Source organism: Xenopus tropicalis, chromosome 1 (assembly GCF_000004195.4).
Source record: "Xenopus tropicalis strain Nigerian chromosome 1, UCB_Xtro_10.0, whole genome shotgun sequence".
Taxonomy (NCBI): domain Eukaryota; kingdom Metazoa; phylum Chordata; class Amphibia; order Anura; family Pipidae; genus Xenopus; species Xenopus tropicalis.
This window is the reverse complement of record NC_030677.2, coordinates 57,219,522-57,796,237: the sequence shown is the minus strand read 5'-3', so window position 1 is coordinate 57,796,237 and position 576,716 is coordinate 57,219,522. Positions and strand designations below refer to the sequence as shown.

General features: G+C 38.2%; 5 protein-coding genes and 1 long non-coding RNA gene across 14 annotated transcripts; 4 read left to right on the top strand and 2 right to left on the bottom strand.

Moving 5' to 3' along the window:
• Positions 1-109,617: 109,617 nt before the first annotated feature.
• On the top strand, positions 109,618-160,140 carry ednra (endothelin receptor type A). Its single transcript, NM_001078807.1, is given in 8 exon segments — positions 109,618-109,859; positions 113,292-113,744; positions 134,580-134,707; positions 143,790-143,988; positions 150,792-150,944; positions 151,904-152,037; positions 152,800-152,908; positions 157,778-160,140. Coding segments are annotated over 7 exon segments (1,245 nt in total). The 5' UTR covers positions 109,618-109,859; positions 113,292-113,360; the 3' UTR covers positions 157,916-160,140.
• A 40,387-nt stretch (positions 160,141-200,527) lies between these two features.
• On the top strand, positions 200,528-215,495 carry tmem184c (transmembrane protein 184C). Its single transcript, NM_001016532.2, has 10 exons — positions 200,528-200,759; positions 202,064-202,194; positions 202,275-202,311; positions 203,667-203,872; positions 205,906-205,980; positions 207,712-207,805; positions 208,787-208,899; positions 209,375-209,468; positions 209,691-209,862; positions 214,078-215,495. The coding sequence occupies exons 1-10, from the start codon at positions 200,643-200,645 to the stop codon at positions 214,368-214,370; spliced, it is 1,332 nt and encodes a 443-aa protein (NP_001016532.1). The 5' UTR covers positions 200,528-200,642; the 3' UTR covers positions 214,371-215,495.
• A 5,931-nt stretch (positions 215,496-221,426) lies between these two features.
• prmt9 (protein arginine methyltransferase 9) lies at positions 221,427-253,041 on the bottom strand. 8 transcript variants are annotated; one of them, XM_018091422.1, is made up of 13 exons: positions 252,920-253,041; positions 238,566-238,772; positions 237,588-237,736; positions 235,404-235,640; positions 235,145-235,312; positions 229,547-229,649; positions 227,463-227,563; positions 226,376-226,568; positions 225,490-225,673; positions 224,574-225,255; positions 223,841-223,994; positions 223,398-223,529; positions 221,427-221,833 (listed from the first exon to the last, which is right to left on the bottom strand). In XM_018091422.1, the coding sequence occupies exons 2-13, from the start codon at positions 238,752-238,754 to the stop codon at positions 221,609-221,611; spliced, it is 2,517 nt and encodes an 838-aa protein (XP_017946911.1). In that variant the 5' UTR covers positions 238,755-238,772; positions 252,920-253,041; the 3' UTR covers positions 221,427-221,608. The 8 variants fall into 8 exon arrangements, with proteins under 8 accessions (XP_017946911.1, NP_001135658.1, XP_012813018.1 ...); NM_001142186.1 differs by lacking the exon at positions 252,920-253,041 and adding an exon at positions 252,753-252,768; XM_012957564.3 differs by lacking the exon at positions 252,920-253,041 and adding an exon at positions 246,863-246,961.
• Positions 252,933-363,255, top strand: arhgap10 (Rho GTPase activating protein 10). Its single transcript, XM_002933502.4, has 23 exons — positions 252,933-253,306; positions 280,905-281,000; positions 281,100-281,161; positions 282,436-282,507; positions 289,026-289,127; positions 294,949-295,059; positions 297,447-297,551; positions 300,308-300,437; positions 302,968-303,074; positions 303,808-303,902; positions 305,739-305,820; positions 307,066-307,108; positions 308,563-308,628; positions 310,176-310,250; positions 319,055-319,142; positions 321,913-321,971; positions 323,092-323,197; positions 323,314-323,473; positions 330,192-330,333; positions 345,399-345,561; positions 357,097-357,264; positions 360,322-360,413; positions 362,383-363,255. Exons 1-23 carry the CDS (start codon positions 253,153-253,155, stop codon positions 362,469-362,471), a joined length of 2,367 nt encoding a protein of 788 aa, XP_002933548.2. The 5' UTR covers positions 252,933-253,152; the 3' UTR covers positions 362,472-363,255.
• An 8,495-nt stretch (positions 363,256-371,750) lies between these two features.
• LOC116408481 lies at positions 371,751-372,144 on the top strand. The gene is made up of 2 exons (XR_004220985.1): positions 371,751-371,854; positions 371,958-372,144. It is a non-coding gene; the product is annotated as an uncharacterized LOC116408481 (long non-coding RNA).
• A 5,053-nt stretch (positions 372,145-377,197) lies between these two features.
• Positions 377,198-562,382, bottom strand: nr3c2 (nuclear receptor subfamily 3 group C member 2). 2 transcript variants are annotated; one of them, XM_031895503.1, is made up of 9 exons: positions 561,418-562,382; positions 550,798-552,553; positions 450,002-450,153; positions 419,872-419,988; positions 405,945-406,289; positions 403,331-403,475; positions 394,195-394,325; positions 385,521-385,678; positions 377,198-379,095 (listed from the first exon to the last, which is right to left on the bottom strand). In XM_031895503.1, the coding sequence occupies exons 2-9, from the start codon at positions 552,549-552,551 to the stop codon at positions 378,940-378,942; spliced, it is 2,958 nt and encodes a 985-aa protein (XP_031751363.1). In that variant the 5' UTR covers positions 552,552-552,553; positions 561,418-562,382; the 3' UTR covers positions 377,198-378,939. The 2 variants fall into 2 exon arrangements, with proteins under 2 accessions (XP_031751363.1, XP_002933547.3); XM_002933501.5 differs by having other exon boundaries at positions 450,014-450,153; positions 561,418-562,376.
• Between the last annotated feature and the right edge of the window lie 14,334 nt (positions 562,383-576,716).

Here is a 576,716-nt window from a genome sequence, read left to right as displayed (position 1 = left end):
ACATCGCTGTACCTCCTTATAAGTTGTTTAGATGTATCAACTACATAACAATATGTCAGAAATAAATTAAACAACGAGTAAGCATAAAGTATAATAAAGCCAATATTAAATGTACCCCAGACTAGTAGAACTGTAAAGCACATCAAATGACTTGGATGTGTCAGAACAGGGATATCCAAAATACAAATCAAACAAAAAAAAAAATTTTTTTTTTTTTCCTTTCCTCTTTCTTTTTTAAAAACATAATACAAAGTGCAATACCTAAAAAACTAAACTAGATCAGAGGTCAAAGAAGAATATAAATAAATGTACAAAAATAAAGAGTGTTAATAACAGTGAAAAAGCAGCCAAATCAATGTCAACATTAAACCCCAAAGGCTGTAAGGTGTTAAGCTTAAATATCCAAAAGGTTTCTCATTGTCTAAGTTTAATAAAACGGTCACCACCTCTAATATTGGGGGTTATTTGTTCAAGGCCAATAAAATATAGACCCTTAGGGGCTGATTTACTAAGACACGAATTCCGACCGAATTGGAAAAATTCCGATTGGAAAACGAACATTTTGCGACTTTTTCGTATTTTTTGCGTTTTTTTCGGCGCCTTTACGACTTTTCGGAAATTATCGCGACTTTTTCGTTACCAATACGATTTGCGCGAAAAAACGCGAGTTTTTCGTAGCCATTCCGACAGTTGCGATTTTTTCGTAGCGTTAAAACTTGTGCGAAAAGTTGCGCTTTTTTCGTAGCGTTAAAACTTAAAAGGCGCGATGTTTTGCGCAAGTTTTAACACTACGAAAAAATCGCAACTTTTTGCGCAAGTTTTAACGCTACGAAAAAATCGCAACTTTCGGAATGGCTACGAAAAACTCGCGTTTTTCCGCAAAAATCGTATTGGTAACGAAAAAGTCGCGATAATTTTCCGAAAAAATCGCAAAATACCGATCATTACGAAAAAAACGCAATCGGACACATTCGGCCCGTTCGCGAGTAAGTAAATGGGCCCCTTAGGATCACTATTATGTGCAACCTTAAAATGTCAGGAGACCCCATGATGGGTTTTACCAGCTCTAATGTTCCAAATATGCTCACTAATTCTGGTGCCTACTGATCTAATTATCCTCCTTACATAGAACTTGTTACAAGGGCAGACTAATAAATATACTACATATATGGAACGACAATTGATAAAATCTATAACTATATAAAGGTTAGCATATGCAGGAGCAAATTTGCTACCCATGGCGGTGCCCTGTTTCTGTAAATCAAATGTGTTATCAAAAATGAAATAATTATGGGTGAGAATAAAGAAAATACTGTCCAATAAAAAAGTTTGGAATACAGATGATAAATTACTTTCTGCCTGTAATTTTTGTCATATCGCATCCACCCCCCTCTTATGAGGGATATTAGTATACAAAGAAGTGACATCACAAGTAATCCAACTGTATGTTTCCTTCCATTCTATATTCTTATATATTCTATAATTCTATTACGCAGATCCATGGTGTCACGTAAATACGATTTTTGTCAGGTCATCATGTAAAAAATGAAAACGACGAAATCAGATAAGTTACTAGTAAGGGAGTCAATCCCAGAGATGATGGGTCTCCCAGGTGGGACCAACGGGTTCTTGTGTATTTTGGGTAAATGATAATACAAAGCAATCCTCGGGTAACGGGAGAATAAAAAATTGTACTCTCTGTCGCTTATGGCCCCCCCCTTTTTTGCTTCTCCCAACAGTGACTCAAGTTCACCTATAAATCTGGTCGTAGGGTCTGTAATTAGTCTCTCATAAGTGTCCTTATCTCCCAAAATTTTCCCTACTTCCGCAAAATAATCTTGTCTGTTTTGAATGACTATGCCCCCTCTCTTATCTGCTTGTTTGATAATTATGTTTTGATCCTTCATCATGGAATATAGGGCATTTCTTTCCCCATGAGACAAATTACTATTAAAAGTACAAAAATAAATGATCAAAGTCCTGTTGGACTAATTTCTGGTACATATATGTTCCCCTTGGAGCTCCCTAGGATAAAAGTTAGTTTTTCTATAACAATTAAAGTTCTTGGTAGGGCTGATTTCAACTGTGGTATGGGTGGTCTCTCGAGATGCCCGTAACATTTTATACCTTTTCAAGGTGAGTTGGCGTATAAATTTGTGCAAATCAATATAAATTTTGAATCTGTTAGGACCCGAACTAGGTGCAAATTTCAAACCCTTATTTAAAACTTTGGTTTTATTAACAGTTACAATCCTATCAGATAAATTGAAAATGGATGTCTGTGTTATTTTCGGTAATCTTTTTTTCCTCTGTACCCTAAGTCCTGCCCTGGTTCCTCGATATGGTCTGCCCCCCTCTTTATGACCCTCGGAACAGGAAATAGATGAAAATTATTTCTTTCATATGATTACCCGTTTTTGAATCGTCCGATATGGAGGTAGAAACAATAGGAATTCTACCCCTATCTGACGATTCAGCCCTAAACGTTTGCCTTTGCTTGGGTGACTTCAACGGCGTCTGATCAAAATTTTCTGTCCCATCTGATCAATGAGACTACTGATATCCAAGGCTTTTGCAATATCGGTCACCTTGTCAATCCACCATACACGCACCAAATATCTTATGAAACCTCATTTTATATGATAATATCAGTGTGTGTATGCCCATCTTTAGGACCTAACAAGGTTAACTGCACGTCTCTGAACTCTTTCATGCTTATTAATAGCCCTCTTAAGGACTTGGGCCCAACACTGTACTACATTCTCAAGCTGTGTCCCTAAGGCAGTATACATTCCTGGTGAGGCCAACCCTTACATTTGCAGTATTTACAGATGCAAAATTACACTTTCATCCCTCCAGTTATTTTTTTTTTTTTTTTTGCAAGATAGTACTTTATTTGCTTTGGTAGCCACTGACAAGAGAACCACAAAACTCCCCAAATCCTTCCCAATTTAGAAGGCCCCAAAATATGTCATGTATTTTTTGTCTTATTAAATTGTCTCATAATCATGAATAATAAACCATAACAGAGAGGTAAACACTGATCCAGGGAAAAACAACAAAGGGTAAACATTTACAAAAGGGGTGTCCAGCCTGGGACCTTTCAGCTGTTGTTTTGTTGTTTATAATTCAGATTTGCCAGGCTCCAGACTGGAACAAGAAATTAACAGTTGATTTACAGACTGGCTGTTAAGAAGGGAACAAACAGGATTCACGACATGCATACAACTAGTGCATTGTCCTTGGGAAATTGAACATTTTTCAATCTGAAAATTTATTAAAGTAAAATGTCGCCTTCCAAATTCAATACATGTGTACAGCACCAACATTTTACATTGAGACATACATACATACTGTTGATTTACAAGGCCTGACACGAACAAATATAATTGTCAAGTGATAGCAGATGCTGGAAAACATTTTCCATGGCTGACATATGGTGGAATACAGGAAAGCAGATGTTATTAGTTGGGGAGGCATAACTGAGTTATTATATCACTGAGCCTTAGCTATACCCTGAAGCTGTCATCTCTTTTTTAAAACGACAAATCAGTTATATTTTACAGTTCATGATATATAAAGCCAAAAATATGCAGGTGTGGACACATGAAATATATAGGTCATTATTTAAGGGAAAGGAGCAAGTGTGTAGGGTAGTGCAATTCATTATTATTTATGTGCTTCTTAGCTTTTGTTTATCAGAACATGCTGAAGAGTAAGCATTTTGTAAGAGAAAGATTCATAATTGTCACATTAGGCAATCCAAGTCCAGTGGGCACCAAAAGAACCAAGGCTAAGCCCATCTTTGTCCTTTTACCCACCCCTCTGCCTTCAGGAGAAGCACAGGAGGAGGCCATCTGCCACCAAGTTTTGTAGCACAGCATTTGCAACAGCAGACAAGGCCACATAGATAGCTATAAGAGGCAGGAGTTCAGAATAGGCCAAAACATACAGTACAGACAAGGGATACTTAAGACAATGATCTCTGCTACTGTGGGTGAGAAATGCCCTCCCACCGGTAATAAAGTTATTTACCAGTGAGAAGGCATAATCTAATCACCCCTTGGGTTATTGCCTTTCAAATAATGCCCCACGGAGAGATTAATCGCCAATAATAAATTTCTGCTACTGCTGGCAACTAGTCTCCCTGAAATGCCTTCCACCGGCAACAATGTGAATCACCAGTAGAAAGGAATAAGTGCCATTTCATTTTTATCAAAGTTGCGCCTGCAGGCAACTGAAGCTGACTTCAGAAAACAAAGCAATGCATATGCCTTTTTACCAGCAATTCGTTCTGTTACCGGTGGAAATGCATTTCAGGGAGATTAGTCACTTGCGGCACCAGAAGTTTATCGCGGGCAACTAATCTATCTGTGGGGAATTAGCCCTATTTCTCCTGGTGAATGCTATCATATCTACCGCTAGGTGGCACCTGGGTGAATTCTGAGATATTTTTACTATGTAGGATGCTGAAACTTGCTCCAGCCTTCAGGTAACTTGCTTTTTGGAAGGGTAAGGGGGTGGTTTGGGGTGCCAGGATCTATTGTATCACTGTGTATATTGTATAAAGGATGTAGTGGTATTTTTCTTTGGAATCAGTGTTACATTATTTACAAGTGTCAATAAGGAGTGTTACAAGGAGCTAATGGCATATGGAGCCTTTTTTCAACAGCCTCTTTTTTTTGGTAGAGAAATGGCTAAAACCCTACCTGCCACTTCTTACTGATGTACGCCATAACTGCCTGAGACAGCAAACATGCAGTTCTCAGCCTGAAAAGGTGCATTATAGCATTTTGATAATCCGCATGTTCTAGCAGTGTTAGGCAGTTGCCATTATCACTGTGGCCCACTGGGGAATATTGTCCACCAGCGGTTAGTGGCAGATAAAATGCACTTTTAACAGTAACATGGAGCAGTTAAGTCATAGCTCTCTGCCTTTGCCGCAGCCATAATGGGATTCATATAATCATAGTCATGACATATAGGAAGCATTTTATAGGTTTCTTCAGGTGCTATGTCACCCATAGGAGTACAATCCCCCATGGGCAACAAATCACCCATCTGCCATTGCCCTTAAATTGAATGGGAGGGAGTATGGATGATTTCTGCACCATGCTATTGGCCCAAAGCAGAGGTAGCATCTTAGAAATATGGAACTCTATCGGTTCAGGCACTGAATCCTTTAGAGCAGGTGCCATTGTTCTGTTAATTGCCTGACCAGATTTGCCCCTGTTTGCTTGATATCAGCTGTTGGGAGGGGGAAGAGAGGAAGTTAGATCTCACCCCAACTTGGAGTACAGCAGTAAAGAAAGACTGAAGTTTATCAGAGCCCAAATCACAAAATCACAAGGCTGAAGGGACTTGAGAAAGTAAGAAAATTACCTGCATAATGGTTACATATAAATATTTAAATTAAGAAAAAAACTATTTGCGCTTTTGAAAAAAAAATGATTAAAACACAGGATTCTGCTTGAGCACTATTAACTGATGCAGTTTGATAAAAAATATTTTCCCTATAAACTTATACCTACACGTAAGACGTATGTTTGTTAAATATAGCAGTGAAGAGATACAGTGGATACAGACACTGTGTAAAGAGCTCAGCCTAAACAGCATGTGTATATCATGGTGATAAGTGATTTTTATTGAATACAAATGTATTTTGTGTGAAAAATAGCACTGGAGAAAATGCCCTGAAAGCAGGACTATTCCAAGTCTGCTACTGGGTTCCATTTTGGATTGTCTTCTACCTGGCTATGTGTCTGCCAAGATTTGTTTCCACCTAAGAAACATTTCCATACCCACTGAGTGGAGGCACTCACATTGTAACATGGATTTCCTTGTTCTTTAAATAATTTTCTGAATCATTTTTCCCTACATAGGGTATGCACCTCTAACCAAGGATTTGAGCAAGAGATTGTTCTCAGCACTCAGTACACATTATGACAAAGTGACACAAGTATTAGCTTTCATGCGTTTGTCAGTTCATTAAAAAAGAGAAGGTTTGGGCAAATGTGGGCTGCTGGAAATCCATCAAAATTGCCCAGTTGCATAATAAATACCCCCTATATGTTACAAAATGTAAGTTCGGAGGATGTCTTTAATTCTGCTTGAAAGGAGACCGCAATTGTGTGCAGTAAAGTTTCTAAGCTGGCATCTAAATCTCCGTTTTTTAACTTTGGTGGTTTTAAACTGCCTGAAGCCGTAGCAGAGCTCTTAGTAGTGAGGCATCGCCAGCTTAAAGTTTGCTAGATTCAGGAGGGTGCCTCTTGAAGTAACTACCAATAGCAGTATTGGGGAGTATCAGGTGCAAATACTGGAAGAACCTCACCTTGCATGGGGGTCAATATACAACAGCAAAAAAAAATCCAGTAGCACACTGAAGATGCAAGCCGTGAAAAAATTTTGTTTTATTTGCCCAAGTACATATAAACAAGCAAAGAGCAACATTTCGGGCCCCTCCGGACCCTTTCTCAACTGGATTTTTTTTTCTCTTGAAGTAACTACCAACCTGCTTGGTTGCTGCTTGGAGCTTGCCATTTCTGCAGTCTACTGGATTGAGCTGAGGGTGGGTAAGTAGGTAATGTTGAATAAAAGTTTAGATTTGGACCAGATAAGTGAAAACACCCAGACTGCACCGGAGCTCCTACACCGTGCCAAACTCCACCCCCACCCCCCCGATATGTGTTTTGCCCATGAGTACTACACTGTGATGTCACTTTAGCACCAAATTTGAAATTAAAAGGCTATTCTTTCCTGTATTCTGTGCCCTAGCTTTAGGTCTATTTGCAGTTACTGCCTAAGCCTTATTCTGGTTCTGATCTCCTGGTTATTGACTCCTGCCTGTCCTCCTCCTATTTTCCTGACTGACTGTATGCTGCCAGCCCCAACTCCTTGCCTGCCTTGATAACAATTAACTTTAACCCTTGTCTGTACTGCACTTTTGGATCAAACTCTGCTGTGTTCAGGTTCTCCCTGTGGGTTCATAGCAGAAAGTTCTGGGGCCCCAAAAGGGCATCAGTGAAGACCAGTCCCAGCAGGACTCTCCTGCTCACTAAAGAATGGAATCGTTCAAGCTTTCCCCAGATTGTGACAGTTTGTTTCATTGTTGGAAAAAGCTGTCAAGACATTCTACTAGTAGATGACTTTATTTTGGTTTTACATTAATCTGAGACTGATCTGTGTTTATATTGTCATTTACCTTGAATTTAAATAAACATTTGTAAATATATATAGCAAATGGCTTAATGGGACAATAACCTAAGGCTTGCTCTAATTCACTCCCACATTGTTATGCCATGATGTGTTTTGCTTCCAGTTTGAATACGGCTGTATATTTATGACTGGTGCGTTCTTGGAAAACAACTTCATTTTGCTGCGTAAAATATTTTTATCTTGGTTTATGTCTTCAGCAGAGATTAATGGAAATCTATTACTGTAAGCAGCATTAGCCATTAAAAAGTAATAGGCTTTCTATTTTTGCATATGGGCAATGGTGTAAGTTTAGTTAAACACACAATACTGGTATATTCAGTAAAACTAATTAAGGGAGGTTTTGGATTGCATGATTATATAACGGAGCAGAAACACGGCATACTACAATCAGAAAAATCAAAATAAAGTACTGTGCACACAATAAGCACTACCTTTATTATCCTCTATGGCAAAAACAAATATGTATGAGGTACTGTATGAAAAGTGGAGTACCATTCTCTTCTCCTGATGCATATTTTATGTTTATCGATCTGATCTCCGCTGTGTCTGTCAGTGCAGCTACGCAGAGCTGTGGGGCCTACCAATGACAATAGATAAAGCCCTGATCACTGGAAAAAAAATGTAACTACCATACGTATAAAATGTATCCAGCGGATTCACAACTGCCTGTTGAATACACCTCTAGCATTGGTGCCACTGCTCTTCCTGAACACTTAATTATGGTACACTGTAGGTTATTACCGTATATACTCGAGTATAAGCCGATCCGAATATAAGCCGAGGTACCGAGTTTTACACAGAAAACTGGAAAAACGTATTGACTCATGTATAAGCCCCCCCCCCTCCAGGTAATTATGGTGGCTTTAAAGCAACAATAAATAAAGTCAACTGAAGGCTTCTGAACAACCATTCTGAATATCTGCACAGTTGGTATGCCCTGCAATCACCCCCCCCCCCCTCCAGGTAATTATGGTGGCTTTAAAGCAACTTTTAGGCACAATAAATAAAGTCAACTGAAGGCTTCTGAACAACCATCAACCGTCACAGGTACTTCTTCTTCTGGTGGATCCGGCACCTGAGCACGCAGCCCCCCCCCCCCCCCGTGCACCATACTGCTTACCTCTCTTACCCATGTCACTGGTAGCTCTCCGCACGGTGGGGGGAACCGCAGTACTTTTCCTAGCGGCGGATCCGTCACACGAGCGCGTTGCGCGCACCGGCCGCCCCCGCCGCGTACGGTGGGGGGAACTGCAGGCTCCTAGCGGCGGATCCGGCACTCGAGCACATCGCGCACACCGGCTGCCGCGCAGACCATGTACCTACTCTGCACAAAACTTAGTCCGTCCACGGGGGGGGCGTGCAACCGAGCGGCCGCCCGCCAGCTCAGAGCGTACGTCGACGGGGGGGAGGAGCGCAGAACCTAAACTACCGTATATACGTGAGTATAAGCCGAGGGTGCCTTTTTAAGCACATTATTGGTGCTGAAAAACTTGGCTTATACTCGAGTATATACGGTATACAGAAAAGTATAATGGCAAAATGCCTACATGTATTCTACAAACCCATTTCCAAAAAAATTGAGATTGCAATGATTTGTAAATCATTTAAGCCCTATATTTAAATACAAATAGTGTAAGGACAACATAGAAATTGAGAATTGCTATTGTTTTCTAAATTTCATGCCAGCAACACATACGAATTGAAATGTATTTAAGAAATACTTGTGGTGTATAAGAGTGACTATAAAGTTTTAAGACTTAATAGCAAAACCTAATGTTATATCCATATTTGGATTAGGGAAATTAACTGCATTTAACCACCAGACTATTTGCATTTTACACATTTCTTTGTCATAGGCTTATAAATGCAGTTTTAATTTCAGACATTTTGGCTCCATAAAAATTGAAGACATTCACACTGCAGACTTGGCACAGTAATACAGAAATGTAGTATATTAGTATATGTATGTATATATTGAGGAAGACTCAGCACTAATTCTTTAATGTGCAAAAATTGACATTTTGGTCACATATTAGTAACTTTTCTCGAGAGAAGAAATAGCATTTTGCCATATTTGGCTTGGGTGTGAAAGAGTTAAGCCATCTAGTTTTAATATTAGCCTGAAATTGCCTACACTAGACTACATTCTACAACTATTCACTGAAGTCCATCTCCTTTCCCTCACACTTGAGCTGCAGTGCTAGTTTTCGGCTTCCTTTTTGTAGCCCCGTCCCTTTAATTGATCTGGGCCGGAAGTATCAGCTGGAGAAGACTCCACAGTGCATGGCCACTACCACTGCTGTCAGGGCAGGTCTCAGTGGTCATTGTTATAGATCAGGAGCTCATTTAGTTAGGTGCATAAATACAATCGGAACTTCCAGATATAGATATGAAGGTTTAGTTTGTTTTTTTTTATACCTGATTCTATAGATAGCAGGGAAACAATGACAGTGTGTCTGTGATCTTGAGAAGCAGTACCCCACCCCATTTTACACATACAGTGTTAATAAGATAATAATAAATACAAAGTACAACAATAAATACAGATAGATACAAGATAAATACAGTTGCAATAAGTTAGGGGACACAAGAGGAAGGAGGTCCCTACCCCGTAGAGCTTACAATCTATATGGGAGGGTAACTTACAGACACAAATAGGCAAATATAAGTGCTGTAGGTCACAGTGGGTGACATTACAATATAAGTGCTAGTTCCCACATCAGGTGCTGGGTGAGTGCTCTAAAAGGTAGTCTTTAAGTTTAGTTTTAAAAAGACTGGGGGAGGATTCTCTTCGGAGGAAATCAGGGAGGGCATTCCAAATGTAAGGGGCAGCAAGGCAGAAAGGCTTAAGGCGGGAGACAGCGGTAAGTAGTGGGGGGCCCAACCAAACGTTTGCTCTGCGAGGAACGAAGGAGTCGGCCAGGAACGTCCGGAGACACAAGGGAAAAGATGTAGTGAGGAGCAGAGGAATGGAGGGCTTTGAAGGTTAAGAGAAGGATTTTTTAAGATATTGTTTGTTTAATAGGAAGCCACGATAAGGACTTTAGCAGGGGAAGGGCCTGAACTTTCCTGGATGAGAGGAGGAGAATTCTGGCAGCAGTGTTTAATATAGACTGTAGGGGGGGGAAAGATGGGAGTTAGGGAGGCCGGTTAATAGCAGGTTGCAGTAGTCCAGTCGTGACAGGATGAGAGCATGCATGAGCAGTCTAGCTGTTGCAGTAGAAAGAAAGGGACGGATTTTGGCAATATTGCGTAAGAAAAAGTGACAGGTTTTGACAGTGGTGTTAATGTGGTCAGAAAAGGAGAGACAGGAGTCAAAGATCACCCCAAATCGCCGAATCGACAGGGTTGATGAGGGTGCCATCAATAGAGATAGAAAAGAGGGGGGTAGGACCAGGCTTAGGCGGAAAGATCATTAGTTCAGTTTTTGTTAGGTTCAGTTTGAGGTGGCGTTGGTTCATCCAATTAGAGATAGCTAGGAGGCAGTTAGAGATTTGAGTCTCAGTTTCAACTGTTAACGAAGGGGTCGACAGATAAATTTGGATATCATCAGCATACAGATGGTATTTGAAGCCAAATGAACGGATAAGAGCTCCCAAAGACAGCGTGTAGAGGGAGAACAACAACGGCCCAAGTACAGAGCCTTGGGGTACCCCCACATTAAGAGGAACTGGAGATGAGGTTTTGTTAGCGTAGGAGACAGAGAAAGAACGGTTAGAGAGATAAGAAGAAATCCAGGATGCAGCCTGACTACGGATACCAATCGAATGCAGAATTTGCATCAGGAGGGAGTGGTCAACCGTATCAAATGCATGTGTGTAGATGTGGGTGGATGTATGCATCTGTAGGGGGTGTGTGGGTGTGTGCATGTGTGGTTAGGTGTGGGTGTAGGGGTGGGATGTGTGGGTGCATCTGTAGCGAGTGGTGGATGCAAATATAAGGGAATACAGGTAGGTGTGCGCATGGGTAGAAGAGTGTGTGTGGGGGGTGGGTGGGTGTAGATTTAGTGGGGAGACGGTTGGGTGTACATATGGGGCAGGTGCTTGTATATGCTAATTGAACATGTAAAGCCATGATCCACGGTGTAAAACTGACTGTTGTTTGTACTGTTTGTAGGAGTCAGGAAGGAATTTTTACCTTCAGTGCAGACATTTTTGAATTAGAAGGCCCTTTACTCTCAGCTCAGCATTTCCATAAAAGGACACAATGTTTCTCTGTTATCCCTGCTACAATGCTCTGAGGAATAAACACACAGCTTGCTCCATTCTCCATTTATTAAATAAGAAAAAAACTAATAAATATTTTTTTTCTTAAAGTATAGAATTTGGGCATATGTGAACCACTGCAGGAGAGCATTCCCTCATTAGCAAGAAAGTAAAAAGAACCTGCAATGGGAATACAAAATACCAACCAAAAACATATTTTGCTGCACAGCAAGAGAACAGTTTGCAAACAGTGAAGCTACAGCAAAACAAATTCAAACACATGGCCTTACATAAACCAACCAATGTTGTATAACAGATGTTTTTAAAGCCATAAATCAAAATCCAGAAATTATGTATATGCCTATTTATATATTAGTCTTTTAAACTTTGCTGGATGACAAATTTACTATACAGTTCTTCATACTTTGCCACTTCAAAATATGACCATTTGTCCTGCAGACCCAGGTGTCCATGTCAGGTGTTTGGGTGGTCACACACTTGAAGTCCCTGTGCTTTCCATGGTGATAGTGCACAGGTTCTGTGTATAATCCATCACTTCAACATAGAACAACTTGAGGGAGGGATTAAATAACTGTGCCAGCCTTCAGGGAGTAAATGCTTCCTGTGAATTAAAGATAGACTCTTAGTGCCCATTCAATCTGAGGAATCAAAACTGTCGGTATAAAAATATATAAATATATGTATATAAACCAACTGGGTGTTTTTAAATGTTGAAATGATTTCATTAGACTTATTATAAGATATACAAAGATCCCTTATATGAAAGGGAACACCCAGGTCCCAAGCATTCTGTATAGTAGATCCCACAAAATTAAAAAATAAGGACTACTAGAAAATTGCTTTCTACATCACGACAAACACATTGTTGTGTTCAATTAATTTATGAACTGCCTACAAAAGATTAGCTATTAAAACTACGTGTACTTTTTAAAATAAAGCTAAAACAGTTTCTTAAATGTTAAAGAACTTTGCAGACTCAAGTAAATGTGCCTCAGAAAGTTCAGCCACGCATAGTTGCTTGCCATTAGTGTTCTTCACTGCCAAAATGATCAATTTACATCACAGGCAGCTTTCTTTTATTAATTGCTGCTAAACCTCACCCAGGCAGAGGTGGATGACTTTAGAACCTTCTCACATACATCTCTTGAGTCTGGGGGCTCTAGGAAACCAATATGTTTGATGGAATAGCACTTTAAACCACTGCTCCTCTGTACTGCTAAAATGTAGCTGTATGGAAAGTACATGCTTCACATTTATTTATATACTGTAGCTCTAGCTAGATTTATGGTTAGAAGTAGTGATGGGCGAAATGTTTTGCCAGGCATGGATTCACCGCAAATTTCCACGTTTCGCCATTGGCGGATTGTTTCATAAAATGGATGAAAAAATTCGCAGTGCATCCAAAAATTGTCGCCTGCATCAAAAGAATAGTCGCGCGTCAAAAAAGAATAGTCATGGGCGTAAAAAGAATAGCCGCGCGTCAAAAAAGAATAGTCGTGGGCGACAAAAGAATAGCTGCGGGCGACAAAAGAATAGCCGCTCAACAAAAGAATATAGTGATGGGCGAAATGTTTCACCAGGCATGGATTCACTGCAAATTTCCACGTTTCGCCATTGGCGGATTGTTTCGTGAAATGGATGAAAAAATTCGCAGTGCATCCAAAAATTGTCGCCTGCGTCAAAAGAATAGTTGCGCGTCAAAAAATAATAGTCGTGGGCGTCAAAAGAATAGCCGTGGACGACAAAAGAATAGTTGCGGGCGACATTTTTTTTGACGCATGACATTTTCGCTGTTTCGTGAATTTTTCGCTGTTTCGTGAACCTTTTGAAAGATTCACTCACTAGTTAAAGATTCTATCACTAGTTAGATCCTGCTGTGTGCGCAAAATTCTAGTACCCAAAGAATTAGCTCATCTCTTTGTAGCATCTTCTTTATAAAATGATCACAATTACAAGTATTTACAAAAGAGTACAACAGTGATTGAAAGACTCCTAGTTCCAGACAGTGAACATACTTTCACCAAAATAGTAACTAACTGCCATGAAAATGTCAAACCTGTCAAATTGAACATAGACAACCAGATCATAATGCAAATCAATACCATGGTCTCAAGGTTTAGGGATTCGAATTTGACCTTGGACCAGGGTTCATTATTACCTGTTAGGGGGTCACAACTGAATCCCCTGACCCCCATTCCTAGTCACGTGACCGTATATGAGCTGAGACAGATTCCTATTGGTTCCAGACACGGGCTGGTGGGATTGGTACATGTGGACGCTCACACTGACACCAGAGACACGGCCCTGGGGGATAAGATCTGCCATGGGACCCCATTCAGGCACTGCGTCGAGGAGGGGCTCCTGGACTGTAAGAGGGTCGTACAGATTGGGATCCAGGGTTCCTCCTACAGCACCAACCCCTACTTACATAAAAGCCTAAGCATTGGAAGCATGGAACGAGCTTGTGCGCACCCCTTCCCCTGTGGATGTGCGTGCGCACCCTACAGATTTATGACTCTATATATAAAATATAAATCAGTTTCTCTCACTTGATAGAAAGCCACTTGTCAATCATTAGTAAAACCATAGCGTAAAGCATTGAAAGCACTGAAAGCAATGGAAGCATTGAAAAGCATTGGAAGCATGGAACGAGCTTGTGCGCAAACCCCACCCCCGTGGACACACGTCCGACGGGGGTGGGTGGGGGTGGTGTGCACAACAAGCTCGGGGGGAGGGTGCGCACAACAAGCTTGTTCCATGCTTCGAATCCATATACTCCAGTATAAGGCGAGGGTTAGTTTTTCAGCACAGTTTTGGTGCTGAAAAACTCGGCTTATACTCGAGTATATACGGTATATATATATATATATATATATATATATATATATATATATATATGGTATATATATATAATTTTTTTTTTTTAGATCAAAAAATTGAATGACCAGGTACTGTCTGAACAGTTAACTTTTTAGGTCTCCTATATTACATAAAGGATTTTATGAAAAAATCAGCATTTTAGACCTATAAAACCTATAGTTCAAGGGTGCCAGCCTTAATATTAAGAAGACATACTGTATAGACATATCTCATTTCCAAAAGGAATTGCCCACCATACTGTAGGTTATTAAAGACACAATTTGGGGCCATGATTCTCAGCAATGAACATGTATAATTAACAGTGGGCTGAAATCAGGGCCACTATCAGGGGGGTGGGGATCCAGGTTGTCCCAGGCTAGGCCAAATTCTAATCCTAAAGAGAGGCTCAGCCATGTAGCACAAGGTTAATCCAACAGCATAGTTTACATATGTCAAAATGTATGCAATTTATGTGAGAAAGACCTCTGTGACTTGCCCACAAATACCCAAAACTTACATTTATAACTTGCATAAGTAAAATGAATAGTTATTGGTCCCCTAAACTTTGGAAAGATATTTTCTATAAGCATATATTACAGCCACTTATCAGTCCCACTGGGCAGTTATATAGCAGTCTACATTTACACCTCTGTTTTTCAGTAAAATTATTAGTAGGTTTGTTTCATCAAGGTCACCCTTTTGTCCTAGCAAAACCTACCTACCTGCTAATAATTGTTTGTGTTGCCCACAAAAGGGGCTTAGCCAAGATATTTGCGTTTAAGGGATGGTGGGTCAGATAAAAAACTTATATTAATAGTCTGAGCACTTTGATAAAAAAAATTTTGTAAAGAATGATAATGACCTAGTCTGCTCAAATGTGACAGCCCCACCTTAATCTGCTGTTTGGGTGCCTCGGTACTGTGTGCAACTTCATATGCATTCAGTCATGTGCCACTTCTTCTCATGCCCCTCAGCACAATGCCTTGCCAACGTACCTTTCTCTCCAACTTGCTGAGCTTTTTTAAGACCCAGCCACATGCACATTTAGCACCCCATCAGCCAGTGGCAAAATGATTGCAAGTGTTATGATTGCAAGTGTTCCCCTTTACAGAGCACTGGTAAGGCCCCATCTAGAATATGATGTCCAGTTCTGGTCTCCAGTGCTCAAACGGGATATGATTGAGTTAGAGAGGGTCCAGAGAAGGGCAACTAAGTTGGTAAAGGGTATGGAAAGTCTCAGTTATGAAGAAAGACTGGCCAAGTTGGGTCTGTTTACACTGGAGAAGAGGCGCTTAAGAGGTGACATGATAACTATGTATAAATATATAAGGGGATCATATAATAACCTCTCTAATGTTTTATTTACCAGTAGGTCCTTCCAACGGACACGAGGGCACCCACTCCGTTTAGAAGAAGGGAGGTTCCGTTTAAATATTCAGAAAGGATTTTTTACTGTGAGAGCTGTGAAGTTCTGGAATTCCCTCCCCGAATCAGTCGTACTGGCTGATACATTATATAGCTTTAAGAAGGGGCTGGATGGATTCTTAGCAAGTGAGGGAATACAGGGTTATGGGAGATAGCTCTTAGTACAAGTGAGGGAATACAGGGTTATGGGAGATAGCTCTTAGTACAAGTGAGGGAATACAGGGTTATGGGAGATAGCTCTTAGTACAAGTGAGGGAATACAGGGTTATGGGAGATAGCTCTTAGTACAAGTGAGGGGTAGGGGAGATAGCTCTCAGTACAAGTGAGGGAATACAGGGTTATGGGAGATAGCTCTTAGTACAAGTGAGGGAATACAGGGGTATGGGAGATAGCTCTCAGTACAAGTGAGGGAATACAGGGTTATGGGAGATAGCTCTCAGTACAAGTGAGGGAATACAGGGGTAGGGGAGATAGCTCTCAGTACAAGTGAGGGAATACAGGGGTAGGGGAGATAGCTCTCAGTACAAGTGAGGGAATACAGGGGTAGGGGAGATAGCTCTTAGTACAAGTGAGGGAATACAGGGGTATGGGAGATAGCTCTTAGTACAAGTGAGGGAATACAGGGGTATGGGAGATAGCTCTTAGTACAAGTGAGGGAATACAGGGTTATGGGAGATAGCTCTTATTACAAGTGAGGGAATACAGGGGTAGGGGAGATAGCTCTCAGTACAAGTGAGGGAATACAGGGGTAGGGGAGATAGCTCTCAGTACAAGTGAGGGAATACAGGGGTAGGGGAGATAGCTCTCAGTACAAGTGAGGGAATACAGGGGTATGGGGGATAGCTCTCAGTACAAGTGAGGGAATACAGGGTTATGGGAGATAGCTCTCAGTACAAGTGAGGGAATACAGGATTATGGGAGATAACTTTTAGTACAAGTTGATCCAGGGACTGGTCCGATTGCCATCTTGGAGTCAGGAAGGAATTTTTTCCCCTCTGCTGCAAATTAGAGAGGCTTCAGATGGGTTTTTTGCCTTCCTCTGGATCAACTAGAAGTTAGGCAGGTTATATATAGGCATTATGGTTGATCGTGATGGACGTATGTCTTTTTTCAACCCAACTTACTATGTTACTATGTTATCATTTGTGCTAGTATAGAATGTCTTTATGAGAAATTTGTTATATTTGCGGCAAAAATATATACGCCACCCTTCGAGCAGATCTTAAAAATGGTTTATAAGCAATTAAAATTTGATTTTAATGAAGAATATTACTTTGCAAAATGGGAATTTATTGTAGCTCTAATTTATGCAAATGTTCAATGTTTTTTACACTTAAACTTCAACATGGACTAAAAAGAAATGTTAGAAATATAGGAAAATAATTTTCATTCAGCTTGTTACAAAATAGCACAGTTTCAGTGTTAAACATCCACGCAGATGCAGGAAAAGCTGACAGCCATGCACTGTTATTACATGCTGTGCTCGCCCTTAGTTAATCCAACCCCATGGCTATATGGTTTTTGTAAATACAAAATAGACTAAATGTTTTTTATCTGCTGTCAGCCAGTATTTCTCTGTGTTTCAATCAGGAAGTAAAGAATGAGAAAAGAGAAGAAAGCAGTGCAGGTATGATCTTTGATTGCTAAGAATGTGTCAGCAGAGGTTGTTTGCCTAAGGCTTTAGGGCAAATCTGGGATATCAATGTAACGAAGAAACACACAGTAAAAGGAAGTGCCTTAGCTCATTCAATATTTAGTTAGGAACCTTAGCCTTTCATAAAGCAAACCTTCAAGGTATTCAAATCTGTCTTACAAAATTCTAAACAATCAACCTTTCTTGAACCCAGTTCTGTCTCTTAATAAAGAACATGCAGAGGATTTGGATTTCTTGCTCACTCTGTGTTTTGCTTTTTTTTTTGTATTACTAACATTATTTGAATTTACAAATACAAAGAATTTTAAATGTAAGGGGGGGGTTACATAATAATACATCAATCAAACAGACTTGATACAAAGAAGAATTGTGGCTGTATTGCTGCCTATGTACCGTATATACTTGAGTATTAGCCGATCCGAATATAAGCCGAGGTACCTAATTTTACCTAAGAAAACTGGAAAAACTTATTGACTCGAGTATAAGCCTAGGGTGGGAAATGCAGCAGCTACGGCTAAGTTTTAATAATCAAAATAAATACCAACAGAATTACATTAATTGAGGCATCAGTGGGGTATATATTTTTAAATATATATTTCAAAGAAAAACAGTTAAACTAGCTCTGTAAGTGGAGAATAAATAAAACAATATGAGTACTACCCCACGCTCATTGTGCATTGGCAAACTTGCTACAGACCCAGTTCTGGAGGACACGTAAGGGGAAATAAGTATGGGAGCGGGCCAGGGCACTGGAGGGTCTGGTTGCGGGAGGCCTAATTTGCACACAAAGGGTGCTAGTCTGGAGGGACCCATGGCACCCGACTCAAGTATAAGCCGAGGGTGACTTTTTCAGCACATTTTTGGTGCTGAAAAACTAGGCTTATGCTTGAGTATATACAGTATGTTATATATAATGAAGAATCTGCTTTTGCCAAAGTATAGTATGAGGAGATTCATAGTGGGCAAACATAAACATTGTGGAAAGTACAACATTTGGACTATTGGGCCGATTCAGTAAAGGTCGATAAAATGAGTGCTATTTATAGTATGTGTTAAAAATATTATCACTTCTTATATTTTTAGAGTTAAAGATCAATTCACTAAAAGGACACTTGTCTGAATTAAGAAGCAATGTTCTTGGCGTTATCTATCTGGCGATGATCGATTTTAAGCGTTATTTTAACCCATGCATGATAATTTCCACTGCGTGCGATATTTTTCGCCGCACTTGATATTAGTGCACGCTATTACGCACGTAGCAGTTACTTTCTGAAAACTACTTTTCTGAAAATTACCATATCCCTGAAAACACTAGCAAGCACCACTCTAGGAAGATCACATACTTAAAAAACTCCGACTGCAAACACCATCTTGTCACCACAGACAATCACCAGCTGCAATTTTGTTCAGTAACTCCTACTCCTGGGAGGCGTTAAGTTTCACAGTAATTATTGCCACATTTTACGCGTTTAACGCTTCATATGTGTTTGTGAATCATGAGTTATTTCTATGCGATAATTACAGCAATGCGATAAAAATAACGCATTGCGGTAATGCGCTTTATAACGCATGCAATATGAGTGATAATGCATGCGAAATTACGTTGATGAATCTGTACTTATTTATCGCAAAAAAGCATGGAATAAGCATTATCAACCTTTAGTGAATCAGCCCCTATGTGTTTTATATCCTTAATGCATTGTTTTTTTTAATTGTACTGTGACTGGCTCCAGTGCAACTTAAATTGTGCCACTTATTAATAACATTGGCAGCTGATTGACTTGATGCAAATCAGTTGTGGCTACTGTTGCAACCCACTAATAAAACCCTGCAGTTAGTGAAATGTCCAGCCTGAGGGTAGTTCCAGGGTTCCCTACAATTCACTTGTATGTCATTTATGAGGGCAGACTGGACACATGTATTGGTGGTTATGGCCACAAGTTGCTAGAAGCACATATGTGCAGCTTCTGTAAATAGTGTCATTGCACACTAAGGGGCACATTTACTAATCCAGGAACGCTCCGAATGTGTCCGAATGCGTTTTTTTGTAATTATCAGTATTTTTGCGACTTTTTCGTCTTTTTTGTATCTTGCACGTATTTTTTGCGACTTTTTCGTTGCCGCTGCAAACAAACCGTATTGTTGCGCCGAGTACGAAAGTTTCGGATTCATTCAAGCTTCGGTATCATGACTTTCCTTGGGCCGGGTTGGAGCTGCAGAGTGCCATTGAGTCCTATGGGAGACTTTCCTTGGGCCGGGTTGGAGCTGCAGAGTGCCATTGAGTCCTATGGGAGACTTTCCTTGGGCCAGGTTGGAGCTGCAGAGTGCCATTGAGCCCTATGGGAGACTTTCCTTGGGCCAGGTTGGAGCTGCAGAGTGCCATTGAGTCCTATGGGAGGCTTTCCTTGGGCTGGGTTGGAGCTGCAGAGTGCCATTGAGCCCTATGGGAGGCTTTCCTTGGGCCAGGTTGGAGCTGCAGAGTGCCATTGAGCCCTATGGGAGACTTTCCTTGGGCCAGGTTGGAGCTGCAGAGTGCCATTGAGCCCTATGGGAGACTTTCCTTGGGCCAGGTTGGAGCTGCAGAGTGCCATTGAGCCCTATGGGAGACTTTCCTTGGGCCAGGTTGGAGCTGCAGAGTGCCATTGAGTCCTATGGGAGACTTTCCTTGGGCCAGGTTGGAGCTGCAGAGTGCCATTGAGCCCTATGGGAGACTTTCCTTGGGCCGGGTTGGAGCTGCAGAGTGCCATTGAGTCCTATGGGAGACTTTCCTTGGGCTGGGTTGGAGCTGCAGAGTGCCATTGAGCCCTATGGGAGACTTTCCTTGGGCCAGGTTGGAGCTGCAGAGTGCCATTGAGCCCTATGGGAGACTTTCCTTGGGCCAGGTTGGAGCTGACTGTGGCTCTTGACTTACTGAGCATGCTCAGTTCTTCTCAACTCAGGTTACCACACACACCCTCCAGTCTAGCAGCCAATGAAGAGATAGCACTGCTGGTTTCCATAGAAACTCTGCTCTAGCTGTGCTGAAGATACATATTTTTATGTAGTATATGCAATACAAATGATGCCATTTGGGTGGGGGAGACATGCCCAACTGACATACTGTACATTGTAGGCAAATGTAGGCTTTACATGTCCTTTAAATTCTGTACTGTATATTTTGCCAAGATGAACTGACTTACTATACAAGCCCTGCCAAAATGTAAAATAGAGTGTTGGGGTGAAGACTCAGGGCAATGGTCGGATATGTTTTCATATATTTGCTTACATGGGTATACCGTAAAGGGACAGAGAACTTTAAAGTCTGAAAACCACTGCATTAAACTACTGATATAATTCATGTGAATGCTAAACATTTACAGTGTGCTGCCTTTATGTTCTGAATGTAAACGTAGTGATTTCATCTGCTTTTACTCTGCTTTAGCTGTGTGGGGGGAACCCATTCAGAGCTGCACTTTGACCTCCCAGACTTTACCAGGACGCGGTTTGCCTGCGAGGGATCTACATGATAACAATCCTGACATCTTTCTTTTCACATGTTTTTTGTTTTAACTGTTTTGAGTGTTTCTAAGCCTTAAGAGAACTTATGGGTTATTTACTTGAACTAGTAACTTAACCTAAGTCTAAGGCTCTTTTGTTTACTTTTGCATACGGGCATGTTGAGTACCTAAATGGTTCTGCACATTTTTTAGGTACCACAGAATACTTACAAAGCTTTAAATCCTACAGACCAAAAAACACTGCTACATTTGTGTTCTTTAAAGTGACCTAAATGTGCATCCATTAAATTAAAAGTTGAATGCATCATCATTATCATTTGTTCATATAGCATCAACATGCATTTATAGCTTTCTATGCATTATGTATGGGACTAAATTCATTTTTGTTATGAATTTCTCTACTTTAATATCTATCTATCTATCATCTCTCTCTCTCTCTCTCTCTCTCTCTCTCTCTCTATATATATATATATATATATATATATATATATATATATACCGTGTTTCCCCGAAAATAAGACACTGTCTTATATTTTTTTAAGCTCCAAAATATGCACTAGGTCTTATTTTCAGGGGATGTCTTATTTTTCCATGAAGAAGAATACAGTACACATTTATTCCATCGTTTGGGTGGGTGTCTTATTTTTGGGGGGTGCCTTATTTTCTGAGGGGGGTGAAAAATCGGGGGGGGTGCCTTACTTTTGGAGGATGTCCTATTTTCGGGGAAACAGGGTATATATATATATATATATATATAAAATAAAACAAAAAAGTGTCAGCACTCACAGGATTTACATTAATGAAGAGGAAGATTTTATTACATGTAAATTTTAAATATATATATATATATTTTTTTTTTTTTTGGCAACTGCCTCCCTGACATATTACTGACTAAAAAATCAGCCAGATATCTATCAGCAGATTTGAAAATCCAGATGGGCCCATTATGTTGACCCAGCATGTAGGTGGCCAAATTGGGAAAAGATCAGCGTGTTTGACATGATCTTAATGTGTATAGCCATTTTAAGAGCTGGAGAACATCCTGCCAGCTCTTTTAGCTTTATTTGTAGTATATATTGCCCCTTGGGGTATTCAAAGTTGTCATTATCTCTCTGTGATCCTCATCTTAGGGTCAGGCAATCAGCTTATCTATGCATTTCAAGAGCTTATTAACTTCACCTTCATTCACAGGAAACTTAAAGAGCAATACTTAGGTGTCCCTTTGTCTATTAGTGTTACTACATTCTGGCTATTGTATTACATCCCTGTGTTGAGTGACAGACTTAAAACAGAAAGGTCATCCCACTATGCTTACAAAGTGTTTTTCCTTTGTGTGGTCACCAAATGAATATCTCACTTCATCACAGAGCATTTGTTCCTTGAAGATCACTTAAGAGATTAGTTTCCATTATTTTTTTTGGCATGCAAAAGTCCTTACCTTTTCCTATATGAATTACCAAGAGGATATAAATCCATCAATTTACTTAGAATGCAATGTAACATTGCTTGTCTTTCTCATTATCCATCGAGAAACACTCGCTTTTACTTTGGTAGAATTACAACATAAAACATGCAGGTGCAAAACGAGTAATCTTCTTTTATATGGTGGGCTGGTTAAACTGTTTATGCACTTTTGCATTATTGTATTCCCTAGGCTTGTGAATAGTGATAAAGGAACATGTTTCTGCAAGTATGGATTTATGGTGAAATTGCACATTTCACCATCAGCCACAACAAACTCAAAAGAACCCCAGAGACTCCAATGTATTGTGCAATCTAAAAAGCGTACTTTAGTGTGAAGCCACAATGAGTAGGTCAGCTCGCCAGTAACCACGCGGGATCTAGGTGCAAATGCCCCAGTCCTACAGTTTGAGGAGTAGGATCAGACCAAAGAGGGGTGGCAGGCACTCACAGATCCCACAAACTGGCCAAGTAAGAAAATCAGTAGACTTTAATAAGCAAACATAAGGCCAAAAGCAGGCTGTTTTTTCCAGGCAGGGTGAAATCCAGACAGACGTTTTCACCCAGACAGCCCTTCTGAAAGCGGGACAGGTGGCAACCCTACCCATATACCCAATGTCATGTTCATGGAAAAAGTGGCTTTGGGTTTTTAGAGAACCAATCTGTTTTCCTGTCAGCCCCAAGTACTTATCCAGGGATATGATGCACTTAAATGATGACAGCTGTTTTGGTGAAAGGATATGGCTAGTGCAAAATAAGGGCACAAACTGCAAGAATTTCAACAGGTCTCTGTTCCTGCATGTACCCCATGAATGCAGTGCTGCCTATGCAGATATGCGGGTACTGAAAGAAGGGATCTTGTATCATTGTTCTGCTATGGGCACAGTTTACTGCTTACCTGGCTGCTCTCATTGAACAAAAGTTCACATGAGGGCCCATGTATGTCCCTGCAATTTCCCTGCAGTCAGATGCACATAAAACCACTTTCATTTGGTATTTGTATCTAATTGCATTCCTTGAACTTCTATATAATTGCACTTGGCACCGCTTACTTCTTCCTGCTTTATGTCCCAAATTTAGTGCTGCTGTGCCTACTGACTCAGGGGAATCCTGGAGCTAATGGCCACTTCCTGACCAGGCAGTAGGTACAGGGTTTCCAGTTCACTTGCGCTGAATGCATAAGGTGCACATATCACTTGTATGCCGAATACTGGAACTGACGCTATTGTGTTCATTTTGGCAACATTTTGGCATTCATTTTGACAAATTGGGCGCAGTTGCATCAAGAGCATTGCCCTTTGCAACCAGAATTCTGGGAAAACATTGCAAAGTGAAAAAAAACACAGTGATTGTGCTGAAAACACTTTGCTCACCGCACTTGTGGGCACACATGAGTCCTATGATTTATGTAGTACTGGTACACTGGAAATGTTTAAGACTTTGAAAATAAGGACTTTCATGAAAGAGGCTTAACCTGTTATGCTCCAAAGATTCTCTAATACTCAAGGATAAACTGTAATCAGTAAAAAATAACATCCTACAGAAAGAAATCCCTGTAGTGTCACTACAATGCATTACCCACTTATGGTATCTATTATCCATCAGTACAGAATAATCATAAATATTTAGGTAGGCTGCAAGAGCCTTGTCACCCTCTGCATCTCAGTTCTCCAGCTGTATCTTAAATAATATGGTTGGATTTGATTTAAGTAAGGTTTCTTTCTATTTTACATTTATTTTTTTATCTATGTATTTATTTCTTGGTATTTATATAGGACCAAAATATTTTCAAAGAGCTTTACAGAGATTATACCTCATTCAAATCAATCCCTGCCCCAGTGGAGCTTAATTGGGAATGATCTTTATGGCTTAAGAATCACTATTGTTTGTGCTTCTTTTAATATGTAGGTGGTCCAAATACTATTAGTTGCCAAAAAAAAGTTGAATGTATAACATTTGTTTTGTATAGAGGTCTATTTCACATTTAGGGCTGGATTCAATTTTACAAGAAGAAATTGTCAAACTCATAAACTTATGGGTTAGATTCAACTTTTCTCCTAATTCTGTTCCAGTTTTTCACATAGATTTCAATAGACTTTTCATGTGATAGACAGTAAGATAAGCTTTTTCATTGAATTGCATATGGCTCTATGGAACAGTGTGGAACTGAATATGGAGATAAGCTTTTCCCTGAATGTGGCCCATTGTTTATTACATGAGATCTATAACACAGATGAAATAAACATAAAGCTTTATAGTAATTGCTTTTTGTGTTACTGTAGCTGTGACTTTCCTGCACAAACTCATACCCACCTCCTGTAGCAGTTCTTTTAGTTCAGCGCTGACACCCTCTGGAAATAAAGGCTCCCTATAGCACACTGAATATATCCGGTTCGGCTGCATCAAGCCTTCATAAAATGGTGATCTTCCGGTGGCTATTTTGCAAAGAGTAATTGCACTGCTGCGCTATGGCCACTCCTTGAAAACATCTAGAAAATCAGACAAATCTTTTGTTAGATAATGAAGAGTTTCTTAGGGCTCTGGCACACAGGGAGATTAGTCGCCCACAACAAATCTCCCGTGTCGCGGGCAACTAATCTCCCCGAAATGCCATCCCACCGGCGAGAATATAAATCGCAATTTACATTCTAGCCGGTGGGATGGCATTTCGGGGAGATTAGTCGGCCGCGACACGGGAGATTTGTCGTGGGCGACTAATCTCCCTGTGTGCCGGAGCCCTTAGGGAAGTATTCCTGGAAAAACATGTACCTCATTCTCAAACTTGAAACATTAAGCAGCAGATCCACTTCTTGTGTCAGACAAAGCGAAATGACTTATAAATAGACCTGACGGACATTTGACATACAATAGCACTTGGACTTTCTCACCTCTGGTGCCATGAAGATGAAGGTTTCTACTGCCCTTCTGTCGCTGGTATGCATTCCCTCTTTAACCAGGCCGAAGTCTGCTATTTTCCCTCGTCGCTGATTAAGATGTTGGCTGGTTTAAGATCTCTGGAAGAAAAAGAGGTGGAAGAAGAAGAAAAGTCAAACTATAGGGGCAAAGCTATAGGGGTTGCAACTATATTCGGGCCAAGTAGAGAGAGATTAAAGAGTAGTACTTACCGGTGCACAATGCCGCGTGAATGCAGGTACTGCAGCCCGATGATCATCTCAGTAGAATAGAATGTTTTGTGAAACAGAAAATAATAATAATTAGAGACCATCTCCTTAGTAGGAAACTCCACTTATTTGCCTTTTCCTTTTACCTCTTTCGAGGTCTTAAATGGGGATTACTGACCCCAGCAGCCAAAATAGTATTGCTTTGAGGCTACAATAAAATCCCTTTTGCTACTGATTGTAACTTATCTTTCTATTTAGGTTCCCATACTATACAGAATCCAGTCTCTTACACAAGCTGCTTCCTGGTTGCTAAGGTAATTTGTACAATAGCAACCAGCTGCTGAAATTCCAAACTTGAGAGCTACTGAATAAAAAGCTAAATAATTCAGAAACCACAAAAATAAAAGTAAAGACCAACTGCAAATTGTCTCAGAATATTAGTCTCTACATACATACTAAAAGTTAACTCAAAGATGGACAACCCTTTAAGCTTTAATGCTCAGGATCTCTTAGGGTTTCGGATTCCTTTAATAGTTTAGTTGTTTGTTTTCTTTACTGTGGACATTGTGCTATTCTTGGGCTACTTTTGAAGTGCCATTTGGCTGGTTTGGGGACTGACTTTGGCTGGTTTGGAAAATTAGACCTGGTAACTCTGATTCTCTGATCCCTGCAGCTGTTTATGCTTCAAATTAAAGAAACAGTTGCCAAACAGGTTAATTTAATGATGCAGCAATGAGCAGTGAGGCACTAACACAACCATTATATGTTCCCCTCCCCAGCACACAACACATGTTATTGTGTTAATAAAACCAAATTTACCTAGGGGTATTTAAAGGTTGTGAGTTTCAAACTGCCCTCTGTGTACTGTAAAATCACAGCCTTGCCCTTTAGCCAATTAAACTGCAGTATTCCACAATAACAGACAAGGAGAAAATATATAAATAGGGATTGTAAAGGATCCTGAGCTTGGCTTTGCAGTATTTACATACATCAGTTCTGGAAACCTGGGCAATGACAGGGATAGACCCGCCTACTTATCTGACCAATCACACTGGAACTTTTTTTTTTTTCCCCGGCTAAACCTGATAGTTCGACTGGCAGCTTATATAAAAGTATATATAGAAGGATACAGCCACAATTATTATATAACACATGATCTAATGTTAATGTTTATTGTTATAGTTAAAAATGATAACTTGAACAAAGTGCTCAAAACTATTTGCCCATTGGACTTTATTTGTCCTTGAAATCCACGATAAACAAACAAAATGCATTGTTCAATGCTGATCTGTAATACATTACATGTATCCCAACTCCCATTGGTAATGAGGGCGGCCTTACTTTTTATTACTTATATTTTGTTTAGGCCCTCCTCTATAAATATTCCTGTCTCTCTTTTAAATCACTGCCTGGTTGCTATGTTAAATTGGAACCTTGCAACGAGATAGCTACTAAAATTCCAAACTGGAGAGCTGCTGAACAAAAACCTAAATAATTCAAAAACTGCAAAAAATACAAAAAGAAAACCAATTGCAAATTGTCTCAGGATAGTACTCTCTACATAATGCTAAAAGTTGCTGTAAAGGTGATCAACTCCTTTAAATCTGCTTCTGTGTGTGTGTCATTGTACAGTAAGGGTAGGAGCATGGCTACCTGTAGCTACTGCACCAAGGGAACCAACCGGGCCAAGAGGTACTTGCTCCCTCCCTGGCAGCTGCCTGTTCTGCCTACTCCTAGTTCCAAGCCCTGCCACCAGTTCCCAGTCTGTGCTCCTCTGAATATAGAATATTACACCTCAGTGAAATAGCTAAACATGTCGCTGGCTTAGCTCAGTATTAGCTGCGCTGTAACTGTCAGTAAGAACTTTTTTTTTACAACAGAAAACAATCAGTGCAATCGTTTAACCAATGATTAGAGTAAAGTACAGAATAGAAATAAAAACAAACAAGGGGAGAAAGTAGTAATCTCCCATTTCTGCCTGTGGGATTTTCAGATCAGTAGGTTTGTGTGGCATTCGTTGTACAAGCGGCTTCTTAGTGCTGAATCCACGGCTTCCTACTTGTTCAACTGGAATGTATGTATGTGTATGTATGTATGTATAACTTTATTTATAAAACGCCACAAGGGTACGCAGCACTGTACAATCTTACAGAATACAAAATTACACACAGGAAGGACAAGTGATATAATAAATAAATACAATATATATATATATATATATATAAGTGCCATGTGGTATGAGACACAGTAGGAAGGAGGTACCTGCCCCGTAGAGCTTACAATCTGAGTGGTTGGGTAACATACAGGCACAAACTGGAAGGTAAGAGTGCACTAGGTACGGGAATTTGCCCTTAAGCGCAGGACTGGGCAAAATAATGTCTTAGTGCTCCAGAAGGTAACAGTTGAGCTTTTTCTTAAAGAGAGTGGGTGAGTGTTCCCTACGGAGGGATTCAGGGATAGAGTTCCAGAGGTAAGGAGCAGCGAGATAGAAAGGTTTAAGACGAGAGAGCGCAGTGGGTGTGGATGGTGTAAAAAGACGGAGGCTCTGAGAGGAGCGGAGGAGACGACCAGGAACATGTAGGGAGACCAGTGAAGTAATGTAGTGAGGAGCAGAGGAGTGAAGGGCTTTGAATGTTAGCAGAAGGATTTTGTAAGCTATCCTTTGCTTAACAGGCAACTTAATTGAGCTTAATTGAAGCTGAACGGGTTCCCTCTTCGGAGAGGGCAGGAGGATCCTGACAGCAGAGTTTAAAAATGTGAGGCCCAGTACTGGATTCGAGTGCTGCCTATTTGCTCCGTTCTTTCTCAGATAACCACATTCTGGCAAAACGCAGAGAATCTGTATCAGAGTATAAACACATTTATGGGGGGATGTAGTAAAAGTCGTAAACATAAAAAAATGTGCACAAATAAAAATAAAAATTAGCATTTTGCAATGTAATATTGTTCATTAGACTGTTATTGCATTGCGCTTGAAGGTGGCATAATCTTTTGGGGGAAATGTAACAACTTTTTCATTCTGAAGTTTTATTAATACACTGCGCACTGTCACAAACAATAAAATTCACAAACAAGAAACTTTCATAGAAATTTTCAAACCAAAGCAAAAATAAAAGTCAAACTTCTGAATAATACAATACCTTTTGTTATTGGACGCTCCATCTTACTCAGTTCCTTTTAGAAGTCAGCGGTTTGGTATGAAAGGAAGGAAATAGAGGTTCAGTCAGATTTCTAATCAAAATCCCAAAGGCAAGTAAGAAAACCTGCAGAATATCTGCAACTTCTCCACCGATGGCCCCCCGAGGTGGACTTTCCGATGTGGCCCCCCCTGGCCCCCACACCTGCAGTTCTGAGCTTCTGTGCAGGTCAGGGGGGGTTGTATCATTAGTGCAGAAAGCGCAAAAGCTCTCTATACTACAAATTTAGAAGAGCCAAGTTACCAGGAACGCCTGTTTACTGACCCTGGTATCTTGTGGGGCACTGCTACACACGTGTAAACTCCTCCTCCAGCATACACATGTACCTACTACTGATATACATACATTAGCTTACTAAGCCTCTTCTCCCATATACACATACTCTGCTAGCCACTTCCAAAGGTAGAAATTAGAATAATGAAAGCAAGTGACTGATTGCTCCAAGGCTAATGTACCCAGTATTAGGAAATGAACCAAAGGATCTGTTGTCTGATTTGGGCATTATCATGAATGCACAGTGTTTACAACGCAATAAACATAACACATTGTCATTCCTGCCATTTGTTGTGGGTAAAGGTACCTGGAATAAAATCTTTTGAGCCATTTCCCCCTGGTAATTGTGTAGCCACTTATCCATTTGGAAAACTGTTAATGAGGTTTTCCCTTTAGCTTCTAGAGAAGAATCCAGGAAAGCGCCTGGGCACCACAGGGGACATAAGGAACCATCGGTTTTATCAATCTATTGATTGGACAGCATTGGAGGGCAAGAAGATACCACCTCCTTTCCAGCCAGTAAGTAGATTACTGCAGTAGCCCCCACAGGAGGAAACATCATTATATTATCAGACTTGCTCTGGTGGCTTGTGACCTGGGCAGGGGGGGGCATGTTACTTTAACAGCTCAGGATCTAGAGTGCCATTAAGCCACCACTGAATATGTAAAAAGGCTTTTTCACCAACTGAGTGTCAATGCATTCTTTTACCTTCTGCCCACTTCATCTTTTTTATCTCTCTCCTCGAGCCTCTATTGCAAATCCCGTTAACAGAGAAACCCTTGTGGCTGATTTGTACTGTGCTCATGCTCCTTTCCAGTGCGGGCTTCTCAATAACCAATCACTACCATTTTCTATAATACAGCAGGTGTTTCTTCTTCAGTGCTCTGCCTATTCAGTCTTTTCTGGAAAGGACATAAAGGGAATTAGGGCAGGTGCTCACACTTGAAGCCCTTGTAAAAGTGCATAAAGGCACCAACTCTCAAAACATTTGAAAAATGTGACCAGTGTGTCTTGCCTTTAATCAGTTCTAAAAGCAAACCAAGAATGAATCAATTTACAAAATCCGTATAAACGAAACAACCCTTTATCTAATGAAAACTCCATGGTTGTCTATGAGGACATCTGTTTTTCTTATGACATCAAAAATGGCACCATGAACCTAGAGTTCAAAGGTATTAGCCAGCAGGAATATCACTGATAAAACTATTAGCACTGCCTTTTATGCAGACGTTTACATTAAGATATAATTGAAAATATATAGCTGTAACTTTAAAGGAACCTAGTATTGAAATTCAGCCTTTACGCATTTGTTTTTTAAGCATAGCCATGTTCAGCGTCCTCTTATTTATATCAATGCCTTACATTTAGCAGGGTCATTTAATAGCCAGCAATAATGTTTGCATGTCACGCAAAGGAAGAAAATGAAAGTGTGTATTTTCATTACTTAATTTCTTTCATCATATAGGCTGTATGCTAAACAAGAACCTTTAATGCTAGTGGGGGTAAATGACTTTGTGCTGAGGCTGGATGTTTATTTGCTAGGCATAGGTACATCAAAGGTAAAGCAATGTTCCCATTAGTTGTAGATCCAGCTGTTTTTTCTCTGTTCAAAGGCACTCTGTGCAATGCCTAAATGCAGAACTCTCGTAAAAGAACAGAAGAAGCAATGAAAAGGAGATGTGCAGTAAACCATGTGGCAGTACTTAGCAGCATATTACGTGAAAGTAGTAAAAGGCTGAGGCTTAATTGAAAATTAAGATGTGGCACTCCCTTCCTAATACTTCAGCAAAGGGAGGCACCGTATATATCATTCATGTTTATTGTAAAAGGAGTAGTGTCTATGAATGGATTAGCTTGAGTTCTTGTTGAATTGGTGCATTTCCTATTTTCCATCTAAATGTAACCTCCATTTAAGCATATTTTTTATCTAAGGGTGAAGACACACAGAGCTACTTAGTAGCAGCTACTTGTAAAGGCTACTGAAATAGACAATGCTGATCATTTACTTGACAAGTAGCCATGGCACATAGCTGCTACTAAGTAGCGATGTGTGTCTTCGCCCTTATTCAGCACTCTGTATGGCCTACTCTACAATGTTTCTGTGTGCCTGAGACACACATCCACATATCCCATATCTGTACACCCTGTACAGATATGGGACCTGTTATCCAAAATGCATGGGACCTGTGGGTTTTCTGGATAAGGGGACTTTCTGTAGTTTGGATCTTCATACCTTAAGTCTGATGAAATTAATTTAAGCATTAAATAAACTCATTGGGATGTTTTTGCCTCCAATAAGGATTAATTAAATCTTAGTAGGGATCAAATATAAGGTACTGTTTATTATTACAGAAAAAAGGAAATCATTTTTTAAAATGTAAATTATTTGCTTATAATGGAGTCTATAGGAAATAGCTTTTCCATAATTTGGAGCTTTCTCGATAACAGGTTTCCAGACAGATCTACCTGTTTGAGCCTGCTTTGATGTACTACAGACTAAGATCTTTTGGGCAGGGCTCTCTTCACCTCTTGTATGGGTTATTGATTGCTTTATATGTTACTCTGTATGTCCAATGTATGAAACCCACTTATTGTACAGCGCTGCGGGATATGTTGGTGCTTTATAAATAAATGTTAATAATAATATTTTCATAAAGTTCATTTTCAATGAGTGTGTTTAGGTGAAAGTACCCAGTAAATTGTAAACCATAAAGGCTAATGAGGGCCCTATAAACTTTTGGAAACTGTCATAAGAAACCTTTTTTATAATATGGCACTGTGTTTGAAGTTAAGCCAAAATATATTTTATTTAATATACTGTAGCTGAGTATCAGGGCTGGAACTAGGGGTAGGCAGAAGAGGAACTTCTCCTGCCTACCCCTAGCCTGCGCTCCTTTCTAACTCATTGCCCCCACCGGTTGTCATTACGCGGTGGGGGCAATGACTCCCCCCCACCCCGGCGCTTGCTGGAACTGCGCATGTGCCCACACGCGAAGTGGCCAACCGGGTTGCCTAGGGCGCCTGGTCACCTTGGCCCACCCCCTGCTGAGTATATACCCCCCCCGTAACAGAAGGTTTGACATTCTTGTCATATACTGTATCTGCATACTGTATATATCTGCATACTGGATGTGACAAGGACTTGTGGAGCGTGGAGCTCATGAATCCACCTTGATTAAAAATAAAACCATGGTTGTGCAAATGGGGTTTACCTTGATGTGGTATGGTGGCTTACCAATCTTATGATCATAATTTTGTAACTAAAAACCCCTGTTTTTTGTCAATATACTGTATGCACTAGCATGAAACTAACAGACAATTTACTTATGAAACAGGGGACCAGGGAATGTGCATTGATCAATCCCTTTTTCTTTTTGCATGGTTGTGCAAAGCCTGCACCCAGGGTTCATTGAGTGTTTCAAGAAGTGTATTAAATGCTTACATCTTGGAACATCTGTGACAGTAGAGAAACCTATAAATACCTTAGAGCAATAAACAGGGTTTTCTTAGAAAAGGCAGCATTGAACTGAGGTGTAAAAGTCGCTCTATGATGCATGTGCATTTTGTGAATTTTTACCAGTGACTTTTATAGATGTAGAGGTGTACATGTTCTTCCACAAACTTGTAACATGAATGAGTTTGAGAAATAAGGCAGGTCCAAAAGTTGTCTGCAATGTAGAAAAATGAATTTTGTACTATTTTTCTGTCCTTTCTGACTTTTTTTGCACTGTATTTGGGATGAGTATTATAGATAGTGTTAGGGGAGGAGAACAGCAGGATGATGAGGCAGTCAGTTGGGTAACAGTAAGGCCAATGCCACATGGGGCTAATTACATACTCATGCATTTCAGCGCCAAAATACACTTTGTGTGTCTGCACCCGGGCTAACGTAATGGCTCCTGGTACAGTCAATGGGTTATGCAGCTTCAAGCACAGGTGCTGATTCTCAGCCTGCATTTATCCTCAGGCTGAGGATCAGCCCTGTGTGATATTAGCCTAAGAATGCCTAGTGTGTGTCAGTCTCTGGAAAATGGGTAGGTAGGATTCTCAGCTAAATAGAGAGCCCCAAGGCCTGTTGAACATTTTCATTTTCTGTTCACTGATTATCCATCAGCTTTTCAGGATGTTTTAAAACCATTTGTTCCCCAATGCACAAAGCGCATTGAAGTCAATGGGTGTTTTTTGTGGAGGCTATTTTCTATACCATGCAACTTTATTTTTTTTTGCAGACATTGACATCTATGTCTACTTTTTTGCAGCGAAACCGAATCACTAAATACAATATAGTGGAATGAAATTTACACCTCTTTACATACTGTACTTATACACAGTATTTTGAATACCCACCCATACCACTGTTCCGGGTTGTTGTTCCTTAGTCAGTTCTACCAGTATTTCCTCCCTATAGCCAGTGACACCTACAGCGAGTGTTCTTGTGCTAATAGGACACTAGGCAAAGGAAACATTAAGCAAATTTCCTGACATATGCTGAAAAGGTAAGGAAAGACACACAGAAAAAAATCTATATTTACTGTCTGAGTACTGGGTGAATTTAGCATGCTGCATCATTATTAAATAGATTATGAAAGGCTGCTATTATACACTTACCGTCAATATTTAGACTGACAGGGCCACTACCACCACAACTCACCCGCGCCTTATTACAAGACCAGTGGGTCAACTGGGTTTAGGCCAGCTTCTGTACACCATTGTGGGGCCGCAGGCAGGTTCAGGTTGAACTCTTCCCTCCACTCTCCCTGCCACGACCTTACTGAGAGAACTTCCACTTTCATCTATCTGCTTCAGTAGCATGTCATTATTTGTATCTGTAAACAATCTGTGACAGGTGGCTCAGGATTATACTAACATATATAAGTCATAGGTCGCTGCAAAAAAATGGTCACGGCAAAAAAAGACGCGTGCGACAAAAAAGTTGCTCGAAAACTTTTGAGAATTTTCCACCGTTCCGCAAATTTTCCTGCCGTGTCGCATATTTTTCAGTAAAAATAAAAAAAGCCGATTCACTCATCACTAAGGATACCAAATACAGGTATGGGACCCGTTATCCGGAAACTTGTCCATAAGGTTCCGAATGCCCATCTCCGATTAACTCCATTTTAAGGAAATAATTCACATTTTTAAAAAATATTTCCTTTTTATCTGTAGTAATAGATAGTAATTAGATATAATTAAGCCTTATTGGTGGAAAAACAATCCTGTTGGGTTTATTTACTGTTTAAATTATTTTTTAGTAGACTTAAGGTATGGAGATGCAAATTACAGAAAGATCCCTTATCCGGAAAACCCCAGGTCCCAAGCATTCTGGATAACAGGTCCCATACCTGTACTGTGTTTATTTGTGATTACATTTACAAATAACTTTGAAAACCTAGTAAAACATTATGATGTATGTATTCTGGGTACAGAACCTTCTATATGGAATGCTTGGTACCAGGAGTTTTCTGGATAAGGGGGTAATTTGGATCTCCATTCCTCAAGTCTGCTATAAAAATCTAGTTTAAAAAAATGTAAATTTTGTTGCTTAAAATGAAATTTATGGAAGATGGCCTTTCTGTAATTGGTAGCTTTCTGGATAACGTTTTATTTTTTGTACTATTTATAGGATTGTTTTGCCACCAATTTGGATTCATGGGCTGTATGGGAGATGGCCTTCCAGTAATTTAGCACTTTCTGAATAACTGGGTTCCGTATAAAGGATCCCATGCCTGTACTTAAAATAAAATGACATTTTATTACACAATGCAAAATGTGGTGGAATTCCCCTTTAAACTTGACCCTTAAGTTTGTTGAATTTATATTTTAACTTCATTCCAGCTAAGCAAAATTCCAAGAAATGATGTTCTGTCATTCTTTGGTGCTATAAATTATTGTAGGTTTCAGAGCCTCAAATGACTTCCCGATGATCCATTACGGAAGGGAAGCTCATTATGATGATATATTGTGGAAAAAAAGACCATTATGAATTCCTTGTTTATGTTCCTTAATCTGATTGTCCCTTATACCTTGTTATTTCCACTATATGGGACATTTGGGAAAGTTGTGTAATTTTAGATGAGCACATTTAAGCAGTAGATAAGCACTGAACTGAAGCAGCAGGGAATGTGGTAGTATTTTCTAGAAAAAAGCAGAAACCTGCTCTGGGGGGATAGCAATGCTGAAAAGCATTATGTGCAAAATTAAGACATACATTTTTTTGTTACCAGCAATGTAGCATTTTCCTAAAAATCTTAGTGTAAAGTTGAGAACCAGCTTTGTATGCTGCCACTTGCAAATGATGTGCCGATATGCACAAAGTTACTTCTAGTTTGCAAACTGTGTGCATCTGGCAGGGACTATTTCCCCAACTGCATTTGTGGCAAATGGCATCACTTCCAGCCTGCACCATCAATCCCCTCATTAGTATCTGATTCACTTGGGAAAAGTCAGTTGCAGCTGTGGGAATTAGCAGCCATGCCACCAGTAATTCCATGGTTCCCATGTGTCCATAACCACAAATGCTTGCAATTAATCAGAGCAGGCTAAATGGGCACATTGGCACTTCTGCTTCTTACTAAGGAGCAATTATCGATGCAAGTACTTATGTGAATAAGGTAAGTGCATTCGCCTCTCTTCTCCTTTCCTTTACTATTAACACTCCCTAAAGACCCACCTGTTTATGGAAGCATATTTAATGTGTCTTGATTGATCAGATATTAGCTTATCATACATTATCCATTGTTCCCATGTTCCTTATGTTTTAAATATACCCTAACCCTTTAGATTGTAAGCTCTTGCAAGCAGGGCCCTCTGCGCCTATATTTACAATGAATTCTGTAACTCTTGTTTGCTAAATTATTGTAAGACTCCTTTTTGTAATATATTAATGTGAAGCACCATGTAATTCGCTGCTGCTATATAAATAAATAATGATAAATGATTGATAATGCTGATGCTAGATTTTGTGTCCATTTTGCAGCAGCTTTTGCATTAACAAATGAACTTAAGGGATACAGGGATAGGATAGTATAAGGCACATTGGGGTTCTATTACCAAATAAAGGCACAAGGCTGAAGAATAAATGCATTTATATAGGTCATGGTGCTGTTTGCTGCCCCTGGGGCAATGCCACCTGAGGCATGTATTTATTATTGTTTCATGGCAAAAACATCTCTGTACATGACTGCTGCATTCTGCTACAGAAGTTACATGCTGGAACTCTGGTGCTAAATAACTGTATGAAATAAAGTTATTGGTTTTAACCATGATGCATTTCTTTCAAGTAATATCAGCCAATGTCTGTACAAAATGACTTGTATCTTTAAAACACAAAGATAAGGACTGCAATACAAGCAAAATGGAAATCAATATATTCAGAAAAACCTTCATTTAAAGATGTTCTCCTTGTTATTATCTGTCTGCCTTTAACATTCTCAAATCCCTTGTGTGTTTTGGGAAGAAGGTTGGATGGATTGGATAAATCATGATAACGTTCTTATATCAGCGATTCCACAAACTGTTACCAGAAATAAGTAACTTCTCTAATAATGCATGAGACCACAATCTCAAGGGATCAGCATATGTATTAATATTCACTTGTTGCTTTAAGCCTCATTACAGTGAAAAGAACAATCAATTATGACTATTGCACCATCTGTTTTACAGTTGTTCATGAACATATCTAGATTCTCTTTTAAAGAATAAAAAAAATGTTTTGTTTTTTTTTTTAAATATCTAAAATTACTCTGTATGGTCCCCAGAATAACATAACTTTTGTTTCTACAATAGAAGCAGCTGAACTGCATCTTTTTACAGACTTATTGTCTATAGTGTATCTCCGCCCCCTTATGCTTTCCGAGCCTTTTTTCTCTCTCCCACTATGATGACCTCAAAGATGCGTCTACTATGCATGTCTGATTGATTTTAATTGGAGCAGAGGCAGTGAGCATGCCCAGTAGGCACCTCTTTGAGGTCTTCATAGTTGAGAGAAGTGGTGGGGCCTACATTTAAAATTTACAACATACATGCTCTTTGCACTTCCATATAGTTGCACCATTGTAGAAATCCAAAAAATAGGAACAAAGCTTCAGCAGGTTTACTGCAAAACATTTATTGTGGGTAGTGGTAACACACCGGGTGTTACCACTACCCACAATAAATGTTTTGCAGTAAACCTGCTGAAGCTTTGTTCCTATTTTTTGGATTTCTACAATTGTATTTGGTTGCAGCACAGAGCAACAACTAGGAGCTAAAGCTTTTTTTCGCAAGTATTTTATACAAAGTTCACCAATCATTTTTTATAGTTGCACCATTGTGTCCATCCTGTATCTTTTGCTGAATTTCTGTGTCTATTGATGTGTGGAAACCCTGGAGCTACCACTACCCTGAATATTGTAGTAATTCCAGGGTTCCCACGGCAGGTTGTGTCAATAGGAGCAGCAGTCTTTTGCCCAAAGATGTACACACAATCATTAATACTTTAAGTTTGAAAGGTAAAAGTAATGCAGTGCCAGCCAGATGTGCCAGACATTTGTGCCCCTACACGGGCCCATACAGGGCAGATTAACACTTTAAAAAAAACACTTTAATTCAGTGAGCAGTTAGGATATGTGGAGGATATGATGTGTTTGTTTGGGAGAGTTGACTAGGGAACTTATAAACTTCCAGTGCTGCTGAAGACTGTTCTCTGTAAGAATCATAGTACCCACTCTAAGGACTATATCTGCTTAAAAGGTGGAGCTGATGGGGAAATTAAGCCTTTCCTTCCTTGTGTGAATGCAGGGCTGTCACTGCGCTTCTGTCTGGAGTTGTTGAGACACTCCCACCCCTCATGGGGAGCTCCAATAAAGGACATTTTTAGAGATAATTATCACTTTTAGCCCAGAATGAAACCAGCACCATGTAGTATTCACTACTGGTTTGGGGGGGGGGGGCAGTTATGTCTCCTTTTAGATGAAACCCCCTGTCTTCTGAAAAAATTCTCTTGTGTCTCCTGGAAGGACCTGCTGGTGAATAAATACACAGTGTCCTTCATAATGAGATCTTTCTCTCTTGTGATGAACATGTTAGTTAGCAGGAGATGTTCCTCTTTAAAGTTTGCATCTCTTTGTATGTTGTGCCTCCCAGTATGTCAAAGACCAACTCTTGTTTAGACCTAACCTGATGGGCTGCCAATTGGTTTCCTCTGGCAGCCATAAAGATGAGGTCATGGGTGTGCAGATCAGTACATGTGAATTGTTTATACACAGCTTAACAAACCAAAACCCCTTTCAAACAATACATTTGAACTCACCATATAAAAGTTTATTTACAGAAAACGCTTACAGATCTCATAAATTCTGCACGAGCAGTATTGTTTTCACTTTGTAGAGACTGTAGAGTTGCATGGATAAATTCTTGTGCATGTGTTTAGTTCCGTGGCTATACAGCATTTACCTTTGGGATAAAAAATGAGTTATAGCAGTATTATTATAGGGATATGTCTGCCGGTTTGTATATTTAATGGCTGTAATGTTTTCCTTTTCATGTCTGCGATCTGAAGCAGAGTCAAACTGTACAGATGTTATATCACAGGCAAAGTTCAGATATTTTTTTTCTTGAGGGGTGATTGAGGGTTCATCTAATAGGACATTGATGGGTAATTGGTGACTTGGTCAGATATCAGAAGCTAAATCTTAGTGCGTTAATTTTTATTGCACGCTTTTTTGCGTTAAAATAGACGCGAAAATTAACGTGCGATTCACTACAGTACTAATGTGTGCATTAAGTCGCACATTGCATGCGTTAATTTACGCACAACCGCATGCGTTAATTTGTGCGCCGAAATAACAATAATGCATGATTCACAAACACTTAGACGCGCTAAATATCACATTTGTCTGTGTTGAAAATTAACACCTACTTGAGGCAGGCGGTAATTATAGAAAAGTACAGTTCATGAGCTTTTGGTAACACAATAAGGAGTTTGCAGTGTGATTTATTCAAGTCTGTGTTGGCCCTACAGTGATGCAGCCTCCAGTTTGCAGGGAAATGGTCATTTTCAGAACAGTAATTTTCTGCAAGTATTGGCATGTATGGCTAACATGGCGTGCGTTTATTCGCGCGACTATTTATATGCGGTGACTATTTATATGTGGCAACTATTTATATGCGTCGACTATTTATATGCGGCAACTATTTATATGCAGCGACTATTTATATGCGGCAACTATTTATATGCGTCGACTATTTATATGCGGCTACTATTTATATGCGGCTACTATTTATATGCGGCGACTATTTATACGCGGCGACTATTTATACGCGGCGACTATTTATACGCGGGACGTTGATTAGCGCATGTACCATCAAATACCACACGAAAATAGTCTTCACGACTAAAATAACGCATGCAGTATCGCGCGTATATTAACGCAAGTATGCTTTTAGTGAATCGTGCATTAAGACGTGAAAATTTAGACGCAATAAAAATTTTACCGCATGCTATAAATAGCGCACTTTTTACCGCACTTTAGTGAATCGGCTCTATTGAGTGGCCGCCTGTCTGTTCTAGAAGGAATATACTTTAGATATATTATAGATATATTATAGAAGGCATATGAATAAGGTGAAAATTGTTACCAACATATTTTTATTCAGAGTTTTCAGTCTTTTATATATATATATATATATATATATATATATATATATAGTCTTGCAAAGAATCGGCACTCACCAGTATCGGGCACAGGCTGGGTGCTGACAAAAATAATACATCAAACTCAACAGTAGAAAGCACTCACAGCTACAGCATCAATCAGGTCAGTGATTTATTTCAGCATACCATCTACGCGTTTCGATCACCACAGGATCGTCATCATCCTGATGACGATCCTGTGGTGATCGAAACGCGTAGATGGTATGCTGAAATAAATCACTGACCTGATTGATGCTGTAGCTGTGAGTGCTTTCTACTGTTGAGTTTTATATATATATATATATATATATATATATATAAATCCAAATGATTTCAGCACTCGCACGTTCATGAACAATTGACCGGGGTGCTAGCAAATAAGCATTTTAAGTACAAAAACCTGGATAGACAGGTTGTCTTGAGAAAGGTCTTAGAAGGAGACCAAATGTTGACCTACTCTGCAATGTTTTAATGGATGAATGCAAGATTTTTTTTAAAAGGCTCCCGGTGTGCACCTGTCTATCCAGGTTTATATATATATAGTGATGAGTGAATCTGTCGCGTTTCACTTCGCCCAAAAATTAGCGAAACAGCAAAAAATTTGTTGTGCAATTTTTTTTTGACGTCCGCATCTTTTTTTTTTTGTCGTCCGCACTTTTTTGATGCAACCACGGCCAAATTTTGACCCGTCGTTGCATTTTTTGATGCGGCTGCGCCCAATTTGACGTGCGACAAAAAATACATGCGCAATGTTTTTTTCGCGTCAAATTTTCGCAAAATAATCCGCCAATGGCGAAACACGGAAATTTGCTCCGAATCCATGCCTGGTTCACTCATCACTATATATATATACAATACACAAAGGAAGCCGGCACTCACGTGCCTGGGTGCAGTCCCAAGAAAAGATGTATACAAAATCTTGTAGTAAGGTACCGCTCACACAGGACTTAGGGTTCCATTTAAATGCTTTATTGAAGAGGCACGACAACTGACGTTTCGACTTTAACACCAGCCTTTGTCAAAGTTGACCTTAATAAAGCATTTAAATGGAACCCTAAGTCCTGCGTGAGCGGTACCTTACTATATATATATCTATATTTTTTTTTTTAATAGATTTTTGCTTAGAGACTATATATATATATATACTGTATATACTATGCTTAGTCTCTAAGCAAAAAAAAAAAGTTCATATTTTTAATCAGAGGTTTTTATTTGATGGACGTTACAAAAGCCAAAGAAAACACTTTGCACTGAGTACTAGAGAACTACATCGTTCCCTATGAATCAGAAAGGAAGTGGTGTGCCAGATGTTGCTGTTTATTTTCTGAGTCTAGATTTGACTTGCGCTTATTTTCTCTTGACCTCCTAGACTTCTCTCATAAATGCTGAGAGGGGAGACGTAACCATAAGGAGCCCCTGAGCTTGCTCACAAGCATTTCGAATTCTACGAAGGAATTTGGTGGCAGTTTAATGTGCCTTTCTGTTTACTACTCCAGCGTTACTGATTTATGGGGATTATGTTCCATTATTATGTGTCTCAAAAGTTGTATTTATAAATGTTAAAATGTCACAAATTGTTAAGGAAGGCTGAAACCTTTATCAGTGTCTATATTACGAGGGCCATAAAACTGATAGTGGTTTTTAATTTAATTCATGAGGAAAGGAACCACAGATTTGCACAAATTAGCACAGCTATAAATTTAAAGCATATTAAGGAGATCATTTATTACTGGTTGGAACGATACATGCAGACCACATGGTACATGTATTAATGTTCAAACTTAATGTTTAATGTTATATTTAGCTGTATTCCAATATCGGCACAGTTTTGCTTTCCAGTGACAATGCTCCAGCATTGCTTAAAGGGATTCTGTCACAGGAAAGCATGCTTTTAAAAAAAATGCATCAGTTAATACTGACCCTCTTGCAAAATCCTGCATTGAAATCCATTTTCAAAATTTTTTTCTAAATTGAACTTTGAAATTTAACATGGGGCTAAACGTATTCTTAGTTTCCCAGGTGCCCCTCGCCATGTGACTTGTGCTCTGTCACTCTTTACTGCTGTGCTGTAAGTTGGAGCAATGCCACCCCTTCCCCCCAACAGCCATTCAGCAGAACAATGGGTAGGTAACCAGATAACAGCTCTCTGACACCTGCTTTGCTACGAAAGCTCCCATACCCCACATAGAGGAGACTAGCACTCAGCAGTGAAACACCCAAGTCCAGCCATCACTGAGCAGGAGGAACAATACCTTATCTGAAAGCAGTTGCATTGTGAAGTGCTGGCTCCTTCTAAAAGCTCAGAATCTGGAACCTGACATGGCACCTACACACCAATATTACAAATAAAAAAATAAATTGATTGCTTCAACAATATAATTTTAAATGATAGAATGAATTATTTGCAATGTAAACAGTGTAATTTAGTAATAAAACTACACCATAGAAATCTTGACAGAATCCCGTTATTATCTAAAAAAAAATAATCTTAAAGAGTATAAAAAAAATCAAAGAAATGATGATGATGGCACCATTGAAGTCTACAGTTAATGAGAGTGGGGGAAGGAGGGCTGCAAATACTAACTTTCATGTGAGCCTGTCTTCTACGTTAAGATATCTTGGTTACAATATATTGCCCAGGCAGCAAATACAGCATATTGGCATCAGAACTCAAAGTTGTTCTTCTGTGTAAAAATGCTGTGCTATATAGCTCTGAGCCAAAGGTCAAAGTAGTTAGACTCAGTGAAAGGGCAAATGAATAATGCTAATCTCAGAGTACTTAAGACGGAGCATAGGTATGATCTTACAGATAATTATAATAGCACTCATAGGGGATTGCAAGAGGAATCCAGACTAAAACAATTCTGAAAATCTGGAGCCAACGCTAATGCCAAGAAACATAGTTAAAGGGAGAGTTAAGTCTTTTCAGACTTAAAGATGCATTTAGATACCCACTAAGTTCTGTCATTCATTTTAGCCTTTTCATGATCTATCCCGATTGCAGTTAGTTAAGCGGGTACTGTAATACAAATATATGTGGGCGATACCTTATACATGGTTTATTCTGGTTCACAAAATACGGCTTTTAACTTAGAAGTTGAATGCTCCCTTTGCACATTGTGCCCAGGTGCAGGCAACATATGTGTAAAAGCATGCAATTCCCACAGAATTTCACATCTTCGGTATCTAAAGCAAAATCTATTGCCAGTATGTATCGTTTTTAGGTATTCTGAATTCTGGTATAAATACATAGTAACATAGTAACATAGTAAGTTGGGTTGAAAAAAGTCAATCACGTTCAACCAAATCATAGTTGCACTATTAAATGAGCCCCTATACCTGTATATAACTTTTAATATGGGGGCCTACCAAAGTGCCATACTACAGCATATTTCTGACATGAATTCTGAATACATAGTTACATAGTTACATAGGGTTGAAAAAAGACCAGTGTCCATCAAGTTCAACCCATCCAAGTAAACCCAGCACACCTAACCCACACCTACCAATCTATACACTCACATACATAAACTATAAATACAACCACTAATACTAACTGTAGATATTAGTATCACAATAGCCTTGGATATTCTGATTGATCAAGAACTCATCCAGGCCCCTCTTAAAGGCATTAACAGAATCTGCCATTACCACATCACTAGGAAGGGCATTCCATAACCTCACTGCCCTCACCGTGAAAAACCACCTACGCTGCTTCAAATGGAAGCTCCGTTCCTCTAATCTAAAGGGGTGACCTCTGGTGCGTTGATTGTTTTTATGGGAAAAAAGAACATCCCCCAACTGCCTATAATCCCCTCTAATGTACTTGTACAGAGTAATCATGTCCCCTCGCAAGCGCCTCTTTTCCAGAGAAAACAACCCCAACCTCGACAGTACACATTTTATCACATGTGGTCTTTTTAGGCTAAAGTCGACGGATTTCCTTTTCCACTTTATTTCAACGTGTTGTTTATTTCGGTTTTCCAGGCATTTCAGATATGTTTTCCCCATTTTCATGCTTAAGTACTCTGTGGTTCCATAGTTATGCACATCTAAGTGCAGAAACATTAACCAAGATAATATTTACTTACTGGACTTTGCTGCTCTTGGTCAAAGGAGACGATGTTCTACAGGAAGAAAATGCTGCGTCATTTACTGCACATGAACACATGTATTAAGGAAGCAAAGAAAGAAAAGAAATAGCTACATTTTCTAAAGGAATCATCTAGGCAGGACCTACTGCAATAACAAGAGAGAAGAGTTTCATTGTATTTCATATAAAAGAACCTAAAAACAGCAGCAATATAGACATCTGCTATATAAAGTATATAGTTTAGGGCCCTGCTATGAAGTTCTTTATTATGTTGATATTGATAGAGATAATACTTAGGGTTTCATTCATATTTACTCTATAAAACACAGTGAGTCACTGTCCCATAGAACTTTCAGTCTAGCTTTGAGGCCTATGACTAGCACATTGCACTGATGGTCATACAAGAGCCCTTACATATATTTAAGCTATACAGTACAGGTATGGGATCCATTATCCGAAAATCCATTATCCAGAAAGCTCTGAATTACGGAAAGCCCATCCCCCATAGACTCCATTTTAATCAAATAATTCAGAATTTAAAAATAGATTTTCTTTTTCTCTGTAATAATAAAACAGTACTTTGTAATTGATCCCAACTAAGATATAATTACTCCTTATTGGACACAAAACAATCCTATTGGATTTAATTCATGTTTTATTGATTTTTTAGTAAACTTTAGATATGGAGATCCAAATTACGGGAGGGCCCCTTATCCGGAATACCCTTGGTCCCGAGCATTCTGGATAATGGGTCCTATACCTGTATTCCTTTATTTTGGTGAAGAAGGAATGAAAGGCATTATACTGAGAATGATGTCTTTTAATTCTTTATTTTGCAGAAACAAATAAGAGATTAAATAGGTGGTGCTTTTTGGAATTAGTATTAACACCACACATCATGTCTGAATATAAAGTGGCTTTTGGGTGTGAAATGTTCAGTTTGTTGGAACTTTGTGTATTAAAATGGTTACAGGGAAATCTTTTATAGTGTGGTCAAAACTGAAGTTTGGGCAAAACGTTACCTTTTAGAAGGACAATAATCACAAACACAAAGGCCATAGAGACACTGGAGTTACTCAAGAACAAAAATATCCAGTCAAAGCCCTTTTAGAATCTGTGGTACTATTTGAGGACCTGGGTCCATCCAGCTAATCCAGGGGTAGGGAACCTATGGCTCAGGAGCCAGATGTGGCTCATTTGATGGCTGCATCTGGCTCGCTGCCAAATCATTAATAAAAAAAATAACGGGGGTGTGGCCTGCGCTCGGTGGATAGAAGACGTGTTCTAAGCCTTAGAACACATCTTCTATCCACCAAGCGCAGGCCACGTCCTCCTCCGCATCGCATCCGGCGTCCTTGGAACCCACCCTACCTTGCCCCTGCGTTCGGCAGATAGAAGACGTGTTCTAAGCCTTAGAACACGTCTTCTATATGCCGAGCACAGGCCATGCCCTCCTCCGCATCGCATCCGGCATCCTTGGGACCCACCCTACCGCAGCATCCGCAGCCAAACATATTGTATGGCTCTCACAGAATTACATTTTAAAATATGTGGTGTTTATGGCTCTCTCAGCCAAAAAGGTTCCCGACCCCTGAGCTAATCTATGGTATAAAATTGGTACCAACTTCCACAAAATAAATTTACTATGAATTCTCACTTTCAGTACATTCAGATTCTTGACAAAATAAAATCACAAATAACACAAAATCAATATATTTGTTATTTAGTGAAATGAGAGCATTAGTTAAGAGTTAAAATGTATTTCCCCTTTAAGTTAAAATAGTAAAAGTTACAAGTAAAGCCATTAAACAATGCACATCCATTGTTAAAGCCTCGGAATCATTGTTGGTTTATAATTTGAAGCACACATTTCCAGTGTAAGATGTATTATTTAATCCAACAAAACAATTGACTTGTGCACATTGATTCCAGATGTAGCGCTTTCTTCATCACAACAGACTGTGTTTGCATTGTGTATTGGCAGCATTAATTCAGTTACATCTGAACGTAGTCCATAAATCATAGTTTTTGGAGCTTTCTCATGCTGCCAAATTGTCTGTTGACTGTGGCTCCTTAGCTGAAGGTCTATTGATTTATTGTGTGATTTCAAACAGCAAAGGAGATTTAGCTTGCCACATTGTAGACTGAGATTCTGAAAAATCCAGAGGGACTATCTCATGGTCAAAGGGCATTCTCTTAGAGAGCATTATGCTTGCCATTAGAACATGTACTGAAAATATTTGTTTTTCTTGTGGGCTAAAATAAATGCTGTTGCCTAATTGCCCTATCTTTTATAGTAAAGATATGAGAGTTTATTTTAGAAATACCTTTATCTTTAGATTTGTGTCCAATTGTGGAGGTTTTTTATCCAGGAAGCAAACAATAACAGTCATTCTAATCCAATAAACAAGTAGGGTATTTGCAGCACTGTGGCATTTTGTCAGTGTGACTTCCCAACTCAGAGGCAAGATGCAAGGAGTTTCAAATTGCAGAGTAGCACTATGTCTATGGTAACTGCAGCTATTATCATCTCAAAACCTTGACATCTATCACTTATTGTGAGGAGATAATTGCCTGCATGTGAAATAACACGGCACCTGTTATAAACTCGTCTCAGAGATACTTCTCAGCATTCTAAATTGACAGTTCTTTGTGTAAAAATAAATGACATTTTTAGCTTTAAGAAGTATACATGTCCTAAATATATTCTGATTTTTCCTACAATTTTCCAAGTATAGTAATTTGCTGGATTCTGTCTGAGACTATATTCTTACTTATAATATCACAGGCAACATTATTAATTAAATCAATACAACTGATTTGGACCTTACAATGAAGGCACCTAGTATATAAGTTATCGTTAGAATAACAAAAACTCACCTTTGGCACATATCGGCACCTATTGGCTTCACAATACATCTTCTTTACCATTTTTAATTTTCAAAGTACTAATCTGGGATTGCTTTTACATTCACATTACCACAACACACAGAGTTTGCAAATAAATAATGTGTTGTTAAGTCAGAGTCAGATGGTTGTACTTCATCTCTTAAATAACCTCCCACCAAGTCTAAAGCACGTTATCTATCAACCATGTATATGGTTTTGTGGTTATGGGGTTTTGATCTTTCATTTAATATTGATTTATGTCTGCTGGCAACATTTTCAAAGTGTTTTGTTTTGCCTTATCAAAGATGTATAGAAATGTTTTATTGCTCACTGCAAAGCTCCACTACACGCTGCACTATACAGGACATCTTCACTGGTCAATCAGAGCACTTCCACCATGATTGTTGTTCTGATAGCTCTGTTTGCCCTTTATGCAGAAGTGCTGTGCATTATTATTTGTATTATTACTTTGGGGCCCATTCATTAAAGTCCGAATGAGTACAAATGAGAAAAATTTGTATTTTTTCTAACTTTTAGAACTTTGCATATTTTCTACAATATTTTTGTTAAATTACACGACTTTATCATGCTGTGCGTCAATTTGTGTGGCTAAATCTTATTTGTGCAGAAGAAACGACTACGAAAGTTTCGGAATTCATTCAAGCTTCAGTATCATGACTTTCCTTGGGCCGGGTTGGAGCTGCAGAGTGCCATTGAGCCCTATGGGAGACTTTCCTTGGGCCAGGTTGGAGCTGCAGAGTGCCATTGAGCCCTATGGGAGACTTTCCTTGGGCCAGGTTGGAGCTGCAGAGTGCCATTGAGCCCTATGGGAGACTTTCCTTGGGCCAGGTTGGAGCTGCAGAGTGCCATTGAGCCCTATGGGAGACTTTCCTTGGGCCGGGTTGGAGCTGCAGAGTGCCATTGAGCCCTATGGGAGACTTTCCTTGGGCCAGGTTGGAGCTGCAGAGTGCCATTGAGCCCTATGGGAGACTTTCCTTGGGCCGGGTTGGAGCTGCAGAGTGCCATTGAGCCCTATGGGAGACTTTCCTTGGGCCAGGTTGGAGCTGCAGAGTGCCATTGAGCCCTATGGGAGACTTTCCTTGGGCCAGGTTGGAGCTGCAGAGTGCCATTGAGCCCTATGGGAGACTTTCCTTGGGCCGGGTTGGAGCTGCAGAGTGCCATTGAGCCCTATGGGAGACTTTCCTTGGGCCAGGTTGGAGCTGCAGAGTGCCATTGAGCCCTATGGGAGACTTTCCTTGGGCCAGGTTGGAGCTGCAGAGTGCCATTGAGCCCTATGGGAGACTTTCCTTGGGCCAGGTTGGAGCTGCAGAGTGCCATTGAGCCCTATGGGAGACTTTCCTTGGGCCGGGTTGGAGCTGCAGAGTGCCATTGAGCCCTATGGGAGACTTTCCTTGGGCCAGGTTGGAGCTGCAGAGTGCCATTGAGCCCTATGGGAGACTTTCCTTGGGCCGGGTTGGAGCTGCAGAGTGCCATTGAGTCCTATGGGAGGCTTCCAAAATCATGCACTGAAGGATCAAAGTCAGAAAAGTTTTCGCACCTTTTCCGATCGTTCAGATACGAAAATTTTGTAACTTTCGGATCACACTACAATATTTTCTTACGACCACGATACAAATTTTTGCGCAATTAATACACATCTGAAATTATCATGGTTAGTGCAAATATTTTCCAATCGTGCTTTTAATTGGCGAAAGTTCGTACATTGATAAATATTCCCCTTTTTGTATAGTTCTCCATGTCCTTCCCATAGAAATTTTAGCCAATCCCTTATTGGAGGCAAAACAACCCTATTGGGTTTATTTAATATTTAAATGATTTTTTTAGCAGACTTAATGGAGATCCAAATTACGGAAAGATCCCTTATCCGGAAAACCCCAGGTCCCGAGCATTCTGGATAACGGGTTCATACCTGTAGAGGTATGGATCTGTTATCTGGAACCCCTTATCCAGTAAGCCTTGAATAATGGGAAGGCCATCTGCCATAGTCTTTATTTTAATCAAATACTTTTTAAAAATAATTTCCCTTTTCTCTGTAATAATAAAACAGTACCTTGTTCTTGATCTAGCTAAGATAAAGTTCATCCTTATTGGAGGCAAAACAGTCCTATTGGGTTTACTTAATGATTAAATACATTTTTAGCAGACGGGGGTATTGTAATACAGATTATGAAAAGACCACTTAACTGAAAAACCTCAGGTCCTGAGCATTCTGAATAACAGGTCCCATACCTGTTTTATATGCTTAGATTTTACTTATAGTTTTGTCTCTTGAGAAATCCCATTCACTCTCCTAGTGGGATAATTCATTTATAAATAGGACCTATATATCAAAATTAAATACAAAATAAATGGAAAAAATACATATTTCACACATTTTCCCATAAAAGTACAGGTTTGACAGTAATGTTTAATTCCCATACTACTTAGATGTAATTTTACACTTTGACCCAGTTTATTAGTGAGCGAATTATTTCTCCAGGCATGGATTCACTGCAAATTTTCACATTTTGCCATGGTTAATTTTTTCATGAGAAAAAAAAGTCACATGCGTCAAAAAAGTCACATGCTAGCTGCATATTGCAAATTTTTCAGCAGTTTTGCAAATATGTCATTTCCCTACAAATTTACTGGAAACTATAAATAAACAAAAATGATTGCGTATATGCTTGCGCAACAATAATTTCAGCTCTTTAAGGTCAGCAATACTGGCACATATATATCTGCAAGAGGAACACTGTTAATGTATGTTTAGCTGTGGCAGTTCTTTATTCATTCCACCAGCAAATAGAGCACATAGGTGCCCCCTCTTGTCCCCTAATCATGGCATGGTAAAACATACACGTAGCCTTACAATGATTGTTCATCAATTATAATTTATCATGAATTGGTTTCTGCCCAAGTGGAGATTAAAATGCAAGGTCTCTATCACATGCACACAATACACACTCACACACAGTAGGGCCAGGGGACATGCCTGTATATTTTTGGAGTGTGTCAGGAAGGCAGAGAACCAGGAGTAAACCCATGATGCATTTTCACTGAATTTCCTGAGAAATTCCTACATGACATTGCCTGTAATAGGCAGCATTATTTTCCATAAATAACATGTAGCTGCTACTTATGGTAACAGTCATTTTGCTTACCTTCGATGTCCCAGAGAGGACAGTGGCAATAAAAATGTTTTGTGTACCAACAGACTATGTATATAGCTTTTTCTTCCAAAAGGAGCAGCTTTTGCAAGTGAAAAAATTACACTTGCCATCACATTGCTTTCAGATGTCTGCAACTGAACAGTAATTGCAGAACAAAATATTGAAATCCCATTTTCATGATATTCCTTCCATAAGCAAATAAAAGGCAGAATGCTAGGCACAGTCCTTCCAAGCTTATATGGTGATGATCTGGTCTGGTCTGATCTGACAAACAAAAAAACCCATAAAATGGAGCATCAGACTTGCATAATGGATCAGTTTTATAATATTTTTTAGAGTAAGCATAATGGTTTATTGTTCTACTTAATGGTTTGTGTCTGTGGGCTATGGAAGTGGTTAGCAAGGAAAGCGAAAAAGAACAGAAAATAAAAAACAGGAATTACACCACACCAGATACAGAATAAAATGAACATTTGTGTAACATTTAGAATTTATCACCTTGGGTGAATGACTGCAGAACTTCCCCTGCTTATTCTAATTCAGGAATGTTATCTGATAATATAGAGTCTATTTAAATGGACTCAAATTTACTGTGTATACAAACTGCATTATCTGTCTGGTTGTCTCTCGTCATTTCATTAGCTGGCTGTACACGGTTAGATTTGGTCATGCTGATTCATATTGATTTGCTGCCCAAAGTTCACTACATAAAAGGAAGTGCACAAAATCAACCCTAAACTCCCACTGTGTGATGGAGGGTCCTATGTCCATACAATGTGGGAGTGTAAACATCTGACCAAATGTTTTCTCTAAAGAAAGATTCTATCATGGTGATTTTAATTGGGACTTGCTTAAGTAAATGTCATACAGATTAGCACCATTAGTTAAATCTGTCTCACTAGACCCATCGGAAGGTTTCCTAAATTTTCCTTTTGCTAGCAACCGTATGTAGAAATAGGGCTCCATTTACTTCATTAAAACTCAGTAAAGGCAGGGATGCTATATTTGCCTAGTATGTAAACACATTCACACAATTAGTTTGCCTTTCACAATGGATCACATAATGAACTGTTCATCCCATAACATAATTCTCCCTGACTGCCTGCGATAAGGATTTAGTTGCCAAAGCAAACAATCAAGCAAGTGGGCAACGCTTCCTTAGGCCTCTTCTATATTTGGTTTATTTTATATTAATTGATATTATTTTAGATTATTGAATATCTTGTACTTATTTGTTTACTATAGTAGTTCTACTGTAGCCATACATTTAGCACACTGCACAGCTATACCTATTCCACTAAATCAATGGATTTTTGTTATTTTCACTCTTGTTTCCAAACACTGAGCATTTTTAGTTTTAACATTTAGATATTTTTCTTTAGAGACTTTGGGGACGATTCAATAAAGGTCGATATTTTGCGTTAAAAAGCATGCGATAATTAAGTCCCGATTCATCAAAGTCATTTTGCATGCGTTGATGCATATCGCATGCGCAATGCGTTATTTACCTCATATTACGGTAATTCTTGCATAGAAATAATACTAACACATGATTCACAAACACATATAAAACATTAACGCGCTAATTATCGCATTAGTCTGTGGGAATATTAACACCTACTTGGGGCAGGCGGTACTTTAAGAAAATTGTGGTTCGTGAGCTTTTGGCAACACAACATGGACTTTGCAGTGGGATTTTTTCAAGTCTGTGTTGGCCCTAGAGTGATGTAGCCTCCAGTTTGCAGGGAAATGGTCATTTTCAGAACAGTAGTTTTCCAAAAGTAATGGTTACGTGCGTAAAATCGTGTGCTAATATAGCAAGCGGCGCAATATATCGCACACAGCGGGAATTAACGCAAGAAAAACACTCATCGCGAGTTAAATAACGCAAAGAACATTGGGGCCGATTCACTAAAGTGCGTTTTAATGCGTGCTATTTATAGTGCGTGTTAAAAATTTTATTGCATCTTAATTTTCGCGACTTTTTGCACGATTCACTATTAGTACACTTGCGCTATTTTACGTGTGGTATTTCATGCAATATTTTTGTCGCGATAAATAACGTTTGCGGCAGCATAAAAATGGCGACATTTTGCCCTGGGAGAGCACAGAGTGCTAGAGAGTTGCTGTATAAATGTTTATTTGCAAAAAAAAACCCCAAAAACCAATAAAAATATAAGTAAGAAAAAGTGCTAGAGATAATAAAATGGGGGGGGGGGGGCATTTAAGAATATTTAGCCAAATACTTAGGGGTCCGTTTGCTAAAGTGGCTTAAATTAAGTGGGAGATTTTAGACACAGAATAAATGGCAAATATGTTATGGGCACTTTATTAAACGGGGACAAATATAATATTGCAATTATTCTGGCAACAAAACATTGGATTGGCAGTTATCACACTCGCCAGAAAATACGCTACGTACTAATTAACGCAAGTTTTACTATTCAGCAAAATGAGCTAAAGACTAAATTGTTGGCAGAATATTTGCAAACATTTAACCCATATAGCATATTGATGCTGTTACTGATAAATGTAAGAGTGTAGGAGAAACTACATGAAAGTATAGAATACCATATCAAGGAAGGAAAAATAATTAGACATTACTCAGTTCAAAAGTAGAAAAATAAAAACTTTTAATTTAACAAATAAAGGGGAAAAAATAGGGAAAATGAAACTTAGGGCTTGCTGCCCTTGAGTTCTCGCATGTCCCTCCGAAGCTCGGCCACTTCTCCCCGGAGCTGGGCCAGCTCGGCCTTGATGTTGGCCAGGTCCTCCTGCACTGATGGTCCCTCGTGCGCAGGAGAACCTGGTGCCCATCGCTTGGCCTGGGGGGAGTCCGGGGCCTGGGGGGAGAACTCAAGGGCCTGGGGGGAAACTGGGGGAGGAAGGAAGGGGGGGAGTGTCCGGGGCCTCGGGGCCTCTGCTGCTGGGGCCTCGGGGGCCGCTGGAGGTCGGGCCTTGGGGGCCTCTTCGGCCTCGGGGGCCGCTGCTTGTCGGGCCGGTGGAGCCTGGTGGGCCTCGGGGGCCACAGGAGCCTGGAGGGCCTGGGGTTGTGCCTGGGGATGAGGCGACAGCTGAAGTTCTGTGAGATAGTATTGCAAGATGTTATTTTGTGTAATATATTATACATATATATATATACATTCATACACCATCATAAATAATGGGGCCCCTCACAACAACATTTTTTGGGTCCCACGCCCCCAATGGCCCCTCCCCCTGTGAACCCTCACATCAATACAAAGGACACACAGACATTGTTAGCCAGGGCCCCCTAAAACATTCGTGGCCCTTCCCCAAATGACTCACACTATGGGCCGCTCCCTGCTGCTTCCCCCCTGCTTTAAACTTATTTATGCATATGTATTTGAAAATAGATGTGTGTATATATATATATATATATATATATATATATATATATACAATAGGAAGTGCTGGGAAGCTGCACACCATAAGGAACAATAACACCTGGGTGCCTGTGGCAAAACAAAATCTAGACAGGCATGGGGTGAGGGCACACACAGGATTTTCACAAGGAGTCACAAAGATGTGAAATAATATTCAGAGGTTTATTGTGACCAACGTTTCAGTTCCTCACTGGCATTATGGTTGAACGTGATGGACGTATGTCTTTTTTCAACCCAACTTACTATGTTACTTTCGTCATCCCTGACATTTCTTACATTTGTACCTTTAGTTTAAATTACTTGCTAAATCTTTTACTGAACGTATACTGTAAAAGCATAATATAGTACAATAATTACCTTCCGCAATTTCAGCGACCAGTTCTGGACTCCTGCGCTTCAGGTCAGACCATAGGCGCTGGAGCTGGCGGAGGTCCACATCAAGGGCAAACCCAGCGAGCAAACCTTCTCTAAGCTCGTGCAGGATCGCCCTCTTCCTCTCATGGACCCCTAAGGGCCCCAGCGGTGGGTTGTCAAATCCTGAGCGCAGGAGAACGGTGACAATATAGCGCCTCTCCCCTGGTAGCAGATTAGAAACCCCAGGCATGATCCTCTCTGTAGTGTGACTGCAGGCTCAATGACACAAAATGGCCCCAAGTCGCACATGTCACGAGATTACAAAATCGCTACAAAATGTCCGCCAGTCGCATAGACCAATGCGATATTTAGCGCGCCTAAGTGTTTGTGAATCATGCGATCGTATCTTTTCAGCGCAAAAATTAACACATGCGTTAAAACCAGCGCGAAAAATACCGCATTTGAAAATGGCGACTTAACGCATGCGATAATACTATGGTGAATCGTGCGCTAATTATCGCGACTTATTTAACGCAAAAAAACATAAATTTTATCGCACTTTAGTGAATCAGGCCCATTGCGTCTTAATTATGACACCTGTCCTTTTAGTGAACCGAGCGTTAAGTTGCAAAAAATAAGAAGCGATAAAATTTTTAACGCATGCTATAAATAGCGCTAGTTTTATCGCCCTTTCATGAATCAACCCCTTTGCATGAATAATATGTGTTTTTCCTAGTAAATTTCATAAATGGACAGAATACGTATGCATTCTGGGATCTTTCCAGGCATACACAGGAAACCTTTTAGATCGTAAGCTCTTTTGAGCAGGGTCCTATTTATCTCTTGTATTGGTTATCAGTTGTATTTCTGTATGTAATCTGTAAGTTCAGTGTATACACCCATTTATTGTACAATAAATGTACAGGTAACAATAACATGTACAGGTATAGCATCTATTAGTCGGAATGCTTGGGACCTGGGTTTTTCCGAAATAAAAGATCTTTCTGTAATGCTCAGTGGGAGCTGAACCTGCTGCTGCTAATAAATAATTGCAACTAATATATAAAAATTGTTTTTAATATGTAAATTTTAGAAAACTATAAAAATTAATCACTATTTCTAGTAAAGGTATGAGACCTTTTTTCCAGAATGCTCAGGACCTGGGGTTTTCTAGAGAATGGATCTTTCTGTGATTTGGATCTCCATAACTTAATCTGCTAAAAAAAAATCATTTAAATATTGAATAAACCCAATAGGATTGTTTTACCTCCAATAAGGATTATTTATATCTTAGTTGGGATCAAGTACAAGGTACTGTTTTATTATTACAGAGAAAAAGGAAATAGTTTTAAAAAAATTTAGATTACTTGATTAAAATGGAGTCTATGGGAGATGGCCATCTGTAATTTGGAGCTTTTTAGATAAGGGTTTCCAGATAATGGATCCCACACCTGTATACCAATTAAAGTTAGTAAAGGTGAGCCAACCTCTCTTATTTGCTGAACTGAAAAGCAGCCCTCAGCTTAGTTAAACAACATGGTTGTACATCTTTAAATTAACTTTTAGTATGATATAAAGAGTAATATTCTGAGACAATTTGCAATTGGTCTTCATTTTTTTATTATTTGTGGTTTTCCAGTTATTTAGTTTTTTTGGTTCATTTCCTCTCGCAGCCATCTGGTTGCTAGGGCCTAAATTACCCCAGCAACCAGGCAGTGGTTTGAATTAGAGACTAGAATATGAATAGGAGAAGGTGTGAATAAAAAGATACATAATTAAAAAAATGACAATAACAATACAATTGAACAGTTACAGAGCTATAGGTTATGGGCTGCTGTGGTCAACATAATTAAAAAACTATTAAGAATGAAGCACAATTAAAAAGTCGTCATTCTATAATATACAAAAAATTAACTTGATGGTGAACCACCCATTTAATTATGGGAATTAAAAATAAATTAATATTTGCCTGAGCAGAAATTAATGAGAGACAGTAAAACTTCAACAAAAAGAAAAACAATAATATAAATGACTGCGCAATGGTTCGTGCCTCTGAGAAAGATCTAAGAAATAGTACTGAAGGCAAAGATCCAGTGTGCAAACTCTATAGCAGCATAATAACCAAACTAAATACATTCTAAAGAATACTATGAGTCTCAACAAAATGTTCCAGCCACGATTAGCTCTGACAAACTCTTACAGCAATACACAAACTGTCAAGAAGTAAAGAATTAGAGCAATATACGTGGCGAGGCAAGGAGCCCCTAATTAAACTATGTGAAATGGTATTTGCTGAAGAAACTTTTCCTGTTGTGTCTAGAAATAAAATAGATTTATCGGAGGAGCGCAGTTCCTGGCTTCTGTTCAATAGCACTGTTTAACAATCATTTTGTTCCTGGCCAGAGTTGTTATGAACAAAGAGTAATGGAAAGATCTTCCAAAATGTGGGTTTCATTTTCAGACAAAATGTAAAACTAATCTATAATTTTAAGATTGTGTACTTGATAATTGGCTTTGCTGTGTTTTAACATTTTTTTTAACATGACCATGGTGTTATTGTCCTGTCCAGATGTTAAACAGAAATATGTGTTGTAATAAGATCATAGAAAATCATTGCTTTTCTGCTTCTCCACCTTTTAACCCCTTTGTGTATTCCGTGAGGTTTGTTTTCAAAGAAATGCATATTTTGGACATTGATACTTTGGTTTGGAAATTAGATTCACCGTGTAGATCACTGTGTTCGGTGCCACACTAGGAGAAGTTCTAAGAAACCTACCAATTTGTCTAATTTAGGACAGTTTTGCAAAGGAGATTGGGCTAAAATTGTAAAACTGATAAACTGATATAAAATGAATGTGAGCATTGGCTTGCAATTATTGCTGCTGAAGGAGGAGCAGCCAACTATAAAGTTTAAGGGGGAAGTTAGTTTTTCACATGGATTATGTGGGTCTTTCGGATCGCCAATACAATATTATCATGACTATTGCAATTTTTCGTAAGCATATTCGTGACATTTCCAATCATCAGAAATTATCCTATCTAATCCGAATTTTACCCATTTCGGGATTCGAACTTGTACTTTGATGAATCTGCCCCTTAAGGTATGGAGATCCATATAAGAGAAACACCCCTTTTCCAGAAAACTTCATGTCCTAAGCATTCCTGTTAACAGATCCCACACCTGTATTACATTTTGTTGGAAGATCAGAAACTATTCAGTGTGACAAATCAGGAAGGGGACAGATACTTTTCACATCACTGTCTGTTGTGCCACTCATAGACAGTTGATTAATTACATGAATAAAGTATGGCAGTACTGCCAGAATCAATATGAATTTTAATTTTCTATATTACAGTATACTGCAACTTTTCTGGACCCAAAAATTTTGTGATTATCTTCATTAGGAAAGTATGTCATTTTTTCCCATCTTATCCTCAGGTTTGAGTTTTGGTGTAGCCTTTATAAAGAAATATAGATTTTCAAGTTCTTTATCTCCCACTTCTCTATTGAATTATCCAGCTGGTTCTTATATGGGACTATGGGTAAATTGCAGACGTTTTCTCATAAAACTTTCAGTTTTCCTTTTACATATCATCAGCAGCAAATGATCCAGCCCTGATTTATCAAATAATTTATTTCACAAGATAAACCACAAGTTTTTCTTATCAAACTGATCATGTAAAATCAAAGCCAGGACTGGATTATTATTCCTCTAACAGCATGGAGTCAGCTAACATACCTACATTTATAAATATGCATACTATGGCGCAGATTTATTATTCATTGAAACTGAAGGATTCTCAGCAGTTTGATCAATTTGTCAAAACTTTTTTTTGACAAACTTACAAATTTTATCAAAACAGATTCCTGTGTCAATTCATCAGAATGTGTTTATCTGCTTTGAACAGTCAAAAGCCATTCTATTTAGTAAGGCAGTATTGCTCAGCAGCACATTATCGAGGGCTGGAACTAGGGATAGGCACAACAATTAATGGACAGAGAAAGAGACCATCTAATAGTTATATCTTACTAATAGGTCCTGAATATAAATATAAATAGTCAACAAATTTAACAGTGAAACAAACAACCATATATTGGGGTAGACAAATTTGGTACCTGACTGGGGTGCAACGATTAGTAATCGCTGCCTTGCCCCCGCCACTTGTCTAGTGTGGCACACCCACCGAGTGACGCCAATGTGCCTGCATGCACTTCTTTACATGTGGGAATGCGGGGGTGGAGGGAGCAAGGGCGAAGTGGCCAGCCAGGTTGCCTAGGGCGTCTGGTCGGCTTGGTCCACCCTTGTTATCACCTGTGCAAATTACTGAGAAAGGATTCAGAAGAATCATAAAATAATCACAAAATAGTTAAATAATAAAAGGGCAAAGGGATTTGACGTTTATACAGTAAGTACATGTAGTGATGTGCAGGCCAGCCAGCGGGTTGGGGGGGTACAGGCCGGTATTTTAACAATATTGACGAGTCAGGGGCATGTTTGGGCTGAACTGCCCATCTTCCACATGCAAAAGCCTCTATTTATAACCACTCGCCTGCCCCACCGCCCCCTTCGTGACATCAGAGATGGGGTAGGGCGGGCACAGGTATTTTATGCAGGTCAACAAAATGTCCCGAACATCACTATAACATGGGAAATCATATAGATAAAAGCAACCTGTGAGAGAGCTCCAATAAAAAGCCCTATTCACTCTGAAAATATAAAGAAACCTCTTGATTTTATAAGGCAGTGACTGCTAGTAGAATATTTAGGTGAGAGAGGGAAAGTGAGTGTCCCTTAGCTTCTCTTTTAGTCTGTCTACCTTGTACCATGCTTTCCAAATCAATGTAACCTTACAAAAAAATGTACCTTACCAGGTGGCTTGTCATCAGTATTTGTTACTCTTTTCTTATCCCCCAACAGGTGTGTAAATTTGTAAAAGATAATAATATAGCAGGTGCAATTACATGGAAAAAATCTACTGCTTTGTGGGCAAGAACATGGCGGCTTGCATCAACTGAATGTTTCTTGTGTGCTAGTAAATGAGGTGTCTGATTATGCTTTTGGGTTTTCAGGTTTTTAAGGCTTGGGTTTATCCATAGCTATCCTTTTGTATTACTGAATTTATTTTTTATGACATACAGAACATCAACATTAACATCAGCGTTGGCCTTTATTGTTTTCGGGTAGGATGCAGTAGATATAACAGCTACAGTTACTGTAACTGAGTAGCCTTGACACTAAATAAAGAGAATGAATGCTTTGTGTTGGGTTTGTTTTTTCCTCCTCTCTTTTTATGAAGTTAAGAATCATATCTCTTTTCTGTTCATCACCCGTTTTCATCAGCAATACATACCCCCTGTATTTTCTTTTCTGCAGACCTGCATCAGTTTGGTTTCAGACAATGTGATATGTTTCATAAGTCAACAGAATCCTCTGTCAAAGTCTGACGCAAATCTTCCATACTGCACTGCTACTATGGGAGCCAAGGCTTAGGGATTCAGTAGCCTTGTTTAAATATTGCTGCAATAAGCAATGTTATAATAGGTGGAGAGTGAAGGTGTAAGTCAGGGTTTTATACACAGGAACCAATAAAAAAGACAAACAGGAAAGATTAAAGATTAATCACAAGATAAATGCGTAGTCAAACAACATGTATCTTGTATCATTAATATAACTAATTTAGCTTGCAAACATAATAGCCCAGTGTGGTTGGAATCTTGTCAGCAGCCTTTTAATAATATAGACATTTCCATGCTTTCTCAGTGTTGTCTATTGGGTTCTGTGTTTGGGACATTATTATTCAATGTGTTCATAAGGGCAATATTTATAAAGCTGCATAAAAAACAGCATGTTATTACACCAAATGCCACTTTAACATTATTTTATGCGGTGTATAATCACATTTCTTGCTAAAGCTGTGCAATGTTTTATGCAAACCATTATCCAAGTGTAACATTTTGGTGCTAGCCTGAAAAAAGTCATATAAAACCCAACAAGAAATGCTGCATTAAGACATTTAAACTTATGGGCTACACATTAAATTCTGTCCCATATGTTGCATTTATAAGGCCCTACTAAATGCTTCACTAAAGATCTGGTTGGACATTATGGGGGTGGACACTCCTAACAGGATATACAGTATGATCGAGACAGCAAGATAGATAGATAGATAGATAGATGAATAGATAGATAGATAGATAGATGAATAGATGGATAAATAGTTAGATAAATAGATAGATGATAAATAGATAAATCGATAGTAAACCGAAAGGTTCCTTATTCATCAGTAGGAGATTTGCCTAAAAGGGAAATATTTGCCATCAGGCAAGGTTAGAATAGCATAACGTCAACTGTTTGAAATGAAATGTATATTTTTTAGTGCAAATATCACAATTGCGCCAGACATTATCCTTTATTGGATTTGCAGTGGATAATACAACATTATAAGAGCCACGACATTGGAATTGCCCTTACTTTCATTTTTCAGATCCTGTCCATTTTATTGCCAGAAATGCCAAAAACCCACAGATATTTCTTAATTAAAACAAAAGGCATGAATGAGTTCAACACAAGCCCTACTGATTGAACTAATATTGAAAAAGGTATTTGAAAAAGTATATTGCCACTTTACCCTTAATTAGCCAGTATTAATAGTTGCTGATTCCAACTGATTCCCAGTTAAAGGGGCATACATGATTCAATATATCACATATTCATTTATAACCCCTCCCACCAATTTTAAGATCACTCCTTTAGACCAACTTATGTGACCAGGACTTCCTGGTCTTCCAATCATTTGCCCACCTTTAGGCATGTATTCCTAAGGCATTCCACAGCAGTGGTAATCCTGGGTAAAAAAATCCTGTTTTGCCCCTAACATTTTTATTCTCATATAAACTCCTATAGGACTTTTGTTAAAGTGGCACTAGTTTTCACATCCTTACACATATATATACATGTATGCAGCATATGACACCAGCAGATATGCAAATGGTAATTCATTCAAAAATTTACAGTCTTGGGAAGTCCAAAAAATGTTCAGTAAAATTCTACACGAAACAAGAAACATATGTGCTAAACCTATGGCTCCATGGCAGCTGTATTTTTAGTCTTCTCCATATAAAGTATCTTCTATGTTGGGTGGAGAACATGTTTTAGAAACTGTATACTTTGCAAGAAGTAATAAAGTAACAAATATATACATTAAAAGCAATTTGGTTTTTATAAACACAATATTGGTCTTATGGAGACCAATATTTATTTATTCTGCTCTAAAACCCTTAAATAAGTCTCCTGTACTTTCATGTTATGAATAAAGAGAGTCAGAGGGAATAAAAACCTTCTGAAGAGAGTAGTATGTTACAAACAGCATAAGTAGCACCATTAAGCGGCTTAGGGGAAATAAACACGTGCTGGTTTGGGATTAGTTGTTTTAACACTGCATATTGTACTTGTCATTCAAGATATCTTTATAAACAACAATTTAAGCCTTACTGCTTTTATTTGGCAGGCAAATTCTGTTGTTAGAAAATGTATAAAATGAATTTTATACAAATTTGAAATGATTATAATGTTTTTCATACACCTAATTTCAGAAGATGACATTGTTAGATGATGCAGAAGAAAAGGAATTTTCTGGTTTTAATCTTTAGCCTATGTCACACATGGTGGATTTGCCTGACTGCCTCTCACAGCTCCAAATAAACCTGTACTTGCCACATTTCTGTGCCACTATCGCCTGATGAATGCCAGCATGGGGAAGCACAGGCTTGTTTAAAGTACCAAGAATGGACAATAATGGAAACATCAAAGAAATCTTTACTGGATTGTTAAACAAGCCATAACCCATAAAAAAGCAGCTGACCCTCAATATGAATAACGGTGACAGGAAGATGATATTATAAATCAGCACCATACAATAACACTGACATCATATATTGTACAGTAGAAATGTTGCCATATGATTCCCAGATGCTATTCTATAAATCTTATGGGACAGTAGCAATTGGTAGCCTGGATCATCTCCAACCTCTTTAGGACATTGAATGCATGCAAAGCATACACTGGTAATTATAAAATATAATGGGTCAGAATTCAATAAAAATATAATTTTCTGGTATACTGTACATCCTTTTAATAGTATTTCCATATCAATACATTTTCCCTAAATTGTCTCAATTATTCTGATAATGCTTACTTATCTCCTCTAAATGCCCATTGAAAAAGAGAGAGTAGCCTAGTTACCAGGGGCAAATGTAACTGGAGTTAATACGACAGCAAGGGTTGCATCTGACGAAATTGCAGGTGATGTGACAAAGTTGACGCCATTGCACTCGCATTTTATTGCAACGCAATAGCACCAGGCAGAACTGAGTGCAGGGGTGCAAAGAGTGAATTTTAATGCAAGTACCTTTACTGAATGGGGATTTAGCTGCAAATGACTGTGGGGAAATCTGCACTACTGCAACTGCACTTGCGGTGGTAAATTACTCCTATCGTCAACCAAAAACAAGTCATTTCAAAGACCAAGTTAACCGCAAAAGGAACACTACCTATAGTTGCACATAAACTGTAAAGAAAGACCATACACTGTAAAAAAAAAATGTTAGTGTCCCTTCAAGCAAACAGAAATAAGACAAGTTTGCATCGGACAAACCAGAGGAGTGGGGCTGGCCAGCTAATTTTAAATGTTGGGGTAAAACTTGTGCTTTTATCTTCTAAACAGGGTAGCCATTATAAGAGCAAAGGTGGTACAACTGCATGGGGCCACTGCCAGGGCCCTGAACAACAATACTGCTTACTGTTACAAGTTTCGCCTGTACAGGGCCTCAGAGGAACAAGTTGTTTTTCTTATGGTTGGATGAAGTGTTCCAGGAACCAAAATCTTTGGCATCACAGATCAGTGCACTGATGTTTTCCCTTGAAGTACTAATTATATATTTATACATTTTATTCACTTTATTATGCTGAAATGCCTCTCTGTTTAATAGCATTTGTCTACTAAATATTACAAACTAAAGGTGTAAAATTCCAGTCATACTAATAAAAAAACATTTTGCATTATGTATTGGAGGTAAAGACAGTTTTCTTTGAATTGATTTTTTTTGTGTCTGACCTGGCTGAAAAGGCTACTTTTACAGTCTACTGTTACAGTCTTTACTGGTAAAATGCTTAAATAATAATTACTGCAGAGATGCAAACTGTTTTTTAGGAATGGGGTTGTTTTGTCTTGTTTCCCTTAGAAGGACGCAAACAGACATTTGGCCACTGATTGAATTTCATTCTGGATAAAAATAAAAATAATGAATACATTTTATTTGGATAAACTAGTAGAAACACACAAATAAAGGCATTTTGAAAAAATGTTATTTTTACATTTGGCAAATCATGCAACCTTCCAGAAATGTCATTAGCATTTTATATGTTTTGGATGTTCCCATCACAGTTTTATTCTAGATGCTTTATGTTTCTCAGAACAGCACTCCTGGGATTCATATATAAGAGACTTGGATGGATTCTGTGTGCTGGACATTGTGTTGCACCAAAAGGTTTAAAATGCAGGACTACCTATAATTGTACCATTTAGAATGCTGTGGATAATAGTGATCTACACAATTTTTAGTCTTCATAGCTATTACTAGTTATTTATATATAAACAATATCTTCCATTTGTTTTGATATTTTTCTATTACTTTAAGTTCTGTCATTCTTTAGCCTGCCATTTTAAAGGGACAGTATAAAACCCTGTTCAGCATGGATGCAATGAATAATATTTGTGCTAACATACTTTTTGCCTTTTGTTTTCATGACACAAAAATCTATGGTTTTTGTTATTTCTTAATCTAAACAGGTAAAGCTGGCCATACATTGAAAGGTCCGCTCATTTAGCAAGGTCACAAAATGAGTGGATCTTTCCCCAATATGCCCACCTTGAGGTGGGAGATATCAGGTTGATCCAATCGTTTAGTTTTTGGGCCAAATGACTAGATCATGTTGAAGGGATACAGGCTGTTGGAACGAGGACTCCATCAACATGCTGATGCGCTCCTCATCCCAATGGGATTTTTAAACCTGCCTGATCGACATCTGTCCAATTTTTAGCAAGCTATCAGTTGTGTGAGTTGGCGCACTGTAAATCTAAATATCTGCTTCACAAGGACTGTATTGCTGTTTTTATAACTAATGTACACATAGGCCATTTTCTAAAATGGGATCTGAAAATAAGATTTTTCACTACCTTGCTTTAGAGCAGTGCTGTCCAACTGGCGGCCCGCGACCCCCCTCTGTGTGGCCCCCCACCTGTCTGGCTGCTTTGATGGCTTACCTTTGAGTAAGCATTAAATGGTATCAGTACTGAGATTAACTGGCCCCCTGCATGGTTCTCACCTCAGATTCAGGCTGTAATCCCTCTGTATTGTTTAAAAATGTAATCCCCTGTGTTTTTCACACCTTTTAATACCTGCATTGTTCACCCCTGCAGTGTTCACACCTCAGGCTCAGGCTGTAATCACTCCCATTGTTCACTTCTTCACACCTCAGACATAGGTACTGTAGGCAGAGTATGGCACATACAGCCAGCATAGGGCAGGTAGAGTATGGCACACACAGGCAGCATAGGTCAGGGAGGGTATGGCACACACAGGAAGGGTAGGGCAGGCAGAGTATGGCACACACAGTCAGGGTAGGGCAGGCAGAGTATGGCACACACAGGCAGCATAGTGCAGGCAGAGTATGGCACATACAGCCAGCATAGGGCAGGTAGAGTATGGCGCACACACAGGCAGCATAGGTCAGGGAGGGTATGGCACACACAGGAAGGGTAGGGCAGGCAGAGTATGGCACACACAGTCAGGGTAGGGCAGGCAGAGTATGACACTCTGCCTGTGTGTGCCATACTCTGCCTTCCCTATGCTGCTTGTGGGAGGTGAACCTGGCAGGGGTTTGTTGTGGGAGTTTGTTAGCAGTTGGAAATAGCCATTAAATGGTCCCCAAGGTGTGTAATTATGTACTGGGGGTTGCTCTGCTATCCACAGTGGAGGAGGAGGCATATGGAATTTAAGGGTATATCTTAATATGACATAATTCTTTCACATATGAATGATGGTTGATATCCCCACTGTAAGGACCAAGCATTTGGGATTTTGCTGTGCTACCACCATTGTGATAAAATAGGTGTGGTTTGAAGTGGGTGTGGTTTCAAAAAGGGGAGTGGTCAAAACTGGCTTCCATTAGCGGCCCTCCACCATGAATGCTAGAGAAATTCCGGCCCTCGGCACCGTAGAAGTTGGACAGCACTGCTTTAGAGCATTAATGGCACCAGGATATCTTTAGTTTGCCATTGACTTAAGTTAAAGGCAGCTAGGGCAATTTCTAAATTGTTAGTCAGATAGTAAATGGATATTGCCCAAAATGAGAGTTGTGGTTAGTGCAACACATTTCTAGTAGGCTGGTGCAACACTTTCCTTGCTCTGCCCACGGCCCACCCCTCCCATAACCTCAAGTTGCAACATTTGCCCCATTGTCCCTTAGATTACATTTTTTAAATTAACTTACGTTGCTCCTGCCCTGCCCTCTCTGGTGAATATTTATATGAATTATGATGACAGACCAAGTTGGATCAAGAATCAAGAAAGGGTCAGTGCATCACTAGTTTTAACAATGATTATGAGAAGCTCCATCCCTGTCTTTAGTGATTTTGCCCGTGAGCGATCAGGGTATCATAGAATGGCCTTATGTTCCATCCCTGAGAAAATAACAAGAATATATATATATATATATCAGGTATGTAATTATACGAACAACATGTTTGTTAAAGAACACTTTCATAAGCTAAAGCCACAATGCCATTTCTACTATATTGCCCCTGGAGAAACTTACATTCCAACAATGAAAACGTTAAAAGCGCACTAAAGGTATCCATAAGATATATGAAATAGAATACAGTCATACTGTTCATAATGCTAGTTTGGGAATAATTTATGTATTTTAGCCAGGAGCAGGATTTCAGTGAGCAAAGCCCCATTCTTTAGTATTATGGCTGTTAGGTAACTGTGGCTTTTTATAAACTAATCAACCCCCCATTAATCTGCTTAATTTAACATTAAACACAGTGTTCAGATACAAATGAGAAATATTTATTTTGGTAGCGGAGCCGTTTGCAGGGGCAGCTCCTTCAGTTACAGTATTAATTTGCTTGTGACTCCATCTGACAGTAATTAGGAGGGCATCATAAAGAAAACTCTATGTATGGTATAACATTTTTATTTATGCTGTATGTTGAAACTGAAGAGCAAACGCAACTAAACACAACAAAAAGTCTTTTTTGTTTGTTTGATTTTTTTTTTAATCAAGATTTACATCTAATTTGTTTGCCTGCTGGGACTTAGTTAGAAATGATTGAACCCTTAATTGTTCTCCCAAAAAGCCCAACATATGTAATCAATAAAGTTTTTTTGATTTACTTTTCAACTAAAAAGTTTATTTAAATAAAGCTTTGGTGAGGCAAAAGAAAAAAGAACCCGTTAGTAAAGAAATGAAAAGTTAACGACTATGCAGTATAGCCAGAACGGCTGGCGTGATAGAGCGAAGCCAGTTTAACTAAATGAAAACAAAGATTAATCATTGCAAGATACACATTTTGACAAGTTGCTAATGGGTACCCATTGAATTAACATTGTTGTGCTCTGAAACAGTAAATCATTTTTCCCGTGCTAAGCTCTCGTGCTTAATACATGATAAACTACCATGTCAAGACTAGGTATAGTGGTTCTGCTCCATTAGTAACCGCCTTTTTATGGTCATCATCAAGTGAAAGTAGGAACTAGTGAAATGTTTGAAATAAAAGCTCCGTTAGTTAACAGAGCAGAAAATCCTTTCATTGCTCAGTGTTCAACTGTGTCCATATATCTTTAATAAAGAACCTCTTCTCAAATGCTTTTATGGGTTGTATTTTAGTAAAACAATTGTAAAAAGTTTAATTAGAACATGCATGGATGCTAAAAAAAAATCCTAAGTATAGTATTGGACCATAGAGGCAGTCCTTTACCAAGGGGACTTCTGGGACACAATTATTTGTTCAGGGGCAAAATGATCAGACAAAACATTTTTTACCTCAAAAATTAAGTTCATCTACATGCAGGGATAAATATTTTTGCACTTTAATTGCGACGAGAATGTTGCACAAAAAGTAGCAATTAATGCTATGTTTAGGTGAATTAAGCCTTCCCAGGACATCTGCCATGCTCATTAAAGGGGTTCTATCATGGTTTTTATAGTATAGTTTTTATTACACTGTGCACATTGAAAATAATTAATTCTAACATTTCAAATTGTATTTTTAAACCAATAAATGTATTTTTTTAGTTGCTATACTGGTGCTTAGGCAGTCATCTCAGCTTAGAATAGAACTGCTAAGCTATTGTTTTTCCTACTCAGTGTAACCGGAGGAGTCATGACTAGACTTGGGTATTTTACTATTCAGTTCTATTCTCATATCTACCACTTAGGCTAACGTCCCATTGGGGAGATTAGTCGCTGCGATTTTTAAAAAACAAGTTCCAGACAGTTGTTCATCTTTTCCTAACAAGCGATTACAAGAGATTTCAACAATGGAGAGATTCTGTTTCCCACAAGTCAGCGCTTCATATTCCCCAGCATTTCCAATGGGAAAACTTGCAAACAATCACAGCGACTTCCAGCCCAATGGGTTTTCCTTTGAGCAATTTGAATTAGTTTTGAATGGCAATGGTTTCCTTGTAAGATCGCTCAAAAAAAGGTCTGATATCGATTTGAAGTAGTGTTGTTGGTTTACGTACTGGAGATTCATATTGTTCTTTATGTAGAGACAAAACAAATGACTAGTCGCTGGAACCCTTTTTTAAAAATTGTAGCGACTAATCTCCCCATGGGACATTAGCCTTAGTTGGGCATGGGAGATTTTTTTAGCAATGTCAGGGAGCTGCTAATGGATGGTGATATCGCTCCCACTTGTGTAAGAGCAGCAGTAAAGAGTGACTGAAGTTTATCAGAGAACAAGTCACAAGGCTTAGGGCACCTGGAAAGATATATATATATATATATATATAACAAGAACAAACGGAGCACACCCTATTGAAATTCAAATGCCCAGGGTGCTAGCTAAAAAATATAAAGCAAGAAAATGAGCTGCACTCACCAGGACTTGGCAAAAATATAATAAGTTTATTTAAGAAAAGAGATCCAACGTTTCGAGCACTAACTGTGCTCTTCCTCAGGGAGAAAAACCAGTTTTCATTTATTTTCTTGCTTTATATATATATATATATATATATAAAGAAAGAGTACGGCACACACACTAAATCCCTGTGTGGGCAGTCCTGTTTCCTTATACATTTATTTTTTACTTGCACCCAGGGCTGTTTCCTTTGTGTTTGCTTTTTGTAAACGGTGTGCTCCTCCCTGTTTACTATAATATATATAAAATAAAATCTATATTTTTTCTATAAGTCCTGTGTGATGCGATCCATTTTCACCTACTATATATATATATATATATATAGAATAGCTGTAGAGAGAGTCCGCACTCACAGGTCTTAAGAAAATATAGAAGTTTTATTCAAATCAACATCTAACGTTTCGGCTGCATCCACAGCCTTTCTGTGGATGCAGCCGAAACGTTAGATGTTGATTTGAATAAAACTTCTATATTTTCTTAAGACCTGTGAGTGCGGACTCTCTCTACAGCTATTCCATCTATTATTTTGGGACTGCACCCAGGCTCCCTTGGACCTACTTATACGTGAGTGCCTGTCTTCTTGCAACATATATATATATATATATATATAATCTGTTTTCTCTTTTAAAAAATTGATTTCAATGCATGATTCTGCTCGGGGAGCACTGTAAAAAGGAGGATTTTGTAAAAACATGCTGCTGAATTTATCAACTGCATTTGCCTATGTGACACTCACCTTTATCTCATTGCTTAAATAGAGTGACACCAACTTTCTTTCTATTTGGTCCCATATAACTATCTCAGTTGCAGTCTTGGGAAAGTAGCTTTTCAACAGAGATTCTAAGATAACTTAAAGAGCATGTAGTTTAATCCAACGTAATCTACTGTAAATTTTCAGATATTTATTTTATAATGAGCCAGTAAATGGTTCAATTTCCATGAATAGTAGTTGATGGAGACAAACTTAAAAGCACTTGCAAAATCATTTAAGTAAAACATACCTAGGGGCCTATTTATGATTCATTGAAGATCATCATTGGTCAAAAAGAAGGAAGAAAATGCCACATATATTTATTATACATTTATATTGATGCATGTGATGGGATCTGCCATAGAACACATTCCAACAGCAAAGTCAAGCAAAGAGGGTAAGGTCAACATTTCTCCAGCCGCATATACCCAGTTCAGAGGGCCAAGCATAGATGGTAAGGTCAACCTCCCTCCAGCTGCAGGTGCTTAGTTCAGAGGGCCAAGCAAAGAGTGTGAGGTCAACCTCCCTCCAGCTGCACATGCCCAGTTCAGAGGGCCAAGCATAAAGGGTAAGGTCAACCTCCCTCCAGCCGCAGGTGCCTGGTTTAGAGGGCCAAGCATAGAGGGTAAGGTCAATCAACCACTTTGCCATGCTGCTTCCTATGCAGTCCATTAACTCTGTAGAGATCTCCTTCCAGCTGCAGGTGCCTAGCTCAGAAGGCCACGTATAGAGGGTAATGTCAATCAGCTGCTTTGCCATGCTGCTTCCTTAGCTCAGAGGGTAAGCTTACCTGATCTTTCTGACGTGCTGCTATCACCGTAGCCATTAAGGAAATGTTGTGGCCACCCACCTTGGAGGTTAGACCACCACACTGCGGCCACCCACCTTGGGGTTAGACCGCCACATTGCAGCCACCCACCTTGGGGTTAGACCACCACACTGCGGCCACCCACCTTGGGATTAGACCACCACACTGCGGCCACCCACCTTGGGGTTAGACCACCACATTGCGGCCACCCACCCTGGGGTTAGACCACCACACTGCGGCCACCCACCTTGGGGTTAGACCACCACACTGCGGCCACCCACCTTGGGGTTAGACCACCACACTGCGGTCACCCACCTTGGGGTTAGACCACCACACTGTGGCCACCCACTTTGGGGTTATACCACCACACTGCAGCCACCCACCTTGGGGTTAAACCACCACACTGCGCTCACTCTTCTTGGGGGTTAGACCACCACACTGCAGCCACCCACTTCGGGTCAGAACAACATACAACAGTTTTCCTGAGATTAAACATGCTCCTGCTAATATCATTAGTGTTGAACTTTGATATTATGGCCACTGTAGTGACAAGTATCCACAGAAAGAAATACTGTAACTGAAAGCCTTGTCATGACTGGGATGGGGGCTATTAGTTTCTTGATTGCTTGCACCTATAGTCCTTGTTCGCTCCCTCCCCATGTAACCCAAGCTTTCTAAGTAAACTAAGAACTAAAGGCATTAATCTAGGCCAGGGCTCCCCAACCTTTCTTACTCGTGAGCAACAGTCAAATGTAAAAAGACTTGGAGAGCAACACAAGCATCATAAAAGTTCATGGAGGTGTCAAATAAGGGCTGTGATTGGCTATTAGGGGCCTCTATGCACACTATCAGATTACAGGGGTTTTTATTTGGGAGTAAATCTTGTTTTTATTCAACCAAAACTTGCCCCCAAGTCAGGAATTCAAAAATAACTCCCTGGTTTGGGGACACTGAGAGCAACATCCAAGGGGTTAGGGAGCAACATGTTGCCCCCGAGCCACTGGTTGGGGATCACTGATCTAGGCATTCAATACCCAGACAAGCACTAACCTTAAGTCTAAAAGCATTCATGCAAATTTTGTGATAACTTTAACAAGTTATAAGCTATGCATTAGCTTTACTTTCGATGCAGACTCTGGATGTTTTAGCCGCCATACTATGTTACCTTATTCTATTAAGGGTAACATTGCCAATATTGCCAAACAGTACTTATCAAAAAAAAAAATGCATACATCTTAACTGCATTAAAAAATTTCAAGCTTCATAATTAAATTAGCAGTACAACAGACTTACATTATAGCACTGAGCGGTAAATGGGGGCTGCTAGACATTTACAAAATGTTATAAACTGCTTTTTTGCCTATAAAACCCAAAATGGAGCTCTATAGAAGTGAAGGCTAACATTGCACAGGCACTATATCATATAGTCCAGGGAGTGCTAATAATAACCTAAATGTATATAAATATAGTAAACCTACCTCTACCCCCCCGGCACAAAAAGGAAAGCTGTAGTGAGCAAGTCTTGTATTATATAATCTCTGGGGCTGCCAAAATTCATTATATATGCACAAATATGGTGAAATTGCATTTTACCCCAAGTAATTTACAAACTGAGTGCTGTGAAACTGAAAGCAACATTTTGCAGGGGCTTAATGATATTTTTACTGGTGCTGCCGATTGCAACCCAAGTAAATATACATACTGTAGAACTGTATCTGCCCCAGGGGCACCAAGGAAGTAAAGCATAGTGAACCGGCCTTATATGATTAAAAAAGGGGGTTGATAAATTACATTCATATCCGCAAATATGGCAAAACTCTACCTGCCCCGGATATATATAAATTAGGCTCTGTGGGACCTACCGGTTGCTGTTGCTATGTGGTATATTTTTACACACCCACATATATATATATATATATATATATATATATTCATACATAAATACCGTAAACTACGTTACATCTGTTCCAAGCTACAATAAGCAGGCTCTGCATTGCATAATTTCCTATTGGTACATCAAAGCCTACTAGGCATACTAACAGAGGATTTTACTGTATGTAGGTTCCATCCACAGTGGCAACACTGCCCCCTGAACACCTGGAAAAATCAAGGAAAAGCTACATTTTCCCCAAATAGCATATGAGCCAAGTAAACTGCTGTTAAAGTTGAAGCTACTGTGTGCAGGCTCCCCATGATACACTCACAGGGGCAACTGTACTATAATCCCTCTATATACCTATATGTAAACACAGTAAAGCTACTTCTGCCTAAAGGTGGCCATACACGTGGTGATCTGACGATGTTTCGTACGACCATCGGTCGCACGAAACATCGTAAGATCCGCCACACACCATTCAGGGCTGAATCGGCAGGTAAGGAGGTAGAAACAATAGGATTTCTACCTCCTTCTGCCGATTCAGCTCTGAAGGGAGAATTTTGGTCAGGCGCCTTCTATGGCGCCCGATCAAAATTTTCAAACTGGTCAGATCGGCGAGTCGTCCGATATCAGCAGCTTCCTGCGATATCAGTCGACTCGCTGACATGCCATACACGCACCGATAATCGTACGAAACGAGGTTTCGTACGATAATATCGGTGCGTGTATGGCCACCTTAAGGCACACCAAACAAATGAAAAGGAGTCTATAGCCTCTATAGGGTATAACAGGGGCAGCAGGAATTATGTCCCAATACATGTATAGCTGGCGTAGAAGCTCTGCATGGACAAATCATACAGAGATTAATTTAGGGACTTAATAAAACCAGTAAAATTTGAGGTCAGAAGTGGGCTGCTTGATCAACTATATCTATGGATATACTATGCAATAGGTAGGCATAATAAAGCAAAGGCCAAGCCAGTTACTGTATTTGCACCTATTCCTGACTGAGTCTCACAGCTCTCTCTGTATACTCCAACTATAACTCTCTCTCTATACTCTAGTTACAGCTCTCTATATACTGTAATGAGTTGCAGTAGCAGTAGCACAGTTTCACAGCCTGGATTTCTATACAATACAGAGGATACTTTTGGGGCCTAGGCTGATTTCCATGCTGCCTGAGTGGCTACAGTGAGATTAACTGCTCTAAAACAGTTAATATAAAGCAAAAGACTACAAGCAGCCTGCCCAAATAGTTCTACCACCAAAGCCAGCAGTATAGTGAGGAGTTAGTGTGTATATACTGCAGCTAATAACAATATATTACAGAGAGAGCTCTGCCTCATGTTTCTACCTGCTCAGAAGATACAGAAGTGAGTGCTTCTTTTTCTGACATCACATCCCTCTCATTTTCTCCGCCCCCCAGGCCGGCTTTCTCCTGCCTTAACTCTTTCCTTCTCACCTAATCACAGTTGAACCTAGTTCTGCCAATCTCTAAACATAAACCAGTGTAATCTGGCTGCTGGTTATTCGGATCCCTTGTCATACAGCCCCTGTGATTATAGCTCCAGGGCTTTCCTTTCCAACAGGGTTAGTCATCTTAGTGAGTAAACAATAAAAAGTCATTATGACCGCTAAATGGTGCAGTTCTGCTGAGGCCTATAGAGAATGACTTAGCAAAGGAAAACAGTAAGACAGTTGTATTTGGAAATTTTAATATGCAATGAAGGAATGCTGTATCCATAATATAGGCTACACCCTAATGTTTTCTGTCTGTTTAAGGAAAAATAAATAGACTATAAGCCAAAGTACTTATAAATAGGCCATACTGTACCCTCTGAGTTTAAATATCTCAAGTGTTCAATGCTGGTGTTCATGTCTTCTATTTGACGGCCCCTTCTACATTCTGATCTGTCTGCCACAAAACAAACTTCAGTGTTGCTAGGGTCAACTACATCAGTCACAGCTGACAACATTCTGACAAGTGATGTATGCCATGGCCAGTTATAGTGCTCTCCTATGATAAACACTCTTTAATGGATTATCCCTCTGTGCTTTGAAAGGAAAAACAAGACAATACTTGAGATGTGTAATGCACTGTACACATTAGGTAAAAACCCAAAGGCATTATTGCTGAAGTGTTTTCAAGGGAAATACTGTTTATTATATTGTTTATTACATAGTGTTTCTGTATGCACATTATCACTTAGAAATTATTCTATTGATTCAGCATTTCAGCTATCCTCAGAGCACTCGTATGTGTAGAAAGGCTTTGTTTATCCATATGAACAAGCATTTTGCTATGCAGATTGCACTCCTTTTTTTAAGTGAAGCAGTTACACTTGAAACAGAAGAAATTACGTTTCTTTGCACTCAACAATAACTTTATATTAAAAGGTGTTCAAATATTTTGAGCAATAGCTACTACAAATTCCACACCCCTGCTTTAAAGCTAAAATATTATTATAGGTTCTACAATGCAGCAGTGCCTGTACCCATTATAACCAGTCAGATCTTTTCTTTTACTCTATATCTTGACTGATCAAAATAAGTTCTGATTGGCTGCTATTGGTAAATGGACTGGTGCAATTTGGGGGTTTTTTGTGTGTACCTGAACATGGAATAAAAACTAACAAGGGTAAAAATTCTCTGATAAAATTCTTGGGAAATAACATAGCTGGAAGGCTGCAGACATTGCTTATCAGCATTGTTATCACTTGTTTATAGATAAACAACAAGATCCTTAAGTGGATTGCCTATAAAGACCTCTAAAGGTGGCCATACACGCACCGATATTATCGTACGAAACCTCATTTCGTACGATAATCGGTGCGTGTATGGCATGTCGGCGAGTCGACCGATATCGCAGGAAGCTGCCGATATCGGACGACTCGCCGATCGGACAAGTTTGAAAATTTTGATCGGGCGCCATAGAAGGCGCCTGACCAAAATTCTCCCTTCAGAGCTGAATCGGCAGAAGGAGGTAGAAATCCTATTGTTTCTACCGCATTACCTGCCGATTCAGCCCTGAATGGTGTGTGGCGGATCTTACGATGTTTCGTGCGACCGATGGTCGTACGAAACATCGTCAGATCGCCACGTGTATGGCCACCTTTAAGGTCAGAACAAACATAAAGGTGTCAGAAGTCAGAAGAATGCAGAGAGGAGAGATGTAGCTCCTAGCTAGGCAAGCCTGACCTTAAAATCAAGGTAGAAAGCAATACATATTTGTATTCTGAGTAATATACAAGGGGGGAGATTTATCAAAGGCCAAAATTCGGACTTTTAAAAGTACGATTTGTAAAAATTCGGATTGAATCCGATAATTTCAGATGTGCGTTAACTGTACGAAAATTTTGTATTGTGGTTGTACAAAAATATCGTGGTACGATCCAAAAGTTACAAAATTTTTGTATCCGAATGATCGTAAACAGTGCGAAAAACTTTCTGACTTTGAACCCTCGGTGCATGATTTTCGAACCTCCCATAGGACGCAATGGCACTCTGCAGCTTAACCAGACAACCTGGCCCAAGGAAAGTCACGATACCGAAGCTTGAATGAATTCCGAAACTTTCGCACTGGTTGCAACAAATACAATTTTGTCGCACAAATTGTCGCAAAGTATGAAAAAGTAGTGGAAATTAACTAAAATATCGTAGAAAATACGCAAAAGTTCTAAACTTGGGAAAAAATACGAAATTTTTGTAATCAGACCTGTTGTACTTTAATGAATGGGCCCCTATGTGTGTACATATGTGTGTGTTAAATAAAGGGTATTGTTTATTATATTTAAATAAAAAGTTATAGGGGGGAATTTTCAAAAATGTTGGTAAAGGAAAATGTTGTGTATGCGCCAACTTATTCAAAGACCAATTTTCCATAATTTTTTTCACCTCTACCAACAATTTCAAAAATTGTTGTTAAAAGGTGGGCATGGCAACATTTTAACAGACATTTTTTATTCCAAAATGTCTCTGACATAAGTATGTACAAAGAAAATTTTTTGCCTCAGCGCAATAACAACAATTTTTTACCATGTATACAACACTTAGGGGCTGATTTACTAACCCACGAATTCGAATCCGAAAAATTCCGATTGGAAAACGAACATTTTGCGACTTTTTCGTATTTTTTGCGATTTTTTTGGCGCCTTTACGACTTTTCGGAAATTATCGCGACTTTTTCGTTACCAATACGATTTGCGCGAAAAAACGCGAGTTTTTCGTAGCCATTCCGAAAGTTGCGATTTTTTCGTAGCGTTAAAACTTGCGCGAAAAGTTGCGCTTTTTTCGTAGCGTTAAAACTTAAAAGGCGCGACGTTTTGCGCAAGTTTTAACACTACGAAAAAATCGCAACTTTTTGCGCAAGTTTTAACGCTACGAAAAAAGTCGCAACTTTCGGAATGGCTACGAAAAACTCGCATTTTTCCGCAAAAATCGTATTGGTAATGAAAAAGTCGCGATAATTTTCCGAAAAAATCGCAAAATACCGATCATTACGAAAAAAACGCAATCGGACGCATTCGGCCCGTTCGTGAGTAAGTAAATGGGCCCCTTAAAATTTTGTGGCATAACAACAAATCCATAAAATTACCTTCTGTGAATATGTCGTGCTTACAACATTTTTACAATTTTGCCTGTGTACTTACTGAAACTCTTGTGAATTCCCCCCCATAGTGTCTCATTAAATATAGAAGGCGTGAAAATAAATGACATTTGTATTTATTCTGCTAGGGATTTATCATGCGCTATTATATCATACAATATTGCGCCTAAAGATTTCCGTGCAGATTTCATTTGCACACCAAACACCGGAAATGACGCCAGATGAACTTACATACAATTGGCTCCCATTTGCGACAAAATACACTTTGCTCACGTTGTAAATGAGTAACCAGTCATCAGGTAGCAATTTTTTTCGCCAGGCATGGATTTGCTGTGAAATTCCACATTTTGTCATTCGCATTTTTTTGTGTAAGTGCCACAATTATACAACAAAGAATTTTTCAGTGAAGCAAAATGGGACAGATTCACTCATCGCTACAAATATAATTTTGGTTGCTATGGGTTACCGTTCCTGGGCACTTGTACCTTTTGATAACAAATATTCTAACTATGTTGGTACTATCACATTGTAGTTGCCCAAATTTGTCTGTATAATTGGAAGGTAGATACAATATTATCATGTAAACAGTGTTTAAATTGTGTGCATGAAGGGGCCATATATTAAGCTGCAGACAAAACTGTTAAAGGGGTTGTCCACCTTTTCTCAGTTCTACCCAAAAAATGATAGATTATGTTCCCCTGGGTATAATATGTGCCATGCAAAGACTGTGTATCTGTGTCTGAATAAGCTGTAGTTCACACAGAAAAATGTTTCTTCTCTGCAGCGTGAACCTGTAACTTTAGCAGCCAATTAGGGGAGAGGCAGGAAGAAAGAGACAGGAAGCAGACATGGGCAGTAGCTTTAGAAGCTCCTACTGCCAGTACTCAATGTTACACAGAGCTTGAACACACTGACACAGGCTTGTGCAGAAAGGGGTCAGCGACCCCCTCCCCTGGTGCCTCCACTGACTCCTATACAGAAACGCTACCTTCAGAGGTAATTTTCTCTAAAACAGTAGATATTTACTTAAAGAGATACATTACATATTTTATTTATGTGAAGGTGAACCACCCCTTTAAATTCCCAATTCACCATTGCACTTGGGGGGGCTATCATCTTGTACTGTAAGGGACATTTGGACAAACATGATAAACTTCTTCTGTATGCCCATTAAAAGCCGTTGCTGATGACTGTGATTCTCATGACTAAATAGCTTGATTATGTTTGTTTACAAAATGAGAAAATGTTAAAATCAATAGTAAAGCTCCCTCTTGTAAAGCTTAAAGTCTGACACACAGAGACAATATAAGTTATGCAATAGGTAAATCCAGTAGAGAAAGTAAATGCAATTGTCCTTAAATCAGCATCACGTAATACAGTCCAGTTATCTTACGTAGTAAATTACTCCTAATACATAGGATTTTTATTGGTATATCTTTTTGCTATAAAGAATTCATATAAAGTACTATACCCTACATGCTGTAGACTTGACAGCTAATCTCATTTTGTTTTTGTCCTTCTTATTTGTACTCAATGGAACTTAAAGAGCAAGAGTCTACATTGTCTTCAGTTATTGCTGTGGATTCAGTCTGAAGCAACCTATTGCTAACAATGTTTAATATATATTTCAGTTTAAAAGAAAATAAATAACAGGTAAGGCATAGGGCTTCCATGTAGGCAAGATTCCATCATAGAAGATGTTAAAAAAGGAGAAAACAAAAGAAGTTTGAATGAAAGCTGGCTCTAGAAGGGTGCCAATGAGGTAGTGGGCAGAGTTTGAGGGGAAAAGGAAAGAAAGGACCCCTAATGAAACCAAAAAACAAAGAAGGACTGTATGGGAGACTTAAGCAGGGTTGTTTCTGACCCCTGAGCTGCCATAAGGCCCCCACGCTTACCTTTACAGTGCTGGAAGGGGTCCAAGGGGGCCGCATCTCTAGTGAACAGAGCAAAATTGAGTCAAATTTATGATTTAAGAACCTGAAATTCTGCTCTTAAAGCTACCAATAGTGGCTTTTTTCTGCCCCAAGTAACTTTGGGGGCAAAGTCTCTCAAATGGCCTTGTGGCAACAGGGTCCATGGACTTAAGAGGAACCTTACTTGAGCTGAAATATAAATGCAATGGTAAAGTAAAGAATTCAGGTTTTTCCAACATATCAGGAATTTACACACAAATACAACAATAAAGAAACCATCAAGAAAGCACAGAAGTCTAAGAATATGCAGTACCAGGATACACTGATGTTTGAAGGACAGTATGTAATAATGTTCTGTGTAAATATATATTCACAGACAAAGCCCCTTTCTTAGGTTACATCTTTATCCATTTAGGTGTAATTAACTGAGATAATGCAAATGCGTTATGGTTCTGACAATTTGGCTAGATTCTAATAACTATAATACTCGCATTATGCTCTGTGTTGAACGTAAAATGTCCCTGGTTTCTTTCATATGACGGCAAGTAAGAACATATGCCTGAAACACGTGTATCACCCAGCATTCATTCTAATGTTGTAGTTCAGCTATAGAATGCATTCCGCTGTACAATTTGTTATATAACTGAATCCTGTTTCCTTATATACTTATATACTATTTATATAACGGCATGCATATTGCTTATAAATGTATCCATGTGCAGCCTTGATTACTTGGCTGTGTGATTACTTAAATGGCCGTACAGCTGGCTTTCCCTAATCATGTACAGTACATTAAAGTTTAGCAAAAAAGGAAAAGCTGTGCTCACCACTAATTTTTAAACCATTAGGCAGGGCTACAATGAGGCTGTGACCACACCATTCATACAGACAGCAACAAGAGGTCCTCTACACTCACCCATTATCAATTTATACAGGACATTAAGATATTCTGTGCATTAAGCTACCATGATATACCTTCCCCTTTAAACAAAACAGGGATTGTTTTTTTCCTCCATGTTTTCAGATATATCATTTACTTAAAAGAACTGTAGCCCAGCTGATATTTGCTCCCAGACCTTTCTTCACTTTGGTAGAACCCATCCACATTTCACTTAACCAATTTTCTAAACATACTTTTATCAAATATCAAAAAGAAAGGAACTCTAAACCACAGTTAAAAGAGCCATTCACTACCCAGATTGAAGTGGGAAACATGTGGAGGCCGAATGCTTTAAAGTAATCATGATTTACATAAATGTCTCCAGTTACACAGTACATGAGGCATGTGCCTACAGCACTCAACTAACCTTCTGTTCTAACTCTCTGGAAAGGAAACCTTTAAGGGAAGCTTTTCAAAAGCTGTGTATTCCATTCACTCCACACAACAGATGTGTTTTAACTTATTCATCTAAAGGGCATCTCCTGGTCTTATGCAATGCAAAATATGTTTCACGTTGCCCTCAGAGGCAGGGACACAGCTGGTACCCACCTGTTACTTCATTGCCCTGTTCAGCATCATCAGAAATATTTATAAAATGTCTCTGATATGAAGCAATAAATCCATTTCTGACTAAACATTTCCAGGTAGCAATAATATTCATAAGCTGCATGAATGTCACAGTGGGACGTTGGAGATGCAGTGTTAAGAGCTGTCTTGTGTTTCCATACTTCATGTATATCATTCTCATAAAGAGTATGCCTACCATACAAGTACATTTTAGCAAGGCAACATATGGGTCAGGTGTACACTGAATATTTCACTGCATGCTTTGTAGGGATGCACCAAATCCAGGATTCGGTTCATGATTCAGCCAAGATTCAGCCTTTTTCAGCAGCATTTGCCCGAATCTGTGTGCCTGGCTGAACGGAATTCAAAATCCTTAATATCACATGACTTTTCATCACATAAGAAGTTCTCTTTAACCCTTCCATAGTCTAATTTGGATATGAAAATTGGGATTTGGTTCGGTATAATTTTTCACAAACAGTTCGGGGGTTCAGCCAAATCTCAAAATAGTGGATTCGGTGCATCCCTAATGCTGTGGTCTAACAGTATTACTCCATTTCCCTATACCTGTACAAATATTTTGTTTTGTTCACAAAGTTATCATGGTCTTTTTAGATATACTGTATATAATACGAGTATGCGAATAGCAGCAAATAAAGCCTACAGATGTAAAGGAACAGAAAAAGCCAATTCTAGTGCCACAATATTTTGGTACAACCACGATACAATTTTTCGCACAATTAACGCACATCAAAAATTTTCGGATTTAATACGAATTTTTGCTAATCGTACTATTCAAATTCTGAAATTCGGACTTTGATAAATCAGCCCCCTAAAGTTATAACATTATCAGTGTAAAATTAGGGTTTGAAAGGGGTTAGGGAAGGGGAAAAGGGAAAACATAAATAACCGGGTTGGGGGTAGGGATAAAAGTCTAAGGGGCTGATTTACTAACCCACGAATTCGAATCCGAATTGGAAAAATTCCGATTGGAAAACAAACATTTTGCGACTTTTTCGTATTTTTTGCGATTTTTTCGGCGCCTTTACGACTTTTCGGAAATTATCGCGAATTTTTCGTTACCAATACGATTTGCGCGAAAAAACGTGAGTTTTTCGTAGCCATTCCGAAAGTTGCAATTTTTTCGTAGCGTTAAAACTTGCGCGAAAAGTTGCGCTTTTTTCGTAGCGTTAAAACTTAAAAGGCGCAACGTTTTGCGCAAGTTTTAACACTACGAAAAAATCGCAACTTTCGGAATGGCTACGAAAAACTCGCGTTTTTCCGCAAAAATCGTATTGGTAACGAAAAAGTTGAGATAATTTTCAGAAAAAATCGCAAAATACCGCTCTTTACGAAAAAAACGCAATCGGACGCATTCGGCCCGTTCGTGAGTAAGTTAATGGGCCCCTAAGTGTGTAGAAAAAAATTGTCATCTCCTTTAAGATAATTCATTATTTGAAAATAATTCAGTACTGCCAATTCAAGTATTTTAATAGGAGGGTATGTATATCTAGTCTTCGTTATACCAGAATCTCTTGCACTTCCTAGCAATAATCCGTTGATGGTGGGAAACAAAATAGTTGCTGGGAGTTCCTATGGTGTTCCATACTACTTTTTAAAAATTTTTAAACAAACTGCCCCAAATTGGACAGATACAATAGAAATGTTTTAATAGTGTTCATGAGAAAAAAATTATGCAGCACTTTAAATTAAATTGAAGAAATATATAAAGAGGATTCAAGGTTTATTTTTTTGTAAGTTCCGTGTAACATTTTATAAACGTATAAAAAGTACATTTCAACTGTAAGTTTTTCCAAATAAAATGATATGACAATGTGCTCTATGGTTATAACACAAGGTGAAGCGGTATAAGAATAAAAGCTAATGTGTATAATATTGGAACTGAGTAATCCTTACATACATATGTCTCTAAAGCAGATGGAAGAGTTCATGAATTACAGAAAAAAGCCAACATTTTAAGGTATATTTGTATACACCATATGCACTTCTGTCAACAAAGAACACTGTAAACACCGGGGTCAGCAAATAACAAATCTACTATTCTCACGTGATGCTCTCATAATTATTTGCAGGTTTCCTGTACTTTTCAGCATGTGGCACATTTCCCCACAAGTGCTGTATATGAAGGAGAAATACTGATTATTAACAGATTACTGACAGTAAGACCCACCCACCTCTGTCCATTTCTTTTATTTTCAGGAATACATAACATTTGGTACTGCAAGTTTTGAATATATCAACATACAGAACATACAGAATGCTATACTGTAAGTTGTATCATGTGTAGTAAATGGTCCCATGAGGTACAACAGTACATGGGGATACATAACAGTATAGCTGTGTTGAAGAACTGACCAGTAATACAAGTGTACTTTAAATGAGCTAGAGTGTTTCTTTGAGGGCCCCCTTAGCTCATAACATGGTTACCAATATATGAAAACATACCTGTATCTGCCATATTTCCAATAATACCTACAGGCCTGGACTGGGATTCAAAATAGGCCCTGGCACAGTACACAGAGGCCCAAACAACCCCACAGGTGTAGTGACTTTCAATGGCATCTTAAAGCAGCCCCTCTCGTATTTGCAGAATCCACAGATTGCCAGTCCAGGCCTGAATACATAGAACAGCAAATACGTCCTTGACCTCACATTCTACCTTATTTGATTCTGTTGCTAAGCTTTTACAGTATCCTTTAGTGCAAATAGGTAATCTCCCCAAATCTTACCTTAACTGGTCTTGAGGTCCCCGAGGAATGCCAGCCCCACAGTTGGTGAACAACTGAAATAAGGAATGGAACCAAGAAATATACTTTTTTCCTTTACAATACAATACAATATTATGGGATGCTTTTTTTTTTTTTTTTAATGGTTCAGTTATGTTTTAGTAGACTTAAAGGTATGAAGATCCAGAAAACCCCATGTCCCGATCAATAAAATTAAAACTTCACACATATTTAATTAATAGTAACATAGTAAGTTAAGTTGAAAAAGACGCATATGCATCATGTTCAACCTTTTATATCTCTATATAACTTGCCTATCTGCTATCTGATCCATAGTTATCATATCTCCCCTTAAGTGCCTCTTCTAGAGTGTAAACAACCCCAGCTTTGCAGTCTTTCTTCATAACTGAGACTTTTCATACCTTTTACCAGCTTAGTTACCCTTCTCTGGCCAATAATATCTTGTTTGAGCACTGAAGACCAACACTGAATGGCATATTCTAGATGGGGCTTACCAGCGCTCTGTAAAGGGGAAGAATAACCCCCTCCTCCCGTGAATCTATGCCCCTTTAATACAACTCAAAACCTTGTTTGCCATTGCAGCTGCTGCCTGGCATTGCTTGCTACAGCCAAGTTTATTATCTACAAGGACTCCAAGGTCCTTCTCCATTATGGATTTGCCTAGTGCAGTCCCATTAAGGGTATAAGTGGCTTGCATATATTTACATCCCAGGTGCATGACCTTACATTTATTCACATTAAATCTCATCTGCCACTTAGCCGCCCAGATTGCCAGTTTGTAAAGATCCTGCTGCAAGGATGCCACATTGCTACATATTTTTCCCTGAGCAGTATAACTTGTAGCATAGTTTGTACCCTTGCAAGGATATGTATCAGATGCCTCCGCGATCCCCCACCTCCACCAGCCGCCACTTTTTGGTCATCCCCTACAATAGAATACTGTAAAAAGGGGCCTAGAAGCAACCATATGTCATGCCAACATTTGTGTATTATAGTTTTATAAATATTTGTTAACAGAAATATGTAAATATATCACTTTTGTGTCCACAAAAAAAAGCAAAAAGGTAATCACTGGTAAACTTCAATATCAAATGCCATGCAGAAAAGTAATTTTGAACAATGCCATGAATTTAAATAACCTATATTTTTTAGTGTTTACAGGCATTTGAAAACTAAATTTTTACCTGCCATAGAACATAGACTTGATTGGCTGTAAAGACCTGACTGCCATGTACTGTAAATTACATTGTCAGCTATGTGAAAAACAATTTGCCTAGAAATGCATCCAGGATGCTTGCACAAGCTGTGCCATTTTAGCTGCAAGTGTCCATAAGCAGATAAAATACTTAATTGTTGCATATTCCCAATCGACGGACATGTAGAAACCTGCTCCCTGTCCAAGCTGGAAAAGTGACAGCAGATAATGTTGGAGAGGAACAAACCCACTGAGCTCATTGTGCCTCCAGCTAGCTTCCACTTCACACCTGGGCTATTGCTAATGCTTAATTTCTAATTATTATTCATTTTCACATATATAATAATGATAATGATAATGATATTGCCCATAAGCAAGTAATTACTTTATAAATAAGGTATTATAATCCTTATGGTGCATTATTAATAGTGTTATAATTTGAAGAATATGTAAAAAAAAATCACTACTGCTGATAAATTATGGTGTTGTTTCACCAGATTGTTTTGAAGATAAGAAATGCATTTTTGGAATGAAAGACAGAAATAGAATGACAGAAAATGTATATTTCTATATCTGCAAGCCCACCAACACCAAACAGTTACTTTTAGTAGGATCTGTCATCAAATAATTCCAGCTTCCTTAGCACCTTGAAGTTGTGCAAGTCTTCAGGCAAGCCTTCAATTTGTTACATTCTTCCCTGTTCCTCCATTCCAAGTAGGGCAAAAAGAAGTAAATGTAAAACGATTGGTAACACAGTATTACAGAAAGAACCCTTATCAAAAAATCCCCACATCCAAAGCATTCCATTTGGTACAGACTCACGTAGCAGAGACCAGTAGATTAAGAAACTTTAAGGAGAACTGATACTGTATCTGCTGCATGAATCAGAAACAGAAATTGACAAATGCTGCTTTAAATTACACTTACAATCAGTGTATATATACATGAATAAAATATGCCCTGTTATAAAATATTATATAAAGGCATGAGGCTGCAGGCTGAGTGCTTTTATACAGGTAATGGAACTCCATGGTAATGTCTAATAACACTTTTCAATGAGTCACATGACATACCGTAAGTGACATCATTAAGCACTGACTATAACTAATGACATTATTAAGCAATGTTTATTAATACATGTATATGCTGTAAATATATGCACACACATTAATTAAGAGGCCAAATTCTGATTTATAGATATTTGAGTTTGATGGAAAAAATGTGACCATTCTTTGATAAACTGCAACAATTCAAGGTTACTAAGACTATTCTCAAGTATATTTGAGTTTGCATTTTATGCTATTTTTTTGTAATTGAAGTAAAACACAAGTTAGAATATAATAAATCTGCCTTGTAGGGTCATATACATCAATGCCCTGAATTTCAGTACAGTCTGGACTTTGCACATGGCTCTGAGGCTAAAGAGATTCGGCATGAGCCCCTGCAACCTCAGGACCTTCTACCATCTTTACTACAAAAGTAACTTCTTAAGGATATAAAGATCATAATCTTAATCATAATACACTGTGGGTTCATATTATTCATATGTATAGATTCCTTAGAAATCTAGTATATAAACACATAAATGTTGAGTTGATTCACTCAGCAAGACATAAAAGTCAATTCACAGCAAAATCAATCAATAACAAAATAATCAATAGAAACATGTCACATCAAATTGTAAATTCATACCCTTACAGGATCTGATACATAGAAAGAAAATCCATTTTGTTTCTTTCTGTATCAATAAACTTGATATAGCACCCCCTCTTGGACCTAAACTCTCTGTACCTCTAACCCAGGGGTAGGGAACCTATGGCTCGGGAGCCAGATGTGGCTCTTTTGATGGCTGCATCTGGCTCGCTGCCAAATCTTTAATAAAAAAAATAATGGGGGGCGTGGCCTGCGCTCGGCGGATAGAAGACGTGTTCTAAGCCTTAGAACACATCTTCTATCCGCCGAGCGCAGGCCATGCCCTCCTCCGCATCGCATCCGCATCCAGCATTCTTGGCACCCACCCTACCTTGTCCCACAGCATCCACAGCCAAACATACTGTATGGCTCTCACGGAATTACATTTTAAAATTTGTGGTGTTTATGGCTCTCTCAGCCAAAAAGGTTCCCGACCCCTGCTCTAACTCGTAGAAACATTTTGGTACTGAAAAAAGTTACATTGGTTTCTTTTTTTGATCCGATGTCTAAACGTTGTTAGCCGCCCTTTTAGAGTCCTGGATGTTTGGCCCACATATTGGCATCCACATTTAGTACATGTCAGCAAATAAACAACAAATTTTATATTGCAGTTAATGTATTGTTTTATGGAATACAACTTTCCAACAACTGAAGATAAAAAAAGTATTAGAACACTGGATATGGAGGTATGTGATGCACTACCTTGTTACTCACTGAACATGCCCTTGGGTTATGGGGTTATGGTTTCTCATATTTTTTCAAAAGACTAGGGAAATTCACATTCCCCTAGGTTCTAGACCTTCGGGCAATGTCTCCTTTGTACCTGTTCAACCAATTAGAACATTATCAATATTCAGAAGTAGCCATAGAATTAAACATTTTTTTTAAAGGGGTTGCTATCTTTATAAAAAAAAACCTGTACTCCCACCAGTAAATTTGGCCAACATTGCTGTATTGCATTAGTATTTATTGAAGGCCCTGTTGATGTGACATTCATGAGTAAAAGGAAGTTCTACACTGATTTCCAGTGGTTGGAGGGTTGCCAGGGTAGAGATTGCATAAAGTGAGTGTAACCACTTTTTGGCTATAATTAGACAAACTACGACTATGGATAGAGCATGGGGTACATTGGGACTCTCAAAGGAATGGGCCTTCGCTATGTGGAAGGAAATAGCTGGATGATGTTGTACTACAACTCCCACTGCCACTGTGTAGTGTGTTAGCTCAAATTAAGTAAGATGGACGCCAGGAGCTCTTGCAATCAAACTGGTAACTCTTTATTGTCCAAAACAGATGTTAAATGGTACAGGACTGAATCAATACTCACAGAGACATGCAGATATAGCAGAACCCACTGAGGATAGTAAAGCAGGGTACCACTGGTTTATCCCACCTCTTTTGGAGTATGGGCTGGGTAAAGCACCTGTCAGCTTGGCATCACTTTGGAAGGCAGTCTGGATAATGAAGTCAATCCCCAGGTTGATAACCTTTAACTCTTGTGGGTCCTATGGCTGGACAAAGATCAGGGTTTACACTAACCTGTATCCTGTAATTAATCCATGGCCCTGAGCTAAGGCAACATTGCCTAGTGGAAGAAATACTTCCAGCGGTCTTCTAGTTGGGGCTGAACTGCCCTTACTATCTAGGTCTAACTAATCTCACTCCCTAGAGGGTGCTATAACAAGGAGTACTATTCTGCCTAGGCCTCGTTCACGGGGCCCTGTCCCCGACTTCTCCAGACAAGATAGTGATATCTGGGGTGATAGTGGCTGGTACTGGGGCCTGTTGCTGCGCGCAGGCTCAGTGGAGCTGTGTTCAGGTAGCAGACAGGCAGCCAAAAAGGAAGTCACACCTCCTTGCTAGACACTATATGAGGCTGCAAGGGGTGTGGGCAACCATATGGGCCAATAAAGGATGAGATATAACTGTAAACTGTTACAATGGCTTCTGCCCAGTAACAAGGAGTCTGTGAAGAGGTAGGGATATCACACCATAGGGCATTTAACCCTATGGGTCCCTACATAAGGAATATGGGCACTCTCCCTGATATAGCTAAAGATATATAGTACAAGTGATTGAAAATAGCTGTCTTTTAGTTCAGAAGCTGGTTCACAGAAAGATCTAATGCCCACTACAATAGGTCTCCCAGGTGGAGGGATACTTGACTTTTGGCAAGTGAGGAAATATCCTTGTAATGAGACATGATACCTTTAAATATTCTGATGTCTCGGTGTTTATTATTTAACTCATATGTTCAGAATCAAAGAGTGCTTGTAAAAGTTTCTAATACAACGCTGTGGGATCAGTCGAGACTGTATAAATATCTTTATCATATAACTGTCTCTCTTCTCCCACAATATTCATAGATTTATCTAGAATTACTATAAATTACCCTTCATATGCTGATCATATCACTATAAATATATCTGCTTTTTTGGTTACGTTTCCTCTAGTAGCACTCATTTCTATATATGTCTGTATTGCTCATTACTATATATTTCATTGTGACAGGTGAGTCATTCTCCATATATATAAGTGCTTAAATGAATTTTGTATTATCAGTCTGGAGAAAGGTTGCAAGTTGAAAAACAAACGACATAAAAATGACCCATGAGTGCATTAATAGTATAAACCCATTAAGATAAGGGGAGGGATATATATATATATATAAGCAGCTGCAAAGTTTGTTGTACTATTTAGAAAAGCATTTTGCAGTTAAGCCCTGGAAGGATTTTGTTACCATTTTCTGCATTTAGTCAAAATACCTCATTAATCAGAGTAACTATATCAGCTCACCAAATAGAATTCAAAGCGATTTGTCTTTTTCCCTAGAAAGTTATGATAAACAATGGTTCCTGTGCGTCACTCATGAAATTGCATGCAGTCTCGGGTTGTTTTGGAGCACACTGAGCTTTTATTGCAATGTTCATTTCATGTTTTTCTCTTTTACAGTTCTGCTAATTCAACACAACTGGCTAGGTCATTAAAAAGACGCTTCTCGTTTCACATAAATTAAACCTTTATACATTAGACATGTAACGTACTACTTGTGCACTTTCTAAGACTTTAAGCACTTCAAAGAGAATTAAGGAAAGTAAGAAATACCATTGATGTGTATTTGTTTTGAATTTAAACAAAAATGTTGCTATGAGCCACAGTAATTTACAATCTTACCCCAGTATAGGGCCAGAGCAATACTTCAACCAAAGATAAGGACTAGTGGAACTGTGACTTAAAAACACCGCAATACAGGGATACAACACTAGTAAGAGGGTTAAGTGAGCTTTATAGAGACATTGTAAAGGGGTAATTTCCCTACACTGAACCCTACACTACAGTAGTGCACACCAACACCCCCACCATCCATAACACAATTACATAAGGGGCCATTATTACCCTCAGGGCAGTGAGCAAACTGCAAAAAATTGGCCCAATAAACTTTGTACACTGCTGTTTGCTATTGCAGAATTGCCAGAAGACCTGACTCTGACCCAATAAACACAGCACTGCCTGCATGTAGCTATGTAATATTCATGAGAGACAGGGGGAGAGGCATGTAGGTAGGCCCTGCACCCCCTGGTGCTTCGCTACCATTCCACCAAGCAAAAGTGATCCATGCCTGAACAGTATGGGGTGCGCTCTTGTGCCCATTAGTGCTCTTCCAATTTTGCCTAGGGGAATCTTTTTTATATTCTATATTCTGTCAAAAGAGTTTGTTATACAGGACAACATGAGAGCACTCTTTCTATTACCTCTGCAGTGTACACCTAGTTAGTAAAAAGGAGAACAACTTATATTGTATGCAATATAACAATACACTTTGAGGCCCATTTATCTAGTTCAGGGGTCTCAAACTCGCGGCCCGCAGGCCATTTGCGGCCCTCGGTACAATATTTTGTGGCCCGCACCAACGCCTTCTCAAAAGCAATGAATGGATTGCGATTTTTATTGCGATTCAAGGGATAATGCAAGGCATGGCGGGCGGGAGCTGCTGATTGGGGAAATTACGTTATGCCATCATTATTATGGGAAGACGTTCTGTGTGCACAATTAGCTGCTAAGGAGCTAATTGTGCACACAGAACGTCTTCCCATAGTAACTGTTATGATGGCATAACGTCATTTCCGCAATCAGCAGCTCCCGCCCACCGTGCCTTGCATTATCCCTTGAAAGCCAATTTTTTGTGAAATCCCTTATGCGGCCCAGCCTCATCCTGACTTTGCCTCCTGCGGCCCCCAGGTAAATTGAGTTTGAGCCCCCTGATCTAGTTTAAGTGGTTTTAGAGGTTTTTGAAGCCACAAACTCATTTTATCTAAAACCACAAATGAAAAAAGACAGTTGTCATTCACTTCTACATGGCCTCAAAAGCTTTTATATAGCATATTTTTACTTTTGGATTTGTTTCAGTTTTGATCACATTGTATTTTTGTGCAAAAAAATACTAATTTTGAAAAAAACCCACAACCTTTAGTAAATGGGCCTCTTAGCTAAACAGTGTTATAACAGGGCCACAGTGTGGCAAAGAGATGTCCACATATTAGGGTTCAAATGGTACTGGGACTTATTTACTTTATTGTTCTGATAATTATTGTAGTCATCATACATGAAACTTTGTGCTTCCATCCTCTCCCATCTCCATTCAGAGTGTTCACATGGGAAAACTGTTGGTCTCCACTTTGTGTGGGCTCATGCCACTGCTTTGGTTTTCCCCCAGTGAAGATCATAGAAGTTTGATGCTTATTGAACCAAGCTGAGAAAGCAATGCTTCAGTGACCCTTTTGTGAAATGTTGTTCATCTGTCAACTCTCCCTGGCAACTAGGCGCTTTCATGTTTCTATTCTGCCCCGATCTCTGCCTTATCTTGTCAAGTAGCAGGTAATCCAAATCAGGTCATTCAACATGGACATTGGACTACCTAGCTAATGTATGTGAGGGTGGAGCAATGTACTAACTGGCTATTGCGCAAAGAAAAACATCCCTGGGAAGCTGTGAAATATCATTGATCAAACTGCGTACTGGTGTGGAAAATGAATGTAACTGTGTAACATGACCACAGAAACTAACTGATAGAGAAATGTGTAGAATAAATCTAGAGACTAACCTAGCTGCCAACTGTCTTAGCAAAGATTCTGCTCAGCACCACTTAGAAAAACATCAGTCTCCAATTTACTATTCAGTTGACACTGTAAATCTAACTGACAGAGCAAGATCAATACACACTTTTACTTCAATATTCTGCTATAAGTATGATTCTTAAATCTTGAACTTTCTGGAACATACATTTCTCTTTCATAAGCATATTGAGCCACAGGAAACAGCACAAAGTCTGACATACTTAGCCCTTGTATTTGTCTTTCTATGAGATCCCTGAAACGCTGGGAAAACCTTTGAATCATGCTTTAAAGCCTAGTGCTATATATCTACACCATAAATTGGTTGTTGCAAATTTTCTGTCACCACATTTATTAAGCTTGCTGTGTCACTCCTGGGGACAATCCCCTCCTACCAGCCACCTATCTGTCATATTTTATCTTTTGTTTTCCAACTGCTCTTACGTGCTTGTTCAGTTGAGGGTAATAGATAAAGTATACCATTATCCACTTATATCTACACTTAGTCATTCTGCTCATTTTCATTTCACTTAAGGTCATAAATTCTTCTGGAAGGGACATCCCCTGATACCCAGAGCTAAAATGTAAGGCTATTACAAGCACTCTTTTGTAAGTGGGGCTTCTGTGATTTATGGGATATGGATACAAGCCTCATGTGCACTCACACCTTCTATTCTGCCTTGACTGATCAAGCACTGATTTTGTAAGTTGGCATTTTTTGGATATTTTCCTATATACATTTAATTAAGCAGGGTGCAGCAAATACAGAAGACCTGCCACCTTTTCAATCTCCTACATTGCACAGAGTGATTTAAAGGAGCTTGAAGATAGACTAAGATGACTGTGGATGATGGGAATGCTTACCACCATTTAGCTTACATTTGCAAGTTCTTCTGTTTTTATTCTTTACTAATTGTTACTGAATGATAACATTACACCAAAAAATACCACAAAATAGTTACAGCTCAACAGCAGTGTCAGAGAATCCAAATGGCACAATCAGTGCTATCACCTTACTAGGTGTTTGCTGACATCCTGTTGATACTTTATATAAGGCGATCCAAACCTATGGCGGCAGCTAACAACTGGTGTGCTATGCAATCTGGAACAACCCCCACTGATCCGATCCTTGGATTTTTATGCCAACTGTACACTAGAAGAAGGAAGGTAGAGAAAAACAAGAAGCACACAAGAAGCAGCAGTATCAGATATAAAGGAAGGATAAAATTACTGAAGCAAATTATGATTAAGCAGTTAGACTTCAGCAGTGTCATAAAAAGGCCTAAACCAAAAAGGAGAAGATCATAATACAGGTCAGGTACAGAAGAAGACTGGCCTGGTAGAGCTGAAACAACCATCACAAAGACTTTGCATGGAGGACTAGAAACACTTGGTCTGTAATGCATAGCTCATAAATAAGCAACTACCAAATACCTGACCAGTACAAAAGTAGGCACCAAAAGCAATGTCTTTTCCTGTGAATTGAGACAATTATGCAACACATCTTATCCAATGCAATAATTCCCTGTGTTTTTGGTGATATTGACATGTTCCCTAACTGTAAAAAAAAAGAGTGAGAGATCCATTGCATGCAAACAAAATGTCATTCCAGCAGTACCAGGCATGAAACACGTGTGTAACATATATTGAGGATACATTGATGTAGCCCATAGCTCTAAAACTAAAATAGAGCCCATTGTACAATACATATTGTTCCACAGCAGTAGCCAAATAAATATACTACACTATATTTAATATTCATTGCCTAGGACTCGTAAAGGAGAATTAATGGCTGAAACAATATGGCTAGAAACACTTTATTTTATACACCGAGTTCATGTTACCAGCCCAGAGGTTCAGTTGCCTGATGCACATGACAACTTCTTATCTTGTTAAGCCAAATTGTGAGTGTCAATGTGCTTTGGTCTGCTGTTGAAAAGCTAAGCTTTGGGGTAAACAGAAATCACCAACACATTACCAGAAAGCAAGTCTGTCATAGACGCTGACTGCTGGAGGGCTGTGACTGAATTGGCTTTGTGCAGAATCTCCTAATTCTTTGTTGAATTCTATTTCCCCTTTAACGATTGAGTTGATTCATATCTTAACAATAAGCTGGCCTGTATTTTGTCTAGTATCATCCCCAGATAATTCTCAAATCATATCCATACTTTCACAAACTTGGAAATGGAAAAGCAACATTTGGCCAGTTGCCACAGATGCTTGAATCGATATCTCTAACTGACAGGGCAAGTTATACTGCCATGCACAAGTTCTAGAATTCTGCACAAAATGAAGGAAAAGAATTCTAAATTCCTTAATCTTAAAATTACAAAATGAGAGTTGGGTGCAGATCAAAAATATAACAGTAGAGTTTATATCTGTGGTTTTCCCACAACATTGCTTCACCGCATCCCTGAAACTGGCATTATGCCCTCTCACAGGATGATATCAACCAGCAAGTAAGAAATAGAATTATTAAAAGCATTAAAGAGGTGGTTCACCTTTAATTTAACTTTTAGTATGTTATAGAATGAACAATTCTAAGCAACTTTTCAATTTTTCAATTGGTCTTCATTTTTTTTTTTTTTATAGTTTTTTAATTATTTGCCTTCTTCTTCTGACCCTTTCCAACTTTCAAATGGGGGGTCACTGACCCCAGCAGCCAAAAAACAATTACTTTGGGAGGCTGCAGTTTTATTGTTATTGTTACTTCCCTATTCCCTATTGTTATTGTCCCTCTCCTATTCATATATCAGTCTTTCATTCCACTCCCTGGTTGCTAAGTTAATTTGGACCCTAGCAACCAGATAATAGCTGTTATAACTCCAAACTGTAGAGTTGCTGAACAATTATTGAAATTATTAAAAAACTACAAATAATAAAAAAATATTACTCTCTACTCTAAAAGTTAATGCAAAGATGAAAAACCCTTTAAGGTTTTACCAAGAATACAGCATTAATTCTCAGAATCACAACGTAACATTAGAACTGCTTTCAGGTAACCTATTGTTTCTCCTACTCCCATGTAACTGGAGGAACTATTGAGTGCTATTCTGATACCTACTGGGAGCTGCTATCTTGCTCCCTTCCCATTGTTCTGCTGATCGGCTGCTAGGAGGGGGGGGTGATAACACTCCAACTTGCAGCTCAGCAGTAAAGTGTGACTGAAGTTTATCAGAGCACAGGTCACATGGCTGTGGCACCCTGGGAAATGAAGAATATGGCTAGCCCCATGTGAAATTTCAGAATTAAAAATAAAAATATCTGTGTTTAGATTTCAATTTCTGCTGGAGAAGCTCTATTAACTGATGCGTTTTGAAAAAACATGTTTTCCCATGACAGTATTCCTTTAAGGCAATTGTTAATTTCTTTTGCACTTTGCACACTGCCCTACACCTAGTAAATGAGGCCTATCATATATGAACGTAAGTAGCAGTAACAAATATACAGTTTGCATTTAGGCTTGCGTTTGTAAATGAGCCATTTTGAATAGTGCAGTTTACCTCATAAATGACAAAGGAAAAACATCTAAATACCCCTCAGAGAGCATCTCTGGAAGCTATACCCACATACCTACAGTATTCCCAAATGTAAAATATAGATTTTTAGCTCATGCTTCTGATCTGCTCTGGCTATATCCAGTTACACCCAGACATATCACTGTCCTAAACACTGAGTATGCCCCACCCCTTTCAAGCCTATATATTAGGATTACAGAGCCTAACTAGGCACAATTGGGAAATAGACACCCATGCTGCATGCCTGTTTGGCAGCACAGTTTTCATGATGGGTGAGAGAATGGGTCGGCACATAGGCATCTACCCCCAAGCCTCCTCCTAACTTGTCTCATCATTCAGACATGCATGTTTTACTGCCTGCCTATGGCACGTGGGAAGCACAATGTGGATGGAAGTGCACCTAGGGGCACTAATTCCTTTACACTTTTATCTGCTACATGAATAAATGACCCCTGATATCTAAAATAATGATGCATAGCTTTAATTATGGAAGGGTTAAAAATAAGTGGGCATTTTTTAAAAAGGACAGTTTTAGTAAGATTGTATCCCGCGAATCTAAAGACATTAAGGCAATTGCAATTGTACATGCATCTATACCCATAGGTTATACATTGCTAAATCTCATGGGTGTTCGTGCCAGTATCTCTCAACCACATCACTGTAATTGTTTAATGTATTTATAGGCAACTCGACTCTTGCATGTTTGGCGTGCATGAAATCAATGACTTGTGAAATATTATGGGAAGCTGAGTCAGGCAATGATTTGTTATGGGTGCATTATGCTTTCATAGACACAATATCTGGCCATAATTAATATAATTACTATACAAAACTAGTATTTAATTTGCTAGACAAATCTTTTTTCAGTAATGTTCACACACAAAGAAAATATGTAAAGGCAAAATGGGCTTTAGGTATCAGGTATGAAGCTGCGTAATAGTGACTTCAATTACATTCTGGATGTATTGTTCATTATTGCAACACCCAGCATGTGGGAATACCGTAGGTATGTGGGTATAACTTTCAGAGATGCTCTCCGAGGGGTATTTAAATGTTTTTCCTTTGTCATTTATAAGTAGTTATCAATTAGCCTAGTATGTACAGTAAGTATGGCTTTGGTTTGTGTGTGAACACAGTTCCTTGTACGCATCAGACTTTAGTACTTAAAGGCGACCTTCTCTCTAAACACTTTTGCAATTTAAATTCATTTTTAAATTTTTAACAGCCTCAGGGATATTAGCAGAATTAATGGGAACCAGAATGAAGGCAAACTATTCAAAACTTAAAGGAAAACTATACCCCCAGAATGAATACAACACAACAGTAAATATTTTTTTTTGGGCCACAAGTTGTTTTATGTGATATATTTTCATTGAGACCTACATTGTTCAGGGGTATTACTTCATTTAAATGGCTCCTAAATGGGGATATTTCTGCACAAAAAGTACTATATCCTTCAGTATGGTTCATTTCTGTGTACGAGTATAATTCTGCCATCAACACAGTGGGGGAATTCACAAAAGTGTCGCTAAGTACACAAGGGACTTAAAGCGTACTTTGCCAAATTGTAAAACTGTTGTAACCACAACAAGTTCACAGAAGGTATCTTATAGTTTCATGGATTTGTTGTTATGCCGCCATCAGTTGTTGTATACACAGTAATAAATTGTTGTTATTGCGCTGTAAAATGTTGTTAATGGGCCAAAATTTATTTATACAGACTTAAGGCAAATTAAACTATCGTCATATTTTCCCCTGACATTTTTTTAGTGAGAAAAAACGCCCATTGACTTGAAAAATTTGTTGTGTGTAAAAAAAATTGTCGCCCATTGACTTAAATGCATTTTGCAAGTTTTTTGCTGTTTTGTGAATTCTTCAGCGAAACAAAACGGGGCAAATTCGCTCGTCACTACCAGGCACTTGAGCGATGCCATTTTCCACAACCACAGTCAACAATTTATGTTATAAAATGTACTGCTTTGTGTGGTACTGTTCCCTATGACTCCTGTCTCCATCATCACTCCCTGTGCAACACAAACTGGCCATTTTGGATCCCATTAAAGCTAGGGTTTTAAGTTTCTATTAGGTAAGAGAGTACTTTGCTTATGTATATCAACTTCTATACTAGATGCTAGCTTACTTGTGTATTATTTTAGCAGGACACCCAAGCTGCTGACTGCCTGAAGAAATTATTTTATGACCCCATCAAAACCTTGCCTGTGTTTGAATATAATTCAGATTAAATGCTTCTTAGTGCAAGAAAGCCTTGCCTAAAGCTACAAGGCTTCATCTAAACTGATGGATGAAACCAGCTGGTTATTCAAGTGACTGATAGAAGAATTTAACATCTAAATATGGTTTTTCTTTTTGGTAAGAAGTACAGGTATCGGACCCCTTATCCGGAAACCCGTTATCCAGAAAGCTCCGAATTACAGAAAGCCCGTCTCCCATAGACTCCATTTTAATCAAATAATTCAGAATTTTAAAACTGATTTCCTTTTTCTCTGTAATAATAAAACAGTGCCTTGTAATTGATCCCAACTTACCGTATATACTCGAGTATAAGCCGATCCGAATATAAGCCGAGGTACCTAATTTTACCTAAGAAAACTGGAAAAACCTATTGACTCGAGTATAAGCCTAGGGTGTCACCAGTAGGGCTGGTGCGAGTGAGCCAGCACACAAAGTGTGCTCACACTTTGGTTTAATTGAGTATCCCAAAAAGATTTATTTATTATAGCCAAAACCAAATGCACAGTTTCATTTAGAAAGTCATTTGCTCAGTTATGATTGTGTATAAACAGCAGCTGAAGGTCAAGCTGGCCTTCCACTAGTTTCATGGGATTCCAAAGTCTATATTGATTACCAAGAAAAGCACATTTAAGATTAGCAGAAATAGTACAGGAGTTGGTGCAGCCATTGGTAATCTGTGATGTTCTACCAATGCCTAAGGTAATAAAACAGCAATGACAATAGCCCTTTCCAGTTTGATACTATAAATGCATGGATTACAAGTGTCGGTGAAACAAAATAATTTTTTATTAACCAGAAACCATCAATCTAAAATTCAAAGATAAAGTTTCCCCTGACTCCTACATAGCAAAATCGTTAAGGATTAATTGCATACCCTTTAGGCTCTGTAAATAGTTCTAAAAACTACAAGAGTTATTTATGATGTGGTGGCAGCCATGAAGTAAAATCCACCTCAGTTCTAGGACCAGTCTTTGAAGGAAGTATAAAATAGTCAGACTAATACAGACCAGTGTCTTTACTACACAATCCCCCAAGTTTGTAAATGTTCTGTCTGTTAAGTTTGGATATACAGCAGACCATTACTGGCGCCCCCCGAGGGGCTTGTGTCCCTGCGTACCTGCGCCCGCACTCTCCCTATGCCAGCTTCCCAGAACGCCATCCTAACTGTGCGCTCTTCTCCTGTGCGCTCTGCTCTTCTCCTGTGTACGCTTCTGATCTGCTTGGCGCCGCAGTCGCGCCAGTGACGTCACGCGCCCCCTTCAGTTACTCCTAGCCTGATCTTAGACCTTGTAAGGAGTAACTGAAAATTCATTACTGCTTGGCAGAGCAGGCAGAGAAAGGTCCTTGAATCTCCATTGGTTACTTAACCGCACTCTCTGTTGGTTTCTTTTAAAATCATTATTAGACTGAGAATTGATTTTAAGAGGAAAGAGGAGACTTGGTTGAATCTTTATTCAATAACATTTTCTAAGGTAGGGAAGCCGACCTAGAGAAATACATTAAATTAATCTCTCTATTTGTTCATTAGCTAAATGCAAAAGTAAATATTACTGTTTATTTTAGTTCAGCTTCAGACACTAGAATTAAAATATATTTATTTTATTATGTATCTAGAATATCAGGCTAAAACCCATGCCAACATTGCTATCTGAAAATAAGCCAGAGAGCGTGAGACGGGCCCGCATGTCAAGATATTAACACTCGCGGAGAACGCTCTAGATTAAAGTATTCCAGCCTAATTATCCATAAACCCCTTTCAGGCTAGTGAAGCAAGATAAGCTTTTGCATTTCTTCTGAGTTACAAGTAAAGGTCTGGTGGGAAGAATCAAAATGGCAATTTTGGCAACAGTTCAAATTTTGACTTGACTGGTGATAACTGAAAGCGCGGTGTGAAGTGATGAAAGCATAGCATAGTCTATTTCATTTTCTTGTTTGGATTCATGCATTATAAAGGTACTAAATGCTAACCATTCGGTACACTAACAGATATTACATTAAAGAAACAAAGGTTTAACTCTGAGATTGGATTCAGACCTCAATATGTGTACTATGGAAAAGCAAAATGTTCCTCCAAGCATATTTGACTAGACCAGAGGTTGAGTAAACATTTCATTCAAGCAGTGCCCCTATCAGGGGGCCCCGGTGAATGGAACATGCTTAAATGATTTCCAAAAAAAACAAAGGCAGTATAATGTTTGCTTTAGACTGGACTGCATTTGTTTATGCTGTTATATTAGAAAGTTGTTTTTAACTGTTACGTTTTGTTTAACATGCCTGCTGATATTGTTAAGATTTACATTAAAATGACAAAATCCATTTCTCAAAAATTACATCAAGGACTGGCAACATCCATAAGGTCAGACAATATACCCACGCCAGTGTATTCTAGTCATTGAGGGTGCAGAAAGTTTGGTAGAGGTACTAGTGGTATTCCCTTTGGGGCATGCATGCCAATGAATGTTGACTGGACCTAAACTAGAGAAGATGCCCCCCCCGAGAAAACACTAGGTCACGCAATGATAAACACAATAGAATAATAACATTTTGTGAAAAAGGCAAGTTTAGGGATGCTTGGGGGCTGGAAAACTGATAATGTATACTATATCATATACTCTTAAGTAAAGCATATATTTCTCTTTCCCTTTCTTCAACTTTATCAAGTCTATGAATTGTTTGGGTTGGGTCTATCTGGACCTCATTTTGGAGTCAGCAGAGTTAGCTCTTTTTCTTGCATAAGTTTACATTATTTTTGAGCTTTTATGACTTTAGCTGGAATTGTCATTGTCAGTTGTATTTATCATATCCTGCAACTTGCATGACTGTCAATGTACAGGTATGGGATCATTTATCTGGGAACCCCTTATCCAGAAAGTTCCAAATTACAGAAAGGCCATCTCCCATAGACTCCATTATAAGCAAATAATTCAATTCAAGAGAAGAAAGACTTTTGCCTGAGCCAATAGAGTAAACACTTTAATGGACCACACAGCTTTTCTGACACTTACTGGATTCTTCTTTGTTGCTGACATCATAGCCCAGCGCCACACTATCCATGCCTCTTTACTCTGTGCAGGGCTGAGAGGCTGGCTTGTCCTGTAATTAAAGGGATACTTTCTTGAACCATCTCACTCATGGACACACAATGCACGTGCACACCCAGGTGTGCGCATTCAAATTCACAAGAAGGGAGCCCTTTAATTACATGGCAAGCCAGCCTCCCAGCCCTGCACAGAGGCATGGATATTGTGGTGCTGGGCTATGATGTCAGGAACAAGGAAGAACCCAGTAAATGTCAGAAAAGTTGTGATTGTCCATTAAAGTGTTTCCTATATTGGCTCAGGCAAAAGTCTTTCATCTCTTGAAGTTGGCGACAAGGAATTTGGCAAGGTAGGAAAGAGAAGAAGGGGAGTGAAAGTCGCCAAACTAATACAATATCATTTAAAAAAAATAAATAAATAAAGCAACATATTTAGAAAAATGTCTTATTCTTTATAACAATTTCAAACTGAAGAGTTTGATTTCGCAATTGTTCCCCTTTCAAAAAAGCCTTGGATGTTATGCTTGGGCAAGAAATCATCCAAGCCACTGCCAACACAACAGGACCTGTGGGACATTTCACTGCCTCGTCTCACTGCCCTCACCATAAAGAACCATTTTTGCTGGTTAAAGTTCTGACCTCTGGTGCACTGATCATTTCTATGAAAACAACAACTCAAGTGCCTTTTCTCTAGAGAAAATAACCCCAACCATGCCTCTCTACCCTCAAAGTTTAAATCTTCCATCCCTTTTTCCAACATTATTCAAAATGCCTAAGGCCAAATCTGTGACACCCAGTACCCACACATGGAACTCTATACTTATATGGCTTTGACCCAGTATGCTCAGCACAGACGGTAGACATCTTGCTTAGTGCAGGGTAGCAATTTGGGTATGTTAAGCCCCAGCTTTACACAGCTGTGAGAAGCCTCAAGTCCAGCTCAAAGACCGTCCAACCCATCAAAAATGCAAGGGCCAGCCCAGGCCATTGATTCCCCTAAAATCCCTAAAAACAGACAGCCGCTCTAAGAAGTCATCAAACGTCAAGAAAAGTTTATTGTGGATAATGTAGCATCAGCTCAGCCTTATATCTTTTGTGCTGTACCTAGCAATGAGCAAAACACATATTATCTACAGTAAACTTTATTTCTTTTACAAGATTGATTGAAGTAAGATTTATTGGAGTGCCTGTCAGTTAAAGATTTTGGTTGATCTTCTCCATTAGATGAAGAGTCAGGGTACTGCATCTGTCTCCTTACCCCTGTACAGTGGGAAATTACTTTAATATAGGAAGTATCCCAAAAAAATGTTCAATATACAGTATAATTACTAGTGATGAGCAAAATTGTCAATGGGCATTTCTTTTACTCTGCTTTTTTTTTGCGTCACATGCATTGCAATCAATAGACATTTTTTTTCTGGCTTATAATAAAAATGGAGAAATTCTAATAAAAATGTTGGCATTTTTGTGATGGTTTTTTTCTGGTGAACAAAATGCATGGCAAAATTCTAATACTCTGTTGGCATTTTTTCATCTGTATTTTTCCACCGAAAACACGTGAGAAACATTCCCTGTGTGAGCCAACCTTTACTTTGGAAATCTAAGGCTGACCGCAGTAAATTCTGATTGAACTACTGTATATGCCAGATTATTTTTCAATATAGAAAACATATTCTACTTGTTAATAGGGATGCGCTGAATCCCAGATTGGCCAAATCTGAAGCTTTTTCAGCAACATTTGGATTCAGTTGAATCCAATTGAGTGGCCAAACCAAATCCTGGTTTCAGGGAGAATAGTCACCTACGATAGCAGAGATTTAACCACAGAATGTGTGAATACTCTCCCTGTGTGTCATGGCCCCTAAAATTGTAAAGTAAATATTGTTGTCTGAATTCTGACCTTTAACATAACTTAGATGAAGATCTGGATACAGATGGAACGAATGGATTTAACTGCTACCCTTTAATATTTATTTTTGCTTTTTGAGTCCAGCAATTAATCTATCCTTTATGTTATGTTATTTTGTAATGAATTTCACCATATACAGTAATTGTTACTGTACCTACCTCAACCTATCTGTCATAAAATATGGGTTATTAGAAGTCACTTTGTCCTCCATCTTTGTGCCTTTATATGGTCATGAAACTTCTTATATTCATATATTTTACAATATACAGTATATATACCACATTACAGTTTTCATAGGTGCATGCAGTCCAATAGGAAAATAACTGATGGAATAATTAACTGAGTTAAGGATTTCAGATTATAAATAAATAATGTGAAATATAATTATGTGCAGATTGCATAGTTAATTGAAAGCAAGCACCAATAACCAGTAACAATAGTACATTCTAAGGGCTGACCTCCTGCTAGTATCACAAAGTTTACATGTATATATCAAGAACTGGGGCATATGATACATTTGCTTACAATCTCCCCAGGTATTTAAATCACGTGTAAGGTAAATCAGATTCAGTTAAGATAAACAGAAAATTAAATGGCAATAAAAAACAGAATCAGGCAAACAAATAAGTATGTACAAATGTGTATGTACAAATGCATCCAGTGATGCCTACACTAAGGGGCACATTTATCAAAGCACAATGACCACGATTACGAATTTTTTTTTTTTTTTTCTAAAGTTTAGAACTTTTTGCAATGACCACGATAAACTGTTAAAATTACGCAACTTTTTCCCATTTTGCTAAAATTTGCACGAAAATATCATATTTTTCGCAATGACTACAAACATTTCAGTATTCATTCAAGCTTTGCTATCGTGACTTTACTTTGGCCAGGTTGGAGCTGCAGAGTGCCATTGAGCCCTATGGGAGACTTTCCTTGGGCCAGGTTGGAGCTGCAGAGTGCCATTGAGCCCTATGGGAGACTTTCCTTGGGCCGGGTTGGAGCTGCAGAGTGCCATTGAGCCCTATGGGAGACTTTCCTTGGGCCGGGTTGGAGCTGCAGAGTGCCATTGAGCCCTATGGGAGACTTTCCTTGGGCCGGGTTGGAGCTGCAGAGTGCCATTGAGCCCTATGGGAGACTTTCCTTGGGCCGGGTTGGAGCTGCAGAGTGCCATTGAGTCCTATGGGAGACATTCCTTGGGCCAGGTTGGAGCTGCAGAGTGCCATTGAGTCCTATGGGAGACTTTCCTTGGGCCAGGTTGGAGCTGCAGAGTGCCATTGAGTCCTATGGGAGACTTTCCTTGGGCCAGGTTGGAGCTGCAGAGTGCCATTGAGCCCTATGGGAGACTTTCCTTGGGCCAGGTTGGAGCTGCAGAGTGCCATTGAGCCCTATGGGAGACTTTCCTTGGGCTAGGTTGGAGCTGCAGAGTGCCATTGAGCCCTATGGGAGACTTTCCTTGGGCCAGGTTGGAGCTGCAGAGTGCCATTGAGCCCTATGGGAGACTTTCCTTGGGCCAGGTTGGAGCTGCAGAGTGCCATTGAGCCCTATGGGAGACTTTCCTTGGGCCAGGTTGGAGCTGCAGAGTTCCATTGAGTCCTATGGGAGGCTTCCAAAATCAGGCATTGAAGTTTCAAAATCAGAAAGGTTTTTGCGCCGTTTACGATCATTTGGATACTAAAATTTTGTAACTTTCAGATCTCAACCACAATATTTTCGTACGACCACAACACAAATTTTCACGCAATTTATGCAAATCAGAAATTATCGTGGTTAGTACGAATGTTTTCCAATCCTAATTTGTGCTTTGATAAATGTGTCCCTAAGTAAATTATTTCGCTATATTAAATCTAATTGCATACACACTGTAACTGAACAGTTTTCAAAAAAAGGTTTTTTATTAGCAGTTCATAGTACTCTCTGTGGAGGGTACAGACCCACCAGTGTGACACCAACACAGTATAAGGTGTGCTTGTAGCAGAGTAACTGACTCAGTCACTGGATACAAGAACCGGACATATTTTAACTAATGTACAGTATCATTCACTTTGGACTAAGGACTCTAGCTGGGGACCTAGCAGATTCGAAGGGCATAGAGATTTTTTTCCAGTCCCTCATTTACATGTTGCATACACTAAGTTATACAGTATATAGATACAGTATTTTGTTGTTGTAAAATTTGACACAAATGCTACAATAATATGCTAGATGTAAGATTAAAATATAGGTATCTGCTTAGTATTAGATGCAGACAGTAAGGTTCAAGCAAAGAATCTTAAGTCCAGAAATCCAGGACATTAGTCTATAAACCACAGGGATTTGAGAGCTATCAGGCAGGTATGTAATAAGGAAGGAAAGTTGCCATTCACTAAGAAGCAAATCTCTGAAGAAGTTCATAGATGATAGTCAAACACAATTGTTTATTTGAAACTTAGTACCTCAAAGGGTACACGTAACGTGAAGGGATATACCGATTCACTAAATTGTGGGTTGCTGGGATATTGGTTTATCTAGTATAAATAAATTTAAAGCAACTGGACTTGTTTGGTAATCATTGAAGACGTTTCACTACTCATCCGAGCAGCTTCTTCAGTTCAACTGACTGGTATGGGAAGTCCTCAGCATATGTACTCTTCCACTAATCCAATCACAATGGCACTTTGTAACTCTTCAGAGAGGTAACATCTGAAACTCACAGAGGTGTGAATGCTGTGGAGTTACTTTGAAAGAATTACCAAAGTATCATGCAACTCTTCAAACAGGTGTTACTTGTTAGAGTTGCATGAATGGATGTGTGAAGAGTTCTGAAACTGCCGGGGTACAGATGTTAGAACAGCATTGTATGTATCAGACAGATGGTGTCGAAGTCCTCCGCCTCTGTTTAGGGATGGTTTCTCCACTTTGACATGAATGGCCTCTTTTACACCTCTTTCAAACCAGCGGTCTTCTTTGTCCAAAATTTGGACATTGCTATTTTCAAAGGAGTGTCCCTTGTCTTTTAGGTGTAGAAATACAGCAGAGTCCTGGCCTGTAGCGTTCGCCCTCCTATGCTGAGCCATTCGCTTGGAGAGCAGTTGCTTTGTCTCACCAATGTAAAGGTGTAAGGGATGAATGAAAATCTTCATAGACATATGGGATATTGGTGCTTTGACAATGCCCAATTTGGGTGAAATGTGCGTCAGGCGCTAACGCTAAAAAATAAATTGTGGAGGTTTGGGATTAAGTGAGCAGGCGGTGTGGGCGGCGTGGGTGAGTTGAGGTAATTGGAGCCAGCAGGGAGAGATGCTGATAGGCCAGGAGAGCTCAGTGTGAATTATACAAATTACCCACTACGCACTTCAATGCTATTACAGCAGTGTTTTAATTGTTCTAATTATTAATGGGAGTCATTTTCTTTTAGTGATTTTTATTAATAAAAGTTACTTTTTACATAACCTTTCAGCCAGTCATTTAACATAATCTGACACGAAGAACATAAGGGAAGCAACAATATCCCAGCAACTAGACTGCCATAGCAACCACAATTTAGTGGTGCGGCATATCCCTCCACTCTATGTGTACGCTTTGAGGTACTAAGTTTCAAACAAACAATTACTTCTTGGGGGACTTTGAAGGGATTGCATGTGAGGTGGGAGGTACAGGGTATACTCTCCTTTTACTGTTTACAATTGATATTCAAACACAAGCAAATGGGGTTAACATAAAATGTGCTGTAAATATAATCTGTTTTATTATCCCAGCAAATCCCAGAGCATTCTTTAGGTTTTTTTTTTATTTGTGAGTGGAATACTCAGTATAATACACTAGGTCCTATTGCTGCATGGTAAACAAATTAAATGAAAGATTTGATAGTGAAAGGGCTCACAAGTTTAAGGGTACACAAGGATGCAACAAAAGACACAAAGGGTACTGCAGTATGTGTAAATATACATCCAGACAGGATGATAGACATAATTTTGGCTTTAGAACTAAAAAATGAGTTTGCTCAGACTGTTTAGTTTATCTACGGCAGTGAAGGCGGGGCTTGCAATCTGTCAGTAAGACTCAAAGGAAATAAAGTATCTCATTGTGCATTTAGGAAATATTCCAGGAGGAAAAGAAATCATATCAATTCTCCCCTCCATAATTTCATAATGAAAATTTCAGTTTTTGGAGTAATAAATTCATCTGTGTTATATAAATGTCTAAGAATGTTTAAATTAATGTCACAAAAAATAAAAGTACCAGTAGCAGTATAAGAACTCACCAGAGTTACATGGAAGCCCAGGTGCTCATGCCCCCCAGCATAAGAAAGTGGTAATACAACCAATTTGCAAACAGGAGTCTGCCACTCAATAGATTTTTTCTGAAGAAATTAGCACTAAAAAATTATATTTATTTCAAAGAAATAACATCCCATTAAGGGAGCCTTACGTGTTTCATACCTTGGGGGGCACTTAATGATAGGCATGATATTTTCAAATTAAGACGAGCAAAAGGATTCATAGAACTAAGGTCCCCATACACAGGCCGATAGTAGCTGCCGATATTGGTCCCATGGACCGTTTCGGCAGCTTATCGGCCCGTGTAGGGGCAGAAACGAGGGGCCTGTCTGACCGATATCTGGCCTGATATTGGCCAGATATCAATCGGCCAGGTTAAAAGATTCAGTCGGATCGGGGACCGCATCAGCTCGTTGGTGCAGTCACCGAACCAACTGCCCCATTCCCGCCTATATAATTTAGCCTACATGTTCCCCAATATTGCCCACCCGTAGGTGGGGATATCGGGTGAAGATCCGCTCACTTGGCGATCTCGCAAAGCGAGATCCCGATTGAAAAACTACATTTAGTTATTATGAAATGTTATGGTTCAACTTTTGTATGTTCCATCTAACTAAGCATGCTAGGAAATTAAGGAGAAAGCATGGTATGAAAGTATTTCCTAGATCAGCGTTTTTCAACCGCTGTTCCGCGGCACACTAGTGTGCCGCGAGATGTTGCCTGGTGTGCCGTAGGCAGGGCCGCAATTTTTACTTTCAAAAAAAAATCCGGGCCCTGTCATTGGTTGCACCCCGTGTGTACAGGTGACGTCAGTACGCACGGGGCGCAACGTTATAAAAGGGCCTGTGTGCGGTCGCGTGTAGGCAGAAGTGCAGAGGCGGCGCGCGTGAGGGGAAGATGCTGCTGAAGCCGCCGAAGAGTAAAATGCTGCTGGGCACCAATGTATTAGGGGGGGCCACGGGGCACACTGACTTATGGGGGCACTGCTGCTGGGCACCAATGTACTAGGGGGGCTGGCTCTTGGCACCAATGTACTGGGGGGCACTGCTGCTGGGCACCAATGTACTAGGGGGGCACTGCTCTTGGCACCAATGTACTAGGGGGGCACTGCTCTTGGCACCAATGTACTAGGGGGGCACTGCTCTTGGCACCAATGTACTAGGGGGGCACTGCTGCTGGGCACCAATGTACTAGGGGGGCACTGCTCTTGGCACCAATGTACTAGGGGGGCACTGCTGCTGGGCACCAGTGTACTAGGGGGGCACTGCTCTTGGCACCAATGTACTAGGGGGCACTGCTGCTGGGCACCAATGTACTAGGGGGGCACTGCTCTTGGCACCAATGTACTAGGGGGGCACTGCTGCTGGGCACCAATGTACTAGTGGGGCACTGCTCTTGGCACCAATGTACTAGGGGGGCACTGCTCTTGGCACCAATGTACTAGGGGGGCACTGCTCTTGGCACCAATGTACTAGGGGGGCACTGCTGCTGGGCACCAATGTACTAGGGGGGCACTGCTCTTGGCACCAATGTACTAGGGGGGCACTGCTGCTGGGCACCAGTGTACTAGGGGGGCACTGCTCTTGGCACCAATGTACTAGGGGGCACTGCTGCTGGGCACCAATGTACTAGGGGGGCACTGCTCTTGGCACCAATGTACTAGGGGGGCACTGCTGCTGGGCACCAATGTACTAGTGGGGCACTGCTCTTGGCACCAATGTACTAGGGGGGCACTGCTCTTGGCACCAATGTACTAGGGGGGCACTGCTGCTGGGCACCAGTGTACTAGGGGGGCACTGCTGCTGGGCACAGAGTTAAATTTTTTAACATTTTCTAATGGTGGTGTGCCTCGTGATTTTTTTCATGAAACAAGTGTGCCTTTGCCCAAAAAAGGTTGAAAAACACTGTCCTAGATTGCTCATGTTCTGTGTGCAAATAATTAACCTGTGTTACTAGGACTGTGAGAATGCTACAATTTATGTTGTATATGTTTTTAATGGTTATCCTTCTAATCAAGCATGCTGGGACACAAGTACAAAAGGGAAGAGGAATGCACAGAATGTTAAAATATCAGGTATGTTTGCAAGCTGTTTGTGAATGGTATTTGTCTAGCTTGGCATGCCAGGATACCAGAAGGAAAAAGGAGGAGTAGGAAACAGCCTGTGAGGACAGGGTCTGAGTTGCCTATGATCTATGTGTGCATAATTTGTATATATGTAATCATCCCTAGTTACTAACAGGAAATAGTCTGATTGAGTTGATTGAGTGTACGTTCATTGCTGCCGCAGTGTGCTACAATTGGTTGCTTTATGGCATATATGTTTTTAACAGTAATAACTTTGTTTCACTTAGGGAAATATGCATATAAAGTATAGGAAGTAAGTAGGAAATAAACAGCCTAATAAAATGCTCACTGACAAAGGGCTCCCCAGAAAATGCATTTAACAACCGAACCTGGATCCTTAAGTGCTACCTGCTTGCTGGTTATATTGTAACGCATAGTGGTAGGCATGGAGAGGTTTCCGTGGGGCAAGAAAAACATTCTATGAACATATGGGAGTATAATGGGGGAATATAACTGTGATATGCAAAATTATACAAAGTCCTGCTTGAAAGACTGATCTAAATAAGGAGTTTTATTACATATTCTGTGCAACCAGATTTTAAATATCAGCAGGTGTGTTTGCATGGGTTTCTGATAAACTGGCCATAGTGTTTATGTGTGAATGTGATAAGGACCTTACACTGCATGCTCCACTGGGCTAGTAATCTCAGCATGCAATTATATAGGGCGAGATTTGTATGTATATATATATATATATACTGTATATATGGAGAACAAAAATGACAAAAAAAACAATGACAAACTGCAAATTGCTTAAGCATACCACAGTCAACTAAGTAAGTTAATTCTAAGGTGAACTGCACCTTTAAGTTTGTGCGTAACATTATACAGGTATGGTACCTGTTATCCAGAATACTTGGGAGCTGGGGCTTTTTTTCCCGATTCAAATTTTTTAGTGCTAAAAAAAAATGTGTCATAAGGGCTAAAAATCTGAATCTGACAATTCACCAGCTAAAACGTGCCAAGATCATGTAGAAGTCAATGGCAAATGTCCTTTTACTTTCCTGGAAGTTCCTTCTTTTGTCTCAAAACTTTAGATTTTTTGATGCTGGTTTTTATGCGACAATTCAAAAAAGTTGTGGTTTCAGAGCGACAACTTTTCCTTGCACAGACTTTTACTATCGGATTTTTTTCAGTAAATGAAAGACATTCGAGGAAATGAGTTTAGTTGAGTTTGAAAATTAAAAAAGATGCCCCTATGGGGCACATTCATTAAAGTACGAATCAATCTGAATACAAAAAAATTGTATTTTTTCTAAGTTTTCATACTGTGCGTATTTTCGCTGGTTTTTTTTGCTAATTTGCACAACTTTTTCGCACTCTGCGTCAAAATTTACGTGACAAAATCGTATTGTTGCGCCGAGTACGAAAGTTTTGGATTCATTCAAGATTCGGGAGGCTTCCAAAATCATGTACAGAAGGATCAAAGTCAGAAAGGTTTTTCCGCTGTTTACAATCGTTCGGATCCGAAAATATTGTGACTTTCGGATTGCCAATACAATATTATCGTGACTATTACGATTTTTTTCGTAAGCATTTTCTTGACATTTCCGATCATCAGAAATTATCGTATCTAATCAGAATTTTACCTATTTCGGGATTCGAACTCGTACTTTGATGAATCTGCCCCTACGTGTCCTAACATACTATTTTAACATTAAATAACTGTTTTGCTTTCATTAAGGATTAATTCTATCTTAGTTGGGCTCAAGTACAGTGCAAAGGGATATCATTTTTAAAATTTTGAATTATTTGATTAAAATTGAGTTTATAGAAGATGGCCTATTCTTAATTTGGAGCTTTCTGGATAACAGGCTTCTGGATAAGGGATGCTATACCTGTAATAAAAAAATGTATATGATATGCATTAGACACATTTTACAGTGGGTTGGGGAATACAGTGCTTGGAAATATTATTGTGCCACATACAATTTGTATTTTATTAAATGATCTGATGGGAATACATTTAATAAGAAGGGTCAGTTTGGTATGAATTAGAGTTGGTTACAGAGTGGTGCAAATTGCAAGCACATATTATGCACACCCAGCTGGTATTCTTTCAATCTGTGTTATATTTTTGCATGACCCCCAGTTATACTCCTTCACAAGCATAAAGAAATATTACCAGAAATTCCAATATTTACCAAAAGTTACTGTATGAGCTGCAAGGCTGCAATGTTTTTCTCTTATCCTTGTCCAATCAGAGCAGAAACTCTAATATTCTTCATGTGATTCATTTTACAAACACATCTGGAACCCATGTCCTTGTGTACAAGTTTTTTCCCAGTTAAATTTTTTTTAAACAACATATGTCACATGTATCCAGTTCTTTCTGCAATCTTACCTTACAGCCTTATCTGCAAAGCCCCAGCCATAAAGATCCTGCACTAAATGGAATACAGAGATGTTACTGCCAATCAGAGTTATACAACATGGAGCGATGAAATGGTTAAGTAACTCAACTCCTTCTTTGCCTTGAAGGCAAAGACTTTTTTTTGTATGTGCTTGAGGTTGGCAGGGGATCAGCGTGTGCTGCATTTTATTTCCCCTCTCCCTCTTTGTCTTGCACAGGAGGTGGAGATTATCCATCCCACCCAGCCAGAGGTCTGTGACAGGATAGATCGGATGGAGCTAAGAGTGCAGCCTTAGTATTGCAGTGGATTGAGGTGGGAGAGGAGAGTCTGCTGGATAGAACTTGGCCGCTTGCTGTCCCCATGTGTGTGCTTTGTCACATTCAGTTGCATTGAGACCAGCGCAGCCTGGAAGTAAAAGGATTGTATTGGACACCGGCTTCATTACATGGTAATGTTAAATTGTTCCTACTTCTGTTACTGAGCATTTGCTACATTAAACCTGGGCAGCCTGAAAACTCATTAGAGTGTTAACCATCACTAAAGCAGTAAAGGGCTAAAGAAACATGTTTGCTAGATGCTAACCATACCCAGCAGCATGTATGGCTTGTTTCTTGAGTGCTAACTGCGGAAAAGAATATTTATCCCCAAATGATCTGCCTTTATTATCTTCTTAACTCGATTACGTTAAATGTAATCTCAAAATTACTGCAATTAACCACTTTGCCAGGGAATTCTTCTACCTGTGGATTTTTAAGTTTAAGGGTGTTTTCAGAAAGAAATTTGCCAGTTTGAAGCTTATTTAAATGTTACTCATAAGGCTTATTTTTACCTGTTTCTTTGTTTTATCCCCTTCTCATGTATTAAACAAGCAGTACTTTTCAAAAGACCTGGTAACTTTCTGCAACAAAAGACAGTCTTGCAATACTTATTCCTTTGGGTAGCAGGGATGCTGCTTTCTGCCGTGGTTGTTGTATAGGTTTTATTGTGTTGCATTTTGCCTTGTTAATCCACATCTTTTCAAATAGAGAGATGTCAGATAGATGTAGAATAGTGGGTGGCAGGGTGTATAGAAAAAAAGAAAAACATATACATAGGCAACATAACATGCATCTAGCTAGACAGAGTAAACAGACAGACACAGGAAGATAGATAAAAAGGACAGGAGAATTTTAGTGTGCTCTGAGATGGAATAGAAATATACAGAGTCACATCTAGTAACTGTGCAGACAGGTAATTCATGAGTTCTTATGACCAAAGATAGGAAGTATTTGTGTACAATTCTAGCTTCAATGCACAGTGAAAATTGCACACAGCATCAATGGGGTTTGTAATAACGAAATAGTTGAACAACTTTTGTATGATTAAGTGTATTATATTATATATTATGTCCTTGTTTCTTGTACTATATATTAACCACTGTATCTGTCTTGGGTGGGTATCTGCCAAATGACCATTCATTTGCTCAAGAAAAACATGCAGGACAGACTGTTGGGGGATGCTGGGAGTCTGCAGGGCTGCAAAATGGCTATAGCTACCTAAGGGAATTGCCTTAAGCTGCATGATATGTGACTGAATGACTTTGATTGTTTGTCCTGCTGGGTTTCTGCCTTTTTGCTTATTAATAGCAGTGCAGATACTCTGTAGCGTATAGCGAACGTGTTTCCCAGAGTCAGAATCCAAATATTTAGCTTTAAGCTGTTCAACACAGCCTTTAGGAAAGGGCAAAGGATAAAGAGGGGAAAGTCATTAAAAGTCTTTCTTGTATCCTCATAAAACTGGATAAAATAATTCATTTGAAGTCTCAGCTACAATTAATGCATGTTTTTTATTACTGAGTTCAGTAATATTTTATAACTGATTGTAATAGTCAGCCAGAGAAGTGACTTTGGGAACATGATAATAATTTACATTTCTACAAACAGTGCTGTCCCAGACTAGCCAGTGCAAACTAATAGGCGAGCTCTGCAACAAAGTACTGGGGAATACCGTGGTTTTAATACCCAAGTTTGTTCTCTTACATATTATAGAAAGTGAATGGAGTTCATGATGTTTCAGGAGGGCCATCCCCTCAGTTTTACAAACGTAGGTTATAGTTTGCCTTTGAACCAGCACTTCCAAGATCAGCCTGTCTGAACTATCTGTGATACGATGTTTGAATAGCAGGCTTATTTAATCTCGCCACAGCTAGAAGTGCTGACAGTGCCTTTCATTGTTATCTGTTCACCAAGGCTCCTGTCTCTAAACCAGTATAATAAATAGAAGTGAGAGCTAAAATTGTTTTGAGGTTTTTCAGCTTTCTATGGCAATGATCCATCTGTTTTGATTGTCTCTGCCAGCTCTTGTTCACAAGCATCCCTCAGTTTATTATTTACCTCACACAAGTCCATGTTATTTTCCCACTGCAGTCTTCCCTTGCCTTCATTTTCCATTTAATTGCATTAATAGACATGGGGGCCCACAAACAGGTGCACATTTTACTCCAAAGCAGATCCTTTAGCAACCAATCTGAATTTCTGATTGCTATGGTATACTACTCAGAGTCAAGGTACAGGTATAGGATCCGTTACCCGGATACCCGTAATTCATAAAGCTCCAAATTACAGGAAGGCCATCTCCCATAGACTTCACTTTAATCAAACAATTCTAATTTTTAAAAATTATTTTCTTTCCTTTTGTAATAATAAAACAGTACCTTGTATTTCATCTTCTAAATAAGATATCAATTTACATTTCTCCCAAGAAATTATCTGGAGAAAAAAATATGGGATACTGGCAATCAACTTAACTTTCTGCAGTTCGTCGGGGACTACACTTGCTGTTTCATCCGTTCCTCCAAAAAAGCTTATTTTGGGACCAAAGCATGACTGGGGCCATGGTTCTGCTTGGCTCTTAGTGAGATCAGCACAAAGTACACCAAGCTTAAAAGCTGGATGCCTATTGGGAGATAATTGGTCAGTGTTGTCACTTACCATATTTGGTAAAAACCACCTATTTTTCAGTTTGTAGCATAACTAGACAACAGTTGCTTAAAACTGGAGCATTTTTGAAGGGAAATGGCTGACCCAGTAGTGGCAGAATTCCTATTCCTTCCCAATGTCCACGCAGTCTTGCTGTTAGGCTCTAAGTGCTTCAGGGCTAATGACATCATTATGCTACAAAATAGGCACCGCTAAAAGGTTGTGGCTGCAAGGCTGTCTGCTGGGGTTAGAAAAATCTATCTATTCCTAATGGTTCCTTCTGTAACCCTTGTTTGTTCATTTATGGGAAGACTAATGTTTGTTCTAAAATTATTGTAAAGTGCTGAATAACTAACTGGCTCTATAAAAAATGATGATGACGATGCTGTGAGTACTCAGGGAAAATTTGGGAAATGCTACACAGGTCATGGCCTGGGCCAATGGAGGTTTAGGTTTCATTGACACTGATGGCCCTTTCTTCTTCCTGACTGTTATTCCTTTGAAGAGCATAGTGTACTTCTTTGTTGGGAAAACTCCCAGAACTCCTATTCCCTCAGTGAAACAGCAAGCCAAATGGTATTCATGTTCCCCAGAATACTATGTGACTCACAAAATGATTAATATTGGGACGTCACTAAATTAAAAACATGTTTTTGAATGGGCTTTGAGTTTACACCATATTCCCCTCCCTTGGGATTATTTCTTTTTAATAATGCACATAATAGTTGTCTAAAAGACAAGTGAAAATAAGACACTGATAATAGTGTCTGTATACATTTACCCCTTTAATATTTGTCTATTAATACAGGTAAATGAATAAATGCATGATTACTGTTGTGATAATAATGTAAACTATCTTGTACAAAATGCATCTGAATTGTATATATCAAGTTAGTGTGTTAAAACAGTATATTATGTTTTAGGGTGATCAACTGGAATACTGACATTAAAAAATACATCATTTCGATTAATCAAAAAAAGAAAAAATCAGGATGGGAGGCGACATCTTGAGATTCACCGTGCTAGTGGTATTGGCTGGAATTGCAGTCAGCAGCAGTTTTGGGGAGCACTACCAAAATCGGACTGATGCCAACACAGATTTCACAATGCTAAATCGGAGTTACACTCCTCCTGTAAGAAGAATGAATAGATCTGAGTTGTGCCCAGAAAAGACAAAAATCAACCATGTCTTTAAATATATAAACACCATCCTATCGTGCGCTATTTTCATCGTTGGAATGGTTGGCAATGCAACCCTGCTCAGGATCATTTACCAGAACAAGTGTATGAGGAATGGCCCAAATGCCCTGATAGCAAGCCTGGCTCTAGGAGACCTCATTTACATTGTTATTGACATCCCTATAATTGTCTTCAAGGTAAGACACTCTCTTTGCTATTCATGTCTGTGGGAATTGTATGACAATCTCAGCCTATGTAAGCTATATGGTAGCTCCCGCTCATACATATAAATGCAAACGTACAGAATAAAAGATTTGTGTGCACACAGTAAGCTATAAATGCAGCCAGTGTTATCCCAAAAGGAATTTGTATTAACTGCTATGGATAGCTTGAGTTAGCACTTACTGTATATTTATATCGTATATATATCTTTGGCTATGTCTGTTCTTTATTGTGTATGTAGAGGAATATAAATGAAATATAAATCAGCGTATATCCGAACGTCATAATGTATTTCCACCTGTCACCATTCAGTTTGATGTTGCTAATGCTATTACTTTTCTTAGCTGCATTACTGCAACGTTGTGACAATAAGAAGTACAGTGTGTAAATGACTACATACAGTGTGTATGCTCTTGGCACTGGCTGTTCGGGATGTTGTTGTTCTACACAATAAAAAAGCCACAAGATGTAAATGCCTGCATGCGGAAACAGAGAAATTAAAGACAGGGATTGTACTTACCCTTGATAATTCAATATTACAAGCAATTGCTTTCCCAAAAGATGCTGTAGAAAGAAATGCCTATTTAAGCAATAAGGAATGTTGTGTTTTTCAGGCTAAATAAGCAGCTATAAAAAGTGTTTTTAAAAGAATTTAACAATTGAAAGCAACTCTTATGACAGAGAGTACTGCAAAAATATTGTATTAAAAAAACAAACTCTTCTTAAAGGGCACCTAAACAACACATCTAAAAATGATTGTGTCGCTTTTAAACTGCTAACTTCTGCCCTTAAGGTAGCCGCATTTACTGTTCCTGACAAAAATGTAGCATTATGATTGTTTTTTGATGGATGCTCCTCACTGGAAGGAAATGCCTCAGCCGAGGCCCAGGGCAAAATAGACCATGCAGGGCAGTGGAGAGCTTGGTCAGCTCTGAAAAGCCGTCAATGGGGCTTTTGTTTTCTATTAGACTCTTCTACCATAGTGGTCTGAGTGAAATACATCTTCATCTCCCCTTTGTGTTTGGTAGTTTTTTTACAGAATGGTTTGCCCCATGTGTCCCAAATATCAACTGCATGGCCTGGGGCAAAGGAACACAGTACAAGGGTAGTGTCACACATAGGAGAAAATTCATGAAAAATTGCACATCTGTGAAAAAAGTGCATAAACACAACCAATGTCTGTTGCAACTTTTCTGAGAAGAATCACACTAATTGGCACAAATCCAAAGTACTTTGTTGAAGGGTAATGGTCTGAGTAGGTCTGAGTGGTGTGATTTTTAATGTTTCTTTTTTTCACTAAAAATTAAGAAAAATAGTGCTACTGCAACTTTTGCAATTGCGGTTGTGGTTGTAATGTTTTGTGCAACCAGCCACTATCACTGGGACATGATGCTTCGGAGCCTAGTGATGGCCACTGTGTTCCTTTCTAGTCTGCTCCATCAGCAGAGACTCCATTTTTTGACCCACACAGCTGACCATTTATACAACTAGGGTAGAACATTTATATTTCCTAGAGTCAGAGTGGTCCCCTTTACTAGAATTTGTCAGTTAACATAAGATCAATAATAGATTTTGTAGTGTATAGTCCTGATTCCCACCATCCAGCTACTACAGGCCAACAACTAACATAATCTCCCCTCTAGGTAAATGCCAGCTACAGGTAGGTGTGAACATCAATAATTTAAGAAAATCCTGACTGTCCTAGGAATTTTTTTGTTACATAAACAACTCTACCCCAACTAGAGTAGTCACCATTCCAGAAGTCTATTTGCACAGTACCTGCATCAGACTGACTGAAAATAACCTTCAGTGATTTTACCCTCATAAAAATTGCAAACACTCTGCTTCTGGTGCTTTACTACCATGTCAGCCAGGCTATAAGGAATGTTTATCATGCTAAGCCTTATAGGAACAGTCCTTGGAAAATGTGATACAAAAAATGTTTAATGGACTTAGAAGGAGAATTGTATTTTTAATGGATTTTTAAAGGTAAAAATACTGGTGCATTAGAAAAGACCATGTAGCCTCCGCATCATTTTCATTCTGAATGTGGCTGCTGCATTCTTGCTTGGGTCCTTCCCTAGAATGGTAAGTTATCTGACAGTTTATTATGCATATGCTTTATTGATAATAAACATAAATTAGAACAGTCACGCTTAAATTGTTATTTTTTAATTGTTAGCTCCTGTTATAATTTAAATAGCATCTTTATACCTCTAGGCCTAGCATGCATTTTGATTGCCCAGTTGCTTGAGAATGTTATCAACAACTGTTGTGTTTGCTGCAACAATCATGCTACAGACAATGAAGTCTGGAGGGCCAAAATTCTCTTTTAACATCAGTATTGGATTTGCAACTGGGATTGGCACTGGGGCTGTAAGGGGCAAAGTTACAGCCTACACTATTCAAAAACTGCAGCCCCAGATATTGGTTCCAATGTTTTTAGCCTCCCCAGTCCTTTTTTGTTTACATATTCATCTCCATGATTGGCAGCTCTCTAAGGTATATTACAGTCCCCTGCACAATACAACTAGGCCCAAGTCACCAGTACGATTCACCATCACACTCTGTAGTATGATCTGGTTAAATGCAGGCAAATACAGGAGGAGGTAAATACAAGAAAAGGTAGTCAAGGAACCAGGGTGTGCTGCAGGCGCACAAAATAAAGGATAGAAGCCAGGTCCTAAACTTGCACTGATGACCGTGAGTCTGGAGTTAAACCCCCATAACCCATGCCTATCCAGAGAGTGGGCAGGATTAGCCAGGGTAAATGTGGCTGCATTACTATTCAGACTGTGTATAACATCCTGCAGCCCTAAAATCAAATAAAAACGTTATTTACAGATGCAGAAGATAGTTTCAATGTGCGCTTAAGTTTGACATTACAAGCTCTTTGCAGGCAGGAATAATGATATATTATATTTATTATTATAATTACCCAAATCTTAGAACCTACTGCCTACTTTCCCACATGCAATGGAAATACTGTTATCACTCATGGGAACAAGGCAGAGAAAGCAATATAAAAATAGTATTTTATAATTAAATTATTGAATTTGAAGTTAAGAATTTTGGCAGGTATGATCAAAGGCACTCTTACATAGTCATAAGAAAGCATACTATGTGTCAATGGTTAAACTACAAACATTAATTTGTTGCCCATTTTCATATAATTCATAGAACTAGTCAGATCTAAAAGCTACTGAAACCCCTCAATACTGCAGGTTCTATAGCAAAATACGGGCCAGCACCACACAGTACAGCCTTTTACTGATTCCAAGAGACTGTGTAGCCAGCCAGTTAAATGAGGCATTAAGTAGGGAAAATGGGAGCCAAAGAAGTTCTTGCAGCCTAGGAATAAAAGGGTAGAGGTTGGCCCCAAAAAAATATCCCTGCACTGGGACTTTAATGATCTGCCACAAATGTACTTGTTAACAACTGTATGCAGAAACCGCATAGAAAAATAGACTATGACAGCAGATGGGAACCATTTGGCAGAATTACAATGTTTACTTTTTCCATTATAGCCACATTTTTTAACTAAGGCTATACAAAGGAGAACTCCAAGTGCACATCCCCTCTATTCACATTTTGTGTATCTCCTGGGCATATTCACTCAGTGTTAGTTTGTACAGCAGTGGCAACACGTGTTATTTTATAAATACTTGGAAGTAATAAGAACTCAGAAAAGGCTGGTGGGCGTTCATTTGAGTTTATTTACCCAGAAGCCTTTGCTCTGCTAGGAGTACTGTAAGTTACATCATTCCAGTTCTTTATTTTCATTTACTGGAAAGCTGGGCAATCATTGTGAGTCATGTGTTGTGTGCATTTGTATCCTACAGTGGCCTGACATTAATAAAAAAGAGACAGAAATGAAATGGAATGGCAGATTTGGAATCATTTTGCTGTCCAGGCATGCTGTTTTATCCACTTCCTGCACACACACAATAAAAATAAGTGTTAGTCTCCCAAGTGCCACGTTATCACATAGTTTTATATGGATTTTAAAAATATCCAGACTTCTATTACAAATATCTGGCATTGATGTATTGTGTTTCCAGGAGTTGTTCCTGAAGTTGTTTAAAGTCTTAACCATAGGTGCAAAGGTGCACTAAGGCAGTATCACATAGCAACTGATCAGAATTTAGTTTAGTTCACTTGGTTAGTATGGGTTATTTGCCTGGCTGCAATTTTGTATGGCAAACAAGGGGCAGAAAATATAATTTGCACAAAAGCCTCTAGAGAGAACCTTGAGAAAAACTGCATTTTAATCTCAGATTGCAACCACAAAAAAGTACCAAACTTTTTTTTCTAAGGGCAAAATAATCCTTCACTGGTGGTGGAATTCAGCAATAAGAGTATATATCCCCCAGCTGTGCCATAGACTCACTTTTCTGATGGGCCAGTCACAAAGGTCACATCTGTGCAAAGTTAAGCCTCACCTCTTATACATATGGAGAGCATTTCTACCAGCTGTGTGTTCTAATGTCAAACTTTCTGCCCTTCTCCAATCAATGCACTGCTGATATCAGGAAAAGATGTTGGCTCTCATTTCAAGCAGCACGCTATACATCACTCTATCTATTAGTGGGTAACATGTTATCTTTTTGTTACCGCTCAGTCATGGGGAACATTCCATATACTTGTGTTGACATTTATGATAAAGGTTTCCAGTTGTCCATTCACTGGTATGTGCTCCTGATGGAATTTACTTTTATAATCTCTCAGTTTGTACTATATGCCGAAGAGAATAAAAACTCTACTGGGATAGCTTCTGACTTTTATTTATTGGCTGCTGAGCTGTTTTACAGCATTTATAATGTCCCTGCTAATAGAATATCTACAACAGTAGTATTCATAGTAGGGCCAAAAATGCAGGGTTTTCTTCCCTAAGCAAAAACACACTGTAAAAAATACTAGCTAAATATTGTAATGTCGTTTTCTGTTTATATTTGCAGCTCAAAAATCAAATTTGTATCAGTTAAAGCAAATTTGGTTTTGATCTTTAGGGTTTAATAGAATGCAGTTGCATTGAAAGAATAGGGTACACCCTTGGTGACCCCAATGATCCTGGGATTCTTGGGAAAAAAACATGGCAAACACAAACTTGCACTAAAATAAATTTGTATCAATTGTTGCATAATGCACAGTGCACTTGCATTTGTGAGTCTTATATATCATATGGAAATGCTTGTTGTTTCACTGCAGCAACAAACAAAATCAATTTGATGTACCAATGTAGAGTGTAGTGAGGATTGAAACTGTAAATATTCTTTCATTTAACCCCATGAAGAAATGTGTTCTGTTTATCTTTTTGCTTGTATTTTGTATACATTAGTTCTAATCGTTGGTGATTTATAGAGGACCTAAGTGAACGATATCTGGAAACGTCCCAAATGTGTTATACAACATGCCCCATATGATTCAGTTTCACAAACTATAGTCATTACCTCAACACAAGCACTGACATACTTTTAAACAAAATGTATGTTTACAAAACAATGAGTAAACAAGCCAGATAATAAGTAAGTGCCCCCTGGAAATAAGGGGCCATTATTTAGGTAGCCAAATATTTGCTCTAATGTAGAACACATATGTCAGTCTGCTAGTCATAGGAACTAAAGACATGTCTTTGCATCTATCTGTGAACCCTGACAATGCACTGCACTCATTGCTATAAGGGGTGCTTATGCCACTTCCTGGTGTTATGTCATGTGTTGTCTAGCAGGTACTGGCATTATATTGTTCCATGTGCAGATATAATTTACTTCACCTTTACATGCTTGGACTTTGTACCTGTATTAAACCCACAACCACCTCACCCACAGCCTGACAGAATTTCTGTCCTAATCAAAAGCAAAGGGCACAATAAGAGAGGTGGTAGGGAAGCAGGAAGGTGGGAAGGGGCTGGCAATTCAGGTAACATAGCCATGTTAACTCGTGAAATGTAGACAGTCTGTCAATTAGACTCTCACACGAAATGTTATGTGTCCATAAAAGGCACCTCAGGGCATGCAGGGATAGAACATGTACGCAATACAATAAATACATTGTACACTTGTTTAAGGGGAAGCTCACCATTTTGCAAACATCATTCCAAGAGCCCCTATTAAAAATAAGGGGCATATGTATCAAAATGAGAGTTCTATTCATTCTAATGGGATTTTAAGAAGCATATTTATCAATCCTGCGCTTAAGGGCAAATGCCCATACCTGGTGCACTCTTACCTTCCAATTTGTGCCTGTCTGTTACCCAAACACTTAGATTGTAAGCTTTACGGGGCAGGGACCTCCTTCCTACTGTGTCTCATACCACATGGCACTTATTCCCTGTGTATTTATATATATGTATTGTATTTATTATAACACTTGTCCTACCTGTGTGTAATTTTGTATTTTGTAAGATTGTACAGTGCTGCGTACCCTTGTAGAGCTTTATAAATAAAGTTATACATACATACAATGGGTGAAAATCAGCATTCACCCATTGATGAATATGCTTCTTAAAATGCCATAAGAATAAATAAGACGTGGGTGCGTTTGTATATATTAAGCTCTAAACTGACATTCTGATAAATTTGCCATTAAGTATTTGGCAATTTGGCAAAAAATTGATTTTTTTCTTTAAAATTTTCTTTAAAATGATGTGCTAAGCAGTGCTGTGCCACATTTTAGTAGACTCTGTAGAATGTAAGTATTCCCTTTCCATTCCTCAACCATTTGTATAGCATAAATCATACTGGCAGCCAATACAACTAATGACCATGGAAAAAACTCTCTCTGTCTGCATCTGAAGGGGACAGAACTCAACCTAATCAGTGTTTTCTTTTATAGGAAAGTTAGAAGAAAACAGCCCTGGTTGTCAAAATGCTTATTTTATCTTGACAGGAAGATGTCCTCAGAATAGTGAACTTCCCCTCATACTACTTTACTACCAATGATGAATAAGCCACATCTGTCTTTGGTGTGCAAAGGGCTGACAAAGGGTTAAACAACCTAAGAAAGAAAGAAAAACCCTGAAATCTAAAATGGCTTCCATATGAGGCTGATGACGATTGTTTCAATTTTTACATTACATAGCACATGATTTCGTGTTGAGGCTTCAGTAATGAGAATATTTGTAACGAATAACAACAATAAATAAATGTTTGGCATTACCATATTACAGAGAATAACGAGACGCAGCTGACTGGGTATGCTGGGAAATGACATTTAATAACAGCTGGAGAGCCGCGAGTTGTACATTATTGTATTTGTTTTCTTGAGTCTATTGCAGGCACATGGAGAAAATGTTCTTTTTTTTTTTTTAGTAGGAAGTCGCCAGCGGATTTTGCCACCAGTCAAAGCCATAATAAGAGCAACCACATTAAAACATCTCTTATGACAATAAAAATCGTTAAAGACAACAATATACTTCATGCTTTCAGTTCAGAAAAGCCGTATTCAGCTTCAGTTTATCTTTCAGATCTAACTCTACTTCTTGTGTTTGATCTGTGAAAGCATGCCATTGTGGGATCCTGGGTATATAAACAGAGTAGCAATTATTAACTACAGTATTTCAAGAAAATTGCCTTTTTTTGTTCTTCGGTAGTGTAAATAGGGTTGTATTGATGATGCTCTCATCTGAGTTAAAAGGTTTGATTGTACAACATTTCTAAAGGAAAGTGAGATTCAACAAAGCAGCATAGTGTTGGAGTGAATTAAAGGGATTCTGACATTAATGCCGTGACATGATGGCCACTGCCCCAGAACAGAGCACTCCTCAGTCCTTATTCTTGTTACATAGTCAGTCTCTATTCTAAACAGAGCTTTTAACTCATCTGTATCTGAGGAGCACTAAGTAAAGGTAGGGAGGTCAACAAATGAGATCTTTACCCAATATGCCCATCTTGTATCCCAATGATGGGGATACAGGCCATCGGGGCAAGGACCACATCATGAAGCTGACACGGTCCTCACTCTGATGGGACCTTCAAAACTGCCTGATCAACACCTGCTCAATTTTCAGACAGATATTGGTCAGGTATGCCTGTTGGCTTGCCCCATACACAGCCTATAAGCTGTCGGTCATATTAACTGGTCCAAACTTATTATTTGGAACTTAGTTCTGCTCCAGTGGGTTATAATAATCCCATTTTCAGTTTGAGTCCTTCTTAAACATCCTAATGTCCTTCACTGATCAGCACATGTGCGGTACAATCTGTGCATCCACCAATCTATGAAGACAGGGATACTAACCGCGGCAAATTTTCACAGAAGTTTCGCAAAACAATTCACCAATGGCGAAATGTGGAAATTTGCTGCAAATCCATGCCTGCTGAAAAAATTCACATATCACTATTCTTATGTGATATTTAAAGCTATTCAAAGACTTAACATGTAAAGTTCATGGTAGAGAGCCATAACAGTCGTGAGTGCCATTTCTAATGGTAATAGACCAGCACCTCAGCCTCATATTCCAATGGCTTCTGGCCTTAATTATAGTGCTCAGACCCATTACGTTATATGTATATTCAGGAATGAGGTAATCACACAGTGTGGGTTCTCCTGCAATATAGTATTTAATCCAGTTTGTTATAAACAGAGGTCTGCAATAATAAATCCAGAACCAAAATAGACTGAGTGGGCAGACTAACTAAAGAAAATGGCCTTGAGGGGAAAATACCTTTGTACACTATTATAGTTAAAAGAATATTAAAGAAAGTTTATTGTATTTACTATGCTTTATGAACACACCCATCTTAACAGGACACCTAACAAGCAGCCATACATTATGCACAACATAGCAACGTTTCTTGACATATTTGTCCTGTTTTCCTATTATAAAAAAGCCTCAGTTTTACCAGTTTTACCCTTCTTCTTTACATATACATCATTATTTCTGGTTTTTGTTTTTTTTCTTTCTGTGAGTAGAAAACCATATAAAACTGTGTAGTTAAGCATGCAATGTGATAAGACTGCTTTAAAAAAATCACTAAGGGATACACATGGTTTCATTTAGAATTGCATGATGTTGGACTTCTGCAGGCATTTGTTTGTTGACTCCCTTAAAGCTCTCAGGGGCCAGGATGGAGAGTAAGAGGCATTTCTATGGGGGTTCTCATTTCCGGATAAAGGAAAAAGAATTACATTAGCCTGCACTAGGTTAAAATTGAGCAACCGGATGAACCAGATGAAATATGCATGGTTGAAATGCCTTCCATTTCTAGGCAAGAGTGGAATCATAGTAAGAAGGCATTTTAAAAAAGTGCTGTATAAATGAGTCCCTCGACTATAGGTTTTGCTAGTTGCAATGTTTCTATTTCTAATAATTATACCTAAAGCCACTGCCGTGTTCCTTCGGCACTAAGGCACTGAACAATAGGCCATCAGTGGTAGTCAGTAACTATACAGCTTGCAATTAATGAAATTCCTAAGTAACATTCAGTCAGGTTTATCACTTATTTAGCTCTTTGATCAACATTCTTCAGCATTATTATTACATGTGTACCTTCCCGAAGAATTTAAGGACCATGGTCCACAGGGAAATCAGTCACCCACGGTTAAGTCTTGGCTACAACAGACAACTCCCCAAAATGCCTTCCCACCAGCAACAAAGACACACAATAGAGACCTACATCATTTGGAGGCCTTACAACATCCCAAGTTTTTCCCACAAGGCAATAATATAAGTGGGAAAGTGGCCAACAACGTTACAGGATGTTTTGCTTATTTGTATGCTGACTTTGAAAGGAGTAATGGGCACATAAATAACAACCTCAAGCCAGTCAACAGAAGTTAATAATTCACTTTATATAAGAGCTCTTTAGAAACAGAAAATGAAAAAAAAAATCCCAGCAACACACACACACACACACACACACATATATATTTATATTTGAATGCATTACTTTTTACTATGCTCTTTATTTACTGTACTGATACTTTGTGATCATTGCATGAAGACCTCCTCTGTAAATTAACCACAGTGCCTTATGCTATCTGATCAGTCTTCCCATTCTTTAATCATCCCAGAGGCACAGGATATTATGGCTTTGGGCTTCCTGTCTCAGTTTTTTCAACAACATGATTGTAGACCATAAACTTGAGGACTAATTATGTCAGTTTCACTCCACTTGTTAGCTGTTCCCAATTAAATGAAAGACTTTTTCAAAAGAAGAAGAGGGGGATTCTGATAAAAAAAAAAACGGCAATAAAGACTTTCTAGCAGTAAAATAAAAATAGGAAACAGAGTCATGTCAGTGTTCACTTGTCCATATCTTTCTGGATATGAAGTCTCAAAACTCCTTCTCTTCAATTTAAAGGAGTCTGTAGTCCCTTTAACACTGAGCTAGGTACAGAGAGAGCAGTGTAGCTGAGTTGCTGCAACCCTGTCTTTTCTTCTTTACATATTCATAAATAAAATACAGCCCTGTAACTGACAGCAAACAGTTCAGACTGCAATCTATGAAAGATAATATATAGTTAGTGGTTACAGGTTACTGCCCCGTGGCAAATATCTTCAATATTGCTATATAAGATATAATGCTTATTGAATACAGATCGTTTAGATCATCAAGAAAAATGCATCTATCTTTATCTCAGTTGCAGTTATGCTCTATATTTGTTTGTTATACAGCTGAAGGAAGGGCATGCAGGGGCAAGGTGATATTGTGACTCTAACTTATGCAATTAGATGCCCCTAGAGGCTGTAAATACAGCCTTGTGCTACTTGTGGAGGGTATATGGGAAATAATTCTGATATATGCAGTTGATATACATTTAGGGGCAGATTTACTAAAACTTTAACATTTCTCATTGTATTTTAAAATTCGAATAAACTTGTCAGACTAATGTCTGACATTTGCTATAAAATTTGAAATGAAAAAGCACGTGAGGGAAAATCCGCATAAAAACTGCAACTTTTTCAAATTGTCGCACAGAAAAATCCAAAACCTCTACAGTTTTGAAACAAAAGTAGGATCCTCCAGGGAAGGAAAGGGATATCTGCCATGGACTTCTACATGATCTCAGCAAATTTTGGCTGGTGAATTGTGGGATTTGGATTTTTAGCCATTTTGATGCATAGTAAAATCTTGAAAAATACTTTTTTACTGCAACTTTTAGCGCTAAAAAAACAAAATCGTGGGGGAAAAATCCAACTGTTAGTAAAATACCCCCTTTAGTCTAGGGAAAGACTCCCTGACCTTCACCAAATTGCAGGATTTGAATAAATGGCTATGGATACTCTACTTTTTGATTTGACATTATCACTTACTTTTTTAGCTATACAGCTGGGTGGTGATCTTATTTGCATCATTTTGAGTTATTTTTTGCATCTTATTAAAAGTTAAGTTTAATAATTGAACCTTGACAATTAACAGTGGCTTGGTGCAACTAAACTGAATTCTCTAAGGGGCAGATTTAACAAAGTGCGAGTTTAGGGATTAATACATAAATACTCACCCACATTCTATTCATTTCTGTGGGATTTTTTTTTACAAGTGTATTTATCAGTAGATTCATGATAGAACTCACTGTTTGATAAATACACTTCTAAAAATCCCATAGGAATAAAAAAGAACATGGGTGGGTTTTTATGTATTAGGCTCTAAACTCACATTTTGATAATTCTGCCCCTATGCATAGTTATCCCCCTATAAGATATTAGTTGTATTTGTGGGTCTGATAAACATTTTAAATTTTTAAAAACACTGATGAGGAAATTACATGTGTTTATTTAGAGATGCTTATTTCATCTGCAGATTACTTGTGTGTTCCCTTTGGTGATCCATTGAGTAATCGAAGCAGCCTGTACACTAAGTGGAAATTGCTTTTCGAAAAGAAGAAACTTATTTCCCAACAGCAACTGGCTATAATTGATATTATTAATGGGAAATAACTTTATCCAGCAACATAAAACATCCAATATTGATATTTGACATCCAATATTGATATTTTATTTTGAAAGTCAAAATAAACCTTCTTCATAATTATACTGTCCACTGATACAATGAGACCAGTGCAATTATAACCATAGTAAAATCCCTTTTTATCCACCCCTTTTTTATTTTTAGGAATGTTTTTGTTTATAAGTAAGAGCCTGTTCAATATGGTCAAAGCCACTCTTATAAGTATATTTCAGTTATTTCATAGACACTTCTATAAACTATAGTGCATTGTTTTATTTCTCTCCATGCTGGCTCACTTTTACTTAGAAGCTTTTTAGCCTCTAGCATTACTTTTCAAAATTTTAGGTCATATTTTGCTTAAAATGTGGCAAAATGCAGATATTTAACATAATCATATGCATTCATACTGCGCTTGCTATACAGTGGCTCATTAACAGATTTTAGCTAGAAAAACAAATCATTTTACATTAGTCAAACCATTTGTGTGTCACGTTCCATAGAATCTATTGCAGATGCTGTAGTTTCTGTATTTCATGATTTCCTCTTTGATGCCTTTTGATTCTGAGTGCCAGGCTAGGGCAAGACCCATGGCACAGAAAGGGCAATGGGTTTTCTTTCACCATTCTTCCGGATTCATGCCTTTGTAAATGTGCACCTTAACCCATTCTCCCAGAAGTATTGAGCTTTATCCAGTATTGCTTTCTTGTGTCTCCTCCTTCTTTTATACAAATGTAAGATAATAAGAATCATGCCAGGAGAGGGATTTTTTACTTGTCTTTTTGTTACCTTTCTTGACAAACAGCACTAAGCCAAACACATCTGGTTGATCCCTATGTCCTGTTTACTTTCTGGAAAGGATTATCTGTTATTTGTTTTCTTTCTCTTGCTCAGAAAATCAGTGAATCATATCTCCACTTTGGGACCTGGCCACATTCCTATATTAAAAAAGGTTGAGTTTTTTTGCAAATCCAACCTTATAGCTGAGCCGATATAAGCTGATATTCTGGCCACACAAGTGGTTGACCATATTGCACACATCTGACTGACTTTCTTAACTAGTATTATTATTATTAACATTTATTTATAAAGCGCCAACATATTCCGCAGAGCTGTACAATAAGTGGGTTTCATACATTGGACATACAGGGTAACATATAAAGCAATCAATAACTGATACAAAAGGTGAAGAGGGCCCTGCCCAGTACCATTTATTACTATTATTATTATTATTATTATTAACATGCATTTATAAAGTGCCAACTACCATCACATAATGAAAAAAAATACCAAAATTGTATGACCAGCTTAAGGCCTATTAGTACAATAACATTTTCTTGATGTTAGTGTGTGTGTAAAATAAAGTGGATAATTTGCCTCTTTTTGTAAATTAAAGGACATTAAGGGGTAGAATAATAATTGCTCAAGCCTTTTGCTCGAGCCATGACTACATAAATACCAATGCATTTATACAGGTCAAAGGCTACTTCAGACATTCTTATTAAAAATACATAAAGAAGGTGCATTCTTTCTTATAATACACACGTTTCAGTGAATAATAAATCACACGTCATATCAGTAAGCAGTGGTCATACCAGATATCTAATATTGCTTACCACTGTCTATTTACATTTATTCCATTATAACCAACAAAATCGTATTACTTTATACCATGGTTCTGCATCCAGTGATTCTCCAGCAGCTTAACAGCTAATGGCTATCTGCTTGCCTTGCCGTATGAAGCAGACAAATCATTTTTAATAGTGAAATAATGTAAATCCCATTTGGTAGAACAATCACAAGAATACTTAGTTTCTTGCAAGAATCTGGAAAATGATCATAAAAAAATATTTTTCACTTAAACTAAGCAAGAACAAGTCCAATGACTCTTAATTAAGGCCAGTTACTGGTTGTGCATAAAACTAAATTGACGCCTCTATTAAAGTTAAGTGTATTGCTTGGGAAATCTTGAGATGTAGCTGTTATATGCTGTGGAGTGTTGTTATTGTCATAAATTCCTAACAAGCAAGTTTGTTGGAATAGTCTTTTGATGAATCCCAGCCGCTGTCTTAAGAAATCTCTTGTTATCGTATCCTCCATGCTATAAAGCATAACGTTGTAAAGAATGAAAATACTGTACATCACTTGAGGGAAACAATTAAAAGAACATGCATGAATATCCTTGTAAAGCCCAGAAGAAATAACTATGTTTGGTGCAATACTTGAGTTTGTAACATATTATGGACATGTCTTAGCCTTACTTCTAATGTTAGAAATATTTTGTGTAAGAGTGACATTAAGATATATTCCAGATTTTCCCTCTAATGTTTCTAAGGGTAGTGTATACAGCAGTGGTGTAACTACTTGGTGCCAGGCACCCTGCAATAAAATCTTTAGAGGTGCCCTGCGCAGAGTAGACTTACACGGCCCCCCTGCCTCGTATATAAAACCCTGCTCCCCCCCCTGCCCTTCTACCTGAGAGCCAGTGTGTTTATATGCAGCAATGGAGGAAAAAGACCCCATGGTATGGCCCCCATCACCACAAGGTCTGCTTCCTTAAATGTTAAGCCACTGGTATGAAGCATGCTTTTAAATATTGGTTTTGGAATCTTAAAATCCGATAAAAGAAAACACTTTTAAAATGTAAAATTGTAAAAAGGATCCACTATGCATTGGCTATAAGAAAAAACTTATATACTGTATCCTGTATGTTATACAATAAGTTTGTACCATAGAGTCTGTGGGGTAAGTTCTGAATTTGTAGGATTAGATATAAACTAGGGATGCACCACATCAAGGATTTGGCTCAGGATTCGGCCAGCTTCAACCTTTTTTAGCAGGGTTCCCCCGAACCCAAGTGCTGGGCCAATCTGAATCCAAATCCCTAAAAATCACGTGCATTTTCTTCACATGAACAGGCTCTGCAGTTCTCTTTATCTCCTTTGTACCCTAATTTGGATTCGGTTTGGATTCAACACTAATATAAACAGTGTGGGCCGAAACTGAAAATAATCCTTAGTTGTTGTTTTAGATATGTACATTTTGTTAGCAGTTGTTTTGCAACCGCACTTCTTAATGGATAAACAAACCCATACCTGAATACATTTCTAGGGTACATTGATGAAATTTATGAAATCTGCAAACATTGAGCAGGGCTTCCTCCTGTAGCAATCAGTATTTGTATGTAATGTTTTATGTATAAAGATCCTTCTATAGTGCAGTACTGTGGGATATGATGGCGCTTTCTAAATACTTTATTAATACTAGTAAAAGAAATACAGGTATGGGATCCATTATCCAGAAACCTGTTACCCAGAAAGTAATGAATTATGGGAAGATTGCATTTTAGTCAAATTAAAAATTTTACAACATTTTTCTTTTTCCTCTGTAATAATAAAACAGTACCTTGTCCCTTATCCAAACTAAGATATAATAAATCCTTACTGGAGGCAAAACACTCCTACTGGGTTTATTTATTGTTTAAATAATTTTTTAGTACATTTGAAGTATGGAGATCCAAATGACAGAAAGATCACTTATCTGGAAAATCCCATGTCTTGAGAATTCTGGATATCAGATTCCATACCTGTTATAATAATAATAATACATTCCTTTCCCTGATTCCAAATTCCAACAGCAGCCATACATCTTCACACACTGGGATTTTGGTTCCGGTGCAGCTAGAAAGCCATAGGCTAAAAACCTTTGATAAAGAGCTTATTGTATATAAGTATAATAATAACTGAGACTGTTTTTATGGCTTTCCTAAATTCTGTCACCGTGTTCATGTCTCACAGGGAAGCTTTATTGCTGAAGGAAAAAGCAGCACATATTTAGCCATCAGATCTAGTCATTTCATAGTCATTTCAATCCCTTGGTGTTAAAAACCATGTTAGCTGTAACACAGAGCCTTTGCTGAACCTTACCGACGTTTAGACTCAGGCTTGTCATGTTGATTAACAGCAAAGCATGGGCAGGAAGGTAGTCTCACATGAACTCATAATATGCACAAGCTCTGTTCTTCGCTGTCAGGTCGTTTCTATGCTGGGAGAAGAAACACAAACCCTTGTTTGCGCCCTTAGTTTGGATCCATGTTCAGTTCAGTAACAAATCCAGGAGGCCCAGCCTGGCCTCTCTTTCTTGAGCAATATAATATTTCCGTTTGAAAGAAAAAAACTTATTCAGTGAACTCTGCTTCCTTGAATGGTGTGTCTGTTGTAAGAATTGCAACACATTCTGGTTAAAGTTAGTTTAAACTTCTGTATTTACATGTAAGTGATGTGCATTTTTTAGTAATGAGGTGTACCAATTAAATTCCTGAGGCATATTTCTATGTGTAATTAGATGCATGGAACCAACATCATGTTAACTAGTAGAGTCCTGCTGAATATAAAAATTTAGTCAGTATTAAAAACGTTAAGCAATATTGTTACTGACAATTGACAATTTTGACAATTGTTACAGTCAAAACCTATTTGGAATCTATAACTCAGCAAAGCAGAGTCACAGTTTTAAATTCCTTGCTAGAAATACCAGAGACTGCTTTACTGTCATATCTATGGGGAATTTGGAAGATGCTGTTCTGGAGCAAATGGAGGACCATAGACTGGCAGGTACTCTTTTGACATCTTTATAACGTTAAGTAAGTCACAAGCAATGCAGCCCCTGTACAGATGACTTTATCTGAAATGAATCTGTATCTTTCCCAGTCTCTGCTCCCGCATTAAAGATAACTGCTGCTGAGTAATACTATCAACTAATGTATCAAGTAAGGTATTAAACTGTATGTTTAGCAAGCGAGACATTCCAGCAACTAATGTATCAGTTGGTTTAGAGAGTCTGCAACTTGCCTTACTAAATTGCTGCTGGGATACAAAAAAGTGTTTTGGGAACTAAACAAATTCATTCAAAAATATACATTTTTGTCATCTTTAAGAACAAAATATATACATTTTAGGAAAAAAAACATAAAAAAGCAAAAAAATTGTAAAACAATAAGTTGTGACTGAACCATTTAATTTGTAGATTAATATTAAATAATAGAACTTAAAACACAAAAAATTAAGAGTTTTCTCTTTTACAAACTGTATAAACCTTAAAATCAAAACCTCTCTTCCATCCCCCATAAGAACATGATAGGGACCTTAGAATGTTAGCTTCACTGGGACAGGGACTAATGTCAATGATGAACAATCTCTGTAATACAATGCCAAAACATACCAGTTTATTATAAAATACAGCCCAACCTCAGCAGCTAGCAGTATTTAATAAATATGAGAAATGTGTGGAGCATGCTGATATCCAGTAAGTTTTGTATTATTATATCCAACTCTTTGCCATTGCAAAGACTCAATTTCATAGGGCAGAAAATGAGACAGTCCCTGGGAATCTGTGGCAATTATGAACAAAGTATGTGATTCTAATTATAACTGCACTAATATAATGTTGAAGCATCTAACCATGTTGGCACAACAGCAGTGCAAATCACTTTGTTTATTCCTTATTGTAGCGATGTTTGCTAAAATACTTGCAATTACTATTACTGTGTGATTGTATCTGTGGGATGAATATTTATGACACATGGATGCGCTAGTTACAGTGGAATTTGTACAGCAGCACTTGTGTCATTTACAAGAGACGTTGGATCCTTTGATAAAGAGAATGCTTAAGGCCATAGGTGAAGACCTTTATTTATGAAAGGTTAAAAGGTTGAACATTTTTTGCCACCCCCCCTCTGGCTACACAAGGCTCCTATGTTTATTAGTCCTAGTGGAACCATGAGTCAAAGGAATACATTAATATAACTTAAAACAAAAGCCTGCCTGCCATATGTGTAGCTAATCACATGAGCTGTTTAATACGAGAGCATGAAAACAATGCTGTGCAAGATGGGATGCTCTGTATAATAATAGCTGCCAAAATCTTTGTAGCCCAATAAAACAAATATTTTATGAAATTAATATTTTAAAGTATGGTTTGACATGGTTACTCTTAGCTGTGTGGTTGTGGCAAAATGGCATCCCTATTGAATGTCTCCTGTTCAGATCACCTGGTTAGTAAAGGGAACATGAAGCCTACATGCTTGACACCTAGTAGATAGAGTATTTCCCTACAATAGGCATATTAAGGGGACTTAGGTTAGTTTAGAACTGTTTAAGTGATTTACATGACAGACAGGACCAGGGTAAACCTCTTTGGTAGCTACCACTTGAAGAGTGGTGGTATGGTAAATACCACAATGAGACCAATCAGTATAGGTACCCAAGGGAAAGTGGCAGGTGCAGAGTGTTAGTAGGCTAGGTCCATTATTGTGTGCACTGTAATCCAAAGTGATAAATTATACTTGTTAATTGTTTCTATAAAAGTCCCTTCTTATATTAGAGACCCATCTGTATAGAGTTTTAGTTGTTTCACAGATATCACTTCAAAGCAGCGGTGAGCACATCTGCCTTGCAACACTGGGGACCTGAGTTCAAGTCCAGCTTTGGCACTATCTGCAAGTAGTTTGTATGTTCTTTCTGTGTCTGTGTGGGTTTCCCTTGGGTACCTCAGTTTCCTCCCACACTCAAAAAACATACAGGCAGGTTAACTGGCTCCTGATAAAAATTCTTCCCTTTTTTCATGAATGGAATAGGGACCTTATATTGCAAGTTCCACTGGGGTAGGGACTGATGTATAATCTCTGTAAGGCTATATAAATAAATGAATTAAATAAATACATTGCATAAATAAATAAATAAATAAATAAATAGAGCACAGTATATGCAAGGACTTGGCTTGAATGTAAGGCTCTGGAAACAACCCATTGTCATGTATAAGCTAAAGCCAAAGGTATTCTGGTAGGGAGCATTCTCAATAGCATTACAGCTGTAAAGGAGGATTGTTAGAATAATTCTGTACTTATAAGTTACCTTGTAAAAAAATATTTGTTGAATACATGTATTATTTATTTAGTAAGTGGTCAAACTCGAGGTGCACCACTAACTCATTTGTTTTGTTCATGTGCAAAACAAGAAATCTTTATTAAAAGTTTCTAATAAAAACCTGCTGTTAAGATGTATGATGTTCTCTCTACATGAACGCATTCCCTTAGAAAGGGTAATATAATAAAATTGAAAACCTTTTCAAATGAGTTCACTTTCTGTGCCAAAGATACATAAGCAAACAAGTCTGATAAACACATCTTACTGCCAAATATCTGAGGCTTTTAGCTAGTGCAGTATTCCAAAAAACTGCATTCCATACATAACCAGGGATCCGTCTGGGCATAGTAAACTAGGAGGAAGTCCCTATGGACTGTGCACTAAACAAGGTTGAATGCCTTTATGAAAGTCTGTGATGCAGTAGAGTAAAAAACAGGTCACATCTCATCATTAAGATGTTCCAAACCTGAATTTAGTCATTTATGCAGCAGCTCTTTATATAACTTTTTAAATCAGCTGCCAATGCCTATCTTTGAGATGCCACGAATAACACGCTGAGCAGATGATCAGGGTGATCTGACCTGGAACTGCAGCCAGGAGCTGCCCACAGTGTATTAGGCTGTACACAAGAAGGGAGTCAGGCTCCCTGGGTTCAGTCACTCTCTCACTAACGCTAATTACCAGCAGCCCAAACAAAATTGCCTTTAGTGCCAAAGCCACAGCACCTGAAAAGATAAGAAATTTGCTTTGTGTAGTTTTGTGTAAAATCTTACACGTGAACCCAAGAAAAAAATGAGCAAAAACTGGCTCTTTTAAACAGTTCTGCATTTGCATTACTCTTCTTTTTTACTGTGAGAAGTTTTATACCACTGAATGTGTCTTACAGCTCATCGTCTTTTTCTGATGGCTGCTTGGCTGGTAGCCTGAGGTTTAATTAAATATGCAGATGGAATCTTCAGTCCATGTCAGTGATGTAATATGGATAATATGCTCAAACTCACTTTTCTCACAAAAATCTCTTTTACCCATGTTAACTTGCCAATGTACATTTCCTAGGGTCTGAGTAAGCACTTGGAAGAGCAGTGTCTCATTTGAGACTGCCAGGTTTGCTTCTTCTTAACCTGGCTTGGAGCCATATCTGGAGCTTTATGTTGATGACATCAACTAACCATTGCATTTCTGCTGTATTTATAGCGTTGGGAATGGAAAAATGGAATACCAATAAAATGTATATCCCTGGGGTATTATATTAAGAGTTGGGGTTAAAGTTTTCTTTATGGTTATAGAACGTTTTTCAATATATGTGAGCATATTGCAACATGCTGACTTGGCTCTCAGAAAATAAGCATGTGCATAATAAATGCCAGAAGCACCTTGAGGATGCATTAGGAGCATTTTGTGCAGGCTATATTCCATTATGGAGATACAGTACTTCCTGATGTCATTAGCTATTATGACTACCTGCTTTGGCTATAGATTCACTTGTGCGTCATTCCAGATGACTGATGACTGCAAGGAAGGAAGCAAAAAAGAGGTGGTCAAGGAAACACAAAAGGCATTACTTTAAAAAATAAAATATAAAATATGTATAAATCTAGGATCTATGTTCCCTGTGAGATGTATTAGCACACAGCTGGATTACAACAGGTTAGGCATTTTTAATGCATACTAGAAAGATTCCCTTCTATAATGTAAGGAAATAATGTGCCATTAACCTTCTGGTGCCCCATGGGTGCATCTGAGGCTAAAGATCCACAGAAAATGAACTCATCCTGTATCCCTGCCAGCTATATCATAGGGCTCATTTATGTTATCCTCGGCAGAAGCAGAAATTGTGACCCTTAGTGCTAATTCAGGCATCACATCTGCCAGGGCCAATGGCTGCTCAAGGTGTGCTAGGTTAATGAGTATATTATTATATATTATTATTTGTAGAAACTGTGCTCACTAAATTGTCTATGTAAAACATACATTATAAAAATGTCTTTTTTCTCTCTAGCTGCTTGCCCAGCGTTGGCCTTTTGATCAGTCTCCTGTTGGATCGTTCCTCTGCAAGCTGGTTCCCTTCATTCAGAAAGCTTCAGTTGGAATCACAGTGCTCAATCTGTGTGCCCTGAGTGTGGACAGGTAAAGACTGTAAAGGATAATGATTGATCCATATTTTAAGGGTTCAGGAGGTTTAATGTGGTGTTGTAGAGCTGCTGTACCTTAGGGTACTATGAAGCTGCCCTACGATAAAATAAAATGCAAGCACAAAAAATTCTGCACAAATGTTCATATTAGGGGACATTAGTATTATAATGAGCAGAGTCTGTTACATAGTTATTTGGGTTGAAAAAAGAGACCATCAAGTTGAACCCCTTCAAACAAACCTGAGTGCACATATATACACATACTTTTACAGACCTATCTACACACTCAATACTAACTGTAGATATTAGTATCACAATAGCCTTGGATATTATGCTTGTTCAAGAACTCATCCAAGCCTTTCTTGAAGACATGAATAGACTTTGCCATCACAAAATTACCTTGCACAATTTCAGTACTCTCACCGTGAAGAACCATCTTTACTGCTTCAAATGAAAGTTCTCTTCCTGAAGTCTAAAGGTGCAAAAATATACCCTGTTATCTATATATAATGTAAAGATAAATCATGTCCCCTTGCAAGCACCTTTTCTCAAGTGAACACAACCCCATCTACCCTTATAGTTCAATTCTTCCATCCCCTTTACCAGTTTAGTTGCACATCTCTGCACTCTCTCCAACTCATTAATATCCTTCTTAAGGACTGGAGCCCAAAACTGTACTGCATACTCAAGGTGAGGCCTTACCAGGGACCTATAAAGAGGCAAAATTATGGTTTCAACCCTTTTTTGTGCAAGATAGTACTGTACTTTGCTTGCTTTAGTAGCCACTGAATGACGCTGCCTAGAGTTACACAGTTTGTTATCCAAAAAATCCCCAAATTTGGTTAAGGATCCCCCCAACACACTACCATTTATTGCATAACTTACATTTATGTTATTTCTACTAAAGTCCATAACCTTGCACTAATCAACACTGAGCCAGTTTGCTACTAAAGTCCATAACCTTGCACTAATCAACACTGAGCCTCATTTGCCAGTTTGCTGCCCAGATATCCAATTTTGTCAAATCTCCCTGCAAAGTGGCAGCATCCTGCATGGAACTTATAGTTCCATGTAATGCATTTTTTTATGCATTTTTTTTATTTACAGAGATGCAGCATGTTCTGAAGTGCTCTATTATTGTACTGTATTGTGGTTATTGTACAAAATAACATTAACAAAAAACCAACACAGGAGGTAAAGAAGGACCTGCTCGCAAAGACATTTTTTATTAGGTAGATACAGCTAGAGCATACTGTTTTGTACTGCATCTTTTAGCAATACCTTAAAAGAAGAATTACTACCCAGAATATTTGGTTATAAGAAGGTAGTCATTTACCCTTAGATTTGTGTCAACCAGCCTTTTCTTGTGACAGCACTCAGAGAGCATGCATCAGGCTTTACTTCTGATGTACATCCCTCATTCCTTCTCATACAGAGGATTCATAATGACTTTCAATGAAGTACAAAATAACACATTTTAATCACAACACATCCGACCATCTGTTAACACTCAGACTACAACTTTCAGCATGAATTTCTGAGACGGATAAACACGGGAAGTGATGATTTGGAAAAGGAACACAGGATGGCACTGAGTTGTGTAGAATTAGCTTGTGCCATGCTATGTCAAATAATTCTGCTTCTTTTACTAGGATGCCTCCATGCACTTATTTATGAGAGCAATATAGCTAAGTTTAATGTGGAGGACCTAAACTTACTAGGGACATTAAAGCAAACTTATAATTCTGAGAACTTAAGATATTACCACCTAGCTTTTAGGTAACCTTTAGCTAAGCAGCTCAATTTGAGGGCTGTTGTGTGGAGGTTACTTTAATATGTTGGTGCTGAGTCTTCACTGAGAATCTACTCTGCTTGTTAATGTCGCTGTGCTACAAGAATTTTATGCTGCCAGTAGAAGGAAATAATCTGGTTTCCTTTTGCCCAGTTTTCTAAGTCTCCCTCCAACATTCTGTCTCATTCTATCAGTGATCCGAGATGCACCAGATACCTGTAGTCTCACTCACTGATTTTGGGGAAAGCACTTTTTTATAAGACCTTTCTTGCTAAATAAAACAAAACGAATGAAACAAACTAAAAGGCTTTGCATTAAAGTTATTTCTTAGAAGACAAAGCTTGGATTTCCTAGTTTTTGGCTAAATATGGCAAAAAGAGATCATTGTTTCATTAGAGCTGTTGAAGGAGTTTCCTTTAGCAGACATTCATAACTATTACACAGCACTCTCAATTAGTTCAGTTGCTGTAAAGATGTGTTTTAGGCTGTTGGAGTGTTGGTGCCTGTTAGCCGGGCAACAGTAATTTCTATCTAATGCTTTATCATAGGCAGAGCATCCCATGGCATGATGCTGCACATACACCTTACACAGTATTGGAAGAATCACATTCCCTATTTTGAAACAGTCTCACCATCTCTCATGTCAGACGGGCCACCATGCACTCTCACCCAGATATAATGCCTCTGCAGCTTACAGACTTGCTCCAGCTGGGTCTCCACCCTGTCCCTCAGACTTGTTCTTTTAACCACCCACTAAAGTTTCTCAAGGCAAAAATGAATTTCTCTCTCTGCATACATCATTTTTAGGTGCTGCCTCTGCTACTCTCTGCCATTTCTAAAGAGTTTGCCAGGTGTCCTTACAGCAGAGTGCTGGTGTGTTATTAACCCCTCCCAAAGTTGCTCAACCAAAGTGTCTGTAGTTGCTGAGTCTCAGCACTAACTGCCAAAGTACTGAAACCCAGTATCAGCAATCATGCACTAAAAGAAGGGCACAGCAAAACACCAATATAAACTTATACCTACAGTATATATAAGTACATTGGTGTGCCCTGCTTTTGGTGCATTATTGTATGAGTATACTAAATTGCTGATATTCCTGGTTAATAGATTACAACTTGGGTTGTAATGATATAACTATTTCCACTTGTATAAATAAAATCATATATACAGATAAATAAGTTTCCTGTTGCAGAATAAACCGTGCCAGTATGTTTTTCTAAATATATAGGACAAAAAATGAACTTAATGTATACCCTGTACATATGAACAGTCTAAATAATTTCATACAAACATGGACCCTTCAGAGAAATTTAAGAAAATTGTTTTAGATTAAAGTTGGGATCTGTACCATTGGCTCTCTGGGTCTTGCAGAAATAAAGTTTACCCTCACGAAGAAGAACAATAAAGTAACAAATAAAGTTAAAATCACTTTTTCTATGAGACACTCTATTCATTAGTTTTTCATATATTTCCTACAAATAGGCAGATAAGACATTGTAAAATACCCACATTAGCTGTGTGTTGACCCACCCATCCATTCATTTATAAGCTTAACCTACAGCAGTACATATGGCAGAGCAAAATCCTCAACTTGACCTGCACTTTGATTCCAATAAAGTTGTGTTTGTTGAGCATCACAGTACGCATAACCCCACCTATATATGGATGGAATTGTGAGCACAATAGGTGACTAAATCTTTGCAAAATGCATCAAATCAAGAAAAAAGATAGGAAAAACTTATATATAGCTTGCAGTAGCAACTCCTTACATTACAGCCCTACATATACAAGTATAAAAATAAACATTTATATACAATAGCTGAGGTGTTGCCTGGAAAATATAATGTTGCATTGTAAAAAAAACTGAATATTAAAATATTTATATTGATATTTTTAGTTTTTGAATCACAGGTATAGCTGTACAAATTATTTCCAGTTACAGATGTTGAACATGCCATGTAAGGCTGACTGAGGGGGAAAGCTAGGAGTCTCTAGGCAAATGCCAACAACCTTAAGGGAGTGCCCTTGAGTGCGTAGATGGATATCATAATGACAAGATGCACTGAAACTGTAAACCATTGAACTGTAAAGGCATGTTTGTAGGAATCATGGGTATCATCATTAGGAATGCACATTGGGCTAGCTTGTACTATTGCTTGCTATATTATTTTATTTATTAGGGTTGTGCAGAATCCAGGATTCAGTTTCAGATTCAGCAAATCCGAAACCCTCGATCCCCACCAGATCTTAAAGCATTATTAGTGTCCTCTTTTTGTGTGTTACTAACAGACACTGAGGGTCATTTATAAACACTGGGCAAATTTGCACCTGGGCAGTAACCCATAGCAATTAGATGCTTGTTTTAAATTTGCCCTGTGTTTATAAATAAGCCCCAGTGTTTGTTAGGTGCTAATATATAATATTGTTTGCAATTTCATGAGATAATGTTTCACTGTAATTAGATTGTTATTGTTACAAACAGAAGTTGCTCATTAAAAGCAACAATGATATTGCTATTTAATATCTCTTAAGACAGTACTTTTCTTTGATCCAACAAACAGAACATGTTGGATGTGTGAGTCCTGACCTTGGCTTTGGGGATACATATGACTACGTTTTATCAGGATAACCACAATTCTCAGATGATAATCAAGAACAGCAAGAGATGAATCTACTCTGATCTCTCTCTGATTTTATGAAAGCAATGTAACATCTGGATAATGCATATTATTGCATAAACTGGCCAGATGTAAGCCAAACATAGTACAGAATAAACAATTACAACTGTAGATGTTTCTTATTTTTAATTCTGAGTGTAAAGACATTTTTCCATTAACCCAGTTGTGACCTTTCACCTTTTCTATAGGCTCCTTTATAGTTAAAGCAAGTATATGAGCATTCTGGAGAGACAGAACACACACTTATCTCAGCATTTCCAATACACAGTAACTGCACAAATATGTAAACACAAAAAAAACGCAAAAGTAAATTTCCAAGACACAACCGTCTGAAGCACTCAGCAGCTAAAAGGCCTCCTATTATAGACGGTATTATTAAAAAATGCAATAAAGTTGCACTTAAGATAGAAACACAGCTGTCAGGACTACAGTGCATTCTATGACATATTGTAGTACTCATGGTATGCAAACTGTCTGCTCAGCTTTACTGATCTTATGAAGAGTGACAACTGGGAAAAGAACTGAATCATATCCGCAGAGCATTTGCAAATGGCAATTTATTTGATATGATTTCTTATGTTCTTTCATTGCTGCTATTTCCTTAAGGTAATCCAACAATCTCTTGCTATAACAGCCATTAGACAGTCAGTCTAAGGGGCTGATTTACTAAGACACGATTTCGAATCCGAATTGGAAAAATTCCGATTGGAAACGAACATTTTGCGACTTTTTCGGTAATTTTGCGATTTTTTCGTATTTTTTGCGATTTTTTCGGCGTCTTTACGATTTTTGAGTAAAAACACGAGTTTTTCGTAGCCATTACGAAAGTTGCGCAAAGTCGCGATTTTTTCGTAGCGTTAACACTTAAAAGGCGCAAGTTTTAACGCTACGAAAAAATCGCGACTTTGCGCAACTTTCGTAATGGCTACGAAAAACTCGCGTTTTTACGCAAAAATCGTAAAGACACCGAAAAAATCGCAAAAGATACGAAAAAATCGCAAAAGATACAAAAAAATCGCAAAATTACCGATCATTACGCAAAAAACACAATCGGACGCATTCGGCCCGTTCATGGGTTAGTAAATGTGCCCCTAAGTCTTGCTCTCGATCGCTCCCTCTTTATACTATCCCTATCTATCTATCTATCTATCATCTATCTACTGTATCTATCTATCTATCATCTATCTATCTATCTATCTATCTTTTAGCTATCTATTATCTATCTATGTCTATCTATCTATCTATCTATCATCTATCTATGTCTTCTGTATATCTATTTATCTGTCTATCTATCTATCTATCTATCATCTATCTATGTCTTCTGTATATCTATTTGTCTATCTATCTATTTATCTATCTATCTATCTATCATCTATCTATGTCTTCTGTATATCTATTTATCTGTCTATCTATCTATCTATCTATCTATCTATCTATCTATCTTTTAGCTATCTATTATCTATCTATCATCTATCTATGTCTGTCTGTATATCTATCTATCTTGTTTCCTGTTTTAGGAGCTCCTAAGCTAAACTGAATATTATGGCAGCTTGGACTTCCAATAGTAGTTAATAAAACATTTTTAAATCACAAGTGTGCTCATTTCACCAGCAGCATCTTGTAACAGCCTAGTCTGCCACCCAGGCATTATTTGATATTTTCACGAGTGCCCTCCATATAACTTGTGAAATTCAGAAAGGCAGCATGTACAATACAGTAAAATCTCAATTTTATAATGTATTTTTATGGTCCCACCAGTATATAATGCATTTCTCTGATTTTACATTTTCCTGGATTTGACACAATTTTTTTCTTGGTCCACAAAAAAACATAAAATTCGGATTCTACTGTACTTTTTATTAAGCTAACGCTTCCCCTTTATTTGGTCCTTGCAGGAGTGATATTTATGATCTTATGTGTTATCTGGGTAATTACTTCAAAGCAAAGATACTTTAGCAGCAATTAAAATGAAGCTGTATTTATAGGAATGAATCTAAATGGCAGAGTTATTGAATTGCTCTTTGAAGAACCCCTTCAAGATGAGGGATTATGGAATCAGTTAGCATTATCTAAAACAAGGATCATAGAGACTTAGTGACCCATGCAGCCATGTACTTGGTATATATATAGTCTTCTGAATAGAGAAGCTACAAAATTATAGCTAGTGTAGATCCTTAATAAAACTTGTAGGGCCCGATTCACTAAAGTCCGAAATAAGGAGTGCTATTTATAGCATGCGTTAAAAATCTTATCACTTCTTATTTTTCGCTCGATTCACTAAAAGGACACTTGTCATAATTAAGAAGCGATGTTCTTGGCGTTATTTATCTTACGATGACATATTTTAATGAAAAAAACTATGCGATAAGCTTTATAGGGGCCGATTCACTTTATCGCATAGTTTTTTTCATTAAAAAGCATGCGATAATTAAGTACCGATTCATCAAAGTCATTTCGCATGTGTTAATCCGCATATCGCTTCCCCAAAAAAACGCATTGCGTTAATTAGCGAATAGAAATAGTACTAACGCATGATTCACAAACACATATGAAACGTTAAACGTGCAAAATGTCGTGTTAATCTGTGTGAATATTAACCCTACTTGGGGTAGGCGGTACTTAAAGAAAATTGCAGTTCATGAGCTATTGGCAACACAACATGGAGTTTGCAGTCGTATATGTTGGCCCTAGAGTGATGCATCCTCCAGTTTTCAGGGAAATGGTGGTTTTCAGAAAGTAATGGTTACGTGCGTAATATATTGCGCTCTGCGTAAAATATCGCGCGCTGCGTAATATCTTGTGCCCTGCGTAATATATTGCTTGAAAATATGTCATTGTAAGATAAATAACGCCAAGAACATCGCTTCTTAATTATGACAAGTGTCCTTTTAGTGAATCGAGTGAAAAATAAGAAGTAATAAGATTTTTAACGCATGCTATAAATAGCACTCCTTATTTCGGACTTTAGTGAATCGGGCCCGTAGTGTTAATCAACATTTTATAGCATTACAGCAGTCCTGAATAAAAATCTGACAACTCTCTTTCCAGGCCCAAGCTCTAGCCCCACACACTTTTTCACAGCCCAACCTCAGCCCCCACACACTTTTCATTAAACCTTCCTATTGCGGTCCATTATTTAAAGTTTAAAGATACTGACACTAAAAAACTACTCAACATATTAATGTACATTGAAAATGACCTATAGTTCATGTTGATCATTTTCCCTGATGGGTCTGCTTTTGTCATTGTTAGTTGAAGTTCTTATACCTGACTGTCCCTTTCCAGACTGTCAGTTATAGCTTCTAATGGTAACGGACTCCTGCTGCACAAATATGGCTGCCCCCTTATAGTGGAACATGGGGATTGGATAGGTAAAGTAAAACCATCAGGCAAGTACTTTTAAGGCAAAATATAAATAGCATGCAAGTACAATATTATTATAGATGTAAAAAAATGTTTTATTTCTGGTGTCAGTATCTCTTTAAGTATGTCACATAAAAATAGGGGCAATAAAAAGTAAAGTGGGTAAAGACACCTTACACTAGTGAGACACTTCTATGTTTTCACATGGTCCAGTAACTTTGGTAGGAGTGTTAACAAGTCAGGCTGAGAGCATGAACTAATTGTGGCCCAAGTGCCAAGGGGCTCCGACAAGTATAAAGAATGAAAAAGTCAGCCCCATTGCACAAATTTTCTCGCTGTTTCTCAAAGTTTTCAGCAATTTTGCAAAATGACATTCACTAATCACTAAACTTGAATCTGAAAAACAAATGTCTACAGTGTTTTGGACTTATAGTTTTCCATGAAAGAATTAAAATAATATACAAAATAATGACTAATTGTGTAGCCAGTGCATGGGTATGGGCATCTGGACCTCCATTCTATTACATATACAAGATTTTGACATGATACAAAGCTTGCCTTAATAACAGTGCCCACAAAATGGCAGTGCCCTGCTTGCTATGATTGTGTTATTCCAAGACTGAAGGAAACAAGATTTACATTTTTATATAGTGTAAGTGAGGTTTATTTTGCTCAACTAACATGATAGACTAAACTCAAGCAATCAGGTCACCTAGTGACCATTGGTGCTCTTCCAGACTCCTAAAAAATGTCTATTTGCTGATACCAAATGCAGCTGTCAGAAGATAGCAAGAAAGGGCAATAAAGAATTTGGGAAAAGATAAGGGTAAGAAGAGAGAGAACACTATAAATAATTTGTGAGTGAACCTCATTGGGATATCAATCCAATACCTTCTTGGAAAACAAAAACAATTTGCTTGAAATCCATATGCTTTGGTTTTATTTCTCCTTACTGTGATGACCTAATGCAGGGAGTAGCAGAACTTAAAGTATCCACACAGAGATGCCAGACTGCAGAGTGGCTGTATAATCCACACTCTCTGCTCCTCCTTCATTACATTTTTAAGTTTTTGTTGCATCCATTTAAACCCTAGTGCAGAATTGGTTAAAAAGGTACAACTATTTCAGTCTAAAAATCTCTTTCTGCAACCTTTTTGTTAATGTGATCCAACAATTAGCCCTGTGTTGTCTATTTATGTGTGTGTGTTATATGGATAATAACATTGATTCATTTTGCTTTCCAGGTACCGAGCAGTTGCATCCTGGAGCCGAGTTCAAGGCAGCGGAATTCCTCTTATCACAGCCATTGAAATCATCTCTATCTGGGTTCTGTCCTTTGTCCTGGCAGTTCCTGAAGCCATTGGCTTTGTTATGGTGCCCTTTGAGTATCGTGGTGAAGAATTCCGAACATGCATGTTCCACGCAACAAGCCCATTTATGATGGTAGGTTTATAACTTAAATATAAAATGGCATGGGTAACAGCATACAGATGTAGATACAGTATGTATTATAATTAAGTTTTAATTAATATTTAAGTTAGACATGCATGAAATTAAAATGATTAACATGGGTCAATAATATTTAGGTTAGATTTACAAGTAATGTTTTTGCAAACATCATACTAATAATACCTTGCTGGACTATCTTCTTGCTCTGCAATGTTGTAATTTCAAGGTGCAAAAACCACTTCTCAATGGCAATACGTGAATTTAATTCATGGAAATGAATCCTTTTTCATTTTTTCTGAGCTGCAGAATAAGCTGGCATTTAATTAATGAAAGATAATAGAAATAGAAAGAAAATAGCTTTATGTCATTTCCTCATCTCTGTCACGGGATTGCCTTTAATGCTCGTTTGCATTTCTGCCCTTAACCCAAGCTAAAATACAAGTTATTGAATGCACAGTTTTTCACATACTTTTTTATGTCACTTTTGCCTTGCATTTTCTCAGAAACTTAACATAAGATGGCATTTATATCTCAACACAGTTTCTCATTTGTAGGTGGGCCCATGTTGACTGTGGTTGACCAAGAACAGTGGTTCTCAGAATTCAAGCCCTTTTTTAGTCCAACATTTGCTTGGACTCCATACAACAAAAAGTCATTTATGTTGCAGAATGCAGAGTGCAAAGTGCAAAAACGACTGCAACAGGCCATTTTTTTTTACACTTTCCACACTGAGTTCTATTGCAGAATGTTCACAGACCTGTGTTCTGTTTTGGACAGCAGAGAACAGGGGCAACTTAGTCAACTTATAGCTTTACCTATAAAAGAGAAATCAGAAAATAATGCTTTCTACTGTGAAATGCTTATTGATTATTGCATTTCTGTATTCAATTGCCATTATACAACTCAGTACCCAGTGGCCTTTTCCACGGCTGCTATCTTGCCCATTGCCTGTTTTTGGCAGCAGACATTGCTACTACTCTGCACAAACCCAGGGCAACCAATATTTTTGGTTTCGATTATTTTGCTCATTGTAAATAAGCCCTATATATAGGCAGGTAAAGAGACAATTTTAGCTACAGAGAAAAAGAGAAATATAAACTGAGCAATTTGGAAGAAGTAGGCAGGGCTCGGTGAAATAAACAGCCTTAAGACATTGGGAAACCCATAAATCATTACTTTAATGAGGGGTCAACTGTTACAGTATGGAGCTTTGAAATGTAGGATTTTCTGTGTGATTCATTTCATGCTGAATAGGCCTTTTGATCACACCAAAAAGACTGATGCATGGAGGATGTATAGCAGTCGCTAGTTAGGGTCACATTCTTTGATATTTTCCCATATTTATATACTGCAAGGGTCACCAGAGAAAATCTATTCAATAGGAATTGTTAACAAGAGATGAAGTAACTTCCCTCAAATGAATGACAATCTCTGCAACAGATCTAGTTTAGCATAAGTCACTAGCTAAATTATTGGGCATTACCAACTATTTGTTAACTCATGTGAGCCAAAACAGATAAGCCATCATATATGCTCAAAAGCACCTAATAAATGGATGTAGTCAGAACCATGAAAGAGGGACTGCCAGATGTAAAAATGCACCCACATTTTCCTATGCTATTTTATATTTTATTTTTAAAATATAACTTTGCTGTTGCTCTGCTCTCCCATAATAATGTTAAAATGCACTGCCATTTACTGAATATGTCATTTCAATAGAAATTTCCTCCTTAATATGTTGAAAAACAGCTTTCAGTTAAATAGAGATGCAATGCAAAACAGATAAAAGCATTGGGAAATATACATAGATATGTTATCCAGAGGCCTGGTGTCCAGAAAGTTCTGAATAACAGAAAGGCCATCTGCCATAGACTCCATGTTAAGCAAATTATTCTAAATTTAAAAAAAAAAAAATTCTCTAATAATAAATTAGTACCTTGCACTTGATCCCAACTAAGCTGCATGAATCCATATTTGTGGCAAAACTGTCCTTTTGCACTTATTTAATGTTTAAAAGATTTTTAGCAGACTTAAGGTATGGTGATCCAAATTACGGAAATCTATTATGCAGAAAACCCTAGGTCACAAGCATTCTGTATAATACATCAAATATCTGTACTGCAATTAATAAAGCAAACAATTCTAAGGAACATGCTGACCTTGTGGTATCATAATTCCATTCTTGACAATTCCGCAAATAAACAGATTCATGAATATGAAATGAATAAGTGGTTAACTTAATACAGTGGGTGATAGCGCAGATTGATTATTCATTCACTCTGGAATACAGATGCAAACAGAAAACCACACTATATCAAAATCAAACCCAAAGGAATCAAATGGAGAACAAGCCTTTTTTAGAACAATCCAAGGGCCCCAACTGTAATAAAATGAGGATAATCTGGGTGAATACTTTTGTAAAGCATCAGGTATGGCAATCTTGTAAAAGAAAGAGACTGTATGATTTGTATGGGAGGTTCTCAGAACTTATTCAGTCTCGAGCCCTATTTCGTTCTACTTCATGTTAAAAAATGAATGGCAAGTTCTGATTGGATACTAGAGAAAAATCACATTTGTGTAATTTAGCACCTAAAATGTTAGATCTAAAAAAGGCCCAGATATTGGCTCACAGTGCAGCTACAGGGATAAGTGTACATTTCATTTCATTAGTAGAAATCTTTAGGAATGGAGGCCAAAAAACTTTCATATGAATACCAGAATATAATAAGACTTTGGAATTGCTTTTACTACTCCATTTAGATTTTTGAGAGAGGAGGATAGTAATAAATGATCAGTGTGCATACCTTATTACAGGTATGGGACCCATTATCCAGAATGCTCAGGACCAAGGGTATTCCGGATAATGGGTCTTTCCGTAATTCGGATCTCCATACCTTAAGTCTGCTAAAAAAATCAATAAAACATTAATTAAACCCAATAGGATTGTTGTGCATCCAATAAGGATTATTTATATCTTAGTTGGGATAAATAACAAGGTACTGTTTTATTTCTACAGAGAGAAAGGAAATCAGTTTTAAAATTCTGAATGATTTGATTAAAATGGAGTCTATGGGAGACAGGCTTGGATAAGGGATCCCATACCTGTGTATTATTTCATACTATTTTCACTCATGTTGCACACAAAGCCAACAGTAGTGCATTGTACAGTATAATTCATTATTCTCAATCACTAATGCATGTGTCAGCTATAAGAAATAGTTGTATTTACTCTAAAACAAAGCCTGAAAAAAAGCATTTCATTTATGTACCTTGAAAACTTTGTCTCTTTTATTCTGAGTCCTTAACATTGTCTTTCATTAACGTTTTTATCAGGATATTGGTCCCAGATGCTATAGTTACTTTAAAAAAAAGTTGTAACAATTGGCCCATTTTGCAGGATGTGGTGTAACAGAGTAGAAGAGCGAACCACTGATTGCTTTGGACTGTAGGGTATGCATAGTGCTAATAAATCGCAGTTGGTTAACCATTTTCCTGTATGTTCGTTGTAGCCATGCCTTCTTCCTTCCAAGTACAAGATGCACCCCAAACGTATTCAGTATAGCAGACGGAGAGTGGTGTTTTTAATTAAGCTGAACTAATTCATCAGTACCCCCTGTTCTGCCGCATGTACCCTCAGGGTTACACATACCGCTAGAAGTTGAAACTAAATCATAGCGCGCACACTATGCAAGAGCCAATGAATGTTAAATAGTATCTTGCTGCATAAAGAAAGTCGCTCTGAATGCACATTTCCTGTTGAAAACTGTTTCCAGCTGGACCGGTAGGGATAACAAAAGGATGTCTATTTCTCTTCAGTCAAGCCCTCATGTAAAATGAGATGGGTGCGCTGTTCATTGCCTGCATTTAATCAGTCGCAGGCTCTCCACACAGCTTTATTTGTTTAAGCACTGAAGCCCTCAAGGGTCACCATCCACGTTAGCCCCTATTTCCACATCTATTGATGTCACAGACAATTTGCATTTACTGTATAATGATGAGTCCTAACATTTTGTTGGTCAGAATTTTACTGCTGAATTGTCGCATTTTATACAACACTTATTACATGGGTGCCAGATGGGTTTTTGAATTAATGGAACTATGTGGGCACAGTGCTTCCTGTCCTTGACTATGTTTTCAAGGTTTGACATTTTATGTGACTGTTAATTTGGTTTATATATAACTAGCAGGGTTAGCAATATTTGGGTCCTGTTATAATGTGCCCTGTTTTATGTAGGATTTACATTTTATTTATGGTAAGCTTACCCTTTACAGCGAGCATTTGTCTTGTCATATGTGTATTTATCCATGCTAGTGGCAACTGCCATACTGCTTGTGTTCAATCCGTGCTTGGGTGGGTTTTCCTTGGGGTACTCCTTTCCTCCCACACCCCATAAAAATACAGGCAGGTTAATTGGCTCCTGATAAAATTGTCCCTATTGTGTTTGAAAGATGTATAATCTCTGTAAAGCATTGAGGAATATAGCAGTGCCATACAAATAAAGAATAATCTCTAGAACCCAGATAAATAAATTGTGCTGTTGTATCTATGCAGAATGTATTAGCACAGGCAAGGGATATGGTGGTTCTCAGTTTTAGATATTCATTAGAGATTTAAGAGATTTTATATTGATTGCATCAGTGTAACCATCCTCCATCAGGGAATTAAATCAATTAAGGTGTGCTACATGGTGGAAAAACAGCTTCTTGTAGCCCCAGGTGCACACTGTACCCTCTGCCCGGGTAAAACAATATCAATAGTGAAAACAGCAGCACTCCAGTTATTTTGAAAATAGTGACTTTTACTTAAGTGCAAAAGGCAATGTTTCAGGATTTAATTCAGCCCTTTATCAAGCCTGTGGATGGAAAACGTTGCCTTTTGCACTTAAGTAAATGTCACTATTTTCACTATTGACATCCCCAACAGGGTAACACAATCATTTAGGTAATTATAAATATATGGTATGCTATCTTTCAAATGATGGTTCTCCACCCAAAATTTTTTTTGCACACTTAAAGAAAATGTAAATCTAAGTAACTTTCCAATAAGTTTATTCAAAAAATTGTATTGGTTTTACGTTTTTTTTTTCAACCTTTTGAATTGCTTATTGTAGAGACAATGGGGAAGCCTTCCCATAATTCAGAGCTTTTTGGATAACGGGTTTTTGGATCAGGGACTCTATACTTGTACCATAAGCATATATATATATAAGATTATATATATAATATATATAATTATATATAAGACTTGTTATGTTATGCTTGGGACCTGGGGTTTTCTAGATAAGGGATCTTTCCATAATTTGAATAATAAAAAATTATATAAACATTAATTAAAACTAATAGGATTATTTTTCCTCCAATAAGGATTAATTGTAGCTTATTTAAGATGAAATACAATGTACTTTTTTATTATAACAGACGAACAGGAGATCATTTAAAAAAAAAATTGAATTATTTGTGTTTGTGTACTGTGTACTGTGTTTCAATGTAGCTAAATGGAAGGGAAACAATATCTACTGGGTGGCTATACTTTGCAGTAATATCAGATACGAAAATAATGGCATTATATACTGTGTTCCCCTTGGTTGTACAATAAATGACTGTTAAATAGAGACAGGATAAACCTTAAAAGCCTTGTAGAAAGTGATCTTGTTAAAGAAAAGTATTAGCTCTCCTTAAAATCAGCAAGACACCACAATGCAGCAATTATCTGAATGAAATGACTCTTGGTCTCTGCCTCTAGGTTATTTTTAAGAGGCTTTCACATTCCAGAATTCCCAGGGGACCTTTATGTAGTGGATATTAAGAAGGTCAGAAAACCCCATCTTAGTCTAAATGAAGTATATACTGATCTTTCACCCCTGTCACTCCAAGAGCCGACGTGTGGAGGGGCCAACAACGATCATCAAACCCAGCTTCCTTGTTTTGTATGCAGGTTTTAAAATCCCTTTATGATTCTGGCCCCTCCACTGATTAGACATGAAAGTTGATCTTAGTTACTAAAAACTGACTAAACATTACTCATTTCAACTGATAACTGTTTACGTGCCCCCTTTTAATGCTCTAGCAATCATATACCATGGAGATCAATATGTATAAGCTACAACTATTAGTCCCAGAGCAATCACATCTTTCTATGCAAAAAGCAGTGTAATATGTCAGGGCTAAATATATAAAATATAAGCCAGTTTGGTATTCATGGGGGCAAGTCTGATGCTGTATAACAATTTTTACATTTGGGTTGTGTAATACAGGAGAGACCCCCTTTTTAGGGCCCCTTTGAGATAACTCATTCCATACAAGTTTCAAATGTGATATAGGCACGCAATACTTAACTGTTTAATAGTATTTTATATAAGCTGAATTTTAAGGCCAATAGCACACAGGGTGGGACACTCTGTCTAAATGCCATAGTTTCAAGAAACCCAAACAGGTAGCACTAAAATGCTGCAGATCACCCTGATTAACTGCTATGCACATTACCTGCAAGGCACTTACACAAGTGATTTCAGATGTTTCACATAAAAGTCAGACAGGGCTGTTTTGGGCACTTTAGCACCATGTGTTTGCCAGCTTGAAAACACAGAGTTACAATCTCCCAAAATGATTCTGTAGGCCAGGACCAAATTGTCATGTCTTATTCCAAAATAACCTGCAGAACACCATATAAAAATCAGAAGTGGAAGATAAGAAGAGATGGCCCAAGAGCAGCTGAGAGACAGAAAGATGCAGAAGATGTAGTGGCATGAGAAAACTGAAACTTTTTGGTTAATTCCTGTTTTCTCTTTTCTTTGCAGTTCTACAAAGTTGCAAAAGACTGGTGGCTCTTTGGGTGCTACTTTTGTGTGCCTTTGGCTTGCACTGGGGTGTTTTATACTATGATGACCTGCGAAATGCTGCACCAGAGGAAAGGAAGCCTACGGATTGCTCTTAGTGAGCACCTGAAACAGGTAAATAACGCTGTTACCCTATCACTCTTGCAGTGTGCGGATTAACTATTACTGGTATATGTATTTGGACACAGCTTTTTATTAGTACAAATTCAAAACTGACAGGCATCGGAATAATTGGGAAATTGCTGTACTTGAAAGGGGGGGCGGGGCGAGGCACAACAACAGATGTACTCACTGATAAACTGCTTTTAGCATTTTTTTGTACTTAAGCTTTTATGCATTTGTAGAACTTCAGCTGTCTGGAATCCAACCTCTTTTATTTTAACTGTCTGCAAGGATATAGTCCTGTCCTGCAGGGCAAAGGCTGCTGTACAATAGCTGTAAAGCTGGAAGTCAAAAGAACATTTCCCTTTGACCTCTGCCCTGGGCCCCCATGCAAAATAAAACATTTCCAGAGGGGACCAAAACAGAGTAGAAAATCCCTACCTGGCCCCCATCCCCTAGCCCACATATAAATCCCTGCTCCTACCAGAGAGTTGTGGGGAGTGGGGACTTTTTTTTTGCAACAGCAGAGGAAGTAAACCCCCCGGTCTAGGTCACCCTGTCTCCCCATGACCACAGGGTCACCATGTAATAGCATCGCCATCTAGGATCTCCATGATAGTTCAGGCTGTTTTATACTTCAGTGAACAGGTTTGGTTAAGGGAAGACAGCCGGGCCAGCCATGTAGTGTACGGGATCTCTACCACAATTTCTTGTGGGAATTTTAGAAAGTGCAATTTAGAATTTATACTCCTTTCTATATACAGTACACATATATATATAATAGAAAGAGTGCCGCACACACAGGGACTTGATACAAAAGAAAAAGTGTTTTTATTGAAAAAATTCCAACGTTTCGACACGACCAGGGACAAACCCTAATTTATACTCCTTTTTTATATACAGTACATATATATATATAAGGACTATACACATTTTGTCCAGTATTAATTACTGATTAATGTTTACTGCAGCGCCGTGAAGTTGCAAAGACCGTTTTCTGCCTGGTAGTAATATTTGCCCTTTGCTGGTTCCCGTTACATCTCAGTCGAATTATTAAGAAAACAATTTACAACGAGTTGGATCCCAGCCGCTGTGAGCTCCTCAGGTAAGGTTTCAAAGTCTTCACCATATAATTAAATAGACAAAATGGGATTGATGAATGCAGCTAGGAAAGCCTACCAACTCCAAGGTATTGGATCTATTATCCAAATTGCTCAGGAACTGGAGTCTGTTAGATAAGGGCCTTTCCTTAAAACCTATTCAAAATTATTTAAAATTAAAAGACTCAATAGGATTGCTTAGCAACTATCCTTCATGTTATGATAAATTTAACATTATGGGAAATGACTGCCATATATTGGAGCTTTAGGGTTCGTACGCACAGCCATTTCATGCTGTGTTTCCATGCCCTTGTAATGAAATCAACATCAGCAGTTATGCATGTATTGTGTGCTACACATACATTACCTGTCATGGACCTGTTATCCAGAATGCTTGGAATCAGGGATTTTCTTGAACCCAATAGAATTGTTCTGATTCCAATACGGATTAATCTTACTTTAGTTGGGATCAAGTTCAAGGTACTGTTTTATTATAACAGAGAAAAGGAAAATCATTTTTAAAAATGTGAATTATTTAATTAAAATGGAGTCAATGGGAAATGGAGCTGGATTCTACCATGCAAACTATCCTAATAACAGGAAACATTATATATTCATTTTTCAGTCACATAAAATACAAGGAGATTTTACAGTGAAAACCTCTTTAAACCATTCAGTATACGGCTGTGTTTGCTCTTCTTGTAAAATTGGCATGCAGAGGGGTTTCTGCAAACATTAATGAATACATTTTCTGTTTTATTCTTTAGCTTTTTGTTGGTAATGGATTTCATCAGTATTAACCTAGCAGCGCTCAACTCCTGTATCAATCCTATAGCTCTCTATTTTGTGAGCAAGAAATTTAAAAACTGCTTCCAGGTAAGTAGACAAGTATTCATTATCCTGTGCATTAAAAAAATATCTATTGTTCCAGCACCTGATTGTATGAAATACAAACAAGTGAACAAGCCCTCACTAGCATAGTATACACATATATATGGTGTACTTTAGCTGATTATAACTGTAGAATACTCCAGTTTACAAGCAAACCATTACTGATTTTATATACATATATATTTATAGGACTGCAATAAGAGTTCCCACAAACAGCAGCTAAATAAAAACATTCTTTTAATCCAAAACAATGACATTTTTGTGGGCAACTGACTTCTTTATAATGGGATCTATTTACACAAATGATCCCTGTCTGCTTCATATGGAGTGCTTATTCAAACGTTTAGAAGGCAGTGACTGTATATTTTGTTATTATAAGCTAAAAAGTAAAAACAGTTGTAAATGTGATATAAAAGTATAACACATATTTCTTTGTATGGGCTTTTTCTAAATTTATATATATATATAGCAGTTACACTGCAAAACAAGACTTCACTCTTCCTTTTACACAGATACAATTCTTGAACACTGCTTCATTTCCATATATGCTTGAAAAATTATGAGCTTGGCACACACTATGTCATCCATACATCTAAAGTATGTGTATACTACTGACTGTAGCATTTACTGCACTGTACATGCTACAGATCAAACTCTTAGCAAAGATGAAATAGTATTTGGTGGCTTTGTTTAAAACGTCATCAATAATTATCCTATACAATTACACACCATAATAGTTTGTTATAGTCTAAACATTCATATGACTTATTATATCAGTCTGACATTTACTCTGTTCAGCAGCCATTTTCTTGTTTCACAATGTGAAGTTACTAGATGGAAACTAATGCCTAAACAAATATCAGGTTAAAATGATTGTTCTGAAGTACTTTAGGCAGAGGGCTTCTACATGAGTCTGGAGCTACAGCCATTACCGAGTAAAGATCTCAAGAGTCAAAGTTTTACTCTGTAGCTTCCTGTCCCTTGGTTCTTGGTCAACTTCCTGTGTAGTGTCAGGGGCAGTCCGGACTGGCAAACTGTAGATAGGGTTGCTACCTTGCCAATTAAATAAGTAGGTGCATTTGTGAAACTTTCATCAGGTACAAGGAAGCAAATAAAGCATGCAAAAAAGCTATCAAGCAAGCTAAAATAGAAATGGAAAGGGATATTGCAGCTAGGAGTAAAAAGAATCCTAAATTATTTTTTAATTATGTGAATAGTAAAAAAATGAAGCAAGAAGGGGTGGGAACTTTATTATCACGGGGGGGTAAGTTGATTGATGAGAACGGGGAAAAAGCTGAAATTTTGAACTCTTATTTTTCATCTGTCTATACATCTGAGGAGCCAGATAATGAAGGCTTCCCTTGTAATATGCCCAGTTCTAGTAATTTAGCTACTGGCGCATGGGTCACTCGGGAGGAAATTCAAAAGAGACTTGAACATGTAAAGGTAAACAAAGGTCCAGGGCCGGATGGGATTCATCCCAGGGTATTAAATGAGCTGAGCGCTGTGATTGCCAAACCTCTTCACTTAATTTTTCAGGATTCATTGAGGTCTGGCATGGTGCCAAGAGACTGGCGGATTGCTAATGTGGTGCCGTTATTTAAAAAGGGATCCCGTTCTCAGCCTGAAAACTATAGGCCTGTTAGTCTGACATCAGTAGTAGGAAAACTTTTGGAAGGGGTAATAAGGGATAGGGTACTTGAATACATTGCAGTTCACAATACTATTAGTTTGTGCCAGCATGGTTTTATGCGTAACAGATCTTGCCAGACTAATTTAGTCGCCTTTTATGAGGAGGTGAGCAGGAACCTCGATGCTGGAATGGCAGTTGATGTCATCTACTTGGACTTTGCTAAAGCGTTTGATACAGTACCTCACAGAAGGTTAATGATCAAATTAAGGAATATTGGCCTAGAACATAATATTTGTAATTGGATAGAGAACTGGCTGAAGGATAGAGTACAAAGAGTGGTGGTAAATGGAACATTTTCTAATTGGACCAGTGTGGTTAGTGGAGTACCGCAGGGGTCAGTCCTTGGGCCTTTGCTTTTTAACTTGTTTATTAATGACCTGGAGGTGGGCATAGACAGTACTGTTTCTATTTTTGCTGATGACACTAAATTGTGCAAAACTATAAGTTCCATGCAGGATGCTGCCGCTTTGCAGAGCGATTTGACAAAATTAGATAACTGGGCAGCAAACTGGAAAATGAGGTTCAATGTTGATAAGTGCAAAGTTATGCACTTTGGTAGAAATAATATAAACGCAAACTATCTACTGAATGGTAGTGTGTTGGGGGTTTCCTTAATGGAGAAGGATCTAGGGGTTTTTGTTGATAACAAGTTGTCTAATGCCAGGCAGTGTCATTCTGTGGCTACTAAAGCAAATAAAGTGCTGTCTTGTATAAAAAAGGGCATTGACTCAAGGGATGAGAACATAATTTTGCCCCTTTATAGGTCCCTGGTAAGGCCTCACCTTGAGTATGCAGTGCAGTTTTGGGCTCCAGTCCTTAAGAAGGATATTAATGAGCTGGAGAGAGTGCAGAGACGTGCAACTAAACTGGTTAAGGGGATGGAAGATTTTAACTATGAGGTGAGACTGTCAAGGTTGGGGTTGTTTTCTCTGGAAAAGAGGCGCTTGCGAGGGGACATGATTACTCTGTACAAGTACATTAGAGGGGATTATAGGCAGTTGGGGGATGTTCTTTTTTCCCATAAAAACAATCAGCGCACCAGAGGTCACCCCTTTAGATTAGAGGAAAGGAGCTTCCATTTGAAGCAGCGTAGGTGGTTTTTCACGGTGAGGGCAGTGAGGTTATGGAATGCCCTTCCTAGTGATGTGGTAATGGCAGATTCTGTTAATGCCTTTAAGAGGGGCCTGGATGAGTTCTTGATCAATCAGAATATCCAAGGCTATTGTGATACTAATATCTACAGTTAGTACTAGTGGTTGTATATATAGTGTATGTATGTGAGTGTATAGATTGTTAGGTGTGGGTTAGGTGTGCTGGGTTTACTTGGATGGGTTGAACTTGATGGACACTGGTCTTTTTTCAACCCTATGTAACTATGTAACTATGTACTGACCACAGACTTGGCTGGTATTTTACTGGCCAGGCTGGTAAATTACTTGCCCGGTGACAACCCTATTTGTAGATTCTGGCCAATGCCAAAGGGACCGCTGTAATATGCCATAGACATTCACTGTTTATTAGGCCTGTGGGGGGCTGTTTGGGCCTTTGTGTTCCTGAAATGCCAGAGCCTGTTTTGAATCTCTCCCTGCACTACTACACCATCCATGTGTTCTACCTCAATGAAATTCTTGGTACAAAGTGCTCAGCAGGATCTGTTATTGTTTCGGGGTATCTTAGACTGCAAACATTCAGCACAGATTTTGATGCTTAGCCAAACAAATAAATGGCTTTAATGTGAATTTAGAAATTGAAAAACCTATCATTTTTGGTATTGTCAGCCCTGCTTGACCAAATGTGTAAACTCTAAAGCACAGTCAGTACCTATCCCTCAGGCTAAGAATAAGAAGTAATACATAGTAGAAAATAAAAAGTGAAATGCTACCCTATCATATTTCAGGGTATTCAGGGATTTACTGCAAAGAAAATGTTTATGCGTGGAAGCACTAGATATATGCAGTAAATCCAAAAGCAGACTGGCAAAAGTTAGCACACTCAGTCTGGATATGGCCAAGATTTCTTTATCAAAACAGAGATCAAGCCTTGGGTTTTTATTTTATGCCAAATTCTTTCTTTGCAAAATGCCAGGGCAGCACAAGGCAGAAAATGAGAGTGTTGGGATTAGATTATTAATGTTATTTTACATAACGTTTTGCATGAACATATCAAGATATCAAGGACCAGTGCAAATATTTGTTTCAACATCCGAATGCAAAGACTAATGTTGCCTATTAAACTATAAGACTACCCCATTCTGAAAACATGCATGTTCATTTAACACATTTAGAACACCTAAAAAGAAGGGTTATACCAACAAGAGGCCAAACAAAGCAAAAGTCAGCCTGCCTTCAGCTAACTCCATCACCCACAATTCCCTGCACACATGATGTCAACAGGAAAAGGAACACCACAGTGTAATGCATTGTGGATTATGTAGTCCCTGCATTCTGTCTGTAACCCGTGGAGAAATTGTTACAATTTGTTACATCAGTGTTTTAGCGCCTCCTCCCCTGCCATGATTTCAAATGATGCAGAAAAAATGTATTTATTCATACATTTTTTTGGGAACAGATTACAGTTATAGGTATATTAGGGGGTTCTGTGTTGTGTGGTTCTGTGTTCTGTTTTGGTTTAGAAACCCTTTAAGAATATTTCCTTGCCGTATCCAGACTAGTCGTACATACCAGTATCACATATTGTCACTGTTACCCCAAGCTTGTGGTCAGTACAAATACCCTGTAGGATACTGTTTCATTACTGCTTTAGCCTCTAAAACCCACCACATGCCAAGCAAACGGGAAATGGGTAAGCAGAATCTAGCTTAGTTATGTATTAGAGAGCTGGCAGAAGATTGAAGCTGTTTTATTAATACTGGACAAATTTGCCCATGGGCAGTAACCCATAGCAACAAATCAGTGGCTTTTAAAAACTGGCTTTTTTAGACCAGCTGCATGTAGAATAATATATGCAACACTTATAGGTTCCCATGGGTTACTGCCCATGGGCAAATTTGCCCAGTGTTGATAAGTTGATAAATGACCTCCACTGGCTTCAATCTGTAAAAAATATATCAGCATTGCTTTAGTGCATGATACAGAAAAACACAGATGTCCCAATTTCTTTACACATTTGATGTTTATCCTTTTTTCTTTTTTTTGTTTCAGTCATGCCTTTGCTGTTGTTGCCAGTCCAAGACACATATTAATACAGCTCCCATGAATGTAACAAGCATCCAGTGGAAAAACCATGAGCAAAATTACTACGGTGCAGATAGGAGCATTCACAAGGACAGCATCAATTAGCCCCACCCCTGAATAACGTGAAACCTCCCATGAAATTCACAGGTGGCTGCTTCTTACAGTAAATCCACAAAGAGTGTCAGAGAAACAAAGATCCTGCTGGCGGTGTTTGCATCTTCATTCCATTACGGACGGTTCTTTCTGTATTTAAGCTCCACCCATCTGTTCTCTTATTGGCTGTAATACAGTCTTCACCTTCCACACCCAGCATATGCGCACAGCTGGACTGTCTCTATGAATCTTCCTGCCCTTTGGAAAGAGACATTTTTACTGGCCTGCAAACATTTTCATTACACGATAAACATGAAGGAATTCATTTGCCAGTTCTCTCTCGAATTACTGAGACAAGTGTCCCGATATATTGGAAAGCTTTACAGGCCATGCTAGCAACAGTGTTTAAAGGAGTTTAAGCAGACTGCAGTATTTCTATTGAGTTATTATATATAATATTATAACTGTATAGATCCATTTCTATTTAATACCATAACTCTTTAAAAAATATATTTTTATTTGAGCACAGTGGAATGTTGAAGCATTCGAGCATGTGTCGTGCTGACATTTTGTCCCAAATGTAAAATGCTGGGTAGTAAGAAAAATGTTGGACTTTTTGCCAAAAAATTTAAAAAGCGTGTTTTATAGCACTTCGTAATCTGGAGCCTTGCTTTCTGTAGATAGTGGGTTTTGAAAGTGCATGTCGGGAGAAACCACAATATTCTATTAACTAAACAAAGAAATTCCTTTGATGATACCCAATGCACAAGTCCCAAAGTGTTCAGGTAAACACAAATTATATCCACTTACAGTTCATTTACGGAATTTTTTTTTTGGTTGTTATTAAAGCTGGTTTGCATTTTCTGCCATATGAAACATTATTTTCTATCCTTTGTATATGGAAAAATGTATGTAGCTGTTTAATCAGGCTTTTGGAGTCACATAAAACAGTGCTCAGCTTAACTTACTCCAAAGAGGAAATGAATGTTTTATTCATTTTTCAATCTCTATTTGTATAGAATATCTGCGCTCAGCAGTGAATGATGTCTGTTTACAATGTTAGTACATTTAACCATGCAAAACGCTCATTAGAGAATCAGGGTGAATGTTCCATACTCACACCACTTTAAAGAAGTCAAAACATCAATAGTGTAATAGAATCTTAAGTGCATTTTTTTTTCAATGTGAAATGAAGAAATACTTTATGGCTAGAACATTCCACCACGGACGGCACATTGATAAACTGAAAGCGGAGACAACATTTCAATAGGAAATGTTCCTCTAAGAAGACATCTGGCTTGCTTATTGTTATGTACAAAAGCAATTAAGAGACTATTTAATGATGTATAAAGAATATAAAAATATAATTTTGTAATTTACTCTCTCTGCATTTAAAACACATGTAAAATTCTGTATATACTATTTTTTTAAGTATTAATAACAGTCTTCTATGTAATCTTTTAGACAGTTCTCTACAATAATGGTTATGGGCATGTATATGTAGAAGCCCCAAATAGCTATTTATTATATTATTTCTGAGCCATTTCCCCAGGTAGGACAATAGATATCAATCTGAAGCTCATGGAATCGTGGAATTCCTTGCATTACACTCAGGAGCATAGTTACAGGGAGTGGAGGGGTTGTGACTACAACTAGGCCCCAAAGCCTGGGGGAGCAACATTGGTTATAAAATGGGCACAATAAAATTAAAAGTGCAGCTAAAAGGGTCAGTGCACAATCCCAAATTTAGGGACTGGGGTTATGGATGAAAAACCAGGAGTGATTATGGAGAATATGTTTTTGGGGGTGACAAGAAAAAATCTGCATTGGAGAACCATGGTGCTGTAGGTATGCTTCTGCTAACACAGTCAATAAAGGTCTTCTATAAGTAGAAAGAAAAAGTCATAGGATTTCAACATGGAAGTACAATGGCATTATCTTCCAGCATAACAACCCCTCACACTTTATGTATGTAGAACTGTAACACTTTTTGACATGACTGTTGGCTTATTGAAGGTCTTCAAATTGTAATTTATTCAACAGGCACAAGTTATGTCATGGGCAATTGTTAAGTGAATGTTAGATACAGTAAATGCATTAAAAGCTATAAAGTTCATATTCATATATAGAATCTCTTTTTTACATGAACAGTTTTGATATATGGCTGTGTATGTTGTCATGCACTTGTTCATTTAGAGCATATTTGGCTCTAATAAAGAAAAAATGAATATGCTCTACAGTATGGTATTTTTTTTTTCATCATAATACATGATAAGTCATACGGGTGACTGCAAAAGCAGATTTCCAAGGTCTGGTAGCTATTTAGAAACAGTTTTGCTTCAATATGTAATGTCTGCAATTCCCAGAATGTGTTTCTTGGGTGAAAATTTTGCTCAGAGTGGGTGGTATCAAATACAAATTGATGTATAAGTTTTCCCACATATAGCAGCATTCCTTGGGTCTATTAAAAACTCCTCAACATATCAGATTTTACTAAAGCCATGTGTCCCACCTAAAAGAAAAGAAGAAATATTCTTCTGGGGATGGTTCTATTCAGTGCTATGAAAAGAGTCTGGAATGATTACAATGATAGCAACAAGAAGCTAGGGTTACTATGTTATTTCAAAAATCTACAGCACTTCTGGTAAATCCAAGTTTCCGTGAAACGTAATCAGTGCAGCCCTTCTGAGTTCAATTTCTAGAAGGGTACCAAGTTCTTCACATGACCTGGTAAGCTTACATTAAATAAGGCCTCATTTGGGAACTGAAACGCAGTGTGCAAAATGCAAAAAAAAGGTCACAATCAGCCATTTTTTTTGCACTTTTTACAGTGCAATTCAGTGTGCACAAATAGCCGCATTTTGGCATTTCAGAGTGCAGCGACCTGCAGATTGCTCTTTAAATGGAAAACTGCCTGCATCTTAGCCAGAACATTATATCACATATATATTTATAAAAAGCACAAGTTACAAAGTGATTATATGGCTGCTATACCTAAGTCAGTCAAATCACCATAAACATCACTTCTATTAACTCAATAAAACAACATTTCAAAACACCACCAGTTTTTGTCAAGCTTGACAACGAGTCAATAGTTGCTTGAAACTATGTCTGACCACTATACCCTTTGTTTAATTATAGGCATTTTGTATTGATAATTTTGAAGCACTGTCCATTAATGACTTGACTGTGCAGATAAATATTCTCCCTTAAACCTGCTATGAGGAATCAGTGCCCGTAAGTCCACTTACAGGAACCCAGTACAAACTGACTATTTATCATATAAGTCGATTTGTGAGAGATCCATTTTAAATAATATATATATATATATATATATATATATAATTTAATTTGGTAAACACAATTTTTTCTTTGTCACTTTATTTTAAGGTGGGATTACACACTCAATTCAGGTTACTTTACTTCTAGCACTAAGGCTACATTGTCAGGTTACTTTACTTCTAGCACTAAGGCTACATTGTGAACCTAATAAACCTCTGCAGTTTCCACTAAAACTCTAACACACAGAGATTATTATTATTATTATTATTTTTTGTTGGACATATTTATAAAGTCCAACATATTCTGCAGTGCTGTACAACAGAAGGCGTAAACATCACACATACAAATTACATCCAAAAACCAATTACATGTACTGTACCACACAAACTGTATGTATCATTTTCCAACAGCCCTGTACCAGTAATAATTCAGGGCTTCAAAGCTGTCCAAGGCAGTTCCCTATATTGGATTTTGTCAGGCAACTGCACATGCTCAGGGCCCTCTGGGCATCTAAAAGTAAGGTTATATCTGTTATATAAAAAGTGAGGTTATATCTGTTATATAAAAAGTGAGGTCAGAGATGCCCTAGAACAACTACAGGACTGAGTCTAAATCAATCAATAATGCTGCAATGCAATGAGAATCTGACTTGGGAATCAGCAGAAAAGAAGATGGGGAGCTGGGGGGCGCATTTTCGGACACAAATTTTTAAGGGGATGTGGTGGTCTTGGGCTGATAGAGAACCAAAAGTTGTAGATAGTCTAGCCTAATATTTTGTTAAACTTAACTCTCCTTTACTTTCAGCCAGACAGACTATTAGCGTTCCACCTGCATTCTGCGCTTGCATGTGCCTGAATGAGTACAGTCCGATAAGAAAGAATGGGCTGTTTTTTGTCCTTTGCTCCCCTGTGGTGGAACATAGGAGGGAATCACCACAGGAAAGCAGCGGGTAAAACGCAAGTGTCTAAGAGCATTTGAGGTGCTTTTAATGAAGGGTCTGAGCCTATACTTACATCTGTATCTAAATGCCCTTAATGGGCTCACACACTGGGGCACAGGGTCAGACTGGGGGGTGAAGTGCTCACCGGGGCTGCCTCCCTAGGGGCCCCGCACCCCCCAAGGTGCAGCCACCATCCGCGCCCCCTAACCCCTCAACAGGGGCCTCAGCCACTGCCCAACGTCTTCCACTGATTGTGTGTAAGTGAAACGCATCAGGGGGAGTGGCACCTGCGGGTGGGGGAGTGCCGTCAGGGGTCGGGTCTGGGGTCGGGCCAGTCCTACCCTGCTGGGGCACACGCTGCCATAACTGCACTGGGGATCACAGGCAGCTTTGCAGGGTGGCCCTCTTAACACAGAGCTGGTAACTTACTGGCAGTGAATTAGTCCTTTCAACGTAGATTCAGCCCTTACTTTTTGGCTGAGCCGTGCAGGATCACCATAGTGCTTCCTCTCTTTTCATTTTGCTGAATATTTGCACAATGATCTGTGGTCACTTTCATTTGGCCATGCCACCAATGACCTCATACCATACGCCACAAGAGCAATGTCCAAGGTGTATAAATGGAAAAGATAATTAGTATAATGCTTTAAAAGACTCGGGATTGGTTTGGATACCAATCCTACTTGATGGGGCAATAACAAAATAAAAAAAGTAAATAAGGTTAACAGAGAAACCTTATCCAAAGTAATTTTCTAATAGAAAACAACATTGCTATTAAGCGTGGTACAGGAATGGGATCCCTTGTCTGGAAACCTGTTATCCAGAAAGTTCCTTTTTCTCTGTAGTAATAAAACAGTACCTTGTACTTGATCCCAACTAAGATATAATTGATCCTTATTGGAGGCAAAACAGTCCTATTGGATTTATTTAATATTTAAATGATTTTTAGCTTAACTTTTGACATAAGTTATGGAGATCCAAATTACGGAAAGGATAACAAGGTCCCATATCTGTATAAGATTATAAGGTCATTTACAAATACAGTGCAGCATGCAAAGTGCAATTACAGATTTACAGTACAATTGCAGTACAATTCCCCACTTTGTGGGAAGTTGAGTCCGATTCATGAAAATGACAGTCCAGGTGCAAGATGCAGCTAACTTTTTTAAACACAAACTGCTGCGGGAAGCCTACCGCCATGTTGAGAGTGGGAGCAGCACCAGGGTGCCCCAGTATCAGAAGATGCACTTGCACATGATTATGCAGAAGAGACAAACGGCACTTAGCGCAACAATACGAAAGTGCAAGAAGCAGTTGTTTGACATTTAATGAATGAATATCATCAGCATATTGGAACACTTGTGACTGTGTTCGTATATAACCCTTTATTAGTGCTCTTTGCCAAAGCCTGAGTGTCTATTCAAATTGCACTTAGTTTTCAATGTTTTAAGTATGTTCTTATTTAAAAAAAAAAAAAAATTATATGTATATTTATTATGATGAAATCCCTTGGGGGGTGGATAAATTGACCTCTCAAATGTTGTTATGGGAAGTTAGAGCCCTGAAAAGACATTTTTTGTCTCTTGTTTTGTTTATGATACAGTGAAGTCATGATTTATTGCAATCAGTGGTTTATTGCAGTGACCCCAAACATATGCCTTCAAAATATATGTAATTGTAGTTCAACCAGCACAACATAACAGATACACTGATCTCGTTGTCCTTATAACTTTCATCTGTGGAATTATATTCACTGTGACGCCTTCATTTCTGTTTGGTTTTATCCAACAAAAAGCTTCTTATGCTGGAAATATGTTGGGCTTATTGATTGTTTTTATCTAATAATTAGCGGCATTTGCAATCTTGCAGCCACAATCCATTGCGTCTGGCATATGAGCCCATTAATCAGATTTCCTCTCAAAGTTAAACCCCTGTAAAATGATCTAGTTCTTTTTTGTTATGCATGACAAGACAGCGCTTTGCAAATAAATGAAGTTCATTGTTACTGTATAGCTCAGGGAGGGATATCCAAACGGCAAAATTAGTTTTGGGGTTACTTGAAACATCACTGAAAATGAAAGGACCAGTGAAGATTCACAGCAGCTGCTTCTCTGTAGTGGCAATTAAATGCCTTGTGAGCCATATCCCAGCAATTTCTACTTAAAATAACCCAGCAGGTAAAAACCAAGCGTAACTGCAAAGGAACTGCATATTCAATACAAGCATGTAGGCCCGGATTTGTGGCAAGGTCTAGGGTGGCACAAATATAGGGGCTGACCAGCCACACCTGGACTTTAATCCCCAGTGCTCCGTGTGTGAGCTAAAACAATGCAGTTGAGCGCAATCCTGGGGATGGGGGAGGAGGGGCATGGGATGGAGGGATGGGGAGGAGGGGCATGGGAAGGGGGGAATGGAGGAGGAGGGGCATGGGATGGGAGGAGGGGCATGGGATGGGAGGCGGGTTCTGGATTCCCAGTTTGAAATCCGGCAATATTTGCATGGCTCATGTTGAACAGACAGACAGAGCATGCATCTGACTTCTCCCTTGTTTTAAAGAAAACCAAGAACACATGGGTGTACGGGTGCTACTGCCTGTAGGGCTCTGTTGTCTTGGCAGGTATAGTAAGCAAGAATCTATCATAACATAAATTCTATCCTAATCCTGTGTTTCCTGTGGGTCTTGGCTTCAATTTAAATTACTGGGTACCTCTGTATATTAGGAATGATAGATATGTTTAGAAGCTGCCATACTATAAAAATCATGTGGTGTATTCTCTATAATCCTAAAAAAGAAAACACAATGTAGCAATTAAGCAATGCTATTTAATGATCCTCAGAAGGAATGCAATGAAATTCTAGTTTTACTAGAAAAAAAGCACCCGCACACTTAAAATATGACAATATACTGGTCTAGAATTGCCTTCAGTATGGTTTGGAAATCAGGTTGCAAACTACAGGTATAGGACACATTATCCAGAATGCGCGGGACCTGGGGTTTTCTGGATAAGGGGTGTTTCCGTAATTCAAATCTCCTACCTAAAGTCTGCTAAAAACATTATTTAAACAGTAATTAAACCCAATAAGATTGTTTTGCCTCCAATAAGGATTAATTATATCTTATAGTTGGGATCAAGTACAAGGTACTGTTTTATAATTACAGAGAAAAAAGGGAATCATTTTTAAAAATGTGAATTATTTGATTAAAATGGAGTCTATGGGAGATGGCCTTTCCGTAATTCTGAACTTTCTAGATAATGGGTTTCCAGATAAGGGGTCCGCTACCTGTACTAATACAGGTATAGGACCCATTATTGAGAATGCTCGGGACCAAGGGTATTCCAGATAAGGGGTCTTTCCGTAATTTGGATCTCAATACCTTAAGTCTACTAAAAAATCAATAAAACATTAATTAAACCCAATAGGATTGTTTTGCATCCAATAAGGATTATTTATATCTTAGTTGGAATCAATTACAAGGTTCTGTTTTATTTCTACATAGAAAAAGGAAATCAGTTTTAAAATTCTGAATTATTTGATTAAAATGGAGTCTATGGGAGATGGCCATTCCATAATTCGGAGCTTTCTGGATAATGGGTTTCCGGATAAGGGGTCCGATACCTGTACTAATTCTACTTAAAAATAATTTAAATATTAAAAATATAGGATTGTTTTGCCTTCATTATATCTTAGTAGCTCAAGTACAAAGTACTGTATTAATATTACAAAGAAAAGGGAAATGTGTGTTAAAATTTTGAATTATTTCAATATAATAGAGTGTATTGGAGATGACCGATCAGTAATTCAGAACTTTCTTGATAATGGGTTTTCAAATAACGGATCCCATACCTGTACCAATAAATTATAATTGCAAAAGCTAGAGCAATCTAAACATTTTTTTGCTGCCTAAATGGCCTATATTCATGCTGTTGATTATCTGTTGTCTTATGGTCTATTCAATGCGGCATTTCCTACAGGCGAGCAATCTAATGTGTGCTGTATCCCACGTAGTGCTGAATCTCTACTTTAATACTGGAAGTCCAACAGCAGTTCATAGAAAAATCTCCTCTAGTAGCAGAAATAGTGACATCATTGTTATATGTAATGTACAGCACTTAGTCTGTTCAGCACTGCATGGTCAGCTTATTAGTGTGAACCTTTCAACCATGGTAGGAAAATGAAGCTATTAACGTTTGTAGTGTTTGCATTTAAAAAGTGAACTCATGTGTGTTCATGGCCTGTGCCAGGGCTCATTTATTCCTGTTTACAGATGATTTTAGCTGGCACTCATTAATATTGGGAAGTTGTTTTTACATGAACAAGAGCCAAGTAATTAAACATAATTATTAGCCTCAGAAGAAATTCTGGCTATCACAACTGCTATAAGAGGATATTTGTCTATAATTGCTGTAGACGCCAACATTACAAGTAGCTTTTCCAAATGCCCCCCACCCCATGGATGTATTACTGTAACATTCTGATAGCTGTTTATTCCTAAGTGTTTATGCACAGGAAAACAAAATGATTTGGTTTAGGTTAATTTCCTTTTAGGTAGCTTAACATGAGATGTAAAGGAAGAATTAACCCTTGCCTCCATATAAAAGGGCACTGTCTTTTAAGGAAAAGTATCAACAAAAAAGTCATTATGGTTAATTTACTTGAAGTAATGTTTGTCATTCACTGTTTTGAAACACTCACACACTGTTTTGTGGCATTTCCTTGATTACTATAGGCTGACTCTTTCTTTAATCTATATGCTTGTGTGGTAACTGAGCGGCACGCATGGTGAATAATAAAAATGCCTGTTAAAAGCTTTGTCACATTATACAGTCAGATAAGACATGAGGGGTTACTATGATGGTATAATGTTTGGGGCATCATCATGGGGTTACCTTACCCCAAATGAACTGCAAGAAAAACAGCTCTAGAAAATTGTCAGATTCTCTTTTTTTTACAATCTAGGTATAATTCCTAAATATGTCCATTTTTGCACTAATGAAAGGAAAACTATATCACTGAAGGATGTAGGTCTCTATAAAAATATATTGCATAAAGCAGCTCATATGTAAAACCCTGCTTCATCTATAGTGCCATGTGCAGGATCATAGGATTCACTGGACACACAAACAAACCAAGGGCACATATACATTAGGCCCCATCAGCCAATTAATGGATAAAGTTCTGTCTTTTACTCCCACACTACTTCCTGTTACAGTTAGAGCTGGATTATTTCAGGTGATCTCTGAGCAAGCACACAGCCCATCACTAAATGAAAGCTTAAGGGAAAGGATGTAAAAGCGCAATATTTACTGATATATACATATTCCAGCTTGGCGAGATTCTTTAAAGGGGTGGGTACCCTTTAAGTTAGTGTTTATTATGTTATAGAATGGTCAATTCTAAGCAACTTTTCATGTCGTCTTCATTTTTTTTATCTTTAATAGTTTTTAAATTATTTGCCTTCTTCTTACTATTTTCAGCTTTCAAATGACTGACCCCAGAAGCCAAAAAAATATTGCTCTGTGAGGCTACAATTTTATTGTTATTGTTTCTTTTTACTTATCTTGCTATTCAGCTCCTCTACTATTCATTTATCAGTCACTCTACACAACCAGATAACAACCAGAAAAATGCTGAAATTCCAAAATGGAAAGCTGTGGAACAAAAGGTAAAATAATTAAATAACTAACAGTAAAAAAAAATGAAGACCAATTGCAAACTGTCTCAGAAGTGCACTCTCTATGTCATTTACTCAAAGGTGAACAACCCTTGGTTAACATTTAATATTATATATAATATATATAATTTAAACTGTTTGTTATGTATTCATTCTGATATCCAGTATAAGTATGCTAAATACAGTGTGCAGGGCCTTACCTGTTGGGGATGGACAGGCATAACCCAATCATTTGAAGAGATATTGTTAGCCAAATTAAGGCAGGTACACCTTCCAAACATACTTAGAATTTGCATACAGTCCTATGCTCACAGTTCAGGTGTTTGTGTTGAACCCATTTTTGCTAAGGTGTCTGGAGCTGCAGATCTATTAGCCACTGTTCATCCAACCCTGCAAATATTAGGGGCCAGTTATGCATGTGGATTTACTATGTATATTAGCAAGTCTTGTAAAACACATGGGTTGCTGCTTGATGTACTGACCTAAAATAAGGACCCAAAATTGCAATCTACACGTGATGCCAGATTCCTCATTCGAGTGTCATGTTCAAAAGGTTTACTGCAAAACAAGAGAAACAGTATGTATAGACTGTGTGCTTTTTGTGGTCAAGGCTTTTGTCCAACAGGGAAATTATTAGTTTCTACTAGCTGGCTAAGCACCCACATAAAATCCTGAAATGTATACTAATCTGCTAAAATGACACAAACCTATAAACAGTCATACTAAAAAATAAGCAGTTTGATGGGGATTCTTTGAGCTATTGTATATAACACATGTACACATGCCCATCCCAGTGGCATAAGATACTTTTTAAATTGTATACTTTTCCCGTAACCCTACATCTGGTTATACTTGCCTCTCTCACTCCCCTGCTATACAACCCTATCCTTCTTATACTGATTTAATCTTTTTTCCTGAAAATTCGATAAAGGAAAAGCCCTGGAGCTATAAGTGCTGGCGCTGCATGACAAGGGATCCCAATAACCAGCAGCCAGATTACACTGGTTTATGTTTAAAGATTGGCAGAATCAGATGTAGCTGTGATTAGTTGGGGAGGCGAACTATGGCAACTATGGGAGTGAAACTCAAGGTTTTAGTGAGGAACAGCAGAGCATAGTAGCGAAATTCTGGCTTTAGAATATTGCCTTGGGATAGGTTGGCAGGTCCTATTTATTTGATAAATATGTGAATAAAATGCTGTGGCCATTTTATTCCATGTCTGGCTCCTGTTGTTTCATTAAAGGAGAAGGAAAGGTTAAAATCACTGGGGGGGTGCCTAACATTTGGCACCACATTAGGAGAAAACCACACCAGCCCAGGGTAGCTGCGAACGAGTGATCCTCTTCCTTCTGTCGTCTATCTTTGGAATCTTTGGTGCATGCTCAGCTGGTTTTTAACTCTACTGCGCAGAAAATGCAAAAAAAAAGGAGGAGGATTGCTGGCTCACAGCTACCCCAGGAGTACCAGCCATGGGTATAAGGTAAGCGACCTAACATTTGGCACCACCCGGTGATTTTTAACTTTTACTTCTTCTTTAAGGTATATACCAATGGGGTATAGTGGGATGGCTCAAGGTAAAGGGTCAGTTAGGAGCCCCCTTGTCAAGACTTACTACTACTACTATTAAGACTTTGTATAACCAAACATGACCATCTGCTTTAAAGGAGAAGGAAAGTAATTTTGCCATTTTACTGCCAATAGATTCAACACATTAGTGCCACCTAGAACACTATATTTATTCTTCAGAAAGCATTGCCATACCTGAGTAAAGAGCCCTAGAAGCTTTTTCTGTTTGCTTAAAATGGCAGCTGCCATTTTAAATAGCTTCCTGTTTGCAGTCTAGCCATTATAGCTAGTGACAAGTCCCGAATCTGTCCTGTTTCACTTCACAATAAAATTAGTGAATCTTTCAAACGGCAAAAAAGTCTCGCATCCAAAACAATCTGTCGCGCGCGACAATACGTTTGACGTGCAACTATTGATGTGAGAGACAATTCTTTTTGGAGCGAGACAATTCTTTTGATGAGAGAGACAATTCTTTTGACGCAGGCAACAATTTTACGGACGAGAATCCATGCCTGGCCAATTTTTTTGCCCATCGCTAGCTATAGCTCAGATCACACATTCCTATGGGAAGGGGGACGGAGTTCTTAGCATTCTTATGGGAGGGGGGAGCAGGAGAGAGGAAGAGAGCTGCAGTTACTGGCCCGGGGAATGAAAGATTTTTCTGAGAGAGGAAGTCAGACACCCAAACAACATGTGTACAAAAAAGGGACAAGAAATCATGTGTTTCTTTTGATAGAGGACTCAGTGCAGCGTTTTTTTGAGTGCTATCTGTGCCTGACTTGCTCTTATGAGCAATTGACCAATGGCAATCCAGTAAACAGCTGTCCTGTATAGGACAGTCCCTGCTTTTGGTACAGAGCAATCACATGCTTTTTTTTCATATCAGGACGGCCACTGGCCCGGAGCTCATTTTAGGAGAATAGGATAAGATACAAAATGCAAAGGCTTATAATTAAAAATTGATAGAGAATGGGTTTTATCGCAAATTTATTTCATTTGCTCTAAATAACTCAAACAAGGATTATGATTAAAGCAATTAATCTTAAAGGGGCTGTGTCACCTTAAGAAATAATTCCAAATCCTTTTCTATCATGTTAGTTGAGCAAAGTAAACATTACTTACACTAAGAAAATTATTTACATTTGTTATATTCAGTCTTGAAATTCACATTCACAGCAAGCAGGCAGCCACCAATTAGTGGGCACTGTTATAGGGCAAGTTTGTGTATGTGACAGGATGGGGATCAGATGCCAATGCCCATGCACAGGATATACAATTATAGACAGTGAGAAGGGTGGGGATATGAGGAATGTGAGGAGTGCAATGATATCTACGCTTTATTTACACCCACAAGCACAGTGGGCAGCTTGCACTTTTCCCTGCAGTGAGTTGCACATAAAATCACTTTCTTGCATCAAAATGTGCTCTTCGCGCTTGCAACTAGTTGTGCTTGGCGCTGCTCAGTCCTTCCAGCCTTCCATTGTTAACATTTTATTCTATATTCTTATTTCAATTCTAATTTGCTCCTAGACTTCTCCCATCACTTTTTATTCAGCTTTGTGGCTTGTGTCCTGTATATACATAAGATCACTCCTCTACTGTACTGAGAGTTACCTAATAAAAGGCACTAGAGGGGGCATTTACTAAACCACCACTTTTTCAGGTTGGGCTTTTCGATGCCGAAAACCTTAAAAAGTCACAGGGAAAAGAAGCACAAATTTTCCAGAAATTTTCTATGTGACCAAATGTGACAATTCTGAATCTGAAAAAACACCAGCTAAAACCTTTCGAGATCATATAGAAGTCAATGACAGATGTCCCTTTTACAATTGGAAGATCTTTCTTTGCTTTGTGGTTTTAAAGGTTTTCAGGGTTTTTGACGCTGGCTTTTGTACAACAATACAAAAAATTTGTGGTTATTGTGAATTATGTTGTAAAAGTTGCCTTTACCTTGACATTTTTTTGTTTGTGCTTTTTCATTTTAGATGTTTTGATTACTGCCATTCGTGGAAATAAGTTTTTACATGTTTTAAAACAAATATAAATCTGGGAAAAACAAGTTTTAGTAAATCATTTGTTTGCAGTAACAAAGATCAGCTTGTAACATTTAATTGTTACCTTTAAGAGCAAACAGCTTATTGGTTTCTATGGGTTACTGTACCAACTGTACATATGGGGGGTGTCCTTTATGTTTTTCTTCTCATGACTTCTCCTCCTTTTCCCCTATGAATTCTGGTTTTACCCTTTCTATCCCTTTTACCTTGTTCTTAATTTTAGATCCGTAATGATCCGTATTTTGCGACTTTTTCGAGCACTCAATATGAAAAAGTCGCGACAATTCGCAAAAGTCGTAATGGCTATGAAAAAGTCGTGACAATACACGAAATTTGTAATGGCTATGAAAAAGTCGCGACAATTCGCGCAAGTCATAACGGCTACGAGAAAGTCGCAAAAAATACGAAAAAGTCGCAAAATGTTCGTTTTCCAATCCGAATTTTTCCCATTCGGATTCGTGGATTAGTAAATCAGCCCCTTAGAGTTGGTCTGTCATTTGTACATTTAACAAGCCTGATTTTTATTCTAGACTTTTTTCTCTTCTATGGTGCTCTCTATGGTACTCCCATGCATTCTGTTTATATATTTTATTAATGTCTTTTTCTTTTATCCTTTTGAGGGTAACTGTAGATCTGGGGCCATTAGAAGTTAGGTAGTATTTAACTGGAGCAAACATGATGGAACTCTATGCATTGTTTTTTGTTTATTTTATTTTCACTTGTTTTCTACTTCCCCCTCTCACTGTTTAATTTTCTTCACTTTTCTCCCACATTTTTGTTCTTCTCTACCAATTTCCCCTACTTTCTTTACTTTTCTCATTTCCTCCCCCATTCCCAGAGTTTCTGTCCCATCTCTTTTCTTTTCCTGCTTATGCTGTACTTTTAGCCCTTCCACTGATCCTTTCTTATTACTATTACTTCCTTAATTTATCTTTCCTTACTAATATTCTGTTGGTCAAAGTACCTTTAGTATTTTCAGTTACTATAATAATTAGGGCCTATTACATACGATGAACAGTGGCTACTTAAAGGAGAAGGAAAGAACTCAAGATCTCTCAAAGATCTCAGCTATAAGGGCTAGAGTTGGAGCAGGCAGGAAGCCACTTAAAATGGCAGCTGCTATCTTAAGTAAACCGAGAAAGCTTCTACAGCTGTTTACTCAATATGTTAATGCTTTCTGCAGAATAAAAATATTGTTCTAGTTGGCACTAATGTGGCAAATCTATTGGCAGTAAAATGCCAAAATGACTTTTCTTCTCCTTTAAACAACTACAATAAAATACAATAATCAAACCGGTACAGTGCAGTCAGGTGGACAGTAAATATTCCCCAGGCTGCAAATTATGGTTATTCAATTTTTATATAGAGCTGCCTGACATCACTCCTTGTCCTAGTGGACCTTACAATCTATATGCACACCATGGTCAGTTTTATCAATTAACCTGAAAGAGGAAACCTCCCAAGCAAAGGGAGAACAAATCTGTACAAACTCCTGGCAGAATTCAAACCTTGGACCCAAGCACACAAGGTAGCAGTGCTAACCATTTCACCACCATGATGCCCAACTTGCACATTGATAAGGAGTCTTATGCTGTTTCCAATGCCTTGAAGCCTGAAGCTGTAGCTCCAAGACAGGGAGAACCCAAGAAGGACCTAACAGCACACAGTAGGATACCAACGATTCTTTTGCAGAAAATTAATGGAATTTAAATTGAAAGCCCTATTACTAACCTTTTTTTTTACCTTAGTATGCTCTAGAAAGTGCTTTTTCTATAGTCCATCACTAAGCTGTTTAATTACTTGCTCTTTTCTGCCATTCTAGACCTGTCAGTGAGATCCTGAAATTTGTCATTTTAACAACTGGGGGACTGGAGTTGCATGAATTAAATACACATTTACACATACCTGTTTCATGTAAAAAGTCAATGCCTAAGGATATTAACATACTAGCTTACAATAATGCTTTACACTCTAAATTATTCACTTATATAAACATGTTCAACATTCACATCCTGTATAAATCAATGGGAAACAGCTCCAAGCCTGCGCTACTCACTTCTGCACCTGTTGGGTGTGGACAGAGAATGAAGCCTGAGGCAAATGATAAACCTTTAGCAGTACTTTTCAACTGGCAGACACTGCAAAACATCATCATAATGTATGAATATTTTAAGTATTTTGTTTCCTTCCTTCTGGCCAAGAGTTTCAAAATGCATGTTAGAACCGTATAAGGTATTATCCACCACATGGGCCATATAGATCCTAAAAATGGTTGTATTTAGCTCCGAGAGGCTCCACTTGGAAAACCTGGAAATGGCACACAATCGTTTCACAATAGTATCACAGTAATCTATTGGTAATACTAAAATCTCCAGGACGCATGCCTTGCAAAGAGTGGCCTATAGAGACTCACAGCTATTTACTAGCAACACGTAACTACACAGAACACTTTCGGCACTATTACAGGGAAGGTAAAGATAATGTCCCCATTTCGACATATACTATATGGCTAAATTGTGCAACATCTGACCAATTGTCTGCATTATGAGTGAGCACGTGCTTGATTTCGAAACACCCTAGTTCTGGTTATAAGCAACTAAAACACAAATAAACTTCAGCAGAAAAACATACCTGTTTGTAATTCCTTCCTTATGTTTCATCCTTTCCTCCACCTCTTACTTGCAAACAGACAAGCCTCAAGCCTCTTGTAGTTACCTGCACCTGAACAAACACAGAAAAAAACATCTTATTTGTATTTCTAAAAGAGCCAGTTTTGAGCAAAAAAAGCAAATTTTTATTTTCTCTTTGGAATGAATTCATGGCTAATAAGCAAGGATTGTGTTGGTGAGTTTTATTCAGGAATATGCTAAGAAATTTGGAAAGGAAGCACAGTTTCAGTCCAAGTCCAAGAATGTGTTTGCATTACACTTCCAGTACCTTATCTGAATAAATGTTATAACAGAGAATTCTATTGTAATTACAGGTATGGGACCTGTTATTCAGAATTCTCGGGACCTGGGGTTTTCCGGATAAGGGATCTTTCACAATTTAAGTCTGCTAAAAATCATTTAAATACTGAATAAACCCAACAGGCTTGTTTTGCCTCCAATAAGGATTCATTATATCTTAGTTGGGATCAAGTACACGGTTTTGTTTTATTATTAAAGAGAAAAAGGAAATCATTTTTAAAAATTAGAAATACTTGCTTATAATAGAGTCTATGGCAGATGGGCTTTCTGTAATTCAGAACTTTCTGGATTACGGGTTTCAGGATAAGGGATCCCATACCTGTACCAACTTTTCACTTTATAGCAGTAAAACAAGATTATATACCCTATAAGCATCATAAGCACTTAGTCTGTAGTGCATAATACATTTCCAGTAACTATTTGGCGTGTCCTTTTTATAACAAATTCTACGCTGGAGTTCAAAGTTAATAGTTTGATTGTAATTAATACTGTCAATTTATAGCTTTTTCTACATATTTCAACTTTTATTATTCTGCATGATGAATTACCCTCTTCAAATTTAAATGACAAACATATATGTTTATGAAAGAAGACAACTGAGGCAGGCCCAGACTGGCAAATCAGAGGGGCTGCTGTAAGATGCCATAGACAGTCACTAATTAGTGGGGGTATGGGGGCTGATTGGGCCTCTGTGTACTTAAAATGCCAGAGCCTATTTTGACTGCCAGTCTGGGCCTTAATTGAGGTATGTTGTTTAAAGGAGAAGGAAATGTAAAAACTAAGTAAGCTTTATCAGAAAAGTCTATGCAAATATAGCCATAAGTACTCACAGATACGTCCTCAATCAAAAGAAACACTGGATTTCTTGTCTTCTTTTTTGTAAGCATGTTGTTTGGATGTCTGACTTCCTCTCTCAGAAAAATCCTTAATTCCCGTGGCCAGAGTCTGCGCAGTTCTCTCCTCTCTCCACTCTCCTGCTCCCCCCTGCGATAAGAATGCTAAGAACTCCCTCCCCTCTCCCTTAGGAATGTGTGATCTGAGCTATAACTGCTAGACTGCAAACAGGAAGCTATTTAAAATGGCAGCTCTTTACACAAGTATGGCAATGCTTTCTGCAGAATAAATATATTGTTCTACATGGCACTAATGTGGTGAATCTATTGGCAGTAAAATGCCAAACTGACTGTTTCTTCTCCTTTAACAACAGTTGGGACACCCACATATGGTAATTGGCAAGAAGAATAAATAAGGACCCAGGGTGTGCATATTATGAAAATGCTGCTGAGTTGATTTCTTACACACTATGGGGCACATTTACTAATCCACGAATCCGAATCACGAATGGGAAAAAATCGTATTGGAAACAAAATTTTCGTAAGATCGCAAATATCACGAAAATGCTTACGAAAAAATCGTATTAGTCACGATAATATCGTATGGGCGATCCGAAAGTCACGAAATTTTCATACCGAACAATTGTAAACAGCGGTAAAACCTTTCCGATTTTTTCGTGCAAACGTCCGAAAAAGTCGTGCGGCGTCCGAAAAAGTCGTGCGTACGCCCGAAAAAATCGGTGAAAATACGCTCGGAGCATTCGCATGAACGCTCGTGCATTCGTGCTTTTGTAAATGTGCCCCTAAATCTAAATAGGGAAAATGCTAGTGTAACATTATATGGGTGATTACAAAATAAACAAAAGCTGTATTTTACTAGAATTTTTAGTACATTATAAGTTCTCTGTCATCAGAAAAGGAAAATAGCAACTTAGTGCCGCTCGTTATGGCATTAAAAGCCTTATTTATAAGGGTGGCCTATACATGGGCAGACTTACTTGTTACTCAACTTCATAGCTTTCTTCTTTCCTGGATGGTACCTTAAGGCTCTTGGGACTTCATGTAGTCCTGCCAAGCCAAGACAGGGTCCTGTCTCCAGACTCCATGACAACATTTAAAGAATTAAAAAAAACAGAACCCATTTATGCATGAAATGGTTTAGCATTTTCTGTAATGGAAAACATGTACAAGATACTAGGACAGCATTTCATAAATAAAAAACAAAAACTGATGTCATTTTGATGGTCATTTGAAGGTGCACTGCTTGTGAACAACCTCCACTGGTCTTACAGCTGTAAAAATATGGAACTGGAATACATGTTTTACAGTTCTATTGGCCATAGTATTTTATACACATAGTTTCAATTTGTTGTATAACTGCATTAGTGCAGCTTTTAGTTTCATTTATTTATGGAGATTTATTTATAGCTGATGGATCACTTTTCAAAGAATATTAAAAGGGTCTGCCTGGGTTAAGCCAGGACAATAAAAATACATTTATATGATGGGACAACTAAGAAATATTTCTGCAAGTTTATTATTTTCTTTTTTTAGAAAAAAGGGTCATGATTTGTTTACCAGTCTTTTGAACTATGCCCATTTTTTTTTTGGGGGGGGGGACTAAGTGGAACTCAGTTATGCTTAAAGCACAGGGAAAGTCACAATATGGTGACAAGTAGTGTGAATTCACTGTAGCTTTCCATGTTTCTGATCCCACAGATTCCACACTAAGCTACTCCCTTGCATTTCATTTGTTTAGATAACAGTATAGTGGATAACATTGCTACCTTGCAGCACTGAAGCCCTGGGTTTGAATTTTACCAGGGCACTATCTTTTATGAAGTTCTAGAATCTGTGCCCTGTGACAGTTAAGACTGTAAATGAAAAGGGGGTCAGAAAATGTCTAAATCATGGTAAACAGATAAAACACATTGCCCATTATGTAATAAAAGACACCACGTTTGCCCAGGAGCAGTAAGCCATAGCAATCAATAAAATGTTTGCCTTTAAACCGGGGACCAGTAAATGCTACCTGCTGATTGGTTGCTATGGGTTACTGCTCTTGGGCAAACTTAGTGTGTTGTGTTACATTACCCTAGTTTTATGTTAAATATTTTGGGCCTAATATTATATAATATTATTAATATTTAATATTTATTTATGCATCTTGTGTATAGTTATTTAATAGCATTATGTTATGCTTTTTCCCCAGTATGTATACATTTTTGGCTTTATTTAATAATTAGGGGTAGTTGGTGCACCTATTTGGAAGGTTCTGTGTAGAGCTACAATCAAGACTTTTACATCTATTAGAGTTTTGGAATAGTGTTTTCTGTCTTTGTTTTTAGATTGTACTTTTAATGTCATGTACTATGCATTTGTATACCTGTATAATAGTCATTTTTGTTTGTAATTTTGAATATGAAGCAAAATGAATAGCATATTGGGAAATGCAAGAGTTACTAAGCACTAATAAATGCCAGTGTCTTTGTAAGATATTTAAGTAACGACAAGCCATTTGGATAGAACTTTTCCCACAACTGTGCCATAAGTATTCCTATGAGGGTATTAAAAGCCAGGAGCTGCAGGTCTGCTTGGGTTATTCAGTTTGTTTAATATTTTCCTTCTGAGCCATAAGTATCTCAGATTTTATTTTGTGGGAAAGAAGTTTTTCTTTTGGCAACAAACCAATCTTAAAGAGCATTTAAACTGATATGCCAGAAGGACATGTAGTACTGCAGAAGTGTAAACCATTACTAGTTTTACATCCCATTTATGTTTTAAAAATAAGGAAAAACATAAGTGCATTATGGTTTGTAAATTGCAGCAAATTTTTAGCTAAATCATAAAGATGTTTAACATGTAAGTTCCTGATTGCATTGTTTCTACATACAGTATAGGTATGGCATCTATTATCCAGAATTCTTGGGACCTGGGGTTTTCCTGATAAGGGGTCTTTTCCTTATACAGGTATTGGATCCCTTATCCGGAAACCTGTTATCCAGAAAGCTCCGAATTACAGAAAGCCCGTCTCCCATAGACTCCATTTTGATCAAATAATTCAGAATTTTAAAACTGATTTCCTTTTCTTCTGTAGTAATAAAACAGTACCTTGTAATTCGGTTTAATTAATGTTTTATTGATATTTTAGTAGACTTTAGGTATGGAGATCCAAATTACGGAAAGACCCCTTATCCGAAATACCCTTGGTCTCGAGCATTCTGGATAACGGGTCCTATACCTGTACTTTAAAGGAGAAGGAAAGTCATTTTGGCATTTTACTGCCAATAGATTTGCCACATTAGTGCCGCCTAGAACACTATATTTATTCTGCAGAAAGCATTTCCATACCTGATTAAAGAGCCTTAGAGGCTTCCTCTCATTGCAGCTGCCATTTTAGCTTGGTCTTCATAGCTTCCTGCTTGCAGCTTAGCCCTTATAGCTCAGATCCAACATTCCTAAGGGTGGGGGAGTGAATCTTTGAATTCTTATGGGGGGGAGCAGGAGAGAGGAGAGAACTGTGCAGACTCTGGCCCAGGGAATGAAGGATTTTTCTGAGAGAGGAAGTCTAAGCCTAAGAACATGTTTATAAAAAAGGAGACAAGAAATCCTGTGTTTCTTTTGATAGAGGACTCAGAGTGTGCAGCGTTTCCGTGAGTACTTATGGCTGTATTTACATAGACCTTTCTGATAAAGCTTACTTAGTTTTTACCTTTCCCTCTCCTTTAAGTCTGTTAAAAATCATTAGAACCAGCATAACCCTAGTAGAATTGTTTTGCCTCTTATAAGGATTAATGATATCTTTGTTGGAATTAAGTACAAGGTATTGTTCTATTATTACAGAGAAAAATTACATCATTTTTAAAAATTAGGATTATTTGCTTAAAATGAAGTCTGTGGTAGTTGGCCCTTTCTTAATTCAGAGCCTTCTGGATAACGGGTTTCCAGATAAAGGATCATATACCTGTGCAATAAAGACAATTAGCAATACCCAGATCCTGCAGTCCTAATAATTTCACAGCACTTATAATGCGGGCCTAAAATCCCTTACTGTCTGCCCACTGACAAGTGAGGGTGAAGTGAAGGATTTACAAAGATGAGTTGACAGCTGTAAGTTCTGAACCTTGAATGTACTGTATATACCACATTGATAGTAATCATAAACACCTGTGGTCTCTATCCTAGACTATGTATGTATGTATGTATATCTTTATTTATAAAGCGCTAGTTATGTATGCAGCGCTGTACAGTAGAATACATTAATATAAACAGGGGTATTAAAATAGATAAATACAAAGTATAACAATAAATACAAATAAATACAAGATACAGTTGGAATAAGTTAAGAGTCAAAGACACAAGAGGATGGAGGTCCCTGCCCCGTAGAGCTTACAATCTATATGGGAGGGTAACTTACAGACACAAATAGGCAAATGCAGTATAAGTGCTGTAGGTCACAGTGGGTGACATTACAATATAAGTGCCAGTTCCCAGATCAGGTGCTAGGTGAGTGCTCCAAAAGGTAGTCTTTAAGTTTATGACTATGTGGAAGAGTTAATATAATGCAAACAACAAATTTTAAGTAGATTTTTGGAAACTTTGTAAAGGTAATTTATTAAGGGCCAGTGCTATAGTAGTTTTGTATATAAAGATATAGTTTTTTGAAAAGACAAATTCTGTAGATATAAAAAAAGATGCTAACGTGCGGCGGATATGAGATAGTGGTGGGAGCTGGGATGTGAGGGGTGGGTGTGGAATGGGAGGGTCAGGCGGGTAGTGCTTGCGTTGTGCACCGGGCCCCTCAAAAGAACTGAAAATGAATCTTCTTGAAGTTATGCTTTTGGAGGATTTGTCTTATTCTTAGGGGCTACTGCAAAACATATAACAGAATGTGTTTGAGTGAATTGGCCACCATGACAATTAATAGCAAATGTTTTATTTTGTGGCCTCTAGATGTCACATCTAAACTATTCAGAAGACCCATGGTAATCATATTTACCATATGTATTTGTACCCAGCATGTGGGGGATTGGATATTTTGTAAGAAAAAAACTTGTGCCTTGCTAGTTTTATGAACAAAGACATACTACTGCCATACTTCATAGGTGGTGTTTTTAACGGGCAGGGTTGTATTCACACCCAACCACTTAACCTTGACTGTGTTACAGAAATGAACATACACTCATTTTGTTCACATATCAATCTTTCATTTTTTATTTCACAGCAAAGCAGCAGGCAGGAGTGAGCAGCCTGTGGGTGGGAAAATGTTCTTTCTGGAACCTGCAGAGGTCACTGCAGCCTATAGTAACAATTCAAAATAAACTACCACTGAATACATTTCCCCAGTGTTTTACTACCACAATGGACCCTTTGGTACCACTATGCTTTTAGGCAACCTTAAACATTAGTAGATTATGTTTCTGGTGCAGGAAACAGTGATTAAAGCAGAGACAGAAAATAAATAAAGCAGTTGTTTTAAAAGCTAAATATTTCTAGTAAAGGCCACATTAATATGATATGTTACATTCTGACCTATTATAATGGAATCAATACCAATATTTTTGTTGGCTTAAGGAGACTTGTATTCAGTCTTCCAAATACCTTCTTTTTTATGCCTGAAAAGAACACGCAGTTTTGAAATGCTAAAATCCCCTAGGCATGTATTTATTAGTGTAATTACCTTTACAAACCTTTCACAATGAAATCTACAACAAATGTTTTATCTTTGGTTAGTAAGCCATTGTACCAGCAGTCATGCTTTATCTATCTATATGGATCTCAATACTTTTAAGTCTACTAAAAAATTATTTAAGCATAATTAAACCCAATAGGATTGTTTTGCACCCAATAAAGATTAATTCTATCTTAGTAGGGATCACATACAAGGTACAGTTTTATTATTACAGAGAAAAAGGAAATCAACTTGAAAAAATGAATGATTTGATTCAAATGGAGTCTATGGGAGATGGCCATTCTGGATAATGGGTTTCCTGATAAGGGATCCCATATCTGTACTATAGTGTAAATTTTGTTTGAACTATTGGGGTATTTCAAATCCTCTGCACCCACTCATTTGCTAATCAAGGAGAAGGAAAGTCTAAATCACTGGGGGAACCAAATGATAGGCACCCCCCAGGGACTGTTATCACTTACCTGATTCCCCAGGCCGGCACTCCTGTTAACCGAAAACTGCACCAGCCTGGGGTACTTAATGAAGAGCACCACTGAGTAAGTCTCATCCTGCTTATTCCTTCTTTGTGCGGATGTGCATGCACAGTAGAGTGAAAAAGCTGAACTTTAACAAGAAAGCTGGCCTTTTCACTATACTGCCTATGCATCAGCCTGGGAGCATTGCAAAAAGAAGTGGAAAAAGAGGATCCAGTGGCATTTTTGGGCTGCCCAATGCCACCCCTCCTTACTCGTTCTGTGTCACTAGTGCTATTGCACTCTCTACACTAGAAGAGCCAAATTTCCATTTCAACGAACTGAAATTCAGCTCTTAAAGTTACCAGAGGCAGCTTTTTGCCACCCCTGGTAACTAGTCGCTCTCTCACCTTGCCTCATGGCAGGAGAGGCCCTGAGAAGATTGCTCTGTGGTGCTCTCTGAAAAGGACACCAGGCCAGTGCACAAGCCCAGGGTATCAGGTAAGTGATTACAATCACAATTATTTAGACTTCCCTTCTCCTTGTTGTCGCTAATAGAACTTACTGAGAGAACAATTTCAGTTCTTTAAGACATCGGTAACATCAGGTTCAGGAAACAGGCCCATACCCAGAGGACAAGATTCTAAAAGGAAACTATCACCAGATTTTATCACATTTTATAATCCTAGCTGGCTTGAACATTGTTTATTTAAATACCTTTGCCAGATCATATTACATTATCTGAGGCAGTATGATCTAACTTGTTTTCTATTGCTTCACTATTCATTTTTATTCATGTTTTGCTAAGTTATTCAAAGGCCTGTCCTTACTGGTGCTGTAATCAAATCAATGCCTAGACCATCTTAACAAAGGAGCAGTGAATCTGCATTAAGGTAAGGACTATGTCATTCTAACAGAATGCTCTCATTTTGGTTCTGACAAGAATACAATCATCTGTAATAAAGGGTTTGGCTAATTCACACACGTGTTTTGCTCGGGCAATCTGAGCTTTATCAAAGGCAAATAAAGCCTGAGTGAATCACGTGTTAGGCGCATTTCTTTTAGATTCTATTATGCAGGGCATCGGCACTTGCTATAACGAATTAGCCAGATAATTTAGAACTGATAGGAAGGGATTTTTGATTTTTATTAGATTGTGATGATAGGCAAGAAGCTGGAACTTGCAAGAAAGTTAAATCAGTACAATATCAATCAATATAATAGCTGGTGTTTGATTGGGAGAGTCTCCTAGGGGGTAAAATTCTACAATCAGTGAGTCGATGTGTGGGAGGAGTGGGATTTTACCATACCCCCCCAACCTGTGTTGTGATGATTGCTTTAGCACACAATATCACTGCCTAATAGGAACTTTTTAAATTACTGGGACAGTTTCAGTTTTAAGACAGGTACATCATTCTCAGGTACACTGGTCGAATGGGGATGTCATACTCTCATAATGGTCATACTTTCTCTCTGGTCAATGATTACTTGTAATTCATGTAATATCAGCCAACAATTTTTTATTTATTATTACAGGTGTTGGATCCGTTATCCGGAAACCCGTTATCCAAAAAGCTCCGAATGACGAAAAGCCCATCTCCCATAGACTCCATTTTAACCATATAAATCAGATTTTTAAAAATGATTTCCTTTTTCTCTGTAATTATAAAACAGTACCTTGATCCTGATCCAAACTAAGATATAATTAATCCTTATTGGAGGCAGAACAATCCTATTGGGTTTAATTAATGTTTTATTAATTTTTTGTAGATTTAGGGGCTGATTTACTAATCCACGAATCCGAATCCCGAATGGGAAAAAATCGGATTGGAAATGAACATTTTGCGTTTTTTTTCGGCGCCGTCACGACTTCTTCGTAGCCGTTACGACTTGCGTGAATTGTCGCGACTTTTTCGTAGCCGTTACGACTTTAGCGAATTGTCGCGACTTTTTCGTATTGAGCGCTAGTAAATGGCGGGCAAACCTTTCCGATTTTTTCGTGACGGCTACGAAAAAATCGCGACAATTTGCGCAAGTCGTAACGGCTACGAAAAAGTCGCGAAGATTTACGAAAAAGTTGCGACGGCGCCGAAAAAATTGCAAAATACCGATCATTACGAAAAAAATGCATTCGGATGCTTCCGATCCGTTCGTGGATTAGTAAATCGGCCCCTCAAGGTATGAAGATCCAAATTACAGAAAGACCCCTTTTCTGGAATGCCCTTGGTCCTGAGCATTCTGGATAATGGGTCCTATACCTGTACTATTCACTAATTCAGTTTAAAAGAAATTATCCATATATAATTTTTTAGATATTAAGCCCCACCCAAAATATCATTGTTTTAATGTAGGTGTTTATAAAAAAAAATCATAGAGCAATTTTTTTTTTTTTGGTCACTGCTCTTTTAGTTTTTAGGTTTTTTTTTATAAAAAATAATACATATTCAGGCTTATGAGCTATGTAGAAGCATATATTTGTGTACACAGAACGCAAGTCAGACCATAGCAGATTGCAGTCTTTTTACTTTATGCTAACCAGAAAAGACACAATATGTGCTATGGTTCAGACTGTTCCCAGAAATACAGGTTACTGTTTACTTCATGTACTTATCAGAACAATAAACCAACTGACAAAATTGCTAATGAACATTCTGGTTGTATTTATACATTAGGTCATAATCACTGTCAAATAAACCGTATCCTAATATGTTTACAGATCAAAGCTTGAAGTCTGGAATCATTAAAACCACTGCATAGAAAGCGCAGAATAACTGTACATTCCAGTATACAAATGTACTGTATTTTGTTACATTAAATTCTAAGTAAATTTAAAATATATATATATATATATATATATATATATATATATATAATGTTTATCTTTTTACCAGCTGCGATGGAAGTCAATAAAAAAAATAACATATATTATTGCACAAACTGCAGTTAAACTTTATACATTTTCAAGTGTAGGAGCATATTTACAAAGGTGGGTAAAAAAAGAGATTGAAATACACTAAACGCCACAATCAGAGCTGCCATCGACGGGAGAGATGTGATTGTTGTGCGGGACCTGATGAAATTTTGATCCGAAGGGAGGCCTGGCTTGTAGCAAAAGTTACATAAATCACATATAAAGTTGCATTTAAACTTATATTATTTATGTACATTCTGTAGAACTTCAGTGGCCTAGAAACTCACATAACTTACATAGAAGCTTATGTAACTTATGTAGAAAGCAATCACAATGCAAGGCAGCTTGACAAGGGCAGGGAGAGGCAAAAGGTAAGGTAAATTCCACTGCCCCTCCCCCCCAATGAACTTAATTTAATTAATCAATAATTTTAATAATGTTACAGAGTAACATCAGCTTTTCATATTGAGATTAGTCAAGAGCAAAATTTTTTGCCAGGCATAGATATGTGGCAAATTTCCGCATTTTGCCTTGGCGGATTTTTTCGCAAAATGGGTGACAAAATTCACAGCTGAAAAATTTGCCACGCAACCAATTATTGTTTTTTCACATGTGCAAAAAAATTTTTTGGACATGTGCAAGATTTTCACCAGTTCGCGAATTCACAAATTTTTCAGCGAAACAGGACAGATTCGCTTCACACTAATTGAGATCTACTTACTGAGTTATATTAGCTACCCCCTACATGAACTTTTCAGCAGTGGAATGACTGATTATTATTCCAACAGCAAGATCATTGCGCCCCCTAAACGTATGCAATTTACGTAACCTATTGTGTTAAAAATATGGGTGAGATTTGGTGATAATGCCTATATGCTCTCCAAGGGGAAGGTCTTTGGGAACTAAACCAATTGATGGATCTCAAAGGGGGTGATAAACTAAATATGTTCAAAAACCACAGGACTTGAATTGGATTTGTCACCAATACACAATTTCACAAACAAAAACAAAACTATTGAGACAGAAGGTTTAAATTAGCGCATTTAACCTTTTAAGTAACTCCTATTTTAAATCACAAAGGGGTTTTTAATTCCTTAACCGTAAAAATATTTATATTTACCTGTTAAAACATGCTCTACTACAAATGTTTACAAATCTTAATCCCCATCCATTTCTCTATACAAATACTAAGTCAATTATACAATTAACTAATATAATATACATTAACCTCCATACCCGAAATACTCCTTCATTTCTCCACTCAGACCCTTATCTCCCTCCATTTCCCTCTTAAAATTGTAAAAGTTAATAATATAATAAAATATCTTGGCCCTATAATATTATGACCCTATATGAGTTTGCAATTCTGAGGAATAAATATATGACAATAAATATATATATTCTAATCTGTTAAAGGTCCCACTTATATTACTTTAGTACTTGGAAAGTAGGAAATTGATGTGAAAACACAGAAGCTTTTGATAGCTAGTCAATTTACAAATAACTTTAAAACCACTGAAACAATTGAATTACTTAGCATATGTTACTGCATTTTTTTTTATCACATCACCCTCTTTATATAAAGTTCTCTTTGTTTTATAAAGAGGAGAGAAGAATGGTACTCTAAAGTAAAATTCTGCATATTGCTATTTTCTGACACATCCATAAATCTCTTCAAAAAACATTTATTTTCTATATGAGTTCATCCAGTTAAGAAGTAAGGTTTAAGACAAGTGTTTGTTCCTCAGGCTACAATAAGCAAATTGCTTGCAGATGATTTCTCTCTGATTGGAAATTACCTTACCTCCATCCCCTTGAATAAGAACAACTTCTATTCAGTATTTTACTCTGCATGTTATAGTGTGGGGGGCATGTTTTCACCCCTGTAGGTAAAATATTATATTATAAAGTATATGTAGATGCTGTGCAGTTACTGGGTTATATAGATTTCTTATGAATCCTAAGACAGCCTCTGGCAACAGACCAGATATCAGTAAAATACATAGGGCCTGATTCACTAAAGGGCGATAAAAATTATCGCACGCTTTTTCGCGTTAAAAAACGCAAAATAATTTGTGCGCGATTCACCATAGTAGTATCGCGTGCGAAAAATCGCCATTTTCGCATGTGGTATTTCTCGCACTAGTTTTATCGTTTTGCGTTAATTTCCGCGCTGAAAAGAATATGATCGCATGATTCACTATAACTTTTGCGCGCTGAATATCGCATTCGGCTATGCGAAAATTAACACCTACTAGAGGCAGGCGAAAAATTATACAAAAGTACAGTAAATGATTTTTTGCAATAAAATATGGACTTACAGTGTTATTTATTCAAGTCTGTGTTTCCCCTAGAGTGACGCAGCCGCCAGTTTGCAGCGAAATGTTCATTTTTAATACAGTAATTTTCTGCAAGTATTGGCGTGTATGGCTAACATGGCGTGCGTTCATTTGCGCGACTATTTCTATTTGGCTACAAGTGATGAAATGTTTCGCCAGGCATGGATTCGCAGCGAATTTTTGGACGTGCGTTGAATTTTTTTCGCGGCGGATTTTTTCATGTGTTTCTCAAAACAATCTGCCAATGGCAAAACGCATGAAAAAATTTGCCACGCAAAAATTCACCGCACATGCAAAAATTGATACAAGTGTCAAAAAATAATAGTCACAGCAACAATTTTTTTGCCCGCACAACATTTTTGCCGTTTCGTGGATCTTTCGAAAGATTTGCTAATTTTTCACTAAAGATAACCAGAACACATTTGCTCATCACTAGTGGCTACTATTTATAAGCATCTACTATTTATATGATACCATTTATATGCTACCATTCATATGCGGCGATTATTCGCGTATTTAGCGCATGTACCGGCAAATACCGCATTGAAATAGCCTTTCGCGAGTTAAATAACGCATGCAATATCGCGCGTAAAAAAGCGCGAGTATGCTTATAGTGAATCGTGCGAAAAATCGCCAAAATTAAGCCGCGGTAAAAATTTTAGCGCACAATAAAAATAGCGCACGTTTTATCGCCCTTTAGTGAATCAGGCCCATAGTATAGTTTGACCATTATTCTCAATCCTCCCCAGCAATGCTGATTTAAAATGCAGTCATTCCCCACAAGTATCGCTTCAGACATTTTGCTCAGTCAAAACACTATCAGACGGCAGGACTTGTGTGCAGGACCTTCTTTCTGCTTTATAAGAGCAGTATACCACTATGTTTAACATGAGTGTAATGAATAGGGCTTGAGTTAAACTTAACTCAAAAAATATTGTTGTTTTTTCAGAGCAAATAAAGTGTTTGGTGTTTGCAATGTATGTAATTAGATTACCAGTACTGAAGCTTTGCCCATCACCCTTTGTTGTTACTGTTTTCTTAATGACTTATCTACCTTGCAAAGGCCAAATATGGAACAGCTTATTGCACTTATGCTGAACAGTGTGTATACTGTCCCTTTATTGAACATTTGTAGTTAATTAAAAATAAAGTGACAAAAAAAACAAATTCTTATTTTGCTCGTGCCATGAGGAAACGTGACAATCTTCCCTTAGGCAGCAGTGTGCAGAAGGTTACAAGGGATGCAAAAAGCAGCCTCTCTTCACTAGCAATGCAGCCTCCACTCAACCACTTGTCCTTATTGCTGTTATTTAAATAGACCAGTCAAGCCTTGTACAAACAGTAAAACCAAAAATTAATTGCACATTGCAGATGAGATTTAATGTGGATAAATGTAAGGTCATGCACCTGGGATGTAAAAATATGCAAGCCCCGTATAACCTTAATGGGACTGCACTAGGCAAATCCATAATGGAGAAGGATCTTGGAGTCCTTGTAGATAATAAACTTGGCTGTAGCAAGCAATGCCAGGCAGCAGCTGCAAGGGCAAACAAGGTTCTGAGCTGTATTAAAAGGGGTATAGATTCACGGGAGGAGGGGGTTATTCTTCCCCTTTACAGAGCACTGGTAAGGCCCCATCTAGAATATGCTGTTCAGTTTTGGTCTCCAGTGCTCAAACGGGACATTATTGAGCTAGAGAGGGTCCAGAGAAGGGCAACTAAGCTGGTAAAGGGTATGGAAAGTCTCGGTTATGAAGAAAGACTGGCCAAGTTGGGTCTGTTTACACTGGAGAAGAGGCGCTTAAGAGGTGACATGATAACTATGTATAAATATATAAGGGGATCATATAATAACCTCTCTAATGTTTTATTTACCAGTAGGTCCTTCCAACGGACACGAGGGCACCCACTCCGTTTAGAAGAAGGGAGGTTCCATTTAAATATTCGGAAAGGATTTTTTACAGTGAGAGCTGTGAAGTTGTGGAATTCCCTCCCCGAATCAGTCGTACTGGCTGATACATTATATAGCTTTAAGAAGGGGCTGGATGGATTCTTAGCAAGTGAGGGAATACACGGTTATGGGAGATAGCTCTTAGTACAAGTTGATACAGGGACTGGTCCGATTGCCATCTTGGAGTCAGGAAGGAATTTTTTCCCCTCTGAGGCAAATTAGAGAGGCTTCAGATGGGGTTTTTTGCCTTCCTCTGGATCAACTTGTAGTTAGGCAGGTTAGGTATAGGCATTATGGTTGAACTTGATGGACGTATGTCTTTTTTCAACCCAACTTACTATGTTACTATGTTACTATGTTACATTAGTAAAAAGTATTAGATTTGACCTTTCCAGTTTGCTCTAAAGATATAGGTTCTATTACCCGGAATGCTTGGATATTCATTCAAAATGAACCATCATGCCTTAAAGGAGAAGGAGAGGCATTTTACTGCCATTAGATTAGTCACATTAGTGCCACATAGAATACTATATTTATTCTGCAGAAAGCTTTACCATACCTGAGTAAACAGTCCTAGAAGCTCCCTCCATTTGCTTGAGATAGCAGCTTCCATTTTAGCTTGGTCTCAGTAGCTTCCTTGCTGTAACACTAGCTGTTGGTAGCTCAGATCACACATTCTGATGGGAGGGGAAGAGGGAGAGAGGTGCGCAGACTTGTGCCCCAAACTTGAAGGAGCCCTAAAGGATAGGAAGTCTGGTACCAAAGAACACGTTTACAAAAAAGGAGACAAGAAGTCCTGTGTTTCTTTTGATAGAGGACTCAGTGCAGCTTTTCTGTGAGTGCTTATGGCTGTATTTACATAGACCTTTCTGATAAAGCTTACTTAGTTTTTACCTTTACTTTTCCTTTAAGGCTACTAAAACGTTTAATGATTACAAAAAAAACAATAGGATTATTTTGCCCATTCACATAAATTTTATGTGGGCTTGATTAACATCAGACACAAGGTACTGTATTATTATCCATAAAGAAAAAAGGCAAAAAAAATCAGAAAAAAATTGTATGTTTAAGCAGGACAGTGTAGGGAATGGTATTGTCATAGTTTAAAGGTTTCTGGGTAAGAGATCTAATGCCTGTAATAAATTATCTAACTTAATTATGGCAAAATCAGCTTTTTGTGCCAAATTTGTAATAATTTTGGAATTTGGAGTTCTAGTTGGAATTTGGGGTTCTGCCACATTCATGTTAGTAAGGTATCATTATTCTGTTCATCTATTCACCTCATTCATGTGCTTATACTGTGATTGGCCTCAGTACATGTATTATTAAATACAGAAATCCATGGCTAATTCCAACAGCGGCTATCTCTGGAAATTAAGAGGAGTTTCAAAGGTAAAACTGAAATTCTTGAATTCAGAATAAGGGCATACATTATTAAATATTATAGGAAATTACAAAAATATGTAAATGACTTTATGGCAGACTAAAGGCGAAACATTTATACTTGCATTAAAAATGTGGAATGACAGAGTGCAAAGAACATTAACATGCTACTTGTGATTGCTCATTACATGCATAATGAATGTATATGGAACCTATAAACTTTCCCTTATGCTGTCAGTTCTGTTTTGCCACATGTAACAAAGAGCAGCAGAATATCATCTATCAAAAAACTCAATATTTTAGATTTTATACGGTAACTAGTTAACACCTTATGAACAAAAACAGTAGTAAAGAGCAAATACATGCCCCTCCAGAGTAATTTTTAATCCTCTGGATGGATAGTCAAAACTGGTAGGAAGCATGCTGAATGTCATGGTGGCTCATTGTTCTAGTTCTGTGCTGTCCAACTGGTGGACCGCAAATGTTCCATACTCTGCCTGCCCTATGCTGCCTGTGTGTGCCATACTCTGACTGCCCTATGCTGCCTGTGGGAAGTAAAACTGGCAGGGATTTGTTCTGGGAGTTTGTTAGCATTTGAAAATAGTCAATATATGGTGCCTAAGGTGTGTAATTATGTGTTGGGGGTTGCTGTGCTATCCACATGGCAGGCATATGGATTCAAGGAAATGTCTTAATATGACATAATATAATTCTTTCACATATGAATAAAGGGTGCTATCCTTACAGTGAGCACCAATCATTTGAGTTTTTGCTGTGCTACCACCATTAATGTGGGTATGATCTTAAAAGCTATTTTGATAACATGGGTTTGGTTTAAAAAAAAAAGGAGTGGTCAAAACTGGCTTTCATTATCGGCCCTCCACCATGTAGGCCAGAAAAATTCTGGACCTCAGTACCACAGAAGTTGGACAGCACTGTTCTAGATCAATGTACAGAAGGTTTTGAAAGGCTTTTAAAATCTCACATAAAGTAAGCTGTATGGCGTTTCCCTTCAGACTGTATGCATAAAATCACACACTGTGTATACAATCTACAATACATTTTGCCACCAAACTATACTGTGTGTGAGGGAAAATAAATGTGATGTAATATATACTTAATTTCACTAATTGTGCTTTAATTAGCTTTTAGTCCCCTAAACCTCTTTAGCAATTAAAGTAAAAGACCACAATATATGAGGCCAGATTGAATCCATACAGAAAAACTTGATGAGGTAGCTTGAGGGTTAATTGAATATGCTGTCAACACCTCCACTGAGACAATGCTCTGCATCCAACAGTCTTCCCCCACCTCTGGATTTTAGGTAAATGAGTAAGGGTATAAACTGCTAATGGTGGACTAAGAAACCATTCTGAACTGGATAGAAGTGGTTGGATCCCTTTGGCTATCAGCCCACAGGTACAGTAATATCCAAAGGGGCACAGGCAGAAACATGCATAGTGGAGTCTCATAGGAGACCTGCATATTCATTTGACTCTCAAGCTTCCAGAACAAAAGCTTGAGTTAGAGCTGCTGAGCCAAAAGCCTTGTATTAATAATAGAAAAGTATGTGAATGATGAATACTATCTGTAAAGTGCCATGGAACATGTCCATACTATATAAATAAAGGATAACAATAACTGTTTGCCTTTCATAAAGAGTGATAAATTAGTACGCTAAAAACACTCAACACAAGCATATTACTGCTAAATATTTATGTTACAGTCATATAGCGTACTCTAGTGGCAAAAAGATTATTTACACACCTTCTATTTTTTTAAAAATCTCGAGTTCTACTCTTTCTCCTTTAGTGCAGTGTTTCCCAAACTGACAGGCTGGCTCCTCTAAGGACCTGAGAAGAATGGCTGGGGTGGCCCTGTCCAAAGGCAAGTTAAGGAGAGTTTTAGCTTGCCTATTTTTTCTATTAGTTACCCCTGAAAATCAAGATTGCCCCCGTGAGAATTATGCGAAAACTTCAGCCACAGGTAATTGTCACATAATTCCTGCCTGAAAATGTGGTAATAACCTTAGAAATTATTTAATTCGTGGTGAGTCTCATGCGATGCAATTTTGGGATTCCAGACATATTGATGCCGGGTTTTTGGAGAGAAAAACATGGGTAGGCAAAATATCCAAAATCTGCCATGTGCCATTCCCCTTTGTTTTGTCTGTTAATGACTGATATGGCAATCTACATAAACAAAAATTGTCCAACTATTTTAAGTATGTAAATAGGGTCTGCTTCGTCAGGGCTCAATTACTTTGGCAGTGTGCAGCACTAGTTTGCAGGTTCCCATTGTGCATCTAGACCTTTTGCCAATGTATTAAAGTGGTACTGGTATCATGCATGTATATAAAATCTTCAGGAAGATATATCAGCACATTGGCGCTGAGAGTTATAGGGCGTGGAAACCTGAAGCACTAAATCCTGTAACAGCATTAAAAGATCAACAGAAATCAACCAAGGTGGCAACATTTCTTTTTAAGCACTTCATCAGCTTAAATCACAAGAAGGATGCAACTCACCTGCAACCTATAGACTTTCAAACTTATTTTACCTGGAGTCTGGATAAAAAGTTATGAATCCATACAGGGGCCCTCATTCCTAAAAGTTTTAGTGTATCCTTTCTAAAGAAAGATGGTGCATAATGCCATTCAGACAACCTTAAAAACAAACAGAAAAAAGTCCCCTATTAGCACACCCAAGCATCTATTACAATCACTGTGAGAGTAGATTACAGGTAAATTGATATCAAGGGGCCTATTTATCAAAGTACGATCAGCTCCGAATACAAAAAATCTTATTTTTTCTAAGTTTTTGTACCTTGTGTATTTTCGCTGATGTTTTTATTAATTTGCACAACTTTTTCGTACTGTGAGTCAAAAATTACACAACACAATCATATTGTCGCAATGAGTACGACAGTTTTGGATTCATTCAAGCTTCAGTATTGTGACTTTCCTTGGGCCAGGTTGGAGCTGCAGAGTGCCATTGAGTCCTATGGGAGACTTTCCTTGGGCCAGGTTGGAGCTGCAGAGTGCCATTGAGCCCTATGGGAGACTTTCCTTGGGCCAGGTTGGAGCTGCAGAGTGCCATTGAGTCCTATGGGAGACTTTCCTTGGGCCGGGTTGGAGCTGCAGAGTGCCATTGAGCCCTATGGGAGACTTTCCTTGGGCCAGGTTGGAGCTGCAGAGTGCCATTGAGCCCTATGGGAGACTTTCCTTGGGCCAGGTTGGAGCTGCAGAGTGCCATTGAGCCCTATGGGAGACTTTCCTTGGGCCAGGTTGGAGCTGCAGAGTGCCATTGAGCCCTATGGGAGACTTTCCTTGGGCCGGGTTGGAGCTGCAGAGTGCCATTGAGTCCTATGGGAGACTTTCCTTGGGCCGGGTTGGAGCTGCAGAGTGCCATTGAGCCCTATGGGAGACTTTCCTTGGGCCGGGTTGGAGCTGCAGAGTGCCATTGAGCCCTATGGGAGACTTTCCTTGGGCCGGGTTGGAGCTGCAGAGTGCCATTGAGCCCTATGGGAGACTTCCCTTGGGCCAGGTTGGAGCTGCAGAGTGCCATTGAGCCCTATGGGAGACTTCCCTTGGGCCAGGTTGGAGCTGCAGAGTGCCATTGAGCCCTATGGGAGACTTTCCTTGGGCCAGGTTGGAGCTGCAGAGTGCCATTGAGCCCTATGGGAGACTTTCCTTGGGCCAGGTTGGAGCTGCAGAGTGCCATTGAGCCCTATGGGAGACTTTCCTTGGGACAGGTTGGAGCTGCAGAGTGCCATTGAGCCCTATGGGAGACTTTCCTTGGGCCGGGTTGGAGCTGCAGAGTGCCATTGAGCCCTATGGGAGGCTTCCAAAATCATGCACAAAAGTGTCAAAGTCAGAAAGGTTTTCCCGCCGTTTACGATCGTTTGGATATAAAAACTTTGTGACTTTCGGATCACCAATACGATATTATCGTGAATAATACGTTTTTTTGTAAGCATTTTCGTGATATTTGCGATCATAAGAAATTATTGTATCCAATCCGAATTTTTCCCATTTTGGGATTCAAACTTGTACTTTAATGAATCTGCCCCCAAGTCTCTAAAGTTAAAGACAGTGGGGGTCATTTATAAGGACTGGGCAAATTTGCACCTGGGCAGTAACCTATAGCAAACAGTTACTGATTAACCTTTTTCATCCACCTGCAGGTAGAGCAATGAAAGCAGATATCTGATTGGTTGCCATGGATTATTGCCCAAATGTAGCCACTTTCTCATCTACGTTGTTCATATAATGCTCCTAGCTTATCAAAATACAGGGGTCATTTCAGAGTACATTCAAACAGGGTGACAAAAGGTCATAAAAGGAAATGCTGTTTATATAGCTGTTTTCTAGAATTGATTATATTATAGATGGGTCAAATACAAGGTACTGTTTATTATAAAAGAGAAAAATAAATCATTCTTAAAAATTTTAATTTTAATTCCCATAATACAGAGCTTTCTGGATAACAGATCCCATTCCTATACTTTCAAATAATGCTAAATATTGTTAAATTCACAACATCTTAAAGGGGACCTGTCACCATAAGAAATAATTCCAAGTCCTTTGCTATCATGTTAGTACAGCAAAATGAACTTTACTTACACTGTATAAATTGTTTTATTTCTTTTCCCTTCATTTTTGGAATTTACAGTCACAGCCAGCAGGCTGGCGCCATTTTGTATACACTGTTATTAAGGCAAGCTTTGTATCACCACAAAATTGAATGCATTTGCCGTCTAGGTGATATTTAGGAAATGCTGAAGAAAAGTTAAAGTAATTGTAATTAAAAATCTGAGCTGTCAATCATATATTGCCTACTCCACCCTATGCCTGCGGCATAGAGGTGGAGCAGGCAATATATGATTGACAGCTCAGATTTTAAAATACATTTATAACAGGTATGGGTGATTTAATTAAAAAAAGAATTTGGGTTTCATATTTAATTTTCAAAGGACTTTCAGTATACAGCTTTTTATATGTAGGTGACAGGTGACCTTTAACTCAAAATCAATATTAAACTGGAATCCAGCGTTCCCAATTTATATATCTGCTTTCTTTTCTTTTTAGATATAATTTTATTATTTCCACCTCGTCAATATGTGTCTGATATATCCCAATGAATCTAATCCCCTCTCATTTTGTCAATTTCCAAAAAACTCAGGGCTATATATTGTTGAATAGGTTTTGGCCAGGTATATTTTACTTTAGGTTTATCCTCTACCATTTAATTGAAAGTAATATTTACCATAAGTATTAGCCAATCGGGATGTGTTACAATGCCCCATACCTTGTGCAAAGTGCAAAAAGAGTCTGCAGCTGGCCATTTTTTTGAATGCACTTTGCCCACTGTGTGAGGCACTATGCAAATAGCCACAGGCCTCTTCATACTAGAGTACAGAGACTGTGCATAAATGGAACTCAGCCTGCATTAGGCAGGGCTCCATTCAACAGAGGCAGGCAGAAGGAGGCACGTAGGTGTCTCTCCTCCCACCCCCTACCTTGTGTGCCATTAAGAAGCGCAAGATACAGAGTGGCAGGACCCTGCATCCAGGACTTCACTGCGGAGTGCAGCATGCAGTGGTGCACAAGTGCTTAGGAAGTGAGCACTAAGGGAAGTGCTCTTGCAGCCTTTAGTGTTCTTGCACTTGTGCCCCCCCCCCCCCCCGGGTCATGAATGATCACTAATGTCTTTTTAAAACTTTAAAAATTGTTTATGATTGCAACTATATTGTAGAATAGTTTAAACTCCAACTTTATTGTACATTTGCCCTTTGTTGGAGCTTCCAATAGATCTTCTCAGGTCCCAGTCTGTTTCAAATGAGGGGTGGGTGTGTCCTAATGTTCTCTGCCAGAAGCACAGTAGTAGGGTATAGCCAATCACAGCCCTGTAGTCACACAGGCAAAGACAGGCTGCAGTTCCCAGGTCAGCCTAGCCGCTGATTGGTTCCTATCCTGCAGTACAGTGTGCTGAGTGCCACCAGCCAGCCCCCCTACACAGCCTGAGAAAGAAGGCAGCAGGAAGTGGAACAGATAGGCGGAGCTAGTGGGGTTTTTGGAAAAAGTTTCAATAAAACAGCCCAAAACACTACTTTTTAAAGCACATTCCTTCTGTATTTAGAGTACAATTCATTGGCACAATATTGTTTTTAAACAATCAAACACTGTTTTTAATTGCAACATCTACAAATAGCTTACAAAAAAATATTGCCATGTTTTAATTGAAGCATATTGACAAGTTGTTTTTAGGTACAATTGCTTACATTAGGCAAAAAATTGTATGTAGATTGTCCAAAAAGTCCGTTTTAATTAACTAGGCTGAGGAAAAATGAATAAAAGTGCCTGCTGCATGTACCAGGTGAATTACAGATATCTGCTGATAAACTGTACTTGAAAGTATTTCTTATCAGCCCTTATCATTGTCTGGATCCAGTTACAGTATTGTACTACAACCCACACACCTGTAACTAAACATCCTTTCTTCTTCTGTCACCAAGCATGTGATCAATGACTAATGCAGGACACGTGAAGTGACATCAGGCAGCCACACGTGCTGACAAACTCCTTAGTGCAGTGAGGTGGTAGGGTGGCTCTTGTGTTGCAGTCACAGAGGTGGTGCAAGAGTAGGGGACACAAAGGAAAATAATTTGAGTGACAGCTACAAACATTATAATTAGACTACCAATAAGAATTGCTTTAAGGGGCAAGGATTTGATTTTTCTAGGTAGGACATAGATGCAATAGGCTTTGTAATGCTACCCCATTGCCATGTACACTCTGTACTAGAAAAGCCAAAATTCAAAATTTTATCTTATAAAGTTACCATGAATAACTTTGGACTGTGGATGCAAAGCCACTCATTAATGACTGGCTGAGCTGTTACTACATATAACTGCTTAATAAACAGCCTTTTAGTCAGTAACGGGATATTCTTTGGCTGTGGGTTTTTAGTTTTTTACAATAAATAGGTTTGCCACTTTTACTAGAAAAATGCTGTCCTTTCAGCATTTTTTCACTATAAATATTGTTATAACCCCTTACATGGGGTGCCCAGACTTTTCCCCCTCCCGCAATCTACTTTGGCTCCTCCCTGTGTACGTACATGACGCAGCATACATACGCATACCCAATAAACGCGCTGTGCTTCCGGATTTCCTGGCTTAGACGCAGTCCACCAGAAAACCACGGGGGAAGGACTTGTGGACTGCGATTGACGTTTTGGCCACAACTGCATTACATTATAATTTTTTATTGTTTATTGAAGTATTCCATTAACAATCAGGAGTATAAGGAACATGAACATTACAATAAACTGGCAAGTTGGTGACTTAAATAAAAATAAAGGGAGACAAAGCAGCCTGGCAGGATGCTCCAAATACTGTTAAAATCAATGTTACATGTAATGTTCTGGGTTACCTGTAAAAATAATTTTTTCCCCGGTTCATTTTTCAGTTGAGCATGCACAGAATGTACTTGTGAGTGCTCCTTCTCCCCTTCTCCAAGAGTACATGACATTATTGGCAGCACATATTAAGGGGCATGCCGCCCAGCCATACCTAAACCTTGCTCACATACGGAGGACTGGGGAAAGGACGTGCAGAAAACTTCAGTTATAACTTCAGGGGTAATAAGGGATAGGTTACTTGAATACATTGCAGTTCACAATACTATAAGTTTGTGCCAGCATGGTTTTATGCGTAACAGATCTTGCCAGACTAATTTAGTTGCCTTTTATGAGGAGGTGAGCAGGAACCTTGATGCTGGAATGGCAGTTGATGTCATCTACTTTGCTAAAGCGTTTGATACAGTACCTCACAGAAGGTTAATGATCAAATTGAGGAATATTGGCCTAGAACATAATATTTGTAATTGGATAGAGAACTGGCTGAAGGATAGATTACAAAGAGTGGTGGTAAATGTAACATTTTCTAATTGGACCAGTGTGGTTAGTGGAGTACCGCAGGGGTCAGTCCTTGGTCCTTTGCTTTTTAACTTGTTTATTAATGACCTGGAGGTGGGCATAGACAGTACTGTTTCTATTTTTGCTGATGACACTAAATTGTGCAAAACTATAAGTTCCATGCAGGATACTGCCGCTTTGCAGAGCGATTTGACAAAACTGGAAAACTGGGCAGCAAACTGGAAAATGAGGTTCAATGTTAACAAGTGCAGGTTATGCACTTTGGTAGAAATAATATAAATGCTAACTAGCTACTGAATGGTAGTTTGTTGGGGGAATCCTTAATGGAGAAGGATCTAGGGGTTTTTGTAGATAACAAGTTGTCTAATTCCAGCCAGTGTCATTTTGTGGCTACTAAAGCAAATAAAGTGTTGTCTTGTATAAAAAAGGGCATTGACTCAAGGGATGAAAACATAATTTTGCCTCTTTATAGGTCTCTGGTAAGGCTTCACCTTGAGTATGCGGTGCAGTTTTGGGGTCCAGTCCTTAAGAGGGATATTAATGAGCTGGAGAGAGTGCAGAGACTGCAACTAAACTGGTTAAGGGGATGGAAGATTTAAGCTATGAAGTTAGACTCTCATGGTTGGGGTTGTTTTCTCTGAAAAAGAAGCGCTTGCGAGGGGACATGATTTCTCGTGGTTGGGGTTGTTTTCTCTGAAAAAGAGGCGCTTGCGAGGGGACTTGATTACTCTGTACAAGTACATTAGAGGGGATTATAGGCAGGTAGGGGATGTTCTTTTTTTCCATAAAAACGATCACCGCACCAGAGGCCACCCCTTTAGATTAGAGGAACGGAGTTTCCATTTGAAGCAGTGTAGGTGGTTTTTCACGGTGAGGGCAGTGAGGTTGGGGAATGCCCTTCCTAGAGATGTGGTAATGGCAGATTCTGTTAATGCCTTTAAAGGACAAGGACAGTCAAAATCTATTAACCACACTATTAAATAGTACTACTATTGCTGTGTAAAAACGCTATATTTCTGGCTTGCCTATTGAAAGATTTACAGAGATACACCTACTACAAACTACATGCTTGTTTCAGTGAATGGTGCTGCCATTTTTAAAAAGGGATGCCCATTCCCTTTCCCTCACCATCTCGTCCTCTTCTAATGGCTCTGGTGCGCCACTGCATGCACTCTTTATACAGTGCGTTGCCATAGCAACCAGATGCCGGTTGCCAGTCTGTCTGAAGGGGAGCGCGCCTGCTTGCTTGCTGAAGAGGGACCTGTGCGCATGCACCGCCTACAGTCCTGGTTGTACGGTCTGTGCAGGAGCGATGCATTATGGGAATCCTCTTTACCCAGCTCAGCGGTTTTTTTTTTGTTTGGCTTCTGAACGATCGGAATTTGGGGAGACTTAAGGGCACTATTGAGACAACTGAAGGTAAGCCTGCAGTTTGAGATTAACTCTTTGGTAGCCTTTCCTTCTCCTTTAAGAGGGGCCTGGATAAGTTCTTGGACAAGCAGAATATCCAAGGCTATAGTGATACTAAAATCTACAGTTAGTAATAGTGGTTGTATATATAGTTTATGTATGTGAGTGTATAGATTGGTAAGTATAGGTTGTGTATGCTGGGTTTACTTGGATGGGTTGAACTTTATGGGTTGATTGGTCTTTTTTCAACCCTATGTAACTATGTAACAATCATTTCCCCAGTGCTCTGCATTCAGCACAGCCATCTTAGGGGTTTATTTATCATGCTGTGTAAAAAGTGGAGTAAAACATTTTGCTCATAGCAGCCAATCACATTCTTTGATTCGGTTTTCTAACTGTTGAAATCTAATTGCTGATTGGTTGCCCTTGGCAACATCACTGGAAATTCTTTAGTCCACTTTTTACACAGTATGATAAATACACCCAGGGGTATATTTATCATGCTGTGTACAAAGTGGAGTAAAACATTACTGGTAATATTGCTCATAGCAGCCAATCAGATGCTTTGCTTTGGTTTTCTGTTGAATTCTAATTGCTGATGCGTTGCCCTTGGCAACATCACTGGTAATGTTTCACTCCACTTTTTACACAGCATGATAAATATACCCCCCCCCCAGTGAACGTCAGGGGAAGGAACATGCCTGGTGCCACAAAGCACTAATAGTAGATAGTACTGGGCGCTAAGTACTAAGGGCAGAGCAGAATAAAACAAAATATGTTACAGTCTGGGGGACACTGATCTCTAATGAATGTACCAGTAGAAGCTATGAAAAAAATGTCTCTTATTTTTTTCGGAACAAGTTGCTTCTTGATCAGAGTAAAAAAAACGAAAAGTATATTTTGATGTTTTTTCACCCTTTGTTCCCTGGCGCAAGTCGAAATCATAAGTACAAAAGAAATTAGAAAACAATAAATGATTTAGCGTTTGTCAAAGTTTTGGAGGCTCTGGTGGCAAAAGCAGCGGCTATAAGCACATACAAATCACATGAGTAGTGCTTGTTACCAGCAGCTTATGATTTCACAATCCCAGGCACTCAGCTCCTGGGCAGCGCTCCCCATAGGCGGCACCGCATCACATGACTGCGCTCCTGTCACTGTCACATTGCTGTGAGGTCACATTCTCGCGAGATGAGGCTTGTGACGCCAGTGTATTTTGTCAGGATGAGCTGCCCGGTAGGAACCTAGGAGCTACACCGCTATATCTGGGGCTGCGAGTTGTGCTGTTGGGACTGTTGGGCGGAATGCTGTGAGAACCCCTGGATCAGAGATTGAGTCTCTCCCAGCATGCCGTGCACCTGCGGGAACTGGAGAAGGTGGATCCGACCCCTGGTGGTCTTACTCTATATTGTGGGGCTAATTGTAGGCGTTCCAATATGCATCTGGAAGCTGCAGAAGATGGAGGTGTGTACTTTGTCATGTTATTTACTCTTTTATTCATTCAAGTTAAGTCAACATTCAGTTTAACACTGCCTTTATTACTATTATTATTATAATAATAATTTAACACGCATTTATAAAGCCCCAGCATATTGTGCAGTGCTGGACAGTAAATGGGTGTATACATTGAGCATACAGCTTTCATACAAAACTGCAACTGTCAAAAGAGGTAAATAAAGAGGTAAATAATTCCTAAACGTAAGCTTTTTTGGCCCTCATTACCTTCTGTATCTGTTATTGGCTAATTTGATACGTAAATTTGAATGTACCCGCTGCAGATTATGTTGACCGTTAATAAATATGCTTTAATAATATGTTATTAACATGTAATAAAGCGGCCAATAACCAATACAAGGGGTAAAGAGTGCCCTGCTCAATATAGAATGGCGATTACACAAGGCTTGAACTGACAATTACCAGGTTAGTATTGAACATGATCTCCAGTGCAAAATTCAATTATTTTCCAATGAAAGACACAAACTTGCTTTTATGCGCCCGGCTGGGGGTTTCAAGTAAGCGGTTAAAGTCACTGGGGAGTGCCTAACATTTTGGAACCCCCCAGTGATGTAGTCCTTTTCCTTTAAAGGAATACTGTCATGGGAAAACATCTTTTTTTCAAAACACATCAGTTAATAAAGCTTCTCCAGCAGAATCCTGTGTTGAAATCCATTTCTTTTAAAAGGACAAACAAATTTTTTTTATATTTAAATATGAAATGGCACATGGGGCTAGCCATATTCTTTATTTCCCAGGGTGACACAGCAGTGTTATTTGTGCTCTGATGAACTCTTTACTGCTATGCTGCAAGTTGGAGTGATATCACCCCCCTCCCAGCAGCCGATCAGCAGAACAATGGAAAGGGACCAAGATAGCAGCTCCCAGTAGGTATCAGAATAGCACTCAGTAGTAAGAAATCCAAGTCCAGCTTGGGACTCCTCCAGTTATATGGGAGTAGGAGAAACAATAGGTTACCTGAAAGCAGTACTAATGCGTAGCGCTGGCTCCTTCTGAAAGTTCAGACTCAGGCACAATGCAGTTGCACCTACACACCAATATTACATCTAAAAATACATTTGTTGGTTCAAGAATAACATTTTGAATGGTGGAATGAATTCTTTGCTATGTAAACAGTATAATTTGGAAATAAAAGTACACCATACAGAATCCCTTTAATATTTTTTTGTGTTATGGGTAAAGCAGTTTATTGATATTTGCCATTGGCAGGTGACATATATACAGAAAAGTAAAATTGTTGTGCTGTTTTACAGGTTGGTGTGCACACCAAGGCGTGGTTTATTGCTGGGATATTTGTTCTCATGACCATACCAATATCTCTGTGGGGTATCTTGCAGCATTTGGTTCATTATACACAGCCAGAGTTGCAGAAGCCTATAATAAGGTAAGTCCATCTCCGCTTATCACCTAGCTGCTTGCATTTAAATAAACTGTATTTCACTAAGCACGTTCTTCTTTTAACAGGATCCTGTGGATGGTGCCAATTTACAGTGTAGACAGTGTAAGTATAATAGTTATGTTTTATTCTTCTGAAATTCTTGATGAAAGAATTTTTTGCAAATGTAGTGTAAACATGACAGGCTACAAACACTTGACTAGTCATATATAGCAGTCTAGAATGGCATTCCATTTATTTGTAACTCTGTTTGTTTATCTGTAATTTTAAAGACCTGTACTGTAGTACAACTCAGTTTTATTACACTACACATTATCATATGGCAGGCATCTACCAATGCTATATTACCCAGCAGTAGCAGGGTATGAAGAACCACAGACACATAATTGAAACATGGCTTGACATATCCAAGTAAAGCTGGGCATACACGTTTTTAAAACATCCTTTAGGTATATTAGGACCAACCTTATCCTGAAACGATCATTTGTCCATCAACAAAAACTACCATTTCAAGCGATATCCTCTAGTTAAAGCTAGGAACACTACATGCTTGGTCCTGCAAACAGTTGGACAATGGACACATTTTCATGCTTAACGCTGAAAATTTTAAAACCGATTTTCTGACTGATATTGGATGAAAGATCGCTAGATGTATGCTTGTTCTGTGCATACTAAACTTATTATAAATTGAAGGTTTTGTTGGTCATTGAGGAAGGAAAAATCGTTACTTGAATGGCCAGCTTTATTCATGCAGTTCTCACCAGAAATGGAACCTCTTTTTTCCTGAACCAAACACAATTTAGCAGTGCTTTTATTTTATACTATAATACTACGATAGGTAGTGTTTTTTCAGACAAGTGAGGGTATCAAAATGAATTGTACATTCGCACCATGTATCCGTGGATGAAACTGTGTTCTGGCAATTTGGGCCTTTTTTTTTTTTTTTTTTTTTGTCTCGCTCTAGTAGGATCCCAGTTGCTGATATTTTTACACTATGTATGAGCCCTAAGGGAAGAATCACAGGAAAAGCTGGAATGACTAGTATGTTTACTGATCTGAGACTGTGAATCTTCCACCAACAGTCAAAATCAGGGACATGTATACATGTGACTCTTGTCTCCATGTTTTCTTTGCATATTTTAAAACTTCTACACAAAGCTATCTTTGCAACCCCCATTGCCCAAAGGAAGGTCATTGGCTCAAAATTGAATCTGGAAATGATGTAGGGCGTTGAGTTTAGGAGAAACAAGTAATACAGGAAAGCAGTTTTGTAACTAATACCTCAGCTCTATAGAAGGGCTATGTCAGAGTAGCAAGTACTATAAAACATTAAAAATAATCAGTCAGAAATGTAATTAAATGTGTCAAGTAGAGTGCACGTCATTCTTTTTTCTGTGGCATATTTCCTCTTATTTTAAACATGCTTTCTTTATTTCCTCTGATTGCCATCAACAACACAGTGGATCGCATTGAAATATCCTGACATTGCTATTTATGTTGACACATGCCGAGAATGCTATGAAGCTTATGTCATCTACAACTTCATGATTTTCCTTTTAAACTATCTAACTAATCGTTGCCCAAATCTGGCACTAGTTCTTGAAGCCAAAGACCAACAAAGACATCTTCCTCCTCTATGCTGCTGTCCACCTTGGGCAATGGGAGAGTAAGTATTGCGCTGACTAGAAGACTGGAATAATGGTTATTATACAGGAATAGATTTGTTAGAGCTGTTTTATATATTGAAACCACTGGAAGGTAGGCACTCATATGTTAGCTTGCTTAGGAGCAATTTCATGGGGATTAACAGAGCATCATAGAGAAGAAGCCGCACTTCTCAGAACTATGTCTCCACCAATAATAGTTATTTCTATTTTCCTAAAATTTTGGCCGCCACTTGGGTCTTAGGTCATGCACTGTAACGAACCCTGTACCTAAGCTTTACATGCGCGGGTCCTCCTGCCCAGCCTATTGATACCTGCAAAACTGATGCGGTTGTCAGTTATTGGTCCTTATCGTAACTGCTCTGAATGCAAGGATCTGCTCTCCCTTGGGTACCCCTGGTTTGGCTATACTTTGCTTGGTATACATCGTTTTTGTATGTTTTTTCCGACCTACTTTTGCTGGACTGGCTCCTACTTTCCTGCCTTATATGCTCTTTTACTCTTTGTTATTTTGATTTTCATTTCATTATGATTTACATTTTTCAAATTTTTTCTTTGTGTTATATATTTCTTTTATGGTTGGGCATATCTGATTTTATTGTGTACATTTTGGTCACACTGACATTTGTTGACATCATTTGTCTATGTCTCTGTGATCTTCCCGCCACTAGGGGTTTGTCAGGAAGGCGTTGTGTTTGTTGTGCACTTTGACAAAGGCCCAAGTGGTGGTTATTTTTATTTTCCTGAGATGTGCGACGACGCTCTATATCTATCTATCTATCTGTCTGTCTACATATATTAACAGATAAACAGCACCAATAATTAATTTTAAAAAAACATCATAACATATTTTGCAAAATGTTTTTTTATCCTCGCTAAAATTTGTCTGTTGTGACAACATGCCAGCCACATACCAGGTCAACTTGAACTCCAGAGTAACATTTTAATACGTGTTCCACAGTACACACTAGAAACATCACGAAACACAGATATAAGAAGAATTAAAACTTAAAAAAAGGTAAAATAAGGTCTTGACATTAAGTTTTAGTAATATTGTTCATCTTAATTGTAAGTGTAAAAATGCTTCCTAATCTATCTATAAAAGAATATCTTTTTTTTCTTTTTAACATTTCTTTTATTGAGCAATCAAGTAGTAACCGTCATATACAGTGTAATTTCCATTGTTAACATTGCTGTTATGTTTGCAATAAAATAAAGTGAAAATAAAATCACATTTGGTACAACAACTAAACAGGTTATCAGAGAATATCTAGTGGTGAAATTACAAAATTTGAAATAATACAAGTGTTTTAGAAATTAAATCTTATAAGTGTGCCATACAAGTTTTGTTTGATTCTTTTACATTACCTATCTGATCCCCCAAGTTCCTCTATGAGGGGGCGGCCATATTTGTGCAGCAGAAATCCTTTAGCATTAGAATCTATAACTGACAGGCTAAAAAGGATCAGGCTGGCAAAACAATCAGGTTTAGGAACTTTAAAGGGGTTGTTCACCTTTGATTAACTTTTAATATGATGTAGAGAGTAATATTCTGAAAAAAATTGCACTTGGTCTTCATTTTTTATTTGTCGTTTTTAAAAATAACAATTCAACTGTACCCTCACCGAGCAATAGTCTTTTTGCTGCGGGGGTCAGTGACCCCTGTTTGAAAGCTGCAAAGAGTTAGGCAAATAATTAAAAACTATAAAAAAATAAATAATGAAGACTAACTGAAAAGTTGCTTAGAATTGTCCTTTTTATAATATACTAAAAGTTAACTTAAAGATGAACCACCCCTTTAAGTAATTACTTACATTAGAGAGAATACACAGTAGCAAACTAAACGTAAAGCAAAAAAAGTCATTTTATTTGTTGCCTTGTTTGCTGCTTTTGGTATATTGGCAAATTTGTCTGGAAAGTGCAGGTCTGTGTCTGTCTACTTAGATCAATACATAGATATGTTAGAAATAAATCTCTTATCCTCAAAAGACTTGTGAATTAAAATATTTAAATAATATATATGATTGTCTTGTAGTGTTCTGTTGTTCAGATGCAAGCTGGGAGTACTTCAGTATACCGTAGTTCGACCTGTCACAACTGTAATTGCCTTGTAAGTATGCTTCAAAGGGCTTTGAATATAGTAAAATAGTTTGTGATACTTTTAAGTGACTTACTGGATGGATACTCAGCTAGACACTCTTTTAGGATGAAAAAAGTTGGATATATGATGTGATCGATAAATGTTTTTGGCTTATCAGCTTATATTATGCATTCTGAAATGCTATAGCCATCTGCCAATAAATATAATATATTGCAATGTGGCCATCAGGATCTCTTGCTAAGTTAGTTGCCCTACTGACATTTATTAAAATAGAAACAGCCGATCAATGAAGTGACTCTGTACTTGGAAATGAAATGGGGGCAAAAATGTTAAAACAGCATAAATATTATATGATTGGATGAGTTATATGAGTCGATTCTTTATAAACATTTGCAGGCAGAACAAATAACGCTAACTTGAAAAAAGCTGTTAATTTCTACCCCACAGGTAATAATGAAGGACAACATAGGTAAACATAACCTTTGCTATGACCCCCGTTCCTTTTCCCCATCTGCAGCAAGACCCTATTTCCGAATGTACCCGCACCCTTGTGCCAATGCTGAAATGACAGAGCCATGCAGTAGGGTTGGTAGACAGCATGACAGGCCACTTGAGCTTTGGTTCTGTGCTCTCTGGTGGCGATTGCTAACAAAGAGCAAGGGCCATGTATGCTTTAAATTTATATTTTCAAGCACTGTTCTGGGGGTGTCATTGCAGCAGATGGGAAGAGAAGAGAGGTGCCTGTGCAGGAAGATCCCTGGTTAAAAGAAAAATATGCCCCTATAATTGTATACCACATAACAGCCCATATGTATATGCCATTGAATAATCCCAAAATGAAAATCTCCAATATAAGGCAATGAATCGACAGAGCTCTGTTTACTCCCAGGCTCCTTCCTGTTATAGTTAACATCTGAATTATCTCCTGTTGTGTTTTCTGAGAGCAGAAACAGAATGTCACAAAATGGTGGCTCAAGGTAAAATATATGAGGAAATGGTGACTAATATGTAGATGCAGTGTATATATATAGTAAAACTCTTTACTTATGTAAGTTAAGTATGTTAAGTATTTATAATGAAGGCATAGTTTTCCTTTAATGTTGCTATCCTTTTACCCCTAAGCCTGTAAATTAGTAACCTATTTAATAAAGATTTAATTTTAAGTTCAGTTTAAAAACTTAATAGACCATCAGCATTAGCAGTAAAACTCAGAATACTTAGAACATACTGACCTTTTTGTTGGGGGAGCAGGGTTGGTGGAATAGGGTAATTTGCTAAAACCCAAGCCTCTCTTACTTCTCTCAGCTCTCCATATGTTCCAAACCACTTATATTTATTAATAATAAAATGTTGGCCCTATTGCAGGGCCAGAACTAGTGGTAGAGGCACATGCCTAGGGTGCAGTGGCTGGGGTAGGGGGTGTCTTTTGTCTGCCTACCCTTAGTTTGGGCTCTGGTTAGGGGAAATGGAGGTCCCAGAGGATCTTTATGATCCCCCCCGCTCACCACTTGTCACCACACAAGGGCACATGGGCCATTCCTGGTACTTGGGTTGTGTAATCAAGATTATTATGTAATCTGTGCTTCACCAACATGTTCTGATTCAGAACATAGCAGGACCCTTTCTTTAGTATTTCACAGGTAGTCCTAAAATGTGTCATAAATATCTTGGTCCCATTCGCAGTGGGTGCGTGGGAAATTGAATGGAATAAACATTTCTTTTTCTGTTTATTGTTTTCAGGATTTGTCAGCTGACTGGAGTATACGGTGAAGGTGACTTCAGTGTAAAAAATGCCTGGACATACTTGGTTATAATAAACAACGTCTCACAAGTGGTAGGAATTTCAATCTTTATAATGAACTATATTGTTATGTTAGCTGTGTGTGAAATGATAGCCTAAAGCTTGTTCATACACATACACGATTTTTGGACAGTGTGTGGGCTCTAAACTATACTCCCAGTAATTTTCGTACCATGTTAATCGGACAGGTTATGAAAAAACCTTTGCATGTATTGTGTATCGGACAGTATCCTTTGGGGACCTACAATGGAAGTCACTTTCATACAATTGGTGTCTGTCAACTATTTCATGTTCAGAACATCCTGCAATTTGTTATTTTTAGGGCTTTATCCTACAATTTCAGGCTGAAAATAGTAAAATGTAAGCAGCGCACAATAAAGCTATGGGTTTATTTTTCCTAGATTTTGTTTGGCTTTTAAAGGAGATGGAAAGGCTAGTAAAGAGTTAATTTCAAGCTGCAGGCATACCTTCAGTTGTCTCAATAGTGCCCTTAAGCCTCCCCATATTTCAATCGTTCAGAAGATCAGAAGCCAAACAGGAAGAAAAAACGCTGAGCTGTGTAAAGAAGATTCCCAGAATGCATTGCTTCTGCACAGACACTACGACCAGCTACTCAGGAAGCGCATGCGCATTTAACATAGACTGTGAATGAGCTTTCCATCTCAAAAAGCAGGAGCGCTCGGGTAGAGTAGGTCTCGCTCGTGTCTAGGGGAGGGAGAAGGTTCGCGCAGGCGCAGTAACTTACGCAGCGCCATGTTGGAATGATTTCTATATACAACATGGCGGCCGCAATAGTAGAAATATAGTGTTTTGGAAAATCGGAGACTGCAGGCAATATACAGGATATCCAGGAAAAAACAGTAAGCGATCAGCTACAGGGACATGAGGCCTTTCTGTTTAGGGGGTCGCACTTTACACCCTTTCCTTCTTCTTTAATGTAATTATTCTTTATACATAGAGGCCTGTTACCTTTCATTTAATTTATTATTATTTTTTTTTTTTGTCTTTTACTAGTTTGCTATGTATTGCCTTGTTCTGTTTTATAAAGTACTCAAAGAAGAGCTCAACCCCATTCAGCCAGTTGGCAAGTTTCTATGTGTGAAGATGGTCGTCTTTGTCTCATTTTGGTAAGCGCTTTTCAGAAATGACAGTTGCTTTTTATCCTGCACTCTTTACCAGCTTCACTGTTTTCTTGGTAATTGGAACCTGTCCCATTTGTCATTGCAACGTTAACATTCTTGTTTCATACAAGTGCCCTGTCTCTGGTCCTACAGTGACTGGGTCACTCGGATTATTTGATTTTATGCCTTTTATATTGGTGGTACCCACAGTTCCTTATATTCCTAATCAGTGGAAGTGGGTCCGTACATCTGTTGCAGAGAACATAGTTATGTCTGTCATATGCTTTCCAGGTACAAAACCCAGTTAAGTCTTGCCTTAATAATTTTGATTTATATGGTGTGACTTTGTCCTCCTTTGTCAAGCAAAGCAAAAGACTTGTGTAAATAGTTTATCAATACATCATACGTATCTATGCATAGTATCCCTTTTGATCTTGCCATTAGCTTAAGTAACTTACACTTTTTCTCATTTGCCCTCCAGGCAAGCTGTATTCATAGCCATCTTGGTAAAGGCGGGTGTAATTTCCAATACATGGGAATGGAAAAAAGTTCAAGATGTGGCTACTGGACTACAGGTATATTACTTATCTAATGCTTCTGGTACTTCCAAAATGTAAGCCATATTATTGTGTTATAACAGGTATCTGTTTTAGACATAATGAAGTAAATAGAGCTTTTAGCTGCTGTCTCTTGGAAAGGGGGTGCTATTGCAAGTACTCCCAGCAATAAGAGAGTATTTTTCTGTGCAGTGTAAAACCTTGTGTGTGGCATTTAACCCATTCTGTATTATATTCCAGGACTTCATTATTTGTGTTGAAATGTTCCTGGCTGCTGTGGCGCACCATTTTAGCTTCACATATAAGCCATATGTTCAGGAGGCTGAGGAGGGCTCGTGTTTTGATTCATTTCTTGCCATGTGGGATATATCAGACATTCGAGCTGATATATCAGAGCAAGTACGAAATGTTGGTAAGTAGCACAGTTTTATTTTGGCCATAACGTAATACCTTGGTTATCTTTTTTTTTTTTTTTTTTATTCAGGTAATTTTTATTGAATTCAAAGCATTAACATTGGTACATACACAGTATCGTTAGCATTCAGTAAGACAATTTTACAGACTTTTACATTTTCAGCATAGTGCAGGGGTATTAGTTACATCTGACACCTCACAGCATAGACATAGTAGCTTAGAGATTGATCTGTCACTCTGGCGGGTGGGGTACCGTAAGGTATGCCTAGGGGCATACTTCCAGAAACCCAGGGGGGTAGTAGTGATCCTTTGCATATGTATATACTTAAAGAAGGTTACTGATTTGTGTGTGCAATCTAACTCCCCCATATATTGGCAAAAGTAACGACCTTCCCTTTTTTGCATAGTGAGTACCTTTCTTGCATGCATGCCTCGTTTACTGTCTTTAGCCATGAGTTATAGGACGGGGCTGCTTGCGCTTTCTAATTGAGGGTAATTTGTCTACGGGCTTGGAATAGCGCCTTGGCTAGGAGTGTCCTTTGGCTGCTGTTTAGCTCTAGGCCAGAGGTTATACCTAGTATGCATAGTTTAGGGGCAGGGATAAGGTCTGTATCTGTCACTGCTCTTAGTTTGTTTAGAATTTTGGCCCAGTAGGTTGCCAGCAGAGGGTATGCCCAAAGAGTATGGAGTAGGGTGCCTGTTTCTGCCTGGCACCTGGTGCACAGGGGGGAAGATTCTGGGTAGATTTTATGTAATTTCTCTGGGGTATAGTAGGCCCGGTGGATGAGGTATAACTGATGCATCTCATGCCTGCAGTTGATGGACACGGTTTTTGGGGAGGCTAACACCTCTTTCCATTGGTCATCTGATATGAAGCCTAGATCGTCCTCCCACACATCTCTCCCTTTGAGGGCAGAGAGCTTGTACCTACCCTCTATTATATGCTTGTATAGGGTAAAGAGCTTACATTTTTTATGGCCCTTTCTCATGAGTGAAAGTAGAGGGTCTTCAGATGTGGCCAGGAGAGATCTTGGTTATCTTTTAGTCTGTCGTTTGTCATTCATATTTACACCTTTCCTTGAGATTGATTGCTTTCATCCCCCTTTCATCTAATAAGCCTGTTTGGTGATACACCAATCCCAAAATGTTGGGTTTCGATGAATACAGAATGCAAAATCCAAACCCTTACTTGCATACAGATGCAAATTTTACAATATTAAACTATATAATTTCTTAAAGATCTTCCACCCCTATATGCCCAGTGCAAAGGTCTAGATTTGAATTCTTAACATTCATTGGTGCAAAGGTTGTTGCCACTCTGCAGTAGAAGTTTGTTCTTTAGAGTCATTAATTGTGCTCCACCCCTAGTCTGAAATGGTGGGATAGGGCCTCAATTCAAAATAAAGCGAATCTACAGCGTACATTGACACTCTTGACAATTCTTTGCTTGCACCAGTTTAGGGAATGGTCTTCAGAGAGCCCTGACCTCAACCCAATTGTATTCCTATAGAATTGATTTTTAATTCCAGTTGCAATCCAGCAGGCCAGAACTGGTAATCTGTGGATTCTGTCAAATGCCAGAGGGGCTGCTGTAAGATGCCATAGAGTCACTATTTAGTGAGCTGGTGGGGGGATGTCTGGGCCTCTGTGAATTTGGAATGCCAGGGCCTATTTTGACTCGCATGCTCTTAGGGTATATTGTAAGTGAATCTAGCCAACTTGGTACAAGATGTATTGGGAAGCCTACAGAAGTGTAGATGCTATTTTAGCAGCAAAAGGAGAAACAACATTTTTTTTAAAGGAGACATAGGGGGGAATTCACAAAAGTGATGATATTGAGACAAAATAAAAGGAGATAGATTTGTCGCATTTTCCACCTAATTCGCAAAACCTCTATCTCCACTTTTGTGAATTTGTCTTTTAAACAGACAGTTTTCAGATTTTGTCATTTTCCCGACATTTTTTTTATGAATTTGCCTTTAGCTCTTAGTAAATCTGTCGGTGTCATCAAACCCAGTCCCACATCTACATGAGTCTTGCAATAAGGATTTTACCAGCAGGATATTGCATTTCATACGCCATTTGTCATTTCACTTTGGGGGCATTTCCTGAGGGGTAATTTTAGTTTGCCCAGGGAAACTATACATCAAGTTGGGCTTTTTAATGTTTAATATATTTCTGTGCAATGCCACTTTTTTAACAAAATTTAAGGGTCTAAATACCTTCTTCTCTAGCCCCTACTCATTACTGGTCAGCAGCAATCCGACCCCCCCACCAACATGCCCGGTGAATAGAGGCCCAACAGGACTAGGGCCCACTGGGTTTTTATCCAGTGCCCGGTTGGTCCAGTCCAACCTTGTACCCCAATATCCCAGTTTGGGTGCCAGTGTGCCTGTGCTGTTTGCTGATCACCAAGATGGCTGCTGGGAACAGGTGGGGACCAATGCTGTCAGGCAGCTCTGTAGTTCTGGACATGCTATGGGGGCACAGATAAGTTGGGGCAAATGTCAGTGAGGCGATTAAAGAGGGGGCACTGCTGCTAAAACTAAAAATTTGCCTGGGAGGCTTTACTTATCCTTTTAATAAAAATGTTTACAATATATTCGCACAAAATGTTATTATTGCCTCATTGATTAAAACTAGCATAATCATGCAAATGTGAGGTAAAAACTTTTTATATATAAGATATAAATTAAACTTTTTTATTCAGTGTTTTACTTGTTTATAAAATGTTAATGAGGCTTTTTGCACCTATTGTTCTAGGGTGAGACAGAAACTTGTCCCCTTACAATAGTCTGCTAATCCCCATTAATGTTAATAATTCCCCAATGGGGCCCCTACCTTAGGTGTGAAATTGAGACTGGGCGAAACAAAACAAAATAGAAGAGCTTAGAATTAGTGTAACACTGAGTTACACTGAGTTTTACTCCATTTTGAAAATGTCGGGGAAAAATGTCGTTAAAATGTGGTATAAATGTCGTTTAAACGACAAATTCACAAAAGTGTCTGTAAACTGTCTTTCTTTCACCAAAAATGGAAAAGTGGTGGTTGAGTTGAAATTTAGGCGGATTTCTGTTTGTGAATCTGGAGAAAGTGTTTTCCACCAGTTTTTCCACCACTTTTACTCCAAAAAAGGGCTACCTCCACTTTTGTGAATTCCCCCCATAGAGGATAAATGAAAAAGACTCTAATCTTCTAGGCCGGTGTGAATAATATATGGTGCTGGTTTCACTCTGGTGTAAAAATTAATCCTATCTGTAATAATGGCCCCTTTATTGGAGCTCCCTATAGATTTTCTCAGGTCCTTGTTCGTGTTTCAATTATGGGTGTGTCCTAACTGTCCCTCCACAAAGCACAGTAGGAGGGAAGTAGCCAATTAGACCTGCAATCGCACAAGCAAATACAGGCTTCAGTCCCCTATCAGGTCAGGTCGCTGGTTCCTATCCTACAGTGCAGTGTGCCGCCGGCGCCCCCCTGCACAGCCTGGGAAAGAAGGCAGCAGGAAGTGGAACAGATGGGCGGGACTAGTAGGGTTTTTGGATACATTTTTAATAAAGCACATTCCTTTTATATTTTAGATAAGTACAATTCATTGGCACTATATTGTTTTCCGCACAATGTCACCTTTAAAGGAGAATTAAACCCATGGGAGAAACAATATTTTAAAGGAGAATTAAACCTCCCTAGATACATATGCCCCCTCACCTCCCAGCACATTACATTACATCTATTACATAGAAATGCTGAGAGAAAAAAATCAGAGCAACGTAGGGGTTTTCCCAGGCGCTATCCTTTGTCCATTCCGATCCTCTTCGGGTTTCTTCTCCAACATGGAGACTGCAGGAGCATGCGCAGTTTAAGCTGATTCCTGATTGGCCTTAACTGCACGTGCTGCTGCAGGCTCCATGTTGGGGACAGACAATTGCACCTGGGAACTCTCTTGTGCTGCTTTGAATTTTTATCTTAGGTTTTCAAATAGTGTCACCTTTTTATGCAATAGACATTGCAGGGAGGAGTGAAGGGGGCTGATGTTGGTTAGTTGAGGAAGGCTTTTGTACCTGGGGGGGGTAGTTCTCCTTTAATATCTTTGAGTTCCGTATTAAAAGTTTAGACAGATGACTTTCTAAATGCTTTTAACCATTTATGTGTGTATCTTATGAGAGCATTCATCCTTGCTACTTTTGTAATTAAATGTTGTGTTTGATACTTGCAGGAAGGACTGTACTGGGGAGACCCAGGAAGATGTTTTTTAATGACGACCTGGAACAAAATGAGCATACCAGCTTGTTGTCTTCGTCTACTCAGGATCCCATATCTGCAGCTTCCTCTATACCACCATCTCCATCAGGGCACTACCAAGGGTTTGGTCAGACAATAACCCCCCAAACTACACCCACTGCTACAACTATGCCTGAGGAACTTTACAGCGCTGACTCCCCTGAAGCAGATTTAGTAGCGGACCACAGTAAGGTGCCAGATGAAAGTTGCAACCATTTGGATTCCTAGCCTTTTTGCAGTGCCTAAACAACATGTTCTGTGTTGTGTACTTTTATATAATGAATGGCCTACTGTAAGTGACAGCTCTGTTTCCCTGCACATAAGGAATTGCCAAATGTTGTTTGTGGTTACCCATGGGGACAGTGTTTCTGTCTGACACTGTTTACATAATACCAAAAGATGGAAAGTAATTCTAGGAAAGTTGTTACTTTTTATTGCCCTAAGGTTTGTATTACACAAGATGATGAGCTTAAGGAGGAACAATGATTCTTTCATTCTTGAAAGTTTTTTTTTTTTACTGCACACGTGCAAATATATCATATGAGTTCTGGAGTAGCTAGGGCAGACATGAAAAGAATGTACCTGGATAGATCCAGGCTGCCAGGTAATGGTCAGTCTTCTAGGGCCCGATATAATGTTCTCAAAAGATATACCAATATAAAACTAGTGGGGGTCATATCTACAATAAATGTGCTCTACCTGTAGGAGGGCACGGCCCTTTATAAATCCAACCATCTTTACTGAGGTCTTGTTTTCTCAAAACTTCACTTCACACTACAGACCTTGGTACATTTGGGAGCAAAGGACAGATCTAGTCACCTCATTGTGAAATTACTTCACAATATCGAGTGTTGGAAAGAACAGGAATCAAAATAATCTAATAACATAGAGCTAAATCTAAAGTTACCGGATAACAATGCATTAATCTGCAAGGAATGCCATTTGTGTAGGCAGCATTCCCATATAGGCACAAAATCTCAAGTAACTGCACAAGATTTTGTGTTCCTGATCACTAGATGAGGTCAATAACAGTAACTTTAGGTCACAAGAATGGATTCATAAAAAGTTGAACGCATTGAATTTACAGAAAACATGTATGGTGTTATAGCTGAAACTACAATCTATGAATACTTGGGCACTGAAAACTCTCATGTTGGAGGCTGAAACACCATGATGATGTGAGCAGCACAGGCTGAGCTCGGCATGGGATGGCAGCTAGGCACTAGATGGCAGTATTCTCTTCCTGTCTCAAGAGTAACCTTGTAATGCTGCTCAGTTCTGTAAGTGACCTGAGAATGTACTGGTCAGCACCATATAACCAAATAGACCTAAATAAACATGTTAAACTATAAACCATGTGTTGCTAACTGTAATTTCCATAAGCTGTATTTAAAGGGTTTGTTTAGTAGTACTGGAGTAACATGGGGTACATTCAGTTTTACCCCCCCCCCCCCCCCATGAGGTTGTTTGTTTAGGAGCATGAAAGAACCTATTTACATAAAATGGAGACAGACACAATTCAACAGTAGCCGTAGTTGCAGGGACTTTTGAAATTATGCATATACAGGTCCTTTTCAAAAAATTAGCATATTGTGATAAAGTTCATTATTTTCTGTAATGTACTGATAAACATTAGACTTTCATATATTTTAGATTCATTACACACAACTGAAGTAGTCCAAGCCTTTTCTTGTTTTAATATTGATGATTGTGGCATACAGCTCATGAAAACCCAAAATTCCTATCTCAAAAAATTAGCATATCATGAAAAGGTTCTCTAAACGAGCTATTAACCTAATCATCTGAATCAACAAATTAACTCTAAAAACCTGCAAAAGATTCCTGAGGCTTTTAAAAACTCCCAGCCTGGTTCATTACTCAAAACCGCAATCATGGGTAAGACTGCCGACCTGACTGCTGCCCAGAAGGCCATCATTGACATCCTCAAGCAAGAGGGTAAGACACAGAAAGAAATTTCTGAACAAATAGGCTGTTCCCAGAGTGCTGTATCAAGGCACCTCAGTGGGAAGTCTGTGGGAAGGAAAAAGTGTGGCAGAAAACGCTGCACAACGAGAAGAGGTGACTGGGCCCTGAGGAAGATTGTGGAGAAGGACCGATTCCTGACCTTGGGGGACCTGCGGAAGCAGTGGACTGAGTCTGGAGTAGAAACATCCAGAGCCACCGTGTACAGGCGTGTGCAGGAAATGGGCTACAGGTGCCGCATTCCCCAGGTCAAGCCACTTTTGAACCAGAAACAGCGGCAGAAGTGCCTGACCTGGGCTACAGAGAAGCAGCACTGGACTGTTGCTCAGTGGTCCAAAATATGTCATTCGGAAATCAAGGTGCCAGAGTCTGGAGGAAGACTGGGGAGAGGGAAATGCCAAAATGCCTGAAGTCCAGTGTCAAGTACCCACAGTCAGTGATGGTCTGGGGTGCCATGTCAGCTGCTGGTGTTGGTCCACTGTGTTTTATCAAGGGCAGGGTCAATGCAGCTAGCTATCAGGAGATTTTGGAGCACTTCATGCTTCCATCTGCTGAAAAGCTTTATGGAGATGAAGATTTCATTTTTCAGCATGACCTGGCACCTGCTCACAGTGCCAAAACCACTGGTAAATGGTTTACTGACCGTGGTATTACTGTGCTCAATTGGCCTGCCAACTCTCCTGACCTGAACCCCATAGAGAATCTGTGGGATATTGTGAAGAGAAAGTTGAGAGACACAAGACCCAACACTCTGGATGAGCTTAAGGCCGCTATTGAAGCATCCTGGGCCTCCATAACACCTGAGCAGTGCCACAGGCTGATTGCCTCCATGCCACGCCGCATTGAAGCAGTCATTTCTGCAAAAGGATTCCCGACCAAGTATTGAGTGCATAACTGAACATAATTATTTGAAGGTTGACTTTTTTTGTATTAAAAACACTTTTCTTTTATTGGGCGGATGAAATATGCTAATTTTTTGAGATAGGAATTTTGGGTTTTCATGAGCTGTATGCCACAATCATCAATATTAAAACAAGAAAAGGCTTGAACTACTTCAGTTGTGTGTAATGAATCTAAAATATATGAAAGTCTAATGTTTATCAGTACATTACAGAAAATAATGAACTTTATCACAATATGCTAATTTTTTGAAAAGGACCTGTATTCTAGACAGTTTAAGCAAATTCCACCTCACCTCACCAAGAAAGACTTACACTGCTTTAAATGAAAGTTCTGTTCCTCTAAAGGGCTGGCCTCTGGTACATTGGCCTTTTCCATGTGGGAAGATCCCCCAACCTTTTGTCTATAATTCCCTCTAATGTACTTGTAAAGAGTACTTATGTCTTTTCACAAGTGTCTTTTCTCCAGAGAAAACAACCCTGACAACCTACACTCATAGTTTAAATCTCCCATCCCCTTTACCAGTTTAGTTGCAGTCTCTGTGCTCTCTCCAGCTGATTTGGACCGGAGTCCAAATTTGCACTGCACACTCCCTTGAGTCAATGCCCCTTTTAACACAAGACAGCACTTTATTTGCTTTAGTAGCCAGGGAATAACATCGACATGTTATACAGTTTATCCACAAAAATCCCTCAGTGCTCCCAACACACTACCATTTAGGGTATAAATTGCATTTACATATTTAACTTTGCACAACGTTAAACCTCAGTTGCCAGTTTGCATCGCTCTGCAAAGTGGCAGCATCCTGCATCAAGTATCATCAGCAAAGAAAGTACTTACAATGCCCAAAAAGCAAAGGGCCAAGGACAGACTTCACGAAATTCTGCTTTATGCAATTTTTTGCTCTGCATAATGCACACTATCAAAGCTGCCTGTTCTATATCAGCAGCCTTCAGCCTCCTATTTGGTGCTTATTTAGTAGGTTAAGTGCTTAAAGGAGAAGGAAAGGCAAAGTCACTTGGGGGTGCCAAAATGTTAGGCACCCCCAAGTGACTTTAACCGCCTACCTGTTACCCCGGGCTGGTGCCCCTGTTAGGAGAGAACAGCACCAGCCCGGGGCACCTGGTTCCGTGCGCTCGCATGCGCAGTAGAGTCAATAGTGGAACTTTAACAGAGAAGTCGGCTTTTCACTCTACTGTGCCTGTCCTTAGTCCTTGCAAAACGAAGCCGGAAAGGAGGAAGCGATCGCTGCTACCCCGGGCTGGTGCTGTTTTCTCCTAACAGGGGCACCAGCCCGGGGTACAAGGTAAGCGATTAAAGTCACTTGGGGATGCCTAACATTTTGGCACCCCCAAGTGACTTAGCCTTTCCTTGTCCTTTAAGTTACAGTGTAGCATCCATTGGCAGTAAAGGCCTCAGACTTTCTGGGGCTGGGACAAGCTTGTAGATTCCATATTGTAGTTAAAGTACAGTAGTCATTTTGTGTTTTTATGCCTTATTGCACTGTAATGTATAAGGTGAAGGGTAAAATTGCCCTGTTGCTCCAGTTATGCTTATGTAAGATAAATGATGACAATAAATGTCACTATCAGTAAAATGAATAGGAAACATTGTGAACTCTAAATACATTTGCACTATATATTTAAAGGTACAGGGAACACACCAGTGGCATAACTACATACAAGCAAGAACATGTAAGTCTGCAAGGGACCAAGTAAGGACCTGCATGCAATCCATGGGGGAGGCCTAGTAAAGTCAATGAAGTCACTGGAGCACATTAAAGAGTGAACTGAAATGCATATAAATGAAAACAAATTTCCTCATATGTTAAATTTACTGTGTCCAAGTCTCTTTACAAAATGTTGTTCGCCTATATAAGAAAACGCAGGAGCGGGTTGTTGCTTATTAAGCAGAGTGTGTTTATATGTATGTTCTCCTACTGCTATTGTGTGGATTGCTTCTATCTCCTTTATAATTTGTTTCTAGCATTTAATGAAGGACAGCCTACTCCTAGTGTCACCGGTCCTCTGTTGGTTTTTATTGGACCTTTCTCAGCCTCCCATATAATTATGCTGGGGCCTTGTTTTCATGCATATGCCTCGTGTTTGAGCGATTTCACTTTATTGTACCTGGAGTCATGCTGCATTTTTGTGTTTTTAAAACCTTTCCAAAAATATCTAAAAATTGAGTTACTGTATGCATGTTGAGCCACACGTGCACCAGAATGTTTAAAAATGCATATATGATTTTTATACATTCAGCATCCATTTCAGTATATGCACATTCAATAAGGGCCATTATGGTACTAGCACAATCTATTTTAGAGGTATTATTATTCCAATCATTCACTCACAGGACATTACTGAGTGAGACTGCTGCATATCATATCTTTGGTCCATCTACTTGCATCCTATAGGCTGTAAGTATGGTTGGACTGGTTGGGTCACATATTAGTTAGTTCAGACTATTTCTCACACAACGCCAAAGCAGTAGTCTAAAAAAGGCACCCGCTGCCCAGCATAGGGAGAACGTGGCTGCAGCTCTCTATGGGGCAACTGAATACCACCCATCATTGCAATTACTAGTACTGTGGCTTTAGTTGCCTTGTTTAGTTTTGCGGACAAAATAACAGCATAAGCATTAGGTACAAACTAGTTTCCTACACAAAAATGAAAGCCTTGGTTGTTAATCATACATTCATTCTCTGTTATAGTATGAATGAGCAAGTGAATACAAACATACGCTGCCTTATAAAACTGCACAGCACATTTTATATTCATAATTACAGCTAAAAATGTGCTTCATGTGTTGCCTCTGTTGTACAAAATAAAGTTTTATGTAAAAAAAGAAGTCTCTGCTCCGTACACTGATATTTAAAAACAAATTGTAAATCTATTCCCAAATAATGACATTTAATGAGTTCTTTAGATATGTTTGTGCTTATGTGTGATGTGTACTGCCTTGTGTAAAGGATCCACAAGGATAAAAAAAACCTCAGGTCAGTCTGACTCCTTCAGTTAATTTAACTTCTATTCTCTGCTCCTTAGCAGTACTGAGGGTCTATCAGATATGCCTCCATAAGGTTCTAATCTTGCAAGGAACAAACATGGAGTGGCTTTGACACCCTAACATGTTGTTAGGGTGTTTGACTTCCTCTCAGAAAAATCCTTCATTTGTGGCCAGAGTCTGTAGCTCTCTCCAGCTCCCCTCCCTTAGGAATGTGTGATCTGAGCTATAACGGCAAGACTGCAAACAGAAAGTTATTTAAAATGACAGCTGCTGTCTTCAGCAAACAGGGAAAGCTTCTAGGGCTCTTTACTCAGGTATGGCAATGCTTTCTGCAGAATAAATATATTGTTCTAGGTGGCACTAATGTGGCGAATCTATTGGCAGTAAAATGCCAAAATGACTTTCCTCCTCCTTTAAGAAATAACAAAAACCCATACTTTTCGTGGTTATTACAACAGGCCAAAACATATGTTCAGCACAGGGTATACTTACTGCATTTATGTTGATTAGGGGGTATACTGCCCCTTTAACCAAAAAGGAAAACATAACCAACTTACTATATCTCCTATACCAATTGTTTTCCAATGTATGAAAAACAATATCCTCCAGCCTATAACGTGTTAGGGAACTGATATATTCCAGTATATATGCACTGCAGGTATGCTGACATTCTCTAAGGCAGCCCTGAACCACATATATTGCCGTTTAAGGCTACCTTTTCTTTAAGTTTATTATAATTTTAAAGGGGTAGTTTAAGTTAACTTTTAGTATGTCATAGAATGGCAAATTCTTAGCAACTTTTCATTTGGTCTTCATTTTTTTTTATCTATAGTTTTTGAATTATTTGCCTTCTTTGGACTGTTTCCAGTTGTCAAATGAGGGGGGGGGGGGAAGACACAGACCCTGTTTTTATTATTATTAATATTATTATTGTTTCTATTTAGGCCCTCTCCTATTCATATTCCCGTCTCTCATTCAAAGCATTGCCTGGCTCTTAAGTAATTTAGACCCTAGCAACCACGTCACTCTCTACGTCTGTGATCCCCAACCAGTGGCTCATGAGCAACATATAGCTCACCAACCCCTTTCATGTTGCTCCCAGTGGCCTCAAAGTAGATGCCATTTTTAAATTTGTGGCTTGGAGGCAAGTTTTGGAAGCACAGAGACACATTGTGTGTTTTACTCCAAGCAGAGCCTCCTGCAGGCCAGCAGTCCACATGGAGCTACCAATTAGCCAATCACAGCCCTTATTATGTATCCCAAAAGAACTCTATTCATGCTTGAGTGGGTTACCAACACTTTTTAAATTTGAGTATGGCTATCACTGTTGTCATAAAATGGCTACTACAAACACAGGTCACTTGCACTCTTGCCTACATGGTCAGAAACTCATTCAACTGATTAGATATTTTACTTCAAAGTACAAAAATGAGGCCACACCAAAACATTTAGTTGCCATAAACACAGCAAAGCAATACTGGCTTTTCAAAAGTAACAAAATATATACAGTTTATTTGCTTAAAACCACAAGACTTCCTTTAAGATGACAATTGCTTTGTAAGAATTGAGTCATCTCACTGCAATGGTCTTGTTAGTGCCATGCTGATACTGCTGTTCTGGAACTGAACCTCAAGCAAGAGCTCCTCCCCTTCCAGCACACTCATAGGGGTCTCCAGCACATACGCTGCCTGTTTCCAATGTGATGCCTCACTGGATGTGTCTAGGGTAATGGCTTCATCAAGGTGTATGTGGTACCAGAATGGGACAGCGGTTACCTGGCCAGATCTACAGATATTCACCTGCAGGGAAGAACAGAGTGAAAAAAAACAAACTGACAACGTTACATCTGATTCTGAAAGTGATACAGACACTAAAAAACGACTCTTCAATATATTAATGTACATTAAAAATTACCTATAGGTCATGTTGATCGGTTTGTTCCTAAACCTGACTGTCCCTTCTCAACCTGTCAGTTATAGGTTCGAATGCTAAAGGACTACTGCTGCACAAATATGTCAGCCCCCTCAGAGGAACATGGGGATCAGATAGGTAATGTAAAAGAATGAGGCAAAATTACAAATATCATGCAAAGACAATGTTATGATGTTAATTTCTGGTGTCTCTTTAAGCCAGTTCCACAGGGGGTGGATTCAGGCTGTGTCAGAGAACAGTTTTGTGCCGAATTTCTTAGTATGGCTGCACCCAGGCCAATGGCTCCAATTGCAGCCACGTGTATCAGGGTGGATTCTCGGCCTGCATTTAGTGCAGTGCGGCACTAGGACTTTAACTGTTTATCTTCCCTTAAAGAGAAAGTTTACATTCTATCTTGAATGATCTATACTTTTAGTGATTCATTTTTCATTCTACCCCTTGTTCCTGAAACTAAAAAAGTCAAAAAGGTAATGTAGCATTTTAAATGGGTCACTATACCATTTATTTTACAATGAGGTCTCAAGTAGGTGCGGTCACTAAACATCAGCATGGCCCATGTAACACTTACCATACACTGAGTATGGTATCTATATAGGCATATAAACACCTGCACTAAGGATTGTATGTCCGTTTATATATTTGTGTGAACATGCTATTTTGTTACGTTTGTGTAATTTATTGCCCTTTTGCCTCATTGTGCACTTATCTTTTGACAAAGAATTTCAGTTATAAGCAAGATGCAAACTTGAAATATACTGATGTCTTATAAACATATCTTAAAGATATATCTATATATACTTAGGGTTTATAAGTTGGTTCATGCCTTTTTAAAGATGAATGAAAGTGTAGGCCTGTACCTTTCAAGGTGCAATTTCAATGCCCTGAAAGGAGAAGCTACTCTGTTACACAAGCAGCCCTTCAAAATTGTGTCCTGTGAAGGGTGGATCATTCCTAGCCTGTTTAGGGTACCCCCAGTTATCCCTTCCTGCATGTTTAAAATTCCTGATCAATCAACGCTCACTTAAACAACATACAGAATAGGAGTGTGCGGAGATCAATTTTTATTACATAATCTAGTTCCTGGTAATATGTGAGAGATGTGACAGCTGGGTGTGTAACAAGGTAATATGGAGCAAGGAATGGTGTGAATAATTGTCCAGTGTATTCCAATATGGCAATGCACATTCAGTATCATCCACACATTAGACTTTATTAAAAACAAGTTTCTATTGGCTTTGTTATTCCATTAAAAACAGTGGAGCAACTGTGTATTACCACAGTTTCAACTGTGTATAGCATGGCAACAAGTCAGCAGTTAGATCTCATCTGGCACCCATTGGATTGAAAACACACTTCTATTTATTTGCTGTGGCCTGTAATTAAAAGTAACATGATTAAGTAGGCTGCAGTGTAACACTGAAACAATCTTACCTTGATTCTCATTACAGAGCTGCTCAGATTGTTTGTATAGGGATTCATTAGATCCAGCCTTAGCAGTTCAAATGTTTCACTTAAGGGGATACAGGGTACAGTAGAGAGGTTCAAAAATACATGGACAGGAACCTTCGAAAAACAATATGAGAAAATAAACAATACATGTAAAACTGACAGCGAAACAAAACTTTGCTCTGTCTGGCTGTACAGACATAATGGGCTGTATCACACTTCCATATTTGCACAGCAAAAACATAAAACCCCATTTCCAGTACTCTAGGAGGATTTCTGTCCTGCCTCCAGTAGAAGCACAGGCCTTGCTCCACCATATGAAAAAGTGGAGAAAACATCCCATTTGCCATGGGCATTATCCACTTCTGTTCTGGATGAAAATATTTAACAGACTGCAGTGGAATAAGTAATAGGTTAAATCTAGGTACCTTGAATCGATTGATAGCAGGTGCTATAAGAAAGCCTAGAGTAGGCTCGGTGCCTTGGACAGAGCCCTCCTGCAGTAATGTCTTTGATTCTACCAGCATCCCTTGCATTACCACTGCATGGGGAAATATGTTGCCTCCTGGCTGTAGCAGACACCTAAAGGCAACACAAAAAATAACTATTTTAAAACCAGAACAAAACACAACTGTGGTTTTATATCCACTACAACAAATATAATCTAAACGCTTTGAATACATAAGGCCTCTGGATATAGGGCTAAGCATTTGATATTGAGAAGGGCCACTCCACTAACTGGCAGAAATGTGCAAATCAGTCTTTGCAGCAGCCAGCTTCATTTGACTATGTGAATTACAAAGAGATGTTCAGATTCCTATTACAAAATAAAAAATTATACATGGATATGACTAAATTGCTCTACTGATTTCATTATAGGGATGAAGCACTGGTATGTATAACACTTATTTGGAAAATTTTACTTGTAGCCTAGAATGTATACACAGTGTAACAGCTCCCACTAATGTGTTTACATCACAGTATACTACAAAAAACACAAGTACAAAAAGTTATACCCTATTTTATACTCTAAAGGTAATGGCTGACTGTACTACTTAGAGAACCACTTGAAGTGAAAACGCAGCTGTCACAGAAGCCCACTATTGACTTCAAAGTAAATGGCCTAATGTGCACTGCAGTTTAATATGGAATTTTTTCTACCTGGCTATTGCAGCTTTCTCTAATAAGTCTTGTCGAATCAGACCACAGGTCTCAATCACATCAAGAATTATGATGCTCCACATCTTGTCAGACTTTGGCTTCTGTAAAGAATCATCATCTGTTTCCAGCTGGCTTAGACAAAATTCCAGGAACTCATTATTGAGACCATTAATCACAGAGAGTTTCTCCAAAGCTACTCTGTGTTGTTCCTTCTCAGCTGAACTGTAGGCCTTCACCTTTCCAAGCTTCACAGCAATAAGAGGCAAAATGGAAAACCCTTCTGATACATCCAGGAGATGCAAACTATTTTCAGCCACAGGCTCTGCAAGATTCATTTGTTCCCCTTGGGAATTCCTAACAACTGAACAGCTTTCCTTTGGTTCCAGTGAGGAGATGACCTTGCTGATGGCTGCTCTGAAGCTCTCATGGTAGATGGTATTATTAAGTAAGGCAACTTCTCCAGGTTCCAGGATGCAAAGTTCCTGCATGGTATCTTTATTGGCGGTAGTGTGAAGATTGGCCAACGCATCACAGATATCGGACTCATTTCCCATGACCATGTTTTCAGCTTGATCACAACTAGACTCACTAATGACAGTAGAAAGGTCTAATCTTAGGTAACAATCTGGGCAGGAAACATCCACTACAATTGTATCCCCTGTGTTGACATAACAGCTTTCATCTGCAATAATGTGAAGATAGAGAGTTATAAAGTTAAAATACCATAAATATATTAAATATTAAGGTTATTAGCAAACTATCTATTCTATATATGGGGATAAGCAATCCGGACCGCCAACTAGCAGCAAATAGAAAAGGGAACATGTAAGCAATATAAGGAAATGTTGTTACTTGCAGATATTTAATTATCACTATTTAACTAAGCATATGCTCTTACTTGCAGATATTTACTTACCAGGGAGTTTCTGCACAGGGAAGACTGCCTGTTCCCAGCAAGTTTCCTCACTGGGCCCTGTGGATAAGCTGTGTTCATCATCAAGCTGAAGCAAAAACCAAGCTATAAAGCAGTCAAACTGTCCTTGCTGGTAGACAGGTACAGATATCCTTTTGCTTGTTCCAGAGGCAATATACTCTAATGCCTGAAAATGACGAAGAATGCACAGTCACAATCTGTCAAACAGATAAAACTATTCTGTAATGTTTTATACATTTAAGTTGTGCATTTGAGTAGGAACAACTTTCTGTACGGACATGGAAAATCTGTATAAGTACATTTTGGAGTAAAGTGGATTTTAGTTATTTGTACAAGCAGGTAATGGTCTCCATAATCTGTAGATAAAATGGTTGATGCAAAGCTGTTCCCACTGGGATGAAATGTTGTGGGAACTTGCAGATACCAGCAAAGAAATCTTTGCTGTTGGGAGCTAATGAGTGCTGCTTTTTGAGGCAAAAAGTAAATGTTAGCAGATGAAACTCTCAGGTTGATCTGCAAGCAACTACACCCACTTACTATGCAATAATGGCAGGTAAGAGCACTGGTTGTAGTATCAAGTGCAGCTGCGAGGTCCCACTGCCGAAGTATTAGGTCAGTTATGCATAAACACACAATACAGGTATATGGTGCAAATAGTGCATTTATTACAAGTACTATGTGGCAATAAGGTATTGTCCTTAAAGCCATGTGGCACTTTTAATAAATAAACTATTCACATACTGCTGTTTTTGTCATTGTCCCTCCTGCTTTTTCTCCCCTTGTCACAATAACCACACATTTATTCCATTAAGACTTCCTATACAATTAAATCTTTATACTAAAGGCCCGGTGGAGCAGCCATGTTTACCTGAAGACTGTTGAAATCTACTGTCATAACCTGGAAGGGTTGACTCAAAGCTTTATATCCTCCTGGGACTCTGCTCATTTTTTCAGTTGTATATGGCTCAGTTACATCATCAGGTCCGTGACTGCAATGTAAAGCACTGCAGAACTTTACTTCTTCTCCTAATCTGATACCAGCAACTTCACTCACACTCACACTGGAGGTAAAAAGTAAAATTAAATACAGTTACTTAAGAGTTTGTATAGAACTGAAATACATTGTGCAGAGTATTGATCCTTTAGTGCAGACAATAGCTACCTGCTACAGTGCAACACAGGTAATCTTCAGCTATGGGCTACCTGTGATAGGCGATATACACAGGTTAATTTCCTCCTGTTTACTATCTTGTAAGTATTTTTTGCTTTTTATAGAACTGAAAGATGAGTTTGGCATATCAGTATATTAAATGCAACCTCACCTAGAACAAAGGACTGGTGTATACAATATTCCTTCTGCTGTATTACTGTATCTACTTTGACCAATGCATTTTTGTATGCCTAGTCTAGAGCTGCAACAGAGTCTAGTGTTTGTCTGTGTATGTGGGGAAGGAGAGTATCTGTAACTGGTACCGGGAGTGTTCCCATGCACATTTGGGTTAGGGCAGTATACACCATGTCACCATGACATGCAGGGGAAAAAAAACCAAAACACAAACCATTAGTGTTATTCAATGAGTGTTATGAGTGTTTTTTTAAATTTTCCATACTTTTCTACACCTTTCCAGCTTTCAAAAAATGGGGGTCACTAATCCCAGAAGCTAAAAATAATTGCTTTGTGAGCTTACAATTTTATTACTGTTACTTTATATTCTTTATCTTTCTATTCAGTTCCTCTCCATCTTCCAGTCTCCTATTAAAACCACTGCCTGGTACTAACCAAGACACAAGCAACCAGATAGCTGCTGAAATTCCAAACTGGAGATTACTGAACAAAAAGCTAAATTACTGAAAAACCACAAAGAAAAAAAAATGAAAGCCAATTGCAAATTGTCTCAGAATATCAATGTCTATGTCATACTAATGGTAATTTAAATCACTACAATTTTTCTTACCTGTAGTGTCTTCTTATTTCTGGGCACTCTACTGCCATGCCGTATATAACAGCACTTGAAGGTATTACTTGGCCATATCCTTTAACCCTACCATCTTTAGGCTGTGCAAAAATAAAACAAAGCAAAAAGTATGATAAGCAGCAATAAAACAAACTTAATGATAACAGTCAATACACATAATTAACCCTTAGGGGCACATTTACTATGGGTCGAATCCGAGTCGAATGGAAAAAATTCGGATTGGAAACGAACGTTTTGCGACTTTTTCGTATTTTTTGCGTTTTTTTCGGCGCCTTTACGACTTTTCGGAAATTATCGCGACTTTTTCGTTACCAATATGATTTGCGCAAAAAAACGCGAGTTTTTCGTAGCCATTCCGAAAGTTGCGATTTTTTCGTAGCTTTAAAACTTGCGCGAAAAGTTGCGCTTTTTTCGTAGCGTTAAAACTTAAAAGGCGCGACGTTTTGCGCAAGTTTTAACACTACGAAAAAAATCGCAACTTTTTGCGCAAGTTTTAACGCTACGAAAAAATCGCAACTTTCGGAATGGCTACGAAAAACTCGCGTTTTTCCGCAAAAATCGTATTGGTAACGAAAAAGTCGCAATAATTTTCCGAAAAAATCGCAAAATACCGATCATTACGAAAAAAACGCAATCGGACGCATTCGGCCCGTTCGTGAGTAAGTAAATGGGCCCCTTAGTGTGCCATAACTGGCTTTTGATTTAAGCCACATGTTGCCAGTTAAAAAAGGCAGAGCAGAGATCTAGTCCTAAATGTATAATATATGGCTGAACCAAAATAGTCTTTTCATTCATGCATTTTAATATTCTATTTGGGCAGTGGCACACGGGGAGATTAGTCACCCCCTGACAAAGCTTTGTTACCACAGGCGACTAATCTCCCCACAGTGTCATCCCACTGGGTTTTCCTGAAGTTACCCGAAGTTTCCTTGAGAGGCAACTATGGTAAAACAAAGCAACACGTATGCAATCCCACCGCCGATTTAAATTCTTGCCGGTGGGATGGCATTGCGGGGAGATTGCCCGCCCACAGTAACGAATATTTGTCGCAAAGTGACTAATCTCCCTGTGTGCCACAGCCGTTACAGTATGGTGCTTTTGTAAGGGCTCTGGTACACGGGGAGATTAGTCGCCCGCGGCAAAACTCCCTGCTCGCTGGCGACTAATCTCCCCGAGTTGCCTTCCCTCTGCCATCCCACCGGCGAACATGTAAGTCGCCGGCGGGATGGCAGACGCGGCGGCGCGATTTCGCGCAAATCGCCGAAAAAGACTCGCGAGTCTTTTTCGGCGATTTCCCGAAATCGCGCCGCCGCGTCTGCCATCCCGCCGGCGACTTACATGTTCGCCGGTGGGATGGCAGAGGGAAGGCAACTCGGGGAGATTAGTCGCCCGCGAGCAGGGAGCTTTGCCGCGGGCGACTAATCTCCCCGTGTACCAGAGCCCTAAGAGTGAAGACACATGGAACTACTAGTAGCAGCTACTTGTTGTGGCTACTAAATAGACAATGCTGATCATTTACTGATAAATGTCTCTGTGTTTGTTTTAGCAGAGGCAATTCTCAGAACTGTCTATGGCAGGGTATATTCTGGTGTTTAGTAGCCGTACCAAGTAGCTGCTACTAAGTAGCTCCATATGTCTTCGCCCTTACGGCTACTAAACACCACAAAATACCCTGCCACAGATGATACTAATACTTAAACAAATGTACAGACAATTATCAGTAAATGATCAGCATTGTCTATCTTAGTAGCCGTGATTAGTAGCTGCTACTAGTAGCTCTGTGTCTTCACCCTAAAAGTTGTTTATTTGCTTTATTCACCTTATTTCCTTCCCCCCCCCCCTTTAAAAATGTATTAAAAAAACAGAAAACAGAAAAACAGACTATAAACTAAAATAAAAAATATTTTGTGAGTAGGGGTAAATATGCTTTAGAAATGTACATAATGCAATTTTATATTAATTGTTAAAAAAAACAACATTCAAGGCTACTTAAAATTTTCTTCCCCTTAAAGAATTCTTTATGTAGAAAAAGAATCCATGGCATGTCAATTTTTTTTCCTAACCTTTGGTGGTAAAAGTAGGTTTTTCCATGCATGTATTAGCGACTCCACAATACCCTCGCCAAACAAGCCTGCATCAACCGTCTCTGTAACTACCAGTGAAACCCTGTTGAGAATAAAAAGGAAAATATTTGAAAGCACTTTAATTTCACTATATGTATGTATGTATGTATTTATTTATTTTAGCCCAAACCAGTTGCATGTCTCCTAGCTATCTCCAGTTGGATGAACCAACGCCACCTCAAACTGAACCTAACAAAAACTGAACTAATGATCTTTCTGCCTAAGCCCGGTCATACTCCCCCCTTTTCTATCTCTACTGAAGGCACCCTCATCAACCCTGTCGATTCAGTGAGTTGTTTGGGGGTGATCTTTGACTCCTGTCTCTCCTTCTCTTACCATATTAACACAATTATCAAAACCTGTCAATTTTTCTTACGCAATATTGCCAAAATCCGTCCCTTTCTTTCTACTGCAACAGCTAGGCTGCTCATACATGCTCTCATCCTATCCCGACTTGACTACTGTAACCTGCTACTAACCGGCCTCCCTAACTCCCATCTTTCCCCCCTACAGTCTATATTAAATACTGCTGCCAGAATTCTCCTCCTCTCATCCAAGAGAGTTCAGGCCCTTCCCCTGTGAAAGACCTTATCGTGGCTTCCTATTAAACAAAGAATATCTTACAAACTCCTTCTCTTAACCTTCAAAGCCCTCCATTCCTCTGCTCCTCACTACATATCTTCCCTTGTGTCTTCGTATGTTCCTGGCCGACTCCTTCGTTCCTCGCAGAGCAATCGTTTGGTTGCGCCCCCCACTACTACTGCTGTTTCCCGCCTTAAACCTTTCTGCCCCCTACATTTGGAATTCCCTCCGGAGAGAATCCTCCCTCAGTCTTTTTAAAACTAAATTTAAAGACTACCTTTTGGAGCACTCACCCAGCACCTGATCTGGAAACTAGCACTTATATTGTAGTGTCACCCACTGTGACCTACAGCACTTATATTTGCCTATTTGTGTCTGTAAGTTACCCTCCCATATAGATTGTAAGCTCTACGGGGCAGGGACCTCCATCCTCTTGTGTTTTGACTCTTATTGCAACTGTATCTTTTATTTATTTGTCTTTATTGTAATACTTTGTATTTATCTATTATCTTAATAACCCCGTTTGTATTAATGTATTCTACTGTACAGTGCTGCGTACATAAGTAGCGCTTTATAAATAAAGATATACATACATACATACATACATGTCAACATAAGGGCAATAAAATGTGGCAGTTTTTTCTTGCATAATTTTCTCACCCATGGCAACATTTATAAGTGAGTGGCAGACATAACGCCTGCAATCAGGTCTGGACTGGCATCCAACTCAGTAGTCACTGTTTATGGCATCTTACAGCAGCCCCTTTGGCATTTATCAGAACCCCCAGTCCAGGCCTGCCTGCAATTGCTCCCCACTGGTTTGAGCAGCCATCTGCAATCGTAAGTGTGCTCACATGTCAATCAGTTGTTGCTCCGAAATGCCCAGAATCACTATGTGTGCCACTGCACTAACAGCAATCTTTTATATTACTCCCCAGCTCTAATGCTTAGGTCTCTTTAATTGCGTGCTTCAACTTCTTAGCATAGGGAAGAAAATGTATATTTTGAGGTTAGAAGTGTTTAAAGGACAAGGAAAGTCTAAAAACAACATGAACTCAATAACTTAGCCTTAACACAGTCCTTAACATATTTCCTGAACTCACCGTGCTGTTGCTTAATCTGGCTCTGACATGGAAAAGTCTTGTCAGTAAATGCAGTACCTGCTCTAAGCCTGTGCAGCTTCCTGTCTCACTGAACACATATTGTCCAGGACACAGACATGCTCAGTGCAGAGCAGAGAGCTCCGTTTTTTTTTTTTTTTCCTTTCAAGATCTGCAGTCTCTGAATAAATGTTTGACCCCCCTTAGCCCCGCCCACTTCACTCTACTGTCCAATCGGAATGTTCCTGTGTTTTTTCTAGTCCTGCTCGGTGCCTCTGGCTGCATTTGCTGTGCTGAAATCGACTTGGCTATCCCACAGCCCCAGTCCCTTCCCAGAGGCTATTATCCCCCCACTGCTACTATAGGCACCATCTCTCCCTACTATACCTGCTATCCCACAGCCCCAGTCCCTTCCCAGAGGCTATTATCCCACTGCTACTATAGGCACCATCTCTCCCTACTATACCTGCTATCCCACAGCCACAGTCCCACTATCCCACGCCATGCCACAGTCCCACTATCCCACAGCCACAGTCCCTCATCCCCAGCCATCCCACAGCCACAGTCCCACTATCCCACGCCATGCCACAGTCCCACTATCCCACGCCATGCCACAGTCCCACTATCCCACAGCCACAGTCCCACTATCCCACAGTCCCACTATCCCACAGCCACAGTCCCACATCCACCAGCCATCCCACTAAAACCAGCATCAAACATAATGAAAATTATTTATTAAAAATATCATTTAATCTGAGTACTTAACCCGGCTTTGTTATTTGTTTATTGTAGGCATGTGGTAGTATTACATAAATTGATACTCTTAACTAAAAAACAGTGTCAGTCCTCTGCGTGATCACTAGGCATTGCCGGGAATATAAACCTGCAGAACGCTGTGTATATATCTACTTACACGCTGGCCAAAGGAGTGCAAATATGGCTCCTTGACAGACGAGCGCGCCAGTCAGCGTTACGTCACAGGGTCACGAATCGGCGCATGCGCAGTAGGAGCAGGCGAAGGGGGAAGTGACATAGTGGAGTTTGAAAATGTCGGCGCCAAAGAAGGAACACAGGCGAATCTTCTGAGGGCTGGTGCGCCGATCTACAAGCAGCGGCTAACTTTCTAAGGTTAGCGGTTCAAGACAGGGGCTGATGCCCTTTTCAAATATGTTAATATCAATTTCTGCCTTTCCTTCTCCTTTAATCAAGGAATGTTCTGTATTTTGTTTTCATTCTTTTCCCCCTCTTGTTCAAAGGTGATGCACCTCAGTAATATTTCAATAGGAGGCTGCATGGCTGTGGGATCTTCAAGGGAGTTTTTATGTACTTCTGTGTTTCCATGGGTATTCCAGTTTATTCCCACATGCTAACACAAACATTTAGGCCGGTTAACTGGCTCTTGATACCCAACCATAGCATTTGAGTTTGAGCGACAGAGGTATCTTGTATAGATTGTAATGAGAGAGGTATCTTAGATTGCCATGAGCCACAGGCAGATACTATGATAAAATCTATGCAAAGTCCTATGTAATGTAGCAGTAATATATGTATAATAATGCTTCGTACTAAAACACCTTTCCCCACATTCTGCATACAGTCCCCCCTCAGCCTGCATAATTTACTCTACTTTCAATAAAAAAAAACAAAAAAACGTGGTATATACGCCTTTCATTTCCAAGGAACATATGAGCACTGGGGTGTTTTCTGAACAAAGATTTTTAGTGAAAATTTGTATGAAATTAAATGTGAAAAACTGGCTGTGCAAAAATGTGGGTACCCATGTAGTTTTGCAAATCTGAATGCATGTAACTGCTCAGTACTGATTACTGGCAACACCAAATTGGTTGGATTAGCTTGTTAAGCCTTGAACGTCATAGGCAGGCGTGTCCAATCATAAGAAAAGGTATTTAAGGTGGCCAATTGCAAGTTGTGCTTCTGTTTAATTCTTCTCTGAAGATTGACAGCATGGGATCTTCAAAGCAACTCTCAAAAGACCTGAAAACAAAGATTGTTCAGTATCATGGTTTAGGCGAAGGTTACAAAAAGCTATCTCAGAGGTTTAAACTGTCAGTTTCATCTGTAAGTAATGTAACAAAAAAAAAAAAAAAAAAAAGGTCTGAAAGGCCAAGAAATATACAGAAGCGGCATATGCGGAGGATTGTGAGAATGTTACAGACAACCCAAAGATCACCTCCAAAGACCTGCAAAAACATCTTGCTGAAGATGGTGTATCTGTACATCGTTCTACAATTCAGCACAATTTGCACAAAGAACATCTGTATGGCAGGGTGATGAGAAAGAAGTAATTTCTGCACTCATGCAACAAACAGTCGCTTGTTGTATGCAAAAGCTCATTTAGACAAGTCATTTTGGAACAAAGTGCTTTGGACTGATGAGACAAAAATCAAGTTATCTGCTCATAACAAAAAGCGCTTTGTATGGCGGTAGAAGAACCTTGCAATCCAAGAAAAACACTTGCTACCTACTGTCAAATTTGGTAGAGGTTCCATCATGCTGTGGGGCTGTGTGGCTAGTTCAGGGACTGGGGCCCTTGTTAAAGTGGAGGGTGGGATGAATTCAACCCAATATCAAATTCTTCAGGATAATGTTCAAGCATCAGTCACAAAGTTGCACAGGGGTTGGATATTCCAACAAGACAATGACCCTAAACACAGTTGGAAACCTACAAAGGCATTTATGTAGAGGGAGAAGTACAACATTCTGGAATGGCCGTCATGGTCCCCCGACTTGAATATCATCGAAAATCTATGGGATGATTTGAAGCAGGCTGTCCGTGCCAACCATCCAGAATCCAGACACTCATCAAAGGCTATAGGAGGTATCTAGAGGCTGTTACATTTACAAAAGGAGGCTCAACTAAGTACTGATGTTGGGGTGCCCACATTTATGCACCTGTCTAATTTTGTTATGATGCATATTGTATATTTTCTTTTAATCCAATAAACTTTATGTCACTGCTGAAATACTACTGTTTCTATTTAAGAGAGTATTTTTTGAGTGCAAGTTACTTCTGCTGTCTATACTATAAAAACTAGAGTTGTAGTGTGCCTTAAATGTGGTTTTATTATGAACACTTGGCAATCTGTAACCCTTTTATAGTTGCTCTTGACCTTTTAGATAAATCTCCAATAATTTTTCTTTTATGTTCATCATGTTGGAAGGGACAGCCTGCCCTAAGCAGCATCTTGGTACACTTTTCATTTTATAATTATTATTTTGACTATGCTTTTACGAATACTGAAAGCCTTGCACGCTTGCATTACTATACACATTTACAAAACTAATAATCTGAAACTTATTTGCGATCATAACTGAATGAACTGAAGAAGAAACAAAGTGCTAAATATAAGCTGGCTATGATTTAACACAATTCAGAATGGTGCGTAATTTATATATATATAGCAGTTGGTTATTCCTTTGCTTACAAGAGATAAGTAAACAGAATATTGAAACTACAATTATATGTCTTTTTAAAAGACATTCTGACAGTGTTTACAGATAGCTCATTGACATACACTGTATATGAAATGGTATATCATGTATAAGATTTTTGCAATTCTAGTGCAATAGTACATTATAAACCACTTAATTTCTAGCGGCTGCCCAAACAAATGTGGCCAGTCTGGGTCTTTTCGCTCGCACTGTGTGATGCCCCTGCATTTTCGAATGTATAATTTAGATGATTATATGCTCTACTGGCTCCAACACCAATACTGTTCTTTCTTTGCTCGTTTTCCTTTCAACTTATTGCTGTTTGTAAAAGTTTAAAATGCAAAACAAAAACCTTTTAATTACTCAAATATTGCCATAAATTCATTATCCAGGTTACAATTACCTTTCAGGGATGTGTTCTGGGATTTGTATATCATGGGACTTCATGTGCAATAGCTTGATTTGCCCATCCATTTGATTGGCTGTCAATACTTCACAAGCAAGCTCATACATGGTTTTGGACAGCTCACAAGCATATGTATATGAAGCTCCAGCTTTTTTAGCAAACATGCTAGGGGGAAAAAAAAAGATGAGCACATTAAATTTCTAAGATACAATAATTTTAACTTGTAAATTCAATGAAAAAAAGAAACACAAAATACCTTAAAATTCCAGTGCCAGTTCCAATATCAAGTACAGTTTTGCAACCATTCTGAATAGCATTTTGGATAGCTTCCTGATACATCAGGTTTCTCTTTGTGTCATTGAGCATGATAAAATGCCAGCGCTCTATCAACCAGTTTGCTACACGGTAGAAGTTTTCCTTGGCCTCAGCAGAGCTTGGGTTCAGCTTCAGTGCCTTGTAGAAATAACCAGCTGCTTCATCTCGGAAGCCCAGCCTAACAGCATACAAAAAGAGAGTGCTGCTCTGGTAACTGTTCAAAGTACAGTTGTAAAAGGCTTTTTTTTTATATTACTTTGTTATATTCTGTTTAGGGTTGGTATTAGGTTATACAAGTAAAATGTTGAATTTATGAACAGGTGTAATTTTGACTTTTTTTCCTTACACAGAAGGAAAAGCTAATTGTACGCACAGGGTTTTCGTCTCCATATTGTTGAATCTGTGTTTGAATAAGCAGCATATATGACAAATATGATTCAGAGATATTACCTCTGCTTTATAATAATTTTTAAATAAATTTGCTCTTTCTGGTGTCACAAAATACCATGATAATAAAATGATTCTACAGCTGTGAAATTATGGTTATATTAAAAAGAATAAAATTGAAAGCCATAGAACATAGTTTTCACCTGAATACCAACAAATGATGCCCGCAGAAAAGCATACTGATAAAACCTGGATTGTATGGCATTTAAATTTGTTAGACTGTGGATTCTAAATTAAACCATGCAGGGAAAATTGTCCTACTTTTGGGCAGCCTTTAGCCTTTTGCTGAGACAGAAATATTGTGTGGCAATTTAATATACATATATATATATATATATATATATATATATATATATATATATATATATATATACTGTATATATAGCAATAAATATTCTGTGGCCGGCACACCCTTTAAAATTGTCATAAGTTTATTTAACACATATTGTTTTAAAAGAATCCGACGTTTCGGTCCTCAATAGAACCTTTCTCAAGAGGATCGAAACGTCAGATTCTTTTAATACAATTTGTCTTAAATAAACTTATGACAATTTTAAATGGTTTGCCAGCCACGGAATATTTATTGCTGAATACTTAAAATTTGGCTGTGCACCCCACAAAGTTATGAGCTTTGGAGTGCAGACACTATAAGGATTGATATATTATATTATATATATAGTAGTAGAGGATGATGGCACTCAGAGGTAAAATATAAAAAATGAGAAATCACATATCAAATGCGAATTTGGAGCCCCTGACGAAAGTCCAAGTAATGGACTGAAATGTTGGACTAAAAAAGCCTCACCATTCGCATTTAATATGTAATTTCTCATTTTTTACCTCTGATGTGCAAATCCTTTGAGTGCCGTCATCCTCTACTACTGCGAAAATCCTAAGCTCTGGCACCAAGGTATCGCTAAGGTATATGGGTGTGCTCCCCACTTTGGACTATATTATATATATATATATATATATATATATATATATATATATATATTTTATATATACACACACACACACATACATATAATTTAGTATACTTTAACTTATTATATTTAATTCTTTGTAATAAGCTTTTAGTTCTGCAACTCTCCAATCCTGAATTGATTGCATCCCACTTACCTTGGCAACCAGGCAGTGTCTTCAATAGCAGACTGGAGGCAAATAGGAAAATTTAAATTATACAAAATGATGTAATTTAGCCTCAGGATTGCTGGACCTGGAAGCATTTTTAAATTTAGGACAGAGAGTATCACTGTCTATGTTAAAATAAAATTACATTTTAAGGCCGACTCTCCTTTAAATGTAAGCAGCACACAATCTGATATCCCATCAATGTCACTGGGCTGCCCACATGCTGACCACTTAATTTCCACACATATGCGGATGCTCAAATTCTAATTAATCAAACTGGTTGGAGCAATTTGACATTGCATGAGAAACTGAGGTGTGGCTTGTGTTGTTGGCACCCAATAACCTGCCATGTGCCAGTGAGAGACATGGGCACAAGATTTTTCTTACCATGAAACATCAGCCTACTCTTTCTCCATGGTTATAGCAGGCCTAAGTCCTGAGGCCCCACAACATACATTAATCCAATGTAACCATTAGATTCTGTTTTATTGTATACAGACTGCAGTATATGCAACACATTCTAAAAAACAACATTTTTTCTTACCTGAAGAGATGTTCGCCCATACTGTTACAAATTACATCATCTCTTGGGAAAAGCTCTAGTGCTTGCTCATAACAATTGAACAAATCTTGACTTCGATTCAAAGCATACAGCTCTTCTGCCCACTTAAATAAAGAATACTGAAACATATCCTGAAAAGCAACACACACAGTAGTTTAAATATTGCTGATAAAAAAAAACTAAGAAAAACAGATTTTAATCAACTATAAACCTTAAACATATTAATTTGACTGCTTTAGAATGTGGTGGTGACATTTCACAGACATGGACACACTGAAACGTTCCAGGTCAGGAGCAGTCAGTTGGTTTTCTATGTACTGTATATGTTGCACTTCACTGTGGCTGTAAGTTTGGACTTTCTCCAGTTACAAATGGAGGAAGGCATTGATTGTATTTAGCTAAAGCAGAAGATACACCTTACCATCTACTTTCTGCAACAATCTTACTACCATATGTGTGGTTAACTCAGTGCTCATTATCCATTTTCTGAAGTGATTTTACAGGCATGTCTGGGGAGAATACAGTGTTCATTATCTACTTTCTATAGTAAACTGACTGGCCCATTTGACTTATTGCAGCACATTTTCTTCAGTGATCTTACTGGCATGTCTGCGGTTAATGCGGTTCTCTGAAAGCATTTTCTATAGTGATCTTACTGATATATCTGGGTCATTATGGCTAAAAGAATTATAGTTATAGACTATTAGGTTATAGACTATTTGCCCCAAAATTTGTTGAAATGGCCATGTTTACTGGTTTATGAAAACTTTCCCTCAGATATTATTAGCTTTACTTACATCTCATTGTTTCACCCACCGTCATCTTCACAAACTATTTTATGGCATAAAATCTTTCTTCATCTTTAATCTTTTAATATCTATTATAATATCATAAAGTCCCCAAACACTTGGTATGACAGACTTTTTTTTCCAGGACATTCAACTGTATTGAAACTGGTACCTTTAAGGCATCCTTTTGCTCTGGAGCCAGAGTAAGCACTAGCAGAAGGTGTGCATATGCGGTGCCATAGTCCTGATTCTGCAGGCAGATCTGAGCACTTTGCAAAGACCTGGAGATGAGGCGTCTCTTGCTAGCAGCCTGGGCTGCCATTCTACCTCTCGGCTGCACTTCCTTTCCCGCCTCGTTCATTCTTTATAATGAGAATTGCTAAAAGGACAAAAAAAAAAACAAAAACAGTCATTCGTTCATCCAATCCCAGTCTTCCAGTTCAGCCAACTCCTTCTGACCGGCTATCACGCCTGTGTTCCTGTTTTAGCTCTAATTAAACAGACATCATATAGAATAATGGACACCTGACACTGCAGGACTTTGCTGCAAATGTGTCCATTGGACACTAATTCAAGTCCCCTTTTTCAAGTGAACATAATATCTGAACAAACAACATTTAAATGGTTCAACAACCCAAATCCAACCTTCCCCTTAACCCCATTGGTTCCAAGCAGTCAAAGGGGGGGTACTGCTCCAGGGCACTCAGGAGCCTGACCCCCCCCACCAAAAAATGATTTCAAAGTCCAATTATATTTTATACACGGCTTAGGAACCACCAAGCAGTTGGTCTTCCACCACAATGTAGCTTTAAAAGGAAATACATATACCAAGCAAAAGCACAATACAATTACTGCCCATTTTAACTGATACCTATCTTCTACTTGGGTGTCTTACCACATGCTGACCAAGTCTCACTAGAGCAATTCATTTAAATCTGTAAAAAAAACAGAGGGTACCATTAGTAATGTGTAGTTTACAGAAAACATTTTACACTCTGAGGCTGACTGTGTGAATGCTTCACTGCAGGCACCACTCTCTGAAGACCGTGTTACTGTGTCATGTGACCAGATCAGGTTCTCGCGTTGCCTCTGTCCCGTTGGTGTCCCACATGGTCCTAGTGCCCCTTTCTTGCGTGTTCCTCTGCTGGAGCTTGGCAGTCAGGTCCGCCTGCTGGCTGTAAGTTTCTCTGCTGAAAGGCTGCCTCTTTTGCTCTGCTTTCCATGTGTACACACGATTTTGCAGGTAATCTTCAGTGTCTCTCGCAAACTTCCCCTGTTGTCTGTGAGTCACCTTCGCTTGAAACACACTAAGTGCCTCAGCTTGCTCTCTGAAAACCTCCTCAGTTTTGGTAGTGCCTGGGGTTGCACAGACTTTCTCTTTAAACTCTGCAATTGTGACTTAACTGCAAGTTGTATGTTAAGTCTTTCTATGGTTAACACCATCAGATCAAGGCTGCACTTATTACAAATTTCATGCCACCTTAGTCAGCACTGGGTCCCCTTTGCATAGGTTTGGTTCCAAGCCTCTGGGTATCCTCTTATTCTTTACGTATTGTGCCGAAAACACCACATGTGACGGTTTTCCACCAAACTGAGTTTGGGATTTGGGTCTTTAAATGCTGTTTGTTCAGATATTATGTTGTTCACTTGAAAAAGGGCTTTGCCCAAAACATGTAGTGGGACATGCCAATAAACACCAATTTGCAGCAAAGTCCTGCAGTGTCAGGTGTCCTCCATTATTCTATATGAAATCATTTGTTCAACATATCATGCTGAAGTACAGACATTACGGCATAACAGACAAGGACGCAGGAGAACGACGTCTGGATAAATGGTCTGTGAGTGCAACAAGCTTGCTTGCAAAACTTCTAAATGACTTTATAGTGGTTTGCGTTCTTGCATTCATCATTCCCTAAATAACTTCCTGTGCTATGAAAGCATTATACTTTCATATAACGTGCTTTACTGTAGGAAGGGTTATAGTAATACGGGTATACAACATTTTCAGAGCAGCGTTACAGCATATTTTGTAAGTAAACCTATGTGGATAGAAATTCTTTGCGAACAGACACTTTGATGCTTTTAATATTTAAAAAAAAAAAAAAGCATTGCTGCTTATTTATTAATCTTATTATCATAAATTCAGTTAGATGGAACAAGGAGCATGTGACACACCACTCCCATAAGTCATGTGGATAAATTGTATATTCTAAAAGATTGTGCAGGTAAAACAGAAAAAAACAAATACACTCATATCAGTTGAGTTTGCAAAGGGAAAACATATCAAACTAATAGAATGCTCCAGTGTATTGCCCTGCCTATAGCTCAGTACAAAGCCCTAAGCTCAGTCTCTTCCCTCAATACACCACAGGATTGAATTGCAGTACTTGAGTTTTATGTGCCTAAATATTCTTGCTCATATGAGAACCCTAATATAAGGGGTTCACGTGTTTTTTTTGCAAGCGGAATATGTGCTTTAAACCTGCAGGGTGGGACCAAGCTTAGAACAGCTGTCACCCTCCAGCAATTTACACATGCAGATACAAAGCTTAATTTAATCGCCAGAAACAGGTGTAACAAAAGAGTGAATAAAACACTTCTTCCATATCAGTGATATCAATTGCATCAATATTACAGACCACTGCACAGGCAACTGTGTGTGTGTGTTTGTGTGTGTACAGGCACATAGATTCTTGTATGTTGGATTTAAATACCTCTTTGTCTCAGTCAGAGCTCACCTGTAGACTTACTAGCCAGGCTTTCAGGCTTCTTGATTGGCCAGCCAAGTCTAATCAGGCCCACCTCCTGGCCAGTCTGTAGAATTTGCTCTGCTCAGATCTGATTAATGCCCAGCCCATGTGAAGAGGCCAGACAATGTATAGGCAAAACAAGGGAAACCTTTGCACAAACACTATAATAGAGGAAGCAGACCCTGCTGTCGTGGGCCTAGGAAACAGGGGGCCCCAGATCATAGGGTCTATAGTGACTGAAAGATTGAAGCATCCGCTGTGCACTCACTTGCACATTCGTCTGCCTGCAACAAAGGGGGCGGGTTAGGCTTTGGTGCACACTGGGCCCTTCCAAAGATTTTTTTGCATAGGGCCCACTGTTTATAAATGGATTTTTGTTTTCCCCTGACTTGGCTAATCTGTGTCTCGAGTGATGTCTCCTTTGGATTTGTGGTTCCCAGTTTGGAAACAAAAAAAAAAATTATAGTGAATGATAATGGATTATAACCCTGCCTGAATTCAATCCATATATTCTGTTATCGTTTAGCTTGCATATGTATAAAGAGTGACTGCAATGTTATTGCACAAACAGTAACACAAATTATATATTCCTATACAATAATCTACATGATTTCTGGAAGTGGTGCAACACATGCTCCTCTGCAACCTTGATCTTTAGCAGGTTGATTTATTTCTAGAAAATAACTTATGCAGCTCGTACGCTCAGCAATTCTAGAAATAATTGAGAGGTGGGTGGTGCAGTAGGTTTTTCTATATATCCTGTTGAAAATCAAGACCAAACATTTTTCATATAGAAACATTTCAGCAGAATTCAGTTACAGTTGGATATTAGAAGGCAATTGTGGGAGGCTTATGCTTAATTACAACTTTTTCATAATGTCACACAACAGCAAACCACAAAGCAAAGAAAGATCTTCTAATTGTAAAAGGGACACCTGTCATTGACTTCTACATGATCTCAACAGGATTTAGCGGTTTTTATTTGGAATTGTGTTTTTGGTGACAAAAAGCCCAATCCGAAAAAATTACTATTCAGACTTAGGGGCAGATGATTAAAATCTGAGTTTAGAGCTTAATATGTAAAAATTCATCCATGTGCTATTTATTCCTATGGGATTTTTAAAAGCATAATTTATCACCCCATTGATAAATATGCTTCTAAAAATCCCATAAGCACAAAGGGATGCACTCTTGCGCTTATTTACACCCCCCTGGGGTCAAGAATGTTCCCTCATATGTGAAACTATGACACACCCAAGTCTATGCAGAGCTGGCATCAGTGTTCTCACAAGATAAGATGCTTCACAGTTATAGAATGGTTAGACCTGATAAACTGTAGTGATCCAGAGATGCTACTCACTGTTTATTTGGATTTCAGAAGATAGAATTAAGTGTCACTAACACCATGTCAAGGTAGCCTGTAAGGCAGTAGTTTCTGTGGCGTTGCCCCCCCCCCCTGATTTTACCTGCTCGTAGGTCCACTCTTCCTATATATTGGAAGTTTGAAACTTTAACCTGTAATTGTGCCTCCCCTCACAATTTTCTGGACTTAGACCAAGAGCTTGTTAACCTTTTGGTACTTTGATGCTGGACTTTTGCCTACATTTTTCAGTGCCTGTTCTCTGCCCCGCCCTTGCCTGCCTCGTCTAACCTGCCTATGCCTAAATAAAGTGTAAATAGGGTTTTCAGTAAGACTGTCCAGTTCAAAACTGCCTGGCCAGAACCGTGGATTCTTGAAAATTGACGCTGCAATTGGCCAATTGCCAAGTTATAGCCCCATGACGACAGTGGCCCGCCCTGTGACATCACTGCCCTGTCCAGTGACATCACACCCTGCCGGGAGAGGTGGCAACCCTAAGTGTAAATCTTTTTGCCAATTACCTTTCATTGCCTGTAGTCCAGTACCTGCTTCCTCCTTAGTCCGCACATCTAGAGGCCAACATCCCTGACAGTATCAGCAGGCCATGAATTCCTCTAAGGAACTGCAAATTAAACCAATATACCGCAATGTGTAGTGGCATGCAGGAATGCATAAGAAAGGCAACAACACAATGAGTGTGTAGGAGATAAAGAAGCTTAGTTCAGATAATGTAAGCAGAGGTATATGTGTATAAGTGCAGATTGACAATCTGCCCATATCCTTGAAAAATCTTCTTGTTGTGTCTGCACCCGGAAGCACAGAATTTGCCCAGGTACAGGCACAAAAAAATGGGAAATGCTAGAGTTTGAATAAATCTGCCACCAAGTCTCACATTAGTTGGCAGATATTGGCTGCGTGTGCCTGCACCCAGGTGGAGTCAATGCTTCTGGGTACAGGCACACACACAAGATTTTTCAGTCTGTGCTTATACACAGACTGACAAACCCCCTCCTGGGGCCTTACCCTAAATATAGTCAGTCAGTCAATCTCCAAATTTTATCTAACAAAAAGAAATAACAGAACACTTAGGGGGCAATTTACTAATGTGTTGATCTCCCCCCCCCCCCCGAAACAAAACGACTAAAAATCCAAATCTGACAATTCGCTAGCTAAAACTTGCCGAGAGCGTGTAGAAGTCAATGGCAGATGTCCCTTTCCAGAAAGATCCTTCTTTTGCTTCGAAACTCCATAAACGGATTTTTGATGCTGTTTTTGTGCTACAATTCGAAAAAGTTGTGGTTTTTAATCAGTAAGTTGAAATATTCGGGATCTTCATGACTTTTCTTGTGCTGACTTTTTCAGCTCAGACTTTTTAGTAAATGTAAAACATCTGTGGACTTGAGTTTACTCAAATTTTTAAATTAAAAAAACAAAAATGCGCCCCGTAAATATTATGTCACAAGGATAGTTCATCTTGCACACTCTTTCAGTTTTTCTTTTTCAAATATCACACCAGAAAAGGGAAAATTGTATCATACTTACCGTGATTTTCCTTTCCTGGGAATACTCCATATCAGCACTATCAGAGATATCCCCGCCCGAATGCCCCATCTGAAGGATCCTTCCCAAAGCTTTAAAAGCCACCCCACACCCTCTATGGTGTCTTTGTTACAAGCTTTAAGACTACCATCAGCACTGGATTTCAAATCCGGGCCCCCCGGAGGCCGCCGCCGCCGCCACGCCCCTCCCCCCGGATGCACAAACAAACCTCCCTCCCCACCTACTCCCAGAATCTCACAAAACTATTTAGAGGCATACCATTTAACAGCTATGAAATTCACAATTGGAAAATACCCGTTAGACCATAGCAGAGAACTAGGTAGAAAAATTTGCATTATAAAGGAAGTACCATAGGTAGAGACCATGTGAGCCCTGTCAGACATTCGTGAGCCCTATATGTGCTTATGATGACCTCTTGACCACTCTATCCCATAATGATCTTTAAAGGTTGCTATCATGCTGAGGTGACATACTAGAATGACAACCCTCCACAAGGGTAACTTAGTTCCAGGAATCTCGGGTATTGCAATGACAAAACAGTTCCTAAATTTTCGGCTTTATGCTGACCCATTATGGTAACCATTTCTGAGGATGACTGGCATAAAATGAGGCAAGCAGGGCAACCCATCCCTCATTACTACCTTGTTCCCTGAGCATGCCAAGCAGAAGACATGAATGTCCATGCCACTACACAAATATGACCTGGACGGGAAGGCATACTCATAGCCGCCATGCTGCTAAACTAATATATAGCATGGGAACAGCAAGGCATAATCCCAGCCAAAGTAGACAACTGGGCAGGAACAAGGAATGCCTTTCAAGTGTGAGCTAAGGTTGGAGCTTTTAGACCTAACCAATGTGTAATGTGTAAGCCCTGTATCCTGATCAATCTGATGGAAGCCAAAACACCCTGTTTTAAGCTTCCCAGCTGGAGGCACCCTCACCCAAAGGAGAATACTTCAGGGCAAGTAATTAACTGTTGCACAGGCAATAATATGGGCCAGATAACTGGGCCCTAGGCAGGGAGATGTAGGTAAAACTTCCATAAATTGAAAGCACAGATCATCCCCAAGCAGTGCGAATGTGATGCTCAGATACCTTTTGGAGACAAGGTTATACTGTGCCGTAAACCCTGTAACCATAACAGTACGCAACAGAAAACTTAAAGAACAAGCAGCAGTAATCCCGCAGACAATTCAATTCAAGGGTTAGACCCCCCGAACCCAACAGAAGCGACAATGATAGCTTAGCAAGGTTAATGCAAAAAGCCTATTTAATGGATGCTTGCTGGGTAACAAGCACCTAAACCCATGTCGACAGCAAACACAGCATAGCTTCGAAAACAAGCGCCCAGCTGTGAAGCTATTCTCAAGGCAGAGGAGATACCCAGTAACCTAATTAAGATTACACGTACATGCCATCTTATTACCCTGCTTCAGCTACTCTGATCCAGCAGATGCCATGACATTGGCTGCAACCTGCCAGCCTTTAGGTCTCAAAAGAGGTGATACCAACAAACGTAATGGCATCTTTCATAAAGGCTGTGTTATACACTAGCCATGCAGAGTTTAGTGAACACACTGTTGAGTTTGCTTCAAACCTGTCATGGAGCCAGCCCCTAATTCAACTCAAATGTTTTAGGACTGACCTACCATGTAGATCAAACTCATAAGAGAGACCTGTAGAACACACAAGTCAGATGCTGTTTACCAAGTGTGTATACTACTAAAGCGATGACTCCCTGCAGCACAAAGGAACGCATGTTGCTAGGCTCCTGAATATCTGCAAACTCAGAGGAATGTTTGTCTGGCAGCATATTATGAATCATGGTTTATACCAGGCTCAATAATTACTACAGGCCCAGTGGCCCCAGAGTTGAACTGCAGCATGTGAGCCTAACCCCTTTGGTTCAGCTGTAGTTATAAGCATGATGCATTCAGCTTGCATATCACAGGGCCCAATGAAACCTGCTGGGCTACAGCTTGGCACATACATACTGCCAGGCCTTAGAAGTACTGCAAAAAGGCCTACAAAACCCTGAACTGGTAACAGCTTATGACACTTACCAATAATAGGACATAGTAAACCATGAATTGTGCTGCAGCTTTAAGCATGCTAATAGCACAGATTTAAAAATGCTGGAGATAGTCCTTTGTTTGGGCTGCAGATTCATAATATGAACATTGCCCAGTACAACAAACATTCACAGTCAGCTAAAGCTATAGGTATGCTTACTGCCCATATTGTTACCAGCCATGGTTGCTGAAGAAACTAATGAATATTATCTGGTACCCAGACATTTGCAGTTTAAGCATGCATAATACAGGGTTCTAAATCACCTCAGAACAGTGAAACAAATAAAATCCACTGGTGAGTATTGTACAGAAAACATACAGCATTAGTATTGCAACACTTAACTGTGACAGTGCCCATGTGTAGCCTGAATGATAACTACATGGCAATACACTATAACACATTTCTATAAGCAGATAGATACTAATCACAAATCAAATAATTGTGTTCATTTGCTGGTGGCAACACAAGCCTGGTCTGGGGTCCCCAGAGCAAAGCCAAAAATTGCTGCTGACTAACAAAGTAAGGACTAGAGCCCTCTGCATGTTTGGCACAAACACACCTTTAAAGTAATCAGAATAAAGGGCTCTCAATTATCTAAAATACTATAGCTCTCTAAACCAACAGTTATGGTCTACCTTAAGCACCAGAAAACTGGAAAGAGACCACTAAAGGAGAACTGCTTCTAATAAAACCAGCAAACAGAATCGGTATAGAGAACTTTACCTTCCCAGCCCATGGTGCTAAACTCTGGATGCTCAGAATGAGAGTCACAACACCTTTGGCTAATTACATAATTACATTTAGCAGAGGTTGCTCCAGTTACACCCCAATTAGCCTGTGGGGTAACACTACAGACCCTTATGCAGCATTTTAAACATAAAATAGCCAGGCTGATACTAGCCAGGCACCTCAACAACTTCAGACCTAATGCAGCAATGCCATCTGGCTACAATAGCGATGCCACAGTGCTGGAGCCATATACATACACATAATTATACACAGCTAATGCAGGTACGGATCTCAGAGGTACTTCAAACTCTGCCCTGACTACTATAAACTGCCTGTGTGTGCCATACTCTGCCTGCCCTATGCTGCCTGTGTTTATGGCACACACATGCAGCATACAGTGACACAATGCTGACAGTGCTCCTACAGTCTACACAATAACTATATATTAAAAAAACTTTGCAGTAGCACCTCAGTATATGTTCCTTTGTAGGTTTCTGAACAACAGGTGAACAATGTGGGTGATTACAGTCTGACCCTGAGGTGTGAACAATGCAGAGGGTGAACAATGTAGGGATTAAAAGGTGTGAACAATACAGGGGATTACATTTTTAAACAATACAAGGGGTTTACAGCCTGATTCTGAGGTGTAAACCATGCAGGGGGCCAGTTAATCACAGTACTGATACCATTTATGGCTCTGGCACACGGGGAGATTAGTCGCCCGCGACAAATCTCCCTGTTTGCGGGTGACTAATCTCCCCCCGAAATGCAATCCCACCAGCGAAAATGTAAATCGTAACTTTTGCGATTTCAGGGAAATCGCTCCGCCGCATATGCCATCCCACTGGCGATTTACATTTGTCGCGGGTGACTAATCTCTCCGTGTGCCAGAGCCCTTAAATCTTACACAAAGGTAAGCCATCAAAGCAGCCAGACAGGTGGGGGGGCCACACAGAGGGGGGCCGCATCCGCCAGTTGGACAGCACTGAGCTAGGAGATCCCCCAGACACCGGAAAGCAATAGACTATAGGTATATTTTATTTCAAAATAAAGCTGTTTTATTGCAGCTTCTCTTATTTCTACCAAAGAAAGTTGTTGTGCCAAACCAAAATAATTTTATGAGGCAACACAGAAATCATTTAAACACAGAAACCCTCTCCTTGTGCTGCTACCAGTAAATAGAAGGAATGTGAACAAAAGCTCTTCTGTTTCCATTAAACCAAGTGTCCCTCTTGAAATGTTGGGAGGTGCATGAATGTGTTTATATTTATGGGGGTGTGAATGGATGCAGTGTTTTCTTTTCCAGTGCTACAGTAATATTTTCTGGAGCTCTGTGCCTAACACCTGCTTTACCAGACAGTATGTACATGAGTCTATAGGTGCTTAGTGTTGTAACTTTTAAAGGGACAGTCTACATCCCTTTTAAACACATGCTGAGTGGGGCTTGTGCTAAACTTTTTGCTTAATGTTTAAATTAAGAAAGGCGCTAATAAAACTAATTAGCAGTTCCCTAAGATGCCCCTGATGTTGGGCCACTGAAATTCTTAAGGGCCCCATATACATATCTGCCCATGTATGAGGCCCTCCAACTGGCCTGCCTGACCAACAGTTGGGCAAAAATAAGTCAGATTTGGTGGCCTTGCCAAACAAACCAATCCTTCAATGTGTGCCCTGCTTAGGGGGGAATATGTTCAGTGAAAAGGTGTAATTTTGAATTAATTATTTATAATGACAAAAATAATGTAAAATATGGAAGTGTTTCATTAAAACAATAGGCAGAACAGATTTATTAAAGAAATACTGTCATGGAAAACATTTTTTTTTTTTTAAAAAGCATCAGTTAATAGAGCTTCTCCAGCAGAATCCTGAATTGAAATCCATTTTTCAAAAACACAGATTTTTTATATTTCATTTTGAAATTTCACATGGGGATAGTCATATTCTTCATTTCCCGGGGTGCCACAGCCATGTCACCTGTGCTATATCGCTCCCCCTCCCAGCAGCCAATCAGCAAAACAATGGGAAGGTAGCAAGATAGCTGCTCCCAGTAGATATCAGAATAGCACTCAATAGCAAGAAATCCAAGTCTGGCTTGGGACTCCTCCGGTTACATGGGAGTAGGAGAAACAATAGGTTACCTGAAAGCAGTTCTAATGTGTAGCGCTGGCTCCTTCTGAAAGCGCTGACTCAGGCTGCCTACACACCAATATTACAAGAATAAAATTTTAAATGGTAGAGTGAATTATGTAAACAGTGTAATTTAGAAATAAAAAGTACATCATAAAAATCATGACAGTATCCCTTTAAAGGAGAAAAAAAGGCTAAGTCACTTGGGGGTGCTGAAATGTTAGGCACCCCCAAGTGACTTAGATCGCTTACCTTTTACCCCGGGCTGGTGCCCCTGTACAGAGAGAACAGCACCAGCCCGGGGTAGCAGCGAGCGCTTCCTACTTCCTATTCGCTTGCATGCGCAAGCGCAGTAGAGTGAAAAGCCGAACTTAAACAAGAAAGTCGGCTTTTCACTCTACTGCGCATGCGCCGGCCCACGGATTTCGCCAGCCCACGGATTTCGCCGGCAGAAGAAAAATTAAGGAGGAAGCGCTTCCTGCAGGTGCCCTGGGCTGGTGCTTTTTTCTCCTAACAGGGGCACCAGCCCGGGGTACAAGGTAAGCGATCTAAGTCACTTGGCGGTGCCTAACATTTTGGCACCCCCAAGTGCCTTAGCCTTTCCTTCTCCTTTAAGTCCATTTTGAGCAAAGGTGTTTTAGGTGAATACTGAATCATATTCAATAGAAGGGAGATGTAAGTGCACACTTATGTCTGATCTGTATATTGGCCCCTCCCTTGCAGGAACAAGTTGTGTCCATTTGCACTCAGTGCAAGCGCATATCTTTGCATATATTATTGTTTTAAGTAATTTTCTTAGTATTTTTTTTTTGTTTCTTTTTAACTAACCAAAGGAACAACAAGATAGATAGAAAGATAGTTAGAAAAATACTGTAGATAGAAAAGACTGTATTTGTTGATTAGCTGATATTTATAATAACCATAATAATAACAATATTATTATTTAAAATTCTGATCACCTGGTTGCACTACTCTACTACACTACTATAGAGCCAAGAATTAAGAATTGCATTCCTGCATTCTCAATAAGTAATCCATAGAGACATGCATCTCTTAGCATATTGTCATGAACCTTACAAAACCATGTGCTCTCTCAGACAAAGTAATGGCATCCCCGTCAACGCTCACACAGAATGAATTTCAGCCTGAAAATGTGCAATGGTGTAATTTTCGTCAGGCAGCCGAGCAGCAAAAATGCCATTCATGACACTATCCTAAAGTAGTGGTTCCCAAAGCTTGGGGCTGGCCTTCCTGTGGGTGGGGGCCTAGAGCAGTGGTGGGTAGGGGGGCACCTCAGCTTGAAGGCTAGGGTGGTTTTTGGGGACAATGCTTATTTGCCCTCCAGTGAAATCTTAGCTCGAAGGTCAGTTAGGGGAAGATTTGTGTTGCTGTTATAGGTGTTCTTAGAACAATGGCTAATACATCAATGTTTAACTATAAATCTGTAACCTTGTTAAGAATTAAGGGGGGGTGGTCCTGAGCAAAGGTTAAGCTGACCATACATTATAAGATCTGCTCGTTTGGCAAGGTCAGAATATGAGTGAATCTTTTAACTAAATACCTATTTAGGTGGGCCCTAGAGCCAAATGATGGATCACAACAAAGGGAGTAAAGTCCATAAGGATGAGGACTGCATCGGTGATCTATTGCAGTCCTTGATCTGACAGGACATTCACATCTGCCTGATTTTCGGCCAAGTTAGTCAGTAGGCCCATCACAGAGCCCCATACATGGGCCGAAAAGGTGCTGAATCAGTCTGAAGGGGCAGAATCAGTAGCTTAAACCTTCACACCTCCAGGAGGGCCTTTAATCAAGTCTTATTGCAACTCTAGTAGTTTAAAGTTGACCATACACTGGTGATAAATGGTCCAAGTGGGCAGTCTGTTAGTGCCAGACAGGTTTACCCACAGATATCTGGCCAGATGTTGATCGGCAGGTTTACAAATCCTCTTGGAGCAAGAAACGTATTGCCTTGATACAGCACTCATCACTATGGCCTGTAACCTGTCAATGTGATCCAATATTTGCTCACCTCAAATACTTGCCAAACGAGCAGATCTTAGGCGTATGAGTGCCTTAAACGAGCAAAATGCAACAGTTACAAGACGGGAGATAACTCTCACTGCGACACAGGCTGTTCTGCATCATATTAAACTCTAATGCAACCCTAAGGGGCACATTTACTTACTCACGAACGGGCCGAATGCGTTCGATTGCGTGTTTTTCGTAATGATCGGTATTTGGCGATTTTTCGGAAAATTGACGCGACTTTTTCGTTGCCATTCCGAATGTTGGCAAAATTTGGCGATTTTTTCGTAGCGTTACTACTTGCGCGAAAAGTCGCGACTTTTTCGTAGCCTTCGTGCCGAGTACGAAAGATTCGGATTCATTCAAGCTTCAGTATGGTGACTTTTCTTGGGCCAGGTTGGAGCTGCAGAGTGCCATTGAGCCCTATGGGAGACTTTCCTTGGGCCAGGTTGGAGCTGCAGAGTGCCATTGAGCCCTATGGGAGACTTTCCTTGGGCCGGGTTGGAGCTGCAGAGTGCCATTGAGCCCTATGGGAGACTTTCCTTGGGCCGGGTTGGAGCTGCAGAGTGCCATTGAGCCCTATGGGAGACTTTCCTTGGGCCAGGTTGGAGCTGCAGAGTGCCATTGAGCCCTATGGGAGACTTTCCTTGGGCCAGGTTGGAGCTGCAGAGTGCCATTGAGCCCTATGGGAGACTTTCCTTGGGCCGGGTTGGAGCTGCAGAGTGCCATTGAGCCCTATGGGAGACTTTCCTTGGGCCGGGTTGGAGCTGCAGAGTGCCATTGAGTCCTATGGGAGACTTTTCTTGGGCCAGGTTGTAGCTGCAGGGTGCCATTGAGTCCTATGGGAGGCTTCCAAAATCATGCTAAGTCTGAAAGTTTCGCCCGCCGCTTACGAGCGCTCAATACGGAAAAGTCGCGACAAGATACGAGCGCATTGTACGGCTACGAAAAACTCGCGTTTTTTCGCGCAAATCGTATTGGTAACGAAAAAGTCGCGACAATTTCCGAAAAGTCGTAAAGGCGCCGAAAAAGTCGCAAAATGTTCGTTTTCCAATCAGAATTTTTCCAATTCGGATTCGTGGGTTAGTAAATGTGCCCCTAAATGTATATACAGGCAGCCATCTGACTTCTTTGCACTGAAAACATGGAAAATGAAATATAAAAATGTTTAAGTGCAAGATCTGTGGCTTCTGGCAAATGGAGCAGTTAAATGAAATCCTTGCTGTGCAGAGTAGGAGTGAGAGAAGGACAGAGGAGAGACTGGGGGATTACTGACAGGAGAAATAAGAGTAGTGCTGAATATAGAAAAGGAGGAGGGAGACAAGTGCTGTAAAGCAAAAGAAGCACCGCCAGGGAATGGCAGGAATCCTTATCCTGTAAGGCGCGTCATGTTAGAGTGCTACACACCCTCTATAGCTAGTGGGAATGCTGGGATTGGTAGTGCGTACCGCCTAAAACTAATTTATACATGGCAGGCCAATCTGTATTATTATTGAAGTTGCTGTACTACAACAACAACAGCAGCTGTAGGTCCCACATGCCGAGTATACCAGGAGTCTCCCATCGGCATTAGACTGGGGGGGGGGGGTGTCTCTTGATACTTTTGCAGTTCTGTTTAAAGGGGAGAGAGAGACCCACATAGCATACGAGACGCGTGTCATAACCCAGAAAAGATTAAAGAGTTGACATCGTTCAGATGAAAGCGGAGCTGTGACGCCTCGGTACTCACACTATCGGCACCGAACTGAGCCCCAAATGGTATGTGTAGTCCCGGAGCAGAGGGAGGCATTGTGAGGGCGGTGAGGGGAGGGCTGTGAGGCGGGCTCTGTGCAGAGGAATCTGTGTGTGAGCTCAGTGCTGGGGCTCATGGTATGCTGTCGCTGTAGGGATACATACATTTCCAGCCCGATGAAACGCTGCCGCGCCGGGACTGCAGTGTGTGGGCCCCCCGCTGAGCCAGCGCTCTAATTCCCATGCTCGCCCTTAGGATCCCGTGGGAAGACTCTCCCAGTCCATCTCCTCCTTCTCTTGCAAGGTGATCTGTCTATTGCCTATTTCTGTGCTCGGGCTTCGCATGCCTATTAAGGGATTTGCTTGGGAGAGCGGATCTGAGCCAGGGGATTGGAATCATGGGGCTGCAGCCCTTGGAGTTCAGTGACTGTTACCTGGACAGCCCTTGGCTGAGGGAGAGGATACGTGCCCATGAGGCGGAGCTGGACAGAACCAACAGGTTTATTAAGGACTTGCTCAAGGATGGCAAAAACCTCATCGCCGCTACTAAAAGTAAGTGTGTCCGTCTGTCTGTCTGTGCGTGTGGTTATGGGGCACCTTTCCCTATTTTGGCCTGTTTTCTGATATAGTTACATTGTGTAGTTTCCTGCAGCCCCAGGCGCAACATGAGTGACAGGGCTACAGAACTAATGAGACTCTGCTAATGCCTCAACAGCTAAAAGGCAGGGAAGAAACAATGCTAGGAAATATACACATGGCTCATTTGTCTCTCAAAGGTTCCCACAGCTGCTTGTTGTAGGTCAAGTCACAGCAGCCCCCACAGCTGGATGTTGTACTGCAGCACCTGGGGAGAAGCCACTTGGGCACAGTATCTTTCTACTCTCTGGCAATAGACTCGGCCTGTGCCCCTTCCCCCATGGACTGACTGGAGAACACAATTCCTCATTCTAATCCCATTGTGTAAGAATGTGTGGAAGCCGGAGAAGCTGCTGCAACCAGCCAGCAACATAAGCTCTAGTCAGATTTAAAAACTCACATAAGACAGCCATATAGTTTTATATAATGCATAAGAACCATGATTATCCTGTAAATTATATGCATATAAACGGTGCTTAGTAGGCCCTTCTATATTTTTATATTTTTTTCCGGTTAATAACATTGGCATCACGATCATTTTTACCATGCAAGCTGGTAAATAGCGACCAGGTGGTAACCTTAGTGCTTACTGATGTCATTTGCGCCACGTGACTCTCCCAAATTTGTGTATTATCTTAAATAATCTTCCCTTTGTAAAGTATGGGGATGTTATAAATCAGCTTGGAGTTCCATGACCTGTATAAGATCACTGGGCCTTCAGCCTCTTGCTTTCATATAACTCCTTGGTGAGTTATAATAGGAATATAATAGGAATACACAGGAATATAATATCTGTGTAGTCATGGGCTGCTTATTAGTCATGGTAGATTATATTATAATTATGATGTCATACAAAGAATGGAGAACTTAACCAAATTGGGGTAATCAAAATTCACCGGAGGTCCACATTCACCCTGCAGATGTCCAGTTTTACAGTTTGAGCTCCAACATTTGTCAAGGCCCCCCCGACTCATAACAATGTTACAGGATATATGAAAATTTCCTGTTTCAGCCATTCAGGTTAGGACAGTTAGTGAGCCCTGTACATAAGCCAATAAGCTGCCAACTCAATCTAAAGGGACAGAGTCCACGGCTTTTATCACCCCATGTATAGCCAACTTTAGAGGAATATACATCCAAAGAAATATTCATTGCCTGGGTCTCTGTACATGAACACAGTACTATGCTTACCAGGACTCTCTGGGCATTATAAATGTCAAATACTACATTTTTAAATTCTGGAAAAGTCTGAGGCTAAAAAAATGCCAGAAGTTTATGCTTAAAATGTGTGTTTACGGTATCTTGGGAGACATGTAAAGTAGGTGAAACAGACCATTTTCTTTTTTCTTCATTTCTGGCAAGATGCCAGCGATAAACATGATAACTAACAGCGTAAAGTTATTGCCCTGAAAGTACTCTGCTCTTTAGATTATAGTTATTAAAAGGGATGAGTGTACAGGGAGACTGTTGTGCAACACGTCAGATGCTTATCAGCAAAACCATGACTTTCTTAAGAATAAACTTAGAAATGATAATGTCTGCTCTCTGTAGGTATGGAATACAAAACAGTAAATAGTGACAGGAGCTACTCAGTGCTTAAGGCTAATCGCACATGTAGTATTTTTTTTCCCCCTGCATATTTGTGCCGTAGGAGAAACACTTGTCACTTCCCCTGTTGCTTGCCATTGACATAAGCTTAAGGCCACAGTCAAACATAGTTTTACTTGACCAAAGGAGTACCAGCTTTAACCCTGTGTCCCGTAACTGCAAACATTGCAGATTGCAGCCAGAAAACACATATTTGTGCATTTTGTGGGTAAAATCTGCCTTATGTGTGCCTAAGGGAAGTGTTCTTCAGCGGCAGATAAATGTCATGTGTCACATGAGCCTTAAAGTGGCCATACACTATGGCCAAACAATCACATTACAATGAAGGGGATACGAAAAGTTGAAGCGAGGACCGTATCAATGACTCGGCATGGTCCTCAGTGCTACAGAAAAATCAAACTTGCCCAATCAACTTCTCAACAATTTTTGGTGAGATATTGGTCAGGGAGGCCTGTCAGAGGGCCCCATACACGGGCAAATAGGCTGCCGAATCGGCCTGAAGGACCCAAACCATCAGATTAAAGATGGCAACACTGAAGGCAGATTTTGGTCAGGTGCCTTCTATGGTGCCCAATCAAAATCTTTTAACCCGCCCGATCGGCGAGTCGACCGATAGCAGCAGCCTCCTGCGATATCGGTCGACTCACCGACTTGCCATACATGCACCGAATATCATACGAATATCGGTGCATGTATGGCCAGCTTAACGCCGCTTGTGTATTGCCACCTCCAGGGCAATGGCATACAATTTTATTGTGTGCCATTTCACTCAGCAATCTGCATGCATTTTGTTAAACTCTGATGTTTTGGACACTCTTACTTTGTTTTTTTGGATAATTTTTTATTTTATGAATTGTAAAGGGGCATTGACTGTGGGACCCGGGACAAATATCCCATTGGTGGACCCCGCTGCCCCCTTCTCCAAACAAATCTGTGGCAGTACAAACCGCACAAACAGGTAGAGGCAATATATAAAAGGTCATGTCAATATCATCCCCAAACCCCAAGGATAAACTGGATGTTATTTTTTTTTAATCTAAAAATTTATCACAAAATAGATGCCAAAACTTGCAGGCTGAGATTCTTTATGAAAGTTTTGTTACCCATGTTTGTGTGGAAATGTTAGCAGCAACCTTTCTTAGCATTCTGAGCAAATTACGAGTGAAATTCTGGGTGGCTGTATTGCCAAAAATCGTATCGTATCATATCGTATCTAGGGAAATGTGGTCATAATTTTTCTTCGATTTAAAGTTTTTATACGTTATACAGTAAAGGTTCAGTAAATGTATGAATAGCAAATACATGTTGCTGCCTTAACTTATTTACACTGTCAGCGACTTGCATGCATAAATTTGTATATACACTGTGTACTGTATTCTGGGTATCTGCTAGGATGTACAGGTGTGATTAGAAATAGCTTTAGGGCTCTGGCACACTGGGAGATTAGTCGCCCGCGACAAAACTCCCTGTTCGCTGGCGACTAATCTCCCCATATTGCCACCGGCGATGGGATGGCATACGCAGCGGCGCAATTTCACTGCCTCGAGAGGAAACTTGCGCAATTTCAGTGAAATCGCGCCGCCGCGTATGCCATCCCACCGGCGATTTACATTTTCGCCGGTGGGATGGCAATCTGGGGAGATTAGTCGCCTGAGACACGGGAGATTTGTCGCGGGCGACTAATCTCCCCGTGTGCCAGAGCCCTTAGTAAATGGAGCATTTGACTTTCCTTCCAGAATCAAGTCTAACTGGATAGAGAATAGAGATAAAGACTCTTTTGCTGCCTTGGATTTTCTTTTTCAACATCATAAATTCTGCAGTCTTTGGCATTCAAAAGGATTAAACAATGCACTCAACTGACTCCCAGCACAAGGTTTATAAGAATTATTAATGATGGATGCAGCTGCCAAATGCAGAAAGTATTATATGTAGTGTCTTTCATCCCTGTTGTGCTTTGTCTGCTTTTAGCATCCAGCACCACTTTGCCATAGATGTGCTAAAGAATCCAGAAAACTATGCATGGGAATAAGCAGTTTAAGTCTTTATGATTTATCTTTACCCAAAAATTAATTAGTGTAAATGAACTCAGAGCAGTCTACTGAGCATTTTTGCTAATTGCATTCATTTCTGACTCAAACCAGCCCCCAGGTCAAGAATGGCAACAGTGCACAGGAGTGCCAGCTTTTGAAAAATATGTCCAGAGGTAAATAGATAGGACCACCATACGGGGTTTACCTTGACGTGGTATGGTGGCTTACCAATCTTATGATCATAATTTTGTAACTTAAAAACCCCTGTTTTTGTAAACACATGCACTAGCATAGATAATTTACTCATGAAACAGGGGACCAGGGAATGTGCATTGATCAATCATCCTCTCTTTTTGTATGCTTGTAGTTAATTTGGCCAAATAAGTCACACTTCCATTGTATTTGCATACTCTATTTAGCCTTGGGGTGCTCCCACAACCCCTTTCTGTGTATTTATGCATTCATTTTTAGTTAGTCTTTTCTGAGATATTAGCAGCTTAAGACATTTTTAGACTGCTAATAGCAGTCTGAGCAGCTCTTAAAGGCACAGAGTGTCAGGGACCTGTCTATTGCATTTCCTATGAACTTCAGCTATCCCTCCAGTAAGCCAAAAGCCTGCTATTAGCGGTAAAAATGCAAATACCACTAAAAATAGAAAATGAATGTTCAAAACTGCTCAGAGAAGCTCCCCGGGTAAGTTTATACCAATTAATTTTTTCGGGTTTAGATTCCTCTTATGAGGAAAATGAAGTGAGACTGTACTTAAATTGCAGTGTGAACTGGTGTTCTAGGATGTGGGACCATGCACTCTTTGGACATTAATGACAATGGCACATTGCCCTCCACATTTTTTTTTTACCATGCACTGCAGTGCTTTCAGGCTATTCTTGTACAGAGCTTTTTGGCCCATGTGTTTGGCCTACAAAACATGGCAGGCAAAATGTCTTAAATTGCCTTTTGTGCCATATCCCTTAAAGGGCACCTATCACCTATAGCAGCCCGCACTCTGGCTGAGGGAAAAAATAGCCCCTGTCAGCACTAGGCTGCCCACACCAGAAGGGAACTCCCGGTACAGGCAGCCAGTTTGTGACACTCGCATGTGCATAATGAGCAAATGCCACAGTTTATAATGCGTATGTGTGTGACGTAGAAGGGTGAATCGCATCCACCGCTCCTAGCTCAGGCGCATACCCATAATAAGCAAGTGGGGAGACATCCCATTATGCAAATGCTTGCCAAAAAAAAATGGCCTAGCAATGGCGGGGACTGAAAAAACTAATTTCCCCCAAATGTAGTGCTTGCTCTATTAGCCTGCACCTCTGGTGGGGGAAACGGGTGATAGTTTTCACTTTTCCTTCTCCTTTAAAGTTCACCTAAGTAAGCTTTATCTGAAAGGTATATGTAAATACAGCCATAAGCACTCACAGAAACCCTGCACTGAGTCCTCTATCAAAAGAAACACAGGATTTCTTGTCTCCTTTTTTTTTTAAACATGTTATTTGGGTGTCTGACTTCCTCTTTCAGAAAAATCCTTAATTCCCGTGGCCAGAGTCTACGCAGTTCTCTCCTTGCTCCCCCCTTCCATAAAAATGCTAAAAACTCCCTTCCCCCTTCCTTAGGAATGTGTGATCTGAGCTATAACGGCAAGACTGTAAACAGGAAGCTACTTAAAATGGCTTTACTCGGGTATGGCAATGCTTTCTACAGAATAAATATACTGTTCTAGGTGGCACTAATGTAGTGAATCTTTAGGCAGTAAAATGCCCAAATTACTTTCCTTCTCCAATAAGGAAAAGTTAAAATGCTTGGTCAAATTGGATCAAACCAGTTTCAGCTATTCCTCATTAGATTCATTTTCTTAGAATAAACTTTAATGGGTCTATGCAATCTAAAACTCTGTATTCATGCCTGTTTAAGCCATTTTGTGCTGATTTTGCCAGTAAACACTTGGCATGGGATAGCTCAAACAGAAATCCGGAAATGTTAGATCTGTGTCCAGAGTAATGTTTTTTGCAACATGCAAAAGCAAGTGTTTGCTGATCTCATTGTGACTATGTACCCACAGAAGCAGACACCAACACTGAATGTGGGGGGAAAAAAACAGGTTGCATAAAAATGAAGCACACAGCAAGTGAAATGCCTGTGCGTAAAAACATTTAGACATTGTTTTAGGGGCACCAGCAAACTTAGAAGTAATTCTGCTAGGTAAGTGTTCAAAACAATGAGTTCTGAGGTTAAATGGACTAGGCGTGTAACATAGAGCAAGGGAAATATAGACTTCTAAAAAACAAATGGTAGTACTGGATAGCAATAGCTGCATCTGTATAACAGTGCAGAAAGGTTTTCTTCTCTTTGCTTTTGCATTGCATGGGATGTTTTGGTGTTCAGAAGGCACCAAGACAAGAATTGCTAGAAGGATTGACATTGACATCCATGTATGAAGGAAGTAGGAAGGCGGCTCAGACAGTTGCTAGACAATTTTCCAGCAGTTTCTTTATATGGGCCTATGTGATCCCATTGGGAAGAAGCTGGTTTGTCCAGAATAACCATCCACTCTACTAGGGCCTTTTGTATGTCGGAGGACATGAGCTAACCAGACATTAACACCCTGTATCTAGTCCATTGTCTCCTTATGATTTGTGCATTGCATTTTTGGAACCATCAATATAATTGGTGCATTTTGGCCAATCCAGTAGCACATAAATAAAATACAATTGTTAAATGCCTTGAGAGGAAAACTTCCACGATTTCACTGAAATCGCGCCGTCGCGTATGCCATCCCACCAGCGATTTACATTTTCGCCGGTGGGATGGAATTTCGGGGAGATTAGTCGCCCGCGAACAGGGAGAATTGTCGCGGGCGACTAAATCTCCCTGTGTGCCAGAGCCCTTACTGCCTATGCAGGTAATCTCGCCATGCTATCTGTTGTGTTTTTTTTTTTTTTTTTTAAGCTTTTTTCCCAAAGAGATAAGGTAACTTAACAGGAGAACAGCAACACATAAATGATAACTGTTAAACAGGATTTGCTAATGTTTTGCAAATGCATTTCTTTTTTCCCAACTTCAGATCTGTTTGAAGGCCTTATGAAGGTTTGTAGCATCATCTTTAGTGAGTTCAGGCTTAAGACATGAATGAACTAGACCAAAGTATTCTTTTCATTCTCTGCAAGTTATTTGTGCTATTCAGTAACCACATGCTCTCCTTATACAGGCGACTGGTTACAAATAGCTAGCAGCATTTCATTACAGCTGAGAATTCTATATTGTCTTGACTTGGAACTTTTGCATTATTCCAGGTCAAACTGCAAGCCATTTTTGCAGTTAGATGGAATGCTAAAAAAATGATGCCATAAAGAACAATAAACATATGTTTGGTGAGTTTTCTGGGGTCCTATGTTTTATTCCAACCAGGGCACAATCAGAGAAAATTTAATCTGCTAATCCATCATATTTCAGTATGGTGCACCCCCCTCATAGGGAAGTGAAGAGGAGCTACAAGTCCTCTTCACTTCCTGCTGTTCCAGTTATTTAAGTTGTTAGCCTTAAGTAAGACTCAAAAGAAAGGAAGACATACAGTGTATGACCCCTCCATACTGTTCTGCCAGAGGATCAATCCAACTGATACCATACAGGATCAGCCAGTGTATGCTTTAGCTGATTATGTAATGTAGATATTTTACACTGAGGCAGGAGAATGCATATAAGTAAAGCTTGTTTGTTGTGTTTACGGACAGCTCTACTACTGTTTAGGAAAGTCTATTCCCCCCAAGAGTAATATAGCTGATTTAAGCTAAGGACCAATGGAGTGGTTCAGTCACCTACGATAGATCTCTGCTATTGTGGGTGACTAACCTCTCCGAAATGCCTTTCCACCTGCAACAATACGCATTGCTTCCATATTCCGATATCGTGGAAAGTTCACTTCTGCAGGCAACTTTGTGCGACTTTGGAAAACTGAAGCAATGCAATGGGCTTTCCACCGTCGACTCCTCTTGTTGCTGGTGGAAAGCCATTTGGCAGCAGTTAGTCGCCTGTGATAGCACAGATCTATTGCTGGCGACTGAACAGCTCCGTGGGTCCTTAGCCTAATATAACTTAAACAACAAAATATTAGTAAATTATAAGTGCCTTTGTGATCCTCAAGGAATCCTGCCCAACTATTTACACACTGGCTCATTATGTCAACCCATTATTAATTTATTTCCTATATTTCTATTATTTATATATTATTTATATAGCACCAACACATTTCTGCAGTGCTTTATAGATATTATTCATCTTTCGTATAAGTCCCTGCCCCATTAGTACTTATGATGGCAGTGACCATCATTCTGTCTGATTAGTACTGTGAATTTGTTCCAATTGGTGTAAAAAGAAGTACCCAGAATATGTGCACTCATTCTGTTCATTTAGTACAGAATAGGATTTGTGCCGAATATACTTTTTGCCTATTATTTTAATAGGAATATCTATGATTTTTAAAATCTATGGTTTTTGTTGAGCTTAAAAAGGGCAAACAGGCAAACCGAAGATACTTTCATGTTTGGACCTTGCAAGGTACAACCCACTCCCATCACCCATTGTTGTGCCTGTTTTGTAAGCAGGACTTAACTATGCAGAGGTGTTATCTGTGCACTGGTAATGCAGTTATCTTACTTGCAAGAACATGGAGTAGCCTTAATTTCCCAGTTTTTCCCAGTTTAGCTCAAGAAATAACAAAAACCATAGCTTTGTCATGATTCAACAATAGGCAAAAAGTGTGTTCAGCTTAAGCCCTATTCTTTGCACTCATCTTGAACAAGGAGTACAATGTCCCATTGATGGACCTGTACTGTGCTAGGCACATATATGTAACATATATAATTAAAGGGATTTTTATGGTATATTATTATTATTATTAACATTTATTTATAAAGCGCCAACATATTCCGCAGCGCTGTACAATAAGTGGGTTTCATACATTGGACATACAGAGTAACATATAAAGCAATCAATAACCGATACAAGTGGTGAAGAGGGCCCTGCCGTATACTTTTTATTTCTAAACTACACTGTGTACATAGCAAATAATTCACTCTACCATTTAAAATTTTATTCTTGAACCAACATATGTATTTTTTTTTTTTTAGCTGTAATATTGGTATGTAGGCGCCATCTCATTGCGTTATGCCTGATTCTGAGCTTTCAGAAGGAGCCAGCGCTACACATTAGAACTGCTTTCTGATAACCTGTTGTTTCTCCTACTCCATGTAACTGCAGGAGTCATGAGCCAGACTTGGAATTTTTAATATTGAGTGCTATTCTGATACCTACTGGGAGCTGCTATCTTGCTTCCTTCCCATTGTTCTGCTGATTGGCTGCTGGGAGGGGGTGATATCACTCCAACTTGCAGCTCAGCAGTAAAGTGTGAATGAAGTTTATCAGAGCACAAGGCATGTGGCTGTCGCACCTTTGGAAACAAAAAACATGTTAGCCCCATGTGAAATGTTAAAATTAGATATAAAAAATATGTTTGCAATTTTAGAAAATGGATATCAATGCAAGATTCTGCTAGAGAAACTCTTATAACTGATGCATTTTGACAGTATTCCTGTAATATCTCTGATTTTTCGTAAACATTTAGCTGAAGCCATAACTTTGCTTAAAGTAGACTTCCTATACTCAATTGAGATGTATTTATTGCACTTTCCCCATGTAGAAACAAACAAACAAAACACTTGCAATTTACCAGTCATGTATTAGGTACCTTTCTTGCTTACATTAGTAATGCCTTTGCCTGACTTTTGGATGTGCCCAGACAGGGAATAGTACTAGTCTGCCAGTGTGACTAATGTAAGAAACTATTTTGTCTTCTGTGTCATATTGGTGTAGTGGAATTTTAAGGCTCCTTTAGTATTATTTTAAAATTTTTGAGGCATCTATGAAAGAGTATCAGCAGCCTTCTCTAGTCTCAAGTGGACAAGAGAAGGTCAGGTCATACCGATGTAAGAAGTAATTTACTTACGTAAGAGAAATGTGTGTGTATAGTGCAATTTCAGACACAACTTTTTATTTGAAGCAGTGTGATGTTGTGATGGCAAATTCTGTTAATAATTATTAAAGGCCCAAAAATATAACTTCAAAAACTTTGAAATAAACCTTCAAGATTATTCTTAAGGGCAAAGACACATGGGGCAATTAAACCTTCAAGATTATTCTTTAAGGCAAAGACACACGGGGCAATTAGTCACGGTGACTTTTAATTAACGCAGCAAATCGTGTGCGCAATGACAGATTTACACCAGGAGTATTGTTACTAGGGATGCAACGAATCCATTATTTCGGGCTCCTGCCAAACTCCGAATCCTAATGTGCATATGGAAATTATGCTGTGGTGGGATTAAATAGAAGCATGCACTCCACATGTGCTTAAAATTTTTTTTCCATGTTCATGTAACCAAAAGTCACGTGATTTTAAGGATTCGGTTTGGCCTGACACTTGAAAGGCAAAGGCAAAAATTTTGCCGAATCCTTGTTACAGGACAGTAGTTAAAATACATGAGTAGGTTTATAAATAGCAGTTAGCGCTAGTCCTGGCCCTGCAGGATACCCGATATAAATAACACTGATTCTAAATTGAAAATGTATTTTATTACAATATACAGTATTAGATATAAACATTGATGTGGTAAACAAATAAAATGAACCCAGCTGTGTAAACCAATGTTATAATGCAAGTAAAGTGCAGGAAAGGCAAAGCAAAAAACTTGCGAGTCTGAAGATGTATCTGTTTGCTGCTTCTGCTCAATATATATATCTTTGTGATATATATTGGACAGTATGAGCAAATGAGGCGCTCCTTGATGAAACGGTTTTATTACGGATGCCAGCAATATCTGCTATTTCTATATGACAGCTGTACTAGTCACTAATAATAAAAAAGACATAGTCCATGTGTTGTGATTTTGTGTGCGTCTCAGACATTGCCTTTTTTGCACATGGTTCTCTTTATATCTTTAATACATAATTTTTAACTGTCAGTGCACAGCTCTTGTCAGGAAGAAAGTGCTTAGCGTCTGACCTGAAGGTGTGAAAACAAACAGCTCTGGAACCACTGAGCAACGAGACATGCATTGCATAGTATTAATATGTTAAGATTATGTCGGATGTTGAACCTGAGTGATAAATTGTTTTATATTTGGATCAGTTTCAGAGGAGCTGCCTTTATTTCTGCCATTTATGTAATCTGATTTGAGTTTTTTTTCTTATAATTTTTTCTTATAACTATTAATCAGATTATGTAGTATTCCCTGGAAATCAAAAATGCTCAATATTTAATGTTAATGTTGATAGTCTACTGTTAGAAGGTTTTCTTTGGTGGGGTGTCATTAGGAGTGATGTCATCTCCACATGCTTTTTTAACTTGTATCAGTTTACTACTGACTTTGTACCTATGAATACGTGTGACAACACGTCAGGTCTGGATCCTTGAATAAAGCCTTTTTGAAGTTTTACAACCATTGTCCTGTAGTCCGTTGAGTGCATGCCGGTGATGTTTCTATACCTCATGTAAGGCAATATGCCATCTGGCATAGAAAGCATTTTTTTTCATACTTTTAATGTGAGTTAATGTGGAGTAACTGGAAATTCTCTAATTCGGATTAGGACCAATGGCACACCAGGATGTTTGCCTACCTGCATTATTTTATCCTCTCCTTGCTGCACACACAAAGAGGATTTTCAGTTTGGAAACACAAAAATATCATGAAATTTCCTCCATGTGTGCAGAAAGGCCACATCATGGCTATCTATGCACTTACAGCAAGTAGTGGATGGGAGCAAGATGGTTAGTATCGTCTTTTTCTCCTCTTGGTTTTCTACACAGGTAGAGAAACAGGCTGTTGGTCCCCACGAGGCAAATTGTCAACCTGAGTATAAGTGTAGGCTGGCAATCTGCCCGTCTGCTTGAAAAAAATCTTCTAAATGTGTCTGCACCTGGAAGCATTCAATCCTCCCGGGTTCAGACAAACGCAACTGATATTCGCCAGCAAACGCCAAGTCTCACATTAGTTGGCGGATATCGGCTACATGTGACCTGCACCCAGACGGATTCAATGTTTTTGGGTGTAGGCAAGTGTTCTTGCGTGGCTTTTGGTGAAAATCATGAATACCAGTTATCCAAACTAGATATATATAATATATATTTGTTTGGAGGACAGTTTGACTGGCCATCCAATAATCCTATTCAACCTGAAAATTTCATCTGATGCACTATTTTAGCTGATGTACAATGTACTGGAGGACAAGGGAATAAAGAGGTGCCAGAGTTTTGCTTCACTTCCTGCAGTTCAGGAAGGCCACTTTAGATTAATGGCACACATACTGTGAAAAGCGCCAGTGAAGACCACTGGTCCAATATTATCCTATCCATGCCTCCTGTCAAAACTGCCTGTCACTGGTGGCAATTTCATGTCAGTGACAGGAGGCACGGAGGTGAATGTGTATATTTGTAGCTGAGCCAAATGTTTGTGGGTAAGTCAGACTGCTGGGTTGTGTAAAATATGTTGGGGCTCTATCAATAAAAGATGATAAATACAGCAAATACATATGAGTACATGTTGCACTGAATCCCACAAAAGAAAATAGGTGACTTAAATGCCTTGTGGTAAAGAGATTGGTAGAAGAAATAAGGATTGTGATTACTTTTCCAGGACAGTCCTGAATTTTGCCATAGAATTGGTTTAGCATAAATAGGGTGAGGTTTAGTGACTATGCATGCAAGGTTACTGTGCATCTGGTCAGGAACTAATGATTTGGGGTAGGTCCTAAAATATCCTGAATTTACATTTAGTAGAAATGAATTTGCAAACAGTTAAAAACCCCAAAAATGGCTTCTCTTTCCTTTATTGCCAGTGGAAAGGCTTTTCAGGTTAGTCGCCCGTGGTGGCAGAGATCTATTGTAGGCAACTAATCTCTCTGTGGGGCATTACCCTAGAGCAGTGCTGTCCAACTGGCGGCCCCTCTGTGTGGCCCCCCATCTGTCTGGCTGCTTTGATGGCTTACCTTTGAGTAAGCATTAAATGGTACTGAGATTAACTGGCCCCCTGCATGGTTCTCACCTCAGATTCAGGCTGTAATCCCTCTGTATTGTTTAAAAATGTAATCCCCTGTGTTTTTTACACTTTTTAATCCCTGCATTGTTCACCCCCTGCAGTGTTCACACCTCAGGCTCAGACTGTAATCACTCCCATTGTTCACTTCTTCACACCTCAGACATAGGTACTGTAGGCAGAGTATGGCACATACAGCCAGCATAGGGCAGGTAGAGTATGGCACACACAGGCAGCATAGGTCAGGGAGGGTATGGCACACACAGGAAGGGTAGGGCAGGCAGAGTATGGCACATACAGCCAGCATAGGGCAGGCAGAGTATGGCACACACAGGCAGCATAGGGAAGGCAGAGTATGGCACCCCCAGGCAGGGTAGGACAGGCAGAGTATGGCACACACAGACAGCATAGGACAGGCAGAGTGCTGCCTGTGTGTGCCATACTCTGCTTGCCCTATGCTGCCTGTGGGAGGTGAACCTGGCAGGGGTTGTTGTGGGAGTTTGTTAGCAGTTGGAAATAGCCATTAAATGGTCCCTAAGGTGTGTAATTATGTACTGGGGGTTGCTCTGCTATCCACAGGGGAGGAGGCATATGGAATTTAAGGGTATATCTTAATATGACATAATATAATTCTTTCACATATGAATGATGGTTGATATCCCCACAGTAAGGACCAAGCATTTGGGATTTTGCTGTGTAGTTTCAAAAAGGGGAGTGGTCAAAACTGGCTTCCATTAGCGGCCCTCCACCATGTATGCTAGAGAAATTCCGGCCCTCGGCACCGCAGAAGTTGGACAGCACTGCCCTAGAGCAGTGAACACTTAGTTTTAAACTTCTCATATCTGAGTGTCCACAGTCAGCTTGTTATCTTTCACAGTAATGCAATCACTTATGGGAGTGGTTGGCAAACACATTGATAACCACTGACACACTCATCACAGAATTACTGTGCGAAGGTTTTGAAGTCGAAATAATCTGGCAAGGTTCAGGCAAAACTACAGTTTTAAATCAATTTGACTTTTTGAATGTTACCATTACTGCTCTGCCATGTATGGATGATATTTTTTTCAACTTCTACCCCCCACACACAATACACAGATGTTTCCTCTGATTCCTTTGGCAAAATTACATATTTGCATCAATGATCTTTGCACTCCTTGGTGTCTTTTATGCCTCCTACATATGATAAGAGGGGAAATTAAAAATTGTGAACAGTACAGGGGGTTACATGATTAAACAATGCCGGGGGATTACAGCCTGAATCTAAGGTGTGAACCATGCAGGGGGTCAGTTAATCTCAATACAGATTTAAAGTTTATACAACGGTAAACCATCAAAGCAGCCAGATAGGTGGGGGGGGCCACACAGAATGGGGTCGTGGACCGCCAATGGGACAGCACTGCCCTACATCATAGGTATATTTGCATTATTATCTTTTTTCTGCCGAGATTTCAATGGTTAGCAATGGCAGGGTTTTTTCAGATGAAACATGGACTACTACAAAACGAATATACATTCAGTTTGGAAAAAAATAATACAAATATATATATATATATACTATACACATTACCCCAGCACTCCATTATATAGCTTCAAGAGAAAATTAAAAACCAATTTTGCACACACTGAAGGAAAAATGTCTGCATTTTAGTGAAAAGAGACACGTTTAGTTACACGGTTTGTACAAAGTATGCATAAGCTGACGCGCCCCGTCAAGGCAGTGTCCTTGCTTCAGTCCTAACCTAGCAAAAAAAGAGAGAATATATTTTCTTTGGGTGGAGAAAGACCATACCTGCTTTTCTCTTTATATGGCATGACCTATTCCAAAGAAACCATTCAGTGATTAAGCGAATAAATACCTTCTTAACTGCAAGGCTATCCTTAAAGGGGCGGGGTTGGGAGAGCAAGCATTCAATTAGGGCAGTGCTGTCCAACTGGCGGCCCGCGACCCCCCTCTGTGTGGCCCCCCACCTGTCTGGCTGCTTTGATGGCTTACTCTTGTGTAAGCTTCAAATGGTATCAGTACTGTGATTAACTGGCCCCCTGCATGGTTCTCACCTCAGATTCAGGCTGTAATCCCCCTGTATTGTTTAAATATGTAATCCTCTGTGTTTTTCACACCTTTTAATCTCTGCATTGTTCCCCCCTGCAGTGTTCACACCTCAGGCTCAGGCTGTAATCACCCACATTGTTCCCCTGTTCACACCTCAGGAGCAGTAGAAACCCACAAATAATCCCTGCACACTACAAAAAGAACATATACTGAGGTGGTACTGCAATTAAAACGTTTTTTAATATATAGTTATTGTGCAGACAGTAGGAGCAGTGCCAGCATTGTGTCACTGTAGGCTGCCTGTGTGTGCCATACACACAGGCATCATAGGGCAAGCAGAGTATGGCACACACAGGCAGGGTAGAGAAGGCAGAGTATGGCACACATAGGCAGAGTAGGGCAGGCAGAGTATGGCACACACAGGCAGCATAGGGCAAGCAGAGTATGGCACACACAGGCAGGGTAGGGAAGGCAGAGTATGGCACACACAGGCAGGGTAGGGAAGGCAGAGTATGGCACACACAGGCAGAGTATGGCACACACAGGCCAAGTATGGCACAAACCAGCCAAGAATGGCAAACACAGTGAAAGTATGGCACACGCAGGCAGGGTAGGGAAGGCAGAGTATGGCACACACAGGCAGGGTAGGGCAGGCAGAGTATGGCACACACAGGCCAAGTATGGCACAAACCAGCCAAGTATGGCACACAGGCAGGGTAGGGAAGGCAGAGTATGGCACACACAGGCAGGGTAGGGAAGGCAGAGTATGGCACACACAGGCAGGGTAGGGCAGGCAGAGTATGGCAGGGTTTTTCCTGTACTACAACCATTAATATGGGTATGGTCATGTGATAACATGGGTGTGGTTTCAAGTGGGTGCGGTTTCAAAAAGGGGAGTGGTCAAAACTGGCTTCCATTATCGGCCCTCCACCACGTAGGTCGGAAAAATTCCGGCCCTCGGTACAACAGAAGTTGGACAGCACTGAATTAGGGAATAGCCACTTCCCCTTACCATACAAATATATCTTTCTCCCCCCAAAGAAAATATATTCTCTCTTTTTTTGCTAGGTTAGGACTGACGCAAGGACACTGCCTTGACGGGGCGCATCAGCTTATGCATACATTGTACAAACCGTGTAACTAAACATTTTTTCAGATGAATAGAGTCGGCAGGATGGCCAGCAAGCACGTTACATGTCACATCTTCAGATGGATAGAGTCGGCAGGACGGCCACAAGTGGAGGGAGGGATACTCGAGTTCTGACAGCACCCAAGATATTTGACATTGTATGTACAATTGCTATGTAGCAGGCTGCAGGGAACTTTTACCCCCCCGTGGACGGACGTGTGTCTGTGTCGCGCGCGCGCATGCACTCACCTCTGACCGCGGGGGGGGTTGGGTGCCAGCGCCTTACATCTTCAGATCAAGATCGGGAGGTTGGACATAAGTGGAGGGAGGGAGGTATACTCGAGTATAAGCCGAGGGTTACTTTTTGAGCACATTTTTAGTGCGGAAAAACTCAGCTTATACTCGAGTATATACGGTATGTAGCCTTTATAGCATATATCTTTTTTTTAACTTGTTAAAAATATGGGTGAATAATGAATAATCCTGGAACAAGTATGAATAATCTTGTGAGTCATCTAACATAAAGTACAAATGTGAGTGGGAAGCAGGCCGTGCCAACTGCATTACCTCCAAATGTTCCCTGCAGTGCAGAGTACAACAGGCAGGCTGGGTAGGCTTGGAAATGCTAACTAAACTAAAAGGGAGCAAGACAGGGGGACATGAACCAGGGCTCGTATTTGGTGCTTGGGTAATTACTTCAGGCCTTAGATGGTTATGTGCACATCTCCAATGTGTTTTCACAGGACAGTACACAGCACAATTGGGAATGACTCCAGCTGAACTTTTGCAATTGTGCTGAAAATTGTCAATGCAATTGCGTCTGACAGAGTTGCACTTGCCCTTTAAGCAAATCCGTTTTGATGCGTTACACCAGGCAAAACTTCCCTGGCCACCAAAGTGATGCTGGAAAGATCCTGTATTATGGGTGGGGCCATAAAACCCTGCCTGCAAGACAGCCCTGATGTGAACAGTTCTATTTTGAGGGTTTGCACGTTTGCATGCAGTGTAGACTGGAAATGCAGCTGGGGAGGCCAGGTATTGTTCAACTATTACATACCGTGGGAACAGAAAGCAGGAGAACAGTTTGGGGGCACCACAGAGCTAATCTCAACCTTAGTACATTATATAAAAGCATATTTAACCTTGCAGTCACAGTATATATAACAATACAGATTTTGGATTCATTATCCAGAAACCCAGTATCCAGAAAGCTCTGTAATACGGGAAGACCACCTTCCCTAGACTCCATTATAACCAAATAATTAAATTTTTTTTTTTTAAATGGTTTTCTTTTTCTTTGTAATAATAAAACAGTACCTTGTATTTGAGCCCAACTAAGATATAATTAATCCTTATTAGAGGCAAAAAAAATCAAGCTTAGGTTATTTAATGTTAAAATGATTTTTATTAGACTTAAGGCATGGTGATTAAAATAATGGAAAGATCCCTTATCCCAGCATTCTGGATAATTGATACCATACCCCTAATAAATAAGTCATTATTATTCATAGCATATATTTATAAAGTTCCAACATATTCCGCAGTATTGAACATCAAAAGAAACATTTGATTATGCGATCATGTTTACTTTCAAGCAGTCAAGCTGGAGGCAGAAATTGCAAAATAGCTGTAATTACAAATTTACCTGCCAATACATTAACCACTGGAGTCTTGGCTGGTATTGTACTGGCTAGGATGATAAAATACTGGCAACCTAGAAAATGGTGGCACTGTTCTCTGCTGGAAAGCACCCTAGGCCAGTGCATTTTCTAAAGAAAAGGAGCACCGGCAACTTATAAGTAACTGGTTTTGTGACTAAGGGATATGTTACAAATTAGCACCCCCAATAATTGTAGATTGATCTTTAAGAGAAAGACTCGGAGATTTTGCATATCCCTTTTGTAAACAGCAGGGTCGTAAATATTGAGGACACAGAGGAATCCCAGATTTTTCTGTGGGGCCCAGTAATCTTTGACATTTATCTAGTATAGTATATAAGAACATAAGGGCTGCAACAGACGGGGAGATTAGTCGCTGCGCAACAAATCTCCCTTGTCGTGGGCGACTAATCTCTCCAAAATGCCATCCCACCGGCTAGAATGTAAATCTCCGGTGGGATTTTACCTGCTGCGAATCGATTTGCCGAAATCGTCAAATTTGCCTTGAGAGGAAACGTCGACGATTTTGGTGCAGCATATGCCATCCCACGGGTGATTTACATTCTAGCCGGTGGGATGGCATATCGGGGAGATTAGTTGCCCGCGACAAGGTAGAATTGTTGCGTGGCGAATGGAAGCCAACCCACATCCCATGCATGCATTGCATCCCAGTTTAGTTTTGTCTAGCTTTGCATCAGTGGCATTTTGATTTTTAAATAAATGCCATTCCTGCTTTGTTCTTGGTGTCATTTTAATTTCTAGTCTGATAGAAATAAGATGATGTTGCCCGTTATTCTGTTCCTGCAGCCGCAGAGTTATGGGAACAATTTTTGTCTCAAGCCAAAACGCAAGTATGGAATTACTGGCCACTAAGTGAGGATACTCCCTCCTGTGACCCTTACTAGTGTGTTTTGAAATGCACTTTTCTTTGATATGCATGCTGCTTGAAGGTAGAGAAACAAATAGCAGAACTGTCGGTTAAGAAAAAGATTTGGTTACTCATGTAAAATCAGTCTGATTGTTTGTTTGGGATATGTGAGGTATGTTTCCTTTTAGTTATTTAATAATATGCTGGCAGTTCTTGGACTAAACTTATGGGTGTGTGTGGATGATTGACTTTTGGCTCTTGAGCAGCTGACTAGCTTCCTTCCAGCTGCCACCTCTGAAAGCAAATATGTCCTCCTTCATCTGTCTTGCTTCATAGTAACTACAAGCTAAAGGATTACATCAGTCCATTAACCTTTTTTAACCACAAACACTGCTACCACCTGCCAATTTATTGTTTGAAAATTAATTTATTAATCTTACATACACGTCTAATATAGTCCAGCACACACAGGACAATTAACACATAAATCTTTATTCAAAGTTTCAGCTCAAAAGTGAGAAATTCCTTCATCAGGAATACTCACAAAAACACCTCAGTGATATTTAAAGTAGAAATGGCACCAAAGCACACACAGTGTGATGTCATTAATTCCACCCCCATACAGTATGTGTCACTCATGACATCACCATTCTTGAGGACCTACTGTAGTGTAGTACAGGTATGGGATCCATTAACCAAAAATTTACGAATTACGGAAAGTCCATCTCCCATAGACTCCATTATAAACAAATAATTTTTTAAAATTTTTTAAAAAAAAATTTTTTTTTAAAAATATTTTCCTTTTTCTCTGCAATAATGAAACAGTACCTTGTACTTGATCCCAACTAAGATATAATTAATCCTTATTGAAGGCAAAACAACCCTTTTGGGTTTATTCAATATTTAAATGATTTTTAGCAGACTACATATAACAAAAACAGGTGCACAACAGGTAACAAACCAGCAATGCCAGGGTGCTCAGGAAACCAAATAGTTATATTCAATATAGTCCAGCACACACAGGTCATTCGTGAAAATAATATAAATCTTTGTTCAACATTTTGGATATGTGCAGCAGGGTATGCTTTTCCTACTATATGCTGCAGGGAAAGGTGGGCACATATTTGACAAACCTGCTCCCTGTGCTTGCTTTCCCATTTCCTTGCTAGATGCAATATTCTGTATACATTTGATCAGAGGCAATTTGCACATCAAAACTATATCAACATTTCAGCATTCTGCCTTTTGCTTCAGGACATGTTTTCTGTGTACACACCGGAGCATAACTCTATATTATACTTTGTGCGATGCATCGAAGGCTAAATTATCATGTTTTTGATTGCAAATACAGGTTGGCAAATACAGGTATGGGACCTGTTATCCAGAATGCTCGGGACCAAGGGTATTCAGGATAAGGAATCTTTCCGTAATTTGGATCTTCATACCTTAAGTCTACCAAGAATCAATAAACAATTAAACCCAATAGGATTGTTTTACATCCAGTAAGGATTAATTATATCTTAGTTGGGATCAAATACAAAGTACTGTTTTATTTTTACAGAGAAAAAGGAAATCAATTCTAAAAATCTGAATTATTTGATTAAAATGGAGTCTATGGGGTGCAGGCTTTCCATAATTCTGAGCTTTCTGGATATTGGGTTTCTGGATAAGGGATCCCATACCTCTAATAAAAAATGACAATAACAATAAAATTGTAACTTTACAGCACAATAGTTGATGGGCTGCTGGGGTCAGTGACCCCTATTTGAAAGCTTGAAGTTGAAGGTGAACTGCCTCTTTCATGTAGGAAAAAATGATGACAGAGAACAACATTTTGTTGTATGATTTGTTATTTAGTGAAATTAAAGAACTAGTGAGGGGTTTGTATATAAATGCACTGAGGAAATATATTTACATTATATCTTCCTTATATTTAGCTTTTTTCTTAAAGGAACAGTAACACCTAAAAATGAAAGAGCTTTAAAGTAATAAAAATATAATGCACTGTTGCCCTGCACTGGTAAAACTGGTGTGTTTGCTACAGTAACACTACTATAATTTATATAATAAGCTGCTGTGTAGCCATGGGGGCAGCCATTCAAGCTGGAAAAAAGGAGAAAAGGCACAGGTTACATAGCAGATAACAGATAAGTTCTGTAGAATACAATAGTGTTTTATCTGTTATCTGCTATGTGCCTGTGCCTTTTCTCCTTTGAATGGCTGCCCCCATGGCTACACAGCAGCTTATTTATATAAATTATAGTAGACTTTCTGAAGTAAACACACAACTTTTACCAGTGCAGGGCAGCAGCACATTATATTTTAGTTACTTTTATACACTTTCATTTTTTGGTGTTACTGTTCCTTTAAGGGAGGACAATAAAAGAAAATAATCCTGATGTCTTGTCTGACTGAGGAACAGTTTACTGATCAACCTAAATAGTTGCACTGACTGTCATTTCCAGTGACAGGATCTTTGTGTCCCAGTTTAGAAAGTAGCTGACACTTAAAATTGGAATACCAGAATTCACCCACTGTCTAGGGCTTACAGGCCAAGCGTTGTGTTCCACAGCTAATCCAGCATCTTTTCTGTTAGTTATTATTAAACGAACAATCTGTTTTTAGGCTTTTTTTTTTTTTTAAAGATCAAAAGTATGGGGTTTTTTTTTTAAGTTCCTCGTGTTGCATGAAAATACAAAATGTTCTTTAAACTTGACACAGACAGTAACAATGATGTAACATTTAAGATTTCTTTATATCACCACAGACCTCAGGAATCAGTGCTGGTGGCTTTGCATTGATGGCAATAAGTAGGAATGCACCAAATCCACTATTTTGGGACCCGATTTGTCTGAGTACTAAACCGAAACCAAATCCTAATTTGTGTATGCAAATTAGGCCACAGAGAGGTTAAAGAGAAATTTTCAACTTCTGTGTTTGTAACAAAAAGTCATGTGATTTTAAGGATTTGTATTTGATTTGTATTCTGCTGAAAAAGGCAGAATCTCTAGCAATAAGAAGTATTTATTGTTTTGGTTCTTCCCAATCCCAATTTGTGGTGATCCCTACTCTGTAACAACATCCTATGTGTCTCTCCTTCTTCTACTCTGCACTGAATCCTGGATTAAGTTCAAGATTCAGGTGAATCCAAGGCATATTTTAAGCAGGATTCGGCCTAATCCAAGAGCCTGGCCAAAGCAAATCCGAACCCTATGTGATAAAAAAAAATATGTGTGCTTGCCACAGCATTTTCCCATTACTTTACCACACTTCCTACCTACTCTTCCCAGTTAAAATGTAATTCGGTATTCAGCTGAATCCTTACGCGGGGATTTGGCCGATTACCGAAACTGATGGTTCGGTTAATCCCCTACTCTTTAGCCCCCCTAGTACAATATGAGCTAGGGGTATAAACAGATGACACCTGAGGGCACATTCACTTACCCCAATGCAGTACTTTCGGACACAAATGCCATATTTTTTCCCACTATGCACTTTTATCCCCAGAATTCACGAAACATTGCACTCGCAAGCGGGTTTTGAATCGTATATAATTGCACTGCATCGTAGGGCTGGGCGATATACCGTTTAATACCGAATACCGGTGTTTTTTTGTAAAAACTACATTAATTTTTCAGATACCGCAATACCGGGGTGTCAGTGTACTCACCCGTGCGGGCCGGTCTCGCGCGTGCGTCAAAGCGCACGTACATGTCAAAGCGTGCACGTCCATGACGCACTGACGGCACCGGTTCTGCGCATGTGTGGGGGGTATTTAAACGCCTCCTCCTGTGCTATGTTGTCTGCGGCCTTGCCTGGGAAACTAAGCCTGCCTGATTTACCTTATGACTTTCTGTTGCCGATCCTTCGCTTGCCTGACTCTGATTTTCAATACTGCAGTAATTATTCTCTAATTTATTAGGAAATGGGGTTAACACCTAATCATGCATGGAAAAAAAAAATACCGTCAAATACTGTGACACCGATATAATTTTGAAAAATACCGTGATATAAATTTTTGGTCATACCGCCCAGCTCTACTGCATCGTTCTCTTGTGTGCTCAATTTGTCAAAATAGCCACAACTCTGTGTTTACATTGCTATAAATCAGACACATTTGCGCCAAATATTTTGGTAGTTTGCTTGGCATCCGTTCCCATGTTCACTCATGTCAGTTTGGGTTTTCAGTGAACATTCGTCTGTGCTCGATTCTTTATGCACAAGTGTGTTGAGTCTATTGACCTAGGGTGCTGAGGGAATCCTGGAGCTACCGCCTGGTCAGGAGGTGACAGTAGCTACAGGGTCTGCACAGCAGTGCTCAGTTTGGAATGGTTGGGAGGAAGGAATAAACTATATGGATGTGTGCAGAGCATTTGGATCAAAGTACCTTTAATGAAAGTGGTTTTACATGCAAGTCACTGCCAAAAATAACAAATCGCCCACTGTATTCGTGGATGAAAAAAAACCCAACAAGGAATTAACAAATGTGTATCTAGCTCTAGTTAATTTTATTCTCTATTTCTGTATGGCTCTGCATATAAGCCTCCGTCCTAAGGTATTCATAGATTTCCCAGAAATATTCAGAGCACATTAAGGGCAAAGACATACAGTGCTACTTAGTAGCAGCTACTTGTCACGGCTACAAAGCTCCTGCAATACTGAGCATTGCCTCTGCTATTACACATGTAGAGACAATTATCAGTGTTGTCTATTTTTGGAGCCATGACAGTTGCTACTAGTAGTTCCGTATGTCTTCATCCTAATACACATTAGCATTTGCTCTGAATACATTCCTCCTTCTACCACCAAGGACCGTGTCACTTGAGTACAAATATAATAGTGTAAGAAGTTAAAACTGTTTCCCCTTTTGTCATGTTTTTGCAGTATCACTTCCTCACAGAGTTTCCCAGGCTACTGTAGATTTAGAAATGATACATGTGAAATATACATTTAAAAAAAAAAAAGAAGTTCCATTTAATCTCCTTTTCAAATTGAAATGTACTTAACACATATTTAACAGGTAATTACAAAAACAATTTATTGCAATTCTGTGATTACAAACAACAAATTTAGATGTCCTCTACACAGTTTAAAACTGTGCTTCCATATCTTTTTATTATTTGTTTGTTAGTATTTATTTGTTATTTGGTTTTTTTTCATTTTGTACAACTTCTCCAACCTGGTGTTTTTAATCCCCCCTGGTTGCTAGGGTCAGTACCCCTGACTTGCTTAAAGCCAAAAAGTAGATTCATTTTATTATTTTTCATTTTTCCACTCATTTCTACAGTTTTGAACAGATATAACATCAGGACACTGAACATAGCAGCGCAAAGCCAAACTGAATACCAAAGTTTACAGCATACTAAAAGTCACAATCCAGTAATACCCCTTTAACACATTAGCTTCTTGTTTTTGAGCTTTTTTCAATTAGTCTTCCTTTCTTATTTTTGTGGTATTTAAATTACTAACATTTTTGATCTGTTGCTAAATACAGTAAATGTTTTTTTTGATTAGAGTGACTCCCAACAACCAGTTGTAGACTAGAAAGAAGTAGGTTAGGATGGCTAACAAATGAAAATATAGAAAAGATCAAGAAAAAAGTTGCTTAGGATTGGCAATTATATAATATACTAAACATGAATACAAAGCTGAACTTTGAATTGTAATTCACGGTATCTTGTTGTCCTTGGGTGTTTCTAGATAGGGTCATAACATGTCAGTTCTTTTCTTGGTATGTAAAGCATGAAATATAAACACACAGAATACGCTCTGTTCTTCCTCTGGTCGTTCCCATTCTAAGAATAGAAATCTTTTCCACTCTGGGCTGTGCATAAAAACATTGCCAATAGAATGTTAAAGTAAAATTTTAGTTAGAAAGCTCCTTTTTAACATTTTTTGTTTAACCTTGCCCTATACATTTCATTAAATATGAAAAACATGTCCTAACCCTAATTCATTTGGGAACCAATACATTTCCTTGCAACGTTTATCAGTACATTCAGTTCCAGACTGTATTCACACACATTCTTTCCAACAAGGGACCCACTAGGCAAAGTGCATCCACTGCTACCATTGCTACCAGTGTGTTCTTGGTCACTGGTTTCCTTAGTCCTTATTGAAACAACCGATTTCTAGCTGGCATCATTACAACCATACTCCTCCAACACTGTATATGTTTTATTTATCACATTTCATTTGCAGTCAACAAATTCATTTTTCTTTTCACCCTAACGATCGCAGATCTTGCATTTAGACATTCTCCCATTCCCACCTACTATTTGGATCCGTAATTCGGAAAAAAACAGGATTGGTTGGTGTTGGTGATTAAAGGGTAGTTAACTTTTAGTATGTCATAAAATTGCCTATTCTAAGCAACTTTTCAATTGGTCTTCGTTATTTATTTCTTATAGTTTTTAATCCATTTGCCATTTTCTTCTAACTCTTTGTAGCTTTTAAATGCGGGTCGCAGCCAAAAAACTTGCTCTGAATTCAAATCCTCTCATTCAAACCGCTCCTTGGTCACTAAGGTAATTTGGACCCTAGCAACCAGATAGCTGCTGAAACTCCAAACTGCAGAGCTGCTGAAAAAAAGTGAAATGACTAAAAAAACTGCAAATAATAAAAAAATGAAGACCAACTGCAAACTGTCTTAGAATATTCAGTAATAATCAGTAAAATTACTCTAAACAGCCTCCAGAATTACCTACCTTTGTCCCAGCATCGTTTTCTTTGCTTCCTTGTGCAGTGTGAAGCCCCGCCCCCACTTCCAGTTCAAGTCTTTCATCAAAAAAAAAAAAAAACCCTGCTAATGCACAGACTGGCTCCTGCTGCCTCCAGGCATGCCCAGAAGGCTCTCCACTTGGACAACAGGTAGTCCAATTGAAGAGAGAATTGAACAGGAAGTAGGGGCGGGGCTTCACTCTGCACAAGGAAGCAAAGAAAAACGATCACCTTCTGACTGAGGAACCAGGTCAGAGAGAATGCTGGGACAAAGGTAGGTAATTCTGGAGCCTGTTAAAGTAATTTTCCTGATAGAAAAAAAGGTTTACTTATTCTTTAAGCACTACTGCTGGTGGGTAGGAAATATGCCTCTGGATTTACTATCCTGGTTTGTCTACATACACTTTTTTTCTTTTTTATGTCATTAACAAATCTCTGCTCATACAGTTTAACAGTTTAATAATAACTTGGTCTTTTGAGAACCACACTCCAAGGTATATTGTACAGGCAAGTGTTCTTGTGTTAGAATTTAGTACAGGTATAGGACCCATTATCCAGAATGCTCGGGACCAAGGGTATTCCGGATAAGGGGTCTTTCCGTAATTTGGATCTCAATACCTTAAGTCTACTAAAAAAGCAATAAAACATTAATTAAACCCAATAGGATTGTTTTGCATCCAATAAGGATTAATTATAGCTTAGTTGGAATCAGTTACAAGGTTCTGTTTTATTTCTACATAGAAAAAGGAAATCAGTTTTAAAATTCTGAATTATTTGATTAAAATGGAGTCTATGGGAGACAGGCATTCCGTAATTCGGAGCTTTCTGGATAACGGGTTTCCGGATAAGGGGTCCGATACCTGTAATACAATCCATAAAGTAGACTGCATGATGAGGCCAGAAAGCTTCATTATAAGCTTCAACTTTTGCTTGTTCCTCCTATATTCCCATGCTCCTGCAAGTCTTAATAGTGCTGTGCTGCTCTGGACTGTGTAGCCCTTGAGCTCATTAGAGATACATCTATTATGCTGATGGTACATGTACTGTACGTTCTTAGGCTCTTTCTGGCGCTTCTCCACTGCCTGAAAAATACCAGCCCAGTGTACTGTAGCCCTTACACCTGTTACCTTTTAAATTAAAGAAAAAAGATAGCAAGCACAAGTCCATTATAGCATGTAATACTGTTATATAAAATTATCATGTAATATTAGTTCAGTGCATTTGACACTGAAGTTCAAAACTTAAAAAGGTTTATTTACTGGGGATGGCAATAATGCCCCAGTTGGACCGACCTATGAATTTTTCTATAGCGGCATTGTACTGCCATCTTACTGAATACACAGAATAGTAAAAAAAAAATTTATTATGAGTAAATGTAAAGGTGGCCATACACATTCAGATTTTAGTCTTTGTCCGACAAATGTTCAGATATCGGTTGTATGTTTAAATGCAACAATCTGAAATAAAAGGATAAAGGTGGCCACACATGTGGCGATTTGTGAAGATCGTACAATCAGCCACACACCATTCAGGGCTGAAACGGCAGATAAGGAGGTAGAAACAATAAGATTTCTACCTTCTTCTGCCGATTCAGCGCAGAAGGCAGATTTTGGTCAGGCGCCTTCTATGGCGCCCGATCAAAATCTTTTAACTGGCCCGATCGGCGAGTCGACCGATATCCGCAGACTCCTGCGATATCGGTCGACTCGCCGACTTGCCATACATGCACCGAATATCGTATGAAACCTCGTTTTATATTATACATTATCGGTGTGTGTATGGCCAGCTTAAAGCCCTAAAAGCTGTATGTTTGCTTCAGAGACCCTGCTATAGTTTATATAAACAAAGCTGCATTGTAGCGATGGGGGCAGCTTTTCACATTGAAAAAAGGAGAAAAGGCACATGTTACACAGATAAGCTCTGTAGAATACATTGCCAATCTACACAGCTTATCTATGTGCACATTGCATCTACTGAGTCCAAGACTAGGGCTATGGGCAGTTAGAATTGGTACAGAATTCCTATGTCCTTGCACAAACCAATAATTATAAATTTTACCCTAGGCTGTTGTTGCATTTTAAGAAAGAACTACTGTGTTTTTCATTATGGAGCTCTCATTCTGCTCTTGTTGAAATATACTAACTACATTAAATCTTATTTATTAAGGTGCCCCTGACCCCAGAAGTTGTGCCATCCTAATGTGTGCTCAGGGCAGGAGTTACATGCTGGACTCACTTGTGTATCTGAGCAGTGGGTCTTGTGCCAGGAGGGCTATCAAAGGCACAGTTTTATATACAGTTATATTCTTTTATGCAAGTTTGCAGTTTTAAATTATATTGAAGATCTTTTTCTTTTGCAGGCCTTTCCAATGCACAGAGAAAGTTTGCTAATTCACTCCGTGACTTTAAATTTGAGTTTATCGGAGATGCAGAGACCGATGATGAGAGATGCATTGGTAAGCTGATTGAGAGAGTCTCTGTTTTTCCTAATAATTTTATTATGAATGCTCAGCAAAATGTAATTAATAACATTTTTATTAATTATTTCATTGCAGATGCATCTCTTCAGGAGTTTTCGACTTTTTTACAAAATCTTGAAGAGCAGCGCGAAATAATGGTGAGTAAAATGAATGTGGGATCTGTGAAATAATATTTTGTAATATGCAAAATGTGTACATATTAAAACTTATTTATTACATAGCTTGCCCCCCCTGTTTTTTACTTTTTTACAGTGCTGCATATCGTATTACAGCTGTATAAAAAAGTACATATAAACATAGACAAAATCACCTTTGTTATTTATGGACCTAATCTAAGCAACTTTTCAGTTGGTCTTTCTATTTTATTTTGCACTGTTGCATGATGATGTCCCTTTGTATTCTTCTTCTGTATAGTTTCCAGATTAAAATGCAACAAAATCTTCCCTGTTTGCTATTATCCTTAAGGTCTTTGTTTCCCCTAGAGAAGCATTTATTAGTTATCTTTTCTATTAATCTGTTACAAAATGAAATGCACCTTTGTGACATTTTATTAGAAACTCCACTACAAAGGAAAACTCGTTTGAATAGAAAATTCGAATATCTCAAATTTTTAGAGTTTACAAGCTTGAAAAACTTGAAAAACTCAAGTTTCAGAATATGGCTTGACTTTGCCTGTGACAACTCCCATTGACTTTTATGGAAACAAGCTTTTGGATGGCGAATTTCTGCATTCAAGTTTTAGCACTTAATAAATAAATAGAGGTATAGGACCCATTAACCAGAATGCTCGGGACCAAGGGTATTCCGGATAAGGGGTCTTTCCATAATTTGGATCTCCATACCTTAAGTCTACTAAAAAATCAATAAAACATTAATTAAACCCAATAGGATTGTTTTGCATCCAATAAGGATTAATTATATCTTAGTTGGGATCAATTACAAGGTTCTGTTTTATTACTACAGAGAAAAGGGAAATCAGTTTTAAAATTCTGTATTATTTGATTAAAATGGAGTCTATGGGAGACGGGATTTCCGTAATTCGGAGCTTTCTGGATAATGGGTTTCCGGATAAGGGACCCGATACCCATACCAGACATTCAAGTTTTCAAACCATAACACGAATTCAAATTTTTTAAGCACAAAAAAACTCAAATTGAGAAAAATCAAACTTGACCATTGATAAATCACCCCCTTAGTGTTTTTGATATATTGTATACACTCAGCTTTCAACTTTCACTGTTTCAGATGTTGCAAAATAAGGCCTCTTTGGTTCTATAGCAGTAACTACTATAAACCTTTTATTTTTCTGTGGGTAGTTTTATTCATAACTTTTCCTATTTTTTTTTTTTACTAGCCGTGTTTACTGTTAATCCATCATCACTCAAAAAAAATTTGTTGTTGTGTTTTATAGGCACTAAATGTAAATGAGACCCTGATTAAGCCCTTGGAAAGGTTTCGGAAAGAGCAGTTGGGAGCTGTTAAGGTACGGAGCATTCAATTTATTGATAATTTGTAATGTCTTTAAGTGTCTCTGTAGCCATTACTGTACAGTAAATAGTATAAATGTGTATTCCAACTTGCCAGCAACAAATAATTGAATAGTGATTATTAGGTCGAAGTGGACTAATCAGTCAATTACTTAATGCACACCTATTTAAACCTTTAGAAAAAAAGAACAGCAAATGGTATGTTTAGCATATAATACTTTTTTTTATAGTAAATGTTCACAAAACAGTTTGCACAATTACAATGCATACTATACATGCCGCCAGTTGACTTAAACACAGTGAAACAAAAAAGCAGACACGTATGGATTGCGTTTTCTAAGGTGGTATGTATATTATGTATATATGTGTGTTATACTCACCGCTGTAAGTGGTCTGTGCCCAATGTGAATCTTCTGCTGAGTGCTAGAAATGTTGCTTGCAGCTTCCTCTTGAAAACCCCCCCTTTGATTGGGCTTCAAAATACTCATAAGAAATATAGTGGAAGCACATTAAAATAAACAACATTATAGTGCAATACGTTTTAACCCTTTAGCTGACAGCAACGCACGGCATACATGCTTGCAGAAAAGGGGTATCTTGTTTGGCAGATAAAGGATTCTCTTAAAACTATCTCTCTGCAGATAGTTTGTAGCGATGACAGCCCCCTGGCCAATGAGCCAGGGGGGCTGTCACGATCGCGCAGGACCGACCTCCAAGCAGCAGACTCGATTGCATTGCGTCTGCTGCTTGTCCTGCTTCCTCCTTCCCCCCCCCAGTGCCGCCACCTATTCACTTCCTGCCAGGACTGCAGCACGGAGGACAAGGCAAGCGATCCCTGCTTTTTGCATTTATACACACTTACACACATTTACACACACATACAGTGCCCAATTTAGCACAGTTTTCTTTTCATTTTGCACACTTATATACACACTGTCACACAACTTTTACATGTGTACACACATGTATACGCACACTCACTCACAAACACTTTTTTTTTTAAATTTATTATTTTTTTTTAATTTTACCACTTTTTTTCTTTTCCCTAAAAACTTTATTTTGACAGCGTGACTATTGTATCAGATATTCTGACCACTAATTACGCTGCTGTGTGACTTATTTTGTTGTTTCACTGATTTGCACAATTTTTGTGGTTTTATTACATTTTTTTCCCTGTATTAGTGTTCCTGATCTGTTTTTAGCATAGCTTTGCCATGTGTAACTTTCGTGTAGAAAAATAACTTTACCTATTTTGAATTCATCAGAATGTGTACTTTACAAAAATATATGGTTTTCTGGGGGGTCTTTGTATAGTTAGGGGGTGTTACGGCACATAACACACTGTCGGGGCTCTGTGTGCAAAAGCTGAGTTGGCAGGAGAGAAATCCATATGCGCTATTTTCATTTTGGGATCAGTACATACCACAGACTGTTCAGTAGGCCTCTGGTGTTCCTATTTGGGGTGATTTGCCTTTGTACGCAATAAATTGTGTGAGATAAATGCGGCAAATTGCAACATTTTTAGGCGATTTTCTGAAAAGTCATAGAAACCAATAACTTTAGGAAAGCTTTGCAGATTGGTACTTTGGTGTAGAAAGGACTCTTTACCCATGTTGGATTTGTCAGAATGTGTACTTTCCAAACATATATGATTTTCTGGGTTTTTCTGTACAGTTAGGGGGTCTTACGGCACATAATACGTGGTCATTGGCCTTTTTTTTCAGAAATTTGAGTTGGCAGCTGAGAAAATTCCTATGCACTATTTTCATTTGGGTGCCTCTGTACACCACATACTTTGGTAAATCTTTGCATATTGGACATCAAACTGTTCAGTAGACCGCTGGAATTCATATTTAGGGTGATGTGTTATTATATGTAAGAAATGTTGTCAGATAAATGTGGCAAGAATTTTAGGCTTTTTTTTCAGAAAAGTCATAAAAACCACTAACTTTAGGAAAGCTTTCCAGATTGGTACTTTGGTGTAGAAAGACTTCTTTATGCATGTTGGATTTGTTAGAATGTGTACTTTCCAAAAATATATGGCTTTCTGTGGTAAGCATACTTTTTTGTTGATTTTGCAGGAGCTGAAATGAGAGATCATATGGGGGTATGTTCACATAGGGGCCCCTACATGCCACATACTTAGGTAAACCTATACATATTGGGCATCAAACTGTTCAGGGGACCCCTGGCGTTCATATTCAGGGTGTTTTATCTTGGTTCCTAATACTGTGTGGGAGATAAGATGCTGCAAAATGGAAGCTTTGAGGGGATTTTTGGAGATGTTATCAAAATTGCAAACTTTAGAAAAGCTTTGCAGCTTGGTACTTTGGATTAGAAAAATATGGGTACCCATTTTAGATTCAGAGGAATGTGTACTTTCTAAAAATATGACTTTCTGGGGCGAGCATACTTTTTACTAGCTTTATCCCACATAAAATGATGTAAATGTGTTGTTATCTAAAAACAGCGTTTTATCTATGTAATGCATATATTGGTCATCTAGTATACAACCCATTCCTGCTGACATGAAATCTCCAGCCTCCCACACAACTGAGAAAAGAGCTCCTCTTCTTGTTTCTGTAGCTTTTTCAAGTGCTTTTGTATTTTCAGCCTTGTCCAGTTTGTAGAGATGCAGCTGTGAGAAATTTGCAAAAGTTAGAGATAAATATAACATTTTTATCAAACTGATTCACCTTTTGATTTCACACTTTTTCTGTAGTTGTGCATGCCACCCACTTTATTGGGGTACCAGCCCCATAGTGTGGAACCAACACAAGAAGACATGTACATTTCTTTGTACTCTGCTTATTCTTTATCAAGTCTATAACTATGATTGGTAAAGGAAGTGCACACCTTTTTGGATTCCTTGGGCCATTCATCTTCTTTGTTCAAACATCCACACTCTGCAGTATATATACTGCAGAGTGTGGATGTTTGAACAAAGAAGATGAATTTGGACTCTTTAGAAATCAAGGCACAACTGTAAAATAACAAAAAGAAATATTGGTCTTAGAGGGAATCCTGGTTTACTACCAAATAATCTTTGAGGGAAACAATTTTCTATTAATTCTTTTAGTTATGTAGCATTTTGTCCTTTTTCAGAAAGGAGATGAACTGGGTGTTACTAACATTCCATTCTGTTATTACTGCTTTTGGCTATGACTGCAGTCCTAAAAAAGGAATTTTGACAAAACCTTTATTTGGAAATGCTTGAAAATGGAACAGATTTCTTCCTGTCCTTTGGAAGCTCTTATCTACAAAAACATACTCACAACATGCTGACAAAATAGGCATATAAAGTAAATTTGCCATTCTTTCAAGGCATTTATATGAGACTGTATGTTTTAATAAGGCTCAGTGAAATCTGTTATTTCTGCGAGCATAAAGGATATTGGGCATCTTCAAATGTCGAGCTCACAATAGATGATAAAACACATTTTCACTTCGGTGGCACACGATTGCAGCAGAAGACACTTTAAGTAACAAATTCCTGTGTGCCATAAGTGTTCCTAGGGTGGAAACCAGCAGTGATAGGTAGAAAATTGTCAAATTTCAGTTCTGGTAGAAATCTTCCCAAATGTTCCATAAAAACTAATGACTTGTGGTCGAGGGTTTCCATGGGAATGATTTGAAGAAAATGTCCTTGGTGCCTTGAGCCTGAGATACTCTAGTCAGGCTTTGGTGATAAGGGAATCGTATTTTTGTGCACATATGGTCTAAGTATCAAATGTCTTTAGGACTAGTTTAAGGACCAGCAAGTAGTGAGAGGGTAAATCTTTATTCTAGAACGTAAATATAATTAGATTATTAAAGGATTATGATGTAGTGTTGTCTGTCATGTATGTAGTAAAGATATTGAGACCTTGAAACACCTTGGAAATGCCCATAACTACCTTATACGGTTCCACCATTTTGTATTTAATATTTTTGGCAACAAACTTAAGCCTCTTCTTTTTCAGATCTGTTTGCCAGTAGGAAATATTGGTATTTGCCATCTAAAATTATTCTCAGCTAGTGTAAGCAACTGTCTGCAAGGCTTATAGGTTCCTTCATATAATAATAAAAAAACAACAAAACACAAATACAAGAGTATTGTAGAAATGATACCTATATTGGCTAACAATAAAAATACATTGCAAGCTTTTGGAGCTCTAAGGCCCCTTCATCAGGCAACATACAAATGAGAACTGAAATGGCACAACATTTATACTGATAGATCAGAGAGAAGTGTTTACAAGCAATAAATTAGGAAGTTACAGATAGATAGAGATAACTTGTGAAGATAGTGAAAGTAATTAAGGTTTATTAGGGTGGGTTGTAAATAGTCCAGGGGTCTGGATTCAGTCAGATCAGATAGTGTGACATGAAACCTGACCCCAAATTAAGGCCCTGTCTTAATGTGTTAAATAACTCCATACATTTGAATTCTTAGACCTTTCTCGTTCAGATCCAAAGTTCCCTTTTAGAATTAACACCTTCATGTCCTGAAGCCTGTGGTCCTGATTGCAGAAGTGTTGTCCCACTGGTGTATCACATGCTTTGGTTTTGATCTTATGTCTGTGATGGTTCATCCTTGTGCGCAGTTTTTGCCCTGTTTCTCCAATGTACATTTTCTGTAATTTTCAAGGCTACTCATTCTAAAGCTGGCCATACAAGGGTAGATTTTAGCTACTTAGACTGATATTGCAGATTTTTAGCCTGTGTATGGGCCCTCCCTGATAAATATCTGGACAAATTTTTGGACGGAGACCTTGCCAGCAGACTTGAGCTTTTGGAACAATATAGAAGCCTTAAATGCCATTTAGGGAAGTGGCACAAGGGGAGATTAGTCACATGCGATAAATATTTGTTATTCGTTATGTGCCATCCTACAGCAAGAATGTAAAACGCCAGTGGGATATGTGTCACTTCTGTTTCCTGAAGTCTACCGAAGTTTACTTGCAAGGAAACTTCGGGCCACCTTGGAAAACCAAAGTGACGCATATGCCATCCCACCAGCGATTTACATTCTTGCCTGTGGGATGGCATGTCGGGGAGATTAGTCGCCCGCTATAGGGAAGATTTAACGCGGCCAACTAATCTCCCCATGTGACACTTCCCTAAGGGCGAGGGCAGAAGAAGCGTATATACACACACACACACATATTTATTTACTAAATTCTACTTTTTTTTCCTCTTGATCTACTGTGTATTTCACTCCCTTTTGCATAAGAGCCTCAGTATTAAGTAATTTGAGCAAAAAAACATGAGTTGTAAAAAAAGAAAAATAGGAATGTTAATACATGCCCTCCTAAGACCAGGTTGACTTTCTTACATACACTCATTAAAAACATTCACATATGCAGTGAATTACAGTGGTATTATCTCTCTTTAAGAAATCTAGATAATTTTTAACAGATGAACTAATATAAATCAAATTCATTTGATCAGCATGGACTGTATGTGAGCCACATTCTTATTCTCTTCCATTAAATATGTGTATTTTCTGGTGGTGTCCTCCATGTTTATGAATAAAGGTGGCAATACACATTCAGATTTTAGTCTTCTTCCGACGAACGTTTGGATATTGGTCGTAAGTTTAAATGAAATGATCTAAAACTAACATTCAGACTGAAATTGTAGGATAAAGCCCTTGAAATACAAATTGAATGATGTTCTGAATATGAAATAATTGGCAGACGCCAATCGTACAAAAGTGACTTCTATTGTAGGTCCCCCAAGGATATTGTCAGATACACAATACATGCACAGGTTTCATCATTATCTGACCAAAATGTTCTAACCAGTTCGATCAACTAAACGACCGATAAATCACACACAGTCCGAAAAACATACAAAACTAGGTTTTGTACGATTTTATCAGTATGTGTATGGCCAGCTTAAGACCTGAACCTCGGCTTCTTTTATAATCCATAACTATGATGCTCATAATGTAGCCTTGTCTGTTTAAAGGGGATCTGTCACCCTAAGAAATAACTTCAAATTATTTTCTATATTGCTAGTTGAGCAAAATAAATTTTACTTACTCTGTATAAATAATATAAATCTTGTTTCCTTCTGTCTTGGAATTACTCAATCAAAGCAAGCAGGCAGGCACCATTTTGTGGACACTGTAATGAAAGCAAGCTTTGTATCATGCCAAAATCTTGTTTCTGTGCCAGTATGGAGGACCAGATGCCCATGCCCATGCACTGGCTACACAATTACATGATGATGAGGAGGAAGGGAAAAAGGGAGATGTGCAGTGACATCTACATAGTGCTGAATGGAAAGCTAAAGTTATTGCCTGCCCAAGCAATATATGATTGACAGCTGGGATTTTTAAATGCCTTTATAATGGGTTTGGATGTGTTAATATAAAAATTAATTTGAGGTTCATGTTTAATTTTAAAAGGACTTTTATTATACAGCTTTTTATGTCTGAGAGACAGGTCCTCTTTAAATGTTCAAAAATATAAATAAGGTGTACGTTTCCAAAATGTTATTTAATCCTATTTATCATTTATTATAGGAATTAAAAAAGAAATTTGACAAAGACACAGAAAAGAACTACAGCCTTCTGGATAAACATTTAAGCTTGTCAGCTAAGAAAAAAGAACCACAGCTTCAAGAGGTAGGCTTGTCCCATGAATGCTTTGTGCCTGGAAAGAATTCATATTCCATTCTCATTCTGTAGTGATTTGTATATTACAGTGTTTATCATGTACTTAACATGCTAAGGCAGGCAAAATGGGGATGTTATGTTACACAGCACCTTGCTCACTCAGCAGAGATTTTGACTGCTGAAGGTAAACCACAAGTTTCCTGTCCGTTCTTTGATCCTGTGCCATCTGCTGCAGCACCATGTCTGCTTTCATTTTAACCAGGGTTTTCTTGGGTACGGCAAGAATTCCTATGACTTGTGAGCTTTTGCTCAGTGTAATTTCCATTATTTGTCTTTCTGTGATTGATAACATTTTTATTTCTTGCAAAGCAATCTTGAGAGCAGAGATTGGATTAGATTCAGTAAAATACAGTACACATTTCTATTTGCTTATCTTCTGAATTCAACAGAGGCTATAATAAAATTAATAAGTTTATCAACAAAAAATAGATTTTCCAGGTCTGCTTAAGATAACAACATGATCCTTATGAAAATGCAGTTGCTTTCAAACAGAAGCGCTGGTCCCCCTGACTGGAGGTCATAGAACAGAGGGTTATTATCTTTTATCTTTTAATTAGAACTTAGGTAATGTGACCGTCTCAGTGTATTTTCTTATAAAGTTAACTTTGCTATAACCTAAAGGGGAGTGGGGGTATATACGCAGGCCACTGCTTTAATTGTTTTAATAATGTATAATGTAATATCCACATCTCTTTCATATACAGTCAAACTTCATTTTGACATGCTTACGATTCCCGCACAGTAGGGAAGGCATTAAAGACAGGACTCATTCGTGGCCTGTGCCCTCTGCTGCCCCCTATCACCTATGGAGCACCTATGGAATACTCCCCTCCTGTCCCTCATAAATTTAACACAGGGCAGTGTGCATATTACAGAAAACAGGCGCATTGTGTTTATTTGCACATTTTTAAATCCCTGTAATGTTCCATGTTATGAATCAGCCTTAGGGTGGTTTTGCAAATGCTGGCCCATAGTGTTGCATTAACGCTGTAGGTAAACCTACCTTTGTGTGTATATATAATTGTTTTATATTGTATAAGTATACCTCTTCAGGGAAAAAAAATGTTTAGCTCTTCTAAAGGGGATGTGCCATTTTCTGGTGATGCTTTTGTTACAAGTTATTCCATTCCAAAATCAGTTTTTCCTGCATCTTAAAGCTCAACAAATCATGGCCTATGTCATTGTTCGCTTGCAGGCTATGAGTAAGATTTGCTTCCTGGTAAAACTGATAATGACCACAAGCAGTGAAAAGTGAGTTATCAATACTTTCTTGTCAGTACAATAGTTTTTGAATTAGGAACGAAATGGCAGAGCTATCATCCTAACCTGGTGTGAGTTCTACAGCAAATCTCTTTGAGGATTATCATTTACACTGACATTTCTGAAATCTTTCCCATGTGGGACCTTGCTGTGTCTGAGGTGCAACAAATGATTTTTAAGTAAAAACAAAAAAATCTGTCTAAAAATAAGTTTATATGCTGATTACTTGTTCTATAAATTGTCTCATCATTAAAGGCTTCAAAACATTTTATAACACTGGAATAGCATGAACTTGGATATAAAATTGATATGTTTCACAAACGGCTGATTTGTTTTTATCATAATAGTGTAATATTTAAAGAATAACAAGAAAGCCTTCTGCCTTTTTGTTTCCCCCTGACATCTTTCAGCACATTGGAGGCCAAACTAAAGAATGATTGAGTTATCTTGTCCGAGTTATGGCACACAGGCATAAATGTTTTTCTTGGCTCATTACACTTTCCCCAGAGAGATTATTTTCCCGATTATGACTTTTTTTTAAAGGGATTGAAAAAGAAGAATGTATGAGAAAATGGCTTGAATGCCTCTGTGACCTTTTAAGCAAAGGGCATTTAACATGTGTATTTCTCAAACAATTTGTTCTTATTGTGATTTATGTTTCTTTTAATACACATTGAAGCTGCTGATTTGATATATACAGCACAGTTTTTAAGATCACACCCCTAACCTGGACCACTGGTGGGACTGTGGAGCTAGAGAAAACACTTTTTGATCTGACTTTACCTAACTATCTGACTTTTTTTCTAAATTATTAGTTTTACACAACAGAACCCTCTTTTGTCTGTGTTTGTAGCTCTGTAATTGTACTTGCCTAAATATATAGTCATAAAAATACATGCATGCCAGGTGTAAGGATTTGTGGCCAAAATATTAGGGTCATGCCAAACCAATCGCAAATTTGCTTTGATGTTGATCTGCATAAACCACTTAGAGAATGCTAAGTTTAGATGATGTTGGGAATCCTCTGATAGTCTCAAGGGTCTCCAGTCCAACACTGTTAAAGGATAAAAATAAAGCCTCCAAAACTGAACAATAAAGAAAATGTGGCTCTAAGGATTGCAGCAGAGCCTGTCTGCAGTTCAGGGGACGATTGCCAATGCAGGAGGCCACAAGCACTGCAGTCAGAAGCCTTCCTGCATAAGGTGCACTATGCTCTAAAGCAATGATCCCCAACCAGTGGCTTGCTAACAACATGTTGCTCACCAACCCTTTGGTGTTGCTCCCTGTGGCCTTAAAGCATATGATTATTTTTGAATTTCTGATTTCCAAAAGTTTTCAAAGACATATTGGGCAGGTGTATTGCCAAAGAGAGCTTCCTGTAGTCTGTCAGTCCAAATTGGACTACCAGATAACCAATCACCAAATTGGTCCAAACCCAAACCCCAAATTGGTCCATTTTGGTCACAGTGTAAGAAAGCTTGCAAAATAAATCCCTCCAAATGCGCATTACTCTAACTAAGGTTAGGCCTGTGTTATCACACTTTGTTTTCATTTAAATAAGCCTGCAATCCAAAGTATTTCTTCTGCTTCTGCAAGTTGTCTATAATCAACATGTTGGCAAGAGGGTTACGAATTTAGACTTGGGGAGTGGAAGAGGGAACATACTAGCAGGAGGAAGGGGTCCTGGTCAAAAAGCAACACAGCATAACAGGTATAAGATAAAGAGTGCTTAAGATAAGGAGTGGTACTATAGATAGTACCTGCGGAGAGAAAAGGTAGGGGAAGGCATTGTCAGCACAGGTACTGGGAGTTTTACTAAAACTATATATTCTTAGGGCTCTGGCACACGCGACAAATCTCCTGTGTCTCGGGCAACTAATCTCCCCGAAATGCCATCCCACTGGCGAAAATGTAAATCGAATGGCATACGTGGCGGCGCAATTTTCCTTTCGAGGCAACTTGCGTGATTTCAGTGAAATCGCGCCGCTGCGTATGCCATCCCACCGGCAATTTACATTTTCGCAGGTGGGATAGCAATCTGGGGAGATTAGTCGCCCCCGAACAGGAAGTTTTGTTGTGGGCGACTAATCTCCCCGTGTGCCAGAGCCCTTATGCTCTTATTAGCACTCATCTGTGCAGCAGTTAGATAATTAATTGGATAAAACCCATTCTGCTCACCATACAGCCTCTGAAGCACAGATTGTTAACTCTTTACTAACTTTTATAGTGCTGTACTCTGCTGTGTATGTGTATTCTCTGCATTGCCCTTTAGTCTCACACAATTTGTACTAGCAAAGGGAACAAAAAAAACCCAACCCAGCTGCCAACATAGCATTAGTCCTAAAATTTTTGTGAAAGGTGCCACACTGGTTGCTTTTATATCTCTGTAAAATGTTTCCCATAGACTGAAGTGGAATGAGGTATTTTCTAATCTAAAGGCCATTTTTTTTAAAGTATTATTAAGTAGTAAAGTTTTGACAATTTACCTGTCAATCACCCTCTTGGAATTCTTTTTTTTTTTTTTTTTTTTGCTTGTGTTGCTTACGGTTAAAAATGGTTGGGGACCCTTGCTTTAGAGAAACTACCAACATGTCTGTACTGTACTGTACGTTGTTCAGGCATGCTGCAGTATTATGAGGGCTAAGTGACCCCAAGTGCTTCTGACTGAAGAGTTATAGGGTACCTGGCATCAGATGCTGTTGTATCTGTCAGATGTCACACGTTTTATGTGAAAGTCATGATTTGTATGTAAAAAAAAAAAAAAAATTTGAACATGATAATCTTGGGCTTACTAGAAATGTACTGAGGTTGGCAATTTCACCTGTGTGTATGTGAACATACAAACTCCTTGCATACAGCTTTCTGCCAGGTTCAAATCCTAGAGCTGGGATGTTCTGCTCATACATTGCTGAATGAAAACTGAGGTCATCTTTGACAGTGTCCCTGATATAGTTCTGTTAGTTTGAATGTATGTACAGTATATCTTTATTTATAAAGCACTACTTATGTACACAGCGCTGTACAGTAGAATACATTAATACAAACAGGGGGTTATAAAGATAATAATAAATACAAAGTATAACAATAAATACAAGATACAGTTGCAATAAGTTAAGAGTCAAAGGCACAAGAGGATGGAGTTCCCTGTTCCATAGAGATTACAATCTAGATATTTTGTATGCAGTCTACTGTATTGCACTTAGGCTACTGCCCATTGAGTCTCAGGCAGTGGTGCAATGAGTGGCACTGAAGTTTACAAAATGAACTTGAATCTTATAGTATTCAGTTAAAAACTAGTTTTAGGGTGAAGACACACGGAGCTACCAGCAGCAGCTACTTGGCACAATTTCAAAAACAGACAGTGCTGATAATTTACTGATAAGTATTAATAACTATTAACTGTGCAGCATATATTGCAATGCCTATGGTCCTTTTTTTTTAAAAAAGAGGAACTGTGACGTTTATGATGTTACGTGTTTAGTTAGATACCATTTCTCATCTAATTGCTTCCCTTCCAGAGCATGCTTTTTCCATAGAATTTTCAGATAATGTATTAGGTCATTTCTTTTAATATCTTTAAGTTTATTTATGTATAAAAATTGTGCAATTTCTGTCATGTAAAAAAAAATCTAGATTTTATTACCCTGTTCAATCACAAAAAATTGCTATAAAGTGGTGCTTTGAGGAGAGAGAGTGCATGATCTGGGTAGGTCAGAGGTGTAAATGTGCATATTTGAATTCATGATTTTTGGTTGGTATATAGTGTATATGATTATTGGGAGATTTATGCCTAAAATGTGCACGTATGCTGCTGACTTGCCAAATATACCCCGCATTTAAAAATATAATATTTTTAAAGTGGCAAGTTTGATGTGCTAAACCTTCTGTTAAAGGAACAGTAACACCAAAAAATGAAAGTGTATAAAAGTAACTAAAATATAATGTGCTGCTGCCCTGCACTGGTAAAAGTTGTGTGTTTACTTCAGAAAGTCTACTATAATTTATATAAATAAGCTGCTATTTAGCCATGGAGGCAGCCATTCAAATGAGAAAGGGCACAGGCACATAGCAGATAAAACACTATTGTATTCTACAGAACTTATCTGTTATCTGCTATGTAACCTGTGCCTTTTCTCCTTTTTTCCAGCTTAAATGGCTGCCCCAGTGGCTACACAGCAGCTTATTATATAAATTATAGTAGTGTTACTGTAGCAAACACACCAGTTTTACCAGTGCAGTGCAACAGTGCATTATATTTTTATTACTTTAAAGCTCTTTCATTTTTTGGTGTTACTGTTCCTTTAAGCTTTACAGTCCTGTGGTGACATGTCTGTTTTTTGGCCATATTTAGTGTTGGTGCTGTGCAGAAACCTACTCCTTTAGTTACTAGGAATGTTAAACATATTCCTTAAAGGGTATGGCATGCAATGCAAACTGTATTTTAGAGCCTCAATTTACTGTTTCTCTCTCTCTCTCTCTCTCTCTCTCTCTCTCTCTTTTCTTAATTTAGGCAGATGTCCAAGTTGATCAGAATCGGCAGCATTTTTATCAACTGTCACTAGAATATGTCTGTAAACTTCAGGAAATCCAGGAGCGGAAAAAATTTGAGTTTGTGGAACCTGTAAGTAAAGAGCAAGGTACAAAGAGAGCTGCCAGAGCCAAATGTCTTGCTTTATGGTCATGGGACAGCGCTGGAACCTTAAAAATGTTTCGTAACCTGACTCCCCAAAGTCTGTTTATAGGGATATGAGAAAGGATTTGGACAGTTATTTTCAGCGCTGGAACAAATCGTTTCAGTGCAAGAAATCAATAGTTAAATCTTAAACTCATTTACAGGCAGTGTGCATATACTCATACTCTCATAAAGACTTAACAATAGTTAATAAATCATCCCCTGTTAGTTAATTGCCACTGGGAAAATTTCCTTTAATGCTGCCACTCAGTAGTACTGCTCTAAAGTGGAAACAATTGTCCAGCTCAGGGAAATATTGCAAAATGTCTGAAGGTGACCTTCCTCTTATGCAGGCCTAGAATATCAGAATCTTCTGTGATGTGGCCAGTCTATAAATATAAACACAGAATCTTTGTAAAATGCTGAATATAAGATAAACAACCATAGACTCACTATTTCTCCACTTCACTAAATTGACAATGCTCAACCTGTTGTACTGGGGCACTAAAATAATACAAAAATAAAAGAAATTATTGAATTCTGCAAAACTACAGATATGTAAAGAAATAACCTACAAAACTGAATAAAACACAGAGTTGTTTATATGTTTCTATATAAAAAGCTACAGTGGTGTGAAAAACTATTTGCCCCCTTCCTGATTTCTTATTCTTTTGCATGTTTGTCACACAAAATGTTTCTGATCATCAAACACATTTAACTATTAGTCAAAGATAACATAATTGAACACAAAATGCAGTTTTTAAATGAAGGTTTACGTTATTAAGGGAAAAAAAAAACTCCAAATCTACATGGCCCTGTGTGAAAAAGTGATTGCCCCCCTTGTTAAAAAATAACTTAACTGTGGTTTATCAATTTCAATTTTCAATTTCAATATCAATTTCTGTAGTCACCCCCAGGCCTGATTAATGCCACACCTGTTTCAATCAAGAAATCACTTAAATAGGAGCTACCTGACACAGAGAAGTAGACCAAAAGCACCTCAAAAGCTAGACATCATGCCAAGATCCAAAGAAATTCAGGAACAAATGAGAACAAAAGTAATTGAGATCTATCAGTCTGGTAAAGGTTATAAAGCCATTTCTAAAGCTTTGGGACTCCAGCGAACCACAGTGAGAGCCATTATCCACAAATGGCAAAAACATGGAACAGTGGTGAACCTTCCCAGGAGTGGCCGGCCGACCAAAATTCCCCCAAGAGCGCAAAGACAACTCATCCGAGAGGCCACAAAAAACCCCAGGACAACATCTAAAGAACTGCAGGCCTCACTTGCCTCAATTAAGGTCAGTGTTCACGACTCCACCATAAGAAAGACACTGGGCAAAAAAGGCGCAAACCACTTTTAAGCAAAAAGAACATTATGGCTCGTCTCAATTTTGCTAAAAAACATCTCAATGATTGCCAAGACTTTTGGGAAAATACCTTGTGGACCGACGAGACAAAAGTTGAACTTTTTGGAAGGTGCATGTCCCGTTACATCTGGCGTAAAAATAACACAGCATTTCAGAAAAAGAACATCATACCAACAGTAAAATATGGTGGTGGTAGTGTGATGGTCTGGGGTTGTTTTGCTGCTTCAGGACCTGGAAGGCTTGCTGTGATAGATGGAACCATGAATTCTACTGTCTACCAAAAAATCCTGAAGGAGAATGTCCGGCCATCTGTTCGTCAACTCAAGCTGAAGCGATCTTGGGTGCTGCAGCAGGACAATGACCCAAAACACACCAGCAAATCCACCTCTGAATGGCTGAAGAAAAACAAAATGAAGACTTTGGAGTGGCCTAGTCAAAGTCCTGACCTGAATCCTATTGAGATGTTGTGGCATGACCTTAAAAAGGCGGTTCATGCTAGAAAACCCTCAAATAAAGCTGAATTACAACAATACTGCAAAGATGAGTGGGCCAAAATTCCTCCAGAGCGCTGTAAAAGACTCGTTGCAAGTTATCGCAAATGCTTGATTGCAGTTATTGCTGCTAAGGGTGGCCCAACCAGTTATTAGGTTCAGGGGGCAATTACTTTTTCACACAGGGCCATGTAGGTTTGGATTTTTTTTCTCCCTAAATAATAAAAACCCTCATTTAAAAACTGCATTTTGTGTTTACTTGTGTTATCTTTGACTAATAGTTAACGGTTTTTGATGAGCAGAAACATTTAAGTGTGACAAACATGCAAAAGAATAAGAAATCAGGAAGGGGGCAAATAGTTTTTCACACCACTGTATATTTAAAAATGGGATTTTTTCCAGGCATTCAGGATTACATTTGTTTATTATTTTGTTTATTCAACATTATAATAGCTCAAATATGTCTTCTCTACAGATGCTGTTGTTCTTTCAAGGGATTTTCACCTTCTATCATCAGGGCTATGAACTTGCAAAGGATTTTAGCCACTACAAACTGGATCTACAAATCAACATCCAAAATGTAAGTGATGAAACTTAGCGGCAATAAGTGTGAGATGCTAGGGTTCATTTTCCAATATAGTGCAGAGTGCGCTCTTTGGATGAGAGTCATCATAGTTTTTTTTTCCCCCAAGGAATAGAGTATCTTTGCGTTTGCCCCCAAGGTTGGTTTTGCCACAACTTTTGGTGTTGATTTGGCTGCAATTTTTGGCAACACCGGCACCGGATTTACCTCCAATACAAGGTTTGAGGTAATTCTAGGGTTCGCTAGCTTCCACATGTGTAAATTACCAGTGCTGCCTATATGTGTGATTCCCCTAAGTTACTTTTGTGAATGGCATCAATGCAAACAAGTTTTGCTCAAATTTTAGTGCTAGTGCAGTTCTGCTTGTAAATAAGCCCTACAAATATTGCAAATCCTGGCAGAGTAATATTGGAGATAGTTTAGCAACAATGTGAGCATAGTGCAGAGGTTTTCCCATTATCTTGATCATGCCCTTGTCCCCATAGCTAATCCGAGATTACGAATATAGTATAAAGATTATATGTTATTCCACTGAGAACGGCTTTTGTTGGATTTGATTGACTCCTTTATCATGACTAAATACCAAAAAAAAGGCATTCTGTTTGATGCTTAATGCCTGCCTAAGGGCAATAGCACATGGAGCGATTCTGAGCATATTTTATTTAACCTCCATGTATCCTTTTTTATTTATGCTTTGTACTTGGACTGTGCCCTCTGGTGGAAAAACTGCAGAATGAATTGGAAACATTTAGCACAGCAGTATCATTATTATTTTTAACACATATTTCTAAAGTGCCACCATATTCAGCAGTGTTGTATAAAAAGGGGTGCATACATTAAACTTAAATATTGCATACAAAGGCTGGAGGAAAGCCCTTCGTAGTGCTTCTGTTTTTGAAGCTGCCTGCAGAAGGAAACTTTGCACTACTTCAGAAGAGATGCTAGAGGCTTTCAACCCGTGACTTCTATAGTTGTCTGTGGAAACGATTTTCGGAGCGAGTACTTGCCCGCAATAGCAGCGATCTATTGAGGGCAAGTAAGTCGATCCGTGGGGTCTTGCCCTTAAGAGTTCAGTGCAGGGATTTACTCTCTTGCTTTGTTTTAAAAGCTTCTATGAAGGTGTTATTGACTCAATTGGTTTTAACCTCGTGCAAGCCTCTTTACTGACTGTCTAACCTCAATCATCCTTTTAACTTGCCAAAACTTTCCTGTTGTGTCACATTCCCCTTACAAGAGGCCAGCAGATATTTTCATTCCATGTGAGTGTATTTTTCAGATCTCAGTCTTCTGGCTGTTGTGTGCAGGGCTGGAACTAGGGGTAGGCAGAAGAAGCAGCTGCCTAGGGCGCAACGATTGAGGGGCGCCAGGCAGGAGCGGAGGGGGGGGGCGGAGTTGGCCGACCGGGTTGCCTAGGGCGCCCGGTCGGCTTGGCCCGCCCCTGGTTGTGTGTCTTGTCAGAATACGATTGGACCAGTTATCAGTATGACAGCTGAATAAATCTTTTCACATTCCAATACACTAGATTGAAGGGAGCTATAGAACCCTGCAATTCTGGGTCCAAGTGTCTAATTCTGTTACAATCTATTTTTTGTGTGTAATCTAAATGAATTGGAATGCAATAGGCAATGCAAGTCTTTAAGAGGCTTAAGGGGAAAATTGTTATTTTACAGAGACTGTTTTGGTACCTTAACCAAAGAATCTTGTTTATATCTAAAGTACTTAAGACTGTGGAAAGAAGTCAGGTTTCAACAGCTCCCTTTAAATAAGGGGTAATAATAACAATCATTATATAGGGTTTCATCCGTGTTTAAAAATATGTTTTTGAAAGCTATAAAAACAATCTGTTTACCCAAATTGACTTTTATGAATTCATCCTTGTCCTTTTTTGATTTGGTTTGGCTGCTTAATGCCTTTACATAAAAAGCAAGGTTTGTGCAAGCTTCCTGTCTTTAACTGCTTTCATTTTATAGGAATCAGCAGTACTCACATGTAAATAGTTCAAACTGAGTTAATCCAAACTGTTTTCTAGAAACAAAACAAGCTTTTTTATTTGGCTTTTGACAGAGACGCATGTCTGTATGGCCTTCTGTGTTTTGCCAGTTTAAGGGAGAGTTCTTAGGTTATAAACACTGTCTAAAGTACAGGAGTAACACTTACGACAGTATTTATCAAAGACTACACAGCCTTGTATTATACTATACTATTATTATAATATTATATAGTTTTATAAAGCCACGATAAAACAACACAACAAACATTTATTTATTAATTAAAACCTTTTGTGTTTTTCTTAAAGCTTTCCTCTGTAAACTTCTATAGCATTCTCAATGTGTATCCTTGTTAGTATATTTCCACCTCCTCAATTAGACAAACTGCTGGAATGTTGCTTAGCAGGCTAGGTGCCTCCGGTTAGACGATTTTATAATGACAAGTAAAAGATTACGTTTAAAATGTAAATGTGTATTTGAAGTCCGGTCACTTTCACATTCAGTACCTTGGACTTTCAACGGTTGGTGTCACAGGATATTGTGCAAAGTGAGGAAGTAGATATGCAGCTTATCAGACGGCGCATTTTTTTTGCCTATTTTTTGCATCGAATTCATTAGTCAGTACTTTTGTTTTTGTATTTTTTTATGTGTTTGATCATAGCCTACTGACAGTATTGATCATAATAAAAAACTGTATTGCAAAGCAGGATAATAGTAATCACTTAGTGCTTTATTTGTCCCCCCCCCCCCTTTTTTTTTTAATAGACACGAAATCGGTTTGATGGTACTCGATCCGAGGTTGAAGAACTTTTGAGAAAAATAAGAAAAAATCCCCAAGAACATAAAAGAGTGAGCCCGTTTACAATGGAGGGGTATCTCTATGTACAGGAGAAAAGTAAGTATCATTGCACAATGCAGTTAACAATATATTTAGCACAGTTGCATCAGTTTTACTAAATATGATTAGGGATTAACTTTTTTGGTTTAAAGACTATCACGGGAAATCTATGCAGTTAACCATGGCAACGTATTTTATGATTTCATGCTAGAATTTTATGTGCTCAGTTTTGCTGAAATTTAGAAAGGGCTGCTGTACCATAAAAAGGTATACATTAGTATTATCTACCCCTTACCTTCCACATCAACCAATGGGATCAGAGCCACCCCAGCCCACCCCATCTATCAAAGGAGCTGTTCTGGGTCCATATTTGACTATTGGCAACATAGGAGCCTATGAAGAACACATATAGCATAGATGAAAGGAGCTTCTGTAACAATCTAGTGTAATGTATGTGCCATTGCAGAGCTAATAGCAACTTAATTGCAATGTTAAATTGCCTTCCTATTAACTTCTGCATTATTTTGTGGTTTTGAAGAATTTTTGGGTGAAATTCAGCAAGTTTGCTTATTACAAAATATGACTCTTTGGGGGGAATTCACAAAAGTGGAGATAGCCCTTTTTTGGAGTAAAAGTGGTGGAAAAACTGGTGGAAAACACTTTCTCCAGATTCACAAACATAAATCCGCCTAAATTCCGACTCAAACGCCACTTTTCTGTTTTTGGTGAAAGAAAGACAGTTTACAGACACTTTTGTGAATTTGTCGCTTAAACGACATTTATACGACGTTTTAACGACATTTTTTCCCCGACATTTTCCCCGACATTTTCAAAATGGAGTAAAGCTCAGTGTAACTCTGTCAGACAAATTCTAAGCTCTTCTGTTTTGTTTGATTTGGTTACACCCAGTCTCCATTTGACACCTAAGGAAGGGGCCCCATTAGGGGATCATTATCATATTAGTGGGGATTAGCAGCCTTTTATTAGGGGACAAGTTTCTGTGTAACCCTAGAACAATAGGTGCAAAAAGCCTCATTAACATTTTATAAACAAGTAAAACACTGATTTAAAAAAGTTTAATTTATATCTTATATATAAAAAGTTTTTACCTCACATTTGCATTGTTATGCTAGTTTTAGCTTAATCAATGAGACAATAATAACATTTTGTGTGAATATATTGTAAACATTTTTATTAAAAGAAAAAGTAAAGCCTCCCAGGCAAATGTTTAGTTTTAGCAGCAGTGCCCCCTCTTTAACCACTTTACTGACATTTGCCCCAACTTATCTGTGCCCCCATAGCATGTCCTGAACTACAGAGCTGCTTAACAGCATTGGTCCCCACCTGTTCCCAGCAGCCATCTTGGTGGCACATACACACTGGCACCCAAACTGGGATATTGGGGTACAGGGTTGGACTGGCCCGACAAGGCAATGGATAAAAACCCAGTGGGCCCTAGTCCTGTTGGGCCCCTTATCACCAGGCATGTTGGTGAGTGGGCCGGATTGCTGCTGACCAGTAATGAGTAGGGGCTAGAGAAGAAGGTATTTAGACCCTTAAATCTTGTTACAGAAGTGGAATTACACAGAAATATAGAAAACATTAGAAAGCCCAGCTTGTCCTGAAAAAATGATGTATAGTTTCCCTGGGCAAACTAAAATTACCCCTCAGGAAAATGCCCCAAAGGAAAATGGCAAATGGCGTATGAAATGCAAAATCCTGCTGGTAAAATCCTTATCCCAAGGCTCATGTAGCTGTGGGACTGGGTTTGATGGCACCGACAGATTTACTAACAGCTAAAGGCAAATTCATAAAAAAAAAATGTCGGGAAAATGACAAAATCTGAAAACTGTCTGTTTAAAAGACAAATTCACAAAAGTGGAGATAGATGTTTGTGAATTAGGTGGAAAATGCGACAAATCTATCTCCACTTTTATTTTGTCGGAATATCACCACTTTTGTGAATTCCCCCCTTTGTGTTTTTACCAGTACCAGGTATTACTATACTTCTTTAGCGCATGTCCCAACTTATATTGATTTTATTTCTTAGTAACCCTTTCCCTCCACTCTTCACTGCAGAGCTACATTATAGGGTATTATTACATCCCTATATTTACATTTGTACTTAGCTAAAGGAAACACAGGCACAAGTATAAAAGGATCCCAGAGTCCTTATTACAATTCAGCAAGAGTCTTCTAAAGAAAATTGTTAACAATGAAAATCAGTGTATTTTTTATTAAAGATGTATGGATATATGCAATTCACAGTATTGTGGGTGTTTGTATGACATTATGGTACTAAAGGCAACAGTGTTATATATACAGTGTGTTTAAGGCTGATTTATTTTATTTTTACTTTGTAAAATAATTTTTCTGGGCTATTTATGGCCAATATTTACCATGTTATTCAATCATTTCTTCTGGTTCTCACAGCCAAAACCATCGGTTTGTCTTTTAATTGCTATAATTTATTTACATTTGTATTCTTGCAAATGGTATATACAAACAATTATAATATTCAATACATATATCATATTTGATTTTCGGCATCTTAATCAAAAGAAATAATCGCTTCTTTCTCCTTAAGGGCCTGCTCCTTTTGGCTCAAGCTGGGTAAAACACTACTGTATGTACAAGAAAGATTCAAAATCTTTTACAATGTTTCCATATGAGCACAGGTCGGGAGGAAAAATTGTGAGTATACCTGTGCCCTACCCATTTGCCTTCTACTATTTCAGGTATTGCTGGTATATAGTCACATCATAGCTGCCCTGCAGTTAGCATTTTTTATGGCCTGGTTAGCCTACTATATCTAAATAACTGCTTTGCTCAGGATACCTTGTATTATCTGCTGTTTTTTCTTCATCTGGCCCTCAGTATAATGTTGGCTAGTAACGATGCCAGGATAACAATGCTGAAAAGGCTACTGTGCATGGCTGTCATATTTTGGGGAATTATGCGGTTGCCAGGGAAGTTAGTAGAGACAGCAAGGGTCTTTTTATTTATTTATTTATTTGTAATTAATGTATATTGGAAAGTTACTTATAAATCATTTATTTTGCTATGAAGGGGTGGAAGACAATTTTAAGAAACCACCATTTTAAAAAAAAAAATCATGCTAAATTGCAAATTGTGTTAGAATTCCAATGTCTCATAATAAAAGTTAATTTTAGATGAACTACCCTTTAATTTTTCTAGTTTCTGTAACTGAAACAAAAACTTGTTTTTCCTTAATGTTGATATTTACCCCAAAGTTGACAGGTTCAGCATGATATGAATTTATACAGTTAATGCAAGCCAAATGTAGGAATTAAATCTTAAGGGTCTGGCAGATATCTCAAGTCTACTCTTATAATGGTGACCATGCCATTAATGAATATTTGAAATAAAACACACTTACTGAAATCTAGTTTTTCTTTTTCTGTAGGGTGAAGGTGACAGTTTTTCTCTTAAGTCTTGCACTAAGCGGCATACGGACACAATTGACAGAAGATTCTGTTTTGATATTGAAGCTTCTGAGAGGTAAATTTAACTCAAACTATCCCCAAATGGAATACAGGTATAGGATCCCTTGTCTGGTTACCCATTATCCAGAAAGTTCTAAATTACCAGAAGGCCGTCTCTCATTAAGTTAATTTATTAAAAATTACATTTTTAAAAAATATTATTTTATTTTTCCCAGTAATTATGAATTGGGGCCTTATACTTGAATCTCACTAAGCTGCATGAATAATATTGGGTTTAATGAATGCGTTAATTTGGTTTTAGGAGGCTTAAGGTATGTTGATCCAAATTACCAAAAAGGTCCCTTATTTGGAAAACCCCATGTCTCAGGCATTCCTCAGAATAGATCCCATATGTGCATATGCTTTAAAAATCATATTGTATATGCAGTTTTGTCATTTGGCTGTAGGTGGGTATTACAAGATCAATTTGACATAATTGAATCTGTTCACAGATTTTGCAACAGTGTTATATCTGTTGATGTTATTTAGAAACAACATATACAGGTATGGGATCCCTTTCCCGGGAAACCCGTTATCCAGAAAGCTCTGAACTATGGAAAGCCTGTCTCCCATAGACTCCATTTTAATCAAGTAATTGGTTTAATTAGTAAGGTTTTATCGATTTTTTTAGTAGACTTAAGGTATGGAGATCCAAATTACGGAAAGTCCCCTTATCCGGTATACCCTTGGTCCCGAGCATTCTGGATAAAAGGTCCTATACCTGTATTTGCCTTTAGGAAGATTCAGCCTGCTGCTTTCTTGAGTTTTGCTATCAACACAAACATGTCTGCATTCATTCGTAGAGGACAATTTAATCACCGCAGAGAAAGTTGCCTCATGGGGTTCTAATGTAGTGAATGGCAAATAGAAATGTACATATAAAAAGCAAGACTGGGGACATTGTAAGTGTATTTAAATATATAAGGAGGGATATATAAGATGCAAAAGAGAAGTAATTCGCATATATTGAGAAAATAGATATATTTTTGCGTACATAAGTCAGAAGAACCAGTATTCTAGTCTTGTATTTGAATGTTATTTGAACACTGTGCATGTATTTGTGTTCAAAAGTTGAGTTGTTGCTAAACAATATTTGAATACTACAATTCTGTTTGCAAACTGGGTGGGCAGGGTTGCCACCAAACACATTGAACTACTTGAAATCTGTCAGAAAAGGGTATCATGCATGAATAAAACATAGTTAAAGGAGAAGGAAAGGCTAAGTCACTTGGGGGTGCCAAAATGTTAGGCACCCCCAAGTGACTTAGATTGCTTACCTTGTACCCCGGGCTGGTGCCCCTGTTCGGAGAGAACAGCACCAGCCCGGGGTAGCAGCGAGCGCTTCCTACTTCCTATTCGCATGCGCCGGCCCACGGATTTCGCCAGCAAAAGAAAAAGGAAGAAGGAAGCGCTGCAGGTACCCCGGGCTGGTGCGGTTCTCTCTGAACAGGAGCACCAGCCCAGGGTACAAGGTAAGCGATCTAAGTCACTTGGGGGTGCCTAACATTTTGGCACCCCCAAGTGACTTAGCCTTTCCTTCTCCTTTAATGCCTCCCATGTTTACCTGTTTAGGTGGGGTAATGCTTCTCAGGGTGGCATGGTTTTCAGAAAACCGAGGTGGAGGTTATAAAAGAGGAGTGCATTTTTCATTCTAATGGTTTGATTTCTCTGCTGGCATTAAACTTCAAAGCAGAGTTGGATTGCACCTAAGTAATGAGGACCCTAGCAGTTGCTTGGGAAAAATGCTTGAAGGACTGGCATGTTTTAAATAAGAAAAAATAGCTTTTTGTCTGGAAATTTTGGCCTAACACGATTTTTAATTTTAACATTTCCTCTATTTGATTTGTACTAGGCCTGGAGTTCTAACAACTATGCAGTCCTTCTCAGAAGACGATCGCTGTCTGTGGATGGAAGTCCTAGATGGAAAAGAATCTGTAAGGATTACATGTCATTCTACACCATTTCTACTGCAGATGGAGCAGATTTTAATCTCACTTTTACACACACAGCCAATTTTTCCCCTGTTTACTAATTATGTGCAGTGTGAGCCAGATATCAATTTAAAGCCTGTTCCATCTGCATTTAATTGCTTTTGTTATAATCTAATTAGGTGTGAAATAAAAAGTAGTAAAGTAATTCTGGAAAATTAGAATATGGCAGACAAAAGAGTCATTTATGATCAAACCTCAGTGTTCAAATAGTCACAAAAAAGTATTTGGAAAGTATTGGTTTCTGCTACAAGTGGAGCACTGCAACAATGAGAGGAATAACTTACTATTGCTTATATAATTAAATGGAACATAGGCAGAGCACCAAGGTGCTCAGATCCAGGTTTTGCTGATGGTGTGTGGAGAACAGAGAAAAAGGCATGCCTTAATGCCAAGCAACACATTTGCATTATGTTTTTATGTACTAAAGGGGTTTGCAGTATGAAATCAATGATCTAATCAATGAACATGATCTGAAGGATCTCAGTTATATTTAAAAAGACAGATAAGTAGGTAATTGTTTTTTGGAATTACAGTAATTCTTATTATAATTACCACATTACTGTCTAAGGAAAAGCTTTTTGTATTTGTGTTGCATATTTTTATTTGTATAGCACAACAATTGCTATCTCTTTAATATTATGTATTCGATGTAGTGGAGCATAAAAAAGATATCCTGCCAAAATAAGCTGAATAATAAGCTCCAGTCAGGTTTGGCAGAGCCAAAATCAGCTTCCTCCTGCAAACATGGCTCACTTATTAATTAGAAGCCAAAATGTGCACTTCTAGCACAAAAGATAAATGGGATATTCAGAAAATGTAGGTGAAGCCATTATGTTTGTCTGGCAGCTGAAATGTGACAAATGGTTGTTAAGTTTTAGCTCTAACTTTTTAATTGCTGTGCAGTAATATGGTTTAAACATTGCTTAAATATTGAGATAAACTGTGATGCTTACTTATTCTGCACCTCAAGCTTTGTGTGACAAATTACAGCTGTCAAAGTAACAGCCAATCTCATGTACCATTTATGATTTCTGATCTAATAAAGATCACAGATTGTAAATGTAATACATCTTGTATTAAGCCTGTTCCTACAACACTGTCCTCATATTGAGCATCCAGTTTAAACAGACATAATTAAAATTATTTTTCTCTTGTCCCATTCCCCTTATTTTTTTTAACTATATATAGAGATTTCTCAGTTTGAACAGATCCGTGTCAAGGCCTGAAGGAGGCAAGTATTCTGGAAACCTATAAGTATGTTTATTGGAATGGAAGGTATTTTGGGTTTGTAGTTTTGGTATCTGCTTCAGTGCATATCATCCAATTTTGCAATTCTTTTAATGTGACATGCGGTATTGCTAACCACAGCACTAAAGAACTGGTAAAATTCTTTAGTCCTCCTGGGTCATGGACTTCATTGCTGTTATCTAGTAACATAAATTGGGGGAGATAGCACTGGAACACAAGATATTTTGCAGTAAGTTGTATGTGAGTGGCTGTAACTTTATTAAGGCTAATGTCCAAAAGAGCGATGCATAGGACTTTCCACCAGTGACTCCTATTGTTGGTGGTGGAAAGGCATTTCGGAGCAGTTAGCCGCCGTGGTAACAAAGATCTATCATGGGTGAATAAGTTGTTTTGTCGCACATTAGCCTTAAAGGATAAGGAAAGCTACGAAGGCAGTTTATTGCCAATATATTAGCCACAGTATTGCAAACTAGAACACTATATTTATTCTGATGGTCTGACATCACTTACCTGCCTGCAGGCTGCTGCTGGTAACTCTGGTCTCAGATTACAGCAGGAAGGGGAGGGGGGAGAAGGCAGAGAGGAGCAAGCTGCACATGCTTAAAGCAACAGTAACACCAAAAATGAAAAGTGTTTTAAAGTAATTAAAATATAATGTACTGCTGCCCTTCCGGGTAAAACAGGTGTGTTTGCTACAGAAAGGCTACTATATTTTATATAAATAAGCTGTTGTGTAGCCATGCGGCAGCCATTCAAGCTGGAAAAAAGGAGAAAAGGCACAGGTTGCATTGGAGATAACAGATAAGCTCTGTAGACTGTTATCTGCAAAGTAACCTGTCCATTTTCTCCTTCGAATGGCCACCCCCATGGCTACACCACAGATTTGTTTATATAAACCAGGGATCCCCAACCTTTTATACCCGTGAACCACATTTAAATAGAAAAAGTGTTGGGTAGCAACACAAGAATGAAAAAGGTTCCTGGGGGTGCAATTAAGAGCCTATAATTGGCTACTTAATAGTCCCTATGTGGACTGGCAGCCTACAGAAGGCTCTGTTTGGCATTGCACTTTATGCAACCAAAACTTGCCTCCAAGTGAGGAATTCAAAAATAAGCACCTGCTTTGAGGCCACTGGGAGCAACATTTTCGCATGAATTTTCGCGCAATTACCGCACATCTGAAATGATCGTATTTACTCAGATTTTTTGACAAACGTACTTTTAATTATCAGTAATTTGGACTTTGATAAATCTGCCCCTATGTGCTTATGGCTATATTTACATAGACCTTTCTGATAAAGCTTACTTAGTTTTCCCCTTGCTTCTTCTACAGTAGTATCAATATAGATGAGAAGTCATTTAAGAGCGTATAAACAGATGTAATGTTTACAAAAACACTGTACCGATTTTTTTTAATTTTTTTTTTATCCTTTTAAGGTGCTCGACTAGACAAATACGGCTTTGCTATTGTGAAAAATTGTATCCGTGCAATTGAAACAAGGGGTAATGTTTTTGCCAATAAATAATTAAAATTCTGTGTTTACATTTTGCACAGGTAATGTCTTAGGTTTATTTTGTTAGAGAGCTGAGTCTGGCAACATATAGGCAGATCCCATTAACCAACCTAACTAATATCAGTTTAACCAAATATGTGTGTGTATTGATCTGTTCGTTCAGCAGTCAAAACTGTGGCTCGGTGCAAAGGGAAAGCAAATAAGCTACTTTAGCTTATACCAAGATTGCAGGCTATTAGTGATGGGTGAAATAATTCGACAGGAATGGATTCTCAGTGAATTTCTGCGTTTCGCCATTGGCAGATTTTTTTCTAAAACCGCCGATAAAATTCACTGCAGAAAAATTTGCCACGTAAAACAAAAACTCGCAAAAAATTGTTGCGCGCGAATTTTACAAATTTTTCAGCAAATCGAAAAAGGACATATTCAATCATCGCTACAGCCAATATATGCACCAGTAAACTATTTTTTAGGGAATCTAATGTATTTTAAAGCAGGAACCCCAGTGCAAAGTCTGCATTGTGCTGAGAAGTTTGTCATGTTTCATATTTACATACATTTATGAAATGCAATTAGTACAGTTAGTTTAATGAAACAACAAATGGGTTGTTGGAGTAGTCAAGGCTAAATAAAATATAAATACAATGGAAGTACAATTGATCTATTCAAATAAACTACAAGCATACAAAAGAAGGGGATTGATATAAAAACGTTCCCTGGTCCCCTGTTTCCCTAGTAATCAGGGCAAAAGCTTATATTTCCAAAAGCAGGGTTTTTTAGTTACAAAGTTATGAGCAGAAAATTGACAAACTACAATACCATGTTAAGGTGAACCCCATATGGTGGTCCTATTTACCTCATACTTTTCATAGACTGGCACCTGCCTGCATGGTAGCATTTCTTGGGAAAACTGTCCCCTGACCAAGTCACTGGTCTCACAGGCTTGATCCTTCCCCACCATTAGCTTTTACAGGAGAGAGATTGCCAAAACTAAAACGATGCTCTCGCAGACATAATCCTCACCCATAATGTTAGGTTTACCTTACCCTGGAATGGTGGCTTGACAATTTAATAATCATACTTTGTAACTAAAAACTCCTTTTTCTGAAGATATTTGCACTTGTACAGATGCGCCCTGCTCAATAGCGCTTACAGTCTAAAAGGAGAAGGGAGCATAAGAAATGAGTTGTTGCTAGGGGTCTGTCTTTCTAGACATCTAACATTCTGGCTTGCTCCACTTCATTTGCTAAGGCAATTAAGTCCTAGCAATTAGTTATCCAATGCCTGAAAGCTATAGAACAAAATGTAAATAATCCAAAAAACATACAAAAATAAGACTAATTGAAGATTAAAATGCTACTGCCTATAACATATTAAAAGCTGTATGCCACCATAAGGATAGCACCTACATTTGACCTATAAAAATAGTATTATTGTGATCTATATAGGTAGTGTTTCAATTATACTCTTTTATGCAATTACATTTTAGATTTTCATTATATATTGTGAAATAACACATTTTATTCTCTCTTCTAGGTATTAATGACCAAGGATTGTACAGGGTTGTGGGGGTGAGTTCTAAGGTCCAGAGACTGCTGAGTTTGTTGATGGGTATGCCACCGTTTTAATATTTTCTTCCCCATGTTGATATGTGCCTTAATCCACTAGAGAGAGTTTATTACATAAATGTTTTTGTGTGATACACATTCAAACATTAACACAAAAATGTACTTGTAATTTGATGTTGATAGCCATATTCTAAATTCATCCTAAAATAGGCTGGCACAAAGCGGACTTTATTCAAAAAATATACAGACTATAGGGGCCGATTCATTAAAACACGAGTTCGAATCCCGAATGGGAAAAATTCGGATTGGATACGATAATTTCTGAAGATCGCAAATATCACGAAAATGCTTGCGAAAAAAACGTATTAGTCACAAAAATATTGTATTGGCGATCCGAAAGTCACGAAATTTTCGTACCGAACGATTGTAAACAGCGAGAAAACCTTTCTGATTTTTTCACACAAGCAAACGAAAAAGTCACGCGGGCGACAAAAAATTCTGTGAAAATACGCTCAGAGCGTTCGTGGATTAGTAAATATGCCCCTATGACTAAGTGCCTCTGTGTAGCACATAGGCTTTTTTCAATATGTACAAGATGTAAAAGATTTGTACTAAGTTATTTTTTAAGAAGCATTTTTACTGGGGTCTGGTTTGTGCCAGCCTATTTTTTTCCAAATCAAGGATTTCCCCTTTCGCTGAAGGTCTAGAGCATGTGCACCTGGACCCAATGATCCATGTGGTGAGTCCAGTATATTCTTTAAAAGGGAGCCAGGCTATATCATATTTGTTTCAGGTTTTGCAGCCATATTCTAAGGGGCTCATTTACTTACTCACGAACCGGGCGAATGCGTCCGATTGAGTTTTTTTCATAATGATCGGTATTTGGCGATTTTTTCGGAGAATTATCACGACTTTTTCGTTGCCATTCCGAATGTTGCGCAAAATCTGGCAATTTTTTCGTAGCGTTAAAACTTGCGCGAAAAGTCGTGCCTTTTTCGTAGCCATTCCGAAAGTTGTGCAAAATGTTGCGATTTTTTCGTAGCGTTCGGATTCATTCAAGCTTCAGTATGGTGACTTTTCTTGGGCCAGGTTGGAGCTGCAGGGTGCCATTGAGTCCTATGGGAGGCTTCCAAAATCATGCTAAGTCTGAAAGTTTCGCCCGCCGCTTACGAGCGCTCAATACGAAAAAGTCGCGACAAGATACGAGCGAATCGTAATGGCTACAAAAAACTCGCGTTTTTTCGCGAAAATCGTATTGGTAACAAAAAAGTCGCGACAATTTCCAAAAAGTCGTAAAGGCGCCGAAAAAATCGTGAAAAATTTGAAAAAGTCGCAAAATGTTCGTTTTCCAATCGGAATTTTTCCAATTCGGATTCGAATTCGTGTCTTAGTAAATCAGCCCCTAAGACTACTTGCACTTTGACTTAATGATTATATTGTGTTTTTTTAATATTTCAAATTTTTGTAATGCAACTCTTAGGGGCACATTTACTAATCCACGAATCCGAATCACGAATGGGAATAAATCGTATTGGAAACGAAAATTTCGTAAGATCGCAAATATCACGAAAATGCTTACGAAAAAATCTTATTAGTCACGATAATATCGTATTGGCGATCCGAAAGTCCCGAAATTTTCGTACCGAACAATTGTAAACAGCGGTAAAACCTTTCCGATTTTTTTGTGCAAACGTCCGAAAAAGTCGTGCGGCGTACGAAAAAGTCATGCGCCGTATGAAAAAGTCGTGCGGACGCCTGAAAAAATCGCCGAAAATACTCTCGGAGCGTTCGCATGAACGCTCGTGCATTCGTGCTTTTGTAAATGTGCCCCTTAGCCTTGGCTTAATTACCCTAACAACCAAGCAATGGTTTAGAAGTCAGAAAGAAGATTAACATTAGTTGCTCAGAAAAGGCTGAGCTATAACATGCTAAAAGTAAATGTGAAAGTAGACTATAACCTTTAATAAAAGCTGGTTTAGAATTTCAAGTATAACGCCGTTATATTTCATATAGATTTCTAAACTTTTATGAACTGATGATAATTATACCTATAATTTTGATATATGTGTAAATAATAGCAACTATGCTTGTTGAGCAAATCACTGTGTTCTCCATATAAAAATTATATGTACAAGAAAAAACCCCTAACAGGTGCACTAATTATATTTCACAAACAAAATGATTATCACCTTCATTACATACTTGAAAATAGGGTTATGTGAGTTAAAAAGTATTTTCTTCTTTTTTTTATAGTAGTGTAAAATATAACAAACGGCAGATGTTGTTCCAGATTAAAGATTCATACTTTGATCATTTAATTGGGGTTCTCCAGCTGTTGGTAAGCTATAAATCTCCACAGCTAGAGCAGTCGTTCCAAAGCTGTGGGGCTGCCCCACTGGGGTGACCAAAAGCGGTGCATGGGAGCCCGTCATGAAAGCCAGTTAGGGTGCAATTTAAGGGTGATTATAGGATAAACTGTATTTAGAAGATTTGGTTCTTTTTGGAACTTAATAGACTTATATGCTCCATAGGTATCTAGATGCTTCCATCTAATCAACATCTTTATCCTTATTCTGCCAAAAACATTTCTGCTTTATCAAAGGGTCCGATTTATTATACAGGTATGGGACCTGTTAGGGCGAAGACACACAGAGCTACTTAGTAGCAGCTACTTGTCATGGCTACTAAACTCCAGAATATACCCTATATCTTAGTTTGGATCAAATACAAGGTACTGTTTTATTATTACAGAGAAAAAGGAAATCACTTTTAAAGATTTTAATTATTTTAATAAAATGCAGTCTATGGGAGATGGACTTCCCATAATTCAGAGCTTTCTGCATTATGGGTTTCTTCATAACAGATCCCATGCTTGTATATCCAACGATTTGGTCCAGCGTGGACAAAGTTCTTAAATCTAAAATTGTCTTAACTCTTACAATCTGTGCAATTAACCAATATGCAATAATAATAGTTGTGGTATGCTCAGTTTTAATTAATGCAGGGTCTTTTTTATATTTATCCATTCTTGGAGTACTGTTAATGTCAACAGTTTTCTGCCACTGACAATTTGTCAGTTTTGTCAGTGCATGTTTTACTTCCCTTAGGCACTCTGTAGAAATGGAGAGGGTACGGACAATTGCAGTCAGCAGCCATTAATTTATTATTGCTGATCTGTAGTTTATGGCCACTGTTAATTGTTGATCATTGATTGTAGTTGCAATATATGCAAAGTCTTCCCAAGGGACCAAATATAAGGGATATATTTTATTTTATACTGTCATTTTGATTTGTCATGAGCTGCCGTTTGTCTGAACTGGTCTGACTTTTAGGGATTCATTGGTATTCTGTGAGCCTTGTTTGCCATTTCAACCAGGCTGTTCTCCAGAACCATGCATGCTCCATCTGTGCGTATAACACAGTGTTCTTTGGCACAAGAGGCTGGAGAAAACCAGACAGTGAATTCATTTCATTACCCTGGACATTATGAGAATGACAAATTGCTAGTATATCATATGCTGCAATCAATTCCATGCTGCATCTAAGACTTCTTGTGTAATTGTTAGAAACACTTACTTGACTTGAAATGATTAAACATCACTGTTAGGTCCTGTATATTATTCATAGCCCACAATGATTTAATTTATGGTTTTTGAACTCTAAATTAATTTTTGAGCATCATTTGAGGCTTCCAGTCTATTTTGTATGGTACTTTAAAGGCACAGTAAGACTAAAATATATTGATTAAAGGAGCATTACTTTACATACATTGAGGTATGTAATCAATTATCAGGAACTCTGTTTTCCAGTGAGCTCTGAAAGACATCAGCATTGTAGTCCTGGTTAAACCACAAATTCATTTTTTAGTAGGACATTACAGTTATCCCCCATGTGGAAATCAGTTATCCAAAAAAGCTCTGCATAAGAATAAATATACAGGTCGGTGAAACTGGCAATTGGCAGGGTAAGTCAAAAGTCAAAAGTCGAAACTGGGCGATCAATAGGAACAGGGCTAGGAGGGGTACATGGGAACAGGGCTGGAAATAAGGTACCAGGAAGGGAATCAGGAACAAGGAACCAATCAGGGATTCAGGCACAGGTACCGAGAATGCAAAAGTGGGAGGTCACAACCAGGGAGCTTAACAACCACGCAACTATCTGTTGCCATAAATAGGCTTATATACACCCTTAATTGAAAGACAATTAACACATGGAGTAAATTAAGTGGGCTGAGGAAAGGGAGCAGAAAAAAGGAATACAAAATACACTTTAGAGTAACTGATCTGACCCAGCAGAAAAATCCCCCAATGGGTCAACTGGTTAGTGCACAATCCAAGAAATACGGAGACTAGAGTTCAAATCTGACAACTTTGTACTTGATGGTAACTAAGGTACATGAGTCTATATTTGAGGCAAAACAATCCTATTAGGGCAAAATTCCTCATCCAGAAAATTCCAGGTCCCAAGCATTACAGATAATAAATCTTTGCCTGGTACTTATTGTTAACTAAGCTAACATGAACTTTTTCCGATGGCAAAACAAGCAAATTATTTTATGGTTTTAAATGTTTTTTTTAGAAACCTAAAGTCCCAGTACTCGACTATAAAGTAGGAATATCCAGCTGCCCAGCATTCTGCTTAATAGATCCAATACCTGTATACATCACACTTTAAATTTTAATATCACACTATATTCAGTCATGGCAATAAATGCATAATGAGAAATAAATGCAATGACTCCTGCTGTCTTAAAGGAGAAGAGATGTAATTTTTGCATTTTACTGGAAATAGATTTGCCACATTAGTGCCACCTTGAACAAAATATTTATTCTGCAGGAACTATTACTATACCTGAGTGAACAGTTTTAGAAGCTTTCTCGGTTTGCTTAAGATAGCAGCTGCCATTTTAAGTAGCTTCCTTCCTGCTCTAGCTGTTATAGCTGCGATCACACATTCCTAAGGGAGGGAGTTCTTCGCATTCTGGTGGGAGGGGGGAGCAGGAGAGGGGAGAGAACTGCGCAGACTCTGGCACCGGGAATTAAGGATGTTTCTGAGAGAGGAAATCAGAAAATGGAACATCATATTTACAAAAACGAGACAATAAATCCTGTGTTTCTTTTGATAGAGGACTCAGTGCAGCATTTCTGTAAGGGAAGGGGTACACAGGGAAATTAAGCGCACTGCGACAAATCTTCGTTTCGCGGGCGACTAATCTCCCCACAATGCCATCGTAAATCGCTGGTGGGATGACATATGCATCACTGCGATGTCCTGCAGTCGCCCAAAGTTGTCTTCAGAGGAAACTTCAGTCGATTGTGGGACATCTCAGTGACACGTATGCCATTGCACCGGTAATTTACATTCTAACCGGTGGGATGACATTGCGGGGAGATTAGGCGCCCACGACTAATCTCCCCTTGTACCCCTGCCCAAAGTGCTTATGGCTGTATTTACATAGACCTTTGTGATAAAGCTTACTTAGTTTTTGCCTTTCCTTCTCCTTTAAAGAAAGCCTGTCACCTAGACATAAAAAGCTGGATAATGAAAGTCTTTTTGAAAACATGAAACTGATTTAGAAATTTTAGCTGTCAGTCATTTTTTTCCTTCCCAACCTCTATGCCTCAGAGGAGGGGCAGGCAAGTTACTTTTACATTCCATTCTGTATTCCTAAATGTCACTGTACTTCTCACATTCTCCCTTTTCACACACAATCTGTGCATGGGCATGGCCATTGGTCTCCCTTTCTAATATATAAACAAGATTTGGGATGAGGCAGAGCTTGTCTTAATAACAGTGCCGACAAAATGATGCCACCTTATTTGCTGTGAATTCCAGCACTGAAGGAAACAAGATCTATGTAATTGATATAGTGTAAATAAAGTTTATTTTGCCTGACTAGCACAATAGAAAAGATTTTGGAATTATTTCCAAAATCCCTTTAGAGTAAAAAGGTCAAGTCAGTTCTTGAGACAGTCTGGCTTTTCCTGCTGTATCAGGTCTTTCCAGTAAAGGCAAAATAAGGACATTCCATATGCGTATCCTCTTTGTTTTCAGAGAATGTATTAGCTAGAGGTGAAGGATTTTTAAAATTAGAAACAATCAATCATGTGTAAAACACAGCATAATTATTTGTAAAATCTATAGGTAATTAGAAGGAATAACAAAAATGGAAAAGGTTAAAGGAGAAGGAAAGGCTAATAAAGAGTTAATCTCAAGCTGCAGGCATACCTTCAGTTGTCTCAATAGTGCCCTTTAGTCTCCCCTTATTTCACCTGTTCAGATGATCAGAAGCCAAACAGGAAGAAATAACACTGAGCTGTGTAAACAAAGTTCCCATAATGCCTCACTCCTGCACCAAGACCCAGACCGGTTTACATGCTCAGTTTGTAAGACTATGAGAAAGCTTCCTGCTGAGTTCTTATTATGTAGCAGTTGCAAGAACTCAGTACTCAAATTTGCATGAATTTACTCAGGGAAGACCATGTAATGAGTTATATGTTATAAATCTGTATCTGTAGTCAGAAGCTACTATAGGACTATATTTTTAGGAAAGTGGTAGTCATGGACAATTCTATTGTTATATCTCCAAAAGTACAATCTTTGTCTTGTTTGTCAAAAACAACCTTCACAGAGAATTATATTATTTAATTTAGATATCATATTATATGTATATTACATTATAAGAATTATCATAGAAGAGTTTGAATGTGCTAAGCAGGGCAGTAAATCTGACCATACCCACAAAGATCTGTCTAAAGATGTTGCAAAATAAGATGGTCATTGTCCAATTTTTTGGGCCAAATCAGGCCCATGTAAACCAGTTAAAAGAGGGCCAATAACATTCTGGCTCTGGTAGCCAGCTAATATTGGCATGTTTATTTGTATATCCACTTTGACCCAAAGTCTGCTTTACTATGTGCAGCTGGGATGCAGTTTGTAGGGCTAATTTTATACATACACCATCAAAAGGAAAGTGTTCACTAAAATAAAGTTTGATTATATGTGACTTTAAACCTTGTTTTTAATATGCATTATATTTCTCATGAATTTCTAAAAACAACCAGTAGATGGCTCAAATGCCCCACAAATGCTAACATTAAAGGCAATGAGCGATGACCATGCAGTTATTTTGGCCGAGTCATATTTTTTTCCAATTTGTAGTACAACAGATTTTATATTGCTATATGTATGTAGACTGTTAAGTGTATTCATTGTTAAAATGTCCAGTATTAAATAACAAAAAATAAGGAAATAAGAAATTTAGTATAGTATAGTGCACACTGAGCAGCAGATGGTAGGGCAATACGGTGTTGGTGTTCATGCAAGGAGCAGCACCAAGTCTTGTCCTGGGCTTCAAAGCAAGGGTAAGATCCAGTTGAAAGTTTGAAAACAAAAAAAAAGGTAAAGAACAAAATATGTGTAATAAAAACATAATTTACTGAAACCTGCTCACAAACATAAATGCTTTACAAATGTTCATATCTATGTATATAAGTTGGCACATCTTAAACTCAACTTACTTGTTTAGGCAAGTGCATTAAAACTAACCAATGTTTTGGCTTTGCTATCCAGTAGGTCAAACAGTGAAGCATACACCACAGTTATTTATCTTTGTATACCAAGACCAAATTGGTTTTAAAATATGATTCTGTAACCCCCCTCCCTAGAAGGAACAGACCCAATTTTCTCTCCGGGTGTTATTTTTTTTTTTTCAAGCAGTGTAGCAGATGATTACAAGACCTATGAAGAAGCATATGCAAGGCTTCTGCTAAATTGTTTCACGAGACAGAACCAACAATGCAGATAAAAACAGAAAAATGCTGCTTTCAATAGCAATTACATTTTCAAGTAACTTTAAAACCACTAAACATTTTCAATGAATGTATATTAAAAAGTTGATTGGAATTAAAGTTTCATTCATTAGTCTTTCATTAATTTTATTATAGGGTTTACATGAACATTAAGATCATTTGGTTATGTTTTGTCTTCCTCTTTGCATGTATATATGTACAGTGGTGTATATTGTAGAAGTGTAACAAGCAGATAGAAATATTTAGGTTACAACCTGTTATTAAAATACTGCTTTAAGAATTACTGAAATTTTAGCTCTACAGTAGCTTCATGTCTGTGGTATATATACCTCTTCCTGATATACATAGTTTATGTATTTTATGTTTGTTTAGTGCTGCATGTTTTACTATTAGAAGACCAGTTTCAGTCTTGTTTTTGTATATATACTGACTTTATTTAACCCTAATTTGATTATTAAAATGGAATCCACTGCAGTGTAAAATTCTGCATAGGCTGCCCACACAGTGCAATGTGATTGGGCAATATTTTGGAATTTTGTTAGACATTATAATGGAGCCCATCAGCAGGCAATTCATCACTCTCTCCTGTAATCACACGCCAATGTGCTGATACCATCTGTTGTCATGTGTTGGAAACATCAGCACTGTGAGCACTGTGAGCTCATTCAATATGTGTGGCTAAATCATAGAGCAGTCAGGTTGTGGGCTCATTAGTTTGTTATTCCAAAAACGCCCCTACCTTTTTTAGTCCATAGCTGCCACTTTGTGCCCTATTGACATCAGGTACCTGTATGAATTGTAATATCTATATATCAACATCTACTTTTACTTATTTATATTACTTGAATGCATTTGCAAAAATCTTATTTGATTTATGCAATTTGGCTGCTATATGCAGTTTATAATCTTGCAGTCCTGCTGCTTTAAACAAGGATACCTGTGTGATATACATAAAAAACTAGGTTTCACATACTGTAATATATATTTATAAGACTTTATTTTTCAAACCCTGATTTTGACTTATGTTTACCCTTAGATGTTAAAACATGCTGTGATGTAGACCTGGATAGCAGTGAAGAATGGGAGGTGAAGACTGTCACTAGTGCTTTGAAGCTATATTTAAGGTCAGTGAGAATTAATTTTGCCTTTTTGAACCAATTACCATTATGTGACTCTTCTTTACTTGGCAACTACATACATACAACCTCCAGTAACCATTTCCATGCTTGTGTTGCTCTCCAAAACTTTTTCATTTGAATGTGGCTCACAGGTATAAAAGGTTGGGGATCCCTGGTTTAAGTTAATTGACTATTTTTTCTGCAACCCAGATTTAAAGAGGACATTAAAGGTTCATTTACATCTGCTAGTGCAGTGAGCAAAATGCAGTTTTAAGCTTACTGTTTTTTTTCCCCAAAATGCAGCATTTTTTCCCAGAATTCCAGTGTCATTGACGTTGCAAAGAGGGGATTCTCTTGACGCAGTTGCACTTCTTTAACCACAATTACTGCAACTGTGCTGACTTGATAGGGAACTGAATCCTGTCTTTGCTTGTGTCAGGGCAGGGTGCTAACTGGGTATGCCTCTTCTACTGTTCTTCTAAAAAGGGACCACTCAAACACTCATTTGAAACAGGGACAGTATAAGATCTATAGGGAGCTCCAGTAAAGGGGTCATTTTTAAATATAATGATGATTTTAGCCAATGTATGGGCAATCCATATATGTGTAGCATGGAAAAATCGCTGGCACCGGTTAGGCCCTTTAGTTACTGTCCCCAATATTTTTATATTTTACAATAGGGGGTACATTTTTCATTTTATAAGTATCTGCCTCTTGCAAAAGCATATAAGTATTGATATTTGCTGTTCTGACAAATTTTGTTGCTTTTTGTCTGTTAGAATTTCAAAAATATTCATTTGAAGTTGGCGTGATGTCAGAGACATTGATGTACATACCAATTGAAATAAGAAGTAAAGTGTAACTGAAAACCCACTGTTTAGCCCAAGTTTAAACAGTTTGACCAAAATATTTTTGGATAGTTAAATATTGACAAATTTGTGTCATTTTGCCCAGAAAAAGTTCTTCATACTGCCATAGGAAATAGAAAGCTTTTGCCAGGGGTTAGCTGAAAAACAAATTTATGGGATAGTTTGGGTCAAGATATTTTATAAATACATTGAAGTTAAAGATAAACAACAGACGTTGGATTAAAATATTAGAATATTATATGAAATGTTTTACAAAGCCAAGTTTTTAAAATATTTTAGCAACATTTAATCTTCTATCTTCATAGGCCCCTGAAATTCTGTAATACTGGATAGAGTGCAAGTTTGTAGTGTGTGTGGCATAGTATTTGCATGTGTTTCACACCTAAAGTTCTTGTCCCTGATAATAAATATGACACAACCATGTTATTATCAAAGAACTGAGATTCGATAATGGAGCAGAAAATGTGGCAGTTAGTTGTTAGTTTGTGCTTCTATATGAGCGTTGTATCATTTGTTTGCTCTTCTTTGCCTTTTGCTCTTAGGCCTTTGTCATATCTAATAGATGCTTTTTTTCCAAAAATTGTTATTATACTTTTATTGCAAGTCATAATTATGGAAGCTGCTTCACCAGATAATTTGTTTTCCAACTTAAATCTCTCATATATAGATTGAAAATTATTGAAGCAGAAGAGAAATGATTCTTCATTGTCAGAATATGCATGTCAGAAATTTGGTTTTCTCTTATATCAGTGGTAGATGATTGAATGAATGCTCATTTGCATTATTTTTGTTATTTGACTTGCTATGCCAGGCTGGTGTTTTGACTGTAGCATGCCTTTCAACTCTGTGCAAACTGGAAAGTAAATACATTAATATATTCCTCCCACAGTCAATAAAATTCAAGCTGTTCTCGCCTGCTCATCTGCTTTCCTCTATTTTATTAAGCCATTCTAGGTTAAAGTCTAGGATATTGCATAGTTACATAGTTGAGTTGGGTTGAAAAAAGACCAAAGTATGTTAAGTTCTACCCCTCCAAGTAAACCCCAGTGCACACAAATAAATCTATACTGACCTAATCTATACACTCAAATAGATAAACTATATATACCAACATCAATATTAATTGTAGATTTTAGTATCACAATAGCCTTGGATATTATGCTTGTTCAAGAAATCATCCAGGCCCCTCTTAAAGGCATTAACAGAATCTGCTATCACAACATCTTTAGTAAGGGCATTCCCCAAACTCGCTGCCCTTACTGTTAAAAACACCTACAATGCTTCAAGTGAAAGTTCTATTCCTCTAATCTAAAGCGGTGGCCTCTGGTGCACTGATCATTTTTATGGGAAAAAAGAACACCCCCTAGCTGACAGTCTAACCCTCATAGTTTAAATCTTCCATCCACCTTAACCAGTTTAGTTGCCCATATCTGCACTCTCTCCAGTTCATTAATATCCTTCTTAAGGAACTTATAGTATCGTCTGCAAAAATAAAAGTACTTTCTATGCCCACCAGGTCATTAATAAACAAGTTAAAAAGCAAAAAGCCAAGGAGAGACCCCTGAGGTACTCCACTAATAACACTTGTCCAATTATAAAGTGTTCCATTTACCACCACTCTTTGTACTCTATTATGTTCCAGGACAATGTTTAACTATTTTATCATTAACTTTCTGTGCGGTACTGTATGAAATGCATTAGCAAAGTCCAAATAGATGACATCCACTGCCATCCCAGTGTTGAGGTTCCTGCTTACATTATCATAAAAAGCAATTAAATTAGTCTGGCAAGATATGTTACATACCATGCTGGCACAAACTCATAATGTTATGATTTGCAATGTATTCAATTATCCTATCCCTTATTACCTGATTACCTTAACTTGTTTAACCTTCTTCTGTTGCCAGAAGTCTACCTGAGCCACTAATGACATATGAGCTGCATGATCAGTTCATCAACCCCACAAGTAAGTACACCGATATTTTATTAATTATTAAAAAAAAAAACTTTAGACTGATGGCCTGTGATGCATTTCTGAAATACGCCAGTGGAGAATCTCTTGAATACACCCCATTTCATCCCATTCACTCGAATTGGATTTTCAGGACTACAGCAGTACTGATGCTTTTTAGACCAAAACTCTCAATATGTATGTCGTTTTTTTAGTGTTTACATAAATAGGATTCAGCATAGTTGATTTTAGTTGTTTTTTTGGAGACCTGCGTGCTATCAGATAAATTCCTTGCATAAAGCTGGTCTTACACCAATTGGTTACCAGTGAGAGAATTTCTGCTTGATTTGGTCACCCATGTGTTCTGCCAAATTCAGCTGGTCCAATTGTTGGCCCTATTGACCCATGTTCCTACCTTAGCTATATTAACTGACTGAGTTTTGCCTTGTGGATGGGCTTACCTGATGTTCCTTATTAACTCTCTATTACCAGGGATAGCTCTGTGTGATTGCTCTTAGCCTTACAGAAAAAAAATTATAAATCTTTGTCACCACAGGTATTTTTCTTTACAAAGTACAATTTAGTTGAAGATCTATGGAGTGATCCCTAACCAGTGGCTCGTGAGCAACATGTTGCTCCCCAACCCCCTGGATGTTGCTCTCAGTGCCCCCAAACTAGGTAGTTATTTTTGAATTCCTGACTTGGTGGCTAGTTTTGGTTGAATAAAAACAAGATTTCCTACCAATCTTAGCCCTTATTTGGCACCTCCATGAACTTTTATGATTCTTGTGTTGTTCTCCAAGTCTTTTTACATTTAACTGTGGCTCACAAGTAAGAAAGGTTGGGGGACCCCTGATCTAGGGGTATAGTAGCCCTTTAAGGTCACTAAACATGGGCCAGTCCTCTGTATATCTGGCTGATAAGCCAGAAATCAGTTATTTGTCAACTCGGAATTGCAAGTCCACTTTCATTAGGGTTCTCCAAACCAAAGTGCACATTGACTGGTGATGATACTGCTCATGAACCCTTTGAAAAAGGCAGCCAGTATAGGATAAAGTGTTTACATGAACCAATGAAATTTTAAAGTGTCCCGGAATAGTCAGATTTGGTTCACACTCTTTGTTGTTTCATACAGAAAGTGGAAGTCCTGAATCCAGAGTTAATTCCATACATCATTTGATACACAAACTTCCAGAGAAGAACAGAGAAATGTTGGATATTCTTATCACACATTTAGCCAAGTGAGTGCTTTATTCTTTATATTATTGTCCCTGCATTTACTGGAGACAAAAAACTGTGAAACCTCTTGTTCGTGTTTGTATTTTTGCATGATTTTGCTTGTTTGTGTTTTATTTAGTGTTGCACACCATGCAAAGAAGAATTTGATGACTGTAGCCAATCTCGGTGTGGTATTTGGCCCCACATTAATGAGGCCACAGGAGGAGACCGTAGCAGCAATAATGGACTTAAAGTTTCAAAACATTGTGGTGGAAATCCTAATAGAAAACCATGAGAAGGTAAACCTATGTTCTAAATAATAATATTAATATATTTTCCATGTCTGGCTTGGGTGATTTTTTGGGGATGCTGTTAAATGTAGTTAAACTATATGCATGCTGGAGGTTACATATCCTAGGTCAACTTGTGTCACTAATTGTCACTAATAGTGTCACAACTGCTGTCATTTCCTAGAAAAGTCCATTACATACATTACAGTGATATCCAGCATTTTAGATGCAGTCATTCAGATACTGTTAAATGGCAGGTCATTTATAAAAGGTCTTATTTGAGGGGAACGTTTCCTGAAGCATGTAGCACGGATTAATTGCATAGAAAAAAATTACTGCTAAAGAAGTGAATATAAGTACAATTTTGACCACATTAGTTCTTTCTTAAGCAATTTCAAGAATTGGAGATATGAAGTACAGGTATTGGACCCATTTTTCAGAGAGTTTAAAATTACAGAAAGGCCACCTCCCATAGACTCCATTTTAATGAAATAATTTAATTTCCTTTTTCTGTGTAATAATATGACAGTACCTCATTCTTTATCCCAACTAAGATATAATTAATACTTGGTGCCAAAATAATTCTATTGAGTTTAATTACTGTTTACAATTTTGTAGCAGATCTAAGTTGTAAAAATCCTACATATATTGCACTGTATATATATATATATATATATATATATATATATATATATATATATATATATATATATATATATATATATATATATATATATATATATATATATACCTTGAGAAACGTAACGTTGGCTGTTCATGTATTTTTCAATATATAATTGATTGTTTGCAATAGATCCGGTGTTGCTGGTCTTTTTTTCAATATATATATATATATATATATATATATATATATAATATATATGTAAATAAACCTCTTGCTATTTTTCTGCAAAAAACTCTGTGACTGAGTGTGAAAATCCTGTGAGTGCCGTCATTCCATGCCTGTTTATATGATTTCCTGCACAGGCACCCGGGTATCATCACTATTTTATGGTGTGCAGCTCCCAAGCATCCTGTATTCTATTAACCTTTGATCATGCAGTCAGTCATGGTTCACAATTATGGTATTACCATTATGGCATTGCATATAAAGGTCTTAAATTTAGATGTGACAGGTATAACAACAGTACCTCAGTACCTTAAAAAGTCTAACCCTTCAATCTATAAGGCCTATGGAACACTTGAAGGAGCATGTATGTATGGCAGTGCAAGTAGAAATCATTAAAATGGATGCAAAGCTGACATGTATTGATGCAATTCATAAAGATACTTGTGCCAATACAGTGGATATAAAAAGTCTACACACCCCTGATAAAATGTCAGGTTTCTGAGATGTACAAAAATGAGACAAAGATAAACCATTTCAGAACTTTTTCCACCTTTAATGTGTCCTATAGTCTGTACGACTCAATTGAAAAACAAACTGAAATCTTTTAGGTGGAGGGAAGAAAACCAAAAAAACTAAAATAATGTGGTTGCAAGTTTGCACACCCTTAAACTAATACTTAAGCACCTTTTGATTTTATTACAGCACTCAGTCTTTTTGGGTATGAGTCTATCAGCATGGCACATTTTGACTTTGCAAGATTTGCCCACTCTTCTTTGCAGAAACACTCCAAATCTGTCATATTGGGAGGGCATCTCCTGTGCACAGCCCTCTTCAGATCACCCCACAGATTTTCAATCGGATTCAGGTCTGGGCTCTGGCTGGGCAATTCCAAAACTTTAATCTTCTTCCGGTGAAGCCATTCCTTTGTTGATTTGGATGTATGCTTTGGGTCGTGTCATGCTGAAAGATGAAGTTCCTCCTCATGTTCAGCTTTCTAGCAGAAGCCTGAAGGGTTTGTGCCAATATTGACTGGTATTTGGAACTGTTCATAATTCCCTCTATCTTAACTAAGGCCCCAGTTCCAGCTGAAGAAAAACAGCCCCAAAGCATGATGCTGCCACCACCATGCTTCACTGTGGGTGTGGTGTTCTTTTGGTGATGTGCAGTATTGTTTTTGCGCCAAACATATTTTTTTGAATTATGGCCAAAAAGTTCAACCTTGGTTTCATCAGACCATAACACCTTTTCCCACATGCTTTTGAGAGACTTCAAATGTGGTTTTGCAAAATGTAGCCTGGCTTGGATGTTTTTCTTTGTAAGAAAAGGCTTTCGTCTTGACACTCTACCCCATAGCCCAGACATATGAAGAATACGGGAGGTTGTTGTCACATGTGCCACACAACCAGTACTTGCCAGATATTCCTGCAGCTCCTTTAATGTTGCTGTAGGCCTCTTGGTAGCCTTCCTGACCAGTTTTCTTCTCGCCCTTTCATCAATTTTGGAGGGACGTCCAGTCTTCACTGTGTTCCATGGTATTTCTAATACCTTGGAAATTCTTTTGTACCCTTCTCCTGACTGATATCTTTTAACAATGAGATCCCTCTGATGCTTTGGAAGCTCCCTGGGGAACATGGCTTTTGCTGTGGGATGCGACTAAAAAAAATGTCAGGAAAGACCAACTGAACTTTATTTGGGGTTACTCAGAGGCACTTTAAATGATGGCATGTGTATGCTGACTCCTATTTAACATGAATTTGAATGTGATTGCTTAATTCTGAACACAGCTACATCCCGAGTTAGAAGAGGGTATGCACACTTATGCAACCACATTATTTTAGTTTTTTTGGTTTTCTTCCCTCCACCTAAAAGATTTCAGTTTGTTTTTCAATTGAGTGGTACAGTTTATAAGTCACATTAAAGGTGGAAAAAGTTCTGAAATTATTTATCTTTGTCTCATTTTTGTACAGCACAGGAAGCTGACATTTTACTAGGGGTGTGTAGACTTTTTATATCCACTATACATGTTTCCTGCAGTCACCAATGGGCCCTTTTTAGATGTCTGTGATGAGTTTTGCATGGGTGCTTGGGAACTTTGGAATTGCATCCAACCTGGACTTTAATAGTTTCCCCCTAACAGGGTGCGTACATAGATGCATCTGACTAGCATACAGCAAATCAGTTCCAAGTAGCATTATTGGTGACTTTGCGCTATGTTTCATAAATGCATCTTTCTGTGGTGGTGTTTAAAACACATTGTTTCCCACACAAACAAAAGGTTATGAGGCTGCCCAGTGGGCTTTCCAGATTGTGCTGTAATAGCTAGCCTTTCTTTATATTTTTTTTTATGCATGATTAATAATACGGGTATGGGATCGGTTAACCGGAAATCCATTTTGCAGAGAGCTCTGAATCAGGGGAATGCCGCCTCCATTGAGTTCATTTTAAAGGGATTTTGTCACGATTTTTATATTCTTTTGACTTCTAAATTACTCTGTTTACATAGCAAATAATTCACTCTACAATTTAAAAGTGTATTCTTAAACCAACTAATGTATTTTTTTTAGTTGTAATATTGGTGTGTAGGCGCCATCTCACTGCATTTTGCCTGATTTTGAACTTTCAGAAGGAGCCAGCGCTACACATTAAAACTGCTTTCAGGCTTTGTTTCTCGCTACTCCCATGTAACTAGAGGAGTCCCAAGCCAGTCTTGGATTTCTTACTATTGAGTGCTATTCTGATATCTATAGGGAGCTGCTATTTTGCTACCTTCCCATTGGGCGGGGTGATATCACTCCAATTTGCAGCTCAGCACTAAAGTGTGACTGAAGTTTATCAGAGGACAGAAATTAATTTCAAGTTGATAAAGCATATGGTGCAACCATAGATTTCCATTAATTAGTTGATTTTAACTTATAGTTAACCATAAGATACTAGAAATATTTTAAATTCAATTATCATTTGTATCTGTACGTAAATGAGCATTGTTGACCTGCTAAGCAGCATTGATAGGTATGGACTTTTGAAGTTTGCCACAAGGCTCGTATCATACCATCTTAGCCAGTCCAAAATGTAATTATGTCCATAATCAGTACGTCTGGAATCCTTATTAACCAACAGCTCATGTAAGAACAACAATCCATTGTTGCTTTATTATTAAAAATAAGAAAATATGGATTTGAATTGGCAGCTTATATTTTTTCAACATGCATTATAATTATAATGCATAGTTATAATTTTTTTTTTGCTCATGTTATATATAGGTCTATACTGCCCCTTCAATTAATACAATTTCATTGTTTTAATTCTTAACTTAACCTTCTAACCTTGAGGCCACTGGGCTCGCAGTTATACTTTCCTGTTGCAAAGGATGCTTTATAGCAGCGTTTTTCAACCACTGTTCCGTGGCACACTAGTGTGCCGCGAGATGTTGCCTGGTGTGCCGTAGGCAGGGCACCAATGTACTAGGGGGGCACTGCTCTTGGCACCAATGTACTAGGGGGCACTGCTCTTGGCACCAATGTACTAGGGGGCACTGCTGCTGGGCACCAATGTACTAGGGGGGCACTGCTGCTGGGCACAGAGTTAAATTTTTTAACATTTTCTAATGGTGGTGTGCCTTGTGATTTTTTTCATGAAACAAGTGTGCCTTTGCCCAAAAAAGGTTGAAAAACACTGCTTTATAGATTTGTCTGCATAACACATAAGGGGGCAGTATGGTTCCACATGGAAGTAATGGCTTCAGTCACTAGCCCAAGAGCAGGAATTTTTTAAATGAAAAAGCTTACCAGGCAAATTCTTTGAACTTAAGTGATAAATATTTTGAATTTATGGTTTCTTAGCAGTGAGACACAACAGGATACCCACTGTTAAACGAGATTTTCATGCCTCAGAAACTGCCATCATTGAGAGTAAAATAAATGCAGTTGTCAGTGAGGATAGGATATTTGTAGTCTGTAAATATGCAAATCAAAATATGTGATGACCATTCTTACCATAATTACAGTGGCAAAAATTTTAACTGTGAAGTGTAAAAAAGAGTAAGCTAAAATCCAGAAGGTCGTGCTTATAACTCATTGCAGTCTAATCCTCTCTGAATCATAACTGTAACTCAGGGGTGTGGCCCAGGATTTAAAGACTGACAGCACAGTTTTTCTTATAAATAAGGGGTGGGGGCATTGCTGCTTCACAGTAGGCAGCATATATTCACATAACTATTACTGTGTTAAAAAATCTTACCAGTACTCCTGAGTGTATGATTATGGTTGCAAGATTCACTATCACACTATCAAGTCTGTTGTGTCTCTGTTTATAGCGGTCCTGTGTTTTTTGGTTAATGTGTCCTACTAACAATGCAGTAGTTTACTGACACAAACAGATCTACATCTTAATGTTTTGCTTGTAAGCTTCCAACCTTGAATGCTTCTTACACAGAACCATGTTATTTGGACACCTAGGTAGGTGGCCTATGTTGACTCAGCAAAGAGGGCCACCACCATTGCCCACAAGAAGTTCTGCTGGCAAGATTTTCAAACCTGCCTAATACCTGCTGTATATTTATCAGACAAGCCATAGTTTTGGTCCCATACACAAACCAGTAGGAGTCTGGAGTGGCAATATGTATTAGCAGGCAGAATGTATTAGCACAGGAAGACGCATATGTGGCCTTGTCAATAAATAGCATTATTGTCAGTAACACAGATGGATCAGTGAAGGAGAGATGAAGGTAGAGTTGTACATTATGACACAGCAGGCAGAAATGTGATATGATGAAGAAAATTATGATGAAACACACTCTTTTTTTTGTTTTTAGGTAGCCATTTATTTTAAGTTGTCCCATTTTGTTTTAATCCATCATTGTTTATTAAAATGATACAAAAGAAAATGTTGGATTAACAAGAAATTGGTAAACTTAAACATAATGACAAATAGAATACTGTGGGGGTTTTATGCACCTTACAGTTTTCTTAGTTTTCATGGGACTGCAAACAACATGGTGGGGGGAAAGAATCGAATGATCTTACTGATTTTCTTTAGGACACCAAGGGGTACATTGTCAAAGAACTATATAGAGGGAAAAAGTAGCTAACCATAAACATGACTTTTGCCACAAATTATGATACATAATACATGACAAAAATCACAAAATGGGTAAATCACAATTGTAGAAAGTCAGGGTAAAAACAAATAATGCTAAAGCACACACAAAAAAATTTTACATGCATTTTTTAGGAAGATCATAAATTGCAGACAAAAATGCACATTTTAAAGTTTCAGTTTCAAAGTTTTGCATTTTTTAAAATCTGTTTTTAGTACAGGTATAGGACCCGTTATCCAGAATGCTTGGGACCAAGGGTATTCCAGATTAGGGGTCTTTCCGTAATTTGGATCTCCATACCTTGAGTCTGCTTAAAAATAATAAAACATTAAATAAACCCAATAGGATTGTTTTGCATCCAATAAGGATTATTTATATCTTAGTTGGGATCAATTACAAGGTACTGTTTTATTACCACAGGGAAAAACTAAATCAGTTTTAAAATTCTGAATTATTTGATTAAAATGGAGTCTATGGGAGAAGGGCTTTCAGTAATTCAGGGCTTTCTGGATTATGGGTTTCCGGATAAGGGATCCCATACCTGTATATGATTAATAGAGACCTGCTGTTACAATAAAAAGCCCCTGTGCAGCACAGCCATCTAGATGTTGAGCTTCCTTGTCGTTCTGTCTGTCAGCTTGACTACCAGCAGAAATATAACTTCTCTGTTCTGTGGAAGAAGGATTAGGCTGTACACCTTTTGTTTACATTCCATTTTATTTTGGCTTTGCTCATTTTTGCCAGTGATGATACCTAATGGACTTATGTGTATGTGGTTTCAGATTTTTAAAAACCCCCCAAGTGGCTTGGAAGCTGAGTCTGATTCTTCGTCCATTTCACCACCCAATGCGCCACCAAGGCAGTCAAGGAGACACCGTAAGAGGCCAGTGCCTGTGTACGATCTTTCTCTGGAGCTAGATAATAGTAAGTTTTGCTTTCCTTTTAATTAGCTCAAAAATAGCAGTCACACAAACTGAAAGATTTACACATATTGGGCATTCTAATATGCTTCATGATTTTAAAACACAACTATTTGTATTGCTGTCCTCCTCTTCTTTAGTAAAAATGATATAAATATAAGATTAATAAATATAATATACAAGATTGCTAGATCCCATGCTGTTTCGTCTCCTAGATATGTTCTTGTTATTGAATGACCAAGTCCTTATGTATCTATTCTAGTGCCACTATGTCCTGTTGGTTTGCCTGTGTTGTATCATATTTAGAATGCTGCTGATAACAGTAACCTGATTGGCAGAGAGCCTCCTCCAGCTGGTCTGCACCCAGTAAATTATTACATTGACAGACTGCTTATTACTTATATGTCAAAAGGTTGTTTATAAAATGATTTCTAATGACTATACCATCATTTAAAATTATAAAGACTAGATAAAATTTTAATAACTCACTGCTTTTCTTGTGTTCTAGGATATTATGTCATTTGAATGTGCAAAATTCTGTGTATCCCCCAAAACTGATTGTGATAGCATGAATATGCCGTACCATTGCAACTAGTGTTCATGGTGTTATAAATTGGGAAATTATTTTATTTAGCAGTGTTGGGGAGACTTTTTCACTCACAAAAACAAAAAATGCTGTGGGCATAATCTTTGCTGGTTCAGTGCTGGCGTCTCACTTGATCCATAGCTTCTCTGGCGTGCAGCAAGATGCCAGCAATGAGCTGAGTTGCAAACTTTATGCCTATAGCGTTTACATTTTGTGATTGCATTTCCTTACAAATTAATTTAACTTTTTAGAGTAAAGATTCCAGTATGCTTTACTGTTTCTTTATATAAAACAACAGGAAACTATTCTCAATGTACCATACTCCAATAATACCAAAAATATATTCACAATAAAGCTCTAATGAGCAGGACTCTCAAGCTTGAGAAAAGGCCAAGTGAGGCCTTGCTTTATCCAAGGTCTTGCCATGTGTACCCAATAAATGCATTTTACACTATTAAGGTGCTGTATGCTGTTACTCTTGTATATTAAATGGCTCATGGCGACCCAGTATAAAGAGCAAATCTATTTTTGGGGCCTGATAGATTAAGGATCCCTGCTGTACGCTGTATTCAAGAATTAAAACACCTTCAGAACAAAATTAAAGTGAAGTACAGGGAAGTGTGACATACAAAAAAAAGAGGGGATTAATAAGCACACTTGCCGTGGCCCCAAATATATCACTAATTTGTTCTGTACAAGTGCTTACATTTTGATTAAATCTATGATCATAAAATTACCAAACCACCATACCATGTTAAAGTAAAGATGTTTGCTACTGTAAATGCTTCCTGCTGAGTGGTTGCTACAGGTGTTTAGGCCAGTGGCAAGCTTATAACATGGCATTAATTGAAATGAACTTAACATAATTAAAGTTAATTTTTAGGGGGAATGTCCCCTTAAAGAAGAGCCCACCGCTTTGGCTATGGTGTTCATGATAAAGTCAGTTCAGAGCTGTGACACAAACCAGCTGAATCAGGCAGATGCCGTGCTGAGTTCATTATCAATAACACAACAACCTAAACTGCTTCAAACCAACTGACTCTGGTTTCCGTGCCACGGTGTGCTCTGCTTTCAGCAGGTTCTTAGATTTTACCTTGCTCTACAGTTCAATAAAGCACAATGTTTTCTACTCTCTGAAAATCCTGGCAAAAGAAAACCGTAAAGGGCAAGTAAAGTCTGGATTAACTTTGATCTGTATAGCTTCCATTTTCTATTCTCCCAAGATAAAGGGTAAACACATGAAGTCTGCTATCGGGCTGTATGCCGCTCATGCACTAAATAAGGAATTCAGTGCAGTTGTTCCATACTGGGGGAACCTGTAAGATAATTCATGTTTGGAAGTGGTGCTGTAACACACAACTCCTTTTCTGTACTCTAAAGGTCCCCATACATGTTAAGATTCACCTGATATCCCTACCTACGGGTGGACGATATTGGGGAGCGTGTAGGCTAATGATTGGATGGGGCCAAACGATTGAATTATATTGGCCGCAATGGGGCAGTCGGTTCGGGGATCGCATCAACAAGCCGATGCGGTCCCCAATCCGACTGAATCTTTTAACCTGGCCGATCGATATCTGGCCAGTTTTAGGCCAGATATTGGTCAGGCAGGCCCCTCGTTTCTGCCCTTACATGGGCCAATAAGCTGCAGCTACAATCGGCCCGTGTATGGGGACCTTAATACAAAGCGTTACAAATCGTTGTGGGTTGTACTGTCTAAAAATAGCACGATTTACTGTTGGGTACCAATATGTTAGAACACCCCCCCCCCCCCCCCCCCTTCCCTTTAGATTGAACCAGTAATTTCTTTTCTGGGCCAACACTCTTTTACAAAAAAAAAATGCACCTGCCCAGGAAAAAAGCTGCTGTCTTACTCTGTGCAAGTCAAAGTCTGCCGAGAGAAAGGTAAGAGATTTAAAGGCCTGGCACTGCATTGCTTTTTTACCAAGGCTAGTTCATTTTTTTCTAAATGGAGAACCAACATAGTGTCAAATTTAAATATTAGGTGGTGTCTAACATATTGGCACCCCACCAGTGAATTGGCAGCTGTCTGTTCATTTATTTGAAAATATCTTACTGTATTCAAATTTGGTCAGGCAACTTTCCTTATAATTGCACCCTGGCTACTATGCATTATAAATTGCAGCCAGTTTCCTAGTTAATAAGTGAAAGTTGGGGAAAGAGTATTTCTGTTTGCAATGTGGCAAATATAAAACATTTTATGTCCAATTTAATCATTCCGCAATGAAAAATGTTTTTAACATGCCCTAAATTTGTAAAGAAACATTTAGCTTACTGATATGACTGGCATATAAAAGCTTAAGAATATATACAGAGTTGTTGCTAGCTTTCTAAAATTAGGCAGCAAATTCCTGCCAAGTTCAAGTCATTGAGCTGAATGCAGTACGGCTCAGCCTTATTATTTTCAACCTTTCTATTCAGAGGGGAAGTCAGACAGCACTAGACATAAACCAGTACTTGTGAAACTTGTGCTCTGTGTATCTCTGGAAGATAACTGGGACTGTCATACTTTTACTCATTTATATTCTAGCTAAACAATACAACCTGTTTAGGCAGTCAGTGCAGGGTAATGGCTTAATAATTGGCTTAATAATAAATGGGTAAATGAAAGTAACCCCAGATATAGATGCAATGGTATCTACAAGACACCAGCCTTGGGGTAAGAACCCATGGAGAGATTCAGTTGCCTGCGATAGGTCTCTGCTATTGTGGGCGACTAACGGCTCCAAAATGGCTTTCAATGGCAACAATAGGAGTCTCCGGTGGAAGTCCCTTTTCATTGCTTCATTTCCGATGTTGCCTGCAGGAGAAAACTTTATGCAACTTTGTAATCTCAGAGCGGTAGTTGCCCACGATAGCAGAGAGCAATCGCAGGCAAGTCAAACACTTTGTGGATTTTTTACCCTTAGAAAAGTATAGATTGTAAATCCTCATTTGGTCTGTGTGCTATTGTTCCGCAGTTGTTATTCCAGCCTCCAGAGAAACATACTGCTCTATCTTTTGACTAAAGCTGACCATACACATTTACATTTTAGTCATTGTACGATGAATGTTCAGATATTGATCATATGTTTTAATGCAACAATACAAAACTAACATTCAGATTTATATTATAGGATTAAAGTGGGAATATTAACAATGTTGTCGCCATTAATTGACAGACAAAAATTATAGCACTTGCGATATTATTGGCAACAGCACATCAGGAAAAAAGAATATCATCAGATAGGCAATACATGCAAATGCATTATCGCTATCCGACAGAAATTTTGTAACCTGTTTGATCAACGATCATTTGCCATGCATGAAAATTGTAAGGACTATTTTTCAGAGCCCACACATGGTCTGGAAATTGGCACGTGTATGGTCAGCTTTAGTTCTTCCATTCAGTGCTTTATCTTGAGTCTACTTTGGATATGGGGGGAAGTCTCCTCCTTCATATTTACGTAGTTACACATTATCCACCAACTTGCACAAAACACCAATAACTACACACTTTCCCATCCATGCAGACAGGTAAACAAGCCAATACATATATAAAGCTAATAACTTTGTTTCTTGCGGGGTGCACAGCCAAATTTAATTATTTAACAAAAAAAGTTTCACGACCGGCACACCCTTTTAAAATTATCACAAGTTTTTTGCGAACATAAAAAATCCGACGTTTCGGTCCTCAATAGGACCTTTCTCAAGGATCCTTGAGAAAGGTCCTATTGAGGACCGAAACGTAATGTGTTTTTATTTTCTGTATACACCGCAATATCTTTTATAGTAGCCTGTACATTTCTTGACCTGTCTTGAAATACAAATATATTGAAATAAAACTGCTTAAAGTTTTTGAAATAGTGTTAAGGTATCCATGCAGTGTTATGTTGGAGAGGAAGAATTATGCCTAATGACATAGAATCTCTCCTACGCCCTACCTCTTAGCTTTCTATTTGTTTTACATATCTTTCCCATCGTGCTGGCCATAAAGCCCAAACATGCTGCCAAGGTGCCAAAGCAAATAACAGGGCAAGAGAAGACACAAGCTACAGCAAAGTGTTGCTACTTCCTAGGTCAAGGCATCCTTCTTGTTTATGGTTTTCATTACTGGTATTGGCCCTTTGGGGTTTTCTCCTTTTAATGTTGTACTCATGTAACTTGTATATATTATACTGGAGTTCTGAGCTGCTCTCTTTTTTTTATGCAGTCTTTAATAGTGCCTTGTGTATTGGATACTCACCATATGCAGGTATGGGATCTGTTATCCGGAAACCTGTTATCCAAAAAGCTCTGAATTATGGGTAGACCATCTCCAATAGACTCCATTATAAGCAAATAATTAAGATTTTTAAAGATTTGCCTTTTCTCTGTCATAATACAACAGTACCTTCTGCTTGATCCTAAGATATAATGAATCCATATTGGAGGCAACACAGTCCTATTGGATTTATTTAATGTTTAAATGATGTTCAAGTAGACTTACGGTGTGGAGATCCAAATTAAGGAAAAATCCCTTATCCGGAAAGCCATAGGTCTCAAGCATTCTGGATAATAGGTCCTATACCTTGGTAGAAACAGTGGGAACAGCACTCCCTTCTGTCACTTTGTCTTTGGTTGAATGTGGTGGAAGTTGTAACTGAGTGTGGTTTCTGTTTTTCTGCAACCCAGTGATGCTGACCCCTGCTCCTGCGACAAGTAGAAGCAGGGGTCTAGTAGTAGTAGCAGCTACTTTTAGCAGCTACTTGTAGTGGCTACTAAACTAGACAATGCTTATCATTTACTGATAATTGTCTCTACGTGTGTTTTAGCAGAGGCAATAAGGCGTAAGTAGTACTTCATGCTTATATACAGAACCCATGCTTCAATGCATGTACAGTGTCTAGTTTAACAGTGTCTAGTTTAAGGTAAGACAGGAAAATGAAGAACTTTGTAACCTTGTTTTAAAATACATAAGTAAACATAAGCAGCCAAACAGTTTGCAAAATATGCATTTAGTTTATTTTTAGTGATGCTAACAGGTAGAGCAAGATAGTCCAACTGGAGTGATAGATAGCCAGACTGACTGCAGAGATAGCCAGACTGGAGGGATAGATAGATAGATAGATAGATAGATATATATTAAGGTTAATAGTAAGCAGGGCATTAACACTTTAAATCATATATGTCAAACACAAGGCCCGGGGGCCAAATCCAGCCCACCTGGCTGTTTTATGTGGCCCTTGGTGAGTGTGTCTGACCATCCAGCCTGATCAATTTCCATTTTCCTCACATAGTAACTAAGACTAAGGGGTATATTTATCATGCTGTGTAAAAAGTGGAGCGAAGCATTACCAGTAATGTTGCTATCCAATCAGTAATCAGATTTCAACAGTAGCAAAGCATCTATTGGCTGCTATGAGCAACATCACCGGTAATGTCTTACTCCACTTTTTACACATTGTGATAAATATACCCCTTAGTAAGTATATTAATAAAAAATTTGGCCCGCGACTTAGCTCCAAGTTTTAGATTTTGGCCCCCTTATGTGATTGAGTTTGACACCCCTGCTTTAGATACTGTAATACTAGAGTGAGCTAGTAAATAGATATACTATAGATAAATACTACAAAAATGTTAATAAATACCATAGAGATACTGTTGAAACAGTAGATGCATGTTGCAGACAGGCACATTAACACAACTGAATTTTCTTTAACCATCATCCTTGCTTCAGCACTAAGTTTTTATTTTGGGTCAGTAATATGTGCCTACAGAATTTAGTATGCTATGCAGGCTTTCAGGTTTATTGTGCTGTCCTCTTATTTTTGTATTGCTAGAGCCTTTGTAAAGTGTATCTTTTATCCCTTTCATATTCTTTGCTGAGGGAGCGGGGATATTTTTCATGACATAGTTTGGAATGTTTATTTTCAGGGTGGGCCTGGAAGTGTTTCCCATGAACTGTTTCTTTACTGTAACACTCTCTGCAAGTGAGATCATTGCAAGAAACACCTATTTATTATTTAACCTCAGACATTCTCTTACTGTGTTGTTTACCTTGAAATGAGTACTTCGCCATATCAATTATTACTGTAATGTCCCTATAAGCTTTTTTTTTAATTATTTCATTGCTTACATGAGGGCAAAAATAGAATAAAAGTTTGGAGGATTCTAATGGACCGGGTAATCGGAAATGGGATCATGTTTTTTTTACCAGCATCTGGAAGCATGAAAGGGCACGAATACTGCAGCAATAACTGTTATTAGGTCTATGAATCCAAAGCAGTCTTTTAGTTCTGATACTGACCAGCCCTCTGACTACTGCGTATTATCTACTTTTAACAAATATAAATATTTTATGACTATTTAACTGCAATAAAAGGTCAAAAATGGGGGAAGTTAAACAGCACATTACATTTACATAATAAACTGTTTTCTGAAGTAGCTTTTATTAAAAAATTTTCATTAGACTTTTGTTTTTTTTCTTATCCTAGAAAGTACTGTAAATGTAAATTAAACATTGCTTTGCCCATTTGTTGACTCGAGAAGATGAGTTCATCTTTATTACCATTGGTCTCAAAGGATTAATCCCTTCCAAGTTGTCATGGTAGCAAATGTAACATAGAATAGTTTGATGCAATGCTTGTCAGAAGATCAAAAATAAGTCTCATATATACATCTGTATAATACATCTTTCAAAATAGAATTAAAATATGGTTCAGAATTTAAAGAAATTCACTTGATCTTTAGTTACTTATGGACACTAGCTGTGCCAAATGATTTCCAAGGATATACTAGTTTAGTCCCACTGGATTCCTCACTACAGTTAACTGAAAATTAAATGCTTTTTTTTGGAATATTTGTCATTAAATTAACCCTTAGGAATCTAGTTGAAAAATTGTGACTATATGACATATCATTTGGGGGGTAACAAGGGATCCATTTTTACCTATTAAATGGAAAACCACTCGAGATCAATCTCCGTTTAACCCAGTGGAAGGCAAAAAAAAATCTTGTCAGATTCATATTTAATCTTATAGGGAGAAGTATAAAAGCCTTCCTTAAGCTGCTGTCAGTCACATCATTCTCTGGATAAATAATAAGATTATTATTTATAATTGAATTATAATATTTATAATTCGGTATTCAGCCAAACTTTTTACAAAGGATTTGGGGTTTGGCCGACTCCGAAAATAGTGGATTCAGTGCATCACTAATGGAATGTAAAGTAGAAATTGATTGTTTTTTGGATTCAGCTGAATAATGAATTGAAGTCCCACCCTAATTTGAAATCACAAATAAAATGAAAATTAATAAAATGGTATAATCTTTGGCCAGAAGTGTTAACATTCCTTATCCGGTCTTTAAAGTCACAAGTGTACGGTTTTGGTCCAGTAATAAGGGCCATCTTTACTAGCATTTGTATTTTGTTCACTTTCACGAATACTCCTTTTTAGCTCTTAAAATTGTGTATTTAACTAATTACTCAAACACTCATTTTTCAATATTTATCGAGTGTAAAAACCTTGAAAAAAAAAAATACAGTCATGTAGATGTCAATGGGAGCTGTCCTAGGCAAATTGTAACAATCTTTGTTTAATTTGTGGTTTTAGAGGTTTTTGTGATGTGTTTTCTAGGTCTTTGTGTTCTTTAATAAATTACTTGGCAAGAAAATTAACTCAAAGGTTTTAGCAGAATCAAACTCTTGCAAAAATTTGGTGGGGTTTGGCAAAATGTAAAAATTAATGTGAGTGGAATGAGGTTTACATACAGCAACATACATACAGCCGGTTGTATGGCCAATTTGAAAAGACGCTTCATACAGAATACTTCCCACACCAAAATCTACAGGCTGACACCATATCTGTTAGTAAACTTACAGGAGGGAGTGATTGTAGTTGATCTGCTTAGATTGATATTTTTTTTTGCCTGCACTTCTATACAGGCAGAGAAACAGCCTCTTGTGCCATTACCAGCCCTACTATATGCACCTCAGACCACATTTATATAGAAATGGGCTTGATAACATAAAAACAAGACAACAATCTTGATGGACTGAAACCCAAACCAAGTGCAAAAACTGACTGACTACTGTTGTTTCTTTTGCGCTCATGTTCTGTGCTTTTATGAAGAAGTTTTGACAATGCCAAAAGACTTCTACAGCTGATAACTGATAGTATATCACATCTCTGTCTTCTCTGCTCTCTTCCTGCTTTTTGACTTAATGGGCGGTTATAGTAAGGTAAGCACTTCTGCATTGGAGCTCACTAAAGGTGTCGTCAGCCACTAGTGCCTATGACAGAACATTATTATTATTATTTTGGCCTGGGAATTTCCAGAGATGTTCTGTTTCATTCTGGTTCATCTGAATATTTCCTGTTTTGCTGTGGGGAATTTGTTTCCTGACAACAACTCACCCACGTCCTTGGATCAACCTTGTACTAGGAGGATAAATTTGTGCCAGAGCTGTATATAAAAGAATGTAACAGAAATAGGGTGCATGGTTCATTGATAAAGCAGCTAGCCTAAGGCAAGTAAAGGTTTGTTTGTGTGGCATTCAATAACAAAAAAGGTTTGGTGCCCAATCCTGTCTCCCTAAAATATAACCTGAGTCTGTCCATAATGTAAATGAATAATTGAACGTTTCCATTATATTATATTATATATTTCATTAAAACTAACTGCTTATCTAGTTTAACTGGGCAGCTATGGGGGAATTTCTGCTTAATTTCAACTCAATATCCCATTGATAAATATCTGGTATGTGATGGTCAGATGAACCTGTATTCGTATATAGATGTTTCTTATTGAACATTCAATTAGAGGTAGTAGGAGCTTAAAGATATTCATCTAGAGTTAAATATTGTGCCACTCTTGCTGGAGCATACATTGAGTAGTTATTACTTAATATAAAGGTTTATTAATATAGATATTTAATGTTTCATGTTTTCAGTACTGTACAAGTAGGTCTGGCAGGAATATAGAACAGTGAGACTTTCATGGGTATTTTTCCACCTGGCAGTTCTATGTGAAATATGATTGGATTCAGGTCTTTTCTGCCCAGCTGTTCTCATGGAATTATGTCAGCCAGGTATTAGATTTCTGCTCTTGGAACAATATTTACAAGTGCAAGAAATGAGTGACTGGTCAAAAGCAGTAAATCATCATCCACATTAAATCTCATGAGGGATCTTTTCAGGAAGTGCTTCGATAAAATATACCACTAAATCTATTAATGACTTGTGCTTTGCAATCGGCAAGCCTAGGATTTACTATAAACCTATCCAATTATACTTGCATTTTATCTTCACATAAAACTGCCTGGAAAGGGAGCTTTTTTTCCCTTTTATAACAGAGGTTAAGGGGCATTTCATCTGATGGAGAGTAAGGCTAAAAACAATGTGCATTGTGCTTCTGACTGTGTCACGGTACTGAAGTTAATTTGCTTTTTGTTTTGTTTTATTTGTTTATTTATGGAATCTGTACAAGGTCATCTTTAACAAAACACTTTATTGTGTCCTATAAATGGTCTGCATTTAAAGCAGGAAACGTGTCCCTGTCATTTCAGGGTCTGCTGTTGCCCCCCCCCATATGCACTGATGTGAGGAATAAGCAGAAGAGTTATTTGATCTGGAAAGATCAGCTGCAGTCTGTTGGAACTGGAAAGGTCAATCACCCAACAGGCAGATACAGTTAGGCAAACTGCTGACCATATATATGGTCTTTGTTTAGGTATTTTGTACAAGAATCAATATGGTCTGTTCCTGCATTGCGCCCCAAATGTATGGTCTCTTGGTTATGTATGGTCATGGCTCTTGTGCAACAGGATGATCAGAAGAATCTAAGTTACCAACAAGTGTACACAAACTTTACATTTTTAGAGCACCTTGGTCCTTGGCTGCACCCCATGCATGCTATAAACATGTAGCCTTTCTCTCTGCACGCTCAGATGGTTTCACTGTCGGCAGGCAAAGCTCTTGTTTCATCAAATGCATTTCTTTTGTTGACCTCTGTGCTTTCTGCAGAACATTCTTCCTCAGTTGGCTCCTCGGAGCAGTGCCTTTAGATCCTGCTCTTTTATTCCATAACTCTTGTTTGTTCGTTTTTTGCATTACCCCTGTTTGTCATAAAATTCTGGTAAAGCACAGTGTAACTTATTACTTATTAGTCATGGTAAAGCCTGGTGTACTATATTAATAAATGAAGCTTAGGATAGCCGTGTCCCGTTAAATGCTGCTGTGAGCCAATAACTGCATTTCTAAATGTAACATAATTTGTATACTTTCAAACTTTTCATCTGTAGACTCCAGTGAGAATAATTCTGAATCAGTATATGCCTTTGTTTAGCCAGTTATTCATATAGATTTTGTAATTGGAGAAACCACTCCATCACCAGTACTGGTAAGTGCAAGCTCCCAGCCACACTGGGCCATTTCAAACCCCTAAAGAGACTTCTTGTTGGAATTTTGCAGTGTTTTTCATGGGAAAACTGTTGTTATGTTTATTAAATTATGTGGCAGGCCACAATACAAGTGGTTAGAAGGGAGTTAACAAAGAGCCAAATTGAAACTGCATATTTCTATGCTGCTAGCTTTGTGGAATAGAATACCCACGTGGATATTTTCGAAAATATATGGCACAAACCACTTTAATAGGAGTAGCTTTTCTTTTCACATAAAATGTTTGTCTTGGAGCTGTTGTGGCACTAAAGATTCATTTATAAAGCTGCATCCTATGAAACCGAATGAGAACATTTTTTTGGAGCTTGCATTCAAACGAGAAAATGAATAACCAAATAAATTGGTCTTGGTCCCCTGAGCGCAAGGTTCTCAAAATATATAGGAATGCAGAAAATCTATAGAAATATATTCCCCACTGAAATATAGGAAACACGGCATGATATTATTTACTCCAAAATTGTGCTGCTGAATAGAAACACTTTATATTCCTGACTTTCATTTCCTCACTAGGAATATTTGTTGTGCCAGGCATATATAAAGTGATAAGAGACAAAAGCTTTGAATAATCTGTAAAATATATAATAATCATACACAGGACAGAAATATTCTGTAGAATACATATAGATGGTGCTTAGTAATTTAATCAACAAATATAGGTGCTTGTTGATATATTTCTGTCACATAACTCCCTAAAACTTTTGTATTGTAAATAAATGCATAAAAAATGACCCCCTGTTATAAAATAATGATTTTAGAAATCACCTTTCTATGGTCCTGGAACTTCCCAGTGACTTATAATAGCCATATATTATACAGATGCAGTATTCTCTGAATAAATAGTGCTTAGTAATGGCATAAGTTACAGTGCTCAGTAACTTCATTTGTCACATGATTAATTAAAACATGAGTACAGTAATAATTAGAAACCTATTAGGATCCTCCATATATGACCTGTATTAAAGCACTTGCCTTTAGTATTGTAATTTTTATGGCCTTGTAAACTTGTTTTCTATCCTTTGTTAGTCATGTCACCTTTGTATTTACTGAAACACAGATTTTATGTTTTCCCAGAACTGACAAAGCGGTAATTTGCGGTCCCTTGGCAAACATAGAATCTGGGTTCTACTGTATGTGTGCTGTGCTCATTGCCAAAAATCAGTAGTGAGTGATATTTGTAAGTGAAGTGATGTGTGTCATACTGTAATTCTGCATATAAATACAACTGCTTATACTGCTCAGTGCAAACCTATTTTATTGTGCTGCGGATGGTAGGGCTGTGCAAGGTCAAGTGCTTTTCTATTAGATTGACCCAAATTTGTAGTATCTGGGTCAGTAAGAAGGATCCCTACAGAACCACCTGTCTGTCCCTGGCACAGACCACCTGCAAAATAACAACCATTGCTGGCATTTCTAAATTATTCTAGATTTTCGCCTCTGCTCTGTCTCTCGGAGGTTTTCACTGTGATTAATGAAGTTCTTTCCCAAATGGTCATATTCCTTTTCAGAAAAAGAATCTTCTCCCCAGATGACCTCATTTTTTCCCTTTCTTATTTTTGTGGCAAGTGTTATTTTCCAGAGTAACATTGCTCTGGCAGGGCTGAGAAACTTTAACTTCAGAGTGAATCTGATATGCTTTTTCTAACATGGCCTTAACAGTGTGGGGGGGGGGATAATAATGCCAGCAAACAAATTGATATCTGTGACATTTTCCAATGAGAGGCTTAAGATGATGATCTTCATCAGCATGTGATATAAGCACCATGAGAATTGCAGCCAGTTTAATTGCCTAGAGTCTCACAATTTATGCATTATAGTTTGTAGTCTAATATTTTAAATTCATTGTTAGTGAATAGGTATTTGCATACCTTGTCAGGATTCTGCTCATCACAGATCTGCAAAAAGATGTTGATATTAATGTAAAGTTCCTGTGTTTATTAAGAAAAGCAAACTTTCCTTATTTGTGCACTTTATTTTGTCCATCCCTCCCAATTATTCTTAATTACGGCAGACTTACATTATGTTTGGGAAGGTGTGGGGCTAAGGTGGTAAAGGAAAAACATACACTAGGGCATATTTATGAAAGAGTAAATAGTTTGACACAGTTTGGCAAAGAAGATTTGTGGAATTCTCCCATGACAACATGTGCTAAACTATTTATTCACTGTTGATAATTAGGCCACTAGGTGGACCCTTGCTATTAATTTTGCTATTTTGTTATTGTTTAAATAAAGCAAACTTATTGCAACTGACAACATGATTTTTTTTGGACATTTATTCTGTAAGGCCAGTTTCATTTCATTATTTTTAATAAGGGTGCCACTATATACATTTATTTGATTATTCCTAAAGCAATAGGTTGAGTAGTTTTTAGTGCAGCCTATTGTTCCTAATTATATTTTATATGGCTAAATTATTAGACTTCTTGTTAGGTCTATTTCCACCCTGCAACTGGAAAAGCTGTTATTTTATTGTGGGTCACTGACCTCCAACAACCCCTCTTTTACACTCTTTCATATTCTCTGCTGTTTATCTTCCATTCTGACTTCCAGACTGCTGCCTGTTTTCTTGGGTAATTTAGCAAACAGATTGCAGTTATAATTCCTCAGCCTAAGAGATGCAAAAAATGTAAAAAAAAAGTTGCAAATTGTCTTAGAGATCTGCCTTTGACATACTAAAAAGTTATTTTAAGGTGAACTGTCCCTCAGGCATTCCAAGCAGGTGTGTAATAAATGTTAGCAAGCCACTCCAACAAACAGTAATTCATCCTGCTTTGTTATGTCTGAAGGGGACACAGAACCTTGTCTAGAACCCTTAAAATAAAGCAAATTAAGGCTTATGCTGTTTTCTAGAAAGGAAAAAAGCAATGCAAAAATAAAAAAGTAGCAGTAATTTTCCCAGCAGTAAAGTAGAATGTCTTCCCCACCACTTTAGACAATAGTACACATTTTTAGGACAAAACTAGAAAATACTTTTTATTCTGGCAGATGTATACCTTTAAAGAAGAAAGAAAGGCATTTTGGCACTTCATTGTCTTTTGTAATAGGGATCTCCATACTTTTAAAAATCAACTTAAAAATCATTTAAACATTAAATAAATCCAGTAGGTTTATTTTGCCTCCAGTAAGTATTAATAACATCCAAGTTAGGATCAAGTACAAGGTACTGTGTTATTTCTACAGAGAGAAAGGGAATCATTTTTAAAAATCTGAATTATTTGATAACAATAGAGTCTATGCGAGATGCCCTTCCCATAATTTGGAGCTTTCTGGATAATGGGTTTGCAGATAACCGATCTTATAAATGTTGTGAAAAGGAATGTGGGAAACTAGTAAAACTGGACTGTGTGAATTGTTTTGATACAGTTTAATCAACAAAACCCTTTGTGCATAGTTCTGCTAGGTTGGTTTCAGATGATTATATTTTGGGCACTTTACATATTGTGCTTCTTGGTTACTGTCGTTTTAATTAAACAAATAAACAAGGCAAGTCTCAAAGTAGTAGCCAAATGCCTTAAAGGAATACTCATGTGTTTTTGGTGATTTAAATGTTATGTTTCAGTTAATAAATCCAGTAATATACAAATGTTTAAACATCCCATTTATTCTGATAAAATCTGTATTTTTGTTCCTTGAAAGTGGTGGCTTCTCTTATCCAAGCTGTTTGAAAGCACTGCAGTTCACCTTTACAGATCACTTTGACCATTTGGCTTTTGTGTCACCCAGTGAGTGGGGCAGGTGTATTGGGCAGATTTGATATCATCCAAAGCCTCCAAAGAGGTGAAAATTGACCATTGTGATCATATCTTCTAAAATGCAGTGTGAACCGGTATACTAAATGCCATTATTTTTCCAACTTTACTAGTTTGTTATATTTGCATTGATCAGGGTACACACTTGTGTATAATGTAGTATTACAAAGTCAGGACAATAGAATGTGCCCATATTCCACATTCTGTAAGTCTAAATTCAAAGAGTGGCTATGCTATATTCTGGCTATTTACTCTATAACAGGCAGTCAAAAAAATGCTTGTTTTTCTTTCAGCTGACATGAACCTCACCCCAAGAGAGGATACACCTACTGGGAGCACAGATTCACTTTCTCCTCAATCACTCACCCCTACCACACCACACACAAACGCAACTGCTGACGAGAGGAATCACATAATGGCAAGCATTGGTGGCCTGGTGGACTGGTCTGCTTCAGAGTAAGTGTTATTATCCACTAAAATGTTCTATTTAGACATGAAAATATAACCAATGCTAGCCACACATGGAGTCAGATGGTCAGTCAGTCTGCTCTTTGTTTTTTTTTTAGACTGATGCTATTTTTGCTGGGCCATGGGTATCATTTGAAACAGTGGTCTTTCAATCTAGACAGACATTTGGAAATGTTGGTTTTTCTTGCCTTTTGGCCAGTATGTTGGCTCTATACAAATAAGGCATAAAATATAGATGATAAAATAAGGCTTCTTTACATCTGCAAGCACAGTGACCAGCTTGCACGTTTCCCTGCAGTTGTGAGTAAGACCACTCTTATTAGTTTTTGTGTCAAATCTCGTTCCTTGCTCCTCACAATAGTTTCACTCTGCACCACTCATTTCTTTTCAATAATCCAGGCTGCAATATCAGACAACAAAAGATCACTGAACTTTTTTTATTTGAGGGGGTAAGATTGAGCTACAGTTACATGACTGGAAAATAACTGATAGACCCATGAGTAATAACAACAAGGCCTATAGAAAAAGTAAACACTGCATTTACCATGCACATTAATTTCAGGGACAAACAAGCTTTTTATGTTAATATTGCTATAGTATTCTGCTATTGCCATGATAAATATTGATCTTCACTAGATCCATGATCCACATGAAAGACAATACTGCAGCAGTTGTAGCATTTGTTGGGTAAATTTCTAATGAAATGCAATTCTGCTAGCAATGTCCAACCTGTAAAGCATAAGGCAATGCCATTGTAGCACAGACACTAAATAAAAAGCACTTCACTTTAGATAGAAATGTTCCTTATTTCCCACTTACCTTTTGAGAGTTAGTGTAGTGGCTCATTCATCACTAAGCAATAAGTCACTTTACAGCATTAAGGCAGAAGATAATTTTTTTTTCTTTAAATCATTAAATAGAATAAAAAGTAGAATAAATACAGGAGAAATGAAAACTTAATTTTAAGGTTGTTTATTCTCCTTTTCCAGTACATTCTCTGCACAACCAAGAAAGATTTTAGCAAGTAGTTTTTTTTAGAGATTGTTCGTGACCTTGTGCACTGGCTTCTTTTCTAGAATGAAAAGCTTTCTATTATGACGATATATGAAAATGCAGAAGCATTGTAGAGGGTGTGCAGGAGAGAGAGACTATTATTACCAGTGCGACCAAGGTCGAGAATTAAATTGGTTCCTGTGGCAGAAATACAGTTACTTTATTATCTGATGTGCAAAGGTGTGGCCATAATCAGTACTGTAACATTCAGAAATCTGGAGATAAAAATCTGTTTTGCAAATGATGACGGTGGTTGTTCTGAGCTGAAGTGCTTAGATTTCTTAGAGAATGAAGCTCCAGTGTAATATGGGCTAAAATCTCAATACAAATGTACCATGCAACTACATGTATGTACTTCTGTGTTCTTTCCTGCATATATTCTGGGCTTTCAAGGAGTGTGATATCCTGGGAATATCAAAACGCCTGAAAACACCTAAAGGTTTAAAAGCACTGAAGTCACTAAACCACTTACATGTTTTATCGGTTCATAGGTTTCTTTAGGCATTTTGTCACCTGTGGGTATTGGGACTTCCTTTGGCAACTGTCTTTGCGCCAGTGCCGTGGCGCATGAGTTGAGTTGACAAGAACTGAAACAATTAAATCTGCGGTCTGAAGGTTGGTGTTGAGGCGCTATTGTCCTCATGATGTTTATGGCCACCTGACACCTGCCATTTTCCACATCTACTTCCTTTTGCGGATATTGGTGCAGAAACTTGAAAGTATGCATTTCTTGCCGGATCTATGCACTAACAGTCCAATGCCATGTCTGTCAGTGCACACTGATGTTGGAACAGACGGAAGCGGATTAGCATTTCTCGCTAACGTAAGGCCCAATGGGGTAGCTTAGAGCAGTGTCTTGGATTGCTTATGCTAAAAACGCCATCTAGGGGTGGCTTTAAGAAGCATAGCTGTTTCTTCTCTTAGTTGTGTTGGGTAAGATTTGTGGGACACTTGATGATTGGCAGACATAGCACTGTTTTCAAATATATAATTTTATTAAAAGTCTACCCTTACCAGAGGTTGAACCCCAAAGGTGATTGAATTGAAATTGTCTAAAAACCACTGCTCTAGGGCCACTGATAGTGATTTTACTTATGGTGATTTAAGTTCCAAAGAAAACCAACAGTGTTGCTAGTTGGCCTTAATGAAACCAATCAGTTGCATATTGTTTTTATAATGCCCTTAGCTGAATTTTGCAGGTGACTTGTCAGGACACGGGTCCATACAGCCATACAATAAATATATGTATACAGGTCATACATGTGCAGTAAAATATATCAGCTTGTAAAAGGTCTTTCCATAGGTTTTAAGCTTCATAACTTAAGGCTATTAAAAACCATTAAACAGGATGTATTAGTCCAATAGGATTGGTCACAACATGGATTTATGTGGCTTAGTTACCAGCCAAAGAGAAAATAATTCAAAAATAAAAAATAAATAAAAACAAGATTTTTTTTAAAATGGAGTCTGTGAGAGCTGGCCTTCTACTAAATCCAAGCTTTCTGGTTAATTTGACTATGGAAAATAGATCCATACCTGCAGTATATATAAACAAAACAAAAAAAAAAGGTGAACCATTCCTATACCATTCTTAAGGTGGCCATACACGCACCGATATTATCGTACGAAACCTCGTTTCGTACGATAATCGGTGCGTGTATGGCATGTCGGCGAGTCGACCGATATCGCAGGAAGCTGCCGATATCGGACGACTCGCCGATCGGACAAGTTTGAAAATTTTGATCGGGCGCCATAGAAGGCGCCTGACCAAAATTCTCCCTTCAGAGCTGAATCGGCAGAAGGAGGTAGAAATCCTATTGTTTCTACCTCCTTACCTGCCGATTCAGCCCTGAATGGTGTGTGGCGGATCTTACGATGTTTCGTGCGACCGATGGTCGTACGAAACATCGTCGGATCGCCACGTGTATGGCCACCTTTACTGTATTTCCCCTTGCTGGTTTTTCTTTGACTATTTCCTATTTATTATGTAGCAAAAATGCTCCTACATAATCCACATGGTACTACTCCTTTCATATTTTCAATACTCTTTCTATAATGAAAAGATAATAGTTTTAACAGCTGGTTTAATTGTGCCTTAGCTTCTTTATTTACCTTATCAGTACCGAAATCTAAACTTACATAAGCAAACATTCAATTTAATTTAATCTGCTTTAGAACAATATAAAAAAAACAACAATTACAGACACAAAGACACCAAAATAGCTGATTTTGCATGCCAGGTCTGACTTTTATGTAAGCATTACTTTTCAAGTACTTTGAAATTCAAACTATTCTTGCTTTACCTATTTGTAATTTCTTTTTTTCTGCTATAACACCCACTAACACTTTATTCAGCTGCCCAAAAGGAAAGCATATGGAGACAGGGATTATAGGTACACGTTTAACTAATCTCTTTTCTGTACAATTTTTAAACCATAACAATTTTGATTCCACAGTACTGAGCTCAGAAAAACCCAATGTGTCAGGCTTTTGTGTAGTTGGATATTGCATGTCAATTTATACTGTACTTGGAAAAGGTTCTCCAACAAGGCTGCAAAGAGCCCACAGCTACATAAGATTTATGAGTCTCCCTGTTTAAAATATATGGGAGTTCAAACCATGTAGAATAGCACAGATTCCTAGCTTGACCTGTAATTGTAATTCCTTCACATCTGTCAAGTTGGTTGTATTCCAAAAATGTGTAGGTAAAACTTTTATTCATTTGTATGTTGTGTGTCATAGTGTGCAGTAAAAGATATTCCGTGATCGAAAAAACATAATTGCTCTGGAAAAGTGTTCAGGTACTCCATACAAAATAATATTAGGCCTGCAGTTGACCCAATTTACCCAGGGGACCCAGTGCAGTCATGCTTTATACATATACAACTAGAACTGACCTATTATCTGATCAAATGTCACAGAGCTGTAGGAGTATGGACAAAAAGTTTAAAAATGCTTCATAATACATACCTATCAAGCACACAAATGTGATTATGTAATATAAGACAAATCAATCAATTACTCAATGCACACCTAGTACCCACAAAAAGGCAGCAAATGGTATGTTTAACATTTAATGCTAGCTGGCTTTAAAACAAAGACGGCTAAAAGAAAAAAAAAAAGGTGCAAATGAGAATCTGTTCCCCAAGCTCATATAGGGGTAAAATTACTCAATGCACACCTAGGGGCTGATTTACTAACCCACGAATCCGACCCGAATTGGAAAAGTTCCGACTTCAAAACGAATATTTTGCGACTTTTTCGTATGTTTTGCGATTTTTTCTGATTCTGTACGAATTTTTCGTATCCATTACGAAAGTTGCGTAAAAAGTTGCGCATTTTGCGTAGCGTTAAAACTTACGCAAAAAGTTGCGCATTTTTCGTAGCGTTAAAACTTAACGCTACGAAAAATGCGCAACTTTTCGCGTAAGTTTTAACGCTACGCAAAATGCGCAACTTTTTACGCAACTTTCGTAATGGATAGGAAAACTCGCGTTTTTACGCAAAAATCGTATTGGATCCGAAAAATTCGTAAAGAATCCGAAAAAATCGCAAAGTACCGATCATTACGAAAAAAACGCAATCGGACTCCATTCGACCCGTTCGTGGGTAAGTAAATCAGCCCCCTAGTAACCACAAAAAGGCAGCAAATGGTATGTTTAACGCGGTAAAAATTTGTCATGCGTCAGAATAGTCGCATAGTGAAAGTTACACATCATATCTAAATATTGGGGACAGAACATTTTCAACATAGAGTCAAAAATCTTTTTCAATATAGAGAGATTCGAAAATGTTCTGTCCCCAATATTTAGATATGATGTGTAACTTTCACTATGTGGAATAATATACATTGTGTATTGGTAATGTTATTGGTAACTGCTAGAAGTTATATTTTTGTATAAAGTATTTGTATGGCACCCTTGTTGTGTGTTAGTTAGAAACTATGTTTTCAGCTTTTTTCAATATGCCTGACGCGCGACTATTTGACTATTTTTTTACCGCGTCTTTAATGCTGAAATCAGCGGAAATGACAACAGAAGTGACGTCACTCGCTTTTTTCGCGTGCTTGCAGTACCAAGCGAGGTGTGTCTTATGGGTATTTAAACTTGCATAGAATGCCTGCACATCAGAATCCCCTTGATAAAGGACTGTGTTCCGAAATGTTGGGGTTTTCTCAATCCACACGTGTCTGCTTTTTCTGTTTATTACATTTTGTCCAACTGTTGGTATGTAATATTATGCATTGTAATTGTATTTACTGTTTTGTGAATATTTATAAAGAGCATTATATGTTAAACATACCATTTGCTGCCTTTTTGTGGTTACTAGGTGTGCATTGAGGTGGGCTTGGGGAACAGATTCTCATTTGCACCCTTTTTTCTTCTTTTTGCTGTCTTTGGTTTAAAGCCAGCTATTTCTGCTTTAGCAATTGTGGTGTGCCCTCCAAAACTATTTGTTTGAATTATGTAATATAAGACACCCAGGTGCAGTTTCCTTAAACAAATCTTTTAGATATCAGGAAATGTAAATGGAATCAAACGAAGGACTATCAGACTTACATTAATTCTAATTGTTTCAAATTAATTGGCATATTTAGTTATTTTTCCCTTTTCCACTATTATATTAATAAATGTTACCAGCTAATTGTGGAAGTCAGGCACTGTTAGAAGCTATGCTGTTAGAGTGTGTTGGTAGATGTAGTTTAACAAAAGCATTAGAGCTGCTTTTTTTATGTCCCTGCGTTAATCTTTTCAGGGAAAGGAGACAAATTCTTTCATTAGCCAGTGGCATACTGGGGAATTATGTTTTACTGATGGGTTTTCCCCCATAACAGACAGGCATTCCCCTTGGACTATTTGGATTCCCACGCAGTGCAAATTGATAGCTTTGCCAGTTCATTTCATACTGCTTACAAGAATATTTTGTCTGAAATCCATATCTGGTAGGATGATCTGGACTTCATTTGCATCTTGAGAAACATTAAAGAACACCTGGCCCAGTCTATTCCTGTAACTAAAAGCTGCCCAGGCAAGCCTGTATTATTTCCCTGCTCTTCGTTTAGTACAGGAAGGGAAACCCCATGTTTACTGTTACTAATTTAGTGTGCCAATATTTAATCCTAGAAACTATTTTGCTTTTTAGAAAGTGGGGGGGTGTTATATGGTTAGTAGAGCTATCATAGTAGTGTGGAAGACTTTTGTACCTACTGTAATTAGCACCTTTAGGTCAGTTTTACTGTATTGTTATTGATTTGTTGAAGGCAGTGCTGCCCTCCCTGCTTACTTCCCCCCGTTGGTTGCTCACTCCTGCCCAACCTCCCCACAACACCACCACGGCCACTAGTTTGCCACTTCCATTATCAGTCATTCACTTGCTTACTTTCCTCCTCTAACCAGTGCTAACTTAATGCCAACCACAGGTTGCCATATCAGAAATGGAAAGAATCTTTTTTGCACTATACTTTTTCAATTTGTTCTACTTTTTTAAGTCTTCTTACAAGAGTTAAAATTAGGAATGTTAACAAAAGCACATATTAAACTATACAGCCCACTGCGTGAGCTAAATAATGGGGTCTATGATTACATTTAAGCACATAATCCTCTTAGTTGTGGTAAAAGGTGTTTTAAACTGAATATTCCTAACTTTATCATGTTTCAACGGTAAATGGCAGGTTTTTGAAATAAAGAATGTGGTCCTCTGAGTGGAACAAGATTGTTGTGGATAATTGCTATGGTATATCTGAGCAAAAAATGGATTACCATATCTTTATATTATGTCTTCTGTCACTCCGCTAATATCCACTGTAACTGCTATAAAATCTTTCTGATTTGCAGTCTTCTATAGATATTACCTGAAAGAGGTAGTTACATTTTTATTTTGTATGAGGGTCATTTTTCCCTTTCTTGCTAGGTTGAAGACATTTTCTTTTCTATTGAGAGAGTTTTCTGTTTGACATACAGAAACACTGTGCTATTTGCATTCCCTTTGGCACATATATTTGATGACCAGTTGGCTTTTGTAAGGGCCTTTGGAGGGGTCATTGTGCCTGTAAAGACTGCTTTTACTGGGTGTTGTAGTTCTTGTGATGTCTTTTTAGGGAAACCTTAGTTTTCCTCTTCCAAGGAGTTCGTAATTCCTAGTTCTGCTCTCCAGTGTCAGGGACATCCAGCCAATGCTTATACAGGTATGGGATCCAGAAACCTCTGAATTACAGTAACGCCATCTCCTATAGACACCATTATAAGCAAATAATTCTAATTTTAAAAATGATTTTGTTTTCTCTGTAATAATAAAACAGCAGTTTGTACTTATGCCAGCTAATATATAATGAATCCTTATTGGAGGCAAAACACTCCTATTGGGTTTAATTAATTGGGGATGCATCAAAGCCCGGATTTAGTTCGGGATTCGGGTCGAATCCAGCCTTCTTTTTTTTTTTTTTTTTAAGTATTCGGTTTTGGCCGAATCAATGGCCCCGGGCCAAAGCGAATCCGAATAAATTAGTATGTGCTAATTAGCATCCAGAAGGTTTAATCAGTATATGCTAATTTGGTTCGGTATTTGGTCGAATCCGTCGGACTGGGTTCGCGGGTGCAGCCAAATCCAAAATAGTGGGTTTGGTGCATCCCTAATTCAGATAGGTTTTCTATTCAGTTGTTAAAAATTATGCTTTCCTTTTGGTTTTTGCTATTATGGTCAGGAATTCGGCAGGGCAAAGGACATTTTTGATGCTGCTCATGTACCTTAAATTTTGTTGGATAGAAGTGTGACATCTCCATTTTTGGACTTAAAGGAACAGTAACACCAAAAAATGAAAGTGTATAAAAGTAACTGTTGCCCTGCACTGGTAAAAGTTGTGTGTTTACTTCAGAAAGTCTACTATAATTTATATAAATAAGCTGCTATGTAGCCATGGAGGCAGCCATTCAAAGGAGAAAAGGCACAGGCACATAGCAGATAACAGATAAAACACTATTGTATTCTACAGAACTTATCTGTTATCTGCTATGTAACCTGTGCCTTTTTTCCAGCTTGAATGGCTGCGCCCGTGGCTACACAGCAGCTTATTATATAAATTATAGTAGTGTTACTGTAGCAAACACACCAGTTTTACCAGTGCAGGGCAACAGTGCATTATATTTTTATTACTTTAAAGCTCTGTCATATTTCAGTGTTACTGTTCCTTTAAGGTTAGGTTCAGTTGGCTTGGTTGTCCTTAATTGTGCTCGGCTAATTTTATTAGAGGTATCTCAGGTTGTACTAACAAATATAACCATTAAATCTTACAGTATGTTCTGTGTGGTTTAGTATTATCACTCTCTGTGGTGCAATGACTGGGGTTGGGCAGGGACCTGCCTAGGTCAAGCAATCCATAGCAGTCAATAAAAAATAAGTGTTGCCCTTATTGAGCAAACTGTACCTTGATTGCTTTATTCTCCTGTATTTATATTTGTATTTCCCTATGCAGCTGTTTCTAGACAGAGATATGAGGGGAGACCTTTATACCCTTTATGCTTAGGGTTGTTACTAAATATTGTCAGATCATCAAATTTACTTTTATATGTTTTCTCTTTGAACATGTTTGTTTACATAGATCAGCCAACTAATATGGAAGCTGTATTTAAGGCCATAAAAGCCATATTAATGTTATCTGTAACTTATACTTTATTTACTAATGTTCCTGGGTAAATGTTGGCATTAACATTCAGCCAGTGGAGTTTAAGCACTATATACGTTAATATTTTATAGGTTTTTACATTTCCCAGCAGATGGCTGTGGGCACCGTATCTTGGCATGATTTACTGAAGGACTTATTCACTTCACTTTCTCTGTAGTTAGAACTTTGCAAAACTATGATTAATTATTTTGCTTTGTTCCCTAAGGAAATTTCTTCAGAACATAAAAAAAGTTGCAGCTATGAAGTCACCTGTGGCAGTTAGACATGACTGTCTGGAGAGTAACTTTTTTCTGCTAAAATACTGAGAGCATGGTATGAAGAGGCATGTTTAACAAGCCACCATTACTAAATATTTAGCTAGTGGCCCCATTGGTTATGCACTGGCAGCACAACCCAGTGTCCATGATTAATGGGTTTGATGCAAAGGAACAATATATAAACCTCTTTTTTTTTTTTTTTGCCTGGAAATTGTCAGCCCCCAAAGCCATTACTTTTCCAATCACAAACATTTCAGTCCAAATAACTGCTCATTAATAAAAGCCTATTACAATTATTGTAGAACACAATGCCGCAGATCACACTAGATTGCTTTATCCTAACAAACTTTGTGCAGGTGTTTGCTCCACATTACCGTCCTCCTTCTCAAGGAAAGCTGCTTTCCATTCAGTTACAGAAAACATCAGTGCACCAGAATCCTTCTAACCCTGTGAATATTATGTCAGGATGATAATTGACATTACCTTCATATATTGAATACACTTGATAAGTCTCTTCCGCTCAGAAGACATTTGAACTGTATCCGTACATTTTTGACTTGGCTGTTTTTACGTAGGAGGCTCTAACCCTCTGTTGCTCTCAACTACTTTTTCTCACCGTTGCCTTGGTTACAGTCCAGATATTCACTTAAATCGTCTTTACAGTAATTGGTTACCTATCTCTTCCTGAAAGTGGAGGAAGGGTTATTACATGTAATGTGATGCTTTACCACTCTTTTAATCCTATACTAAAATTTTTGTATTTTGTCCTTGTCATTTTGTGTACAGATTTCTTTTAGCATCTAAAAGCACCTAGGCAAAGTAGCGATGCCTAAAACATATATTTATATTTGTATATTTCAATTTGCAGACCTCCCAATTTATTTCACATGTATGCAATGTTTTAATGACCTTTTCTAAAAGAAAAAAAGCTTATATTTACATGTAGGATTTTCCTGCCATTTTTATTTCACTTCTTAATATACATTGCAAGGATTGTGCAAGATAAGACTTGATACTGGTCTATACAGAATGTTTTATTGATAATCTTGTGAATTTAATTACAGCTGGTTAGAGTGTCACTTATGATTTTGGCAGAAAACTTAGATAAAATAAATAGGTTTCTTAAAAATATAACTGTGCCTCCTGGATGCCCTACTGTGCCATAACACTGTGCTTATACTATATATCTTCCTAATCCTGCATCATTGCGGTATTTTATATTTCCATGTATATAGTTATCATCTTTTATTTATATAATGCCAATATATTCCTCAGCTCTTTGATAAATGTTTTGTGGAAAATAGGGTGTTTTGATCCAAATCTGCCATAGTTTCTCATGGCCTAGATATTGGAAAATCTTTGACTATGGTATGCACTAGGGCAGTGCTGTCCAACTTCTGCGGTGCCGAGGGCTGGAATTTCTCTTGCATACATGGTGGAGGGCCGCTTATGGAAGCCAGTTTTGGCCACTCCCCCATTTTAAACCACACCCACTTCAAACCACACCCATTTTATCACAATGGTCGCTGGAGGTATATCAACCATCATTCATATGTTAAAGAATTATATTATGTCATATTAAGACACACCCTTAAATCCATATGCCTCCTCCTCCCCTTTGGATAACACAGCAACCCCCAGCATATAATTACTCACCTTAAGGACCATTTAATGGCTATTTCCAACTGCTAACAAACTCCCAGAACAAGCCCCTGCCAGGTTCACCTCCCACAGACAGCATAGGGTAGGCAGAGTATGGCACACACAGGCAGCACTCTGCCTGTCCTATGCTGCCTGTGTGTGCCATACTCTGCCTGTCCTATGCTGCCTGTGGGTGTCATACCCTCCCTGCCCTATGCTGCCTATGTGCCATACTCTGCCTACCCTATGCTGCCTATACACAAGCAGCATAGTCCAGGCAGTCTGAGGTGTGAAGAGGTGAACAATGTCGGTGATTATAGCCTTAGCCTGAGGTGTGAACACTGCAGGGGGTGAACAATGCAGAGATTAAAAGGTGTGAACAACACAGGGAATAAAACAATACAGAGGGATTACAGCCTGAATCTGAGGTGATAACCATGCAGTTAATCACAGTACTGATACCATTTAAAGCTAACACAAAGTTAAGCCATCAAAGCAGCCAGACAGGTGGGGGGGCCACACAGAGGAGTGTCGAGGGCCGCATGCGGCCCGCGGGCCGCCAGTTGGACAGCACTGCACTAGGGTAAGGCCAGATCTTATAGAGAAGTGGTCAGGACTAGAGATAAGTCCAACATCAAATCTTAACCAGATAAACATACATGTATGTATATTGTTGCTGTTTTACCCTCTAAACATCCATTTTCTTCAGATAATAACAGTAAAACACATGCAGTGCACCACTATTAATATATCTATATACTTATATATTTGTTACAGCCTGGTATTTCAAAAAAAAAATACAAAACAATTTTATTTTTACAAATGTAATATATTATTGCCATGTATGTGTTAAGTAGTAAAATGTGATTGTAATCTTTACCTTTTATTTTAAAGGAACCTGATTCATTCCCCTTTGGTATCATGGATAAATGATGAATCACCTGCAGCGTCAACTGTACCTACCTCACAGGCAGCGGAACCAGCACCAGTTCAACAAGATCCTGAAGAGGAACTTACACTCCCTGCACATTCACTTACAACAAGTGACAAAGCTGCAGAAAGGTACAGCTTCATCTTTATAGTAAATACTAAAAGAATTGGTAAACATTGTGGGCCTGTTGGCTACCTGCTTGATTACCTAGATTCCACCATCTATAGTATTAAATGTGCGGCCACAACAGATGTATTGGAGAAAAAGAATGTATTGCCTTTGTATTGGTTTTGTATTGTTTACCAATACTCATGTAAGGCTAAGGGGTTGTGAGCAATACAAACCTAGGTGATGTTACATCTAAATGTTAATAAGTTAAAAGTAATATCATTTTACACAATATTGCCTCTTACTCTGCTACTTATGTATTGTCTCTTTCATTTATTTTCTTCTAATTCTATTTCATAACCTGAACTCTTTTACACATCCTGATTCATATATTTACTCACTCTAGTTTTAATCATAGAAAGCACCTTCCTTCCCCCTGACGACTAATATGGATAGGATGTCTGTTTTAGCCATTATAATGCTTGGAGTCTCCCATGATTTCAGTCATTTCTTCAAATCTCATCATTCCCCTATTGCAAGGCGGATTTTGGCTGGGTGTTGCACCCGGGCAGATTAAATGTTCTGGGTGCAAGCACAACTAGAAAATGTAGGGGCAGATTGTCAGCCTGTGCTTACTGAAAAGCCGCCCGGGGAACCCTTGCATTTACTGTCACATTTCAGATTCAGATCTCCCAAAAAATGTTATACTTCCCTGCCCTCTTGTCTGCCTGCTGCTTGTGTTTTCCTTTTTTTCATTTTGCATTACCCCTTTTCACTTTTGCCACTGTTGTCTAACCACTACTCTGCCTTCGTTTTTTACTGTTCTTCTCTTTGAAAATATCAGTTTTGTTCTTTTTAGTCCAATTCCCTTCTCTTTGAGCTTCTAATGTTCTTCCTTCCCTTGATTGTTATTCTACCATTCTTTCCGCCTATAGCTCTCTCTTTTTACACCCAACATTATTTTTTTTCTTTCTCCCTTTTTACTTTGATATTCCCTTCTATGTTTGTCTTTTCTTCCCCTGTGTTTTTATCTGTATAGTCTGTTTCTTTTTCTTCTTGTCTGCACATCAGCAAAAAGTGTAGAGCTGCCTGCTGAGAGAATATATTCTGTACAGATGGAGCACACCTTATTTAGACATTTGGCTTTGATGGCTCAATGTGTCCAAACTTGTAATAGACTATTAGTACACCTTTATCTACTTAGAATTAGTTTTGTAATATGCTGTGCAAAGTGTGCTGTGTAGCACTGTCTTTGTTTTGTTTTAAAATCAGTTTGCTTTATCTGTACTTTTATACTGTACTTTTTGGCAACAATGTAATAGAGGTCTCAGGGCTCATATACTGATAGAATGGTACAATGTGTGAAGAGAAGCTCCCATGATTTTCACATTTTGTATCACAGACTCAGGTCTTTGCTTCCCCCATGGATACAGCACTGTCTGTGTTTGGCAAAGCTTAATTCATGAGTGGGTGAAAAGATGCAAACAGGTCAGCCCTCTCTTGTGCCCTACTTGCTCCCTGTACATCATTTAGACACACGTTATTTAGTACCAACTTGGGTGGGTAGGATGCAGAGGAGCCCTGTACTTGGGTCAGGCTGTAAAGGCTCCCTTGTGCCTCCCAGCACTGCTCTCTGCACCTCCCACTGGAGTTTTTATCCAGCACAAAGTGCAGAGGACAGCAGGAGACAGAAGTCTTTTTATCTAAAAAGAAATATAATAGGATGGTAATATCAGAATTAACTTTAAATAAAGCATTAAATAAGCAAAGAATGTGGAAAATGTGATTAAGCTCCAATAAATGATTTTATGAATGCACATAGCAAGATGAGTTGGGATTAGGGTGTACAATGTATTGTGTTAGTAAAAAGCAATGAAACAGAATTGGTTGGCAGAATCAAGGATGAAAGAGGTTAATTTCTTTTTATTGTGTGATAGAAAAAGTGAACCAAACGGCAGAGGTATGGGGAGTCCAAGGGTGAAACATAGATGAGCAAGCATGAATCTGGCCCTAGTTGTCAGTGGTGGTGTTCCATTTCTTAAAGATAGAGAGTAAATAAGGGAAAAGTGTGAGTAAACAAATAATAGAGAATTATGAAGGGAGAGACACTTGCACTACCCCTGCTGCACTGTAATAATAAGTTCTGGTTATTATATTTTTGTTTTGACTATTAGCTTCAGTAGGGAACATAGAAATCTTTGTCTATTTCTTTCTGGCTTGGACACATAATCATACATTTTGGACTTCATTAGTAGACCTATATAACTATTGTTTGAAAGAGACAAGAGTTTGTGGTTTGACAGCATTGGGGATGTGCCTGAACAAGCCATATGTTATTAGAAGCAACAACCCCCTCATTTTCTTCATATCCCTTACAGGTATACTTTATAAATCTAGAACAACCAAAGCACATTGCATTGTAGAGTGCAGGGCCTTTAGAGTGACACTAACAAACACTTTGTCTGCAATTTGCAAGGAAATTCAATCTAAAATTTAAGAGAGTTATGAAGTTCAATTTCAAAATCACAAAATGCGTTAAAATAAAAATTGAAGTGGGAAGGGGCATCAAATGTAAAAAGAACATGGAGCAATATCTAGCATGTACAGTCATCTACAAAGCATTTGCTTGCACGTTGGCTGTAATTGGCTGTTCCAAGCATTATGAGAGCGGTGTGAGTTTGCTGTGGGTCTGTAGCGTGTTGATTGCTGACGTGCGGAATGAAAGCAGACTAATCATCCATCACTTTTCAGTCACTTTAAGATTTATAGAGTTTCACAGTAGATATCATGATTATATCCCTTGTTTGAAATCTGCTGGTTGCTGTTGCATTCAATAGGGAAACCACTGGATATCTGCAAATCAATAAAAGAATAGTAATTTCCACAGATCCCAAGCACTTTGAATGTTGTGCAGTACATTTCGGATGTTAACCCTTTCCTGTGTGGAAATATGTGGGTGATAATGTATGTTATTAGGAAAGAGACATCTAAGGTGAGGTGGCTGTTGATTGCTGCCTTCCCTGCATTCCAGGTTACAGGTGTAAATAGTTTATCATTTTATCCATCTTTATTTTTTACAGCTCTGCAAAGAAAAAGGCAAAAGCTGTATATCCCTGTGAGGCAGAACATAGCTCAGAACTATCTTTTGAAGTCGGAGCTGTTTTTGAGGATGGTAAGGAAACACCCTACATTAATATCTTAAGGGGACATCTATATTCATGAGTAGAAGAGATTTTGCATTAAAGTTCAACTGAAGGCTTGCTTTTTTTTTTTATTCTCAAAATGTTTGGGCATTTTTTGCTATTTGCTATTATTTTTGTATGTTAAGACATTTGATTATAGAAACACTTTCCATACACTGTAGGCTAACACTGCCCTAACCATGCTCCCATCTCTTACACACTTTGCTCACTGCTGTATGGTTTATATTAGTAGTTTGCAAGGGTCTCTTATTACTCCAGTGTTGTTTTTGAATAACAAGTTTAAGAAAATGTATTATTAATAAGAATAACTACTTCTTTTAAATGTCATACTAATGTTTTAGTATATATAAAAGGTAAATGGGTTGTTCACCTTTGAGTTAACTTTTAGAATAATGTAGAGGGTAATAATATTTGGAGACAATTTGCAATTTGTCTTTTTGTTCTCCATTTCTGAGTTTCAGCAGCTATCTGGTTGCTAGGGTCTAAATTTACCTTAGCGACCAGGGAGTGGTCTGAATGAGAGACTGGTATTTGAATAGGAGAGGACATGAATAGAAAAATAAATAATAAAAGGCAACAATAACAGTAATATTGTAGCAGTATTTTGTGGCTGCTGTGACCCCATTTGAAAGCAGCAAAGAGTCAAAAGAAGAAGGCAAATCATTCAAAAACTATAACAAATAAATATTGAAGACCAATTGAAAAGTTGCTTAGAATTAGCCATTCTATAACATACTAAAAGTTAACTCAATGGGGAACTACCTCCTATAAGCAAGTTGAGGAACTCAGAGCTCAATGCTATTGCCTTGATTTGCACTGATTTAGGTTTCACATTCAGAGTGATACCATATTGTAAATGGCTACCAGGGTGGCAACAGCTCATTCATGCCGTAGTATCCCTAAAAACTGTTTCAATAAGTAGTAGTAGTGAAATGTGTTCTAAGAGGAATTTCTGACACATTTTTAGAAATACAAATGTTATTTCTTCAGATATTCTTCTTACCCTGTTGGTAGTGACCAATTAATGGCACTTGATAAATTGCTTCTCATAATTGCCTTCTAATCACACTGAAGCCACCTTTTACTTTAGTTCAGTTTTAATTTCATTGCTTTCTGCTTCTCTCCATTTTTCTCATCTAACCCATTAATAAATAACATTTTGCGAGGCAAAGCATTGTAGGAAGCCATGTGCAGTGACTGTTTGTTTATGTTGCTTTAATTTGAGAGCACTCAGCATTTTAATTTCCTGTAAAGAAATGACAAATTGATTCGCTAGCAGGTGTTGGAGCCTATGATAGTTCTCCATTAAGGCAGGCTTTCTGGCTGTAGCTAGAGTTAGAGAAGGGCAAGACTAGTAGTTCTTTTATTTGCACTTACAGCACTGCTACAGAGACTGCCAGGATGTAACCATTCCCCAGCATAGATGGTAAATGACCAAATCCTTTCTTTCTGCATGCGATACAAGGATTAAACAGCTGATAGTGCTCAGTGTTGGTACCGAGCAGGGCTGAGCATTAACACCCAGTAGATTAAAGGGGACCTGTCACCCTAAGAAATAACTCCAAATTATTTTCTATATTCTTAGTTGAGCAAAATAAACTTTACTTACTCTGTATAAATAATATAAATCTTGTTTCTTTCTATCTTGGAATTACTCAATCACAGCAACAGGCAGCTGCCATTTTGTGGACACTGTTATGAAGGCAAACTTTGTATCATGCCAAAATCTTGTTTCTGTGCCAGAATGGGGTACCAGATGCCCATGTCCATGCACTGGCTACACAATTAGATGATGAGGAGGGAGGGAAATGTTTAAAAGTATGGAAAGCAGATGTTCTATATCAGGGTGAGATAATATGAATCTGACAGGGGGGGGGCTTCAAGGGAGTCTTCTTATTTATGCTGACTGCAATTTCCTTCTTTCCTTTTGCTTCGCAGTTCATTATTCAAGGGAGCCAGGGTGGCTCGAAGGGACACTGAACGGGAGGCGGGGACTGATTCCAGAAAATTATGTTCAGTTTCTTTAGCCTTGGCTACTCAACTCTGAAGCTGTACATGGTATCCATGGATTTCCCTTCTAACTGCACTTCCATTATTTCCTGGCTGCTTTGTGACCTGCTCCAACTTCAGCTGGAGAAGAGAATGGTCTTGTATGCAAAGCCTCGCGATGTTGCCAAACCGAAATGATTTGTTTTAGGACAGTGTTTTATAAAACAACGTTGCTCGTTTTAGTTCTATCTCACACCTCTTTCAAGTGAACTCTTTTGATTACTTTGTCACTAAAGTCACACATTTCATTCCTGGATATTATTATTATTTTTGGAATTCTATTAAAATAGTGTCATTAACGTACTTTTTGACTACACATTTTAGAGAAATGTGATGCATGTTTCACCCATAGTATAAAACTGCCTTCCTGTGGCCTCTCAGGAGCCGGTGATGTAGAAAGAGTTCAGAACACTCAAACACAGGGACGTCTGTCTCGCTGCCCTCCAGCTCTATTGTATTCCAGCTCCCAGCATCCCCAGCTGGAGGACCCAGTGTCTGGCACCTCTGCTTTAAGTCTTTTGCTGCTGTGATTGGAAACACATTTTGTCTCAAATTTCAAACTGTTGATCAATTGTCCTCATTTTATATACATATATATATTTTTTTTTTGTTGTTGTTCTTGTTGTTGGTCAACACTATTTTTTTTTTTTTTTATTGCAGGCGCATAATTTCGGTATTTTAGCTTTCAGTTGTTTTGTGTTATTTTAATAGTCCTGCCAAATGTTATCACTTTCCCTGAAATAAAAGCTGTTTGTTATTTGATTTTTCTCTTGTGTTGTGAATGCAGATTGTTGCATGCGCCCCTCCGTAGGCTTGTTCTTGTTCTTTATGTCAGAACTAAAGTTTTATGCTTTATTTAATACATCCAACAACTACAGAAACATCTAAATAAACTATTATGTCCTGTATTACTGATGACATCACCATGCACTGTTTATATACAGGTAATGGCTTTTGTGTATTATATATAAATATATATGCAGCTTTGAAGGACAAGTATAGCCAATTGCATAGCCACTCTATCATGCAGAACTGAATAATAAAAAAGGGATATTGGAGATACATAATTAGCAAAACATTAGCAAGACATTCTACTCATCTTCAATGAGTTTACCAACTTTCAAAAATTACATTTTTCTAGGGAATGTCGAGACACTCACTTATGACTGGTAAGTTCTGCATAAAGGGACATATTTTTGAGTTTTATGCACTTAGTAAATCTTTGACTCCTGCCCAGGGCCGGCATCAGAAACTTTTAGGCCTCATACAAGTTGTTTATATGGGGCCCCATGAACAGAAGCACGCAGTACCAACATTATGGTCACGCTCCTTGTGCAATATAAACAGCTGATGTTACTCTATAATAAGCAGTTCATATAAAGAGTTCAATTGATTAATGTGCTAATTAACAGTCAGTTCATTGGGGGTCAGTGGAGTTTACTCTAAGTTTAACCCCTTCCCACCTTCCTGCCCCTGCTCTGTGCTGTCATTGCTTGATATGGAAGTAACAAAACTGTGTAAGTTTGGCGGCCCAATAACTAGTCAGTAGTAAAAATAGTAAATAGTAAAAATAATGAATGTGCTAATAAGTCAGTATTAGTGGTGTGGAGTTTATATGTAAGTTTTGAAAGTTTCTTTAAAAGTAACATGTTTTTTCTAATGTATGTAAATTGCGTAAGTGTTGGGGCCCAATGATGCTACTATGGGGCCCAACAACCAGTCATTCCCCTGCTGGAAAGTTCAAGTAAGAGCTAATCATATAATATATATATATATACTATAATTATTATATAACTTTATATGTAACAATTTGCCTAACCCTTGCAACACTGCCAGGCCCCCATACAGAAGAGGATATCGCCAGCCCCAGTACAACTGAACCCCTTCTCCCCCTGATGGCGAAAATCCATAAATAGGTGACCGTTCTGTTGTAATGAGAATGTCTTATCAGATTAAAAAATGTAGAAAAATGGTTAAAACATCAAAATACACAAAGCCTCAGATTAATAAAAACAAAAAAACGTTAGCCTTGCAGTGAAACAAAATCTATCAAGTGCTTATACACGAAGGGAATGAAAACTGCATAGCCGGTACCTAAATGTACTTTGGCCTGTGAGTGAATTCCTGCCATGTGCATGAAAACGAGTGCAGTTTTTCCCTCACTACTTCAAGGGGGAGATTTACCAACGTTAATTTCATTTTTTTTTGTGCTAAAACTTGCAAAATTCAAATTATGGTTAAAACACTGGAATGCCTAAAAAAAACGACCACTCAAATGTAAAACGTCACCATCTAAACGCTTGTGAGTTTATATAGAAGTCAATAGGAAAATTCAAGGTGTTCAGGTTTTTTTATTCAAACGAGTTTTCCATATTAATAAATAAGTGAACATTCAAATGTTTTTAAAATGTGAGTTTACTGGAGATTTGCTAAATAAGCCCATAAGTATCAGGGATGGGGCTGGCCTGAGGCTGCTTAGCTGTGCCGCTTATATTACCTGTTATTTACAGGACCAGAATCCATTAAAAGCCTCAGTGTTTATTTCTATTCACGAGCGAAACCATTTGAATTTGTTTTTTTTCCCTGCTCACAATGATGTGATTTAGTTTCTAGGAAACTACATAATGTTTCTAAGAAGCCCTAACAACAGTGTGTCCTGACAACTGTTTATATTTTTTGATGTTTGTGTTCATATTAAAACCCAGTGATGTCCCACCTGTGGCCTCTCAGCTGTTGTTTTACTACATCTCCCCGATGCATCAAAAACAAAGTCCCCCGCATTTCCAATCACTTCCTTTAAAAGGCGACTGCTGCCTTCATGCCTGTAGCAGCCCAGGAGAATGGATCAGTGGCGGCAGATCCAGCGTGGATACAACTCACCAGCAGCTCAGCGTATCTGTGCCATGTAGGATTCCTATTCCATTGCCCAACCAAAAATAAATATTTACCTTATACGCATGACTGAGGGAAGAATACTGGCTATGAGATAAAATATAATTTTCTTTTTAAAGTGATACTGACAGTCAATTTTTTTTTTTTATACCTGCTGTTGTGTTAAAATTTGTATCAGATTTAAATTCCTTATAAACTAAATCTGCAAAGTTTTTTTGCTTCACAATTATGGTAGCACGAATTACAGACCCACGGAGCAGCCATGTTTGTTCCCCTCTTCCAGGTTTTAATTTAAATGCCTCCCAAGTGAATAAATATGCCCAATCACAAACCTGCAACCCCCCTTCTGCTTTCAGCCGGTGTGTGACAAGCTCAGCTCCGTTGTCTGTGTGTAATGGGGAGGGGGGAGGGAGAGCCCTTAGAAGCAGACAGACAATGGAGAGCTTAAAGAATAAGTAAGCCTTTTTTTTTTTTCTATGAGTAAAATTAAACAGCCTCCAGAAATACCTACCTTTGTCCCAGCATTCTCTTTGACCTGGTTCCTCAGTTAGAAGTTGATTGTTTTTCTTTGCTTCCTTGTGCAGAGTGAAGCCCCGCCCCTACTTCCTGTTCAGTTCTCTCTTCAATTCGACAAGGTTGTCGGAGTGGAGAGCCTTCTGGGCATGCCTGGAGGCAGCAGGAGCCAGTCTGTGCATTAGCAGGGTTTTTGGGTTTTTTTGATGAGAGACCTGAACAGGAAGTGGGGGCGGGGCTTCACTCTTGTAAGAGGGCACACTTACTCTTCCACATCAGAGGGGTAACAGGCGCTTGCAGATCCCCAGAATGGAGACATTTTGGAAACATACTTTACAACACTGTATCCCAAGGCTTGATTTATATGCAATCATTTAGTTCCTAGGTTATTTGCCACATATTACACCCATGTAAATTCACCAGTTTATTTATCTATTTATATACAACAACTTCTATTTAGATTCTGGGAATTGATTTTGGGGATCGCCCTGGAGCCTGTATAGATAATTAGGACCAGTAATACTGTAGCTTTGGGTACTTCATAAGGGTGGTTGTTATTTTTCAATTGCTTGAAAAAGAGGTAGGAGCCTTAGGGGGCAATGTAATTAAAGCTGGTAACAGAAAAATGATTTGCTATTTGAAAAATGTATGCAAACAAATTTGCCTTTGTGCGAATCTAATATGGGCTTTGCGAATGTGGAATCTTTTTAGTGACTACTTCCCAAAGTAAAAGAAAGTTTTCAAATGTTATTGTTTGTGACAGTGAGCAGTGTTACGTTTGCTCCAAAGTATTACGCCACCTTCAAGTATTTCTTAAAATGTTTGCGATGTGCAATTTTTTGCGTAAAAACGCGACTTTTTTGGCGTCTTTACGATTTTTGCGTAAAAACGCGAGTTTTTCGGCATCTTTACGAAAGTTGCGCAAAGTCGCGATTTTTTCGTAGCGTTAAAACTTGCGCGAAACGTCGTGCCTTTTAAGTTTTAACGCTACGTAAAAGGCGCGACTTTGCGCGCAAGTGTTAACACTACGAAAAAATCGCGACTTTGCGCAACTTTCGTAAAGACGCCAAAAAAACTCGCGTTTTTACGCAAAAATCATAAAGACGCCGAAAAACTCGCGTTTTTACACAAAAATCGTAAAGACGCCGAAAAAATCGCAAAAAATACGAGAAAGTTGCAAAATGTTCGTTTCCAATCGGAATTTTTCCAATTCGGATTCGAAATCGTGTCTTAGTAAATCAGCCCCTGAGAGTGTGAATTGGAGCACAATTTGCTTTGCTACAAAGTCCTGTATTGCAGATCAGTCACCACTAAAGGTCCCCATACACGGTAAGATCCGCTCGCTTGGCGAGAGCGCCAAGCAAGCGGATCTTCCCCCGATATCCCCACCTACGGGTGGGCGATATCGGGGAGCTTGAAGTTAAAAAAAAAAAATAATCCGATCGTTTTGCCCTGGGGCCAAACGATCGGATTATGTGGGCGGCAATGGGGCAGTCAGTTCGGGGACCGCATCAACGAGCCGATGCGGTCCCCGATCCGACTGGGTCTTCTAACCTGGCCGACCGATAGCTGGCCAATTTCAGGCCAGATATCGGTCGGCCAGCCCACTCGTTTCTGCCCCTACACGGGCAGACAAGCTGCCGAGTCGGTCCAAGGGACCGATATCGGCAGCTTCTATTGGCCCGTGTATGGGGGCCTTTACACTATGTAAGCAGCACAGCGACATTTTGGGAACCTGCACCCCCTTTATTCAGCCTGACCCGACCCCCTACAGAAGCTGCTTTATATCATCTGCCTGCGCTCAGCAGCCCTGTCTTTATAAACTCATTTAGATGATTAAAATTAGGGACCCCATACTTCTGGAATCTTTTTATTACAGTTCTATTGTCATTCTATGTTGGCAAAATGCTGTTACCCAAATCCAGTGAGAAATGTTACTCCTGTTTTCAGTCAATTTCTTTTATGAGTAATGAATGTCCCAAATTTGGCACAGCCCTTATATCAGTTGGGTAAAATGCCCTTTTAAACTAACTAACATAAATATCTACAAAGTTGTATAAGGGAAATGTTTAACTTTCTCAACCTTTTTCCTTTTTTGTTTTGATCATTCTGCTGAGTTTACCATCATTGTCTACAGATTTTTTTCATTAAAAAAAACAGAAAATTTGCAAGCATGAATTTCCCATAACTGTCCGTTGTAAGAATTTATTATGTATCTGATTTTTTGTTTAATATGCAACAATTTTTATCATAGGTTTTATGGTTCTTCACCTTCTCAGACCTGGCAAAAAAAAATAAAACATTGGTGACATTAACACAAATTAGTAAATACAGTAATGATCATTGTGTTAAAAATTCAATCTGTTGTTTTGTTGATTTTTGATAAGTGTGACATGGAGGAAGGCGCCATTTGGAATGAAAACGGAGCAGGGGAAAAGTCAACCATTTATAAAATTGCCTCGTATGGAAGGGTATCGCAAACTAATGGTTTGCAAGGAAGCAGATTAAACTTACTGTAAACAAGCTCCTCCCCTTGCCTATTCTATCTGCCAAATCAGTCTCTGTTGACCAAACTGGCAGTCATCCATTATAGTGAAAAGACATACTATTTTCTGATTAATGTTTGTTTGGGCCTGTTTATATTGATTTGGCTCAAGTGGAAAATCTATTCAGCCTAGACACATTGTATGTGATACAACTTCCCACATCATCTGACCTTTGGTCTAAATTAGGATCAGCCTTATTTGGCCCACCAGTTGGATGGAAAGATTGTTTTGTTGCAGATATTGCTATACATGTGGATCTTTAAATGGCTCCTAAATACGATAATGAGGTAAATACAATCTTAAAAAAAGAAAAGGATGTAGTACTTAAAAAAGCTCCATTCAAATGCCAAGATAACCTGACATTCATAGAAGACCTGCAAAAGACATTCTCACCATGAAAAGCCCATTGCAGCAGATCTGTCAAACACTGCGGCTTTGGGTATATTCTGCATATGAGAATGTTCAAGATCTGATGAACAATTAACTAATATTTAACTGCAGAGCTGAACTGCCTCCATATTGATTGGGGTGAAATAAATGCAGTCAGGGCAGTAGAACTAAATGCATTCTTCTACTGTCTCAGTTTGTTTACATCGCTTTGTAACTTATAAAAACTAGGAACTTCTAGAGTACTAATTATATAATGCTTAAATAAACAAGAAAGGTTTAAGTTCATACAAGATACTACTGTCTGCCCATCGTTTCCAGGCGTCAGACCATTAAAAGGCTTGTGGTTTCAAATGAAGACAGTAGTTATAAAACAAAGGAAGTATTTTCTTGCTGTAAGAAAAGCCAAAGATGATTCAGCAACAGTGAATAAAAGCACAGGGAAAATTCTCATAAAATTCTTTTTTGAAACTGGCAAATATCTAAGAATGTTCCATTGTGTGGTTTCATATTAAATATCTCGAATGTTATAGTATTAGAAGACAAGATCAACATTTGTTGCCTTTGTCTGTTGGCTTTATTATTATTGTTACATGATTATGAATACAAATAGAAAGGACTATGTTGTTTTAATTGCTAAAAAGCCTTTCAAAATAAAAAAAGATTTCTTGTTCTGTTTATAAATGATTTTTATTTGTACTTGTGATAATTCTTTCTGTTCCAAAGAGAGGTTTATTATAAGCTAAAAGTAAAAGAAAAGACAAAAAATGCGGTGGGGTTAAAGGGCATGGAAATAGGGGTAAATGAAATAAGAGGTACCTGCCTGGCACCCCCTCACTGTTACGCCCTAGGCAGGTGCCTCTTCTGCCTTCCCATAGTCACTGATACAGTGACTATAATCCCATAGTCAGTACAACAGGAGTTATAAACAGAATATAAAGCTGTGTGAGATGGTGCGCACTTACCCCACTGTGCTCCTCTGCATTTTGGGAAGAGAAAGAGCAAATAGCGTTGCAGTGGGTGGGGGTACACTGGGGCAGTTTAGGACGGAGGCCTCCCTGGGCTACTACATTTTGTTTTTTTGTTCTTCATGGGATTGTTACATTTGAATACATGTAATGTATTACAGATCAGCAATCAACAATGCATTTAGTTTGTTTATCATGGATTTCAAGCACAAATATAGTTAATGTGCAAATAGTTTTGGGCACTTTGTTCAAGTTATATTTTATAACTATAACAATAAACATTAAAGGAGAAGGAAAGGCTAATAAAGAGTTAATCTCAAGCTGCAGGCATACCTTCAGTTCTCTCAATAGTGCCCTTAAGTCTCCCCATATTTCTCCTGTTCAGATGATCAGAAGGAAATAAAAACACTGAGCTGTGTAAAGAAAATTCTCATAATGCCTCACTCCTGCACCAAGACCAAGACCCATGTATATGCTCAGTTAGTAAGACTATGAGTCAGCTTCCTGTTGATTGGCTCAGATCCACATTCCTAAGGGGGGGGGAGTGAGTTCTTAGCATTCTTGAGGGAGTGGGGAGTAGGAGAGAGCAGAGAGCAGAGATCTGCGTGTCTCAGGAAAACAGACACAACAAATCTTTTGACAGATGACAGCTTACTTAGTTTTTACTTTTCTTTCTCCTTTAACAATTTCAAACCATTGGTGGGAGTACACATTTTGATAAATTTGCCCCTAGGAGCCACACTAACGCTTGCAAAGCCCAAGAACTTAGGTAAGTAGCAACAAGAATGCATTGAATGGGAAATGTAGTTCCCTACACAATGCAACAATCATACTCTTGGGGGCTGATTTACTAAGACACGAATTCAAAATCCGAATTGGAAAAATTCCGATTGGAAAACGAACATTTTGCGACTTTTTCGTATTTTTTGCGATTTTTTCATCGCCGTAACAATTACGATTTGTGCGAAAAGACGCGACTTTTTCGCAACCGTTACGATTTGCTCGTATCTTGTCGCGACTTTTTCGTATTGAGCGCTCGTAAGCGGCGGGCGAAACTTTCAGACTTTTGGAAGCCTCCCATAGGACTCAATGGCACTCTGCAGCTCCAACCCGGCCCAAGGAAAGTCTCCCATAGGGCTCAATGGCACTCTGCAGCTCCAACCTGGCCCAAGGAAAGTCTCCCATAGGGCTCAATGGCACTCTGCAGCTCCAACCCGGCCCAAGGAAAGTCTCCCATAGGGCTCAATGGCACTCTGCAGCTCCAACCTGGCCCAAGGAAAGTCTCCCATAGGGCTCAATGGCACTCTGCAGCTCCAACCCGGCCCAAGGAAAGTCTCCCATAGGGCTCAATGGCACTCTGCAGCTCCAACCTGGCCCAAGGAAAGCCTCCCATAGGGCTCAATGGCACTCTGCAGCTCCAACCTGGCCCAAGGAAAGCCTCCCATAGGACTCAATGGCACTCTGCAGCTCCAACCTGGCCCAAGGAAAGCCTCCCATAGGACTCAATGGAACTCTGCAGCTCCAACCAGGCCCAAGAAAAGTCACCATACTGAAGCTTGAATGAATCCGAAACTTTCGTACTCGGTGCGAAAGCTGCGAAAAAGTCGCGACTTTTTGCGAAACATTTGGAATGGCTACGAAAAAGTCGCGACAATTTTGCGACAATCGCAAAATACCGATCATTACGAAAAAAATGCATTCGGACGCATTCGGCCAGTTCGTGGGTTAGTAAATGTGCCCCTAGGTGTTAGTGAAAGGAATATTGTTTATATATATTGGATGCATAAATTCGGTGCTGCTCCAGGAGTTTTGAGCTGCAGAAACCTGTGTTGTAGGTTAGGCCCATGCTACTGGATGTGGCCCTCCAAGGGATTTGTTTGCCCCCAGTCTGCTTTATCATTATGTATTGTAATGTAATATTTAATATAATGTGTATTATGAAAGATTAACATGAAAAGTTGAAGCTCAGTAGGCTGGAGATCCATGATATACAGAATAACAACAGATGCTTCTGAGCATTACTGCAGACTCAGCCCCATATAGTCACCTTATATAGTAAGACAGAACTTCAGTCTGTTATTCAGTGCATTTTCTGTTCCTCCCATGTAACTGAATCAGCTGTGTTTTACTATGTACTAATTCTGCCCTTGCTTTATAGCCGTACCTCTCCAGCACCAGAAGTTTGTCCCCCACGTCAGGACTTTTTGGCTCTATTTGGGCCCCTCGGAACGATGCCTTTGATGGCTGCTGCCGGTCAGTGGCTCTCCTCCCCATTCTGAGCACGTTGGGAATCACTCAGTTATGTGCAAGCCGGAGTACTTGCCTAGATTTAACCCCTTCCATGCCTACATGAACCTGAACGTATGGACAGGAACCGCTAACAGAAATGCACCTTTCCCAATTTCGAGAGACTCTGGAAGTTACCGTGGAAACTTGTGAACTGAATTTGATCCAAGAAAATGTGAATATTAATGCTTGCAGTTTTGAACACTAGAGTGAGCAAGTTATTGTAATAGAATACAATATTGGTGAATATTCTGGCACTTTTTATATCAATAAATTTTTTTTACTTTCTGAACTAATCTAACTGTATTTATTGAAGTGCATTTCTGTTTGTATTTTGTGTTGCATAAACCTAAAATACATTTTTTTTAAACAATATCTATATATATCACTCTGCACATAACTAGTTTGCTGCTCAGACTCCCTTTTTGTAGCACTGGATTACTTACATATCGACATCAGGATTGTAAAGGAAATGTAAACTCACTGTTATATGCTATTATACTATTTTGAAAGAGAATAGCAGTTTTTACACTCCTAATGAGTTTGAAACAGCGCCACCTGTTGCTCATTTTTGCTTCCTGGGCACAATTCATAGAAAATGAATATAGTAAAAAAGGAAAGTTGTGGTGTTGCTTTGCTCAGAGAATTTAGTGAACAAGGAAGAGTCCCTTTCTCTGGTCAGATAAGCAGATTAACATCACATAATTTTCTCATTAACATCATTTTGTATCAATTACATATGTCCAGGTGAACAGCATGTGGCGCTGTTGTTTCAAGTTCATTCTATTAGCAGTGTAAAAACTGCTGATATCTTTAAAATGAAAGAAAAAATCTAAATCACCCTGCAATTTTACATTCACTTGTTTCAAGGGTTCACATCTCCTTTAAAGGACATGTAAACCCTGCAGACAAATATTTAATCAGTGAACAGCCTCTTTGAAATCTTTCAATAACTGCCTCTCTGTTGTCCAGAGGTTAATAGTAAGGCTGCAACATCTCCTTAATCACTTAGATTTTCTTCTCCTCCTGTAACCCACTCGCCTCCCCCCTCTCGGGAATTTGCTTTGACTTCTGGCTTGTGGGCATGCTCAGTTGTTCTAAGCTCAGGTGAATAAGCACGCCCCCAGTCTAGCAGCCAGTAAAGAGATGGCATTGCTGGTTCTTATAGAAACTCAGCTCTAGCTGTCTGCTTCAATTTTTTTCTCCTAACCTCCTCTCCTGAGCTCAGCTCAAACAAAGCAGAACTTTTATCAAAGACAGTCGTGCCTGTGTGAGCCTGTATTCTTGATGAAATGAATGCTGTATAAGGGTCTGTGTGTGTATGCTGTTTGCAGATTTAAATGTATCCAATAATGTATCAGAGTAAAAATGGCCACCGGGTGAAATCTGCTATTTGCTTTAGGAAAATGTGATGGTGCTGGCAAATGGAGGGGATATATGCAGTACATATGATGCCATTTGGGTGGGAGAGACATGCCCAACAGATATACACTGTAGGCAAATGTAGGCTTTACATGTCCTTTAATGGTGACTAAGCTGCATGGAGCCATATTGTGGGGCAGAACAACCTTACTGAGTTTATTTAACTTTTAAAGGATTCTTTTTAAAAAAAAAGAAAGAGCTGGAAAGCCCCAGAGCATTCTGGATAACAGGGCACATACACGTAACTACATCCCATTCCAGTTTTTGCTGCAATGTTAATGCGTAAAAAAGATTTTCTATGCAAATGATTTGCTCATAAAATTTTATTTGATTCATAAATAAACACATTTTCCAACTTAAGTGGAACTAATGGCAACCCTTTATACTGCTCATTTACTACTGGTACATCAGTGCTGAGGGATAAAACCTGTGGGCCGATAGGGCACGTGTGCAGCTGAATAGTCTGGCTGACAGGGAGCGAGGGAGGCGTTGAGCTGACAAATGGCTCCCCAATACCTGCACCTCCTGGTGCTTCTCAGCTTGTCTGGTTTCAATGCCACACAATGTAAGGTGATTGCAAGGAATTCCTACACGCTAATCCCACCTCCCGACCCCCCAATACACAGTGCAGCCAATCACAGCATTATATACTGAGTTACAACCACTCCATTCTAAAGGCTCAACTCTGTTTTTCTGCATTTTAACCTTTCCACAGATTTCCGAGGGAAAAGTGAGAGTGAAACATCATAATCCAGTCATGAGATGGTTACATTTCCACAGAACATGTTTAGCAAATATGTCTGTTTTAATGTAATGGTTAAAGTAGTGGTTAATGTGGAAGCTAGAACTACCATGTATTCTCATGTTTTCTAACCAAATGTGTCCTACAAATCAATATATTTAGTTTGCTGGTTGGTTCTTTCTATAATATTTAGTTTAAAAAGTATTTTTTCCTAAGGAATAAACCATGAGAGGTACATGTTAATCTACTGCCCACAACAGGCTTTCTCCATTTACCATAGGGACAAGTGCAATGTGTCCCCTCCCAGCTCCATGATGTTTACAGAAAGTAGCTCATGTGGTTTCCATGTGCTGTAATCTTTGAATATTTCTTTGAGCCACAAACCTTCATGACAGGAGAGACAGATTTGAAGAAATTATTTTTGAAATAAATACTATAAGCCGTACTGGTCCTTTATCTACCCTCACACTGTGCAGCCCCCATAATAAGGTATTTAGAGACCTCTTCAAAAAGTTTCAGTAGCTGATTTTATTGATTTCCTTCTCTTTGATTGTTGGAAGATTTGCAACCCAAGACAGCCACATTTATTTAAAAAAAAGTATACATTTTTTCAGTCCTTATATATCTGATGAAAAACTATTTGAACCAAGGGCACAATAAAGGGTTAATTGACCAAAATGTAGAAAACAAATGGAATCTTGACCTTTTTCCCGTGTAGCCGGCCCAAAAGAAATATTTGAATTCCATACAATTTCTCTGTCACGGCCATTTGTACAACAATTCCATGTCGATATGCAGTGCCGCGTAGGAGTATTCAGTCCTTAACCAATTCTCTTATTTTACTGAGTAACAAAACCTACAAAAATATTTTATTCCCGGGATATTTCATTTTAAAGGCAAGAAACCCCTTATTATTATGTTATATATTATGTTTATGTTAGAAAAACTCTAAATTAAAAAAATATATATATTTTTGTACATTCAGCGCCTGAATGAATGTCCCTAACATTTCCTCACCGCTGAATTATTGAAATAACTGCCACATATTCAGTGTAACCCCTCCCCCCCAGGCTTATGGGATCTTTATATGAGTTTTATGCCCCAGCTATAAGATTTTTTAATGAGCAGTTTTTTTTAATTCTGGGTTTAATTTTTCTGTTGCATCTTAAATAGAAAATCCTGCCCGTTGGTCTAAAGGTCAGATAATTGCACAAATATTATGGGGGCAGATTTATTCTTAATTTGTGGTTATAGAAACCACTCATTTCCACTAAAACCATGGATGTCCAATCATTTATTACAATATGAAATGTAAACGCACAGATTCAAAAAAGATGCAGAAACCTTTTTTTTTAACGAAAACGCCTTTTTTTGGATTTATATTTGTTTGAAACCAAAAAACTCATTTCCACAAATGAAGTTCTGAACTGAAAAAGTATGAATGAAAAAAAGCTGCGGGAACCATAACTTTGTGGACTTGTCGCACGATACCCGCAACTTTTTTATAGTGTTGCACAAATGCGAGTGTCAAAAAACCCCAAAACCTCTAAACTCACGAAGCAGAGAAATATCTCCCAGTTGTAAAAGGCACATCCGCCATTGCCTTCTACATCATCTCGACAGGTTTAAGCTGCAGTATTTTTACATTTAGAATTGTTGCAGTTTTGTCGCATAATAAATCCTGGAAAAGTCACAATTTTTTTCTGCAACTTTTTCGGGTTTTCGGCAACAAAAAGCCCAACCCCAATAAGTTGCAGTTTAGTATGAGCCCCCTTATAATGTGCGTGTAAGTTGGACCTTCAGTAGGACAATGACACAAGGCCAAACGAACACTGGACTGGATCATGAACAAAAAAGGTGAATGTTACATAATCAAAGTCAAGTCCCGACCTCAGTGCAAATGGGAATAAGTAAATTTTTTTGATAAAGTTAACAAACATCATGTAAACAATATAGAGCTAATCTGCCTAAAAGGATTGCTCCTCAAATCAGTGCTGCTAAATCTAAGTAGCAGCCTAGGCAAGTCCCCAACCTCGATCACCCCCACTACAGTGATGCAATGAGCGGGGTGGGGGGGATTGCTTAACCCAATTGTCACCATCGTGTTGACTCCCAATTATCACCATCATGTATCACAGCTCCCTTAGCCAGTCAGGGACCTGAAGTTATGGAAAGCCAAACTAGGGGTAGGCAGCTAGATAAGGTATGTGCCTAGCACCCCCCACCCCATGGAGCCCTAAGTACCTGCCTCTTCTGACTGCACCGAGTTCAGGCCCCACCTCAAACTACTCCTCAGCAGTGTGTAAACCTCATACATATTCACTGCAAAGCTGTTAAATCTGTAATATAATATATGTAATATTTGATTTATTTGTATATATTTCTTTATATATTTTGTGTTATTCAGTATAATGCAAGAATTGGTCAAGGCACTGTATTGTGTCCAGCGAGAGACATTTTGAGCTGATATTTTGATAGGATGCCGGGCAGCTTGCTGTAACGTTGCTATGGGTTATAATGTTTACTCCACCTAAAAAGAGGTTTCAAATAAAAATACTTGACAGAATTGGATGAATAAATCCTTAACAACACAATGTAGGTACAACAAATTGCTTGTGTGTGTGCCCGGCAGGAGGAACTGGACTGTACCACTGTGGGGAACAAACCCCGCGCCACAATCCGCTGAACAGAATGCCTTTTTTCCTATTAATGGGCACCACAAAACATTACAAAATTCAAACTCAAACCATTCATCTTAAAACAAAACGTCAAGTTCAGATGTTTAACATCAACTGTGGCTTTGTTTCCTTGTAGCTTAAATGCATTTGCCCGCCGCATTTCCTTGACAGCGAGGCTGTTAGCACTGAATTTTATTTTAAGGCTTTTTTTCCCCACTTGTTATCATTTGGAAAAGTGCAAGTTTCTGCATACAATTTGGTAATGCCGCACATCAAAACAAATTAAAGTTTATTTTCATATAGTGCTGATCCTGTACAAAATGCATATCATTCTCAGAAGTCCTATATACCATCATAAATATACCCTCGCCACAGGTGTCATGGCAACCGGGACTCTACTGATTAAAACTTTTCTCTCATGATGAAAATACAATATTTGGGATATTAAGATCACTTGATACAGAAGAAAGTAAAGTGCACTCTAAAGGATATTTTTGGCATGCCCCATCATACCTCTTGTTTTCCTTATTTACTTATTTGTACAAAGTGCCATCGATTTTATGGGGGAATTCCCCTTCCAAAAACATATCTTTATAAAACCAAAATATATATATAGATATATATAGAGGGAGGGGGGGAGAGAGGGAACATGTGATCACAAAATGTTCCTTAAATTCTGGATTTCAGGATAAAAGGACTTGTTCCGTCGGCAACACGCCACGGGCACAGGGAGGCGGCCAAAGTGCTGTAGGCCTCTATGGTACCCTGTAGCTGTGTGAAGCATAATAGCCTGGAATCAACCTTGTCATCCACAATAAAACATGAAGGAGAATTCCTAAAAAGTGTGCTCCGATCTTACTCGCAGGCAGTTCACATAAAAAGGTTCAACCATTTTTTTTTCCTTTTTACAGAAAAGTATAAAAGCTTAAATAGAACTGAAAGTGGGGTTTAAAGTGAGTCTATTTACAAACAGATATTGTAAAATGGTAAATTAGTTATGATGCTAAAAAAGGCACAGCTTTCCCTTTTTTTTTGTTTTTTAAATACGCTGTAAACAAGTCATTATCCATGCAAAACATTTCACTTTACAAAAAAAATTACCTTATTTAGACAAAGATAGTACTTAAATAGTCTCCATCAAAATAGAATTCTTCCAAAAATACTTTCTTAGGCTTTCCATTCATCCTACAAGTCATTAGATTTTTTTTCTCATTTACAAAATTTCCATATATTTGATTTCAGATCCTTCACAATTTGTACATACAGCAATATACAGTACATAATAGACCGCAAAAATTATTTTTAAAGCCAGCACAATATGGATACTATAAACGGAGACAGGGGCTTTTGCTTTAACAGCGTAATCATTAAATGTCTATTTACCAACCTAAATACTAAACTTGCTGTGTACTCGTATGGCACCGTAATGCCCGAGCGCGAGGCTGAGCCGTGTGTAAGAGTGAGCCGCTGACATTAAAGAGCCCCAGTCTTTCATCTACAGTATTGTTGATAACATGGGACAACAAAGGTCACAAGTGGGATGTGAGAATTCAACATCTAATGTTCCTTAATATTTTTTAACAACAGTTTGACTTTTATTTCCTTATAGAACAAAATAAAATGTAATGCCTCATATTGACCATACTCTCTTGTGCAGACCACGGATACGCTTTAGACCACTCTTGTACATCCATGAACCTTTTTTAAAGGCAACAAAACCAGAAACTCCATGGCGTAATTAAAACTTCAACGAGTTAGAATATCAAAATGGAACAGTTATTAACTAGATATGGCTTTTTATCCATTGGAACGGGAGTTTGTCTTGTACACCTTCCATTATTCCACCGTTTTCTTCAGTTCTCAGGCGCTAGGCGACGCGTTTTCTTCCAGCTCGGAGAGAGTAAATCAGATTCTTTTTCAGAATGCCAAAGCACAGTTTCCTAGGAGCAAGGGCTTGAGGATGGAATATAAGAGGAAACTTAAGGCAAAGTTCTCCTTTAAGACTCTTCCAGTCATTTTCTGTGAAAGTACAAAGGCTTGGCAATCCCAGATTCCACCTTTGGTAGTTGATCACTAATAATTTCCACAAGCATGGCAGGAAATTCCACTTTTAGTGCCTGAGATTCCCTGAACGTGTAGAAGCAGAATTCCAACAAGTCCCCAACAAGCTGAAATCAAAATACATAAATAAATTAATAAGTTCCAGTTAGTTACAGAACTACAATAATAGGTTAACACAACCAAAGACAAACCGAAGCACAGCTTTAGGGGTTGGTTTTATTAGTACAACATATACCAGTAACAGCCTCCAGACTGTACTTACCAGAACACTCACAGGGTTCAAGTGTATAGAAAGTGGCTGGGCAGAACAAGGTTGTAGTGATGTATGGGTTTGCAAAAAGTCTAAGTGCATCTGACTCAAACCCTCAGGTTTCCAAAATGCGCCCAACCTGACCTACCCACTGTCATAAAGGGGGAAAGGCACGCAGCTATAAATACAGGCTCCTGGGGGTGGAATTCAGGCACAGTAAGTTCATGAGCAGGGAGGGCGGAAGGAAGAGCTCTGAGGCCACATCCAAAGACAGCAGCTTCCAGTGTCAACTTGACTTAAATAATAGAATGTCTGTATTAATAAGTTAAATCAACTGGACTTGCTGTGTTTTCTTAAAGCTTTTCAGCAGCCATCTGATGGACTTTCTAAGTTCAGAATTAAGAAAGACAGTTGGTTGGATGACAAAACATCTTTAAAAAAAACACAGCAAGTCCACAGCAAGTCCAGTTGATTTGACTTATTACTACAGACATACCATGACTTGGATGAATGGGAACCATCACAAACAATAGCAGAATGCTTTCCAAAGCTGGCCATAAACATACTGATAAAATTTAAGAAACAAAGTTTATACAATTTTTGGTTCGTGTATTGTCGCCCACAGGTCCCAACTGATATCCATGCACTTAAAAATCTAATCTGCTGATGCATAACTGACCACCATAACTACTCATCTGATTTCAACTGTTCCGACTGTCTGCCCAAATAATCAGAATAATGAGAAGGAGGCTGTACGATTTATGGCACCTTGTATACTATCCATCCATTTGGTCCATGGACCAAACTAAGTCTTTAGATATATGAAACTGTGCATATTGTTTTATGAATAAAGTATAATCTTGCACTGGGCAGTGTCACACTGATAAAGAAGGTGAGATGGCTTCAGCCCAGTGAGATGGCTTCAGCCCAGTAAGTGGAATTGCCTAAGACAGGCAGGGGGTGGAGTGCAAACATGCTCCAGTTTATCATGTATGTATCCCAGAAGATGCAAAAAATGTCTCTCATTGATATTTATGTGCCAATATGCTGATTTACAAGTCTCAAACGATTTCTACCAGGAAATAACATTCTATAATTACAGAACCCACAGACTTTTAACAGGTTTTCTGGGGTAAAAATAAAGTAATTCTATTTGAGACTACATTTCCCTGACTATTAAGTGGTTGAAGTGTTTGGGTAGCTAGATCTAACACATGCAGTAATAGAGGAAACAAAGCAAGCCTACATTTTGACCAATGAAAAGGTTTAGCTCTGTCTTGCAAAAACATGGAAACACTTTCAGCAGATTCACAAGATGTTTTTAATGAAAGTTTCCTTTCAGTGTATGTTGTGGCTTTCGTGCTGGCATGGGCAGACTCCAGAAACCAGAGACGTTCTATAAACTCCAAAACCACGGCTTTCCCTTTCTGTTCCGCAATCTGTCAGCTCTGACCTGATGTCACTCTATTTGTGGCGCTGCTTTTGTTTATCAGAAGCACAAAGAGAGTATTTTGACTTTTAAAAACACTTCAGTTAATATAATCTGCAATGCTATGATCTCCCGAGTACTTCTGCCAATGGATGTACCTAGTTCTAGTACCGAGTTCTAGTACCAAGTTCTAGTAGTTTTAGAGATGGAAAAGGTTTTGCTGGTAGCAGTAATATTAACTGACTAAGCTGGCTGCTTTCACTACATCCCTACTGTTGCAGAACCAGGAAACATCTGCCAGCTCTCTCCTACGGAACCTGGGACTTTTGTGTCTCTTCCATCTTGTTACTTTCAAGGAACCTTCAACATCCATTTAATCTACTGGGATTTACACACGTTATTAACATCTGCCTGTGGTCCCATCAGTGTAACAGCGCCCTCTCCTATGAGCAGAAGGAAGTACATGGCATTTGTTTTTAATTTTCTGCTGCAAAACCACACTAAAGCTTACAAATATATATATATATATATATATACTGATGGAATAGAAAGGGTGCTTGCATTCTCTCTGTGGTAAGGGATAATAAAGTGGTAAATAGTCCAGACATTTATTGCCATAAATTATATTGTAGAAATGTTCCCATACATCCCAGTGAACAACACAACAGCACCAGTCACATAAAGCAACACTGAACTGTTCCTTTGACTATCCACATCTACACCTAGGGAATGAATTCTGAACATGGAGTTTTAAATGAAGGCAGCTACATGGCACAATGTCCTAGCAAGGAAGTATGGATTAATAACTGGTGGCCATTTTATTGGGCATATTCTTACATTTATGTGTACTATTTACAGCAATTATCACAATTATTTTTAAATTAGAAGTGTTATACATGACCAATGAACCTAGTAATTAAAAATGCCATATTCTATATACTGAACTTACTTGTACCAGCCTAACGTTTCAGCATCTCTATAGCAGCAATGAGCCAGGTCTTCAAATTGTCACAGGGGGTGCTGAGCAGCTATTGAGAAGCTGAGCTTTGGGGTTGCAGAATATTTGCTATATATTGTGACAATAATACTCTATATATACAGTATATTGTGCATCAGTCCCCAAGCTCAGTAAGTGACAGCAGCACAGAGCATGTGCAGGGAATCAGCAGAAAAGAAGATGGGGGGCTACTGGGGCCTCTTCAGGGGCACAGATCTTCTCTGCTAAAGGGCTGTGGTTGCCTTGGGTTTGTACATATCTGGTAATGTACAACATGTCTAGCCTACTACTTAGGCATTAATTCTCCTTTAAAAACACACAATGCTACACACACTGACAGTGATGTGGAACTAGCACAACCCCAAATTACTTACACAACAAGAAACCCTTCCCAGTTTACATTTCCAAGCCCAGACATTCTTATGGCTAGATATGAGTTACAGACAACACAGAATACGTGTTCTATTTATTTATAAAATCCAGCCTTTAAAGCATCTTGTGTTATGTCACATCTCAATGACATGAGGATATTAAAAGTCACCTTGGAAAGTCTGCAATATATTTAACAAGAATTGGCTGTATACGGTTGCTAAAAGATACAAAGGGTATATGTGTTTTTGTCTTTTTAAAATGGTCAAAATGATATATATTTAAAGTATAGAAAGTAGTGTGATATATATGACTATTGTAATAATTTCAGAAAAAGCATCTTTTATTGCTATGGTACAGAACACACGCACAAAAATACAGTTTATTATCTGTAAGGTATATATATTTATGACAAAATGGCTCCATACATGCAGGAGAAGTCATAGTCGCATAGACTTTGCAGAGAGTCCCTATGTGTTGCAGCCTGCCACCTTTCAGCTACTAAATGGCATGGAGGATTCCAGTGAGCCACAGAAAATAAATAGGGGATATGCCTTTCAAGTCTCATTTTTATGGCCTATAATAATAAATGCAATCAATCAAAACCTGAAGTTAGACTCCACCGCTGAACAGGGTAATACAGTGTAAACACATGGTTAGCCAATGGGCTTTCAAAGGAACTCTGGGTCAAAGCAACAAAACAGACAGAGGTTTTAAAAACATTCACATGGCATTAAATAACTCAGAAAATGGCTGAAAAGGAGAAGGGCTGTCAGAGAGACTGTAAAAGACCATTTGTACTCTGAAATACTACAGGCTCTGATATCCCACACTATTTCCCATGGACTCTGTGTTTGGCCTTGCTTTCCTAGTTAAACAGCTGCATACATTTAAGTTTCCCAGGAGTGTGTAATGGGCAAAAGGTTCCAGTGTCCCAGTTAGTGCCCCAATGATCCAAACCTAATTATAAATAATCTTAGCAGCAGATTCACTAAACTGGGGAACTAAGGTATAATAAGGATTTGCAGCATTACCTGCCTGTCAGGAAACATAGGGTACATTTATCTGTGTAGCTACATGCAGCATTATTTTAATAGAATGTGTTCATCATTCTGCTTTTTGGGGTGTTAGAGCCCAACAGCAGGGCTGAGCTCTAACACAACTCTGAATTATAAATCCCCAACATAAACTGCAAGCAGCAATTAACAATTCAAACCTTCCAAACCCTACAAATCAACCTGTTTTCTGTGTATTAATTAAGGAATGAATATTTTATGTTGCAGCAAGTGCTCCAGTTACAATAAGCAGGGTCGTTCCAAGGTACTGCACAAAGCAGAAATGTCTGAGAAGCACCAAACCCTGCTAAAGCCGCCTTTCAGAAACCTTTCCCTGTCTTTACACTGATATAAATCCATGCCCTGCTCTGGCACTGGGGGAAGGAGGATTTGCTTTCTGCTGAATAAACAATTACCAAGGGAATCATGTTGTTAGCCTCCCACAGAGCTTCTCAGGGCAGAGCAGCAGAAATACATCAGGAAAATAATTCCATATGTAATTTCCTTAAACAAGCCCAAGCTGTAATGTCAAGGCATGTCCTGAAGTGCACTCATTTCACCCTAGGATCCTGTATGAAACATAAATAAGACACACTGTGGAGTCAGAGGCTTTCCTGCAAGCCAGCATTAACAGAACATGCTCCAGTACAGTTAAACATTGAGCTCAGCATCTCATGAAATGACCGCATACGGCTCCAACAGCCAGATATAGATATCACTTCCAAATGTCCCGAAAGGAAACATTAAGTAAAAGGTTTAGAATAATATTAAGGGAATAAAAACATGGCACATGAGTTGAACTTGGCAAAATCTAGTAGTCTACAGCAAAATGTTTTGGTAGTACAGTCAGTATATTACAATCCAACATGTCATCGGTCTGCTCGTTTTATTAAAGAAAAATATATCATTCCCCCGACCAGTTCCTTATCAGGCACAGCTCCTGCCTTACACTACTACAATAATATGACAGGAATGTAAAACTGAAGGTATGTTAATAACACACAAATACATGTCTATAAAGTACACATTATTGCTAATACTAATGCCAGTTACAGAGCCCTGTACTGACAATAGGGCAAGCACAGTTATTTTTTACCAAATAGTAACAACACCTTTATACATATATCAGTATTTTTTTTATTACTATGGAACAATTAGTTCCAGCTAGAAAATAGGTTGTCCAAATCTTTCCCACTTTAAAAGTTGCATTGAGCATTTAAGGGAAAACATGCCCCCCTTTTTGACATGAGCTCATTCAGCTGGACTTGTGTAAAAATGGTGCCTGAGTGCACGGATTAAAAGGAACATGTAATAGCCAGTCTGTGTTTGCAGGACCCAAGTTCCCCACCCCCATAAGCCTCACAATATAATGTAACCCATCTCTTGTTCCGCTGTGATGAATTCTGGGACTTCAAGTCTCTCTGCTTTTCAAAGAATCTTTGCAATACCCACTAGAGCAGGGCTGTCCAACTGGCGGCCCACGGCCCCCCTCTGTGTGGCCCCCACCTGTCTGACTGCTTTGATGGTTTACCTTTGTGGAAACTTTAAATGGTATCAGTACTGAGATTAAATGCCCCCTGCATGGTTCACACCTCAGATTCAGCCTGTAATCCCCCTGTATTGTTTAAATATGTAATCCCCTGTACTGTTCACACTTTTTAATCCCTACATTGTTCACACCTCAGGCTCTAATCACCCACATTGTTCCCCTGTTCGCAGTGCCAGCATTGTGTCAGTGTATGCTGTCTGTGTGTGCCATACACACAGGCAGCCTAGGGCAGAGAGATTATGGCACACATAGGCAGGGTAGGACAGGTATGTGCCATACTCTGCCTGCTTTATGTTGCCTGTGTGTGCCATACTCTGCCTGCCCTACCCTGGCTGTGTGCCATACTCTGCCTGCCCTACCCTGCCTGTGTGCCATACTCTACCTGCCCTATGCTGCCTGTGTGTGCCATACTCTACCTGCCCTATGCTGCCTGTGTGTGCCATGCTCTACCTGCCCTATGCTGCCTGTGTGTGCCATACTCTGCCTGCCCTATGCTGTCTGTGTGTGCCATACTCTGCCTGCCCTACCCTGCCTGTGTGTGCCATACTCTACCTGCCCTATGCTGCCTGTGGGAGGTGAACCTGGCAGGGGTTCAAGTCCCAGAATTCATCACGTCACAACAATGAAACAAAGTGAGGGGTGGGGTGCATTACACAGGGGGGTGTGGAACTGGTTCCTCTGAGCACAGAGACAGATTTTCATGGTTTCCTTTCAAGCAGTGGAATCAAGTATATTTGAGTAAAAAAATAAAAAAGGAAAGCTATATTTGGAGGGGAGTTAGAGCTTAGGGCTGCCATGTTCCTGGGGAGTGGAACATGCATAAAGCATGCTGAGATAAGGCAGATAAGCAGTTGATCAGTAACACAGTGCAATATATACTTACATCCTGCATGGAGTCTAAAAGCTTTGTTAATTGGAAATATCTCTGCCAGCTTTGTCCAGAGTTGTGTGGACTCTTTAACAATACTTTTCTTAGTTCTTTGATGTAATTCACCCTCATTTCTTCAAATGCAGCTTGGCATTTAAGTCCGTCTTTGGGTACTTTTGGGAGGAAAAAAGACGATGATTAAATTCACATGGATTATTATAGTGTGCTCATTTTGTAGCCCAAATCTACAGAAGTGTTTAAGCAGCATTTAAGTTGTTAGCCACAGACACAGATAATCTACTGCATTCAGTCATTTCCACTAATAAATTACAAACGTAATTTAACACATTCTTCAATCTGGAGGTGTCATGTGATATAGTGGAGACAAAACCCAACTAAAGGAATATCAACTACAACTCAATATTTCACATGGATTGATATTGCCTATCGTTGTTATTTTAACCATTCAAATACAAAGAACGGAATTTTGTAGCACAATCAAGGTTCTAGCATGGGACCCTTTTGTGCTACAAAACTCATTGAAGAACCTAAACACATTCTTTTAGATCAACATGCCTGAGAAAATATTTGGTTCTCATATAAAACTGTGTGTTAAATCTAAAGAATGGATGTGAAAAAATACAAATCCAGAAGCAATATGGGGCATAGTGTAGCCAGCTACAGAAAATATCTACAGATATTGTACTGTTGTGTACATATGGCACATTCAGGACAAATGCTGCTCTATATGTCTCCTCTTTAATAAATGGAGGGAAAGTCTCTGTAGTGCCGCTGCTCCCTCGTTGTAGATGGTGTAGGAAGAATTAAATCATGGTCCAATATTTGGAATTCATTTTAACACCTTCTTCATTTACATCTCCTCATTCTCTAACACACCGGTAGAACAGACTGTGCGTGGCTGCTCCTTTAAAAGAACCTGCCGATAGAAGTCCCTTTAGCTCTAATTTGGTGACAATAGAAACTTTTATTACAATCCTATCAATTTGTCTGGTGCATGGGAGCCAAGATAACAAGATTTGTGCTTGAGTTCTTCCCCATCTCTCAGCTTAAGCAATTCCCTTCCCTGTTGTGCTTAAGTGCTATTACTTTCCTTTTTACTGCAACATTTGACAATTATTGCACCAACATTGAGGCTAGATTAAAAATAAAATAGAAATAAACCTTTCAAATAAACTGAACTTACACGAAACACAAAATTCTGGAGAACTGCCCAGATTCTCTGATTGGAATTATTAAATACAGAACTGCTTTCTAGCTGGCTACATTCCAATTACAATGGGATAGGAAGGACTAAAAACAACAGCAACAAAATGAAAAAAAAAAACCAAACAACAAAAAACTAAGCATCAGATAAATCACAAAGCTGGGATTCAGCACAACTGAATTTCCTTTCGGATTCCTAAAGCATTTTCTTCTGGAGCAAAAAAATTAAACTCCTTTACATCAGAGCCACAGTATAGAACTGATATTGCTCATGAAGCACAAATACAAAGAAATTGCCGGAAAAATAAATAAACAAATAAATAATTTGCACAGTGAACATTTTGGCCCTGCCCGTGTTTATATTTATAAAGCTGGACAAGACTGGTGCAAACATTTTCTCAGTGTCTGCAAAAGCTTTTTAAATCTGGCAAATTCACATACTGTGCACACTCTGTGTCCAAAAAAACTGATTTAGCAAATTGCGCATTTATAGTTGGGTAAAGTGAAAATCACGACTATATTCGCACAAATTAAGCACGCACAGAGGGCGCGCTCATGCAAGTCACAATCTCATTTGCAAATTTTTGTGCGCAATTCACATTTCACTGCGATTCCCAAAATGGTAAAGATGGGAACAGTGGTGAAAAAAGCGTTGTAAGCAGGGAAAACATGTGCAAACTTTAGAAATGACCCCCATTGTCATGTAGCAACATCCACTTTTATTAGAATTCCAATATCAGGACAGATGGTCTCACATTAGCCTAAAGACTATGATGATCAAAGTACACCCAAAGTAGGGTAGGTAGGTCACGTGAAAATTCAGGGACACGTCTAAAAAATCCAGCTAGCAGGGCTGAACTGTTTGCAGTTTATTTGAAATGCAATCAGTGCTGCCCTGCAACATGTATATTTAGACGTGTCCCTACATTTTAAAAGTGATCTGGTTCCTTACCCTAAAGGTAAACATTCCCAACAGCATGCTTTCCGGTTGGTAGATGGACGTTTGGAGGTCCTTCTGGTAAAATGCTGTCTTTGGTTTTCATCAGAAATATCTTCTGGCACTGTGGTCAAATAGCTTTATCTTTAACTCATCAGTTACAAGCACATTGTTCATCTCACCTAGGTGTTCAAAGGCAACCCTTAAAGGAACAGTAACACCAAAAAATGAAAGTGTATAAAAGTAACTAAAATATAATGTGCTGTTGCCCTGCACTGGTAAAAGTTGTGTGTTTACTTCAGAAAGTCTACTATAATTTATATAAATAAGCTGCTATGTAGCCATGGGGGCAGCCATTCAAAGGAGAAAAGGCACAGGCACATAGCAGATAACAGATAAAACACTATTGTATTCTACAGAACTTATCTGTTATCTTCTATGTAACCTGTGCCTTTTCTCCTTTTTTCCAGCTTGAATGGCTGCGCCCGTGGCTACACAGCAGCTTATTATATAAATTATAGTAGAGTTACTGTAGCAAACACACCAGTTTTACCAGTGCAGGGCAACAGTGCATTATATTTTTATTACTTTAAAGCTCTTTAATTTTTTGGTGTTACTGTTCCTTTAAAGGGATTCTGTCATGATTTTTATGGTATACTTTTTATTTCTAAATTACACTGTTTTCATAGCAAATAATTCACTCTACCATTTAAAATGTTGTTCTTAAACCAACAAATGAATTTTTTTTACTTGTAATATTGGTGTGTAGGCGCCATCTCAGTGCATTGTGCCTGAGTCTGAGCTTTCAGAAGGAGCCAGTGCTACACATTAGAACTGCTTTCAGGTAACCTATTGTTTCTCCTACTCCCATGTAACCAAAGGAGTCATGAACTAGGTGAGCTGACCTTACCATTGAGCTATCTACCATTAGGTGGAGCATGGGAACATCACTCCAACCTGCAGCTCAGCAGTAAAGTGTAACTGAAGTTTATCAGAGCACAAGTCACATGGCTGAGGGCTCCTGGTAAACTAACATCTAGCCCCATGTCAGATTTCAAAATTATATATAAAAAAAAAAAAAAATCATGTTTTCCCATGACAGTATTCCTTTATTAACTCGAAAATTCAAGAAATGCCATGAGCGGCACTTACTTTTTCAAAACACTGTATTGCGTGTTTTTCTCTTCTTTTTTTAAAATTCTCCATATTTTTTTATGTGGTGCAAATTGTTTTTGGCGCTCGTGCTTCCCACCACTATTATCACATTATTGGTATAATTAACCCATTATTCACCTTACTTTACCAGGCTCTGTTGATAAATGCTGCACAGGATTTCGCTAGTGGTTAGTGTCACAACTGGAAATACAAAACAATGGATAATGCTTCACTATACCGCGCGCCTGTTGTAGCATCGGGTGCAATCTGCCGATCCCACTGCTAAGGTTAAACTATAACTCACTGGTAAACACGCTGCAGCACTCCGATTCCATGTGAAAAGTGCTTATTGTGCCAAGAAAACCAGGCCTTGTTTCCTTGGCACAATAAACACTTTTCACACGGGATCGGAGTGCTGCAGCGTGTTTATCACAACTGGAAAGTTTTCTTGCAGCAACTAAAAGGGCCAGATTTTGTTTTCAAATGTGACCAGCTGTCCAACATGGGACAAGGAACAACCATGAAAGCTAAGATATCTGTAAGTAAACTAATGACTCTCACATACAAAGCAGTTCATAACTCTGTCCCACCCTACATCTCTAAACTCATCTCTAGGTACCATCCAACCCACTTGTTACGCTCCTCTACTGACCTGCTCCTCAACTCCTCTCTCATTCCCTCCTCAGATGCTCGCATTCACGACTTTGCAAGGGCTGCCCCCCTTCTCTGGAATTCGCTCCCACAAACTATCAGACTTTCTCCCAATCTCTCTGCCTTCAAGAAATCTCTAAAAACACATTTATTTATTTATCTAGTTTAACATAACCTCAGTGTGCTGCTAAAAGCAATACCCTGTGCCACACCTCTCACAACTCTGGTCTTGCCCATTCCCACACCTTGTGTCTCAACCCTTTCTCCTTGTATATTTTGTAAGCTCTTTTGGGCAGGGCCCTCTTCACCTCTTGTATGGGTTATTGATTGCTTTATATGTTACTCTGTATGTCCAATGTATAAAACCCACTTATTGTACAGCGCTGCGGAATACGTTGGCGCTTTATAAATAAATGCTAATAATAATAATAATAAACCCATCACACTGGGACATTTCTATGAAAGTAATGTTAGTGCTGAAAGCTCAAGCCTAGATCCTACCTACTATCACAGAGGGTAATCCTTCCTTTTTGTGATGCAGGGGCAAGGTACCATTTAGAATATGCAGTACAGTGTTGGTACTCAGAGGTACACTAAATAGGGAAAGATCACAGAATCTTAGCTAAACTAATAGTAGGGAAGAGCTTGGTTGTCTGAATTACTCAGACTAAGGAAAAGGTGTTTAGGGGGCTGTATAATAACCTTTTCTAGTAAGTTATTCGCCAGTGGATTGTTCATTAGGGCATAGGCAATCACTTAAAGGGCATGTTAACCCTAAAAATAATTTATTTGCCTAATAAAAGAAAACATAATTCTTAGCAATTCTCAGCTTTCCAACATTAATTTAATAAACATTTTCAGTGCTTTAAAAGTTATGTAAATGTAAATGTAATTTCTGTTGAAAGCAGCATTTGCGGAACTCCTGGTTGTAACTTTTTTTAAAAACTCTTTATTTTCTTCTTTTTCTAACAATACAACACAATAGTATGTTAATACAGTATTGAATAACAAACATTTTCAAAAGGTTGTAACTTTTTAAACAGTGTTGCAAAAGCCAGTCTCCTCCAGCAAGGCAGGTCTGTCAGTCTGCTGCCGCCAGGGCAGGGAATAGAAAAGGACAGACAAACACTGCTTTGTAGCAGCAATTATACATACACATAACTAAAAAACCATTACACATTTGCAAAGAATGTATATTGAATGTATATATAAATAACATTTTGTTTTCTTTTATTAGGAAAAAAATTGTATAATGTTGACTTGTCCTTTAAGATTAAAAGAAAGGATATTTCACCTTAACTTTAATACCACACAGGGTGTATTCTGTTTCAGCTGACAAATGCCTGAAGCTCCAAACCTGGCAATGCAGCCTATCATTATTGCTAATAGAAATTGTTACTAGTGATGATATATGAGTGTCCAACCAAATACATGTATTTGAGCTGGTGACAGTTGGCTTTTATTAAAACCAATATAAGGCTGCTTGGCAGAATTTGTGTGCTCTTCTCCATTGTATGGAAAGCACTGGCGGAGAATATTTATTCAGTATACCAAATGCAAATTCACCACTAAACACTCTCTCACTAACCAGAACAGGGGAAAATGGCTTAATTTCACTTGATAGAAACACAGTCAAAGAGTCATCAGCAGTTCTCCACAGTCTGTCACCTAAGGCTAATGCCAGACGGGGCTGATTCTCAGCACAAGTATATCTGTTTCATATACTAGGGTAAATCACTGGGCTCCTACATGCCATATACTAGGGTAAATCACTGGGGCTCCTACATGCCATATACTAGGGTAAATCACTGGGGCTCCTACATGCCATATACTAGGGTAAATCACTGGGGCTCCTACATGCCATATACTAGGGTAAATCACTGGGGCTCCTACATGCCATTTACTAGGGTAAATCTTTGGGGCTCCTACATGCCATATACTAGGGTAAATCACTGGGGCTCCTACATGCCATATACTAGGGTAAATCACTGGGGCTCCTACATGCCATATACTAGGGTAAATCACTGGGGCTCCTACATGCCATATACTAGGGTAAATCACTGGGGCTCCTACATGCCATATACTAGGGTAAATCACTGGGGCTCCTACATGCCATTTACTAGGGTAAATCTTTGGGGCTCCTACATGCCATATACTAGGGTAAATCACTGGGGCTCCTACATGCCATATACTAGGGAAAATCTTTGGGGCTTCTACTTGCCATATACTAGGGTAAGTCATTGGGGCTTCTACTTGCCATATACTAGGGTAAGTCACTGGGGCTCCTACATGCCATATACTAGGGTAAATCACTGGGGCTCCTACATGCCATATACTTGGGAAAATCTTTGGGGCTTCTACTTGCCATATACTAGGGTAAGTCATTGGGGCTTCTATTTGCCATATACTAGGGTAAGTCACTGGGGCTTCTACATGCCATATACTAGGGTAAATCACTGGGGCTTCTTCATGCCATAGACTAGGGTAAATCACTGGGACTCCTACATGCCATATACTAGGGTAAATCTTTGGGGCTTCTACTTGCCATATACTAGGGTAAGTCATTGGGGCTTCTACTTGCCATATACTAGGGTAAGTCACTGGGGCTCCTACATGCCATATACTAGGGTAAATCACTGGGGCTCCTACATGCCATTTACTAGGGTAAATCTTTGGGGCTCCTACATGCCATATACTAGGGTAAATCACTGGGGCTCCTACATGCCATATACTAGGGTAAATCACTGGGGCTCCTACATGCCATATACTAGGGTAAATCACTGGGGCTCCTACATGCCATATACTAGGGTAAATCACTGGGGCTCCTACATGCCATATACTAGGGTAAATCACTGGGGCTCCTACATGCCATTTACTAGGGTAAATCTTTGGGGCTCCTACATGCCATATACTAGGGTAAATCACTGGGGCTCCTACATGCCATATACTAGGGAAAATCTTTGGGGCTTCTACTTGCCATATACTAGGGTAAGTCATTGGGGCTTCTACTTGCCATATACTAGGGTAAGTCACTGGGGCTCCTACATGCCATATACTAGGGTAAATCACTGGGGCTCCTACATGCCATATACTAGGGAAAATCTTTGGGGCTTCTACTTGCCATATACTAGGGTAAGTCATTGGGGCTTCTACTTGCCATATACTAGGGTAAGTCACTGGGGCTTCTACATGCCATATACTAGGGTAAATCACTGGGGCTTCTTCATGCCATAGACTAGGGTAAATCACTGGGACTCCTACATGCCATATACTAGGGTAAATCTTTGGGGCTTCTACTTGCCATATACTAGGGTAAGTCATTGGGGCTTCTACTTGCCATATACTAGGGTAAGTCACTGGGGCTCCTACATGCCATATACTAGGGTAAATCACTGGGGCTCCTACATGCCATATACTAGGGTAAATCACTGGGGCTCCTACATGCCATATACTAGGGTAAATCACTGGGGCTCCTACATGCCATATACTAGGGAAAATCTTTGGGGCTTCTACTTGCCATATACTAGGGTAAGTCATTGGGGCTTCTACTTGCCATATACTAGGGTAAGTCACTGGGGCTTCTACATGCCATATACTAGGGTAAATCACTGGGGCTTCTTCATGCCATAGACTAGGGTAAATCACTGGGACTCCTACATGCCATATACTAGGGTAAATCTTTGGGGCTTCTACTTGCCATATACTAGGGTAAGTCATTGGGGCTTCTACTTGCCATATACTAGGGTAAGTCACTGGGGCTCCTACATGCCATATACTAGGGTAAATCACTGGGGCTCCTACATGCCATATACTAGGGTAAATCACTGGGGCTCCTACATGCCATATACTAGGGTAAATCACTGGGGCTCCTACATGCCATATACTAGGGTAAATCACTGGGGCTCCTACATGCCATATACTAGGGTAAATCACTGGGGCTTCTACATGCCATAGACTAGAGTAAAACATTGAGGCATAAAACTGTTATTAGACCCCTGGCATTCTTATTTGATAATGTACATTGGATATCAAAAAGTGCAGTAGACCCCTGGCATTTATATTTAAGATATTTTATGTTGGCACCAAATGATCTGTACCTTGCTACTAAAACTGAAACTGATTATATTCACAATTTGCAGTAAATAATCTGTTTGCTGGGTGTGATTTACCCTAAAATGGGTGGGTTTTGGGTGAATCAGGTATAGATTTTGTGTTAAAATGCCATGTGTTTTTGGTTTTATATGTGTATAATGATACATTAACTAGTACAGTGCTGCAACTACATGCTCATCTGTGGTTACTGCAGCACAAAATGGGTCACCATAAGGATTAATGGATTACATGTTTATATTGTATTTCTTATTCCTTCAAGCAAGGCACCCAAAACCCCTTGAAACAAGGAGTTTAATCTTATCAAATGGGATTAATGCAAAGAATAGGCCACTGTTCATTCATGTGACCAGTAAGTGCAAAAACCTCTACAAGTGAAATTATAGTTCAATATGATTGTTTCTGTTAAGTCAAAAGGGAAAAGAGTCCCTGCTAACCGATGCACTACAGAAACAACTGGAGGAAAAAGTTGCCCTTGTTGTTCTGGTGGCTCTGAGCTGTAGTCTAAGGCTCCAACAGAAACTTATGTTTTATTGAGGCCCATAGAGCGATAATAGGCTAGATACAAGGCAATAATCGTGCATAGTAGGGTAGTAATTAGAGCTAAATTACCTGTGCTTAGCAGCAGCAAAACTTTCATTAGTGTGTACTCCTCAAAGGTTAGCTGCAAACGGCTAAATTCCAGGCTAATCTGCTGCATACCTTGGCACAGATCATACATGGCAGACTGGCGCATCCTGTCTCTGGAAGGCAAAGCAGAAAGAAAACATTCAGCGCAAACAGAAACACATATGGTAGAACATAAACTTCAGTTATGAAAAGTCAGGACAAAGGGACACAAAAGATCAGAATCAGAGACCTTTCTTTTTCCTAGAATAAGATTTGCTTAGCCTTAATGAGAGGCTGCTGGGTCTTATTTCTCCAAAGTTATCAGTGAATCTAACCTGTGAATCAATTACATTTCTGTAGATACTGCCTGAATCATTTACATCAGACTCTTGCACTGCAAATAAGATTCCACACACTTCGGCTGCCTCACAACTGTTCCTGTTTGAGACACAATTCAGGAGGTATGGCTGGGCAAAACTAGGCATTGTACATCATATGCAAAGTTGAATGCTATTAACTAACTTCCCTAAAGGTCCCCATACACGTGAAGATTCGCTCGCTTGGCGAGATCGTCAAGCGGTCTAAGGGACAGATATCAGCAGCTAGAATTGACTCGTGTATGGGGACCTTAAGGGTAAAGACACACGGAGCTTCTAGTAGCAGCTACTTTTTGTGGCTACTAAAAAAGACAATGCTGATCATTTACTGATAATTGTCTCTACATGTGTTTTAACAGAGGCAATTCTCAGTATTGGCTATGGCAAGGAATTTTCTGGAGTTTAGTAGTCTTGAAAAGGTAGCTGCTACTAGTAGCCCAGTGTGTCTTCACCCTAAGAGCTAGGCCAAAAGCGAAGAGGACCAAGGCAAGCCCCTAGCAGTCACTTCTTCACCCCCTCCCTTGCTCATTCACCATTCAGCAGATGGCAAATGTACTCTGGGTCCTAGTGCCCCCCCGTTGCATCCTAACCTTAATTCCCATTCAAACTAGAAGAAAAGCTCAGTATACTAAAGCCATGGATGTGGCCCCCTGAGAGATCTGGACAGGGTCCAAACACCTACAATTTTATTTTTGTTTCTGAGAGGAGGGATTTACACCTATGCAAGCATACAAAGAACACACACATATAGAATAATGAATAACTTACTGTAAAATTACTTACTGTTAAATAATAATATTGAAAGTCACCATTTAAATGACTATATCAAATCAAAAGATAGCAGCCTGCATGCTTTTACATAGATAAACACATAAGGGAGGGAGACTGGACCCAGTTTTTGCATTCGACCTTCTACTTTGTGAATTCTCCCTATTGTTCTGCCCACAGCAGCACTACTCATTTTTTCATAGTGCTAAAAAAATCTTTTAACCACAAAACCTACAACAGATACTTTTACATATATTAAATTACATATATATTACATATATTAATGTTGTTACACTCCTTATTTCCAGTTATCATAGGGACACATACTATTAATTTAACAGGGCACTTTATTATTAGGTTCCAGGGTAGTGTCGCAAAAAAACAGACAAAACTATTATTCAACAGGTATAAAAAAAATCCACTGTTCTCATGTTGTTTGTTTTTTGAATTTATCCTGCTTATCGTTACTATAGAAATCCGAATACCAAGAAGACTTACAGGATTTATAACTAAAAGGTCATTACGAGGTAGATGAATTCACAAAAACGGTTATGCAATGCAAATCCTATACTTCTTTGGTTGCTAGCAAATTGGTGTATTTAGAAGATGACAAAGCATTTTCTAAAAATCAGATACAGTACGTTGGTTAATTCTTTATAATATGGGAATTCTTCCCTAACTCATATACTTTACTTATACTTGCAAGTTTCTTTTCACTGTTCTCTGAGTTTCTTTTTTTCCCTAGATGATCAAAAAATCACTTAAGAACTTGGCATACCTTCTTCCCCTAAGTCTTAACAGACAGCACACAAGTCTGCGGTCTCCTGAATTTCATCAGAACTTGATGAATTAATGAGTCATAACTGGCTGTAAATGAATTATACGTATTATAAAAACTGTCATGGTTATAAATCTACTTTCTTCATTCTATATTATGTTCCCCAATGATGCAATTTAGTTTTAAGGAATAACTACACACGGTCACTCAGGTCATGGACCGATATTTGATTTTCATTTTTGAAATGGGAACTTGGGAACTAATGCCCTTCTTCCTTTCTTTTCTAATTTGTGAGCTGACCTATGCTTAATCAATAACCATCTCATTTCCATTAGCAGGCAAATAGTTCCTAATCCCTGTAACATTCAAACCTTCTGCTCTGTCTGACCCAATATCATCTTTACAGCATATACGTATTTATTTCATATAATTTAAAATAATGAAGTTGCTGTATTGACTGAAAATCACCTTCAGATATGTTTCATATCCATTTTCCTGCTGCCTATGACTTGTTCTGGTTCAGATGTCCATTTAAGGAGTTATCATGCCCGGCGGATGGGTATACAATTCCAGTTCATATGGGGATAGGATTCAGAATACTGGTCTGTGAAAGTTCCTCCCTCCCTGCCATTCATGGTGGTGATACAATAAGCATGGAACTTAGGCTAAGCACATGTCCACAACTCTACAAGTTCACTTCTGGAACATCATGGTATATAGTAAGATTGTAGGAATACTCTTGGAATTCTTGAAGAATTCTACTGAATGACTAATTTAAAAATGTTTACATTTTTAGCTTCTAATATAACAAAAAAGATTTTTTTAGAAGCAGAAAACAAATTAAAACATGAAAACATTAAATTTGGGTATATCCACCCCTATGACAAGTACATCATGACAGTGCTGGACCCAACACAACAGCTAAAACTGTGTATTACCATAAAACCAACATTGTGTTTTGAAAAAGACTATTGATTTTGATGTATTTTAGCTTTGTCTCTGGCCTGCTGGAGTCTAAGTGATATAACAAGATTATACATTTGATAAAATAATTATATATGGCTCCTTTCCAGAACTCTGGAGCTGGCTTATCTGTCTCCTCCTGTTGACAAATGATTTCTCTGAATATAATCCAGTAGATACTGTACATAAGTACAAGGGATATTTATTGTTGTGTGTATGGCTGAAGGCCTTACTAAACAACAGACTTTTTAAATAGCAACACTACAATAACTTGCTGCTATTCACTTTATAGTCTACAAGCACTAATTAGTTGTTTTTTTCTTTTCTCATGAAAGGGTTACTTTAGTATAAATCAGCACAGCGGGTATAGCAAATCATTATTCTTCTCTGCAGCTTTCTATTTGATTGTAATGCTGTCAGCTTGCACAGCACCCACTTACAGTATGTGAGGGTATTTTAGTTCACCGCTTTGTTTTTTGTCTCTCTTCTAGAAGCAACGGTTCATCTCAGTTCAGCTCTCTAATGATTACACCATGTTTTATTTCCATTCATTCTTGATGGTCCCTATTACTCAACACTGTGCAGTCTATTGCTTTGACTATTAGGAAGTTATTGCAGGAAAGTGCAAACCACATTAAACCACAGAGCCAGAACCTAATCTTTACATAGTTTCATAGGTCTACGAAAACTATCCCATGATTGATTAATAAAGTTTAGAATATTTTACATATGAAAAGGTAAAAGAGAAATTCTCTGTGGCATAGAGCAGTGTCACTGAGCAAGAACTGTATCAGAATCCAAGTCAATGTGCTAATTACACTTCCCCCAAACACAGGGACCATACATTATCCAAGAGATAATAATTTGGATCTCCATACCTTAATTCTGCTAAAAAATTAATGAAACATTAAAGGAGAACTATACCTTAAAATTTTGGCTAAAAATGCTATCTTTTATATACTGTACTTAGTGCACCAGCCTATAAAGTTTCAGCATCTCAATAGCAACAATGATCCAGGCCTTCTAACTTGTCATAGGAGCTTCCCATTTTGGAATATATCAGTGACACTCAAATGCTCAGTGTGCTCTGGGCAGCTGTTGAGAAGATTCAGATGCTAATTGCACTGGTTTCTGAGCTGCCATGTAGTAATTATCTGTATTATTTACTAATCTGCATTATACTGTAACATTTATATTCTATATATACAGTAAATTATGAGTCGGCCGCTAAGCTCAGTAACTGACAGCAGCACAGAGCATGTGCAGGGAATTAGCAGAAAAGAAGATGGGGAGCTACTGGGGCATCTTTGGAGGCACAGATCTACCCTACTAAAGGGCTGTGGTTGCCTTGGGCTGGTACATAATGTACAACATGACCTACTTCTTTTGTTAGGCTTTCTTTCTCATTAAATAAACCCAATAGGAGTGTTTTGTCCCCAATAAGGAGTAAGTATATCTTAGTTGGGATCAAGTACAAGGTTTTGTTTTATTACAGAGAAAAATAACTTTTTGCATAGTGGGTTTCCAGATAACAGATCCCATACTTGGATAGGAATGTAAGGGTAGCTCATTTAGAAGGGGGAGCAAGCAAGTTTGACAAACATTAAATGGCATATTAAGATATTTTTATCTCTATCGTTCAGAATTAGAAAAGATCATACTTGAGTATTAGCTGTTTCAGGCAAGAGCAAATCCACCTTACACTAATTTACAAGAAAGACCACTTTCTAAGGGTGGCAAGTGATGAATGTGTCAAGTTCTTGCCTACAGTCGACACCCTGTCATGTTTTATTGCCATCAAGCAACTGTCAAGGGGATGCTGGGAGTTAATTTAAAAATAAATCTGGCTGGACATCCCCATTCCCAATGTTAACAATATAATATGTACTTTGTATATTTATCTATGTGCTTTATTCAATGCACACAAGGGGCCCCTCTGATCCTGGGAGACCTGGGCAAATGATCTCCCTTATTTACTCTAAACCCAGCCTTAATGTGGGGGTTTAAGTAAGAAACCCGTACCTAACAACCTAGAATTCAATGTAGCTTGTATAGGAAAATTAAATCTATTGTTTGTGAATGGCACAGTCTTGCAGCTCTTTTTTTCCCATAGCTGGAAGCACTTCACAGTCCTGAGCAAAGAATGAGATTTAATATAAACAGGCTAGGTTGCGGAAAAACCAATTTCTATTACAATTCTTTTTTACATGTTAAATATTTGTACTAAAGAGCATCCCACTCAAGGAGATGAAAAATGAAAATAGTGAATAAGCAATAAAACTTCTATGCAACTCAGATAAATGGAAAAATAAAAAATATGCAAGAAAGAAATATCTATCCCAACAAGATTACTTTATACAGGAAAAAGCAAAATAAACTTGAATATATTGGTTTAAAAAGATAAATGCTTGGCACTAAGAAATGATAAATAATCCATATACAAAGAAACATTTGTGGCTATAATGATTTGGAAAGGAATCATTATTTAAGCAGAGAAATAATAACTGAAATTCACATTAAGGAGGAACGGATGCTGAACCTATTGGTCAAGACTCAAAGTAGGGTCCCCATGCATGTAGGGGTATCACCAAGATCCCCTGAATACTGTTACATTTCAGCTTGTAACAGAATAAAATTAAGTGCAGACCTGCTTCTAAATAAGCTTCTCAGTTGCAAAGCTGACAGTTTCAGTCCACCCTTATTCTACTCAATTTTCCTATATACATTAATTAAAAATGTGGATCTAAAGTTTTGGAAAAATAACTTATTAAAACCAGTAACTGTATGTCTGTTTAAATGATCTGCTCTCCTGTCTCTGACTCTTGAAGCAATGTTGCAGGCCAACAGTTTAGAAGACATGGAGGAGACTCAGACCCATAGAAGAGTAAGGAATAAACACTGCTTTTACCTGCAATAACATGTACAAATTAATATTTTATTCATATTGGAAGGTTCCTTAGAGTGACATTTTTTTCATAAAGCCAAAAATGGGTTTTTGAGTGGAAGCCTCCATTAAGAAGTATAGACCACCATAGGCTATCTATCTTTTATAAAATATATTTTATCTGATTTTTCTTATCAACCTGCAAAATAGTTTCTGTCCTTTTCAATAATTCCAAGCACTTTAGAAGCTAGCTTGGAAAGCACCCTGGACACCCCTTAGGATAAATAATTATTGAGTGGTCAAATTTACCCAATAGCAGCCTATCAGCAGAACAATGGCAAGCTTACAGCTCCCTGACACATGCTTTGCTAAACTTGCTCCCATGCCCCACCTAGTGGTAGATATCAGAATAGCACTCAATTGTACACCCATGTTGAGTTCTGACTCCTCCAGTTACACTGAATAGGGGAAAGAATAGCTTATCTGAAAGCAGGTCCAATGTGCAGGCTCTTTCTGAGAGCACAGGATCAGGCACAATGACCTGAGATGGCTGCTTACTGAAAAAATATGTTTATTGATTTAAGAATAACATTTAAAATGGTAGAGTGACTTACTTGCAATGTAAACAGTGTAATTTAGTATTAAAAGCTACACCATAAAAATCATGACAGAATCCCTCTAATTACCATACATAGGACTAGACTGCACAGTTTTTACACCAGAATACTATACTTAGAAGACCGTTTAGGCTGTTGTGATATTCATTCAACAATGCAGCTATAGCCCACAAGGTTGTAATATTATCATAAAACCAGAAGTTGGAGTCTAACCATTTGCCAACACAGCATGATGTTCTAGAACAAGCTTTTACATAAGCAGTATGTATAAGAAGAATAAAGGATATTCGGTAAAATAATTTATAAGGAAAGAGAAAAACTTGTGGAGGGAAAGGGACACTAAAACAATTGAAAGAAAAACTGCAAGGAAATCCATTTAAAAAAAAGTGAGGAATAGGAAACAGGAAAAGGGAAGCTGGTTGGAAAGGGGAAAGAGAAAAAGCAGGAAGAAATGCTATGAAGAAAAAGGAAACAAGAGGCGATCATCTGTTTCTGGTTGCTGGGATCAATGACACCTAAAACCAGACAGCATTTTCAGCTGGTGACTAGGTAGAGAAAATATTATTTAAAAAACCACAATGAAGTCCAACTGAACAGAATAAGTCCATTTATAATGTACTAAATGATCATATAAAAAGGTAATATATAGGCATTTCCCTATAGACCTATGAAACTATGTAAAGATTAGGTTCTGGCTCTCCCTATAGAGTGCTGCCACCAACAACAGACTAATGACAATGGCTGTACAAGTAATGGGAATGTAACTTGCATTTTAATATGGAAGCAATAACGCTCCTAGAGAAAACCAGACATGTAAGTCCTAAATCTTTATACTGTAGGTATCTGGATTTCTTAAATTATACTATGACCTTTATAACAAGCTGACAACTTGTTTATGTCTCTGAAAATCCAGAGCTGTAACTTGAGCTATGAGATGTGTTTTTAACTCCCCACTAATACTACACTGCTTCTTCAAAGCTATTATTTATTTCCACAATTAATGTAGTCCAAGAAATAGACCAAATAGTTGGGCAAGTGAATTTGGCACTTTAACGCTAAAAACCTATAAGCAAGTTTGTGTCCAGCGTACAGAGAAACTGTTGCGTTATGGGGATCCAATATAGCATTTCTAAGAAAGTTATCTTCATTAACAGTTTTCGGGTCTGAGTTCTTCATTGCAGTCATGAAATGTCCAGGCACATACAGTACAGGCAAACAAAATAAATCTGTATGCATATCCTAACAAACAATGAAACATTTTAACATTTTACACCCAGTCAGGAGCTGGTCCAAAAGCTAGTGGCCTGGCGGTCTCTGCTCTCCCTCTGCTCCTCACCAAGCCCAACCTCCTGCTTGTTTATCATTCTACTTCTGGAAGCACAGGACCAGAGTTAGACAAGGCAACAAAGTTATGCACCAAACCTAGTCATTGTAGGAAATGGTTCAGGATTTAGCCAATACCTACATGGCCAGATTTGTTTGGGCAGTTTTGCTGACTGTGAACATACTGCCCAGCCTTTTGGGTATGTATGATTAGTTGTGTGGCCATTTAGCAAATGTGGCCAGTATCTTCTATCAGGTGCAAAGTCTACTTAAAAGGCTTATTTACATCCACAGATGCAGGAAAAAATGGTGCATTATAGGAAAAACATGGTGACTGCACACAAAATAGCACTTTGCTCACTGAGCTTGCAGACCTAAATAAGCCTTTAAGTCTATTAACCCATAGAAACCAATGAGATGAGTGTTGTACTGCTGAAACTGATCAGTATATTCAACCAGCTAATTAGTAACTACGGCTTATACTTTGCACGTTACTGCATTTCCCTTATATTCTATAATATGTACAACCATAAACTCTGTATTTATTAAACATTTTCAATGGTCTTTTCTTTGCTTTTGTATGGAATTTACCATTACCTCTCTATCACACAAAAGTAAAAAGTATATTTTATTTTGTGATGAAGCCGACAAACTTCCACATTTCTAAACCTTAAAGAAAATGTAATTTAAAAAGTGAGAACAAGCGATTATTTGTTGAATAACTTAGCTCTAAAATATTTTGCACACTTTTTCTAGAAGTGTATACAACAATGCACATTCCAATTGTATGCCAATTGATATGGCATACAATTCATACTAAAGATATACTAGATATAACCAAAGATGGTTTCAAGCTTTTGAAAAACCACTAGTGCAAATTACATCCAAACCTATATGCTCTTGGACAAAATCTGCTTTTCTCCCTTACAGCTTCACTTTCTGTGTGCGCTTCTGTGTAAAATACAACTGAACTCTTGTCTCTATAAAGTGTATATTATTGCTTCTATCCCTTTTGAGTGCCAAACAAGACATTAAAGGCAAGAGCATAAAAACTGAACTAAGAATAAAAAAGAGAAAAAAAACATTAAAATAGATACACAAACACAACTGCCATGATATTTATTGGCTCCTGTGAGGGTTATAGAACGTTACATGACATGTTTGCCAACAAACCTATTATTTCATCAGTAGATTTGTGCTTGTTATTATAGAAATCATCAACAAAATGTCATATTAGTAACTGCTTCATAACTTATCTGCAACATACTCAGTGCCACCAAATGTAATTTTATGCATAAACTATTAGGTAGGTTTAATAAATATTTGATTGCACCTATAAATATTAAGCAATGATAGTATGAAGAGTTAGCAAATGAATATATTTCACTAGTAATGAAGAACAAACATAACAAAATAAGAGAGTACTTACTCATTAAATATCAGGTCTGGAGCAAAATACAGGTATTGGCTGCTGGCATGTTTATAAGATCTCCAGCTCAAGGCAAATGATGATAGGCACATCCAGGAGTACTGGATTAAAGTAATTTGGTCCTCTAGAGGCAAATTCCTAAATCCTAAGAAAAGGGAAAGAAATACATTTTCAGATGAAATATAAGCTTATTATCACATAGGCAAGGACTGTGCAGCTATTCTACAAGTTCCACTATCCAACCTATTGTCTGTTACTGCCACAAAAGCTCAAAAGTCATAAAGTGGACATCTCTGCCTACACATTACAAAACAAACTATACATTTATGTCTATGTAAAAAAAAAAAAGTATAGCTTGCACAAATATTCTTATAGTGCATAAAAACAACAAAATGTACCATTATTTCATTAGGTTAATGTGAATGGCTAGCTATATCTAAAACCATTTTAATTACCTGCTCCAGGTGATTAAAAAGGATAAAAGTGGGCAGCAGTAATTAATGCCTCTGCTATTTTTTGCAGCATTTTTACAGAGTAAAAGTTAAAACTAGGTTTAATAATCCACAGGAACCAAGGTACAATTTACTAGTCATCTGCATAAAAGTTCACATGTATACCTGAACTTTCATTTAATTACCCTGACCACTGAAAGCCTGAGTTTTTTTCTTTACTTGTCACAGATATATAATAAAAAAGCTACAGCAGGAAGCAGATGGTTTTGCTTATTTCCTTGTATCCAGTGTGGAAGTCTGGCCAAGTCTGCTTCTACCTGCCATGTTATGCTTCAGATCTTCCCTTTAAATAGCTGCAACCTGTGCAGTTTTAAGCCCATGGCATTGTCTATGTGCTTTTTAAAGATCTGTGTGTATGTCCTGCCATTTCTATTAATGCTCCTCTATTTTCTGCATGTAAAACAGATACATATAAAATGCATACCTTAGAAGTGGTCCATAAGTAAAGACATTATAGGCACTACATGCAAATAATGGCATACACAACACACCTACACCTGCTTTGCACTATTTGAGCAGGATGTGGCTTATGGTAGCCCTGTACCTAGCACCTGTCTAAGGAAGGTGTTATGACATTTATTCTTTCATTTTGAAACAGCCTTTATGAATAGCAGGAGAGTTTATTATAGGCAAACTCATGATGGAGAGCCTTATGGAAGTGATCAGTATAGCCCTACGTGACAAGTAAACAACATTAGGTGAATTTCTGTATACAGGTATGAGTTCTGTTATCTGGAAACCCATTATTGAGAAAGCTTTGACTTACAGAAAGCCCATTTCCTACAGACTCCATTTTAATCAAATTTTATACTTGATCCCAAATAAGATAAAATTAATCCTTATTGTAAGTAGAACAACCCTATTGGATTTAATTAATGCTTAGGTATGGAGATCTAAATTACAGAAAGACCTTATCTGGAAAACCCCAAGTCCCAGGCATTTTGGATAACAGGTCCCATACTTGTATAAGGAAGCGAAAGGCCCATAGTCTCCTTAACTGCATGAACCAGAGAACAGTGTTGGTCTATAGTAGAGGTCTTTACACTTTTCAATTACTTGAATACACCTGCTCTATGTACAAGACAGACTCCCAAATGTAATAAATGGCACTAAATTTGCCAAAATGCAGTAACCCATAGCAACCAATAAAATGCTTACTTTTAAACAGGTGACCAGTAAATGCTACCTGCTGATTGGTTGCTAAGGGTTACAACATTTAGGCAAACAGTGTCTTTTAAAACATAACCCCCTTTGTTTTTGCTAGATTTAAGTTTCCCTTCAGCAATATAGTCTTAGAATTTAACCTCAATCCCAGCATGTTGTATAAGGAAGATTAATGCTTATCTATTGGCTTTCTCCATCTACTATCCCCTAGAAGCAAGATGCTGTCTTTATTTACTAATTCTGTGGAAGTGACATGACACAAGGTCATATCTCAGCTAGAAACTTTAGACTTTCACTGTCCAGTATTCAGAGTATGTGATGTTCTTGAATTACATATAATTTACTGATATCCCAGTATGTTTTAACAAGTAAGAATCATTAAATCTAGATAGAATCTCAGCAGAGTTTTTTTTCTGACAATCAGAAAATGTGAATTCTGTATGTTTTTTTTAATAAACTAAATCAATGATGGTCCCCTTCAACTTTTAAAATTTATTGTAGTTTAATGATGGCAGTGTAGCTTTCACCGAAACAGTAAGCACTGTCTATGGCCAAAACAAATCTATTGTATTACTGCATTTGAGAATTGTCTTTCTTTTTGAAAAGAAATATATGAAAAGTACCGCAGATAGGCACACAGAAATGCAGAAACACCAGGAGGCAATCGATTGCCATTATGTTTGTATACATACCTACCATCTGCCATTGTTTTGTCATAATTGCAATGAATCATTACATTACACGACTTACTGGAAACTATACAGAGTTTGCACTGGGTCTTATTTCATGTGCCCTTTAGTGGCATTCTGAGAACTGAACATTGACACCAGGAGTCATGCAAGTTCGTTACACCAGGCCTTAGACAGCCCACTAAGATGTGGCAGGATGCATGTGTTTACAAATGGGGATGTCATGTACACTTAAATAATTAAATATACCTGGAATCACTTTTGCCCATTTCACCACCTGAACCATCTGTTTTCCAGCAAGTCGGTTTAAACTGGACAAAAGGTTCTCTGCTGTATCTGGCTGCGTGTTGTCGTATCCGGCATACACAATTTCCGGCTCAATATTTTCAAGGATCACAGCTGCTGACAGAGTGATTGCAGGAGATACCGCTGATATAAGAGGAACAAGGGAGTTTGAATTTTCTGTAGGTTCTTTTGATGAAGATGTCAACGTTGTCTCCTCCTTGGGGCTTGGAGTTGGTGTTTGCTGATGTGGCTGCTGTGGATGCTCTTCATGCACTCCTTTTAATTTTCCCAACTTTTTTGACTTCCGAGCTAAAACAGGAAAAGAAAATAAAGAGCATTAAACATTTCTGTGGAGCCAGTTCATGTCTTGAACAGACAGGTGTGGTTATTTCTGGATGCAATGTTATGGAGCAGCACTGAAATCAGACATTTTATTTAATGTTAGGACTTCATTATAAACACTAATATGACATCATAATCTAATAACTTATTAGGAAGGAAAACTATATACCCAAACAATGTAGGTTTCTACAAAAATATATTGCATAAAACAGCCCATATGTAAAACCCTGCTTTATCTAAAAAAAACATTTTCATAAAAATATACCTTTTTAGTAGTATGTGCCATTGAGTAATCCTAAATGGAAAATTGGCATTTTAAGAATTAAGGGCTCTGGCACACGGGGAGATTAGTCGCCCGCTGCAAAACTCCCTGTTCGCGGGCTAATCTCCCCGAGTTGCCTTCCCCCTGCGGCGGCGCGATTTCGCGCAAATCGCCCCGCCGCGTCTGCCATCCCGCCGGCGACTTACATGTTCGCCGGTGGGATGGCACGGGGAAGGCAACTCGGGGAGATTAGTCGCCCGCGAACAGGGCGCGGGCGACTAATCTCCCCGTGTGCCAGAGCCCTAAGGGCCGCCCCCTGGTGCCATAGGATTCACAATGCTCACAAACATGTGTTCATCAGCCAATAGATGGGCCTTTTACTGCCTTTTACTCCCACAATACTTCCCGTTACAGTTAAAGCTGCATTATTTCCTGTTCCTTTATTATGTATACATAGCCACACTATTTTTTTTATACTACTCTATAGGAGCGAGAAAGCTGCTAGAATGGAATAGCCCAAAACACTCACATATCAGAACTCTAAAGCATGTGCATATGATGAAGCTATAACAGTGTATTAGCGTCACAAGTTCACTAGATCACAGTAATACATTACAAAAACACATATGTACTTTCAATTCGTGACCCAAGTAATTGAGCTAAAAAGCTTTGATTGCTTCCATTCTGCTAGCATTTCAAATATGACTCAAAAAGACATCTTATCATGCCTATTTCATATTTTATTTTTAGGTTGAAAGGGTAGGAGATTTTACAGGTCAACCTGAAAGCCATTTCTCTGAAATCTAATAGCAAATAAGAATTTTGCTTTTGGTAAATCCACTGTGCCTATCTTACAATTTGCTGCATTTGCATTCTGAGAAACGACAGCATGTTTGTACAGAAACAGAATGAAAGAAAGGAAAGGCCGCAGCTTTTCCAACTGTTACCAAGGAATCAAGCTGTGCATGAAAATGGAAGGTGAAACTGCGTGCGAGAGGGGAAATATGTTGGTGGTCCTTCTAGCTTAGAAAAAGACCTATTAGTTCTAATGCCATTTGAACAGACAGTTTGATATAGAGCTCTGAATTGATTTCTCATTATTATTGTTTGGAAATTGTGCAGTGCAATGTTGCCAAGGAACAAATGGCTACTAGAGACAACATAAAAATCATCAAGTCTGTTATGTTGAAAATAATGTCAAGTCCTTTAAATTCAGCACAATGGATCGCTTTTGTACATTCCTTATAAAGCATGATATTTATATGTTATGTTATATAATGTTTTTGTTTACAATGAAACTGGACATTTTCAAAAGAATTTGGAAAGTATATATCATCATTTGGCTTTAGAGCTAAATAATTTAACATGACAGCTTAAACTTTGTTAATAATTACAGTTATCCATACGGACATAGATCAACCTTCCCATATAACTTTATTTAGCTTTATATTACTGCTATGACAAGGAGCTGCCATACTGTGCTTCATTAAAGCAACCAGGAGGTAATATTCTTCTACACAAACCCATACAGGTATCAGATCCTTTATTTAGGATCTCATTATCCAGAAAACTTCAAATTATAAAGGCCATCTCCCACAGAGGGCATGTTAAGCAGATAGTTCCACATTTTTAAAATTACTCTTTTTTTCTTATCTGTATTAATGAAACAGTACCTTGTACTTGACGTTAACTAGATCAGCATAAATCAGTATTAATAGTACAGGTACGTGATAAATCATCTGAAAACTTGCCACCCAGAAAGCTCTAAAGACTCCATTATAATCAAATAATCCACATTTTAAAAAAATGATTTCCTTTTCCTCCGTAGTAATAATAATAAAACAGTACTTTGTCCTTGATCCCAACCAAGAAATAATTAATCCTTATAAATTTTTAATTAGACTTTAATTATGGTGTTCCAAATTACAGAAAGTTCCCCAGGTTCAGAGAAGTGTGGATAACTGGAACGATACTTGTACAACCATGTGGTTGGGTTTATTTAATGTTTACATGGTTTTTTTTTTAGTAGACTTAAGGTATGCTGATCCAAATTACAGAAAGGTCCCCAGGTCCAGAGCATTCTGGATAACAGGTCCCATACTTGTAAAATCATGTGGTTGGGTTTATTTAATGTTTAAATGTTTTTCTAGCAGACTTTATGTATGAAGATGAAAATTATTGAAAAACACCTTAGCCAGAAAACCCCAGATCCCAAACGTTCTGGATAATAGATCCCAACTCTGTACTATAGTCAAAAACGTTCCCTTTATGTATTTTTGCTTTCCTCAGTCACTAGTCTTATATGCTGTTCTATGAAACCAAAAACGTGTGTTTATTTAAAATACAGATTCTATGATAAGCAATCCCAGATATTGTATTTCTTCGCTTATTTATAAGAAATCTGCAGATTCAATTGAATTTAATGATGCCTCCCTTGGTACAATTTATATTGCTTGGAAATACACAGGTATTGCTGTTAGTTTAAATCTGAAGCAAAAGTGCTAATTAATATTACTTGGGAAAATGCATGAAAACTAATTTTGCCTAAATGATAAGTTTGTTGTAACCAGCTGGCCAATTTTCAGCACAAACACTAATTATATAATCCATCTAAACCATGAAATATACAAGCAGCTAAACAGGGACACTGCAATTTTACTTGTAAATATTGTCATTTTTGAGAGCGGCTAGTTCTTTGAATTACTACCTCTCTGTACCAATTGTCTGGCTCTGAGAACAAGTACAAGGGATAGACACCATATGGTCTGTCCTGTGTAATCAACCAGGCAGGGCCCAAGGAGATAATTCCGTCTGTCACAGAAAGGAAAGAGGATTTTGCTGATTCACTACAGAACTCTCTGAACAGTTTGCTTGCCATGGCTGTAAAAAATCTATGCAATAATCCAATAGTATGTTTAATTTTTTTACAGTAACTCTTTTGCAATATAATTTAACGAAAATGGATATAATACATTATGATTATAATTAGACATTGCTGCCTATTATACACAGTGCAATATATAGATTTTTTCAGACACAATAAGGCCCCAGAGCATACAGTATAATTTCAGTGCAAGAGAGGTTACTATGAATCTTTGGAATATGTATTCCCTTGTAGCCTGCAAAATTCTCATGGAAAACGTGAGGCTGTAGCAGCCATTTTAACTGTGATTTACTTGTGTTATTGAGAAATCAACATTTGAACTTCTATTTTGTTTCTACGGTTATTGGGAATGCCAGACAATGATGGGATTGTCTTTCTATTTCTGTGATGGTCTCTTTAGTGATGAAGCATTCTACATGGTAGCTGTTGGACAAGGAATAACATTGAACATTGAGAAATATTCTACTTATCCACTAACCTGGGTGCAGAAGTGCAGTTACCTACATGAACTGCTAAACAATTAGACTGTTATAATAAAAGCTGGAATAATGATAGCAAAAATATGATTGGCTTCTCTGAGTACTTATGTTTCTGTGCAACAAATTAAAGGGATTCTGTCATTATTTTTATGGTGTAGTTTTTATTACTATATTATACTGTGAACATTGCAAATTAATTTTACCATTTACATGGTAATAACACAATAAATGTGTTTTTTGTTGTTCTAATACAGTACTGGTGATCCTGTGCTTTCAGATAGAGCTGGCATTGCATAACAGAACTGCTTTCAGATAAGCTTTTGTTTCCCATGTTGGGTTGGACTTAGCTGTCTCCTGTTTCTCCTGCTTGGGTGCCATTCTCAATTTTTTTTTTCCAGTAATGCTAAGGATTTCTGACTGAATGAAACTTTCTCTAGGCATCAGGTAACTAAACTTCCCATTGCCACTCACTGTATTTAATGTATTTGTGGCTAAAGTCCCCACTGTATTAAGTCATTGTTTTGCATCAATATGTCAGTTTTTTAGATAGTGCTTGACTACTTTAAACAGTCAAACACAGTTCTGAGCTTTGGAGTATAAGAACTCAAGTCAAATCGTTAAGAGCTAGAAAAAATATTAAATTAAAGGGGACATATACCCCTCCTTTTATTCTAATATACAATTGCTCCAAGAGCTGAACACTTTTGCAATTTCCATTTTTTTTAAATAGATTTTATATTAGCACTTTTTACACTGTTAATATAACACATCACTACACCCTCTGTTTACTCTGTCTGGGCAGGGCCAGACAAAACAGCAAAGGCTTTAGGGGATAATGTACTAAAAGGCACTAAGTTGGTCCAGGAGCAGTAACCCATAGCAACCAATCAGCTGGAGCCATTTACTGGTTACTTGTTTAAAAGCAAACATCTTATTGGTTGCTATGGGTAAACTTGCTCCTGAGCAAACTTAGTGCCTTATAAATAACATTTATTATTTCTTATTTTTATAAGAAAATCTATAAAATTAAATAAATGCATGAAAATGATATATCAGAACACTTCATATAAAAATGTGATCCTCATATCAATCAGGAATTTTACACACAGCTTCATAATAAGATGTTCTATGCACTTGAAGAATTATTCCATTTAATTAATTTTTTTACTTTTGATTGGTAAGAATGTATTCTTAAAAGAAATCTTGTACTAAACTAGCCAATGATCGTATTCACAGAATGCTGAAAATAAGGAAATAATTAAACAGATTTCATTATTTTCACTTTGACAATCATGGTTAAATACAGTTTTTATTTAGAAGATAATAAAATATAGTCATTGTTATTTCAAACTTCCCAACTGTATGGAAAGGCAGTAATCATGTGAGAAACAGGAAGAACCCAAGGATTTGTAAATTGCTTTAATAATGTCTTCTTTCATATGTCTGCTCTTACTCAGCACTTCATGGGAAGGGCATTTGAGGTGAGCTTGCACAAGATAATAAGGGATATTATATTAAATCAGGAATGGCAAACACGTATTTCAGGTTACTGCATCATTAATAAAAAAGAGACTTTCATGGCTTTGGCTGAATCACTGATCCCTTTACATGTGGTAATTGTATAAGGGCCTTTCAGGTTAGACCATGACAACAAAATCATTAATTACAGTCATCTTTATTATTTTATGAAGTTTTGATTCTATAAAAAGTGAGTTATTTAATTTTGTCTGCAGGTCTGCTCTAAAATGATATTAATGAAGACAACTCCCACCTGTATTAAACTGTTTTACTATTTCTACAAAGAGCATTTTGCACCTCTCACACACCCACACTTGCCTTTTTCACATACACATACTTGATCTTCATTTGAACAATACTGATAGAAAAATGTTTATTTCGTAGTCCACTGTGTAATTGAAATTTAAAAAAGTGCAAATGTGGCATGTGGAAAAAGTAAGTATACCCCTACATTTATCGCTACGTCAAATAGCTAAACATGGGATTAGGTGCACCACATCAGTTGCAAATATTTAGAACATCATTGGAGAGGATCCCAGCATTGTCATACCAAGAGCAGAATGTAACATTTTTTAAAGAAGTCTCTAAGAACCACAGAATTTTGCCACAGGTCATATAGGTAGCTATTGCAAATATTGATTCTACTATTGATTCTTCTATTATGAATCTACCATTAGGAAGGGATTGCACAAACTAGATCTACATGAAAAAAACCTTTGCTGTCCAGAAAACACATCAAGGCAAATTTGCCCATAAACACTTGTGCTCTGCACAGATGAGGTGAAGACAAAGTTATTTGGCCACAGTACCTATGAATGGCATCTTTCAAAAAAACTCATGAGAAGTGCATGGTGGTGGAAATGTTGTGGTTTAGGACTGATTTGCAGCATTACAGCCTGGGAAGCTCACCATTATAGGATCCACTACAGGGTGCTTGAGGATAAAGTAAGTCCATCTGTGAGAAGACTGAAGCTCAACTAAAAGAGGACATTGCAACATGATGACCCTAAACATTCCACTAAATCAAACATTTCACGAAATCTATCAAGGAATGACTGAAAAAAAACCCTGAGGGTTCTGGACTGGCCAAGCCAAAGTTGGTATATAAATGCTGTAGGGGATTTGAAATGGGTTGTGCATGGAAGAAACCCTTCAAACACTGCACAGCAGAAAAAATGTATATGCAGGAGTAGGAAAATCTTAAGAGATTAATAGACAATTGACTGATAGAGATTGATAGAAAGGAAACAACTACTTAAGCTTGTTCTTTCCAAAAGGGGAGCCGGTAGTGTACTTTTTGCATAGAAGGAAATAGCCATGTCTTTTAATGCAAAACAATGAGAGTAATGTCTACAAGTCTATCTTGACACTGAATGTCATTTCAGTCACAAAATGTGGTTTATAGTTTCCTGCTTTTGCCAATTAAAAACTTTCACTTTTTTCTGCTTTTACTAAAGATTGACATCCCCTTCTCAATCAAACATGAAGAACAAACCTTCTTTTAATTATATGGCTTTTTACAGAATACAAATCTTCTTCATCCTGTTTCCAACACTTTAGGTCTTGAGCAAGACTTATGCATACGTACAGCACCTGAGTGGGAATGTTCTAACCACATTGATACCCTTAAGAACATTAACTGCTTATTGGTAAACCTACTTCACTGGCTTTCACATCTACACTCTTCCCTTATATAGTGATATGATCTACATTGCCCTTTTATGAATAACTTTCTTCCTCTGACCTCTGAAAATCTCCTTTTTTGGCTCCCCATCCAGATGCAAACAAACTACATCAACCAAAACTATAATTACAGTACATTCCATAACAACATTTCTGTGAATAGTTTCTTTTTTCCCCTCACCTCTAAAAATATGCTACTTCTATTTCATCACATAAGAACTAAAAAATTACCTATCTACCTCCTAAAAGGAGGAATTTGAACTACTTCTCCATTGTAGTTTTTATTGAAGAAAATAATCAACGTTTCTGCTAAAAAGTAGAACAGACAACACTGTTATCTTAACTACTTGTATATGAGAACCCCAAAAAACTACTGTCAACAAAATACTACCATACCTAAATATATTATTACTTACTCATAAAGGAACAACACAGTATCAGCTGAGTATTCTATTAAAAACTAATATTTAAAAATTTTTATATAGCATATTTAGCTAGGATAAATGTCAACTATGATGCATAGTGCTTAAAGCACACCATAATTATCCTTTATTTATAGAACAACATACACAATTGAAAACAACAAAGCATTTAAATGAGAAGCAACTGAAACAAAATTAGAGAGAATTCTTCATCATAAACTATCCAAGCGCATGGAGAGTCAATGCTAGATTTTCAGGCCCACTCCCAGAAAACCAGATGGGGGATAATAGTTGTCACATTTATTCCTTCTCTTAAAAAACAACATTGTGAAAAGTGTTGTGGGAAGCACTGCATCAAATAAAGTTAAGTTCAAGTGTAGGCATGTATGTATATTAACATGAAGGATCAAAAAATTACTTTCATGAAATAAAAAAAAAAAGTGTGGCAGAATATCAGGTTTTTTAAGGTTAGGACAATACTGGAAACCTACTTCTAAGGCATGAGCATGGCTATAATGCATGGACATTATGTGTATGGTGTTATACCATGGTATTGTGATACACAGGTATTGGACCCCTTATCTGGAAAGCCGTTATCCAGAAAGTTCCGAATTACGAAAAGGCCATCTCCCATAGACTTAATTTAAGCAAATAATTCTAATTTCTAAAAATTAGTCTCTTTTTCTCTGTACTAAAAAACAGTACCTTGTACTTGATCTCAACTAAGATATAATTAATCCTTATTGGAGCCAAAACAATCCTATTGGGTTTATTTAATGTTTAAATAATTTTTTTTAGCAGACTTAAGGTAAGAGATCCAAATTACAGAAATATCCCTTATCCGGAAAACTCCAGGACCCTAACATTCTGGATAACGGGTCCCATACCTGTGGTAATAAAACAGTACCTTGTACTTGATCCTAACTAAGATATAATGAATCCTTATTGGAGCCAAAACAATCCTATTGGGTTTAATTACTATTTAAATAATTTTGTTTTAGCAGATTTAAGGTAAGAGATCCAAATTATGGAAAGATCCCTTATCCGGAAAACTCCAAGTCCCTAATATTCTGCATAACGGGTCCCATACCATTGATGATAAACTAGTACCTTGTACTTGATCCCAACTAAGATATAATTAATCCTTATTGGAGCCAAAACAATCCTATTGGGTTTAATTACTGTTTAAATAATTTTTTTAGCAGACTTAAGGTAAGAGATCCAAATTACGGAAAACCCCAGGTCCCGAGCATTCAGGATAAAAGGTCCCATACCTGTATATGGATTTGGAGTCTCCAAACAAATACAACACTCATTTTTCATCTGACAAAATGAATCTACCATTCTAAGTGCCAATTAAAACAGCGCATATATCATGAAGGTTCAAAAAAACAGAAAGCGGAATGCAAAACCAGCAGCTGTGTTTGCCTACAGAATCATAAGCAGGGAATTAGGCAAATGTTTTACCTCTCAGTGCACTGTTTGTCGTTCTCTCACTGGTTATTGTCTCACAGCAATAACATTAGGCTGGATCTGAAACTTTATCTGAATTTATGTCATATAGGAGAAGACACTAGAGCTTTGCCTGTTTTTAATGATATACCAAAGCAATTTAAAAGTACTAAAACTTTCATTTGATATTCTGGGAAAAAAATAGGCAGTTGCAGGGAAGCACGTATAAAATGTCACTGGGATGAACAAAGAATCCGTAAAAGTAAATCTGTAAAAAGTAAGTGACAAGCCGAAGTCCAAAAGTAAACAGCAGATCCCAGATTACAAATTTGAACATTCTCAGTTAATATAAATTGCATAGGGCCAGTTACATCTGAGCTTGGCAACCCAATGCTCTCCTTAGCACCTCAGCAACCTTGTTACACACCTGTTGGGGGACAATGCAAGTAACTGATATTTCCTTTATACAATTAAAAGCTGCCTAATGAACTCAGTCTGTTTTCCGAATTGTGTTCTGTAAATAATCTATTCTATACAGAAAACAGCTTTGTGTGTATCTGTTAACAGTTCATCAGCATAGGCAGAAACATTAGCCACTCAGAAAAACCCTTACTGTTACATTTTGCAGTTGTCAAGTTGATCCAGCTATAAATAAATAAGAACACCATTATTCTGCAAGGAGCTGCCCTTACCACGCCCTAGTAAGGCTAGAAAGTCATGTTAGGATCTGAAAGTGTCTCTGCTATCTAAATGTGTGCATTTATTCTCATATACATTTGTGCATAAGTAATTCTGGTTATAAGGTTTTATCATTAATAAAAGTGCTGATTCAATCAGCACATACATATCTATATAGGTTCAGGACAATGGAAGTTGTGAAATGCAGTTTGGGGACAAAAAGGATTGAATTTTTGCATGCAGAGAAACAGCAATCCTCTCCCCATCCACTTCTTCCTGTATGTGCACTGACAGGCATGGCTTCAGCCTGTGTGCTGGAGTAGATTTGGGCAAGAAAATGTAAAAGTATTCATTCTCGAGCAGGCAGATACGGACAAATGCCTTGTGTGGCAACAGAATACACATGTTATATATAATAATATAAGTATTTAATAGGGATACAACACAGGCAAATCTATCTATGGTAACAGTCTCTATGACAAGGTGACCCAGCAGGAAAATTTAATTTACCTAAAAAATCCAGCCAGCAGAGAGTTAATTAATTAATGTAATATTAAGTACCCACATGGGTAGAGCCTAGTTTTATTATTTTTTTTTTTTTCTTATTTATGGCCTTCGGTCTAATAAATCAAATTATTATTCAATATGCAGAGAACAGACAGCTTTCTATAATTTCTTAGGTTTAGTTAATGAAAATTAACTTTAGGCTACTCTAAAATATAAACCAAACAAACTTAAATCTGACATCACTGAGCCGCAATTTTAAAGGAACAGTATAATAAAAACTGGGTAAATTGATAGGCTGTGCAAAATCAAAAATGTTTCTTATATGGTTAGTTAACAAAAGTGTCATCTATAAAGGCTTTTGATCTTTAGCTTACAGATCAGATTCAAAAGCAAACAGTTATTTCCCATAAGCAGGCTTGGATTTGTGGTGACGCCACAAAGGCCCGGGCCTAGGGCGGTACAAACACAGAGGTGGCATGCCGCCCTGCCCCAGGCAAATTTTAAAATTTTGCTCCCATACGGAGCAATGGGGACCTCTCCCCACTGTTCCGTATGGGAGTTTTAATGCGCATATAAAGTCACTAAAGTCACTGATTGGTTACTGATTGATAACAGGTTTTGAACAGGTTAGAGAGCTGTAAAGGAGGAAGTAGTTTTCTGGCTATTATGTTAGACATCTGTTAACTCCAGCTGTTATAGATCACATTTTTGGCCAACTGACTATATTGTGTGTATTGTATATTATTTTGCACAGCCTATCTATTCCCCTAGTTTATTTTTTTCAGTGTACAGTGTACAATTCTTTTAAGGAGGGCTTCCAATGTAGCACTCAATCTACAAAGTTGTTTTGACTTATTTATAGGGTATGACTACATATAGACAAGGATTGAGAGCTTCTCTTCTTTCTACTATTAGCGGATTGCTAATGTGGTGCCCTTATTTAAAAAGGGATCTCGTTCTCAGCCTGAAAACTATAGGCCTGTTAGTCTGACATCAGTAGTAGGAAAGCTTCTGGAAGGGGTAATAAGGGATAGGATAGTTGAATACATTGCAGTTCACAATACTATTAGTTTGTGCCAGCATGGTTTTATGCGTAACAGATCTTGCCAGACTAATTTAGTCGCCTTTTATGAGGAGGTGAGCAGGAACCTTGATGCTGGAATGGCAGTTGATGTCATCTACTTAGATTTTGCTAAAGCGTTTGATACAGTACCTCACAGAAGGTTAATGATCAAATTGAGGAATATTGGCCTAGAACATAATATTTGTAATTGGATAGAGAACTGGCTGAAGGATAGAGTACAAAGAGTGGTGGTAAATGGAACATTTTCTAATTGGGCCAGTGTGGTTAGTGGAGTACCGCAGGGGTCAGTCCTTGGTCCTTTGCTTTTTAACTTGTTTATTAATGACCTGAAGGTGGGCATAGAGAGTACTGTTTCTATTTTTGCTGATGACACTAAATTGTGCAAAACTATAAGTTCCATGCAGGATGCTGCCGCTTTGCAGAGCGATTTGACAAAATTGGAAAACTGGGCAGCAAACTAGAAAATGAGGTTCAAGGTTGATTAGTGCAAAGTTATGCATTTTGGTAGAAATAATATAAACGCGAACTATCTACTGAATGGTAGTGTGTTGGGGGCATCCTTAATGGAGAAGGATCTAGGGGTTTTTGTAGATCACAAGTTGTCCAATTCCAGGCAGTGTCATTCTGTGGCTACTAAAGCAAATAAAGTGCTGTCTTGTATAAAAAAGGGCATTGACTCAAGGGATGAGAACATATTTTTGCCTCTTTATAGGTCCCTGGTAAGGCCTCACCTTGAGTATGCAGTGCAGTTTTGGGCTCCAGTCCTTAAGAAGGATATTAATGAGCTGGAGAGAGTGCAGAGACGTGCAACTAAACTGGTAAAGGGGATGGGAGATTTAAGCTATGAGGTTAGACTGTCGAGGTTGGGGTTATTTTCTCTGGAAAAGAGGCGCTTGCGAGGGGACATGATTACTCTGTACAAGTACATTAGAGGGGATTATAGGCAGATGGGGGATGTTCTTTTTTCCCATAAAAACAATCAGCGCACCAGAGGTCACCCCTATAGATTAGAGGAACGGAGCTTCCATTTGAAGCAGCGTAGGTGGTTTTTCACGGTGAGGGCAGTGAGGCTGTGGAATGCCCTTCCTAGTGATGTGGTAATGGCAGACTCTGTTAATGCCTTTAAAGGAACAGTAACACCAAAAAATGAAAGAGCTTTAAAGTAATAAAAATATAATGCACTGTTGCCCTGCACTGGTAAAACTGGTGTGTTTGCTACAGTAACACTACTATAATTTATATAAATAAGCTGCTATGTAGCCATGGAGGCAGCCATTCAAAGGAGAAAAGGCACAGGTTACATAGCAGATAACTGATAAGTTCTGTAGAATACAATAGTGTCTTATCTGTTATCTGCTATGTGCCTGTGCCTTTTCTCCTTTGAATGGCTGCCTCCATGGCTACATAGCAGCTTATTTATATAAATTATAGTAGACTTTCTGAAGTAAACACACAACTTTTACCAGTGCAGGGCAGCAGCACATTATATTTTAGTTACTTTTATACACTTTCATTTTTTGGTGTTACTGTTCCTTTAAGAGGGGCCTGGATGAGTTTTTGAACAAGCAGAATATCCAAGGCTATTGTGATACTAATATCTACAGTTAGTATTACTGGTTGTATATATATAGTTTATGTATGTGAGTGTATAGATTGGTTAGTATAGGTTGTGTGCTGGGTTTACTCGGATGGGTTGAACTTGATGGACAATGGTCTTTTTTCAACCCTATGTAACTATGTAACTATGTACTACTGCAACTTTGCATGAGAAAGATGCACTCAGGTGCACCTGAGTTTTGCGTCTAGAGGGTTAATACAGTATTTAGATGAGGGTGTTTTGTCGCTGTGTTTGCATTTCAATGCTTCAGGCTATGCAGACAGAAAGCATGTCATTGGAAAGAAACTCCAACCTTAGCTGATTTCTCCAACTGCTTACTGCATACCTGGAGATCATTTAATAAGCAGGCTACAAAACCAACATTATTTGGTATGCCCCAAATCCATGATTTGATACAGAAGTTGGCTAAGCTAAGCAATTTTTGCAGGACTGGAATGTGACTGAATATGAAATGTTCGGCAAAACCGAATCGGAGCTCTTAAAGTCATTTGACACAAAAAGGCTGGACACAACATGAGCATGCAAGGTGATGAAGAGTTTTTCTTTATTGATCCTCTAGATAATATTAAAGGACATTCTGTAACTAATGTTTAAATAGTATTAAATAAAGCTCTTTGGGCCTCCAAATAAACTTCTACATTTCTGAAATGAGTGCAAGCTTTTAAAATCTGTGCAACCTCTCCATGTTGGCCATATTGGCCTTCACTGATTAGTTATTTCCTTTGGGTACTCCCACACTCCAAAATCTTATAGGCAGGTTAACTGGCTCCTGATAAAACTGATAACAGTATGTGTGAATGTGATAGGGGCATTAGACTGTAAGCTCCATTAGCATGAATGCTGCCAAGGCAGTACCTATTGTGCATGCTCCAAATGCTGTGTTATCATCAACTGTCAGGATTAGATATGAGGTTAAGATTTAGTCAGGTTAAAAACAGAAATGCAGCTTGTGTGCTCCTTACCTCCCAAATTCATTCCTGCTTGGAGGCATTTCTGCAACCTGCATGCAGGGCAGTTCTTCCTCCGAATCTTGTCAATAATGCAGTCATTTCTTCCTGCACACAAGTAACTGTGCTGCCCTGAAACAGAAAAGACAATTGCGGTGTTAGAACGGTTTCCTTTTTTTAATGTTACTTGGAGTTCTCTGTAACAGAGCATTAATGAAATGTGTAAGTAATGAGCTGATGGCAGCTGATGAGCACTAGGCAACATTTCAACAGAACATCTGAATAACAATTTAAATTCCATGGCACAAAAACAATTGTAATGAATATAATTCATTTCCCTGAGAAAACAAATGCGTAAATTACAAAGAACTTCTAACTCTAAAATATACTGTAAAACAACCAACTTAAAACTGTTCAAAAAGTTTTTTTCATAACTGCTGTGCTACGCTATTCTAGCTAAATGAACACTTAACAATGTATTGGAATTGTGGAACTATTTAACCCAACAGAACTGTGAGTTCACCAGTTGTTTTACAAACCAAAATGACCATTCTCTTTCTATTTCAAGCAAATAAATACATTCATTAAAAACATGACATTACCAGGCAATCTATGGGTATGTGAACGTGAGACTGGACCTTTTGTAAGGTCTACAATGTAATTGAAATCTTTGAACTTGTTGGACGTGTGTCTTTTCTCAATCTCAACTATAATGTAACTATTCAACTATGTAACCAACACTTCATATGTCCTAGTGTTCAACTCCAGTTCATAGGGGATACCAAACCTAGTGGAAATATTAGATAATAGCTAAAGAGACAACATAAATGCCAGCCAATTCATAAGAGAAATGGAATGGGGGCTAGAGATAAAAAGAAATCACTATTTTATCTGCCTCTTAATGGATCCTGCTTATTTACTTCACTCTTCCAGTTATTAGCAACACTGACCAATGGCTTTAAGATACATTGTCACTTCTTTGTTTGTTTATTTATATTTATATTCAATATATTATATCATATATGTCTTTTTAGTTAAGGACACTCTCCCATCATTTGTATGCAAAGCAGAATTCTGGGAAAGAAACCCGGCATTACTCCTGAAATGTCAACATGTTTACATGGAATAACCTACAATTGGTTGCTACGAGAACCATCCCATCCCATGTGTAAAACATTATACAGTTCATCACACAGTGTTTAAAATAACACTTACACAGAAATGGAAAACAAAAAAGTTCCAGGAATGTCACAAGGCATCTCTGAAATTGTAATGAATGGGCAGTATGAACAGTTTGTCATAGCGCAATGAAAAAAACACAAAGGGGCACATTTATCAAAGTACGACAGGTCTGAAATACAAAAAATTCATTTGTACTGTGCGTATTTTCTGCAACTTTTTCGTACATTTGTGCGACTTTTTCGTACTCTGTGACAAAATTTGTGCGACAAAAACGTATTGTCGCGCTGAGTGCAAAAGTTTCGGATTCATTTAAGATTCGGTATTGTGACTTTCCTTGGGCCAGGTTGGAGTTGCAGAGTGCCATTGAGCCCTATGGGAGACTTTCCTTGGGCCAGGTTGGAGCTGCAGAGTGCCATTGAGCCCTATGGGAGACTTTCCTTGGGCCAGGTTGGAGCTGCAGAGTGCCATTGAGTCCTATGGGAGACTTTCCTTGGGCCGGGTTGGAGCTGCAGAGTGCCATTGAGCCCTATGGGAGACTTTCCTTGGGCCAGGTTGGAGCTGCAGAGTGCCATTGAGCCCTATGGGAGACTTTCCTTGGGCCAGGTTGGAGCTGCAGAGTGTCATTGAGTCCTATGGGAGGCTTCCAAAATCATGCACTGAAGGATCAAAGTCAGAAAGGTTTTCCCGCTGTTTAAAATCGTTCGGATACGAAAATTTTGTGACTTTTGGATCGCCAATACGATATTATCATGACTAATACGATTTTTTCGTAAGCATTTTCATGATATTTGCGATCATCAGAAATTATCGTATCTAATCTGAATTTTACCAATTTTGGGATTCAAACTCGTACTTTAATGAATGTGCCCCAAAGTGAAGAAAACTTGGAATGCTTGGGGGACATGTATTAAAGAATCATCAAAACTGTCCAATTAAAGTTCATAAAAAAAATATATTAATCCTAGAGTTAGCTACTTAAGAAGTTTTAAAGCTAAGCAATCAAAAAAAGCAGCCATCTAAGTTGCAAAACCACAATAAAATATTTAGAAACATTTTAGTAAACCCTGTGGTACTACAAATATATGTATATTATTGGCCGATTTAAAAGTAATATATGATTTAGGATGTCATTTTTATTTTGTTCTATGACTAAACTAAGGGTAATCCTCATTCAAAGGTAGAATGGGCATGTTTAAACTGGATTAAAGGAGCAGTTTAACAAATAATTAATCCATGTTCATAATGAGTAACAGATTTACATAGATAATGCAGCTGTTGGGAAAGGTGTGCAGCATATAAACAATGGATTTGGCACGGATGCATTCAGGGGGAACTGCCCAAATCTGCTTCCTGGTTGTCTGGGCCAGTCAAACAATGTTATGTAACCAGGCTGTGATGTAGCCAAAATGAAAGCATAGACTGCTGTTGCTGGGCACGTTGGAAACACTCAGAAAAAATCCTTTAAGACCTCACCAAAAAAACTTTGACAAAGAAAGTGACACAGTGCTTAGTGCTTTCCCTTTTTGTTTCCACTTTGCAGGAACCACAAATAATTTTCATGGTGTTAAGAGTGAAGGAAGCTTGAGAGAAAGCATGAGTCCTAAACAATATTTTGTTGTTAACTACTGCACTAAAACATTTCAGCCCATTATTGCAAGAAGGAAGGCCTTTAATTTGGGCAGGATTTAAGAGTGCCAAGTGTAAAGCAATGTGTCACTACTGAACTTACCATTTATTACATAAGCGATCAATTAAAAACAAACAAAATAAGCAGCTACTCTAGATGATCATGCTTATTTATATCCTTCCATACAGTACATACCTACTGACATGTTTTATTTGGGATAGCGAAAAAGTGGGAAGCAAAAGTGTCTGGGTAAAATGTACCTAATTTGTCTCTTATCTATAAATGTTCTTTATGAACACAGTAAAAAAAAAAAATTATACAAAAAAATTATAATTAAAGAACGCTTCTCCCAAAAATATATGATTATGTATTTATACAGCACTGACTATTAAAAAAAAATTAAAAGTATATGTCACCCCTTTGGTTGCTGTGTTATTTTTTAAAATGGAATTTACTATTAGGATAGCAAACAAAATGTTAGTGTTTCGCAGTCTCTGCTACCGTGAGGTTGCGAAAAAACTTCAGAGAAGAAATGAGTCAGAAAAAGTAAGCAGCGTTCTGCAAAGTCATTGCATCACAGAATAAGAAAAGCAAATAGTTACTCAACTGAAAAAACATCCCTTGTGATAAATCCTGATCCCGGCATGTCTGGGTCACAATTACCACAAAAGATTGCCTCTCTATACAGAAGCCGAATAACATAACACAACACTGAAAAAAAAATAAGCAAAAAAAAAGTAAAAGGTAGTACAGGTATAGGATCCGTTATCCAGAAAGTTCTGAATTACGGAAAGGCTATCACCCATAGACTCCATTTTAAACAAATTATTCTAATTTTTAGAAATGATTTCTTTTTTCTCTGTAATAATAAAACAGTACCTTGTACTTGATCCCAACTGAGATAAAATTAATCCTTATTGGATGAAAAACAATCCTATTGGGTTTATTTAATGTTTAAATGATTTTTTAGTAAACTTAAAACATGGAGATCCAAACTACAGAAAGATCCCTTATCTGGAAGACCCCAGGTCCTGAGCATTCTAGATAACAGATCCCATACCTGTATATCTAATATATATATAATATCACATTCCCAAGGTCAAGGTTTTTTTCCCACCTCCTCTTAAAAGGCAGTTGTGATATAAAATGCACTTCAATTTTTTATCCTTTAATATTTCCACCAAAAAGTTCCCATTTTGCTGATGTCAAACTTACAGGCATATATAGTTACCTGGCTATGGATAGCAACCATATTTTATTAATGGGGAAAAGCTGTTTGACGATAACATAGCTAAGAACATATCTTCTAACATCTAAAAAATGTAAAGAGGGACAAAAATAAAAGGCATGTGTAGCACAGCTAAAGTTTTTGGCCACGCCAATGTTTGCAACCACGCCCCCTAAATACCACTTCCATTTTAAAAAATTTGGCAGGTTATTTAAAGTTTGAACACATTTCTGGGGGGTTTGGGGTCTTGTTTTATGTGTTACTACAGTTTTGATTAAAAAAAGTGAAATTGCCCTTTAAGCTGCGAGTCTCAGTTCCCACAAGAGACCTGTTTAGCTTATTAGTTACAAAAAGTGTAGCTTGTTAACTTTTCTGGGCTGTCTCAGTCCTTTGTTTACCTTCAATGTATCTGTTATCTTATTATTATAAATCCTCCAGAGTCAACCAGTGATCCATATTTAATCATACTCACCTAAAAAATGTTGACCCATAGTATTATTAGTGGATACAACATACAAAAGAGCATGTTTCCAAGGTTGCTCTGGAACTGACTTGATATCCCTATAATACCAGTCACTGGCTGGATACCTGAAATGAAAACCTAACCTGCGTGTGAAGATGTCTTCATTGGTATAGTAGCCAGGTTGTATTCTCCCCACTCGTATCAGAAGGTCTGTAGTGCATTCTGACATTAACTTAGGTGGGTTATGTTAGGTCTCTAGTAGAGCAGAATAAAGGTACAAGCTGGAGCAGAAAAATAAACACCTTTATGAATATTCCCATTATAACTTTTTTTTTGTTAACCTTGAGGGCTAATTTACCATTCAGGGGGTGCAAATTAGCAGCACTTGCACCCCCCCCCCCCGCAATGCTGGGGGGATTGCGTAAGGACGAGGCTGGGGGTAATCCTTTTTAAGGTGCGCTGGACTTTTGATTTGGCGCGTCTTAAAGGGGACCAGTCACCTTAAGAAATAATTCCAGATTGTTTTCTACTGTGTTTGTCAAGCCAAATAAACTTCATTTACACTATATAAATTATTTGAATCTTTTTTCTTCAGTCTTGGAATTCACAATTGCAACAAGCAGGCCGGCACCATTTTGTGGACAGTGTTATTAAGGCAAACTTTGCATTCTTCTAAAATCTTGTTTCTGTGCCAGTATGGGGGACCCGATACCCATGTCCATGCACTGGTTACACAATTAGATGGTGAGGAGAGCAGCAACATCTAAAAGTTCTGAATTGAAAGTAACTCCCTGCCCCACCTCTATGACTAAGGCATAGAGGCGGGACAGGCAATATATGAGTGACATCTGGGATTTTTAAATGCTTTTATAATGGGTTTGGATGTTTTAATAAAAAAATGAGTTTGGGTATCCTTTTTAATTTGAAATGGGCTTTTATTATATAGATTTTTTATGCCTGGGTGACAGGTCCGCTTTAAAAAGGTGCACCCCAGCCTCGTCCTTACCAACTGCCCACATTATATGAATGAAGCGCTGCCAAACACAGGCTGGCCTTGATTAAAAGCGTGGTCTGCCAGTCTCTGTGCTTTGAAACAGGGCACAGAGGCCTGCAGCTATTTGCACAAGGCTCCATGCAGTGGACAAAGTGAAAAAAAACCCCCAAAAAACTGCCAATTGCAGCCTTTTTGCACAATGCATGTTGGCATCTCAAATACGCACTATGGTGTTGCTTCACTGCTTTTTTCACATGCACATACATACATATATATACAGTATATATATATATATATATATATATCCAAAAAAGACCAGCAACACCGAGTTATACTCCAAAAACAATCAACTGTGTATTAAAAATGCATGAACAGCCAACGTTACGTTTCGGTCTCAAGGCCTTGAGAAAGGTCCTGATGGGGACCGAAACGTAACGTTGGCTGTTCATGCGTTTTTAATACACAATTGATTGTTTTTGGAATATAACTCGGTGTTGCTGGTCTTTTTTGGATATTTAAATCATTTACCTTGCAGCCGAGCTAAGAGCTGAAGCAGAGTGCCACCCTGGGTTCGCTATATATATATATATATATATATATATATATATATATATGCAAACAGAATACACTCCTGCTTATGCAGAAATATTAAATTAAATAGTAAAAGTGACAGCACATATGACCTTGAGTGTTTGCATTGAATGTAAACATGATTTCTGAGTATACTGCCTCTTCTACTGCCATTTTACACTGTAACATGGAAATGAGACATCACTATGCGCTGTTAAACGACACTTGCTTGAGGAGTGTGTGTGTGGGTGGGTAAAAAAACGTGTTTTTCTTCAGTCTGGCTTGCAGTTTAGCAGCAGATTGTCATAAAAAGATATGGGATTGTGTTGCATACTCCAGTAAATAAGTCAGTGTAGCTGCAAGTGCTAGCCAGGCTTTACTTTTATTACTTAGAAACTATTTTAGATGGTTGTGTGAGAACAGGCTAAAAAGGAAATAATAAAGGAGTAGTTCACATCACAGAACATATAATTTTAAAAAAGTAAGTCACAAAATAATTTAATTTACCCCCCCCCAGGTATATTGCCCTGTAGCAGCTCAAACATATTTTGTTGAATTAACGTCACATCTCTTTTTAACAGCACCATATGGTTATTAGTAAATATGGGATGTATTGTAAACGTATTGTAAAAAATACGCTGAATGAATTGAAGCAAACTAGTAAAGTTATACATGAAGAAAAACCACACTTAATATCCCTTATAGCCTTACACTACTCTGTCACAGGCTGTTATTCTCCCTGGTTTCTACAGAATCATTAAGTTCCAATTATCTTGAATTTGTGCTAAATTTAAAGACTTGGACTTGTGTGCAGTGCAGATGAAAAACAACTGTGGGTCAGTACATGTGCATAATTATCAAAGAAATATCCCAATGCTCATGACAAAGTTGAGCTAGGCACAAATATGAGTCCTTACATGCTTCTACTTATGATGTTGGCAGTAACAAAATGGCTATGGCATTTGTGAACGGAACATTGGTTTCACAAAGGAGTGATAAAATAGTAAGTAGCCAAATACAGGTATGGGACCTGTTATCCAGAATACTCAAGGACCTGGGGTTTTCTGAAAAGGCAGTGATCCCCAACTAGTGGCTTGTGAGCAACATGTTGCTCCAATGGATGTTGCTCTCCAACCCCTATGGATGTTGCTCTCAGTGTCCCCAAAGCAGTTACTTATTTTTGAATTCCTGACTAGTTTTGGTTGAATAAAAACAAGACTTCCTACCAAATAAAGCCCCCTGTAAGCTGATAGTGTGCATAGAGGCTGCCTAATAGCCAATCTTAGCCCTTATTTGGCTCCTCCATGAACTTTAATGATGCTTGTGTTGCTCTGCAAGTCTTTTTAAATTTGACTGTTGCTCACATTTTTATTTTAAGTCTGCTGAAAAATCATTTAAACATTAAATAAACCCAATAGGAATGTTTTGCCTCCGATAAGCATTTATTATATCTTATTTGGGATCAAGTACAACGTACTTTTTTTTATTATTACAGAGAAAAAGTAAATCAAATTTAAAAATGTGAATTATTTAATTAAAATGGAAACTATGGAAGCTGACCTTCTTGTAATTCGGAGCTTTCTGGATGATGGGTTTCCGGATAACGGATCCTATAGCTGTATAGTGTTTCAGTAGGGCCAAGTGTACCCTTCCACTTGCCAAAATTTGTAAGCCTTTCCTTATCTTTAAACATACTACTTCAATTTCCTGGCTCTTAATGATTAGTTGGGCTGATAGAGCGTTATGTCACAGGCAATTATTGGGTAAACGTGGTCATGGACCAGAAGCTATCTCTTTGCAATTCAATTTCGAACTGGCTGCAATATGAAATTATAGGGAGAACATTGCCCTTAAAGGAGATTTTCTGTTAGGACCACTGTGGGTGCTCATCAATGAACCATTTGTTTTAACTCTGCTTGCAAATTACCTTGATGCTGGCAAAGTTATATTGCAGTGCTTGCCAACAACATAATATTATGCAAGGTAGTAAACTTTGTACAGGAAGTATCTTGACTTTAGATGAATAATGGTCTGGAAAAGAAGATGACATACAATGCTCTACTTCAATATGTGCAATGATATGCAGCCAAATTACACACTAAATTGGACTATATTAGAGGACTAAACAAGAATGATTACACATATAATTGTAGACACAAGTCTGCAGTAATTGGACAATAGAGGAGTTTAAAATAGTCGTAGGCTTGAAATGCATCTAATAAATATTAATACCCTGGCTCATCAGTACACTGATATTTCGCATGTTGACCAGTGGGTAAGGATGAATACATTTTGACTGTTAAGTACATATATGGGATCCCTTATTCAGAAATTCCTTATCAAGAAAGCTCCAAGGCTTACAGGAAGGCCACATCCAATAAAGTCCATTTTACACAAAACTAATTTTTAAAAATGACTGCTTTTTTCTGTAATAAAAAAAAATAGTACCTTGTATTAGGTTCATATGAATCCTTACTAGTGGCAAAAAATCCTTAATGTTTAAATTGTTTAATTGATTTTTAGCAGACTTAATGTATGTTTTGCATTGGCAAAATCAGGTAAATAGTTTAGCAAGCCTTTTCCCCCATGATACAAAAGAGACTTTGGTTATCCAACTTCAATCACACAAGTTTAACATAGAAATATTTCTCACCAATGTCTTCATTTTCAAAGCACATATCTTTTTTTCCTATAACGTCTTTATGTACAAGGTGCTAGAGCACAGAGTAGGAGTAAATTAAATTCACAATCGCAGTAATACTTCAAAAAGCTGTCAGTAAACAGTCTACTGACTTTTCTCCTCAGGGATTCCAGATTGTGATAAGGAACTAGTTTTAAAGTTTTTCCATTTTCCATTTGAGAAGTCTGTAAGGTGATACTGGCTATCAATGGATATTTATAAAGTTGTCAACCATTATGAATTCATTTGGTTAAAATACATTCAGTTTGAATTATAGGTAGATATCTCTTTATATATATATATTTATATGTCTATACATTATATCTCTGTATATAGGGGTTCATATACTATCATGAATTTCCCTCCAAATCCTTTTTTAGACATTCACTTTTTAAATCTTTGGCAAACCGACAGTTGCGCTACATACCTAGCTAAAAAAACAAACTAGGGTGAATATAAACATATATCTAAAATAAATTACATAAATACATTATATGGTATATGAATAGAACATAAAACATAAGTATGAAATACAAAGCAAAAGGTTTTTGTTTTTTTTTCCAAAGAAAACTGTTATGATTGGAGTAGACATGGTCATTGAGGCTACTGGGTGATCAACTGAAGACTATCATAAATGATTAAAGCTAAAATATTACAATATATATATCCTCTACATTTTATGAGAATGGAAAAGCTTGGTTTATATAGGTGGCTCAGTTTGCAAGGCTGCTTAAGTTGCATATGTTTGCCTGATTCAGATACAGGCTACCACCCCAGGGGTCCTGCATCCCCCAAGGTGCCCCTGCCGTCCGCGTGCCCCGATGCGCCCTCCCTAACCACCCACAAGGGCCCCCGACGTCCTCCCCTGAGCGCGCAAGTGAAACGCATCAGGGGAGGACAATAGTGGGTTTTTTCCTGGTGTCCTGGAGGCCCAGTCCGACCCTGTTCAGATACTTAAGTTGTTTGATGTGATTGGTGCCTAGTCCAACAATGACATTGGGGGGTTGAAAGACAAACTGTTGGGAAAGCCTTTAACAAATCAGGCACTGTCTATTGTGCCTACTGTGACCAGATCATATCTGTCTTGAAAGCAATTGTTTTGGTACCATATAAAGACAATTAATTGGCTGGCTTGCCAATCAATATCAGCACATGTATAGCCTGCCTTTGAAAAAAATTAACCGAGTATAAGTATGAAAAATGTAAAATATAAAAATTCAAACTGTTTAGAATTTAGTACTTATAACATGTGCAATAATGATGTGTAAAACAATACATATAAAGTTGAATTTAACAATATTGTTGTACATTTTCATCTAATAAAACAAAGTAGGGAAAAGTCTCAATGGCTTGCGAAGGGTGCTGCAGCTTGCTAATGTCATGTAGCCACCTGTTTCAGCATTACAGTTCCCATTTCTGGTCCCATTTTTTCAGAATTTTGCCCTCTACTCTTAAAATGTGCCATGTGTCAAACTATGGCCAAAATGTAATTGTCAAATATTACTCCTTATCTCCATAACTTATGAAACACAGAAGTAAACCTTGCCAACCAATCAGAATTTAGTTTAGAGAAGTGATTTACAAATATACTTTTGTATGGGGATTACACTACTTTTGTAGTGGGATTATTATCTGCCATACTGCCATACCCTGTGCACAATACTATTGAAGAAAAAAAATATATGCCTTGAACCATTTGGAAAGCTATGTTTTACTGTCAGATATAAATAAAAAATATATAAAAACAGTCAACAACATGAAAACATCCAAGCATTCTGAAACCCAATACCTGTGGATAAACTCAAACAGCATTTAATAACAGTTGAAAGCTGAAGAGGAATGCTGGCCAATGACGTTCAACAAGAAGCAGGAGGTTGAAGGCTGGACCTTCCTGCACTATGCTCTTCCCATGCTGAAGGATGACAGGCTGTTCATAAAAGCTGTAATGAGGGTTAATGAAATTTGGCTGCAGATGCAAGAAAACTTTCTTCAGGAGTTTTCTCTGTCACTGCAGATTTTGGCAATTCATTTCCTGGCTACAATGTTAATTATTCAGACATCATAATTAATTGGATGTCAAAATGATTAAGAATTACTTTTCATTGGAATGGAATGAGCAGACAATACAAGGCACAGCAATTCCGTATATCATACTGAAATGAAATGAGATTTAATAGGCTATTAAACAGCAACTACCAATAGTTGAGAACTTGGTGGGGACTATGAAAAGCACAGGAATTTAAAGGGAGACAACTCACAGCAGAATCAACTTGCTGCATTTTTACTTGCTCTGTTCAGAGGAAATTAATTTGTTTTAATTGACTTATATGGCTATTTTTTGTTGCAAAGTAAATAAAACTATCTAATCTAATTTAATCTACCAATTTTTAAGGTAGGCTATGTAAAAATAGGGGGATTTTTCTCTAGGTCTGCCTCATGTGTACTGTGAAGGAAAAGGGACAAAAATAAAATCATAAAGTTAGAGAAATTTCCACATAGGGCATGTGCATGTGATTAGCATGCTTAAGTTTTATAATTAAGTACTGAAGTAGAGCTGAGTGAGAGCATGGTTGCAAGTCACAGGCAAGTATGTATGTATATATGTATGTATGTATGTTTGCATAACTTTATTTATAAAGTGCTCTGTACAGTCTTACAAAATACAAAATTACACGCAGGGAGGACAGATGTTATAATAAATACATAAAATAAGTATAAATACACAGAGATTAAGAGCCATGTGGCATGAGTTTGTTTGGATTAATATTTGTCCTTAATATTTGTGCTTAAGGAGATTAATTAGTGGCTAAGAGATTGGTGCAGGTATATGGGTTATTGGAGAATTGCATACAGGCTTTTTGCCAGGGATGGGCAGCTGTCTTAGGGAAGAGGAAGGCTAGAAAGTTGGAGGAGATTTTCAACTAAGCATGTGGAGGGGTGACACAGTGAGATGTTTTGTGGAAGATAGGTTTTATAAGAATATGGGTATAGTAAGTGAACATGGGGGTGGAGAGATGGATGAGGGAGGGAGGACCATAAGATATATATATATATATATATATATATATAAAATAACTGATACTTATATTAAATGTATAAATGTATGTTCACTAATGCAAGAAACCTGGCTGGTAAAATCGAAGAACTGGAGTTATTGGATCTGGATGAGAAGCATGGTGAAATGGAACTGCTGAAACATGGCTGAATGAGTCATATGACTAGGCAGTAAATATAAAGGCCTTTGTACCTTCTTTTGGAGGGACAAAGCAAATAAAAAAGGGGTGCCGCTATGTTGGTACATTAAGCATAATTTAAGAAACACTAAAAAAAACATTTGGAGAAGAATGAGAGGGTTGAAGCCTTATGGGTTGAACTTTGTACAGATTGTAAGGTAATAAGCAGATTAATGGCAGAAGTATGCTATAGACCCCCATGTAAGTGAAGAGGAAGAGGCTCAGCTCCTGTTGTAAATAGAATGTGTAGCTGGGTTGGGGCAAGTCTATTATTAATGGAGGATTTTGATTGCCCTGGCATTAATTGGATGAATAATACTGCTAGCACAGTTAATTGTAAAGGTGGCCATACATGTTGCAATAACAATCTTTCATGCGATATGGATCGTCAGATATGGAGGTAGAAACAATAAAAATTCTACCTCCACCTGCCAATTCAGCCCTAAATGTAGACTTTGCTTGAGTGCCATAAATCTTTTAACCTTACTGATCGACGAGGTGACCGATATCCGCAACCTTTGTGATATTGGTTTTCTCGGTGAGCCCCCATACGCGCGCTGAATATCGTACGAAACAAGGTTCCGTACAATAATATCAGTGGCCATCTTAAGAACTAACTAGTAAGTACACTATATTGCATCTAGCGATCTCTAACAAGTACTAGAACATCTCTGCAACAGTGACCATAATATTATTTAATTCAATGTTTTTTGTCAAGAAAGAAAACTTTTGCACTCTAAAACCATTACTTCAGGGGTGGGTTGGGTTTGATGTCTTCATCTAAAGACAAAGAACCAAAACGGATGTCATTTATAATCATTGCTGTTCTTAAATTATTCCCTTAAGGAAGAAATGTAAAAACATCAAGGACCACCCTATGTGGCTTAACTCGGGTCTAAGTTAATAGGAATGAAAAATAAAGCATTTAAGAAATACAAGTCAGAGAGTTCAGATGCTTTTTTAAGGACCAATGTGATATTTTGAATACAAGGGATGGTGAAAAAGCAAATATGCTTTATCAGTTATTTTCCTCAATGAATACAATTGAAAAGTTACAGGAATAACTCTGTAAAGGTGCTCATGGCTCAGCTCAAATAAATTGTCAACAGCTGATGCAGGATATGGTACTTTTATATTTAAACAAAATTAATATGAATACAGGCTAGGTGCTAGATTTTGAACAAACTTTTGATACAGTGCCAAATAAACATTTGATTTCAAAGCTTAGATCTGTTGATATTAGTAATGCTGTTTGTTCTTGGATAGAATACTGGCTTAATGGACATGTTCTGAGGGTTGTTGTCAATGGAATATTTGCTAATTGGAGAAAGCTTCTTAGTGGGGCAACAGGGTCTATCCAGGATGTCACATTCTTGCAAGAAGAGCTGGACAAACTTGTAAACTGTGCAGCTATGTAAACTGTGGCAGATGAGATTCAATGTTCATACATGCAAGATTATATATATGGGATACAAAAATTATGTAAGCCCTTATAACCTAAATACGATTAAGACACATTCTTGCTGAAGAAGGACCTGGCACCTGACTACTAATTTTTTTGGTCTCCTTATTCATGCTAAACATTTAAGACTCTGTACTATATGAATGGATAAATAACTGAATGCATCAATGCAGATTAGATTTAGTAACAAACTCCAGGGCATAAAATTAGCTTATGAATATTTTAGGTGTGCAGTATACATGTCCTTGCCACTAGACAGCACAAGGATGCATCTGTCTGCCCCTTGCTGTCTCACTTGCTCAGAAGCTGCCAGCCAGCTGAGGTCACATTCAGGTATTCCAGATGGCAGCATGTAGTTCTCTGCTGGTTTCCAAATAAGTTTGACAGATAAGAGATGATGATTAAACTACTGAGTTTATTTGCATGCCACACATTTGCGGTCTTGGGGGATCAAATGCATGATGAAGGACGGGAGAAACAAAAGTAAGCCAAATTTCATCTCCATTAGGGCAATGCTGTATCAGTTCAACTTTAGTACTCTTCTGTGACAATTTGATGAAAAGTATGTCATAATTATAGATTGCTTCTTATCTGGTGTCTCAATAAGCACGTGCATTAGGAAATATACATGTCCATGGGTAGTCATTAGGTACTATCATTAGTGGGTAAGGTGGGGCATATCTGAGCATTACAGATGCAATTGCAACACTGTATGTGCACGAAGGGTGCCACAGCTGACATGATACCCAGAGGACATGCCAATACTGTGCACATTGGTGCAGAGCACATTACTCAGATACAGCGCATCCATCCTTGACTGCATTTGAACAGCATCCATGTGCTTGTGCTATTCTATATGTAATAGTTATATGTAACTTTATATATAAGGGGTTGGCCATCTGTCGGCTGGCCCACCCACTAGTTACACCATGGGCAAAGGAACTCAACTCAAAAGGAACTTAACATTAGCCCCATACATATGAAGGTAAGCTAACCTAAGTGCCTAAGTGCTTTCTACATAAAATGCATTCCTGTCACTGCACACATGGCTCATTTACCAACACTGGCCAAGTTTACACTCAGGCAGTAACTGATGGCAACCTATCAGATTTTTGCTTTCCATATTCTACTTGCAGATGGCAGAAAAAAGCTAATGGGTAACTCCCCAGATGCAAATTTACCCAGTGTTTAATAAATGACCCCTATTAAATCAGAGGGGGTAAGGGGCAGAGAAAGAGGTAGGCCTGACATTAGCCTTAATCTGTGTGTAAGGATATTTTGTGAATAAAAACAAATAAACATTTAATACGTTTCTATGTGCAGAAAATTAATTACTGAACATTTATAGGAAAATAAACTAAATGTAAAATGACTTCGAAATAGGGTTTAAATCTGTGTATGGATGGGATGTAAGTGTGGAAACTGATAAAAAGCAGCATAAAGGCAGATTATTCTATAGTAATTATATTAAAAGACCACAAACAATAAACATAACGTTAAAACGTTTACTTTTATGACAGTTTTATATTAATTTAGAGCTTGTTGTACTGTATTTTAAGTAAACTTCACAGTATGCTGTCTATCTTGTGCCCATCACCATGAAAATCACAAGGAAGTTCAAGTTCAATTTATTTCAGTTTGATGTTAAATTTGGGTTTGATCATTGTTTGTATAAGAAACAATATTACAGAAGGTTTCTTCTCTTTTTATTATAATACAAAAACAGGAAACTATTCATGCTTTTATTTATTTATTTATCATTTCTTAAAAGCAGCATACACTGGACTGACCTTATTTTGTCTGCGCCTGTTTTATTTAGAGTGAATTATTGATTAAAAGTGTATAGCCTTGGCTGAGGGTTGTAGCAAAGTGTGTTGCTAACAAATGAACCCTATCCAGTTTCCTTTGTATTTATATGCTGCTTTTAAACCATTTAAACCAGTGAATGGGAGCAGGCATAAATTTATACGTTATTATATGTAAATAGAATTGCTTGTTTTTGTAATGCTTTGAAAACCTTAAGTACAAAGAAATTGTATTTATCATTCATAAGGTTCAGATATGCAGCATGTATCACTTAAACAAGCTTCTCTTTATCCTGGGCTTATAGACAAAAAAAGTACAAGATGGACATAAACACACACATGCACATACAGATGTGCTTTTTTGGCCAATTGGGTTAATCTTTAACTCAAATAGGGAGGTTTTGCATCCACAGTGCACAGTTGACCTGACCTAGTGAACTAAGAGGGTAATTTCTCAATGTTCTGTTTTTTTCCCCCATGATTAGAGTTTCTTTGCCTAAATAACCATCATTCTGAATAATGGCTTAAAAAACAGGAATTTTGGATATTTACTAAGCAAAAAAATGTAAAAACCTCTAATGTAAAATTTTGTGATCTGAAGTCAAGAAGTCAATTGGAGCTGTCTTAGGCAAATATGAATTTTGAGAAATAGGCCTCCCCTGTGTTAAGTGATCATACTGAAAAAAGAAAAAGTGATATTTGAGTTCAGAGATCAACAGCTCCTAAAGTGACACTAAAAAACAACTCTTCAAAATATGTATGTATATACTTTTATGGCAAAATTATAAAGCTAAGGCAAAGACAATGTTATCATAGACATAAAAAAGATGTCATTTCCGGGGTCAGTATCTCTTTAAGCTGCCGCAGAAAAGCGTTTTTTTGTCTGAGACAGGTGGAACACTTAACTGCGCAAACTGAACATGGCCATTAACAAACTTAATTGTAGACATCTGCATCAAAATCCATGTCAACCTAAGATGCTCCCAGATGTGAAAGATTTTGGGTTGGTATCCCTGGTGCTAGACTGCTGAATATTTTCAAAAAACCCTACCTTATGTAGAGTTCTCTGCATATACAAAGGGGTAATTTGAATACACGCAAACAAAAATGGTTTTGAAGTTGGAAAATCAGTGTTGCTTATAGATAGACTTTTTTCCAGGATGTAAGATTCCAGCTGCCAGAAGAGAAGACTGCTTGCCAAATGTGCTCCCGGAAGTAATTTTATATGTGCAATGTGGTGAGAAAAAAGGGTATGAGAGAGTCAAAGAAGCTGCTCAAGAGATTTCTTTGGGGACTTCAAAAGAGCAGCATTACGGAAAGGGGAATGTGAAAAGTTAATATGACAGTGTTATAAATCAAGCCATCTTGTTACTCTTTTCTGGGAACAAAAGTAGCAAGTAAAGATAATATAATTAGTAGCTTTTTCTTTGGACAACCTTCTTTAGAAGGTCAAAGTTTTATCTGTTTTAGAAGAAAATTTTAATTTATTCTGCAAATATTGGAATAAGAAAGGAAAGGAAAAATAAACAGAAAATCAAGGACGTAACATCAGCAGTTGCAAGTGAAGACAATGTAAAATAGCCATAATCAAGAATAGCAACAGTCAATCATAAAAAGTATACAGACATTTGTTAAGGATATTTGTATTACAGAAATATGAATATTGAAGTTGTAAAGGAATACCTGTAGAAAGGCAAAAGTTAGTTAAAAGATAAGTTAACCACATGTTTACTTCCACTGAGGTTTCCTGGGCCCAAGTCATGCACATATTGTGTAAATTTGCCCAAAAATATATAACACATATTGATACAGATCTAAAGATAAATACAGATACAGTACCTAGCATAAGAATTCAACCCCCTTTAGATTGCTGGCCAAAAGTTTAGTTTCCATAAAAAACACATTTTATCTGTACATATATAAATATAATCAAAATAAACTGCATTATCAGGTCTTCACTTCAAAACAAAAGTGTTTTTATTGAAAATCCAAAGTTTCGCTCACATAAAGTGACCTTCCTCAGGGCCAAGGACCTTCTTGGAAGGTCACTTTATTTGACCAAAGCAATTAAGTGATTTGCATGTGAGTGCGCACCATCTCGAAATTCTTTAAAGTGATACTGACAGCCACTCAAAACTTTTTACACCTGCTGTTGTGTTTTAATTTGTATCAGCTTTAAATTCTTTATAAACAAAATCTGCAAAGTTTTTTCGCTTCATAATTATGGTAGCACGAATTACAGACCCACGGAGCAGCCATGTTTGTTCCCCTCTTCCAGGTTTTAATTTAACTGCCTCCCAAGTGAATAAATATGCCCAATCACAAACCTGCAACCCCCCTTCTGCTTTCAGCCGGTGTGTGACAAGCTCAGCTCCGTTGTCTATGTGTAATAGGGAGGGAAGCAGGCAGGCACGGCAAAGCTATTTAAATTCTTCCTGCGAAGAGCAGAGTGGGGGCACAGCCCTTTGAAGTAGGCAGGCAATGGAAAGATCAAGCCTGCCTGCTATCTAGTTCACAATGCGAGGAACAAATGAGGGAGGGGGACTCTATGAAGCAAACGGCAATCTGAATCCTCCCAGTTTATGATGTAGTCCTTTTGACAGATTGAGAAGCTACAGTCGGGTTGCCAGTCGGGTTCAGGATCTTCAGGATTTATGTAGAAAACCAGGACTTTTTAGGAAAAAACAATCAGCATGACCTATAAGTAGGTTTGGAAGTAGGTTCATATTTTTATAAGAATTTTTTTGGTGTCAGTATCACTTTAAGTATATAAAACTATTTACCTATATTTCAATATCTATAGATGGATAGATACATACACTGGAATTTTGTAGTAAAGTTTTTATCTAAAGAATTTTAAAATTTACTTGCAGTAAGGGCAAACATTAACTACATATTCCTTGGACACTGATATGTTTTAGTTTGTATAAATATCTGTAGTAACATTATTAAAAAACTAAAAATGATATTCCATTTATTGGACTCACTTAACTCAACTTCAAGGTTGATATGAGGGTCTAAGTGCACATGATAAATACTGTAATGCAATGACAACAAAATGCAGTCAAGCTGCTCACATAAAAGAGTGACAGCCCTATCAGAAGGAGAGGATTAGCATATGGAAGGTGCAGTTAATCCTGCTGACCCTAGTACACAGTTTTCTGCCAGAACACACCTGTTCTAAAATGACAAATGTCAGGAATACAGCAGGCTGCTCTTGTGTTCACATGCCACTATCTGATAATCCATTTAATCACAAACTTGGGTTTCATTTATTAAAATATAAAATTTCAAATTAATCTTCAGAAGAATAAGCAATACCAGGTGAAATCGATATGATTTTTTATACTAACTTTTTCAGGGGGGGGGGGATATATTTGAATCTTTGAGATATATATATATATATATATATATGACCCATGCACACAAAAGATATCAGAAAGTGAATAGAGTCTGAACAAAAGGGGGGGGGGGGGGGATGTGTCCTGATCAACAAAAATGGGGAAGGCACAGAAGGAATGAAAGAAATAATGACAGAATATTATTTAGGGAGGGGGTCAGTTCTAACAAGAAAGATAGAGACTTTGGAGCAAGGAAACGGTCTGAGCTGCAGGGGGGCAGAAAGGTGAGGCACCTGTTTTTTTTGAGAATTGGAAGGAAGAGTAAATGCAGGTTCAACAGGAGAGTTGTGAGAGATGGAGAAGGGATGCAGCTTGAGCATTAGGCATGAATTGGTAGATGTTAAAGGGAAACTACTGTGAAAATAAAAATGTAATATAAGCATCATCTGGTAGAGCGGGACAAATGTACTAAGGGTGGCTTTGTGGTAATGTTAGTGTGAGCGTGGAGATAAGATGGGTTCTGTCCAAATAGATATTTTTGATAGAAGAAGGAAGTGGTGAAGCAGAACAGATCTTACAAGGGGCAGTAAAAGCACTTGTTTTTGGATGTAAAGGGACCGGATGTTTTGGGACCGCATCAACGAGCTGATGCGGTCAGATATCGATCGGCCAGGTTAGAAAATTCAGTTGGATCAGGGACCGCATCGGCTCGTTGATGCCCCATTGCCCCAGGGCCAAACAATCAAATAAGCCTACACACTCCCCGATATCGCCCACCCGTAGGTGGGGATATCGGGTGAAGATCCGCTTGCTTGGCGATCTCGCCAAGCGAGCGAATCTCAACATGTATGGGGACCTTAAGGATGCATTTTGCTCCCAGATCTTCAGATGCAAACCATTTCCTACCCCAACCCTACTTAATAATAAACAAGGGTAAACATTTTAACTATCTAGTAATAATAATGTCCACAACAGCTGTAAATAACCAAAGGTTGAATAAAAGAGGGTCTTTAATAGGGGCAAAAAACAATTGGGACTCATAACTCATGAAGTAACAGGGCCACGGTCACAGGCTGCTCACAGAAATAATATATGCAACTGAAGAACGGATACCCACAATTTTAATATTCACTGTTAATATGATCTCATTTCCACTGTTTACAGGTACGGAACCTGTTATCCAGAATACTCAGAACCTGGGGTTTTCCGGATAAGGGATCTTTCCATACTTTGGATAGCCATACTTAAAGACTGCTAAAAAATTATTTAAACATTATTAAATCATTTTTAAAACATTATTTCATTAAAATGAAGTCTATGGGAGATGGTCTTCCCTTAATTCAGAGCTTTCTGGATAACAGGTTTTTTTTTTGATAACAACTCCCATATCTCTACTAGGATTTCTTAGGAAAGAAAAAAAATGACACATTTGCACAAACTTTGAATCAATACAAATATTTTCTTTATAGGAGTTTGACAAAACAATGCTGAAACAGGATTAAATAAAAACCATAGATAAATGAATAAATGATAAAATAATACCTGATCAGTATCCACTGAACATAAGAAATTCTGGGAAACCTTTTTATGCACAACAATATAAGTTCTATTCTATGGTTCTTCTATGGAAATGAAATGAGTCAGAATTATTCTGCACCATGAATGAACAAGGAAAGTAAGATAAATACTGCGTCAGAGCAAAAGTTTTGAAAAAAAATCTATTTAGACATAACCTTATGTAATATAGAACATCAATGTCATGGCAATGTTTCTTTGCAACACAGAAATGCAACAAGAATAAAATAGCTGTCATCTTTCCTTAAATATAGGACATGCAGCTATTTTCTGTATGGCGTATATGTATTCTTTACACAGAAAGATGGAGCACATCTGCTCCCAAGCCATTTGCCCCCATCTGGCACTTTTCCCAGGTGTCTACAGTTCCTTTGGTCAGCAAGGGCACATTCCCTTGTTATTTGCACTCTCCTGACATGCACAGGAACTGATCAGCAAGGAAACTTAAAGAGAAACAATAATAAATCAGCACCTCATGTAAATGACATATAGGTATGGGACCATTCATCCAGAATGCTTGGGGCCTAGTGTTTTCCGGAAAAAAGGACCTTCCATACTTTGGATCTCCATACTTTAAGTCTGCTAAAAAATTATTTAAACATTATTAAACCCAATAGGATTGATTTGCCTTGTTTCAGATTAATAAAAAGTACAAGCTACTGTTATATTCTACTGTTATATTAGTAAGAAAAAGGAAATCATTTTTAAAAAATGATTTCATTAAAATGAAGTCTATGGGAGATGGACTTCCTGTAATCATTGCTCTGTGCTCCCTTTGCCTAAATGGTGTATTTGAGCTGTGTATCACACAATTCTGACACAAAGGGGCCATTTATGAACAGTCCTTTTATGAACGGACTGTTTTTCGGATTTTTGATGCCGGTTTTTGTTTGACAATTCAGAAGTCTCAGTTAGTAAGTTTTAGTGACTTTTCTATTAATTTTCCCGCACGTGCTTTTTCAGTTCAGATCTTTTGATAAATGTCAGACATTCGTGGAAATGAGTTTTGGTTGGGTTTTTTTTTTCCAACTTTTAAAATCATTATTCAATTACATGTTTTTTAATGCAAGAAAATCTTGAATTGCATAAAAAATGAACATTACAAGTAACCAGCATGAATAAAACATGCATTTTTTTTACTTACAAGTTTTGAAGCTTGCATTGTTTTTACCCTACTATTTGATGTGTAATGAACAATATGGACACCAGATTGTTGTCTTTATTCTAATAGCTCTGAAAATCAAAGTGAACATATGTGTGCAAAAAATTTATGGGGTTACTATAAATTATTTTAATGATCTAGTCAGATCATAAATGTATTTATATGTGTGGCTTCTGTTCAACAACTGCTATATTCAGTGCAACAATATCTTACAAAAAATACAGAAAGAAAGCTGCAGACTTAATACAGGACATTACTGAGAGTAAATATACATAGGCGGTCCATGCCCTCTAGAAAGAAAAGCCTTGCCTGTAGTAGATGGAATAATTTACTGAGCACATAAGGACTCCTACAATCTAGTTGAAACTATAAGGACTGACGGGGTAAGTTTTCCACATAGGTAATAGAGAAATACATCTTTAAATTGCCCATTTGTGTCTGTTAGTTACCCCTCCCATATAGATTGTAAGCTCTACGGGGCAGGGACCTCCTTCATCTTTTGTTTCTGACTCTTATTGCAACTGCACCTTGTATTTATTTGTATTTATTGTTGTACTTTGTATTTATCCATTATCTTTAACCCCCTGTCTGTATTAATGAATTCTACTGTACAGTGCTGCGTACATACAAATTTAAGGGGCTGGGGAAAACATTCAGAGCAACTTCAGAGAGACGGCAGCCTTATTATTGACCCAAGGGCCAGGACTACTTTAAGGAGTTGGTGGGCCCTGGGCGGAGATCAAATTGATAGCCCTCTCAGTTAAATCTGTGTATACAGGAAACAAGCCCTGTGCCTCAGCTTTAAGCTTTTTATATTATTGCAGTTAATTAAAACACTGCCAAACCAAAAACCACTTGCTAGCTCTGCTTGCTCTGTACAGAAGTGTTCTACCTGATGTCCATTTACAGCCCCTTCCTTATGTACAATTATTCTTCATTTGCTTCATCTGTGTAGGAAACCACACACTAAAAATTATTACTGGCAGCCAAGCATCATCCCCAAATAGCCATAGCAAAATACACCTTGCACATTTTTGTGAAACGAATGCAAATGCACCACTCAAGCCTGGTCTCATGCAACATTTGCAGATATTATAAGCACCACTAAGCATGGCTCCAATAGTGCATACCTGCTTTAAGTTTTCCTAGTCCTCAAAATGTAAAGCAATGAATCAGACTGGGACCAAAGTGCATTTGTACCCAAGAAGAGAATGCCAATGTGTCCCCCGTCAACCTAGCCCTGAGTATTTAGCTATCACTAAACAACATTTATACAGTTACTCTACAAGTGACGAATTCAAAGTAATTTCCTTTAAATTAAATCATGTAATCTACACTCAAAATTTATTACAAACTTAGAAGATACAGCAGGATAAAAAACAGTGCTCCAGCCATGTTTACATGTCTATGGGGAGCATGACACAAGCACATACATACAGAGACTGGCATACACACGCAAGATTTACATATACATGCATACAGACTTTTATGTCCACACAAACACACATAAACAATAGCCAACATGTGCTTATGTAAATGCATATAATATACACATTTTTCCTTTAATGGGTAGCTAAAGTATTATTTCTGACATATTTTGGGCCATGATAAACATGCTCATGCACATACACATCTGGTGTAATCTGACCTGACACTGGTAGGAGTCAGAAGTGAGGTAGAGGGCCATTAAAGCATTTGGATTTATCACTGTTTCTGATTTGCCCATTAAGTAATGCGACCATGCCAAAGGCACAGCTATACTTTTTGTCCAATGAGATAATCCCATCCATACAAACAACTGCCTCGGTACTGGTAGCAAAAGTACATAAAAAATAAATAAATATATATATATATTGAAGAAAAGACCAGCAACACCGGATCTATTGCAAACAATCAATTATATATTGAAAAATACATGAACAGCCAACGTTACGTTTCGGTCCCCGTCGGGTCCCCGTTTCGGTCCCCGTCGGGACCTTTCTGGTCATGTGAGTTTAAACAAAAACAAAACAAAGAAAGTAAAGTAATATATATATATGTTATATATATATATATATATATACGATCTTGATAAAGGTCTCGAGTGAGGACCGAATCGTCGATCTATAATAAATAAATAAATAAATAAATATATATATATATATATATGAAATTCAAATTATTTTACTTATGTTTTTATCATATACTGTGACCTTCCTCAGGGACAAACCTATATACAGTATACCTATATATTAACCTATAAATACATATTATATATATATATAATCTATAAAAAATAAATAAATAAATATATATATTTATTTTTTATAGATCGACGATTCGGTCCTCACTCGAGACCTTTATCAAGATCGTATATATATATATATATATATATATATATATATATATATATATAACATATATATATATTACTTTACTTTCTTTGTTTTGTTTTTGTTTAAACTCACATGACCAGGGCTAACCACCTGGAACCATTCCAGCTGGGAGTGTTTAACAACAGCTGCAGAACAACAGGTTACACTGCTAATTTGGTGTGTTTTTGGATCTAGGTCATGAAACCTTAGTTATTTTTACTGTAAGCAATTAAGTAACATGGATAGGCTATTAATAATACTTGAATAATTGTGGTCTAATCACTAGGGGGAAAATAATGTATTAAAATCACTTTAGTAATTCATTAATTCTAAATAGCTTTTATACACGACAGCCAAGCATTCACATACTCTAAAACAGGAGTCTTTCAGTACTAGCAACAATTGGTGCAGCTCACAAAAGCAGGCACACTTTCTTCCTATTTTCACAATACGCCACGCATAAGGGAAATGCAATAGGAGGCACAAAGAAACCCAAAGGGATCCATAATAAGTTTGCTTTTAAACAAATGCCCAGTAAATGTTCAGAAGTGGATATGCTGCTATAGTCGACTAGATCTTTAGCAAGCCTTGCAGTATGCCAGGGAGGTGTTTTCCCTCTGAGCTGTGGGTTTATACAGCTGGCGAGCACATCGTTTTTTAAAAAATGCACACAAGTTAAATATTTGGGCACAATCCACCCCCTTGCTCCACATGGATGGAACAAGTGTTGCATGCTTCGCAATTTCATGTATATTATGCTAAGCAGCAGCTAAGCACAGCAGAAATATGGCTAGAAATGCCTGCTAGTCTGGCTTTGCTTCATTTGCAAGTCCGATCCTGAAGCCAATGCAGGGAGCAGCACAAACCCAGATTTTACTGGGTAAGCTATAAAGCTTTGTCTGTACTGGTGTGGCACTGGGTAACTTACCGCTAACGTTAATGCCATTACCATACCCCAAAATGTTATTAGTTTGAGTTCCATTAGAGCCCTTGACGTACAACCAGCAGTAAAGTTTGCCTTTTAAGAAATTATATATATATATATATCCGGATAAACTCATTAGAAGCCGCACTCACGGGTCTTATGCAAACAAAACAGATTTTTTATTGCCAGGAGAGTGAACTAACGTTTCGGCTGTTACACCAGCCTTTGTCAAAGTATATATATATATATCTATATATAGGAAGAGAACACTATGCCAATGGCAGCAAACAGGTTAAATAAAAAGTCTTTTGGAAAGGTGACATTTGCATAGAAAACTGGAAATGTTTCTTTGGCCTTTAGGAGTAAAGTGAGGAAATACCAAATCAATTAAATGCACGCAAACAGGTTCTACCATTCAATTTTCCTTGACGTGAGAGGTTTCTCATCTGTTCAATATGATTCACTCACTGTACGCAATGATACCACTGTGCACTCATTCACCAAGTCAATTAGAATAAAGTGAAATGGTTTTGAAGCCTTGTGCTTCAGCCATAATGCAAACAATGAGTGCGAGGGCACAATTCTTTTTCATTATTCTGGCACAGTGCACTCGCTTGGATTTTTTATACTTAATTAGGGAAAGTACGTTAAGAGTGTTATGGATTGGCTTCCAGCTGAGTTAAATGAAACAAATAATCCTTTTGTCATTAAACCTAAATTCAAAAGCACCACGATGCATATTGTTTTGGTGGCATCCAACAAAATGTGGTATGGACATGTTAAACCCGGTAAATGGCTGTTTTCTTAGGATTTATTCAAAATATAGGAGACAAACTGATGTTTTAACAAAAGAACAAACTTTCAATACAACATAGTTTTCTCCTGCAACCCTCCACTAGCAAATTTGTATTTTATTGTAAAATATGCTAAGGTGCAAGCAGGGTTATGAAACACAAATGCAAATAATCTGCCCGACAGATGTTGCTTTTCATCTCTGCACAGTTGTAGTTGTAACCCAACAGAAAGATAGGGTTGGCGGTATTATTCTAGTATTTGAAATATAAATAAATAATGAAAAAATAAGCAAGAAAAAGTGTGGAAGTGCCTTGTTATGGAGTAGCATGGGAAACTAAACATTAGTTAGCTTTTATAGTGCTAGAACAATTCAAATAATGAAACTGAACATTGGACTGTTAAAGGAGAAAGAAAGGTAAAAACTTAGTAAGCTTTATCAGAAAGGTCTATGTAAATATAGCCATAAGCACTCACAGAAATGCTACATTGAGTTCTCTGTCAAGATTTCTTGTGTCTGTTTTCTTCTGCCAAGGACACACAGCTCTCTTCCCCCTCCCTCCTCCTGCTCCCCCTCCCTCAAGAATGCTAAGAACTCACCCCCCCCCCCCTTAGGAATGTGGATCTGAGCCAATTAGCAGGAAGCTTCCTCATAGTCTTACTAACTGAGCATGTATACATGGTCTGGGTCTCCGTGCAGGAGGGAGGCATTATGGGAACTTTCTTTACACAGCTCAGCATTTTTTTCTTCCTGTTTGGCTTCTGATCATCTGAACAGGTGAAATATGGGGAGACTTAAGGGCACTATTGAGACAACTGAAGGTTGAGATTAACTCTTTATTAGCCTTTCCTTCTCCTTTAAATTAACTATTGTACACAACCCTAAAGTAGTCACAAACTGCATTAATTAAAAAGGTCTTGTAAAAAGTGATTTCCTTTTTGTGACTGCACCATGAAAAATATTTCCTTGTAAATGAGGTACTTTCAATTGTACTCACTAAGAAGTTTTGAGAGTTTTATGTGAGATAATTATACCAATGTGCATATCTCATTGCAGTCCCCCATAATCATGTGTCTGTATGTGCTTACTCACTGGTCCATGTGCATACTGGGTTGTTCAACATATTTGGCACATGTTTTGATGCTGTAAGTAACCACACCTTGGTTATATAAGTATGCCAAGCACTTTTATTGGCACTACTGTTATTGACAATGAGTATCCTGTAGATTTCCCTATCTCTGACCTGGACTGTATTCTTAACCTTAAAGCTTACTGCCTGTTCAGACACTTGCCTTTTTATCAAGTACAGTTATCACCCCCTAATAACTGATCTCAAATTCATACATTTGCACTGCTGCCACACCTTCCCTTGGAGACCTGCGTTGGTCTATTTTTTTAGACCCGCAACCCACTAACCCTAAGCCCAACCCGCATGGTTGCCCACTTTCATTTCCCCATGCAATTTTACCCGACCCCCAACTGCAGAAATCATCATACAGACCAGAAATGACATCACATATAGTGAAAGTGACACATTTTACACAGGAAAGTGTATTTTCAAATTTCCCCCATCTGTAGCCCAGGCCACTGCAGTTAATAGGTACATGTGGGCCATCCGTTGGGAACATCAAGTATATTCTGCCTGCGTCCTGATTGCTTTGCGAGTATTCCAGGGGTTCCTGATCCACTCCAATTAACTTCTGCTCTGTCACCAGCTTCATTATTGTGAGTCTAGTGGGGATACAGGCTTGGTTGTACTTATCCACTGAACTCCAAGGCCCACCTCTGGTAGTTGGGATTATACAGACATTCCAATGCTTTTTTTGTTTGGTTCTGTCCAGAAGCATTTGGGATGTTATTTGAGCTGAAGTGGCCATGTGAAAAATAAAATACACAGTGGGCTACAATGGTCTCAATAGTCTGTAGCATCACATGATACCCCTATGCCTCAACAGTGTCGGACTGGCCCACCAGGATACCAGGAAAACTCCCGGTGGGCCCAGGTGTCAGTGGGCCCTCCTGCTCCTCACTATTTGGCTTGCTTCATGGTCATTCCCTATTTCTGAATGGGAGAAATAGATGGAAGAATAGATGCTAGCATGTAAATAAAAGAGACTAGGAGAATAAAGAGGTTGGGTGAGGAAAGGAGGAAAAATAGTTTGGAGAGCGGGCCTATGGTCTAAGGTTTTATGGTGGGCATCTGGGGTCCCAGTCCAACACTGTACCTCAATACATCTGTCCTGCTAATATACGTAGTGTAGGGATACATACACCACTAATGCTTCTAATGTAACTGAATGGCACCCATGATCATAATCTCCTAGGTGTAGGTGCCCAAAAGTAAATACATAAGAGCCTTATGACCCGTCAACTTCTATTTATCTTAGGTCATACCTTGACCCTAAAAATCCTTGTTTTAAAGGAACAGTTGAGTGTTAAAATGAAACTGGGTAAAATGGACAGACAGCACAAAAAAAATATTTGTAATATAGTTAGTTAGGCAAAAATGTAATCTATTAAGACTGGAGTGGGCAGATGTCTAACATAATAGCCAGAACACTACTTGCTGTTTTCAGCTCTGCAACCACTTAGTTAGTCAGTGACATTGGGGGGCCACATGGAACATAACTGTTTAGTTAGTTTGTGAGCAAGCAGATCAGATTCAAACGCAAACTAACTAAACAGTTATGTCCCATATGGCCCCCCTCAAGTGACTGATTGGTTACTGACTGCTAACAGCTTAGAGAGCTGTAAAGGAAGAAGTAGAGTTCTGGCCTTTAGACATCTGTCCACATCAGCCTTTATAGATTACATTTTTGCCTATCTATATTGAAAACATTTTTTATTTTGTGCAGTATATCTATTTTACCCAGTTTCATTTTTACACTGAACTGTTCCTTTAAGCTTCGCCCTGCCCCTGTTTGGTTACCCAGTAAATCCTACATTGCAACACTGCATGCATTAGGATTCCTTTAATGGAAGCATGGATCTAAAGTTTTAATTATATCATGTTTTTTTAGTGTTATGACACACTGAATGATTGCACAGTTTGTAGATCATTACTGCAAATCTGTCTTGCAAGAAGCTCATTAATACATAGTTTTGATAACCAAAATTAAATACATTTATTTTTTACATATCTGGGTCCTTAAAAATCTTGTGTCTCACTATGAAAATCATTTGCATCTCCTTTTATAGCAAGACTCGGAACTGTGTTTTTGTAACTGTATTAACATTTGTTTAGTACTTAAACCTCTAATTGCTTCAGGGGATTGTAATTATTAATTACTCGGCTAATTGGCTTGGCTGGTGTGATTCCTTATTTTACTTTAGTTCAGTTTGGGAAGTTTGGAATATATTTCACTCACACTTGAGCATGGGGTATGGGAACTCAGGGATTTAGCATTCTGTAAAGGTTGTTGTTCCACATGCAGTTTAATAATATTAGATAGAGGGCTGGTGGGAAAGAGGCTTCTCCCATCCAAATATGGTCATTCCTATGTGGGTATTGATGTGGTTCTTATTGGTATAAAAATGCCACCTGTTCCCCTAACTGGAATATAAGAAGGTACCCCATGCTGGTTCTCAACTCCCTGGCCAGGAAAGTTCCCAGTCAGCCCTGGAGTTTTATCAGATCACTATAGAAGACAGGGAAAGGGGTCTCTGTAGAGTTAGTACTATAATAAAAATAGGGCTATTTAGTAGAGCAGAGTGACACTAAGGGACATATTTATTATAGTGTGTAAGCTAATATCACCAGTGGTCTTGCCCATAGCAACCAGATATTTGTTTTTTTTTAACTTGTAAATGACTGTTCAAATCTAATTGCTAATTGGTGATGTTGGCTTGCACACTATAATACATATGCCCCTCTGACTGTGTTCCATCATTGTAGTGAGCTAAGTGTGTAAAGTCAGTAGTGGAGAATCCCTTGGAGTTTATTTTTAAAGGCCTTGTATACTGAGGCTGGTGCCCAAAAGTGAGTTCTACCTCAATGTGTAACTAAAAGGGCCTGCATGGCATTAAAGCCTATTAAAGGGAATGATGTGACATCTGTGCCATGCCTGTTTAAGAACCACTGGTGGACAGAATATTTTGTATTTAGTAAGGCATTAATGTTCAAGATTATATTTGACCAAATATAAATCTATCCAGAAGTGGTGGGATCTGGTCTTTGATTCTGTACATGCCTAAAAATAGGTGATTTCATAACTTCATAACACCAGCTGCCCCATACAAAACATTATAAAGCTATTTTCATGTATTTTTCCTGTGCTAAAATTATGAGCTAATTGTTCAGGTTTAGATACAGCGGTAAAGACACAGGCAGTGGAAATGATTAATGTAAGGCCTCACTGATAACACCTTAGACATTCCCAGACTTATCAGTCACTGAAATATGGGTTTACAGCCTGAAAGGCAGTTAAGGTGGAATATTGTTACTGATAAATGTTTGCTTCAGAGGTATACGTAAGCAGTGGATCAGTATCACTATTGCTTTTTTTGCTCTCCAAAATGGCATTGTACAGAGGGCCTCAAACACATCCTGCAAAACTACTAAAACATATGACATATAGACAGGATGGAATAACACCACTGGACAATATAACAGTAATAAGAAGATAAAGAAAATTCATGCAGGACGTTTGAATATAGTAGTATACAGTAAGACATTACAGTCTGTAAGACATATGTGAGTAAATTAAATGGAAGACACAAACACCAAAAAGGTAGTAAAAGTAGGCACCCACTTGAACATTTACCTTCCACTGCTCTTTTGAAGAAGACCTTGCAGCTTCCACAGGTAACTACTCCATAGTGACATCCAGAGGCCTCGTCCCCACACACTAGACATACTTTGGAAGGTCTTGAGGGTCCAGTTGACATGCTCCGTAATGTTGTGCTATGGAGAAACAGTGATAAATTATTATAAACTGGTAGAATATACTGAATACACTGAAGATTATAAAAAAAACATATTGTAACATACAAAATTTTAATCATCTGATTTTCTTTTCAATTCTCATAAAACATTTTTATAAAACAGAATATAACAGTATATAACAGTATCACTGCCCAAAAACGTTATGGCAAAAATACAAGCGATTTTTTAAAAACCCATTTAATCATTGCCCTGTAATATTAAATTCAGTCAGTCTGTTCAAGAAAGCTGTTCTCCGCTCAACATGGATGCACAGATGGTTTGAAATGAAATTTTTCTATGTTACATCCGCAGCATTCTGTCAGATTATTTCCCAAACATTTTATCTTGACCAGAACCAGTAAAATAATAAGTATAAGAAAAAAATCCCTTTATTTTGCTCTTATATCTCCTATCTTGCTTCACTGTGCAGTCTGTATTGTTTGCTTGGATAATTTTACCAGCTCCCATTGTGAGGATTCATTTAAAATTAATATTATAAAGAAAGCAAAAACCAATGTGTAGAATTATGAAATTTAAATGATCATTTTAGGCATAAGTAAAAAGATACTATACTACAGCAAATACATACAAATGGTTAGAAAGCCTTGCTCGTGGAGTTTCAAAGTCAAGGATATTCAAAATGTATGCAATGTATTATGGAGATTACAAAACAAAGAGATATTACCACTCAAAACCCTCTTGTGCTTCAAGTACATCAAATATGTCCTTGGTATCCTCTTAAACCAGCAGTGTATATTATGTTTTATATTACTTTTACACTTATCATCAGAAAATGTTTTTATTATATAGACAGATGCAACACAGTTTGTTTTAACAATATATGAAGCTTTACAGAGAAGTCTGGAAGCAATACATCACCCCACAGCATCAGCAAAAACAAATATTTGTATCACCCTGTCACTAATAATTTCATGCATTTATTTCTGAACAAATGTAAAATATTGAATATCCATGTTGTAGTCAACAGACAATGTTCTGTGATTGTTAATTTACAGAGAGTCAAGTATAATGAGGGGAAAAAGACAAATCCCCAATAAAAGGCACTAAGCTTGCCCTGGAGTAGTAACTACCTGCTGACTGCTTGCTATGGGTTACTGCAAGCTCAGTGCCTTTTGTTACCCCTACAGTCTCTCCAGAGGACCCATTACAAAGTATAAATACACACCCCACAGTGGTAGACAAGGGCAAAGACATTCTGCAATGACAGGAGATTAAACCACAATGTTATCCTATTTCAAGTCTTGCTTAAATATGGAACTATTTCAATGGCATGCCATTAATATTAACATGAAGAATATTAGCAGTATGACAGTTTTGTAAAAACCTCTGAAATGTTGTTTAAACCCTAGGATGTTACCCTTATGTACCATCAGTTTCTACCCATATACATTTGGCAGGACTGAAATATGTAGATGAAGCAATATTTTCTCCAGCAAAATAAAATAGGCTAGTGCAATTATTATACCACTCTGCTCCCTGCATATTTGCTGCCCCCTGCTAATCTTGTTGCTAGATTTTAATAAATTAAAGTGTCAGCGCCATTTATTTAATGCATGTTTAGTATTAGTTTAAAAAAGTCACATTATTGCACTTTTGAAGCGTAATGTCCAAAGTTAGGTAGTGCAGGGGATCCATAATGGTAACCATAAAGGCTCTACACACACTTATTGCTGTTAACATCAACTATTATTTATTTATAATTCTGGTCACTGAAGCTTAACTACATGCTTTCCCCTACTCATTTCCAAGGGCTCTCTACACCTAATTTTGAATTGGAGAAATATCTGGATAAAGATGTCTCTTGTGTGGTTTGCAGATTCTGATTCTGATTGTAGAGACAGAGTCATATATGTGATGAAGGCTGGGTTTATGTATCCTAAAAGAAGCTACTTTTAATTTATGACAGCCTATTACTAAAACTATCAACATATACATTACCTAAAATTAGCTCTGCATATTATAATGACAGTCTTATCTGGTGGGGTTTAATCCATAAATACAGAAGAATAGGAAGCATAGGTCAATGCTAGTCATCAGTTAAATATGGCAAGCTTCAGTAATTCCCACTCCCTGTCCGCCAAGTGTCATTGCAGGCCCTCTGTCACTCAAATCGCAACATCATAATTTACCGTATAATACTTGGCCTCTATGATCACACACCATAAAATAGTCCGACCGGCAGTAATACAAATACCATTTTACAACCTTGATTTTTATGTAAATGTGTACCCATATACAAATTATTAGAGATAGCACAAAACTGGATATAATGTCTCTGTTACAATAACATCGTCATGTTATGTAAGAGAAAGTCCATTAAGATGAACAAAAAAGAAAAACTGTCAAAGCTGAATCCTAGCACAAATGCATCAACCTGTCCCAGACACATATACACCAGTTGACATCCCTGATGTTCTTTCCTCTGTATCTAAATTTGGTTAATTCTAACAACATTCAACTGTTTTGGTCTATTTTTTTTAATTACATTTGCCCCTGGCATTGGCATTGGTATTTGTCAAAGGCAAGTGCCTGGGATTTATCAGGGGCAAGTGGAAGCATGTATTTAATTCCCATCTGTCGAGGCTGCATGCAATCGTTTATTCATAAACTAAAAAGTGGCTATCAATAGGCAGTTCAAGTGACAAGATTTGTTTACAAACACATTTATTGTGCTGAATAAAAAGAAACTCTAAGTTAAATGCATAAGTAAATCTGTCAACAAAATATGTAAATAAGCAGATATAGTTACTCCGAGTAACAAAAAAGGTCATCATCTGCATGTTAGTTCATTTGTCTACTCTGCCTTCTGTTGAAGTCCAAGGTACCTGTTTTTATCTAGAGCATAAAACTCAACTATCAAATTACTTAGATTCAATGACCTTTATGATAACAAATATTTCCAAGTAGCAATGCTGTACATTTTCCATAAATGCAAATGTATTTTAGCCAAACACAAAAACATTATTGGTATGGGTAACGTTATCAGTAGCCTTATTATAACAGCTTTCCTCTATTGTCCTTCAAGTTGTTGCTACAGCCCCATTTTTTTTTTTAAGAGTAAGAGTACAGTAAGATTTCGTTTTATTATAACAAAAAAATCTATCCCTAGAAGTGTCAACTTGTACAGTAAAATCAGGGGGCTGATGAAAAATGTCCTTTCAGTAAATAAATGGAGAGTATAAAGAGGCCTTTCATTTAACTTTATCAAATTGTGATTGCCCCGTTGTTTACTGAGAAATAGCCTGGCATTGTTACTGAATTCCCTCATAGCAGTAAATGCCTTGCCTTTACAACATTCTACCTTAAATGCATCAAAAGTCTTGTATGTTGGTTGTTAAATCTTTCCATCAAATATTCCTATAAAATAATGAATCACTTTCATACATGAGTGAATGCAGCACTGGGTGGCACAATTTATCACTAGTAAAGTGTACAGACTTTAAAAACTATTTACATTTATATTATTTTCAAACAGCAAGTAATATAAATGTAACAGATTTTTGTCAAATCTCCTTTTAGTTGTTAAGAGGAGGCCTCTGTTAGTTATATTCCAAGATGGAATCTCTACTTTTGGACCAGAACTGTCCAAGTGCTGCAGCCATGGTCTGTTAAGTCTGAAAGCACACCGATAATTGTCCAATAAGCAGCCTTGAGTCCTGGCGCTGTGAACCAAAAGGTCACATTAACAGAAGTTAGGTCAGGGTCAGGAGGCCTCAGTCAATTAAGGAAAGTCTACGTTAACTATAACAATGAAAAATGCCTAATAGTAGCAGAATAAAAAATTGGGTTTACTCTCCCTCTGAGAGAAGATGTGTCATTATATAAAGGGACTCAAAGGAAGCACTAAGGGGTGCAGGAAAATGCCCATGTGCCTTCCCCCATTCATCCTTCATTAATACAACTCTGACTAAAGCAGTTAGTGCTGCATTAATGAAGGGAAATGTGTTTATTTGCACAAACCCAAATCAGCCCTTATGTCTGTACTTTGCTATTCTTTTGACAATTTGCTTGACTATAAAAATAATATAGCAGAAATAATATAGCCCTTTTCAGCTCTCCAGTCACCCACTAACAAGCCCTTGCTTACTTCTGTTATTTTCCTTCTTCTCATGTAGTTTTGTAAGTGTATATTTACAAATAACTAGTGATCATTTTAAATTAATAATAAAAACAATAAAATCATTGCTTTTAAAACTTTTTTGGGAGTGGGTAAGAAAAACTTTATTGATAGTCATCATAGATAGAAATCTTTGAATGAGCAGGTTAGAGGCACAGAGGATCTGATGAACCCAGTTATGCTCAATTAGATTAGCTTTAAAATCTTGTCTGGGGATGAGCCCTCATGACTGGAGTAGCTATGGAAATGTTTTCCACAATAACCACAGAGAAAAGCTTGTCTCCATTGAATGCTGTCAGAATAAGAATATTTCCAAAACTGTAGAAAAGAGATTTATGGGTACATGCTCAATAATCAATGGATTATATAGCTCTAGACTATTCCCTGAATGTTTTTATTTTCTATACTGTCATAAAGGAGCAATTAAATTATTGTCATGGTTAAATACTTAAGTACTTACAATGGGATTGGAAACCTTCACCCTGTCACATTTGTATACAGGTACGCTACAGTTTTTCTTTTCCACTGTGGAGCTCTGAATGAGACAGCTTCTTTAGAAATGCAAGATAATAATAATAATAACATCTTAAAGCTCCTGAGATTAGAGATGAGATGCAAAGAAACAGGAATATTGAATGCCATATTCAGGCTTTGAAAGACAAAATATAATCTAATAGTCCACTGGCTGTTAACTCTTTACAGGTCTGCTGCAATGGGCGAGAGGTCCCATATAGTCTTTAAAATAACTGGGGGTCATTTACAAATACTAAGCAAATTTGCACCTGGACTGTAACCTATAAAAACCAATGAGATGTTTGTTTTCATTATGCAACTTGCAGCAGGCTGAAAAAAACCCTAATTACTGATTGGTCGCTATTAGTTACTGCCCAGGTCTATAATGAGCCCCACTGTGTGATAACCCCGGGCACAGGGCAATGTGCACGCATATGACATATATGAGCTTGCACTAAGCACACAAGTTAATCTCACAGACAGGAGGGTCAGGCAGCAGATAGAAGCAATAAGGTGTTTATAAGATCGAGATGTGGCTGTTTTTGGTGTTACGTGGATTATTCTCAACTGCTTCTTTCAGATATGGTCAAGAGCATATGCAATGGAATTTAATTTCTCATCTGGGTCAGTAAAATCAGTAGTCCATCTACTTTGAAAGGGAAAAGGTTATGGCAAAAGTCAAAATAAAGTGTGTTCCATGGAAAAGAAAATTTGTGTCAAGATGCAAGGAGAAGCTAAGAAAGAAGATTTGTTTCTCTGAAGGCCTTACAATCTAGGCAGTTATTTGTAAGCAGATTTCTCTCCAAGACACCAGGGTTCATTTACTAATCCACTGTGCAGTACAAAGAGCAAAGAGCCTATTCACAAAATTACTTGTGTCTATACAAGCTTCCCAGTACATGCTCCTTGCACAGAATCAATCAGTTCCGCTTGCTTTGCTATTTAGATGAAAGGTGCAAAGCAAAAGCAGGACAGCAAAAGACATGTAGTGACCAAATGATAAATCTCCCTCCATGTGTTGGTGTCCATATGTACCCAATATATTTGTCAAGGAGGAGGCTTAAAGTTAATAAGTAAACGTTTTTTTTTTCTTTGAGTAAAATTACTGTAAACAGCCTCCAGAATTGTCCCAGCATTCTCTCTGACCTGATTCCTCAGTCAGAAGGTATTCTTTATCGTTGCTTCCTTGTGCAGAGTGAAGCCCTGCCCCCACTTCCTGCTCAGTTCTCTCTTCAATTCAACAAGGTTGTCAGCATTAGCCATTTATTTTTTTTTTTGATGAGAGACCTGAACAGGAAGTGGGGGCAGGGCTTCACTCTGCACAAGGAAGCAACGATAAAGAATACCTTCTGACTAAGGAACCAGGTCAGAGAGAATGCTGGGACAAAGGTAGGTAATTCTGGAGGCTGTTTAGAGTAATTTTACTTAAAGAATAAATAAACCTTTTTTTTTCTCTATAAGACACCTTTAGATGAGACAGATTATATATTCAGTTTGATCTGGAGTGGTATGTTTTTTCATGACATTTATATTTACTATACTTTATTTTTTTTAGGCAGGTTTCTTCTGTGCCAAAACCTAGCTCTGCCAACACCTGCAGTGTACTGCAGACCATTATTGGCATTTGGCATGTATGCTTTTGATGAGGTCTTAAGGATTCAAATCAGAATAATAAGACTAGGAACCTCAAATGAAGATGTAATATATCTGACCGGCACTGAGCTACATGGCATTGTTACTTATGATTTTTTTTCTTTGTATCCTAGAACATGCGGCAAGTTCTGAATTGATTTTCAGACAACATTTGCAGTTAAGAGTTGGAGCTAAGGTTGCCACCTGCCAGCCTGGCCTGATACCAATGATATTAATAGGAAAAAAAGATAAAAATATAGGAAGGCCAGTATTTTTTCTCAGAAAAGGTTGCAACGTTGGAGCAGAAAAACCTACATGCAAATTTTGAATTCGGCAGAATATTGTACCGTTTAGGGCTCTGGCACATGGGGAGATTAGTCGCCACGGGCGACTAATCTCCCCAATGTGCCAGAGCCCTTAAGGTGTTTCATGACATTCTTTCAGCCATTGTGTTTTAAGGTTCTAAAGCATCATCCATAAAAATCTGGATTCAGAAAGTACACTTTGGGGTTTGTTAAGACCTATTCATATTTATTATGGTGTTTCTTTGCACCAAAGGACAGATGGCGAATGTTTTTTAAAACATTTTAAGCAAACACTTGTGGTTTAGATGTTTAGGTACTACATCTGTTAGAATATGTTCTAAAAATATATGGGTTTTCTGGGGTCAAATGGGGACTTTTATGACACATAAAATGTAGGTAGTTTTTAATGTTTGCAGTAGCTGATGAATTATTAATAAGCTCAAATTATATTTTTGATCCCTAAATACTACGATAACCTCTGCCATTCATACTTGTGGATATTTTATCTTTCTACCCTTGATATCTTTAAAGGAGAAGGAAAGTCATTTTGGCATTTTACTGCCAACAGATTTGCCACATTAGTGGCCCCAGGAATTACGGCTGTTTCTGAGAGAGGAAGTCAGACACTGGAACATCATGTTTACAAAAAAAGAGACAAGAAATCCTGTGTTTCTTTTGATAGAGGACTCAGTGCAGCATTAATGTGAGTGCTTATGGCTGTATTTACATAGACATAAAGCTTATTTAGTTTTTACCTTTCCTACTCCTTTTAACGCCAAGCTTTGAGGTGATTTTTTTTTTTTTTAGAAATATAATTTAAAAAAAATGATAAATTTAGCAAAACAATGTTATTGGGTTTATTCAATATTTAAATTATTTTTAACAAACTTATGGAGATCCAAATTACAGAAAGATCCCTTATCTGGAAAACCCCAGGCCTAGAGAATTCTGGATAATTCCTATACCTGTATCAGTGAATGGGAAAACTGCAGCTGTAGAAGTTGTATCAGATTTGCTATAATAATCTATATGAGACCCTGATATAATTAGTTAGTTTTATTCCCTTACTTGTGTATAAGCTATGTGTAAATTTATAAGTTTTATCCTATTGATAAACAAGTCAAAATGGTTGAGGAGACCGCCTCATATGTATATACATACATTTCTGCTGTAATGCTTTGAAATTTGAACAGCTGTGGGTTTTCGATTTAGCAGTAAGCAGCCTCAATTCATCTGTATATATTTGATACTGGTGGACTTGAGAGATATGCACCAAATCCACTGCATTTTTTATTCATTCAAATATGTATAGGAAACATTTCTCTATAGTGTAAAAAATATGAGTAAAGGAAGCACATTGGCCAGTGCTATGATACAAAATAATTCTAAAGAAATCAAGGGCAACTGATAACTATATCAAGGGGTTGTTGTTATGCCTGTTCTAAAACATCTTGACCAAGTAAGGAGAAATATGTAAAGAATGTTGTCAAATGGTTTTATCAATCAGCCATAGGATAAGAAACAAGATGAAGATATTTTGGGTTAAGAATTTAGAGTGAAATTACTATGATTTGGCTCTTCCTCTGCCCCTCCTACTGCTTTATTATGCTTTCACTCTGCCAGAAGATGTGACAGCCCTAATTACATATATATCATTGCACAACACTAAACTGGAAAATAGGTCACATACTTGAACTGCATTTATCAGCACTGCAAACGAAAAGACCAACACAGCCTCCAAAACATGAAGGAAGAGGTGGACAATCACAGCAGTAGCCATAAACAGGAATCTATAAATAACTGTGCAATGCTAGAGCCAGATAGCTGTAATTCCGCTGTAGTGAGTAAATATTGTGGTTAAATCTTCCGAAGATAAAGACCAACTGAAACACAGTAACCTATCATTTATTCTCCCAACAATGAATATGCTTGCAAAAGGACCAAATCTACACTTTTCCTGCTTTTATGTGATTATTATTATATTACTAACCTTTATTTGCATAGAAATGCTGCACAGTGCTATACAGAGACTGGTTACTATTCACATCACTTTCTGCCCCATTGCAGTTTACAATCGGTGTTCCATCACAAATGGTACGTACAAATTTCAGAATCCAAGACTCAGGTAGTTCTTTGATTTGAGGAGCTCTGATGAGGTCTTATGTACATGAAGTGATAATTCCTTATATTAATATTTATATTTACACATATGGTAAACAGCAAAAAATGTGTAAAATGTGTCATTCACAGATATGTTATGCAAATTATAGCAACATGTATAAGTTGCTCATATTATTTAAAGCCAAACAAATACATTTGTGCATTACCTCAATGTAGTATGATGGCTTGACAATATTATATTATAATTTTGTAACTAAATACCCCTGAACACATCACACATTACAAATGAAACAGGTGACCAGGGAATATGCATTGGTCAGTTTTCCCCTCTTTTAAATGTATGCACCAACTACATATGCCAGGAAGCCATTAGCTTCATACTTTAATTTATTGGCACAGATAGCAGAACATCTAATTTTTAGACAAACATTACATTTCCTCCTATACTACATTCATATAGAATATATTTCACATATTGTAGCTGAACATGCCATTCACTTATATACTACAGCCACACAAGCAGTTTGCTTAGGTCATATCATTTGGTCATCACCCTCCATGCTTTGGTGTCCATATGTACCCAATATACTTGCCAATTATATTAAGATGCTTAAGACACCTCTATATGAGACACAAATTATACAAAAATATTTGCCTAAAATATTTATTTTAGGCAAATTTCTTTTGTGCCAAAGCCTAGCTCTGCCAACACCTACAATGTTGCAGTATAAGACCATTATTAGCATTTGGCATCTGTGCTTTTGCTAAGTTCTTACAGTACAAGGTGGCACTTAAGTCCATCTTTTATCAAATGATTAGACTAGGAACTCAGAATGTAATATATTGAGTTGCATGGCTGTGATATACTGTTACACTGTGTCAAAAATGTACCTAATACATTACAGTAGGCAAACACCAACAGAGAGCTATTATTGGTCATGGCTGAATACAGACAAGGCTGAAAATGATCTAGGAGTTAATTTATTTTCTTCAGTACAGGTATGTTAATTCAGTACATAATTCTGAATACACTGCAAACGTGCAGAAAGTCCCACTATTGATAAGTGTCTGATCATAATGTATTTAAACATTTTGGGCTGAACAAAAAAAAAAAATATATATACTGTACATATACACACACACAATATTTTGGTATGGTATGTATTCCTGGGGGCATACATTTGATAGGTCCCCACAGCCTTAAGGTATATTTTAGGAAAACTACATTCATGTAGAGAACACGCAGAGTAAATGATGCACAACCTCTGCTATAACTGAATGTCATTTGAAGCTGCTAATTATGCGCTAACAGCGTCCTGTATAGAAGTGAAGCCAAGGTTAATATATCATCCAAGTATGAAAGGCAAGCCAAGGCTGAGAAGCAGCCCAGTAAAACATTTTAACACATACTCTGAATATGGGGAAAATAAGAGTAAAATAAGAGTGAAATAAGGTCTGACACAAAAACAGCTTTCCAATTAAGTTAGAGGAAGCATTTGTAAAAGGTGAAATACTGTATTCCCTTTACAATAACCAAACTTCATGATAGCCATCCTTTTTGGATATGCAATACAGATCCCTTGCACTCATGCCAAGCCTGTAATTTCAGTTGTGATTGTGCAAGGACAATATCTATGGTGCCACATCCATGAAAACAAACACCATTATTTTAGGGTTATACAAAATTGGCTGTTAGGGTTTGAGTTCCTGCAAGTAATCACTGCCTATGCTAAAATAATCTCACTATTACTGGCCGCTTCCATCAGAATGATCAGCACAGCTAGTTTTGTCTGGTTATCAGGTAAGTTGGAAGTGTTCCCACTCATAATGAGCAGAAAGTAAACATAAGGAAATAAGTGCAACATGTACACAGTGTCTGTGAGTAGGACAGAATTATGCACCTTACTACACTTTGTCTCAACTTAATCTTAACTTATTAAATAAATGATTCCTTGCACCACAACAAGCACCACAACAAGCACTGACCATACAATTTGTTTGTGCAAATGTAAAGGGATAAATTGGGTCAGGGAGTGTACCAGGTTGGACAGGGTACGGCCTGCAGCTAGGCTCATAGGCGCTTTTGCCGACACTTGTTTATTGTATCTGTCCACAAAGAGTGGCATCATGCACATGAGTATTACAGTATTACCTCTTTCTAACTAATAATCCCCTGCAGAGGTTTCCCAGCCCCCTCCTGAACTGAAGATCCACAGGGCTAGGGGGCAGATTCTCCTTTGAGGTGGTGCAGGACCCTGTAAATAGGGGGAGCTGGTTAGACAGGAGTAGGGAGATTATCCTCTTTAACTAAAACAAGGATGCTCCCATGTCTGAAAGATAATTAGTAAAAAATGCATTGCAGCCCTATCACATGAATAAGCGCAGGTTTGTATATATACAAAGCTCCATTGGCACAGTAAATTATGGCAATCATTTTAAGAAATATATTTATATATACTATAAATAACAATATACTTATAAATTGTGAACAGAGCACGTGCAAAATCTTGCAATTCACACTTGAACTTGTGTTCATAAATAAGTCTTATTGTCTTTAACGGCACAACAGATCCACAACAGGCTAACATAAAGTCACTTAGTTGTCAATTTATAGCACATTTAAATGCCAAGAATTAAAAGTCCCCCAGTTGCCTGGCAAGGAATGATAAACAGCATGCTGCCACCTGCCATGAGGGATCCTTGTCAGAAAGGAGATTGGAGCTGAAATAAATTAGCAATCGGTGATTGATATCTACACTAAAGTATGCTTTTCTATGCAGTGACACTTAATGGTGCCAGAGTTTAAATACAACTTGACAAAGCTGACAAGACTAACTAGAAATATTCACAGTTCATGGTCTGGAATGACCTCTTGCTTCCTTGGCATGTAAATGTTTTGTTTAACAGAACACATCTACTGTAACAAAATGTTAGTAAAACCAACACACAAGGCAGCCCTTGTGCCGTACTATAATGGTAAGGAGAAAACAGGACATCAACAAACTTTATAAACCCTTTGTGCGTGCAGGAATGCTCTGTATTTAAAGGGAGCCTATGCCTTCATACCAGCCTGCTTATCTCAGCTTAGTACAAGCCAATGACTAGGCTATCTGATTTTATTGAAATATCTTTGGACATATCGCTGCTATGGGTCTTCTATTTATGCCCCATTCTCCTCTCCAGTGATGTCACACCATATCATCAGGACTACATGGCCACACCTATTTTTAGTTGCTTGAAATTATAACACAATGGGCCACCTATGGAAGCTAACAATGAACACTAGGGGGCACATTTACTAATCCACGAACGTCCGAAAAGCGCCCAAATGCATTTTTCGTTATGTTAGTTTTTTTGCGATTTTTTCGTCGCAACTTTTTTGCGAATTGTCGCGACTTTTTCGCAGCCGTCACGATTTTTTCGCGTATTGACGTTACTTTTTCGGCGCCGTCACGAAATAATCGTACTGTCGCGCCGAGAACGAAAGTTTCGGATTCATTCAAGCTTCAGTATTGTGACTTTCCTTGGGCCAGGTTGGAGCTGCAGAGTGCCATTGAGCCCTATGGGAGACTTTCCTTGGGCCAGGTTGGAGCTGCAGAGTGCCATTGAGTCCTATGGGAAGCTTCCAAAATCATGCAAAGTCGCAAAGGTTTGCCCACCGTTTACGAGCGCTCAATACGAAAGAGTTGCGACAATTCACGAGAAAGTCGTAACAGCAACAAAAAAGTCGCGACAATTCGCGGAAAAGTCATGATGGCGACGAAAAAAAATCGCAAAAATACAAAAAAGTCGCAGAATGTTCGTTTTCACTCCCATTTTTTTCCCATTCGGGATTCGGATTTGTGGATTAGTAAATGTGCCCCTAAATATTCTGTAAAATGTTGAGAATTTAGGTAATACTAAAGGTTTCATAAAAACAAGGAGGGAGGCCAACAGAAAATAAGCATATACTAGACAGTTATATATTTTTTTCGCTTAGCTTTCGGTAATAAAAATGCAGGTAATTTAAAATGAAACACTGTTTAGAGAGCATATACAAGATGCCACTAATGCTGAATGTAAGCTCCAAGATACCCCTGTATTATAATAATAATGTCACTCATTTATATTAAGGACAAATTCACAGGGTAAATTATAATAGAGAATTTCTATAACCATAAAGTGGCTCCATACATATGTATGTATGTATGTATATCTTTATTTATAAAGCGCTACTTGTGTACGCAGCGCTGTACAGTAGAATACATTAATACAAACAGGGTGTTAATAAGATAATAGATAAATACAAAGTATAACAATAAATACAGATAAATACAGCTACAATAAGTTAAGAGTCGAGGACACAAGAGGAAGGAGGTCCCTGCCCCGTAGAGCTTACAATCTATATGGGAGGGTAACTAACAGACACAAGTAGGCAAATATAAGTGCTGTAGGTCACAGTGGGTGACACTAAAATATGAAGTTATACAGACATCAAAGGCAGATGTTTTAGAATAGTTATATGAGAATACAAGGACAAATGCACAACCCTGAGGTGGGATTTTGTTAGGAATCCAAAATGGTGCAATACATTTACAGTGGTCAGTATATATATATATATATATGATACTCCTAAAAAATATATGCAATATGGCAAAACCTACTCATACATAAAAAACAGTAATAAAAGCTATGTCTGTATAAAACATTGTAATTTAATGATAAAAACTATGTATGGTGAATGAAGATGCAGGTAATTCATGTAAACTCCTGTGTAAAAGGAGGTTTTCCATTTTCCATTAAATTTGTTAATAACCCAAATAAACGAAGATGATAAGTAACAGACTATTTTTAGGAGACGAGGTCATGGCATTAAAATACCAAAGTGCTGACATAATATTTCCAGTTTCAGCTTTCACTTATGCAAAAGAAACTCTTTGCTATGAATGCATGTTATTGACCTTAAAAGTTAAGGACACCACACTATTTTAATGATTTATGAAGAGGTTTAACGTGCAATGAAGAAAATATTAAGGCCTGGGCTTTTTTTTTAATACAAAATATTTCACTGAAGAAATTAAACCCTGAGGAGTTTTATAACTGAAAAAAGAAACAATATTCTCTGCTCAATTATTTGGGTGATTCAGTCTCACACTGAAACGGAACACGCAGAGCTGGCATTTTTGTTAAATTAACAAAGTCTACAGAAAATTCCATAGTTTCCTCTCCTGCCTGCAATGCACTGGTGCCTCATACAGAGTGCTACATATAGTACTGTATTTCTGATATATTTAATTAATGTAAGATACCTTATTTCACAGAGTGATATTTTAATTCTAAAACAGTCTATACTTTTAGCTAGTATGACAGTGTTGAGGAGGGGTTTCAGTTCCTGATAATACGTTGTATGATTTCTAGTTATATGACCTGCTGCCATAACCCTCAGTATAACTGGCCTTCCCTTATACAGGGATTGGAAATCTGAAGGCACTGATGTTAATTAATAAGCTAATCATCAAAGAAGAAAACATGAGTATAAGAGCAACAAGCAGAAATCTGACATCTCAAAACAGATATCCATTATCATACAGATTTTGCCCATATATAGTGTTTTCATGGCCTATAATTGCAGTGAAGTACAATTCTACCACCTTTTGTTTGTACTAAAGCTTCTAAGCTCTGTACTTCAACCAGGAAGTGAAATCTAGGCAATCATCAAGGTTGGACTAAATAAGGAACAAGGTGTTCTCTTGTTTATACCTCAGTGCAGTAGCATCCGAAAAGATAACAACACTTCAGCAATATATATTAAATTTACTCATAAATGAAGACCTCACTGGGAACTCAACACACCTCACCACTTCTACAGTCACAGTCTTCATCCTACATTGCTATGTCCCTATCTGAATTGAAGCAGCTTACAATATGTTGGTAAAAGACCAACTGAAGCACATTTTCAATTTACCTCCCCCCCCTTCCCCCAAATTAACCCCTATATCTCACTGGACTGCAGCTAAAGGGTGCCTGTGGACCACTTGTATGATTGAAACATCAGAAATATTCTGTCCAAATACAGACCACTTCTGCAGGCTGTGAGAGGCTTATAGCACCCTACAACAACTGCAGGAGAGTTACAAGTCAATGAATGTGGATATGTTTGTTTGAAAGGGCTTTGTGTAGATACAATTCACGCAATGCAACATATTTCTGATACTATACACAATAATCATTTTACAAAAAGTAATACAAATAATTTCTTATATTTTGTATGGAAACCCCTTTAAACGGATTTACTCTTCCCTGAATTACTGGTGTGAATGAATTCTTATGCAAATACTGTCAGAAGTAGGAATTGTTCTTCCATTCAGTGATTAACACTCTACAATATACTGTTTACTGCAGGGAGATGCCAAGCAAATCCACTGGAAGCTTTTGGCTGTAATTAAAAAGATAGATCAAGATGGAGCTGTGGATAGCTTATATGGATTAGAGTGAAGGATATGATACCATTGCAAGTGAAAATAATATAAAAGCTACTGTGTTCTGGTTTCAAAGTGGCTTCATGATGAGTTACATTCTAAGAAAAAAGCAGTGGTGTAACTTAAGAGGTTAATGCACCCCACAATAATTTTTTTTCAGGTGTCCAGAACTCAAAATAAGCTAGTTCACAAACATCAGTTATGACCCCAATGGTCAAGCACATTCTTGCATTCCCCAGCAGTCATAGGTTAGGCTTCCCCAATTATTATGTCCAGTTTAATGTACTGTATTTTGCTATCAAGCGTAGGAAGCAGATGATACTAAAGCATGCCTTTAATGCATACCACTATGCACAAATAAGAGTAGTAATATTTAATTTTATTTCAAGGCAGGTAGGCAGAGCAGCACATCATCTAAAAAACGTATTTAAAGTTGAAAGAAAGGTGGCCATACATAGATTGGCATACATAGATTGGCAGATTATGGTCAGCTGTCTCCAGAGATGGCCAAATAGATGAGAACCTTTAGTTTGAACAACCAAGTCATTTAAATCTGAAGAAAAGTAACAGGAAGGTAAATCTAGGCATGTACAGTCCCCCTTCATATAAATATTAGTAACATAATAAGAGAAAAAAAAAGACTACTGGAAAAAAACTAACGAGACCTAATGAGTTGCACTCATTTCAATATGAACAACTTCACAACAATCCTAACTATTCTCATCCACAGAACAAAGTAAAAATTTTTTGAATCCTAAAGAAAACAGCACTGTAGGACATAACACTAATATCACCACCATAGTTACTAAAAACTGTTCTGTTAGACATAGATGACTACACACAATCCAGTTATATATTGCTACCTGATCAGTTGGCATAGTTATTTATTGAATTATGTACAACTCAAAAAGAAAGTTAATCAATCTGCAATGATCCAACTGGATTACAGCACTATGGTGGCCCAGTAAACTTCCAGATTGGTCAATGACCAAAAACATGCACCAGTGGGTGCTTCAATTAGTAAGGATCTGTCATAGAGAAATGTAGATATCATCATGACCTGCCAACCAGCAGCCACTTTCCATTCAGTGGAAGAGGAAACACTTGATTATGAAGTATGAAAATGTGACATTTTTATTGTTGTGATGCACCCTAAGGGGCTGATTTACTTACCCACGAACGGGTCGAATGGAGTCCGATTGCGTTTTTTTCGTAATGATCGGTACTTTGCGATTTTTTCGGATTCTTTACGAATTTTTCGGATCCAATACGATTTTTGAGTAAAAACGCGAGTTTTCCTATCCATTACGAAAGTTGCGTAAAAAGTTGCGCATTTTGCGTAGCGTTAAAACTTACGCGAAAAATGCGCAACTTTTCGCGTAAGTTTTAACGCTACGAAAAATGCGCAACTTTTTACGTAACTTTCGTAATGGATACGAAAAACTCGCGTTTTTACGCAAAAATCGTATTGGTAACGAAAAATTCGTACAGAATCCGAAAAAATCGCAAAACATACGAAAAAGTCGCAAAATGTTTGTTTTCAAGTCGGAACTTTTCCAATTCGGGTCGGATTCGTGGGTTAGTAAATCAGCCCCTAAGTCTGCGGGGCTAAAAACATAGGCCATGGATGTTTGTGACTTTTCACTTTTGCTTGAGAAATAACAGAAGGATCAAAGTCGGAAAGTTTTTCCTGCTGTTTACAATCGTTCGGTACAAAAATTTTGTGACTTTTGGATTGCCAATACGATATTATCGTGACTAATACGATTTTTTTCGTAAGCATTTCTGTGATATTTGCGATCTTAAGAAATTATCGTATCCAATTCGAATTTATCCCATTCGGGTTTCGAACTCTTGATTTCATGAATGTGCCCCTTAGGGTTAAGACACACAGAGCTACTTTTAACAGCTACTTGTCATGGCTACAAAAGTAGATAATGCGGATAATTTACTGAAAATTGTCTCTGTGTGTTTTAGCAGAGGCAATTCTCAGTATTGTCTACGGCAGGGTATTTCCTAGCATATAGTAGCCTTGACAAGTAGCTACTACTAAGTAGCTCTGTGTGTCTTCAACCTCATGAGGATAGAAGCCTCATAAGATTTCTATACCTTTACCTATACATTTCTATTCCAAAAAAACAATTGATAATTTTCTCACTCCCATCATTAAAAAAGTTAGCATGAGGCTGCATGGTACTTTTTGTCTAAATCTGCTTTATGTGGGCAACAAAACATCAGAAAATAAAGTCCATGTAAATCTTTTTCGCTAAAACATTTAAAGTAACTAATCGCGTGAAAACAAAGAAGGCACCACTTTTGCCAAATTACGATTAAAATGTTTTCATTCACAAATTACATGCGCTGGTTTACAGAAATCTAAAGAGCAACACATGCTAACCAGAACATCTTTTGTACTTCTCTCTGTCCTTTATAAAATATAAAAATGGTAGCATGTTTATGGTTTCAAATGCCTAAAATCATTAAAAGGAACCTTTAAAAATAAACAATAGTAATGAAGAAAGAGAGACTTCAGCTGTAGTTCCTTCTGATGATTACATAATACTATTTCCAGTTCCTAAAACACAGATTTCCTAATTGAAAAACAGAGATGCAGTTTGCATAAGCAAATAGGGAATTTTTATCTCATAAACCCGTCCACAGAGTCATTTTCCTAATCTTCTAATGAAGCACATTTACTGCCTTCGTTAATTGGTAATTTGTTTTTAAAGTCAATTCTATGAGGCTTTTTACGGCTATGGTAAGGAGATAAAGTTTATATAATCTCTTTTTAGTTTAAGTGAGGTATCTGACAGTCCCCTGCTTATCCAATTGTATAACAATTAATCAGAGCTAGAGAGAAGAAAATAGGCCCATTTACAGCCCTTGGATGTCAGATGTTTAAACCTCTTTCTCCCAGAAGTAGAGGCAGCTGGCATGTTGGTAGATTCCATAAACAGTTGTGCCTCTGGATCATACAGTCTTTGGCTCTGTCACATGGGCAAGCAGCTGAAATACATTTTCTGGTCCCACTGGAAATATTTCTTCTTGCTGTTATGTTTCGATCATCAGAGCTAGACATACAATTTTCAGTCTTAAAAGCACCACACTGGAAAAAAGGCCTATATTCTTCTGTAATCTCTATTTAAAGGTCATTTCGCAAAATTTATACATATAAAAGTATTATTTTATATTGGCCTGAGTCATATTAGAGAACCATTTGTAAGTTAAGTTATAAAGGTGATTAATGTTACTTTATTACAGCATGAATATTTTCATGTATAAAGCTGTCATGCCCCTATTAATGCAGATTTTACAGAGGCCACAGAACTATAGTTTCCATCACCTCTCTAGGCAGCACATGTGGGGGATTCTGGGAGATCTGGGGCCCGATTTTAGAAAGATCAAAACCTTTTCTGACTGTTAGGAATATTTTCCTTGCTATCAAGAAAATATTTGAAGGGGTTGTTCACCTTAAATATAAAGTTTTAGTATGATGTAGATATTGAAAGTCTGAGACAATTTGCAACTTGTATTCATTTTTTATTATTTGTGGCTTTTAAATTAGTTAGATTTTTGTTCAGCAACTCTCCAGACTGGAATTTTTAGCACTTATTTGGTTGCTAGGGTCTAAATGTAATTGAATGAGAAACTGGAATACAAATAGGAAACGGTCTGCATAGAAAGATAAGTGATAAAATGAAACAAAACACAGTAATATTGTAACCTTACGGAACAATAGTTTTTTGGCTGCTGAGGTCAGTGGCCCCTATATGAAACCTGGAAAGAATTAGCAGAAAAATGCAAATAACTCAAAAACTAAGCATTTTCTAACATACTAAAAGTTAACTTAAAGGACAAGCTATTTATTGCCAATAGGTTACCCACAATAGTGCAAGCTAAAACGCTATATTTTTTTTCTAATGCGCATGTGCCAGCTCAGGGATTTTGCCGCAGAAGACACGCGGAAGAAGGAAGCAATTGCTACAGCTACCCCGGGCTGGTGCGGTTCTCTCCTAACAGGGGCACCAGCCCGGGGTACAAGGTAAGCGATTTAAGTCACTTGGGGTTGCCTAACATTTTGGCACCGCCAAGTGACTTAGCCTTTCCTTCTCCTTTAAAGGTGAACTACCCCTTTAACAAATTGATGCATTAATTACATAACCCCATAGGGGAGTTATCTTGAGGATTACAGGTGAAAACATGCACTCTGCCACTGGATATATATTGTATATAAATGAGGATATAAGAACAGTAAGAAAAGGAAATGTAAGAAAAGAGTTCACAATACTTTATCATCTACTAATGAGTTTCTCCAAAAATTCCAGACATGAAAAAAAATTGCCCACATCCCAATTCTCCTAGGCCAAATATAAATGAATGCCTTCAAAAAAGGAGTGACTGATAATGTTTTTTATGTGATGCAACACTTTTCCCATTGTAAAGCTGCATGTACTGCACTCACTCTATGTGAGTCACGTAGGATTGTTTTGCCGTCAATAAGGATAAATTATATCTTAGTTTGGGATCAAGTACAGGTACTGTTTTATTATTACAGAGAAAAAGAGAATTATTTTAAAAAAAATTGAACTATTTGCATATAATGGAGTCTACACAAGATGGCCTTTCTGTAGTTCAGAACTTTCTGGATAACAGGCTTCCAGATAATGGATCCCATACTTGTATTATTATTTTTTACTTAGTAAATGCTCATTATTACATATTCAAGGGTAAGAAAAATCAACCCAAGTATATTTCCATGTTAAAAAAAAAAAAAATCCTATGCCGATACTAACAGCTACCCCCTATTTTTTATGAGTATATTTTGTCTTTAAAATGCCATTATTTAATTTTTTTTAAATTCTCCTTTGTATTTGTTTAACAGTGTGAGAAAAAGGTACCCTATGTGGCTGATTCATCAAAGAACGAGTTTGAATCCCGAAATGGGTACAATTCCGATTAGATTCGATAATTTCTAATAATAGCAAATATCACGAAAATGCTTACGAAAAAATCATATTAGTCACGATAATATCGTATTGGCGATCCGAAAGTCACTAAATTTTTGTATTCGATCGTAAATGGAGGGAAAACCTTTCTGACTTTGATCCTTCAGTGCATGATTTGGAAGCCTCTCATAGGACTCAATGGCACTCTGCAGCTCCAACCTGGCCCAAGGAAAGTCTCCCATAGGGCTCAATGGCACTCTGCAGCTCCAACCCGGCCCAAGGAAAGTCTCCCATAGGGCTCAATGGCACTCTGCAGCTCCAACCCGGCCCAAGGAAAGTCTCCCATAGGGCTCAATGGCACTCTGCAGCTCCAACCTGGCCCAAGGAAAGTCTCCCATAGGGCTCAATGGCACTCTGCAGCTCCAACCCGGCCCAAGGAAAGTCTCCCATAGGACTCAATGGCACTCTGCAGCTCCAACCTGGCCCAAGGAAAGTCTCCCATAGGACTCAATGGCACTCTGCAGCTCCAACCTGGCCCAAGGAAAGTCTCCCATAGGGCTCAATGGCACTCTGCAGCTCCAACCTGGCCCAAGGAAAGTCTCCCATAGGGCTCAATGGCACTCTGCAGCTCCAACCCGGCCCAAGGAAAGTCTCCCATAGGGCTCAATGGCACTCTGCAGCTCCAACCCGGCCCAAGGAAAGTCTCCCATAGGACTCAATGGTACTCTGCAGCTCCAACCCGGCCCAAGGAAAGCCTCCTATAGGACTCAATGGCACTCTGCAGCTCCAACCTGGCCCAAGGAAAGTCTCCCATAGGGCTCAATGGCACTCTGCAGCTCCAACCCGGCCCAAGGAAAGTCTCCCATAGGGCTCAATGGCACTCTGCAGCTCCAACCCGGCCCAAGGAAAGTCTCCCATAGGGCTCAATGGCACTCTGCAGCTCCAACCTGGCCCAAGGAAAGTCACGATAACGAAGTTTAAATGAATCCAAAACTTTCGTACTCGGCGCAACAATATGATTTTGTCACACAAATTGCCATGCTTTTTGTCGCAAAGTACGAAAAGGTTTCGCAGATTAACGAAAAAGTCACACAGTGGGAAAACTTTAAAAAAACATTTGGAAGCGACTGTACTTTGATAAATGTGCCCCTTAGATTGCAAGTTCTACAGAGCAGAGCCCTCCATCCTGTATGTCTTAAAGTACAACCCAGAATATATACATATTTTTTTTTTCAAGGGAAAACAACATTTTAAGCAACTTTGCAATATACATTTATTACAAATTTGTAATAGTTTGTGAGTTATTTGTATATATAATTGCTATTACAAGCAGTGTTTGTCTGTTCTTTTTTAGACAGATGAAGGAAGAGCATCACTTGGTACCCTGGGCCGGTGCAGGATTCTGCCAACAGGAGCACCAGCCTGCGGTATCAGGTAAGGGATTACAATCACTGGGGGTTGCCTAAAGCTGTTTTTAACTTTCAATACGTTTCAGTTCCCTACACATTTATTAGGAACTGTAATTGCTCTGATTGCAGAGTTTGCAGAGTTTTCAGAGATGAAGGAAGAAAACAGGTTTTTACTCAGCTATATTTATCATAAATAACCCGTCTCTGGCCAGACTGGCCTTGTTTGTGTTTCAGCCATAACTATGTTAAGTAATAATATATCAGCCTCCAAATGAAGTTGTAAAACTGAATTCTCTGTATTTTTCAGCTCAGTCTCATACTGTAAAAAAAATAAATAAATAAAAATGGGAAAATGCCAGTGCTTCATTTCACAATTCATAGAAGGAACCATAAAACTGTACATATGGGAAGTGGGTGGTAGTGGCAGAGAATAACTAAGAGGAAAAGGATGTTTTATGCTTTACTTCAAGGGCATGGCAGCTTGATTTAGAGGACAGCAGTACAGCAGGCAATTGCAACGTGAGCAAGCTTTCACATGAACAGTTTACAGTCCTAAAGCAAATACTATTAAATATTTCAATGTTACATGCAAGTTATTTCTGATGCCAAGCATTATCCACTTATTTAGGCTCCATTATTTAGGTTCTGTTATGCAGAACATACAGTATGTCTGATCATGCAGGTATGCTCTTCTTGCAAACTCCTTTGCATCTCTACTGCTGTCACCCAGAAATACAGCTTTTAAACTAGTAAATACTTAATGTGCACTGAGGCTTATCCAGATCCTGTTAAACCACTCAAACGCTTGATGACCCTGATAAACACAAAACTATGGTGCACATATCAGGACATCTTCTGGCAATTAGCTTATCCTACATGTGATTTTCAGTCTGTCAGGTCTCAGATATCAGAACCTGTGTACCTGAACTTTTTGCACACACTGTGATCCATTCTGCTTCCTTCCAGTAATTGGCCTCAGTTGTAAAGGCTTAGGAGTCCTACCTCCATGATCAGCCCAACTGTCCTCCATGCTCCTCTTGCCATCCTCTGTCATGAGAGGATCAAGAGAGCATTAGGGTGACAAGACAGAAGGGCTGAGACCGCATGCAGGAGGGCTGACAGCATATGGTAGAGGGAGGAGGAAGAAAGAATAACCATGGACATAGAACTCCTGAACCCTGACAACTCAAGACAATTAATGGAAGGAAGCAGAACAAATCACAATGGATCTGGATTTAGGAAGAAATTTTCTGATAACAGACCTGATGCAGCGAAAGACGTAACTAGTATAAGCTTATTTCTAGAAGATGTGCTAATATGTGTACAGAGCAGTAAGTACAGTACCGTACAGAGCAGTAAGGAATCTAACACACAAGATCTCAAGACTCAAGATTTTATTTTATTTTCAAGATCCAGTATAACAATTCTGTATGAGACCCTCTTCACCAGTTGTTTTATTCAATGTTATTACATTTAAAGGAGATGGAAAGGTGAAAACTAAGTAAGCTTTATAAAAAAGGTCTATGTAAATACAATGTTCAATGTTATTATATCTACAGGTGAAACTAAATAAGTTTTAGAAGAAAGGTCTATGTAAATACAGCTATAAACACTTAAAGAGTACTGCTGCATTTGAAACACTGCATTTCTTTCCTTCTATTGTGTACACATGAGTTTCCGCATTAAACTTTCTTCTCTCAGCTCAAACCTCCAGGTCTCAGGCTTGAGCATGTGCAGCTTGCTCCTCACCCCCTCTCCCCTGCTATAATCTGAGACCACAGCTTCCAGGTAGCAGCCTGCAGGTAGAGAAGTGTTGTCAGCTGCTACCTTAAATGCAGGTATAGTAAAGCATTCTAGCTTATAGCTTCCACTATTGTGACTAGTCTAACTGCCTCAGTAGCTTTCCTTCTCCTTAAATCAAACTCACGTTAGGAAAGAACCCAGGAATCTTGATGCTCATCCATTCCATTCAATCCGCTTATTATATTGTATATTGTCTACAAATGAATTGCTAGGGACCATACAAACACTGTAAATGGCCAGATTTTGCTACAACCTGTACAGGTATGCAGCCATAAAGTACATAAATACTGTGGTCACACAGTATACCTATTTCACTTTCACAGTACAACCGCCATAAGATCATATATTATTGGGGGAACTAAATTACATTTTATGATTTCTCAAAGACAACCAACAACCATTATTTGCAAATTAGAAAAATTTCTAGTAATTTAAGATTTGTACTTTTTTAATTAACTTAAAGGGTGGTTCACCTTTATTACCTTTAAGATCTTCATTATTTATTTTTTCCATTTTCCAAATAGGAGTCACTGACCCCAAGAACCACAAAAACTATTGCTATGAGAGGTTACCATTTTATTATTATTGTTACTTTTTATTAATTATCTCTCTATTCAGTGCTTCTCCTATACATATTCCAGTTTCTCATTCACACCCCTGCATGGTTGCTAAGGCAAACAAGAATCTAGCAACCAGATAGCTGCTGAAAATCCAAATGAGAGATGTTGAACAAAAAGTTTAAAAAACCAAATTGTCTCAAAATACTGATGTCTATGTCATTAAAACATAAGACAAAGGTGAACAAGCCCTTTAAGAATTAAAACATCATTCCCCTCGAGAAAGTAACTGTGGACCTATATTAGATTTTGACCTTTAACACACCACACAAACACAATCATATTTTAATTAAATGCAATTTGTGATGTAGGAATTGTAAGAAAAATATATCCTATACACACAAACATATATATTTCCGTTGATCACTGTCGCTTCTTGAATTAAACATGCTCCAGTTGAGAACAACCATTTCAGAGGGCACGCTAAACTCTAAAAGCTGCACTTGGCCATCTAAATGCTAATCATGCAGCCTGTTTGACCATTAAAATGTGTGTTGGAAACTTTTGCTTGAGGCAGTGTTTAACTAGGGCAAGCATCACCCACACTATAAAACTTGGTCAGGTATAATACCGTAAATGCTGAATCAATTCAACAGAAATATGTTTTGAGACCGATCAAAGGAGCATGCAAATAATACAGTGTTTAGGAAATTAAACTTAAACAAGAGCTGGTCAAAAAAGAAAGGCCCCTTTAGTTATTTGCTACGTTTGTTGCATTTTGTAGCCAATGCGTTATTTATCATTTAGGAGTTAAGCTGGCCACACACGTGGTGATTTTCGATCTTTCGTGTGACCATCGGCCACACGAAAGATCGTTCAACCCTCCACTGACGTTCAGGACTGAATCGTCAGATATGGAGGTAGAAACAATAGGATTTCAACCTCCTTTTGCTGATTCAGCCCTGAACGTAGATTTTGCTCACGCCCGATCGCCGAGTCGTCCGATATCTGCAGCCTTCTGCGATATTAGTCGTCTCGACGAGTTGCCATATACGCACCGAATATCGTACGAAACGAGGTTTCGTACGATAATAACGGTGCGCGTATGGCCAGCTTTAGACAATTCAAATCTTCAAATCATGGTAAACGTTTACATTTAATTTGTTCCTCTGCTGCATGCATCACCAAATGAACAAGAGTAAGTAACAAGCAAACCCGGCAAGCTACAAAGATGTTATGACAAAAATGTAAATAAATATTAAGAGATGTGCCATAAAAAAGTTATTGATTATAACCAAGCCAAGAAGACGTTGACTAGAACATTACATTTACAAGCAGCACTAGATTTCTAATAGCCAATTGCTGGTTGGTTCCAGGGGGTTACACCCACCTTACACTTCTATATTCTTGTTGTTGATATCATATTTTGGAACCCAGTCAGTGAAAATAAAGCACTGGTATAAAAGGTGCCTAGTGTGCGAGTGGTTTCATTCTGGAACTGCTAGTGAACATGAATGTAACTGTACGCTAATGTACAAGTAAACATAGTGCAGGTTGAGATTTTAGGCTTACACGTAGCTTTTGCAAACAACACAGCAGGATTTAAGGTGGCCATACACGTGGCGATCTGACGATGTTTCGTACGACCATCGGTCGCACGAAACATCGTAAGATCCGCCACACACCATTCAGGGCTGAATCGGCAGGTAAGGAGGTAGAAACAATAGGATTTCTACCTCCTTCTGCCGATTCAGCTCTGAAGGGAGAATTTTGGTCAGGCACCTTCTATGGCGCCCGATCAAAATTTTCAAACTGGTCCGATCGGCGAGTCGTCCGATATCAGCAGCTTCCTGCGATATCGGTCGACATGCCATACACGCACCGATTATCATACGAAACGAGGTTTCGTACGATAATATCGGTGCGTGTATGGCCACCTTTAGTGTATAGTCATATCTCTGACACAAGATTACTAGTGACTATAGGACATAATCTTAAGAAAGACCGAGAGGATGATAAAGAAAACAAACAGCACAATAATAGGTCTGTGTGTCAAAGTTTACAGGTAAATAGCGGACTAAAATATGTCTAAAAACATTGTTTTCCTTTTAACTAATACAAAATAACTTGCCTCAGCGCTGTATCTCTACATAATATAATCATTTGATATAATTGTAACATTTCAGGTTGTTTAGTTTCTGATTTCCACAGAATGTTACCAAAGATTTTTATTTTTTTTTCTCTATATTCTGCTCACAATCCATTAGCTGCATTGCAGGGATGAGAAATGTGGAGCCATATATACAATTCCAAGCTTGCTTTCTTAATATTTTATAACTTTGCCGCTTTAGCATTCAAGACTATGCTGTGCTGTAGATCTGGAGATATTTGACTAGACTTTTCACAAGGACTAAAATATAGTATCTGACACAAAATGAAACACAAATAATGGTGGAAGAGTAATATTTAACAATCAGCCATATATCCGTTTTGGCAATTATTTCACTACTAGCTTGTTGTATCAATAAAGTAAAATATTGAGAGAGGATGGGTAGCCATCAATTAAAACAACCTTAAAATATAACCCCGACTTCCATTGTGTCCATTATACTATGCATGGGTGCCAACATTTTAGGAATGAACCCTGGGACATTTGCCCCATATTGACCTAGCCATGTCCAATTACGACCCAATCCACACAAAGCTAGATCCATTTTCTAATAATGAATACCCTAATCAAGTCCTGCTTGATGAGACTGTTCTTGAAGATTCAGGACTGTTTGGAAAGCATCCCTTTTATCTGGCAAAAACTCACAAGTTGCACAGTAGGTTAGTAGTTTCACGCAAATATACAGGATTCACAGATTTCCCAAATGCCCCTGAATGAATGATTTCCAAATTTTTCGCCCCCAAATGAGACATCACTATCAAAATTACAATTATCACTATCAAAATTGCAATTAAGACACACTGATCAGCTTATAAATGGCTGCTGGAACAATTCTTGCTTGGGAAAAATAAAGAGAATTCATGGAAATTAACGGCCATTTGAATTTCTCAAATATTTTGACTTGAAAAAAATCATGATTTTTGGACAATAAACTCAACCCTACCAACATTATTGTGACATTTAATAAATGCAAGAACGGTAGTTTTTTTATTTGAAGAAATGCCAAGTCAAGTTTATATAAGTTTCAAGGCCAGAAAAATTCTAGTTTTAATAATTCTGCCCTAAGTCACACTCATCTTTGAGGAGCAGACAGGGCATGGTGGTTTAAGAAATGTAAGAAGATCCTCTAATATTGTTAGACCTATGCAAACCCGATTCCATGTTCTTTATTCATATGGTAGCTGGAGGCATTACACATATATTTTATAGCATAAAAAAGAAAACAGCATTATCTTTGACTGATGTTTGAATTAACATAATTCAGCAGTGCATAACATGGGATTCCTGTTTTGCATGGGATTGGGGTACAAATGGCAGAGTATTAGGCTAATGCCAGATAGGGCTGATTCTTGGTGGATAAATATAGACCAAGAATTAGTCCTTATGCTGGCATCAGCCTTTCTCTGTGCCTGCACCAGGAACTACTGTGTCAGCCTGAGTGCAGTTACATGGGGTAGATTTTGGCTCTGAAATGCATATTTGCTTGTTTTGGCTCTAAAATCTGCTCTGTGTGCCTGCGCCCAGGTCAGCTCAATGGCTCCGGGTGCAGGCACAGGAAGAGGCTTTTACCAGCATAGGGGCTGTAAAGTCATTACAGACAATTCCCTTTGACTTCTATAGAACTGTGGTTTTCTGTCAGCTCTTCACATTTTTAATAAATCCTGACTATTTGAGATTTCATAAAATAAGTGAATACGCACATTCTCGTTTTTTTGTCAAACTGAGAAAAACACAAACTCTGTCTTCGATAAATAACCCCCAAATGGTAAATAATACAATATAGAGCATATTCACTATACCTAAAAACTCTTTATTCAGAACTTTGTTTTAATGTCCAGTATTTAAAATATCAGAATAAAGTAAATTTTAATAATCTTTTTAATTTAGACAGCACTGCACACACAAGTAGCTCTATATAAGTAAAAAGAAAACATACACTGAAATACTGTGTTTAGTGTACCAAGGAATTATCTATATAAACATGTGTGTTACTGTCCTGGTTACTGTCCTGGTTTAGTCACATGTTTGCTGCCTGTGCAAAGTAAAAAGTAGATGATAATGCCACCTGCCCATTTTCTAACATTACGAATGGGATGCACAAAAACAGCCTGACTGGTGTATCCTCATTTGTGGAGGGAGACTGAATGTGTGCTTCACAGAGTATGATAAAACAAGAACACATTCTGTATGGATCCTTTGACCAGGCAGAGATAATAACTCTACTGTAACTACCTACTGAGCATCAGATAAAAGAGCTCGCATGGTTACTGGAATATATTACAAGACAGCACTACCCTGCTAAGAAACAAGTGGCATTAAAAAATGAGGTACTCGCTGTGGTTTGTGCTCTTCAGTGGCACCCAGCCAGCCAAAGTCCATGTAAATGATAAGCAGTAATAAGGCGGCACGTGCTCCTGTACATCACACTGCTGCCCACAGTCACTGTCTGCGTTAATGAGTCATGTAAGAGGAAATTAAAATAAAATTGCTTAGTGTATAAGTATTAACACAGAAAATTGAGATTTCTGTAACCTTTAGTTTCACACAATTGGTGATTTGTGGCTTATCGTTACCGATTACAGGTAACTGATTCAATCTGCTAGATGAGGGCGACAAAAGGTAAGATGTCGAAAGCCCCCAGTTAAGTCACAGGACCCAGGAGTGCAGGATGATTAAAGTTCAAGAGACATATTTTGTTACTTGTAATGGCAGTAACAGGCCCCCTGAGGATATGTTTCCATCTAAATATAATAAATCAGCACACTCACATGTAAACTTACTGTACACTGTCATACAAATGACTACACGGAATGGCATGGTCAGAATGCGTGAAGTAAAAAGAGAAAGCTGAGTAATCCCTACACTATTCAGTAGATACCATTTACTGAGGTACTTTTCAGGGGGGTTACTCATATCTGGAATTCTCAGGGTGGGGGGGGGGGGGTGCCGTAATTTGAAGAACCATGCCTTAGTGCTACTAAAAACATGTAAACATTTATTAAAACCAACAGGATTGCTATGCAAGATTAATTGATGCTACCTAATATCAAGTACAAGGTCCTGTCTTATTATTAAGCAAAGCCATCACAAATGGAAAAAAAGGTGCAAATAGTACATATATAAAAAGAAACATCTTGGTTCTGAATAAGAGACCCAATATGTGCATTTGTCTCAAGGTCTACTTTGCCATTTTTTTTGAAACACTAACACAGTTTGGTTGCTCTGACTTGACTGATTGCCCCCATTTAGCTGCTTGATAACATGACCCTAAGGCAAATTCTTATGTACACTATTGGGCATATTTATTAACACTGGAGACAAACATCACTGGTGATGTTACCTATAGCAACCAATTAGCAATTAGATTTGAATGGCCACCTACAAGATCACTGGTGATGTTTGTCTTCAATGTTACTAAATACACCCAATACAGTACATGCTGTAGTATGTACTACAACTTTGTAATATACATCAAATCAAAAATATGCAGCCTTTTCAAGAGTTTTAATGAAATAATATGATTTGGAACAGTTACCTAAGCCTAGCCGCCAATTCTCTTGCTGATCTGGCTGACTACTTTGTGACTCAAATAAAATGTAACAATAGCTGATTGTCCTCAGCCTGCATTCATCCTGCATCCTCAAAATCCCACAATTCCCAGCACAATTAATGCCAATAAAGGAAGGACCATTACAGTGCAATGCATCAAATGATGCATAAAGAGAGGAACGGATTTTTTTAGCTTGATTTCGGCATATAATTTATTCATACTTTTTGAAGGATATTAGGCATATTACGTATTATTTGAAAGGTATATTAGGGATTAGGTTTTTGTGTTGTGTAGGGCTCTTTAACAAATTTCCATTCGGAAGCGGGAGCTACACTTTCAATAATACTTTTTAAACTGGGGGTTTCATCTGACTATTTAGCATTCTTATCTTCATGCAATCTTTCATGCAATGCAATATTAGGCTAATAATTAAAAGGACCACATGCCACTGATGGCTACTCCTCCTAATTCTCCCAGCACTGTAAATTGCTTCAAATTGCTTTAAAGTCACCCTAAGAAATAATTCCAAAATCTTTTCTACCGTGTCAGGTAAAATAAACTTCACTTCTTACACTATATAAATTATTTCAATCTTGTTGACTTCAGTCTTGGAATTTACAATCACAGCCAGCAGGTAGGTGCCATTTTGCAGGCAATGTTGTTAAGGCAAGTTTTGTATCATCCCAAAATCTTGTTTATGTGCCAGAATGGGGGGCCATGTCTATGCACAGGGTACACAGTTAGATGGTGAGGAAGGAGGGGGGAAGTGAGGACTGCAGTGACATCTAGGAAATGCTGAATGGAAAGTGAAAGGAATTGTCTACCCTGCCTCTATGGCAAAGGCATAGAGGAGCAGACAATATATAATTGACAGCTGGGACTTTTAAATAGCTTTATAATGAGTACAGATCTGTTAATAAAAAAAGGATTTGGGGTTTCATGTTTAATTTGAAAGTAACATTTATTATACACTTTTTATGTCTGGGTGACAGGTCCCCTTTAAAAGTTAGTGGGCATGAAGGGGATCCAAAAAAATGAATTGTTTAGAATGGGTATCTGAGCACTTTTACAATTTACATTAGTTTTCTATTTTAAAGTGATAGTGACAGCAAAATAATACTTTTAATTATATGATTCTACCTACAAACATACCTATTACTCATGTGGATCATTTTCTCCAGAAAGCCCTTGTCCTGGACACGACTGTGAGACAAACCCGACTGTCTCTGTTCCTGAGCGCCGACGTGTGCGCAATGACGTCATCGCACACTGAAGCAAGAAAGGGCAGCGCAGGTCCTGTCGCCGATTGGTGTAAAGGTAAGCGTTTTTTTATTGCAGGGGTGGCGATCCAGGAAGCAGGAAGAAAAGAAAGAAGATGGCGGCGGCGTGGGACTTAGATTCAAAAGCTGCGGACAGAGGACCAGCTGGACCATCGGATTTTTTTTTAATAGCATTTCAGTAGCTTTCAGGTAAGTGAATAACATGGCAAGTTAAAAAAAAAAATTAAAAACTATGTCTGGGTTTTTGAGACATTAGCACAGTTTTACACAGTTTTTGTAGTGCTAGACAGGCTTAAATTATAAGGAGCTTGCTTAATATCATTCTGTCACTTTAGCCACTGGTCATACATAATCTAGCAAAATCAGAAATCACCATCTGGGGCATTTTTAGCAAGAAAAACACTGTGGGAAAACTGCCCCAAATAACTTAGGGGCTGATTTACTAACCCACGAATCCGACCCGAATTGGAAAAGTTCCGACTTGAAAACGAATATTTTGCGACTTTTTCGTATGTTTTGCGATTTTTTCGGATTCTGTACGAATTTTTCGGATCCATTACGATTTTTGCGTAAAAACGCGAGTTTTTCGTATCCATTACGAAAGTTGCGTAAAAAGTTGCGCATTTTGCGTAGCGTTAAAACTTACGCGAAAAATGCGCAACTTTTCGCGTAAGTTTAAACGCTACGCAAATTGCGCAACTTTTTACGCAACTTTCGTAATGGATAGGAAAACTCGCGTTTTTACGCAAAAATCGTATTGGATCCGAAAAATTCGTAAAGAATCCGAAAAAATACGCAAAACATACGAAAAAATCGCAAAGTACCGATCATTACGAAAAAAACGCAATCGGACTCCATTCGACCCGTTCGTGGGTAAGTAAATCAGCCCCTTAGTGTCCAGCAGTCTCTACACTAAGCACAAGCAGCATTTGCTGATTCAGGCTTAACAGAAAAGTCTGAACAATGTAAACTTTACAGAAACATAAAACTTTTATAATATGACAGAGCCTCCTAAATATGAAACTAGCTTTTCTTCAGCAATACATTGATACAATTCTTTCTTACAAATAGTGACATTTTCAATATATGTTTCAAATAAGCTGCAGGTGGAAAACGCAAAGCTTGTTAAAAGCCAATAAAGCATGTTAAAACTGCAACAGTATGATATAAAATTTAAACTTTGTAATACTGTGCTTTTCTAAAAAAGACAAATACAGCCTCCCAAGAATGAACAGAATGGAGATGGCAAATGCAGAAGAACATAGGCAGGTGGTAGAAGAACGTGGGCAGGCCATGGAGGGAGACCTGTAGCTATAGTTGGGGCCTAAACTTAGAGCTCTGCAGTTTGCCCATGTCAACCTTGCTTAAGGTGTAACTAGATTGAACTAATTGTGTGTGAAAACACATCATTTTGTATATATTTTGACCTATCCACTTTTCTGGGTTTTAAAAAGTGTATATGGTGTTTTAAAAAGGTACACAAAACATAATTTTTGCACACACTGCCAAAAAACTAAAATCAAAAGGGAAAATTGGATCTAGGTTGAACCCTTATTTTTTTTATTATCCACAAATTAATTGCTGAATGGCTGATACCACAATATTTTCCAGTGTGAACACTGGACAGTTACGTGAATACAAGGAAAGCCCGATTTTCTAGAACTGCACTACTTTGCACTTTGGTTTAAAGGAATAATACTGTTGTGGGAAACATATTTTTTTCTCAAAATGCATCAGTCAATAGAGCTTCTTCAGCAGAATCTTGCATTGAAATCGATTTTTTAAAAGCACAAATAGATTTTTTTAATTTTAACATTTCACATGGGTCTAGCCATATTCTTTATTTCCCAGGGTGCCACAGCCATGTGACCTGTGCTCTGATAAACTTCAGTCACACTTTACTGCTGAGATGCAAGCACAACCCCCCATCAGCTGATCAGAAGAACAATGGGAAGTTAGTGTAACACCTATTTCAGCTCAATAGCTGCCTTCCCGGACTAGTACCAGTAGAACATGGGTTACACTGTACTCTCTTACCCAGAATGGGCCTTCGCTAAGTGGAAGAGGAAGGTGAGGGTGTTGTGCAACTACACCTCTCTTGCTGCTATGCAGAAAAATGAAAACAGAGGGCGCCAGAGGTTCTTGCAAATAACAAAGTAATAAGTATTTATTGAACATCCACAGGGTTTACTCACAATACAGCTTCAGAGGCCATTGGTACATGCAACACATACCGAGTGTATATTCAGACTAACACTCTCCTGCGGACAGACTGGCAGGAATCTCCCTTCACCTCTGCGACACACCCTGTAGTGGATCCCTCAGGGAATTCTCTATCCTGATTCCCTATTCACTTGGATCCCTACACTACAGGCAATGTGGCCTGGGAGAAATATCTCCAGAAAAACTGCAAATCCTATGCAGGAGCTCAATGCTGCTCTTTCTAGCTCAGCCCTAACTGCCTTACACTCCTAGAGTGTACTATAAAGGGAGCTACACCTGCCTCTATCTAATGCCTCATTCACGGGGCCCTGTTCCCCGACTTCACTGGGCCTGGGCCCATGCCCTGGGCTCTCAGCACACATCCACCTTGTCCCTAAGGTGGAAGCAAACAACAGGAAGGTGCCACTCCTCTCCCAACACTATACCAAAGTCAGGCAGGATGTGGTCACTATACCTTCTAACCAATAGCACACATGTTAATGAACTCACTTAGATACATTCCCTTCTGCCCAGCAACTAAGGGAACTGAACCTGTAGGGATTTAAAGCCATAGGGACCATTTAACCCTATGGGTCCCTACATTAGCAAAATAGCAGCTCCCAGTAGATATCAGAATAGCACTCACTAGTAAGAAATCCAAGTCCGGCTTGGGACTCCTCCAGTTACATGGGAGTAGGAGAAACAATAAGTCAATAAGTTACCTGAAAGCAGTAATAATGTGTAGCACTGGCTCTTTCTGAAAGCTCAGACTCAGGCACAATGCACTGAGATGGCGCCTACACATCAATATTACAGCTAAAAAATAAATTTGTTGGTTCAAAAATAACATTTTAATCTGTAAAGTTAATTATTTGCTATGCAAACAGTCGAATTTAGAAATAAAAAGTACACCATAAAAATCATGACAGTATCCCTTTAAGGTACAAATACAGTTTTTTTTTTTTTAATAATGACAATATTCCTTTCAAATTGTTAGCCCATGATGACATGACAGTTATTCTTATAGTTTGCATTTGTAGTATGTTCCAAGGCTTCCATTTATTAGAAAATAAACATTTTGTAATAAATTAGATTAGAAGTTTACAATGTGCAGTAAATTTAAACATGCATTGTAAAGATGGATAGGGCTGCCATGATAAAACTTATTATCTCTTGTGTGGCAAAACTGCAGCTTTTGGGGACTGTTATACTAAAAAAAACCAACCATCACTTTTTTGGACTTTAGAAAGATTGTTTAGTACAAGTATACACTCACCCTGTGTTTTTGTGTCCTATTTAATCACTATACTACTTTGTAGAATTTCCCAGAGCACTGATCAATTGTTTTTACTATCACATTTTTGGCCATTACTTGCATTTCAGTGGATCTAAAATACACCATTTATCTTTCTCCCTTTTTCACTACTGGTTTGACACACCACAAATATAATTTTAGCAAAGTATCATCTCAATGGCATTTAAATGACCTAAGGATAAAACGCTGTCATATTTTAATCTTGGAATCTCTTAGGTTGTACATACACATGAATGCTTGGGGAACAAAAGACAAACTACTAAATATTTCAGGCAAATTTATCAAGCCATTTGCCTGTCATGTTCTTTTTATGAAGCACAAAAAAACAGCCCCAACTGAAATAAGCTTTTATTGCATTAAACTGATGTACCCTTGACAGACTAGTGTTTATATTTGTTTCATCATCCCAGCTCGTTCAGGAAGTGATAGGGAAGATGTTTACACTTAAATACTTACTATGTTCGCTTTCATTTTTGGAATAAGCAATAACACGTTCTTTTTACTGCTTCAAAGGCTTCAAATATGTTAATTTTAGGCTGCCATTTGCAAGTATTTTCTCCCCCCCCCCCTCTCTCTCTCTCTCTGTCTCTCTCTCTCTCTCTCTGGAGAGAAACAGAAATCTTGCCTGAATAGAATTTTACTCTCTGGCTGTATTTGCTGACTGGCTTCAGAGGCATAGAGAATGCAAATTCTTACAAATACAGGTGTTTACTGATATTATTGATGCTTGATCGAGTCACATCATGAGTACTGACAGACGAGAATTTCCAGGGAAGAGATGTGGCATTGAAACGGCTGGGATTTGTTGCAGATCTTTTCCCACTAGGGTTAATGAGCCTTGACATAAGTATGCATCAGGGTCTGATTATCTCCCCAACAGGTGGATGGCTGTGTTGTTAGATACAATGCTGCACGCTTCAGCTGTTTTCTACTGACTTACATGCGAACCTTGATGTTAATGGAAATCAAGCAACAATTTTTCTACCTACCATATGATTTAGGACTCTTACAGACAAGGGCTATGTCGTACGTTCCCTTGCGGATGCTTTATTATGCATTCTACCTGTGTTTGCAATTCCGTGTGGTGCAGTGAGTAAAGCAAGAAAGGAAAGAAAGGGCTCCATTAATTTATGCGTTCCCTTGCCATGAAATGAATAAAAAAGCAACTGCAGGGGAACACATGAAGAAACACTTGTCTGTTAGAGCTCTTGATTGGTGTGGGATCTTCACATTTATAAAAAGAAAAAAAAAAAAGTTTCCATTATGGCTTAGGCTAATGCTACAAGTAGTATATTCTCTGCAAACTGAAAAACGATTGCCAAGAATACACCCCTACGCTTGAAAAAACGTGTACTTGTGCCTGCAGCGGGAAGCACTGGATACGCTCGGGTGTAGGCATACGTAGCGTATTTCTGTCTGAAAATGCTTATGTGCGCAGTTTCAGGCAGAAATATGCTACATGTGCCTTCACCCGAGTGTATTTAATGCTTTCCGGTGCAAGCACAAGTAGACGTTTGTTCAAGCGTAGGGGCGTATCCTCAACAAATATTTTTCGGCTTGCCAAGAATACGATATATGTGGCATTAGCCTAAGTTTGCCACCTCAGTCCCATTAAACACCGGCCACATATTGAATCCATATACTGCATAGCTAATTAGCAATTAATTCAGACTCTTGATAAACTGTAGCTAAAGCCAGTCGTCTGGGAGGAGAATTTTAAAATGATTTTAAAAGATTTTTTTTTGTTAACTAATGAGAGAACTAGAACTGAAAATTGCAAAATGGTTTACCTATAGAAACTGGTTGACTGCAGTGTAGTATAAGAAGACAATGAAGCTTTTACTTTTAAAGAATGTTGCATATAAACTTTTTCACATTTATACAAATGATTTCATTGCAGTGCTACTGTGCCTTTCCTGCCATCTGAGCAGAACTTGAACTAGGTTGACCTCTGTTGAAAATGTGCAAGGAGTTAAAAAGAGAACTGCAGATTCTGAACTGGTGTGGCAACTTTTTCCTACAGGGTGTAGCTGTGAAAACTATCTTTAACTCTTAACTCAATGTAAAAGGTTTTCCCCATCAAAAGAACAAGAATTACTGCCTGCATCTTCCAGGTATCGTTCTCAAAAGGAAATATAGATCCCATGACACAAAGGGGGAATTTACCAAAGTGGTGTTAGGGCAAATCTGAAGATTAAACTGGACCTGGCATGATTAGTAGGATGGCGTTTATAGCTCAAAAAACTTCAAACCAAATTCAAATTGGTGTGAGTTCAGCTCTAGGTCTGTATGGAGAAATTTGGTATTTCATATTCATTAGTGGCCTTTTGAACACCTACTTAACTCCAAAGTGTATAATTCTACGGTATTCACCAAATGGAGCAATTCCATATCAATTAAACTGCAATAATTATTGCTTCAAGAATTATTAAAATCCCCACCCCCATGCCAAATTATCTAGAAGACAAACGATTAAAAAGTAATAAAATATAATTGAGTATCTGCATTAAAGGCACATCCTTATATTGTTACATGACTTATGTATATTACCTGCATTCGACAGTTCTGTGCAGCCTGTGAATACAAGCTATTTAGAAAAAAATAGGCTTCATTAACACATGCATTCTGCTTGGGGGAATGCACAAATGCCATTGAATGGGCACACATTTTAAACGGCTGTATTTACAGATAACAAGTAAGAGATCAGGATATTACTACATGCAATACAAATGTAAACATCTCTTTTAGATGACAGACATTAAGGAAATATTGTCATATAATTTTCATCTGAAGTAAAGTTCATAGTGAACTTAACTTCTTCAGCTTTATCCATAATGCAGTGTTACTGACATTATAAACTTGTGAAGTCACAGTGCAGCAAATTAGCATTTATTGTGGTGGTTCAGAAACTAAATCCAAGCAGAATACATTAAAGGAGACATATAGCATAACTGAAAATTGCCCTGCCATCTTGTAGGCAATAATGAATAATATATGGTGCTGGTTTTACTGTGGGCTTAAAGAGGACCTGTCACTCTAAGAAATAATAGTTCTTTTCCATTATGTTAGTTGAGCAAAATAAACTTTACTTACACTAAATAGTTTAATTTTGTTGTATTTAGTTGCAAGTTTAAAATGAGTTCGGTATCATCCAAAAATCTTGTGTTTGCACCAATATGAGGGACCTTAAGTTCATGTCCATGCACAGGTTAAACAAGAATTGAGAAGGGAGGGGACTTGAAAATAGTACAGGGACATCTAGGAAGTACTGAATGGAAAGTGAAAGTAATTGCTGTGCCTAAGGCAGGCAGGAAATATTTAAATCACAGCTCAGATTTTTAAATAAACAGGTATGGATGGTTTATGTCTGGGTGACAGATGGTTCATGTCTGGGTGACAGATCCCCTTTAAAAATATAATTATCTTTAAATATGGCCCCAACATTGGTGCTTCCTATAGATCTGCTATGGTCCCTGTCCGTGTTTCATGAAAGGTGGTGGAGGTAGGAGGGAGAAAGCCAATCACAGCCCTACAGTCTATTCTAGTAGCCACAAGTAGCTGCTACTAGTATCTCAAAGGACACTCGCATATATCTTTTGGCACTTTGCCTTTATTTAAGCCACGGGCTGACTTGTGCAGTACATTTAACTTTTCCGGGGGACAACCCCTTACTTTGTCAGGAAGATAAACATTGTGGCTTAATAAAAGGCAAAGTGCCAAAAGATATAGTGCTGTTCCAAAAATAGTTAGAATAGCAAACAAGTGTTTTCTTTTTCCTTGCTTAACCTTCAGGCTGGTCTTTCAGGTGTATCTTGGAGAGCAAGTAGGTATTTTCAACAAATCTTATCCGGTCACTCTGGTGCCCCCACATTTAATATGCCATTGCCCTGTTCTGTTGTTGTTGAAGTGGTGGCAGTCGGGCTAAGTAACACTTTAATAATAGGAGGTCCCTAGTCAGCCGGTCCAATTACCAGTCATAAGGTTCTCACTTGATTGCCTAGCATCCATTCAGGCATAAAGGGTCATGCAGAGGCAGCTATTCTGATTGCTTTTCTTCCATCTAAATCATCTAAAAAATGCACAGGCACCCTGAGGACATCAACTACAAAGGCAGAATTATTATAATACTTGATATGAAGACATGAGCTGTTGCATGTAAACAGTGGCACTTATAAGATCACAAATCACTTTATGTTAACAGAACAAAGAACATCTTCTGAAGAGATTCATGCTCTGTTTGCAGAAAGCATAATTTTGCATAGCATCCCTGAGTAATACATTACCATTAGAAAGTGGCAATGAGACGAAAGGGACACGTGGCGCTTTGCTGCTGTGTTTCGGAAAATCGAGCACAACTACAGCTATTCTTAACTGTAAACTGCAGATGTTGGACTTTTTGGGGACAAGAATCATACAAATCTGCATAAATAGCAAGATTCAGCTGTTAGGTGCATCTGGGAGTTTTAGTTCACCAATATCTAAAGGGCTATAGGTTATAGCTACTGCGGTAGCAAAGTCTTCTAAAAAGACAGTATGCCACCTTGTTTAACATAAGTTCAATAAATAGAACTTACTTTATACCTTACCAACTTAATCTTGTGCTAAACAGGGCAAACAGGGACCATGAAGATACTCCATGTTTGTTACTTAAAGGAGAAGGAAAGTCATTTTGGATTTTACTGCCAATAGATTTGCCACATTAGTGCCACCTAGAACAATATATTTATTCTGCAGAAACCATTAACATACCTGAATAAACAGCTTTAAAAGCTTTCCTAGTTTGCTTAAGATAGCAGCTGCCATTTTAGTTAGCTTCCTTCATGCAGTCTCTGGCATTTATAGCTGAGATCACACATCCTTAAGGAGGGGGGAGGGAGTTCTTAGCATTCTGGTGGGAGGGGGGAGCAGGAGAGGGGAGGGGGAGAGAACTGAGCAGACTCTGGCCCCAGGAATTAAGGCTGTTTCTGAGAGAGAAAGTCAGACACTGAAACATCATGTTTACAAAAAAAGAAACAAGAAATCATGTGTTTCTTTTTATAGAGTGCAGCATTACTGTAAGTGCTTATGGCTGTATTTACAAAGACCTACTGATAAAGCTTATGAGACTACCAGAGACCTGATAACCCCCTTGCATAATGTGTTCCTGCTAACAACAAAATGGAAAGGGGTTGGCATACTTGCAATTTAATTATCTACCTAGCAATGAAGTAGCTTCTACTTTCCAGTTTCACCCAAATAACGAAAAACAATAGGCAAACAGTATGTTTAAAACAAATCCTAATCATTGTTGAACAAGAGGTATACTGCCCCTTTAACAATTTCACCTCAGGATGTAAAAGAGTGATCAAATTTATATATGATCAGCAGTCCTCATAGTTGTTCCTATTTACAAAGGTAAAGGCTGGATTGGGCACTTGACATTATCAGACCAGAAATAGTTGATTTCAAAATAGAAAGTACAAACATGTCAATATTTTTAAGTAGGATACTGAGACTTAGCTGACTCATGAACACCCTATTCTCTTATAAATAGGTCACAACTCATTGGACCTTGCACAGAATAAACAGCCTGCCAAATATACACTTGCCAGCTACAGTAATGGCAACTCAACACTACTTTTCATACGTAGCTCATCACAAGTCCTTGGAGAAAATATCTCACTTAATACAGTGACCTGACCTATCTTAACCCAGCTCTTAAAAAGGGGCCACGGAAATATCACTTGATATACTAACTACGTACATTTAGAAAAGGAAGGGGGACTTGGGAGATTTAAAGTCTCTCTGCTCCAAAAAAAAAGTATTTGCTTAACCGACAAATAATAGTGAGTGAATATACAAGCACAGCTTTATGTTGCTGGTGTAACTAGCACTAGCACTAAAAATACTGTCTCCATGTTTGTTGATGATATTAAATAGGTTTCATGCAGCATGTTTCCACTTGCAGAGAGATCTGAATACATTGAAGATGTGTTGGTGCAGAGTGATTTGAATAAATTTGTTGCATTTTGGGCTCTTACAGGCGAGTGTTTATGTGTTTTCCTGTGGTGGAGCTTTCATGAGCTAATGCAGCCGGTTCTTTTTAATAACGTTGTACTCAGTGACGCACGGAAACGCCAAACACAGGTGAAATGCAACTTGACACTAAAAATCTACTCTTCAAAATATTAATTTACATTCAAATTTACCTATAGGTCATATTGATGGTTTTTCGCAGATAGGGCTGCTTTTGTAAGTAATTGTAACTTGAAGTTCCTAAACCTGACTTTTGCCAACCTAAGGGGCCCATTTTCTAAACAATTTTGAGATAATTTCGTATTTTTTCTAACTTATAGAACATTTCGGAATGTATGTGAAAAGTTAGTTAAAATTCCACAACAGTTTTTCGTAAAATTTTTCCACAAAAAAATCGTACCATGCACAAAGAATACAAACATTTTGGAATTTGTTAATGCCTTGGTTACACTTTCCTCTGGACTATCTTTTCGCCAGGTTTGATCTGCCGAGTGCCATGGAAGTCTTCCAAAGCCAGACATGGAATGCATCAAAGCCAGAAAGGTTTTCGTGACTTTCAGAATGCAATTGCGATATTTTCGTATGAACTATAAAAGCACTGTTGAGACATTTTAGAACTTCAGAAATGATCGTGGTTACTCCAAATTTTACCATATTGTGTTTTAAGTCCAGAAAAAAAATCGGAATTTAGGAAATGTGCCCCTAAGGGGTATATTTATCATGCTGTGTAAAAAGTGGAGTGAAGCATTACTGGTGATGTTGCCCAGGGCAACCAATCAGCAATCAGATTTCAACAGTTGGAAAACCAAAGCAAAGCATCTGATTGGCTGCTATGACCAACATCACCAGAAATGTTTTACTCCACTTTTTACACAGCATGATAAATATACCCCTAAGTGTCCATTTTCAATCTGTCAGTTGTAACTTCTAATGCTAACAGACTACTGCTGCATAATTATGGCAGTGCCCCCATAGTGTAACATGGGGGACCAGATAGGTAATGTAAAAGCATCACAAAGTACTTTTATGGCAAAATTATAAATAGCACGCAAAGGGTTTAATTTCTGGTCTCAGTAGCTGTTTTTGTAAAGGGCTGCCTTGTACCATTGTAAGATTCAATTTGCTCCTTGCATCCAATTAACACAGTTCAGTGGGGAGTACTATGTGTATGGTCCCTAAGAAGTACAATTTTACAAACCCTTAGTCCCCCCCGCATCAGTACCACTGGAAAATGCACCCTAGAAAGTTAACAGTCCTGATTCACCCTATTATGCCACCTTACGACCAAAACATCTAGATCCTCACCAAACACACTCACTTCCTTCACCCCTTTCAGGACCCAAGAAACTAGAAAGACATCTCTGTCTTGGTCTTCCACTGGGACCAGGCCCCTGACAGAACTCCCTCTAGTTTCCCATTTAAAGGAACAGTAACAACAAGAAAAAAAGTCTGTAAAATTAATTACAATATAATGTAATGTTTCCCTACACTGGTAAAAGTTGTGTGCTTGCCTCAGAAAGACTACTATAGTTTATCTAAATCAACTGCTGTGTAGCCATGGGGGCAGCCATTCAAAGGAGAAATGCACAGATTGCATAGCAGATAACAAATAAAACACCATTGATTTCTACAGATCTTAATCAGTTATCTGCTATGAAACCAGTGCCTTTTTTACTTGTAGCCTTGTGGCTACAAAATAGCTTATTTTTTAAACTATAGTTTCTGTAGCAAACACACCAGGTTTATCAGTGCAGGGCAACATTACATAATATTTTAATTACTTTAAAAGTCTCTTATTAATTGTTACTGTTCCTTTAAGGCAGCTCCTCTGATATAAAACCATGATGTAATTAAAGCTAAACTAGATCCCTAAACAACAGTGCTTTTAAAATGCATTATGTGTCCTGTAAACACAAAGGAAAGAGGCATAAAATTTGCTTCATGCCTCCTTTATTAGTAAGTTTTATTCTATAGTAAATAGACAATTAGCATAAGCTTAATTAGCACTGACAAGAGGGCCTGCTAAATTTCTATTCCTTTGAAGGAAATTTTCAAGCTATGTAGTTAATTTAAAAACAGATCGTTTGTACTTTTGTTCAATTACACATGCAATTAAAAGCTTTAATGAGGAATGGACTTGGCAGGCGTTCTCTGGAACTAAATGGGTTAATGTGCATTACATTATCTAGCTGACTGCGGGTACAGTTCTAATGGTAAATCCTGTTATGCACATGAGCCAGTGATAGAATCAGATGGCAACTAAGCATAACCAATAGGACCCTGTTATGGATAACGTGACCTATTCAAAGGGAATCATTAGCTGTGTTCTGCAAGTGCATGATATACCACAGGAATCTCATCATTTCATTAGCCTCAAAGGCAAAACCCTCATGAAAACATGTTTGTGTACTTGACAATTGTATATTATAGAGTACAATTGATAATTTCTGTAAGTGTATATTTTTCCCTCTCCCTCCCACTGCAAAGATGCATAAGTACAGAGTAATAAGCCTCTCTTCCACCCTAGAAACATGAATAGTAAGTGGGATGTGTACAGAAAGTTTATGACTTCTAAACATTAAATATACATATAAGGCAGCACTGATCAAGCATAGGCAGCCACAACCCTCTACTCACTGAAATGAGTATTGTGTCTATTACATTATGTGCCAAACACATAAATAAAATATGTCCCATCTGTAGCTTTTAGTTTTGAGTAAAACAAGAGTGTGCTGTGTTTAAAGGGCAAGTAACAATTGCATGTGAACATATTTTAGTTATATTAGAACAGAGATCCCCAACCCTTTTAAGCCATGAGCCACATTCAAAAGTAAAAGGAGTTTGGGAGCAACACAAGCATTAAAAATGTACCAGGGGATGCCAAATAAGGGCTGTGACTGGCTATTAGATAGACTATGTTGGACTGGCAACCTACAGGAGGCTCTGTTTGGCAGTACCCCTTTTTTATGCAATCAAACTTTGTTTGTCAAACATGTTGCTCCTGAGCCACTAGTTGGGGGCCACTGCATTAGAAGGTTAAAATTGTTTGGTCAGCACCTGCAGATATTAGATCTATAGGCAATAATAGCTTTATTTTTATTATCCTGTAGGATAAATGGCATTTATATAAACCAGGTGCCCCATATCACTTTGTGCACCCCTGTATACTTGGAAGTGGCAAGCAACTTTTCTTGTTTCTTGGACTGCCTGCCCGCACCAATATTTGGAACCAGGTAAAATTTGACTTTGGTATAAGTTGGCCTGAAAATTAATCGAAATTGTTTCATCAGTCCAACCAAGTGGTAGGAAAGTTATCAAACCATATAAACAAGAAGATGCTTCCTTCAAGTATAAGAACTATAGCTACCATTCAAACAAAAAGGCAATAAAAAAAAAGATTGGAAAATGAGATATAAAAAGCGAGACATAAGAAATATTAATAAATAAAAATACACATTATACTGAAGAGTATAAGTTGAATACAATTAAAATAAGCGACACTACAGGGGTGAAATTTTTAACACTCGCCCACTACCTATTACATTTTTGCCAATCAGACACCAACGCAAGGGTATTTTCTAACATTTTGTGGTCCACAAAGGAGATTAAGCTTGGGGGGACAAAATGCACTTTGTGCCATTGCCCTATATAATGGCCTATATAAATCCTATATATTTTTATCTCACACAGCTTCTTATCACTAATATGTTTCCATATGTTTCTCTGACCAAGGATATGTGATAAGCCAACTGCCCCTCTCCCTTTAGGGCTCTTACACGCAAGCGTTCTTACCTGCTTTCCCCTGCAAAGAATCATTTCACGTAAAACTTCATTATAAATGCAAAAGAATTGACCAATGAGAATACTGGTTCTCAACACTGTGTCAGGCATCTTGCTGTTATCTTACATATAGAGATAATTATGTAATTTTTTCCCTTCATTATATGACACTGGAATGGGACTGGGAATAAATGACAGATTTGTTCAGTGATAGGAAACTTAATGCTTCCAACTCCAATTGCAGTAACAAAGAACATGGAGCCAGATTTACACAAATCAGCTGGGATTCTCATTGGAGGACTTTTTGCATATTAAAGCAGTTGCTGGCCCTGGAGAGCTGGGGAAAAGTTTTATTGTGCAATATTGCAGAACCCTGATTTTGCTGGACTACAGCTCCCAGCATGCCTCAACCTTCATTATATGTTACATTATTCTGGGATTTGTAGTCCAGCAACCACTGAATAAAATTTGGTTAAACAGTACAATGCAGCAGGGTTTACAACTCCTTTAATTACTGTTCAATTACTGAGCTGTGTGTACCTCCCTGCTACTGCTACACTGCTCTGTCAAGTGTTTTTCCGTTATATAGGTTTTAATTTCAAGTACCTGTTTATTAGTGTGTGGCCGGCCAGATACCCGCAGGTTTACCCAAGGGTCGGGCAGGTTCAGGCCAACCTTGGCACATCATTTGTGACCTTACACTGCTGGCTTCCAGATTTATACGTGTTCACACCTTTTGTGATGTCATCGGCGGGGTGGGTGCGGGTGTATAAATAGAGAGGACTAGCGGGGTCGGGTAGGGTTTTGGTTGGGAGTGGGTGAGTTAGGGTTAAGTTTACGGGTTGAGTTTTACTCAAACCTGCATATCATTACTGTTTGTATTTATCTAGAATTCTGCAGTACTTTGATACTTTGTTGCAGGTATATCAGAACTAAGTTGTGTTTGTCTGATTCATTAAATGTGGCCACACACGTGGCGATCCGCCACTAACCTTCAGGGCTGAAACGGCAGATAAGGAGGTAGAAACAATAGGATTTTTACCTTCTTCTGCCGATTCAGCCCTGACGGCAGATTTTGCTCAGGCGCCTTCTATGGCGCCCGATCAAAATCTTTTGACCTGGCCGAACGGCGAGTCGATCGTTATCAGCAGCCTCCTGCAATACCGGTCGACTCGCCGACATGCCATACACGCACCGAATATCGCACGAAACAAGGTTTTGTGCGATATTATCGGTGCGTGTATGGCCAGCTTTAGTCTATACTCTGCCTGCAGTAACTGATAGTGGGAGTTTAACCCTTTCAACTTAACTCCAGCCTGCTAGCTATTTGTATACAATATTACTGCAACCACTTGCTCCTTTATAATTATTATTTTGGGGGCTGAAAAGGCACCTGTAACCCTAAAATTGTTTTCCCACCAAAGGTGCAGGCTAATAGAGCTCACACTTCAGTTGGGAGAAACAATCATTTGTTTGATTTTTTTTTAAAAAAACCCACAAGTGCCCATGTTGGGGCATACATATAATAAGCGAGTGGGGAGACTTGCTCATTATGCCCATGTTTGCTATACAAAATGGCCACCTGCTCTGGGAGGGAGCTCCCGATGCGGATGGCCTAGTGCTGACGGGGGCTATTTCTAGGGCTCTATTAACCTGAACCTCTGGTGGGGTAAACAATTTCAAAGTGACAGGTGCCCTTTAAGAAACTTAGCTTTCATTTCAGAATTACTTTATCTGACTTCAAGTGAAATAGCATAAACCCTAACTGTTTCCTATTCCCAAATTGCTCTTTGCTACAGGGATCTAATTGTGTTTCTAACAATGCGTTTTGTGGCTCTAGACAGCCATTTCTATTTATATCAGTTTATTTACATACTGTTCCCCTTTTTTCTACACCATTATCCCTCTATTTTCGTATATCCCATGTTTCCTATTACTGCCAAAAGTAAGTACAAAAGGATTTAAGCTCAACATTAACAAAAAAGCTTACCCCGTAGTGCAGATTTGAAGGATATCCTTATCTGACTACATGTAAATTAAAAGATTCCTTGGCCATTAATAGAGATCAATCATTGCTAACAACAGAGCCAACATTCCCAGGTGGGATCATCTAAGCCTGCACTGTTGGCAAGGCTTTAGAAGTCAGTTATAAAAGGACTAGATGAGGTACAGTAGCCAAAAAAAAAAAACCCAGACACATAAATGGGGATGAAATACATATTATTAATATTGGTGGCTATGTTTAAATGCACTGCTATACACTTGAACAGAATCAGGACAGTATTTATATAGAGGTACTTGTGGACCCATGCCTAGGGTGGAAGGCACAAGCCTACATGACAGGGGTTTGCCCTGCTTGGTGAATTAATCATTATCTGTACAGCCTGTAAGACAGGGTTCTGTTATTAATCTCTGAAATAATCATAATAGTAATAAATTGATAAATCCAGTATATAATTAAGCAAATGACTATACCCTGCAATATGAAATTCATTATTTTTAGAGGTTTTACCCGCTTTTCCCTAGCCTGTAATGTTAATTGCATAAATGTTAAATTAAGTGCACTAACACTACATTTTGTTATATATAACAAGTCTATATATTGGCCCTGCCAGCTTATGGACACTTGCAACTAAATCCCGTCATTGTAATTTGATCATTTGGCCCGAGAGCCAAACAATCAGATTACTCCAATATCACCCACCATAGGTGGGCATATTCACTTAATTAGCGACGACCTAGCCTTCTAGACTGTTTTCCAGACAAAGGAATTCTTCTCAACCTACTGCATATTTTGTGTATGTTTGGAGAAACTAAGCAAGGAATAGAAATTACTAACAAAATTAAAAAAAAATGAAAGAAATAGAAATCAGAGAAATCAGTGTTATAGGTGACTACTGTATTTTACATGTGGTGTGGATTTTTGCACCAGCATTTTCATTTTTATTATTCTGTCCCTTTAAGTCTGATCTGTAGAACAAAACCATATATTCTGTTAAAACTATTGAGAAAAAAGCCTTTAATGTCAGATAAATTAAGGAGGCAGTTTAAATTCTAAGAAAAGGCTTGGGTAATATACATCCAGAGCAAGTTCAATTTGAATGCCTGTGTGACACATTATCTATAAAATGTTTTCTTTGCAAAGTTTACTCCTGGGCAAAGCAGTGGGCTTTGTGCCGCCTTTACAAAGCCTTTATCTTTCACATAAGCACTGCAAAAAGTAAGCGTTTTTGCTAAATAATATATTACTTCTACAATCCCACACAGTGTGCAGATGAGGTGATCCAATAAAATGGCATATTCATTGGATATTCATTCAGATGCAGGACTGCAGATCACCCTGTCAGGACAAATATTTTGCTTCCCCCGGGCAGGATATTGCTAAAGAGGGGTAGAGAGTGCACGAGGGGCGAGAGAATGAGAGAATAATAGAGGGCAGGTGAGGACAGAAACAGAATGCAAAATGAGGACAGAGTGAGGGGGATGTGAGACATTCCTAATGTAAGACGCTTCACACAGGATACATTTTTATTGCTATATATATACATTCTGTGCACAGATGTAAATGTATTTGATATTCTTATAGTTTGCTGCAAATCCAAAGGGACAGTGGCTAATCTGGTAAGACAAAGGCACCCTTATAATGCATCCTTGGCGTCACTTCACCACAATATTCCTCTCTTTCCTCTCATCTCTAGTAACTTGACAAACAATCAGGAAAGGCCAGTATGATAGGCAAACACAGGCTGCTTTTTTCGTAATACAAAAATAGCATTTGTTAGTAAAAGTGGGGTTTTGTATACTGTATGTTGACAAAGCCTTTCTAATGTATTCTGCTGGAATATTTGAAACAGGCATTGACACTATGTAAATAATCCTGATTCATGCTGCTTTGTTCGATATCATCAAGTATACTGTACATGGCAGGATTCCAGAATGAGTAGTTGTCCTCAGATGACTTCCACGCAGCCCTGCCAGAGACTGTGGCTCTGAAGCAATTCAAAGGCAGAGCAGTGTAGCAAATGAGAGCTAATGTAAAACAGAGAATGCTCTCGTTCCCGCTGCCTGTTTGGGCAGAAAGCTATGGAGTACTGTACCCACACACACACGTAGAACTAGGGCTGTGCCAAGCCATAACAGCTCACCATTAGTGTGGAACAAAAAAATCCAGTTCTTCAGCTCCGTCACATTCGTTGAAAGTTGATTTTTATCACAGTCAAATTGATTTGATTTCCTCAGATGCTACAGAAATATTGCCAGCATTGTTTTACACACGTGATGCTGTCTAATGCAATAAGCTTGTTTATCTGCTTACGTCTTAACCCCTTCTGTCATTAACATTCCTGCACTAACTAAGGACTCAGGACTAAAAGGCATTAACATCTATGGCTTTTAAAATGCTGGCTGTGCCGGGTAGATAACCAGTTGGCCATGCTGATTGCCCTCCAACTTCTTTTAACAATTAAGATGCAACATTTGCATACAGGCCAAGGAACCATATTAAGGACACAGAGGCCCTTTCATATCATGGGTCTTTTTCTTTTCACATTTCCCTGCTAAGGCAATGAGATGGAGCTATATTGGGCCCTTTATTTTATTACAGCATAACTTCCTTTTCAATTCCTAGCTGGCAGCCACTGAATACATTTGCATTTCCACTGAATGGCTTGTTTTTAGCGTGCAGATGAGACTTTGCTCTTTCAGACACTGGGGCAACAACCGCATATGCCTTTGAAGGGTATTACTACCAGAGTCTCCTTCAGGGGCAGCCCCAGCACATGGTGCTGTCTCAGCAGAGTTACGTTCAGCAAAATGAACAACAGACTGTGTAGGGAAAAGGTACACATTGGTATATAAACTGCAGGTCATTAAATTATATATATAATCCAATCATGCTGCATAGCACCTGTGTACTCCTGACCTCAAAATATTCGGTTTTAAGCTTTACAGTAAGTCCAAAAGTTGTTTGGGGTAGGTTTGCCAAGAATGATTATTTGCCAAGTTGAAGGTCAGTTAGGGTGATATTTAGGGAAAACTGTTTGCTCTCCTTGAAATTATAGCTAAATGCTGATACACCAATTTTTAAGCTAAGGGGATACTTAACCAAGTAAGGCTTTAACTCAAAAAGTGTGACTACTGATGCACAAGGCAGATTTTAGGCAGCAACTTAACAGCTGGAAAAGTGATCTAGAATGTAACCAGGTCTGGTTCATTAAAACAGTACATACATTGCTTCAAGCTTTATTTTAGTGACATATATGTTGACCCTTATGTCATTAGGGTGATAATTATTCAGTCTTCGATTTTTTAAAACTTAATTCCTTTTGACTCTGGTAACATGAATGCTAAAATGTATGAAAGAGATCAGTATTACCTTAATGGCTTGGGTTAGTTGTATCCTGTCATCATTCACTAATGCAAAGTGCAGCACAAAGCATAAAATGTCAAATATACACCCAATAAAATGCTATTAACCGAGGTACTTGTACCTACACATTTTGTGCAAATTTGGCCCCTAGTAAGTAAAATATAAAGGAAGGAATTAGCCCAAGGAATGAATATGAAAAGGAATTGCCTGTGTCTATGGCCTGCATAGTAGGCCATGGGTGATGTGTTCATCAAGTTTAGCCTTTTGCTGAAATAATATTTATCTGAATACATTCAAAGTTTTGCTTAAAATTCACCTCCAAAATCCATACAAAGTGTCTGTTTCAAACATGAACACACTCATGTAAATAAGCTGTCTCTCTGTCCCACACTAAGGGCTGCGGCACTCTTACCCCGGGCTGGTGCCCCTGTTAGGAGAAAACCGCACCAGCCCGGGGTACCTGCAGCGAACGCTTCCTTCTTCCTTTTTGTTTTCTCCTAACAGGGGCACCAGCCCGGGGTAAAAGGTAACTGATTAAAGTCACCAAAATGTTAGGCACCCCCAAGTGACTTAGCCTTTCCTTCTCCTTTAAGGGGACACAATTGTACCAAAACTTCCTATTTTTAAAAATACTGTATTTCATTTTTACATACAGGTATTGCATGTTTTCCAGATGGCTCTGAATTATGGGTTGGCCATCTCTCATAGACTTCATTTTAATCAAATAACTCAAATTACCTTTTCTCTGTAATAATGAAAGCAGTATCTTGATCCCAAATAAGATATAATTGATCTTTACTGGAGGCAAAAGAATCCTATTGGGTTTAATTAATGTTTAAAGGATTTTTTTTAGCAGACAAAGTATGATTATGGAAGGATCCCTATCTGGAAAACCCCAGTTCCCAAGCATTCTGGATAACAGGTCCCATACCTGTACTTATACTTACATACTTAAATAATCTTTGCTGTTGTTTCCTTTATTCTGAGCAGCTTAATTATCTTAAGTAATCTTCTAATTGATCCTATTTGTACTGTGTACAATGTAAACAATTTCAGATCCAATTCTAGACTACTGTAATCTGAAGGCAATGTTAGCGATCACACTCACAAGTTTGTTTCTGAGCAGAAACACATTCCATTCTTTGATATGTGCCTGTACTGACACAGAAGCATGTAAGCGCCAAACACAGGTGGAATGTAGGAGAACGCACGGCAGGGGAACGCAGAAACAAGAGCTTGTCTTTATGAAACTTTAAAACTATCGCTAAATCTTAGCCATAAAGAGAGACAGAAATGCTGCTTCATAAGATAAAGGAAGTTGAGCTAACTATTTGATAGCTGTCTGATAAATCAAGCTGCCAATGCAAGAAAACCCAGTAAATATACCCACTTGCAGACCTGAAAGAGGCCATAGGTATAAGCAGAGCAGAGAGGGGGAACAGATGGCCTGTGCCAGTTACTGTGTATAACAAGCATGTGATTGGCAGATCAAAGGTGTGATCTAAAATGCCCTAATTTTCACTTCTAAAGTACTGGAACAACGTTATACTAACCAATTGTGAATGTTAAAAGCAATATGCTTTGTTACAGTTTGAACAACAAATTTCACCTGATTGCACTGAGCTTAATTACACAGGCAGGAAAGGTATAAAGCACCATGTTTTTTGCACTTTGCAAAGAGTTACAGAAATAAGAAAAATTACATATATTTTACAAAACTAAGGTCTACCCTAAGTAACATCCATTTAAAGGCAACAAGGTCTGGGAGTGGACAGGACGGACCTCATAGAAACATTTTTTTACCCTAATATCTGAGAAGAATAACAATATGGAAAAAATATCAGCTGGCATTGATTCACATATGGGATGTTTGAGGCCATGGTTTTTTTGGATAATGGAGTCTTACCGTAAAATGGAATGCCATGCCTTAAGATTAGTAAACATATCTAAACAATAAAAGCGCCAATGTATTTGCTTTTCCATTGCCATGGATTTATGCAAGTCTATTTAACATCCAGTACAAGGTAGCGCCTTATTCCAGTACAAGGTAGCGCCTTTTTACAGGAAAGAAATTATTTCCTTAAATGGGTATCAGAGATCAGAACAGCTCTGGATACTAGGTTTTCATAATGTATCATAATGTGAGATGAAGCAAAAATAAAACACTGGTTAGATGCCCTCCTCCAGTCCATGTTTTAGTGCCACCTAGTGGTTCAGCCATTCATATGGTTGTGGTAGTGATAGTGGTAGAACTGCTCGACACAAGCAATGCCCTCAAATATCCAAGCATTTCTCATTGGTAACCACTAGCTGTAACTGGTTATTTTACTGCATCTTTCAGAACCTGGGTGTAATTCTGATCTGAATTTTATTACATATATATATATATATGCAACAGCATATTTAATAGAAAATAACTGGAGCATAAATTGGAAGAACAGATAAAAAACACAGTTGTAAACACAGTGTTAACAGATTAGCCAGTGCTCCACAACACATAACTGTGTCTGTGAGTGTGGTGTATTTCAGATGAATGTTCAGCACAGGCAAGGTTAACTTATTCTGTCACCCACATATGCTAGCCTCCCTCTGCCTTCTTCCTCTGTTCTCTTTAGGAGTATAAATACAGAGTTCTGCAGCTTTCTGTACTCTTGTCTAGACTGTCTACTGTACTCCAGCAGGCTTCCCACTCAGAAACACACTGGCAGCTTCAGCATAGCACACCTTCCTACTGCTCTTGCACTTCTCTAGCTTTTCTCTATTGCCTGCACGGCTTCTACATTCATCTACACATATTTTCCAGCAGACAATCAGGCCCTAGAAGTATCTGCTTTATATGTACCTATATAACATTAATAACATCATTTTTCTAGTTTGAGTTGATGATGAAAGCTGGCCATACATGCATGAATATAATCATACGAAATTTAGTTTTTCGATTTTCGGGCTGTGTGGGCTCCGAATTACTGCCCTGAAAATTTTTGTAACACGGCAATCGGACAAGTTAAAACATTTTGGTCAGATAATAACATCTGTGCATTTACTGTGTATCTGACAATATCCTGGTGACCTACAATGCATTTCCGGGACATCACTTTCATAAAATTGTTGTCTGGCAATTATTATTGTCGGAACATCCTCCGATTTGTTATATTTAGGGACTTTAATGTTAGTTTAAGATCACTGCATTTAAATGTACGATTAATGTCCAAATGTTTGTAGGAAGAAGATAAAATCTGAACGTGTATGGCCACCTTTAGTAGGGTGCCTCAGGAAAAAATGTGTCATATGACACATATTTTAATTGTTTAAACTAGGAGTATTAGCATTATAGCAGTATAATGCAAAGCTGAGACCACAAGCAATAAACTCTAACTTATTTGTTTACTTGGATGCTGTATTGCTAAAAATGGAAGGGAAAAACACAGCTAGAACTTAAATAACTGCTTCTGAAAAGAAAAATTAAAACAAAACATAGCAGTTTTATGTAATAAAAAGGGACAATTATTGATCTTTCCCATTTATTTGCTCACCTAAAATTACTTTCATTTACACATGCCCCAACAGAGAATGCTACATATTTTAACATTATACTAACATTTCCTTCATCAGATGAACGGAGGAGATATATGCTGTACAAATGATGCAGTGTGGGTGGGGGAGATGTGCCCAACTTATATACACGGTAGGAAAATCTAGGGTTTACATGTCCTTTAAAGTTAAGGCAAAAAGTTCTTAATTTATTAAGAAATATTCTTACTTTTATTTGGATATAAATTAACTAGCTGAATAAAAGATGAAATTATTGAACATCAAAATAAAATACCACATTCATGAAAAGCCCATTAAATGACAAATCTATTGTCAGTTCTACCCATACTCATGAATGTGAAACAGAAAATGATAGAATGTGAAAGTACTCTCATACCTTTACACTACATTATGAGCTGTGCAAACTGACATCTTATTGTAAAAACTAGCACATTGCTTTTAGCTGAAAAACTTTCTGTTGTTGCAGGCTCCATTTAACACAATGGAGTGAAAGGTGACAAGTACAGATGCCAAAAAAACATAAAAGGCAATTCTGAATATTTTAAATCCCATTATGGCACTGAAACTGCCACATGTAATTCTGCTACAAAAATAATTTATAAATAAATATAACTATGCAGGTGAATGTCTGTTTCCTAAGATGTTGCATTATGGAATATTGTGACTATTGTGAATTTCGGTACTGCCTAGGCCAACCTTTTTTACCTGCAAGTCACATTCGAATATAAAAAAAGTTGGAGAGTAACACAAGTATGCAAAAAGTTACTTGGGTTGACAAATTTGGGCTGTGATTAGCTACTGGTAGGCCCAATGTATACTGGCAGCCTACAGGAGGATCAGTTTGGCAGTACATATGGCTTGTATGTAACTCAAATTTGCCTCCAAGTCAGATATTAAAAAATGAGCAATTGCTTTGAGGTCACTGGTAGAAACACCCAAGGAGTTGGAGAGCAACATGTTGCTCATGAGCCACTGGTTGGGAATCACTGCCCTAGGTCAATACAGCAGGAATTATAGAACATTTCTAGATTTTTAGCAACATGATTCCCAAGCCCTCTTATTGCAATGGGACATAATTGGTACCGAATCTTGAGAAGTCAAGTCACAACCACATCTGGAGATGATCAAGAAAGTAACTTTATTGGGGTGAATATGACTAGTATATCGATGTCGGGTCATTTCTGCTCCAAAGGAGATCATTGCCTGATCCACCTAGAAAATGATGAGTATGGAAAAGCAGGTAGAAGCAGCTAAGCTCCCTTAAAGATTTAATGTCATCAAACCTCTCATTAATCTCACACAGGACAATTAATGATCAATGAATTTCCAAGAACCAATAAAGCTGTGTTAAGCACTTTACTATCAGCTCATGGCAAGGCTGCATTAGTCTGTGACGCAGAATAGATAAACCCTACAATACTTGGTGAAATCTAGCTACTGGCCCAGCAGTCAGCTAAAGCAGTCTGAGCCGAGTAGTCTGGTAATCCAGTTAGACTGAACCAGGTCATTGTATTCCAATTATGTCTACAAAATCAGTCTACAAAATGTCTAGTGGGGTTTTAGTTAAAGAAGAATGGGTCCTTGTCCAACCTGCAGTCCCTAAGCCCAATAATAGCGAAATACATTGCAATTAAGGGCATAAGTGTTTTTAATTATAATGTAAAAACATTCTATGTAACAATATAAAGCAAGACCCTAAACATATTAAATGGATTCATAATGGAGAATATTGTTTTCATGCAAACACCATTTAATGGGAACAATTAGAAGAAAGCTCTGCAATCTACCAACAAGATTAGACATCATAACCATGAAATTTGTGTGCTCTTTGGACATCATGTGTTGGGTTTTGGGTTTTTTTGTTTTTTTTTTTGAAAGGTGATTTATTTTTAGGAGTCTTTCCCACAACTACATTTCTTAAAATTGAACTGGACAGTCATCTAACTAATCAAATCACGGTCTGTCTTGTGCATTTCTACCAGAGTCTGCTGGATCTATTCACACTATGTCATCAGACCACTTTCAACCTGAGTTTGATGCAAACCTAGCCAACCCGAGCACTCTAAAGGTCCCCGAGCCGGTGCGTTCCCCGATCCGACTAGATTTTTTAACCTGCCTGATCGATATCTGCCTAATTTGAGGCCAGATATTGGTCCGAAAGGGCCGTCGGTAGTGCCCTTACACGGGCCAATTAGCTGCCGAATCGGTCTAAGGGACAGATATCGGCAGCTAGAATCGGCCTGTGTATGGGGACCTTTACTTACTATCAAATCCCCATTCATTTCAATGGAGTCACATTGAGATTAGATCCACACCAGATGCCCAGGCAACTGACTGGATTCTGCAACATGTAAACCAAAATAAACAGAACTTTGGCTCCACAGTAGCAGTCAATCAGAATACTAAAATTATTATTGTGAGTGAAGTGAGGACATTTCCCTATGTCCTAGGATCTGGTAATACAGAATTAAATGCCAGGGGTAATGGACCCCTGGTCTTCAATTCCAGAAAGTTTTCTCTTTCTTTAACATCAAAAAAACAGGAGACCTATTTTACATTACTGTACAGCATACAAACATTCACTTTGAAAGTCTTGAAAAGTTTAAGATTCCACAAAAGAAAAGCTCTGAGGGGATCAATGGCAACAACTTATGTGTATGTAGGATTTATTTGTGGCCATACTGCTTCATCTACAGTGGTAAATATAGATGCCATGGAAGCAAGTGAAATCCAGGTACAGGTTGGGACCTATTATCCAGAATGCTTTGGACCTGTGGTTTTCCGGATAAGAGATCTTTCCGTAATTTGGATCTCCATAACTTAAGTCTACCAAAAAATCATTTAAATATTGAATAAACCCAATAGGATTGTTTTGCCTCCAATAAGGATTGATTATATCTTAGTTGGGATCAAGTACAAGGTACTGTTTCATTATTACAGAGAAAAAGGAAATCATTTTCAAAAATTAGAATTATTTGCTTATAATGGAGTCTATGGGAAATGGCCTTTCTGTAATTCGGAACTTTCTGGATGACGGGTTTTCGGATAATGGATCCCATATCTGTACAGGTAATATGAATAAATATTAGGACGCTTGCTTGACTATACCTTGTAAATTAAAAGGGTTTATTTAAAATCAGTCAGTAGTTAGAATCACATATTTCAAATCAGTTCTTTATCTCTCTACTGTGTTTTTACATGAGACGCTGTATGCTCTTCCTGATTAATGAAAAAAAGGAAAATGAATCAACCACGAAAATAATTCTCTTCCGTTTAATACTACAGCTCCTATTAAGGCATAATGCATTCTTAAAAGAAATTGTAAAAAGCAATTCAGATGAAAATCAGATGTATACAAGATACAAATATACATTAATTAAATTAGTTTTAGAAAAAAATCAGGTGGAAACTCAAGACTTGCCCATTGCAAGTTGAATGTACAGCATTATACATACGTTCAAAACGCTTTAGAGCTAAATATAAATATATGATTCATTGTCATCGTGTTTTTCTTCAATGACAAGCAAAAACAAGTCTCTCATGAAGAGGCGTTTGAGATGTGGGAGGAGTTTTAACACATTTATGATAAAATCCCCCAGGGGATCCATGAAACAAACATAAGCAAGTCACACAACATTTGATATCAACATTAGATGTTACATATTAGCTAAAGCCATATAAAAGTCTGGCTTACAGCTTACTTTTCACAATGACCTTTGCTTATCCGTGATCAAGAATGTGAAATCAAAAGTAAGCAATCAAGTTTTATGCGATACTGTTTTTATTGTCTGGCTCACTGAATGTAGATGAGGTCTGTAACAAACTCCATACTGATGTTTACTAGGTGTCACTAACTTAAAGCCCCAATTCTAAAAGTGCAATAGCAATGGCAATGCTCAGAATCAAAGAGTGGGTTTGATTCCCCTTGGGCACTGTACCTTTGCTCCATTTTACCTTCCCATTTTCCCTGACTGTATAGAACTGCACTGGTCAGGGAAAGCAAAGAAGAGTCAATGTTATAGGGAAAGGTCAGGGCAGGCAGCAGACAAGAACAGGTCTGTGCTATTCCAAAATCAGAAACAAAAAATTAAGTGAAACAAAATACAATGTTTATACCAAATAAAAAATGTTCACAACTTATGTTCTAAGAATGAGTGTTGTTCTAAGAATGAGTGTTGTTGCACTTAAGACTGCTGTTCGGTTTTCTTTTTTATTCTTCAATTTTGCAGGCTCTGCTCTTGTAATGTTTTGCATTATTTTCATATTGATTAACTTATCTGTTCTCCTGTTTATTCATTTGGTGTCCCATAGTCAAAAATGTTATCAACCATCTCTTATGTTATTATCCTGTATTTAGACCATTTATCCTCATATTTTCTCTTATTTTATATCTGCCCTCTCCCTTTTCACTGCTTTTTGCGCTCCAAATTAATGGTTATGTTCAAGTACTTATCTACCTTTTGCTATTGCCTTCTGTCCCCTTCTGGTTTCCTTTGTGAAGGGAAGAAGCGCACCAATATTCCAGCAATGCCTTTAACACATTTATTTCAGAAACGAGTGGCACAAGCTTTTGGGGATGTGCTTCTTCACTGCACATAGGGTATATTGAATGGCTTGGGAGCAGCTGAGGAAGTAAAGCACCCTATGAAAGTATGTACGTGGTGTGCAGAAGATTTTTTCTATTGTTCCCCTTCTGGTTTCACCATCCATTTTCTCTTATATTGTTACACTATGGGGCCGAAAAAATGAGTGATATTTATAGCATGCGTTAAAAATATTATCACTTCTTATATTTTGAGAATTACCGAGCGATTCACTAACAGGACACTTGTCAGAATTAAGAAGCAATGTTATTGTCGTTATTTATCTGGCGATGACATATTTTTAAGCGTTATTTTAAAGGAACAGTAACACCAAAAAATGAAAGTGTATAAAAGTAACTAAAATATAATGTGCTGCTGCCCTGCACTGGTAAAAGTTGTGTGTTTCCTTCAGAAAGTCTACTATAATTTATATAAATAAGCTGCTATGTAGCCATGGAGGCAGCCATTCAAAGGAGAAAAGGCACAGGCACATAGCAGATAAAACACTATTGTATTCTACAAAACTTATCTGTTATCTGCTATGTAACCTGTGCCTTTTCTCCTTTTTTCCAGCTTGAATGGCTGCCCCCGGGGCTACACAGCAGCTTATTATATAAATTATAGTAGTGTTACTGTAGCAAATGCACCAGTTTTACCAGTGCAGGGCAACAGTGCATTATATTTTCATTACTTTAAAGCTCTTTCATTTTTTGGTGTTACTGTTCCTTTAAACCATGCGATATATTTATGCGTTATTTTATAGCACACGATATTAGCACACACTATTACACACGTAGCAGTTACTTTATGGAAACTACCGTTCTGAAAATGACCATTTCCCTGAAAACTGGAGGATGCACCACTCTAGGGACGATCACATACTTGAAAAAATCAGACTGCAAACTCCATCTTGTCCCTACAGACAATCACCAGCTGCAAACAATTTGTTTGTGAATTATGCGTTAGTATTATTTCTATTCGATAATTACCTCAATGTGATGGAAATAACGCTTTGCGATAAGCAGGATTTTTGCGCATGCGATATGAGTGGTAACACATGTGCAATGACTTTGATGAATCGGCACTTAATTATCGAACACTTTTTAAAAAAACTATGCGTTAAGCGTTAACGACCTTTAGTGAATCGGCCCCTATGGGTCTTTTTCGTCATGTATTTTTGAGGTAAAACTAATAAATTCAAAGTAGGTTTCTCAAAACTTAAATGGTCAAGATTTATTAAGCACAAAAAAAACTTGAAAATCTCAAATGTTAAAATTCGGCATCTTAAAGCTAGCAAGTTCATGTAAAAGTCACTGGAGGTTATCTTAGCAAAATTCAATCATTTTTTATAATTCAAGTTTCTGAGTTTTTAGAAAGTAGGTAAATTAATTGAAAATGATAAATAAAAGCTGATTGCTCTGCATTGAGGTTTTTTTTTTCCATTTTTCATGTTTTTAAGATTCAAGTTTGAATAAATAAAAGCAAACTATTTAAGCTTAAAAATTCGCAAATTTGAAATCTGACATAAGGACCTCTTTATAGTCCACCAGTTCTATTACAAAAAAAACCAAAAACAAAAAAAAACCAATATGATTTGTGAAATGCAAAATATATTCTCGTTTGTGCCTTTTTCATTTGTGACTTTTATTAAATTCCCCCACTGTGATTGTGTTGTAGTCCCCACAATAAAAAAATATTTAGCACAGTAATGTCTTATAAGAATGACTTGTTTGACTATGGGCCAAAATGTTCAAATGCATTCTATGCAAGGAATTTCCTTTAATCAACTTTACACAATATTGTTCCTAGTAATTTCAATGATACTCCATGAAGAAAATATCTTTCTTAAAGGTATTTTCTTGAGGAATACACCCTCCTGTTTTGCAGGAGAACATAATTTACAAAGACCTACACTCTTAAAAAGACTCAAACCTGTTATCTGGATAAAATAGATAAGCGATAGTGAGTTTTCTGAAAGAATACCAGCCCTTTTTTTTATAGTGTTGAGCTGGCAGGGCTGGAACTAGTGGAACCCTGGCGGCTGGGGGGGGGGGTGGTGCTAGGCCCATACCACTTCAGCCAGCTTACTGGTCTATGTCCTCTGGTGTGGCCTCATCCCGCACCATGACTGAGCATGCCCGTCCCTGTGTGCACACGGGTCGTGTGGAGGGCGAAACGGCAGGCTGGGTTGCTCCGGGTGCCTGCCCAATTAGGCCCGGCACTGTAAACTGGGCATACATGTAAAGATTAAAAGAGCAGCTTAGTCCCTGATACACACATCATGAGGTAGACAATATTTAGCAGATCCAATTTTTTGCCCCAATTGGATCACAAGAATAATATGCAGGCTGTTGGGGAGATGACTGTATCAATGAGCTTATGAGGTCCCCGTCCAAACGGGACATTTAAATTTGCTCAAGTGATATCTGGAAGATTTTTGCCTGCAGGTCGGACAGATCGCTGGAGGGCCCCACACACGGGCAGATAAGCTGCCATATCAGTCTGAATGGGTTGAATTGGCAGCTTAAATCTGCCTACGAATGGCCACCTTTATTCAAGCAAAAAAAAAAATTTTTACTTACACTATATCAATTAGAAAAATGTTGTTTCCTACAGTGTTGAAATTTACACAACAAGCAGACAGGCACACTTTTATGAAGGCAAGTTTTGTATTACCCCAAAATCTTGTGTATGCACCAGAATAAGAGACCTAATATCCATGCACAGGTTACACAATTATAGTCACCGAGTAGAGAGGGGCAATCTGAGGAGTACAGTGAGATGGAAAGTGAAAGTGATTGCTATGCCTGATACATAAAGGTGGGGAAGTAAATACTGTAAACCAAAAAAAAAATGGACTTTTATTATACAGCTTTTTATATCTGGACAGGTCCTGTTTAAGTTTAATCTTTTACTTAACATGTCAGAAAAGTATATCCATATATACAAAAAGGCCCTCTTTTCAAAAAGCTGCTGCGGCAGCCCTTTGAAAATTGGCTATATAGCACACATAAGCTCTCTAAAATATGTTTTTGTTCTTACACAGGAAGATGAACAGTGTTTAAATGCCACTTATGCAATATGCTAAATCTGAACTGCCCCTTTAGTAGTCAATATATTAGGTGAACAAAATGTGGGCTAGTATTGGAAAAAATGAAAAGAAAAAATGTTTGTCATTATGCCCATAAATATGTGTTTGTAATTTCTTCCCATATGGTGAGTTTGTAGAGCTCTGAGACTTGAATTTGATTCTGAATTTGATTCCTGTACAGTGCTAAGGAAAAGTGTCAAATGTTGAAGGTACCTGTAAAATAGAAGAGTAATAGAAACTTGACATATATGGAAACTAGAATAACTACATACAATTATATTCCTGAAACTTGGTTTTGTAATTAACTATTACATTTTTAATTTAATTACACAAATGTGATTTTAGCTCTGAAACCAATGTTTATTTACTTTGCTAATTGCTACATTTATTAATTTGTGCTCTATGTCCCTCCATCTAATACCAAACCACCAGAATGATGGGGGGTGGGGGGATCATAGATAACCAACAGCTGGCAGACTGGGCAGCCCGGCTGTATAATATTCTTTGTGTATACACAAGTTTAAACAGGCTAGACAGGAAATATTCCTTCAACTCCTTCAGCCTGTAACATGTCAAAACTGACTCTTTCCATGCCCTGAGAAAATCATCCATATTAAACCAATGAAAAACTAATAGATCTTATTAATGAACTGAAATAATGATCAATCTGTCACCATTAGTCAAGCTCCGCTAAGGTTTGAAATTATTTCTTTCTTGTGTCTACATAATGAGATTACGAATCCAGTATATAAACAGATTATATTAAAGTATATTGCACATGTTTAAATTTATCTAAAGCACAAATGTAAAGATGCATGCAGCAAAAATATACCCTCACTGCGGATTGAGAATATCCTCTCTGCATATCTGCATTATATATATATATATATATATAAATAAATATATATATATATATATATAGCAAGACAATGAGCCGCACACGCAGGGACTTTGTTAGAAAACAAAAAATTTCTTTAATGAAAACGATCCAACGTTTCGAGCACCAACTGTGCTCTTCCTCAGGGACAAACCAAAAGACAGTGCAAACCTCACCCCCCATAAATACCCCACCACAAAAAAAGGTTTTTTTTTTTTTTTTTTTTTTTTGTTGTGGTGGGGTATTTATGGGGGGTGAGGTTTGCACTGTCTTTTGGTTTGTCCCTGAGGAAGAGCACAGTTGGTGCTCGAAACGTTGGATCGTTTTCATTAAAGAAATTTTTTGTTTTCTAACAAAGTCCCTGCGTGTGCGGCTCATTGTCTTGCTATATACATGGTTTTTGCAAGCACCTGGGGCATTTGATTACTATTAGGGTGTGCTCTGTTCTTTTCTGTATATATATATATATATATATATATATATCAGTCCTGATGGTGTCTGCACTCCAAGGCTTTTAGTATTCTGTGGGGTGCACAGCCAAAATCTGAGTATTTAGCATGAAATAATCCATGGCTGGCACACCCTTAAAATTCAAAAAAATTTTTTATTGAAAACTCATTGTTTAAAAACCAACGTTTCGGTCCTCATTAGGACCTTTGATAAAGGTCCTAATGAGGACCGAAACGTTGGTTTTTAAACAATGAGTTTTCAATAAAAAAATTTTTTGAATTTTAAGGGTGTGCCGGCCATGGATTATTTCATGCTATATATATATATATATATATATATATATATCCATTATCCAGGAAGTTCCAAATTATGGAAAGGCCATCTCCCTTAGACTCCATTTTAATCCAATAATTCACATTTTTAAAAAATATGTCCTTTTTCTCTGTAATAATAAAACAGTACCTTGTACTTGATCCCAACTAAGATTTTAATCTTTAAACCCTTAATGGTTTCTTAGCATTTTTGATAACAGGTCTCATACCTGTGTGTGTATATGTATATGAATAATCCAGGATTCGGAATCCACGCTCCTGGCCGAACCCAATTCTTAAACTCACGTGACCTTTTGTCACATAAACAAGGAAGTTGAACATGTTTCGCTATACACTGCGCATGCGGCTCTGTATCCTAATTTGCATATGCGGTTTGGTAATCGGCCAAATCTTTCACAAAGGATTTGGCGGTTCGGCCGAATCTGAAAATGGTGGATTCGGTGCATCCCTAATATATATGAGTAGGAGCTGCAATATCGCCTGCTAGAGCAAAGGAATGCTTGCCAAATTTCAAAAGAATACCATCTATGAACAAAAACAGATGGGCCTGGTTATGTGGAAGCTTACGGCAGCTCTCACCCATGTACATTTACAATATGGAGAGAAAGAATATTCTGTGCATGCAGTACTCTATATTCTGATACTTTACAGCGTTATAAATCCAAATTATATGGAAGATAACCCTTGTATGGCATATTCCCTAAAATTAGAAAACAAAGTGTAAATACTGCTTTTGAAGCAGATCTGTCAATTGTCACGTACACTTTTACGGGGCAAGCCACAAACTGAAGTTTAGAATCTCTCCCTCTTTTTTAACAGCGTGTCCATATCTATAGTGTGGCACATAGGGACATATGTCCCTATGTTCCAGTGTACTTTAGTATACAATAGTTCATAAAAACTGTCTACAACACATCACTATTTAATGCTTCAAATTTATTGTGGCAAAATATTTTCTTTTATATTCATTATTATCAACTTATTTACTAATACAAGTATGGGGATCTACTATCTGGAAACCTGTTATCCAGAAGCCTCAGAATTACAGCAAAGCCATCTCCCAAATTCTCTTGGCAAATTTTGCTATTTTTTCGTGAATTTTTAGGTAAAGCGAAACGGGACAGATTCACTCATCATTATGAGCTTTTCTTGGCTTGTGTATGGCTACCTTTACTTTGTGTGTCCAATTAAATCATGTAACATCATTGGATATTGTCATGCCCCTCACATCAATAAAGCTGGGAATTTTTCTGCCCTGGTATCAATGCTCAATTTCCATTAATATAAAGATTCTTCTGTGTCAAATGAATCCTATCCCAGACAAAATTAATATTGACATTAACAGCTAAAACGAAGACCCACATTTCTAACTGCCTCATAGCAATCTCTAGTTGGATGAATTAACCACCTTCACTGAATCTAACAAAAACCAAACTACTTTAAACTTTAGTATCTCTATTCATGGCATGCTCACCCTGTGAATCCTTCCTCTCCTTCACTTTAATGTCTTACCTAATATTGTCAAACTACTGCAACATGCTTCTAACTGGACTCCCAGAATTCTCCTCCTCTCATCCAAGAGAGTACACAGTCCCACAGCTGCTAAAGTCCTGTCATGGCTTCCCATAAAACAGAAAATAACTCCTCATAACCTTCAAAGCCCTTCATTCCTCTGTACCTCACTACATCTCTTTTCTTGTGTTTCCATACATTCCTGGCCAACATTCACTATTCTCCGGGCAAATGCTTGGTTGTACCCCCCAATACTACTGCTGCTTTCCACCTTAAACCTTTTTGCCTAGCTTCTCCTTACATTTGGAATACCATCCTTGAATTCAGTCTCTTCAGAAATAAATGGAAAGACTACCTTGGAGCACTTACATAGCACCTTAACTGGGAATTGCCACTTATATTGCAGTGTCACCCACTGTAACCTGCAGCACCCTCCTATTTGTATCTGTAAGTTACTTACTCACTTAGACTGTAAGCTCTGTGGGACTGGGACCTACTTTCTCTTGTCTTTTTGACACTTATCTCTTAATCTTTAATAATAACTGTGCTTTGTATTTATTATTGTAATAACCCGTCTGTTCTATTACTTTATTGTTTTCCTACACAGCACTGTGTGCATAAATAGCACTATATAAATAAAAATATACATACATACATACATACAATCAGTCAGCAGTTCAAGCACCCCCTGCTCTGTACTCTTTATGAACTCATCTTGGAGAAAGTGCGTTTGTCAAATTAATAGTTTTAATATCCAGCTGGAGCAAACTTTGTTTTGACATCCCATGACAAGTTGGGACATAGGAAACCAGCTAAATGTCTAGAATTTGCTGCATGTGTACATTACTGCCTAGATGCACTCACAATGATGCAGAAGCATGCAGCCTTCTTGATGCAGCAGCCTTGTGCCTTTATTAGGTCACTGAATTTCCTTGTGACATTAGATTTCACGACAGAGTGTACATTTTCTTATACTATTTGTTTCACATTTGAATAAACAAGCATGGGATCAGCTGGTCCAAAGGCTAAGTTAAATCCTTCTGTGAGATGAAAGAGCGCAGAATTTTTCTCCAAGGCATTACTGACCTTATAAGGATCAAGCAACCCCCCCCCCCCCCCTTGCAAGCGAGTGAGAACTGTGTCGGAATTGTGTGCACAGCCCAGAAAGGAAAGGGTTAGCTGCATAGGTAGGATTTACACTATAAACCATAAAGACAACAGGGTTATACAAGCAGAGTTATTAAGCCTTTCTATTTATGCTGCAGACTAAGTCCCTGTTTTCTTTGCTTTTTAAACCAATCCGAACATTTCGTTTCACATCTTCCCACACTCTCAAAGCCCTGACACGCTCAGCCAGGGAAAAATACAGAAACAAACAACAAGCGCGACTGTAATTCTTGTCTTCTCGCCAGATTACAGTATTACAAGTTGAAGAAGAAAAGGCTCTGCGCCACAGACTGGCAGCCTGCCACATTTACAGTAAGCTGGGAGCTGGATTGGCCAACAGGAAGGAGGAAAGTATCGGTACAACTGCAGCTCCTGTCTCCGGCCACACAGCCCTACTGTTGGTGTCATTTAGGAACCCCAACGCCCGCTGCCTGTGGAAACAGCTTCAACAGCATTGCAGTGTGCTGCTGCCTGACAGCTGGGGATTATGTAATGAGCCCAAAACAAAAGTTCATACAAATCTGTTTACATGAGCCTAAAATAACTGAAAGTAGCCCCCCTCCCCGTTAAAGCCAAACAACTTCACTCATGAGAGACAAGATGCACTTTTAACCGGCCGCATACTAGATAAGATGGAAACCTAATGTAAAGAGGTTAATTCTTGTCGGAAGACCCAGACAGCACACTGTTACGTGTTAACTTACTGTAAATGACTTGGGCGTTAAATAAATTAATGACAGGGCGGCTCACGTGTAAAGAACACGTGTTTGAATATTTGGAGCCAACAGGGGAGGGTGATGTTTTGTAAAGGGAATATTAAGGAAAGAGAAACAAGGGCAAAAAGTACAGTAATTACGAGGCACGATGAATGAGTCAGTGGATTAAATTGCGTCTCATGCTTAAATAAAAGGTGAACTTGAGTAATGAGATGAAGGGGAGTTGAATGCACGCAAGAATAGAGCTGAACATTTATACTTTTTTTTTTATTTGCTGATTTTTGCATATGTTCTTGCCCATATAAGGTAAATATAAGTACAAATAATGCATTATTTTTAATTAAACCCTACTTTTGTTTTATGTTAAAGCTGCTGCTTACATTTTACTATTTCTTGGTGGAGGTAAAAGGGGTTGAAATCAGGGGTGCACCAAATCCAGGATTCAGTTCAGGATTCAACCTTTTTCAGCAGGATTCAGATTCAGGCAAATCCATGGTACTAGAAGAACCAAATCAAATCATTAAAATCATGTGATTTTTGTCACATAAACCAGAAGTTGAGAATTTTTGGACGTGTGGTTCTATTTAACCCTTCCTTGTCCTAATTTGCATTTGTAAATTAGTATTTGGTTCGGTATTTGGCCAAACTTTCATGAAGGATTCGGCTGAATGCGAAAATAGTGTATTTCTGTGCAACCCTAGTTGAAATGTGAGAAATGAATATAACAAAAACACCAAATAAATAAATTGTATAAAGTTGCTTCAACTGGTAAGGAGCTTCTGTAGAAAAAAAAAATTGATATAAAGTATAATATAAAATATGGGTTCTACTGTTAAACAGAGCACATAAGACAAATATGAAAACCACATTATCCATGATTCCATAACAACGGAGGTCAATATTAGAGTCATTATTTAGCCTGATTCCCTCTCTCACAATTTTACTCCAATTTATTATGCTTATTTATCCTATTATGGGAGAAAGGGCAGGACACACTGATAATGGTGCTTTATGCACTACATCTACCCTGAAAGCAGTGATCCCCAACCAGTGGTTCATGAACATGTTGCTCACCAACCCCTTGGATGTTGCTCCCAGTAGCCTCAAAGCAGGTGCTCATTTTTGAATTTCTGGCTTGGAGGTAAGTTTTCGTTGCCTAAAACCCAGTATAAAGCCTTCTGTAGGCTGCCAGTCCACATAGGGGCTGCCAAATAACCAATTATAGCTCTTATTGGCACCCCCAGGAACTTTGTCCATGCTTGTATTGTTCCCCAACACTTTTTCCATTTGAATGTGGCTCACACGTATAAAAGGTTGGGGATCCCTGCTGAAAAGTAACAAAACAGGCTTTCAAAGTTTTGCACAGAGTCACCATCTTGGCTTTTGCCAGGTGTGCTCTGTACAGCTGCTGAGAAGTAATGCTTAGGAGTCTTCACAAATCATCAAGCAGAAAATTAGGTTCATATATGATAGAAGCTAACACTACAGGTTTAATTCACGCAAATTACACTTGTTTCTCAGCTGTAATGAGGATCTAAATTAATTACTCAATAGCCTTGTTTTGTGACTTTTATATTCTATATACACAGTACATTTTGAGCAGGTCCCTAAGATCAGGTAAGTGACAGCAGCACAAAGCATGTGCAGTGAATTAGCAGAAAAAAAAGATGGGGAGTTGATGGAGGAATACTTAAAAGAGAATGCAAGTCAAAATTTAAAAAGCATACTGCCCAATAGTCCTCCTATTGTTTAGTAAAAACGCCACACTTTTGGCTCACCTAATCAAATATTTACTCAGTCACACTTACTTCACATTTTCTAGAACAGGCAGCCATCTCTAAAAAGGTATTCTCCCTTCCTTTCCCTCCTTGCTTCATACTGCACACGTGTTTCATTCCCTCCCCCCCCCACCCCTCTGCCAGATCCGCTTCTGATTAGCTGGTGGGCATGTGTAGCTCAGAACAGCAGACAGGATCAAGTTACACACATGCTCAGAGAATAGGAAGGCTGCCGCTGGCAGCCTACAGGAAGGACAGAGAGATTTCAGTGATGTCATTGTAGTCTTTACACTGCTGTAGGCTGCCAGCACCATATCTCAGAGAAGCAAGCAGGGATCTGGGAATTTAGATATGCAGTAAGTACTTAAAAAGAATGCCTTTAGAATTACTTTTAGTTTATATTAACCTTTCATTGTCCTTTAATAGCAGAAAATCCAAAATAATTTGACTTTAGAATGAAAACGGTTTTTATGGACTAAGCCACAGAGAGCCCTTATGACTTCACTGATGAGATTTTTGGGAAGACAACTTTTGGCTGCATCTCCAAGCAACCTTGGGCAGTCAACAGCTGTTGTATTCACCAAAGGCTTCAGTGTTCACATGTCTATAGAAAATGACACCTGCAACACACACCATAGTGGTTTATTTGCCCTGAAGTGATTTTTCACATTTTAGGTGCATTTTCCTTGGAAATTTACAACTGCATAAAACTTGCCAGTACAACAATTACATAAATCATAATACAAAAATTTCTTATCCACTTTGCATTAATCTATTGCACACGATTACTGAGAAAATTGCATACATATTAAGATTTATTTAACTGGCAACTAAGAAGTTTTGTAACAATGACCAGTATCTTCTTAGCCAACTTTAGTTGTCTCTCCCAGTAAAGGACATAATAGTGTGACAGGTTTATATGAATTATATGAAGGTTATACACATAGCTTACTACAGTACAGAAAGGTGCGGTGAGTCATAAAAATGTAATTATGAAATTCTGACACAGAAACAGGTCATAACGTAAAAGTCAATAAAACTAGAGTCAGACGATCTCTCTTGCCATAAATTCTTGCAGTTTCTGTTAAATATTCATTGCAATAGTTCAATGTAACGCATGCAACAAAAGGCTAAGATGTGTTAGGCGATAATATATGTAATTGCCAAATGGTGTATACGATGGTACAGGTATGGGACCTATTATCTAGAATGCTTGAGACGTGGTTTTCCAGATAAGGGAATTTGGATTCTCATACCTTAAATAATTTTAACATTAATTAAATCCAACAGGGCAGGTTTTCCTCCAGTAAGGATTAATTATATCTTAGTTCAAGAACTGTTTTAATATTACAGAGAAGAAGAAAATAGTTCTAAAAATGTTTAATTATTGAGATAAAATGCAGTCTATGGGAGATGACCTTTCTGTAATTTGGATTTGCTTTCTGGATAATGCATCCTATACCTGTATATGCCACTCACAACACCCCACTTTCCCAGTAAAGTTAAGACTTTTCTCATTTCTCGACATAGTCACAAAAAACTATGGTAATAATAATGATACTAATGTTGTTTTAAATAAAACATTTTGCTTATTAAGTTATAATTCCTGCTTTAGGCTTGGCTGGCCAAAATAAGATATTAAAGTACCAGAAAAAGATTCCCAAGACATGTAATCAACATTCCAAATCAATGCAAGGTCTCTCTCTTACCAAGCAAGGATAAGGCACACTAGAAAGTCAAAATGAAGCTGACTGCAGCTCTTAAAACAATTACTCAAAAAGGAACAAAGTTTTCAATTAATAACTTAACATTATAGATTCTCTGAGTCAAAACTACATGTCTGTTTACTATTAGAAGCTTTTGATGATTTAGGAAATGCCCACCACAATTATTTAAAAAATACTGTTTCGGTATAATGTTGGTATAACAGAAATAAAACTGCAAAGTAAATTTGCTACATAAAATCAAGTATGTCTCACAATGTGGCAAGATAAAATGAGATTCATACCAAAGACCTTTATTATAACAGTGCTATTGTAAGGCAAATGACACTAAACGTAGCCCTGTGTATCTCTAGGATATCATAACAAAAAGCAGGATATAATGGGATTATGAACGTCTACCTAATCTGATGAGTACCACAGACAAGGATTAATATATCCAGCTGATAATTAAACCGATTAGGAACTCTAGAAATAGGGGAACTTAAAGATGGCGAATAAACAGTCTGTCTACAGAAAAAGAAATAAAAGATTTAGGCAAGCAAACATGATTTGAGGCAACTGTGAAGGCTGTTGCTTAGAGAATTATAAAATAGGGTGGGGCTGGCAACAAATCCTACTTCCGTTCAACTGTAATGTATATAGCTGCATCCATCTCAATTAGGATGATTAAATCTGATTTTTGCAATTATCCTTTCATGACTCAGATATGAGTTTCTAGCAACAGTCTGCTCATGAAATATGCTCAGAGTTCTATCTAAAAGGGGCAGTTCCACATGTAAGGGGGGATTCAAATATACTTATTATATTAACTCTAAATCTTGCAACAAAAAAGTTAAAATCTACTCTTTCACTTTGAACAATGAGAGTGTTGGGCACAAGAGAAGCAAGAGGGGTTTAAGGCCAGAGCAGCTAAACACAAACGACCAATGAAAAGTCTTGCCAAGGAGAAGACATCACCCTTTTAAGAATAAAATGCCATGGATGCAAGGCTGTTCTGCTCTACAGATTTTTTTTAAACATACCTTTTGCGTATTGTTTTAATCACGAAAAATCAACAGTTTTTGTTATTTCTTGAGCTATACAGAGAAAACAAGGTAGTTGAAGTTACTCCATCGAATAAAATTTTCTCTAAGGCTGTTCGCACATGGTTTGCTTTGTCCAGCACTGAAACCTGGCCGAGATCTGCAAAATAGACAGCTCACCTAAGCCTATCTCTACACCTTACTCGAGAATGACAAACACAGGACTGAATACACTCAGAGGAGTGAAAGGTGGACCTGGGCACCAAAATGTTCAAGCTATTTACTAGCCAGCACCACTCTGTGTGCATTCAGTTGTGCGACTGGGGGTGCATATTGTCTACCTTTGTTCTCTGCTTGAGGCCAGCACCAGACAAAATGCCCAGTGTGCAAGGGGCCTAAGGAAGGAGATTGTAATTCTCAGTTTGACATATACTGTACATTAACTACGAATGTTTGTAAATGATTGTAAACTAGATGTTAATAAATTTAGGAGCAGTATCTCTCTTTCCCATACCATTGCATTTACTTCACTGCTGGTTTCAACTACATGCACTAATGAAACAATGTAACAGTAGTCTATCCTCCTCCCACAAGACTCTATTTCCCACGATGCCTTACACATGTCTGTGATTCTCCTTCTTTAAGAGTATGCGGATCCCATTGTGGAAACCAGTGCCAAGGCTGTAGTGATGTGCGGGCCGGCCCGATACCCGTGAGTTAACCTGCGGGTCGGGTTCAGGCTGACCTCGACACATCACCTGTGGGTTGCAGGCGGGTTCAGGCTGAGCTCTTCCACTCACCTTCCCCGCCCGCAACCTTACACTGCCGGCAGCTCTCTTAAAGCTTCTCTATTTATAGGCGCCTCTGGAATCCCCGCCCCTGTTGGGATGTCATTGCGGGGTGGGCAAGGATCTATAAATAGAGGGAGGGAGCCGGGTCGGGTAGGGTTTGGGTTGGGAGAGGGTGAATTAGGCGCACATCACTACTGAGCTAGATATAGAGCTAACTTTGGCACCAGAAGCACCTGTACAGGGAATTGCAAGAGACAGACAAGCTCCTTTCTGCAGCAATTAATTCATGAACAACTTTAAAGGAATACTGTCACAGGAGCTAGAGCTTCTCCAGTAGAATCCAACACTGAAATCCATTTTTTAAAAGTGTAAACATATTTTTTTATATTTAATTTTGAAATTTCACATGGGGCTAGCCATATTTTTTATTTTCCAGGGTGCCACAGCCATGTGACCTGTGCTCTGATAAACTTCAGTCCCACTTTTCTGCTGAGCTGCAAGTTGGAGTGATATCACCCCATCCCCGCAGCCAATCAGCAGAACAATGGGAAGGGAGCAAGATAGCAGCTCCCAGTAGATATCAGAATAGCACTCAATAGTAAGAAATCTAAGTCTGGCTTGGGACTCCTCCAGTTACATGGGAGTAGAAGAAACAATAGGTTACCTGAAAGCAGTTCTAATGTGTAGCGCTGACTCCTGAAAGCTCAGACTCAGACACAATGCACTGAGATGGTGCCTGCTCACCAGTATTACAACAATAAAAAAATACATTTGTTGGTTCAAGAATAAAATTTTAAAGGGTAGAGTGAATTATTTGCTATGTAAACAGTGTAATTTGGAAGTAAACTACAGCATAAAAATCATGACGGAATCCCTTTAACTGTTAAATTATAAATTCTCTAAATCGAGATAACTTTAGTGACAAATTCTATAATTCTTTAAAATGAATAAAAATGTATAATTATCATATACTGAAAATTTGCTTAGAATTACACCAAAATTTAATTTTTAGCCCTATGCCCTGAAATCTTGCTCAGTGGGGTAGGGTTAAAAGTGATACCGAAATTTCAATTATTTTCCTTGGACCCTGAAAGTAATATATTAAAATTCATAATTTCATAGAGCTGTGATTAGAAATTGAAAACCAATGTACACATTCAACAGATCATTTCATACATAAAAACACTTGTACTATATACAAGTTAGATTGTGGAATTATGTTTTGATGATTTTAAATAAAGTCCAATTAGTGCAAATATTCATATTAAAAAATACACCACATTTTAAACAAGACATGAGGAACCAAGTTGCTGCTTTACTTTATTCCAAAGACCACAGGATTAAGAGTATGAGTATTTTTTTTTTAAATAGTAACAACAATCAAAATTGACACTTAGCTATAGCTGTTAGCCTTCAGAAATTGAGGTCTTCTAGCCAGTGCAGTAACCACAGAGAGGACAGACTGTTAACTTCTATGGGAGAAGTAAGATTTGTTTCAGTGGGCCCATACCTGAGCCAACATGTATTTGTAAGGTCAGGAGCTTGAGGGTGGATTGCCAATGCACAATGGGGTTGAGGACCAGAAAACTTTGTTGAAAGGGTGAAGACATCACAATATGCCTCAGTAACTAGCCTTTGTTTCCTAGTTATTTTCTCAATTTACTAGCCTTACAAAATGGTACACCCCCTTGTTTAACATGAGTGCAATAAATAGGGCTTGTATTGAACATACATTTTCCTTATTGGTTTAACCACAATTCTTGAGCTAAACAGGCAAACAGGAGAAGTGAAGTTTGGCCTAGTAAGGTAGATAATTACATTACTAGTATACAACCCCCCTTTCTTTCCCCTTTGTTGCGACTGTTTTGTTGGCAAGATTCCATTATACAGGCAGATTATCTGTGCACTGGTAATCTAATTAGCTAACTCACATGGACCAAACATGCTTTAATATAACTGTTTAGCTCAAGAACATAGATTGTTTTTATATTAAAACAATATGCAATATGTATGTCCATCCTTGTCCATTGAACTTGTGTTGTACAAGGGGGCATATTGCCCTTTAATATCCACACAGACAGTGGCTTGCATAGCAAGGGCAAGGCTTTAGTGTCCAAACAAGTTACTAGTTTACATTACATTTCACTTACAGATATTAAGTGCTCATGACACAAAATCAAAAATGCATCTAGCAATCAGATGTCCACAAATTCCCAAACTCAAGATCATTTAAACAAATTAAAAAGTACAGTACAAATGAGAGAAATTATGAAATATGTCACTAACACTGGTCCATCTATTAAATGTTCCATGTATTACAGCTCTTTCCAGGCTATCTTTAAGTCATTTCACTACCTTAAAACAAAAGGTATGTACAATGTTGAGGAACTATACACCTGTATGCGCTGTTCCTAAACTTTTGCGCTATAAATATATCCTACCCATTCTTTCAATTAAAAAAATGTCCTTAATATTTCATTATTATTTGTTATAATAAAGCAAAATTAAAAATAATTTTGCTTTTATTTCTCTTCCCAGTAAACAGGGTTAGAGAGAGAAAATAACCTGTGTATAAACAGGTTTCAGAAAAGATGCAGCTTATTATTTCTTTCTGTGGACCAATAATTATTTTACTCACTAGTCTAACAAAGTTAGTGCCAAAGTAGTTATATTTTTTTGAGTGAAATAACAAAAACAAATATACATGTTTAAATGTAACTACTTTTAAAAGTATTCTCAGCACTGGCCTTAATCATTGAGGTCATCTTGAGAAAGCCAGGACATACCGCCCCTTTTTATTTAATCTGTAACCCAGCTGTGGTATTGCATCAGCTGCTTTATCAAAATCTAAATAGATTACATCCACTGGAATCCTATGGTCTAGGTTCTTGCTCACTCCTAAGGGAAGGCAATTAAATCAGTTTGGCAGGATCTACTGGACATGGATGAGTTTTCTACAAATTCATTATAGACTCCTGCACAACTAAAGTTGTATAGGAGTCTATGATAAGTTCACCCACTGTGATCACTGTGGGATTTTTATGCACAATCATTTGCATTTCTGTACTGTGGTTGGTTTATGTAATGTGGATTAAACAAACTCTTTCCTACCACTAATGGTGAAGTAACATTTAGGCTGAGAATGCGATCCCTATTTTAATACTGGCACCAACATTAGCAATTGGCCAATCTCTTGGCACCACAATGCCAGATATCAAAGAATCATGGAAAATTAAATAAAATAGTTAGTCAACTACAGAGCTAAGATCCTTTTGTACCCTAGGGTAAATACCATCAGGTCCTGGAACCATGTTTACTTTCAAAAGTTCTAGTCTCTATTTCCTCCTTAGTCATCCACTCACTTACCCTTAAGGTCCCCATACACGGGCCGACTATAGCTGCCGATTCGGCAGCTAATCGGCCCGTGTATGGGCAGAACAGAGCGGCCTGGCCGACCGATATCTGGCCTGAAATTGGCCAGATCTCGATCGGCCAGGTTAGAAAATCCAGTCGGATCGGGGACCGCATCGGCTCGTTGATGCGGTCCCCGAACCGACTGCCCCATGGCCGCAAATGTAATCCCCCAGGGCCAAACGATCGGATTATTTTTTTTTTAAGCCACTTGCTACCCGATATCGCCCACCCGTAGGTGGGGATATCGGGTGAAGATCCGCTCACTTGGCGACATCACCAAGCGAGCGGATCTTATAGTGTATGGGGACCTTTACATCTATCCAATTGTGTATATTAAAAGGAAAGCCTTTATTAACTGGCCGATCGGCTGCGTAAACAGCAGAAAACAATTAGTTTAAATCTGTGCTATCTCCCTCATCAACCAACATACCTCCCTTTGAAACCAAGGGTCTGTTACCATCTTGCTTAGTTTACTATTTATACATTTGAAAACTAATTTGAAATGTTTGCCTGATTTTTTTTTCCCACATTCATCTGGTGTCCATGTACCTAATAAAAGTTTCAGCAGTAGGTGCAAATGGCGAGTTGCTTGATGTAATACCTTCTGCTGAATCCTTATAAAGCTTCCCTAGAACCAAACCTTTATGGCTCTCTTAGTTGGCCTGGCTGATTAGATGTCAAATCAATAGTTGCAGATCAGCAAGAATTACCATTTGTTATTGAGCATCTGATATCCTTTATCTTTTAAATGTGTGTTGCTTATTTTGGCATAGACTTGCCCTCACATGCTGCTCCTCTTTTCATTGGACCCTGAACAAAACAAACTACATCCTTTATTGCCATTGGAAACATTGCCTAAAGACCACTGCTTTAATGAAAATCTATTTACAAGCAAGACCTGGGAAATTCCAGCCTACGCCCTCTGGCATATCACTTACTGTAATTTACCCTGCTTTTGTAAGAGATCCTTTAATAGGATGACATGTGAGGAAGCTAGAGGAGTTGCTTTCTAAATAATGCACTTGAGCCTTGCCAGCATATAAAAAAACTTCATATTAAATAATGTTGGAAAGCAGCAAGGAGAGCGAGAAATGTATATGCATTCCATAGTCAACTGCAACCAATAAGCTGTTAGTATTTACTGGTATTTTAGCTGACATTTCCTTGGGGCTACTAAACTTGAAAAAACTTTGCGCTTGTTAGAAATTGCCCCTTCTAACAAGCGCAAAGTTTTTTCAAGTTTAGTCTCAGAGCTTAACTTTTGTTTTCTTGTAGCTCTAAGGTCCAGAATTTGATTCTAACCTCTACATTATCTGCAATGAGTTTGTATATTTAGTTTAGTGGTAACTTTTGTCACTGGAAGTTTAGCTGCGCCAAAAGTTAGGGTGCCATTGCTTGCCCTTCGCTTTTCGGAAAACAAATGGTGAGTGGCTCCATATGTGAATGGCAGTTCACTTTCGGTGGTGATTGAATTAATCCTTGTATATATTGTCTGGAGCCAATAAACACTTTAAGAGGCAGCTTTTTCCAAGTTAAAAATTCCATTCAATCCTCTTTTCATTTTAACACTTAGAAAAAGGACCTCCTAAGTACCTTTGGTTATGCAACTGTTTGTAACTCTGCAGCTAAATGTAATTTCCTACACACGTACATTTATCCATTCATGCTACATCTAGTATATGGGACTGACACCTTGCAGGCAGTGACTGAGGGTATATTTGCAGAGATAATTGCCTAGGGAGGGGGCTGAGCACTATTCAAGATTGTATTTCCTCCAACTCCCTTTCCTTGACTACTACTTTCCAAATCAAATTTGCTTAGCCTAAATTCATAGCTGTAATTAAACCCTTTGGATTATGTTGGCACTGGAACATAGGGACAAATATGCAAGTGGTCCTCCTGTAAGTCTGAAAGCACGAAGTACAACCATGGATAGAGATACACTAAGGCATGTAATATGTATACATTCTACAGTCTCCTAGCATTCAAATGTCCCGCCAATGGCCCACACTATTTATATGGACCTCCAAAGACTCTTGCCCCCTTTCATTCAGACTCTTTTATATGGCATAATAATTTTTCTTTTGTATTGCTAACAAACATATGGCATTATAAATAATCAACCCATGGCATGGAAAAAATATTGTACAGCTATTCCCTTGCAAATTGCATCAGGAAATTTCAAAACATTATCATAAAGTTCAAGTCTGCTGAAAAACTTGAAATTTTGGTGGTTCTCACTTACTCTTTACCCCGTGCTAAATAACCCATGTAGTAAAGTTAAGTAAGCAATGACTATTATATATGACATAAGTAAGAATACACTGTATACAAATATATGAATTCATCCCTTTTAAATGGGAATTTTATCTCATTCATAAGAAATAAGACAAAGATTTATTTATTTAAAATAACCACTGTACCTTATCATGTGACTCAGGGGCGCAGTCCTACTAGCAAGGTCATGCCTATAAGCTATAGTTAACATGCACAGATGATGGGAGAGAGATTACTAAAATTAGAAGAAGTGTTGGTTTATTTTAGAAGTACTTTAATAAGTAAGCAGGAGCAGCTTTGTATCAGATCATGACAAGAAGCTTTTCATTAACAAAGCCGGCTGCTCGCTTTTCTAACTGATTTTCTTTTTGACTAATCTGCTGGTTAAGAAGTCTGGTGCCAATATACAGTAAGAGCAACAGGCAAATGCAAAGTGAACAGGAAAAACAGTACAACAGATACTGCTTTAAATGGAAATTACAAAAAAAAAAACCAACGCATTTAGGCACTGAGGTAAGACCTCTGTGTTACGCAAACCTTGGCTAGCACAGCGAAGGAAACGGAAGGTGGATAGTGAAGTAATTAGTCTGAATTTACTTTGCATAGAGGTCTAGAATCTGAAGCGCAATTTAACTGTTTGAACTGACCCTTACTTATAGATTACCATCAGAGCTTTACATAACTTCTAATTATTTCATGCAATAAGAAGCACCCACCAGCTGTAGTTGACCTACAATTCCCTTTAACTACTTTTTGAAGTTGTGGATAACAGGAATTGCATTTCAACCCATACAAATGGCACATGGAACATCTAAGATTTCAAAAAATCCCATGAGGATTAAAACAAAAAAGTAATTTATGCTGACCCAGCCCTGGACAAAAGTCATATGAGGGACTGTAATGTAATAAAAGTTGTAAATGGAAAAAAATGCACACAAAAAAGAATAAAAATTTGTGTTTCGCAATTTAATTTTGTTGCATTGCAAATTTTAATTGCGCATTGCAAACTTTTTAAGGCATGCTTGACAGTGGCGTAATCTTTTGGAGCAAACATAACTTTTTCATTAAGAAGTTTTATGATATACACTGCGCACCTTCCCAAACAAAAAAGTGGTCTCTAAAAAAGCTTCTGCATTCACAAAGCCCACATTAAATTTGCGCAAAAAAGGCATATTTCTTCACACAGAGGCATACATTTTTGCATTGCGAATAATTTTCCCATTACTGACTTCTGCCCCAAGTCGGGCTGTACTTTGCACCTTGCGAGGGATACAAAGATGCAGAGTGAAGGGTCAGCAGGCACAAGACAGCCCTGTTTAAAGCAAAAATGGCATTGTAGGATTGTTTAATATGTGGCCCACCAGAACTACAACTTGCAGATCTCTACAACATTTAACAGTGATTAGATTACAAATATACAATTATGTGATAATTTATCTGTTAATGTATTTGGGTGATGGTATGCGGTAAGATTTGTCACCCCTGTGACAAAAAGGATCACTGCAAGTAAGTTACATTACTTGAATAAAGGCATTTCTCCACAAATAAGCTGATTCACTACAAGTAATGTGATTTATTTGCTGCAATTCTATTGTTGGCAAAGGGGATGTCATTTTCCTGAGATCTGTCACCTTCAATAGTGCAGATTTAACAGAGGGTGACACAATCTGTGCATATGTGTTGAATTGTTTTGGAAGTGTTTTTGGTTGTTCTGAAAAATCTGTTGGCTACCAAAGGTTCAAAGAATATGACAATAAGAATAGATTGCTGAAGTCTACAGATTTCAACTGTAGTTACAGCAAGGTGGCACTTTTTAAGTAGAAGAGATCAGCAACTTAAATATGCACATGCATAAAAACAAGTATTATATATACTGGAAGCAGACAATAAAAGCTAGGGAGAATTGAAGTGATTTGCTTTTTTTTAGCACGGGTACTGCCTTGTGCCATGTTTGCAACAGTTTTCTGAGGCCTACGACACACTGGCACAAAGTGTCATCCTATCAGGTGGCTGTACAAGAAGCAAAATCACCCATAGTTGCCATGTAAGACTACTGCACAAGAGCCTAAAGCTGGCCATACACACGCTGATAGCAACAAAAAAGCACTGGCACTCAGAGCTGCAAAATGGGACAAGCCCTTTAAAAATCTTTATTGCGGAGGTGCAAATTTCCGGGGGAAAATAACCCCTTTATCAAGCATACACACACCAATAAATTCGTACTAAGTTTCATACAATTTTTGGGCCGTGTGTGGGCTCCGAATTATCGTCCCAATAAATTTCATACCAAGGTGACTGAACATTAATTCAATCAGAAAGGTTAGTAAATTTCATTTGGATAACCATAAAATGTACGCAGTGTATCTGGCAATATCCTTGGGGGACCACAATTCATTTCCAGGAAGTCCCTTTCATACGATTGGTGCCTGCCAACAATTTCATGTTCAGATCATCTTCCGATTTGTTATTCTTAGGGCTTTATCCTACAATTTCAGTCTAAATGTTAGTTCATTGCATTTAAACCTATGATCGATATCTGAACATTCGTCAGAAGACTAACGCATATGGTAGTGCTGGGCGGTATACCGTAAAATACCGAATACCGGTTTTTTTTTAAAAACCGATATTCATTTTTGAAATACCCCCATACCGGTGATGATCGGGTTGCGCCCCGTGCGTACGTGACGTCAGTAGGCACGGGCGCCCCGTGCGTACGTGACGTCAGTACGCACGGTGCGCCCGTGTGTACTGACGTCACGTACGCACGGCCGCAACCCGAAGCGGCAACAGAAGCGGCACGGTCCGCATCGCTGGCCGCAGCGCTGGCCAACTTGCTGTATGGGGGGCTGTATGGGGGGTGGTGCTTATAAATAATAATCGTAATTATAAGGGGAAAGTGGAGGGAAAGCTTCCTGCTGGTCACAGCTGGTTACATGCTCCCTCTACTTGCGCCTCACTGGTACAAACCTCCCAAAATTGCACATTCCAAGTACAGAACTGCATGAAGCAGTGCTTCATATACCGATTTAGAACCTCTGAGGAATTGTACCAACATGAGCCTTTCCATATATTTTCAACTTTGTTCCCTGTGGATTAAATACTAATTGTCTCAATAGCAATATTTAGGGGCCCTGGCCACCAATGTTAATTGGAAAAAAAAATACCGTCAAATACCGTGATACCGATATAATTTTGAAAAATACCGTGATATAAATTTTTGGTCATACCGCCCAGCTCTAGCATATGGCCACCTTAAATCACCCACTGTGGTCTTATCTGATGTAGTACAGCAAAACTACAAATACAGATCTATAGCTGAGTCTCCGATTGTGTACATAAAGGCAAGTATTACAAGTAAAACATCTTGTAATAAATCGGCATTTAATATTAGGGTACAAGGGGCCCAAACACCCTTATGCATTACACATAATGGAGTTCCAAATAACCCCAAAAGAGAAAAATACTATATACTTACCATTCCTCTTTTATTTTGCCTATTCAAGAGTCTGGGAAAGAAGGCAAGATATCAGTGTAGCGTTTTGCAAGTGTGGAAACAAACCTCTGTATTGGTGCAAATTTGCCTATTGTTAGCACAGGAGCCTCAGTTTCTTATTTGTCTTGAACCCTACTACTTTTTTTTGCCCCATTGCCTTCAGATACCCCTTTGACTTGGGTACTGCAAACAAACTGTAACTTAATATTCTTCTTCTATAGACTGCTGATAACTACTAGCTAAGCATTGCTTCAATGACAGATGGTGAAAGGCCATTTGTCTTTAACACAAAAATATGAAGTTGGAAAAAGTATTCTTACAATGAGTCCCACAGGATAAAATCTGTTTCATAAAACTTCCAGATGCAACAAATCTTGAATTGTCTCATGCCAAGATCTTCCCACATTAAACTGCTTCTTACCAGCATAACAAATCTGCAGACTCATTTGCATTCTCTGCTGAGTTACAAATGGAATGTGTTTATCACTAGTAAAGGCAAAGCTGAATTTGCTGGTTTATATATATATATATATATATATATATATATATATACACTCATGGCCAAGAGGAAATGGAGAAATTAAGTAATGGTAATTAATGGTAAGTACTGGTAAGTAATGGTAATGGTACTTTGGGTTCTAAGTGATAAAAAATAGAAATAAAATTACTCCAATTTACATAGGTTCCCTACTTGACCTGAATTAGCAAATGCCCACTTTGCACCTTATAGTAAGGTAGTCTAAGACATTTAAATCAAAATGTAACGGGAAAAAGTAAAAAAAGAAAATATGAGTTAAGCGAATCATTTCTTTGTGTATAATTAATATAGGTTTAATATAAAGTGGGCCACCCCTAAAAGTGACCCATTAGTCAATTGTAAAAAATTGTAACAGTTTACAGCAAATAATATGGGATGAAAAATCTTTGTTCTTTTTTATGTAATTCTATTCCCTATTTATGATTTATTCCCCCAATAGTTTTTTCTGATGCCCAAAGATGGCATATTAAGCAGCCTGTGCTTTCCAACCTTTTTCAAACAGTGGGCTGTCTAGCTGTGTGCAACAATATATCAACATTTGAAGGCATGCAAACAAGTCTGTGGGGTCCTTGGACAGGCTGGAAGTCATAACAATGTTACTGAGTGCCTTTCCAGTACGGGCAGCCCAGTACTGCAGCGGGCTATTTGTTTTTTTAAAAAAAAGACTATTGTTTCCCCCAACCAGAGTGCAGGCTCTATTAGCCCAGACCATTGGTAGGGGAAGCAATTTTTGGGTGACACATGCCCTTTAAGGTATGGAGGTCCACATTATGTAAACCCCAGGTCCCCAGCATTCTGAATAACAGGTCCCGTACATGTACTTGCAGACTAAAGGTGGCCATACACGCACCGATATTATCGTACGAAACCTCGTTTCGTACGATAATCGGTGCGTGTATGGCATGTCGGCGAGTCGACCGATATCGCAGGAAGCTGCTGATATCGGACGACTAGCCGATCGGACCAGTTTGAAAATTTTGATCGGGCGCCATAGAAGGCGCTTGACCAAAATTCTCCCTTCAGAGCTGAATCGGCAGAAGGAGGTAGAAATCCTATTGTTTCTACCTCCTTACCTGCCGATTCAGCCCTGAATGGTGTGTGGCAGATCTTACGATGTTTCGTGCGACCGATGGTCGTACGAAACATCGTCAGATCGCCACGTGTATGGCCACCTTTAGGGGCAGATTTACTAAAACTTAACTCGAATTATCGCACAAAACCAGCATCAAAAATAAGTCTTGAAAAAACTTTTTGGGGGTTTGCAACTTTTTAGCCGTCAAAAATCCCAACCCGAAAAAGCTGCAGTTAGTAAATGCCCCCTTATATAATATATAAGTGTGAAAAATCAATCACATATAGTATACAGGCTGCAAACCATAATCATGGATACTTTAAAATTCTTATTCTGGGAAGATATTTAAAAAAAAAAAAAAAAAAATAAGAATCAGTGTTTGAGCATATTATTTGTTTGCATAGCATACTACAGAGCTGGGTTTATCCCTTGAAACAGTATCTTAGTGTATGTCCCACTGGATGGCATCACATGATCATGAGATTCCAGAAATACTAAGGCACTTTCATAATGCATCTGTCAAGCCCTCAAATAGGATGCAGTAGCTCATTAAAGCAATATGGAGTTCTAAGGAATAATGAATAGTTTAGAACATAGCAGAGTGTCTTCAGTATATAAATATTTTACACCATTTCTGCAATATTGCTTATATAACACACCATTGCCCTGGCATTCTGAAAAAAAACATAGTATATAAAATAGTCTGTAAGTTTTACAGTGTCACTATATTTCCTTGTATTGTATATACAGACCAACAACCCCCTACTTGCCACTGAGCAGGATTAAATAATGTCATGTAGTTTCCTGTTTGGTGACTGTGCCAGTTTGCGTATAACTATTCCTTCTGACAGACGATTTCTACTCGATTTGCTTTTGTTTACTTTCCTTATTCCACTGCCTGTGTTAATTTACCCTCTTAATGCCATATCTTGCTAAAGTGCTCAGAACTACAAAATACTGTAAGCTGAGTTTTTTCCATTAACCCTTTGAATGACACAGTAGACAACATATAAATTTGGCTTACAAGTCCTGGCAACGGGCAACTTCCAGCACTCTGATCCACTCTGATTTCCTACCTAAAAACATTTCCATCAGCTTGTTGAAACATTTATGAACATTTTTTACTTTTAAACCCACCCCTGCTTGCTGCAGAGGCAGACCAACATTGTTTAGGTTTGGATGTTGCGTTACCTCAAAGGGCAGTATATTGACCTCCTTACAAGAATGCAGGCACAACTACTAAAACAGGATCAAATCTACAAATACACAAGTGCTAATGAAATATAGATGTTTAAGGAGCCTTTATACATATATTTCAGCATGAGGAGAGCAGCCAACATATTTCATGACAAAGGAATTCATGGATTGTGTGTGGAGACAGTGCTGGACAAGAAATACTGCAAGTACTAAAACGCCACTATAAACACACATTTAAACATACATAAAATGTACAGTTTAAGAAATGAATGGCCAAACAAAATGCTCATCCTCTTACATCATATTATCTTAGGGGCCCATCTGTTATTTAATTTGTTTTACAGATGTTATTATGTGATTATATTCATGCAGCAGTACTATACTAGAGGGCTAGAGAAACTTACAAGAGTCACCAAATTATATCTAAACATGGGCTGCTAGCTGAATTTTAGTATTCTTATCTATCTCTGTAATCATAAATCAGTACAACCTTTGCATACATGTGTTGCTGGCTAAACAGACTTCCTACAACAACAAAGTCCTGGATATTGCTTTCAAACCGGTTTTTTTCTTTATTCCGCAATACTGCAAACACCATGCCACACCTTCCTATAGGAGACAGCAAGTGTTGTAGAAGGTCATAGAACAGCCCCAAGAACATGTCCCTTTAGTATTCTCAGTTACATAGTTACATAGGGTTGAAAAAAGACCAGAGTCCATCATGATCAACCCTTCCAAGTAAACCCAGCACACACAAACCTATACCAACAACTTCACCCTTTACATCTGCTTAGGACCAGTCATATTGATTGCCATATTAATCTTCATAATACAACGTTGCAGAAAGCTTGCACTGGCAATGTTCTGTTCAAACATATATTTAACGCTAGTTTTTCCTTGTTAAGACTATAAACAAATAGGCATTAGAGGATTTCTCCAGCATGGTTTTTATCCCATTATCAGCAGCCAAAAAGTATCAACATGTAAGGTCACCTCCAGGGAGTTCAAGCAAGCACAAGTGCATCCAGCTGAAGGTAGGTGCAGTGGGTCTTAATACTCAGTCACATTGCTTTCTGGGGGACTTTATTTTAATTGCATCACAGACTCAAAGTCATTAGACAGTGTAGGACTCACGTATAATGAGGGGCCTTGACGTGGCACGTGAGCTTACATATTTTGGCCAAAGTGTGGTACTAACACCTCATTTTTTGTAAAAATTATTTTTAAAGGCAAACTAAGCGCTGGCAAACTTTCTTCTTCTTTGTGTATAGGTAATGGTTTTTTATCGTTTATAGCAGCTGGTCAACTCCAGATTGTGGGTTAGACCGAGCGCTGGCACAATAGTGTGTTTCTAGCAGCTGGTCAACACTACAGCGTGGGTTAGACCGAGCGCTGGCGATTTCTTTCTGGGTTCAGTGACCTTGGGTAATACAGAACTATAATCTGAGATCTACTGTGCCAGGGTGGGTATGGGCCAATACAAATCAAGGAAAACTAGGGGCAGCCTTTTTGCTGATTTGTAACCCACACATAGTAGTGCACAGAAAGCCTAAAAAGTATTACTGAAAGTATTACTAATAAAAGTATTACTAACAGATTCTATTAACAAGAAAGTACACCATGAACAGAATGTTACATACTCTTATGGCCTGAACACAGAATACAAATGGCAGTGTATGAATATACTTTATAATAATGTACTGAAAAGTTCACAGTGTTTGACAATGCAAAAATCATGCAGAAAATTACAGTACTCCTACTCACACAGTCTGGAGCCACGAGTCAAACTTACAATTTCTATTTCTAGAAACCCCATCTGAGCAATGACAATGCTGAAGTAATACTTAGAAGGATTAGTAATGATTTTAGCTTTCAGACCACATGGATGCATGACGCCCATGCAGATAGAAACGCCACTTCATACCCAAAAATAAAAAGTGTTCAGCTACTCCTCCTACCACCTAACAATTTGGGGGCGAGAACTGCTTTCAAGTTTAAAAGCAAATTATATATATATATATATATATATATATATATACACATATATATTCTATAATCCACCAAATATTCCAGAATATTACATATACTAACATGGATACAAATCTGTATAGTATTTGTGTTTCTGAGTGGCTGGAATGCCTTAAAATCAATATCAGTCTGCTGTGGTTGGATAGTAGTTTGCAAGGTAAGCTGATACTTATTTATTGTCTGTTTATGGGAAAAAAAAACATTTGTTATATGGCTTAAATACAGACAATGTAATAAAACAGCAAAAAAATGTTATGCTTATGGGCAAAATAGTATTTGCTCATCTGTATGCGTGGCAAAATAAGGGGAGAGAAAGGAAAGAAAAAGCTTTCTTCTTTCATTCCCCTCTAAATTTTTTTTTTTTTGCCAGCATATTTTTCCAGCGTGAGCACACATTAGAAAATTTGGTATTGAAAACATTTATTACAAGTAACATGGGCTAAATTCAATTACAGGAGCTATTTATCAGGGCTACTGCCTTAATAGCAAACCTGCATAAACCTGCCAACGAGGAAGAGATAGAGAAACTTTTATGCGGATTCCAGATGTATTGCTTGAAATCCAGACAAAACAAAACTGCGAGTCTCTGTGGGAGAAAACTAGGTCAGAGATGCTTCCAGAATGCACAACTGACAAACAGCCCAAATAGCAAACCTAAACCTGAATAGACATTACTTCGGTTAATCATTAAAAAAGCCTTCCTGTGCACAGTCAAGGACTGCAGTATCAAGGAAACTTATATTCCTTTCCTTGTCTTTAGTCAGTACTTAAACATCTATTATTCATAATAACATAGAAAGGCAGTCTAAGGACCAGTGATGAGGCCTTGGCTGTAGCATCAGATGAATATGGCCTTCTATAGGTGCCTCCCATATCCTCAATTGCCAATGAAAAACAGAGCCATGCAGTTTGATACAGGACTTCCCAGTGTCTATTACTTTCATATAAAATGAAAAGTTGGTAATTACTTCTGTGAGCAGAAGCAAAGTTCACATAAGTTGACAAGTATGTCAGGCAACATCAGCATCTATAAAAATGCATAGTTACATAGTTAAATTGGGTTTAAAAAAGGCCAGAGTCCATCAAGTAAACCCAGCACCCAAAAACCTATACTGACCTATCTATACACTCACATACATAAACCATATATACCAACATCAATACTAACTGTAGATTTTAGTATCACTATAGCCTTGGATACTGTGCTTGTTCAAGAACTCATCCAGGCCCCTCTTAAAGACATTAACACAATCAGCCATTACAACATCACTAGGAAGGGCATTCCCCAACCTTGCTGCCCTCATCGTGAAAAACACCATACACTGTTCCAAATGGAAGCTCCGTTCCTCTAATCTAAAGGGGTGGCCTCTGGTGCACTGATCGTTTTTAAGGGAAAAAAGAACCCCTCCTATCTGCCTATAATCCCCTCTAATGTACTTGTAAAGAATAATCATGTCCCCTTCACAAGTGCCTTTTTTCCAGAGAAAACAACCGCAACCTTGACAGTCTAACCTCATAAATCTTCCATCCCCTTTCCAGTTTAGTTACACGTCTCTGCACTCTCTCCAGCTCATTAATATCCTTCTTAAAGGACATGTCAAAAAATTTTGTCTAATAGAAGAAAACCTTATTCTAAGCAACTTTGCAACATACATTCATTACATATTTGTAATGGCTTTTTAGTTTTTTGTATATATAACTGCTATTAAAGGCAGTGTCTGCCTGTCCTTTCTAGTCTCTGCCCTGGTGTCTCTGGCGTTTGAAACAATGTAACACAAGCAGCAGATTTTACAGACCTGCCTTGCTAGAGTAGACTGGCACTTGCAACATTGTTTAAAAAGTAACAACCAGGAGTTCAACAAATGCTGCTTTCTATAGCTATAACATTAACAAATAACTTTTAAAACACTCATAATTTTTAATAAATCCATATATGAAAGTTGCTTAGAATTATGTTTTCTTATTTTCTTATTAGGCAAAAAAAATATTTTTGGGGTAGACATGTCCTTTAAGGACTGGAGCCCAAAACCGCACTGCATACTCAAGGTGAGGCCTTACCTGGGACACAATATCAATGTCTACATCATATTAAAAATAATTTAAACTATGCCTTTAACTGAACGCAAAGTGCAGATAAAAGTTAATACTGCTACTATGTCTTAAAATCTGTTATGTAAATGCCTTATTCAGAGGTAGTAAGCAGATATATGACAGTAAATGTAAGAAATAGGAACAATACTTTTCCAATGCCTATGGATAAAGAGATTAGTCCATTTACCCTAAATAAGATTCCACATCACATCACCACATTACTGCCTATGGCGGCAAAACCTTGCACTCCAGAATGGAGAGCAAAAACCTTCCTTCTCCTTATGAAATCATTACTGTCTGCGTTAAGGGTGGGAGGGGTATAGCACGTAGTAATTTCCCATTCCCTAACTTGCACATCATTTACACATGCAAGAAAGGGAGTGCCAGCGGCCGTGGTTGCAAAATGCTGCCTTAAGTGCAGCTAGACTTTGGTGAGAAATGCACTCGACAGGAATGATTTTGTGTCTCTAACATTTGCATGGGAATCTTTTTAAATGAACCCTTATATGACCAACAACAAGAACAGAAATGATTTTTCTTCTGTATCAACCTTTTAACAAGTGAAATGACAAAGCACAATACAAATTTTAACAGCATGATAAAATGAGATGTACAGTGCGAAAAATTATTCATACTTGTTATTAAAGAATTCTGTTTTATTATAATTGGAGAAACATCTAATTAGCTCAGATTCAGATAGTCTAATAGCCTAACAATTAGAGTCTCTGCTGTAAATTGTTTACAAGGTCATTAAAGCAGATTTCTGATTTAATTCTGCTTAATCTAATATTGAAATGAGCTTAGCTTGCCTAACAATGCATAATTATTTACAATTCAGTGATTCTTCTTTTAAAAGTTGGTATTAATATTTATTGATCCATAGAATAGTTTTTTGTAGATTTGCTAGGAAAATGCTCTAGCATATTTGCAAGTTGTCATTTCAATATTTAATTAAGCTTCTCCGTGCATGGTTGTTTAATGAGAACAGTTTCTGCAACTTCTGTGAGGGGAAGGGAGTTTGTAATTTCACCATCCACAAGGTAAATTTGTGACAGAATAATGCATTTTGGGGTTTACTTATAACCAAGATGTTCAAACTGAGCGTCACAGATAGGATAGTCTCATACATAGTCCATGACTAGTCTGTTCAAAACTGTTCAAAATCGTGTTCTCTACTTTCATTGCCTAAATGGTGATCAACTGCTGAATCTGTATTTGGGAATTGAGAAATAGCTATATGCCAAGTACGTAAATAATGTATTTGGCACAGGGTACATTGAGAATAATTAAAATCACAGAAACTTGTAGTTAAGTGGTGTCAAATAAAAAACACAAACACATGCATATGCAACCTACATATTTGAATTGTTTGTGAATGAAATGGGACAACATGAACCAAAGAGGAATTATAGAATAACTCCAGGTATGAGCAGTTCAGCTCATTAGAAAAAAATATACCACAGAAAATAAAAGAATATACCACAGAAATTATCTAGGCTGATAATCTGGACATCTTTACAATTTCATTCCCTCAAGACTCCCATCTAGTGTTACAATAACAATATATGGAAGCAACACGTAGGCCTTCCCACCGGCCTTCCCCCGGGAAAATTTTTCGGGAAGATTAGTCACCTGCGGTAGCTGAGATTTAGCTGTGGGCGACAAATCCTCCTGTGGACCATCAGCCTAAAGCTAAGGGCACATGGAGCTTTAGCTCCGCTGCTCCTAACCAGCGTTTTTTCTGCAGGCTGAGAGAAGCGGATCTGCTCTTTTACGCACCCAGTAAAACTGCATTGAAGAGTTTTTGCTTCTGTTCAGCTACATGAAGCCGAGCTGAGCAGGGATTGGCCCAAAAACACATAAGGGAGTGGATCTGCTTCTCTCAGCCTGCAAAAAAATAAAAATGCAGGCTGAGGGCAGCAAAACAAACACTCCATATGCCCCCAGCCTTAACAAAAAGAGGTATGTAACTATGTGCCGTTGGCTTTTTATCCAGGCACTTCAAGCAGTTACCAGAGCAACTTGAATCAGAACATTCTAATGATAACAAGCACCAACTATATTATGCATTTACCATTCACATAAAATTGGAAGTAGCAGCAGTGGCTTCAGGTACTTCTCTACCAGTTGACATATGACAGCAGAAAATGTGTGCTATAGCCCAAAGTGAGATGCCTCAGACACTAGAAATGAAGTCCTAAATGTATATATAACATATGAATGTATAATGTTCAGGGACCAAATGGTTTTCCTGAATGTCCAAGCCTATTTCCTGTCCAGTAAATGCTAGAAAAATGTAGAGCAGAATTTAGGAAAATTATGGCCCATAAGAGGCATTTTCATAGCAGAGTCACAAAGTAGGAACTGACATACCTAGTAATATGAAATAGTGAGCATGGTCATACTGAACAAGTAAACAGAAAGCACTTGCCAACTTGCAATATGTGTGACATTCCCACATTTCAGTATTGACATCTGACTAGACTACAATACAGAATTCATATTGCTTGCTGTCTGTGGGAGATGTAATTTCTCATTGGCGTGTATTGCAAAAACGTCCATCACCAAAAAAATGCCATCACCCAATGGTGCGAAACGTGTAAGGAGGCGGAGTATGTGTACCATAAAGCACTGGAAAGCACCTGTTTGTTGTTTGGTATAGAAAAATATGAGCCAATAAATGGTTGTTTGTTTCACTGTTAAATTTGTTGACTATTTATATTTATATTCAGGACCTGTCAGTGAGAAATAACTATATCTATCTAAAAAAACTCAATAGGATTGTTCTGTCACCAGAAAAAAGGAAATCATTTTTAAAAGCTTGAATTATTTGATTAAATGGAGTCTATGGGAGTTGGTCTTCCCCTAATTAAGAGCTATCTATAAAACATGTTTCTGGATAACAGATGCTGTACTTTTAACTAGAAATATCAGCATCCATAGCTGAAAGGCATGGCTTACAATAGACATGGGGCTGCAAACTTGAGAAACTGGGCCTGCTTGGTATAACTGCTATATCAGATATAAAATTTGGCAACACCTTGAAGAAATATAATTGTCATTAGAAGTATTTTAGCAAATGATAGCAACCAGTGTGGACTGTAACGCACTATGCAGAAGCTCAGACATTCTCCAGATGGTGTCTAAGAAATGTTTTATTATACTTGTAAAGAATCCAAAAACACAAGAATTAACAATGATGCACCTTTCATAATGAACAGAATTAATCCGCTCCTTTGCTCTCTCTCTATACATATGTAGCTCACTACAAAAGAGGCTTAATGGAATTTCCCCCTCACTTGATTTTTTACATTCCTATCATTTCTGATGCTCCACATTTGTCAGAGCATGTTTAAACTGTGTTATTTTTCATTTCTAGAATGAACACAACCATGAATTCCAAATGGGATTGTCTTTGCCGCAGCAAATTAAAAACAGCGTTGAACAGATGTCCATCACAGGGTAAACAGGTACAGAAAGGCACTCAGAAAGGACTATGGAGTTTCATAATATTTAATTATAGTCAAACAACTGTATTTAAGAACAATGACATTTGAGTAAAAAAAAATGGTATATCAATTAGGCATGCACTGAATCCGGGATTTGGTTCCATGGTCCTGACCAAACTGAATCCAAATCCTAAAAACCACATGACTTTTTGTCATGTAAACACGGAAGTTGAAATTTTTTTTAGCATGTGCTAATTAGGATTCAGTTCGGTATTCAGCCAAATTCTTTACAAAGGATTCGCCGGAATTTAAAAAGGGGATTAGGTGCATCCCTAATATCAATTACCATTAATGTTTAATATACTATTTTTATAAAGAAAACAGCTTGTATTCTAATTAATATGTTGGCTACTGTAGTCAATGCTTGCATTGCTTCTAACCTGAGTAGAAATGCAAAGCACAGATCCCATTCTACCACTGAACAATTATATGGTCATATTCATTTTAAATCTTTTATTAAGAGGAATTATTCATTATATGCCCAGAAAAATAATGAGACCAATATATTCATGCATTAAACAGAAAAGAAGTACATTAATTGACTAATGTCTATTCATCAGAGTTTCTCCCTGAAATAATACCAATGGGTGCTTGCACCCATAATAGATATTCATTGAATGAGAGCTGCATCTTGGCATGTTGCTAATAAAAAGATGTGCTTGATCTTCCTCACATGATATCAGTTTCATTCTGAGTAAATGCAGAGCAGAGTTGGGCACTCCTATCTAGAGCATTAAATCTTTTAAATCATGTCTGCATAAGCAGCACAATGTTAATAAACCTTACTGATTTACTGGTTCATCCACCTGTGCCCTAGTACACAGACCTTGTACAAGCGCCCAGTGTTATAAAGTTCAACACTCTAAGCCTACAAACTCTAAAGCTTTCTCCAAATGCACTACACATGCAATAGCAACTGTAATACAAATAACAAACTGAAGATGGAGTGGTCATAGTCCTGTAGGATACATGATCTAAATAATATATCAGTCTATCAGAGCACTTATTTCCCTTGGTAAGACTTTTTTTTTTTTATATAGGTGATCCTTATTCATTCATTATGAAATAGTTATAAAACAACCAACATATGATAAACAAATCCATGCAAATACAAAAAAAGTCAAGAAAGATCATGCATGGGAGACCTTACAATCTGTTTTAGATGGTGAAACGCAGGCACCTGAAAATCATGGAGTAGAAAGGAGACAAGAGAATTCTGAAAAGTGAAATAACTGGGTCAGGCAGAAGATTTTCAGGTGACAGACTTAATCACTAAAGAGACTGTCAACTGAACAGCAGATACAAAGCTAAGAAAATTGAGAGTATGATTAAAAATAATGCTTGAATAACTGAAAGGAGAGAGTTGTAGAGTATAGGATTAAATGTTAGAGAAGGCCTGTAGCCATAGAAAAGTCATTTGCACTATAATATTAACAAAAGAATTTGTGAGCGAAATAGTTAGGGATAGCAGCCAGGTTAGTGATTTCGAATAGGTGTGGGATTGTATAAGAAGTTGGCTAGATGTAGTACATGGGATGTGTTCTTGGTGTCTATTAGGACTCCGATAGCAGCAATTTTACTGGAATAAAGTAGGAATAAAATTGATGAGGAAATGGAGATCCAGCTGCCACCTTCCATATGGAATAGGCAGGGCATTTTTTGTTCATTATTACAAAAGGTTTTTTAAGCACCATTGTTTTTTCTGCCAGGTAGCAACGGTAGTCAAAACATGCCAGGTTCCATTAGCCTCTCATCATCACAAAATAGGCAAAAGGTTTTTACATTCTGCCCTAGACCAGCTGAAATTCTCCTTATACTTTATTTATTTACTGGAATTTATTACATGTGGAACATTTTCCAGGAAGTGACAGAAAGCTAAAGCAGCCCTGAAAGGCATTCCTGCTTTCACTACATTATTTTGTAGGCCTGTACAGTTACTTTAGCCTAATGCTAAAGTAACACTTCATCGTTGACTGGTGTCACTTTGATTTTTAAATACAAACACACTTAAATATTTATATAAAATCTTAATCCAGAACCAGTTTATCCACATCTATTTCACAAGTCCACACCCAGCAACTGTGAGAGTTTGCTTTCCAAGTCCCACAATACCATGCAACTTGCCTTCTCACGTACCCATAATAATTATACAGGCTGAAGGGCAGATCCCTTTTGGGTTCATGCTCTTTTTTCTCTGTCTTTTTTTCTTTTAACGTGTAATAAAACGAAGTGCAGGATTCTGGAGAACTGTCTTAATCAAGCATTGTAAAGATAAAAATATAAAGGCAGACAAAATATAGAATTATGAAGACATTTGAAGATGAACAAAATTAGATATTTTTTAAAAATCTGATGTAGAATAGTATTAGTAAAGGTGACTTTGTGATTTAGAACAAGAAGTCTCACCTATCTCCTGAGCCTCTCAAAGTATGCGGTAACAACAAAGACCAGATAGCAACACTACATATAGAGGGGGGTATGTATGACACTGGCACGACAGTTAAACGTTTTAAATACTGGTAGGGGACCCATTATCCAGAATGCTTGGGACCTGGGGTTTTCTGGATAAGGGATCTTTCCATTTTTGGATCTCCATTCTTAAAGTCTGCTAAAAAATAATTTAATATTGAATAAACCCAATGGGATTGTTTTGCCTACAATAAGGATTAATTATATCTTAGTTGGGATCACAAACAAGGTACTGTTTAATTAATAAAGAGAAAAAGGAAATAATTTTTAAAAAAATAGAATTATTTGCTTATAATGGAGTCTATGGGAGATTGCCATCTCGTAATTTGGACCTTTCTGGATAAATATATATCTTTTCAAATATTTCACTGGAGAATCCTGAGAGATTTAATCAATACCCATGACAAGATTTTCATGACTGTCCTGAAATATTCTGATTATTCCTAACAGTTAGGAAGGTTTCTAATGAAATGACCATTTGTCGAATGTGTTACATTGCTTTTAGCAGTATATATCGAGTAGAAGTAAATCAAGTGGTGAGAAATTATTTGGACAAATTATTTGAGGGTGGGAATTAAATAGTTAAATCTAAAGCCTTTAGTAATGCTTTACTGAGCAGTAATCATTAACCATCAGTAGCATTACAAAGAATTCATAAATTGGTCCTCATTTCTATTACCAACTAAATTATTGCTCACAGATCTCTCCCCCCACCCAGCCAGGGTGCATCTAGATGGGGGGGTGGGTTTGACTACATTTCCCAAAAATCTCTTTCCATAAGCACTAACTTTGCTCACAGCAGCCAAAATTTCTGTAGCTGATATTTAAGTCAACAACAAAAATCAAATATATAAGCAACTTTCATAAAGATATATGATAGTGCTATATGTTCACAGACACCATGAGCATTTCTATTAAACCCCAGTTTCAGCAGTTTGTAGATATGTGACATCTTTGTACCCAAGGATGAGCTGTTGTCAGGCATACTTGGTATTTACACACCTTTGGCTGCAACATGTACTGTGCATTGTACCTGAACCATCACCAACTAGCTAACATTAGTACATACACAGAGCGCGTCATTCTTACTTACTTTCCGTGTATAAGCCTGTGTGAGATTCTGTGATGAACAAATTGCTTTTACTATAACTATGTATTTTTGTAATTTTTGTTTGAAAAGATTTTTAGAATCTGTCCTGCTGTCCATTTTTCAAGAAATGTTTGTTTTTACATGGTTATTTGGCAGCAAGTTTCTGGAATGGAAAAAAAATGACTATTATGCAAAGTTACCAAATTGGGCTTTGTGTAAACTATGAATCTTTTTCATCCCTCACATAACAAGCATCAAGTATGAATAATGCATTCATCATTTGTTTCAGTTTCAAAAGAAAACTTAATCTCAATAAACATGAGTTTTTTCACTGCATTGACCCTAAATATTTGAACTATAACTTTTGTAAACTTCTAGAATTTGTTAAAACGTTCTTCTTTTTTTGGCCACTTATTCAGGACAAAATGTAATTGTGTCACATTTGTTATAATAATTATCACTGCAGTCCTCATTTACAGTCTGATCATGATGTACTAACAACTTTTCTCAATTTCTTATCATTTGCATGCCTTCAAAGGATCTTAATTTATTTCTACAATGAAGTTCCGCAGAGCTTTAAAATAACTATATACAGACCAGGGTCTGACAGACAACCATTAAGGAACAAAACCGTAGAATTAAAAGTCTCTGCCGATAATCGATTTCAATCTAAATACAATGCCCAAACGCTTAGCCTTTCATTTCTCAACATGAATTTTTATAGACTTTAAAGTAATATTAGGCCCTATACACATCTATTAGACAAGACCAAAAGGATAATTTCAGTTAAACAGTATGGGGAGATGTATTATTTGTAAAGTTGGATAAATTCCTTTCTATAAACTAAAACCCCATCTGGTGTCAATGAATGTTGTTTCCTGTTTAACTAAAGCTCCATCAGCTTCCTCCAAAAATATCATAAAAACTGAAGATATTCAGCCTTTTCAGAGTTTTGTATGATGCTGTAAATAATTACTAATAACACTGTACCAAAATGTTAGGCACCCCCAAGTGACTTAGATCGCTTACCTTCTACCCCGGGCTGGTGCCCCTGTACGGAGAGAACAGCACCAGCCCGGGGTAGCAGCGATCGCTTCCTCCTTCCTTTTCGCTTGCGCGCACATGCGCAGTAGAGTGAAAAGCCGAACTTAAACATTAAAGTCGGCTTTTCACTCTACTGCGCATGCGCCGGCCGACGGATTGCGCCGGCAGAGGAGAAAGGAAGGAGGAAGCGCTTCCTGCAGGTGCCCTGGGCTGGTGCTTTTTTCTCCGTACAGGGGCACCAGCCTGGGGTACAAGGTAAGCGATCTAAGTCACTTGGGGGTGCCTAACATTTTGGCACCCCCAAGTGGCTTAGCCTTTCCTTCCCCTTTAAAACTGCAATTTTCTATTTAGGAGTACCTAATGCAAATAAGCATAATTTAGATGCATTTTTATTGTATTTTTTTAGATTACTTATTTTTATAATAGAAAAATGAATCATAAAATGTCTCTTTCAAGCAGATCATATGTACTAGCAAACAGAATATTCTTAACAATCAGATCATTTGGAATTGCATGTATGTATGTATGTATATCTTTATTTATAAAGCGCTACTTATGTACGCAGCGCTGTACAGTAGAATACATTAATACAAACAGGGAACATTAAATGATATTAACTTGTATATATAAAAATGGTTCATGACTATTGTAATTCCATAAGCTCTGTAAAGACTCACTAACTACTTAAACTCTATTTATATTATGTAATGTTTACATTTTGCAAATATATTTATTTGGCCTCTTTAAATACAAAAACTATTTATATATAAATATCCCAATTGTGGCAAAGGGACACTATCCAATACTCACTACTGTTTGTCATGAAGAAAATCAAAATCCTTATGGTCTTTCATATGTATATTTGTGGGTGGACTTGTAATTTTCATCCCCCTTACTATTATGGGAACATCACTATCAGTTTTTTGATCAAGGCAGCCAGCAGCTGCTTTCCATTATACTAAATCAGTGCTGTCCAACTGGCGGCCCCCGACCCCCCTCTGTGTGGCCCCCCACCTGTCTGGCTGCTTTGATGGCTTACTCTTGTGTAAGCTTTAAATGGTATCAGTACTGTGATTAACTGGCCCCCTGCATGGTTCTCACCTCAGATTCAGGCTGTAATCAGGCTGTATTGTTTAAATATGTAATCCCCTGTGTTGTTCACACCTTTTAATCTCTGCATTGTTCACCCCCTGCAGTGTTCACACCTCAGGCTCAGGCTGTAATCACCCCCATTGTTCCCCTGTTCACACCTCAGGAGCAGTAGAAACCCACAAATAATCCCTGCACACTACAAAAGGAACATATACTGAGGTGGTACTGCAATTAAAAAGTTTTTTAATATATAGTTATTGTGCAGACTGTAGGTTCAGTGCCAGCATTGTGTCACTGTAGACTGCCTGTGTGTGCCATACACACAGGCATCATAGGGCAAGCAGAGTATGGCACACACAGGCAGGGTAGGGAAGGCAGAGTATGGCACACACAGGCCAAGTATGGCACAAACAAGCCAAGAATGGCAAACACAGTGAAAGTATGGCACATGCAGGCAGGGTAGGGCAGGCAGAGTATGGCACACACAGGCCAAGTATGGCACAAACCAGCCAAGTATGGCACACAGGTAGGGTAGGGAAGGCAGAGTATGGCACACACAGGCAGGGTAGGGCAGGCAGAGTATGGCACACACAGGCAGGGTAGGGCAGGCAGAGTATGGCAGGTTTTTGCTGTACTACAACCATTAATACGGGTATGGTCATGTAATAACATGGGTGTGGTTTCAAGTGGGTGCGGTTTCAAAAAGGGGAGTAGTCAAAACTGGCTTCCATTATCGGCCCTCCACTACGTAGGTCGGAAAAATTCCGGCCCTCGGTACCACAGAAGTTGGACAGCACTGTACTAAATAGTAGATGTGCTGCTTATGACACAAGTGCTGGGAGGAAATGTTTATGCACTGTACATATTTCACTCTGCTATAAGAAACAGGATTTAATGTATATAAGTATAATGCAAAGGTACTATTTGAAAATTTGAAAAATTGTTGATAGCTGTGGCTCTCCTAGAGTTAACTGCTGTGGTCAAAAACTATAGTTTAAGGCTGATGCCAAAAGGGGCGTATAATCAGCAAGCCGAAAAACACTTGCCAAGAATACGCCCCGCTACTGTAGATTTATCCTACCTTGTGCCTGAACCAGAATGAATAAAATACGCTCGGGTGCAAGCACATGTAGCCAATATCCGCCAAAAAACACGAGACTTCATATCTTTGGCGGATATCGGCTACATGTGCCAGCACCCGAGCGTATTTCATTCATTCGGGTGCAGGCACAAGGTAGGGTAAATCTACAGTAGCTGGGCGTATTCTCGCCAAGCATTTATCGGCTTACCGAGAATACACCTGTGTGAGAATACACCTTAATTTGCAATCTCAGAGGGAAAAAGTCTTTAAAGGAACAGTAACACCACAAAATGAAAGTGTTTTAAAGTAATTCAAATATTATTTTCATGTTACCCTGCACTGGTAAAACTGGGGTATTTGCTCCAGGAACATTACTACAGTTTATATAAATAAGCTGCTGTGTAGCCACAGGGGCAGCCATTCAAGCTGGAAAAAGAAGAAAAGGCACAGGTTACATAGCAGATAACAGATAAGACACCATTGTATTCTTCAGAGTTTATCTGTTATCTGCTATACAACCTGTGCATTTTCTCCTTTTGAATGGCCACCCCCATGGCTACACACCAAGGTATTTCTATAAATTGTAGTAGTGTTTCTGAAACAAACACACAACTTTTACCAGTGCAGGGCAAAAGTACACTATAGTTTAATTTCTTTGATACATTTTCATTTTTTGGTGTTACTGTTCCTTTAACCTCTTGTTTCACTTAATATTTGCAGATAATCTGTGTTTAATGTATACACCTTTCAACTGCACAGTGCTAAAGAATATGTTAGCACATAAACTGGGGCAGTCTTCACCTCTTGTAGTAGTCAGTATTCCTATATAATCTATATGTTTTTGCTTTAATTATCTTTTCATTTCCTACCATTAATTATGTTTGATTTTCATACTAAAGACTTCTGCAGCTTTCATGCTTCCAATACGAAAACTTAAAAATTTAAACTCAGCCCACAGTTTTACAGTCAGTGGTCTGTGACAAAAGTACAATTCTGCTAGCTGTAATAGCGCCACAAATACTTATATGTTGTGCCAACATGCAGGCAATTATTACACAGTTGCAAGGCAAGACACTGTGGTACGGAAACATGGAACTGCACAGTTAAATATCAAAGTAGAGCAATGTGGATAAGCTCCTAGAAGATGGTTAAAAGAATGTTCCAGAACAACAATGAAGTTTTTAGAAGTACAGTTATACATTTGAAAATGTGTAGTTTAATGTACATAACTAAATGAGTTAATATCTTCATCATCTTTCTTCTCAACCTAAAAAGCCTAAAGAGAGAGGATAATCTGTTTGGACTGCTATGATTATCTTTAGGATTGCTGGCCAAGCTCTGGCATATTCCTTGATCTGCACTTTGACAGGCCTCTGGATAATATTCATTTGATTTGGTTTGCAAGAACAAACAAAATTAAGTAAAATCAGAAATCTGTTTAATGTAGATATTTAGCTCAGACTTCAAAAACAGTTTTTGGATAGTTGCATAATGCAAATTCTATACACACATCTGGGCTCTAGCTGTTTTCCTACTTTCAAATTCAAAAGATAGATAGACAGACAGACAGACATGCACAAAGTGCATTTTTTGTAATAGACTACCAGATTTAAAGAAAAAGCTATTTAAATATTCAAAGCTATTCAATATACAAATGAGCTCAGCGGAACAGCGGTTGAAAAACGCTGAGGTACAGAATAGAACCCCAAATCTATAGTGCAATAATGAGGTAGCGCGCACTCTTTTATCAATACATTATTTACACTGTATTTGATTTGCTTTGGCTCATTCTGCTACATATATCTTTATGTATGTAGAAAGCATCTAACAGAACCCCATATATTTCTGCTTCTCATCCTGTTGCTCATAAAAAGGCACTTTACATTAATCTGTTGAGATGTATATGAATATGCCAGGGCTGTGTTCTAAACCATTTTAACTTAATTATTTCAATTATGTGAGAGAATTATGCAATCGGAACAAAGGATCAAATACAGGTTTGTGATTTGTTATATGAAAAGCAGATATCCAGAAGGCTCTGAATTACAGGAAGGCCATCTCCCATAGACTCCATTTGAATCAAATAATTCAAGCTTTTAAATATAATTTCCTTTTCCTCTGAAATATAAAGACAGTACCTTGTACTTAATTCCAGCTAAAATATAATGAATCCTTATTATAAGCAAAACAATCCTATGATTCCTACGGAAAGACCCCTTATCCAGAAACTCCAGAGCATTCAGGATAATAGGTCCCATACCTGTATATTATATTGAGGACAAACTGGAGCAGCATTAGCCAGGGTACATAAGGTGTACAAGTGTCTAAAACTTTAATTGCTGACATTATGGCCAACCAGATATGATCCAAAAGTTTTGTAATGTATGAAAGAACCATGAAATGATCAATGTTTTTTGTAATTCATTGTTCAATTGTTACAATTCTTTTGAAAAGTGGGTAGGCAAACAAAAATACATTTCTTCAGATTACAACAGATGTGAATTATGAAAGATAAGCACTTATACAAAGCTCATATCTCCATTACTTACAGGACCTTATGTTATGTTAAAAGCATGGAAATGTTATGGAGTTCCACATAATGTACAGGATTATTGGTCCTGGGCTTTTCACTATAAGAATGTTATGTTTTTCCTGTGCTTCAGAAATCCACCTATGCACAATAACCGTTAATGCACTTGCATGTAATGAATATTTCTACCTCATCCAAAATTACAATTACATACAACTTTATTTCTCATCCACTGAACAAGAAATTACTGAAGGCATGCCAATTTTCAAACCAATCACACTATTTGCACAGAGCATTGAATTGCTAGACAAAGGAAAGGTTTTTGAGCAATTATGTTCAGTATATAGAACAAATGTATTATGAAAAGGATAATCAAACTCTGATAAACAGCTTTTTGATGCCAGATAACCCATATGATAAATAACATTTTAAATAATTCTTAAAACCCATATCACACCCAGGGATTACTAAATTACACATTTGGAAAAGCCAATTAAAGCTTGCAAGGTCTGATGTATACACCGTGTGATTTCTTACTCACCTGGACATGTTTTCTGGAATGTATCCTGGAACTGGAAAGCCATCATTTCTCCTGGATGACAGGGTATTTTGAGCTAGTTCAGATTGTGTTTTCCAGCTCTCAACCAGTGAACTCACAGGAGGAAATGAACTCAAATTTTGGAAAGACTGGTCTCTGTTAAGAGGTCTGGACAAAGAAATAGTGCCTTGGGCTCCGATTCGGTAGTGAAATGACTGGCCACATGAATTTACACCAACAATAGCTGAAGAAGGCATATTGTTCTCTGGATAAAAACTGCTATCCTCAGTCTCTTGTTTAATTGCCATATTTAGGCTTTGGTTAGAAAAGCCATTACCTTCAAAGCCATCACCAAAAGATGAGACAGGTGGTCCTAAAATTCCAGACAGAGAATAATAATCTTTGTCATCCATGAAAGTAAAGTATGAGCCATCCATGAATGGAAATGGATTTCCTGACTGGCTGCCTTTAAAAAGAGCACTAGAACAAGTGCTTTTACATGACTCCTGCTTTACTGGGATTGAAAAAGTGGGCTCTGAAGAACCAGTATCTCCAAAACAAGAACTACTAAACATCCCATCAGGGTCCGGTTTAATAAATTTTACAGGACTAACAGTCGAATCAGCAATTTCATTACCCATTTCTTCAACTTTAGGAAATATGATCTGCTGAGCACCTTTATCCTTCGTTTCTGTACTAGTTATGGAATCCGAAGCAGTCCCACCATCTGCAGGCGTTACTCCAGGAAGGAATCCCAGTGTGCTGCTTGCAGGACTGCAAATAGATGATCCCATGGAACTTGCAGCTGGGCTCGAAATAGTGGACCTATTATTGGCATTGGAAGGACTGGAAAGAGAACTTCTTGTGTTTATATTCCCAGGACTAGACACAGAAGGCCTCACTGTGATATTATTTGGACTGGATACTGGAGATTTTAAGCTGCCATGACTTGGAGGGCTTGAAATAGGCGATCTCATGCTACTAAGTGGGCTAGATAAGGGTGATTCCACAGTACCCGCAGGGCTATGAGATATGGAGCATCTATTATCTATATTTGGTGAGCATGATTGCGGAGTTATCTGGTTAACAGGACTGTGGGCTGTAAAATTTCCAAAAGTGGTGGAACAAGAGGTTGAACTGATTCCAGTGGGACTGCAAACAGGAAGTGCCACAACAGAGGGGCTACTGGCTGACAAGTTTTTTTCACTGTAAGACAAGGGGCTCCTTACAGTATTGCTCTTTATTTTACCATTCATGGAATTGTCTGCTTTTATAGAAGACCTTAGGGACTGAGTCTGACAATCTGCTGGAAAAGTACCTTGTGTAGTTTGCTTGTAAAATTGATCCATACTCTGATAAATAGTTCCAGACCCAGTTGTGCCTTGTTGGTTCTGCTGATCGTAGGGGTAATCTGAATCCCGAACAGAATCCATGTACAAACCCATTGATTCAGCTACAGCTGCAGATAGTTCTTTTGACTCTAGCTCAGGTTTAAGTTCTTGTGTCAACAAACCAGGCTTAGTGCCGTCTTGCTGAAGGCAAGGGAGGAGATCTTGTTTCGCTTTACTGTCTGCTTTTGTATTATTTTGAGGGAAAGGATCAGAATCACAGTTCACATTTACTATTTCCATGTAAGTGTTCTCAGGAGTCTGCTGTGTGGAATTTGGAGAGGAATAATCCATGGACTGAGGAACCTGGCCCCATTGTCTCTCCATGTTGCCTCCTTCCTGGAAGTTCTTATATCCTTTAGTCTCCATGCCTGAAAAGATAAGATATTTAGCTTTCACTAGTAAAAACTTATAGTTACCTTATTTAACTTCATTGATGACTTTTAAACATGTTTTTTTTTTTTTTTTTAACATAAATGAGTAGAAGAGCAGGAACTGTGTGTATGTATATATTTATTTATATTTTTTTCGGGGGGTGCACTAAATCCATAATTTTAGGATTTCACCTAAAAAGTTTCAGTTCAGTTCAGATTCAGTTTATCATTTTAGGCATTCGGATTTGGCCAAATACTGCAAAAAAAGGTCTTGATTTCAGCTGAACTGGAAATTCAGTGCACTGTACTATATATATATATATATATATATATATATATATACAGTGAATATTGTACCCCCTATTCTAAAGTATAAGGATATCCGAGAATTTCCATGATCATATACAGGTGACTCCTTATATTACAACGGGGGGGGTACTGTATTTTTAATAATACATAAGTTTTAGTCAGTCATGTGAAAGAAATTACACTATTTATGAATTACAACCGATAACATCACCAAACACTTTTTATATGACTATAACTTACAAAATAATCATGACTAGATAGATATACACACAAATAAATATACATACATCTTATGCATGAACACACACCAAAAGACTATGAATTTAAGATGGGCTGCTTCCAGAAGGCTGATTTATTATCTCTGATGTATAGAAACCTTAAATCAATGCCTGAATTAGCACAAAAGTAACAAAACATCTAGCTGCTCCAAAGAAGGAACCAGCTTGCAGAAGATCAGGAAAAAATGGAGGGAAGCTGGCTAGTCCAAGAGTACAGAATTCAGGCATTTTTAACATAACTTCTATAGGGTTTTAAAATAGGAGAACTTGGACACTGAAGGGACATGGGTAAGTAGCTGGCCACTGCAACTATCACACCCCAAATAAATTTGTGGCAGATGTGCCTAATTAACTTACAGTCAGTGCTAAAAAAACAAACAAGAAAAACTTCATAAGGAAAAGCCATGCTAACTTTGTTTCTATGTTAGTATTGGTGCCAGAATCTGTGGGATCAATAAAACCAAACTCCCACTGAATCTGGTGCAGCAGTAATCGGTGGAAATAATATATAAAAGGTTTTTACAACATTTCTTATGTGCAGGAACCCTGGAGAAGTGATCTGTTCGCCATATTACATGTGATTTTTTTTTTCATTTACGTAGTGCATGATCCTTTTATGTACAATTCTTTATGTATTAGCCTTTAGAGCAACAACATGTTTAAACAGGTCTTTCCTTTTTTATTTGCCACTGCCTAACTGGATCTTACAACCAAAGTTTTCTATCACAAACTAGTCAATTTCATCAGGAATCGATAAACCTGACATTGTGTGGAAAGAAACCAGAGTACCCGATAAACTCCTTGCAGACACAGAGAAAAGAAATTCCTTGAAGATAGCACCCTGGTTGAAATCATATTAAGAACCCCAGCACTGCAAGGCTGCTAAGATGAGGCAACACATGGCCCAGCATCTTTTCTCATGCAGGTGTCATGTTAAACTTTTAAAATTCAACTTATGAGTCAATGTAAGCATTGGTCACAAAACGTGAACCTAGCAGGCTGCATCTTCTCCCAACTTATTTGGGAGGTGCAGTCAGCTCAGGCCAGAATATGGCTTATACAGTTCAACAAGGACATGATATGACATTCACAACAAATCTGAAATCACCAAATCACAATGAGTCAGCTTGGCACTGATATTTGAAGGAATCGCCTGCCAGTCCCAAACTCTTGGGGCTAAGTATTTGTATCACCAGTACAGGCAGCAGCATGGTTACAAGTGACAAAAACAGGTCACACAATACTTGCAGAACTAGCCATACTAGCAGCAATGCTCTTCAGTAAGTAAAAATAAGAGACTTCCGTATTTGCCATCTCTATTACTTTTCAGTTACACAAACACACACACATATATATATATGTAGAGGTATACAAATAAAGGGTAGAAAACATGTATGCATACAGCAACTAAGAGGACTACTTCCAATTGAAAAGTATCAGCTTGCATGGGTGCAGGTAAGAAACATTTACAGGAACACAGCACTGACTTAAAAGGGATACTGACACCTAATATTAAACAATTTTTTAAAATGTATTATAAAACTGTCTTTGCATGTGCTTTAGAATTTTGCCATAAAAGTATTTGCCCAAAGTTTTTACATTACCTATCTGATCCCCCATGTTCCTCTATGAGGGGGCTGCCATATTTGTGCAGCAGTAGACCATTAGCATTAGAAGCTATAAGTGGAAAGTGGTTTAGGAAATCCACTAACAATTACTTACAAAAGCAGCCCCATCAGCAAAAAATGATTAGCATGACCTTAAGGTAACTTTTAATGTACATATTTTTGATTCATGTCAGTATCACTTTCACTGAAGATTACAGTTTGTGATCCAAATGTTGGAAATTTTACTTTGAAATCACTTTGATAGTCGCTGCTGAGTGCTGTGTTTTGGTGTGTTTGTGCTTTATATGTGTGTAAATACATATAGACAAACCATAGCCCTAAATATTTGGCTCTTCCAAAAAGACAAAGGAGACGTATAGCATAAGTAGAAATCCCTAGTCTTGTAAGCAATAATAAAAAACATATGGTGCCTGTTTTACTTTGGTCTTAAAACAATCATTAACTATAAAAATGTCCCCTTTATTGGAGCCCCACATAGATCTGCTACAATAGAAGCACAGTAGGTAGGGATAGCCAATCACAGCCCTGCAGTCACACAAGCAAAGACAGGGTTCATTGCCTATCAGGTCAGTATCCTGCAGTGCAGTGTATTGAGTGCCGTCGGTACCCATGCACAACCCAGGAAGAAAGGCAGCAGGAAGTGGAACAGATGGGTTTTGCAGAAATTTTCAATTAATCAGCCTGAAAAAGATCTTTTACACACATTCCTTTTATATTTAAAAGAGTATAATGCACAAACATTCTTGTTTTTTTACACACAAAAAATCTCACTGAATCACAAAATCAGCTGGCAGAAAATGCCACAGTCTCATTGCACCCTACAGAATCATCTGCATTCTCTGCAATTGTATACAATGCCATAATGTAATTGTAAAAAGCTATATTGTACCTTCACAAGAACCTCTAATCCAACTGTTAATCTTTCCTCAAATCTAAATTGTTTCATTCCTTTCAAAAGTTTAATTTCAAACCTTTATTAAGGCCATTCATATCCTTCCTATGGAGTGGAGTGAGCAAAGTGCAATCGCCATAATTTTTTCCCACAATGCAGAGTTTTCCCCCATTATTCTGGCATCACTGCAGTTGCATAGAGGTGATGCTTGAGGCAATTGTGCTGCGACTACCCCTATTGTGGGGTTACCAAAGCTGCTCCCGCATTTTGTCGCAAATTGGATGCAAATGTATGTACGTTTGCCAGTCCGCTTGCAACACTTTATTATTCAAGTGATGTCTGCGCCCGACTCTTTAGACGCAAGTGTTCTGCGCCTATTGATGCTGAGAATGAAGGGGACCCTGGACAGGAGGTGGCAGTAGCTGCAGGGCTTCCCTACATCAATAGGATGCAGCACATAATTTGGAGCAGAAGGCAGGATGGAAATGAAAGAAGTGCATTTTGTAGCAAGTATCTTTAAGGAAAGTGGGGGGAAATTAGGGCTTATTATACACCTGCACTTGCAGATGTACTTAAGCCCTAATGTCCTTTTGTATGCAAGATGCTACTTTATTAAGCTGGCCACACACGTAGAGATTTTCCTCTACTTAACAACCAATTTAGGGCAATCTGACAAAACCATCAAATTATTGCAAGGTTAGTGTGCACTGACAATCATACACCTAGCGATCTTTCATCTGATATCAGTCAGAAAATTGATCGGGCAGGTTTGAAATTTTTTGTTTTTAAGAATTAAATTTCTTCATTTTTACAGTTTGCAGGATGAAGCAGGTAGTTTTTCTAGCTTCAACTAGACAATATTGCTTGAAATGATCATTTTTGTTGATAGACAAATTGTACTTTTAAACAATCATTTGAAGATAAGCTTGGCCCTACGATAACGAAAAGATCTTTTAAAAATCTTAACACGTATGCCTAGCTTAAGCCTTAGCCTAGAGATCCCCAATGACCCCCCCTTCCCCCCCCAATTTTTTTTTTCACAATTATGATGCCTTTCAGGCCAAAATTTGTGGGTCCTGAATTTTGCTTTTTTTTCTATTAACAGAAACTAACTAAATGCAAGTGTATGTGCCATTTGTTATCATTTGTGCCATCACAATAAATTGACCTAAAATGGCATAAATGGTGCATTCAATTCTTTTTACAGGTGGCTTCATACACAAAATAAATTACACTTTTATATAAGAACTACTTGTCTTTAATCTCTATTGTTCCTTAATAATGTAGCCAATTGTAGAGATGAGACCGGGCCAAACTGCTAATAAAAACCATCAAACTCAAACCCTCAAACATTCCAGCTCTGCTAGGATAGTTACTAATATTTTTTTCAAAATACATAGATGCAAAAATGCACAATATTACCCACTGCAACCAGCCACCAATAAATTATGATCAGCCTGCAATACTGAAAGCAAACTTTTATTGAATTGGGTTGCTGCAATGATGCACTTATTTTGTAATGCAAATAATTAGACTGGGTGAGATGATACTAAATACATTTTTAAAAATAATGCAGTTTTGGTATTCTGTCCTATATCCTTCGGCAATGCAAATAAAATGCACTGTTACTCAGTGGATTTAGAAACAATGTAATGCTATGTTATTTTATGTTTATACCTTCCCCTGCTGCAAATTCTTATTGATAGAATTAATACGTAAGTGTAGATTTACTAATACTGTACACAGGCTGTGGGCCAAATCGGTGGACAGCATAGTAGGGTAGTGTAGTATAGTGGTGTAAACAACAAAATTCTGACAAAGGAACTGTGAATTTATGTTCTTTTATTAGGTTAATAATAATCTTAACCATAAAATGGGAAGGACAACTATGTCTTGAAATGCAAGAAATTCGGGACACAGACCGAGCTGAAGCCCAACCCACACTGCAGATTTCCATGTGACTATGATCAAGTTTGGAAGCACCTAAACCACATCCCTACAATTTTTCACTGGATAGATGCTATTCCAACCCCACCAATGGTGCAGACTTATTAGTCTTACTATGACTAGTACTTACTATGACTAGATTGCAACCTGTACGAAAGCCCCAAATGTGTCTGCAAAAAACACTAAATATTATATATATATATTTTTTGTGTGTGTGTGTAAATTGCCTTGTCTAACTAAATGTAACTTCACTATGAGTATACATGCTTCTATTTTGGAGACTGTGCTTGTTGTTTTACAATGGATCAAATGTTGGCATCTACATTTTAAAGGAAAGCTAGAAATAACCCCCAATAGTTATAATAAAAATTCAAGAGTCCCAATCATAATCTATACTACTGTACAGGATACTTAAAAGCACACATGTGTGAACGGGATGGGCTGACATAGTTACATACCGACAGAAATTCATTAACAACTACTAAAAAAAGATATACATTACAATAATCTTGGTCTTCATGGGGAAATGTAAATTAACATTATCAAAGGAAACTTATGAAAATGGCATGGTACAGGGCTGAACTTGTTTTCATGCAATACAGAATGATCATGCAATAAAGTAAGGGCCTGATTACTTTATGATCCCAATGATGATTTCAGTAAAAAATAAACAGAACTCAACTTACTTTACCCACATATGCAAGACAAATGCCAGTGATAAAAAATAAAATTGTAGGAAATATAGATCAAAGGCACAATAGACCTTTCAAAAGAAAGAGTGTATTTTTAAAAAGAAAATACAAATACATACACAGTCTGTATAGTAATAAGACATAAACCTGCATAAGCAATAGATTCCCTGCTATTCTCCAGAGTTTTCCATAGATTTATTAATACGCCTTTACTGTCTAGACCTTGAACAGTAGGGAATTAACGTCTTCCCAAAATAGAGACAGGGACTCACTTCGCAAGGTCGGATGTTTGCACCTGTCCTCTACCTGCATTAGGCCCTACTTGTCATTTGCTCTCCTCCCTCCCCCTTCCTTTTGCATCCAGTCTCTCATAGAGCCCAGGTGCCCAGGTATAGTGCTAGAGACAGATTAGCTTTAGTTTGCAAACAGTAGCAGGCTTGGCATTGGTCTGTCTGTGTGTGCCCAGTGGTGGAGGTAGAGGAGGTGGGAGGAGGAGGAGGAGAAGAAGGAGTGTACAATTTATTTAACTCCAGCTCTACCAGTAAGGAAAATATACACCAAATAAAATGCTTTTCTCATAGTTGCTTAACACTAGTTACAGTAAGAACAGCCATCCCCTTTTCCTATACTGCATGCAATTTACTACAACTGTACATTGAGAGAGCAAAGGTTAAACATCAGATCCCATAGCAAATGTTACGTGGGTCCTGTCCTTCCCCTCTGTCATTGACACTCCTTCCACATTCCCAGCCATTTCACTGGCTAGACCAACTTGTCAGTTACAAGCGGGGTGGCATGACTGATATTAAGTTGCTGCGACACAGAATTTAACCCTTTCAGTGAGACCAATGAGCCCTATGGAAACATATATTAGACTGCTGCGACATTGACTGTAAACCTTTCCTTCTGCAGAAAAGCTCTGTAGAAATGCATGCAGCAACTCCCTCTGTATTTCCTATACCCTCACACTGTATCACTCCTAGACACTGTAATCTGTAATTCCTTGTACAGTTTGCAAACTATTTTCTACACATCTGTTCCAGTCATTTTTTTTTTACTTTTTCTTTCTGCAAAAAAAGCACTCCATATTACAATAACTGAGGGGTGCATATATCTAAAGTATCCACTTCATTGTAAATCATTACAAAGTGTAACTATAAATAACCAAAATAATCAGTAGTTCTCCACTAGGCATAAGCACATCTACCTTTTGGTTCAGCCTGGCAAACTCATCATAAAGTATAATGTGCATTAACTGCCTTATATGAATAGTACTTTTGTTTACAACTACAGGCATGTAATATTTGGGACCTGTTTTATTCTGTATAAATGAGCATTATTTCTTGCTGGTAGTAGTAAACATGTAAACATTTATTGTAAAAACTGAATTGTTTTTCCTTAAATGTGAATTTTATCAAGTGCAAGATCATGTCTATTAAGAAACATTAAGATTAAAAAAAAAATATATAAATATATTTGTTTTAATTCTTTGCAATGATGCATTTTTGGAGCTTTCTGTATAATAGATCCTTCTGTATCTATGATGTAATGATGGATTCAGGTTTTCATTGCTAATACCGCCAAAAGGGAAGGGACTGAAAATAATTGTTAAATAATAGGCTTTACTCTATCCCGCCTACAAAGTACCTTTGGTCTTCAACACATTGCCTATCTGTAACCCATCTTCACAGAATAGTTTTACTGCTTCTGAAACATTAGATAAACATAAGATTAACCCAAAACCAACTGCAAAAGAAAACAGAAGCATGTAATTACTATATTTAAGAAAAAAGAAAATCAGGTTGTTAAAAGAAGCACAGCCTCTTCTTTCACAAAACGCCTTTTTATTCTCCAGAGCAAGATATTAGTCTGCCCAGATTTTGAAATCTCTCTTTGACCTAACAGGTATAACGAGAAACTGAAAAAAAAATGTCAGTGATTCAAATAAAAACAATGACAGTCTCCTTTGTTGCAGCTCCACCTGCATCAAGGTGAGCCACACAGGCCTGTAGCCATTTGGCACAAAGCCGGGTGCCCTGAGATTTCTTCTGCAGTTGTGTATGACGTCCAAGTGCAACTCTCTCCTTGCAATAATGCATGGCACTGACATATCATTCCACTTACACAGACTGGAAATTTCCATTAGGCAAAAAGATAAGGGTGTATCCCATATCAGGTGAATGACCAGAAAAAGAATATATATATATATATATATATATATATACGTGTGTGTTTTTAGTAAGTGCTGTATAAACAATCCCCCTCTGGATTGCTATATGACCTTATACACATATACAGAAGCTGACATTGTCATGAGCTTTACTACAGAAAACAGCAAACTGTCCTGTTTCATGTGTAAAGGAGAATCTCACACACTCGAATCACACACAGAGCAATCACACATTTACAAAGTTGTCACACACACATATACAGTAGCAGGCAGACTCCAGGGCATTAGTCGGAACTGACTGTGAAGGGGGGCGACAGAGGAGTACAGTACAGACACAAACACACAGACACACACACACACACACCTTTACACTTCCTATGTCTAAGCCAGGTTTTATGACGCAATAACAGACTAATAAGTCAAAGCAACACACAGACCGAAAAAAGACGAGATTTCAGGCCAAAATGAAACATCTCCCATCCAGTGAATGGTACGGAGAAACATTGGGCTAAGCCTGGCCAAGCAGCAGCAGCATTGTGGGAATAATTCCGCTATAAATACAGGGCTGACACAGCAGGAGACTGGCAGGTGACAAGTGAGAGTCGTGCGTGGAAAGTAGAGAGCAGTCACACAAGTGGGTCGCACGTCTGGCTGCCGTTTAACCCTTGAGCAGACGGACACACAGCAAGCCTATACTGTGCCAGGTATACACCGTCTGCAGTCCTCCAGATGTCATTGAACTACAAGTCTCTACACCCCCTCCCCCACGGGTTTGCAGACTGGGGCTGAACTGAAAGTGCGACTGAAACAGTGGCCAGTGGCGACTTTAGCTGCCAGGAAGTGAACGTGTTAAATGGTGTGAGCTCGTCCTCCCCCTCTCCCTAATCCAGCATGGACTTTGCACTATGGCATTCCCAGGCGGAAAGCAGCTCGGTGCACACTCACCTTGTGTCTATGCCATGGCCGGCTGCTCCCACCACAAACACACACACCCCCCAGGCTGGAACCTATTGATTTTATTCGCCCGCTGTATAGAATGATCCCAATACACCGATCCACAGCCAAGGCAACCATTAAAGGCAAAGAGGCAGCGTTAATGTGTCATTTCCACTCCCACAGACAGACGGGTGTCCCCCAATGCTCTCCTATGGGTGACAGCTCCACCAACGTGTCCAGTCACACCCTCCGACCCCAGCAAAACACTGGGGCAGTTTGGCGGCGCCTGACAGGCAAATGAAATCAGAGATCAACACATCCAACTTGTCGCTGTCTCTAATAAACTCCTTCGGGGCTGCGCAGAGTCGCACCATCAAGGTGGCAACTTTTTAGTCTGCCGCTGCAAATCTGTCCCGACTCTCGCATGTCCTTTATATCCCGCGCTGGTGTCTTCTCTCTCCTCCCAACATGCTCTTATTTCCTCTTTCCTTACAGCAGGATTGCACTTTTCCTCACAACACTATGCAGCTGCAAAGGGACTCGTTACATAAGCTGGGATTGCCGGCAGCGGTCAGCCCTGCCCGGGGTCTTCATGCACTGGATTGCTCCCGGCAAGTGTCTGGGCTGCCAGACAGACCCGGTGCAGCCCGGCCAATACTTGCATTGAAAGCAGCAGCAACAGCGGCGGCGGTGGCGGCGGCGGCGGCAGCTGAGTGACAGGCAGTCTGAGCACGGTGCTGTCTAGTTTCCATGCAGAGAAAAGGAGGCGTGATGTCAGCGTGACATCAGCCGGTCACATGACAGCCGTCACGTGGTGCCCAGAGCTTCCAGTCTGGCGAGAGAGCCAGCAGGCTGCTGTGTGGTGTAGTCGTGCTGTGGGAAAGAACTTCAGAAGCGACAGATAAGTCACTGGAGAAGTGTCGGGCAGGGGTTGTGCAGGGTGAAGTACCCTGGCCACGTATCTGCTGTGTTCTCCAACGACAGTTTCATTATAAAGACACTTTCAAGAAAATGTTTATAATAAATAAAGCAGATATGGCTGGTACGAGGGAAAGAAGCAACGTTGGGTCGCGTCGGGTGATGCGCGTATCTGCATGCAGGCGTGTAGGTCCGAGGTAAATGGGGAAAACCATTATCAGCAACCTTTGTAACTCACTAATCGCGTCTGAATGGAAATTAGAAGTATGCACAGATTGGAGTTATAGGGAAAACCTAACACTTGGTCCAGTGACTTCACACTAATCTCTCTATATTTTGTTAGTATTTCAGGTTTAAGTAATGCGAGCGTTTTCTAAAAGAAAAAAAAAAAAGATTACTTAGGTTTTTACAGTAAGTAGAAATAGGAAGGCACGATTATGATTTGTTTGTACAGAGAAATAGATAAAATATACTCCCCCACCCCGCAAATGAACCGCATTGTAAATATAGTATGTGATAATTATTCTTCATTTGAAGCTATGCATATAAATACTCTTGATTATGTGTAGCCATGCAGTGTATTTTATTCACACCCAGGCAATTTATATATGGGAATTGGAATGTTCTCCTTTGCCTGTATGTATTTGTAGCCATTGGTTTAATCAGATTATCCATACAGCATAGGAGGCCAAGATGTTGTACATTCACACAAATATCACCAGGCAAGGTTTGTGTATATGTAAAGGCAAATACATATCTAGTAGTCGCTGTATAAAGATTAAATATTTAGAGAACTAAAGCTTAAAGAAGACATATCCTAACTAGTATTACTGGTTGTATATATATAGTTTATGTATGTGAGTGTATAGATTGGTTAGTATAGGTTGTGTGCTGGGTTTACTCGGATGGGTTGAACTTGATGGACAATGGTCTTTTTTCAACCCTATGTAACTATATAACTATATATCCTAAAAATTAAGAATATACCAGTGAATTATACTTCTCTAAATATAGAAGGATTGAGCTTAAAAAGTTGTGTTTCTGACTGATTTATTGAGAAATTCCACCAAAACCCCACTAGTCCCGCCCATCTGTTCCACTTCCTGTTGGCTGAATTCTATGGATGAGCTGGGGAGCCAGTGGCTCTCCGTACACTGCTCTGTAGGATAGGAACCAATCAGCAGCTAGGCTGACCTGATCTTTCCTTGTGTGACTGCAGGTCTGTAATTGGCTATCCCCCTCCTGCTGTGCTTCTGGCAGGGATTGTTAGGAGATGTTCACCCTTCATTTGTAACAGGGACAGAAGACTGATAGGATCTATAGGGAGCTGCAATAAAGGAGCCATTTTTACAGACAGGATTAATGTTTAGCCCAAATTGAAACCGGCACCATATATTATTCATAATTGCCTACAAAATTAGGGTTTTTTCCATTTATCCAATATGTCTCCTTTAAGAAAGAATTAGGCTATAAAATACTTCACCTTATCTGATAGGCTTCTATGCTGGTCCAATGCCCAATGCCACCACAGCCTTTTAATGAATATCTCTGCCTCCAAAGGTGTGAATCTGGTATATGTTGTTTATAGAAATATATATATCACAATAGAAGCAGTAACGTCATTGAAAAAAAAATATTTTAGGGCCTTCTAAACTTGAAACTTTTTTTTATGAACATATTTTGAAACTGCCAGTCCCACAGATCCCCTCAGCAATCATAGGGTCTGCTTCCCCCATAATTATGCATCTGGATATAAAGCTAATTTATTTAGAATTACACTACATGGTAGCACACTGACTATTGCATTCTGCATCAGAATCAGCTTAATTAGAATTGTACCATCAGATTGTATGAGAGATGAAACATCACTTGCTAATTTGTTAAGGATTTCCAATTGTTTTGATAATATCCAGTTTCATCTAATGTAAGCATCTCAACAGCAGCCCAGAGGACACAGAGCATGTTTAATTTCACTGTCATTCACAAATGGCCTAAAAAATTACAATATGGGTAGTTTCTATGCACTTTGAAGCAATGGATCATCTTGAACCTCTGCACTGGAAAAAATGTTCAGTATATAAAATACAGCATCTCTGGCCATATTCCATTTATGCTTTGCTGCTCATTTAATCAGTGTGTCAAAGTTCTTATTTACAGCTCCTTGTTCTTAGCTGAAATGGATGCCTACTTTTTTAGCCCAGAAACTTCTTATGTCTCCCTGCTATTGGCTGACAGTGCATCATCTATAATCAATTTGAAGGGTGTTCTAAAACTTAATATGATTTTAAACCCTTTCTTTGCTAATGTATAACTTTAATTATCAATAGATAGTTAAAGAAAATATGATGTCACTTTCTATTTACAATTTGCTGTTCGAGGTATTCCCAGAAGCCTGGGAACTATTTGAACTAGATATTCTTGCAACAGCAGCAGTGTGGCTGAAAAAGCTGTGTTCATATATCTTTTGCCCATCCTAAACAAAGTAGCATTAACCCTCATCTCCAAGTTATCAAAATATGGAGGATTGCCAAAGCAATCCAAAGTGGCAAAATTATGTCAAATAATAATACGTGAAGGATACAACAGTAAAATAGATAAACTGACATTAGTAACATTTAATTTGAATTTGAATTGAAATAGACATCTCCCAAAGAGAGATATAAACACATGGGTTGGGTCCACTCTGGCACCCCTATTTTTGGAAGGGGGTCCTGATCATGGTAAGATGATTGAGAGATGAGAGATTATACAAATTTGGAGAACTGGGCAGCACATTGGCAGGTGAGGTTTAGTGATGATTAAAACAGAGTTGTGTACTTTAGTAATAAATAAAATAAAAGCTAGTTATACACTAAATGGATGTGTATTGGGAGTCTCCTTATTTAAGAAGGATTTGGGGGTTTGTGTAAATAACAAACTCTAGGCAGTGGCTATTAAAACAAATACAGTACTGTCTCGCATTAACAAGGGTGTTAATTTGAGGGATAAGAACATAATTTTGCCTGTTTATAGATCACTTGTAAGAGCTTAGTACAACAAAACTGTTAAAAGAAATGGAACAATTAAAAATTAGGAATGTTGTTGTTATTTTCTCTGGTGAAAAGGTGCTTGCAAGGGAACACAATTACTCATTTCAAGTACATTGGAGGACGTTACGCTGATATTTTGTTCAAATAGAAAAGAACAAGGAGACCACTCCTTTCACTTAAAACAGTGAAAATGTTTCTTTACAGTGAGGGCAGTGAGATTCTGAATTATCCTGCTGGGTGATGATGTGATTGTAGTATGCATAATATATATGTGCAGTGGGGGGTCATTTGGAGGGTATGATCTGAATCAGTCAAAATTAACAATTTAACTATGTCATAAATATGAAATCCACTACAGTTTCCAGTATGTAATGTTTTACTGAGCTACTTACAGCCAGTGCTATTTAAACCACTGCCACATTTCATAATCAGTAGAAAATTCACCTTGCAACACAGACTGTACATATTTACATTTATTTGAGCAACTAGCATGAAATCAGTACTGCCAGATGTCCTAAATGCCATTTACAAGCACTTTGCAGGTCACTGAGTGCAAACTTAAAAGCCTGTGTAAAGGTCTGTTCTGTGGATGATATCTATGCCCCATGCACATAACCATTGCCATTCACAGTGCCATCACAGTTTTTAATTTTGTAGTGTTAAATAGGGTTGGCTGTGACCTAGCCTTGTTGGCCCTGGTCTAGACTTGATCTATGTCTTAAGTCTTCTTCTATGCTCATGGTTGCAATTATTTAGGAACAAAATAGCAGCTTTGATATCTCTATTATCCTAATTTCATTCTACATTAAATAACAAAGGCATGAAATATAATTTTTACTGGCTGAGCTGGTAATATACTAGGCAAATGGCAAAGCTATCCATTCTGCCTCTTATTAAGTACCAGTCTTTATAGTTGTTGCTAATAATGTTAGAATATGCACATGATATGCAGCAAACAACTGTAGGTAAGACCATAAGGGCTCTGGCACACAGGGAGATTAGCGAGTCTTTTTCGGCGATTTCCCGAAATCGCGCCGCCGCGTGTGCCATCCCACCGGCGACTTACATTGTCGCTGGTGGGATGGCAGGGGAAGGCAACTCGGGGAGATTAGTCGCCCGCGAACAGGGAGTTTTGTCGCGGGCGACTAATCTCCCCGTGTGCCAGAGCCCTAAGGGTTTTTTTTAAAAGAGACAAAACATTTAGGCAGATTTATCAAGATTCAAGATTGCATTTAAACCGTTATTCCAGTTATTTGCGGCAAAAAAACTCAGTTGCTATTGTTTAGGACTTCTGATGTTTTCTGAGCTTATATTTTCAACATTCATCAAAAGTCAGCTGCTACAAGCTGGTAAAATTCTGTAGAAGTCAATGGGAGGTATATGCTATTTTAAAATTTGATTTGTTGAGAAAAATTAGTAACGTATAGTAGAATGAAATTTGAGTGCAACAGAACTTTTTAGCAAGATTTCAAGGGATCAATTTTTCATAATTCAAGTTTGTTAATTAAACTTAAAATAAGTTAGCAAACAATAAACTTGAGTTTTCCATTTTTCTGATGTTTTCTAAGATTCTAAAAAAAGGCCAAAATAATTATATTAAAAATATAATGAATCTGCCTTCACATGTTGCTGGGTGCTAAGAGCCCACCAATAGTAATGTGCGGGGCAGGAAAATCTTAAAGGGGACCTGTCACCCACACATAAAAAGCTGTAAAATAACAGTCCATTAAAAATTAAACATGAAACCCAAATTTTCTTTTCAATTAAATCATCCATACCTGTTATAAATGTATTTAAAAATCTGAGCTGTCAATCATATATTGCCTGCCCCGCCTTTATGCCTCAGACATAGAGGCAGGGCAGGCAAAATATGATTGACAGCTCAGATTTTCAATAACAATCACTTTAACATACTGTTCAGCACTTCCTAGATATCACCTAGTTGGCAAATGCATAAGATTTTGGGGTGATACAAAGCTTGCCTTAATAACAGTGCCCACAAAATGGCGCTGGTCTGCTGGCTGTGACTGTAGATTCCAAGGCCGAAGGGAAAAAAATGTATACAATTTATAAAGTGTAATTAAAGTTTATTTTGCTCAAATAACATGATACAAAAGAATTAAGAATTATTTCTTAGGGTGACAGGACTCTTTTAACCTGCACCCAACCCTAACCCACAGAATTTTGCCTTTGTAGGATTCAAGCTCTACCTGTGTATTACCGCTCTGTATGCTACTTCTATATGCACCTTAGGTTCCAAGACAGGGAAACTTTGGGAACAGAGGAGGATTGTACTTTCCAATCAGACCCGACCCACATTTGCAATGGTAGCTCAGATTTCAACCCTAAAGCGCCTAACCTAGGGGTAAAACTGTGGATTGCAGGTCAACCCACACATCGCTACCTACCATATCCACTAACTAGCTCTATTTTTGCCTTATTCTAGCCCATTGCAACCATGCCTTCTCTGGTATTCATGGCAGACTTCTATTCTATGCCAGACTTCTATTCCTATCAAAGACAGTGTGCATATCAGATTTTGCAAATGCAGGAAACAACCATAAAACTAATTATATACAGACAAAAAGGAACCTATTTCACACATATTTTTGTGGATGAAGCGTTTTCTGCAGACCCATAATATATACTGCTGGCTTCCTAACTGTGTCTTTGACAACCTTAAAGGAGTGCAGAACAGCAGGGCAGTTGCTGGGGGCTGGGTGTTTTGCACCCTGCACTACGTTTGGTAAATGCACCAGACAGTCAAAAATGGTGGTGCGAGACAAAACTGTTAGGTAAACGAGCTACTACTATTCATAATATTAGTACCCATGTTTCTTATTGGGTTTAATTACACTTATAATTTGTAAGGCTAATATTGCATCTGCTGTATAGGTGACAGTCTCTTCACTTATTCTTAATTTGCTTCAGTGGCACCTTTTCTACTTAAGGGAATACAACTAAATTACCCTTTAATATGGGCATTAAATTGTACACAATTTTTTAATAAAGAGTGGAAATGCCAATTTGACCAGGATGAGATGAAGTTCCAACTATTTTATCTATACTAACATTAAGTCCCACATTGTAGTGCTTTTACACAGATAAGCAGTCACATAAATTACATGTATCTATATATTAATAGCTGAGACTATCTATGAGAAAAGTAGATAGCATGTTGTTCCTCTGAACATTGCGATTGTGGGGAAAATGAGAAATATGTATAGGTACAAGTTTACACCCCTGTAGGAACTTATAGAAGCTAATCAGCATTTATTTTCTAGCATAATGAAAAGTTTTGCTATGATCCCTGCATTGAAGAAAAGCCATATCTGCTTTGTGTTCATGAATTCCTCCCTATGTATGATAGAAAAGAAGAGTATTTGACTTTCATGGCAATATTCAATGATCAGATCAGAGAAAAAAGAACCTACAAGCACACCCTATCCTTGCAGCATAATAAAATGTCACCTTTATTACATATGTTAAAAATAAGTCAATATAAGTCACAGAGTCAATATATTATGTCAGTGTAATAAAATAATAAAGAAATATGAGTCAACATAACAAAATGAAACAAGCGCCTGTTTATAATATTATCCTCACTAATCTCAGTTTTAATTATTTGCTAAGACTTGGTTAATTTTAGTAAAGATTTGGTGTAAAGTGTTTATGCTTTATCAAAATCCTTTATGAAGCCAAATAGAACTTCAAACTATGTTTGCTACAGAAATTCTAGAAATGCATTAGATGACATTTTTTTTAAGGTATGCAAATTTTTTCTTTTCATAATTTATATACTACGCTTTAATAGAAGCTCTAACATTCTCTTTCATTTTACTATAAATCCAAGAATCATAATCCCTCCATGTACAAATAAGTGCCCCCTTGTGGATAAAGGTCATGTTGGAACATTTAATCAAGTTGCACCACAGACAGTATATTTTATACAAAGTCTCACTCAGTACACATATATATAACTTTCTAATAGTGGCTTGGAATGACAAAATGTAATCCTTGATTACTGAACATTGATTTAAATGCTTTGCCTGTATTTCTTTGTTAAAATTGCTTAACCTTAATTACCAAAGTTGTAATTTTGTGCAGTTGTTCCCACTCGGCATTCCCCATGCGGTGTGCAAAGTGCAAAAGTTGAGTGCAATGTCTTTGCACTTTGCATGGGGCATTGTGCAATCATTAATTTGTGGCATTCAGATGCACAAGTTAGGTAACTTAAGGAAGTGCAGCCCGCATCTGGGCTTAGTTCCATTTGCCTTTAGTCTGGGCTGCATCTCCAGATGCTCTTTGCAGAGAGCAACAACCCGGGGAGCCCAAGTGCTGTTAAATGTGCAATAAGGGATGACCTTATTACTTTTGCACTTGTGCCCCCTGGAGTTGTAAAATGACACTTAATGCTAATACATTTCTTTTAAAGCTTTTCAAAATAAACATTTCAGCCATCAAACATGAAAATAAATATCTGCATAATGGGGTAATGACTCTGCTGTGTACAAGTATACCCTTACACTCATTTGAGAATGTTGTAAATGTAACAAAAATTTGCAACACATTGTCCTTCTTTTGGCAGTTATTGCATTGCAGTTTTATTTGGACATTGCACATTTATTAAGACCCACTTAGTATAAAAACTATAAAAGTTTTTCCGTTAAGGACTTTGTTACATTACTGCAATAAAAGGGCACCTGTCACTCCAGTTGGGTGAAACAATAGTTTAATTAAAAAAAAAAAAACCCTGCCAGTTCCAGGGAGCTCCCGGTGTGGGTGGCCATGTTGGGACACATGCATGCCCACAATGAACGTGTGCCACAAATAGCTCCTTATGCACATGTGTTTGATGTAGACTTGTGAGGTGCATCCACAAGCAGGGAGACTCGCTTATTATGCACATGAGCATTATGCAACACACACCCACACTGGGAGCTGCTTTCTATGCAGGTGGCCTAGTGCTGACGGACAATTAAAAAAAAAATCACTAGAGCGATCTACATTTTGCTTATGTTATCATGTGTCAGAGCAATGCTATCAATTTTTTTTTTTTAAACCATGATTTATTCTTAAAAAATCTCATAAGCTTGTAGTTTAAAAAAACAATATTGTAGAAAAAATGCAATTGATGTGAAACACAAACAAGATTAACATCACTCATCTTTTTTTACTTCGTATTGCCCAAACAAGCAAAAGAACAAACCATAATAAACATAGGATATACAGTACTACAATAACAAATAGAATACAATACAATAAACAAGCTTATAAATTACATATATATTTGCACTTCAGCAAATCCTTTTGACATTCAACCTTTAGGGTAAAGACACATGGAGCTACTTTATAACAGCTACTTGTCATGGCTTCCAAACATAATTCATAAGAATTTGTGTGCAATTATAAAAGAAAAAAATTAAGAAAACCTCTAAAACCCTGAGTTAAATAAAAACATTTACAATTTGATATGGATAGTTCCTATTGAATTTTACATGACCTTGCCATCTTTTAGATTACAATGTTTTTTATTAGATTTTTGTGTGTTTTTTACTCTTGATAAAGTAATTATCTAAATACACAATTTTAGTGCTAAAGTCATGAGATTGAAAAAATACTAAAGGTAATAAATCTGATTCTATGTGCTAGAATAGAAATGTGTTCACTTCACTTACTCAAGAATTTTAAGGAGTTCAAAAAAATTTTGAAATTGAAAGCAAAGTCACATTCCATAGTCCACTAAGAAACATTCTGAACAAACCGATCCTTCCTTTCCCCCAGCAGCAGTCTGTTAGGCTATGAGATAAAGAGCAGCTCATTATATTGTACAAGAGGTTTCTCGGTGAAAATCTAAAAACAGTAAGCTGGACCAGTACAGAGCGAATACTCCTGCACACTAGGTTATATTCTTCTACAAAATTTACTCTACACCTGAATAGATAAGATAGAAGAAAATTCTGTTTACCAGGAACAATCTATCAAAGCTAAAATGCACTTTTATTAAAAAGGATACCTAATAATTATCCTAGTAGACCCAATCAAGCAATTATTTGAACTATCTGGAATTAATAGAAATGAATATATATATATATATATATATATATATATATATATATATATATATATATATATATATATATATATATATAAATGGACAAGAATAAGAAGTGTATATGTTGCTGTTTCCAAAAATGAAGCTGCCTGTTGCAATGTACTAGAGACAAGAGATTTCCAGAACAGTCTTCCACTAGGAATACACTGCTCAAAAACTGATAATGGGTAGACTAAGGCAGGGTCACACATGGCCACTGATAATCTGCTTGTTAGGAGGAATGAGGTTATAGTAATTAGAAAAGGAATTAAGGAATAAAGCTTAAGAAACAAGTGTACATTTTTAGCAGTAAAAGCTATAAAACCTATTAAACTAGTTACCCATTAAAAACATGAATGTTTGGTGCTGGCATTGGGTAGGGATGCAGAGGGATATTATCCCTTCACATTTTTATATTTATGAAATACAGTAGCATCCCCTCAGAATGGATGCAAGAGTTTTAAATCCCGGAACTCTTTTCTTGGAATCCTGGAACATTCTTTTGCTCCTCTCCACTTCTGCATGCAAATAAAATGGAGAGGTTAAAAAGGAAAGAGAGCATATGGAATATAGAAGGGGAGAAAATATTGCTGGGAGAGAGTTAAAGAAGAGATGGTGAAGTGTTATACAGATAAAGAAGGTGGAGGCATCAGAGAGGCTTATAGTCAACAGGAGAGAAAAAGAAAATAGGGGAAACAAAAAAATAACATAAAGGCAGAAAGTCGTTGCAGACTGAGAAATGGTGCGAGGATGATATATATTTAACTAGAAAGGGAAGTTTGAGAACAAACTTCATGTTGGGTTAAAAAACATGAAGTCACTGAATGGGCTCTGCCCACTTTCTCTAACCTTGGACCACAGTTATATAGTAAAAATCACTGTGCAAAGTTTGGGGACCCTGGTTTTAATAGTGTCTGAATGGCAGCAACTTAAATTTCCCCACTGAAAGTCAACGAGTGACATCTGATTGGCGGTTGGTGGCTCCACCCCCTTTTTCTAACCTGGAACTCCAGTTACCCAGTGACTAACTCTGCGAAGTTTAGGGACCCTAGGATTAATAGTTAAAGAACGGCAGCAATTAAAATTTAAACCAATAAAAGTCAATAGGTGAATTGTGATTGGTGGTTGGTGGCTCTGCCCACTTTTTCTAACCTTGAGTCGAAGTCACCCAGTGATAAACAGTGGGCACCCTGGCATAAATAGTTTGAGAATGACAGCATTTTAAATTTAAACCAATAAAATTCAATGGATGAAATCTGATTGGCTGTTAGTGGCCCAACCCACTTTTCCTATTTTTGAACTGCAGTCCCCCAGTGACCAACATTGCAAATTTTGCGGACTCAGGCATAAACATTGTGAGGCTGACAGCATTTTACACTTCACCATTGAAAGTAAATAGGTGAAATGTTATTGCCTGTTGGTGGCTCCACCCACTTTTTTCTAACTTTGAATGGCAAATACCCAGTGACTAACTCTGGAAACTTTAACAACCCTAGAATTAATATTTAAATAATGGCATCAGTTTAAATATAAACCAATGAAATCTAATGGGTGGAAATGGATTGGCTGTTGGTGGCTCCTCCCACTTGTTTGGGAACCCTGACATAAATAGTGTGAGCAAAGCAACATTTAAATTGAAACAAAAAAAATTCAATAGGTGAAGTCTGATCGGCTGTTGGTAGCTCCACCCACTTTTTAAAACCTAAAAATGCAGTTCCCTAGTGACCCTGGTGTTAATACTGTGAGAATGGCAGCAGGTTGAATTTCCCATTGAAAATCAATAGGTAAAATCTGATTGGCTGTTGTTGGCTCCACCCACTTTTTCTAACTCTGAACCGCAGTTACCAGGTGACTAGCTCTGTAAAGTTTGGAGACCTTAGTATTAATATTTGAAGAATGGCCGCAGTTTAAATTTAAACATATGAAGTCTATAGGTGAAATCTGATTGGTTGTTGTTGCCCCCCCCACTTTTCTAAACTTGGAATATAGTCACCTAGTGACAAACTGTGCAAAGTTTGGGGACCCTGACATTAAACATGTGAGAATGGCAGCAGTTAAAATTTTCCCACTGAAAACAATGAAAGAAATGTGATTGGCTTTTGGCAGCCCCGCCCACTTTTTCTAACCTTGAGTACGAAGTCATGCAGTGACGTCATGCAGTCATGCAGCAAAGTTCGCGAACTCTGGCATCAAACCAATAAAATTCAATAGGTGAAATCTCATTGGCTGTTGGTGGCCCCGTCCACTTTTTCAAAACTAAAACTGTAGTCCTCTAGTGACCAACTGTGAAAAGTTTGGGGACCTTGGTGTTAATACTGTGAAAATGGCAGCAGGTTGGATTTCCCCATTTAGAATCAATAGGTAAAATCTGATTGGCTGTTGGTGGCTCCACCCACTTACAAAAATACCAAAAACCTTAAATGCGTAGTCACCCAGTGTCTGACTATGCAAAGTTTGGGAACCCTGGCATCAAACCAATAAAATTCAATAGGTGAAATCTGATTGGCTGTTGGTGGCCCCACCCACTTTTTCAAAACTAAAACTGTAGTTCTCTAGTGACCAACTGTGAAAAGTTTGGGAACCCTGGTGTTAGTACTGTGAGAATGGCAGCAGATTGAATTTCCCCATTGAAAGTCAATAGGTAAACTCTGATTGGCTGTTGGTGGCCCCACCCACTTTTTCTCACCTTGAACCACAGTTACCTGGTGCCTAACTCTGCAAAGTTTGGGGACCCCGGTGTTATTACTGTGAGAATGGCAGCAGGTTGAATTTCCGCCAAATCAATAGGTAAAATCTGATCTGGCGGTTCACAGCTCTGCCCACTTTTGGGCATCCAGCAATCATCATATTTTCATTCAGGCTGAGCCCATGACTTTGTTATTCAAGTTTGGGGAGTGTAACCTCAAAGCCGTAAGATTGGCAGCAGTTTCTATTTCCCCATTAAAGTCAATGACTGAAATTTGATTGGCTGTTGTTGGCCCCTCCCACTTTGGGGGTCATCCAACAAATGTTGCTGCTTCATTCGGGGTGACCCCATGATTATGTTATTCAAGTTTGGGGGCTGTAGATTCAAAGCTGAAAGTGTGGCAGCAGTTTGAAAATCTTCCCTGTCAAAGTCAATGGGAAAATTGGGGGGTTCGGAGTGGCGCCACAAAAAGACGGGGGGCGCAATCACTTAGAAAAGCACAAGCAACCTGCTCCGCTATAGGGTGAAGAAGTGTGGGGAGTTTGGGTGCTGTACCCCTAAAACTGTTGGAGGAGTAGCGTTTAGAAAATGGGGGGCGCTAAGAATAAGAAGAAGAAGCGGAAGAATAAGCCAGAATAAGTCGAAGAACAGTATGTTGGGGTTTTCAACCCAACATAATAATGTTGGGTAATATAAATATGCTGGGATTGTGTTGTGTTTGACACACAATACACAGAGAGGGGTCTGTGTTTGCAGAAGCTGAATTGCCAGCAAAAAAATTCACGTGAACTGTTTTGAATTTGGGGTCCCCACAGGCCACATACATTTGTAAATCTGTGCATAATAGGCATCAAACTGTTTAGTAAATGGAAACAGCAAAACTGTTTGCTTTAAAGTTGGTGAAGTGTTGGTGGGCAAGGTTCATAAAAGTGGGCATACACGTACCAACTACAATCTTTCCTGCATTGCAGAAAAAATCGTTCGTTCCCTCCATTGACGTTCAGGGCTGAATCGTCCGATATGGAGGTAGAAACTACCGGTATAGGTATTCTGCCTCTATCTAGCAATTCTGCCCTAAACGCAGATTTTCCGTTCCAAAATCTTTCGGATCAACGAGACGACCAATATTCAAAGCATTTGCAATATTGGTCATCTTGTTGATCCACCATACATGCACTGAATATCATCTAAAACAGGGGTCTCAAACTCGCGGCCCGCAGGCCATTTGCGGCCCTCGGTACAATATTTTGTGGCCCGCACCAACGCCTTCTCAAAAGCAATGAATGGATTGCGATTTTTATTGCGATTCAAGGGATAATGCAAGGCATGGCGGGCGGGAGCTGCTGATTGCGGAAATGACGTTATGCTATCATTATTATGGGAAGACGTTCTGTGTGCACAATTAGCTGCTAAGGAGCTAATTGTGCACACAGAACGTCTTCCCATAGTAACTGTTATGATGGCATAATGTCATTTCCGCAATCAGCAGCTCCCGCCCGCCGTGCCTTGCATTATCCCTTGAAAGCCAATTTTTTGTGAAATCCCTTATGCGGCCCAGCCTCATCCTGACTTTGCCTCCTGCGGCCCCCAGGTAAATTGAGTTTGAGCCCCCTGATCTAAAACAAGGTTTTGCGCAATAATATCAGTTCATGTATGGCCAGCAGACAGAGTACTTGTAAGATGCACACAAATAGAATGTATTCAGTTTAGTCCATGTCATCAGCAGCCATTTGGTTTAATTTAATTCACAGCAATGTAGCACACACAAGCCTTCGAGATAATTGTTGTCATATTCTTTTTCTATTTAAATAAACCCTTTAAAGAGATAATGTTGCCATATAATCTCTTTGCTTTAAATAAGCACATTATTTTTTATACATTAGGGGCAGAGTAATCAAGGATCAAATAAGAATGCTATTGGATCACTAGCTATTTGATCTTTGCTGGAATCTTAATAGTTTTGATCAAATCAGCCTAGCAGTTAAATTGCTGCCGTAGGCCAATTCAAATTGATTTTATTAAAATCATTATTTTTTTGTTGTTTTATTTTTTGACCACCTGCATTTGGCCTTCCCTGCGGCAGAGTCAGTAGAAACTATTTGAAACTTTCCTGCAGTTCCTTGTGGAGGAACAAATAAAAGATCCACCTCAAGGAACTCCATGAAGAAACACTCATGTGTAAGAGCCCTTATTCAGTTGATATTTCAGTCCACCAAGTGAATCCTTACAACAAACTAAAAAATATTGTCAAGCTAAAGACTCAATGCTATTTTAAGTAGTCATATTTTATATGTCATTCTTTGGTTGTTATTTAATTTTTTACATAATTACATTTGTGTACATGCTTCTTACTCTAATACTGCTGATTAATATAGTACTGAAATGTTGATTTCTATATTGCCTTTTAATGGCAAAAAAGTCTAGTAACATTTTTTCATCTAGTAACATCTTTTTTTGATCATTCTCCTTTAAAAAATAAGTTCATTTTTTTAAGTCTAAAATTAATCTAAATAGTTTGCAGAATATCATACCTTTCTCCCTTCATTCAGCCTTATGTAAATTCTGTATCACAAGCAGATCA

What these genes read in the sequence shown, in the direction of transcription:
- arhgap10 (XM_002933502.4), top strand. Translation starts at nt 253,153, where the DNA reads ATGGGGCTGCAGCCCTTGGAGTTCAGTGACTGTTACCTGGACAGCCCT. An exon ending in ACTGCTGAGTTTGTTGATGG is followed by an intron (nt 310,251 to 319,054) that starts GTATGCCACCGT and finishes GTTTACCCTTAG; the next exon opens with ATGTTAAAACATGCTGTGAT. An exon ending in GCTTTGAAGCTATATTTAAG is followed by an intron (nt 319,143 to 321,912) that starts GTCAGTGAGAAT and finishes TTCTGTTGCCAG; the next exon opens with AAGTCTACCTGAGCCACTAA.
- nr3c2 (XM_031895503.1), bottom strand. Translation starts at nt 552,551, where the DNA reads ATGGAGACTAAAGGATATAAGAACTTCCAGGAAGGAGGCAACATGGAG. An exon ending in CCAGACCTGATATTTAATGA is followed by an intron (nt 394,326 to 403,330) that starts GTAAGTACTCTC and finishes TTTGCCTTCCAG; the next exon opens with AGACAGGATGCGCCAGTCTG. An exon ending in TTTGCTGCTGCTAAGCACAG is followed by an intron (nt 385,679 to 394,194) that starts GTAATTTAGCTC and finishes TCCTCCCAAAAG; the next exon opens with TACCCAAAGACGGACTTAAA.
- tmem184c (NM_001016532.2), top strand. Translation starts at nt 200,643, where the DNA reads ATGCCGTGCACCTGCGGGAACTGGAGAAGGTGGATCCGACCCCTGGTG. An exon ending in TTGCAGAAGCCTATAATAAG is followed by an intron (nt 202,195 to 202,274) that starts GTAAGTCCATCT and finishes TTCTTTTAACAG; the next exon opens with GATCCTGTGGATGGTGCCAA. An exon ending in GTCACAACTGTAATTGCCTT is followed by an intron (nt 205,981 to 207,711) that starts GTAAGTATGCTT and finishes TATTGTTTTCAG; the next exon opens with GATTTGTCAGCTGACTGGAG.
- prmt9 (XM_018091422.1), bottom strand. Translation starts at nt 238,754, where the DNA reads ATGAACGAGGCGGGAAAGGAAGTGCAGCCGAGAGGTAGAATGGCAGCC. An exon ending in CTGCTATCAATCGATTCAAG is followed by an intron (nt 223,530 to 223,840) that starts GTACCTAGATTT and finishes TGTTTTTCGAAG; the next exon opens with GTTCCTGTCCATGTATTTTT. An exon ending in GCTCTGTAATGAGAATCAAG is followed by an intron (nt 221,834 to 223,397) that starts GTAAGATTGTTT and finishes TCTTCCCTGCAG; the next exon opens with GTGAATATCTGTAGATCTGG.